The 566592-nt window shown below is 37.7% G+C and overlaps 3 protein-coding genes across 3 annotated transcripts; 2 read left to right on the top strand and 1 right to left on the bottom strand.

Moving 5' to 3' along the window:
- The first annotated feature begins 6237 nt into the window (after positions 1 to 6237).
- Positions 6238 to 38137, top strand: STK17B (serine/threonine kinase 17b). Its single transcript, XM_082841647.1, has 8 exons — positions 6238 to 6466; positions 16116 to 16281; positions 21622 to 21834; positions 29056 to 29200; positions 30329 to 30455; positions 31904 to 31952; positions 33143 to 33322; positions 34915 to 38137. The coding sequence occupies exons 2-8, from the start codon at positions 16160 to 16162 to the stop codon at positions 35195 to 35197; spliced, it is 1119 nt and encodes a 372-aa protein (XP_082697773.1). The 5' UTR covers positions 6238 to 6466; positions 16116 to 16159; the 3' UTR covers positions 35198 to 38137.
- A 41186-nt stretch (positions 38138 to 79323) lies between these two features.
- Positions 79324 to 312684, top strand: DNAH7 (dynein axonemal heavy chain 7; the record flags this gene model as incomplete). The annotated part of the gene is made up of 64 exons (XM_082841795.1): positions 79324 to 79455; positions 85137 to 85199; positions 88044 to 88152; positions 88891 to 89038; positions 97320 to 97407; positions 98453 to 98633; positions 100373 to 100448; positions 101826 to 101951; positions 107803 to 107922; positions 115841 to 116024; positions 116693 to 116872; positions 122184 to 122456; positions 123424 to 123551; positions 125854 to 125932; positions 129291 to 129515; positions 131626 to 131772; positions 133802 to 134487; positions 136677 to 136863; positions 147177 to 147370; positions 148848 to 149046; positions 151721 to 151861; positions 155864 to 156076; positions 159442 to 159551; positions 163136 to 163304; positions 165575 to 165677; positions 165798 to 165925; positions 173491 to 173703; positions 176238 to 176336; positions 180561 to 180809; positions 183450 to 183599; positions 192073 to 192255; positions 192614 to 192790; positions 195680 to 195811; positions 197147 to 197371; positions 199964 to 200161; positions 202452 to 202607; positions 203442 to 203610; positions 205689 to 205815; positions 207032 to 207251; positions 214606 to 215478; positions 217699 to 217928; positions 221010 to 221340; positions 223291 to 223637; positions 225218 to 225398; positions 227819 to 228004; positions 232764 to 232927; positions 242837 to 242991; positions 252902 to 253092; positions 257037 to 257170; positions 257902 to 258237; positions 264398 to 264524; positions 265457 to 265651; positions 267148 to 267240; positions 273093 to 273269; positions 273995 to 274156; positions 276292 to 276492; positions 282305 to 282466; positions 290490 to 290675; positions 292309 to 292446; positions 297434 to 297664; positions 300301 to 300453; positions 301889 to 302066; positions 310142 to 310245; positions 312478 to 312684. Exons 1-64 carry the CDS (start codon positions 79441 to 79443, stop codon positions 312682 to 312684), a joined length of 12012 nt encoding a protein of 4003 aa, XP_082697921.1. The 5' UTR covers positions 79324 to 79440.
- A 1650-nt stretch (positions 312685 to 314334) lies between these two features.
- SLC39A10 (solute carrier family 39 member 10) lies at positions 314335 to 354070 on the bottom strand. Its single transcript, XM_082841124.1, has 9 exons — positions 353046 to 354070; positions 350911 to 351118; positions 338684 to 338853; positions 336740 to 336928; positions 332668 to 332788; positions 331067 to 331435; positions 329641 to 329721; positions 321457 to 321647; positions 314335 to 315675 (listed from the first exon to the last, which is right to left on the bottom strand). The coding sequence occupies exons 1-9, from the start codon at positions 354057 to 354059 to the stop codon at positions 315517 to 315519; spliced, it is 2502 nt and encodes an 833-aa protein (XP_082697250.1). The 5' UTR covers positions 354060 to 354070; the 3' UTR covers positions 314335 to 315516.
- Positions 354071 to 566592: the final 212522 nt, after the last annotated feature.

Below are 566592 nucleotides of genomic sequence, written 5' to 3'. Positions count from 1 at the left end.
TTCATTTGTCTCAGGGATTTTGCTAGTCACGAGGTGTGGTATTGAGCCCGAGAGCTACACATAGTCCTCCTCAGGGAGCCCGCAGACCACTGGAAAGTAACATCAGCTTGTATGAACGGAGGACTTACTCTTGTCAGGCACTGGGCTCCGTATGCACTATCACACTGAAATCTCACAGAGGAAGCTATTACTATTATCCTCATTCTACAAAGGAGGAAACTGAGGATTGCCCAAAGTCACACAACTAGGAATGGGTGGAACTGGGACTGGAGTGCAGGTCTGTCTGATGTCACACACTTAACCACACATCCATCCTTTCTCTCTCTTTCTCTCTCTCTCTCTCTCTCTCTCACACACACACACACACACACACACACACACACACACCCCTCTCAGGAAGCAGGACCTCAGAGCTTGGTGTGTCTGTGGCTGGAGAATAGTAGCTCTTTTCCAACTTTGCTGAAGTTTCTACTGAATACTTTGATTTGCAAATATAAAGAATTCTCTGAAGCACAACCTTAAACAAATTGTGGTAGACAGCTGGGAGAGGACAGCTGCAGACAGAAAAATGTGGCCGGATGCTCTGTGGGCGGGGGAGGGGGGGATAGATGTTCAGTGAGGCAGCTCCAAGGAGAGGAAGCAGTGACGGGTGGAGGAGGTAAGAGGGACTGACAGATGAGACTACCTGGACCCCAGACCACAGTGGAAGGAGGCTTAAATATTCTAGAATGCACTGTCTTTATCAGGTTATGCAAATACAACTAGGATATAAGTATGTTTTTCTTTGCCTGTATCATTCAAGTGACTATTCAAATAAATTTAAAAATCTTTTTTTTTTCCTGAAGTATGTCTGATGTAATGAGGTGGAAAGACCTCAGGATTAAAAATCAGGAGACCTAAATTCTTGTCCAGATATGCACCAGTAGTTCGGTTGTGTGATCTTCTGCAAGTCCCTTAACTTCACCCATTGTAGGTTTTCCTCCTAATACAAGAGAATTAATCTACTGAACCTTAAGGATTTTTGAAGTTCCAAACTCTTCTGATGCCATGATTTACCGAGAACCTACACTGTGTCTAGTACTGCATTAAACAATTCAAGGTTTAGAGGCAATTAGAAGGCATATTTGTAGCTCTTTGGACCTGTGCTGTCCAATACAGTAGCCACCAGCCACGTGTGGCTGTGGAGCACTTGAAATGTCGTGTGACAGAACTATAATTTTATGTCATTTAAATTAAACTTGAATTCAGAAACTAATACTGTATTCAGTTATTGAAAACCTTTATGTTTGAAACAATGTAGGGATATGAATCTTTTCTCAGCAAATTTTGTACAGTCTAAATACAGATTAAGTGTTTCTGATGAAAATTTAGCATCTGAATTGGGATGTGTTGTACATGTAAAATACACCAGATTTAAGACAATATTAAAAAAGGATGTAAAATATCTCATGAATAATTTCTTATTGATTGCATGTTGAAATGACAATATTTTGGATATATGGGGTTAAGTAAAATATATTATTAAAATTAATTTAATCTCTTTTTACTTTTTTTAATGTGATTATGAGAACATATAAAATGATATACATGGTAGACTTCCCTGGCGGTCCAGTGGTTGACTCCGCGCTTCCACTGCAGGGGGCGAGGGTTAGATCCCTGGTCGGGGACCTAAGATCCTGCATGCTGCGCGGCATGGCCAATATGAAAAAGTAAAATGACATATGTGGCTTGCATGATATTTCTTTTCTTTTTTTCTGGCATCGCTGCATGCTTTGGTGCTTTGGAGAAAATAACAGTGTCACCTTTTGAGGAAGACATTTGTACCAGTCTGAGTCATTATTCTTGTCGGGAAAGACTTGCCCTAATTACCTTTGCTAATAGGGTGTGTTTGAAGAGAGCCAGGTCTCTGTGGTCCCCAATGCTTCCAAACTTGGGATGCTGTAGGCACCATGGATAAATGTACCATGACTTACCCATCTGAGTATACTCGGCACTCCTACCTCCAGAGAGGGGATCTTTTTGGACTAGCCTGTCTCCATTCAGCATGAGTACCCCTGTTGGGTGGAGGTTTGAGTCAAGTGCCTTCAGAGGCTGTTCCTGCCGCCACCCTAGCCCACACCCCGGCCAACCCGAGTCTGGCTGCCGTTAGTCTGGCCACAAATTTCTGGTTTATTCAATTGGAGATAGTGCTACCTGGAGATAGTAGTACTTGTTTTGCTCTTTCCACATGGACTGAATTGTAGGATCTTGACACAAAAATAACAGGTAAGGCTTTCTTCAGAAGGAGCATGTGTCAAGGGCAGGAGTTTTGAATTTGGGGTCTTTTCCTCTGTTTAAAATTCTGCCCCCCTCTCTGCATCTGTAGGGAGTAAATGTATGATCAAGGAGGACCAACTTCTCTGGTCAGTGTGTGGTCAGCATGTGGTGACTGACCTGGTGCGATTGGGAATGGAGAGAATGTGGTGAGTATGGTGGCAGGATCAGAAAGGACCAGCATCCCTGGTCACTGATGGGGATTCACTTGGATTGACTGAGGAGCACCACTGTATTAGTTTGCTAGGGCTGCCATAACAAATACCATAGACTGGGTGGCTTAAACAATAGACATTTATTTTCTCACAGTTCTGGAGGTCAGAATTCCAAGATCAAGGTGTTGGCAGTTTTAGGTTCTCCTGAGGCCTCTCCCCTTGTCTTCCAGATGACCACTTTCTCACTGTGTCCTCACGTGGTCATCCTTTAGTCTGTGTTGTCTGTGTCATAATCCCTTTTTTTAAAATTATTTTCTAAATTGAGGTATAATTGACATATAACATTAGTTTCAGGTGTACAACATAAGATTTGATATTTGTATATATTGCAAAATGATCACCACAGTAAGTGTAGTTAACATCTGCCACCTTACATAGTTACAAAAAAATATTTTTTTCTAGTGATGGGAACTTTTAAGACCTACTCTCTTAGCACCTTTCAAATATGCAATACAGTGTTATTAACTATAGTCACCGTGCTGTACGTTACATACCCATGACTTATTTATTTTGTAACTAGAAGTTTATACCTTTTGACCCCCTTCACCCATTTCTCCCATTCTCCTTCCCCTGCCTCTGGCAACGATCAATCTGTTTTCTGTATCTATAAGCTGGGTGTGTGAGTGTGTGGGTATGTGAGTGTGTGACTGTGTATTGTTTTGTATTTAATTCTATGTATAAGTGAGATGATACAGTATTTTTCTTTGTCTTTCTGACTTATTTCACTTAGCATGATGCCCTCGAGGTCCACCTATATTGGATAAATGGCAAGATTTCATCCTTTTTATGTCTGAATCATATTCCATTGCATATACATACAACATTATCTATTCATCAATCTATGGACATTTAGGTTGTTTCCATATTTTGGCTATTGTAAATAATGCTGCAATGAACATGGAGGCACATATACCTTTTCCAGTTAATGTTTTCATTTTCTTCAGATAAATACCCAGAAGTGGAATTTCTCGATCATAAGGCAGTTCTATCTTTAATTTTGGGGGGAAACTCCATATTGTTTTCCATAGTGGCTTCACCAATTTACATTCCCACCAACAGTGCAAAAGTGTTCCTTTTTCTCCCCATTCTCGCCAACACTTGTAATTTCTTATCTTTTTGATAATAAGCATTCTGACAAGTGAGAGGTGATATCTCATTATGGTTTTGATTTGCATTTCCCTGATGATTAGTGATGTTGAGTGTTTTTTTCAAGTACATGTTGGCTATCTGTATATCTTCTTTGGAAAAATGTCTATTCAGATCTTCTGCCCATTTTTTAATCGGATTGTTTTTTTTACTGTTGAGTTGTGTGAGTTCTTTATGTATTTTGGATATTAACCCCTTACCAGATATATGATTTGAAAACATTTTCTCCCATTCAGTAGGCTGCCTTTTCATTTTCCTGATGGTGTAATCTTTTTGTCTCGGATTAGGGCCCAACCATACAATTTTATTTTACTTTAATTCTCTTTAAAGGCCCTGTCCCCAAATACAGTCATTTTCTGAGGTACTGGGTATTAGGACCTCAGTGTATCAGTTTGGTGGAAACATATTCAGCCCATAATAACCACCATCTCTGGTCAGTATGTGGCATTCAAGGATCAATTTAATGAACTGTGCAGTCAGAGGCAATGACTACAGAATGACCATTAGGTCACATGGGGATTTCCCACTCAAGGGAAGGAGAGCAAGAACATGCACCTTTGACACGGCTATGAATGACTTTAGGTAAATGAGGTCGGATGAAGGGATGTGCTGACTCCTGAATGTTACTGCAAGGTCACAGATGGTAGAGTCTCCTCCTCGGCACCAGGAGTTCTCGTTACTTGAACCACAGTGCCTGAGACCAAGTAAGTAGCTGAGCTAAATCCTAGCTGGCAAATCTGACATCAGGCACAAGGGTTAACAATCTATTTAGGGGCATAAGAGAAACACAGGGAACAAGTATAAGCCCTGCCCCTAGGGACAGAGGGAAAAGAGGTGATCGGGTTGGGAGTGGAAAGTAGAAATCAGCAAAGATTTGTGATTTCTGCAGGGGGTAACTTCTTCAAGTTGGAAATTGATGAACAGGTGCTGATGAAGAGGATGGTGAAAAGTTGGAGCCTAGGCAGAGGCAGGAGAAAACAAGACATGAAAAGGCCTATCAGCCCAGCAGGATGATTGGTTAGAGCAGAGGACCTGTGACCACACGGAGGGTTGGTTTAAGGCAGTGACGGGAGAGAGAAAGGTCTGCATCTAGGTGTGAAGTGATGTGGTTACATGGGATTAGTGACAGAAGGGAAGATAGACTGAGTGTGAGGAGATTGCTAAGAGCTGGCTATTGATCAAGTGTTGATACTCAGGAGGTCCAGAGTTAAACACACACGCGCGCGTGCACGGGCAAAACAGAAATCACCGCCATGCTGCGGTCGTGAGATTTCCGGAGGTTACTGGTTCCAGTGCTGGTGCTGAGACTTCTAGGAACCACCCCTGTGTTCATAAAAGAAAAGATGGGGACAGTCTCACTGTTTGTGGATTCTTAGATAATAATAGCTGAAAAGTCCATTTCAGCATGCAGGGTTTTTTTCCCCTCCATCTTAACTTGTCAGTCCAATTGTTAGCAACAAGAAATTAGATGGATGGAAGCAATACTCTGCAAGTGACAAGGTTTAGGGACTAGATACATTAAACTGGGATGAGTTAGTTAAGTAACAGCAAGGAGACGAGTAGATGACTGTGAGGCATTTTAAGCACTTATCTTGGGAAGCATACAGTACGGAAGAGCAAATGGACGGCTTGATGACAATTTGCTCAGCTTACTGGGATAGAACAAGAAAATCTCCTCTTTAAATGCTGACTGAGTGTTGAAGTCTTTTCAAAGAGAACGATTCCCCTCCCAACATATTTTCTCAATAGTCTTCTACAGTTACTGTAAATATACTTTGCAACCAACCCTAGATTATATAAAACAAACAAAAAACCCGCAGTTGTGTCTTGCACAGGACTTTCAGATTTTTCATCCTCTCGAAGAGATAACAGATCCTGAGTAGCTTGCTGAGGAGCTTTCATCTTTTCCCTTAGTACCCTATATGCAAAAACAGCAATTCATCTTATTTGGACTCTCTTTTCACTGCCTTCAACCATGCCTCAGAAGAACTCAGTTCGCTGGAGCGGACTTTAGCGGTGGGGCCCAAGTTCCATAAATCCCCCAGCGATGCTGATGCTTGCCAAGTTCGAGCAAACTGGACTCTCCACTGGCCGAGTGTGTTCAGGTGATAAGGAAGACGACCGGGAAGAGTCAGAAAACAGGCACAGAAGTTTGGGAATGAGTCAGAAGCAGCGACTAACTTTCCTTCTTCCCTCTCCCCAGTCTCAGATATTCACGCCGCGTGGACTGCCACTCTGAAGGCCGGGATGCACTGGGTCGGAGTTACAGCCCCGTGCGCGGTCGGGTTGGCGCCGTATCACTCCTTTCTCGCAGCAATTACGAGAGCGCGCCCCACCTGCTCTGCAGCTCCGCCCAGCTTCCGACCGCCGGGCGGCGGCCGCACCCCCTCACCACTGAGCCCCGCCTCGCAGCACGCGCCGCTGGCTGGCGCCCCGCCCTCTCCTCACGTGACAGCCCAGCCCTCCATGCGCGCTCGGATTGGCTCTCGCGACCGAGGGGGTGGGTTCTAGCCTACAGCTCTGCCCCGCAACGCAGCTGCAGTTTTCAAACCTCAACTGTAACCTTCCGTCACCGTCTTCGTCGCCGTAGCCGGGAGCCACCTCACGGGGAGGTCAGGTCACAACTGTTGGCTGTTGTCCAGAAGAGTAAAAGTGGGTCCTGCCACGCTTGGAGCTACCCGGCACCTCACGGAGCTAGAGCTGGAGAACGCGTCTTGTGCCCACCTGCGTGGGGCGGGACTGGAGCCCCCTTGGAGGGGGCAGCATCGGGAGAACCTGCTGCTGCCTGAGCGGTCAGTGTCTTCCGCCTCGCGCGTCCGCGGTCCTGCCGGGATTGGCGAGTGGACTGGGGGCTGCGACTCCAAACCCCTGAACCAGCCCCCTTTACCCGTGGAACAGAGACCCAGAACGTGGGAGGGGTCCTGAGGAGGGATCCAGGCGGTGTGGGCGGATCCGGGGTCCCCTCTGACCCCCGGCCTGGGGAAGATGGGCTCAGACATCGCCGCCCCTAGGTGGCCTGACTGCTCCGAATCCCTCGCCGCATTCCGGCTGGAGTCCTGCTTCCCTGGTTCCCTCGGGTTCGGCGCTGGGAGCGGCGGCTGGTCCTCCCAGTACCCTTCTCAGCCCGGGGAGCGCGCGCGCGCGCTCGTGTGTGTGTGTGTGTGTGTCTGTCTGACTGTGTGCGCGCCGTCGCCTGGCTGGCACGGACTCTCCCTGGGTCGTGTCCCGTGGGGGCCCCCTTCGCGACCGGCTCGATCGCGTCCCTTCCACGTCGCGTCAACGTGGTCCCTTCAGGTCCCTGCCGAGTCTACAGCTGTGGTGTAGGCACAGGACGTGTTCACATCTGGACCCATGGGCACGTCCTGCTCACAGCTGTCTTTCGTCTGGAGAGAAGTTTGTGCTCATCTTGTGGGGGATTTTCAGTTACTACTTGTGAACAGTTTTTTAAAGTCAGTGAATAGAGAAGTCCAGTTGTAGTTGTTTCTGTGATTTCTAGCGATCTGGTTTTATTTTGACGCCATGTAAACCGCAAAGGGTACACGACCCATCCTCAAACTATACAACTACGTGACGGCTACGATTTTGACATTTACCCAGCTCTTTGTTTTAGTGTAGGGAAAAGCTCTTCATTTGAATTCCCTTAGGGGGGCAAGTAGAGACGAAGTTGAAAGAGACTTTATGGGCAGCTGGTAGCTGATGTTCGTTCTTCCGCTGCCTTTGATGGGACTAGAGGCCCTCCAACATCAATTTGCAAATTGAAATTAAGGAAGAGAAAACATTTTAAAGCCACATGCTGATCAGAATTCAATTATATTAGGTCGGTGTGTCACATTTACTGTTTGTTTTGCCAACGTAATGTTTACATCCCTGGTAAACATAAGCAGTGATGTTTGATATGGTGTCACCCCCTTAGGTTCTCAAGCCTTTGAGAATGTGCCCTGAGACAGCGTGGTCTACTCAGATGATTGGGCAAGTGGCAGCAAATGTAACTTGGCATTTTGAGCCCGGGAGCACAATTTTATTAAAGGAAAAGATGATAAACCTACTTTGTCATTGATTCACCATTTTATAGTTTTATAGTAAACTGTCCAGAAGTAGTTTTCAACAACTTCCAGAATGTTTGTTTTATAAATGTTAAACCACACACCCGTAAAATTGTGTGTTTTTGAAAAAGCTAGTCCATAGAAGCAATGTCCTAGTTTAAGATCTCTCTTCTTCCCCCTTCATCCTCCTCTGAGCAGATGTTCAGTTTTTTAAAGTTTTTCTTATATTTTAATAACTGAAGTTGTTAATAGCTGCTTTATTTTTGAGGTACATATGATACATTTTACATCATTTTTCTAAATTATGGATCTGAAATTGAAGTGAAATGTATTTACATGGCAATATATTCAAGTTTTAAAAGTAAAAATTGTGTTATTGAAGGCCTTTCATTTTTGTGTGTGGACAGAATGGTTGTAGTTTCTCTTGGGCTCATTGAATAGTGAATTACAATTTGGTTAAGATAGAATCAGTTTTTAGGAACGTTGGGACTTGACAAATTGATCACTGTGTCAGCTTATTAACAGCAAAACTGAGGAAGGTACAGGCATTTTATGGCATGTTTACAATTTTATCTTTAGACTTGCACTGACAGTGTTTTACTGGTGTTAAGTAAACATTTAAATATGTTTTAAAAGCTTTGTTTTTGAAGCTGTTTGATAATTATAAGAGAGAATTTCCTTATCAAAATTTCCCTGTTTTTCTCTTAGAGACCTAATTTAAAACCCAGGAATCAAGGAAATCGATTGCTGACACTTTCACTTAATCCTAAAATTGTCTTACAGTTGCACGTATGTTATATTTCAGTGCATATTTCCTGTAAAAAAATTGGCAGCTACGTAGGACAGTGCTTCTAGAGGTACTGCTTTTAAAGGATTTTGATTAATTGTTTTTAAAGAATTCTTTGTGTTCTGTGGGTATTGATTGTGTCAAAGACATTAAGTCATTTATGTACTTACTTTCCACTTTTGAAAACTTTAAATGTTTTAGTTATTTTAATTTTCCACCATATTGATGACAAAATTCAATCATTTTTTTAAAGATTTTTTTTTTTAATGTGGACCATTTTTAAACTGTTTATTGAATTTGTTACAATATTCCTTCTGTTTTATGTTTTTGGGGTTTTTGTTTTTTGGCCCACGAGGCATGTGGGATCTTAGCTCCCAGACTAGGGATTGAACCCACACCCCCTGCATATTGGAAGGTGAAGTCTTAACCACTGGACCGCCAAGGACGTCCCTCAATGGTTTTGTTTTTAAGTATTTTATATTCTATGATAGAGTATTATCAAAGGATATTTCTTTGATAATAGACAAATGTCTATTATCATAATAGACATTAATAGATAATAGACAAATAATTAACAAATGTACTTAGGAATTAAGTCGCATATTTTTATATAAATATGTTGTGACAAATGTAATTTTCAAGACATACTTTGTTCATTTTTTATTTCTTTAATTTATCCTTTTTCCCCCAAATATATTTAACCTTGAACTTCAGTGCCACTTTAAACATCTAAACTAGTCAGTTTCTTTTAATATTTATATGCAATGTGTCGCTGCACCCTGGACCCTTTGCAACTTCTTCAAAAGAGGGAATCGTTATACTTGAAGGATTTAAAAATCTTAATATTAACAGTGAGATGATAGTTTCATCTGTAATCCGAGGATCATATTCCGTTTTTCATTGTAATACTTACTGAATAAACAGTACTTCAGAGATGCTGTAAGTAAACTGCTTTATTTTACAAGAGAAACTTAATTTTCCATCTGATGAATGACAAGCACTGTATGTTTGTTGGCCCACTATATTTCCGTTTTCAACATCTTTCCATCCTGGTCCATAATTATAGGGTTTAATTCTTCTTCTGAAGGTAGAAGAGACAGCACCAGGACTTACCTGTCATGGCACAGAATCAGTCCTGGGGTCATTACCTGGGACTTTAGCCCTTGGATAGTATATACTAGATAGACTAGTTAGACTAGAGTCAGTTAGCTGGCTTCCTGTTGTGATTTTCAAAGGATTAAATTCTTGAATTATGCTTTCTATTCAATCTTAATAGAACAAACAAACCTGTTAGTAGAATACATATAAGGAACAGTCTCTTCCTTGAAATTGAAAATCATCATCATCCCTTTCCCTACACAAATAACTTTGTTTCTGATCAATGACTAATTAAAAATGGATCCTTTTACCACACTAGCAGAAAGTTCTTCCTTTATTCTGATGGATTCTAGATAAATAAATCTACAGTTCCTCTGTTTCCTAGGGAAAACTTGGTAGCTATAAATGCTAATGTAGAAAGAAAAAGTTTTTTTCCCCTCTCATCTTGTGCCTTACTTTGCTTTCCATTGCCTTTCAAATTTACTTCATGAAGATCTTGATTTATCAGTCCTTGGCAGGACAAGTGTCTGGATTTCCTGATTGAGGCAGCTCTTAAAATATTGATATTCTTAGCTGAAGTAGGTATAGTATCATGTGGCCACCTAGTTTGGAAAGATAGGTAAATACAAAATAAATGGCCCATTGGTATTATATTACAATATATGATATTATAATTTTATCCATATTTCCAGACTATGGCTATCCTGTTTAGAACTGAAGTTCTCTGATAGCAATTTAAAATATTTCTTATTTTATTTAGCCAAATACTGAATTAAGCAGAGATTAGCTGCATTTGAAGCTCCAATATGATAATTTCAAGGTGGATCTCAAGTTCTGCTAAACCCTTGAAGATATGAGATGTACCTAAAAATTCTTCTTGCTATATTTCATAATTCTTAACAATTCAGTTCATCAGACATTTAAAAAAAATTCCTACCAGGTGCCAGACACCGTGCTGGGAGTTTAGGCATGAAAGCAAATGGTTGCAACCCTTCAGACACTAAATATAATTGCAGGCTAACATGTTACATGTTGAGGTAAAGAGGTATGTCAAGGTTCCTCCTATTTGAAGCGTAAAGGACAGGCATTAAAGGCAACCCGTGGGTTTTAGGCAAAGCTTCCTGGGGGAGATGACATTCTTTGTTGAGGTAAGAAGGATGCATACGAAGACTTTTTGCATTTAAAGAAAGGTAGAAAGGATGTTCAGACAGGAGAGTATAAGAGAGATGTGGAGGCAAAAGATGAGCTACAAGTGTGGCAGGAAATGAAGCTGGTGTGTACCTGGCCTCAAAGGCTTTTGTGTGCATGCTATAAGGACTTGAACTTGTAGCTACTGGGAAGCTAATGCACGGATCAAAGCAGATAATTTAATTCTCTAGATGTTTTTATTTAGTGTTATATGATGTATTCTATTTTATAAAACATTTTTATATGATAACTTTGAAATGAATATCATGATGAATATTTTTTGTTTGTTTGTTTTGTTTTGCGGTACGCGGGCCTCTCAGTGCCGGGGCCCCTCCCGCCGCGGAGCACACGCGCAGGCCCAGCGGCCATGGCTCACGGGCCCAGCCGCTCCGCGGCACGTGGGATCCTCCCGGACCGGGGCACGAACCCGCGTCACCCGCACCGGCAGGCGGACTCCCAACCACTGCGCCACCAGGGAAGCCCGTGATGAATATTTTTAAATAGAGCTATTTAGAGGTTTATAGGGACTGTTTTTCTTACTTTTGATCACATCACATTTGCTTTCTCCCTTCAAGTAAATTAAAGGCCCAGATCAAGCCTAACATTTCCTTTTTTCCTTCTTTCACTGATCCATATTTGAATTCTTATTGTGATTATTGTAATGGGAGTTAATGAAAAAAAAACTTTGCAAATAAACTTGAGGTGCCATTTTTCCTAGTATTGATAGTACTGTGTAATTGGAAGCTTAATTGTATCTTGCCTTCTTCTATTATCCTCTTACTGTTTTTAGTGCCTGATTGTGTCTATAATTGTGTACCTACTCATGTGTGTGCACACACACACACAAATTTACGTACTAAGTACCTTGAGATTTTTTATTAGTATAGCCTAAAAGTGTTATGAGATGCATTTCAAATGGAGTGAGACCTATTGGTAATTTAGAGTCAGTTATAGGTCTGTGAATTATGGTAGAAAACAAGAAAAGGTCTGTGATTGTTGGAGTTCAAGAGGATTCAGTGGGAAATTTAGGAAGATGCAAGGAAAGACAGCTGATTGATAACCTGCTTGTGCCCAAGGATTAAATCTTATATGAAGGGCAGCAAGCTGTTTGTGGAGGGATTGGTGGAAAAAGGTGACATTCTTGCTCCACTATATGCAAAATTGGCCAAAGGAGAGGAAATGGAAAAAATATCTAGGCTGTGGCAACTGGTGGAAGTGCAGTAAATAGAAGGAAGCTACACCTAAGTGATGCTATATGGATCCCTAAGGCAGTTTGTAATATAGGTATATTTGCAATAAGTAGATAAGCTTAAAGTTCAACCTTCAGAAATGTGCTTTTCCTTTTTTCTGAGACATGGCTTGTGTTTCCAGCATATTCAGAGACAGAGTAAAGTTTATCACAATTCAGAAAATGATTTTTGTACTAACATGTATTTTAAAAACTGCTGATTACCCAACACTGTTTTCAGCTGCATTTATAATCATACAAATATACAGATACCATGGTACATTCATCCATTATGATGACCAACAGTACATGTGAGGGGAGGAAAATTTGTTAGGTAAAAAATTAAATTAAGCCAATGTCTAGTATTAGGAAATGCTATTAAGTAGTTTGATTAATAGGCCCTGTTTTTATTATCACTATTTATTTCAATCCTTTTTTTAAAAAAGGTAAGTTTTTTTTCCTTCTAATATAACTGAATAGGTATTACAAAACTTAATACCTATTAGTATTATATTTTGGATATCACATTTTGGATTTTTTTTTTGGAGGGATCCCGGGATGAATCTGGATTTTCACCAAGTGATATAATAAAGGGATATGTCTTAAGGTTACAAATTATTATTCATTATATAGAATTATAACTATAACATTAATTCAGAATTTATGAAATTGTTCTTTCTATGCAGTATTAAACCCTAAATGCTTAGTATTTACCCTAAATGCTTAGTATTTACCCTAAATGCTTATATGGTCTTTGCATAAGAACAGTCATGTTATTTGGATAATGAATACCATATGCTCTAAATAAATGCAGAGAAAACGTTGAGGCCTTAAAAAACCTGAGCAATAATAGCTCATGAACTTCCAGCCAAGTAACACTTAATGTGTAAAGAGATATGTTTTGCTGTTAAAAATGGGTAAGTTTCTGCATTTAGAGTCTAGTCATATATGTTCAAAGCCATCTTTTTTACCCAAAGGCATTTATTAGTTTTCATCTATACCTGCTTGGTATAGATAACTTAAACACAGGAAAGTATAAATACTGCCATAATCTCACCACCCAAAGATAACCACTGTTAATATGTTGCCATAGTTTTCCAGTATTTTCCTCTATTTGCTTTTATATTTAACAAAATTATGTAACATATCAAAAATTATATATAACAAATACATATACCTTATATGACAAAATTATACTGTATGTAAAGTTTTGTCTTCCTTTTTTCACTTAGTATTATATGAGTTAAAAATATTCTTTGAAAGCACAATTTTTATTAGGTATATAATATCCTATTATTCAGGTATATTTAGCCATTTCCCTATTGTTGGACTTTGGGATTCATTCATTCTACAGGCTTTTTATTTTTTTAACTATTATAAATCATGCTTCATTAAACATAAGTCTTTGAGTATATCTAAGATCCATATTGATTCTTTTGAAACTTGAGAGCAGAAAATAATTATTTATAAAATATATCTCCATTCTACTAGATTCTTATGAATAGATCACTTTTTAGCTGATATATTACAGTATGAGATAAACATCTTAGATTCTAGAATCTAGATGAGGTGAACATCTTAGAATCAAGAGCCTGTACTCTCTCTATATGAGTGAATTTGACATGTTCTTGTGCTCATGTTTCCTAAGGCCTGATTTGGAACCATGTTGGGAATGTAGCCCAATTTGTATCTATAATACAGGTATATCCCTTCTTTCTATGTATAAATGTGGTCATAAGCATGCAAATTCATAGACTTAAATTTAGGGGAAAAAATCTTAAAAGTCCAAAGATGACCTGAAGAAAAAAAGGTTGAGCATAGAAATTGGTAACCGTATTGATATTTCAGAGAAGAATCTGTGACCAATGAAACTGAGTTCCATCAGAACTAAAAGTATACAAATAGTTCATCAAAACAGAATAAAAAGACAGAATTTAAGAGTTGAGTTTAAGCTAACTTGGGGTGAGAGTTTTGTATGTGGAAATATAGGTACAGCTGTTCAACAATGGCAGAGGATTGTGTGGAGAGTCTCTTTCAGTAGAATAGTAACAGTATTTATTGATTGAACAATCATGATGTGCTTTCATGACTAGCACTGTACCAGTGTGATTCTACATGAGTTCATCATATTTTAATTTTTTATATTTAGAGTACTGCCAGATACATTCTATAATTCATCCATACTTCAGGGGCAGCAGAGTTGAAGCTGTCCTCACTAGTAATCAGAGAGATGCAAACTAAACCACAAAACTGTCTGAATGGGGCAAATGTTGGCAAGGAGATGATAAGCTGTCCTACCCAGTGCTAGTGGGATGGAAAGAAGGGACCTACTCTGTGTCTATGTTGCCTTATTTATTTTTAATTTAAACAAAATATGGCAAAGTAATAAGATTGAAAACTCCAAGTGTTTGTTATATTTGTATCCCTTCCTACACATTTGAAATATTTCTTTCTTTTTTAAAGGAGCTGTATTACTTTGCTAGGCTGCCACAACAAAGTACTGTACATCAGGTGACTTAAGCAATAGTAATTTATTTTCTTACAATTCTGGAGAGTAGAATTTTGCGATCAAGGTGTCAGCAGGGCTTGTTTCTTGTGGATGGGCTTCTCCCTATGTTTTCACATGATCTTCCCTCTACGTGTTTCTGTATCCTAATCTCATTTTTTTTCATAAGGCCACCTGTCCTCTTGGATTAGGGCACACCCTAATGACCTCATTTTAATTTAATTACCCTTTCTCCAAATACAGTCACTTTCTGAGGTTCTAGGGGGTTAGGACTTCAACATATGAATTTTGAGGGAAGGGACATAATTCACCCCATAACATTAGCAAAGTTAAATGTCTCATAGCTGGTATGATGGATAAATGGGATTCAGACCCAGATGTGATTCAGTCCAAATGTTATTTTCAGAATTCTACACCGCTACTTTTGGAATACTAGAGATGTACCTCAAAACTAGTTAGGGCTTTGTTTTTTCAAAGACCACAGAAACTGAAAACACTCCCCTCTAATCATACTGCGTACTCGCTAAGTTGAATATAGATGACATTTGAATTTAGGAAGATAAAGAACAGAACATGTCAAGTAGGAAATAAGGGGAGGAAAAATGTGTCAGAGACACATTTTGCTAACTACACCCTTTTATAAGAGGGTGCTAGAAGAAGAATACTGGATTTCTTATTAGATAGTCATAGCAGAAAAGTCAGGCATATCTTAAATATATAGTCTGCTGTTATTATATGAATTCAATTAATATGAAATAGTAGTTTTAATGTTAAAACTGAATACTCATAAATATAAAGTTCCAGATAAATATGAGCTTCAGTTACAGATTAGAACTCTAGAATAAGGCTTTATGTGTGGTCACTCACTCATCCAACAAAATTATAGAGCTCTTCATGCATAGCAGGCTCTGTGCTGTGTTCTGCCTCTAAGGCCTATGAAACAAGTCCATTTCTTGTAGTCATTCACATGTCAGTAACATAACTCACAACATGTGATTTTACCGTCAAATTTGTTTGGCCATGTGAAATTAAATTTAAAATGAATGATCATTTGTGTTATAATCATGCTGTGTTAAATTATCTTGTTATGTGTTATAAATTTTCTTGTTATGTGTTATAATTATGTGTTATGTGTTATAATCATGCTGTGTTAAATTATCTTGTTATGTGAAGATATAACTTTAAAGAATTAGAGTTTAAAAATGAAATTAAAAAAAATTTTTTTAATGTTTTTTAAAAAAGAAATTGAATGATTATATTACAATTTTATTTTAACTGTTTTTTAAAGAATTTGGGAGGTCTTACAGGATTTTTCAGTAGTTTTATTCTGAAATGAAGTCAGTAACTTAGTTCAAGTACCATAGAGGAGATACCAGTTTATGTGTATGCTTTTTGTTTTTCTTCCTTCTGGGTAGAATATGCTCTTAAATCTTCTTCTTTCTTTCTTCTTCTTTTTTTTTTTTTTTTTGGTTGTATCTTATAGCTATATTTTGAGCTGTATAATATAACGCACATCCTATCTGAGATAACATCTCTTTTTTTTCTTAATTGCATTTAAGTTATATCCTGCATCTTCTCTTTTTTTAAATAGGTAAAAATAAGTGACTGAAGAAGCCTACCTGAGAGTCATCTAACATGTCGAGGAGAAGATTTGAGTGTCGAAGTATTTCGGGCTTGCTAACTACAACTCCTCAAACTCCAATTAAAATGGAAAACTTCAGTAATTTTTATACACTTACATCCAAAGAGCTAGGAAGGTAAGGAAACTTTTGATGTGTATGTGTTTAAATTCACATTTAGGATTTCTGTGTCTATACTTTCATAAAACTCACTTGATGATTATTTTGCAGTGATTAGAAAGAAAAGTCCTCATCTCTGCTGATGTTATACAGGGTTTAGTCTTAACTGACTTGGAAATCAAATCCGTAGAGGGTTAGTGAGCATATGTGATACATCCCACCTCGTTTCAGAGCCCATGGTTGGAAGTCAGGGTTCTTACTTGAGGCTGTGCATGGGAAGAGGCAGCTTAGCACAGTGGACTGCCACATCCAAGTTTGGGCTCTGCCATTTACTATTTAACCTCAATTAAATTACTGTACCTCTTGGTTCTGTAGTTTTCTCATCTGAGACCCAGGGATGAAGATAATTGTTATCTATTTTATATGGTTGTTGTGAGGATTAAACTAGTTAATATTTGTAAAGTATTTAGTAGAATGCCATAGAAGTTTTTGTTGAATAAAAAAATTTTTAATTCTTAGGATATTGTGCTGGGCTAAAAAAAATAAATATGGAGATTCTCCTTCTCTTTTCTAAACAAAATGAATTAACTCATATTAGATAGTGTAATTCTGTATGACAAACAATGCATGTACTGTAAGTAAAACCTGTATTTACACTGGTACTTATCTGTTTTGGTTTAACGAAGGTGTAAATTCCTTAAGACCAAGGAGTGAACTGAGATTATGAGACCATTTAGCACTACCATTTTAATATATATGAAAGTTACAAAAGATATACCAAATAATTTGTTATTTATTCAGCATTTTGAGCTTTAAATTAAAAACACTTAACAAAGGGTGGTAGGATGATGATCATTTTCTGTCTTCAGTTTGATTTTTACATTAAAATGGTAAAAGTCCGTGTTTGTATTATTGATAGATGCACAGTAAAATAGTGTGAATGATTTTTTATCTTTGAAAATCTCAATGTGAAAACAAAAATTGACTGAACCATGGCAAGTAATTCTATTCTTGGTGGTCTTTTATGTCAAGGATAAAGGCTAGTCCTGGCTTTTTTACTTGTCAGATATTGGATGCAGTCTTTTCTTTTGCAGAATAAGGGTGATAATGTCTACCTCATCAGACTAAGAACTAAATGTGAAAGCATATTTCAGTATTCCTGTCACATTTATTTAATTTTGTGTGCAAAATATTTGAGTCTTCTAATGGTTTATTTTTTTATAAAATATAGTTTCAAAACCCTTTCAGGATGTTTTCAAGAAATAGTTTAGTTCTAAATCTATACTATTTCTTTTTGCATTATACAGGCAAGAGTAAGTGTTCTTTTAGTTGTATCTCACTATTCATTAAATAGTCATAGAATCTTTACATTGGAAGGACTTCAGTGGTCAGTGGCCTTCTAATGTAATTTTTTTATGCAGTGCAGCAGTCCTTTCTAAAATTTTCCTGACAAGTGTTTTACCCAGCCTCAATTTGAATGCTTCAGTGATGGAACTCACTACCTCAGAATGGTCTGTTCCATTTTGTGGGCAACTCTTAGGCACAGAATTTTGTTTTCTATTCTGCTAACCTTTACCCACTGTACATAGTTCTCCTTTTGTAGCTGCATATAATGTCCATGTAAAAACCCTTCAGAGATTTGAATATAGCAAAATGTTGCCAGTTTCCTTAAATAGTCATCTTATGACCTGATTTTCAGAGAGCCTTCCTTGATCCAGTTATCCTCTTCTGGACCACTTTGTATTTTTTTCATCATCAGTTTTAAAATGAGAAAGTCTAGAATGGACACAGTATTGTCAATATCTTATCATCTAGAATACAACAAACCTTTATTGAGATAGCCTGTGTCGGAGCTAGAAAGACTAATTTTTTTTCTTTGAGGGTTTTGGAGAACTTAAACTTTGAGAACAATATTAATAACTTAAACTTTGAGAACAATATTAATAATTCTAAGTTTGGTAAATGGGGTGCCGTCATAAATCACAGTCATAAACTTGACTCAGTGTACAACATTTTAGAGCAAAAATTCATGGTAGAATCTGATGAAAACAAATTCAGATGGCTAATATTTCATCTTCTAATACCTTCATGAAAGAGACCTAACTTTTTTCTTTTAATTGATATGGGCTAATGAGTTACATGGTAAATATTGATGTGTCTAATTAGTAAACCTTGATAAATTGGAAATCGTGCCCTTTCATCTGCCATGAACTTGCTTTAAATTCTTTCAATATTTTACCAATTTTGATATTATCCCATACTTTTGCAAAGTGAAAATTAGTATAATCTTGTTTCTTCTGAGGCGCGTACATTTTGAAGCATACAAACATATAATTCTAGCATGTGGTGATTACAAAATTATCTTTATAAATCAGTTTTTTAATTAATTTTAAGATGTTAGTGTTTTAGAAGTTATTTTTCTTCAGCAAATTAGAAGAAAATATGTAAAAGTTAACAGTTCATTTTTGATTGTTCTCACAAAACTTTGCATTGTTCCTGTTTTTTAACATGTTGGTTAAGTTTTTTCCACCCCTCCCCCAACTGAATCAAGGTTTCATAGGACTTCTTGTGGTTAGAAGGGTGAGGCAGATGCAAAAATAAACGTCAGCTTCCTTTGTGGCTTACCCTCCCCCGTCCTTTCACATTTTATTGTCTATTCTAGAATGTAGAAGGGTAACTAACAAGGCCTTTTAGCTGCTGGGAAATCTAGACAGCCTTGCCTTTTTAGGGTATGAATTAAGTGCTATTGTTAAGGGTTTTAAATTTTCTTAAATGTTTCTGTTAAATTTGATATAGGAACATTATATATTAAATATTATTTTTGATACTTCTAAATGACAATTAGCATTTTAGAATGGAAAACGAATACTTGCTTTTTTTCCCTAAGTCATCTGATAATTATGGTAAAAATGTTTACCTTATTTAACAGTACATAAATGAATATGTAAAATTTTATTTGAGTCTCAAATAAACTTTAAAAATGTAAATGCTTTAAGTACAGTATACAAAGTAGCACAATGTATGGTACTATAGTAGGTTCATAACTCTTGCATTCATTCAACAGATATTCAGTTCCTATTATGTGTTAGTTAGCAAAGTGTAGATTTTATAATTACTGTAGTAATTAGGACAGATGGGGTTTCTGCCTTCATGGAGCTTTTACTTAGTGGTGAACATTGGCAAATTATTACCAATATCATTTGGTCATCTTTGCTTTGCATTAATGAGTACTATACTTGTAAGCCTCATAAGAATACCTGAAACAATTAGGTAAAAGTGTTATTATTTAATTTTGCTCTTTGTTCCTGAGAAAATTCTGGCTTATAGATATAATTTTAAAATTACAGCAGAACTTAATTGTCACAATTAGTACCATAAACTTTTTCAGATGGACAGATTTCTTGACTAACTAGTTTGTTTCCTAAGTTTTACAAGGTGAATTTCTTCATAAAACTCAAAGTTTCCTTTTTGTTTTAGACAAATTTTCACTTCTAAACCTAAGAGTTGGCAAAAGTGAATTTACCTCTTTAAAAAAAAACTATCTTAAAGGGAGAAATTGTTTTGTAATGGTCAGAAGAGAAAGCTAGGATTTCACATTCCACAATTTAAGTCATGGTACTCCATTTCCATATATGACCTTTCATGAGTAATTTACTCTTAGTTTGACTCAGTTTATCCAGCATAAAATCTATAAAACATGGGCTGTTTGAGTATAAAACAAAGGGACTGATTAACTTTTTGTGTGTGCTCATTAAAATGCATTGATTTGTATTCCTTTTGTATGTAGTAAGAAAATATAATTTAAATTAAGCATTCTCATAAAGCAGAAACTAATACACCATTGTAAAGCAATTAGACTCCAATAAAGATGTTAAATAAATAAATGAGTAAAATAATAAATTAAGCATTCTCAAATCTTAAATGAAAAGTTCTATCAAAAAATCAAGTTTGTGCATGCAAATTTTCTGAGTTGATATTTATTTTGATAAATGTAAAAGAATCAAATTATAGCTTGGCCACTTTTTAAAAAAATAGTTTTTTGCATTAGTAACTATACCTTCTCAGGTTGGTTTCCAGTGCTTTTCATTGGCACCAATTTTGAGGAAATTTGGGATATAAACAGTAGGGATCTTTGTCATCCAGCCGCTTGAGAATAGCAAGTAAAAATACAGTCAAGCAATTTATTCTGTCCCCAACTCCCACCCCAAATCCCAAGTGTATTAAAGATAGGTTTTTATTTATACCTGATTTGTTAGTATCCAGTGAGTCATTTGAGCCTTAGGATAGAAGGTGTTAATTTTGGACCCCCTGGACCAGGCTTAGGAAGTTTATGGATGGTCTTTGAAATCTGAAAACCGTCTGAAATTATATGTAAAACTTTCTATATAAGGGCATGTGTACATTTTTCTGGGTAGGCAATCAATAGCTTTTATTAGTTTCTTAAAATAGTCTGACTCAAAGTAGCTTAGGTCTTTGAGAAACTAAATTTTGGGCGACTATAGGCTTAGAATACATCATTTGCCAGTCTTTTAAAATTTTGGCTGAAATGTTGAGCACTGTTATTGGAGAGAGCTAAAACGCGTTTATTCCTAAAATGATAAATATGACCTTAATGGTGTGTTTGTACGTAGCTACTGATAACCATGGATTTTCTTACTTGATCATGAAGTGTCTTTGGATACTCTCCGTAAGATGTGTATACCTTTGGTATCTGTTATAAGCTTCATGGTACTGAGCAATACTAAGAGATACTCTGGTAGAACAATCGACAAATTGTGATAGAAAGCTTCAAAGCTTGTTAAAAGTGATGTTGAAAGGCAGAATGATTACACTAATAAAAGTAAATAAGTCAAATACCCATTTTTGCATTTAATTTTTTTCATTTGAAGGAAAGCTAAAATTTTTCATAGAGGGTTAATGTGAAACTCTTGGTCTTTGAAAATAGACCAAGATACATATCTTCTCTGGAGTCTGCCAAACAGAATAATATTTACTATGTAGGATTGTTGTGATACTTAAACACAATAATTTATATCAAGAGTATGGCATGGAGTTGGTAGGCAAATTAGATCTCCCCCTACAATGGTAATGTATCATATTAATGATATGATAGTAAAGAATAAATATAATTGTCTTATCTTGTTATTACATTTGCCATTTATATTTTCATGTGATAGTACTATAAATTTTATAAAAATACATGCAGTAGTTGATTAGGTTAAGAGAACAAAGATAAATTCCTGATGAAATGAATATTTGAAAGGATGGACAGAGTTGGAGGTATAACAGTATCTGTGTTATACTAATATTGTTCTCTATGGAAAAGTTAAAATTGATTGTCCTCACTTTTGCCCCCAGAGGAAAATTTGCTGTGGTTAGACAATGTATATCAAAATCTACTGGTCAAGAATATGCTGCAAAATTTCTGAAAAAGAGAAGAAGAGGACAGGATTGCCGAGCAGAGATTCTGCATGAGATTGCAATACTTGAATTGGCAAAGTCCTGTCCCCATGTAATTAATCTTCATGAAGTCTATGAAAATACAAATGAAATCATTTTGATATTGGAACAGTAAGTATACATTTTTAAAAATTGAAGTAAATTTATAGTACCTATTTTAATTGTTGGATAAGGTTGCTTGAAATGTCAAGAACAAGAATGATAAAAGTAAGACAAGAACTTGTAAAGATTCCTGTCGATAAAATATTAGAGGAACATAGTGTATATTTATATGTTTTCACAAAACTTAATGTGCAGCCTCACACACATACCCAAAAACTAATTAAACAGCATTCAGTAAACAAATGACAATACCGTGTTTGCGGAATATGGTGAAATGAGTATACTTTCATTGCTAATGGCACAGAAAATTGATGAGGTTTTCTGCAAAACAGTCTGGTGGGCAAATAGGATTGAAATAATTTGTATATTCAGTTATTTGAAAAGCACATCCAAGGAAGTGACCCAAGGAGAATAAAAAGGTAAACTTGCATGAATGAAAGGTAAACCACATAGGTTGTTAAAAAAAACACATGTATTTAGTATGTGTGATGTGCAAAACACTATGTTAGGAATTATAGCAATAAGAAAAAATATATATCTCGTCCCACAAGTCAGTGAAAAGTTGAAAACACCTAGATTTCAATAATTTGTCAAGTCGGGATAGAATATGGTTAAACTAACTGGCTTGTTAACCAATATGTTGACATGTTACTCTAAAACAGTGTTGTTATTGATGTGTTACTCTAAAATGTGACAGTCTGACACATTTATTATAATTATTTAAAATGTGTATCTGAACATTTGCAACACTTAGTAGAGACCAGCTAAGTTTATGTTTAGTGTACTTTAGGTTCTGATAGTTTATTACAAAATAGTTTTTATAAAAAAAAGCTAAAGAGGTGTTTTAGCAAAAAAAAAATTATAAATATAGTAATTCTTTTTAGTAGCTAACTGCATTATTGCCTTTTTGAATTTAAAAGTATATTAGTCAGGGGCTTCCCCGGTGGCGCAGTGGTTGAGAGTCTGCCTGCCGATGCAGGGGACACAGGTTCGTGCCCCGGTCCGGGAAGGTCCCACATGCTGTGGAGCGGCTGGGCCCGTGAGCCATGGCTGCTGAGCCTGCGCGTCCAGAGCCTGTGCTCCGCAACGGGAGAGGCCACAACAGTGAGAGACCCGCGTACCGCAAAAAAAATAAATAAAATAAAAGTATATTAGTCAAGTTTTAGGGTTCAGTTATTTTAAGGGATGAATAGGTTTGCTTATATATTTATTTAAAAATCTAAATATTTTTGTACCAGGAAAGATGATTGCCTAGAGTGAACTTGTAAATGAAAATGCTTATTTTGCAAAATGCTAAACCTACAAGTAGTTTGTTTAAGAATGAATACTATGTATATCTCCCAGAACAGCAACATACCAATTACGGTATATTATAGTACCTTCAAAATAAATTAGAATTGCAGAGAAGACCGGGATTCTTCCAATAGGATTTCATTTTCATACATTTTTGGTTTATTTTTGTCAAATTCTTAAGCTGACCTTTAAAAAGTTATCTACTTGCATGACATCTGCATGTTTGAAGTATGTGAACAGTAGCTAATATTTTTCAAAAACAGTACTTAATGGAATACTAGGTTTGGAGAGTGAGTATACAATAGGAGCATTGACCACTTTCATAAAATCCTCTCTTCCTAATAGCAACAACAAAATACATCAAAAAGTTTTAACACATTTTATGGATGGACCTTGTTCATACTCTGAAAATTAATTCAGATACCCTACCCAGTAAACTGAGTTCTGTAAGGGCTGAACTGTATCTCGTGGCTGAAATGTAGCAAGCAATCAGTAAATGTGAGTGGATAAATATATTTAATTTCTTACCAGAGCAACTAGGACCTATTAAAATTTATTACTATGCCTATCACTTTTGAGGTGGCCTTGTCACATCACACAATCTCAACCAAAGGTAAAAAATGTGTTGGGCAGGTTTAGCTATGTAAAATAAGGTGGCATAATTTTTTATGTGGTAAAAATAAAACAGTGGAATCCTTTACTCTGATTACTGTTGCCAATTTGATATTCTTTTCAAACTATTCTGCATACTCATTTTTCTTCCCTGACTTTTTTATTTGAGAAAATTTTAAATCTACAGAGATGTTGAAAGACCAGTACAATTAACACTCTTATAATCTTTAGCTTGAGTCACCGAATGTTGGCATTTTGCCATATTTGCCAAACTATTTGAAAGTTGTAGGTATCATGATATTTCTTCTTCACTTGCCAGAGTATTTATTCTGAAGAGTAATGGCATTCTTTTACATAACCAATACCAGTATCAAAACTAAGAAAGTTAATATTAATCTGGTACTCTCATCAAATATATAGTTCATATTTAAATTTTTTGGATTATCCCTGAAATGTCTTATGGACCTATTTTTTTTAATTCCAGTACCAGAGCCAATCAAGACTTACACATTATATTTGATTGCTAAACTTCTTTAGTCACTTTATTTTTCCTGACATTGTCTTTTTGGGAGGAAATCTGTATCTGTTTTCACATGAAGTATTCTACATCCTGGATTCGTGTGTTTGTTTTCTCATGACTAGATTTAGGTTAAATATTTTTGGCAAGGGGACATTGTGGATGATCATGTGTATTTCTTATTGTAAAACATGAGGTGGCAATTACATTCGGATTGTTCCATTATTGGTTTTTCTAATTAGAACATGGCTAAGGTGGAGTCTGCCAGCCCTCCACATTGTAAGGAACATGTTCCCCTTTATAATTAATAAGTAACTTATGTGGTAATATTTTAACACTGTGAATATTCTGTTCTTTAACAGCTTTTTATCTCGTGATTTTGGTAACCATTGATGCTATTTGTTTGAATTATTATAAAAGTATACTACAAAGTCTTATTGTCATTCCTATCCTTTCCACTCTCCTCCCACTCAACCTTATAGGTAACCATATTTATTAGTTTCTGGCTCATTCTTTATGTGTTTCTTCTTGCAAATATAGGCAAATTTGTATATATGTATATTTCCCTTTCTTTCTTACAGAAAAAAATAGCATATTATATATGCCTTTTTGTGCCTTGCTTTTTTTTCAAATAACATTATATCCTGGAAATCATTTCATATTCATAGGCATATTTTTTAATATTATTATTATTATTGCTATTTTTTAAATGCCTGTATAGTTCTCCACTGTATGGTGTACCATTTGTTCAGTCTTCTTTGGATGGCCATCCTTTGTGGAGGTATAGTTTTGGTGTAAATTCCTATAAATGTGATTGCAAGGTCCGGGAGTAAATGCATATGTGCTTGTATTAGGTGTTGTCAAATTTCTCTTTATATGGATGGTACAGAATTACTTTAAAAAGGTACTATTTGTTAATTATATGACTCTAACTTAAATCTTCCTTTGGAACTATTAAGCTATGGGTTCTGATAGCTCTGTTTTATTTTTGCTTTTGTGTTTTGTTTTGCCTTCACTTAACCTAAACCAATTGTTTGAACCAAATTAACTTGTTTACTTTTGTGAATTAAACTTAACTTCTTGCAGTCAATGTAACAGTTTTTAACAATTACTAAATCTTTTATTTCTATCTTAATACTTAGTCCACAGGAAAGTATTTCATTACCGGTTATAAAGTCTAAATTATTTTTTAGCCCTTTCTTTAACTATTTGAAAAGTCATATAAATACTATTCTGGAGTTAGTATTAGATATCTTTATAAATTGGGGGAAATTTTTGAGGATAGTTGAGTCAAACCATCTCCACTCTCCGTGAGGCAACAACTTTTCTATAACAAGTGTTTTAAAAGCATTTTTGGATAATTAAATAAAATATACACAAAGTTTTTTAAAAAAACTTCTGGAAGGATGTTATCTAATTGGGCACATTAAGTTTTCAATGCTGAGTTTTGAGATAACTAAAATTGATTATAAAGAATATGTATGTATAATCTTTAGAAAATGTGGGACAAGAACTTTGTCCTAGATATAGCAAAGTTCAATAGGGGAAATTGGTTAGGATAAATATAAGTTTATCAAGTCAATTCTGAAATTATATGGAAGAGAAATAATAATTTCTTTCTGTCAAGAAATTACCAGCTTATGTTGCCTATTAAATATCTTTAAGTAAATATTATAGACCCAGTAGAAAATGATGAGGACCATAGCAAAACATTTCAACAATAATATATGTTGGGCATTTACTATATGGCAGGCACCATGCTAAGCACTTTATATTTTCATTTGATTTTTAAAATAATCCTCCAAAAAGGGAGATTGGTATTTACTTCACATATTCTAATTTAGAGACAGGAAATACTCTGGCTTGTTTCTTTCCATTCTGAAATTCCATGGGTTTTGTTTCCCCTCATTAGCATTGGATATAATTTTGAAAGATACTCAATATAAAAAATTTAAAACTACTTCATTTTGATCACTAAAAATAAATAATTTAAAAATCTTTACTATGATTTCCAAAGCTATAAGCATAGATTTGTAGTATGGATGAGGGAGATATTGCTTTGTTTTACTGAAAATCTTGGCTCTCTAGTACCCAGGGAAATTTATTATTTTGGATAGGAAAATATTCTGATTTTAATCTTTTACATGTTAACTTTATTGTTATGGGAGTTCTTCTAAAGGATAATTCTCTACTTCCCTACTAATATCTAAACTGTGCGTTAGAAAGCTGTAAAAGGCAAATGTAGATTTAAGTAGTATATAGCACATAGATTTACGTGACAGTGTACACAACACATATACAAATACATAAGCAAAAGAACGTGCATACTCCAAATTTCTAAATTTGTTGGTTGAGTTCCTTCAGGTGGCAAACTCTTCAACAGAGAGAGAAAGAGTAGAAATACCTGAATTTACCTTCCAGGGCAATGATAATGATATAGGTGGCTTCTCTGATTACAGAGATATCTTTTCTTCTCTGTAGTCACCGCTCTGGGTGCCTTGTTTTAACAAAGTGTCTGTTAGTCTGCTACTCCACTCTGCTTCCATTTATGCTTCCAGTTTCCAGTTTCCACTAACTTCTGCGGTCTGCTTCTTATGTTATCTGTTCTTCCCCTCCTCCTCTTAACTCCTCCTCATTTTCTGTTTACCATAGCTTCTCCTATGGAGAGCTATGGTGAAGAGCTTTCGCTCTTTTGTGGGAAAAATGGCATTCCTACAAAAGGCATTGGTCAGCTTGCCAAACTAAAAGGTAGGGACAGTGTGATTGGCTGATCATCATAGTGTTTGTTTGATCTTGTTACTGAAATAAACAAACAAGAAACCCTTAGGATACTTTTCCTGGTGTAAAAGTAACACCTATTTATTGTGTTAAATTTAGAAGGTATAGAAAATAGAAATCATTTGTAAACTGTGGTTACTTTTATGGCATATTCCTGTATTTTAAAATTATTCTTTTTCTGTCTATGTATGTATACCTGTAGAAACAAAATTGTGATCTACTAAGTATACTCTATTATAACCCTTTTTTTCACTTAAGAATATATTATGTGAATTTTTATAAGTATTTCTAAAAATGAATTTAAATTTAGCAAAGACTTTTAAAATTGCCTTCATAATCAGAGTTTAACAAGAAGCCCCCAAATTCAGAAAGGCTGAATGTTGGCTAGATTTGGAATTAGTATTAGTTGGTTCATTATAATAATAGCTAATATTTATTGAATATTTACTATGTGTCAGACACTGTATGAAATACTTACAGGTGATCTGCTTTCATGCTTATAACATTGGTTGTACTCAGTACCTTACATGGTTTATCTAATATAATTCTTACAACAAGCCATTGAAGCAGGAGCTATCATTTTTTGTTATGTATCATCATGTTACAATAGAAGAAACAGAAACACATTTTCTCCCAGTTCAGGTAGCTCGTTAGTGGCAGAGTCAAGAGTGGAAGCCAGGCAGTCTTGATTTCAGTAGGCACTTCTATAAACAACCTGCTGTCCTCTTAGGTCTAGGCACTGGGAAGTGCTTTACATATGTTTTCTTAGATTCTGTTTTGAATTTTAGAATTAATGAATTTTAGAATTAATTCAGTAGGAGAACTACTGAATTAACTTTAGTGAGTGTAATGTAAATGTTGGTATATACATATAAAGTGTTCAAGAATGAATTTATGCTGCCATATACTGCCAGATACTGAAGAATTCAGATCTTTCTGGTATTTTCCATATTTTTTTGGTATGTTCCATATCTTAATAGTGGATATAAGTCATTATTTTATACAGTTTTCTTATACTTTCCAATTATTTGGTCTGACTTCTTACCAGATATATCTTATAAAGGGCCTAGCAAAGAACTCATTCTAAGAGAATGAGTACCTTCTACATGTCAGACACTGTTCTTGATGCTATGGATACAGCAGTGAACCAAAGGGGGGAAAATAGTGTCTTGTGAAATAAATGAGTTTCTATTTTATTACATAGAATAGGCTCTACTTGAGATATTCCCAAACATACCTTATAAATTTGATTAATAACCATCTAGATTTTTTTGCACGATGTGCTGGCTGACAAATTTTATCTCATTTATTTAGATTTAGTCCTCAAAATAAAATCTGTTGAATTCAGTAATATCTCTATTTTACAGATGTGAAAGCTCAAATAAGTGATTGATCCTAAATTATATTGCTGATAAATGGCAGGTTTAGGATTTAAATTTAAATCATTTTATTCCAAACCTAGGAATTTTTCATAATGCTTTTTTTGTCAACATTCTTAGATTTTCAGTTCTTAAAAAAAACAATTAAGATATGGGTTCTGGCCCCAAGTATTCTTTGTGAAGCTGCAATACAGGATATTGGTAAAGAATGCAGATTCTCATCCATATTATTCAGATTCTGTCCCCCCAACCCCCATTTACTATGTGACCTTGTACAAGTAGCTTAACCTCTTTGTACTTATTTATCTGTAAAATGGGAATGATAACCACCTACCTCACTTGATTGTCATGAGGATCAAAATATCTGTATCTATACATAGCTGATAACTATATTTATATATAATGAATAAATGAGTAAAATAGAACAGAGCTGAGCTCATAAATAAGTACTAGCACCCAGAATTTGAAATATTCTTATTTTATTCCTTAAAGATTCCCCCCCACCCAGGACCACCCCCCCATTAAATGTGTGTATATAGAGAGAATAAAGTTTTGATGGCCGTGTCTTTTACTTAAAGGTATACAGTATTTAAAAGTTGTCATTTTTAGGTCAATGATTTTTCAAGTTTCTGTTATTTGAATTTTATTCAGTGCTGCAGGTGGAGAAATTTTCAATCTGTGTTTACCTGAGTTGGCTGAAATGGTCTCTGAAAATGACATTATCAGACTCATTAAACAAATACTTGAAGGAGTTTATTATCTACATCAGAATAACATTGTACACCTTGATTTAAAGGTAATGTAATGTGATTTTAAGTAACACTACATCTCTGTTCCTTCTCTGCTCTTGCTTTGCACAATTAATTGCAGGCTGGTATTGAGAGGAAACAACAGTCAGATCATGCTTGTCTAGACTCCACATTTGCTACATGGACTAATTCTGTATTGGCAGAGAGAAGACTGCATGTGTGAGCAGCTCAGATTAATCACTGGGCTCTTAAAAACCATCATTACTATATGTTCTAATCCTACCATCATGTCACTCCATCCCACTCTTACTGCCACATCCTGGACCTTTCTATCTTATAAAACTGTCTATCTCTAAAATACTTAATTTTGATCTCCATCTTGAAGGTAACCTACTAGTCCTCACTCCTTTGCTCCCATTATACTCATTCATCTTTCCCTTGAGGCTTTCAGTCTTTTGGCTTCTCCTTCCCCCCACCGCCCCCAGACCATTCAGGCCCCTTCCCAATCCCTGAGATACCACTTCAGCCTCTCATGTTACTATCCTTTCTCCTTATCCTTCCTCTTCAGCCATACAAGGACGTTAAAATCTGGATCAAACTGTCTCTTATTGTTTGAACATTGGACTCTTCTCTTCCTGGACAATCTCCATTTCATTTACCCCACCACGCCTCTTTCTATCTCACGTAGAAACCTGGGAATGGTCAGACCCAGAACCATCACAGTGTATTGAACCATTATGTTCCTGGAAATATATGCATTTTTATTCCTTCAGCCTTCTGTCATGCTATTCCAGAACACTTTTCTAACTGGCATACTTCTATTTATCCTTTAAGTTTCAGCTTAAGCATCATCTCTACTGCAAAGGTTTGTTGGACTTTCTAATGGGCAGAATTAAGTAGTCTTTACTACTGAGTATTCTATATCTCATAATCAATTAATCTATGTACCTATCTTTTTTATTCAAACAAAGAAGCCTCTTGTAGTATATTTTTTACTTTATTTATCATTGAATATATAGCTTCTCCTAAGTAGTAGTTCAGTAAGTGTTCGATGGATGACTCAATAAAATGTTTAATAGCTAAACTATAAGTTCCACTTAATTTACCTCTGATCTGAGATTAGTATTCTTTTATTGTTTTGTATTACTTATTATTGTTTTGTTGTGCTTTGTTAGCCACAGAATATATTACTGAGCAGCATATACCCTCTTGGGGACATAAAAATTGTAGATTTTGGAATGTCTCGAAAAATAGGGAATGCATGTGAACTTCGGGAAATCATGGGAACACCAGAATACTTGGGTAAGAATTTCCTTTTACTTTCTATACCATCTTGAAATGTATTAACTAAATGATATCTGTATAGAACTATATTTTAGGGCATATAATTCCAGGATATATTTGGCTCAAATATTTTAGTGCATTGAAATTTGCTTATGACACATTTAAATGAACTGTAGCGAATTGAGACATTCACAACAATTTACAGGACAGTGGACATATAAGTTAAAAGTTTAATGTTTGTGTGTAAAAGCTTTGTACATAGAGAAAAATAGGTAAAAGGGAAGTTAGGGAGCAGGAAAAAATGGAAAAAGAAGAAAACAGAAGCAAATGTTACTGCGTTTGAAGCCTGTTTCATAGGGGTGTCAAAAAGAACCTATAATTAGATAATCTAGGAATACTGTACTAAATCAACAAATAAGATCATGCAGATGAAAGATTTTTTAACTTGTATGAAGCAGTACATAAAGTATTTTAATTTATAGTAACAAGTTTTTTACATTTTTTTGTTGTTGCTCATATTGATAGTCCCATGCAGGCACTGAAAAGATACAAGTAAACAGAACAAGTGCTACTCAGCTAGGCAGCTGACTTTCCCAAAATGAAAAGCAAAGCAAATTACTAACTTTTGAATGCTAATAGAGGCTACCATGTCCTAGAATAATGATTGTAATTGTAGATAAAACAGCTCACAGAAGTATGTGAAAAGGTGGTAGGTGGTGCAATGGAGGCTGACAACATATGTGACTCAAAGGCTTTAACAAAATTGTTAAGCTTTAAGAAACAATCTCTCTTTGGAAAAATTATGAAACCATACTGTGAAACAAAAAAGTTATTCAGTCATGGATCCTAGTTTGGACTCTACTAATTTGAAATTTATGGTAATGTTTAGAAAGTATAGACAATTTATGTTGCACCTTTTAAAAAATGTTTTTGGCGGGGGAGGAGACAGTGGAAAATTAATTGCTTAGGAAACTAGGTTTTCTATAGTTTAAGGGGATATTTAATCTACTTGAAAATCTAAAGCACTTCCATGAAGCTTAATTTGCTCATAATGTCATTGTAAATGCATATGATTCTATTTACCCTGGGAAGAAAAACTTAAATCAGTCTAATAAAATAACTCAAACTAGTTCCTAACAGAGTGATAAAACTTAAACTGTAAAAAGATTCTAGCTTCTAACATTTTACTTCTTCATAATTGTTTCTCCTGAGATTAATCTCAATGGTTAAAAAAAATACTACATAGCTACTGGTTACTTCAAGAATATAATTGGTGCTTTTGAACCATCTGGTTCTATAATTTTCTCAACATTAGATATGTTTAAATGTCTAATCACAGGATAATTAATACTATGCTAAATTTCTACTGATCATATTGGTAGTTCTTTAAAATTAAATCCAGTTTAATATAAAGTAATTTTCACATTTTTAAATTTGTCAGTATTGAATTTTATTTTCTCTTTCAGCTCCAGAAATCCTGAACTATGATCCTATTACCACAGCAACAGACATGTGGTAAGATTTTGTTAATCACTTGAATGCCTTTATTAAAAGCTGGTTAGTATATATTCTAGGGTTCTTTGGTTCCAGAAGTAAATAAGAAAGCTTTCTTTAAAAGATTTTATTCAAGTATCATTATTATGCCACAGGAAAACATTTACCTGTTCATTCTTTTTAATAACACTCTGGCTGTGAGCCAAAGGTGCAGGAATAAATAGGAAAATCCCTTTCCTGGAGGAAGACCGCTTCTGGTAAAAGAACAAAATAGCCACAGTACTGTGTTACGTGTTCTATAAAAAAGATAAAATGCTATTTAATAAGCAGGGGGAATTAGCAGACAAGCACCAGTTGGGAGACATCTGGTCTAGGTCTAGGAGAACTAGGGAAGGTATTTGCTCAGCAGAAAAATGAGGTCAGAGCCATGCAAAAGTTTAGTTTTATGAGAGTATATTTCTCAGGTATTGTGAGTTTGTGTGGCTGACACAGAGAGAATGTCATAGAGTAGAACTGGCATTGATACTGGAACTTCAGTTGGGACCACAGTGGAAGACTGACTCCGTAAGGCCAAGTAGAAGAGTTTAGACTTATTCCCTGTGTCCTATGTTTGGGACTGTAATGGATTTGCCAAGAAAAAAGGGTCCTGTGGCTAAATAATTGGGTGAAATAGGTACTATATGTATTGTCTTTTTCTGGCTCCTGAACACAGGAGTTGTCATTAACATATTTACGGTTCTAAACGTTTTGCAATTAAAAAAAAATCTGCCTGCCCAATATTGTGCTTTATCAAACCTGCAGATTCTGTTTGCATGGTATCCTGTTTATGTCTCACAGACCATTACTGTGTCATTGGACACCATTTGGGAAATGCTGCTCAGGGCAGCTTTGTGTACTTGATAACATAGGTATCTGTGTGAAGGGCAGACTGTAGATATAATGATATATATTTAAAAATCATATTTATAATTATATAACACACATGTGCATTCCCTCATATTATTTTTCTGTGAGGCAAACTTTGAGATAACATAATTATTTCAGTTTTAGTAGTATACCGTAGGAACTTTGAAAAGCAATTTAAAATCTGTAGTTTAACTGTACAAGTTTTGAGGACAGGGATATGTTGAGAATCAATTTGACTTTATATAGGTGTTTTAAGATTAGCACACACTTTAAGTTCCCATCTTCTCCCTTATTTGTTTTTTCAGGAACGTTGGTATAATAACATATATGTTGTTAACTCATACATCCCCATTTGTGGGAGAAGATAATCAAGAAACATACCTCAATATTTCCCAAGTTAATGTAGATTATTCAGAAGAAACTTTTTCATCAGTTTCACAGCTGGCCACAGACTTCATCCAGAGCCTTTTAGTAAAAAATCCAGAGTAAGTAATAACATTAATTTGTTTAAATACTATTATAAAATGAATTATATGTGTGACTATTAAGGAAGATATACTCTAAAACAGTACAAAATTATTAGATGTATGCTCTCAAGTTTCAGGTAAAATGGGGAGAGAGGTGGTATGAGAGATCATTAAATAACAATCCGTAAGTTCAAACATAGACAATACAAAATATGTAACAGGAAGTCTTGAACTGAAGAGAAGATTTGGGTTATTTCTCTCTCAACCTGCTACTAATCCCTGAAATTCCCTAAAATAATTAGAAGTATAAGGTTTACGATACACATGGCTGCTTAAGATAAGACTTTGTTATGAATGATTTATAGTTAAATAACTACAGTTGTATAACAAGTCCAAATTACTGATTGTCAAATTTTTAAGGAGCAGATGCTCTTTGACCGCCTACTAAAGAAGGGACATGAAACTATGTCTTAAGACTCTTACCTCATTCATTGGCAACTTCAAAGCAGGAAAAGAAAAAGCTGACCTCCCTTTTTCTTTACCTGGATCAGCCCTATTTACTTTATTTATTTATTTGAATTTTATTGTATTTATTTTTTTATACAGCAGGTTCTTATTAGTTATCCATTTTATACATATTAGTGTATATATGTCAATCCCAATCTCCTATTTACTTTAAAACGGCCTGGCTGTACATAATGCAGAAGCTGTGATATAGTGCCTTGGGCTGGGATCCTGGTTGTGTTGCTTGTCAGGTCTTTTATCTCCTACAATTACTTAATCTCCTGGAGGACTCAGTTTCCTTATCTGTTTAAGAAAAAAACCCTCAGAGGTTTGTTAATTATTTTATTGGCTTAATGCAAGTGTGAACAAACTTTCACTGGCTCTATTTTGAACATGAATGGTTATTTATTAGAAATAGCAATAATACTATTTGTTTCTGGTTATAAACAGTATTTATTTTCCTAAATATTTTTTCATCTAGATTCTAAAATTTCTATAATGAGCACCTTAATTTTTATTATCAGGAAAAAATGAACAATAAAATCAAAGACTAAGGAAACCTACGTTCTGATAGTAATGGTGGGTGTGTTAAGGTTGGAGTTGAGTATAAATAGGTGTTTTCCTTCCTTTTGAAATATTGTGATATTTGACCGTATTGCTTTCACAAGCAAAAACAAAATTTAAAAACTAAAAATGTTGGATAAACGTCATTGAAGAATAGCCTTGGTTTTCAAGATTTAACAGTTAACTGCTTTTTAAGAACACAAAATAATAATAGAGATTATAAATTACATATATTTTCCTTCAAAGGGTTTGTAAACCCAGGAGTCTTTATAATTTTACTAAGTTTTATTTGTGAGCCTAAAATATGTTCCCAGTTTTATGACTAGATAGTCTCATCCGTAAGCTCCATGATAAATTGAATTTTCAGCACATGTCAGAATTAAACTCTAGGTACTCCACTTTTCCTGTTATTATTCCCTTCTGTACTATGAGTATGTGTTACTTTCATAATAAATAAAAAATAAGTCTATAATATATTGAACTGCAGACATTTCCAACCTGAGTTTTGGTTCTCAATTTTCCCTTGGTGTTTTCATTCAAAGGAAAAGACCAACAGCCGAAATCTGCCTTTCTCATTCTTGGCTCCAGCAGTGGGACTTTGGAAACTTGTTTCACCCTGAAGAAACTTCCAGTTCCTCTCAAAGTCAGGATCATACAATAAGGTCCTCTGAAGACAAGACTTCTAAACCCTCTTGTAATGGAACCTGCAGTGACCGAGAAGACAAAGAGAATATCCCGGAGGATAGCAGCATGGTGTCCAAAAGGTTCCGCTTTGATGACTCATTGCCCAATCCCCATGAACTTGTTTCAGATTTGCTCTGTTAGCACTTTTCTCTTTGACTCATTTGAACTGAATGTCGTATTTGAAATCCACTTCAGTGTGAGATTGTGGTTTATAGCTTCATATATGGCATGTTTATAGCTTCATATATGGCATGTTTATATTGTAAATGCACTTTAGCATAGAAGAATTTAGGGAAGTGTTTTAATGCTAAATTACTAGTTACTAGCATAATTTCATTTCCTGTACTGAGATATCAGCTCTCAAAGAAAATATTTAAATATGTGACAAAAAATAAAATTGTACATGTGAGTTTACATGTTAATGAAAGAATTCAAGTTCAAATGGATTTATTAAAATGTTTTACATATCAGGAAAAGTAACTTGGGTTATATTATGGTTGATGTAAACAGAACAAAATGAAGACATTTGAATTTAATAGATTCTCCAAGGTAAGTTCTATACCATGCCTCTATTGACAAAATTTTGTTTAGGATAACAGTGTCAAGTTTAAATAGGAATATACATTATTTTATAGATGCTCCAGAGATATTTTACACTTGAAAATGTTTTTCAATCATGGATATTTTGAAACTGCATAAGATTTCCATTACATATGGTCTGCTATATGAGACAGGTCCTTTAACCAGAGCAGAGAGGGGGTTAGAAACTAGATTAGGGATATTCTATACAAGTTGAAGCAGAGGAAAGAGCAGCATGGCATCATTTTTAACTCAAATGTCTTTTGCCCATTCTCAACATACCTCAGATTTAACAAGGTGTAAAAGATGGAGAATACAGGGTACAGAGGTGTAGAGGATTTTCATCCTCCAGAATCTCTAGAGTAGAAGATGCTTAGGTAAAACTGAGTATGCTCTGTTTTCAGTCAACCAAACATATTTATTAATTGAATGTAGAAGAAAGTGCTGACAGACTTATGCAACTTACAGAATTTTAGGTATCTTCTAAGTCTTAGAATAGAAGCCAATTATTCAGAGTTCTAAAAGTATGCATAAAAAATATCATGGCACCAGTAGTACTATTAACACAGTGCCAGAGTCAGCAGTAGCAAGGTGGATATGCTCATAAAGCAGGATGACATCAAGCTCTTCTAAAGTTCTTGTGTAAAATTCCTAGTGAGTGAGGAGGCTTAGCAGGAGATCTGCAGAGTGGCATTTAATGGTCTTTTGCTGGGGCCAGTGCAAGTCACAGTCCAGGGACAGCAGAATGTTTGATGGGTGGCCGGTGACTATGTTTGGTCCTAATTCGTGGGGGGCAGGGAAGATTTACTCCTTTTTGAGTAATCTTTGATGACTTTCCACCTGGAGACTATTAAAAACTCTGTTATGTTACCATGTTAAGATAACTGTAAATTCATGACCATGTTACTGTATCAAAAGAAATTAGGTTTTGTCAAAAGAAATCCTTTGGTTTTTTCCGTTTGAATTATATATTACTGTAAAAGCTTTGACTTCTTGAAACTTGGTAAGACTCCAAATAACTTAAAACTGTTTTTAATAACGGTCAGATCACTTTACTTGGGTAAATGAATTCTTTTTACATCCTCAGCATTTCTTAAAGGAAAAGTTATCTCTGTTCATGTGTGTGTGTGTGTGTGTGTGTGTGTGTGTGCGCGCGTGCACGTGCACATGTGTATATGTATTTGTATAGGTGTATGTATATATGTATAGATAGATGAAATATAGTCCTTAGACAACTTTCTCTTAGAGATTCTTCCTTCTGGTATATTGTACTCAACTCAGGTGCCAAAGGAGCTCATCTTAAGACATGTAAATATACATTTAACTTCTTTAAGAAGTAGTTTATTGGTTCAATAAACTAATCATTGCAGAAGCTAAATTGGGCTTTCGTGTATCTAAAACTGCTGAGTTTTTTCTAAATTGTTGTTGCCCATTTATTTGCCTTCAGTATTAAGCTAATGCAGGTAAAGCTTAGTAAGAAAGTCATTGGAGAAAGAGGAAATTATTATTCTGACAAAAGACCATATTATATTTTTAACTTTCCAGAGGAATTATGCCATACTAAAAAGCAAAAATCAAGAAATGTTCGAATTTTGAATTATAAACTGTTTCTTAAAAAAATATTTTATACGAGTTTTCTTTTATTCTGAGAAATCTTTAAATAGTTTATCTCCTTCCCCTTAGTTAATAGAATACACAGAGTTGTAAATTTCCATACCTTTTTTTCCTACCAATTTTTATTGTAAAAAAGCAACTAGTAGGTTATGCAAACAGTATAAAAATTCAGTTTTTTCATAAAGGTGAATTTAACTATTTTCTCTGATTGAAATATGAAAATAAACCAATTTTTAGAGAGAACTTATTAACAAATAACTCAATTCTTATTTTTTTCCTCCCAAGATTGAAAACAAGAGGTGAATAGATGTCAGTAACACATCTGAAGATTAATGTTAAATTGTGGTGAGTTTATAAAGTTTAATTTGCTTTTCGGATAGGAGCCCTGGATAGATGGGATTAAAAAGATGAGGTATAGGTGACAATCATAAGTCTCATTTTAACTTTTTTCCCCCACAGTAAATTTAACCTAACTCTAAGCAGTAAAATTATAATGACACTTTAAAGAAGTAAGCAGTACCTGTTCTCCAGTCAGTAATGAGATGAGGCACCTGTACCAGAATATAAATCAACACATTGCTTCCTTTATCAAGAAAGTCTTGTTATAAAAAAATGTCGGCCAATTAGTAACAAAATAGATTTTCATTCTGGCACAAGTTCTTTCTTTCATTTTGGATGAGTCACGAATCGTTCATAGACCATATTTTGAATAGGCTTGCTTTAAGCAACATTTATAACTGTTGGTATTTTATAACTGTTTACATTTCCTCTGTTTATTTTTGAATTTTCCGTTGATATCTGACTTGGAAACTTGTCCTTATTCATTGTTGTGTAAACAAGTGTACTTTAATTTCATATTGTATTAAAATTAAGTTATCTGACTTCCAATTTGGGGAATTATTATCAGTTTATAGTTTTATAAAAGTTTAAAGAACTTTAAACTCAAGTATAAATTTCACACAAATTACAACTGCTGTCCATCTTAACTTTTATTCAATAATCATGTTGCTTAAGGCATATTGACCTACATTGTTATGAATACTCTAGTAAAAAAACAAATTACATCTACTTAACTATCCTTTTGGTTAAGGATTAAAAAGCACTTTTTAAAATTTGTGGTTGTCTTTGTTTTAAAGTATTTCTAAATTTGTTACCTCCTTGCCTGGAGGCTCTCTAGCCTTTGACACACGTCATCTTTGAACTCCCTTTCCAATACAGGTATGTTTATTAGATCCTTTCTGCTGGAAAAAACACAAATTTGGAAACAGGAAGGTCTGTTCACTTCGTGTAAGTAATAATACATACTTTTAGAAAATGTCAATGCATGGCAGTGCACTGTGTGTTGCATAAAGATGAATAAAATCACCATGTAGAAAGCATGAAGTGTGATGAGAGAGAAATGGTGTGCAGACTTGACAATTGAATTTGTAGGAAGGAGACATTCATAAAAAGTTGGAACTTTTTCTCAATTGTGAGTGCTTTTCTTTCAGGTTCCATATCTTATTTTTCTGGCACATAGGTCCTCCCCAATTTTTTTTCTTTTTTTTTTGAATTTTATTTTATTTATCTTTTTATACAGCAGGGTCTTTATTAGTCATCAGTTTTATACACATCAGTGTATACATGTCAATCCCAATCTTCCAATTCATCACACCACCATCCCCACCCCTGCCGCGGCTTTCCCCCTGCCTTGGTTTCCATACATTTGTTCTCTACATCTGTGTCTCAATTTCTGCCCTGCAAACTGGTTCATCTGTACCATTTTTCTAGGTTCCACATATATGTGTTAATATACAATATTTGTTTCTCTCTTTCTGACTTACTTCATTCTGTAGGACAGTCTCTAGATCCATCCACGTCTCTACAAATGACCCAATTTCGTTCCTTTTTATGACTGAGTAATATTCCATTGTATATATGTACAACATCTTCTTTATCCATTTGTCTGTTGATGGGCATTTAGGTTGCTTCCATGACCTGGCTATTGTAAATAGTGCTGCAGTGAACACTGGGGTGCATGTGTCTTTTTGAATTATGGTTTTCTCTGGGTATATGCCCAGTAGTGGGATTGCTGGATCATATGGTAATTCTATTTTTAGTTTTATAAGGAACCTCCATACTGTTCTCCATAGTGGCTGTATCAGTTTACATTCCCACCAACAGTGCAAGAGGGTTCCCTTTTCTCCACACCCTCTCCAGCATTTGTTGTTTGTAGATTTTCTAATGATGCCCATTCTAACTGGTGTGAGGTGATACCTCATTGTAGTTTTGATTTGCATTTCTCTAATAATTAGTGATGTTGAGCAGCTTTTCATGTGCTTCTTGGCCATCTGTATGTCTTCTTTGGAGAAATGTCTATTTAGGTCTTCTGCCCATTTTTGGACTGGGTTGTTTGTTTTTTTAATATTGAGCTGCATGAGCTGTTCATATATTTTGGAGATTAATCCTTTGTTGATTCATTTGCAAATATTTTCTCCCATTCTGAGGGTTGTCTTTTCATCTTGTTTATGGTTTCCTTTGCTGTGCAAAAGCTTTTAAGTTTCACTAGTGTCACTTGTTTATTTTTGTTTTTATTTCCATTACTCTAGGAGGTGGATCAAAAAGATCTTGCTATGATTTATGTCGAAGAGTGTTCTTCCTATGTTTTCCTCTAAGAGTTTTATAGTGTCTGGTCTTACATTTAGGTCTCGAATCCATTTTGAGTTTATTCTTGTGTATGGTGTTAGGAAGTGTTCTAATTTCATTCTTTTACATGCAGCTCTCCAGTTTTCCCAGCACCACTTATTGAAGAGACTCTCTTTTCTCCATGGTATATCCTTGCCTCCTTTGTCATAGATTAATTGACCATAGGTGCATAGGTTTATCTCTGGGCTTTCTATATTGTTCCATTGATCTATATTTCTGTTTTTGTGCCGGTAACATACTGCCTTGATTACTGTAGCTTTGTAGTATAGTCTAAAGTCAGGGAGTCTGATTCCTCCAGCTCCATTTTTTTCCCTCAAGACTGCTTTGGCTATTCGGGGTCTTTTCTGTCTCCATACAAATTTTAAGATTTTTTTGTTCTAGTTCTGTAAAAAATGCCATTGGTAGTTTGATAGGGATTGCATTGAATCTGTAGATTGCTTTGGGTAGTATAGTCATTTTCACAATATTGATTCTTCCAATCCAAGAACATGGTATATCTCTCCATCTGTTGGTATCATCTTTCATTTCTTTCATCAGTGTCTTACAGTTTTCTGCTTACAGGTCTTTTGTCTCCCTAGGTAGGTTTATTCCTAGGTATTTTATTCTTTTTGTTGCAATAGTAAATGAGAGTGTTTCTTTAATTTCTCTTTCTGATTTTTGATCATTAGTGTATAGGAATGCAAGAGATTTCTGTGCATTAATTTTGTATCCTGCAACTTTACCAAATTCATTGATTAGTAGTTTTCTGGTGGCATCCTAAGGATTCTCTATGTATAGTATCATGTCATCTGCAAACAGTTACAGTTTTACTTCTTATTTTCTAATTTGTATTCCTTTTATTTCTTTCTCTTCTCTGATTGCCGTGGCTAGGACTTCCAAAACTATGTTGAATAATAGTGGTGAGAGTGGACATCCTTGTCTTGTTCCTGATCTTAGTGGAAGTGCTTTCAGTTTTTCACCATTGAGAATGATGTTTGCTGTGGGTTTGTCATATATGGCCTTTATTATGTTGAGGTAGTTTCCCTCTCTGCCCACTTTCTGGAGAGTTTTTTATCATAAATGGTGCTGAATTTTGTCAAAAGCTTTTTCTGCATCTACTGAGATGATCATATGGTTTTTCTTCTTCAATTTGTTAATATGGTGTATCACATGGATTGATTTGTGTATATTGAAGAATCCTTGCATCCCTGGGATAAATCCCACTTGATCAAGGTGTATGATCCTTTTAATGTGTTGTTGGATTCTGTTTGCTAGTATTTGGTTGAGGATTTTTGCATCTATATTCATCACCGATATTGGTCTGTAATTTTCTTTTTTTGCAGTATCTTTGTCTGGTTTTGGTATCAGGATGATGGTGGCCTCATAGAATGAGTTTGGGAGTGTTCCTTCCTCCACAATTTTTTGGAATAGTTTGAGAAGGGGTGTTAGCTCCTCTCTAAATGTTTAATAGAATTCACCTGTGAAGCCATCTGGTCCTGGACTTTTGTTTGTTGGAAGATTTTTAATCACCATGTCAATTTCCTTACTTGTGATTGGTCTGACCATATTCTCTGTTTCTTCCTGGTTTAGTCTTGGAAGGTTATGTACCTTTCTAAGAATTTGTCCATTTCTTGCAGGTTGTCCATTTTATTGGTATAGAGTTGCTTGTAGTAGTCTCTTAGGATGCTTTGTAGTTCTGGGGTGTCTGTTGTAACTTCTCCTTTTTCATTTCTAATTTTATTGATTTGAGTCCTCTCCCTCTTTTTCTTGATGAGTCTGGCTAATGGTTTATCAATTTTGTTTATCTTCTCAAAGAACCAGCTTTTAGTTTTATTGATCTTTGCTATTTTCTTTGTTTCTATTTCATTTATTTCTGCTCTGATCTTTATGATTTCTTTCCTTCTGCTAACTTTGGGTTTTGTTTGTTCTTCTTTCTCTAGTTCCTTTAGGTGTAAGGTTAGATTGTTTATTTGAGATTTTTCTTGTTTCTTGAGGTAGGCTTGTATAGCTATAAATTTCCCTCTTAAAACTGCTTTTGCTGCATCCCATAGGTTTTGAATCATCGTGTTTTCATTGTCATTTGTCTCTAGATATTTTTTGATTTCCTCTTTGGTTTCTTCAGTGATCTCTTGGTTATTTAGTATCGTATTATTTAGCCTCCATGTGTTTGTGTTTTTTACGTTTTTTTCCCTGTAATTCATTTCTAATCTCATAGCGTTGTGGTCAGAAAAGATGCTTGATATGATTTCACTTTTTTTAACTTTACTGAGGCTTGATTTGTGACCCAAGATGTGATGTATCCTGGAGAACGTTCCGTGCACACTTGAGAAGAAAGTGTAGTCTGCTGTTTTTGGAGGAATGTCCTATAAATATCAATTAAATCTATCTGGTCTATTGTGTCATTTAAAGCTTCTGTTTCCTTAGTTATTTTCCTTTTGGATGATCTGTCCATTGGTATAAGTGAGGTGTTAAAGTCCCCCACTATTATTGTGTTACTGTCGATTTCCTCTTTTATAGCTGTTAGCAGTTGCCTTATGTATTGAGGTGCTCCTGTGTTGGGTGCATATATATTTATAATTGTTTTATCTTCTTCCTGGATTGATCCCTTGATCATTATGTAGTGTCCTTCCTTGTCTTTTGTAACATTCTTTATTTTAAAGTCTATTTTATCTGATATGAGAATTGCTACTCCAGCTTTCTTTTGATTTCCATTTGCATGGAATATCTTTTTCCCTCCCCTCACTTTCAGTCTGTATGTGTCCCTAGGCCTGAAGTGGGTCTCTTGTAGACAGCATATAGATGGGTCTTGTTTTTGTATCCATACAGCAAGCCTGTGTCTTGGTTGGAGCATTTAATCCATTCACGTTTAAGCTAATTATCAATATGTATGTTCCTATGACCATTTTCTTAATTGTTTTGGGTTTGTTTTTGTAGTTCCTTTTCTTCTCTTGTGTTTCCCACTTAGAGAAGTTCCTTTAGCATTTGTTGTGTGGCTGGTTTGCTGATGCTGAATTGTCTTAGCTTTTGCTGGTCTGTAAAGCTTTTGATTTCTCCATTGAATCTGAATGAGATCCTTGCCAGGTAGAGTAATCTTGGTTGTAGTTTCTTCCCTTTTATCACTTTATCATGCCACTCCCTTCTGGCTTGTAATGTTTCTGCTGAAAAATCAGCTGTTAACCTTATGGGAGTTCCCTTGTGTGTTGTCATTTTTCCCTTGCTGCTTTCAACAATTTTTCTTTGTCTCTAATTTTTGCAAGTTTGATTACTATGTGTCTCGGCATGTTTCTCTTTGGGTTTATCCTGTATGGGACTCTCTGCGCTTCCTGGACTTGGGTGGCTATTTCCTTTCCCATGTTAGGGAAGTTTTCGACTATAATCTCTTCAAATATTTTCTCCGTTCCTTTCTCTCTCTCTTCTCCTTCTGGGACCCCTATGATGAGAATGTTGTTGCGTTTAATGTTGTCCCAGAGGTCTCTTAGGCTGTCTTCATTTCTTTTCATTCTTTTTTCTTTATTCTGTTCCACAGCAGTGAATTCCACCATTCTGTCTTCCAGGTCACTTATCCGTTCTTCTGCCTCAGTTATTCTGCTATTGATTCCTTCTAGTGTAGTTTTCATTTCAGTTTTTGTATTGTTCATCTCTGTTTGTTTGTTCTTTAATTCTTCTGAGTGTTTGTCCTTTCATTCTTCTAGGTCTTTGTTAAACATTTCTTGCATCTTCTCCATCTTTGCCTCCATTCTTTTACCGAAGTCCTGGATCATCTTCACTATCAATATTCTGAACACTTTTTCTGGAAGATTGCCTATCTCCACTTCATTTAGTTGTTTTTCTGGGGTTTTGTCTTGTTCCTTCATCTGGTACATAGCCCTCTGCCTTTTCATCTTGTCTGTCTTTCTTTCACTCCCCAATTTTTCTCTTTAGCCTGTTTTCCTCCTAGACATTGAAGTTACATGTATTATCTTTATTTGGATATAAGTATCCTCAAATGTAGAACAGCTCTGAGTAAAATGATGATCATATTCTCCCTTTCTTTATTATCTCCTCACCCAAATTTCCTAGATTCATGTCATCTCCCTTAGTTAACACAGCACTACTTACCCATACTTCACAGCTGGAAATCTCTGGGTTTCATTCTAAAAATTTTATTTCCTTACTGCACATCTGTCTATTAATTATTAATTTCTATCAATGATATTACTTTATATATTTTAGAGTCATTTCCTGTCAATTCTTACTGGTACACATTCTTTCATTTATATCTAGATCGTCTAGATCATCCAGAAAAATGTCAGCAAACTTTTTCTATAAAAAACCAGTTGCTACGTATTTTAAAAGCTTTGCAAGGTAGACAGTGCCTTGTCACAACTACTTAATTCTGCTCTTGGAGTGTGAAATACGCAAAGGAATGGGTACTGTTTCCACCATCTTGTAACTATGAAGGAGCTGACAAGGGAATCCTGGAGATGCTGGTCCTGACGTTATTGTCCCACTGAAGCCACTGAAGCAATGGCAGCAGTCATCTCCTTGACTTTTCAGTATGTGATTTTTTAAAATGTCCTATTTGTTTAATCCACTCTGTTTCAGGTTTTCTGTTATTGGCAGCTAAAAGCATCTTAATTGACACAATCATCAACGTTTTCTGAACTCACGTTTCTCATAATGTTATTAGGTGTGTGGCAAAGAAAGAAAGCATATATACCCATTTATGTTTTAGAAACACTACGTTCAACAGTGTTAGACATGTATTTTTACGGGACGATTGCTTGGGGACCTTACACTGGGAACCTCCGAGTGAGGAACCTAATGTGTATCGTGTTTTATAACTACTTTGACCAAGCTAACATCTCTCTGGATAGTTATCCATGGACACCTACTTGGAAAACATTGTACTAGATGCCAAAGCAATATAGTCCAAAGATCTTTAAAGATCTGGCTTATCCAGGAATAGAATTCAGGTTATTTTGTGGGAACCAGCTCTTATATTGGAGAAGGAATTTGAAAGGGCAGGTTCCTAATTCTTGATCCAAGTAAGACCATTTTCACTAGCACTCTTTTTAGCACTGTGAGCTTTGCACCTTTATTAGAAATCATCATTTGGTTCTGATACAACACACTCTGATTCTCAGTACCTTTGAAACCAGGTAGACTTATGTAGAGGCCTTCCTGGTGGCAGAACCCGCAGTGTGGCCCTTGCTTACTGGTGATCAGTGAAGAAAAACTGTGGAAATATACTGTGGCTTCCCAGGCCATCCATGAGTAGAGAGAGAAAGAAACAAGCCCCAGCATTTGATGACTTGCAAAGCTAAGGAGTGCAGAAACAAAGATAGGGCAGTCAGGCAGAGAACAAAACATAACGTAATAAATCAGCCCCAAGGACTCCCAGTTCTCTCTCAAAGGCAAAGATAAGGTCTAATGCAGTCAGTTTTTCTGCAGAAACCATACCCCAACCAGACAGAGAGTGGTGATAAGCATGTAGTCCCCCAGTTGGCTGGAGCCTGAAAATTGATAATGTTAACCCCTGTGACCTCATCTGGCCACCTTACCACCCACCATCAGAAAATTGTACAGGAGCTGATCACGTTCCCCACAACCGTCTCCCTCACTTTGTCTTTCTCAATAGCCATTGGGGAGTTTGGGTCTTTTGAGCATTAGCTGCCTCTGCTCCTTGCTTGGTTCCTTGCAAGAAACACTGTACTTTCCTTCACCACGATTTGGTGTCAATAGATTGGCTTTGCTGTGCGTCAAGCCAGCAGACCCAAGTTTGGTTTGGCAACACCTCGAAGGTGTTTTCTTGATTGGAAGTCATTAGTATGGCTTTCTGCTGAGGACTCTTAGCTGGCCATGCCTTGCTTGGCTTCCAGAACCAGCAGTCTGCACTCTCACTGCTCCTTCATCTCTATCAATTTAACTCATTTGTAATATATTCCTCACCTAAAGGCAAAGGCCTTATATTAGCTATCTCCCCAGAAACACAACCAGTAGTATACAGATATATATATGTAAGAGGAGACTTATTATAGAAAATGGCTCATGTGATTTTGGTTGCTGAGAGCCTCCACCATCTGCATCTGTGAGCTGAAGAACTAGGAAAGCTCATGGTATAATTCCAGTCCACATCTGAAGGCCTGAAAACCAGAGGAGCTGATAGTATAAATCCCAGTCCAAGTCTGAAGCCCGGAAAACCAGGAGGGTCAATGTTGAGGGCAGGAGAAGATGGATATCCCAGCTCAAGCAAAGAGAGCAAACTATCCCTTCCTCTGCCTTTTTGTTTTATTCAGGCCCTCGACTGATTAGATGATGCTCACCTGCATTGGTAAGGGTAATTTTTACTCAATCTACCAATTCAAATGCTAATCTCTTCCCGAAACATCCTCATAGACACACCCAGAAATAATGTTTTACCGGCTATCTGGGCATCCCTTAACCCTGTCAAGTTGACACATGAAATTAACCACCATGGGTCTTCCCATATCTTCTGAATTCTTTCTTATTCATCAAAGCCTTCCTATTATAAGAATAGAGAAGTTCCAACATTTTCCCATATACGTAGTTTCCTCACTACACACACACACACACACACACACACACACACACACACACACACACACACACACACACACAATTTCCTATCATTATTATATAGAAAAGTAAAAGTTTTACTTACAGAAAGTAAATAGGTCTTCTAGCTTATTGAAATAGATTAAGTCCTTTCCTCTAAATATATTACTAAGGAAACTGTTCAACAATCTCTCTAATGCACAAGGCTAGGTGCAAGTGTAGTCAGCATCAAATGAATAATCTCTCACATTTAGGTCCTATGCCAACTCTATGCTGTGGTCAACTTTCAGAATAAGCAAAAAAAGGGATTGTTTTATAATTAGTTGGAAGGATTCCGCCCTCTGTGGTTCACCACTGGAATTTAAATTTAGTGATTGTAATACCCCTTTTGAAAGGCCAAAAGAAAGATATGTACTAATTATACCAATATTTCTAGCCAGATGGTAAAATGCAAGTGGGTCACCAATTAAAGATACAATTGTAGGTTGTAGAGTCACTCTGGTTATACTGAATAGTAAACAAATGAGTGCAAAATGTATGTGGAGAAAATTATAAGATAGTATTATTGAACAAAGAAAACAATAGATTCCCCACGTCACAGAAGGCATATCACAGACTTATTTTCCCCTATAAATTAATCATCATGAATAAATTTATTAGGCTTTCCTGATTATAATTGAATTAACTGCCTGTAAAGTCATACAAAATCAAATTTTAGAGATGAAACATTGAGATTTATTTGTTTCTTCATTTGAAAGATGTTGTTAGCCCAATTTATTAAGAACGTGATTGGTTTTTTAATTGGGATTTGCACAAAAAGTCTTCTGAAATAAGTGAATATTTAAGTAATCACAGACTAAAGACCATTGAAAACAAGTTATAAAGGGAGAAAAAGAGCTGTGCCGTTTATTTAGAGGCCTTTTTGGCCGCTTTAACCTGCATGAACATCAATTACTTCTTTCTTTGACAAAACAGCAGTAATCAGCTGTTTGCTTCTTTGATTAGTTCTGGTCCTCATTCATTAAATACTAATGATTAAGCATGGGATACTGCAAATAAACCTGTCTCCTTTCTTCCCAGAAATAGAATAATCACAATGGCCAATGGCTGGGGCCACTTATATCATTAAATTTATACGAGATTTAATTACTTTGGCTTTGCCCCCGTGTCCCAAACAACAGGCACAAATAGTCCCACAACATTGTATCTAATTATCAGTTTAATTTTGGAAGGTCTTTATGGTATGTGTTTATAGAATGGGTGTGTGTGTCTGTATAAAAAATATCGCCTGTGGGTATGCCTATTCAGGGATATGTAAGATATAAATTAAAGAAGGAAGAATGCAGTGTACTAAGCCCCACTGTGAATCAGGAATTATATTTGGCTCTTTTATTCATGCTGTTTTCATTGAATCTTCACAACTCTGCAAATTGAATACAGTTGGCCCTCTATCCACTGGTTCTGCGTCCATGGATGCAACCAACAGCAGTTGGAAAATATTTGAAAAAAAATCCAGAAGTTTCCCCAAAGCAGAATTTGCATTTGTGTTGTGACAATTGTATTAGGTATTACAAGTAATCTAGAGATGATTTAAAGTATACTGGAGGCTGTGCATGGGTTATATGCATATATGACATTTTTTATAAGGTCTCGGCCATCTGCAGATTGTGCTGTTCTCAGGGTTCCTAGAATCAATCCTTCGTGGATACTGAGGGTTGACTGTATTATCTTCATTTTGTAGGTGAGGAAACTGAGTCTCAAAAAAGTTAGGCAGGGACTTCCCTGGTGGTCCAGTGGTTAACACTCTGCACTTCCAATGCAGGGGGCAAGGGTTTGATTCCCGGTTGGGGAACTAAGATCCCACATGCTGCACAATGGGGCAAAAAATAAATAAATAAAAAGGTTAAGCAATTTTTCAAAGTTACCTAATTACCATATGTGGGGATTTGAGCTCAAGTTTACCTGACTTCAAATGCCTTCTTTGCCCTTTCTATCACAACAGATTTGAATTAAATTTTCCAGGATTAAATTTTACAAAACAGGAGAAAGTGATTAGAATCTGTATTATTTAAGAAAATGTTTGGGTTACATTTTAATTTATACATGCTTGATTAAAAACTAAAAATGTATCATAAAGTCAGTTAAACTTAGGATTGAATCATCTAAATGGCAATATTTACAGCATTACAAAATGTAGTGTTGCTAAATAGGAAAGAGAGATATGAATAATTCACTAGTGTTTCCTAGTTAGCCATTTGTACCATGCCAGTAGGTATTGTACAGAGTACCTGTATTCACACACAATTTGTTAGACGTGGAACAGAAATTGGTATAAAATTTCATAATTCTTTATCTATAACATCTGAGAAACCTCTTGTTAAATAGCCTTCCTAAGAAGACCTTCTTCAGGCAGAAGGGGCTCCGAGGCACCAAATGCCTGATTTGTTGAAGCAACCAAAAGATCTCCAGAGAGAGGTGAGACAAGGGGCTGGAGAGGTGGGCAGAGGCCGTATCAACCAGTTTGGCTTTTACGTTAAGGTCATGGGATGCCAGTGAAGAGTTTTCAATGAGAGTTTCACATAATCGTAATTTATGTTTTTCATTGTTTGGACACGGTGTGGAGGCTATCTGAAAGGGGGTAAATCTGAAGGCTGAGACCCACTTAGGAGGATTATCTCAGTCGTCCTGGCAAGAGGTGGTGGTGGCTGAGGAAGCTGAGAGAAAGGGACAGATTCAAGTGAGATTTGAGAGAACTGATAGAGTTCCCTAATTACTTGGGTGTGTAAGATGATGGAGCATATAAAGGATGATTCTCAAGTTTTTCTTTTGAGTAACCATCTCAGTGGTTGTCAATTTAGTAATATAGGGAACAGCAGAGGAGGGGCATGTTTGAGAGAAAAATGAGTTCACCTGTGATGTGTTGCCTGTGATGCTGGCTTTTGGTTATGTGAATTTGGCTCAATGGTGTGGCCAGCCTTGAAGCTACAAATCAAGGCGGGTTGCCCTGCCAGAGTGGTGGTAGATAAAACCTGTCTCTACTTCTGTAAGCACCTCATTTCCTTCTTTCCTCTCTGCCCACTTCCCAGTTCCTTTAAGGCTTTGTACTCAGGTTCTGTCCCTCTTATGAAAACCTTGTCTCAGAAAGCATCTGAAATATATTCATGCAAAAGTGAAAATGGCTATTATAAGCTTTAAAAGTCACCCCTAGAGGCAGATTATATTTTCTGAAAAATAACCACAGAAATATTTATGATCCCTCATGTTCTTCCACAACCTGGCCCCTCCCCTGGCCACGTCCCCGCTGTGTGACTACGCAAATAGGTGTCATTTGTGGGCTGTCCAAAATGCCTGTGAAAACTCAACAAATACACAAATGCCATCTAAGTTAAACTGGCCAGACTACATTTATTCTTAGAATGGTTAGAAGTGGAAATAACCTCACTATATGTGAGATTTGTAGAGAGTTTTTGTCAAAATGATAGCAAATGTAAATAAATTTTATTCCAGTTTCTGGATACAGAAAGTTCACATTTACTTTGAACCTAAAGTAAACCCTCTGTGAATTAGATGAATTTCTCTTAAAAATAATTCTTTACTTTCACTCAGGATGCATAGTCTAAACCCAGTTCTTAAAAAGGCAGGCATTTATAAGTCAACCTTCTGAGTAGGAACTTTAGTAATTATCTCCTGTGGCTATAAGAACGTCTCAAACACATTTAAAGAAATTTGATACCAAACGGTGCTTTACAGCCAGGAAAACTGTCTTGCCAAGAACATGGTGGGTCCTTAGTGATACATTTTAACTATGAAAAATGAGCCAATGTCTGAACATTCCCCACAATGTTCTGAGTACTCTTTTTAAGTGACAGCTTTATTGAAACATAATTTGCATACCAAATAGTTCACCTATTTAAAGTGTACAATTCAGTGGTTTTTAATATATGTACAGAATTGTACAACCATCACCACTATCTAATTCCAGAACATTTTCCTCTCCCCACAAAGAAAACCCAAACTTCTCAGCTCTAGGCAACCACTAAACTACTTGTGTCTCCATGGCTTTGCCTAATGTATACATTTCATATAAATGGAATCATAAAATAAATAATTTTTTGTGACTAGCTTCTTTCACTTAGCATCATGTTTTCAAGGTTCATCCATATAGTTGTATATATCAGCACTGCATTCCTTTTTATTGCTGAATAATTATCTGCTGTATGGATAGATCACATTTTGTTTACCCATTCATCAGTTACTGAACATTTAGGTTGTTTTTACTCTGGCTGTTCAGAATAACGTTGCTGTGTACAAGTTTTTGTGTGGATATATGTTTTCATTTCTCTTGAGTGTATAACTAGGAGTAGAATTGCTGGGTCATTTGGTAACTTTATCTTTAACCATTGAAGAACCACCGTGTTTTCCAAAGTGACTACATCAAATTACGTTCCCACCAGCAGTATGTGGGTTCCAATTTCTCCACATCCTCCCCTATACTTGTTATTGTCTTCTTGATAATTGCCATCCTAGTAGGTATAAAGTTAAATCTCTTTGTGGTTTTGATTTGCACTTCCCTGATGACTAATGATGTTGAGCATCTTGTCATGTGCTTACTGGCCACTGGTATATTTTCTTTGATGAAATGTCTATTCAGATCTTTTGCCCATTTAAAATTGGGTTATTTATCTTCTATTAGTGATTTTAGGAGTTTTTTACATAATCTAGATAAAAATGGGTCTCCTTAATTTCTGAGGAACTGCATCAAAGAAAATAAATATAAGATAAACCAAAATATTTTGTGTCAGCACCCAAAACTGAGACACACACTTATATGTACAAATATATATATAAGGTACAATTCTGTCATGGTTTAGCAAGAAAAGCTCCTCATTACTTGAAATTCAACAGAACACTCAAAGAGTGTACAAATGTACAATAACAGGAAACAGTTAAGCAAATGACAATAGTGAAGTGTGCTCCACGACCTTGGATAATTCTGTGATACACTACGTGTAAACGCCTGCGCACACATACACACACAGAGACAGTGTAATCTCACCCAGTTTAAAAAAATACATGTAGGAAAAAGTCAAGAAAAAATATGCCAGTATACTAATCATATCAGCACGTGGGCAGTGGAATGATAGGTGATATTTCCCCATGCTTTCCAGTTACCTACGATAAGCACGCCTTTCTTTTACAATCAGGCATTTGATGGGGGGAGGGGGCAAAGCTGCTTTAGCAATAACGCAAAAAATGTAAAACTAAAATAGTATACTGTCTTTAACAAATTCTGATGATTTTGGAAGTTCTTCATGGCACTTTATTATATATCTTTTTGAGTAATGCCAGCAAGTTAGAGTCATCTTACCTGCAAAATCCCACAACCATTTATCTTGGACTTTATTCCTCCAAGAGTTTAAGGTGCTTCTTGGACGGTAGCTTGGCACACTGAAACATATTTCCTTGTTCATAAACAATACTTTACAGTATTAACACATTCCTCTACTTTGAAATGTCTGTTAAAACCTGATCAAAGACAATTTTTCTTTGCTTAGCTTTGTTTGTTTGCTTCATATATTATTGAAAGAGGGGCCTATAGAGCTTTGAAAAACATCTTTTGTACCACCATAACTCTATGCAGCTTCTTTTGTCTCGGAGGCCAGGGATATTCCCATGATGCAGGCAGGCCATGGGTCTCTGGCCACAGTTCTTGCAACTGCTATCATTTCGTGACAAACCACTAATTGCTGAGGAATTCACTGGGAGCTAAAAAAGAACTTTTCTTCACCGTATACTCCTTGAGCTCTCCAGCAGATTTCTCTTGTCCTCAGGCCCCCACTTCTCATTATCCACGACAGCTCTCATTCCCCGCTCTCCACGTGAATGTATTTTAAGGGAAAACTGACTTCTGAAAAACAAAATGTTCTGGTGGGTTTGGATCCGCGGTGATAGAGCCATGTTGGCACCAAGCTGTGGACACATGTCCAGACTGCAGTTTGTAAATGTGATAGCAATTTTGCTAAAAATAAGGACTTTCTTTGCAACTTATAGAGGTATGGGTAGAGGAGACGCTGGAGTTGTCCTGTATTTTTCAAATGCCCTTTCATTTCCTGCTGTGTGCTGATGTTTCAAAGCCTCCACATGAATTAAAGTTCCAGTGAGATTTGCCATAGCGGTTTCTTGGGAATGTCCATAAATATTTTTTTGCTTTGGTTTTTGTTCTCAGCAGAAAGTGTTGCTTGTGATTATCCCTTTTCTAAATTATGTCTCTTTTTAAGATCTGAAAAAATAAGCTTTTGTGTTTCTCAGGAAGCAAACTTTTTTTTTTCCCTGCCCTGCTCAGGACTGAGGGGTTTTACTTTAAGAACATGGAGCTAGAGTTTTCAATTACTGATTTGACACAAAGGCAACAGTGAATTTACCAGCGTTTTCCTGGTTTAAGTCAACTTTTCTTACATTTTTCCTGTAAGTGATCATTGTTCTAGCAGGTTAGTTATTTTACCACATAAAGCGGTCACTGTTCCTCATGCTCAGGCGCTGAATAAATCAGGCCCTTCCTTGTGTTGGGACCCTCATCCCCCGGCTTCAGCAACATTTACCAATTCACTCAGCGACTTTCATCCATCCAGGGACTTAAGAGTTTGGTAACATTTAAGCAACCTTAAAAAAGAGAAAAAAATCATGAAATTCAAAGAGGACCCCTTGAAGCCTAACTCCTGCTGGGCTCTGGGTCACAAAGCAGTGAGTGTATTACTCCCCAAGGCTTGGCAATATTAACTATGGTGAATGAGGCCTCTTCTTCCACTGCTTTTTTTTTTTTTTTTTTAAACAAAAGGATTCCATTAAGGCAAACACACACACAAAGTAGGAATGCAAGGGCATTTCCACGTTCAATTCCTTTCCAAGGACTGCACTTTTTATTCCCTGGGGAACCTGAGCAATGTGGAGGAACGTGGGCGGTTGTTGACTGATTTTGCTGTTTGTCATTCCTCCTCTGGTTTAGCCACAGAGGACTGAGCAGGAGGCTTTGGGTGTACCAATCCCATGATGAACCTATGGCTGGGAATTATAGCTTAAGTTTATTGAGTACTTATTTGCTACGTGTAATGCAAATTCTACTTTTAACCCTCTTTTCTCATTTAAATCTCACAACCACTGGAAGGGGTAGATATTACATGTTATTGTTATCCATGTTTTGCTGGAGTTAAGTGAGTTGGCCAAGGTTACACAGCCTATGAGGGGCAGCGGCAGGAATTTAGTGCAGGCCTCCCCAGATACCAATGAGTGTTGGCTTTCTACCCCTATTATTTTGGACTAGACTACAAAGTACCTACATCTGTCAGCTCTTCCTATTATTTCCATGTGCTTCCCATGGACAGGAGTGCAAGTTTGCAAATCTCAGCTCTCCACTGAAATAGTGCACAACCACTAGATTATATAAAATGTCTATGTGTTTACAGTGTCTTCAACAAATATTACATTCTATATTACTTGACACTAAATTGATAAAAACTCATAAAGTATAACTTTTAATAAAGTTACTCTCACAGAGATTATAAGGTGAATGCCAATATCTATTTGCTTTAATAACATTTAGAAATTTATACAAGTTTAAGAAGCATTACATTATAGTTCATATGTTTTTAAAAATTATAGTTTATAATTTTTATTAAAGTGGTAAATGCATTCACCATAGAAAATACAGAAAAACAAAAAATTTTAAAAAATTTACAAATCAAATTAGATCTCTTATTTAGGGATAACTGCTGCTAATGATGATGACTCTTTTACTTAATATATCATAAATATATTCTTGCCACAAAATATTATAACATATTTAATGGTTATATACTATATCACTGTATGGATATAGCATCTTTTATTTACTCAATCCCCTATTTTTGGACATTTAATTTTTTTAACTGTTCATTATTGAAAACAATACAGCAATTATCCTTGAAGGCAAATCTTTGTGTACGTTCATAATTATTTCCTTTGAAGATAATTTCTTAAAAGTAGAATCTCAAGGTCAAAGGATACAAAAAATATCAGGGTGTTTTTCCTTCTGGAAAAATTTTACTAATATTTTAAGGCCCAACAGCTAAGTGAGAGATCCTGTTACCCCACCCTTGCCAATGTTGGTTATTATCAATTTTCAAGAGATTATCAGTTTTATAGGAGAAATATATTTTATTTTTCATTTCTTTTATCATTATGAGGCCAGGCATCTTTTTGTGGTTTATCAGCCATTTGTACTTCTCTTTTCATTACATTTTGAGAAGAACAATTAAAAAAAAATTTGGTGCAGTCTGAGCAACATCAAATATTGTGATGATAGGTTAACAAAAAAGCTTTAGATTTTTTTGGGGGGGGAGTCTGATTCCTTTATATAGATGCCACAGGCATAGAATTTGGGGTTTGGGGGGGTCAAACCTTAAAATTTGACACCTAGCTGTGGCTTTGGTCAGCTTGGTGGGCTTTTCTGCTCTGGATGGACGTGCACCTGGGCACTACATGAACATCTGAAAAACTGTGCAAACAAATAACTAATCAGACCCAAAGTAGACCTTTTCCTGACCTGACTCAAAACTAAAATGCTGAGTTGCCAGGTTATTTGTGGCTACAAAAATATTATTGGCAAATAGTCTGGGGCTATCAAATTCAGTTCCATCTGTAACTGAATTAGAGACCCACATCCTTTTCTCCAAGGAGATTGGTGTACCAAACCTGTCTTTGACGTTGGATAGTATTAAACAGGATTTCAGCCAATGAACAAAGTTTCTATTTGGAAAATGTCAAGGGTGATAAGCATGAAAGAGTAGTAATATCATTATTTTCTATCTAACCAACTTAATAATTGGACATGAACGGTGGGAAAATTTCTGCCAAACAAATACAAATGTTCTGTCCTGAGAAAGTGAGTTAGTTCTGTGGAATCTTAAAGGATTCAAAACAAATGCAAAACAAAATATTTCAGATGGTAGCAGTTATAGGTGGAGAGTCCCATGGAAATGTGCATATGTTTCAGGATGGAAGAAAAAAAAGGACCTGTTTCTGAATGGCCAAGATAATGCCAGCTATTATTCCCCCTTGTGTGGTTGGTGTACTGTCTAGAATTTGAAAATCATCATTTGAATTGGAATATCTGCTTTCATTCCTTCCCCAGCCCTGTGGGCTCATGCAGGCTCACACTCTTCAGTCAGGATTGCAGTTCCTCTGCCCTGAATTCCTCAAGGTACCAAACTTTTCATGTCCCACCTCCAACACTGAGTCTGGTACAGAGCAGTTGCTCACCAAGTGTGGATCATGAAATGAAAGCACAAACCTGCTGACACATGCCAGAATAAAGCATTCAGGGAGATGATCCTGGCATCATCACCTCCACTGTCAGGCAAGAAGACAGAGGCTGATAGAGTTGAGATTTATCCAAGGTTGTAGAGTTACGGACAGAGCCAGGACCTGAATTCACATCTCCTGGTCCTAGAATTATGTTCTTTCAACTGCAAAAGAAAACCAGCGTATGCATTTTTAAGCCTCTATTCAGTATCATAAAAGTAGATTTATTAATATTATAAAGGTTATTTTTCCATTCTGTATTTATTTATAACTTCTCTCATTTCCCAGATAATTCAAAGCAACCGATGAATGTACAATGAGAGAGACAGAAAAGATTATGTACTGGGAAAATATACACCAGAATTATAATAGCTAACATTTCATGAGTACTATGTGCCAGGAATTGTTCTGAGTGCTTTACATAGGTTGATTCATTTAATACACACAATGACTCTGTGAGGTAGGTACGACTGTTTTACAATTTTACAATCGTAGGAAATGAAACACAGAGAATTCCAGTAACTTTCTCAGGTCACAAAGCTAGTATGTGGTGAAGCCTGGCTATAAACCTACGTAGTCGTGGCCTTCAGAGCCCTGCTCAAGGGACCGAGCTAGCCCGCCTTCTAGGTATCCTTGGGGCCTATACTTCTCCGACTTCTATCTTCAGATCCTTGCCCTGGGAAACCATGCCCCTACATCTACCCTCACACATGGTTCTGAGAACCAAACTCTAGGGCCCTCTCTCAGACTTATTACACTTCCACTTTCATATGTACATATTTATTGAGATCAGCGTTTGATAAGATTTTTTTAGTTCTCAGGAGGCGGCTTGATCCATTGTAAGTCTAGGCTCAAATTTTGAGCTCCCTTATTTACTGGTCGTGTGATCTTGGGCAAGGCACCTATCTTCTTTGTGCCTCAGTTTCCTCATCTGTTGAATTTTGACAATACTAGTAACTATCATATGTTTAGTGTGAGCATTAAATCTGACTATGGATGAAAAACACAGTACTTGGCACATAGTAATAATTGATACTAGCTATTATAATTAATTATAAGAAAATATAACATTTTTAGATCTTTACAGTTAGGCCCCAGTGTGGTCACTTTCTCAGAGAAGAATTGGAATCATCAGGATTAAGAAAATAAAATCAGGTCTACATAATGTAACCACTAACTGCAGGTTACTGTTAATTAAACCCAAGCTTCTGGTTCAATTGCCTGACTTAAATTTGGTAATTCTAGCTCATCCAGCCTCAGGTATAATTTGTCTTTTGAATTTTTATATCTACAGGCTTTCTAGATTCGTTTATTGTGTTTAAAAATTTAAAGTATAGTGCTAATGATAGAAATTGTAGAAATGTATAAAGGGAAAAAAGTCATTTATAATCTCATCTTCTAACAAAGTTAGGAAATGGATAAATCATAATTCTCAGTTGTGGCACACTGTTGTCATGGGCTCAGGCATGGACATCTTTTATTTTGTTTATTCATTACTATATAACATAATGAATGGCAAAAGACCCCATGCCCTGTCAGGAAGTAGAATGCTACCAGTAACTGACCTCTATCTACTTGTTTTTTCCCTGTTCCTCCTAACCCTGTGCCTCCCTGCCGGATATAACTACTGTCCCACATTTTTGTGTTTATCACCACTCCTTTTCTTAATTTCGTAGTGCACACACATGCACATGTATACATATGTGTATCTAAATAATGTAATATTTTGTTTAGTTTGTTTTGGTATATTTATTAAGATTCATCCATGTTGTCTTATATGACTCAAGTCCACTCATTTAACAATTTTATAATATTTTATCATGTGCCTATACCACAACTTATTTATCCTTTCTTTTGTAATGGACATTGGGAGATATATTTCTTTCAGTCTTTAAAATAATATGTTTTTTAATGTTGTTATGATCAAATGCTGAACACAATTTTGCTTCTGCCTTCTGCCCACCTCTGTACTTGTCATTATATTTAAGAATCTTCTCATTTTATTATAAATTTTAGAGACAGTAACATCCTTCAGTGGATATATCATAATTTACTTAACCATCTTGCTATTATCAGGCATTTAGTTTCTATCTCATCTTGGCTAACATAATTACCATGTAAACAAATATTATTGAACATAAATATGTTTTGTGAATTTTGTGTTATTTCCTGAAAATGATTTCCAGAAGCAGAACCCCTGAGTCAAATGCCCAAACATTGGGCTTCCGTGGTGGCGCAGTGGTTGGGAGTCCGCCTGCCGATGCAGGGGACGCGGGTTCGTGCCCCAGTCCGGGAAGATCCCACATGCCGCGGAGCGGCTAGGCCCGTGCGTCATGGCCATTGAGCCTGCGCGTCCGGAGCCTGTGCTCCGCGGCGGGAGAGGCCACAACAGTGAGAGGCCCACATACTGCAAAAAAAAAAAAAAAAAATACCCAAACATTGTAGGACTCTTGTATATACTGCCAAATTAGTTTCCAATGCATTGGACTAATTTAAACTCTACCAGCAATGATTCAGAGTACCATAGAAATACCAAATTAAAATCTGGGTATTCAGAGGATAGAACCTGTCCAGACATGCTTGGCAACAATAAATTGGTCTGGGAAAATTAAATGCAAAAGAGTAATACACTTAACAATCATCAATGAAGTCTTTACATTGACTCCTTTTAGGAAATGTTGAAACAAGAACAATTTTAGATGTCAAGTATTAAAACAAGAAAACCTGGATCATTACTATTTTAGTTCTACTATGTCAAGTATATGACTGTTTAGAATCATCCAGATAAATGAACAACATTTTCTATTTTTCTTTCTGGATGTTTGATCAGTTTAAGTAGAACCAGAATTAAATCAACGTACTGCCACAATGCAAATTGTTTTGGGAATTTTTGAGTTTCATGCTTTGCATTTACCATAAATTAGCCTCCTACTTCCCTTTATGTATTTCAGGATTTTGTGTTCTTGAAGGCATTCTTCCGTTTACTTTGCATCATGAAATCTACAATGTCCTATCTTTAAATAAGTACCTAACTTCACTGAAACCCTGTCACGTCTAAAAGGATTCAGATGAGGTAATTTTTGTTCCCTTGGTGTAAAAATGCCTACTGTTCTATAGAGTATTGAAAAAACATCTCAGTCTCCATTGCAGTGCCAACCAACAAAGCACAATGGAATTTGCAGGCATCATCTCTCCTGAAGGGAATCCTAACAAATTTAACATGGAGTTTAGTACTGACTATATCTGTATGCAAGAAATGATGGAATCATTTTGTTCCATTATATCCAAAATCAATAACAACAAAGTGAGTCAATAGTGATTAGAAAAGCCCAATAGCCAAAACATAATATACGCCTTTTTGTCTAGAACGGTTGTAACACAGTGTCCCATAGGTGTTTTTAAAAGAAGGTGTTAGTTCAGAGAAAGGTCAAAATAATTACAGAAACAGATAAAAGCCATTCAAAATATTGGTCTTCAGCTAGGGGAAGCCAAAAGATCTTGCTTCCAAATCAACTCTTTGAAATCCCAGGTTTTTTCACTAGTTCATGACTGTTGGATCATAATTTATAAAGTTTTTATTTTTTCTTTTGGTATCTTTCCCACAGACAGACACACTTTTCACTTTGCCCTATGTTTTCATCCACCCCTTGGTATAGGTTTGAACGCTGCTTGTGTCATTTAATTTTACACCAAAAACAATGTTTTTGAAATATAAAATTCTCCTGTAGTTTATATCAATGGATCAGGCCACTTGTCCTAAATTGTTTTTATTTCCTTTTAAAATATCATTAGACGACCAGTCTTTGCCATCGCTTAACCTTTTCCTCAGGGGAATTTATGGATTAGCAATGGTTTTTCTCTCTGTGTTTGAATTTCTTCATCTGTAAAATGGAGATTAAAAACAGTACCACTTCATATAGCTAAGGTTGAATGAGTTACATCAAGTCCTTAGTGTAATGACAGGCTCAGAGAAAATGTTATATGAGTTAGTATTTTTATTTTTATTCCACCTAATACAAATATCTATGCTAACGAAATCTCCAGTAGGTTCTAAATACCTCCCGACTGTTGAGAAACAAACAATCAGAAAATAATACCACTAGAGGCACAAAATAACAATTATTGACCCTTATTCATAAACATTTATTTAGTAGTTACTCTGAGCAAAGAAAAATATTAAATAAATGAATGTGCTTCCAGGTCAGAAGATTTTGAGCAAAGAGAGTGAGGGTTACAGACATTAGCACGCTTCACCGGAAGGACAGCCTTCCTCTATTTTGGAAGGTTTTTCTCTCTGATGCAGTTGTCTGCTCAAAGGGGACCTTGGGGAGGGAATGGAGGATGTGTATGTTTGCTACACACATCACCTACCATCCCTCTTCTCCTTACTAATACAGCCTAGAAAGTAGGCTGCCAAGTACTTTCAGGAGGGGCTGGCCCTTCTGTTATCCCAGAGCTGAATGTTAATTCCATTCTCCTCAGTGACTGATTTAGAAATAGAGGAATCATTCAATTCTTGCTAATGCCACTAGAGGCAAAGTTTACTTGGGAACTTCTGGGAAATTATTCCTGTTACCTAAAAAGGGACACATGAAAGAAGTGACTTTATCTTCCAACCTTTGGACATTAATGTGGAGGGATATAGTGATTTGAAGCACAGCCACCATTTTTGACCATGAGTGGACCAACCTGAAAAGATAAACCTTCATGCTGAGGATGGCAGAGCAGGAATTTGGAAAAACAAAACACTTGATCTCTAATGAGGTCTCTGAGCTGCTGAATTAGCCAACCTATAACACCTTGGCTCTGTTACTCTGATTTTAATATGTAAGATAACATATCCCTTAAGCCACTTTGGGTTGAGACTTCTGTTACTTGCAGCAGGAATATCTAAACGAAGACAAGGAGGTAGGGGGCATGTCTCACCTGGTTAGCCAGAAATATTAGTTTCTTATTTCTGGTGTAACACATTTCTACAAACTTTGGCTTAGAACAGCACAATTTTTTTTCCCTTACAATTCTGGACTTCAAAAGTCTAAATTCGAGCTGCTGGCAGGGCTGAGTTCCTTCTGGAAGTTTAGGAGAGAATCAGATTCCTTGCCTCTTCCGGCTTCTAAAGGCTGCCTGTATTCCTTGGCTGTGGCCCCTTCCTCCCATCACTGCGGGCTCTTGTTCCCATCAGCACCCTCCCATTGCTGACTCTGATCTCCTTTGCCCTCTTATAAGGGCACTGGGCCTCCCTGGATAGTTCAGGGCAGCGATCCCCATCCTTTTAGCACCAGGGACCAGTTTTGTGGAAGACAGTTTTTTCCACAGACCTGGGGGGTGTAATACAAGTGATGGGGATCCTGCTGTGCAGGCCGGTTCCTAACAGGAGGGCTGGGGACCCCTGGTCCAGGGTAGCCTCCCCATCTCCAGATGCAAAGTCCTTCTTGTCATGTGAGGTAACACAGTCACAGGTTCCGGGGATTAGGGCATGGCCATCTTTGGGGACATCTTTCAGTCTACCACTTCAGGTAAACTGAGCCAACCCTGGACACGAAAGGGACAAGAACTGCTGTCACAGCCAGGTCACCCGTATACTCTTGTGGAGAGAATGAGTGTGAGGAAGACATTGTTAAACTGCAATTTTTGTCTCCTTTATCTTGCCAGTGTCTGCTGTAATCTTCTCTTGCTTTCTAGTTGGTAGCCCTAATCTAGCCCAGGATGATCAATCCTTCTTGCCTCATCTCCATAATAATGACATTTGACATTTAAATTGAGTCTCTACTCTGTGCTCTATTTTAAGAACTTTATCCGCACTAACTAAATTAATCATCATAAGCCTCTGCAGTTGTTGCTACTGCTAAAACCATTTTACAGATGAGCAAATTCAGCTGCAATTGCCTCCATTCACGCAGCTTACCACGAGTGAGTGCTTATTTTCTCTACTTATGTAGGAGCTGGTAGCCTGTGGCTTGTAGCACTCTTCCAGAGATGGAAAGTATCTTCAAGTTCCTACCACTGAGAACCAGTAAGGCCAGTAAGGATGCCTTTCATTGCAATTTTCACCATATCCAATGGGCTTTAAACAATAGGAAGTATATCCTCTCCCTAAACAAGAAGTTTAGAGGTAGGATTGCGGGAAGGGTTAATTCAGCTGCTCAGTCATGTCAAGGTTCCTTTTATTAGGGAGGAAAGCCTTTCCCAAAGCCTGTAAGCTGTGTTTTTTTTTGTTTGTTTGTTTTGTTTTGTTTTTCTTTTGGACTTGATCCCTACACCCATCACTGGCCAAGGGGAATGGCCAGTCATGAGTCATCCCTGGGCCTGAGCCTAACTACTGTGAGCACATTGCTGCCTGAGCCCTGAATGAGACCATGGGTCTGTCAGCACAGGGGGGTGAGAGGGAGACAAGGGGGCATGCTGCCTGGGACATGTACCCTCACAGAGTGCAGAAGGGAAGCTGCCCAACACACTTATGACAAACAGCTCTCCAGCCCATCCCAGGGTATCTCCTACCACGTGGAAATAATAGGCCCCGGGCCCATTCGCTGCTGTGATGACAACAGACTTCATAGCTGCTCCTCAGCTGGGACAGGGGTGGTAGCACGTGCTGCAGGGCAGGGGGCGTGCTGCCCTCACAGCCTGCAGAGTATCACTGGAAGTGGGGTTTGCCTCCCTCCTTATCAGCCCAACTCAAAGGGCCCCTGCGGTAAACAGTTGTCAGCAACTTGGAGGATACTGTTTTTTCACAAGGAAGGAAGAAGTTCTTGTCATGGCCCCAATATGCACCTTTTCTGATAGGGGACCTTTCATATTGACCGGAATCTTTTTGAAGTCTTTTTACATTTTTCCCTGAATAACCTATTTTACCTAGAGTAAAGCACGTGGCGCCTAATTTATCTTCCCAGAGCAGAGGCAGAGCTGAGTCACCGACACAGGGACTCAAACCTTCACTGCCTTGTGGTCTCGGGGGCCAAGGCGGAGCCTCTGTGCACGGAGAGCTCAGTTCTCCTGCTCCCACAGTATCGGCTTAGGTCAGAATCCAACTCCGGACGTTTGACTCATGTGTCATAGAGGCGTGTCAGAGTTATTGAACAGATCATTCCAGCGTCAGTGTTCCTGTTGCCAATGGACCATTTCCACGTTCATTTCTTAAGAAAAGTAGGATTGTTTAGCCTGGAGGTTCAATCAACTAGAGGGGCATATTGAAGCCGTGTCCCTTCTGACCGTCTGAATATCCAAACAAGGCTCAGAGCAGCCTCCTTGCCATTGATCAGTAAGCAGATAAAGGGCTGTCTTCTGGGGAGCACTACTCCTGCTGTGATGGCCTAGCCCACACCTCTGGCACATCCAGCGACAGGAGGGCTGGAACTGGTTGGCACATTCAAAATCCGAAAGGAGGCAAGTGGCAGGGGCCGCCTCTGGTTCTGACCTCAGCTTGTGTCACTGCGTCTCTTTCCTCCACTACCGTTCTGCTTTTCTCTTGTTGATCAAAGTCCTGGGAGTGATTACCCCTCAGCAGGCTCAGTAGTGCCCTTTGTACAGGTGGGCTCCTCCTTGAAGTTTGAGCCAGAGGGTGTTTTATGTGCAAATACGACCTTAAGAGCCCAAGTGGTTTCTGATAACTCCTAATAAATGGTCTTGTGGGTCAGCAGAGTCAAGGATGAGGTTAGATGGGGAAGTTTGGGTTTGGGGAATTATTAAGAGCTTTTTGGCCCATTCGGTCACGGGGGTGCTCCCACAGTCACCGCTCTGTGGAGTCGCCTTCCCTCTCTGGTCACTTTCACAGGCCTCGACCAGGACTTGGCCAAAGCGCTCAGGTGCTGGAGCATCTGAGAAAGTCCGCCTGCGTGTTGGTCACCCATGGAGAAAGCTAAGGGGAGGTACTGGCCAGAGTCTCTTTTTCTCTCCCTCACCCCTCCCCTCCCCTTACAAGTATTGCTGTGCACTTGTCCTTGCTGCCTTGTAAATCCACACGTGCTGGCGGGTCTAAGATAATTCCTCTAATTGAAAGTGAGAGGTTATCTCCTTTGCTTAGTTTAGCGTGAGTCACTGGTATGTCTGAGAAGTGAAGTCCTAGCCTGTTATTGACACTGGAAACTGCACAAAAGGAACGAATCTCTGAAGTTGAGAACACACATCGTGACTCTCACACCAGTGGCGCCCTGGCTGCTCGGAGGGATGGAAAGAAAGTCAAGTCCCTAAGGTGGAGGTTATTGTGAAAATCCCAGGTTTTATTAGAGAGGTCTTTTGAGTACATAACATAGTGAACTTTAATATTATGGACTTGAAGGAAAATATTTCCTTTGTAGTAGGAAGCCTCTGTTATGTTTTGGAGGAATTTTCCAGTAAATCATCTAACAGCTGCTTTACTGTACAGGCCTTGAAATTTTATCCTTTCATTGGTTACATACTCCCTTGCTTTTGGAAACTTCACATGCTTCTCTTTACCAGTAATATTTTGTTCCCAAAATATCAGCTCCTGGGGAGGATTTAATAAAGGCTGACCCAACAAGAAATGTTTTTGAGCAAACCTTCTGGATATCTTTGGCTAAGTACCATGTCCTATTCAAGTACATCTCTATGTAAGATTATTATTAAAACCAAAAAGCCAACCTATAGAGATAATGATATTGTGACAAAATGATCAGCTTCTTGTAACAGAAAAGAATTTTGTATCTGTATGGAAACAGTGACTATAGTGGGTGCTTAGAAGTGGTATACTCTGTGTGTGTGTGTGTGTGTGTGTGTGTGTGTGTGTGTGTGTGTGTTGGAGGAGTGGAAAGGTGTGATGGGACAGAGCCTTGGCAGAAACATGACCAGTGGAAACTCTCTTCTTCAGATTGCAGATGGAAGATTCCCTTCACCGAGGAGAGCCACTAAGTAAACCCCTCCAACGGGGATAGAAACGGATAGCTTGGTCAATGCCATGTTACTGAAATGAGTCTGTGATTCTCCAAGTTTGTTCCACATGAAGGTCACCTGGAAGGTACATGTTACAGAACAGTCATGATGTTTTGATTTCTAGAAGGGGGCTTCTGGCCAATGGGGATTGAAAAATAGAAAAAGAAAATGAGGCTAGAAACTCACCAAGCATGACTTCAGTTCCTGGGGCTGAGTTATTGTTGAAATCCTTTAAGAGAGGAAGATTCCCCACTGACAGTACGAGAAGGAAGTGTAGGGGAAGAGGGAAGAGCAAAAGGCTGTGCTCTAAGAGGCCCATTGGATGCTGGTTACAGTGTGTTATTAGGCAGAAATATAGGAGGGCAGGTGGCTTAGAGAGGAGCTGGTCCATGAAAACATCTTCAAGGAGGTTTTTTCAGTGATAAATTAGAAAGATTAAGAGCAGGAGAAAAGAAAAAAAGACTTGAAGACAGGGCACAGGAACTATCAAAACTGAAGCACAGAAAGCAAAAACTGGAGGGAAAAAAGTAGATGGAGCCTCAGGGACCCATGGAACAGGTCAAGCAATCAGTGTGTGTGTGTCTCTGTGTGTGTGTGTGTGTGTGTGTGTGTGTGCATGTGTATGTACACAGGGTTCACTCTTTGTGTTGTACATTCTATAACAAATGTATAATTACATATATTCACCATTATGGTATCAATTTGTTAATGTTGTAATTAGAGAAAAGGTTATAAAAACAAAAATAATGATTTTGTATACACTATAGTGATAAGTATTTCATAGACTGTAGTGAAAAGCTTTTGCTTAATTTCACTGAAAGTAGAATAACTCTGAGAGTTCATTTCTATTTATTGCTTCTACTAATAATACCAATCTTAACCTAGAAAAACATCCTCTTTCCCTGTTAGTTTATGTATGCATCCTTTGGGTCTGAGAAGGCAATTAATTTCGTCAGGGTCATTCTTCTCCAAAATACAGAACAACTGGAATTTTTTTGCATCTGTTCAATTTCACGCCTATAACTCTGCCAGGTATCTTTGGGGGATACCAGGCCTGGGAGGGTCAGGGAATGCTGTAGAGGAAGTGATCTTTGAACTGGGACTTAAACATAGTAAAAGAGAGAATAGCATTCATGCAAACAATAATGGTTAATACATTAGAAGATGATACCATGTGAATTCTTGTTTTAAAAAAGAATAGACCATTTTAGATGTTTGAGCAAAAGCTTAATTGATATAATGCCTTTGAGTTTGGCTGGAATAAAGTTAAAGAAAAATACAAAGGAAAAGTAAACTCAGTCAAAATGTGTAGGATCACAATCTGAGTAGAAGTTCTATGTTGCACAATATAGAGACTGCATAGGGAAGAGAATGGTGGGAGATAAGTCTGGATTGGTAAGGAGGAGGGAGTTGAAAGATACTCTACTGAAATAGAATTGGATGACACCAAACCCAAGATGGAGTCATTCTGCATTATTTTAGTGTTTGTTTTTGTTTTGTTTTGTTTTGTTTTTGCGGTACGCTGGCCTCTCACCGTTGTGGCCTCTCCCATTGAGGAGCGCAGGCTCCAGACGTGCAGGCTCAGCGGCCATGGCTCACGGGCCCTGCCGCTCCACGGCATGTGGGATCCTCCCGGACCAGGGCACAAACCCGTGTCCCCTGCATCGGCAGGCGGACTCTCAACCACTGCGCCACCAGGGAAGCCCTATTTTAGTGTTTTTTGCCTTTAAGTGTGTCCTCGATAGACTGAGGACCAAAACCCAAAACAAAGAAACAAAAGAAAACCAACCAACCAAACAAGCAAGACCCAATTTAAAGACCCATACAGTTATCTAGGTGTTCAGAGCCTAGATTTCAAAAGCAGCAGTAGGATTGGAAGGGAGAGATGATCTATAAGACTTTCCAAGAAAAAGTAATAACAGAAACTGACTGGATTTGGATTTGGAGGACAAGGAGACACCCAAGATTAACTCAAGACATTGAGCTCAGACTGCAGGTAAAATGAAAATTTGGGAAGAGAAGATCAGCTTTGGCTCTGTAGTTCTGGACAGAATTACATTGAAAGGGAATTAAAGGGGAAATTCATGTGGATCATTGGACACAGGAGATAGGTGTTCAAGTGAGAGAGAACATAGCAGGGGACACAGACTTGGGAGCCATAAGCATCAAGGTTTTAAATGAAGCCTTAAGAGTAGATGAGCCATTGGCCTGAGAACTGAGGGGAGAGGGTACCCGCTGAGGTTTAAAGAATATGTACAAATGGATGGACAAGCAAGGAAAAGCCAGAAAAGTGTGAGAGAACTAGAATGGGGCTGCGCAGTCACACAAGACCAGAAAGGAGATCATTTTAAGCAGGAAGCAATAGCAACATCAAATTCTGGATAGCAGTTAAGAAAAATGAGACGTGGGTCAAGGTCATTAGTGATATTAGGCTAGTTCAATGGTCTGAGGAAGTAGAAGCCAGAGTAGAGAGGCTAATTTTCAAATAGCTCAAATGGCAAGAACTGGAAAATGGATTAAGTGGGTAAAGACCACCGATTTAAGGATTTAGGATGTGAAAGGAAGGAGAAATGGTTTAGAATTTAGAAGATAATGTGAATTAAACATTTAATTTAGCAGCTGAGAGATTTGTGAATGGTTAAAAGTAGAAGGAATGGAGTCCTCTTCCATATATTTTTCTGCATCTATTTTTTTTTTTTTTTTTTTTTTGCGGTACGCGGGCCTCTCACTGTTGTGGCTTCTCCCGTTGTGGAGCACAGTCTCTGGACGCGCAGGCTCAGCGGCCATGGCTCACGGGCCCAGCCGCTCCGCGGCATGTGGGATCTTCCCGGACCAGGGCACAAACCCATGTCCCCTGCATCGGCAGGCAGACGCTCAACCACTGCGCCACCAGGGAAGCCCTCTGCATCTATTTTTTAAAAACTGTCACCATTACCTGAATATTCTTTTTTTTTTTACCTGAATATTCTTTAAAAAATGCATCACCATACAACTCTTTTGAAAGTAATGCTGCTTCAGTTCTATTTATTCGTATTTGAAGGTACGTTCCTGTACTGTTTTCTTGAAGAACATGGAACCTTGTCTAGGTGCTTAGAGGAAAAGTGGGGCCCACCTAAAGCAGAGTCACACTTCAAGAGGGTCACATCACAGAGCTGCTAAGTAAAGATTTAGGATTATGACTTTCCTGTGTTATGGTTTGACACTTGGGGACGAGGTGATCCTTTCATGGGTGAGCCTTTACCCACCATGACCTTGAAGAGCATCCTAATTCCAGCTTCAGCACCCTTTCATTCTCCAGTTTGAATAATAAACAATGATAAAATTTCATTGTCTATTTCCATTCTAGGTATGTAAAATTGGAGTCATGAATGCCAACTCTTAGAGTTTTACAGGTGTCACATTACCTCTCATACATCTTATGACCAATGATAAGATCTGACTAAAAGGTTTAAAAAGAAAAAAAGTGGCTTGCTGGTGAGGAAAATGTTTATCACACACTCTCTGCTGTATTTTATCTGTGAGTGATGATCATTATGTCATGGAAACAAAACTGTTCCAACTGAAAGTGAATACTCATCAAAAATCATGGCAGAGGGGCTTCCCTGGTGGCGCGGTGGTTGAGAGTCTGCCTGCCGATGCAGGGGACACGGGTTTGTGCTCCGGTCCGGGAAGATCCCACGTGCTGCGGAGTGGCTGGGCCCGTGAGCCCAGCCACTGAGCCTGCACGTCCGGAGCCTGTGCTCCGCAACGGGAGAGGCCACAACAGTGAGAGGCCTGCGTACCACAAAGAAAAAAAAAAAAAATCATGGCAGAGGTAGCAGAGTAAATGGCACAAATGTAAGGCTAATATGTTATACTTTTTGGTTCTTTCTTTTTAACAATCTATAGTTTAAAGGAAAGAGATAACTTTCAGATGTTGTCAGCAGAATGATCTAAGCTGTACCTACACAGTTACTCTGGATGAGTTCCATTGTCAAACTGCATGCCACAAAGTAAGTTGAAGGAAAACTGACATGGAAATACATCCAAATACAGCCTGCCTCATGTAAAGCACTGTGATATGTGTTAAAGTGAAGCACTACGAAATATGACATAGTAGCAACCGTACCTTGTAAGAACCTACCTGGTTGGGGAGACATATGTAAATGAAATGGTTAAGTGGGAATGCCAGACATGAATTGCCAGATGATTGAATCGGACCAATGTTACAGGTGGTTTGAGAGATGAGTTCATTTAGGCTGAGAAGTCTCTTGGAAAAAGGAGGATTTGAACTGGACCTTTATGGGGGTGGGGAGGTGGAATTCACATTTGTGGAGGGAAAGGGGAAGTCATTCATTTCAGGGATAACAGTCCTCACTAGATTTCCAGTGCCACCCCTCCCCTCTCGCCACTCACAAGCCCATATTTATGAGTGGTTGGTCACTTGGAAAGGTCCTATATCTGTCCTTGTCCTATAGAGCACAGGGCAGTACAGCTGCAATGTGGCCCAGGTCACATTCCGTACATAACACCAGCACATAACAAATACGTCATAGCACGTAATCTATGAACATGTGATTTATAGGGTTATTTTATAAAGCATTTCACATGGAAGGAAAAGAGGAAGGCCCAGGGAACTTGGAATGCTTGCTTTTTACTAGGAGCTAAGCTAGCTGCTTTTCCTTTAGTATCTGAATCAGTCTACACAACAATTCTGAAAGATGGTGATTCCAATTTAGAAAAAGAAAATAGTTCAGAAATGCAAAGTAACTTGTTTGCCTTTACCAGCCGGTAGAGACAAAGTCGGGACTTTTTTTTTTGAGATATAATTGTCACATAACATTGTATGAGTTTAAGTTGTACAACATAATGATTTGATATACATTGTGAAATGATCACCATAATATGTTTAGTTAACATCTATCCAAAGTCAGGATTCACACCAGCTTTGATTCCAGAAAATAGCCTCTTTTCCTACACTATACTCCTTCCCTAGGGATAGAAAAGACATTTTTCTCCCTTCAATTACCAGAAGCATTTCAGTGTTGAAGTTACAGAAAAGAGGGCTTATTAAATTAGTTACAAGGTCAAAGAAAGTATTTGGTAGGCTAAGAGCTGTTGGATCAGGCTCATATTCAACCTTTGATCAGGAAAAGAGGACACTGTACAGTGTGTTCCTTGGAAAGATTACCAAAGTAAATAAAGAAAAAGTTTTCTAGCTGCCTCGAGCAATCATGAAAACACTACATATCTATGCGATTACCTAGAAAAGTCGAAGAGCATTTTATTGGGCAAATAAAAAGCCCAGAATTAAGTCAGTGCCAATGACCTTTAAGCCACCTGAAAAACACTGAACGTGATGAAGTACAGCACATTCCCAGTGTCCACAGACATAAGGTCGAGAGTCAAAGCTTTTGACAATTTGGCTTACAATGAGCATATTACCAGAATTCCTGGGGAGGAAACACTGATGTTTCCCCAAATAAAAATGGACTGTAATCTAAAAAAAAAAATGGACTGATTTTTATATTATTGCTTCACATTGCCCAAGAGAAAAATGACTAAGACGTCACCTGGCAATATAGCATATCATAAGCATATACGAAATAGCCTTTTAGTAAAACCTGGTTTAACAAAGAAAATGGGTTACTTTCCAAACATGTGTAATTTATTTTAGCATTAGCCCATGACTAATTTCTTGATATTGCAAGAATATCAAAATTTTAAATATTCTATGATTCTGTGGTAAAATTGGTTGTATAGGAAAAAATGTTTCCTTAATTTGCAGGTGTATATATCTCCCTCTAGTGTTCAGAGAAACCAAGTGCAATCTTGTGTTTTTCCAGATCTGGTTGTGATTAGTCAAAGGTCAATGTGTGGTAATAAGCCAGCATCATTATTTGTTTTTATGGGAATTGGTCCATATATAGCTCAATATTTTCACAAACAAATACCACATGCATGAATTGTCAACCAAATGTCATAGGATTCTTTTGTATCTGAGATATCTGTTGTAACTCTAACTTTGTACTGCGTAACTCTCTGTTAAAGGATTGACAAAGTACGTAATTTTTAAATTTCTAGTTTCCAGAAAGAGAATATGAGAGGCTTGGGGCTTGATCCTTGGACCACCTTTCTTTTTGTTTCTACTTACTCTGTCTTACTTGATTTTGTCTAACCTCATGGCTTCAGTTACCGTCTGTCTACGGCTGAACTTCTAATCTGTTCCTTGACCAGAGTTATAGCCAGGGTTGTATAGCTTTCAGTCTCCTCAACATCGCACTTGGACATCTAACAGGCATCTCAAACTTGACATGTTTGAAAACCAAGTTTTTTTATTTTCTTGCACCTTCCAGCATGTGCCCCCAAACCCCGCTTTGCGTTTCAGTTAAAAGTACTACCACCTACCAAGTAGCTCAGACAAAAACCCTAACAGTCATTTTACCCTATTCTCATTCCTTACATTTAGTCCATCAGCAAGTCCTATCGGGTTTTTCTCCAAAATATATCCCTGATTTGTCCCCTTCTCTCCATCTCCATTACTTTCCCCAAGTTCAAGCCACCGTTGTTACTTCCCTGACCTACCCCCAGTGGCTCCTAACTGGCCTTCCCGCTTCCACTCCCGCTCCATTTCAGTTCATAGTTTCTCTGCCCAATTAAAATAAGATCCTTCTTCGCTGTGTTCCTGGCCTTCTTCAGGCCCTTGAATATATTGAGTTCATTCTCACATTTGGGCTTGGCCATTTCCTGGGAAACTCATCTTTGAACAGCTGGTTCCTTTTTGTCATTCAAGTCTCAGCTCAAATGTTTCCTCCTCAGCAAGAATTTCCTTGACTGCAGTCTCCCATTACCCTGTTTCATTTTCTTCTTGCATTTTCATCATCTGAAATAAAAATTGATTAATATACTTATTTTTTTTCTTGATAGTTTTCTCTTTCTCTTTACTAGAACAAGAGCTGAGGTCTTGGCTGCCCCCTGTCTCTCCCATGCCTAGAACAGTGCCTGGCCCACAGCTGGTGTTCAAGAAATATTTGTTGACTGAGCAAGATGAGGAAGATGTGGATGAGTACAGGTTCACAAAGAGAGAAAGGCATGAGCAGAGAAAAGGACACGGTGTCCTGGACTCTGCTTTAAGTTGTACACTTAATTTTCTCAGCCTCATACCATGCCCCACAATCATAAAAAGCTACCACACTGCCTCAAAAGGAACATGTGTAACTCACAGTCCTTCCTTTCACACATGCTACAGTTTTAAAAGCTGAAGCTAAAATAATGAGTAGTAACAAATAACAACATAAGTCGGAACTCAGCAGCATAAGCTTATATATTTTAAAGGAAAATAAAATATCTTCTCATAAAAGATTCCCATAGGCTCAGCACAAATTTGGGCATACAGTCCTTAAGGAAGCATTTGGTTCGTGTCTAATAAAATAAATTTTAGCAAAAAACACCCAAACCATCAAAGAAAACACAAGATCATAAATGCAACTGACCTTGACACTCGGGAACCAAAATATCAACAAGTCAATTTCTGTTCTCCATGTGGTCTTTCATATTTGGTTAACTGAGGTAACCAGTTTCTGTTCCCAGGTGGTTTCTCTTAAAATGGATTTCCATATTTGTAGATTAGTAAGTCAAAAGCATATAGATAACGGTACCCAAACTAAGCCCTAAGTAATTGCATGATGCAGTCTTTCAAGGAGACAAATAGCAGGAGAAGTAAAGTGTCTTTCTATAACTTGAGCAATCCAGTGGTCCAACATGTCAAATCAAAAATTCATTTCTGGGGCTTCCCTGGTGGCACAGTGGTTGGGAGTCTGCCTGCCGATGCAGGGGACGCTGGTTCGTGCCCCGGTCCAGGAGGATCCCACATGCCACGCAGCAGCTGGGCCCGTGAGCCATGGCCACTGGGCCTGTGTGTCCGGAACCTGTGCTCCGCAACGGGAGAGGTCACAACAGTGAGAGGCCCTAGTACCGAAAAAAAAAAAAATTCATTCCTAATATTTTTTGAAATATATTGATTCTTGTCAGGTTTTTGAGCCTGCCTTAACCTGAGTGGTGAGGACAGGGATTATATCTCAGCCGCAGTATGGTCGGTGACATTACTGACTGCTATGAGAATTACAATGGGAATTCAGCCCCTGGAGCCATATTCCTCTTGTTTGACAGGGATCACAATAACTGACAAATACAAAAGAACTGTCTTTGCCAATTTTTATAAAATTATTTTTCCTTCCATAATGCTGGCAAGGTGCACTACAGAAGACAAATTTAGAAACAGGATTCTGCAAATGAGAAATTGACCCCAAGGGGAGCTAGAAATGGAGACAATGTAGAAAGCCAGAGTACCCTGCTGCTTGTTTATTTCAATTATGGCTTTTGAGGTTGTGGTGAGCAGAGAGCGGGACAGCAGAATACTGAAGAAGGAAAGTTCGCAGATGGGGAAAGGGTGAATGGCTGACTGTTTCAGGCTCATCTCTGTCTAGACTGTTGCTGTGACTCCTTCTGTTTCTCGCTGGCCTGCTCATGTGGACAGGTACCCTTCCTGAAGCAATCCAGTTGGTGCTGGGTTTCTACCAAGAGCCCTCATTTCTTCTAACACCTGGGAGCTGTTGGGACTAGTTCTTTTGGCAGCATGTAGGGCAGTCACTAAACCAGTCACCGCTTTATATCTCCTGGTTATTGCCAGTGGTGTGAGCCCTTAAAGGTCATTTTTTTGCTTCTCAGAGTCTTACTTTCTAGGTGCTTTTTGCTTCTCTTTGGTTGACTCAACCTTCCAGCACTCTGCTGGCTTTCAGATCTTTTCACTGTGCCCTGGGGCTGTGAAAGCACTCTACATCTTCCCCTCAGTCTCTGAACCTTACTCCTAGCTCCCGGTTTTGACTGAAGTTTGTCTCTCCCTGAAGGGTCTGTTTCTATGTGGGATTTTCAATTCTTCCACATTCCAAGTTCAGGAGATGGGGTCTTCAGCATTTATTCTCTGTGTTCTAGTAAAAAATTCTTACTAATTTTAGGCTCATGGCATCTTCTCTCCTGCTTCATTCATTGAGGACTTTAGCTCATGGCTGTCCTCTCCACTCCACTACTTCAGCATACACGGGAACAGCCATAGCCTTAGCAACTTAGTTCCTTGAATTTCCATGGGCAAAGTCCTTTACTTTAGTCACCCATGTCCACAGCTAGTTGTGTGCCTTGTCAACATCTGGAATTGCTCCACTTCTGAAATCAGAGTCAATACCCTCACTCTTATCCTTTCTGCTTTGATAGTGAGAGCCTCCAATTGTGTTACCCTCACAAAGACCCCACCTACCCCATTCAACAGCCCTTTCTTCCTCTACTGATTTTAGGTTCTGAGATTCTTTATTTCAACTTTACTCCTACCAGATGCCCCATTCTCTTGCTCTGTTGTTGTTGGAGGTCATTGAGAGGATGTGACTGCTGGTGGATCCACAAGGTGGACCCGGGCAATCAGAGGCTCCCCATTCCCTCCCCAGTCCTTGGAGTATACACTCCTCTGTTCTCACAGTGGGAGCTGTTTCCAGAGAGACAGCCTTATAGAGCAATGTGTTGTTGAGACCATCTGGACCATATATGTGACTGAACTCCATTAATGCCTCCATATAAACTTGGAAGATTCTGGCAGGTGGGTGCAGAGATGTATGCATCTTGCAGGTACCCAAGACAAGTCTTGTATGTAAGTTCCCTGGCTTATTAAACCTGGCACCTGCCAATCTGAAGTGGTCTGTCTGCCTCTTTCTCTAGTCTACCTGTGAGCCATCAGTTATCCTGCTGTCATACCGGCCTGGGGAGTGTGCTGTGTGTTGGTCTTCTCTGAACCTGAGCCTGGTCTGTTGAACATGTTTGGAGTGTAGATTTCTGTCACCACTAATTCAGAGGCTTCAACTTCATCTAGGCCTTTCCTAAATTTCCTTGATCACTTCTGTTCTCTCTCCTTTTCTGCCAAGTAGTCATTTCAAAACTTCTTGGTTCTGCTCAAATTTTCCTTTAACCCCTGACTCCTACCTTCCCTCTAGTTCTTAGTAGGTGATTTCTCTTTCTACATCACAGAGAAAATGATACTCAATTTTTGGAAATGCCCCCAACTACACACCAGCAAACTTCTCAACACCCACATCTCCATGCATCCTTCTTCCTCCTTTTGTGAGTGTCCCTACAGGGTGTCTCTTCATCTGGAAGTAATCCTATCTCCTTTTAACTTTTCCCTTCATCTTTATCCTCCCCCTTACTATTTGCATATAAACATAAGCAAAACTCTCTTGTTTGAAAAATAAGGTCTTTGTATCCATGACTCCCCTCAATCCCCACTCCATCCCTCTTGTCCATAACCCATACTTTTTGAAGATTTGCCCACACTGGCAGTCTCCCTCCCTTCATTCTCCAGCCTCTGGTATCTGGGCCCACATCCTCCTACCTCATTGTACTGAAATCCCTTTGCCACGTTCACCAGTGACTTCCTTATTGCTCTATCCAATAGATACTTTTGAATCTCCGTTCCGAAGCATTTGACCGTGTTGACCAAATTCTCCTTCTTGAAATATTGTTTTCTTTGGTTTCCATGGGTCTATACTCTCAGTTTCCAATTGTCTCTGGCCACTTTTCAGTTCTCCTTCCAGGGTTCCCTTCTGTCTAACTTTCAAATATTGTTTGTTTTTTATACTTGATTCTCTTCTGTTCTTGTTCTACATACTCCCTGAGCCATCTCATCTATGCTTATGGATTGCATGTCACTTATATGTTAATGACTCTCAAATTCATGTCCTTAGCTCAGAATTTATCTTCTGAGCTTTGACTGCTATGTACAATACCTACTGGCCATATATGCACTTAACGTGTTGTAGTTATCTCACAGTCGCCATGTCCCACACTCACTGCTTTCTCTTTAAAGCCCACTCCTCTTCCTCTTTTCTCTATCTCATCGTTCATACAGGTATCCAAAGCAGTAAAATGATCCTCAACCTTATTTCTCCATTTTAAACATCCACATTCTAGTGGAACCACCTCCTAAATATCTCTTGAATCTCTATTACCTCCATCACTACCCCAGTTCCAGCCACCATCATCTCTTGCAGAACTCTCATAATAGTCCCATGGTTAAGACTTTCACTGCAGGGGGCACGGGTTTGATCCCTGGTCAGGGAACTAAGATCCTGCATGCCATACGGCATGGACAAAAAAAAAAAAAAAAGAAAGAAAGAAGAAAAGAAACTTCTCAGTAATTAAGTTTATATAACAAATATTTCTGTCAAATCAATTGTTTAATAAAGCATCATTAAAAAAATGAAATATCCTTTCATTCTTCCTCTTCCTCCTCATTATTTGGCTTTAGTTTTCCTCTTTTAAAAAAGAATTTAAAATTTTTAACTGTAAATTATACATAACATAAAGTTTACAATTTTAACCATTTTTAAGTGTACAGTTCAGTGGCATTAAGTACATTCACACTGTTGTGCACCTACCACTGCCATTCATCTTTGGAATTTTTTCATCTTGCAAAAACTGAAACTCTGTACCCTTTGAAAAATAATATCTCACTCCTCCCTACCCACAACCCCTGACAACCACCATTCTGTTTATATGAATTTGACTATGTACCTTATGTGAGTAGAGTCATACAGTATTTGTTCTTCTGTGACTGACTAATTTTAGTTAGCATAATGCCTTTATGGTTCATCCATGGTGTAGCATGTGTCAGAACTTCCTTTCTTTTTAAGGCTGAATAATATTCCCATCGTACCCATCAATAATGAACTGGTTAAGAAATTGTGGAGAATCTGCCGTGGAACACTGTCCCATCTCTGAGATATATTGTGAATAGGAAAAGCACATTATGGAATAGATTGTATAGTATGCAAACATTTATATAAATAAGATAGCTATATATGTCTATTTATGTATGGAAATTTCTAGAGTCTACCAAAGAAAGTAGTAACACTGGTTGTCTCTGAGGAGGTGAAAAATGGATCAGGTGTGGGAGACTTATTTCTTGTAAAATTTTGTTCTATTTTGAGCGTTTTTCATATGCCTATATAACTTTAAGAAATAAATAAATACCAGTAGGCACACTATGAAAAAAATTCCCATTGTATTACCGTATTTTATTTATCCATTCATCCTTAGATGGGTGATTGGGTTTCTTCTAGCTTTTGGTTGTTGTGCATAATGCTGCTATAAACATGGATGTACAAATATGTTTGTGTTCCTGCTTTCAGTTCTTTTGGGCAAATACCAGCAATAGAATTGCTGGATCATATGGTAACTCTATTTTTAAGTTTTTAAGGAACTGCAATATTGTTTTCCATAAGGGCTGCACCATTTTGCATTCCTATCAGTAGTGTATGAGGGTTCCAATTTTTCCATGTCCTCATCAACACTTTTTATTGCTTCTCTTTTTAATAATAACCACTCTCGTGGATGTGAAATGGTATCTTGTGGTTTTGATTTGCATATCCCTGATGATTAGTGATGTAGAGCATCTTTTCATATGCTCATAGGCCATTTGTATATCTTTTTTGGGAAAATGTCTTATTGAGTCCTTTGCCATTTTTAAAAATCAGATTGTTTGTTACTGTTGAGTTTTAGGAATTCTCGATATATCCTGGATATTAATCCCTATCAGATATGTAATTTGCAAAATACTTGCTCCCATTCTGTGGGCTACCTTTTCACTGTTCTTTGATGAACAAAGGTTTTAAGTTTTGATGAAGTCCAATTTGTCTATTTTTTCTTTTGTTGCTTATGCAATTGGTGTCATATCCAAGAAATCATTGCCAAATCCAATGTTACGAAGCTTTTCCCTTATGTTTTCTTCTAAAAGTTTCATAGTTTTAGCTCTTACATTTAGGACTTAATCCATTTTTAGTTAATTTTTGTATATGGTGTTAGGCCAATTTCATTCTTTTACATGTGGATCTCCAGTTTTCCCAACTCCATTTGTTGAAAAGACAGTTTTTAATTCTGCAGCTTTGTATTAAGTTTTGATATCAGGAATTGTGAGTCCTTCAACTTTGTTCTTTTTCAAGAGTGTTTTGCCTCTTCTAGTTCCCTTGAAATTCCCTGTGAATTTTAGGATGGGCTCTTATAATTTCTGAACAAAACACTTTTCAGTGGAGATCATTTTCCCTTTAAGTCTAAACTCCATATCATTGTTACCGAGTCCAAGCTCATACTGCTCGCAGAACAACAGGCCAATAAACAGAGAGACAAGTTGTTGGGGCAAGGAATAGTGACTTTATTTGGAAAGCCAGCAGACTGAGAAGATGGTGGACTAGTGTCCCAAAGAACGGTTTTACCTAACTTAGAATTCAGGCTTCTTTTATAGTAAAAGGGGAGGGGGTGTAGTTGGTTGTTGCCAACTTCTTGGTGTTGGAATCCTTTGTTCTTGCAGCTGTCCAGGTAGGTCAGGTCATGATGTTCCTGTAAACCTGTGACAAGACAAATGTTATTCTCTGTTCTTCAACTTTTTATCTCTCTATGAATGGAAAAGTGTTATACCTTTAAAGGTCAGAGCCTTGAGAATGGGCTGTCCTGTATATTTCAGGCTCTAGGCAACATTCTTAACTTGTAGTGAAAACAATAGAATACTAAGGTTAAAGTAAAAGAAACAGATCCAAAATGGAGTCAGATTTGTTCTTCCCTATTACACCATGTTTTAAAGGGTCCTTTAAGATATAGCACCTGCATGTCACCTCAGCTTCATCTCTAGATTTTCTTTAACTCCCTTTACGTAAATCAACTCTTCAAACTTTCAGAACGACTTTTAATTCTTGCATCAGCCATCCACTCTTGTCTAGGGCCTTTATATATATAATCTGCTTGCTTTCAACATTGTCCAGCCATGTCTCCTTCCTTCAGATCTCACATCACTTGCACATCTTCCAGGAGAAATTAAGTTCCTGCTTTGTGTTCTTCCTGAGGATCCTCCTTCCCATGTTGCCTGCACCGCATTTTAACTGCTTATTTGAATACTCCCTTAGCCGGTGCTGAAGGGATGGCATCTTGGTCAGGTTTGTATGCCTAGCCCTTAGCACAGCACCCTTCATGCAGTAGACCATCCGGGAATGTTGGTTTAAATGAATTCTTGAAGTTTCTTTTTCCGGTATTCTTCTAAAGGATAGTTTTCTAGTGTGTGGGAAAAGGCAAGAAAAGAACGTGAGTTGGAAACCCATGGAAAATAGAAGAAAGGTGCTTACTGGTTCCAAGCTCTGCATGCTTTGTTCTCCTAATTCCACTTGCCCCCATAAGCAATGAAATCTGCAATCATTTCATTCCACTAGTCCTCTGAGACCTCCTAGGCACAGATAAAGTTAAATAGGAAAATAGGAGTTAAGGCAGGGACCCGCAGCACCCAGCTAAGTTAGGAGGGTGCAAAAGTGACCGGTCAGTAATCCAAGGGTATTTACTCCTCAAGGCAGAAGGAAGAGCACCCACCGCCTTCAGCTATTTACTCGCCCGCTGCTAACGCACCACGCGGGCTCAGGCTCCACCCAGCGCCCTGGAAAGTGCCTCCCGCGGGAGTGCACTGCCAGTTCCCGGGCGCTGTCCCAGGAGCAACAGATGACCGGAAATGGAACCTGCGCGGGCCTGTTGCTTAGCAACGAACGCAGCCGGGAAGCTAGACAGCCCCGGCGCTGAGGGAGCATAGACTGCCTTGTCCCCGGGCGACGCATCTCTCGTCCGAGCGGTTCCTCGGGGCTCCGGGCAGGAGCGATCCAGGGGCCACCGGGTGCCACCAGCGCGTCCTCACAGCCATGAGCAGCCGGCAGGTGAGAGGTTGGCTCCTCGCCAGACTCGTCCGGCTGCGAAGCTTCCCTTGTATTTCAAAAGTGATGGAAGCCTAGGTCTTCCGGACTCCGCAGTTGTGGCCTCGCGGGGTATAGCTTCTTTCATCCCACTTATGATCTGGGATACTGAGCGTTTTCGGTGAAAACTTTTATATGTTCTCTTCCCAACCGTTCGTACTTGGTGTTGTCATAACAACCAAACACAGTGGAGCAGAGCGCCTGCAGTTTAAATTACAGCCCTAGAGTGTCCCCAGTGTGCTAATGGTGGCTGTGTTTGTCTGGGGGGAAGCTCGGTGGGGAGTTGCCTTGGATTTGGGCTCTAGGGTTGGAATATAAGCCCCTTCCTAGCGGTGCGACTTTGGGCAAATCACTTGGTTTTTCTAAACCTTCTCTCTCTTTTATGCAAAGGGGAGGAATCAGAACAAATTTTCCTCCTTTCTAAGGTTATTACAAAGTTCAAACAAGATACCATGCCATACCATACCACACATGAAAGGGTTTGGTAAGTGGCAAGGGGAATTTCTTCTTAGGAAAACATCCCCATGGCATGTAACAAAAGATGCATATGAAACCGTGGGGAATCATCATTAGTCAAATCCATTTCACTGGCCTCCACTAATCAAGTTGGTTTTAATTGTTGCTACAAAAGACTTGCAGGTCCTCCACTCCACATGGAGCCTAAACATTAAGATGTTTGCCGGAGTTGTTTTGCAGGAGCTTGGAGTCAGCTGTGTCTCTGGGGCTGAGCTAGTTAAGGTTGCATAGGCTCCCTGACCCTCCAACTGGGCATATGCAAGTATGGCTTGGTGACCTTTTGACATCGGAGGGCTGAAAACTCCACCCTCAGATCCTGTTAAGCGCCTGCATTTTTGAAACTAGAGGCCTGTAGCTTAGTTACACCTGAGCAGAGGGGTGATTTCCACGCCTACCACACCTTTTTCCAATCACCTTTCCCCACGCTCCCCACGCTTCTCACGCTCCCTACGCCTCAGACGGCCCTGCTGCGTTACTCCTTATCCCATAAGTACCCCAGCCCCTTGGCTTCCGGGAGCCAGATTTGAGATTTGTTCGTCTGTCTTCTCCTTGGCTGCCTTGTGAATAAGCCCTGTCTTCGCTGCAAACCTCGGATGTCTCAGCGTTTTGGCTTGCTGTGTTTCTGACAAAGGGAACCGGTAACATATGTTGCAGTAGATACTTTTTAGAACTCTTTATTGAATTTAAGGGTAACTGTAAACAAAAGGAATGAACAATGGTCCACCTTTTTAATGCCAGAACAGAATGGGAAGACGTTAAGTGTGGGCATTATTCTGGGCTAGCTAGAAAACAACTCTAACTCTCTAGATTTGTATGGAAAAGGCCCCCTAAGCATCCTGGTACTGAACGGAAAACAGTTGCTTTTAAGCCTGTAGATTTTGCTTAGCTTCTTGGTTTGACACTAAACTATAATCTTTTCTTTTTCAAGCTTCATAATTTCTTTGGTAGTGTTAGAGTTTATTGTGGAAAGAAGATTAAAAGTAACATTGAGTTGTAGATTACTAACTGAAAATGTCAAAACCCTAATTCATTAATTAATCAAAAATAACTTATTTTCTTGATGCCCACATCAGTCTTTGACCTGCTTTTGAATCATGTGCTGTGGTGTTGAAATTTAAAATATTTCTTTACCATATTTGCAGTGGTATTTCTGAATAGCTGTTGTTTTACAAAGCCCAAATCGACCAATTTACAACTGAAAAGCGTCCACTAAAAACCTATTGGCAGTTAAGTTTTAAGTTTCACTTTATCTTAATAAAAGTGATGTTTGGAAATTACACGCCCCCACCCCAAAGGAACCTCTGTTATTCAAAAGGCAGTGGGATCTTGAAAGAATGGGCATGAGCCCATCTAGGACTATTTACATTTTCTACATACTATTTTTAAACAGTAGAGGTCTCTCTCTGGCTGCTTTTGTTGACTTGTAATTTTAAAACTCTTGATACTTTCATTTATGCTAATTTTGAGTGTAGCTTTCCTTTTGAAAGGGTGAAAGTTTTAATATTTTAACCTGAAACAAACAGAATGGATTAAACTTTTGGAAATAACATTTTGATGTGACATTTACTTATGTGTTCATTTAGTTTGAAAAAGTAAGCAGGTGGTAAAATCATATTTGCTGAAGGAGATTTTAATATATTCGTCTCAGTAGTGGAAGGTTTAGAGTGACATGGCATTTTTCAGGAATAGCAATTTGAACTCTTAAATTAGGTATTTAAAAGAAAAATCTCTTGGAACTGCTTCTTTCATTTTTAAAATTAGTTAAAACATAAGGCTTTTTGAGTTTCAGTTGAAGAACTTTCAGAGGTTTAAAAATACAGATATCCAAAGAGCGCGAAGCTCCCCGCAAAATCCACTACAGATTGTGGGCAGAGAAGAGGGAAAAGCTGTCAGCTTATCTCTACCTTAGCGCATTTTCTAGTTGTTAAATTAAGTAGTTTTGCATTTATATGATGCTCATTCTGTTTTCCTTCATCCTGTCTCCTTGATGTTATTGCTTAAAAAGGAGATCAGAGTGAAAACAGTTGGGTATGAGGCCAACAGCATGGTGATAATTTTAACAACCATAACTCAGAACATATGATGACTATATTTAAATCAACCCTATTAGATTTTGAGAGTTGGTTGTTGATTGAATCAGACAACTTCAGGATTATTGTTGATTTTAACCAGACACATTCATAGATTCTGGTCATTTCATCAGAACTGTTAAATTTGGATTATACCAGGTTTCAAATATCCCTTCCAATAGGCAAGTAGTTGAAAATCAGTGAAATAAAAACTGAGTGCCAAGCCAGAGTACTCAAGGAAGACCTTGACTCTTCAGCAATTTTAATTCTGGTAATGTAAAATTATATTAGTCAGGATCCCAACAGAAAACAGATGGCATGCTTAAAAGGATTAAATTGAAGAAAACTTATGAAAAGACCATTTGGAGAGGTGTGGGCAAGGTTAAGAGAAGAAACCAACAGGGATGAGGATGCACCTAAGGATTAATAACAGGAAGTCATTGCCATTCCTAGGCCTGACGGGTCAAAGAAATTGAACCCCGTTCTCAGAACTTGGTGAGAGCTGGAGGCTTGGAATGGTAGCTTCCTGAAAGGAGCTGAACTTTGGAAGAATTTAGCCACTATCAGAACTACGGGAAACAGGGAGTACTAGGAGAGAAATATCCAAAACTCTCTCCTTTCATCCTGTCTAGTCTCCTACAGGTGCCTCTCATTGCTTAATCCCCAGCAGAAGCCAGAGGGCTGGGAGCCCAGGTGCTGCCTGTCTACAGAAGTCAGCCTTCTAGGCACAGAGCAGGAAGGAAAACATGGAGACTGGATTGGGGCAAACAAAGAATAACCATCACAGAAATTATTATATGTAGATGCAGCCTTCATGGACATTTCCCTGTTTACAAATTAGTTGGGATTAAAAGTTGGTAAGTCAGTTGTTCAGATCCTGTAATGCATTTTTCACTCAGAATTCTTTATACCTAAGAATAAGTCTAACAAAAGATGTGTACAGGGCTCCCCTGGTGGCGCAGTGTTTGAGAGTCCGCCTGCCGATGCAGGGGACACGGGTTCGTGCCCCGGTCCAGGAAGATCCCACATGCCGTGGAGCGGCTGGGCCCGTGAGCCATGGCCGCTGAGCCTGCGTGTCCGGAGCCTGTGCTCCGCAACGGGAGAGACCACAACAGTGAGAGGCCCGCGTACCGCAAAAAAAAAAAAAAAAAAAAAAAGATGTGTACACCCTTATGAAGAATATTACAAAAAGTTTTTGAAGGATACACTCCAAGGATGTGAATAAAGAAATATATTGTATTCATGAAGAAGTCAATATCATAACAATATCAATTTCCGCCAGATTATTCTAGGCATTCAATGTGTTTCTGTCAAAATCCCCCAAAGTTTCATGCAATGTGGATCCTAAAATTCACGTGGTAGAGAAAAGGTCAAGATTGTATATAATAATTTTTAAGAATACTAAGGTGGAGAGAATTGCCTTACAGATTTCAAGACCTATTGTGAAGTCATAGTAATTTAGACAATGTCATACAATTTGTTTACAGATAGACAAATATACCAATGGAATTAAAGGGACAAAAGAGATATTTACATACTCACATGTGTATTATATGTGTATTATATACACACTCTATAGTATATATGTGTGTGTGAAATAAAATTGTATGTATACTAAAATATATGACCAAAGATGTTTATTGGAACATCTTTTGTAATAGAGAAACATTGGAAATAAGCTAAATGTTAATTTACAGGAGAATGGAATGGATGAATCACATCATATTCATACATTAGAGTACTATACAGCTGTGAAAATCAGGAAAGTATCAACGTGGGAAGTGAGAAAACCATCTTGCTTGCATGCTGAAGAGTTTGAAAGTCTCCCTCTATGATGTAAGGGAAACTTTCTGGGAAGCTGCCCTTCGGGATGCCCGTGAAACCTGCAACCCTGCTGGAGGGTGTCTGTCACTGGGTCAGCCACACACCACAGGCTGGGAAGGTGCCCACAGGCAAGGATGCTGACTGCTGGCAGCCACACCATGGAAGCAGCGACAAAAAGCCCTGGAACCAGGAAGAGAGTCCCTTCCTCTTACAGTGTTGTTTTGACACCCTTTGTAATATTAATGCTGGTTGGCAAAGGAGAAGTGTTACAGAGTCCTGCCCAATCACAAAGGGGGGCAAAAAGGGTAGACTTGGAGCTGAGAGGCAATAAATTGACAATTGGCAAAAAGCACGACTTATAATCTGCTTTATAGATCGAAGTATTTTCCTCAACAGTGCTTCCTCTTACCTAGGTGGAATTCCTACCATGGAATCATCCTCTACTCAAAGGAAGTATCAGCACTTTTCCCTGAAAGTTGCTGCTAAAAAGTATATGTTACTTACAGTAACCTGACGATGCATTAACCTGAATACATTGTCAGCTTAGGAAGTGGAGCATTCTGGTTGTCAATAGGACAGAAATGGTATTTTAGTGATAGAGAAGGGAGGTGGAGTACAGTAAGCCCTGGACACTAACTAGGTTCAGATTAAATTCCTAGGGGATGATGTAATGGATAAAAGGCTTTGCACATTTTTAAACCTTTCTGATGGGTATTGTTGGATACCACTTTCCTTTCTTTCCTTGCTATGAAAAAGCAATTCTAAGACAAACATTGAGAATTTAAAAAGTAGTAGAGGGGCTTCCCTGGTGGCGCAGTGGTTAAGAATCCATCTGCCAATGCAGGGGACACGGGTTCAAGCCATGGTCTGGGAAGATCCCACATGCCGTGGAGCAACTAAGCCCATGAGCCACAACTACTGAGCCCACATGCCACAACTACTGAAGTCCACGCTCCTAGAGCCCGTGCTTCGCAACAAGAGAAGCCACCACAGTGAGAAGCCTGCGCACCACAAAGAAGAGTAGCCCCCACTCACCGCAACTAGAGAAAGCCCGTGCACAGCAGCGAAGACCCAATGCAGCCAAAAATAAATTAAATAAATTTTTTTAAAGTAGTAGGGTATGTCTTTAAATATTTTGAATACTAAGTGCTTTACTTTAGATCCTCTGTAAAATTTGGTTGAATGAATCAATTTTATCATTAACAGAGTAAACTTTTTTTTTTTCTTTAAATGCAGGATAAATCATCCAGCAAAGAAAAATCCAAGACACCAGTAAGAATGTTACCACAATTGCCTACGGTAATTTACCTATAGACTTTTATTGGATTTTTGCCCTTTTAAAAATGTTTACTAGTTTCAAACTTGTAAATAACTGAATTTATGATTTTGAATTTTGTGCTCAATTTGACTATTTTCTGATTGAGAAATTCTGAGGTGCACGTAAAAGGAAAAATAGCTATCTTAATAAAGTAAGTGTAAGCTGTAATTTCCTAATAGTGTGTACAGTATGTTTGAATATTCTGGATAAAAGTATTTCCAAGATTATCTAGCAGAAAATATATCAGTGTTGGAATTAGGAGATGAAGCTTTGGGTTACATCCTCGTCACTAATGGCCCTGCCATCTGAGGGAGTCACTTACCTCTCCGAGCCTCAGTTTCTGAGTTTGAAAGTAAGAAGCGTTGATGACCTTTGAGATGCATCTTCTGGCACTGAAATGCTATTACACAGAAGATTCTTCAGGTCTTGCCATCCTTTTTATTATTATTATTATGACTAAAAATTGTCATTGTCCTGTGGAGGAGGCAGTTAGTAGACATTGTCAGTTGACAAGTGCTGGGTAAGATGTACTTGACTGTGATAAATTTTACCCTTTAGTAGTTATATTGAATTTAATGCCATTGAGTTTTGCTCTTGTAACTGCTGGAAGCTGAGCTTAAGTGGAGGTTCAGTGCAAACACTGTTTTTTTAAAAATTGTGATAAAATATACATAACATACAATTGATCATTTTAACCATTTAAAATCTATAGTTCATAGACATTAAGTACATCCATATTGTTGTACAGCCATCATCACCATCCATCTTCAGAACTCTTCATCTTTCCAAACGGAAACACTGTACCCATTAGACACTAATTCCCTGTTTCCGCCTCTTGTCAGTCCATGGCAACAAGCATTCTACTTTCTGTCTCTATGTATTTGGCTACTATAAGTACCTCATAAGTGGAATCATACAGTATTTGTCTTTTTATGTCTGGCTTATTTCACTTAGCATAATGTTCTCAAGTTTCATCCAAAGCATTATTTTTTGAAAGATATTTTAAAAGCTGAGAACAAACTATAAAATTGAATTTGTGTTGTTTTATAGAGAAAGATTCCTGATAATTTAAAGTGGAGGACATTTTTCACTTAGAAAACTTGAGTTAATATTCTTAGATAAAGTAAATGAACATTTCAAAATATACATTTTAATTGAAATTTTTTTTAATGATACCAGATTCTATAGAATTGAGCCATAGCACCTTTTCTGTGCTTCTGCAAAATCTATCTTAAATTTTCTAGCTTAAAAGACAAGATTTGAAATGGAATAGGCATTTTCTGTTTAAAAATTTGACAAATTTTAAAAGAAAAAAATAAAAATTACCCTTAGTTTGTTGTGTCTTATTAGTATATAGGTTTAGAGTTGTAAACTCAATTAAAATTTCCTGATTCAGTATTCAGTGGCTGAGTTTAATAATCCTTTCCTGTCATTGGCATATAATAGTCTAAAATGCTTTTATTGGCTGATTTAAACTTGGTTTTATGTTCATGTTTGGCCATATCTTACATGTTCTCAGCATTCATTTTCTCAGTTTCATGTGTGTTAAGGGAGATGATATTTTTAAGAGATTTAAAAAAATCCATTGACCAAAGCAAACAAACAATTTTCATTTGAATATTAAGGTTTGTACTTGGATAAAATCTTCCAGCAGTAGTTAAGCCCTAGAGTGATTTTCATTACAGACATTTATGCTTCTGGTGGTGATCCTTGTTGAAATCAAGGGTGAAGATGACCCAGTGCTGGTGGCTCCCAACCCCTCTGAGCTAGTGACCTGATTCCCACCCTTTGTGAACACCTTACTCATAGCCCACCCATGAATCTGAAATCCTTTATGGAGCAAGATGAGAGCGGAAGAATGGAAAGGCAGGCAGGGAAGGATGGAAAAGCATTGACTTATTAATTGTCTCAGCTTGTTTTCCTGTGAAAGAAGAGCCTGTAAAAAGGGCTTCTGTGCAGGTAGTTTATTTGAAAGTAGGAGTAAAGGGCTGGGAAGAGTAAAACTATTCAGTAAAAGCCAGTACAAGCATGGGCTGTGAAGTTGGCCTGAATGTGAGAGGAAGACACAGATTCAATTGTCATTGTTTAAAAATATGTACATTCTACTTTAAAACCCACCCATCTGGGTTTCTTGAAGAGACATAGGTTCTAGCAACAGTGGGTCTGTGTTCTGTTATTTCAGTAACCGGCTCGAGCTAATTAGTTGTTGCCTTTTTAGGAGACGTAGGTTTTCTCCTGTTGGCCACAGTCCCCACCACCCCCTAACATTTCCCAGCACTGAAGCTGAGTGCCAATTAGCTATCATCACTACCTTTCCTCCCTCTTTCATGATACCTGCCAGAACTGTGTAGATATAAGAATTTATAACCCCTGCCTTAAACGATGGAATGAATTTGTGAGTTGCCAGGGTAATCTAGAGCTGCTGAAGCCATGAGAACAGGAAGATCCTTTGGAGCTGGAATGTAGAGGAACTCATTAGCATTGGAGTCCAGCACGGTGTGGCTCTAATTAAGATGGAAGGCTTAAAAAATCACTTGCCAATGTCTGTGGGTGAGTAAACTCTGTGGAATGAACACCTCAGTTAGGTAACAGGTGTCCACGTCAAACCAGCAGCAGAGCCTTTGGTGATGTGTCCCAGATGTCACACACCGTGCCATTCACAGACTTTAGTGACATTTGCTATTGGGTATTTGTGCCTTCTTTACAGATGTCCTAATTTGTTTGAGAAAACGTCTGTGTTTATACATTCTTACGCATTTCATGAAAAAAGGTTTTTTTGTCCCCTGACCTTGTTTTGTTAATGCTATCTAAATTTCATATTTCAGGTGAGTTCAAAGCCCCAGTGGCAGCAGGCGGCTCCATCATTCCACCTGAGTGTAAAGCGGGATGAAGGTATTCCAGGGCAGTTTAGTGTTAAAAATCAACAATCGTATGGTAAGAACTCTAATATTCTATCTTAGACTTCAAGGACATTTTCTAGAGAAAAAAATCACACAATATTTAGTTAATTGGAGCAATGAAATCGTAAACTGAAATATTTATGTAAAGTAGAAAAATTTATCCCAAGTGTGTTCCCTAAGAAAATAATTGAATCCGGTTCTTAGTTATTTCAGGCTGTTGTAAATGCTATAAAAGCTGATATTTTAGGAATTGGGATGTTTATAATAAAACTTTGATTTATTGTATTCAGAATTTGCCTCTGTATCAACGACTAAAGGTTTTTCTAAGGGGGATTTTAGTAAGTTGTAAACATTACTTCTAAATTATTTATATTAATATTTTTGACTTATCAGATTGATTGTACTGAATATTAACATTTTTTTCATCATGGTTCTTTAAATTTTCTGCAATAGTTTTATATTCTGTTTTTATAATAATTTTAATCTTCATTTTAAGAAGGTTCTATGCAAATATAATTGAAAATCTGAGTTTATTAACATTAATCAAAATATAAAATAAATTAATGAATATTCTTGAAATAAAGTTTTCTCATGATGACATAAAATGAGAGTTAGTTTAACTTCCTCGTAGTGAAAGAAAATATGGTTACTTAAGAACTTAAAGAATGTAGTTTTTTTCTTAAAACATGCTTCAGCATTTTATTCTAACCACTTAAATATTTTAGCTTACTTTTTAGATGACTAATTTATGCCTTTTTTTTAAAAATTCAAGCTGAATACATGGAACGCTTTGGAAAAAAGGGCGGGTTACTCGACCAGATTGATGATAGTCATGCTGGACCATCTACTTCCAAATCAAAGAGCAAATCTCCACATAAAGAACGAGAAAACTTTAGAAGCACTCTTGTTAATGTCATTATGTAAGTTCTATAAGCTAACCAGTGTTATCCTCGTTAGAGCCCCTGGGAACTTTTTAATCTAAAATTATAAGAATTCTGTGCCTCTCTAAGGATGCCTGAAAGCTTTGTTGGAATGAGGTCAGGGTATAAATAACGAAAGACTGAGCTTAACTCTAAAGGTGTCTCACTTTTAAATATCATCAGCTGAAAAGGTATGTTGATGAAAATGATCAATAATAAAAATTGATAATAGGGATAGGAGAGAGTTTTATTCAAGCCAAACTGAGGACTGTAATCTAGGAGATACAGGTTCAATAAGCCCTTGACTTGTGTTCCTCCAGACTACAAAATGGGGGGAGGCTTACAAAGACAAAAACTACAAGGTTACAGTTAGTTTCATGAGTTGTTTATCAAGAATTATAATTGGATCTGGCAAGAAGGAAGGATGCTTGTTAAGTAAGGATTGGCTGGGGTCCAAAATGGTTGCATAGTTACAAGGGGTTGTAGCTGGCAGCTGCCAGCAGATACCGTTTTGAGCATGGCTGGTGGTATCCTTGAATTTGATAACAGTTCAGAAAATTTAAGTTCTCAGTGATGCAGGAACATGTCTGAAACCACATCCACAATGGCCACCTGGCTCCATTTTAAATGCCTGAAACAGTCACTCCATTTAGATTTTTAAATGCAGTCTTTTCTTTAATGGTTAAAACAGATGTACAAGGCATGTTTGACGGGCCATAAGACAGGCTGTTTGAGTTAGCATGAAGTTCAAGCCAAATCATGTATAAGCCAGAAAGACTTCCCCGTACCTGAATATATGAACATTTCTTCCATCAGGTGTCAATATTAATACTTGGTGTTGGTTGAGAGCGCTGAATGTCTGGGAATTCTGGTTGTAGGCATGCTGCCTGGTAGAAGATTTGGGGCAGTTATTTTTTTTCCCCATCTTGTCTGTTCAGGTGATGTGGTGACTTCTCTGGCATTGTGGGTCTCCTTGTGTATAAAAGGAAGGAACTGGGCTGAAATGATCAGCAGTGTGATCAGGGCAGGGCTTGCCCAGTCTGAAGTACAGATCTGTTTACGGAGGGCAATGCAGATGCAAGTCACCAGTTCCTCTTTGCCTGTTTTTTTCACAGCTTGACGCTAGTTGTTCAGTAGCCCCTTTCTTTCATCATGACTCTCAACGCACACATACTGCCATTGGTGAACAGAATTTAGTGACACATTACAGTAAGTCACTCACCCACAGAGCTCCATTTTACTGTCCCCATGTGACACCTTACTGGCTGGATAGGCATCTTGAGGGGAGGGCAGTGGTCACTGTGTGCTGACAAAGGGATGGCAGATATGTGGGCTCCTGTGCAGTTAGATCGTGGGCGTGTGCCTCTGCGAGAGTGGTTTGGAGTTTGCTTTTGCCAGGCACCACTAGACATTACCAGCTTGGCCCACTTACATCACTTTCTTCAATTAAGCCCTCTCAGAACACACGAACTTGGAGTAAAATCAACACTCTAAGCCGTGGGTGGGTAGGCCTCTGGTTACAAACTCATAGAAGCAATTTTTTCTCCTCCCAATGTCCTGGCCAAGACAAATGATCTTCTTGACACAACTTTCCTGTGCCTGTCATTTTTGGTCCTCCTCTGGTTGAGGATAGAGCCCGTCTTGGGTTTCAGCTTCACACAGAGGTCTGGGTTTGAATTCTCCATTTAACTCCAGCCTACAGAATCATCTCCTGACCCCCATGGGCCTTAAAGTCCAAGGCTCCGCCCCCCAAGGGCAGCCGTAGCCTCGGGGGTTGGCTGTTACCCTGCCTTGTCATTCCATCTTTTCCCTCCTGAGTATTTCCTTTTTTTCTTGTGAGCTCAGCTATGCATTCAAAGGAGCTTTGTGGCATATTATCCAGTATTTATAGAATGGTACTGGGAGGTTTTTCAGATTATCTTTGCTGCTGTGTTATAAGAAACGGAAGTCTCTTTTTAATCATTATGTCATTTTTAGTTATACCTTTAACAAACACTATATGGATGGTCTTATTAAAATTCAATCTTTGAGTTTCTGGACTTTAGTAGCATGTTTAATCCCATTTGTAGTTATTGGTATTACATATTTCTTGTTTTGTATTTTCTATTTACTGTATGTTGCCTTTGCTTATTTAATCTTTTTTATTATTTCTATTGAACTGAATTTTCTGTCCCTTTATTCCTATTGGCTTAAAAGCTATCAAATATATTTTTATTCTTTTAGTGGTTACCCTAGCATTTAAAGCCACATATAATAACTTATATTTTTAAAAGTTTAAAATTCATTTGATCCATCTTCCCTCTGAATAATATGAAAGGACCTTCGAGTGCTTTAACTTAGCTCTGAACTTTCCTTTGCATTTTTCATGTGATTGTTTATTTCTACCAATATTTCTATAATATTTTAGTTTTACCAAGTCCTTAAACTCCCCATACTCTTTTTCTAAAGCTCCTACTTACTTAGATTTACTAACATGTTTTCTAATTTCTTAGAAAGTTGCCTTTGCATTCCACTCCTCACTTGCGGGTTCATTTTTTTTTTTTTTGCTGAAGTCCTTCCCTTAGTAGTTCTTTCAATGAGGATCTGTGGAGAGTAAACTCGAGACTTTTATTTTTTGTAAAGGTCGCTACTATTTTGCCCTTACTCTTGAATTAATGACTAAGCTCACTACAGAGTTAAAGGATAATAGTAATTTTTTCCCTACAAATATGGAAAACATTGAAAAATATTAACAATTTTACCCAAATAAAAATAGAATATATTTAAAGTGTACAATGTGGTGATTTTAATATACTTACACATTGTGAAAGGATTTCCAGCAATCAAGTTAACACATCCATCACCTGACATATTTACCTTTTTGTGTGTGTGTGAGAACCCTTAAGTTCTACTCTCTTAGCAAATGTCAATTACACGATACAGTATTATCTATAGCCACATGATGGCATATATTATTGTTGATGAGAAGCCTTTGTTGCTTTATTTGTTACTTCTTTGTTTGCAATCTGTTTGTACTGTCAGTTTGTCTTTTCAAAGCCTTCTATATAGTCTGTAAAAAACAGATTTAGCGAGATATAATTTACATATCATTACATTCATCCATGTTAAAAACGTACAATTGAATGAATTTTAGTAAATTTCTGTAGTTGCACAGCCTTCACCAAAATCCAGTTTTAGAATACTTCTGTCATCTACAAGTTCCCTTTTGCCCATCTCAGTTAATCCTTTCTACCACTGGTTGCCCCAGGCAATCATCGATCTGCTTTCTGTTTCTATAGCTTTATCTTTTCTACAGTTTCACATAAATGGAATCATACAGTATGTATGTTTTTGAAATCCATCTTGTTTACTGTTTCTTATTTGGGGCTATTATGAATGATGCTGCTATGAGCTTTGCATGCTGGTCTTTTTGTGGACATCTGTTTTCACTTCTGCTGCGTAGATACCTATTTATAGAAATTCTGGGTAGTGTAGTAGGTTTATGTTTAAATTTTTAAGACATTCCTAAGCTGTTTTCCAAATCATCATACTATTTTACATTCCCACAGGAATGTATAAAGAAGTTTCTAGTTTCTCTACATTCTTGCCCACACTTTGTCTTTTGTTGTGTTTTGTCATTCTAACCATTCTAGTAAATGTGTTGTCGTATCTTATCATGGCTTTAGGTTGTATGTCTCTAATGACTAATAACGATGGACATCTTTTTTGTAGTTGTTTGGCATTCACATAATTTCTTTGGGGAACTGTCAACTTAAACCTATTGCCCATTTTAAAAAATTGGGTTGTTTGTCTTATTATTGGCTTGTAAGAGTTTTTTATATAGTGTCTATGCAAGTCCTTTATCAGATATATCTTTTGCAAGTATTTTCTCCCAGTCTGTGGCTTATCTTTCCATTTCCTTCCTGGCATTTTTTGAAAAGCAAACGTTTTAAATTTTGATGAAGCTCAACTTATCAATTTTTTTCTTTTACTGTTCATGCTTTTGGAGTCATATCCAAGAAACTTTTCCTATCACAAGATCATAAATATTTTCTCTTATGTTTTCTTAGAAGTTTTAGCTTAGCTCTAGTTTTAGTTTTAGCTCTTACATTTATGTGCATGCTTTATTTCAATGAGGTATCTGTGTTATGAGGTAAGGGTTAAGGTTCATTTTTTTGCATATAGATGTCCAAATGTTTCAGCCGCATTTGGTGAAAAGACAATTTTCATTGAATTACCTGGGCATCTTTGTCCAAAATCATTTGACCATATATAGGGTTCTATTTCTCTTGCATTTACCTATGTGTCCGTATTTACACCACTTGTCACGTAGCTTGATATTTAGTTTTGAAATCAGGTAGTTTAATTCCACAAAATTTATTCTTCTTTTTCAAAATTGTTTTGGCTATTCTAGGTCTTTTGCATTTTCATATACTACACTTTAAGATCAGCTTGTCAGTTTCTGCAAAAAAAAAAGAAAAGAAAGAAAAAGCTTACTGAGATATAGTAGACAATGCATTGAAACTATAAATCAATTTTGAGAGAATTGCCATTTCAATAATATTGAGCCTTCCAGTCCATGAACATGTTATATCTCTCCATTAAATTAGATTTTCTTTAATTGCTCTCATTAGTGTCTTGTATTTTTAATGTACAAGTCTTAGACTTTAAAAATATTATTCTTGAGTATTTTTCTTTTTGATGTGAATGAAATTATGTAATTTCATTTTCTGATTATTCTTTCTCCATATATAGAAAAATCTATTGAGTTTTTGCTTGTTAATTTTTTATCATAAGACCTTACTAAACATGCTTACTAGTTCTGGAGCTTTTTAAAAGATTCCTTAGAATTTCCTACATAGCAGTCATGTTGTCCGCAAATAATAGATTTATGTCTTCATTTTCAATTTAGATGCTTTTCATTTCTTTCTCTTTCCATTTTACACTTGTTGGGTCCTTCAGTACATTGTTTTTCTTTTTCTTTTACTTTTTTTTTTTTTTTTTTTGCGGTACACATGCCTCTCACTGTTGTGGCCTCTCCCGTTGCGGAGCACAGGCTTTGGACGCGCAGGCTCAGCGGCCATGGCTCACGGGCCCAGCCACTCCACGGCATGTGGGTCTTCTGCATCGGCAGGCGGACTCTCAACCACTGCGCCACCAGGGAAGCCCCAGTACGTTGTTGAATAGAACTGGTGATAGTGAAATTCCCAGTCTTATTGGGAAAGCGTTCAGTCTTTCACATTTATGTAGGATGTTAGTTGTAGGTTTTTAAGATACTCCTTATTAGATTAATGAATTTCCCTTCTTTTCCTAGTTTGTTGAGAGGTTCCGTCATGAGTGGGTGCTGGATTTCTGTCAGATGCTTTTTCAATGTCCATTGAGATGATCATTTGATTTTTGTCCTTTTTAAATATGGCATATTACATTAAATGATCTTCATATGTTAAACCTTGCATTCCTCTCACTTAGTCATTATGTATATGTAATATACATAATGGATTTGTTAAAATTTTAAGGATTTTCAAATCTACATTAATGAATGATATGGGACTGTACTTTTCTTGTGATGTCTTTGTCTGGCTTTGGTATCGGGGTACTACTGGCCTCATAAAATGAGTTAAGTGTTTCAACCTCCTCTATTTTCCAAATGAATTTGTGTAGAATTGGTGTTGTTTCTTCCTTACTTGTTTGATAGAATTTATTAGTGAGGCCATCTGGACCTGAACTTTTCTTTGTGGAAAGATTATTACTTACTAATTCAATTAGTTTACTTGATATAGATGTCTTCATATTTTCTATTTCTTCTTGAGGCATGTTTGGTACTTTTTTACCTTTTAGGAATATGTTCTTTTCATTTAAATTGTCTAATTTTTTAAAAAATTATTTATTTATTTATTTATTTGTTTGTTTGTTTATGGCTGTGTTGGGTCTTCGTTGCTGTGCACGGGCTTTCTCTAGTTGCAGCAAGTGGGGGCTACTCTTTGTTGCGGTGGCTTCTCTTGTTGCAGAGCATGGGCTTTAGGTGTGCAGGCTTCAGTAGTTGTAGCACGTGGGCTCAGTAGTTGTGGCTTGCAGGCTCTGGAGTGCAGGCTCAGTAGTTGTGGCGCACGGGCTTAGTTGCTCTGCGGCATGTGGGATCTTCCCGGACCAGGGCTCTAACCCGTGTTCCCTGCATTGGCAGGTAGATTCTTAACCACTGTACCACCAGGGAAGTCCCCTGAGTTGTCTAATTTGCTGGCATAAAGTTGCTCAGATAATTTCCTTGCTGTCAGCCTTCCTATACGTTTCCTCCCTTGGTACCTGTTGATTGCAACACGAGAGCCTTTTCTAGGGGTCTCCTAGGCAGATTGGTTTCCTTCCTGCATGAGTTATGGTCTGTGGTGTTCTCAGTTGTTTCATCTGTTCTTTATCTTCTTTTCATGTTCCAAAAATTTGTTGAAGTATCTACTCAGCTGATGACCCTCTAGTTGCTTTACAATCCTGGGTTCAAATTATTACCATTTTCATAGGAAAACTTGAAAAAAAGGATGTTTATGTCACCATCTTGAACCAAAAATCTCTATTGATAAAGAGAAAAAATATCAATATAGTTCTTTCAGTTTTGAGAAATAAAGTACATCATATTTTCTCTTTAACAGGTAAAGTGTCTCCAGTATTGATTGATTTATTTCTGAATGGAATGTTGCTTTGATGGAAAGAGCATGACAGTTTAGAAGCACATATGGATGGGCAAATCCTTGGTTTTGTATTTAATTAACAGTGTGATGAAGGGGAAATTATTTAATCTCTCTGACATTGTTTCTTCATCTGTGCAGCGGGGATAATTATGTCATTGTCTCCTGTAACAGTAGGTGTGAGGATTAGAGAAAGCTTCTATTATTGTTCCTAGCAGCAGGATCTTTGCCTGCGGCCACAGAACGATAAAATTATAGAGTTTTAGAGCTGAAAGGATCTTCATTCTGACTGCAAGAATTTCTGCAGCCTCTCCTATAGCCCCTAACCTCCTCCCTCTTCACCTCTCCTGACCTTGCTGCAACCTTCTAGGTCCACATTACTCACACAGAGGATGAAGTTTGAGCGTCACGATTCAGCAAAGTAGATAGGATAAGCATTTCTTCCATTAAAAAACAAAAAAAAACAGCAATCCATTTATTAAGGTCATATACTTTATAGTAGCAGAATCTGAACCCAGATGTCCTGATTCCTGAAGTACGTTACTGTCATTAGTATCTTATTACTATACAAACACCAAAATAACTAGATGATTACTTTTGCAGTTAAAATAACCCTTCTCTTTCCAGCCACAGAATACCCTGAAGATCTGAGACATTCCTGAGATATTCCTGAGACATTCCTGACACATTGCCTTGCCTCTCTTCTCTGGTCCATTTAGTTGAAAAAAATAAGTCTAAAGTTCACAAGATAGTGGATTCCTAGATTTGCAAAAAACTAAGTCAGAAGATCCATTCTGGGTACCTACTTTGGTATGATATCTCAGACAGATATTCAATAAACCTACAGTCTCCACTCACTGGACAGTTAGTGGGGAGAAGTATTTTATTACACAGCATCACTAACCTGTATCCATCCTGATGAAGTTGGGACCTGGAGCATGATACATTCAATGATAGAGAGGTTAAAGGTATCACAGAACAACTTATTTTCCTGAAGATGTGAACTTTTCACACATTGGAGCCCCAGAGGAAGTTACAAAATGTAGCTCATATCTGATATAGGTTTTGAATTGAATTATACCTAGAAACGTTATAGTATTATATGAACAGTTAGCCAATAATAAAAACATAGGAGCATATGAGCTTCTATGTCACTTGTTGCTAACTTCTAATATGTGTTCCTAGAAATCTGAGAAATGGTCTCTTGAAGAATATATCTGTGTCTTTGGCAAAACTACATTTAGAGTCTTTTCCATCGGTGCTCTTCTAAACGTCATATTTATAAATAACCACACATGTTTTAGGAATAATGCAAGAACATTCCTATAAAAGTTCAGAGAAGAGAGATGATTTTGGAGCAATGAGCAAGAATGAATAAAGCCTATCAAAAAGGACGTGGCCTCTGAATTAGACCTTTCAAATCACTTTCAATAAAACTCTCTCTCTGAATAAAGAGAAGGTATTCTAGGAGGAATACGGTACCAAATAAATATGTTTACTATTTTAAAAATGTTCCACAATGCCTTTTTTTCTTATTTTATAAAAGACAGTCTGACAGATAAATCTATTGATTTATGTTCTAACTGCCATTTATATACATTTGAATAGTGTGTTTATCATTTTCTTAGGCAACAAGATGCTGTCTTAGACTCAGCTACTCTGGATGAAAGCACATTGCCAAAACTAACCACTTCTGCAATAGAGAGAGACATCTTGGTAACAAGCTATTTTTTTTGTCAGTGTAATTGAAAGTAAAGGAAGCACTAGAAGGTGCTCTTGTGCCTTTGAGTTTATTCTGTGCTCCTTCCTGTGCAAATACATGGATGTAGGAGTAAAGATGAAGTTCTATAAAATTGCTCTATTGGATTAACGGAGGAAATTATTCTTCCCCTCGTTTCCTAAGACCACAGTCAGAGAATCTCAAGTCTCCCTGCTCCCTATGTTAAAGCTAGCCTCAGTCATGTATAGCTTTTACATGTCTTTATTCTATGAGAAATTATTTTAATTACATAATGTACATGTCACAGAGCATATTAACTTATTCTAGAAAAAAGTAATTCTTCAACGATTTCAAATATAGAATTTTTTAAAAGCAAATATCAAAGACTTTAACATTGCTAATTTGAAAGTATTTTTTGATGTTTAAATTTTTTTCTGATAAGTGACATGTAAAAACTTGGGAAAATATATTGACATTAAATGTCCACTGTTAGAGAAATACTATCATGTCTTAAAATGAATTTTTTGTGTACACATTTAACAACATCTGTAAAATTATGGCATGAAATATTAACAGGCCAATTAGAAATTTTGTAAATCCTGTTGGATAATATTTCTGAGATTAATGACTAGGGATACTGATTCACTTACAGCTTTTAAGATCTACTTCTGATTATCAATAACACAAGGACAAAAACGAACATCCTAAATTTTCACACATTTATAGAACACTAAATTCTACCTCCACATATATGAGTTCTGTTTAGTACATCATATATTTAGTAATGTAACTTCAAGTTTTAGAGTGTAGTTATGAATTAAGGTAAGAGTTTTAATTTTCATGAAATAAGTTTTTTTTAAGTTTTTTTAATTTAGGAGAGCTCAAATAATGCCAATATGAATTACAAAAAATAATTTTTTATGATTTGTAAATACTTTGTTCTACTAAAACTTTAATTTTGCTCAGTGGTTTTAGTTTTGATAAGTACTTCTTTTATTATAGTATTAAACCCATCTCCATTTCTCATTATCTTTTCTGTAGAGATATTACTATTATGTCCACCATGGAATTGATACGGACCACGTAGCCCCAATGGAAGATTCTTGGCTGGAACATGTATTGGATTTAGTCCCCCACCATCTGAAAGTCCTCACTAACAGCATACTTGCATTATCTGATGAAATGAGAGAAGATTATCTTCTTAGTGTAAAAAAATCCATAGGTAAATCAGTATTTCTCTTTCTAATTTGAATGCGTCTTATTAAAGATAAATTTTAAAAAATTTAAAGTTAACACCTATCTTTGAAACTATTTATTATATTTATTAGGCTGTTTCTTGTATTGTGGTTACATTGCTTAAGATCTCAGGCAAATTTCATTAATAAAATATAGCAAAAATTTTTAAAAACCGTCTTTCTATTTGTAGGGCTATATCCCCTAAACAAAGGACATAACTGAAACAAATTTTAAAATGTTAATTAATTAATATTAATATTACTGATATCATAAACTAGAGTGTGATTAATTACAAAACTACTGCTATGGACCAGAGGTTGGCAAACTACAGCTCATAGGCCCAATCTGGCCCACTGCCTGTTTTTGTGAATAAAGTTTTATTAAACACGGACACACACATTCATTTGCATATTATCTATAGCTGCTTTTGCACCATGAGAGATTGTTGAGTAGTTGTGATAGAGACCTTGTTGCTCACAGAGTTGAAAATACTTGCAGTCTGGCCCTTTGCGTGAAAGTTTGCTGACTCATGGTATAGACCAATAGGCTCTAAGACTGACATTATCAGAGCCATTTAAAAAGTACTCATTTCCAGACCCATCTGAATTAAAATCTCTGGAGGCAGTCTTTCAAATCTGTGCTTTAAAAAAAGGTTCTTCGATTGGTTGTGATAGTAAGCCTGGTATAATTGATGCTATGTCAAAGTTGGAGAAATCATACTGCCTTGAAATGGTTGCGGGACCCTTCAGGGAGGAGGGCATTCACTGCGTTGAAGACTCCTATTGAGTGTTTTGATCATGTAAAGAGCCATATCCTTGCCCCCAAAGAGTTCATAGTGTAATGAGGGCCATGGACAAATCACTAAATTATAAAGCAAAGTAGCAAGTACAGTGAGGAGAGAAATCGAGAACATGGTCTAAGGGAGAAGAGGTCATGCCTGACTTGTTAGGAAGGACTCTGTGGCACCTGAACTGAGTTGTGAAGGATGAACATATACAGACTAGGGAACACGCATGGCCTAGGAAATGGTGGGAATGATGGCAGACAAGAGCGAAAGGCTCTTCTGACCTTGCAAGCGGTTCTGACGGCCAAAGAAGAGGGTGCATTTTGGGAAGGGGATAGAATACTAAGGGCCTTACATGCTTACTTTTAAGCATTTGAAGGTAAAGGAGAGTCACTGAAGGATTTTAGGCAGAGGGATAAAAACATATTTGCATTTTAGAAAGAGCATCTTCAAAGAAAAGCAAGAAAGTTAGAATTAACTGAATTAAAGACTGCAGAGGCAGAAGTAGCTCACTTTACTGATTTCGTAACAAGGTAGTTCTATGCTCTTAAGCAGTTTAAAAGAGAACAGCAAAGCAATATGTATCTTTCCTCAGTGAAGGGAAACTACTGCTACTCTGTATTGTTGACCTTCAATTCAACAAGAGCACTTTTGGTGGAAGAGCTAAAAAGGAAAATGTATCAATAATATTAAGAGCAATGATTTTCGAATGAAAGAACAGGAACATTGTTAAGAAAGGGTATATATATTCTCAAAGACACAGACATCATAGATTTTCTCATAAAAATTTTAAAATTTTCTTGTGTTTATAAATGCACAAATCTCTCATTATTTTAAAAAACTTAATGTAAACAATTTTAAAGGAATTACTTTTGCAGTTGCTTGGGAAATACTATAATTACTATAAGGTTGTTGATCAGAACTTTTCAATTTTCTTTTAGTTGATTTTGTTTTAAAAGATCCTAGAGAAAAGGAAGATGACAGAAAGGTAGAAGAACTTCCACCCCATCGTGCTGAGTAAGCAATCAGGTTTCACTAAGAATATTGATTTTTTGCAATCATTTCTCTGTATGTGGATATATTTATACACTGGTTATATTTTCTCATATATATGTTTATAATTTGTGTACTGCATATATACAGCTGATCATACTATCTTTGTTTATGTATTTAAGCCCTAACATGTTATGTTTACAAATTGATGGATAGATGGGTAGGCAAACACACACTGACAGATGGATGCCTATGTGGTTAAAAGATAAGTGCTCTGGTGAAAGACCTTGATACAGATCTTTTATCTCCACAGCTCCAAGCACAGGTTTTAGAAGTATTAGGGACATGAACGCTTGAAGGCAATTTGAATGCCCCAAAACACAGTGGGAATGTTGCAGAAAATATGCAAACACAGAATATATTACATGGATTAAAATATAGAACACATATGGGAAAATCCACTTGCTATATATTTTCCCTAAAATAACATTTAGGAATACATCACTTAAATAGTTTGAAGAATAGAACTTATATGATTAAGTAACCACTTCAGTTTTACTTTGTTTTTTTTGTATCATTTAAAAGTGCCCCAAATTGTTTCTCTTAACAACTAAAAAAAAAAAGTCAATGTATCTTCTATGGAGAACAGCTTTTCTCCCAGGGATAGACAAAAACTATCCTTTGTAATTGTAAAGGTGATATGACCACAAATGAAAAACTGAATTAACTTTACTATATATTAAAACAAGACTAAGTGTTTAAAATCAATGAGAATAAAAAAAATTTACTGGCATAAAATGTAAATGTTTAAATATACTCTGAAGGATGAAAATGGCACATCTTTAGTATATAAAAGATGATTAGTCAAGTCGGAGGAGTTACAGAATAAATATCTTTAAATAGAATGTTACTGTTTATGATTCTGTAAGTGACCTTTACACAGAGGTGAAGTTCAAGAAGATTTCCAGGCTGAAGTATATTCTTAAAATGTTTTAAAAACAATAGGGACATAAAATGTTTAAAGGTTTCCTTAAAAAAAAATCTTTTAAGTTATATATAAAACGTAGCTGGCTACTTTTCCTGTTTGATCACTATTAGTTATTTGTGGACTCCATCACATCAAGCATTTAGAGAAAAACAATTGCCTTATGTGATAAAAATTCAAATCTAATTTTATCTGCGTTAGTTAAAAATTATACTAAACCACAAAGAGCATGACTTTTATATACTTTAAAACATAATTACATGTTTTGTTATTACCATGAGGGATAAATCGTATTTTTAATTCAAATTAAACTCAAAAAATTATTACTCAAATAAAATTATTACTCAAAAAGTACTTTGACTTTTATAAGACTTCCTGATTTTTAAAGCAGATGACTATTTTCTCTTCGCTTTCAGAATGGAAATTCTTCCAAAACCTTGGAGGAAATCTTTTTTAGCTGCAAGCAGTTATATTAGGGATCACTTGAACGCAATGAACCCTACGATGTTGGCGGTGCTAGATTTGTGGCACAGTACTTTTAAGTAAGTATTTCTGGCCTTACTGAGGTTTTGTTGTTGTTGTTGTTTGTTTTGTTTAAGAGAGATGAAAGTTATTACATCTTAATTATTTCTTTTACTATTTTAACTATAAATTTTAAAAATAATTACAAATCTAACCTAAGTAAGCATGGTTTTAAACAACATAGAAGTGTATAGGGTAAAAGTGAGCGTCGCCATTATGTCTTATCGGGTTCTCCCTTCCCCACCCCCGCCAGGCTACCGTATATACTTTAAGGGTAATCACAGTTAAGGGGCTGAATCGCCATGCCTCGTTTTAAATCCCACAGAACATTAGCTGCTACAGTCATCTTTATTGTTTAGAAACCGAGGTAATACTGCCCATGTGATTAGCATGAGGTGAAGTTTCTGGGCGACTCTTGGGGATCATGCATCTCCTTGTGGGCGTCGTCATGGTGCGAAAGGTGCAGAGCTGGATGTGAAGGCTGGTGGGTGCTATGGAGTTACAGACCTTGGCCCTAGGGCTGAGGACAGTTTACCTCGCAGTTGAGAAGGTCCAGCTTCATATTCCCTCCCTTGTGCCGCCCCTTCCAAGGCACTGAGGGGGCATCCTAGCAATAGGCACACGTGGACATAACCTATTTCTAAAATATGCAGAAGTAATACAGATTTATATCATTTTTCTTAAAGAAGCCCTCTCAAAACCTGAATGGGTCCCTGTCTCGTGATAGAGGACATGGCAGCCTGGCCTCCAAGGTGGTCCCATGAGCCTTTTCTCACCCTTCCAGCCAAAGCCCCAGTTTACATGCAATCTGTTCTCCAGGGTCTCCTGGTTCTTAATTGCAGGTATTGTCCTGAGGACACAATAATGAGCACATTTTCTCGCCTCCTGCAGACCAGCAAAGGGAAAGCTAAGAGCTTTGGGTGCTTCAGAAGCACAGCTGTTGTCTCTGCTCTGGAAAGCACCCCTGAACATACACTAGGGGGGGCCTCACCGACCAACTTCTCTGAGCTCCTTCCGAAGTTGGGATCCTTAGTGCCCAGGAGCACCTAACCCTAACCCTGCTCCCAGTCCTGCTTCAGGAAGCCAAGCCAGCCAGAATCGCCCCAGCTCTGCCACCCTCCCATCGGAGGCTCTCCAGTTCCCACCTGTGAGATGAGTGTGGGTTTGTGGTGTCTAAGGCCCCTCCCCTCCCTCACTCCATCCCTCTCACCCTTCCTTCCTTTTTTAAACACATTTTAATGTAATTTCTTTACACAGATACATATGTAATTAATATGATTACACAGGTGTGATCATATACACTTTTTAAGTGCCGCCCTTTTTTCTTTACTTTGCCTGACTCCCACCAGCCTGGCCTTTCTTTTCCTCGTACGTGCCCTTCTTTCTACCAACCCAGCCAAAGGCATGATAACCATTAGTGGGGCATCTTCCCATATTTTTCTTTGTGCTCACGTAGCCAAATATATATGTATATCCACATATGTGTATATACATACATAGCATAAAACTGGCTTTCGTCAATGAGGCTGTTGACTCCTAGAAAGCACATCCTTTCAACTTTCCATTGTATAATGTGGATTTCTTTGTCTTCTTGAATTTGTCTTAGAGGAAGAGGCCATCTCCCTGCCCCATGCTTTTCTCATTTTGTTTCATATTGAGACTCAAACATCTCTCCCTGACAAGGCCCATGATCTAATTTTGTCTGCAGTGATGAGATCATACAATACAGTATATCACTTTCACAAAGGATGTTTACATGCAGTAGTACATTTCATTTTCAAAACACCACCACAGTGTTTATTTTATTTTTTTAATATCCATTCATACATGGAACTGCTAGAACACACTGAGCTGGGTGCTGGAGGATGAGCACCATTGCCTAATATTGTTCATAAAGGGCTAGACTTTGTCTATTGTACAATGTCAGGAGGCAAGAGACAAGAAAATGAAAGGAGGAAGGGGAAGAAGAAAAAGTAACAAAGCCGAGGTAAGAAAACAGTAAATAAGTAGATATGTCCAAAATTAGTGTCCAGGGATGTGGTGGCAGAGATGTGAGTTGCAGCAGCTGAAGCAAACCTCAGAGCTTCCAGGGTAAAGACAAATGAGAAAGAAGCTTTGCAGTCGGTGGGTGGGAAGAGAGCCCCACCAACGCCTAGGTTGCCTTTGCCAGCGTAAGTTGTTTTTACTCTCTGTGTGAATATTAAGAGTGGCATGGGCAGACCCAGGTGCTGCCCCTCTGAGGAGAAGCCAGCATTCTCAGAGGGGCCAGCATTGAACACACAGGGCATCCTTACTCTGGGTTAACAGCCATTTGCCCTGAATCTCAGCAGGTCTTGAAGGTACAGGACATCTCTATGTATGGCTGTGGGTTGGGGGATGGTGATACCAAAAAACCATCTGAATGACTCTAAAATGCATGAATAGGGACACCTCTATGAATGGGGATGCTCTCTAGATGGAAATGTGCAAATTCATGTCATTCAGCATTTATGCTTACAGAACCCACTTAATGTCAGAGATGACATTTAGTATGCAGTCAAAAACCTACATAGCACACAGGTATTTTTGCTTGAAAAATGGTGTATGTCAGGGACACATGTATATACAGTGTATATATGAGTATAGAAATTATCATAGGATATATGTTACAGTATAAATAGGATGTCTAAGAAAATAAGAAGATAAAGAACAACTTTTGAAATTCATGATTTGATCAAGGCGAGTCCAAGAAAATACTTCTAGAACACTGTGGATTCATTTACTGTACAGTACTCAGAGAGGATGCAACTTAATCAATCTCAAACGTATTAAAAAGATGCTTAACTCATAATAAGAAAAATGCAAAGAGATTGAAATAAAAACTACACTGTGATATTATATTTCCTATGGAATTGACACAATTCCAAAATATTGACATCATGCTTTGTTGGTGAAGATTGGAGAAATGGGCACCCTTTTGAAGGGAATCCAGTCATATCTATCAAAATTACAAATTCATTTACACTTGAATCCAGCAATCTCATTTCTGGGAAATAGTCTAGAGATACACATGAAAATATAGGAAGTGATCCAGATTCAGGGTTCTTTATTGTGCCATTTGTCAAGAGGATTAGCCTGGAAACAACCCAGTAACCATTGATAGTGGACTGGTTCAATGAGTGATGGTACATTCACACAATGGAATATTATTACACAGCTATGAAATATGAATGAGAACAGTATCAATGTGCTAATATGGAACGGTCTCCAGGATGTATTAGTAAGTGAAGAAAGCGAGTGCGGAGCACTGCCTAGAGTGTGCTACTTTGAATGTAATGAAGGAGAACTGGCAAGAACAGAACTTGTTTCTAAATTCATGGAGCAAGCAAGAAATGTAGGCACTTGGAGTGGGATTTAAGGGGCAACTTGGGCCCCGTGAGAAGTGAGATTAGCTTTGAGAACCAGAGATCAAAATCAGAGACTGACTTGGTGTTGAGTCCAGAGTGTTGGGCCAGGACTGTTGAAGTCCCTCTGCCTGAAATCAGTGATGGATCCAAAGATCAAGGTGGGGGTTTCAGACTGTGATGAGCATTAAGTGGCAGGTGGGAGGGATCCATGACTGACAGCTGAGTCTCCCGAAATTGACGTCCGCTTGCATGCTGCAGGTAAGGGGTAGGAAGAGTTCAGAGGAGAACCTGAGGTTCACAGTCTGGGTAATTTGGGGCTGTTATTTGGTTGAGTGATCTTTTTCCTGACTCTTCCTGTAGTCTTTTACCAGTGGTTAAAACTGTTGTTCTGGGGCTTCCCTGGTGGCGCAGTGGTTGAGGGTCCGCCTGCCGATGCAGGGGACACGGGTTCGTGCACTGGTCCGGGAAGATCCCACATGCCGTGGAGCGGCTGGGCCTGTGAGCCATGGCTGCTGAGCCTGCGCGTCCGACGCCTGTGCTCTGCAACGGGAGAGGCCACAACAGTGAGAGGCCCGCGTACCGCAAAAAAAAAACAACAAAAAAAACTGTTGTTCTACTGCCAGATGATTGTAGGAATCGTCCTGAGAAAGTAGGACCAGTGTCTGGTGGTATTTTTCCCATGTTCTTAACAATTCAGCCTATTGGCCAAACAGAGAATGTTATCAGCAGAGATTTCATGAGAAAGTTCTGTAAAACTTCTATAAAGGCCTATCAATCTCAAAACATGAAAGGTGGGTGGCCTGTGGTTAGAATTGTCTCTAAATCAAACACTAAGGAAGTGCAGGGAAAACTGGTCTGGTTGCTCAGTGGCAAAGTGAATTCTAGGTGCTCCTGCCCTAGCAACTGCTCTCCGTCAGTGCTGCTTCACACAGCATGCACCTGTACCCTGATTGATAGCTACAGCTTTGAAACATAAAGTCATGTTGAAAATGTTGACCAAGAAGCATAAAGAGAGCAGATTATGTTTAGTATGTGCTGTCATGATACTTTTTTTTTTTTTTTTTTGGTGGTACGCGGGCCTCTCACTGTTGTGGCCTCTCCTGTTGCGGAGCACAGGCTCCAGACACGCAGGCTCGGCGGCCGTGGCTCACGGGCCCAGCCGCTCTGCGGCACGTGGGATCTTCCTGGACCGTGGCACGAACCCGTGTCCCCTGCATCGGCAGGCGGACTCTCAACCACTGCACCACCAGGGAAGCCTTGTCATGCTACATTTTAAAAGTATTTTATTTAAAACATTGCTGTATACTGCTCAGTTGCCCAGAATAACGCATTACCAAAGATTCTCCAGCAATAGTTATACCTACTTTGTGCCTAATGTATCACTGATGTCATGTACTAACCTCATGGTAACCTAAGAGATGGACTTTTGCTTGTGAAAGGAATATAAATAGATGTGAAACGTGTTTTGTCTACTAACCAGTATTTTACACTGGTTTTTAAGTAAAAATTAAAGGTGATGTTTTTAATAGTGTTTCCTATCTTTCAGATAACATAGAAATCATTTAATCATGTGGAAATTAAATAGCAATTTCTCTAATAGGGAAGAAATCTGTAGTTAAATTGAAGTGACTAATACAATGGTACTAATAGATAGAATTGTTCTTTCACTTTAATCTGCCAGAGAAACTTCTTAACTGACTAAAGCGTGTATATAACAAAGATCATAGTGTTGTAGTCAGAAGTGAAAACTCTTGGCTGGAGTAAGCACTGTGTTTTCTGAAAAAATCAAAACCAGACAGGTTCAAAAGATTTTTATACACTGGGTCTTAATTAGGTGTGAGAACTCCCTCACTTCATGGCTCTCCAATATCCAGGGTTGCTCTCTTTTCAGAAAGGGTGGAATTTTTATTTTAGGAGTAGTGGACCCTGTAAGTTTTGAGCCCTGCCTCTTTTCCTGTTTTAATTGTTCCAGTTTGAAAGCAAAAATCAGTCTAACCTAACCATCAAATTTCAGTTATTACATCCTTCTTCTACTGCACAGCACAGTTTCATAATATCAGATTGTGTTCCTGCTGAATTTAATTATATTAATTATTTTTTAAATTAAAATATGTTCTTGAATATTTTTATGGAACACAAATTTTAGTGATAAAACCTAGGAATATCATTTTTTGAGAAGGGATCAATTAGTAAAATGTTAAATTAAAAAAAAAAAAAAACTGTCGGGCTTCCCTGGTGGCGCGGTGGTTGAGGGTCCGCCTGCCGGTTCAGGGGACACGGGTTCGTGCCCCGGTCCGGGAGGATCCCACATGCCGCAGAGCGGCTGGGCCCGTGAGCCATGGCCGCTGAGCCTGCGCGTCCGGAGCCTGTGCTCCATAACGGGAGAGGCCACAACAGTGAGAGGCCCGCGTACCACAAAAACAAACGAACAACAACAAAAAAAACCCCTCATACTTAAATCATTGTTCATTTTCATCTCTTGCAGAAAGTTACGTTTAGTTGATGTAGAAGAATTTCACAGTTGCCAGGATGCATTAGAGCTGTCGACTTTTCAGAATATTGTCATGAAACACATGGAATCTGCCAAAGAGACTCTACTTAAAATGTAAAGTTTTGAAGTTTCATGTATGAAAACATAAATTTAAAAATGTGATTGGTGGGCTACTGCAATTTAACTGCTTTTAGAAAATCTCATTTTAAAAAGTTTGTAATCATTTCCGTTTGAGAGTTAAATATGATATCTTTAACTGCCTTGCTCTGTGATGTCTATCCAGATGTTCTACACAGCATAGATTGTACAGAAACTAAAATGATTATAATTGATACTTTTTCTCAATGTCTGGTTTCTACCCTCTGCTCTGAGAGCAGGGGTGGATAACGTGGGGGAATGATCATCAACTAATCGTTCACCAGAGATTTATTTGAATCTACTGTTAATACATACAAGGTAATGTGCCTGTTACATTTTGGTTTTGGATGGAGGATGCAGAAGAGTTTAAAGAATGCTTAGGTGGGGAAAATATATTCTTTAAAGGAGTTTATAGTCGTATTGGGAAGTTAGACTTAATTAAACATCATCTTGGATTGGCCCTTCAAATTGGGATAGCCACATGTGATAATTATCGATACTGGTGCCAGATAATACGTTCTGAAACAATACAGTAAAATTGTCTTTGTCATGGGCCATTAAGTTATTATAAATGGGACATTAATATTAGATCAAATTTAAGATAACAGAGGACATAAAACTCCAGCACGGCTTCATGATTTCCAAGAGGTACTTAGAAGTGTATCTTGACAGTTTAAGACTGAATCTTCCCTTTATATTTTTTCTTCTCTAATATGTTAGAATCAAATTCTTTGTCTGACATTACTTGAAAGAACTTTAGACTTCTATGTAGTATTAGTTCACATAAAAATAAATAGAGGAGAGGTGCAGAATGAAAGTACATAATTAATTGCAGAGGAGAATATGACCCCGTAAGGACAGAATAAGAGTAAATTATCTTGATCTATAACTTCAGGGTTCTACCCCAGGAATACATTCCCACTGCAAATTTTAGTAGACTGGGTGTGTCAAAGTACAGAGTAGAGGATAAACCTTTATTGAATGATTTTGCTGAGAGATGTAGATGGATTAACTGTATCTCTCTTTTTTTTTTTTTTTTTTTTTTTTTTTTTGCGGTACGCGGGCCTCTCACTGCTGTGGCCTCTCCCGTTGCGGAGCACAGGCTCCGGACGCGCAGGCTCAGCGGCCATGGCTCACGGGCCCAGCCGCTCCGCAGCACGTGGGATCCTCCCGGACCGGGGCACGAACCCGTGTCCCCTGCATTGGCAGGCGGACTCTCAACCACTGCGTCACCAGGGAAGCCCTGATTAACTGTATCTCTTGATGCCTCCTGATTGATTCTAAGGGAAGAGCCCTCTGACCATGCTTTACATAGTGAGCCAGAATGTGTTTATCATGGCTAAAAGGCAGAACATCAGCTCACCGAAGTGGAGAAACAATTAGTAAATGATTAATTATGACATCTATGCCAAACCCAAACGTCTTCTCTTAGTCCTTATCCTCCACTTCTACTCAGCAATTGCTGTGGTTTAATCACCACCGCCTTCTGTAAGTCTCTGTTCTGTGTCCCTGTGCCCATTTCTTTTTGATCTCCTTTTCTGGCTCTACTTAATCTCACTATCTTTTCTAAGAGTAGGGGCTCTCCAGGTGTTTGCTTTTGTTTTTCTTCTCTGTATTCTCGACAGTTTCATGATTTCGTCTGTCTTAGCTGTCTCAAGATGTTATGTTTTCTGAGCTCTGTGCCCTTATTATAAATTTTCTACTGTATATCTCCAATTGAATGCCATGTCAGCACCTGATTCTCAGCATTCCCATAACAGTACTCATTCTTTCTTCCAAGCCTGCCATTCTTCCTCCTCTGGACCATTCCCAGGCCAAGTTGAAAACTTTTCGACTTGTTCTGTCTCTTTGCTCATCATGTACATTCTCACCATCCCCAGCCTGCCCCCAGCCATATTCAGTGTATTGCTACCTGTTGTTTTCTTGTTGAGATATATTTCGCTTATCATAAAATTCACCACTTTAATGTGTATAATTCAATGGTTTATAATATATTCACAAGATTATGCAATAGTCATCACTAATTCCATCACCCTCAAATGAAACCCTGTATCTGTTAGCAGTCACTCCCATTCCACCCTAACAAGCCCTTGGCAACCACTAATGTACTTCCTGTCCCTGTAGATTTCCCTACTCTGAACAGTTCATCTAAGTGGAATGATACCATATTTATGTCTGACTTCGTACACTAAGCATAATGTTTTCAAGGTTCCTCCATGTTATAGCATGTACCAATACTTTCTTTCTTCTCATGGCCAAATAATAATCCATTGCAGAATATATTAATGCCACATTTTGCTTATCCATCGGTGTGGGTTGTTTCTACTTTTTGGCTATTATGGATAATGCTTCCATGAGCATTTGTTTTGCGTAAACATTTGTTTTCAGTTCTCTTCGTTGTATACCTAGGAGTGGAATTGCTGGGTTATATGATAACTATATTTGACTTTTTGAGGAACTGCCATGATGTTTTCCAAAGGGTTTGTAAGATTTTACATCCCTAACAACAATGTATTCCTACCATTCAATTTCTCTACATCCTTGTCTATTGTCCATTTATTTATCTTTTTGGATAAATATCCAAATCATTGCTCATTTTGTATTCAGTTATGTCTTTTTATTTTTGAGTTGTAAGAGTTCTTCATACAGTCATCCCTTAGTATCCATGGGGGATTGAGTCCAAGAAACACCCCCTCCCCCACAGCAGATACCAAAATCCACGGATGCTCAAGTCCCTTATATAATATGGCATAGTATTTGCATATAACCTACACATATCCTCCAAATTATCTCAGATTACTTATAATACTTAATACAATATAACTGCTATGTAAGTAGTTGTAAATACAGTATAAATGCTATGTAAATAGTTTCTGGCACATGGAGAATTCAAGTTTTGCTTTCTGGAACTTTCTGGAATTTTTTCCTGATATTTTCAGTCTGTAGTTGGTTGAGTCCACGGATGTGGAACCCATGGATACAGAGGGCTGACTATATATTCTGTGTTGGTGCCCTTTATCAGGTTGAGGAATTTCCCTTTACTTTTTAGTTTCTTAATTGTTTTTATTATGAAATAATGTAGAGTTGCCAAATGCTTTTCCTGCGTCTATTGAGATGATAGTTTTTTCTGTTACTCTGCTAATATGGTATATTACCATTGGTTTAATATATTGAGGCAACCTTGCATTCCACTTGGTCACGGAGTACAATCCTTTTTATATGCTGCTAAATGCAGTTTGTATTTTGTTGAGGATTTTTGTGTCTATATTTATCAAGGGTATTGATCTATAGTTTTCTTCTTCTTGTGATATCTTTGTCTTGTTTTGGTATTATGATAATACTGTCCTCATGGAATTAGTTAGGAAGTATTCCTTTCTCTTTTTCTTTTTGAAAGGCTTTGTGAAGGATTGGTGTTAATTCTTTAAACATTTGATGTAGAACTCACCAGTGAAGCCACCTATTCCTGGATCCTGGCCTTTTAATTTTCTTAGAATTTTTTTGATAATTAATGTATTTACTTGTAATAAGTCTATTCATGTTTTCTTGAGTCAGTTTTGGTAGGTTGTGTCTTCCTAGGAATTCGCTAGGTTATCTAATTTGTTGGCATAGAGTTGTTTATTGTGTCCCCTTTAGTTCTATAAGATCAGTATTAATGTCTCCTTTTTTTCATTTCTAATTTTAACAATTTGAGTCTTCACTCTTTTTCTTGGTCAGTCTAGCTATAGGTTTGTCAATTTTGCTGATCTTATCAAAGAACCAGCTTTTGGCTTTGCTGATTTTCTCTATTTTTCTATTCTTTATTTTGTTTGTTTCCACTCAGATCTCTGTTTCTTCTCCTTGTTTTGAATTCAGTATTCTCTCTTTTTCTGACTTCTAGTAAAGTTTAGACTATTGGATTAAGATCTTTTAAATATATTTTAATGTGTTTACAGGTCTAAAGCCTGACCACTATTCTTCTGTATCCCATGAATTTTGATATATGGTGTTTTCATTTTCATTCATCTCAAATTATTTTCTAATTTCCCTTTTTTTTTTTAACTCATTGCCTGTTCAGGACTATGTTGTTTAATTTCTGCATATTTGTGCATTTCCACAGTGTCCTTCTGTTACTGATTTTCTAATTTTGTATGATTTTCATCATTTTATATTTACTGAGACTTCTTTTATGGACACCAAGTATTCTTGATCCTCTCTCAGAAGCATCTTCCATGTGTACTCCTTTCTGTCAATTCCCACTGCTACTACCCTTGGCAGGCCCTTTTATCCTCCCATATAGCCTACAAACCACTGCCAGGTGAATCTTAAACATCCCCTAGATCAGCGCCTTCCCTTTGTTGACAAAATAAATCCACAATTCTTAAACTGCCTTTTAAGGTCTTCTGCAACCTGGACCTAACCTATCTTTTCTATTCTCAGTTCTGAAAAAACTTTCACCTTGGGCCATGCCTGTAGAAATAGTCACGTTAAATTAAAAACGGCATGGCTTCTAAGATTAGCCTATAACCATACCTTACCATTGTTAAATATCTATCCAATTGGTAAGTCTGTAGACTTTCTGTTCTCCTTTTTAACCAATTGTTGGTTTTTAAAAGTTACTCCTTGTTTGTTTCCATCTGTGAGATGGGAATTCTAGGAAAATTTGAAAGTTGCTCAGTTGCTCCCCACTTAAACTCTGTGACTCTTAGCATTGTCATCTTTGCAGACATAATTGTATCAGATTTAATCAGAGGTTAAGGGGATTAAAACAGAATAAGAACCTCTTGGATACTATTAGCAAAATTTTATGTTTTATACACATATTTATAAAAACTTTACACAGCAAAGCAACCATCAGCAAAATGTAAAGGCAGGCTACTGAATGGGAGAAAATGTTTGCGACTAATATACATCTAATGAGTAGTTAATATCCAAAATATATAAAGAACTCATACAACGTGATAGCAAAAAACAAATAGATTAAAAGTAGTCAGAAGATCTGAATAGACATTTTTCCAAAGACATACAGATAAATAACAGGTACATGAAAAGATGCCCAACATCACTAATTATCAGGGGAATGCAAATCAAAACCACAGTGAGATATCACTTCACACTTGTTAGAATGACTATTATCAAAAAGACAAGAAGTAACAAGTGTTGGTGAGGAGGTGGGGAAAAGTGAACTCTAGTGCACTGTTGGTGAAAATGTAAATTGGTGCAGCCACTCTGGAAAACAGTATGGAAGTTCCTAAAAACTTTCAAAATAGAACTACCTTATGGTCCAGCAAGTCCACTTCTGGGTGTTTACTTGAAGAAAAGGAAAACACTAATTTGAAAAGATATGTGCACCTCCATGTTCATTGGAGCATTATTTACAATAGCCAAGACATGGAAGCAACCTAAATGTTCATCGATTGATGAATGGATAAAGAAGATGTTGCAACAGCATGGATGGGCTGTGGAGATATTATGCTAAGTGAAATATGTCAGACAGAGAAAGACAAATACCATATGGTCTCACTTGTATGCGAAACCTAAAACAACCACAAAAACCAGGCTCACAGATGCAGAGGGCAGATTGGTGGTTGCTAAAGGAAGGGAGTAAGGGGTGGATGAAATGGTTGAAGAGGGTTAAAAGGTACAAATTTACAGTTATAATATAAATAACCCATGGAGATGTAGTACACAGCATGGTGACTACAGTTAACAATACTGTGTTGTGTATTTAAAAGTTTCTAGGAGAGTAGATCTTAAAAGTTCTCATCCCGGGCTTCCCTGGTAGCGCAGTGGTTGAGAGTCCGCCTGCCGATGCAGGGGGCACGGGTTTGTGCCCCGGTCCGGGAAGATCCCACATGCCGCGGAGCGGCTAGGCTCGTGAGCCATGGCCGCTGAGCCTGCGCGTCAAGAGCCTGTGCTCCGCAAAGGGAGAGGCCACAACAGTGAGAGGCCCATGTACCGCAAAAAACAAAAACAAAAACAAACAAAAAAAAAGTTCTCATCCCAAGAAGAACAAAACTTTAATTATGGTGACCAGTGTTAATTAGGCTTATTGTGATCATTTTGCAATACATACAAATATTCAGTCGTCATACTGTACACCTGAAACTGATATAATGTTATATCAGTTATACGTCAATAAAAAAAATTATGCCTCACGCTATTTACAGCACATAATGCAGCTCATTCCCGGAGAAGCCCCTCTGTGTCTTTCAGTGTCCAGACCAAATGACCCTTCTTCCATGAAATCTTTACTGTTACCTCATCAAAAGTGATCTCTTCTTTCTGAATGCCTCTGACACTGTGTTCTCTTATTACTTTTTCCTTTTATAATATATATTTATGTGTGTGCATTTTCCCCTCCACTCACCTATAAGTACTTTGAGGACTGAGTAATATTTAGTACCTCAAATGTTTTGTACATAATAGGAAACCCTGTAAGTATTTTTGAGACAATGATTGAATAATTTCTTTCAATGTATTTTCTGTTCTTTGTCCTTTTTCCAGTCTTACAGCCCTGGACTTACTCCATCTCTTGCCTGGACTATTGGAGATTTCTCAATCCCCTTCATGAATCTGGCGTTGCCCTTCTCTACTTAGTATTTGCTACTTGTCCTCCTTTGTCCTCTTACCTATTGCTTTAACAGTGATGCCCCACTGCAGGAGGATCTGCTGTGTATTCACAGAGCGTGAGCCTGTCCCAGGTTCTTGTGTTTAGCTCCCAAGTTCTGCAAAAGTCCTCACAGACTTCCCTCCACTTATTTTTTCCTATTTTCCAGTGTATTAGCTCCGTTATAGACAGTGAAATGATCAGATATATTAGCCCTACCTCTCCCACCTATTTTTCTTAGTATATTCTACTTCAGGTCCTTTTATCAGGGTCTTCCTCATTTCATTTTTATCTATTCTTCAGTGAAATTTGCCATCTTCACTATAGAACCCTTCTCTGTTACTTAAATAGAAAATTATGTCTCTATTCTTTGATTTCAAAGCTGTTTTTCTGCCATGACACATTGCCTTCATTATTATGAGAGAGAGGGGATCATGTCATCTCTTTTCATATCTCCCATGACACTGTCCCTAGCACACAGTAGGCACTAAACATGTATTTGTTAAAGTGATGAAAACATACATTTAAAACTTTGATCTCTCTTGGAGCATTCAGGCAACTCCTGAACTTATATTGACTCCTTGTTTTTAAAAATTTATTATCGCTTATGAAAGAGGTACAAATATTCCTTAATTTTAGTGTTGGACAGTGGTTTTGTAAACTGAAAACTTCACTTGTTATCATCATAATGTATCTGTATATGAATTTCACTGTTTTCCTTTTATTACAAGGATACATATACATTTGGAACTTGTTTTAAATCGGTCACTCTTTCAGGATTTCTCATTAAGGAGGATAAAAAAATAATATACTTGATTTTGTTGTTTTGTGCCTTGTTTTCAACTATCATTGTGAAATAGAACAGCATAAATTACTAGGTGGGCTGAGTCAAACTAGCCCTCCCTTGATTTAATGTTATTCACATTTTAGCTTTAAACTGACAAATCCATTCCCTGAAGAGCAATTTCAGAGACTGGGGAGGAGTATCTTGTAATATCCAATAAAGTTAGTTGTCATATTATTCAAAAAGTGCAGGAATAATGGTTTTATAATGGTTTTAAATAATGATTTACCTTTTTATCACAGCATCATGTCGTTGAGCCATTTTCCATTGGCTATGATTAAAATTTCTTTTCCCAGGAGGAGTGAAATATGCTAGCACTTATATTTCAGAGAGTGGATAATGTGACTTGGCAATATACCTCTCTATAAAGACCTTTAGATGTTCAGAAGTTACTGTTAATGCTTAATGTAAGAGGAGTAATTCATTGAAAATAGTAACTTTTAAAAGTCTTTTGTTCTTTGAAGGTGGTTTCCAGAAGTGCAGAATATTTATTACCAAGGTAATAAAAAAAATCTATTGCCACCTGGTGACAGCAGTGCCAAGTTGGAATCTTTTTTCAACTGCGCTGCTACACTTATGACTTTACAGCTGCAGGACCTCACTTTGGTTTCCATGCAAGATTTCACGGACTTAATTGCACAACCCCCCGTAAGTAAGGTTCAGTTACACCAATATTCATTTACCAATTTATTTATTTTCAATTCTTTCAGAGTGGATAATTATAAAATAACCTTTACCAGTGGAAGAGCAGAAAGTATATCTTTAGATCTATTACACTTACGTGTTTTTTTAAAAAAGACTTAATGTCAACCTGCATATGTAGGGTATATTATTATCATCACATTGGTGAGGTTAGTGGAAATAAGTAAAAATTCCCATAATTGGGAAATTTGGGTCATGAGGGCTGGGGAAGATTTCTCCAAAGAACTCTTTTCTTTCTGGAAGAAGGTCCTGTTAAAGGGTGAGTGGAGTCTGGGAATTTGAATGTTCTTCTCTTGGGCTCCTTCTCTGATGATTCTAGAGCCCCACTGCTGTGCACATCTTCCTTTTTCTGGAATCTTGACCCTATAGTTGATCTGTAGGCTCAGTGGATACCAACTGAGTCTCGCTAGGAATGGCTCACTGGGAATGGCTCGCTGGGAATGGCTCTTGCCCTTTTTGGTACAGTTCCTCTTTGGCTTAACTGTCTAGGACATAAGAAGAAGGATGAGTTCTCATGTATCCTAATTGGAACCAGTGCACTCCTTACTCTGTCACAATTCATATGCATATATATATGTACACTTTATTATATATCTATAACTTCTTTGTTGCAGGATTCTGTTAGAGCTTTTGAACATCCAGGTTTTGTCATAAGGCTGATTCTTGATAACGACACCATTAAGTTTGAACCTGATTTCGATGACTATATAGCCATCCTTCTAAATGTTTATGATGTCATGATTAAGGCTGTCAGTTTCGTGCCAAGAGTTGAGACAAAATTGTATTCCAAGTCGGTAAGTAATAAGGATATTCTGATTGCTTCAATTTGCATGATGGTATTTGCTTCAAATAACTTCTTTTAGTATAGACAGGTATCCTCTGCTTTACAGAATACCAATGGCCTAGTAACATTGGCTTATAAGGCAGTTTTGCTTTAAAAACATACTATTTTCCCATTAGCTTCTCTTAAATACTGGTTTCTTAGACCAGTCTTCTATTGAACTCAGCTGAAAACTTTCTGAGGGGGAAGAATTAAAGTTGTGATCTGGTTTGAAGCCATCAATGAGCATTTGCTGTAGCATTCACACCATGCTGTTGACTGCTGTTACACTTTTCCAGCTCTGTAAAATTCTCCTCCAATTAGCTACCTTCCTGATACACCTTCTTCCAGGAATAGTCATGTCTCCTTACTTCCAAATCATAGATCCTACTTCCCTTTTCTCTCTGGCCAAATATTTAGCAAAGTTCTGCTGAACTACGATATTTCAACAGTAGTTATTGCAGTCTAGTATATGAAATGAGCATGCCTGAAAATTCCTTAACTTAAAAGCTTTTCAAGTTTTTTATACCAAACAGTAGCTTTCTTCTTTCTTTTTCATTTTTTAAATAGTGTACGAATATTTCATACATACAAAAGAGTACAGGAGGCCAGTGTTTAAAGTTTTAAGCAGTAATAGAGTAAACACCTTCATACCTTCCATCTAACTTAAACAATGACTATTACCTTTAAGCTCTACCTCCCTGTTCATATCCCTATCCTTCTACCTTCTAGCAAAGGAATCACTATCTTGTACTTTGTAGTTATTTTTTAAATTAATTTTTATTGGAGTATAGTTGATTTACAATGTTGTGTTAATTTCCGCTGTACAACAAAGTGAATCAGTTATACATATACATATATCCAGTCATTTTTAGATTCTATTCCCATATAGGTCATTACAGAGTACTGAGTGGAGTTCCCTGTGCTATACAGTAGTTTCTTATTAGTTATCTATTTTATGTATAGTAGTGTGTATATGTCAATCCCAATCTCCCAGTTTATTGCCCTTCCCTTCCCCCTTCGTAACCATAAGTTTGTTTTCTGCATCTGTGACTCTATTTCTATTTTGTAGATTGGTTCATTTGTACCATTTTTTTAGATACCACACATAAGCAATATCATATGACACCTGTCTTCCTCTGTCTGACTTTGCTCAGTATGACAATCTCTAGGTCCATCCATGTAGCTGCAAATGGCATTATTTTGTTCTTTTTTATGGCTGAGTAATATTCCATTGTATATATATACCACATCTTCGTTATCCATTCCTCTATCAGTGGACATGTAGGTTGCTTCCATGTTCTGGCTATTGTAAACAGTGCTGCAGTGACCATTGGGCATTTTGTAGTTGTTACTCTGAATTCTTAAACATAAATTTACTACATGTCTGTATATCTGTAAACAATTTCTCTTTAGTTTTTCTATGTCTTTGTATAGATGGAGTCATCTTATAAATAGTCCATGACTTGTTTTATTTTACTTAACACTGTGATTGTGACATTATTCATGTTGAGAATATTGACTTCTTCATAGAGCTTCTAGTTTTTTTTATCATTTTATTTTTATTTTCTCAGAATCCATTAACTTTTCTTTTTTTCAACTAGACTTGGTCTTTTTTTTTTTTTTTTTTTTTTGTGGTACGCGGGCCTCTCACTGTTGTGGCCTCTCCCGTTGCAGAACACAGGCTCCAGACGCACAGGCTCAGTGACCATGGCTCACGGGCCCAGCCGCCCCGCGGCATGTGGGATCTTCCCGGACCGGGGCACGAACCCGTGTCCCCTGCATCGGCAGGCGGACTCCCAAACACTGCGCCACCAGGGAAGCCCAGCCTGGTCACTTTTGATAGTTTCTTGTACTTAGTCATGTATTCATTACTCTTCTGTTTGCTGATGTGACTCCTGCTCCTGCTCGTTTATTTCTGTGGGTGTTTTTTTTTTTGTGTGGTACGCGGGCCTCTCACTGCTGCGGCCAACCACTGCGCCACCAGGGAAGCCCCTGTTTTTTATTTATTATTATGGGCTTATACACACAAGAACTTTATGCAGGGACGTCTTTGAGGCCTTGATTTGGGTTGGTTCCTCTGGATTTTGCATATTCTCTTGACATGTGCTCTGGAGGCCCCTGCAAACCCAGGACGCTTTTTTTTTTAATGATATATTTTTTTAACGGAACTTTATTTTTATTTATTTATTTATTTATTTGGCTGCGTTGCGTCTTTGTTGCTGCATGTGGGCTTTCTTTAGTTGCAGTGAGCAGGGGCTACTCTTCGTTGCGGTGAGCGGGCTTCTTATCGCGGTGGCTTCTCTTGCTGCGGAGCACGGGCTCTAGGCACGCGGGCTTCAGTAGTTGTGGCTCGCATGCTCAGTAGTTGTGGCTCGTGGGCTCTAGAGTGCAGGCTCAGTAGTTGTGGCTCACGGGCTTAGTTGCTCCGCAGCATGTGGGATCTTCCCGGACCAGGGCTCGAACCCGTGTCCCCTGTATTGGCAGGCGGATTCTTAACCACTGCATCACCAGGGAAGCCCCCAGGACCCTTTTAAACAAAATTCTTGCCTGAGGATTTTGTGGACGACACTGGCAGTGAGTGTTTACCCAAATGTGTAAGAGAACAGGCTTGTGGTTCCAAATTCTTAAGATGACCATCCTTTCTCTTCTCCACTGAAAAACAGGCCAAAACAAGACATTTTCCTTCTTAGCCCCTCATTTAATGGTTCTGTCAGCTTTCAGCATTCTGAAGTTTTGTGTCCTCAGAACCCTCATTGTGAAGTTGTGTCACTTTTCATTGTTTTCATTGTTCCTGGCTTTATGTAGGGGTATCAGTTGACTTCCCACCTTACTCAGGCTTCAGGCTTTGTTTCCTGACAACCATTCTCTCACCCGTGCCACCCAGCCCCACACATGTGCCCATCCTGCTGGAGACTCATTAAAGCAAAGCTTAGGCCACCAGGGATCAGCAGAGTCCCCAGGGCAGCTGCTCACATCCGCATATAGTTACCTCCCGATTCATGTATTATCTCATGTTTGGCCCCTTAGCCTTTCCTTATTATTTTACTGCCTTAACCATGCATTATAAAAGTTATATTTGACATTTTCCCCAGCATATTTATGTGTTTTGAACTGTCGTTGTTTTCAGACAGGGTATCTGTTCCTCATATTACCATAAATAGAAGTCTCTCAAGAAACTTACTGTTTACTTTGTTTTTTTGTTTAATTCCAGTTCACCTATTGCATCCTTTTGTATTCTGTTCATACCTTGCCTTCCTCAAGAATGACTAGATGTAGCTTATAAAACAGACAGATATAACAGGTTAATAAGAGTTACTAGATAAAGTTTGAAGTGGAAAAAAGTATTATAATCATCTGAATGAAGACAGTTGCTATGATTTTATGCTTATAAAATATGGCTCTAAGCTTCCTAGTTTCTACAGTAAAGAGGAAAATATAACAAGTTTTAGACTGCTCAGATATTTTTTCTGGTTTCAAATTTTGAGAGATAGGTCTTACCTGGGGCATTATACGTGGGGTAATGATTCTAAAACCCTATGTACCAGTATCATGTGGTGACTTTTAAAAATACAAATCCAGGGCTTCCCTGGTGGCGCAGTGGTTGAGGGTCCGCCTGCCGATGCAGGGGACACGGGTTCGTGCCCCAGTCCGGGAGGATCCCATGTGCCACGGAGCGGCTGGGCCTCGTGAGCCATGGCCTCTGAGCCTGCACGTCCGGAGCCTGTGCTCCGCAACGGGAGAGGCCATGGCAGTGAGAGGCCCATGTACCGCAAAAAAAAAAAAAAAAAAAAAAAAAAAATCCAGGGGTCCCTGCCACCCCCATTCCCTGCATCTAGAGATGTAGATTTACAATGACAGTCTGTACTCAGAAGTAGGTATACCGGTAAAATATCCCTAGATGATTCTGGCAATCCCTCAAGTTTGGAAACAAGTGATACAGAGGGTACTTGAATATTAATGAGCTTCACATTAGATCCAACAATTTCACATTGCAGTACGTAATATATATTGCTTAATCCTAAAGTTCTTTTTCAAAAAAGATGACACCAAGCATCTGCTGTGCCCTGGGGGTGAGGTAGTGGTGATGATGGTGGGATTCACTAATGTAGTCATGAAGTATCTAGTTCTGAAAAAGTGTGATTTCCTGAAATGTCCACTAGGGGGCACAGCGGACAAATGCATCCTGGATACCTGAACAAATTACCCAGTTCTTTAAGGAATCCTTTCATATTCTCAATTTGAAAGCTGTAGAATATTCACTACTGGCAATGATTTTTGTTTGTTACAGTTAAAAATCCCTTTTTCTGGACAACAGGTAGAGACTATATATATATATATATTTTTTTTTTTTTTTTTTTTTTTTTTGCGGTACGCGGGGCTCTCACTGTTGTGGCCTCTCCCGTTGCGGAGCACAGGCTCCGGACGTGCAGGCTCAGCGGCCATGCTCACGGGCCCAGCCGCTCCACGGCATGTGGGATCTTCCCGGACTGGGGCATGAACCCGTGTCCCCTGCATCGACAGGCGGACCCTCAACCACTGCGCCACCAGGGAAGCTGCATATATATTTTTTAAGTGTAACTTGGTTCAAGATAATAAACCATATATGCACATTTACTTGTCCTCTTATTCAAAAAGAGAAGGAGACAAGTTGTTGAGATTTGTTTGCTTATTTAAAATTGTTGTCTGATACATTCTTGCCCACATTATTCTAATGGTGGTAGCAGAATGCAAATTTTGCAACTAGGGATTTTAGTCTGTTCTAGTTGCTGTTCACACTGACCTCTGAAAGCTCAGAGGTCAGTGGATGAGTAAGCAATCCTTCTTTGTTCTACATACATTACTCCTCAAGGTGAAGAAGGGCTGTGACTGTGATCAAAGACTGATGACGTTGAGCTGACTTATTTTTTTTAAATAATGTATGATGCAAGTGCTACCTTTTAAGCTAGCATATACAACTGTACAAATAAAACATGGATTTTGCTGTTTTGATATTCCAACTCTTATTTTGTGTATGTTCTCAAGTGACTGCTCTTTCCTCCATACAGAAAAACAAAATACTCCTAGGTAGCCTCTAAGAAAAACAAAACATATGAAACCTAGATATTTAAAATACTGCTGTGATTAGACTCTCTACAGATATAGATTAGAAAATCCAAGGGAACTTGTGAATAAATTTAAAAAGACAGTATGGTAAGATGGGCATTTTTACAAAGCTGAATGATATGGTTACCTTAATTTAAAGTATTTTAAATAACTCATATTGTTTTTATTCCTTTGTTTAGGATAGTAAGTCTAAACCAGCAACTTTGAAGCCGATAATTCTGAAGGAAGTTGTTGAAGCTCACAAAGAAAAGGTTAAGGACGTGGTTATATGGGAGAGCATGGCACTGAATGAGCACCTCAGACTCTATGACAAGTATGATTTTTTAATTACCAAAAAAGCTGAGCAAGATGCTGATGCTTTCCTTGCAGAAAATCGTAATTATGAGAAAATAATACAAGAAATTCACAGGTACCAAAAGCTCATAGAGGATATACGGTACACATCTAGAAAGGTAAATGACCCATTTTGTACAACTGTTCTTTGTACCTAGTGATCTCTTCCCAGTTTCATTAGGATGTATTTCTAGACCATACAGTGAAAGAATTAAACCATTATCATTAACAGAAAACTGTTTGGGCCTTTTTATGTGCCAAGCATTGTGGTAAGCTCTGGCTATGCAGAGGTAGACAAAACACATAGTTCTTATGTTCATAGAGCTGAAGGTGTACCCTATAAGGCTGACTTTTTTTTTTGCGGTACGCGGGCCTCTCGCTGTTGTGGCCTGTCCCGTTGTGGAGCACAGGCTCCGGACGCGCAGGCTCAGCGGCCATGGCTCACGGGCCCAGCCGCTGTGCAGCATGTGGGATCTTCCCGGACCGGGGCACGAACCCGCGTCCCCTGCATTGGCAGGCGGACTCTCAACCACTGCGCCACCAGGGAAGCCCTAAGCCTGACTTTTAAGTAATTTATTTTAACTTGGCCCCTCAAAAATATCAAGAACTATTCGGTTTTTTTGCTTTGGTGTGTACAAATCCTTTGGAAAATATGGTAATTATACCAAAATGTGGTTACTTCTGTTTAGTAGGAGACTGGTAATTAAACATTTTCTTCTTTTGTCCTTTTTTATATTTTCCCAAATTACCACCATGACCATGCATTACTTTTTTTGTACAGAGAAAGTATAACATTTAAATCCCACTATCTATGTAGCAATAACTCAATTCTCCAAAGTTTTTATATCAATTATTGTCCTGAAATAGAATTGGCTTCCAAGATACACTGTTCAAGGAGATTCACGCAGAAGATAGTGGTAAAATATAAAAGAGTATTTGCAAAACCCTGCCTGCATCATATTAAAAAAAAAAACTCAGTTGTATTAGATCATACACACACAAATCAATATTATGGAAAAAGGCAAAATTGTGGGAATCGTTTATGTCATTTCATGTTTATTAAACTTTTAATACCTAACATTGCAGACTATTCGTTTAGGAATGTTTGAAATGCGCTGTGAGGAATTAATCAAAGCTTTGGTGAAGCGAGCAGGTATTATTTGTGGAAAACTTATAGCTAAAATGTTCAGAGACCATCAGGAAGTAAATACAAGGTATTTATTTAATATTATATTTTTATTTTGGCGGGTGGAGGAATTAAATAGAATCAACTGTCACTCAACTAAAGTAATGGATTAGAGCAGTGTCATAAATGACAGAAAAGAAAAGATAAAGCCAAACTTATTTCAACTTGGCTCTAAGTGTTATTTTGTGACTTTTAGTATTTTTTCACCATGAATGTGCCTTCCCAGTTGTCTGAATTAGGGTGGTATTAAAATGTGTTTGCATTTCTTTTGTATAAGTCAGGTGGACATTATCTAACTTCAGATTTTTAAGTTTGTGTAATCAATACACAAAGTGAGTTTTCACAGTGGATATACACAGTAGTTGTCCAGGATCTCAAGTTTGGAACATCATTTTACTGTAATTACCCTTCAAGGCCATGGTAACACATTACCTTAACTACAAACTCATTTGTTGTCCAATCTGGAGATTTTTAGGAAAACTGACTCATGTTAAGTAAACTTACAGAATGCTAATGTGTGAAGCAGAATACCTGTTTAAGACAAGAAGTGTAGTTAGTTTTCTAGCACTGGTGATAGTGTGGCTCCAGAAACCTCTTTCCTGCTATCAGTTACGTGGAATAAAACCCCCAAATAATCAGAATTTTTTATAATTATAGTGTTAGGGAAAAAGCATTAAAAAGATATTTCTTTCAGCCTGTAAGAAGCCTGGAGGGAGCTTCATTTACCTACCATACGTCAGGTACAGCGCTAGAGACTTGGACTGAATATGAAAAAAGTTCCTGAAGGAAGTTACATTGTAGAAGGGGAAATAGGCATCCAATTCAGTAAATTACAACAGGGTGCCATAAGTTCTGTCCTGAACCACAGAAGTAGAACAGTAGAGAAGGAAGTGATTAATTTCCTTTCAGGGTGAGGTTTGGAGGAGAGGGGGAAAATCAAGGAAGTCTGCAAAGAGGAAGTGATGTAGGAATTCATTTTGAAGGATGAGTAGGAGTCCGCCAGGTGAATGATGTGGGTGAAATAATTCCAGTTAGAGGAAATAATATGTAGAAGAGAGTGAGGTAGGTATGAAGATGGCATGGTGTATTCCAAGAACAAGGAGTGGGTTGTGTTGCTCTCACGGATACTGTGAGCGGGGGAGGCTGAAGAGGGAGGCACCACGTGGAAAAGGGCTAGGACTCGGGCGGCTTATCTGAGAAACAGAACAGTATATTCAGCTTAAAGTACCTTTTCCTCTAAAAGTACTGGAAGAATAGTGAAAATGTCTTTTATTTACAGCATTTCATGCTAAGTGAAATATTTGCTTTAATTTCATAACTATTTCCCTGCCTCTTAGCTGCCCCCAGAGCTCATGCCAGTTCTACTTTTTCCCCTTTTCTCTTAATTATGCCTCTCACCAGACTCACTGGCTGTATAGAGGATATACCAGGACTATTATAGGAACCACTAGATAACAAATGCCCTCAACTCCTTGCCCTTACATGTCTCATCTCACCTCTCCACCAACCCCTCCCTATCTGCCTCCCCACATTCTCAGCGGTCAAGAGTCTGTCAGCCACTCACCGTTCTCGTCTCTGCCTATGAGCTCAGCCCCCTTGCCTCCCATCCCTCTGGACCTGGCTCTACTAGTCGTCCCCTCTGTGTCTCATTTTAAATCTCTCCTTCACTGTGGATTCTGCCTCTGAAATTTACAAACACGGTCAAAACCCTCTTCCGTCCTCCAACCCTCCACTTCAACCCAACATCGTCACCATCCATTCCCTTTCTTTCACCTCACAGCCAATCTTCTTGAAGAAATTTCTGCAGATGTTATCTGAACTTCCTTAGCTCTCACTACTCTTTTTTTAAAATCCCATAGTAAGTTCATTGTTTATGTTGCCCACAACCTAAATCCGTAGGAAGTATTTGCATATGACCAGAAGCTTCTGAGCACACAGGCCCATTTTAACCATGCCTTCCAAGTAGACCCACTTTTTGTGCCATCTCAACTAAATCTCTGGTAGAGCCCTTAAAACTCTAGGTTGGAAATGATTGTTCATAGTCTTGCTGTCCATACTGGACTGTGAACTGCTTGAGAACCATTATTGCATCTTACACATTTGTGTACCTCTGTCACTTATTACTGTAGTTGGGAATGGAATAGATGATCATTGCATGTGTATTGAATGAATGAGTAAATGAGCACAAATTCGCTTTTAATTAATTAGATGTCATATAGGTAAGGTAATCTGACTGTATTTTTCATGTAATAGAACATTAAAATAGTACACAGGAATATATTTAGGAATAAAATTTAATTATAGAAGATGGGTTTTGTTTGGTGTTTCAGATTATGTGAGGAATTTGAGAAGATATCTGAAAAGGCTCTTAGCACTCCTCCAAATACAGCAAAACTGATGGAAATGAAGGTATTGTTTATAAGCTCTGTATAGTCATGTGTGTGTAAGTAAATTGTTTTTCTTTTTTTCCCCCAGCTTTTATAATTATTAACATGATAATACAATAACAAATCGCTCCAAAAGTTAAAACAGGGGCTTAAAATAGTAAGTTACACACACACACACACACACACACACACACACACACACACACACACACACACACACACACACACACAGCTCATGAGTGTGAAGTTTGGTGATTCAGGCTGGACACTCCTCCTAGATGGTTCTTCTGGACTCAATCATATCAGCTAGTTCTCAGCTGGGTTGACTAGTGTAATTAGCTTCAGAAGCTTGACTCTGCTTCGCTTGTCTCTCAGACTTCAACAGGCTCACCTGGGCATGTCTTCATGGTATGGTAGAGGCACGAAAGCAAGCCCAATTGTACAAGTGCTTTTCAAGTTTCTGCTTGTGTCACATTAGCGAATAGCCTGTTGACCAAAATGGCCACAGAGCCAGTGAGAGGACACTACAAGGACAGACAGTGGGAGACGTGAAGTATTGGAGTTATTAATGCAGTTGTCTACAAGAATCTTTTTGAGAGCACTATTAATAATTGTTACCATGCCAACAGGCATAAACCAGGACTGTCTTGGGCAACCTGAGATATGCAGTCATCCTTCATTTTTTTAATCAACAAATATTTAAACCTTAAGTAATATTTTGTTTTTGATAGGCTTTTATTATATATTAAACATTTCTGTGGTAGTTTGCTAGAAAGTGTTTTGAGCATAGGACTTATGGTACTAAAAATATTAGAGAAGTCTTGCATCATTTTTCTTGTGCCTCTGTGCTTGAAGTCTACCTGATGGTAATAAAATAATATAAAACACCTGGTTTATCATCCATTTATTTTGTTCCTTTTCCATTCTTATAACTTACACTTTTACAGGATCTTCTTTTTCCTTTTCTAGCAATCTGAAGATCCAAAATAGAACCCTTGTGTTCCTAGATTTTAAATATTTAAGCAAACCCAGCAAAACATGTTAAATCATTCAAAACTTTGTATAGGTAGGAAATTACAAAAGGTGTTCAAATGATTAGGTACATTAAATTATTCACTTAAAAATTTGTGAAAATCACTAGAACCAAATTTTGCATATCAGCCTCTAAAGGGTTCTATTTCCTTTAAAGTATTTGTACTTAGATTGGGGTTCTTAACATGTGAATTTATGTGTATGTGTGTGTATCAAATACAAACAAACCTATGATATCCTTTTTAGAATTTTTTATATTTTACATGAGTTATTATAGAACATCAAGTGATACTTTGATTATGGATGATTTGAAAGGTAGCTGGAGAGTTCCATAGCTGGAAATTCCTTTGAAAAAAATGAATACTGAGTATGAAGAGTGTTATTTATTTACCCTCTTAACCATCGCTGGAAGTATTTAGGAATTTGGAGTTATTTGGTGTGAATTTCTATTGTTCATAGAAACATTTCACAGAATTAGCAAGTAGGATTCATTACCTAATATTTAAAATATTTCTGTATCTTGAAAAAGTTTATTCTTGTAAGGGCATAAATATCTTCTCAGTTTATTCAATACAGACATCAGTCATTTTTTATCAGTAAGAGGAAATAAAGATGCAGTTGTTTGACTACATAAAAAGCTGATTAACCAAATTACAAAAATGTATTTTCACTTAGATCACTGTTTGGATTTGCAACAGAAAAACATTCTAATGAGAATGACATATCAATGAAAGCTTTTAAGGCAATGTCCTTTTTATCTTTTTAATTACAAAAGTGAAAATTTAAACAATATGGAACTGTACAAAGTAAACGTTCCTCTTTTTCCATAATTCGTTTTTTTGGGGTAATGGTTCTTTCCAAACATATGTATATATATGGCACTAGGGAGAGTGATGAAAAGGGAGAGCCGGAGAGAGGTGGTTATTAGAGATTTAAAAGAACTTTAAAAGCATTAAGAAAAGAAGCATTTACTTCATAGACAGGGAGGTGTGGGGTATAACAGGGGAAGGTAAACACAGGTAGGTACAAGTAATTGGCAGTTTTCTCATTTTTCAGTGGGATAGCAGGTTTCTTTCAGAATTTATATTATTAAGATATATGCATAAATTAGTATGTTTCAAAAGAGGTTTGAGAGAGCTACATGTATATATGTCCATACACATGGGCACCTCCATGTGCATGTGTACACACACACATACACACACACCTATATATTCACCCACTCACACACACACAGAGCTTTGTCTTTGCAAAAATAGAATCATTACTCCTGCAAATTATTTTATTCACTTAACAGTATACCTTCTCTGTACTTCTACGAAGTAAATAGGGCTCTTACTTTCTTCCAAAATCAATAGCCAATTACTTCAGTACAATTTATTAAATGATCTGTCATTTCACTCCTGATTTGAAATGCCTCTTTTTCAACACTAAATTTCCATTTGTACTTGGATCTATTTCTAAACTCTGTTCTGTTCCATTCTCTACTCCTGAGCCAGAACAGGAACTGTTTAAATTATTGCATCTGTATAGTATATTTTGCTGTTTAGCTGGGCTAGTCTCTATCGTTTTCCTTCTTCATGATAATCTTTGCCTACTCTTGAGTACTTTCAGAGACTTTTAAAATTACATCAAATTTAGTTTTTTTTAAAATGCCATTGCAATTTTGATTGAAATTGCATTGACTTTCTAGACTGGTGGGAGGAGAATTTACATCGTATAATATTATGTTTTAATGTGGGTTTCCATATTTATTTGGTACTTTTAAAATGTCCTTCAATAAAGTGCTGTGGTCTTCCTCATAGATTTAGCACCTTCCTTGTTAAATTTGTCTGCAGTTATATTTTAGTTTTATAACTAAGGAAAGTGTTGCAGCACTGGTGTCTGTTGCAAGTTTGCAATTTTACATTTGTTACGGTGGTTATTTGACTAACTGTCCCCTCCACTAAACTATAAGCTCTCTGAGGACAAAGCCCAGGTCTGTCTCTGTCACACTGTATTGCCAGCACCCGGCACAGTATCAGGCACATAATAGGTGCCCGAAATGCTCTTCTGCAAGAATAAATGATATCACTCAGCATCTGCTTCTTATATTCCAGAGAACCATAGCATCCTTTGCTTTTCCAGTGCTCTTTGTGTGTTGTTTAGTATTTCTGGTTTTCACCCTGCTCTGTCAGTAAAGGTTTGCAGGATGGATGAGAAGCAGACTGTGCTGCAGTCCCCTATTTGGAACCAAAAGTCTATACTTCTAACAAGTCTGTACATATTTATGCAGTGTATTTCTACAGGCTATTTTTTGACATGAGCTGTTCCTTAAAATGCCATCTGTAATTTTTGTTTTCTCTCAGGCTTATATTCAGAAAGTAGAGACAGTTGATATGATTGAACTGGGACGGAGATTGGTGGATTCTAAAAACTGCCTCGCCTTCCTCATTGAGTGTACCAACTTTTCTCCAGCAGACATTAGGCTAAATAATAATGTCTTCCAGTGGTATGGAAGAATGGATGAAATTTTTGACGAACACAGGAAGATCATTAAGGAGAAAACAGAACAATATCAAGAAGGTCTTAAGGTGGGAATCATGGATATTTTAAATTATTTTCATTTTCTGGAAATATTTAACTTCTTACATAGCAATGTCAGCTCCTCTATTTCACAGAGAGTGTATCTTAGCTCTCTCCTCCCATAAGTCTTAGTAGAGGATAGGACACATAATGGATGGATGTGGCATCATTTCTTCCTTTTTCAAGGGAGAAAACATTTGAATATATTGCCCACAAATGACCATTAATAAGAATAATATTTATCTTATATGGTTTATAGTACTGTCTTGAGTTTATTTTTTATTAAGGTCAAAGCTCCCTTGGTGAGGTGAGCCTTCACACCTCATAACCACCAACTTGCCGAAGCACCGTGCCCAGAACCATCACTATAACGTTCCGTGACTTGAACCTTTGGTGTGTGTGTCCTACATATAAGATGGTGTGTGATTCCCCCCATCTACCTGTCCAGGCTCACCTCCTACCTCTCCCCACTTCTTGCTCTTGACTCTTCAGTAACCCTGAGCAACTTCTGGTCCCTGCTCTCCTACACCTCTCATCTCTTACCTGCTCTCTCCGTTCTCTCTGGAGCGACCTGCCGCCCCGCCTGTCTATCTAGCAAAGTTGGCTGACTTTCTGAGAAGCCCTTTCAGTCAGACCTCAGTACTGCTTCTCCTCTGCTCCCATGACACTTTTAACACACCTCCACTGGGCTAATTATCTGATCATTATGTTATTATTTCCATCTCCCCATTAGTTGGTCAGCTCCTTGATGGCAGGGCAGTCTCATTTTTACCTTTTCTCCATTTATATCTGCTTGGCTAGCACAGTGCCTGACACACAGAAGTGCCGTGAGCACTTCATATCTATTAAGTGAATAAATGACACAGTATTTTCAGTCTCATTTTACAGATGAAGAGACTAAGGTTCCCAAGTGAAGGTGAAGAGGCTTGTTTCAAGTCAGCCAGTAGAGCTGTTTGATAGCAAGCCTAACCTCTTTCTACCTCACTATAGCAAATACGATTAATTGGCAGCATATGTTGTTTGCAGAATAAATTACAGACTTAAAACCAAAAAAACTCTTCATTTTAAACTATAAGTCTATATTTAAGTCTATATTTCTGTTTTATGTTTAGGCCATTTCAGAAATTTTTAAAACCTGTAGAAAGCATCATGAGTATTTGATGCTTACGCTACAATATAATAGACCCTTAGGAAATCACTAGGTGGCCCAGAATTATCTATTCTTCGTTGTAATGTACACCATTCTACAAACTACACATAGTGTTAATGAATTTTTCCTCTCATTTTCCTTCCCCCACTGGGCCAGAGCAATAAATTGGCCAGAAAACCAAAGAGGACAGAAATCAACCTAGATAATCTATAAAATATAAACTCTATTTTTGAATAACCTGGATTTGACTTCTGAATATTTTATTCAGAGCTGTTTTTTTAAGAGCCATTTAATTTGGAATGCCCTACCAATGACAATTTCGTAAGAAGCCTTTCTCATTAAAAAAAACAAACACACACACCTGTTTTATACTGGCAGGGTTTAGTTTTTTGGCTTTTAAATCTGGATTTATTTATTTTATTTCCTGTGAAGAGAGCCCATGGGACAAGAAAAATAACTTTGGAATACTTTGTTTTAGCATTGCTGATTGAAGAGATACCTGACTATCAGAGCGCAATTAAAGAAATTCAGTTTTTTCCAGTTGTTTGTAAGAATGCTACCTTTACAGGCCTTAAAAAAAAAATTGGAGTTCACTTTTAGCCTCATACTTGATTATTGTGAGATTTTTTTCAAGTGATTGTATTTCATTAGCATACTAAAGACATACCATTGTTCAGCACATTCTTATTCATTTTATTAGAACTTCTTACCTTGATAATACAAGGGTAAACTTTCTCTAATTTGTGCATTATAGGAATCTTAATCCATTAATCTTAAATCCCAACTCTTAAAAATTCTGTATATTTTGAATCCCAGTCATCTTCAAGATCATCCCTTTCTTCATATTTTGCCAGTGACAGAATATAATAATAATAATTCTGACAATCCTTACAAATTCTAAAATTTTCTCTTGATGCCTAGGGGTTTTTACTCTTAAAAATAGTAACGAAAATAATTATTTTTATTAGTTACGGTGTGAACGGTTTGTGGAGGAATTGCAGAGTTATGCTAAACAGACAGAAGAATTCTACTCATTTGGAGATCTTCAAGATATACAGCGGTACCTGAAAAAGGCTCAGACACTGAATGGAAAGTTGGATTTAGCAGCAGACAAGGTATAATTTTAAAATTCTTAATAGGATGAATTAGTTCAACAGAATGAGCATTTGAATTTGTATTGGGTATTCACCTTTAAGAAATGGATTCAAATAGAAGAGTTAAACTACATTTAATTAGAGATTAATATGAATGGCACAAATAGATTTTATAGACATGCTTCAAGGAGGGAGCAGCATTGCTGTTTTCTATTGGTAGTAATAACATTTCAGTGGCCTTCATCTTTTAAAGATAGAGTTATATCTCCACCTGCTTTTTAATCTTGATCATTTATATTATGTGATAACACCTGGTTACTGTTTAGATTTCCCACCTCCATGGAAGCCAGCTTAGATTTGGTGGCTGTGTTTTTAAATTAGGTCCATTATTTTCTCCCGTCAAGCTACTTTGTTCCCAGTACCGCTATTTCAGAAATCAGTGGTCTCGTTAGAAGCAGCTGGGTGGGGAAAAGCCGTACTCTTTGCCATGTTAGAAGTTTGAAATTTTTAATTGCGTTTTTTATAAAAAGGGGAAATATGAAAACAGACCATATTATGATGCTCTACCACTTTTTATATATTGTAAGATTTTAATATCTTAGTTCAGGTAATTAAATAGTTTATAATAATCTCAGATATGTAAATGTATGTTGAGACAAGAGAAATTGTAGATTTTTTAAAACTGATGCCACTGAAATTTTAAGTAATCTACATAATTTATGTATCTGTCTCACTCTTTTCAATTCTATAGATTTCTCATCTACATCTCCCATATCCTCACAACTTCACTACTAATCTAAGAGGAAATTAATGCTTTCTTTGTGTCTCTTATCCTACTTACCTTCAAGACCCAGCCCTGGTTGTAGCTTCTCTAGCATCTGTGATTGCGCTATTTCAGCAGGCTCTCTTGTCTCTGAGTGATAGCATTTTTAAAAGTACACCATTCATTTTATATTAAATGGCTACTGCTCTAACACATCTCTTCTATTGCCTTGTATTATTAAATAATTGGTATCTAACTCCTCATCTAGATTACTAACTCTTGGAATTGGTACTTTGCAATATACTTTTTTCTATTTTCCACAGTATCTAACACAATGCTGTGTTTATTAAAAGTAATTAAGTTCTTGGGACTTACTTGGTGACACAGTGGTTAAGAATCCGCCTGCCAGTGCAGGGGACAGGGGTTTGAGCCCTGGTCTGGAAAGATCCCACATACCACGGAACCGCTAAGCCTGTGGGCCACAACTACTGAGCCTGCGCTCTAGAACCTGTGGGCCACAGCTACTGAGCTGCGTGCCACAACTACTGAAACCCGTGCACCTAGAGCCCGTGCTCTGCAACAAACAGAAGCCACTGCAATGAGAAGCCCGCGCACCACAACTAAGAGTAGCTCCCGCTCGCCACAACTAGAGAAAGCCAGTGTGCAGCAACAAAGACCCAATGCAGCCAAAAATAAATTTAAAAAATGAATTTTTAAAAAAGTAATTAAGTTCTTGTGAGTTAATAAATGAAGCTAGGGCTTCCCTGGTGGCGCAGTGGTTGAGAGTCCGCCTGCCGATGCAGGGGACACGGGTTCGTGCCCCGGTCCGGGAGGATCCCACATGCCGCGGAGCGGCTGGGCCCGTGAGCCATGGCCTCTGAGCCTGCGCATCCGGAGCCTGTGCTCCGCAACGGGAGAGGCCACGACAGTGAGAGGCCCGCGTACCGCAAAAAAAAATAAAAAAAAATAAAATAAATGAAGCTATATCCTCAGTATATCTGGATGGGCAGAGACTTTTTATATATATAAATTTACTATTTTAACTAACTTTACCAGTCATTTTTCTCTGGAAACTGTAATAAAAAAGAAATAGGAACAACAAAAATAAACAAAATAAAGCAAATAGGAAAAAAGAGATCACTGCTCAGTTTTTCTAGTTATGGCCTAATTTAACTTTAGGGTTTAATGAGAGGTTTTTTTGGTCACATTTGATATAAATATTTTTTAAAACTTTATTTTGAATATCATTCACTTTCAGAATAACATACTTAATACTTGTCCTTCCAGATTGAGCAGCTTAATGCTGAGGAGGAGGCGTTTGGTTGGCTACCATCAATATATCCTCAACGTAAAAAAATCCAAGATGGTTTGAACCCTTATCTTCGTCTCTATGAAACTGTTGTAGAATTTAGCACCAAATACAGGGCATGGACAGAAGGACCATATCACAAGGTGAATCCAGACCAAATAGAAGCAGAAGTTGGAAATTACTGGAGAGGACTATATAAGCTGGAGAAAACCTTCCATGATTCTCCAAATGCATTGGCAATGACAAAAAAAGTAAGAGCAAAGGTGGAAGATTTCAAGCAGCACATTCCTCTCATTCAAGTGGTTTGTAATCCTGGTTTGCGCCCCAGGCACTGGGAGGCCATGTCCAGCATCGTCGGTTACCCCCTGGAGCCAGCAGTTGATTCCACTGTCTTCTCTTTTATAGATATGAATCTGGAATCATATTTAGATAGGTTTGAAGGTATTAGTGAAGCAGCTAGCAAAGAATATTCTCTCGAAAAGGCCATGGAGAAGATGATTAATGAATGGGATGCAGTGGAATTTGTCATTCTTCCTTATAGAGAAAGTGGGACATTTATTTTGTCGTCAGTTGATGAAATTCAGATGTTGTTGGATGACCATATTATTAAGACACAAACTATGCGAGGATCTCCTTTCGTTAAACCCTATGAAAAACAAATGAGGTAAAGTGTTATTTATATGACAGTGTTTATACTATGTTACCACAATTATCACTCATATGGAATATCCAGTTTTTCTTAAAAATTGATTCTGTACTTTATGCTTAATATGTTAAATAGTGTATTGTAAGGAATGATAACCTTTATTGCTTTTGGAAGAGTCCTGATCCTTTTGCTATCATATATATTCATAACAAAGGTAGTAGACAGTCAGCTTCCAGATATTCATTTTTATTGCCCACAATCTGATCTTATACATTTGACTCTCAAAAATAGTCTCATGCCTATGAACACAGTTTATAGAACATATAAACTGTAAAACTGAAGATGATAATGTAATTTTCCAAATATACTAATTAGTTTCTTGTCGATGATTCCTCAAAGCCTATTGTAATTTCCAGTCATATGCATAAAGGATGGCTAGATAAGTGCAAAAGCATGAAACTATGATTCTCGTCTGGAATTTTGAGCGTCTGACACAGCCAACTAAATCTGACCTTTATCCTGTCAGTTTTTTTTTTTTTTTTTTTTTTTTGGCGGTACGTGGGCCTCTCACTGTTGTGGCCTCTCCCGTTGCGGAGCACAGGCTCCGGACGCACAAGCTCAGCGGCCACGGCTCACGGGCCCAGCCGCTCCGCGGCATGTGGGATCCTCCCGGACGGGGGCACGAACCCGTGTCCCCTGCATCGGCAGGCGGACTCTCAACCACTGCGCCACCAGGGAAGCCCATCCTGTCAGTTTTTAAATTTTTTTGTGATTTCTTTTAAGCAGCTTATATTTTATCTTAAAAGAGAGTAAATCCAAGTCAGACTACCAACTTCAATGTGAATTTGCATGGTGAGGGAAAGCTACCTGCTTGGTGATGTCAGCCTCTTGTTATTGATATATTATCCTAAACCTGAGCTTGTTCAGCTGCTGGTGCTGGCTCAGTGTTTGATTGCTGTGCCTCCTGCCCAGCTTGCTCCAATGTGCTCATCAAGAGTAATTTTTGAACTTCTCTGAAAGTGGTATATCTAGATTCTATTTTTAAGACTGTTCATGAGATCATTAGCTAGTGAGAAATTTTTTGCATTAGTCAGGGGTTAGATGGAGAAAGAGGGAAGAGTACCAGAAGGAAGTGGAGGCGTTCATTTCCCTGTGTGAAAGACACATTTATTGATGAACATTGAAAGGAAGGTGTTTTAGAAAGACATTTAAAAATGCCTGGTGACTTTTTGAACTCCTGTATACATTTCTTGGTTTTAACAATCTAAAATTATAAATGACGAGTAATGTATGAATCTACACATAAAGCCATCCCATCTCTAAGTTTTGTTGCCATTAACCAATCATTCTTCTTTATGGCCATGTTATCTCTTATAGTGTAGTGGTTACAGCCGTCTGGGTTCAAATCTGGCTCTATTGTTTATTAGCTGAGTGAGCTTGAACCTGGTACTTACCTCTATGTACCTTAGTCTCCCTACTGGTAAAAAGATACAACACTCTGGACTCTGCCTCCTTGGGTTGTTGTGAGGATAGAGAAAATACATGCAAAGACCATAGAACTGTGCTTGTAAAATTGTCAGTTTATGCTGTAATTATAATATTTATTCTTGAGGAAGTTAAGTTGTTTTTGTTCTCCATATTTAGAAATAAACTGATAACTCATTGTAAATTCAAAAATGCTTCCTTCTCACGAATGCCACACTAGTGTATTTAAGATTATGTAGATTTTCTTTAAATGCCAGTTATATCTTATGAATTGAAATATTTTATTCTGGAAATACAGCCTTTATGGCCCCAAAGTTTTTAAAAACTGAAAAAATAAGAATGTTAAAGGAAATAAATCTTGGATGTAATTACCTTTCCTAAGAAGTTCCGAGTGCCCTTGATACCATTAGTATCTCTAAAATCTCATGTCTCAGTTTGTACCCTTTGTCCATAGAATCGGATTGCAGAAAGGTTTACTGATATACAGAACCCAACCCATTTGTAGATAGGTACATCTAACATGTATATATCTGTATTAGCATAAATGTTGATGCTATTATTTAGAGACAGATTTTGTAGAACAGAGCTAGTAGGTAGAAGAATGGAAATTGGAATAACACCATTGCATGTAAGATTGACAGCCTAGTCATGGTTTTGAGTTTTATCATCTGAAACATTGCTTGGTTTGCTGTTGATAAGAGCCACTGTGTTTTGCTTCTCAGGCAATGGGAGGGCAAACTCCTGCTGCTTCAGGAGATTCTGGATGAATGGCTCAAGGTCCAAGCCACGTGGCTGTATTTGGAGCCCATTTTTAGTTCTCCGGACATTATGTCTCAAATGCCTGAGGAAGGCAGACGATTTACAACCGTGGATAAAATGTGGAGAGATATAATGAAAAGCGTAGTACAGGTAGGTAGAAATCTCTGAGAATGTGATTGTTTTGTTGAAGTGACATGATTTTTGTGTTCAAAACAATCTAAATAAGCCATTGTCTTTTTCCCACGTAGGCTCCTTTTCAGATATTATTTTAGAATCCCAGGAGCAAGAAACATCAAAAGGAAAATAGGTATTTTGTCCTGATTACTTATTGAGGTCAAAATTCAATTTGCATTACTTAATGATAGTTGTTCTAGCAGTGGTTCTTACTGGACGCTCCGGTAGGAAGACAGTGTGCTCAGCACGCACTGTCCTGTCTATTCTCTGGTCCCCATGTTACTGGCTGCACCACCACTGAAATGTGCCATGGTGGGAAAAGGTCAGCATGCCAACTGCTCAATCAACAAGTTTCTCCGTAGGGACAAAAAAAAAAGAAGAGCTGCTGCAAAGGTAAATATACTTAAAGAACCCAATAAATACAAACAAAATGCAATCTACCAATCAATCACCACACAAATACAGTGGAGAACTTAGAATTTAATTTAAGGAGGGAATTTAATAAAAACCAGTAACACCAAAAAAGGTATGGTTTTTGTTCAGTTCAAAAGACATTTATTTATTTACTTCCTGCAAAGCGTGGTTTGTGTGTTAGTTAAGATTAAAATACAAGAAATATTAGCTATTAAATTATATCATTAAATGAATGTAAACTTCTCTATTGGTGTTTTGATCAAATACAATATTGTAAGATAGGAAGAGTATTATCTTAAAGTTTTTCTACCCTAAAATGGAAATATGCATATTTTTATTATTTAAACTTTGAAAATTGTGACTCTAATCCTAAATACTGATGATACTGTATCAATGTCACTATATGATTTTATAGGAAAATATTCCATAAGATGGACATGGGTCTGTTTATTTAATAAGTTTACTTCATTTTATGTAATAATACTTGAAACAAAGCTTCTGTATAAACCAAACTTTTGTAGAATTAATCACACGGGAATTCCATATTTAAAGGACCTACTGGTGAGTCACTTTGTAACACATTTACTCACTTCTAATTAATTTGTTTTATAAATTTAGCCTTTCCTATATTGTTTCCTTACAACAGGGCAAAACCCTTAAAACATGTATACATTTTTGCTTGGAAGGGGATGAAGTAGAATTTTTTTGTTGCCCAAAAAAGATAAAAAGTAGATGCTTGTATTCTCCTAGTTAATATAATTTTAAAAGTTAAAAAAAATTCTTTTTTTGACATTCGATCAAAGTACTCTTCAAAATTCATATTGCTAGGGAAATTTTATAGATAGTTCAATGCCTAGGAAAGGGGAAGCTATGCTGAGTCTAGTAAATAAAGGAGAAAGATTTTCAATTCTATAAAACTACATTAAAAACATATTAACAGAAAAGCATTACTTCCTCTCCTTCCCAAATAAGCAGTTTTCTTTGGATGACACTTCATTTACTTTTGCTATAAGACTTGATTATCTTCTTCAACTGGCTTTACATTTTGTTTTTCTCGATATGTTAGTATTCAGGACAGCTTTTGTCCATATTCTCCGGAGCTTTGAAAAGAAACATAAATCCATATTCTCTCAGGAAGGCTAATGAGGATGATCTGTATAGTAGAAGCCACTGGATTAAACGCTTGGTACAAAAAGCCATCACTTTCAGTCTTATGGGTTTCTAATAAATGTTCTTTTATAACTATGCCAAGAGAAAAGGCTCAGAGGTTAAAAACAGAATGTAAATGATGCTGTTAATATAAATGGCTTGAATTGAGGTTATCTTGGTTCCTTAAGGTATAAGCATGAAATAGTTGTATGTTTTGGTACCTGTTCCTAACTACGCTTGGCCAAAGGCTGTTTCTCACTGGGGAAAGCTCCCTTACTGACCTTTCAGTGTAATTCCAGAATTTTCCAGTCACTTTTGTTTATTAAGATAGTTTTGCCTATGAAGACTGAGCTGTACCTGTTTGAAAACCTCAATCTCTTGTTCTACTTAGAACTCTTCTCCTACCCATAGTCAAGTAACCCTGGGGCTCTGGTGGGGTGGGGACTGCACTCTCCCACACTGCTTCTCTCTTTCCTGGTCACTTGGTATTGGGACAGGGAGAAGGTAGGGAGGAGGTGAAGAGGAAAAGGGAAGGAGGGGGGAGAAAATAGAAAGAGGAAGAGAGGGAGAAAAAGAGGGAGAGGGAGAGAAAATGTACTGATGTAACCGATCCAGCCAAGTTGGCTCTTCTTTTCTTTGGTGGTCATAAGGTGGACAGCCTCCTGTCTCTGGTACCTGCACTGTGCCTTTACAGTTGATCATCACAACTAGTCTAGCTTTTTGACCAGTTGTGGAGAGGTGAAGTCCACAGATTAACTCAGTGTGGACAGGTGAAGACCCCGACAAGCTCTGGCTGCTGAGGGATGCTGTCTTGAGCATCTCCCCTAGGTTTGGTCATCCTCTGCCAGACTTGACTCCATCTTCCAACTGATCTACCAATGATGGCTTTTGCCACATTCCTCTCATATGCATGTCTTTGGCCCCATATTCTAGTAGTATTTCACAGATCTGTAGCCCTTAATTTCACCTGGGGTCTGCAGCACCTGGGATCCATCTTCTGTACTTCTTGGTAACCTTGAGCACATGGTCCCTGCCCTTCCTTCACCTGGGCGTCCCACCATACCACCTTCTCCCAGAGTTCTTCTCCTGTTCTGATAGCACTGGCACAGATCAGCATGCTGGTGATGGAACAGACTTCCAGTTGGAGAAGAAGACGTTAGCCTCCTCTCTTTACATGCACTTGAAAACTTTTCTAGGGACTCTCTTGGGCCCCCTCCCTAATACAGGAACAGTGAATTGCCCATCATTTGGGGTTGAAGGAAGTGGATAATCTTTTGCGTGTACCCAAACTTGACTTTTGATCCACATGAGTCTTTTGTATTTCGTACAAGGCAGGAAAAGGCACTCTTGAATATCTCCCCAAACCTTTTCCTTTTGTAGTCTAACCGCATCTCAGTAAATATGAACACTATTCCCCCTGTTTTTCTTTTCCCTTTTACTATAGTAAATATGGTCACTTGGCGCCAAGCATCTCACCTCTTTCTAGTGAGCTGGAAAGCTAAAATTGTGTCTCCCAGACTCCTTAACATCTAAGTTTCTGGAAGCGAATTCGATTTCGATGATTAGGTACGCTCATTTGGGATTTGGAAGGCATACAGTGGCCATCTTCTTGCCATTTTAGCTAGTTCTGCTGTCAAGTAAGATCACTTTTTTTTTTCTTTTCCTACAGACTTCAGTGTCTGGTCACCAGTTTTATGGGTATTTACAGCCGATGATGATGGTGGCTTCGTGATCCTGCTCTCTGATCCTAGAATCACAGTCACCGTGGTGTGTTCTTGAAAGCAGTTAGTTCTAGTGGTGGCATCCTTTTGTCCTTACTGAGGCAGAGGTGGCAACACTCCTGCAAGATCAGTTCCACAGGTTCTAGGAGTCTTTCCTGGAAGCCCAGCCTGGAGTGTGCTCCTTAGACCTTCTCATGATTTTGTAATAACTTAACTCCCCATATTAAATTCCCTTTTGCTTAATTACCTAGAAGGATTCTGCACTGAACTCTGAATAAAGATATCAAACCCTCCAAGTTGGCATCTAGGATCTTGGTCTATATGACCAAGTTGGATCTTAGGGTAGTTAAAATCTAGTTACCATCTGAAAATGGAACACTGGTGGTACCTGGCATGCACTCCAAAATTCACTTACTTAAATTATTCTCTTGGCTTCCTGGAATGAAGAGTCTGTTTTACGGGCAGTGCTTTGGTGGACCAACTGACTGCTGTGGTAGGTCAATAGAGTACAAATTTGAAATACAAGGGATGTGAGATGGGCTGAATTTTTTCTAAAACACTGGAGAAATGAAAGAAATGGCATAATTCAGGGCTTAAATTCTTTGCTCAAGACATGGTCAGAGGATTAAGGTGCTTCTGTGGTTGCCCTCGAGAACCTCTTAATTCTCATAGCTACAAATTTGACATAGCCAAAAATTATAGAGTCTGATCCAGCAGGTTGCCAAATTGCAATGTAATTTAATTCACAGCCTTGCCAGATCTGTTCCGTGAAAGATAATTTACTTACTGGAAAGAGTGGGATGGTGAGAACTGAGAGTGGGGACAATTGGGTGAATTTGATTGACTTTGGGTACCCTGACCCTCACACTGAGAGCCTCCCTTGCCAGAAGCCTTGTCAGAACCCTAAGGAATAAAGGAGGTATTATATTGCCATGTGCTTGCCTAGGGAGAACCTAAGTTAGATGCAGTCAAATGTATTGATGTGAGTGCACTTACCAGAGATCCTGGTTTCCATGAGCTAGTCAGGGAGATGTGAATGATTTCTGTTTTACTTGCTTGTTTGACCAAAACCTGGCTTCCGTGATGGCCCACCTAAACGAAGTTGAAATGCCAAAAATCCTTGATATGATTTGAAGAAATTAAAGACTGGCTTATAGATTTCTGCAAAATATTTCTTGAGTATCATCCAGAAGCAGAAATTACAACCTCCCCCGCCCCCTACTTAGGGGATTGACTTAAAGGGTAGTAGGAAGGGAATCCTACAACTTCAATAAATATTAGGGGTTTTTTAGACCTTGACTATACAAATGGTCAGCAGTGTGGCTCTACATGGATCACAGTCGGTAGCAAACAGTTTGGCTGTATGATCAAGGACTTAGAAGAAACAAGATTGAAAGACTGGAAACAAGGAGGTCTGAGGAAGAGGTATAAGGGATCACAGAATAGACTAGAATATGAGTATATTTGTGCTCCACGTAAGTGTTTAATAAAATGCTGCACTGCAAAAGGAGGCACTTGATAATATTAGTTGACCAGTTGATCTATTTTGTGAATGTCAGTCAGTATATGCCATTGTATGCACAGTGAGTATGAATAGAAGAATCACATGATATGTTGTCCAGACTGCAGAATTTCTGAGAGTTAAAGCAGTTAATAAGTAAGCTAGGAGAGCAAACATAAACCAGAACTCTCCTCATCAAACTGCGTTATATGGTCACTCAAGCTACAAAGAAGTCATGATGGCAGAGGTGGGAATTATGGAAGGACTTGTCATTATTGGGTCCCTTACCCAACACTGCTGAGTGTCCAAGCTGCCAACAGCATAAACTAACAACATGCTCCTGATACAGGGTCACACCTGAAGGGACCAGGCAGCCATTTAGAAGGAATTAAATACATTGGACCTCTTTCAACTTAGAAGGGATCCGTGATTCTTCTGCACCAGAGGGGTTTTCCTTCCTATTCCAAGTTTCTGTCAACACTGTCATTCCTGACTTACAGAATGACTTATTGTCACAGTTTCCACACAACATTGCTTCTGCTAAGGAACCCACACTACAAGAGAAATGAGGCAATTGACTGATACTTATAAGATTTACGGGTCCTGTGTGAACATGGACCTCGTAAAAAGTGGAATGTCTCATGTTGAAGACTCAGTTGCTATTCCAGCAGGAAGAAAAGTGTGAGTTTGGGGTGCAGTTCTAGAGGATACATAGCATGAGTTCTCAACCAGCTCCAAATACAGAGTTTCTCCCACAGGCAGAGTACATGGGTCCGGGAATTAAGAAGTGAAAATGACAGTGACACTTTATACCAATTCACCCAATAAACTCACAATTTTGCTTCCCCGCTTTTGTTCTTGCTAGTTGAAATATCTTAGTATCCAAGGGAGAAATGCTTCTGATGGGAAATGGCAATGGTTTCCTTGAACAGGAAGTTCTTGATTTTCTCCCTCTACCCTTTTACCTCTCTGTCCTTATAACTTTTACCTGACTCTCTCTATTCCAGCCACACTAGCTTCCTTTTTTCTTCTTCTTCTTTTTTTTTTCAATCACACATGCCAAGCACCCTTTGCTGTAGAACCTTTGCTCTGACTGTACCCTGTTCCTGAAATGCTGTACCTCCAAATATCTGCAGAACTAATGAGTACCTTTGCTTCCTTGAAGTCTTTTCTCAAATATTACCTTATAAAGAGGCTCACATTGAGCATCGTATTTAAATTGAAACCTGCCTTTGCCTTTCCTGGCAATCCTGATCCCCCTTTCTGTGTTTGCAGCATCTATTACCTTTTAACTTAGTCTATGATTTTTGAATTGTTATGTTTGTTATCTGTCATCTGTCTCTAATGGAGGCTGGGATGTTTGTCTGTTTTGTTCACTGTCGTGGCCCAAGCACTGAGAACAGTGTCTGACATCTATCAAGTCCTCCATAAATATTTGTTGAGTGAGTGGGTGAATAGTTAAATTGAGATTGATCCTTGAATTATTGCTAGTTCTAAGAATTCTGAAAAACCTTCTCTGAAAATTCAGTGTTAGAAACCTGGGTCCTGAGAGCTGGATTAATCCTAGAAACATCCTGCATCTTGAAAGAATTTCTATTTTTGGTGAGGTCAAAGGATCTGAAAGTTGTAAGGGAGCATAAAGGTCTACTCAGTGAACGCACATTTCCTTTCTTAGTACTTAAAAGGTTTAAAGAGGATCTTATTAGTTTTCTGTTGTCCAAGGTTTTCTGATTTGGAAGTTTATGCTTCTGGAAGTTTATAGAACTGGCTTGAGCTTAATTCCATTAAGTGTACTTTCTGTGAAGCTTCCTGGCCGCAGTAATTAGAATGCTCTCTCTGTGTACCCCAATTAAAGTTTCAGGCCCTGATATCACAGGCAATTGGTTTAGAAATGTAAATCAACCAGTAGCTTGTCATCTGAGCTGATGAGATTGGTGATACTTGTGAAGCAAAAGACGACACGTAAAATTTGTAAAATGATTTCTTTAATACCAAAAAGTAATAGCGGTTAATAATTCCTTTTCCTCTCCCAAAGATGAAAAGTAATTAAAGCGTCAAAGGAGGCATACTTAGTTTCAAATTTCTGGTAGCTTCCTGTTATAACATCTTATTGTTCTGTCTTGAGAACCTTAGCTAATAAGTTGGTACAATGTTGCGGGGGGGGGGGGGGTCGTAAGTTCCTTGAGTGTTCCTTGTGTGTCTGCAGGCTTAACTCATCCTCATTCACTCAAGCATTCAACGAATATTTATGGGATGCCTACTCTGTACTAGAATTTTGTGGCAATGCTTAAAGGAACTTAAAGCAAGTTTTATTTTACTATGATGAATATCTTACCAGAAGGATGGCAGTTTATAAAATGTTTATTTTAACTCCATTCAACCAATGGAGTGATGTAAGTGACTTACTCCATGAATTCCCCCAGAGTAGTGTCTCTCTGTCTGTATCTCATCAAGAGACAGTTATAGAAGGCCAAATGGAAAGGGTAGTTTCAAGCATATGTGTGTTCTAGGCACCATATTAGGTGCTTCCAATATTTTGTCTAATTTGGTCTTCATAACAACTTTGAAAGAGGGCTCTTATCTCCATTTTAAAGATAAGAAAATAGAGAGTCAGGTTAATTAAGTGATTAGGAACCAGGTCTGTTCTTCTCTTCATCTGATGTAGTCTCTGTTCTGTTTACCTTCTCATGGGAAGAGAGTGTTTAGTTTCCAGTCCAGAGATGTTTGATTACTTTTCTATATTTTTTTCTTAAGTTCATATACCAAGGTACATAGATTATCGCCTGTGTTGATTCAGAACTAGCATATTTGATTCAGCATCATTGAGCTGATCTAGATAAATAGGTTTGACCTCAGGAATTCAATAAAAATTTTTTTGCTCAAATGCTAAGTGCTTCCAAGGGGTATTTCTTTTGTAATTGCAATATTTAGGGAAAGAAATATGAACTGTTGTTTTAAATAACTGATTTTATTTTAGCTTTCAAATCTCAGATCCAAAATAGCGAATTGCAATAAATTCTTTGGCTGAGAATAAAACAAACATTGTTAATGTGTGAAAGGAATTTTTCACATTTATTAGCAACATTTTTTTTTTCCAACAAAGAAAAGCATACTTTTCCAGAAGGTGGCACTCTAAGAACATCATTTTGGTTTTTGAATTTAGGAGTACAAGGGTACTGTTCCATACTTTATCGAATGAACTGAACATTAAATTATGACCTGAATCTCTGTCATGCTTCTTTTTGTGTGCATTTTTAAATGTTTATTTGAAACATAAAACTCTTAGGAAATATAATAAAATGCCTTTAAAAAATTGTGCCTCTTTAAAGATAAGTGAATTGCATATGTTGCATATTCCATGTGAACCTGTTCTACTAAAAAAAAAAAAGAACAGGTATTAATGATGATTATTTTGTTCTTTGATTAAATTGCTGTGTTCCCAAGTTACATTGTTATATTTCAAAACAAAGCAGAAAATTATCTTTCCTTTCCAGTCACATTGAAAGTATATTAACAAAAACATGTTCCTACAGTAGAATAAAATTTCTCTGTGAAACAATTTACAGTTGAAATTTTTGATTGATCTCACAGTCAGTACCAAACTCTCTTTGGCTAAGTACCAAAAATAGGTTTAAATTAGTTAATCTTAAAATTCTTTTTAATTTTTAACAATATTCCCTTGATTTAATTTCATGTGAATTTTCTAAATGTACCAGTATAGTCTCATGAAGTTTATTTGGTCTGGTGATTAAAATCTCTAATGTGTTTTTTTTTTATTTTATTTTTTAAATTTTTTTTTAACATCTTTATTGGGGTAAATTGCTTTACAATGGTGTGTTAGTTTCTGCTTTATAACAAAGTGAATCAGTTATACATATACATATGTTCCCATATCTCTTCCCTCTTGCGTCTCCCTCCCTCCCACCCTCCCTATCCCACCCCTCCAGGCTGTCACAAAGCACCGAGCCAATATCCCTGTGCCATGCGGCTGCTTCCCACTAGCCATCTACCTTACTACGTTTGTTAGTGTGTATATGTCCATGACTCTCTCTCGCCCTGTCACAGCTCACCCTTCCCCCTCCCCATAACCTCAAGTCCGTTCTCTAGGAGGTCTGCGTCTTTATTCCTGCCTTACCCCTAGGTTCTTCATGCCATTTTTTTTCCCTTAAATTCCATATATATGTGTTAGCATACGGTATTTGTCTTTTTCTTTCTGACTTACTTCACTGTGTATGACAGACTCTGGGTCTATCCACCTCATTACAAATAGCTCAATTTCATTTCTTTTTATGGCTGAGTAATATACCATTGTATATATGTGCCACATCTTCTTTATCCATTCATCCGATGATGGGCACTTAGGTTGTTTCCATCTCCGGGCTATTGTAAATAGAGCTGCAATGAACATTTTGGTACATGACTCTTTTTGAATTTCGGTTTTCTCAGGGTATCTAATGTGTTTTGCCACCTCTCTCTCACACTTCTGAGCCTACTTAGTAAAGAATTCTTTCTTTGTCATTGGTGTCAGTGGTGAACACTGAGTTTGGGATTATAAGACCAAGACTAGACCTGGATGACGTCAATCATGTGTTAAGGAAAAATAGTAAAAAGAATTTTATTTCAGCTCTGTCTAGATTGTGTTTTAATATGCATTTCTAAAGATTTTCATAAGCCTGGTGGTTACTTGTAGGGGTATTTTGAGAAATCAGTAAACTATTTCTTAAAATATCAGTTCTTAAGACCAGCTTTTGGTATAATTCTTATTTTGAATCCTACAGCATAAAAGAAAGCTTTTGAAAATACTTGATTGTGTTTGAATCCCTTTAAAGCAAACAGCTCACGGTGACACTTTCAAGTGATAGAATGTTCAGAAATCCATGCCTTGAAAGTAGAACAATCTTAGTCTCTAGAGAGTTCAGGAAGAACACACCTTGAACTTCAGTCCTTCAACAAGCAGAGTGTTATAATGCGGTTCCAAAGGTAGTTCTTTGCAATGTAAGATCTTTATGGAAAGCTCCTTCCTCCACGCTCCCAACCCCTTATTTTTATCTACCCTCATAAAACAGGAATTGTTATTTTATTATTATTGATAACAATAATATTCAAAATAATAATTATAATGGTGACATCTTTTTAGAGTACTTTTCCTCGAAGAACAATAGACAAACATATCTCATACTCTTTTGTTTCCTCCAGTCCTTCTTGTGAGTTCAGATAGTGTCCCCCTCCCCACTCCTGCCACACTCATTGTCTCTCACAGTTCCTAACTTAGCATGAGAAATTGTGGCCAACATCAATGAGGACCAAGTCAACGTGGCTTTTACACAATTAAAAGGCTGGTTAGATCTAGACTATGCAAGGGTACTTTTAAAACATAAGTAAGTATTCACTTTAAATTTTGAATAACATTTGTTATATTAAAACCATGCAATCTCAAAAATGATAGGAATATAAGGTCAATATGAATATCAAATATTTTTGAGTTGTACATTTTTTATTTTTAGGATAAACATGTTCTGGCAGTTGTAACTATTGAGAAAATGCTGGAGAGGCTGAAAAAATCTAATGAACTTTTGGAACTCATTCTTAAAGGACTTAATGAATATTTGGAAAAGAAGCGTCTCTTCTTCCCCAGATTCTTTTTCTTGTCTAACGATGAACTTCTTGAGATACTGTCTGAGACTAAAGATCCCACTAGGTAAGTAAGATATACATATATATTATATGTATATAATACATGGCTAAGTTTGTTGCCTTTAATTTTCAGAATAATGCAGAACTTAAATATATATGATTTTGTTTATGTAATAACTTTTTTCAAGACTATTCTAAATCATATCAATAATCAACTTAAATAATTATTAAAAGCATAAGGAATACCGTTGAATGATATTTTTCCAAACGTGATGAACCTTGGAGTGGATTTCTCGTTTTATCACATATTGTCTTAAAGATTTTTCAGAACACATCCCTCTTCTACGTCCCATGCAGAATAAAAGTCAGCGCCCTCTCAGTGGCTTGCAGTCACCCACGCAGGTGCTCCCCCATGATCCCTCCTAGTCATCCCCCACTAGCTTTCTTCTTGTTTATTCTGCTACAGTCCTTGTAATTCTCCCATAAAAGGGGCAACCTCCTCCCTCAGTGTACTGTTCTCTTTGCCTGGGATCCTCCTCACCCAAATATCCATAAGACTTCTTTTACCTCCTCTAGGTCTTTGTGGAAACCTGCTCAAACATCTGCCACTCAAGAAGGCCTTCCCTGGCCACTTATTTAAAGTGGCAACCCCTTCCAGCACTCCCTAGTCACCTTTCTTGATTATCTTCTCTGCCTCGTTTTCTTTCAGCACACTTTTTATCATCTGGCTTACTTTATAATGTGCTTATTTGTTTACTGTTAGCTTTCCTCTAGCAGAACATAAGCTCCATGATGGCTGAGATTTTTGACCTTCTCCCCCTCACAGCTGATTCCCTGTTCCTTAGAAGAGAGTCTGTCTGGTTTACATCAGTCAGTGAATAGATATTTGTTAGATTTGTCACTTTTGTGTCTTGTGCCTTCAAAGTAGGAGACAAGTAATCCAGACAAAAAGATAAATTTAGACTCAGATTTCCACCTGACTTTTTATACTCTGCCCATTTTTTGCCTGTTTGAAAGATAAATTCAATTGGTCATTTGTAACGTGCCAAGAATGAGGAATTTAGTCAGTTCCATCTGTATTACAATGAATAGACTAAAGTTGGGCACCTTCAAAGTAGTTGACTTACTTAAAGCACTAAACCTAGTTCATAATTTGCAAGCAGTCTCTGAAGATCCCAGTTGAAATATCTTACTTTTTGCGCATTTGAAGATTCTTCAGATTAGTGTTTTATCTGTTGGTCAAGATTGGTTTGGTCCTTGTATTACTTTTAACAGCTTTTGATTCATTGTGTTGGAAACAAAGCCTCATGTAGCTCTTAGGATAATTGTAATTTTACAGATCTTTTTGTGATTGTTCCATTAATGATGATCTCCCACTGGACTGTGTTTTCTATCAGCGCTTCATCTCTAGCATCTAGCAGGGGCCTCACACATAGTGCACCTTTATGAATTTTGAATGAAGATTGGTATACAAAGAACACTGATATTTAGGGAATTGCTTTTATTTGGTTAAGTCTCTTAAACATTTTTTTTCCTGACAGAGTACAACCTCACTTGAAGAAATGTTTTGAAGGAATTGCAAAGGTGGAATTTACAGAAAGTTTGGACATCACTCACATGAAGAGTAGCGAAGGAGAAGTGGTGGAACTCGTAGACACCATTTCAACAGCCAAAGCCAGAGGTCAAGTGGAGAAGTGGTTGGCCGAGTTAGAGAGAGTTATGATTAAATCCATCCATAAGGTAGCCAACTGTATTTATTATTATTTCTAGTAAAGATGATAGAACGTTAATGTATTATTGATAAATGCACTTTTATTTAGAAAAAGTGAGTCATGAATTACCAATTCAATTGTAACAGATAGATTGAAGGCAAAGATATAGTCTCTGATACTAATTTTGTAGTGACTCACTTGAAAAGTGGGACAAAATACCATACATACTACAACAAACTTGGGTTTTAGTCATGAGTCTGTCTCATTTCTTGTGCTTTCAATGTTAGACACACTTTGGTCTGCACAGTCTGTCTTTAGTCTCGCCTTGGAAGCACCTCTCTGCAGTTTCACATCAGTGTCCTTGACATGTATGCCCCTCTGGTGGTTCCTTTTGTTCTGTGAATATATAAAATATGTACCAAAATGTTAGAAAATCATAAGTACTTTCTACAATTAACAGTAACTTCATGTCTTCCATATCTCAGAAAGCATATTACCACCTCAATCATTTGTAATTATTTTTGTTAGTAGAGAATTTTAAGTCGAGGGAGCAGATAGAGCTTAATTGAGCAGTTAATTAATTTTTTACTATAATGTGGACTTAGCATTCAAGTTCCTTACCAGGAATAAAAATCATGATTGAGCAGGGAAGCATGAGAGAAAGAATGAGGAGGAAATATGGCATCAAGCCCTAATCAACAACAGTTTTCATGAATTTTTCAGATGCTGTCACACATTATTGAAAAATTCACTGGAATCTAGGTGTTTAATGTACATCATGTGTCTTAATGCTCCTTTCTCTTAAATATAATTTTAATATCTGCTTGCTTTGTATTTTTTCAATAGATGCAAAATCTTTTGGACAGGTTCCCATTTCTCCCTATTATGGGTTAAGTGATAATGAATGTCCTTATGCATACTGGTTTCTTTGATTGAATTATTTATTTTCTTATTATAACTTCTCATATGTAGAATCACTGGGCAAAAGAGGATGAGCTTTCGTAGGGCTTGATAAATATTGACAAGCAGCTTTCCCATTTACGCAGCTATCAGCAGTTAAATGCATTTCACTTGGACCACTACTTAGCAGCATTGAATTGGTTATATGGTTTGTTACTTGATGTATACAGTGGTAACTCATTATTTTAGACATATCTAATACTATTTCAACTATTCTTTTAATTTTGTTTGTCAAAGTACTCAGAGAAAATATTTTGGTTACCATTTCAGAGCATTAAGATGGGGTGGCAAGTAAGCGGCTAGGAAATATCTTCCCTAAATGTTCATGTGTAAGTTTGTGTCGGTGGGAAAAATGCAAGTGAATGCAATGTAAAATACTACAGATAGGAGCTATGTGTGTTACTGTGTTGTGCTATACGTATTTGCATGCTTGAAAGGCTACTGCGTGCCTAAATTAAGTGAATTTTGTGTCATTTCTAAATAATAAAAAATCATGTTCTTGGCACCTTTGCCCTTTTATCTTACTGGATTATTATGGGTTTAATACTGCAGTTTGCTGTAGTTTGGCATCTTGCTACTGCCAAAGTATGTTATTTTTCATATATGGCATACACAGTTTAATAATATATTTTATATGCAATATTATAGAACTTTATGTACTCATATTTCTCCTCATCCAACTGTATAGAAATCTGTGATTTAGATTTTAATGCCTCCCTCCTATTCTCTCCACAGTGTCCTTCTAGAACACATATTTATTCCATCTTTGGCGTTTCTCTACTGTACCTTCTTTTCTTTCCTGTGTTCCTCCCATCTCTCAGTTTCTCCTTTTCACCTGCCCTTTCTGTGGCTTCCTCTGGCCTTTTACATTTTCTTTATTATCAATAGACAACATTGCCCTTCATTTCTATTCAACTCCGTAAATATCCTAGCTAAACTAGAAATCCAGAAAGATTTGCCTATCCTTATATATTTCCCAGAAAAATGTAATTTTGGTAATCGTTTCTGAAATTCAGACATTAACGTGACTATCACCTCATAGATGCTACTATTTTTGATTGATACATGTAATAGATTGGAATGTTTCCCACTGATGGCTGATAGAAAAAGTGAATCTATGAATTCACTGAAAACATATGTAGTAAAGTACATGACTTAGGCTTCCTGAATTTACAGCTCTCAACTCTCCATGAATGAATTATATATCCACCCTGTCATCATAGCCTTGGGCATCAAACTACAGGACTGAGAGGGAGTGAGGTCTGGAAACACAGGAGGAACTTTAGAGGAATTGTGTAGGGTGCTTGAGTGTGCATGTACAAATATACACATGGCTGAGTGGGGATCTGATTAAGTTCAAAGAAAGTAATGTGTGAATTTGACAGATCTCATTTTGGAATTATTTGAACTTATGTTTTGTAATTAAATTGCTTGCGTTCAGTCCAGATGTACCCAGGACATTTTTGGCTACGACTGGCCAAAGAAATATTTCATATAATGTGGTTCACACAAATAGATTATGTATCAGCAAAATAAAATGCTATGTAATATAGTTGTTTTGCTCTCAGGTATATGGAAAAACTTGAAATTGTCTAGTTACATGCTTTAAATCTTCATCGTTGGCTAAGCTGTAAGAAGTTGAGCAGTACAAGATAATCCACTCAGGAGTTAGCACTTCATTTTTTAGCTTGTTCAAGTAAAGTATGAAATTGTTTACCTTTAGCATTTTCTTTTTCAATTAGGTAATTAGAGATGCACTTTCTGCCTATACACAACATGAACGAATTAACTGGGTAAGAGATTGGCCTGGACAGACAGTTCTCTGTGTATCCCAAACCTTTTGGACAACAGAAGTACAAACAGCTATTGCAAAAGGACAAAAGGTAAGCTTTTATTACTCACAGGTTTTGCAGCATTTTTTAAATAGTTATAATTGCCAAAATACAATTATTCTAAAAAAAAATAAAGACAGTCCACTCAAAAAGCCAAGCGTACTGGAGCCTCAATCTTTTTATTATATACATTTTTATGCCTTTAAAAATACAGTAATAATAGGACAAAGAAATGTCCTAAACTCAGAAAGTTTAGGAGGAAATACATAACATAATTCTCTTTTATATCTTCAGTAAAACTACCCTATGAAGACAAAAGATATTAATTGACTTATTTTGACTATTTTAATTTTTAGTGTACTGATTTTTAGTAAATAATAATATTTTGAATGATGCTTAATATTAATTATTCTAACAAATATATATTTAATATTATAATATTAAAATAATAATATTAAAAACAGAAGCAGCATTCTTATCCATAAGGTAGGATTCCAAGCAGGTCAACTTTTGGTTGACTGATAGGTCAGTTGGAATCTAGCAATTGCAGATGTTGTTTAAGACCATGAGTTTTTCATGTATTTTTTACATGGAGTTTGGCATTATTGTCTGTAAGGTATTGTTGAGCACTGGTGAGTGTAGGGTTTGAGAGAGACTCGTATTCTTTGTAAGCAGGCAGGTCTCATAGAGGAGGGAGCTGAGTGACACATGCTTAGTTCACTCCAACTTACCAACAGGTCACTTATTTCTCCTCTGAGGAAAGGATAAGGGCATAGGGCAGGACGTCAGGGATTTTTAGGAAAACAGTCTTTCCTCATGGAAACCAGAGCACGGGGAATGAGGGTTTCCCTTACAGCAGTAAGCCCTTGGGGATACTCCTGGGCTCTTGGCTGTCTATGTGCATGTTTCTTTTCTCCCCAATGGGTCCAGAAACTTCATTTTGTCTTTTTACTTTTAAGCTACCACGCAGCCACCTCCCCACACAAAGGGATTCCTCTATCGCCAATGTGGGTTGCTGGGGGACATGGATCTCGCTCCTTGCTTGCTGGCCCCCCAAACCACCATGCCAACTTTCTCATTCATCACTATGGGAAATAGAGGGAACAAAGAAGCAAATGTGATCAAATAAGACAAATTTGTAGGCATCTTCCACATTTCTTCAATTTAAACGTGGTGCTTATTAAACCTCCACCCGTCTGTCAAAACAATATTTTTCTCTGGAACAAGTAGGAGTTGAGGTAGAGAATTTAAGTGTAAACCTTTCATGCTTCTACTTATCTCCCAGGTGTAATATGTTTCTCAAGGGACACACAATTTAGGTCATTCCATTTCAATGTGTCCTCTGCTCAAAGCTATCTGCCTACAATTCTCACCATATTGTTCTTAGCATATTTTATACAGATACAAATAGATTTTTTTTGGCTTACAACAGTATCCACTGATACTGAGATGAGGTTATTTATCACTCATTTATTAGTTTACTCCATTTTATCCCGCTCGTGTAATATGGTGCACGTATGGAGCCGTTCACAGAGAAAGCCAAAATGAGAATCCACGCCTTGAGTGACTACTACTCCAGGGGGACTCAGCTTCATAGACGTAGATCCTCTAAAGCTGTAATTGAGTGGAACCTAGCAAGCCTTTTTTGCTGTTACTTGCTGGATTGTTCTCTTCTGTTGTGTTTTGTGATGTTTCACATAGCTAAATTTCATGGAGTGAAATTAAGCGTTGTACATGTCCTTAAAAATTAATTCTTTCCTTTTTCCTCTGCTTGTGAATACTCTGCTTCAATATGCCCTTCATCTGCTGTCTGTGTACCTTGTCCCTGTCTGTATCTCATGCGTATTCAGTCTGTTTAGGTTCTGTAGCAGCATCAGGAGGGCATGGCACATGTTTTAGTATTCTAAAGCACTGGTGATTTAATATGTGTTTCTATCAGGGGAGGGTAGCACATGTTTTAGTATTCTGTGTGTTGATGACTTTTTCCTTAATTAATGTGTGGTTCACATTTGAAACTGATATCTTTGGTTCAGTAGCTGGAGACTCTTGGCAGCCTCAGAGGAGACTAGACATTTCCATTCTCTGCAAACACTCCAAGTTGTCTGGAGCTGGATGCTATGATAGCACCATGTTGTACTGTCCCACTTCCAGAGGACCCATTCCCCTCAGGATCTGTTTCCATTTATTTATTCAAGGAATAGTCACTGTGGAACTAGTCAGTATATGAGCTATTACAGGGGCTAAAAATGAATGAAAGAATCACCACTGTCACAGAGCTTGGGTTATTGCAAATATTGCTATGATTTTGAGTCAGTTTATCATTGTGTATGTAGAGGGAACTAGGTATGATAAAAATATGATTCCACACAGGGTTTATTTTGGATAACTGTATAAAGTATTGATAGTTACCTTTAGATTCATTAGTTCACTGTACAGAACAGTTTACAATGAATAAAATGTAACAAAAGTGATTCAATATCATGATTTTTTTCAATCTAGCTGATCTGAATTCTCATTGATTTATTATAATATGGTTCCTAAAGAACTTAGTTCATCACAGTTTGAAGCTAAATTTTAGTTCTAAATCTGTTTCTCTAGTGTAGCAAAATACATTCTGCTGATGTAAATAGTAACAAATTCTTATGGACGTATAATTTATACTGTCAGGTCCAAACATTAAAAGTTTCATCTTATGCCTTGTGTTGAACTACAGTATGTGAGAACTGGTAAGGCTCTCAAAGATCCTGACTTTTACTGATTAGGAAACTAAGATGCACCACCTGGCGTAGTTTGTGTTCTTGGGAGCAAAACTATTCTTACTAATCTGTGTACTCAATATACTTAAATTCACCAATTGGCTCCAAGAATTTAAACACTTGGGGTTATTTAAACATAGGTGGGACAGAATTTTATTTTTCACTACTTATGAAGCAAATTAATAGCAATTAATTATGAAAATGATATAAATGGAATAGTGTTCAAGCACCAAACTTTTGAAAAAATGACTTCCTAAAAAGAAGGATAAAATATTTCAAGGAGTAATAAAAGTGACCCTTAAAGAAACAAGTCTCCAACTCTACCCTTTAAGCTTTTCTCATCCTTGGAAATCCTCATTTTTAGTTTCATTGCTACCACTTAACCTGGTCCTAAAGGAGTGAAATAAACTCATTGGTGCCCAATGCTTATTAAATATTATTAGAGTGGGGAAAAGTGACCACATCAGCCTGCTGCAGCATATTTACACTTCCCTTAGGCACAGCAGTTTTCATTGATTTTAATTTGATTTTCCTAAACCCTCTTCTCTTTTTCACATACTGATCAGATTTACCCACCGGAAAAGAGACCCCTCCCAAAAGAGCCTGATCCTTAGAACTGGCCTTAGCTCACCGTAAACTAAAATGTTAGCTGTTTTGTGTTTTAGGATCTTTACATTTCAAGTGGCACAAATCCTACTCAGAAGCTCACACAGGAGTGCTAGATGGATTCATGAGATCTAAGGTAGAGCATTTGGAATCAGGATCTCAGGGCTTCATCACTGCTGCAGTTTCTCTTTTGTTGTCTATTTTTCATCTCTACTGGTCTCTGTCAGGCTTTTTTCTGCAGTGGGGTGAAGGCTTTCAGTAGCTTCGGATTGGCATTCTGAGAGTCTCCCAAGCCTAGTGAAAAGCACTTTTCTTCCCATCTGTATAGCAGTCCCTGGAAAGAAGTGTGATTGGCTCTGGTTGGGTCACACATGCCCTCCTTCATATTGCCTTGGAGATGGGGCAATATGATTGACAGCTCACAAAACCACAAGAGCATACAAGAGCAGAAATGGAAAGGAGGGGATGTTGGGTAGGCGCAAACCATGTATGTCAACTATGTCTGGCCTGATTGAGCTTGTTCACCTAATACCTTTGTAGTAAAAAAATTGTTTTTGATTATTTTTAAGTTATGTCATATGGAAAGTTATAATAAAAATGTAGAAAATACTCTGTATACATGCTAGGTCAAAAATTTTTTGTTCAAAAGGATTCTGATCACACTGAGTAATTATATCTTATTTTCTTTCAGTCTCTTGAGCAATACTTGGAAAAATGTAACAAACAAATTGATGATATTGTCACCTTGGTTCGTGGCAAATTGTCCAAGCAGAATCGTGTTACTCTGGGAGCCCTCGTGGTGCTGGATGTCCATGCTAGAGATGTTCTCACAACACTTGTTAAAAAGAAAGTTAGTGATGACTCTGACTTTGAATGGTTAAGTCAGCTTAGGTACTATTGGCAAGTAAGTAATATCACTGAATGTTATTACTCAGCAATTTCAGCTCACAGGTATATAATTTGTGCTTGCTAGCTCACATGAGAAATAGTATCAGTAATATAGGATTTTAGGATTTTAGCTGATGGCTGACTATACCTAAAAAGCATTCTCCAGATTGAAGATTAAGGCAGCCAAAAACTATATGTCAAGTGTTTGAAAACTATGTTTATATCTGTATCCAAATGTATAGTTACATAGAAATACATATATAGATGCACACAAACTATGAGTAATTATAAAAAATTACTCATTTGAAATTAGTCATTATGCTTGCTGAATCTGTAAAATGTTGAAACTAATCAGTTTATAATTGTGTTCTTAGATTCCTGATGCATCTAAAGAGTGTACAAATCAGACTGTTTTAGTATGATTTAGTCATTAAACTTTCCTCTTGTTGATCAATTGAACTAACCAGAAACATGATCTGGAGGAAGGTTTTTATCAGGGGATCTATGTAGTTGGTGATGTCAGTCACCATCAGGAAGGCAGGAGGAGCAGGAACAGTACAGTGAACAAGACTGGGCCTGCTGAGAATGGGAAGAGAGAGCTGAGCATTGGAGATAGAGACTCAGAAGTTATCATATTCACTTTTGTGAAAGGCTTTGGGAGGTATGGAGTGGGAAGAGAAGAGTTACAAGAACCAGAACCCTGGAAAACCATATGAGGCCGTGAGTACAGTGGTTAGGAGCTCAGACTGTAGACTGATTGTTTCAAATGCTACATCCTCCCCTTACCAGTTGTGTGACTTGGGCAAGTTACCTACTCTCTTCAGGCACCCGCTTCCTTATCTGTAAAATGGTGATGATGATAATACTCCCTCTACAGTGAAAACAAGTTGAACAAATGATTGAAAATATAGGAGAATAATGAACTATCAAAAAGAGTAAGAAAACAATCCAATTTACAATTGCTCAAAAAGAATAAAATAACTTAGGAATAAATTTACCCAAGAAGGTGAAAGACTTATAAACTGAAAACTATAAGACACTGATGAAAGAAATTGAAGAAGACACAAATAAATGAAAAGATCTGTGTTCACGGATTGGAAGAATCAACATTGTTAAAATGTCCATACTACCCAAAGCAATCTACAGACTTAATGCAATTTCTATCAAAATTCCAATGACATTTTTCACAACAATAGAACAAACAATCCTAATATTTTTTTATGGAAACAAAAAAGACCCCAAATAGCCAAAGCAGTCTTGAGAAAGAAGAACAAAGCTGGAGGCATCACACTCCCTGATTTCAGATTATACTACCAGAGCTAAAGTAATCAAACCAGTATGGTATTGGCATGAAAAGAGACACATAGATCATTGGAAAAGAATAAAGAGTCCAGAAATAAACATACACATATATGGTCAATTACTTTACAACAAAGGAGCCAAGAATATAAATGGGGAAAGGACATTTAATAAATGGTGTTGGGAAAACTGGACAGCCACATGCAAAAGAATGAAATTGTATCACTATCTTACATCATACCCCCAAATTAACCCAAAATGGATTAAAGACTTGAATGTAAGACTTGAAACCATAAAATTCCAAGAAAACATAGGTGGTAAGCTCCTTTACATTGGTCTTGGTGATTTTTTGAATTTGACACCAAAAGCAAAGGCAGCAAAAGCAAAAATAAACAAGTGGGACTGTATCAAGCTTCTGCACATCAAAGTAATGCATCAACAAATTGAGAAGGCAACCTACTGAATAGGAGAAAATATTTGCAAACTATATATCTGATAAGAGGTTAAATCCAAAATAGATAAGGAACAGATGCAACTCAATAGCAAAAAAAATCTGATTAAAAAATGGGCAGAAGCAGCCGCGTAGCCCAGGGAGATCAGCTCCGTGCTTTGTGACCACCTAGAGGGTTGGGATAGGGAGGGTGGGAGGGAGACATAAGAGGGAGGGGATATGGGGGTATATGTATATTATAGCTGATTCACTTTGTTATAAAGCAGAAACTAACACACCATTGTAAAGCAATTATACTCCAATAAAGATGTTAAATAAAGCACCTCTTGGACACTTAAATAAATAAATAAAAAATGGGCAGAGGATCTGAATAGATAGTTTTCTAAAGAAGACATACAGATGGCCAACAGGCACATGAAAAGATGCTCCACATCACTAATTGTCAGGAAAATGCAAATCAAAACCACAATGGGATATCATCTCACACCTGGTAGAATGGCTGTTCTCAAAAAGACAAGAGGTAACACATCTTGGCAAGGATTTGGAAAAAAGGGAACCCTCATGTACTTTTGGTGGGAATGTAAATTGGTGCAGCCACCATGGAAAACAGTATGGAGACTCCTCAAAAAAAACTTTAAAAATAGAACTACCGTATGATCCAGCAATTCCTCTTCTGGGTATTTATCTGAAGAAAACAGAAACACTTAACTCAAAAAGATATATGCACACCCATGTTAATTGCATTATTTTTTACAACAGCCAAGATATGGAAACAAACTAAATGTTCATTGATGGATGAATGGTTAAAGAAGATGTGAGATATATATATATAGATATAGATATAGATATGTAATAGAATACTACTCAGCCATAAAAAATATTGACATTTACAGCAGCATGAATGGACCTTGAAGGCATTATACTAAGTGAAATAAGTCAGAGAAAGACAAATACCATGTGATCTCACTTATATGTGGAATCTAAAAAACAAAATAAAATAAAAATAAAAAAGCTGAGAGATACAGAGAACAGATTGGGGGTTGCCTGGGGGTGAGGGTAGGGAAGGTGAGAGAAATGGGTGAAAGGAGTCAAAAGGTCAAAACTTCCAGTCATAAAATAAGTAATTCATGGGGATGTAATATACAGCATGGCAACTGTAGTTAATAATACTGTATTGCATGCTTGAAAGTTGCGAAAAGTAGGTCTTAAAAGTTCTCCTCACAAGAAAAAAATTCTAACTGTATGGTGAGGGATGTTGACTTATTATGGTGATCATTTTGCAATAAATATAAATATGGAATCATTATGTTGTATCCTAAAACTCATATAATGTTGTATGTCAATTATACCTTAATAAAATAGTGTTAGCAAGTTTAAAAAAAGAAAATATAAGAGAGGTAAAGAATAAATACACTTTCCAAAGTTGTTCTACGGGGAAAATTGAAGCCAGTGACTTCAATTACTTATCCAAGGAAATTAGATATTGAATTCTTCTACTGAATTAAATGATGCCTGAAAAGTGAAATTTAAAGTTGTTGTTTACAACATGGCTATTATTTAAGAACTTGAGGTTTCATATTATTTAAATTTTTATTATTTAAGCTAACTTCATTTTATCTGATTTGTACTAGGACAATCATTTAGAAACAAAGATGATTAATGCTGGTTTACGATATGGATATGAATATCTGGGTAATTCTCTTAGGCTGGTTATTACTCCACTCACTGACAGGTGTTACAGGTAAACTCATTAATTTAAAGATCTAATTGGAACAACTTTCACTCACTCCTAAATTACTCAATTTTTTAAGCACCAAATGTATCCTCTGTTATCTTTGCCTAGACCCTTAATTCTTGTCTCAACATGACCTTCAATTTCATTCTCTGCTGGCGTCTTCCTCTCAGCTCTAGAGCTCGAAGTATTATCAGGCGTTCCTGTTATTTTTTTACTTTGTTCATTTCTCCTTTCTTGAAACTTCTGACTCTTCCTTTTGGATCATTTGAGACATCCTTCTTCCTTCTCCAAGGAATTTTCTAGAATTCTGTCTTCATGTATTGTTTTGTTTCCTGCGTCATGGTTTCCTGAATGTCCTCATCCATTCTTAGGCTTTAACAGCCTACATTCTGAAGATCCCCAAACCTGTACCGCCAGCCAAGGTCTCTCTCCTGTTAAGTTTCTCCACACACATGCCTGCTGGATATCTCCATCAGGTATCTCATAGGTATTTACATGTACATTGTTTTTTATTGTCCTTCTGAATAATAAAAGACCTTTATGTTTAACGCCAAGGTCCCATCTCCCATACTCCAAATTATTGTCAAATACTAAATTAAACTTTGTTTTTTTCATTTTCTCAACTGTAAGTAGTTTATTGACGAAACCAGTCTCAGGATGCGAGCAGAAAGCAATTTTGTTCTTTTTTATCACCATTCTTTTAAACTTGCTCTATCAAATATTTTCCCCATTTCTGGATGAAATCTAAGGTAGATTCCTACTCTTTCTGGCAACTTTAATATGTTAATGAATAGTGTTATTATTTTCAGGTACTAAAAGTCCATTTAGGTCTAAAATGAAAGTTACTATTTTTCAACCAGTTTAAAACATCCCTTCCCTTCCAGCTTGAGCTTGACTCAAGCTCATGGCCTGCATTTGGGAAGGTAAATGTGGTCAGTCTTTTGTCATTTTTGTCCCTGTCCTTTGCATTCATCCCTCAATAGCTCATCTTTTAGCTCCTCTAGTGTTGGGGGTTGATGGAGGAGAGGAGAAGGAAAGGGAGAGGTAGGTTTATAGGTGACAGGTGTCTTGGGTGACAACTATCTCCTGGCTGTTTAGTGCCTTCCTTGATGGCACAAGTCTAGATGTACCAGATCTCCCAGGGGATGTTTATTTGGGTTCTTTGGGAATCTGCAGTCACCTGCTTCTCCCACCTGCGGAAAATGCCTTCTCTGGCTGGCTGCTGGTGACTTTTGCTTCAGCCTCTGCTGAGGTCCACCACACACTGACCCTCTTCCTGGGGTCTCCTCTGATTCTACATGGGCCTCCTGCACAGGGTCCCATTCAGCTTGACTCAAATCTGGTTCCCTTCCAGTGGGATCTAAATCTGGCCAGATGATACACACATTTGTTTTGCCATCAGTAAGAGTGGATCTTTCTTACCATCCCTGTTTTCTCCTACTCTGCCATCAGGAGAAGCTGCAGGCATTCTCTTGACTTTAAATATTTTAAAGCTCTCAGCTTGGGGTTTTAGTCAAAATTCTAACACAGAACAATCTGTGTTTATATACCGTTACACATTATTTTACAACTAATATTTATGTAGGTTTACCAAAACTTTTATCAGTGTCTTTACTTGCCATTGCTTCTTTCTTTGTCTGATTTCTGGTTTAATTTTTCTCCTTACTAGGCAATAACTTTTAGTAATTGTTCAAGTGAGGCTCTGCAAGTAGTGAGCTATACCAGTATTTATCTAAAATTGCCTCTTTCTTTTCTTCTTCTTCTCTTTTTTTTTCCTTTTAGTCTTCACTAGATTATTAAATGATAGATTAGCTAGGTATAAAACTGTAGATGAACAGTAATTTTCCCTCAGCTCTCCAAAGATATTCTACTGGCATTCATCGCTCCTGCTGAGTATTCTGTTATTCTAATTATTATTCCTTTATAGGTAATTTTCTCCATTGTAGTTTCTAAGGTTTTCTCTTTATTGTTGATGTTCACTGGATGTTACTAGATGTGGATGAGTTTTTATTTATCCTACTTGGGACTTTTTCAATTAATATCTTTAATTCTGGCAAATTCTTAGCCATTGTTTTTTGAATTTTGCCTTTTCCCCATTCTCTTCCTTCTTTCTTCTATGTCTTTTCTTATAGTTGACCTCTCTCCCTGGGTGATTTCTTCATATTTATCTTCTAGTGCATAATTCTGTTTCTTTAGGTTTTCTCTGCTATTTATTCTGTTTACTGAGTTTTCAAAAGTTCAGTGATTGTATTTTTCATTGCTAGATTCCATGTTGCCTCTCTTATGAAATTGGCTTCTGTTTTTCCCCACAATTTTATGATGTGTATTGCTTTTTTTTTTTCTTTTTTTTTTTTTTTTTGGAGGTATGTGGGCCTCTCACTGTTGTGGCCTCTCCCGTTGCGGAGCACAGGCTCCGGACGTGCAGGCTCAGCGGCCATGGCTCACGGGCCTAGCCGCTCTGCAGCATGTGGGATCTTCCTGGACCGGGGCACGAACCCGTGTCCCCTGCATTGGCAGGTGGACTCTCAACCACTGCGCCACCAGGGAAGCCCGAGGTATATTGCTTTTTATTTAAAATCTTATTTTAAAAAAATTGCTAGGATACCAAAGAAGGCAGAGTGCCATATGTGCAGTAACCCTCCCAGACGATTGTCCAACTGCCTTTGTCACTGCAAGTCTGATTCTTAATTCTAATCTCTCGTTCCAGTTTTAGCTGTGAGCTAAATTTAGTAGGGGTTGTTTCCCCGTGTAGTCTTACATTTTCTCAGCTGTGGAGGTGTCCATGTGGAGCAGTTTTACATTTATCTCTGTGGAGGGCTCTAGGGTTTTCAGAACAAAATTTTAATGTTAATTTCTCATTTTGGGTTCATGGCCCATCAGTAATGGGAACTGGATCCCACCCTCCGTGAAATGTAGGTTTCTCGTTGGGCACTGTATGAAGGGTAAGCTTCCTGTCTCTTCCTTAGTTGACTCTTCTTTGTCTCTTGAGTAGGTTGCTGGAGTAATTTTAGTTCCCATTTACACACAAGGCAGACTTTCAAGTCTTCTAGCTTTAAATAGTGAATCCATTCCAGCTCCTCAGCTTGCTCAGTTCTAAGGATTTATTTTCTATGTGGGTATAAATACACTTGTGTTTATATGCAAATTCCAAACCAATGTGCACCTCTACAGCTCTAGCACCTAATTACTTTTCCAGCTATGCATTCCCTCTTCATTGATAATTTCCTTTTCATTCAATCAAAAATGGCTATATATTTCAAAAGTTGTTATATTTTTCTTTTATGTAGCATTTCCATATGCTTGCAGTAGGGGGATTGGGTGACTCAGGGTCCGCTGAATTCTCTGTATTGACCAGAAGTCAGCACTGAATTTCAAAAGTGAATTTGTTCTGCTTTTGTCATATATACAGCTATTCAGAAGTAAAACATAATAACAGACAAAAGTAATGCCCAAAGATTTTCATAGACTAGTAGGAAGGAAGGAGTTATTGATGGGGAAGTGGAAAATTTGGCTCTCAGCTTAAATTTTCTTCTTTTCAGAACGTATATAAAAATCACATTATTCAACAAAGATTGTTTATTATATTTCAGAACCTTATTTGGAGCCCTTCATCTGCACCTTGGAGGAGCACCTGAGGGGCCAGCTGGAACTGGAAAGACTGAAACTACAAAAGATTTAGCCAAAGCTGTAGCCAAACAATGTGTTGTTTTCAACTGTTCTGATGGGTTGGATTATCTGGCTTTAGGAAAATTCTTTAAGGTTTGAGTTGACTCGTCATTTGCGATATGATAACTTCTCAGAAAGGCTGTTCATAATGAAACATAATTTGATGCAAGTAAAAGATTTACTGTGGTTTAAGCAAAGTTAAACTTAAAGTATTATCTCAGTAATTCTCGAGAGAAGTAGGGTTATATCAAAAGCTTATTTGAGAAGGACCTCTGCCTCCAGTCCTTGCTATAATGGGTCAGTATTACTGATAGAAATGAATGAGTGGTGTCCCTCCAGTATACTGGACAGCTAGAAGTTTGAGAACCACTGCATCATGTAGAAATTGTGGTATCTAAAGACTTCTTTGTCCGGTAGATCTTGTTATTAACAAGTTAATATTAACAAGTTCATTAATCATTAACAAGTTCAATGATTTACTTCTATAGACACATTCTAATTAATCTTTTTGGTGAACCTGAAATCTTTCTTTTGTTTTTTTGTTAATCATTTTGGTGAACTTGAAATCCTTCTTTTGTTTTTTCTTATTCTGAGTCAGATTCCCACTCTTATGAGTCTGTAAGATTGCAAAAAGGGAAGTTAAAAGTATAAAGTCCCTAAGTTCATCGGTGTAACCTATGAACATCTGGTCATTTTAGTGCTTTGTTGCTACAGCCTGTTATTCCTTAAAATATTAGGCGGTAGAATTGAACACAAAATTATCCGTGTGGGATTATGGGCTCTACTTATTTGTTTATTTGATTTCTATTTTTCTATACTTTTCAAAGTACATTTTAAAGATTCTGTAATCCTTTTCAAAAGTATCTCCAGAAAACGTTAACATTAAAAAAAAAATACACAAACTAACAAAAAGGAATATAACAACCCTACCCCATACAGTAAACTATTCCTCCCTGAAGTACGGCCTAGTCATTTTATAATAGATTTGGAGCATAAAAAGTCTCTACATTTGTGATGCTGAAACAATTAGAATAAAATAAAAGAAAATATTATAATGAATAACATATGAAGAAAACATTTGTGTGACCAGTAATTATTTTAATCATCCTCTATCATGATATACAACCTTGTTGTAATGATTAAAGAAATAAACAGCAAATCTAAAAGATTCTATGTGTAGTTTGAATAGCCACTATATTCCTAAATGTTTAAAGAAAAGTCTGGTATGTGCTAAGTTTTCAAATCTATATAATGATATTCTTAATTCTTTGATGTAGATTCATATACTTATAATATTAAATTTGATTATTGATAAGTATTGATCATATGGACACTTTGTGTTAGGATCATGCTGAATAATGGGGGAACAAAATAAAAAAGACATAGGTCTTACTATTAAGAACCTCACAATCTGTATAACCGTTTGAACATGTGACTTCATAAGCATTCTGTTCTGTGATTTCTAATCCTTTTATTTTATCGTGTATTAGATTTCTAAGTCATAGTCTTCTCTAAATAATGAAAATGTACTACTCTTTGATTGCATGCCATTCATGTTTAATCCAGTGTTTCAGTAGATTGAACTGCACACAAATCCAAGGTCAGCCACTATTAGATGTATGGCATTGTACTAATTATTGATACTTAACATCTTATGTGATATAGCCTTAGTTTCCTCTCATAAAAGATATATACAAAGTGCCTTACATCATGCCTGGCATATACTAGGTACTCAGTGAAACACACATACATACATATGCAATCTATAGAATGTACATTCAATGAATATTTTTGCATTGATTTTTTAAAGTTAGTCCACATTTCGACTCGACTACTCAAGCTTGATTTTACAGTTTTTCCTTATGACCAAATGGCACATACTTATGAGGTGTCTGTGAGTTAGAACTGCAAGCTAGTGCCTCAAACGGTGTTAGTTGGTCATTAAGGTGCTCAGGCCAGAGAGTAGTCTCATTGGCAACAGAAGTCATCTTATTTAAAGGATTATTACAATCCATTCTATGGAGTCCATAAGGAAAAAGCAAATAAAATCAGCTTGTAAATAAAAAGTAAGAAAGGCTATGAAATTATAGATATGCATCTAAATGGCAAAAGATATACACAGAAAGTAAAAAAAAAAAAAAAATCAATTGGAAAATTTTCCAGTTGATTGAACTCTTTGTTCATGCAGAATAATGAATTGGTAATAAAAGAATAAGCCATCTTTAAAGCTTTAAAGATAAGGGTGAATAAGCAATTTCCTTGATAGGATATTAAATCCGCGAAAAGATGAGGTAAAAATACAACATTTCAATGTAATATTCAATCAGATAAAATTGAAAAATTTCATTGATCTTTTCTCCCAGGGACTGTTATCTTGTGGAGCCTGGGCTTGCTTTGATGAGTTTAACAGAATTGATTTGGAAGTACTGTCTGTGGTTGCTCAACAAATTCTTACTCTCCAAAGAGGTAATGGACTAGTTTATCTCTGCATTGTGTGAAAACAGTAGAAATATAGGAGGTAATGAATGGCACCAGTCCCATTTATATGTGGAATTGCTAAGTCACTTCATTCTTGATTACTCACAGGTATTAATGCAGGTGCGGATTTACTAGTGTTTGAAGGAACTGAACTAAAACTTGACCCCACGTGCGCTGTCTTTATAACAATGAACCCTGGATATGCTGGGCGATCAGAACTTCCGGATAATCTGAAGGTACAGAAAAGGCAATTATATCATCGATTTCCTTTCTGTGATTAACACAGTTAATATATAAAAAGAAAGCACATGCTGTTCTTGAATTTTATGAAAAATTTTTGCTTTTAGATGTTACATTTTAGACAACTGTTTTAGAAAATAATTTTAAAGCTTTGAGTACTTTTAAAAAATAGATATGCAATTTCCAAAACTTCTATTTTAAAATTAGTGGTAATTATACAAATTAGAAGACATAGGAAATATTGAAAAAGGTACCCATTCTACTGCTTACTATATCGTATTCCTCAATTTTAAATGCTGAAATCAGAAAATTGTGAATTCTGAGGTTTTTTTCAAGTGAATATAATACGAGCATTTTTCTATCTTTATGAATATAATTCAAACTGTAAATAAAGTTATTGAACTGTGCTTACTGTTTGACATTTAGCTTGCATTTAGTTTTCCTTCATTATAGATAATACTGCAATGAGCAATTTTTACTTAAGGCTTTTCTCTATTTTAAGATACTTCCTTTAAGGAGAGTCATAAGACCAAGAGCTGTGTTGCTAAATTGCCTTCCAACAGAGGTTGAAACAATTTATATCCCATATCAATTCTCAATTCTCCTTAATACCCAGCAGTAGTTTTTTGTAAGAACAAAACAGTTTGCTAATTGAATAGACTAGAATCTTCATTTAAAAAACAAAATTCTTTAATTATTAGTGAAATATGACATTTTCCCCATATCTTTGTTAGACATTTTATATCCTTTGCTGGTGAATTGCATGTTTATGGCTAGCACATAGAGAGAAAATGTTGAAGAATAATGCAGTGATAATTGCGGATCCAAAACCAAGTCTTCTGACTCTAAATCCTGCATTCCTTCCACTATCCACATTTTTAGAACGACAGCTTCTCAGACTAGTTGAGGTACTTTTCCATCGAAAACACTTTTGATTGGACTCACTGCTGCCAAGTATTTTTGTGGTATTTTTATTCCGTACACTTTTATATGTTAGACGTGATGTTTTAGTACTTTGCCTTTGTGAAGGATGGTGTGACTTAAAAATAGAAACTGGTAAATCCTCCTTCATCTAAGAAGCATTTTGCAACTTTTTATTGGGATACACATTTGGAAAGCTCTTTTTGTAGCAGTACTTTTATTCACTCATGTTTTCCTTTTATTCAGTAGGATCAATCTGAATACATAAATATTTGTAAAGGCAAACATCCGTGAGTAGCTAATCATAAAAAGCTGGGACCAGTATTGGTTGAGTCTGTTAATACCCCATGCAGACTTTTCCATGTTTTATTTATTGTAAGTGTTAAAACAGTGTCAAAATATTCACCTTGTGGTTCTTGGGGTATTTTCCTTCTATTTTAGGCCAAAAACTGCTCTCAAATTCTGATAGCTTTTTGTTGTTTTCGTTGTTCTTTTTGTGCAGTCTTCTTGGTTAGAGCTGCTATAGAATATCTCTTTTCAAGTACATATGGAAATACCTAACAATTTTGAAAAAAATGTCTTAGTCTGAAATGAAAGATAGATAGATAGATAGATAGATATACTATTTTTTAAAAGCCTGCTGAGGCCCAGAGAATATTATCATCAGTCTTCAGAGTCATCCTCGATGCTTCTCTCTTCCTCACGCAGTGATTCAGTCGGTTACCAAAACCAGCAAAATCCTATTTCGTAAGTCTTATTACGCCTGCTGCTCCCGTCCAGCCCCACGGCCACGCCTTGCTCCCAGCCATCTTCAGTCTTCTCTTGCGTGTCTTATTGCAGCAGCTCACCTGTCACCAAGAGTCCCTACTGAAATTCATTATAAAGAATTCCCCATTGTAATGCTACCTGTGTTGTAAGAAGAAATCTAATCGTATAATTTCCAGACTTAAAAAACCACCGGGCTCCTTTTGCCCACAGGAAAAAAATTCAAATTTCTTGGCCTGATCTGCAAGAGCTTTGGCATTAGACCCAGTTGCATCTGTACCACCAGCTCCCTGCATCTCCCTGTCACACAGACCTCACTAGTCTCTGAAGGTCCCATGCCTTTGCACATGCTGTTTACCCTCTCTTGAGTGCTCTGCTAAGCCACCACTGTCCTGCCTGACAAATTCATACTCATCCTCTAAGCTAGCAGTCTGCCACCGAACATACATACAGTTCAGATAAGACCATCTGGGTCCAGCCCCTGGAGCTGGCAGAGGTTTACAGCTGCATCTTTCTATCCTGCACGTGTCCATGGGTTCTACAGGGACTCCTGTTAGGTCTCTCCGCTTGGAACTCCTGAGACTTTGAGTGATGGAATCTGTTTCTCCAGTTGTCATTCCCTCCACTCTGCGTGGATCGCTGGTGGATGATTCCACGTAGATTTTGCTGTTGGAGAGCTCTCACTTTGCCAGAGGGAATCTTGGGGAGGACTTAAAATGGCCCCAACTTCGCTCTCTCTCTCCCTTATCGTGTATATCTCATGCATCTTCTGTCCCAACAGACTGTGGGAGTGAAGGCCACTGGGATCTTGCTGCCACAGTCTACTTTTGCTTTCTCAGGCATGAGTCAGGCACCAATCTATATTCCCCCACAATAGGGCGATACCCATCAAACTCTTACTGAACTTGGGAGTGAGGAGGGGGGCTTAGGGAGACTCACAGCATAAGGAAACCTCCCTTCGATGGAAGTCTTTTTACAAATCCTCCCTCCTTCCTTATTCTCTCAAATGCTTTATGATCTACAAGTAAATGGGAAGGTTCAAGAATTGTGTATATTTCCTTTGTAAATTATTGGGCAGATCATGCATACTTCGGTAACTGATATGTATCATGTCATGAAGAAAGACTCTTGACATCTTGTTTTGACATCTTGTACATCTAGGTAAAACCTGCATAGTAGAGCAATTTCTTAAACACATCTCCACTTCAGAGAAGCTATATTTAATATTAAAACTATTCTGAAGAATCAGTAATCATTTCAGAATAGTTAAATGTTAGAAGCAATGGTAAAATAGACTTATCCTATTTTTTAAATTGAAGTATAGCTGATTTACAATGTTGTGTTACTTTCTGGTGTATAGCAGAGTGATTCCATTTATATATATGTATATGTATGTGTGTATTTGTATATCTTTTTCATATTCTTTTTCATTATGGTTTATTACAGGATATTGAATATAGTTCCCTGTGCTATACAGTAGGACCTTGTTGTTTATCTATTTTATATATAGTAGTTTGTATCTACTAATCCCAAAGTCCTAATTTATCCCTCTTCTCTCCCCCACCCCTTTCCCCTTTGGTAAATGTAAGTTTGTTTTCTGTGTCTGTAAGTCTGTTTCTGTTTTGTAGATAGGTTCATTTGTGTCATATTTTAGATTCCACATATAAGTTATATCATGATATTTTTCTTTCTCTTTCTGACCTACTTCACTGAGTGTGATAATCTCTAGGTCCATACATGTTGTTGCAGATGGCATTATTTCATTCTTTTTTATGGCCGAGTAATATTCCATTGCATATATGTATATATACCACATCTTCTTAAACCAGTCATGTGTTGATGGGCACTTGGGTAGCTTCCATGTCTTGGCTATTGTAAATAGTGCTGCTGTGAACATTGGAGTGCATGTATATTCTTGAATTAGAACTTCTGGGGTTTTTTCCCAGATAAATGCCCAGGAATGGAAATGCTAGATGATATGATAAATCTCTTTTTAGTTTTTTGAGGAACCTCCATACTGTTTTCCATAGTGGCTGTACCAATTTACATTCCCACCAACAGTGCAGGAGGGTTCCCTTTTCTCCACACCCTCTCCAGCATTTATTATTTGTAGACTTTTTAATGATGACCATTCTGACTGGTGTGAGGGGGTACCTCATTGTAGTTTTGATTTGCATTTCTCTAATAATTAGTGAAGTTAAGCATCTTTTCAGGTGTCTGATGGCCATATGTATGTCTTCTTTGGAGAAATGTTTAAGTCTTCTGCTGATTTTTTGATTGGGTGGTTTGCTTTTTTTGTTATTGAGTTGTATGAGCTGTTTGTATATTTTGGAAGTTAAGCCCTCGTTGGCTGCACTGTTTGCAAATATTTTCTCCCATTCTGATGGTTGTCTTTTCGTCTTGTTTATGGTTCCTTTGCTGTACAAAAGCTTATAAGTTTGCTTATTCCCATTTGTTTATTTTTGCCTTTGTTTCTATCGCCTTGGAGACTGACCTAAGAAAATGCTGCTATGATTTATGTCTGAGAACATTTTGCCTATGTTTTCTTCTAGGAGTTTTGTGGTGTCCTGTCTTATATTAAAGTTTTTAAGCCATTTTGAGGGCTTTGTTTGTGTGTGTGTGTGTGTGTGTGTGTGTGTGTGTGTGTGTAGGATTTGAAGGCACTGTTGTAACATCATTGATTTACATGTGGCTGTCCAACTTTTCCAACACACTTGCTAAAGAGACTGTCTTTTCTCCATTGTATATTCTTGCCTCCTTTGTCAAAGATTGACTGTAGGTGTGTGGGTTTATTTCTAGGCTCTCTGTTCTGTTCCATTGATTCCTATGTCTGTTTTTGTGTTGATACCATGCCATTTGATTACTGTAGCTTTGTAGTATTGTCTGAAGGCTGGGAGGGTTATGCCTCCAGCTTTGTTCTTTTTTTGCTCAGGATTCCTTTGGCAATTCTGGGTCTTTTATGGTTCCATATAAATTTTAGGATTATTTGTTTTAGTTCAGTGAAAAATGTCATGGGTAATTTGATAGAGATCACATTAAATCTGTAGATTGCTTTGGGTAGTATGGAAAATAGGCATATTCTAGATCTTCTGATGTCACAAAGTCAGTAACATGATCCATAACTTTCCACAGAGTAAGTAGCATGAAACACCCTATTAGTACAGAGAAAAAAAATGAACTAGATCCTGAATCCTCCATTTCACTCAACTAATACTTAGCTAATTCCTGAACAGGTCACATTTATGAAATCTATTTCCAATCCTTAAAGGAAGAAATGGTAAGAAGTTATTGCTTGAGATTTTGTTGTTGTTGTTGTTCCAAAATGTAGTCATTTGGAAGCATACTCTAGGAAGTGTATGTAATTCCTTATGTACCACCCTTCTTCATCCACTCTATAGGACAGAAGCAATAAAATAACTATTCTCAATCATTTATTTCTGCTGAGGTAAACATGGAGGGTAATACTCACATTGATTACATGTACTGGAATTTATTCAAACCCTGGCAGGTTACCTGGATCTATACCCTCCCTTTTTTTTTTTTTTTTTTTTTTACACTCAAGAAAGTATGCCATTGGTTAACCCAGAATCCAAATTAATTTTTTAGAGCACTAAATTACCCTTAAACCTACTGCTATTACTGAAAAATTATTTCTGACAGATCCTAAACCGTATCATATCAGTATTTCACACACTCTGTTTGAGAATCAATGAATGAGAATGTCTACCACCATAACAGTTTAGGCCTAAAAAAATATTTTGATGAGGATACTTTTCTCTGTGATAAGTAAGAATCCATGATAACTCCTTGAAACTCCTGTACCATACTTTATTTTTTGTTCTCTTGGCCACTGATATGTCTGTTTCATTGTGTTCCACAACCACTTTGCTAATAGTGCTAAGAGAATGTGCATAGGAATTTGTAAAGTACCTGGTGTGTCAGAGACCTGACACACAGACCTGGATGTTGATCCCAAGCTAGTAGCAATTTGTACTATGGTAGAAAGATTGTATCACCCTAACCTAGCCATTAACCAGCTAACTCATTTGTTCATTCATTCATTCTCTATTTTATTCATTTAAAAAAAGTTGTTGAGAACCTACCCTTTAAAAGAGGTGCCATGTGTATAGTAATTCTCTTGCATTCTTTCTTCCCAGGTAGGTAGTGGTTTAGAGCACTTGCTTAAGCTTCTCTGTTGCGAATTATTTGCTCATGCTATATACTTTTAACATTTTATTCTTGCCTTTCTTGAATGGTAACCTTATTGATAAAATAGCAGTCCTAAGGCCTCTAGCTAGTAATTCATGTGACACATTGGAAGGATCTTGCTTGATGCAAATCTTTTATTCTCAACTTTGGCGTCATAACAGATCACTTAAGTAAAATGTCCTCATTTTCTGTCTGCCTTGTGTTTTCGGTAATTCAGCTAGTTCCCAGCAGGTATTTATAAACTGTCTGAACCGTCTGAATTATAGTAAATTGTCATTTACTATAATTATTATTCACTATCTGAATATGATTATCATTTTTCTAGAACACTGTTGCTCTCCTGCTTTAGTACAAGAAAGCCATGTTTTCATGTATGAGCTATTGAAGTAAATCCGGACACATACTAACATTTTAAACTTAAATTTTCTTATTTATTCTTTTAAAATCTATTCAGTTTTCTATTTACTTTCCATCACACAACATTTATTTGTCCCACAATGTTTAAAATACTATGAGGAAAAAATTATCTTTAGAATTTGGAAAATTGATTTATCTCTAATAATAATTATCCAGGACTTATTTTCAGTTTCTTCCCTTTATTATGCTTGGTGAAAGACTGACATGGTGACTGCAGACTCAAAAATGTTAAAAAAATATCTCAAATTACACCATTTATGTAACATAGTCTTGTTATTAGGGGTTACCTGATGAGACCCAAATCATTTAATTAATTAGATGCCAGAGAGCTTCACTTGAAGCCCAGTCTCCCAACCCCAGGCACTTTCTCACCAGCCCAGATGAGAAGCCCGGCTCTTGGACATCCCAGCAGAGTCTGCTTTTTCCCTATAGCATGTTACTTCCCACAAAAAATAGAACGTAATGGATACTTAACACTTAAGTAAATTAATAATTCACCAAAGGTCTAGGTATGATAGAAATTTGAAGCGTTCTCAAAGCATAATTTAAGGAAACATATTTATATAAAAAGTTAATGATCTAGTTATTATATAACAATAACAAGAAGTCACATTTTAAAGTGTTTTTATCTATATGATCTGGCTACTGTAACTTAATATTATTGCAGAAAAGCTATAACATTGTAACATGCTATGAAGGAAAGAGTAGGCTTTTCATGACATTTTTTTTTCTTAAATTCCATATATATGTGTTAGCATACGGTATTTGTCTCTTTCTGACTTACTTCACTCTGTATGACAGACTCTAGGTCTATCCACCTCATTACAAATAGCTCAATTTCGTCTCTTTTTATGGCTGAGTAATATTCCATTGTATATATGTGGGCTATGGGGAGGGGGAAGGGTAAACGGTGACAAAGCGAGAGAGAGGCATGGACATATATACACTACCAAACGTAAGGTAGATAGCTAGTGGGAAGCAGCCGCATAGCACAGGGAGATCAGCTCGGTGCTTTGTGACCGCCTGGAGGGGTGGGATAGGGAGGGTGGGAGGGAGGGAGACGCAAGCGGGAAGAGATATGGGAACATATGTATATATATAACTGATTCATTTTGTTGTGAAGCTGAAACTAACATACCATTGTAAAGCAATTATACTCCAATAAAGATGTTTAAAAAAAAAAAAAAAAAGAGTAGGCTTATCTCCATGATGGTCTTTTTCAAAAAGCACCTTTCCTTCCCTCCCATAGGCACTCTTTCGGACAGTAGCAATGATGGTGCCTGATTATGCCATGATTGCCGAAATAGTCCTGTACTCCTGTGGCTTTGTCACAGCTCGGCCACTGTCGGTAAAGATTGTGGCTACATATCGCCTGTGTTCAGAGCAGTTGTCATCACAACATCACTATGACTATGGAATGAGAGCCGTGAAGTCAGTGCTCACCGCAGCTGGGAATCTAAAGGTAAAAAACTCAAGTGGCTTCTTACTCATTCATTTCCTGTTCATAAATCTCAGGACCATGTGTCTTCACAACAGTTACACTAACTGGTTAGTTTCATCAACTGAAAAAAAGTTCACTTATCGTACTAACATAATTAATTATTTGCACACGTGAAAAAGGACATTTTATGATTTGTAAAACCTTAGACATGTGATCAGTGATTTGAGTTCCATTCCACAATTTTAACTGTATGAAACTAGGTTCTACTAAGGAGTAAAATTCCTTGCTGCTGAGAAATACTTTGAAAGCATTTATATATGAACATATATATTGAATAGCTTTAAAGGAAATAATCTATGTATAATTAATAAATATATACAGAAGCCCCTAGACATTGTTACTTAATATAATTACACAGTTGCAGCCAACTGTAGACTAGCAGTAATAGATTGGCAATATAATGTTTGCATTTTAAGATGGTGTAAATCATAACTATATTGATAAAAAGTCAAAATGTTTGAAGACTTGGGTAATTTTTCATTGAAAGTCTTTTGTAGAAACATAAAATATAACTGTACATTTGTTCTTTATCAAAGTAAGCAAGATAGGCTATAATTAACAGCAAAATGCAAACTGTGGCTTTGGAGCTTATAAAATTTTCATGTTCATGACTGCAGAAGATAAAGATTTTGAAATATATCTTGTGTGATTAAAAACAATGGCATGCATTTTAATCTTCTATGATAATGTTACCAAGAATTCTGATATATAGTAGTGATATTCTGTTTCACATTAGCCTAACATGACTTCAAGTCGTTTTTTTTTTTTTGTAATAAACAAATGCAACTAGAAGCAACAATTTGTATTAACCTGGCATGTCATGATTACATTGTGGTCAGATAATGGGAAAGAAAATGCATTGTCCTAGTATATGTCATCACTGACATCTTGACTATGGAATTGAGCTATTAAAGTTATGCAGCAAATGAATCCTATCATTCTTTGTCAAAAAGCTAATTGAAAATTGTTGAATGTGTTGGCTTGAATATTTTGAAGTTTGTTTCTATTATATCAAAAATCAATTTAAACATTTGCTTTAAGATGATAGCCTCTCAGATAACAAAAGAGACTTCTGACACTTCATAATTTACATGTGGTTAGGTTGATCCAAAGTCCATATGAATAGGACTAGCTTTGGCTTTGGAGGCCCTGGAAATTTAGAGACAGCTAACCCTGATTGCCAGGCATCACTGACTTTGTAAGGTTAAAGCCAGTTAAGTAGGAGCATGGATTTATTAGAAAGATTCTAGAGAAAAAGAAGAGGATTCTGGAAAACTAAATGCGTGATGGTAGGAGAAACTTTGGAGTAAGATGTTGAATAAAGTATAGAAGCTGGGAGAAATAGTTCTGAGTTCAGATTTTTTTGTGAATTATTGAACCATCTTATGGACATGAGCAACAAGTTGAGGGTTCAACCAGATTTCTTAGTAAACTCTGGGTTTACCACAGATTTTTTAGAATTTAACATAAGTTTTCTGAAGCACTTTCTACTTAAGTGACTTAGTGTATTAACGAGCCCTCTCCACTCTGCCTGGGGATCACACTCAAGTGTGCTGGTACTAAGCATGCAGCCGGCAGGCAGCGTGCTGCTCTGCCCTCCCACCTTCTATCAGATGAACTGTTCCTCACCCAGAGTCAGGTAGCTTGTTCCCAAAACTCCCTGAAGCCAGTCGGACATGTTACTGTCGTTATGTCATTTAATTAATTGTCAATGAAATTGATGGTATATGAGCATGAAAAGAAGAGTTTTGTTTTTATGAAAACTAAGTTCATTGTTTAAGAAAGACTCAGTAAAGATGAAATGCTAAAAAAAATGACTTTGAATTGGGTATGGATAAGAAAAGTGAATAAAACTGGGAAAAAACCTTAAAAATCTTAAGGATGCTACACTTAGATTGTCTGCCAAGTATCTCTGAAGAGCATGATCATCTTTAAAACACAAAACCAAAACACAACAAAACTGGACAGAGCAGATGATTCATTATTGATGCTTTTTTTTTTCCAACAAGAAAAATGGTCCAAAACTCTACCCTCAGAGAAAAGGTCTTGGCACCAAAATATGGGCAGAGTGAGTGAATGTTTATATGTTTTAAATGTAAGTGCATCTTTTAAAAATGATTGCCCATCTTTAATGATTATTTTCACTTTACCAACCCACTGCTGGTCCTGAATGCATAGGAGAAGCAAGCTCTTACCCAATATAGAGGCAACGGCAGCTCCCAAACTATATGGAATTCATGGCCAGTAGCTTTTTACCCAGGGCATCTGTGAAAAAGTAGTCAGTTCAACTTAGGTTTTCATTATAAACTGGTAGAAAATTCACCAAGTATAATCATCAGTTTCTAAAATTAATAACAGTCCAATTAAATGAAAATAAGTAAGAACAACACTTTTGCATGGGCTTAAATTGCCGCTGGGGCCTGGTGTGTGTGTGTGAACATGTAGGGGGTGCAGTTAATAGCTGCAGATATCATTATGAGCATATTTTCTTTCAGCTGAAATATCCAAATGAAAATGAAGAAATTCTTCTGCTTAGATCTATTATTGATGTAAATCTACCAAAATTTTTATCCCATGATTTACCACTCTTTGAGGTAAGAACATTTTGTTATTACAATGTATCAAAACTCTTCTAATAATGTATTTATCAAGCGTCCATGGTTGCAACTCCCTGTGAGAAACTTCCACTACAGAAAACGATGATATGGCAAAGAAAAACATAGATCATTCTGTTTTATTTGAAGTGTGTTAGCTAGCTTTGTTGTTTTGGATAACTTTTTACTCTTTCTTTTTTTTTTTTTTTTTTTTTTTTGCGATACGCGGGCCTCTCACTGTTGTGGCCTCTCCCGTTGCGGAGTACAGGCTCCGGACGCGCAGGCTCAGTGGCCATGGCTCACGGGCCCAGCCGCTTCACAGCATGTGGGATCTTCCCGGACCGGGGAACTGAACCCGTGTCCCCTGCATCGGCAGGCAGACTCTCAACCACTGCGCCACCAGGGAAGCCCCCTGGATAACTTTTAACAACTTGGGATTTTTAAGTTTCACCTTTTCTGCAGAATATAATAAGTACACAAAAGTTACAAAACATGTTTGCTTATAAATTTCACCAAAATTTCCTCCGTGGAGGAAAGTAATTGGTCTAACACATCACTGAATCCTTTGCACAGAATGGATACTTGGTAAATGTTTGTCAAATTAATGATTGGAGAAATAAAAAAAAAAAATAAGCTTAATTTCTTTAGAAGAGTACAATGGCTTTTATGAAATTCTTTTTTCAGGATAATTTAAGAACTAGGCTTAATAATCTTGTTGCATTTTAACAATTAAATTATAAGTAGTTGAGAAGAGCTATTAGAATGATGGTTAAAGTTCCTGTTTTGTCATGTGATATCATTCTTTTCCTTTTCCCATTCTCAGGTAGAAGAAATTGGGGGAGGGCTTGGGAGCGGGCTGCTGACACATGGTAGATGTTGGTCTCTCTTGTGCTGCCTTGAGGTATGGGCGGTTAGCTTCCAAAGTGTAAAGACTGAAGTCATAAGGCTGTCATGGGGAGGGTGGAGACGTGACACTGCCACTGTAGTGTGGTCCAGTGTTGTTAGCTATCCACAGCAACCATGTTTCATCACTCTGAAAGGGACTTCCCTTAGTATTTAGAGTTGACAGTGCTAACGTTTTGCAGATCAAATCTACAAGGAATAGGTTCAAATTTTCTTCTTAAAAATTTCCCTCAGTTTCTTTGGTACTAGTACACTGTACAGATTTTCCAGGAGTAAAAGCTATATTTATTTTTATAAAGTGGAAGTATACCTCACCTAGTTGTATTCTTATGCAGCTGTGTGTTCATTCAGTGAACATTTATTGAATAATATTAAGAACAATATTTCTTAAATGGAGCGCAACTGGCATTTTCAAATAGGACAGTTCCGTGTTGTGAGAGACTGTCCCATACGCTGCAGAACACTTGGCATTCCTCCTCCCCCAGTGTCTCTGGACTCTCCCAGTGTGAGAACCAGAAGGACAGCTCCACATATTCCCAACTCTCTACCTGGCGGGAGAGTGAAGGGAACTGGTCTTTGCTGAGAACTACTGACTACCAGATATGATCTGGAATTATCTGCTTCTTTCAAGGTTAACCATAAATAATTTGAACAATCTGAGAAGATATTTTTGTTTACTTAGCAAACACTATGCATTCACAATGGACCAGACCTTATTCTAAGAGTTTTATGAATAGCAACTTATTTATTACTCATAAGCAGCTAACGGGGCAGGTGCTCTTGTTATCCCTATTTTACACGTGGTGTAACTGCGGCACAGAGATCATAAGTAACTTGTATTCATGGCCAGTATATGAGGGAGAGGGGGTTCCAGCCACTCAGCTAGGCTGCAGAGTGATCTTAAAGACCCTACTGCGTTGCCTTTTTCTCTCCTTTGCCCCAAGGAAACTTACTGCTCCAGTGAACTGGGATCAGTTTATCCATAACAGGATTTAAAGGATTAAATTTAGGGGTGATTAAACTGGTAGTTTGTCAGTTCTAAGGTATAGCTTGAATGTATGCTTTCATATTAAGCTCTTCTGAATTTTCACTTTTATCTTCAGAGTAAAATGAATAGTTGTATCTCTCACATAGGTTGCTATAATACTTATGAAAAAGCCTTAGCAGTTTATAAAGGGATGTTTCTTAGACCTTGAAATCAACTCTGTGTATTCATATACACTAAATATGGAAGTATAATTCTTTCCAATCATACATTATATGATTGTATTCGTTTCCTAAAGCTGCCATAACAAAGTACCACAAAGTTGGTGGCTTAAAACAATAGAAATTGATTTTCTCACAGTTCTGGAGGATAAAAGTCTGAACGAAGGTGTTGGTTCCCTCTGAAGCCTTTAGGAAAGAATCCTTCCTTGTTTCTTCTTGGCTTCTGATGGCTACTGGTGATCTTTGATGTTCCTCGGCTTGTCATTACTTCAGTGTCTGTCCCCACCACTAGATGGCCTTCTTCCCTGGGTGTCGTTGTGTCTGTGTCTTCCTCTCCTTTCTGTTATAAAGACACCAATCACTGGAGTTGGGCTCCAGTATGATCTCATCTTATCTAATTACATCTGCAAAGATCTTATTTCCAAATAAGGGGACATTCTGAGGTTCCAGGTGCACATACATTTTTGAGGGAAGCTAAGCTGATTAACATACTACCCACTACAATGATTAAAATATACTACCCACTACAATGATTAAAATACCATCGAACTAATTTTTGTATATGGTATGAGGCATGAATGGAAGTTCATTATTTTGACAAATCCAGGTACTCTAGCGTAATTTTCTCAAGACTATTTTTTTAATCTTTTCTCTACAGGATTGCCTTTGAGTCTTTGTTGAGAATGAGTTGTTCACATGTGTGTGGGTCTATTTCTGGTCTCCCTATTCTGTTCCATTGATACATTTGTGTATTTTTATACTAATGTGACCCCATCTTTATAATAAGCCTTCAAATCAGATCGTGTTCATCCTCTAACTTTTTAACTTAAAAAGATGTAAAACTGCAACATCTCTGGAGGAAAACAAGAGAAATCCCTTGTGAATTTGGAATAGGCAAAAATTTCTTAAATACAACACCGAAAGCACAATGCATGAAACAATAAATTCATAAAATAGACTCATCAGAATTTAAAAGTTTGCTCTTTGAAATACACTGGTAAGAGAATGAAAGACAAGCTAGAGACTAGAAAAAAATTTGCATATTAGATGTATGATGAAGGATTTGTATGCAGAATATTTAAAGAATGGTCAAAACTTACCATGAAGAAAATAAACTGATTAAAAATAGGCAAAAGATTTGAACAGACATTTCACTAAAGAAGATATACATATGGCACACAAGTACATGCAAAAAATGTTAATCTTTGGGAAATGCAAATTGAAGCCACAACAAGATACTGTTACTTGTTACTACGGCTAAAATTAAGAAGACTGACCATATCAAATATTGAAACTCTCATACACTGCTTGGGGGGATGTAACATAATAATACAACAACCTTGGAAAGCAGACAGTTCCTTAAAACGGTAAATACACACTCACCGTACTATCCAGGTATTCCACTCCTCATTATTCGCCCGAGAGAAATGAAAGCATTTGTCCATACAAAGACTTGTATATACATGTTTATAGTAGCTTTATTTCTTTCCCAAACTGGAAACAATGAAAATGTCCATCAACAGGAAAATGAATTTAAAAACTGGCACCTCAATACAGTGGAACACTTCAATACAATAGGCTATTGATATATGCTGTGAAAGGTGTGAATTTCCAAATCTTTATGCCAAGTGAAAGAAGCCAGACAAAAAATAAAGTAGTACCTGTAATGTGTAATTTCACCCGTAATAAATTCTAGATAATGCAAGTAAAAATAGTAACAGAAAGCAAATCAGTGTTTGTTGGTTGTCTGGGGATGGAGACAGGAGGTGGCAAGGAGAGGAGAAAAGGCCACAAGGAGACTTGTGGCTGTGACTGGTATGTTGACTGTCTTCATTGAGTTGGTGGTTTCACTTATCAAATTGTACCCTTTAAATATAAACAGTTGATTGTATGTCAGTCATACCTCTATGAAGCTGTTGAAAATACTGGACTATTACTCAAAGGCTCTATTTCCATCAATGTTAAATACAAGGATGTGAGAAATTTTATCAAGTTTATGTATGTCTATATGTCTATATATATATATGTATATATACATATACATACATAGAAAGACACAGAGAATATGAGAATGTATAGATAGATAATGTAAATCCCCAAATCATCTATCATTAGGGAATTACTTCAGATTTGTTTCCTGGGGTGAAATTACCAAAACCAGATTACAATGATTTGCTGGGAGCCATCAAAGACAACTGTGACTCCATGAATTTGCAAATGACCAGCTTCTTTTCTGAGAAGATTCTTCAGATATATGAAATGATGATCGTGCGTCATGGCTTTATGATTGTTGGAGAACCATTTGGAGGAAAAACCAGTGCATATCGCGTCTTAGCTGGAGCACTAAATGATCTATGTGAAAAGGTAAGTGTGTTATTAATGCATTAATTTATTGATAATCAGCTTTGTGCAAGATAGAATGTATGGTTATTTAAAAGGGTACTTTAATGCAGCAACTTAAACTTATAAAAATACAGAGGAAATAAAATTAGAAAAGTAATACAAAGCAAGTAGGAAGTTCAGTATACAAAGGGTATGCCACAGATTTGCCTCTAGCCCTTTTGTTTCTTTTTTTTAAAGAGTTTAATTTTAAAGAGTTTAATCATAAAGATAACACATTCGTTATAGAAAAAAGTCTGAAGACATGAAAAAAACCTGACAGTTTTCTCTTTTATACTTTCTTAGGAGAGTAGTTTTTATTTTCTTGGTGTTTAGATTTGTAATGCAAACTTGTTAGTGGCTGCTAGTGGTACTGAACTGAAGTGTGTGTGTGTGTGTGTGCGCGTGTGTGCGTGCGTGTGTGTGTGCGTGTGCGCGCGTGTGCGAGCATGCGCATGCATTATATAATACATGCATATGTAAGTATAGTAAATAATGATGATTATATTATTCAAAATTCCTGTCCTACACATCTCAGTTTGCTCTACTTTGATAGGCTAAAGGAGTGAGGCTGTTTTAAGTTCTCCAACTAATATTGCATTTCTGTCTACTTACCCTTGTATTTCAAATAGCTCTTGCTTCATATATTTCAGTGTTTGTAGCCAAATGGGATTTGTGATCATTACATCTTCATTGTGGAGCCTCCCTTCAGCCAGTATAAAATTATCTACTTGTATTATCTGCCTTGGATCCCCTGTGTCTAATTTCAGTATTGCAACCCCTGCTTTCTCCTTGCATATATATTTGCCCATGTCTTAATTGTGACTCTGGCTGTCACTGTGATTTACTTTTTTATGGAAAGTAATTAGTTTTAACTTTTATTTTCTCCAATTTGATGGCCTTTATCTTCTCATAGGGAAATTTTACTTCGATTGTATTTATTATCAAACAAACTGATATGTACTTATTTCTGTCATCTGTTCCTTTCTGGTTTTATCCTTTCATGCTGTTTCCTTTCTTCGCCTCCCTTCCTTTCCCTGTATCCTTCCTGCCTTGCTTTCCTCAGTTTTTGTTTGCATTCTTCCTATTTTGTTGTTTTATTGTTATAGGGGTGAATTTTTTGCTATAAAAAATAAGTGTCTAAAAGAGCCAAATGTGGTGCCACTCAAAGATTAAAGAAGATAAAGGTATGAGCATGTATTCTGGTCCAATATAAAGCCCGAAAGTGATTCATTATCAGGAAATTCTAAGAGTGACATTGTGGTAATGTAAAAAGGGCAAGGCTCCACAGCCACTGCTTGCTAGCTGTAGCTTCACACTAGCTTTGTTGCATTTGGGACGAACACGTTGCTTTAATGGCAGCAACGTTGTTCTGACTAAGATGATAGAACTTTCCCATGCTTCTGAATTAAGGATGACACATCGTTATTCCCTTTCTGGGCACAGAGAAGAAAACACAGACCTTGAGCTTTTTTTTTCTTTTTTTTTTTTTACTGCTTCACATTATTATTGCCACATGTTTTCTTCAGTTTGGTACTTCATGTCCCAAGCTCCAGTGGTGGTGGGCAGAAAGCAGTGTGGGAAAGAGTTGGACTTGTTCTAAGTTGAACTTGTTATGTTATATAAAAAAGAAATGATTGTGAATAAGTAGAGCACAGGTGATTTTTAGGGTGGGGAGCTATTCTGTATATATTGTAATGGTGGATACATGACATTAAGTATTTGGCAAAATCCATAGAAGTGTCCAACGCAGAGAGTAAACCTTAATGTAAACCATGGGCTTTAGTTAATAAGAAAGAATCCATATCAGCAGAGGAACTGAGGAATTGAGGAATCATAACAATGTACCACACCAATGAGAGGCTTTAATAGTAGGGGAAACTGTGTGTGAGTGGCGGGAAGATGGAGGGAATATATGTGAATCTTTCTATATTTTCTGTTTAATTTTTCTGTAAACCCAAAGCTACTCTAAAAAAATAAAGTCTATTAATTAAAAACATAAAAAAGCCTATGCCCCAAGGGTATTAACATCTCGTATTAATTCCATATACCAGCTTTCAAGGTTCTGGTGGAAACTATCAGCTTACCAATATTAATTTTTTCACAACGTGAGAATGGTACCTATTTGCCTATATTTGAATCATTCAATTTTATCTCAGAGAATGTTTTGTAGTAAGAATCAACCACTTACAGCCCATGGGCCAACTTCAGCCCAAAGCCTGTTTTTGTGATGCCAGTGAGCTTAGAATGGTGCTAACATTTTTAAGGTTTGTAAAGAAAAGCAGAAAAGAGCATGTAACCTGTTGATCTATCAATAGTAAATATTATATGCTTTTGACCATTTGGTACTTTATTCCTAAGTATCCTATGAGTTCTTAAATCCTATTGTAAATGGTATTTTTAAATTTTATTTTTCAGTTGTTTATTGGCATTATAAAAAATACAATCAATTTTTGTATAATGACTTGGTTTGCTGCAGCCTTGTTAAATGAACTCTTTACTTCTGGTAGTTTTTGTGTAGAGTCTTTAGGATTTTCTACATGCCCAATCATGTTTTCCATGAATAATGACAGCATTAGTAGTCTTTTAAATAAATAAATAATCTTTTTTTTTTTTTCTATTAAGGGGTTAATGGAAGAAAACAAGGTTCAGATCACTGTTTTAAATCCTAAGTCTGTCACCATGGGTCAGCTGTATGGGCAGTTTGACTTAGTGTCCCATGAGTGGTCCGACGGGATCCTCGCTGTCAGTTTTAGAGCATTTGCTGCTTCATCGGTAAGTGCTAACACTTCTCAATGCTATGAGAGTTATGATTTTTTTCAGTTGTTTCAAGTAAACATTTGTATTTGTAGCTCAAGGTACTTATTTAAAACACATTACTGGGATCCTTGAGGCGCCGGCCGCCGCCCCAGGCAGTGTCTGAGCCAAGCCCCCGCGTCCTTCGCCTCCGTGTGCCCATGGCCTTTAAACTGCCGGTTGCTCGGCTGGGGGCGGGAGCGCTGAGTTTCCCGCTGGGAGGTAAAGTGGCCCCCTTTTACCTCCCAGATGCCGCAAGGAGACAGGCCTGTGGTCACTGGGTACGCCACCCTTGCCCTACACGTGCCGGGGTGAGGCCCTCACGAGGGCAGTGAGTGGGGCGTGGTGCCTGTCTCTTCTCCCTCTACAGATGAGAGAGTTGAGACAAGGAAATTTTATGTCCTGCTTGATATAAATACAACTGGATATAAGCTTCAGGAGGCCAAAGTACATCATCTCTCTCGTTCACTCCTGTATCTTGAGCATCTAATACTGTGCCAGGCATATGCTTTGCTTTTACCATTTGTCCTACGGTTCTGTCTGTCCGGTTTTTGTTTTTAAGGATAGTTTTTAACGTTTGTTACATTGGTGGATTTGTTTTTTGTTTTGGTTGCTCTCTTCTTTCTTTTTTTTTAATTAATTTTTAATATTTAAAACTTTTTTTCACCTTAGTAACTTTATTTTATTTTATATATTTTTCTTTCTTTCTTTTTGTTTTTTTCTCCCTTTTCTTCTGAACCATGTGGCTGACAGGGTCTTGGTGCTCCGACCAGGTGTCAGGCCTGAGCCTCTGAGGTAGGAGGGCCAAATTCAGGATATCGGTCCACCAGAGACCTCCCGGCCCCACATAATATCAAGCGGCGAAAGCTCTCCCAGAGATATCCATCTCAACACTAAGACCCAGGTCCACTCAATGACCAGCAAGCTACAGTGCTGGGCACCCTATGCCAAACAACTAGCAAGACAGGAACACAACCCCACCCATTAGCAGAGAGGCTGCCTAAAATCATAATAAGGTCACAGACACCCCAAAACTACCACCGGACATGGTTCTGCCCACCAGAAAGACAAGATCCAGCCTCATCCACCAGAACACAGGCACCAGGCCCCTCCACCAGGAAGCCAACACAACCCACTGAACCAGCCTTACCCACTGGGGGCTGATGCCAAAAACAGCAGGAACTATGAACCTGCAGCCTGCGAAAAGGAGACCCCACACACAGTAAGTTAAGCAAAATGAGAAGACAGAGAAACAAACAGCAGATGAAGGAGCAAGGTAAAAACCCACCAGACCAAACAAATGGAGAGGAAATAGGCAGTCTACCTGAAAAAGAATTCAGAGTAATGACAGTAAAGATGATCCAAAATCTTGGAAATAGAAGAGAGAAAATACAAGAAATGTTTAACAAAGACCTAGAAGAACTAAAGAGCAAACAAACAATGATAAACAACACAATAAATGAAATGAAAAATTCTCTAGAAGGAATCAATAGCAGAGTAACTGAGGCAGAGAACGGATAAATGACCTGAAAGATAAAATAGTGGAACTAACTACTGCAGAGCAGAATAAAGAAAAAAGAATGAAAAGACTTGAGGACAGTCTCAGTGACCTCTGGGACAACATTAAACGTACCAACATTTGAGTTATAAGGGTCCCAGAAGAAGAAGAGAAAAAGGGACTGAGAAAATATTTGAAGAAATTATAGTTGAAAACTTCTGTAACGTGGGAAAGGAAATAGTCAATCAAGTCCAGGAAGTGCAGAGAGTCCCATACAGGATAAATCCAAGGAGAAACATGCCAAGACACAGATTAATGAAAGTATCAAAAATTAAATACAAAGAAAATATTTTTAAGACAGCAAGGGAAAAGCAACAAATAACATACAAGGGAATCCCCATAAGGTTAACAGCTGATCTTTCAGCAGAAACTCTGCAAGCCAGAAGGGTGTGGCAGGACATATTTAAAGTGGTGAAAGGGAAAAACCTACAACCAAGGTTACTCTACCCAGCAAGGATCTCATTCAGACTTACAGACAAGCAAAAGCTAAGAGAATTCAACACCACCAAACCAGCTTTACAACAAATGCTAAAGGAACTTCTCTAGGCAAGAAACACAAGAGAAGGAAGAGACCTACAAAAACAAACCCAAAACAGTTAAGAAAATGGTTATAGGAACGTACATGTCAATAACTACCTTAAGTGTAAATGGATTAAATGCTCCAACCAAAAGACATAGACTGGCTGAATGGATACAAAAACAAGACCCGTATATATACTATCTACAAGAGACCCACTTCAGACCTAGGGACACATACAGACTGAAAGTGAGGGGATGGAAAAAAGATATTCCATGCAAATGGAAATCGAAAGTTGGAGTAGCAATTCTCATATCAGACAAAATAGTCTTTAAAATAAAGACTATTATAAGAGACAAAGAAGGACACTACATAATGATCAAGGGATCAATCCAAGAAGAAGCTATAACAATTGTAAATATTTACGCACCCAACATAGGAGCACCTCAATATATAAGGCAAATGCTAACATCCATAAAAGGGGAAATTGACAGTAGCACAACCATAGTAGGGGATGTTAACACCCCACTTTCCCCAATGGACAGATCATCCAAAATGAAAATAAATAGGGAAACACAAGCTTTAAATGATACATTAAACAAGATGGACTTAATTGACATTTACAGAACATTCCATCCAAAAACAATAGAATACACTTTCTTCTCAAGTGCTCATGGAACATTCTCCAGGAGAGATCATATCATGGGTCACAAATCAAGCCTTGGTAAATTTAAGAAAATTGAAGTCATATCAAGTATCTTCTCTGACCATAATGCTATGAGACTAGATATCAATTACAGGAAGAAATCTATAAAAAATACAAACATATGGAGGCTAAACAAAACACTACTAAATAACCAAGAGATCACTGAAGAAATCAAAGAGGAAATCAAAATATACCTAGAAACAAATGAAATGAAATGAAATTGTTGACAATGAAAACACGATGACCCAAAACCTATGGGATGCAGCAAAAGCAGGTCTAAAAGGGAAGTTTATAGCACTAGAATCCTACCTCAAGAAATAAGAAACATCTCAAATAAGCAACCTAACCTTATACGTAAAGCAATTAGAGAAAGAAGAACAAAAAATCCCCAAAGTTAGAAGAAGGAAAGGAATCATAAAGATCAGATCTGAAATAAATGAAAAAGAAATGAAGGAAACGATAGCAAAGATCAATAAAACTAAAAGCTGGTTCTCTGAAAAGATAAACAAAATTGACAAATCATTATTAGCCAGACTCATCAAGAAAAAAAGGGAGAAGGCTCAAATCAACAGACTTAGAAATGAAAAAGGAGAAGTAACAACTGACACTGCAGAAATACAAAGGATCATGAGAGATTACTACAAGCAACTCTATGCCAATAAAATGGACAACCTGGAAGAAATGGACAAATTCTTAGAAAAACACAACCTTCCGAGACTGAACCAGGAAGAAATAGAAAATATAAACAGACCAATCACAAGCACGGAAATTGAAACTGTGATTAAAAATCTTCCAGCAAACAAAAGCCCAGGATCAGATGGCTTCACAGGTGAATTCTATCAAACATTTAGAGAAGAGCTAACATCCATCCTTCTCAAACTCTTCCAAAATATAGCAGAGGGAAGAACACTCCCAAACTCATTCTACCAGGCCACCATCACCCTGATACCAAAACCAGAAAAACTGTCACAACAAGAGAAGACTGCAGACTAATATCACTGATGAACATAGATGCAAAAATCCTCAACAAAATACTAGGAAACAGAATCCAGCAGCACATTAAAAGCATCATGCACCATGATCAAGTTGGGTTTATCCCAGGAATGCAAGGATTCTTCAGTATACCCAAATCAATCAATGTGATAATCCATATTAACAAACTGAAGGATAAAAACCATATGATCATTTCAATAGATGCAGAAAAAACTTTCGACAGAATTCAACACCGACTTATGATAAAAAGTCTCCAGAAAGTAGGCATAGAGGGAACTTACCTCAACATAATAAAGACCATATACAACAAACCCAGAGCCAACATTGTTCTCAATGGTGAAAAACTGAAACCATTTCCACTAAGATCAGGAACAAGACAAGGTTGCCCACTCTCACCACTCTTATTCAACATAGTTTTGGAAGTTTTATCCACAGCAGTTAGAGAAGAAAAAGAAATGAAAGGAATCCAAATAAGAAAAGAAGAAGTAATAATGTCACTGTTTGCAGATGACATGATACTATACAAAGAGAATCCTAAAGATGCTACCAGAAAACTACTAGAGATAATCAATGAATTTGGGAAAGTATCAGAATACAGAATTAATGCGCAGAAATCTCTTGCATTCTTATACACTAATAATGAACAATCTGAAAGAGAAATTAAGGAAACACTCCCGTTTACCATTGCAACAGAAAGAATAAAATACCTAGGAATAAACCTACCTAAGGAGACAAAAGACCTGTATGCAGAAAACTATAAGACACTGATGTAAGAAATTAAAGATGATACAAACAGATGAAGAGATATACCATGTTCTTGGATTGGAAGAATCAACATTGTGAAAATGACTCTACTATGCAAAGCAATCTACAGATTCACTGCAATCCCTATCAAACTACCAATGGCATTTTTCACAGAACTAGAGCAAAAAATTTCACAATTTGTATGGAAACACAAAAGACCCCAAATAGCCAAAACAATCTTGAGAAAGAAAAACGGAGCTGGAGGAATCAGGCTCCCTGACTTCAGACTATACTACAAAGCTGCAGTAATCAAGACAGTATGGTACTGGCACAAAAACAGACATTTAGATCAATGGAACAGGATAGAAAGCCCAGAGATAAACCCACGCACATATGGGCACCTTATCTTTGACAAGGGAGGCAAGAATATACAATGGAGAAATGACAGTCTCTTCAATAAGTGGTGCTGGGAAAACTGGACAGCTACATGTATAAGGATGAAATTAGAACACTCCCTAACACCATACACAAAAATAAACTCAAAATGGATTTGAGACCTAAATTTAAGACCGGACACTATAAAACTCTTAGAGGAAAACATAGGAAGAACACTCTTTGACATAAATCACAGCAAGATCTTTTTTGATCCACCTCCTAGAGTAATGGAAATAAAAACAAAAATAAACAAATGGGACCTAATGAAACTTCAAAGCTTTTGCACAACAAAGGAAACCATAAACAAGACAAAAAGACAACCTTCAGAATGGGAGAATATATTTGCAAATGAATCAGTGGACAAAGGATTAATTTCCAAAATATAGAAACAGCTCATGCAGCTCAATATTAAAGAAAACAAGTAACCCAACCTAAATATGGGCAGAAGACCTACATAGACATTTCTCCAAAGAGGACATACAGATGGCCAAGAAGCACATGAAAAGCTGCTCAACATGACTAATTATTAGAGAAATGCAAATCAAAACTACACTGAGGTACCACCTCACACCAGTTAGAATGGGCATCATCAGAAAATCTACAAACAACAAATGCTGGAGAGGGTGTGGAAAAAAGGGAACCCTCTTGCACTGTTGGTGGGAATGTAAATTGATACCGGTACTATGGAGAACAGTATGGAAGTTCCTTAAAAAACTAAAAATAGAATTACCCTATGATCCAGCAATTTCTCTGGGCATATACCCAGAGAAAACCATAATTCAAAAAGACACATGCACCCCAATGTTCATTGCAGCACTATTTACATTAGCCAGGTCATGGAAGCAACCTAAATGCCCATCGACAGATGAATGGATAAAGAAGATGTGGTACATATATACAGTAGAATATTACTCAGCCATTATAAGAAACGAAATTGTGTTATCTGTAGTGAGGTGGATGGACCTAGAGACTGTCATACAGAGTGAAGTATGTCAGAAAGAGAAAAACAAATACCATATGCTAACACATATATATGGAATCTAAAAAAAAAAAAAAGGTTCTGAAGGACCTAGGTGCAGGACAGGAATAAAGACACAGACGTAGATAATGGACTTGAGGACACGGGGAGGGGGAAGGGTAAGATGGGACGAAGTGAGAGAGTGGCATTGACATATATACACTACCAAATGTAAAATAGATAGCTAATGGGAAGCAGCCACATAGCACAAGGAGATCAGCTCAGTGCTTTGTGACCATCTAGAGCGGTGGGATAGGGGAGGTGGGAGGGAGACGCAAGAGGAAGGAGATATGGGGATATATGTATATGTATAGCGGATTCACTTTGTTATACAGCAGCAACTAACACAACATTGTAAAACAATTTTACTCTGATAAAGATGTTAAAAAATATATAAATAAATAAAACACATTACTGAAGAGTCTGGCAGTGTTTCTGTGAAGAGCACTGTTAGTGCCTGCAGAGAGGCCAGAGACCATGAGGGCAGGCACCTTCTCCTCAGTATGCACAGAAGAGAGGGCAGGAGCAAAGAAGACTGGGGAGAGTATTTCTGATCTTCTTTTTCCAGGCTAAGTGACCCAGGAAAGAGAGCATCTGAGTAACGTGATCCTTTCAATCCTTAAATAATGTTCTTCCTGTGCCCTGCTGCTCAGCTAGCTGTCAGTGTCACACCCACTAATTGTTAGATAGACTCCAGTGCTTAGAGCGGAAATTGCAGACCTTTATAAAACGATGTCTTACAAATTCCAACACTTACCCTTTAGTGTGTTAGGAAGAGAATCGGCTGCCTGTGGAAAGCAGAAGAGGTAAAGGGTGTGCCAGCTGCTGGCTGCTGGGAAAGGGAGTGGGAACGTACCTCCTCCTGGCTTACCCTACTGAGTGGCAGCTTCCCACTGTTACAGAAAAGGGTCCACAGACCAATAAATGTTAACTTGGTTGTCGTATGTTAGCAGACTCTCCGTGGAGTGTGATTACACGGAGACAGCTTGCTAAGGCTAGTCTTACAGGAAAAGGGGCCTAGGCTACAGACATTTGTTTTAAGTCTTTTTTTATATAAATGTTTCCTTTATTCTGACTACCATACATCCTAAATTTGGTGCTCTTTACCTACTTAAGGACCAGCCCGTCATGAGTCAGTGTAATAACAGAAAAACATCAAATTGCAGCTCTGCTTTTATTGGCTGAAGGGGCTTGAGCAATGAATAATGTAAGGATTGGCTCTCAGAGCACAGGTGGGGTGGGCAGAGGTCTGGGACCATTGATGTCCCAGATCCTTTGATGTCTCAGATCCTTTCTTGTCACAGTGGATGTCCTCTGGCCCAGATTAACATGTGAAGTCTCCAGATAATGTATGCTGTTACATTATTTATAAAGAAATAATCATGAGATATCTCCCATTTTACACTTAGCTACACAGTACACATTATATTTTCCAGGAAGCTACATCCCGTAAATACTGAGTCTCCAGGAAGTTAAGTAGCTGTCCCAAAGTCACACAGCTGGGAAGTAGTAGAATCAGATTAAAAGTGAGGTCTTTCAGACTGCACAGCCCAACAACTCACCATTCCAGGGCAGTGTTTCTTAGAGTGAAGATGAGCAGCCTTGGGAACCCAACAGCAGGAGGAAAAGTTGCTCTGAAGGTGATCTCCGAGATAACAGGCTCTTCCGTGCTTCCTGAGCGTGGCCAGAGCTAGCTTCTGAGTGTGGGTGTGGGTGGCTTGAGCCCAGACAGGCCCACTGTCTTGTGGATTAATGCCTTTGGTCACAGGGAATGAGAATGTGTTAAGGTGGATTCAGATCCTTCACTACTTCAACTCAAATTCACATTTGCTGAAGGGGAACCAAAGCATCATCTGTGTCCTCAGAAGGGCTGCTTCATAAGGATCTAGAAAAGAGAATCCGTTTTTGCTCCCTCTGGCTAATATTTGTTGAACATTTACTATATTCTGGACAATATGTAAATATTTTCATGTTTCTCATTGTGGGACTGTGAAGGTTATATTGATATTAATGCCCTGTACCACCATGAGACATTTCAGCCCAAGAAGGATGTGCGTGTTAATTCATTCAGTGGAGGGAACAAAAAACTTGACTTAACACACAAGAGTAATTAATCTGTATGAACACTAAATAGAATCTCTAGAGTCAGACAGTCTGAATGAAAATTGTTTTCCCTGGCAATTACATGTTTGTTTTACTTATGATACTCTCTAAAACATGTTATATATGAGTTTAGAAACATTGGAAAAGATGGAATCTTAAGATGTTATATATATTTGTCTCATCCGTGGCATATATAGGCTTCTTTAGTGAATATATATATATTCACACATGTATGCACACTTTATTCCAGAGATGCCTTTACATTTTGATGGTGCAGTTAGTTTTAGGGGTTACATTTTAAAGTTGTAAAATAATATTATTGAACTTTTTCCCTTCCATGACCATTTTTGTCCTTTATTCACCGTATGCATGAACCAGACGCCAGATAGGAAATGGTTAGTTTTTGATGGGCCAGTAGATGCAGTATGGATTGAGAATATGAACACTGTGCTAGATGACAACAAAAAACTATGTCTGATGAGCGGGGAGATTATCCAAATGTCACCACAAATGAATCTTATTTTTGAACCAATGGATTTAGAAGTTGCTTCTCCTGCCACTGTAAGTTCTCAGTTTTCACATCTGCTTATAAATTTGAAATGTTATAAATGCGTTTATTGCTTAGTAACTTTGACTCTAGACGAAAAGTATTTATAGAATTCATTTTAACAGCCATCTGTGATTCTCCAAGAGCAGCCGTGTCTGTCGACATACCTTGACAAATATAAGTGTCAGGAATATTTTCCTCTTTGCCTAGGACCATTTGGTAAAGTCGTACACAAAAATTAAATCAGGAAATTATCTAAAAGTATGCTATTTTTTCCCCAAGAGTTTTCTGAAGGTTGTAAGAAATAGATGTATCAAGTCATATTTCTTTTGTAAGCAGTTCCTTGGAGGTAAACAATGATTGTTTTTCCAGGTTTCCAGATGTGGGATGATTTACATGGAGCCCCATATGCTGGGCTGGAGACCGCTGATGTTGTCTTGGATAAATCTTTTACCTCCTGTGATCAGTATTATTCAGAAGGAATTTATAATAGGCTTATTTGACAGAATGGTTCCTGTTTCTGTCGAATTTATTAGAAAGCATACAAAGGTAAGAGGGATGAAAGTTTTAATATTTAAAAAATAAATGGAAAATCCAAAGTAGCCATATATATACATTTTAATGTCTACTTTTATTGCCAACTACCAGATATTAAAATAAGTTCTTAACTAGTTCGACTAAAAATGCTTTTCTTATTAAAGTTTAAAATTTTTAATTAACATTATTCTCCAAAAAATATTTTAAATGGAGCATCCTGTGGTTTGAGAAAAATGTGTGGATCTTTTCTCTCTTAAGAAACAAACTCAAAGTCCCACCTAATCACACCTGGGTGAAAATATTCTAAATAGTTCTCTCTCTGGGGCTTCCCTGGTGGCGCAGTGGTTGAGAGTCCGCCTGCCGATGCAGGGGACACGGGTTCGTGCCCCGGTCCGGGAGGATCCCACATGCCGCAGAGCGGCTGGGCCCGTGAGCCATGGCCGCTGAGCCTGCGCGTCCGGAGCAAGTTTTCATTTTGAAATTTTTCTTTATTTTCCAATGCTTTTAGAATAAATATATATTATTTTATAATTAGAAAAAGGACAAGTGAAAAAAGTAATCTCGTTTATGACTTCCAAAGAACTGGATAGTGGGTCACATGGAGAAACACATATTACTGCTTTTTAGACATACTAAATGAGGAATCAGCTATATTTAGCATGAGTGCATCTAATTGTTTAGGGATTACTGTGGATAGCTAATAAAACTGTGATTCGGAAAGGGAAGCCAGCCTGTGGTAGAAGAATTGAAAGAGGTCCTAAAGCAAACAAATCCAGTTTTCTCTCTTTTAGTACACCCTGGGGATGAGATGGGGGAAAGGTAGAAGGGAGAGAAGTGACAGCGTGAATTTCCGGAAGCATGGATGTCTCCTGCCTCTGAGAGTTGATGGAGTTCCAATGAGGCTCTTAAACACCCTCCAGCTGGGAACTGTAGGGAAAGATGCTTAATTTCTGCTTTGGGAGATGTGGACCAAAGGTCTTTTAGGATGACTTTGCTCCGGATCAAATATAGGGAAACAGGGTTGGGATTTCTCCTGCTGTTGGAAATATAATAGAAAAGCTTGAGGCAGGTATTCATCTCAGTGTTCGTATTTGGAAAGTAGAATTTAAAACCACGGTAATGAAGATTACTTAAAGGCAAATCCAGAGAAAAAAGAGCAAAGGCTGTAATCCTGGGTAAACCAGCAACTTAGAGAGAGGGAATGGGGAGGTTTTGAGTAGTAAGTAGCCAGTGTTATCAGAAATTACTGAGAGTCAGGTGAAGGAAGGAAAGCGTTGGCATGTGTCCCTTGGAAGTGGCAGTAGAGATCTTGAGGGAGCTCTGGCCCCAGCACTTTGAGGGAAGAGGCAAGAGTACTTCAGGGCGGTTGGTTAGGAATGTGGGTGATATTGACTTGATGGTGAGTGTAGGCTGCTCTTTCAGGAAACTTGGCTGTAACGGAATATGTTGTACATATGAAGTAATCATGTTTCAAAATCAATTAAATACGCATCCATTGAGATAAAATAAGCTATAGGGTTTTTTTTCTCCTGGCATTGTCACAGAAGGTAGGTGTTACAAATAAATGGATTTTCCATATAACTGGAACTGCTCTTTTCAATAGCAAATAGGGGGAAGAATTTTTTTTAATTGAGGTATAATTGACATACAGTATATTAGTTTCAGGTGTACAATATAATGATTTGTATATTTTGTGAAATGATCACCACAGAAAGTCTAGTTAGTATCTGTCATACGTAGAATTTTGTTCTTGTAATGAGAATTTTTAAAAAATCACTTTTAATATAAACTTCCTGAAAGGTACTTATGCACTTTTGTCCTTTCTTGAAGAAATTATGAATGCCTGTAGAGCACAGATCTGTGTATGCTGAGGCGGGTAGGAGAGGGATAGATTGGGAATTTGGGATTAGCAGATGCAAACTATCATATATATGTATAACTAAATCACTTTGCTGTACACCAGAAACTAACACAACATTGTGAATCATCTATACTTCAATAAAATAAATTTTAAAATAATTATGAATGCCTGTTATTTACTAAGTAGTAATACGCGTCTGTCTTATTTGTAGTAGTTAACTGTTTGCATTTTAGGGTTGCAGCCATAACACTTAGTCCCTGTCCTTAATCAGACACTCAGTTGTCGCTTACTGCCTGCTTCTACTGGGACAGTGGCCAAATATCAAGTCACCTGCTTCTAATCTTCAGAGAGTCCATTTCAGAGTTAATTCTTACATGTTAACCATGAAGCAATACAACTCTAAAGGCTGGAAGAGAGCTTGGAGGGAAGAAGACAAATGTTTATTGAGAACTTGCTGTATGCTGCATGGTTATAGGAACTGTAACATTATTTATTTTATAAATTCTCATGGTGAGACCCAGAGAAATAAAGTGCACAGTATTTACAGCACTCCAGAAACATTTTATGCTCTTCAAGACTTAAAAATATATTTCATGAGTTTACTCCGAGTACTGCTGTAGCTTATAAAGATATTCTAAAATGGGCTTTATTTATGGAACATGTTAGATAAGCAAATTAATTTCCTGCTCTGAAAGATTTTTTTTTTTAGTGTTTTGGTTTATGAAATTGGTATAACATAGAATCTATGTTTGTGATTAAATTAACTAAACTTGTAACTGAGTTTTTTCAATTTGAGAATCAGTATAAGAGTGATTAAAGAGCACACGCCACCTGGATGGGACATCCATTGCTGCCTCACTCTAGGGAACTAATATGTACCTCAGTTTTCCCTCCTATAAAATTAGAATTGTAACAGTAGTACCTTTTCATAGATACTTTGGCTGTTAGAACTAAATGAGTTCAATAAAAATTAGTTGATACTATTTCAGTTAGTGCCTCATTTAAATTGTTTCACAGACTTTTTTTCTCTGATTTTTCAGGAATTATCTCCTACTTCAGATACAAACTTAGTCCGATCCCTAATGAATCTGATAGACTGTTTTATGAGTGACTTTGCTGATGAAGTCAAAGTAGGAGAGAGAAATGATCGAGAAACTTACTCTTTACTTGAGGTAGGTCCATTTCTCTTTGAGTCTTGCAATAGAAAGACATCCACTGCTTTCCCCAACGCTTCCTAATTAATTAACCTCATTTTTCCCGGAACTGGAATCTGGACAATGGGTGGTAGCTGAACAGTGAGGAAAAAGTCAGGTTCCAAATGCCAGGTGCTGGTAGGAAAGCTCCTTGACCGGCAGTTCTGTTGGATCAAGAAGTTTGGGTGGAGCCCGATGATTCCCACAGATCTGCTACTGATTACCTTGGGTCAGTTGGCCTGTCTCAAAGATGATCAATCCTCAAAATGTCAATGACCATTGACAACAGGATTCACCTCCCCTACAACCTCCAAATTATAATTCATTGCTTTTTCTCCTTACTTTTCCGCCTTTTTCATGAGATATAAATGTTTAAAATATATATATGTATTGAGTATAAGTATATATTTGAAATGAGGAAAGCATATAATCTATAAACATTTTAAATATAGGAATAAAATTATCAACAGACCTTGAATCTTTTTTAATAAAAAAATTATGTATTGGCTAATGGTAGCACTTCTAATGTAGTCACTTTTTCCATATGTTTTATGAAATAAATTTTTAGTTTCATTTAAAACAGTTTCCAGAGAAAGACAGTCTGTAAGCTGTGAGTAGGTGAATAGTGTGAAGCCAGAGTTCACAACTTTTATGAGCATAGTCAAGACTGTTTTAACATTAAAACATGTATATGTTTTAATGGCATTAAAAAGGGGATTTGATTTTAAAACTATCAAACAGGCTTTCTCATTTGAGTGGTGTGTCTTGTTGTCTCCCCTGTTCCCTCTGCCTGAGTCTGGTAAGAAAGCTTGCAGGTTAGCAGTTCTAATTATACAATCAATGCTCAGGTAATTATTACAACAGGTAAATAAAAGTATTTGAATTTGTTCTACTTTTTTAAAAACACTGCATCAGAATTTAAATTTAATAAATATATATAGTGGGTTGATTATTCTTTATTAAAATATGCTTTTGTACTTTAATAAAAAGTTATCTCAATGTTCTTTTTAATATCAAAGTTCAGCCATATATTTAAATTATCACCTGATTTACCAGACTAATCATTCTAAGGTTTTACTATGCCTAGAATTTATACTTTGCATTGTATTATCTTCTCTGATAGTAAGACTTTATAAGACATGTAATTTGATAGAAAAAAACTAATTATTACAAAATCCTGAGATAACCTACTACCATATATCAGTTTATTCATTTCCTTTCAAAGATATTAATCTGGCTGATATGATTTAAGCTTCAAGAATAGATTAAAGTTATTCTTTAATGCACTCTTATCTTCTCATCTCTCCAATTCAGGGCATTTTTCTGTTTTCATTGATCTGGTCCATTGGTGCTTCTTGTAAAGATGATGATCGGTTGAAATTTAATAAGATTCTTCGAGAACTAATGGAAGGCCCGATTTCAGAAATAACTCGAAATAGGTTTAAATTACTGAGTGGTACTGAGCAAACATCTTCAAAAACACTAACTGTTCCATTTCCTGAAAAAGGAACAATTTATGATTATCAGTTTGTCACTGAGGTAAGAGTTCTAAAGCAAGAGTTGTAACTGCCAACCAGGCAGAGTCTCCTTGGAGACACACAGCACATAAAGGCTCTGTGGCCACCTTGTCACCACTGTTTACCTTAGGAGACAGCATGGAGTAGAGGAAGGCACGCTGGTTGTGAAGTCAGGCACACCTGGGTCTGCCATGTAGCCTTGGACTAGTTCTTTAATCTCCCTGAACCTTGTTTTTCTCATTGATAAAATGAGACAAATAATAATACTTGTTGGGCCAGTTGTACTCATTGCAAAAAATCACACATTAGGACATCCAGTCCAGCACCAGGCGAGTACTGCTCAACGACACACCTCTGGGAGGTTCATGGTGCATGTTAGCACATCACAGGCTAAGAGGTCCTGCAGGACCGCCGCTGGGTGTTTAGGAATTCAGCCCTTCCCAAACAGATTGGACAATACAACCTGGGTGGTGTTTGTTCACTTGTTTGTTTTTGTGTAACAGCTCCCATAAGTACTGTAAATGAGGACAAAGTTTTGGTATACATATTATTTAAATATATGCAGATTTAAGTGAGGTTGGGATCACACCATATCCTCACTGGGTAGTTGTATATCCTCCTTCCTCCTTTAATAAAGAAAACAACTCTCTGTCTCACTGATATTTCTTTAATAAACTTATTTTTCTAAAACCTCCCTATAATCTACCATTTGGATGGACCATGATCCATTGCGTTTCGTAGTCTTGGACATTGAAGTGTTTTTGTTGTTTTAGTTTTAATGCTTTTGTGAATATTCTTGTGCACAAGTCATTGCGCACATATCTGATTATTTCTTTAAGATAGGTTCCTAGAAAAGGAACTACTGTATCATTTTTTAAATTTTTATGGCTCTTGACCATGTATTGCCAACCTCACCTCAGAAGAGACTCTTCACCCTGCCAGCCACAAGATACCTTTATATCTTTGCTAATTTTACTTCAAATGACTAACCATACGCTGCATTTTCAGAGCACTTTGCAGTTTATTAAGCTTTTCCACAATCACTTCTATTTTGTTTCCCAGCATCTCAGTGAAATGGTAAAAGTAGGATTATTTTTCAAATTTTACCATTGAGGGAACTGAGTGAGGCTCAGAGGTATTTTGTGATTTTTCCCAGGATCACACAATCTCTAAATGACTCTCTGTTCTAGGTTTTGTGATTCTTAATTTTTCCTTCCCCACAGGTGGCAAAATATCCATGTTAGAAAAGATTATCAAGAGTATCAAAAGAGCATTATTTCTTCATCAGTTTTAGAAAGTTCTAGGAATTTCTTTGCAATACTATTTTTAGGCTGATGTAAATTCAGCCTCCTCAAATTCTCTGCTATGTGCACAGCACTGCCAGAAGATACAAAAATGAATAAAGCACAGTGCTGCCCGCTGTGAGTTCCTAACCTCTTCAGAAGAGTGTCATGTATACTGTAGGACAGAAGAGTCTTATATGTCAAGGTCCAGGGACACAGGGCATTTTTGTAACCGTAGGCCCATCAGTGAGGCTGGGTTTTGGGGAACATGAAGAAGGTGTGAAGGAAGAATGGGTCTAAATTCTAATATGCTTCGAAAGGCCAGGAGCTTAAATTGGATTTTGTAAGAAAGGAGAGGCCAGTGGTGTTTGTCTAAGGAGAGAGAGTTAACGTGATATTTTTGAAAAATTTTTTTATAGACACTGCCTTAGCAAATTAAAATTTTAGTTCATAAGCTAATTGGATGAAAAGATACAGTGTAATGTTAATTCATAGTAATAATCTCATATTAAGAAATCTCGTCTGTTCTGGATATCTGTTGCACACCAACATGAATATAGTTAACACTACTGAGCTATACACTTAAAAATGGTTGAAGGTAAATGTTAGGTGTTTTTTACTACAATTAAAAAAAGACACTACTATAAATAAAATAGATAACTGTTAAGGACCTACTGTATAGCACAGGAAACTCTACTCAATACTCTGTAATGACCTATATGGGGAAAAAAATCTAAGAAAGAGTGGATATATGTATATATATAACTGACTCACTTTACTGTACAGCAGAAACTAACACAAAGTCAAAATCAACTCTACCCCAATAAAAATTTTTGTAAGAAAGAAAGAGAAATCTTGCTTGAAATAATAAGCTGATGTTGTAAGTACCATTATAAAAGTCAAACCGTATGCAGCTGATGTTCTATGTAGAAAATTTTTCTATGTGAACAGTTTCTGTGTGAACAGGTATTGAATAAAATTCTTTACTCTTTAACACATTGATTAGACCAGTTTACTCAATGCCATTAAAGAATCTAACAATTGGCTGAAATAACTGATCTTTGGGTTGACATAATCAGTGGTTTCAGGACATCAAAAGTATCACAACATTGCCATTTCATTTTTATTCATAAAAAGCCCAATTTCTCCTTAATTTAACATAAAATTTAACTTAAAAAAATTAGAGTGAAGAGTTTTAAAGGATAAAAACAAGTGCATAAATATCAAGGATTGTTGTCTTGATCTTTCATCTTTTTTGCAATGGCACAGGAGTGCCATCTAAAAGTATTTTACAACATGACATTCACTATTTGGTTATTTATTGTAAACAGGGAATAGGAAAATGGGAACCATGGGTAAAGAAGTTGGCAGAAGCTCCTCCAATTCCTAAGGATGTGATGTTTAATGAAATCATTGTACCAACTCTGGACACAGTTCGATGCTCTGCACTAATGAAATTGTTGACCACCCATCAAAAGCCTTCAATATTTGTAGGACCAACAGGAACTGGAAAGAGTGTTTACATTATTGTAAGTATTGTAGAAATCTACATCTTAAAATGTGCATGATAGTCCTAAGAAAATTATTTTTTAAACTACCTGAACTGGTAGGCAATGTTTTTTAAATACGTATTTCAATGTTGCAGCCACAGAGAATTTTTGAGTAATTGCCTATTTACTTTTGAAAGTTGTTTAAAGATATTATGCTACTTTATATCACTAAATTATTGTCCATTTTAAAGTTATTTTAGTGAAAATAGCTTATACAGGATGAAGAATTTTATCTCCCTTAAAAAGGGTGTTTTGGTTGATATTTAATTTTTTAAAGTATCAAATATGTAAACAATTACTACATGGTAATAAGACTGATTTTCTTTAATGATTTCTGGAATCACACCTATTGTGTGGTAGGTAAGAAAATGCTAGCTGCTGCAACAGACATGCCCCAAATCTCAGTAGCCTTATAAATATTTGTTCCCTTGTGTTTAGGGGATCACACTGATCAAAGATCAGTTCTTGCCTCTAGTTTCAGATTTCTGAAAGGAGAAAGCTGGCTGGAACTATTTTTTTTTTTTTTTTTTTTTTTTTTGATGATGAGAAACAATGCCGTATTTTATTTTATTTTTTTTTGCGGTGCGGGCCTCTCACTGTTGTGGCCTCTCCCGCCGCGGAGCACAGGCTCCGGACGCGCAGGCTCAGCGGCCGTGGCTCATGGGCCCAGCCACTCCGCGGCACGTGGGATCCCCCCGGACCGGGGCACGAACCCGTGTCCTCTGCATCGGCAGGCGGACTCCCAACCACTGCGCCACCAGGGAAGCCCCTGGCTGGAACTATTAATGAGTAGCACCTCCAGCCTTTGACATGGCAAGTAAGTGCAAGTTTCCCCCGGGTCAGTTGGACAGTGTGGAAGGTAACTGGACTTGAGCCTTCCTGGGAGTCCATTCCATATGACTGCCCACAGAAGTGAGGGAACTCCACTAGTCCCCTTAGGTCAGGGAACTGTGCAATGTGAATGTCCCTTGGGAGTAAGTAAGGAACCTGCACATCTGGTCTTCTCAGAGAGCAAACATTTGGAAGCTTGCCATGACAGCAGGCAAGATAGCATTAGCCAAGAGAGAACCACAGTGACACCAGTGAAGTGGGAATTTTGCCTCTCTTCGTCCAGCTCTGCCCGCTACCCGACCGTGGGCAGGAAGAAGATAGGGAAGGGAGGTGGAGGAAAGAGGAGGAGCTATCGGTGGCCCCTCCCCCATTGCAGTTTCCCAGTCAATTCACATTCTCCCAGTTGTGACAGTACCTGTTTCTAGTTCTTTATTGATTTTATATTTTAATCCAGTCCTTTAATCCTTTGGAATATATTTGGTTATATAGTAGAATAATTGTCCTGGTATTATTTATTGAATAATCTCTTTCCCAACAGATTGAAATGTCACCTTTATCATACTAAATGCTGTATGTATCAAGAAATATCCAGGAGTGGGGAGGGAAGATGTTTAGACTGAGATTTTAAATCAAGGTGTTGAGTTGGACTGGATTTTTTTTAAAAAATAACAAAGTGTACAGAAAGCTAATGGATTTATCTAAGATATTATCAAGAGTTAGGGAATGGCGACTTGACATGGTTCAAGGCAGTGGGTGGAGAAAAATAAAGCCTTTGTCATTGGTACCACCATCAAATTCAGCCCAGGTAATAAACTGCCCAGGCCAAAAAGAATTACTTTTCACAAAATTGGGGAACATAATTTGCATCTTATTTTGTAATCTGCTTTTTTCTACTTAAGGTATTGTAAATATTTTCCTATTCCATTATTATTCTACAAGATGATTTGTAGAAAACAACATCTTGGTTAAGAATCATTGTAATTTTACCTGCTTTCCAGTGAATTCCATTTTGAAAGTACAAATTATACTATGTAAGCTTCTTAACTTACAGTCAGATAACTTGATGAAAGTGGAAAGCTAATGAGCTATATTACAGAGAACGTTGATCTGGACAGAGACAAATGGCAGTCTAAATTCTTGTGTCATCTCTGAGAGCTTAACCAAGTTTCTTAACCCCTGAGTCCCTATGACTTCATGTTAGGCAGGAATGTGTACTCTGCATGGTGGTTTTAGAAATCAGAGAAGCCACGTGTCCAGAAGGCCTGCACAAATAGACACACTCCATTGACTTGGTAACTGTTATTGCTGTTGATTCCATCTCTTTTTACATTATGACACTCTAATATTAAATTCAAGTGTGTCAACAATGATGCTTAGTGGTTATTTTGAAATGTCAAAACATAATTGCAACTATGGCTCATTATTTCCTGTTATACAGAATTTTCTTTTAAATCAACTCAGTAAAGATATATACAAGCCTCTGCTGATTAACTTCTCAGCACAAACTACAGCAGCTCAAACTCAGAATATTATCATGTCAAAACTGGACAAAAGAAGAAAGGGAGTTTTTGGACCTCCTTTGGGCAAGAAAATGGTAATTACTCTCTGTTTCTATACGTATAGTACAGCAATGGTCCTATTCATGGGCATTGTTACATTCAGAACGAGGAAGCCAGATATACTGGTACTGGATGTCTTTTTGTGCAGTTTTTTTTATCACAGATTTTGGTTAAGTTTTCTTAAAAGTGTGTTCAGATTTGTATGTGCATCACGCAACTTGACATTAAAAACAAGCAGTTGCCCTTTGAATTCGAAGTAGAATATACATCTGGGAAATTACCTACCTTCCTAATTCTCTCATTAACATTTTTACTCATCGGAGTCTTTGCTTCTTGCTCTCTTGGCCTTTAAACAACCAAGCTATCAACTGACTTTTCCTCTACCAAGAATACACTTCCCGGGCTTCCCTGGTGGCGCAGTGGTTGAGAGTGCGCCTGCGGATGCAGGGGACACGGGCTCGGTGAGAGGCCCGCGTACCGCAAAAAAAAAAAAAAAAAAAAAGAATACACTTCCCAACCTTACTGTCATCACTCAGAGGTTATAATCATTTTTAAATCACACCTTCCTCATTTATTTTAATGTACTGAAGTTGTACAAGGAAAAAAGAGAAGGAATACTGAGAAAAGTTGCATGAGAGGATTAATAGGTTCTAAACTCTTAACTATAAAGGTTAGTAATAAGGCTGTCTCCCTGTTCCTTGGTAACATGGATGCTAAGGGATATTCCTGATGTGAAAAGAAACCATCATTTCTCACATATGTACCCCACAAGAAGATAATCTGATTCTTTGCCTGAACATTGTTTGCACCATAAGACACTATATTAAGATGTTAATATTTTCTAATCCCTCTTCTCCTTTCATTGTCAGGTTGTCTTTGTAGATGATGTCAATATGCCTGCTCGGGAGGTGTATGGGGCTCAACCTCCTATCGAGTTACTTAGACAATGGTTAGATCACTGGAATTGGTATGACCTAAAAGATTGTTCTATGATCAAACTAGTGGACATTCAAATCATGTGTGCTATGGGACCTCCAGGTACGTTTTCTGAGTTTGTGATTAAGATTGAAAATCACTCTGGCTATATATAAAGGGCAGGAGAAAGAAAGAAAGAGAAATCGGATAACTTGAGTTACAATGTTTTGTGTATATATTTTCTATGTCTGTCCATTGTGACCTAAGAGAGTGACCACAATGATCAACACTGCAGAGTGGGTTGACTTGCTTGGAGTCATTCTCATCAAACCAAACAGCTCTTCCAAATCCTTTTTCTTCCACCTTTTAGGACTTTGCTTTCCATTTCCTGTTCCTGCATTCTGAGGTCCCAGATCCCCTGAGAACCCAGATCCCCCTGGGGAAGCTCATTTTCCTCTGTTTCATTCCTTAAAGTTTCAACTGTACGAAACATCCCTGCTTCAATAGTCACCTTTCCCCTACCCCAATCAATTCCCATTTTAGTGAGTCTCTGGATTTAGACAGACTGTGGAGGGGGAATTTGAGTAGGAGATGGCCAAAATAATTAACTCTTAGAGATCCTTTATACTTTTCAGGGGAAATTTGTAAACTCAAAGAGATCTCTATGTAGGGGAAATTTTTTATTTTAGAATATCTGAAACAGCTTGATTCAACTGACTGGACATTTTTAACTGTTCTTTTCCTGAACTCAAGCTGGTATCCTATATTTTTAAAAATTCCCCTTCTTGATGTACCATGTCTTCAAGGAATCTCTCTGGTATTTGCCTCTGAACCACCTGACCTTTATCTGACCTATAATGCAGACAGTTTGCTCTGAGTCAGTAATTGCTCTCAGTACACTCCCTGGGCCACTTTGAATGCTTCCCCCTCCCCCCACTCTTTTTTTCTTTAATTCTATTGCTCCTGGGTCCCAGACTTCAGCTCCACTTTGCCTCTCCCCCACTACCCAGCAGTCATTTGTACTAAGTGTCCACTTTCCTGGCCTCCTCAAGGACGGGACAGAGGAGCAGGCTAAATCCATGAGGTGTCTTTTCCTCTTGGACCCCATTTTCTAAAAAGACCACCATTTCTGAGCATTCTCTGGGAGGAAGGGTTGAAGATAGACCTGGGTATATGATCTCTGACCTTCCCTTCTGCAGCTCTATTACCATCTCCTTAAGCTTGCCCAGGTAAATCAGTGTTTATTATAAGCTTCTAAATACATAGAGATACATAACTGTTTTGATCTATAGGCAACTAGTTACATGCTTTCACACATTATCCATGTTTTCAGAATCAGCACAGTATAATAGTGGTAGAAGCAAAAGACAGATTTACCGGGTTTAAAACAAACATAAGACATGAACTTACATATTTTTAAGCAATATAAAGGTATCATGCACATTTAACACCACTTCTTTACCAAAGATTTCATGATAGAATCCCTTTAAGGAGAAAATGCATTTTGTCTATACATGTAAGGATGATAATATCAATCAATTTTGTAAAGTGATGTTACATTCTAAGTCTATTACTAAAACTTCATATTTGAAAATGTAATCAGTATTTTGTGAAAATAAGATAACCCCCCAGTTTTTACAATTACAGGCAGCCAGTGAAGTGGCCATGTGAACCACATAGACTAGTCCTAGGGAAATTTATTTCAAGATGTGGGGGAAGAATGAGGCTGTATGCCAATGTCATGCTGAATTTCAGCCATGTGGAAAGGACCCTAAAGTATGGTCAGTGAGAATCACCAGGGTTATGTTAATACTGCATACAATATTAACATTGTATAATATTGTATCTTAATATTGTATTGTAATGAGAATGTTTGACGGTTTACTGCTTTGGGCTATGTATGAGTCATGGAGAAGGTGGCCATTGGTTCTTTCTGTCTGGTCAAATTTCCTTTGGTAAATACACTTGACCAAGATTATATCTAATTAGTTGAACTTATTCAGATCGTTGAACTAGAAAACAACACCTTGAGGTTGAGGAGAAAACTGTTTTGAGGTCAAGGTTATCCAAATAATCGATTATTCTTCTCTGTGTGCTGTGAATTTGTCCATCTTGCGCGTTGTTTTATGCTGTAAAGTGTAGAGAAAATGCTCTGGTATATATGAATAACACTGTTAAGGGTTATCCTTTTTAATATTTAGGTGGTGGTCGAAATCCAATAACTCCTCGATACATGCGACATTTCAATATTATAACAATCAATGAGTTTAGTGATAAATCCATGTTTACAATCTTCTCTAGAATCTTAACCTGGCATTTAAGAACCTGGTAGGTAATTGAAGGTGTGTTTGTTTTTTCATTGGGGGGGGTGTAAAATCTTTGGGGAACATGTCAGTACAAGTAGTGCTTCTCAAACTTTTCCATGAAAGCACCTTTAGACACGGAAGAAGATAACAGGTAACATTGCTTCCCTCCTTTGCTCCCATCTCCAGGTATGGGAACATAACACAAAGGGACTGCAGTATCTTTCTCTTTTTCCTTTATTTTTCTGAAGTCTTGGATTTTAACTTAAAAATCCATACACATTTTGCCTCACGCTGTATAATATATCCATGTTGGAATGATCAATGTTTTGAATTTTTGCCACATAGTTCAATTAATGCTGGAAAGATTGCCAGGTTTATCCTGTGACTTTGACACCCAGTAGTAAAACTCTTGAGTTCCCCAGAGGTGTCCATGTCCAGGTTTGAGTATAACCTTGGAGCCTGTACCCTGGGGAAATATTGCTCCCTAGCTCTGGACACTCAGCACTTCTCCACAAGATACTTGGAGGTCGGGGAGCCAAGTGCACCTGAGCAGTGCAAATCTTGCTCCCTGATGTGGACACCGTCCTCAGGAAATTGTCATTCCTTGCCCTATCCAGTGATGATGGAGGACCCCTTGTCAAGCCAGAAGTGAAATAGAGCCAATGTTTTCAAATGGATATTATTTCCCCATGTTCTTTCTACCCTAATTATTCCTTTTGCCCTTAAAAAAAAATCCTGGCTCATTGTTCATTTTACTTTCTTTTTACTCTCCTTTTCTTGTTCACTTTTCTTTATTTTTTTCTGTGTTTTTATTTTCTCCCTTCCCTTTCTCTGAAAATACCCATTTCACCAGTGTTCTTCCAGGGATTCTATCTCTATGCAATTAAGAATGCCAGGGGGTGAAAGAGGTTAGGAAGCATCGTTTAGTGGACTCTGGGTTTAAGTTACTTAATATGGGTTCCTTGGCTGGCTTTTCTGTCAGTAGTCTTAAGTTCATTAAATTCGTCCTGCTTACTCATGGAGTTCCTTTGAACATAAAATAAAACAATGAATGGAAAGTAGCTTTAAAAGAAGTAAAAATTCTATTATCATATCAAGAAATGGTAATTTTGTAAACAAAATCAATTGATTTAATCGTAAGAAAAAAGTCATGCTAGTCATACTAAATATCATTTATGTATCATAATTCTGTATTTGCTAACATTTTTCTTTCTTTTTACTTAAAAAATTTTTTTAAGTTATAAATTTCCAGACAGTTTTCTAGATTTGACCACACAAATTGTAAATGGTACGATGACTCTGTATAAAGAAGCAATGAAGAATCTCTTGCCTACTCCAGCCAAATCTCACTACCTGTTCAACCTCCGAGATTTCTCCCGTGTCATTCAGGGTGTGTGTTTGTCAAGACCAGAAACAGCAGAAACCAAAGATGTGATTAAACGTCTTTGGGTTCATGAGGTAAATCTCCATGTTACTGATATATGATGATGCAGGAAACAAAGATTTTACCATGCCAACAACTGCGTAAAAAGAAGTATTCAGCAATTTAAATAGATGGATTCCACTGTTTGGCATTCTGAAGGCCAATGGCCAAGATAATGTCTAAAAATACTTTTCGCTAATATGTTTTATGACATTTAAGATGCCTTATCTCTCATTTTCAGGAATTTCTGTTGATTTATAGGCTATTTCAAAGTAGGTATCATTCTTGGTCTCCTTGAATTGACTTAATCCTTGTTAGTTTGACTTCAAATAATTTTGAGATGGAACACTTTTGTTTTCATTAGAAGTGAATGTATTTATGTTCATTACTTACTTGTAGTGATATTAGATGCCAAAAGAACTACAGAGTAAACTAGATTTGAGAACATAGAAACTATATAAAAATATATTTCTCTTTGGGAAGAGATACATGGGTGAACATTTTCTTGTAAAAACTTGTAGAGGAAGGGCAGGAGAGAGAGAAAAAGGAATACAAAAAATAATGCATCAAAAATAATAGTTCAGGGACTTCCCTGGTGGCACAGTGGTTAAGAATCCGCCTGCCAATTCAGGGGACATGGGTTCGAGCCCTGGTTCAGGATGATCCCACATGCTGTGGATCAACTAATCCCGTGAGCCACAACTACTGAGCCTGCTCTCTAGAGCCCACAAGCCACAACTGCTGAGCCTGCGTGCTGCAGCTACTGAAGCCCGCATGCCTAGAGCCTATGCTCCGCAACAAGAGAAATCACCGCAATAAGACCGTGCACCGCAACCAAGAGTAGCCCCCACTCGCCCCAGCTAGAGAAAGCCCGCGCATAGCTACGAAGACCCAACGCAGCCAAAAAAAAAGAAAGAATATTTTTAAAATAGGCAAAGAATATGGGAAAGTGGGAGGAAAATTTTCTCTTTTTAATATATAACTAATATGGTTATTTTAATTTTAATTAATGTAGTTAGGAAATCTAGAAAATGGAAATGTACTGCTATGTTAAAACCATGTGTTACAGAGACATAAATTTCAGAAAGGCTTTACCAAATTCGATCTTTGTAGGCTTTTTAGATCTACAGTTTGAATTTTTATATCCTCACACATTCAAATATATGCCCAAGTGAAGGTCCATTCCACTCAGAAATTTTGGCCACAGCAAGGTCCCTAAAAGTGACTCTTTGGAAAAGTATGATCTGCAGATTCCACTGTAGGTCACTTAATTGCCTGAGTGGGGTCCATCTTCTGGGACATGAACACAGGCTGTCAGCCTGGTAGGCCACGTGGGTGACAGAAATGTGCTGAAAGGTATAGAGGGAGAGTGGCGAGAGGGGAGGATGTCATTGACTTCACTGAAGGAGCACATTACCTAAGACAGCATTTGGTCACGGGCCAAATCTTCCTGTAGGAAGCATCTCGCATCCTCCAGCTCGGGAACTTTGCCCTTGATATTCCTTCTACCTAGGACACTCCTCCCATTATCCACACGGCTTGCCCATTTACCTCCTTAAGATCTCAGCTCAAATATAACCTTACTATAGAGGCTCGTCTTAGACCATCTCTACGCGCTATAGCTCTTTATCCCTTGTCTCGCTTTATTCTTCATAACACTGAGTGTCACTTGACCCCGTCTATATTTTTGCTTACTTATTGTCTCTACTAGAACAGAAGCTTTATGAGAGCAGCAGCTTTATTTAGTCACTGCTTTCCGCAATGCCTGATACATGACAAGCACTCCAGAAATATTGTCAAATGAGTGCATAAAGGGAAGAAAGAAGGCATCTTACTATCCATAACATGCTTCGTCACGTGGGATTATAATGCTTTGCTTTCTTCCAATCATGAGAGCAGTTCCTATTTGCTGTTGTATATCTGTGGTATGTACAGTTAAACTTTTTAGCCTTTTTCAGATCCTGTCCTGCCTCAGATGTCAGATTACTGAGTTTTGACAATGGCTGTTGAGCTCTTTGGGCATTTAATAAGGTTCATAATATAATAACTCTTCATTTTTAGTGACTACTTCATATTCATATAGTGTCATGAGCTTAAGTCCTTGGCTCAAAACCTTGAAATGGCACCTGACTTTGTGGGGAGGAATCTGGAATAAAAGTCCAGCAGTCCATAAGACCTTGTATGTGTACCTTTCCCCAGTTTTTTCAGGTTACCTCCTGCTCTCACCTTCGTTCACCCACAACACAGGCCTCCTGGCTTTTTTCTGCCTGGAATGCTCTCCCCCCAGGTGTTGACCCTCTGGGCTGGCTCCCTACTGCCTTTGATCAAATCTCTCCTTCTCTGTGAGGCACAACGACCACCCTAATTAGTGCTGCAGCCTCACATCCCACTAGCAGTTCCAGTCTTGTTTGACTTGCTCTATTCTTCTTCTTTCCGTAGCAGTTCCATAGCATGTATCACCTTCTAACATGCTGCACAGTTCATTTGTTATGTTGGTTGTCCATCTCCCGCAGGTGGCATGCCAGCTCCTGAGGGCAGAGGATTTTTTTCCCTCACGGATTTGTCCACAGTGCTGAGCACAGTGCTAGGCACATTGTTCTCACCGTCTCAAACGATAGAAAGTGATTGAGCTTAACACTCTTAACTTGCGCTTTATTTCTGTTTACTCAAAAAGACTTCAGTACTTTAGGTGACTGTTTCCTCTCCACACACTTTTGCCAAACTAGACAACCCAATATAATTTCACTAAATGATTTTTGAGATATAAAACTGGCTTACTATTTTGCATTCCCTTTGGTTTCTGCATTGCTCTCAATCGTTAATGTGCCTAACATCTGGTTTGCTTGTTAAATATAGATACTCAGCACAAGCAACCCAAGAAAAAATAGATAAATTGGGTTTCATCAAAGTTAAAAATATTCATGTTTCAAAAGACACTATCTAGAAAGTGAAAAGACAACCCATAGAATGGAAGAAAATATTTGCAAATCATGTATCCGATGAGCATCTAATATCCAGAATACATAAAGAACTACTACAAAGCAATAGTGAAAGATGAATAACCTAATTTAGAAGTGGAGAGAGAAATAGACATTTCTCCAAAGACGATATACAAATGGCCAATAGGTACATGAAACAATGTTTAACATCACTAATAATTAGGGAAATACAAATCAAGGTCACAGTGAAGTACCCCCTAACACCCAATAGGATGGCTGTAATTAAAAAAAAAAACAACTGGATAATAACATTGCTTGTGGGAATGTTATATGGTGCAGCTGCTTTGGAAAACAGTTTGGTAGTTCCTCGAAATGTTAAACATAGAGTTACCATATGACCCAGAAATTCCACTCCTAGCTATATACCCAAGAGAAGTGAAAACATAGGTATACACAAAAACTTGTACATGAGTGTTAGCAGAAGTATTCATAACAGCCAAAAGTGGAAACAGCTCATACACATTAGTTGATGAATAGACAAACAAAATGTGGTGTGTGTGTGTGTGCTTATATACACACAGTGGAACTCTATTCAGCCGTAAAAAGAAATACGGATACACGCTACAACATGGATAAACCTAGAAAACATTATACTAAGTGAAAGAAGCTAGACACAAAAGGCCACATATAATATTTTCCCATTTATATGAAATGTCCAGAATAAGCAAATCCATAGTGACAGAAAGGAGATTACTGGTTGCCAGGGGCTGTGGCGGCATATGGGGTGGGGATAATAATAAGGGACTGCTAATGGGTACAGGGTTTCTTTCTGGGGTGATGAGAAAGATCTAGAATTAGATGGTGGTGATGACTGCACAACTATGTGACTATTCTACAAAAACCATTGAATCGTATGCTTTAAAAGAGTGAATTTTATGATGTGTAAATTATGGACCAATTAAAGCAATTTGTAATCAAGACCTTGAGGCAAATGAATTCAAAGCACAAATACAATATAAATATGCCAGAAATTACTTCCCCTGCAAAGATTTAGATTTATAATGGAAAATTATATGTGTCAACTTTTAAAAATATAAGGGGTGGCAATGGAATAATAGTCGCCTGTACGGAAGAGAGGAGGGCAGGTATCAGCAGAAGTGAGAGTGAGGGAGCTTGCTAAGGTATTGAGAATGTTCTATATCTTGATCTTGGTGGTGGTCACCTGGGTGTAAATATGTGTAAAAGTTCCTGGAGGTGTACACTTAAGATTTTTGTACCTCGTGTAAGGAGATTTTTAAAAAGAAAAACAAAAAGATCTTCCCAGTCGCCATCCTCAAAACTTTTAAGTCAGCAGGTCCAGAGTGGGGCCCTAGATTCATGTGTGTTGACAGTCCCTGAGAAACACTGCCTTAGGTTCTTGCTAAATTGCAGCTAGATAATAATATACTTGATTCATGCTTAGACACTGATGCCCAATATGTGAGGTTGTCTTAGTTTCCTTTTTCTCATAAGAAGGAGGAGGTCTTCAGTATCTCAATCCGAGGAAGTGACTATTGTCATATGTTGGGAAACTCAGTTGTCCCATAGAGGAATAGCTTTTGAACTGGGGTGGGGGGGGAGTATGTGGGAGGCTTCAGTCATACCATTTGTGTAGCTACTGCTGTTAGAAAAAAGGATGACACTATTATGTCAACCAGACAGCAGTGAAAACATTAAAATCATTACTCTTTTTTTTTTACATCTTTATTGGAGTATAATTGCTTTACAATGATGTGTTAGTTTCTGCTTTATAACAAAGTGAATCAGTTATACATATACATATGTTCCCATATCTCTTCCCTCTTGCGTCTCCCTCCCTCCCACCCTCCCTATCCCACCCCTCTAGGTGGTCACAAAGCACCGACCTGATCTCCCTGTGCTATGCAGATGCTTCCCACTAGCTATCTATTTTACGTTTGGTAGTGTATATATGTCCGTGCCACTCTCTCACTTTGTCCCAGCTTACCCTTCCCCCTCCCCATATCCTCAAGTCCATTCTCTAGTAGGTCTTACCCCTAGGTTCTTCATGACATTTTTTTTTTCTTAGATTCCATATATATGTGTTAGCATACGATATTTGTCTTTCTCTTTCTGACTTACTTCACTCTGTGTGACAGACTCTAGGTCCATCCACCTCACTACAAATAACTCAATTTCTTTTCTTTTTATGGCTGAGTAATATTCCATTGTATATATGTGCCACATCTTCTTTATCCATTCATCCGGTGATGGACACTTAGGTTGCTTCCATCTCCTGGCTATTGTAAATAGAGCTGCAATGAACATTTTAGTACATGACTCTTTTTGAATTATGGTTTTCTCAGGGTATATGCCCAGTAGTAGTAGTATGGTTTTCTCAGGGTCATATTAGGTAGTTCTATTTGTAGTTTTTTAAGGAACCTCCATACTGTTCTCCATAGTGGCTGTACCAATTCACATTCCCACTAGCAGTGCAAGAGTGTTCCCTTTTCTCCACACCCTCTCCAGCATTTATTGTTTCTAGATTTTTTGATGATGGCCATTCTGACCAGTATGAGATGATGTCTCATTGTAGTTTTTTTTTTTTTTTAGTCTTTATTGGAGTATTATTGCTTTCTCATTGTAGTTTTGATTTGCATTTCTCTAATGATTAATGATGTTGAGCATTCTTTCATGTGTTTGTTGGCAGTCTGTATATCTTCTTTGGAGAAATGTCTATTTAGGTCTTCTGCCCATTTTTGGATTGGGTTGTTTGTTTTTTTGTTATTGAGCTGCATGAGCTGCTTGTAAATTTTGGAGATCAATCCTTTGTCGGTTGCTTCATTTGCAAATATTTTCTCCCATTCTGAGGGTTGTCTTTTGGTCTTGTTTATGGTTTCCTTTGCTGTGTAAAAGCTTTTAAGTTTCATTAGGTCCCATTTGTTTATTTTTGTTTTTATTTCCATTTCTCTAGGAGGTGGGTCAAAAAGGATCTTGCTGTGATTTATGTCATAGAGTGTTCTGCCTATGTTTTCCTCTAAGAGTTTGATAGTTTCTGGCCTTACATTTAGGTCTTTAATCCATTTTGAGCTTAAAAACCCCAGAGTTAGCAAAAGGAAAGAAATCATAAAATCATTACTCTTGAACACAGTTAGGCTGATTCCAAGGCAGTTTGTAATAATTACATTTCTCAGTTCTGTAGTGTTTTCACATTTGTTGTCATTTCATTTTTGCCATGCATCTGAGATTTGTAAGGCAGGTATTACTACTTCCACTTTATAAGGTGAAGAAGCTGATGCAGACAGGTTTAATGTTAGAAAGTTTGCTGACAGAAATATGCATTACTTGTTTTTGTGTGTATTAGTCTACTAGTGCTGCCATAACAAAAATACCACAGACTGAGTGGCTTAAACAACAGAAATTTATTTTCTCACACCTCTGGAGGCCAAAAATACAAAATCAAGTTGCCGTCAGTGTGGATTTCTGGTGAAGGCTCTCTTCCTGGCTCACAGAGGGCCTCCCTACGTCCTCACATGGCCTTTCTTCTGTGTGTCTGCAGGGAAAGAGTGAGAGCTCTGGTGTTGCTTCCTTTCCTTGTAAGGACAGCAGTGGATAGGATTAGGACTCCACCCATATGAACTCATTTAACCTTAATTATCTTCTTAATGGACCTTTCTCCAAATACAATCACATTAAGGGGGTTAGGACTTCAACATATGAATATGCGGGGGAACATAGTTCAGTCCCAAACAGACTGCAACCAAGGGACATTCATACCACTCTAAGGAAATACTTATTTTATGTAGCAAGCCTGATTAACTACTTTTTGCAGTCCCACAACATGTGCAGATAAGCAGAGATTTATTTTAGTAGATTGCCCTCTGCAATTACTTACAACAAAAATAAGACAAATTTGCCCTCCACCTAAGACATTCCCTCTTTATCTAGAAAATGTACTTTTATTAAAATATATATATATATATATATATATATATATATATATATATATAGATTTGACAACAATTTTCAAGATGTTATCTGGCTGAGAAAAGGAAAAGATCACTTCAAGGGAGTTGCAAAACCCTAGATACCAGTGCCCAGCTCTGTTATCTATATCTGAGTGAACAGCAAATGCAGTCACTTACCTTCTCTAGTCTTTTTTTCCCTTCTGTAGTCTTTAATGCTCTTTGCATATCTATAATCTACTTCAGTTCCCCCAATTTACCTTTATTTATTGACAACAGTGTAACTATGTATTATTCCAAATATATACGGTTAAAATTAATATTTAAAGTGAATATTATTATGAGCCAGTCCTCATTTGGATATACCTTTAATAAAACCCATAGAAATTTCTTGAGAGCACCTTTTATATTACTTGAGATGAGCACAGAAATGAAACTAAAAAAATAGAAGAGTCAGTTCTTAACGCTGCTTTTTAATTATTATACAGGTACTTAGAGTGTATTACGATCGCCTTGTGGATAATGCAGACAGAAGTTGGCTGATCAACTACATTCAAGAAATCTTGAAAAACTGTATGCATGAAAATTTTCATGAGCTTTTTCGAAGTTTGGATTTTGATAATGATGGAGTGGTGGAAGAAGATGACCTACACAGCTTAATGTTTTGTGATTTCCATGATCCCAAGAGAGAGGATACCAACTACAGAGAAGTTGCAGATGTAGATGCTCTCCGGGTGATAGTAGAAGCTCACCTAGAAGAATACAACAATATGAGCAAAAAAACCCTGAACCTTGTCTTATTCCGATTTGCCATAGAGCACATCAGCCGAATTTCCAGGATCCTGAAGCAGCCTCGCAGCCATGCTCTTCTGGTTGGTGTCGGAGGGAGTGGAAGGCAGTCTGTCACCAGATTAGCTGCCCACATGGCTGATTCTTCAGTTTTCCAGGTTGAAATCACCAAGGGCTACGATAATTCTGAGTGGCATGAAGACTTAAAAGTGATCTTAAGGAAATGTGCAGAAGGGGAGGTGCAGGGTGTCTTCCTGTTTACAGATACTCAGATTAAAAAGGAGTCATTTCTAGAAGATGTCAACAATCTACTAAATGCTGGGGAGGTTCCGAATCTCTTTGCATTGGATGAGAAGCAGGAGATATGTGATAAGATGCGTCATTTAGATCGCCAACGGGATAAAACCAAACAAACTGATGGAAGCCCCATAGCTCTTTTCAACATGTTTATCGATCGCTGCCGCAACCAACTGCATGTTGTCCTTGCCATGAGCCCCATTGGAGATGCATTTCGGATTCATCTTAGAAAGTTCCCTGCTCTTGTTAACTGCTGTACCATTGACTGGTTTCAGGTATTGTCATGTAAATTTATATAGACTTCTAGAAATATTGAATCTCCATCATGAGCATGACTTATTTTAGAGCCCCCCCACCAAATTGTAGCTTAGCAGAATTTTCTGATCAATAATAATGTATTTTATGAAATTATAATTCAAAAATCATTATAATAGAATAACTTCTTATTGCCAGTGCATACAGTCATTGACATCAATTTATTGTAGAAAGTTTTAGGATAAAGTTGTGTATCAGTCAGGTTCCTGACAGGGAGCAGAGAGCACCCTGGAAGGCCTCACTGAGGAAAGTTGAATGAGGGGACTGTTCATAGAGGTGTAGGCAGGATTAAAGGAACTTGAGAGGGATGGTCAGGCAGGAACTGGTGGAGTGTAGCAAGAAGATGTTACTATAGCTGGGTAAAAAAGGGAATGGGGGGAAGAAGTGTTACTGGAACTTGGAGCTGTGGAAATAGGAATGTCTGATAGTAACACGAACCCAAAACCTAGAGCTCAGCTTCTGCTAGAAAGGAAGAGGGGTAGAAATGCCTCTACCTCTTTTTTTTTTTTTTTCCAGCCTCTTTCCATTAGCAAACCCAACAGGACATCAAAAGGAAGAAAGCCCCAGAGACCACTTTTTCTAGTAAATTTCAGTATCAGGAAGTGCAGAGCAGACAAGGGGGTGGGGTAGGAAGTTTGCAAGCTGTGGCAGAGATCCTGTAAGTGAGATCTAACACATAAGAATTTTTGACCTTGGGGAATTTACATAGCCCCTTTGTTCCTCCATTTCCTGCTAAGATTAATTATTTCACGAAAAACATATTTATTGACTCTTGCTTTGTAGCAGGTCTTATCCTAAAGCTGGAGGTGAATAGGAAAATGAAATAGACTAGGCTTCTGCTTTCCTTGAGTTTGCTTACTTACTTGCAAATTAGTGAAAAATAATTCATCATACAGGGTAGCATGTAGGTTTTCTGAATCAGTGACCTTTACGAGGAAAGATGAAGGACAAAAAGTGCCAGTTTTGAGAGGATCTGGTAAGAGAATAAATTAGTGAAGACAAGGAGCTACATAGAAGGAATGAACGGCCTGAGAGAAAATCAGGGTGACAGGGGCACAGTAACTGAGGGGAAAGTCCTAGAGCTGAGGTCAGAAAGGTGGGAAGCGCCAGATCAGGTAGAGATTTACAAGTTGGGCTTCGGATTTTATTATTTTTAATTTTTTTTTGTAGTGCGCGGGCCTCTCACTGTTGTGGCCACTCCCGTTGCGGAGCACAGGCTCCGGACGCACAGGCTCAGCGGCCATGGCTCACGGGCCCAGCCGCTCCGCGGCATGTGGGATCCTCCCAGACCAGGACACGAACTCGTGTCCCCTGCATCGGCAGGCGGACTCTCAACCACTGCGCCACCAGGGAAGCCCCGGATTTTATTTTCAATGTGCTGGGAAGTCTTTGAAGGATTGTAAATTGAGAGTGTGAAAAGAGCTAATTTGCCTTTGATAAGATCACTCTGGCAGCTGCATAGAGCTCAGAAGCAGGGAGACCACTTAGGACGCTGTTGGAAAATTCCAGGAAGATGGTAACAGAGAGTTGAACTGCAATGATGGTTGTGGGTATAGAAAGAATGGAAAAGATTTGGAAGCTATTTTAGGGATGGTGCCCATAGGACTTGCTTTTGGGAGAGATGTAGGATTGAGGAAGAGGAGAGGGATCAAGGATGACTAGCTTGAGCAACTGGGTGTATGGTGGAGATGTTGACTAAGTTGGGGAGGACTGCAACTATTTTGGGGGAGATAAGAACCGTGTTTTAGACTTGTTGAGTTTGAGATGGTTATAAGAGAAATCAAAGAGGTAGTTGTTGATCTAATTCTGGAGTTTAGGGGAAAGGATAGTAACATTTACCTCAGAATTGTTGGGAGAGTTAAACAAGATAATAATAGTAGAGTGCGCACAAAGATAGACATTCTATAAATTTAGTTCCTTTTCTCTTCCTTGCTCCTGCAATACTCAGGCCCAATTTCTCTAACCCCTGAACAAACCATGAAGGGTTAATATTGCACACATTAGTTACTGGCTCCCTGTCATAAGGGGTCAAATACTAGGGGGAAGTTCCTCATGAGTGTCTGTCCCACCCCATCCCTCATGTTTTCCCCTGCATTTCCACCATCCATGAAGGACCGCAGTAATAACAAACTCCTGTCAGTAAATTGGATCATGTGCTAAAGCATTTATCTTAAATTCAGTCCTGGCCTGAAGATGCACTACAGGCAGTTGCCTCCCGCTTCTTGGAAGACATTGAAATGTCAGAGGAAATACGAGATGGCTGTATTGAGTTGTGTAAAAGCTTTCACACTTCTGCTGTAGATTTATCGACATCCTTCTATGTTGAACTTCAAAGATACAATTACGTGACTCCTACCTCTTATCTTGAATTAATTTCTACCTTCAAACTGTTGTTGGAAAAGAAAAGGAGGTAAAAACAAAATTTCTTATTTCAAAGTAAGCTATGGTGGTTTTTAAAACATTTGTGTGGACAAAAATGACATAGCAATGATGTGGTAGAGATTTATTTCATATATGTATATACTGTGAGTTTTGTTACATCATTAAATGATTTACTCCACAGACACTTTTAGGGTAGGGAACAGGGCTTATTCTTTTGTGCAGATGCATTGCCCAGCACATGATAAATGCATAATCGTATTTGTTTAAGGAATGAAGGTGTGCCACTCAGAGCTGTGGTAAGGCTCCAGGATACTTTGACAATGCTATTGGGTAAACAACACTAGGGAGTAATTTTTCTTTAATAAGTAATTAGATAATAAATAAACCTTCTCTTTAGGTATTGAACAGCTGAAACCCAGAGACAGCCACTCAATATACATAACCAGCTTTCCTTCTTTAAGTAAACTCTTATTTGAAAACATCAATACAAACATCAATAAACTTATATGAATTTAAGCAATTTTTTATATTGCATTTGTAATTTTTAATATTTTTATTTCCCTCTTGAAGTCTGATTTATCAAACTAAACTTTCCCAGGTACTTAAATAATTTCGAAAATCTAGTAAGTTAAACTTATACATATGGTAAGCCTTAAGTTCTTTTCAGTGTTTGACTATTGTCTAAAAACTTAATGAGATTTTTTTACTTCAAAGCACAAATTAGCTCTGTTGATCAATTACATAACTTATATTGGAGTACAAGGCTGATCTGTTCATCTAATAGACCAAATTCTTCTAAATATTAAAAAAATACTTAAAACACCAAATGTGCACAGATTCCTTGACAAAAAAATAATAAGTTTAGTTTTTGCATATTAACTATAGTTCATTCTAAATCTTCTTATGGCTAACTCACTATCTCAGGCATTTTGAAGTACCTTTTCTCGTATTGTCCAAGATGCTACCTAGATACTGCTGGGAAACTCCTTAGCCGTATTTATAGTGACTTTTGTAATGCCTTCCACAGCAGGAGTGTCATGGCTTTCCTATTCATCATGGCACACACCCCGTGTTGAATCATACCAATGGTATTTTTCCCCTCTACCTAGTGAAATCTGCAAGTCCCACCCAAGGCTGCTACAAGACTTAGCTGAATTTTACTATTTCTTTGCCTGTCATTTTATTATTTCTTACCATGTAGATCTTAGGATCTTTAACCTAATGGAATCTTGCTTTTCTCCCCCCATATTTTCCCATCCAGGGAGATCAAAACCACTTGGGGAGTCTGATTAATTTGGGGGTATCACTCATCTTTCTGTTTGATTATATGCTCACAGTATTTAAGGCCATCCTAACTGGAAGAAAGATTATAAAAATGATATACAAACTTAGAGAAAGTTTGAAAGTAATAGTTTTCTAGGCGTTTTTAGATATTCTTGTTGGCCTTCCTACCTTCCTCTTTTTAGAAATGTTCTCCTTTACCTCAACTAGAATTCCCACCCTGTAGTTATTCTTCCTTTAATAGCTAAAGTCTTTAGATCTCCTTATAGCCAGGTAGTACTGTAACCTCGAAGCAAGTTATCAGGTTCCCTGCCAAGAAACCAGTGTTTTAGCCAGCAAAGCATCATGTGGGATGAACCACCACACTGAAGCTGCTTCATGTTGGCAGGAGTGAGACCTTTCCAGTGCTTGCTCCACAAAGGTTCCACTGAAACCAAACTCACAGATAATATGGTATCCTCTATCCAGTCTCCTCAGTTCCCATTGCTGTAACACGTTTTGCTCGGAGGGAATCACAAATGCCAAAGGTGTAGCATGTCCTGACTTGTAATGTTTTTTTTCCCCCTATGACAGCCTTTTCAGTTTTCCAGCTCAAGCCAGTTAAGCACTCAGTTGAAGAGTGCGCTTCCACCTTTAGACAATTATCAGGTTGGTTTGTTACCTGCTCCAACCAACGTTTTGAAGAGAACTTCTAAAATGTGTCACCTTTTATTTTGAGACATTATGGCATCTCAAATATTTAAAATGAAACAAATTATAAAGGAGCGTTTTCTCTACTCATAATGTATAATTATCTCTAGAACACATATGAATGCAGATAAAAATTTAAAGTATGTTAAAATGTTACATTATTTTGGGCTTCCCTGGTGGCGCAGTGGTTGAGAGTCCGCCTGCCGATGCAGGGGACACGAGTTCGTGCCCCGGTCCGGGAATATCCCACATGCCGCAGAGCGGTTAGGCCCGTGAGCCATGGCCGCTGAGCCTGCGCGTCCGGAGCCTGTGCTCCACAACGGGAGTGGCCACAACAGTGAGAGGCCCGCGTACCGCCAAAAAAAAAAGATATATATATATATATATTACATTATTTTGAATCAATTATTATTACCTTATAATAATTTTGCACCAAAAAAGTGTTGAGCTTTATTCTCTATTGGCCACTTTTATCTTATATAAAAAAATTCCTATTTCAAGATACTTAACACATCTTAAAATTATATGCCACATTTGGCAGCATTCAAAATAATGTATTTTGGGCACTGAAGTCTATTTAAAATAACTGATTATAAAAAGATTTTAAGGAACAATAATGTTGTTGGAATAAACTTCCCAAGGTGACTAATTGTAGAGGCACATCATTCATCTCGGTATAAGGAGGTTCCTTGCCTTATACTTAGTGTATTTATCTTTTGAATTTGTTATATGCCTAGATATTGTGTCAGGTACTGGAAATACAAAAAATCCCTAGACATACTGTCTACTTTTAATTGCACACAATCTAAAGTTCTAGAGTTTATATTTTTCACAAAATTGTTAATATATGTGAAAAACTTTCAAACCACTTTTTTTAAGTTGAAGTATACCTGATTTGCAATGTGTCAGTTTCAGGTATTAAGCAAAGCGATTCAGTTATATATATTTATAACTTTTCAGATTCTCTTCCATTATAGGTTATTTATAAGATACTGAATATAGTTCCCTGTGCTATACAGTAGGTCCACTTCTTTAGTTTTGCCTTGAAAAAGCCTGAAAAGCTCAAGAACACTTAATTTTTTTCCTTGAAGGAGGAGCTAGAGCCTGACAGCTAACCTTGTTTTATCTTTGCTTTCAGTGAAGTAATGAAAATGAAAAAGAGGTACGAAGTGGGTTTGGATAAACTGGATTCTGCTGCATCTCAAGTAGCCACAATGCAATTCGAGTTAGAGGCTCTACAACCTCAGTTAAAAGTTGCTAGCAAAGAGGTTGATGAAATGATGATAATCATTGAGAGGGAGTCTGTAGAAGTTGCCAAAACTGAAAAAATAGTGAAAGCTGATGAAACAATAGCAAATGAACAAGCTATGGCTGCCAAAGCCATCAAAGATGAATGTGATGCTGACCTGGCAGGGGCCTTGCCCGTATTAGAGTCAGCTCTAGCTGCCCTTGACACTCTCACTGCACAGGTAAGAGCACAGCCACAGGCTTGCTGGGAGACGCATCATCATAGCTTAAGAAAGTACTTAATATTGTGTGCTACAATCTAGTCTGTTTTTCCAAATTAGTCTCCACATTTAATGCAATTGAAATCATTTTCAAATTGGGAAAAAGATTCCCTCATTCACCTGGAAAAAAAGAAATGTACATGCATAACTAAGACAACTTTGAAAAAGAAGCAAGCTTCCAAATGTTCTAAACAACCGTACAACAACTGTTATTTCAGGAACTTTGCAGAGCAACTTTAATCAACAGGGGTATAAGACCCAAGTACATATTTTGATGCTATGTGCACCTATTTCATATTTAGACACTTGTAACTGGAATATACCTTACAGTATATATGATAAAGTGTTATGTCAATGTTTGTCAGTTGTTTTTTGTGATACATAATATGGCTTATAATGTTATATTTTATAATAGCATGTCTAAGCTTTGAAATTCATTAAAAATTAAGGTGTGAGAGTGAACATTTCAATTAAGAAAGATAAAGATGAGTTTTAAAAAATAAATAGTGTTGGGAATCTTGGCAAAACTTTTGGATGAGGTAAGGGAGAAAGTGTTAGATCCTTTCGTCACACCTTACTCCAAAATAGATTTCAGATTGAAATTTAAATATAAATAGTTATATTACTATAAAAATGGTTGAAAATGTAGGTCAGATGTTAATGATCTTGGAATGTAAACTAAAACCTAGGATTTCTTTGGTATAAGAAATCAGGAACAAAAAAACAGTAAGCAATATTGTTCATAATGTATATGCTCTCTTTTGTATTTTTCATAAATAATAAAAATTTTTTAAAGTACTGAATTTTAGTACCTAAAAACCAACACATTTTGTTTGATATAAACACCATGGACAGAACTTTAGAAACGCTGAGGAAAAACTTTTCAACTGTATGGTAAACAAGATATTAATATGCTTCTATGTGAAAAGCTCTTATAAATCAATAACAAGCTCTAAGATAAGATAGTAAATGGTATAAAGAAGTACTAATTCACAAAGGAGGAAATACAAATAGTCAATAAACATATGAATACAAAGTGTCAATAAACATATCATTCCTTATTTGTATTTAAAGAAATACAGATCAAAATAAAATTTCTTTGGCCTGTCAGAATGCCTACCAGTGTTGCTAAGGGTGTATGTAGTAAAGCAGCAGGCACCCTTCTGCTTTCTGGAGGGCAGTTTGTCAGTATTTGTCAAAAGCTTTAAAACAATAAAAGACATTAAGACTTTAATTCAATATGGCAATTGTAATAGTAAAAAAGAGAAAAAGGCACAAATAGGGTATTAGAATTATGGTTCTTATCTATGCATTGGAAGGCTATCTATGCAGCCATTAAAAATGATGTGTTTACTAGCATGAGTGGATGTTCGCTATGTATTGTGATTGAAATAGAACAGATTTTAAAACAGCGTGTATGTTAAGTATACTGTGATTCCATTGGTTAAAATACAGCATATACACTGGTTTATAGCGTATACATATGAAAAAGATATAGAGGAATATAAAGGAAAATGTTTATAAGAGCTAACTATATATAGTTGGTTTATAGGAGACACTCATATGTATAATTTCTCTGTGTTTTTCTGTTTGCATCTATGACATTTATAGCTTTTCAGAAGCAACAAAACTCTTACTTTGTGACAGCCAAAACTCTCTTTCTTGTGTCTTTGAAGTAGATTTCATGTCATAAGTAATCTCATATAGGGTATCTTCCCGTTACTCTTTTTTGTCTGTAACTTTTCCTTTGGGATAAACTTCTCAACACTTCTTGACACAATTCTATCACTTTCATCATTTCTACCCAATGAACGGTGAGTTTCTATCTTATGGCTTAGTTTGAAAATAGGAACCGATTACAAGTCATATGTAAACAATTCTTTTTTAATAATAGCATGTTATTATTTCAAGGACATTACAGTGATAAAATCCATGAAGAGTCCTCCCGCTGGTGTCAAGCTTGTTATGGAAGCTGTATGCATCTTGAAAGGCATTAAAGCTGACAAAATCCCTGACCCAACGGGTTCAGGGAAAAAAATTGAGGATTTCTGGGGTCCCGCCAAAAGACTTCTTGGTGACATTCGATTTCTACAGTCACTTCATGAATATGACAAGGACAATATTCCTCCAGCTTACATGAACATCATAAGAAAAAATTATATTCCAAATCCAGATTTTGTTCCAGAAAAGATTAGAAATGCTTCCACAGCAGCCGAAGGTCTGTGCAAATGGGTCATAGCAATGGATTCGTATGACAAGTAAGTACTAACAAAAAGAAAATGAACTGGTGTGTTTTATTTTCAGGTTTGGCCATTTAAATAATATAAAGAGCTACATAGGTGAGAGGGTCCTCAGAAAATCCTGTCTAATGCCTGTTATATGACATATTTACTGGAGGCAAGACTATACCAACTAAATAGTATAATACAATGATACTTCAACTTTTTGGACTCAGGAACCCTTTATATTCTTAAAAATTATTGCAGACCCCAAAACCTTTTTTATCTACCATATTAGAAATTAAAACTGAGAATTTTTAAAAATATTCATTTTTAAATAGCAATAAAAAACTCCACATGTTTACATAAGTAACTTTTTTTTAATCCACATTTTCAAAAAACGTTGTGAGAAAAGTGGTGGTGTTTCATATTTTTGCACATCTCTTTACTGTGTGCTTTAAAAGACAGCTGGACTCTCAGATCTGCTTCTTCATTCAATCTGTTGTGGGATATATTGTTTTGATTGAAGTATATGAGGAAAATGCAGCCTCACACAGATGTTTAGTTGCACAAGGAGGACCTCTTGGAGTCCCTGAAGGGGAGGGGACATGTCTTGGACCACATTTTGAAAACCACCCTTAACATTTATTCTTTGTTTAGACAAACAGCCTTTTTTGATGATTGTATGAGAAATACTTATATACAAAACAGTAAAAAATTTTGGTTATTTCTTCAAAACAGGAACTATTACTGGATGTCTTTCAAACTCATAAACAGTTTGAATCATTGTACATATATATTACAGGCTGTGTATATTTTGGACCATGATATATTATGTTAATGATAAATTTTAATTTAATGTTTTATCATTTATTTAGAAATATAACATGACTTAATTCCATTTTCCAGATAAAAGAGAATTTAGATCCATCCTTTTTCCTAATAATCCCTTTTATTACCAACATACATATTTATAAGATAGCTGGTTTTAGTTAGGGATATATTCTGAAATTTGAGAAAAGTACAATATAAAGACAGGAGTGTCATTCTTAGATGTATTTAATAAAACTGGAAGAGAAAAAAAAGAGTTGGGGAACTGAGGAAGTGGGTGGACACACAGAAAATCATTTTAACTATTTTGAGATGAAAATAAAATAGTTAGATTAACCCATTTAATTATTTAAAATAATAAAAATTTTTTAAAAATGAAAGAGTAAAATGATGTGAATAAAATACCCTTCTTCTCATCATAATTAAGCCTTAACGAATTAGGCTAGTTTCCACAAACACTGCTCTATTTTACATGTATATGCTTATTCTCCTTTTCCAAAATCACCGAAATTGACATTGGTGACAACTGAATATTTTATTTTGGGTAAAAAAATTACTTATTTGAAAACATTATGTGTATTTGATATCTATTTTAATAGTCATGTTTTATGTGCTGAGATCAGATTTGACTGATTCCTAAATGAAATGTAAAATATAGAAATCAGTATAGGTTATACATGAAGATGTGTTTTGAGTTATAGTAAGGATATTAGAAAAGTAAATTCAGTGACAGAAAGTACACTAGAATATTAAACATGTATTTAATTTTCCAATTTTACTTTTGGCAGAGTGGCAAAAATAGTAGCTCCCAAAAAGATAAAACTGGCTGCAGCTGAAGGGGAGCTTAAAATTGCCATGGATGGTCTCAGAAAGAAGCAGTCAGTGCTTCGGGAAGTTCAGGACAAGCTGGCCAAGCTTCAGGACACACTCGAACTAAATAAACAAAAGAAGGCTGACTTGGAAAACCAGGTATAGGAGAATACAGACAAATATGGGCAAATCCTCCATTATTCTAAATAAAAATGATGTTCATGCTGGCACAAACACAGCAATCCTGTTTTCTTCCTGGTCAGTGGTTGGCAAACAGTGGACCACAGGCCAAGTCCACCATTGTCAGTTTTTGTACAGCCCACAAGCTAATAATGGTTTTGACATTTTTAAATGATTATATATTAAATGATTATATAAGTACCTATATAATATCCTCATTCTTGCCTCTTGGCCCACAGAGCCTAAAATATTTACCTTCTGGCTCTTTACCCCACAAAAAGAAGAAAATTGTCAATAAGCTCTGTTGTAGATTACTAGAATATTGAGCTAGATTATTTAAATCATTCTTCATTATAAGTGAGAAAATGGGGAACCAAAATGTTAAGTGACGTAGGTTATATAAGAGTTAATAACTGATTTTCTTTGCTGTACACCTGAAACTAACACAACATTGTTAATCAACTATACTCCAATAAAAATTATTTTTTTAAAAAAAAGAGTGAATGGCAGAGCTGAGATTAGAACTCAATACCCAGAACCATAGTGTGTCCACTGAAAATGTTTTTAAGACTAAAATCATTGCTCTTAGATAGTGATACCATTTGCAAAAATTAATTGCTAGAGTCTGATTATGTTCCAGAAAAAAGTCAAAACATTTTATAACAGTTAACATTTATTGCGTGCTTATATGCAAGGCACTGTTGTTCTGAGAGCAATGTATATTATCTCATTGATTCTCACAAAAGCTTTCTGAGGGAGGTAATCGTTTTGAACCATTTTGTAATAACTGAAGCACGGAAAAGTTAAGCAACTTACTCATGGTCGATGCAGCTTCTAAGCTGAGATCCAAACCCAGGCAATCTGACTCTAATAGCTATGCTCTTTCTCACTGTACTAGACTGCTTCTTTCTGTAGGATATGTGCACAAATTCTGTATTTGTGCAATATGTGACATTGTGCTAATCTTAAAAATGTGACCTATTATTAGGCATGGGTTCCAAGTGATCAGTTTTAGTTTAAATAATATAACTAAAAAATGGGTATGTGGTTGCTCACTGTAAACATTTTTCAACTGTGTTGTATGTTTGAAATAACTTTTCATAATAAAATGTTGGAAAATTATGGTAATGTAAATTGAATGCATGCATATATGTGTATTAAAAATCTACTTCTGGAAGAGAAATTTTGGCTAAAATATTTTTACTTGGTGGCTCCTGATGGCAACTTTATTATAGTCCAAGACCTGATTCAACATTTTAATACTGTTGAAAGAAGAATGGGTGAAGAAAGAAACTAGGAAGCAAAAGATATTAAAGGAGGGAAAATTAAGAGAGAAAGGTTTTTATTTAGGAAGTATCAAAAATATTACCAATTACATACCTTCTGCTTTTTTTAAACCTATCTTTAGATAAACTGGTACAGTATTTTATATCTTTTAATCTAAAAGCATTTATTTAATATAAATATTAATAGCATAAGAAAAAGTATAGGACAAATTCTTATTCCAAAATGATCTAAATGTCTCTGCTTTTATCAATTATTTACTTCCTCTGTTCATGTAAATTATTTCATTTTGAACTTTAAGATAACCTTTACTTAATCTTGTCATGTTCTAAGAATAATGATGCTAAGTCACTTAAAATTAATCAAAATAATTCAGGTATTCTGTTGGAATATTGCTATTGCATGGGTTGAAATAGCTTTTCCCAAAGTTTGCCATATTCATAATTACCCTTCCTCTTTTTTAAAATAACATTGCTTAATTATGTATAATCAAACTTGGTTGACAGTCTTCTGCACAAAGTAGGCTGTCAACTATTGATTGATGTCCTAATTTAAGGTTAATTGCAAGTGTCTGAGTAGGTTGACACAATTTAACAACTTGAAAATTGTGCTTTGTAAGTAAGCATAAATTATTAAAACTTTTAAACATTTAACCTTTAAAATTATCATTAAATCAACCACAAGTTAAATGAGGGGAAAACGTTCATAGAATATTTAAAATAAAATGCATTTAGATTATTAAAATGGAGGGGAAACATCTATATTTGCAAGAGGATGTCCTTTATTACTTAATTAACTTTCAGTGTCTCATACGGTAGCTCATTTCCTTTAATAGAGCTATTCTTTGCATTATATGATAAATATCTGTTACAAATTTCACAAATTATATTAAAGTACACACTTTATTATGAAAAATGTTCTAAAAGGTCATGGACTTGCCAATCTTCATAGTTAGATATTGCACATTTTTCTTTTAGAGCGTTAAAAATAATTAATTCCAGGCGTGTTTGTAATGTAAAAATTTATCCCTGAGGGTAAAATCTTGCAGAAATTTAAATAATTTTTTAACTTATTCTCCTTGTAGATGTTGATAAAAGTTTACTTTTATTTTTGAGGTTGACCTGTGTAGCAAAAAGCTAGAACGAGCTGAAAAGTTGATCGGAGGCCTTGGGGGTGAGAAAACTCGCTGGAGCCAAACAGCTCTGGAGCTGGGGCAGCTGTACATCAACCTGACAGGGGACATCCTCATTTCCTCAGGGGTCGTCGCTTACCTCGGAGCCTTTACATCTAACTATCGACAGGTAGGGAGTACTCATCGACCTCTAGGGTCTCTTCCTGACCCTCCCATTACAATCAACATTAATCTTGGGGTTTTTTGTTTGTTTGGATTTTTTGGTAAGTACGAGGGAGAAAAATGTTTTCAAGTGATTTCTAGTTGTGTATTTTAATTATTCAATAAATTAGCTTGGTAGCCAAAAAAGTGCTATGTCAAATACTCTTCTAATTGTTTTAGAAACAAAAAGATCTACTTTAGAACGTAATGTGAAATGGTAGGCTCTAATGATAAAATTTCAGTTCTTAAACAAGTATAAACGTATCAGGATATTTTGGGGAGCTGGGGGGTTTTAGTCAACTACTCTCTATGAATCTCAATAATAAATCATTTCCAAATGACTTGAGAAACTGAAACTTTATGGGAGGAAAAGACGAACCTACCTAAAACCCAATTGATAAGTGGCTTCTTTCCTAAGAAAATAAATACCAGGTTCCCTGCTTCGAATTCCCACCCCTTTGACGGATTCTGCCTCCTTGATCCAACTCCTAACCCCTACTTCTTATCCCAGCTTTTTTGTTCCACTGTTCAGTCCCTTTCTCAATGACACCCAGCACATTTTTCAGCTCTCTCTAGGAGTACAACCCAGGACATGGCCCTGTCAAAGCAGGAGGAGAGATTTAGAAAAATTAAAAGGAGAAGAAGGCAGTGAAAATAAAGAGAAGAGAGAAATTTGAAACATTTGCCAATAGCTTCTGGTGTCAACGGAGGAGAGAAAGAGTAAATGAAAACCCACTTCTGTGTGTGGCTTTATCAAGTTTTACAAAGCATTCGCTTTGCCCGTGGTCTCAGTTGAGCTTCGCTTGAATTCAGGGCTTTCGCTGAAGTAGGGTTGATTCTTGGTGGCCACTGTTTTGGTTTGCTTGTTTGCTTTTAACCAAACTAGTTTAAAATCCTCACATTGATCATGCTTCTGTCTTTATCTTTTGGTTCTGGTAGCCCTTGTCCTGGTGCATGACTTTCATATTCTTCTTAGCTTTCTGTCTTCATTTGTGTCTGAATGACTGTCTGCAGTTATGGCATTGACATCTTGTAGTTCAGATAATTAACTTTTAACATGACACTATTTACCTAGTCATAGACTGGTTTGCTCGACATTTTCAGAGACTGAGGCTTATGAAGATTAAGAAAACTGCTCAGAACCACACAGCTGGTTAATGACAGGGCAGAAATGAGACTTGTTGTCACCTGAATCCTAATTTAGCCCTCTTTCTACTCTTCTGTGTCAACTTGGAAGGATGGAAGTGGTACCTGCAGAGCCTCCTACACTCCTCTGTTGGTTCCCAACATACCCCCGGGTGTCTGCACTGGCTCCTGTTGAGCATTCCAGTGCCATGCTGGAAGTCACCAGCCAGGGCCACTCCTCCCAACCCAGCCCTCTCTGACGACTCCTTCCAAAGCACTGCATCTTGCTTGACTCTCCAGTCAGCTGCTTCCACCAGAATGGGGGCTGCCAGTTAGACCACTACACAAATGCTTCAAGGAAGCATTGAGGCTTGAACTGAGACCTTGAAATTTATGGACAGAAGCAAAGCAACGCTAAACTAGACACAAGCTCCAAGCAAAGCTCGTAACTCCTTCTGTGAACTTCTGTGCACTGTCCCCACCCCTGATTCAAGAGGACACCTTATCCCGTCCCATCTAAGAAGACTTGAAGGCAATTTTATCCCTTCCTTGCTTTACTGTAGCAACCTAGGCTTTTACTTAACTAATCTCTAACGTCATTGTTCCTTCCTTTGAATTCATTCTCTGAATCCTGCTCTGTAATCGTCTCTTTTATCTATTTCTCCTGGGTCAGGGCAGCTGGCAGTTTACGCCCCATCAAGTTTCCCATTCGATTCTAAGCACAAGGGTAATAGTGGCAATTTCAGTGCTCTGCCCAGATCCCCACCTGGTTTCCTGTGCGTTCACGTCCAACAACCAGCACCTGTGGCTTTTTTGGCAGACTTCCCTTGGGTTCTTAGAACTCACTTTGCGCAGTGCTTGGAGAGCTAAAATTGGCTGGGAATTTGCTGCCCTCTGAGGCTGGCCTCAGTGAAAGACTGACAGAGGTGAGAGCCTGAAGGTCTGTCTCCCTTCCTCTGGTTGGAACAAATGCAAGGAATAACTTACACCCCCTGTAGGAATAAGGTGTAACCACCTGTGCAGAACTTTGGCTGATCTCTCACCTTTTACTGGCTTTTTCCTGGTCGTTATACTGCTTCTCCTAGTATCCCTTCCTTAATAAATCATTTCAGATAAACCTTCATGTCAGAGTCTGCTCCTGGGAAACCCAAGTAAGACAAAAAGGCTTTAAAACAATCTTGGTTTTTTCCTAACATCAAAGTCTCTGGATACCAAGAGCCTGCAGTAAGTAGCTAGATCCCCTCCCTCTAAGCTTGAGTCTGAGTAGTTGTCAATTATTCATCAACCCCTTTGTAGAGTTTCTGGCACTCCTCATAATAAAATGTAGAAAATTTCCATTCTCCTAGCATAACTGGGCCCACAGTATTCGATCGTAATGCCCACGCCTATCTCCAAAACAAAATCCTACAAAGCTGTAAGGACATACAAGCCCTGGAGTTGAATTACTTTGAACTTTCTGAGGGACCTTTTCCTACCAATAATCAAAGTCAAACTGCTTTGGTGGCGGTAGTTACTTTCACCAAGGTGGCACCCTTAGTGGTCAGTTTTCCATTTCCACCAACTATCTTACCGCCTGATTACCAGCCAAGATCCTTGGCTTGTATTTTGAGATGCTTGTTCAGAGGCCCTCATGTTCATTTCACCTATGCTCTGCTGCTACACCCTTACAGATGTATAATTGGCCGCTTAAATTTCTAAGCCAGTTCATCTGTGATAACATACTACACCTGTCAACTATAGAGAGCATTCCACAGCAACTATGGCTTTCATTTTCCCTACTTCTTCCCCGTATCACTGGCTACGATGCCCATACCAGCATCAAGCTGTATCTGAGAAAACCTTCAGACCTCCCCACAAAAGTCTTCAACGAAAAATCAAAAACATGCCCATAGGAACTGTGTACTAGGAGCCAGAATCAAACTGGAAATGCTGCCTTCTCCTCCACCCTACATAGCCATGCCATCTGTCCTGGTGCCAACAACCAAAGCAAGTAAAAACCCAGATGATAGTCATTAAGTGCTCGTGAGTGTGCTGTCTTAACTCAGTTTTGAATCATGGTTAACAACTCTGAATTCCCTTCTGTGGGCAGTTTGCTAAGCCCTCACGCCAACCATTTCCCTTTTCAGGTTCTAATAGTCCTGGGTTACAATAGGCACATATCCAACTTCCAGAGGCCCCCATATACCTAACACCCAAGGACGGCCCCTTCTTCCCGGTGCCTGTGGAACTATTCAAAGGACCCAGTCATCAGGAAGCCCTGGAAACCTAGCTAACTCCACCCCACTCTGCTTGATGTTTATAAACTGCCCCCTACAGTTCCACCTTGCTGTTACTCTGTGTCCAGGTGCAGCCTCCTGTGTATCAGGAGGCTGTGTATCAATTTCTCTCATTTGGAGCTGTAAGTAACAAAGAGTTCTGCCTCTCATCTATAGGAGTGTCTTTGTGTTATGGCCCACCATCCAAGGAAGTTTTAATCATACCTAAGATCCTATAATTATGAGACAGAAGCCTGGCAGACAATGCCTTAATCAAAATAAAAATGTCATCCATGAATGGACAGTTTGAAATCATGTGCCACTGATGAGATGCAATGAGAAGAACACAGTATCATTTCTGTGATATTCCTGCCAAAGGTGCATAACCTAAATTGACTCATGACAGAATACCACACAGACCCAGCTGTGGGGCATTCTACAGAATAACCGGCTAATCAAGGTCATGAAAATCATCCGCTGTCCCCAAACTGTCATAGCCTTTCATGTGCAAACCGAAGGGAATGTTGGTCCAACCTACTCAGCAGGAACCCGAGGGAGACGGTAGTACCCACCATGCCCTCTCAGCTAGCTCTACTTGGTGCACACGGCATCCTCATTTGCCCACGGACTGGTATCAACACCACATATATCCACCTTCTCCTTGCCCCTTTCTAACCTATTTTCTCTCCAGTCATGTCTTTCACTGTTTATGAACCCTTTGATCTATAACCTCAGTTTGGACCTTGATTTCTGATTTTCTGAGTGTGAACCTAAGCTTGAAGTATGCTTCTGGTTCCTGAGCATCCTAGCAAACTGTGCCCCAGGTGGGGTATCCAAAACTCCAGTATGTGCCCTGATCCTTATTGGTGCCTAATAACCCTGCTCTGGTCCTTCCCCCAGGACATGTGAGAGCCAGACACAAATGTTTTCTGTGTCCCCTACTGGTTCAAATTGGATTTACTTTTATACCACAATATTGTAGTAAGGTGTGCTGATATTTATAATTTAAAGAAAATGTGTAGAAAAACATGGTGATCTCCATGTATTTTGTCAACAGAAGCTTTGGAATCATAATTGGCAATTATTTTTTCCAGATACAAAGTTCTGATTTCACTAGTAAGTGATCTATCTAAATTTTATCTTAACATTATATATAATTTTCATTTGAATACATAGTAGAGCTTCTAAATTATGATTTTATTTTGAAAAATATGATGAACACAAATCATCTTTGAGGTAGAGTTTCAACGATGCTTTGTAGACTCAGAGCGTAGTTGAGGAGTTTACAAGGTATCCATTTGGTAACCTCCAACCTCATTTTTATATCTTTCTGTGTATGTCTTAAAGAACCAGATCAAGGAGTGGACAAATTTGTGCAAAGGAAGAGGTATCCCCTGCTCAGATGATTATTCCTTTATGAGTATTCTGGGAGAAGCAGTGACAATTCGAGCCTGGAATATTGCTGGATTACCTTCTGACTCATTTTCTATTGATAACGGGATCATCATAACGTAAGGAAAATATTTCTCACAAATGATCTCTATCAGTCAGTGGATTTATCTATCTGTGTACCTTTTTAACACAGCTAGTAAACTTTTATAGTATTGAAAAATGTATTACTTAACTAATTAGCTAAATTAAATATGGATAATCACTTCCTTCTCCAATTAATGTCAGAGTAGTTGAGCATTGGAGACAGTAGTAAACAAACTAAAAACCCCAGATGACTTTTGCTTAATTTTTAATCAATTTTTAGCAAATAGAGCAAAACCCTGCCATAAGTAAGTGAAGTCCAAATTTTTTATTCCCATAAAACACAGGGTTTTGTTATTATAGGTTAGTGAAACATGCAGGGATAGGTTTCTGTTGGTGATGTCTTATTCCCTGCTGGGTGTGCGACCACCTTAAATGATATGGATACATTTCTGGGTCCTGGGCTGATTGGGGCTTTTAAAAGAGTGGTGCTATTCCTGGAATCTCCTGGTTAGTAGATAAATCCCATGGAGATTGGGCCGGGAGGATACTAGAGGCTCATCCAGCCTTACCTTTCCTCAAGGTGTTGCCTCCTAGAAGCCAAGGACTTCACTCTGTCCTAGTGTGAGGATGATCATTGATTGTGTTATTTTCAAGGTCACATTACTATGGGCCTTCTATCTCTGGACCAATCTTTTTGGAGGTTTTAGCATGTTAGAAATAGCACAGGGAAACCATCAGGAAACGTTCAGTTCTGTGTTACATCACTATTTTGAGTAGTTGTTACTTTACTACTGAAAAAGTAATTGATATGATGGTACTTAAAGTAAAAATGGTTGAGGCATGTAAATTTTAAAAAATAGAATTAACCACTATGTGTAAAAACCATATTATTAAATTTTTTGTTTGTAACATTTATGAAAATTATTCTACAAATTAAAATTCTGGTGAACAAATTTCTTTACTGCTCAGCAAATGATCCTGCCATATGGATTTCTATAGCATTTATTTACTGAACTATTCTAAAAGGATTTGAAGCATGTGCAGTTTGAATATAACATAAAACAGGATAAAATCTGATAAGACCACCTAGGGATATTAAAGAGGTAGTTACTATTAGGTACTTGAGACAAGCTAATCCTTGCAGTTGGGTCCTGAATTAAGCTCACAGCTTTGCGATAACCAAGGTAAAAAAGAAAAGCTGTGTCACACAGTTCTCATTTTTCAATCAAGCAAATCATACTCAGAAAAACAAACTTTCCCAGGAACTAAACTTACATTTAATTACTTTGTTGATTTGGAGACGAGATTATCAAGCTTTTCTTTGGTGGACTAAAATTAAGCACTGGGTACTCTCGCTCTGATAATCTACATGAATCCAGAAGAAAAATTATAGAATCTAGATAAGTGATAAATATGTGCATTAGTTTGCAACTAAAACAGATGTTTAAGTACCTTTTAAGAAGTTTAGGATGGCAGCTAGTTCGTTTTTTAAATACTTAACAAGTAGGTGGCAAACAGTTTGCGTAGACGTTTAATGTGAGAATACACATTGGACGTTGACAATATGGGAGGTTTCTGAATGTTTAGAAGTCTATCTTTTGGAAGCCTTATATATTGTTGGTGGGAATGTACATTGGTACAGCCACTATGGAGAACAGTATGGAGATTCCTCAAAAAAGTAAGAAGAGTACTACCATATGATCCAGCCATTCCACTTCTGGGTATTTATCTGAAGAACACAAGAACACTAATTAGAAAAGATACGTGCATCCCTATGTTCATCACAGCATTATTTATACTATCCAACAATATGGAAGTAACCCAAATGTCTCTCAACAGATGAAGGGCTAAAGATGTGATGTATATGTGAGATGAAATACTACTCAGCCATAAAAAAGATGAAATCTTGCCACTCGTAACAACATGGATGGACCTTGAGGGTGTTATGCTAAGTGAAATAAGTCAGATGGAAAAAGACAAATACTGTATGCTTTTGCTCCAATGTGAAATATTAAATAAATAGATAGATAGATAAATAATAAACAAAACAAAACAAAGCAAACATGTAGATACAGAGAGCAGAGTAGTAGTTACCAGAGGGGAGGGGATGGGGGTGTGGGGGGAGGGTGAAATGGGTAAAGGGGATCAAAGATCTGGTAATGAATGGAAACTAAACCTTCGGTGGTGGGCGTGCTGTAGAAGTCAAAATATAATATTGTACAAATAATAATTAATGATAATAAAATTTTATTTTAAAAATTTCAATAGAAAAAAAAGTCCACCTTATACTTTTGTCCAGCTGGACCAATTAACTTCAGCTAAAATAATAGTCCAATTTTGTTGTTGTTGTTGTTGTTGCTGTTGTTTCCCTCTCAGAAAAAAAAAGCTTTGATCTTCCCAAACAATTGTGAATATACTTGGTCATGTCCCACATAGTAGTAGTTATGTCTTTATTGTTTTGATTTGCAATTTATATACTTTTGTTCTACCTAGGAGGACATCTATAATGTATTCCTATAACTCCATTTATCCAGCGGAGGCTGATATACTTCTTATATTCTAGCAAATAAATGTACCCTTTCTTTTGGGTCCAGTCATATTTCAATAATACTGGAACTGTTGATGAATATTTCTGCTTTTAAGATTCCATATCTTTCAGTGATCTTTTTCAAGACAAACTTCCATTTCAGGAGAGCTTGAGGTAGAAAATGGTTTTAATGAGCCATAACCCCTAAATGTTTGCTATTTGTTCGTAAAAGTGTTGAAGCATTAGCAAGAAGTTATGGTAGCAACCTTACTAAGTAGGAAATATTAACATTTTTCATTCTTGGCTTTGTTTTCAATGATTTTGATAATCTTATACTGAGAGGTTTCAGTAAATAGGTTAAGGTGATCATTTTGAAGTATCAAATAAGTATCGTACTTATTTGCTAGTGTGTTCTTCCTTCCCCAGAGATACTTGCTTGATAATGATAATACCTAATATGGAGCACTTACTAAGGACCTGAGCCTGTGCTAAATGCTTTTCACATACTATCTCAGCTGAGGGAAGAGTCAGTAATTTAGGGAACTGGAAGAATATGTAAAATTTGGACAAGTTAGAACATAATTAACTTTTGGAGCTACTGACACTTGATGTTTCCTTAGCTAATCAGAATTTCAAGGGCTAGTGATAACATTAAATGTAATTGGATTCTATCTAAACATTTCACAGGGAAAGTATTGGGCTTGTTTAACAACTTGGTAAGTAGATCAGACCTATATCTAATATAACTCTGCTTTTAAAAAATGTTTTAAGTTTTCAATTTTATAGGAGTTAGATAAATCAGGTTTATTTCAGCAACAGTAATAACTGAGAGGAACACCCACCTTTCTTTGTCTGTTTTTATCTAATTGTGTGTGCGTGTGTGTGTGTGTGTAAAGAGGAAAATACCACAACTCTTTGAAATGCTCCACTGCTATATATCCAAATTCCATCCTTCCATGCAGACTACAGTGAACATGTATTATCATGTTAGAAGTCTATATCTTTCAAAAATACAGAAGAGCACCAAATATTTATCCTCTCTAGACAATAGCAAAAGAACAAACACTATCAAAACTTGGAGTGCTGGGTGCTATAATAATTTAGTTTCCACTTGAGAAACTATGGGAGCTATGATCTTCAAAAGCAAACATTGTAGACTGAAGCCACAACATTGTCCTCTCTTTGAATCAAAAAGATGTTATCTTGAGGGTGTTGTTTGAAGAAAATTAATTTGATGCAGTTGTTAACTGGGTATTGAACAGTATCTCTCTTCCAACTTTTTTCTTCTTTTTCAAAATTGTTTTGTCTAGTTTTTACTTCTCAATATAAATTTTAGAATATCCACAGAAGATTCTGCTGAGATTTCGATAAGGACTGCAGAATCTATAGATCAAAATTTGGGAAGAATTGACAACTTAGTAAGTCTTCTAATCCAGGAACACAGTATATCTCTCCATTTATTTAGATCTTCTTTGATCTTTGTTGGAAGATCTTATCTATGAATTCAATTTTAAAATACTTATAGGACATTCAAGTTATCTATTTATTCTCAAGTGAGTTTTGGTAGTTTCTGTCTTTCGAGAAATTGGTCCATTTCAACTAAGTTGCCAAATTTATGGGCATAGGGTTGTTTGTAGCATTCCCTTAACATCCTATTAATGTCTGCAGGGTCTGTGATAATTTTCTTTATCATTCCTTATATTGGTAATTTGTACCTTCTTTGTTTAGCTAGAGTTTGCTAAATTTTGTAGATCCTATCTAAGAACAAGCCTTTTATTGCTTTTCTCCTTTTTTATTTTTTTGGTTTTTGTTTTGTTTGGTTGGTTGATTTTCAATTTCATGGATTTCTCATTGAATATTAACTGTTTCTTTTCTTTTGCTTGCTTTTGACCTAAATTGCTCTTCTTTTTCTGATATAAGAGGGAAGCTTAAGTTACTGATTTTAGATTTTTTTTCTTTTCTAATCTATGCATTTTAATGCTATATATTTTCCATTAAGTACTGCTTTAGCTGCATAGCACAAATTTTGATATGGTGTATTTTTACTTTCATTTCCTTTAAAATATTTTCTGGTTTCTCTTGAGACTTTTTCTTTTTTGAACCATAGGTTATTTTAAAAATGTATTGTTTGATTTCCAAATACTTGAGAATTTTTAAGCTTTCTTTTTGTTATTTGTTTTTTAATTTTTAACTTAATTCCATTACGTTCAGAGAGCATACATTATCTGATTCCAGGTGCTTTAAATTTATTACAATTTGTTTTATGGCATAAATATGGTCTATGTGAATGTTCCCTGTGCAATTGACATATCATGGGATGGAGACTTCTTTAAATGTCAGGTTGAGTTGTTTGAGAGTGTTGTTCATATCTTCCATATCGTTGCTAATATTCCATCTACTTGTTTCTTCATTTCTATCAGTTTTAGCTTCCTGTATTTTGGAGCTCACTTGTTGGATGCATACGCATTTAAGATTGCCGTGTATTATTGATGAACTGACCCTTTTATCATTATGTATTATCCCCCTTTATCCCTGATAATTTTTCTTGTTCTGCAACCTCCTTTTTTCTGATATTACTATAGCCAGTCCAGCTTTCTTTTGATTAGTGTTTGCCTGGTATCTTTTACCATCATTTTACTTTTAATATAAATATGTTGTTATATTTGAAGTGGGTACCTTGTGGATAGCATACAGTTTGACCTTGTATTTTTCTAGCCTGACGATCTCTCTCCTTCAATTAGTAAATTTAGACAACTTTATACTTGATATGGTTGATATCATTGAAATTAGATCTGACATTTTATTATTTTTCTGTTTTTACATTTGGTTTTTGTTGCCCTGTTCCTCATTTCTTATTCTTTTAGATTATTTGAATAATTCACCATTTTTAGTATCACACTTTAATTTATCTTTTTTTTTTTTTTTTTTTTTTTTTTTTGCGGTACGCGGGCCTCTCACTGTTGTGGCCTCTCCCGTTGCGGAGCACAGGCTCCGGACGCGCAGGCTCAGCGGCCATGGCTCACGGGCCTAACCGCTCTGAGGCATGTGGGATATTCCCAGACCGGGGCCCGAACCCGTGTCCCCTGCATCGGCAGGCGGACTCTCAACCACTGTGCCACCAGGGAAGCCCAATTTATCTATTTTTTACTATAATACTTTGGATTATTTTTTAGTACAATTTTTCACAATCTACCTAGAGATAGTTTACCACTTCAGTTAAAATGTAGAAGACTTGTAACCATGCAAGTCCCCTATACCCTCCTCTGATTATATTATCATAGTCATATATATTATGTCTGCATACATTGAAACTCTGCCCCCCAGACACACAATGTTAATATTTTGTCTTAGTAGTTATGTATGCTTTAAAGAACTTAAGAGGGGGGAAATAGCCTATTATATTTACCATTTTTTGACCTTCTTTTCTTTCTAAAGTTCACTGTGGCATCATTTCCCTTAAGGGTGAAGAACTTTAGCATCTGTTTAGAGCAGATTTGCTGGCAAATAATTTTCTAGTTTCCTTCATTTGAGAATACTTTTTATTTTGCCTTTATTCTTGAAGGATATGTTTGGTGGACGTAGAATTCTGGGTTGACATTTCTACTCTGTTCTGGCTCCATGATTTCTGATGTAAAATCTGCAGTCTTTTGAATAATTTTCATCCAAATGTAATATATCGTTTTTCTCTGCTGCTTTTTTCAAAATATTTTTTCAAAATATTTTTTCTGGGTTTTCCTGGTGGCACAGTGGTTAAGAGTCCGCCTGCCAATGCAGGGGACACGGGTTCATGCCCCGGTCCGGGAAGATCCCACATGCCGCGGAGCAGCTGGGCCCGTGAGCCATGGCCGCTGAGCCTGCACGTCCGAAGCCTGTGCTCTGCAATGGGAGAGGCCACAACAGTGAGAGGCCTGCCAAAAAAAAAAAAAAAAAAAAATTTTTTTCTTTGGTTTTCAGCAGTTTGCTTATAATGAGGTTGGGTGTGGGTGGGGTTTTTTTGTTTTTTTGGTTTCTCCTTTTTAAGGATTGAGTTTTGTGAAGCTGTAAATTTATGTGTTTCACTGAATTTGGGAAAGTTTCAACCATTTTTTCAAATATCTTTTCTACACCAATCTCTTTCTCCTTCTTTCTGGGCCCCAGTGACATGAATGTTAAACCTTTTAATATTTTCTCACAGGTCTTTGAGACCCTGTTCTTTTTTTTTCCAATCTTTTTTTCTCTTTATTATTCAAATTGGATTATTTTTTTCACGGGTCATCAAGTTCACTGATTGTTTCCTCTGTTGTCTCCTTTCTGTTGTTGAGTCCTTACAGTAAAGTTTTTATTTCAGGTATCATATTTTTCAGTTCTAAAATTTTCATTTGGTTCTTGTTAAACTTTCTATTTCTCTGTTGATAACACCTCTCTTTCCATTTATTTCAAAAAATATTCACTGTTACCAAATAAAGAGTTGTTATAATAACTGCTTAAAGGTATTTTTCTAGTAAATCTGACATCTTACTTTTTCTTTAAGAATTAGTCACATTCTGGTTCTTTGTATATCAAGTAATTTTGGACTGAATCCTGTTATAGCAGCCTGAGCAGATTATGACACCTCTCAGACTCTATGCACAACAGAGTCCCCTTTTCCCAGCTCTTCTATACAGAGAGATGGATTTTCACTCAGTGTTTTAGGTGACTGAATTACCACTGCTCTGCCATGGTAATATAGTTCTGGCTGGGTTGACCTGGGGGTAGGGACAGAAGAGAGAACAGAGAGATTCCCCCCACCCCCACTCTCTGGCTCACACATGATCATTTTCTCCATCTTCTACTTTGAGTTTTTGCTACCTGTGCCTGGTGCACAGTTCCCCGCATTGGCCTGTTCTCAGACCAAAGCCAGAAGATAAGGAGAAAACACACATGCGCACACACACAAGAAAGTCACCACCTGCTTATTGGTCATTACTCAAGTTGTAACTTTTTTCCCATTCACTTCTTATTACTTACTTTTTAGAATCTGCAAGTAGTTGATTTTTGTATTTTATCCTAAAGTTTTCATTGTAATCAGTGACAAAGGTAGGCTATAGTGGATTTTACCCAGTTTGGTCAACACCAGAAGTCCTTTCCTCTAATTTTGAGATGGTGTTCTTTGGACCAGTCTTCTCTATGTGGGGATAATCTCTTATAAAATATCCATTTTTAGAATGAGTTAACTTGTATGGTGTTTGTCAGATGTTCTTTTTGCTGTTCCCACTTCAGTGGATCGTCGTATGCAAGCTTTATTTGATCTAGGAAAAGAGGAAAAAGAAGAATCAGCATGGACCCGTCCCTCAAAGAATATACAATTTAGTTGGGTGATGCAGCTAATAAATTATAGAATTACCGTAATAAAATATTATCATTATATGAAAGTACCATAAATATAATATGGATGAATGGCTAAAGAAGTTCAGTGAGAAAAGAGATCAAGACAGGCTTTGTGAACTGCATAGATTTGAATTGAACTTGAAATGTGAGTAGTACTTGAACATGAAAGGATGGGGAAGAAGTGCATTTTGGACAAAGAAACAGCATGAACAGGGGTATTGTGGCTAAAAAAATTGTGGAAGCAACAGAAAGAAGAGTGAGTCATTTCAGTTTCTTTAGGAAAGCATAAATGCTGTCTAAAGCTCACATAATCCTCCAACCTTAAAAATATTTCCAAAATGTAACAGAATGAAACTTTTACATATAAGTTTTGTTTCTCATTTCCCTCTTACTCCCTTTAGTTTCTTATGGATATGGTTCCCTTTTTATTAGTTGTTTGCATCTACTCTTTTAGTCTCATTTCTTCCTAAATATAATTAATATTATAAAATGAATTCTGTCCCCCCACCCCCTACAAAATCATATGTTGAAGATATAACCCACTGTGTGCTTATATGTGGAGACAGGGCCTCAAGGAGGTAATTAAGGTTAAATGAGGTCATAAGGGTAGAGCCCTCATCCAGTAGGACTGGTGTCCTTGTAAGAAAAGGAAGAGACACTAGGGATCTGCGTACAGAGCAAAGGCCACTTGAGGGCACAAGAGGGCTGTGTTGTCCGCAAGCCAAGGAGGGAGACCTCTGCCAGCACCTTGATATTGAACTTCCAGCCTCCAGAATTGTTAGAAGACAAATTTCTGCTGTTTGACAGTCTGTGATGGTTTGTTATGGCAGCCCAAGCTCACTAATACATTATGTAATGCTTATATTGGAGGACTGTGGTTCCTTTCATTTGGGACAAATGATCCGATGAAATACTAAATTTGTGTTGTAATGAGATGGAATCGAATAGATTATCCTGATTCATCCCCAGCTTTTTTTTTTTTTTTTTTTTTTTTTTTTTTTTTTTGCCCCAGTCACCTTTTATTTTCTCCTCCTGTTCTTCTGATGCTCGGCATGAATTTGCTGTGCTCCCTTTTGGAAGAGTATGACAGTATCTTTAGGAAACTGGCCAAAATTATGACTTGTGTTTACTGAAACTTCTGAGAGGAAGGAAAAGAACAGTGATCTTAATGCTGATTACATTTCACAGCAGATAGAAAGCTCTGTGGTTGGATACCATGTCGTGATGGCAGGTACTGGTTAACTCTTTGTGACCCAACAACTCCCTGGGCAGTAAACTGGGCGCCTTGTGGTGGTTCACTGCTCTTGTTCTTATCCTAAAAGGGAGATGGGAGTGAGAATAAAGCAATAAGTATGAGCTCTCTCATACTGCAAAAACCCTGACTTTCATAGAATATATTTCTGTTCATAAGAAACTCGCAACCTCTAGGCAAGTATGTAGTGAACTACATATGTGACATTAAATATACAGCTATTTGAAACAATTACTGGGTCAACAATTGTGTTAACACTTAAGGATCGATGGCTATTGTGAAGATTAGATGATATAAAATTTTGCTTCTCACCGTTATTTTAGACCACTGTATCTTTAATGGTCTAGATTTCAAATAGAGATGTGATGTCTCCATCCTTTCTCTTTCCCTCTTGTGCAAATGACAGCAGACAGAAGTTGAGGAAATGAAGTGGCTTGCCCAAGGTCACAGAATTAATTAATGGCAGGGCCTAGTGAAGAATTGGACTTTCCTGATTTCTAGTACTCTTGATGGTTATCATTGTGACTTAATTAGCAAGAGCAGCAAACATTTTCAAAAATATAATTTAACATTTAGAGAATTGTAATTTTCTAAAGGAGTAAAAGAACTTGTGTTAAGTTTGCCAGATGGCTTTTGTAGTTGCCGTTCTAGTAGCCTTCTCAATTTAAATGTTTCTGCTTCAAGAACACAGTTTCTCAAAACAAGCTAAAAAGTAAAATAATACTGTAAAGTTTAAACTGTAAGAAAGTGATGCATGCCTCTTAAATAGCAGAGAGACAGATCATGGCTTGACCAGCATTGTCTTTCTTTCCCTTTCAGGAACGCAAGAAGGTGGCCTCTGATGATAGATCCTCAAGGTCAGGCTAATAAATGGATCAAGAACATGGAAAAAACCAATAGTCTTCACCTAATTAAATTAAGTGACCCTGACTATGCCAGGACTCTGGAAAATTGCATCCAGTTTGGCACCCCTGGTATGTACTTGAATAAGAAGCATACATTACAGAATTGCCTGGAGAGGGCACAATTAACCCAAAATGATGTAGGGCTTTTTTTTTTTTTTCTTTTGAAGATATTTGTGTCAGACTCATCTTAAATGATTACTTTGTTAATATCTTTCGTTATTTATTGGTAATGAATCAAGTGAGAACTTTAGAGATTATAGTTCTAACAGGTTAGGATGCTTTCTTTGTCTCAAGATTCATTTGGGATACGCCTTCTAATTTAGCTGTTTTCATTTTTGTCTGTTGTTTGCCATTCTTTAGTTCTCATTATAGCTCCACTTCTGCAATTAAAAGGGCCACTTGATATGCCAAAAGTATTTTAACACAATATTAGTCCAACTATCTCTTTGTTCTTCTCTCGACTTATCCTACAAAAGTGGCAGAGAAGTGAGTGCACATTTTACGTGGCTGACTGTTATCTGCCATTTACAATGGAGAGATTAACAACATGACGAGAATTTTTCAGTGAAGCTCTATGCACAGGTCACATTTGTCAAAACAAAAACCAAAATGCTTATGATTTAAGTATGTTGGGCTTATTAGTCACATTTTAAATTCATGTTACCTATCAAATTTTGACTATTTACTTAACCAAGTAAATGGCCAACATTATGAAAGGACAATATATTTAGCCCCAGGACAAGTTTGGCAAATCCCAGTTGCTGATAGAACGAGTGTTACATGGAAGAATCAAAAGAGATATACCAAATAGACTTACAGACAGTTTATTTTTGCATATTAATAATGAGTTAGCCTTTAAAATATTAATTGCAATTTTAGGCTTGGTTTGGGTGAGCATGAAATGAAAAAAACTATGTCTACCTACAAAATGTTGTGTTTATATATATGGACACACAGACACACAAATAGTATTTCATTCATCCAACTGGTGTTCTTGGAGTATAGTATAATGATATGGAGTTACCAAAAAAGGGACAACCTGCTCTCTACTATCAAATATCTTGCTTGTTAAATGGGCAGGATCAGACAATATATGTAACTGTTATAAAAATAGAAAGTGGACATACTTCACTAACCCTTCTTAGGACCACTGTGCACTTCTGGAATCAGAGTACCTGCCTCTGTTACTTAGTACTTGGTTGCAGTGACCTTTCTGAGTCTCTGTTTCCCCATTTATACTTTGACCATATAGTGTGAGGAAGAAATGAGTTACTGTAATTTGGGTACTTACGACAGTGTCTGATAAGCTCAATTTATATTTTTTGTTTGGGGATTTACTGTGTGGTTTATGTATATTATCTCTTTTTTATTATCTCTTAATTATATTAGAATCATACATAATTATTTTGTATAATAAGAAAGACACAGATGTGAGCTATGAATATTTAGAGCAATCAGGGAAGATTTTTCTTTTAATTTTTATTGACATATAGTTGATTTACAATGTTGTGTTAGTGTCAGGTGTACAGCAAAGTGAATCAGTTATACATATATATACATCCATTCTTTTTTTGATTCTCTTCCCATATAGGTTATTACAGAATATTGAGTAGAGTTCCCTGTGCTACAGTTAGTTATCTCTTTTATATAGAGTAGTGTGTGTATATTAATCCCAATCTCCAAATTTATCACTTCCCCTCACATTTCCCCTTTGGTAACCAGAAGGTTGTTTTGTATGTCTGTGAGTCTGTTTCTGTTTTGTAAAAAAGTTCATTTGTATCATATTTTGTTAGATTACATGTATAAGTGATATGGTATTTGTCTTTCTCTGTCTGACTTACTTCACTTAATATGATAATCTCTAGGTATCCATATTGCTGCAAATGGCATTATTTCATTCTTTTTTATGGCTGAGTAATATTCTATTTTATATATGTACCACATCATCTTTATCTCTTCCTCTGTTGATAGACATTTAGGTCACTTCCATGTCTTGGCTATTATAAATAGTGCTGCAATGAACATTGGGGTGCATATACCTTTTCGAAACATGGTTTTTCCAGATATATGCCCAGGAGTGGGATTGCTGTTGGTATGGTAGTTCTATATTTAGTTTTTTAAGGAACCTCCATACTGTTCTACGTAAGGGAAAATTTCTTGAAGGGATTGGCACCTTAAATACTTCAATTAAAATTACTTAATTTAACTTAAATATTCAAAGAATTTCCTTGACACAGTAAAAACAAGTAATAATTGAGCATCTACCATGTGCTTGACATTTTGAAGATCTGTGTGATCACAGTCACATATATTGATGTTAGTGTTGCATCATTTTAGAGAGGAAAGGGCCATACAATCTGTCCAGTGTTTTTCAAACTATGGGTCACAACTGTGGGAGAGAGAACCCACATAATGGGCCATGACCAGCGTTTTTAAATGAAACGCAGTGGAATAGAACATATAAAGCTGCATAGCATGGAGTAAAGGTAAGCATTACTTCATGAAATTTTAGAAGTTTTATGCATATGTGTGTAGTTGATAAAGATTTAAAATGCATTTCTTACTTGGAGTTGTGGCCATAAAAATCTGAAATCCAATAGTAATTCTAATAACCACTACATTTTATTAACAAGGTAGGGTGACAGAGAATGTTAGTTACGTGACTTAACTAAGACTGTATCTCTAGTTAAGGGGAGTCTTAAAACTAGTCCCCAAGTCTTCTGCCTTTGTTCATTGTTTACTGTGTCACTCACAGTTGCTTTAACCTACTTTTTGGAATGAAATAACTTTAAAAATGGATAATGATAATTCACAATGCCTTCTAACATTAATCATCAGAGAGAAGTGAAAAGTTTTAAATCTATGATAGAGAGAGAAACAGATGGCAGATTTTGTAACTATTTTTATATTTAATCTTCGAGTAACAGAATCAGCTACTGTTACAGTTTTAAAACATAAGCAGTTAAAGACTCTTCCATTTAAGAAGTTCTCTTTAGATTTTGACCTATTCCAGGACAGTGGCTTCTGATCTCTCATCCCTCGCAGGCAGCCTGGGTAGAGAAGGCAGAGGTTTCGGCTTCACCCACCTGCCTCGGGTTCAACCAGAGCAGGCCTCCCTTTTTTTTGTTGTTTATATTGAGTTTTAAGATAAAATCCTCTGTGAAAAAAGTATCCTGCTGCTTAAAAAAAAATGTTTGAAAGCCAATGTTCTAGAAAACAGAGGTACATCTGTATTAGCTACACCAGTGGATAAGGTGGGCATAGGATGTTATTCATGTTAATATTGCTGATAAGGCAATTTGTTCACACCTCAATAAAACTGGAAGAATAAAAGAATATTTTTTTAATTTTTAAAAAGAAATCAACTTGTATAGAGGAGCTTTTAAGGGCTTTCCATTAACTCCATGAAAAAAACTCTTTGCATTTAGAGCAAAACCCAGCATTATCTGAGCCTTCCTTATTTTTATCTTATCTCCTAGCACTTTCTTTTCTTCCCCCCTTGCATATAACGTATCAGGGAGGCGAAACTACTTCTGGCTCAATGTTTCTTTCATTTGCTCATTTCTTTGTTCATTATTCATTCACGTAACAAATATTTATTTTGCAACTAGCATGTGCCACTGAAAACAGAGCACGCACAGACAGACTTGATCTCTGCTGTCTTGGAGCTTATTGGTTTAAAGAGCGAGACAGAGATTACACGTGGGGTGAGGATTAGATGGGAGTACAGGGTACACGGGGGCAGGCAGTACATATAACAACATGGGGTTGTTTCTCATCTCTTAGCTTTCGTCTGTGCTCTTCCATCCATTTAGTGAATTACTTTAAATTTCACCCTTTAAGATGAGGCTCAAACACCTTTTTCTGTGACATCTCTCTTAACCTCTCTGATGAACTGCCAGCACTGAAGCTTGTACAGGTTTCTATGGTTTTTACAGATTTCTATTGTGTACATAAATGTTTCTCAACTCCAGCTCTTTGAGGGTACCCAGTAATTGATTAATCTACTTTGAATACAATATGCTGCACAGCTGAACATACTATGCAGATTTTTTCGTATTAATCTGAAGTCTAACATAGGATAATGTAGATAATTCATAATTTAAAAACTGATATCAGTTAATGTCCTAAATGCAGAAGAAATATGAAGAGAATACTTGGTTCTCTTTGTTGCTAAGAACAACTGCTTTGAGCAAGATGATCTGCCTTACTCAAAGACATTAGCAGCCATGTGTTTGGATTCCCAGTCTTGGCTTCCCACAAGGTTTGCAAATACTGTGATGGGCTGGCTTTTGGGAATGAGAAAGGAGGTTTTTACATAAACCAGCATACTGTTAACTTTGATGATAGAAATATGAAGAGAAGGCTGTCTCATAAATTTTCTCCTGTATTTTAACATGAAACATACTTTGATTTAATTAAAAGTGAAAGAAATCAAAAGTTAGGGTCAATAAATTAAGGAGAGCATTCTGGGTAATTCATGTCTATATGGATTTTGGGTTTTTTTGTTTTTGCTTTTTTCTGTTTTCAAGCTTAGAATACTTTTGCTTTTCCAGTAAGGCTTATAATACAGTAAATACTCAATGCTGAGAACATATTTCTTTGAAATCTGGACGCTATAGAAATCTTTCCTAACAGGCTTAAGACTTTATTCTACTGGTGAGGAAATAAATTTTCACTTTTAGGGAAAAGAATCAAGTCTGTAATACTTAAGTTTTATAGTGTATATTTTAGCTTTGAGAAAAGACATTTATACATATTAATGTAGACATTCTTAATTCGCTGTGAAACTAAAACAATTCAGGGAGAATAAGGGATGAAATTGTATAATATCATTTTTTAGTAAAGAATAATTTAAATATTAGATTTTATGCAGAAATTGTTAATAAAAGTTGAGGCAATTAAACAAAACTTATGTTATAATATTTCATAAACAGAATTTCAGTCCATAACACTCTAGCAAATTAATAGATTTTAAAAGTCTGATCATGTAAAAATGAGAAATTGATATCTATTATCACTATTATTGTTTAACATTATTAGGAAAGTTCTTTTCAATGAGGGTGCTATAATATTTGTAAAGAGGAAACAATATTATTGTATTTGTAGATAATATATTTCATCTAGAAAACCAAAAAGAATTAACTGAAAAGCTATCTAAAACAAAAACTTAGAATGACTTTAACAATGCATAGTGAAAAAAAATGAGAAAATTTCACACACAAAAAAAAGACTTGAGTAAGACATCATTTTTTCACTGATAGGAAAACTAAATGTTGTGAAGATATCAACACTTTCAGAAATAAACGTTTTAGAAGTAATACTACTTATTACTTCTAAAGTTAGCCTAGAAGAAAGTACAGAGGCAATAAAAATTCAGAAGAAGAGTAAATTTGGAATTAACTGTTCTGGAATAAACTCTAATATTGATACACGTAAGCCTTTAATGCATTAGAAGGTAAGCGTTATAAAACAATGGAAAATGATAGGTCATTCAGCAAATGGTGCTGCAAAAATTGGTTTTGTGAAAAAACATATCAAGTCATAGTCTCATCTTACATCAAAATGTGCTCCAGATGAATTAAAGAGTTAAATATGAAAGAAAAAAAGAGGAGACATAAATGCTAAAAGAAAACATAGGGGAATAAGTTGTCTTTGATGGGAAAGAACTTTCTAAGAAAATACACAATGGAAAAAGATACAAAAGGAAAAGAATAATAGATTTGACTCTACAAATTTATAATTTAATCCAAGAAACATTATATAAAAGAAACTTAAGAGAGAATATCAACAATATTAAAAAATACAAATAAAGTTTAAAAAACTAGCACATTGTGACAGTTGGTGCCCAGTGTTCCCTAATAACCGTTCTCACCTCCTTACTATTAGCACCCCCTGTGTTTACCTGGGCACATTGGATTCAGAGTAAAGGAATAAATTTCCTAACTTCTGTCATCATGTGACTGTGGTCTGGCCATCAAGATGTAAGTGGAAGTGCCATTTGTGATCCCCAGAAAGTATCCTTAAAGGATACTGCTTCCTTTTCTGTTTCTTCTTTTTTTTCTGATGGCTGCAATGTGCATGTTCTCTGAAAGGCTCTTTTGGCCAAAGAGGTAAAGCTGTATGCCAAAAATGGTGAAGCAGCAAGATGGCAGGAACTTGGATCTCTGACAGTTAAGACACACTGTCCTTCCAGTCTTGGACAGATTACCTCAGGCTCCTCTTTACGTGAGATATAAATTCCTTCTTGTTCGTGTCACTGTTATTTGGGGTTTTTTAATCACTTGCCACTGAACCTAATGGTGAAAACATGCCCCACGATAGGAAAATGGGCAAATATTTTAGCATACAGTTTCTAGAAGAAAAAGTATAATTAGCCAAAGAGCACCTAAAACATCAAGCCCAAAATACAGATTTTAACAATATTTTTTACCTATCAAATTGTAAAAGTCATGAATATAACATTTAATGCTGGCAGTATCACACAGTGGTTAAGAGAGCTGTGTAAGGAGCCAGATTGCTTAGTTCGAGTTCCTGCTTTGTCATTCACGAGATGATTTAACTGAAAATTTTACTACAGTCGCCTTGCTTCAGTTTCCTCATCTGTAAAACTGGGTTAATAATATTTGATAGTTTTTTAAAATTAATTTATTTATTTGTTTATTTTTGGCTGTGTTGGGTCTTCGTTGCTACGTGCGGGCTTTCACTAGTTGCAGAGAGCGGGGACTACTCTCCATTGCTGTGCACAGGCTTCTCACTACAGTGGCTTCTCTTGTTGCCGAGCACGGGCTCTAGGTGCGCGGGCTTCAGTAGTTATGGCATGCGGGCTCAGTAGCTGTGGCACGCGGGCTCTAGAGCGCAGGCTCAGTAGTTGTGACGCACAGGCTTAGTTGCTTCGCGGCATGTGGGATCTTCTCGGACCAGGGCTCAATCCCGTGTCCCCTGCATTGGCAGGTGGATTCTTAACCACTGCACCACCAGGGAAGTCCCCTGATGCTTTTTAAAGTTGTGAGGATAATGACAAAATAAAATGCCAACATGATGCCTAGTGTTCATAAGTACAGTGATATTATATAAAAACAGGTTTAAAAACAGCAGAATGAGTGCTTATTGCAACTCTGAAACCTCTACAGCCTTTCAGGAAAGTAATTTGGCAATATAAAAAATCTTTAAAATGTTTGTAACTGTTGACCATTAATTGCACTTCTAGGACTCCAGCCTGGTTAAGTGATCAGAGATGAACACAGGGGTTTATTCAAAAAGATGTTCACTGCAGTATTAACAGTTGGAAAAATGGGAACAATCTAAATAATAGATTAATGTATTTAATATACTATGATGCACTCATATTATTTACCCATGAAAAATAATCATTTTATTCAAGCAGAAAATTATAATGAATTTAAAAATCATCTGACATACCTGTTTTTGTTAAAGTCTCAGCAGTGAAGGAAATTGACAAGACAATTTTAGGACTTTATTTAGCCAGGAGTAACCTGTGGGAAGAAGTGCTGCAACAGAGATCCAAATACCTGTCATCCCAATGCCCTGAGCTGCTGCTTTCCCATCCAGAGGGCACATCCCATCCCTTGAGGGACTCCTACAAAATGCCATGATTCGAGTTTGGCTATGGTAGCACCCCAAACACCAAAATGTAAGACTTCAATTTGGCAAATGTATCAAGTACCTTAGCAATGTCACTGGTCTTTGATCTGGGATTCCCTTTCTAGAATGCTATCATAAGAAAATACTGTATACACAAAGATTTTGTAGACGGTGCTACCTATAATCTTGAGAACAGGAAACAATCCAAATATCTAATAATGGAGTATTGGTTAAAAATGAGAGAACATTAATATTATAGACTATTGTGCAGTAATTAAAAGCATGTTTATTGTTTTTTTTTTTAGTAACAAGGGAAAATATTTATGCTATAATGTCAAACAAAATAATTAGGATATGAAATTAGATATATTGTTGTCTCAACTGTGTATAGAAAAAGATAAATAAAAAATACTGGGCTTCCCTGGTGGCGCAGTGGTTGAGAGTCCGCCAGCTGATGCAGGGGACACGGGTTCATGCCCTGGTCCGGGAAGATCCCACATGCCGCGGAGCGGCTAGGCCCGTGAGCCGTGGCCGCTGAGTCTGTGCATCCGGAGCCTGTGCTCCACAACGGGAGAGGCCACAACAGTGAGAGGCCCGTGTACCGCAAAAAAAAATAATAAAAAATACTGAAAAGAAAGATATTTAAATTCATATGTAGTTTTATGTCATTTTTCTATCAAGTTATATATACTATGAATAAATTATGTAAAATATTTTGGGGAGGGAAAGATTAAGAAAATATGACTAGAGGCTGTTTTTCGGTTTCATCTGTTGAAAGTGAGGCATATCAAAAATTTTGAGAGTTTGAGCAAAAATCCATTTAAACCAGGCGGTGCCAAACCAAAAGTGATAAGGAGCGTCCCTCCGACAGGAGCTGGGGAAGGATGTATACTGTACAGAAACAGTAAGGAAGCAAAGAAAGGAAACTATTTGACTACAGTTTAAAGCCTGTTTGGCTGCTTGTGATTGGTTGTCCTTCGAGTTTTGATTTCATAACCTTGAGGCATTTACAGGCTTAAATTTTGGTTTACTTATGTAAGCTACCACACCTTACAGCTGTCTCAGTCTAATGGCCTCCTTGTTTAATTAATTTAACATTTCTTTATTTTTTCTCTATATTTTCCACGTGTTCTACAGTAAGTGTGAGTTACTTTTGTAATTAAGAAATATAATAACCGTTTAAATAACTACAACTAGAAATGCTTTTTCTCCGGTGTCTTATACCTCACTGCCATCATACTTAGGCATATAGTGAATCCCAGAGCCGGGGGGGGGGGGGGGGGGGGGGTAGTCCTGAGTAGCACTCTGACTAAGACTATGGAAGCAGGCAGGATGACCAGATAGCCCCACCAATGAAGCCCTTTCCACATACATCCATTTATTTTTATGGCATCATTTCTTTTTAAAATTATTTCTTTTGGCAATTACCCATTTTATTTAATTTATTTATTTTTAAAATTTATTTTATTGAAGTATGGTTGATTTACAAGGTTGTGTTAATTTCTACTATACAGCTAGGTGACTCAGATATATATCTACACACACATTCTTTTTCACGTTCTTTTCCATTATGGTTTATCACAGGATATTGAATATAATAGTTCCCTGTGCTATGCAGTAGGACCTTGTGGTTTATCCATTCTATATATACCAGTTTGCATCTGCTAATTCCAAACTCCCAATCCATCCCTCCCCCACCCACCTCCCCATTGGCAACCACAAGTCTGTTCTCTATGTCTGTGAGTCTGTTTCTGTTTCGTAGATAAGTTCATTTGTGTCATATTTTAGATTCCGCATATAAGTGATATCATACGGTATTTGTCTTTCTGACTTACTTCACTTAGCATGATAATCTCTAGGTCCACCCATGTTGCTGCAAGTGGCGTTTCACTTTTTATGGCTGAGTAGTATTTCATTGTGTCTATGTACCACACCTTTATCCATTCATCTGTTGATGGACAATTTAGGTTGTTTCCATGTCTTGGCTATTGTAAATAGTACTGCAATGAACAATGGGGTGCATGTGTCTTTCCAAATTAAGAGTTTTCTCTGGATATATGCCCAGGAGTGGGATTGCAGGATCATATGGCAACTCTATTTTTAGTTTTTTGAGGAACCTCCATACTGTTCTCCACAGTGGCTGCAGCACCAGTTTACAAGGAGGGTTCCCTTTTCTCCACACTCTCTCCGGCATTTGTCATTTGTGGAATTTTTCATGATGGTATGGCATCATTTCTTTATACTCAGAAGACAAAAATAGTTTTATGCGTAACTAGAAACAGCAGCAATTTAGAAGGCTGGAAGAATTTGGAGGGTTGAAGGTTTACAGTCAGTATTTAAAATAACATGAAATATTTTTCTGACTTTATTCCAGTGTTGCTAGAAAATGTTGGAGAAGAACTAGATGCAATCCTGGAACCTCTTCTACTAAAACAGACCTTTAAGCAGGGTGGGAGTACCTGTATCCGACTTGGGGACTCTACCATTGAGTATTCACCAGACTTCCGCTTCTATATTACTACCAAGCTAAGAAATCCTCATTATCTTCCTGAAACTTCAGTAAAGGCCAGTATCTAAAACAAATGTTTCTTTACCAGATTTTACAATTAATGGCTGAATTTTCCTCCTGAGCCATAAGAAAAACAGGTCTTCCTAAGTAAAATGGATTTTGTCCTTGTTTGGCATTTCCTGAAATTGCTATAATAATTTCCAAATGTTGCTTTTGTATGTGCATGCAAGTAATAAAGGAGCCTTCAGTATGCAGTGAAAAAAGACCATGGGAATCTAATTTCTGCAAGTGATATTATTCTTAGATTTGCATTGTTAAAAATAGATGACATATATGCACATTTTTCCTTTGTAATAAATGATAATATGCTAATTCTTAGAATGGGAATTCAGGAACAGAACTCCATTCTTCTTTCTCAGAATAAGGTTGCTGCTATCTGATTTTATATAGTTACTTAAAGGAACTGTTTTAGATCACTCGTTCTTTTAAAATACTAAAAATTCCTTTAAAAAGTAAAGTTAGGGCTTCCCTGGTGGCACAGTGGTTGGGAGTCCGCCTGCCGATGCAGGGGACACGGGTTCGTGCCCCGGTTCATAAAATGACTTGAGACGTTGACTTGTAACCAAGCTTCTGGAGGTTAGTCCATTTTTTATTCCCAATTCTTAGCCCTGGTTGGCACTTGATAAATGTTTGATAAATGTTTTTAGAATGAGCGAATGAGGAAGGGAAGGATAGTTTTCATTTATAGAAGCTAGGAGGAGGGAACATTAAGAAATATTCAGATTTTGAAAGAAACATATAGAGGCAAGATTTATCCAGAGGGTCCAAATGCTGTCCTTTATTAGAAATATTTAAATTAACATGGGCATCTCTCTGTAGAGACAGAGGAGGCACTAAGATGACATAATTCCTGCCCTCCAAGGTGAATACTCATGGTCCCTGCTCTCGAGAGGCTTACACTGTAAATAAGCTGTATGTCAAGTGACAGTATTTATGACTAGGAAGACACAGAGGAACTCAGAAGACATAGGGGACACACTTTAGACTGGACCTTTAGGGAAGTCAGGAAGACTGGGGGAAGGTGGGGTGACCCTTGAGCTTAGTTTGAAAGACACGGTGTTAAAATATGAACATTCTTAGTGAGTGTTTTCAGTTAATTAAAATAAACGTGTTTTCTAAACACCTAAAAATTGGGTCATGTGTTCACCTATTAGGAGAGGCAGTATCTGCTAGTAGTTAAGAGCATGGATTCTAGAGCCAGACTCCCTTGGTTCAAATCCCAGCTCTGTCACTTGCCAGTTGTGTGACTTTGGCCATGTTATTTAACCTCTCTGTGCCTCAGTTCCCTAGTCTATAAAATGGGAATAATAAATGTCTATCTCATAGAGTGATGTGAAGACTAAATAATCTATGTAAAATGCTTACAGTAAGGCCCAGCAATAGTGTTATGAGAGTTAACTATTAGTACTATTATTTAACTTTTAAATATATGTGAAAAAGAATGACATATAAAAGAAAATAAATCCCAAAGCTGCGTTACCAAAAAAATTTTTAATAAATTGCATGGAAAACCTTTTTTACTTTTCATTAAAATTTATGAAAATATCACAAATGACATAAATAATAATTTATGTACACTAATAACCAGTTATAGTAGAAGTCATAAATCAACCACCGTGGAGAGGAAACTATTTTATGATTCAGTATTGAAATCCTTTAGATCCCTAGAATGTCTTATTGCTTCATTATTTTTAATTGCTGGGATTGATTAAACAGGGATTAGAAAACATAGTGAGACGATTACTTGCCTTCATTTACAAATTAAAATATTTCCTCTTGATCTTATTTTTAGGATCTTTTATGTAACTTTTGCTTTCAAAAGTACCCAAGGGATGGTATTGTGCTGCTATAGTTCTTTTGCATCTAAATGAAAATAAAATTATGAAATCATATTTGTATGATTTTAAATGTTTATTTGTGAGCAAATGGCTAGATTTGCAAAATCTTGATCTCAGAACATCTAACATTAATGGAATATGAATGAATACCTCTTTGTGCCTGAGGTAAAAGTTGTAAAACATACATTTCCCTAAGCACTGTGACAATGGTTTGGAGAGTAAAGCGAGTGTAACCTGTGCACTTGGTTTCTCATGCCAACAGGAAAAACGTCTTGAAAACATTAATGATAATTTTCCCATGAATAAAGGCCAGAGCAGTAGAGAATTGCATAACAACACTGAGTCATTTTTAATTGCTCAGTTTCAAGAATTGTTGCTTATTATTCCATATAAATTTATGATTATGCCTATGTAATCACATTTAGTGGCATCCAAGGCCTGCCATGGGGCAAGCCAGGGGGAACGGTTTAACCCGAGGACACCACCATGGAGAAGGTGCCTGGGTTTGGGCAGAGGAGGGTGTTGCCTTCACAAGGGTACAGCAAGGAGCTGTTTCACACTTCCTGACCACAGGTAGGAAATTTCTCACACAAACAAAGTTACTCCATTCACGAAGAGGAAATATTCTCTTACCAGGGAAGATGGGGAGACCCAAGTTCTCCCATTCCTCAGTCAGGGCTGAAGCACGTGCAGATGTTTCATAGTGTGTGTCTGAGATTTCACAATCAGTTCAGCTTAGCTACAGTGAAAGGCACGTGAAAGGGAGGAATGGGGGAGGAATGGGAAGTGATGCTCAAGACATAGGTGCAGACCTTAATTCAAGACGTGAGCGCAGGCAGACTGCAAAATAGAGGCTTAAAAAAGCAGGTGGGCGGGGGAGGTCAGCTTAAGCCAAGGTCGGGTGTTTATCGGTTCATTGGTGACCAGAGCCAGAAAGTTTCTGCAGTTTATTGCTGTGTGTATTGATAGGTATGTGGAGGCAGGAGTGAGAGCAGATTGTAGAGGGCTGAGGAATGAAATGAGGCAGAGACAGAAAGCATATACAAGTAACATTTTCAGTTATATAGTTATGAAGGCACAAAGGGAGATGGTTCAGTAGCTGAAAGGGATTGTGTGGATGATTTGTTTTTTGCTTTTTAAAAAGAGAGACCAAAGCACGATTACTTTCCCACTTATGGGAAAGACTCAGGAGGGGGAGTTTTTTTTTGTTTTTTGTTTTTTTTTTGCAGTACGCGGACCCCTCACTGTTGCGGCCTCTCCCGTTGCGGAGCACAGGCTCCAGACACGCAGGCTCAGCGGCCATGGCTCACGGGCCCAGCCACTCCACGGCATGTGGGATCTTCCCGGGCCGGGGCACAAACCCGTGTCCCCTGCATCGGCAGGCGGACTCAGAGGGGTAGTATTTTAAGCTGTGGGCAACAGAGTGAGACCTGCCTGTAAGAGCCGTTAGGTACCGGGATGAAGCAGGGTTAGCAGACTGCATCTTGATGGACACTGTCGAACTGTATATTCCTTAGTTCATAGTAGTGGCTGAGTATCATATTTTAATATGATGATATAATGCAACATAATATATGCTATGTTGTAATATGATTATATTATTGTATATATCATTATAATACGTAATATGATTGTCATATTGTGAATACCGTATATACTTATGACAAGTAATTGTTCTTTTTTCTCTCATCTCTTTGTAAGATCTCCTTTGCTTTTTGACACCACTGGGATCCTTAAAACATAAATCAGCTAGTCCAGCCAATATGAAGGATGGCCTCCAGCCTGATTCTAATTGATTTGGGGATTAAAAGGTAGTCAGAAATTGGACCAATTTGAAATAAGAATAAATTGATCACCAAACAAAACCCTCTGAAGTATTACATTTATGACCATGAGAAACTTCAGTGGGTTTTTAATCCAACAATCCAGTTTGCCTATGCCCTTAATCACCATCTCTACAAATTCCACTTTTCACACATACTACCATGGTAAATAGAAACAGTTTTAAATCAGAATGTGAAGTGTATAAGCAGAGGCTTTCTCTGTTGAGGCTTTCTCAACAGAAATAATGATGCAATTGTTGTGTACTCTTTCATTTACAGGTGACACTATTAAACTTCATGATCACTTCAGAGGGAATGCAGGATCAGCTTTTGGGAATTGTGGTGGCACGAGAAAGGCCAGACCTTGAAGAAGAAAAGCAAGCCTTGATATTACAAGGAGCTGAAAACAAAAGGTTTTAAATGTTATAAAACACAGAATTATTCTTACTTGTTTCAAGATCACTTAGAATCAATTAAAGTACATTTTAAAGATCTACTTTGTTAGGTTTAATAGGTGCATTGAATGGAAAGACTTAAGTGGAAAATATATGGTATTACAGAGTCTCTATGTTAATTTGGAAAATTGCATTGCAGAGTATATTTTTACATACAAGTTCTTAGGCATTGGAAGAATTCAGAGGCCTGCCACAAGTCAAAGCAATATATTTTCAACCATTCAATGAAGTTTTAGCGCAAAAGTTTCAGTATTCATTATGTAACTGAGGTTACCTGTTTTCACTGGAGCATAGTCTGAATGAATATGTTGCATTCCATTTTCTGCTTGTAGTGTCTGTATCATAGGTAAAAAAGGTAATGCTCTAGAAGTCATGAAAAATTTCAGAAAATAAATGGAGTGATACTTTCCGTTCATTGGGGGCTGAGATTCTTAATGGCAGAGTAGATGGGCTTACCATCTCTCTCTCTAGTTACCACATAAATGATCATTAGAAAGAGAAGTGGAGCAGAAAGCCCTGTCTTTTTGACATTTCGCAAGATAAGAAATTAATTATACAGCATCACCGTTTTGGATATTTGTCACAATGTGATGCATTTCTTAAGGTTACAAGCTCTTTGTTTCTTATGAAAGAACATATACATGAAGTGATTTTTAATGATTTCTTCTGAGAGAATTGTTTTATTCCAGGCAGTTAAAAGAAATAGAAGACAAGATTTTAGAAGTTCTTTCATCTTCGGAAGGCAATATATTAGAAGATGAAACCGCCATTAAGATATTATCTTCCTCCAAGGCTTTGGCTAATGAGATTTCTCAAAAGCAGGAAGTAGCGGAAGAGACGGAGAAAAAGATTGATGCCACCCGCATGGGCTATCGACCTATTGCCATTCATTCCTCCATCCTGTTTTTTTCAATTGCTGATTTAGCTAACATCGATCCCATGTACCAATACTCACTGACCTGGTTTATTAACCTTTTCATCCTGTCTATTGAAAATTCAGAGAAATCAGAAATTTTGTCAAAAAGGTACGTAAAAACAATACTAATTAATACTAATAGTAGCTAATGCATGAGAAATAAATAGTAATCGGTGGCCTTCATTGTTGTTTAAGAGTGGTGTGCACCTTACAGCCACATAGCTAGAGTGAACTTGATTAATAATTGTACCAGAAATAAATCTGAGGGTTATAAATTGAACAGATGTGACCAAATTCAGTCTGCCAGGACTTTGTTTAAATAGATAATGGGATTATAATGTAATTCTAAAAGGAGGAAACATTTACTTCTGTGTATCATTTGCAAAAGTTATTTGTGATGGGAGGTGTGGAAGGAGGAGGTAGTCCCCCTAAAAGATATGACTCTTAACCTCTGTAAGCTTGCATTCGAAAAGTTACATATTCACATTTTGATATATACATGTATAAAATTTGTCAGATAACAGCGTTTTTGAAAAATAATCTTGTGATTTTGTTATTCTTATTTATATAAAATACCTTATTTTACTGTTGGCTATTGCAGTAAGTAATGGAACTAAGACCTACTTAATAGTAAGTCTCTGAGAGAATAAAATTTCATTTTATTTGTTGTCAGTGAGATAAATTTTAGTTGGTATTAAAACATGTTTTTAATAGAGTCTAACATTAAATTACTTCTCGAACAAATAATTGCAACCTTTGCCCTTTATAACTTTATCAATCAATACGAAGCAAAATACTTCAGTTTCCTAACTGTTCATACCCATAAAAGAAACTTGATTTACTGCTTATCACCCACAGTTAAGAATTATCTTTTAGAAATCCAAAATGCTCATCTCTTGAAATCTAAATTGAATTCCTTCATTTATCATGGTAGAATTTTGCTAAATTTTAAATGTTCTTAGACTGAGCAATTTTTGGTTAGTATCATTCATTACTTTACAAGCCTGTATATGAGGCTAATGAAGCTGTTGGATTGACACTTGGCTTAACAAACAACTTTTCAAATGTCTGCCCATGAGAAAGAAAAGAAAGGGAAGAAGAGGGTATCTTTACAGAAGGAATGCATGATGGTAGAGTTTAAAGTTTCTTTTTATATTATGATATTTGAAAATGTTTAGTTTATTTCTTCCAGTATCTGACATTTTCAAGGTTAGCAAGGATTAATGAGTACAGAAAACAAAAATTTAAGTGACCTTTCTTAGAAAAGTTCCCAGCCCTTTGCATTATTGACTTCAACATGCATGTCTGGTTTTCACACTAGATCCTGAATTCCCTGAGGCAAGGATTTTTTTTTTTTTAATATTCCTAGAACCTAGAACTTATCACAGAGCTAATCACATGGAGCAACATAGTACGTGCTGTTCTGCTTTTCACTGCAGTTCTTAACTTCTACCTTGGTTAAAACAAAATCACTGGGCTTCCCTGGTGGCGCAGTGGTTAAGAATCGCCTGCCAGTGCAGGGGACACGGGTTCGAGCCCTGGTCCGGGAAGATCCCACATGCCGCGTAGCAACTAAGCCTGTGCGCCACAACTATTGAGCCTGCGCTCTAGAGCCCGTGAGCCACAGCTACTGAAGCCCACACACCTAGAGCCCGTGCTCTGCAACAAGAGAAGCCAACGCGATGAGAAGCTTGTGCACCGCCACGAAGAGTAGCCCCCACGCGCCGCAACTAGAGAAAGCCTGCATGCAGCAATGGAAGACCCAGCACAGCCAAAAATAAATAAATTAAATAAGTAAATTTATTAAAACAAAACAAAACAAGGTCACCAGAATGCTGTCATTTTAATTAGTTTAAAATCAAGGTATGTCCTAGAGTCTAGGGAAGAAACTTTCTTTGCTTTGTCTCTTAAAGACATATTTTGTGTACAAGATTTAAAAATTAGGACAATTTTATGCTTTAAAAATAGTTATTGGTTGCTTTATTACCTCATTATATTAAATTAGGACTCAGCCACAAATATGACATCTGCTTCTTCATAACTATGATACAGCCCCTTACGATTTATAGGAAATAAAATTCTTTTCCCCAGATGTAAGATTTGACTGAAATCCAGAAAACAAAATGTGCCTTTTTATTTTTAGTTAAATCCTTTAATGCAGAAACAATGAAAATCATATTTATGACTAAAGTGATCTTAAAAATATAATTCTGGGACCAAAGAGTAAATAGAAAAAAATGCATTTGAAAACTTTGATTGAAGTTATTAATATTCTTACAGAAACATGCAGAAGTCAGAAGTATTTGCTCGATAAATTTTCCTAAGTGAGCACACCTGTGTACCTAGCAGCCAGGTCAAGGCATAGAACGTCATCAATAGCCCAGAAACCACTCTGTGTCCCCTTCTAATCACTATAACCCATCCCCCAAGGTAATCACTGTCCTGACTTTCAACACTAGAGATGAGTGTTGCCTGTTTTAGAACGTCATATAAAAGGAATCGCATGGCCTGTGCTCTTTTTTGTCTGGCATCTTGCACTTCACATTGTGAAATTTATATTGTTTTGCACAGTGCAAAGCAGTGGTTTATTCACTTTCATTATTAAGTCGCATTCCCTGTGCTCATTATTGTTGGGCAAGTGTAAAAGCAAATCTCCCAATCCAGAAGTTTTCTCCACAAAGTAGTAGAGAAAGAAAACAATTTTTTATTGAATAATTATTAAACCAGAATGTGATCCACATCGACCGGCAATCCACTAAGAGACTGCAAAGACAGAAATCTTCTCCTGACTTTACCAACTGAGTTAGCAAACTGGCTTCATCCAGAGGAAAAGCAAATGTCTTATCTTTATGACAAGAGGTAGTTTTACAATGAGGAGCCAGGTGCCCATGAAGATGGCTCTCAGGTCTTTGAGAAGGACATTCCTGGGTCATAAAGTTGACAAAAAGCCTGCCTAGTTTTCACAAGAATTTATACACATTTCAAAGAGACGAGAAAGTATGTATAATTTTAACTTTTCAAACGTAAATTCTCTAAGAAGAAGGAGGAGAGGGAAATCTCTTTTTAACATTTTCAGTGTAAAAAAAGTAAACCTCTTATTTTTATTTGTCCTTTCACTATACCACAAATTATTCATTCACTCTACTGTTGAGGACATTTGGGTGGCTTCCAGTTTAGGGCTATTATGAATTTTTGCTGTCTTGTACACTCTTGTACGTGGGTATTGTATGTACACATGTATGGTAGGTATATATACAGGAACACAATTGATGATCACAGGGTATGCATATTTTCCATTTTAATAAATATCGCCAGGCTTCCCTGGTGGCGCAATGGCTAAGAATCCACCTGCCAATGCAGAGGACATGGGTTCAAGCCATGGTCCGGGAAGATCCCACATGCCGCGTAGCAACTAAGCCTGTGCGCCACAACTATTGAGCCTGCGCTCTAGAGCCCGTGAGCCACAACTACTGAAGCCCACACACCTAGAGCCCATGCTCTGCAACAAGAGAAGCCAACGCAATGAGAAGCTTGTGCACCGCCACGAAGAGTATCTCCCGCTCACCGCAACTAGAGAAAAGCCTGCGCGCAGCAACGAAGACCCAATGCAGCCAAAAAAAAAAAGAAAGAAAATAAATTAATTTCAAAAAATATGATTAATAAATATTGCCAAACAGAATTCCAAAGTGGCTACAGCAAGGGAGACTCTTTTAGGAGTCCTGCTTAATCTTCCTTTTTTTTTTTTTTTAAGTAAATTGTAAGAAGCTAGCTGTCATTCAGAAATTAAAGATAGAGTTCTCATAGAAATCGTTTTTTGTCAATCATTGATAAACATCAGGTAACCTGTTAAATATGTACAATTTTTACTTGTCAATCATACCTCAATAAGGCTGGGGGAAAAACAAAAAAAATTAGGTAACCCGTGTTCTCTGGGCAACTACTGAATTATAGCTATAACAAAGGCATAGAAAGCATGTGACTATACACCAGAGTACTAAATTGTTTGAGAATCTTAATATTGGTCTAAAATTATCTCTAATTTCCTTTTACTCAGAGATAAAAATATTTCATTTTTGTTTGTCTTCTGATAGTTATTATTTGTAATAATTATTATTTAATAATACCAAACATATGTTATAACTAAATTTATGATATAACTACTATGGTATGTACTATGAAATAGCCATAATAATCGGGATCATCTTTTATAAAATTTTTAATGCATCAGAATTTATTATAGCAAAATAAATAACTAGCAAAAAAATAAGCACAGAAACAAAAATCTGACTAGAATATAGCTTTGTTACAGGAACCAAACTGAAATCAGTCTCTGTCTCTGTCTCTCTCTCTCAATAATACATGTAAGATCACACATGCCGGTGCATACAGAGTTTTTTCTTTTCCTTCTACTTCTGTCAAGATAATTTTCCCATGTTATTAAATACTCTTCTGAAATATAATTTTTAGTAGCTGTACAATATACCTTTTAATGAATGCACTATAATTTTCTTTATAATTTTCTTACTGTAAGACTTTCAAGTAGTGTCCAGCTTTTGTATTATGAATAACACTGCAATAAATATAAATGTCCACATTTGATTATTTCCTTTGGCTGAATCCCAAAATTAGGACACAGTTGTTCATTTCTTTCAGACTCCTGATATAAATTCCTTTCCTGTAAGGTTATTCAAATGTACAGTTCCATCAGAGGAGCATGACTGTCTTACAACACTGTGCCGCACATCAGCATTGAAAATAATAATTTTTATCCTCTTTTATACTGTAACAGATTATTAAAATATTTTAATTGACATTTTAATAAAATATTTTAAATACTTGATATTTAAGTATTTAGAAATATTTAAACTATTTATTTAAAAATAAATATATTTTTATTGGCATTTAATGAAAATGAACTTGAATTTCTAGTATGATTGACCCTTATAATTTTCCTTTCTATCTTCCTCTCTACAAGAGGAAGTTTGTCTTAAAGTGCAGAAATTATTTAATTCTAGAGAGACCAAATTTGAGTCACCCTATATTAATTGTACTGTTACACGAGAGAAATTAAATGCCAAGTGTGAAAAGACCATCTATTAGCATAAAAATGGGGACAGGAATTGTATTATTATTTTGAATTTTCAAAGAATTCAACTGTATCTCAGCAACTAGCTTCAAGGACTTCTCTACCAAGCCTTTTTCAGAGTTCTCAATTAGAAATAAAATATATCAATTTGTTGTAATTCTTTCTATGGGAATGCTGCCGGGGGTAAAATAGTTAAAGAAATAGGGAGGTAAGGAAGAAACTAGAGCAGGGATGATCTACAGCTTAGGATATCAGTCTGGAAATAACCAAGATATGGTTATACTGCTAGATAATTTTTTTTCTAGGCACATTAAGAAACACCAATGTAATTTTGTTTAATCATAAACTATGCTAATTTTCCCTTTAGATGCTTTATCCTTTAGATAATTTAGGTCATTAATCTATGTAAATCATTAGCTTACTACAAATGTTTTCAGCTAACTTTATTTCTATTATAACTAGTATAACCTATGTAATAAAAATATTTTTAAAACTTTTGTCTCAGTGGTAGTTTACCCCTCATGAGATTAGTGAAAATGCTTAAAGTGCTATATTCATGTTAAGAATTATTATGGATACAGATCACACATGTTAGCACTTACTAGGAAGTTGTTAGTTGCAAATATTGTGATTATTCACATTCCTGTGTCTTGTCTATGTGGTAAATAAAAATGTAGTTTATCAAGTTTTGTGATTTCTCTGGTTTTTATGGATTTATGAGCAGAGTGGCACACTACTAAACTTAATGTTAATTTAATAAACGAGCTATTAACTTTAGTCTGTTCATTTAATATATAATATAGAACATTTGGAAGTGTTTATGGAATAAAGAAATCCAGTTTTACCCCAAGGAATGTTTTATAGTTAGAAATAGACCAAAAACTGTTAAATGTAATAGATTAATATACTGTGCATTGACTTTTTCCCAAAAGGAAGATTAAGTTTTTTAAAAAATCAGTCAATAGTAAAAATGCAGTTCTACTGAGATGTTTCTACATTGTGTAGCTCTCAAATTGGTGCCCCCAGTTAATAAGGATCCTTGATTTGTTTGGGGAGTAATTGACCAGAAAGCTTATTAGAAGAGCACACATCTAAATGGTTTATAATAGGTTTCCCCAAGAGCATTTTTTCTTAAAGGATAATGCATTTTTATTTATTTACTTTTCTTTCTGTTGACCCTTAGGCTTCAAATTCTCAAGGATCACTTCACTTATTCCCTTTATGTTAACGTCTGCCGATCCCTCTTTGAAAAGGATAAACTACTCTTTTCCTTTTGTCTAACTGTAAATCTGATGATACATGAGCGTTTGGTCAGTATTGTTTTAATTTGTAGGGAAAAAATATTAACGTGAATTCATTAATTTATGAACTTGTGTGGGAATATATATAAAAGGATGGTAAATAGTTAATTATAGTTAAGGGATCACAACTAGATTGAATTTCACAGAGGTGAAAAATAAATTAAGCAGAGTTCATTATATAACTATTACTGCTTAAATTTTTGTATGTTTTAGTTTAAAATAGTTTCTATCAGAATCTTATATAAGTATGCATATAAATTAAATATATTGATATATGTACTCCAAGTAATAGTATAAATGGCAGTATTTTTAGAAACTTTTGCAAGTTCGTCAAATCTAACCATTGGGCCTAACGATACCATTCATTAATTTTTGCTATGTTTCAAATCTATTAAAACATAGGAAGCACTTTAAGACTAGAAGAGAGGTGTATAAATTCACTATTTTATATTATGTGTTTAAGATTTATTGATTTCATATGGCAATGTATTAGTTGAACTCTGAAGGAGTAGAAGCTTTATTTTTGCATTTCTTGCAAAAATTTCGTAGCAGTACCTCATTATGTTTTATGGAAAATAATTGAAAACATAGCAGATTGATTGCCTCTCAACAATTTTTAGAGCCAATAAAACTATAAGAAGTCATTTAGGAAAGCATATATTCAAAAAGAATAAATTCAGATTTCCATTTTTAGATCAGTAATTCTGGAGGAAAATTATCAAAAATACCTATCTAAAATGGAACTATTTTGAAAACTGGTTATAATGGATACACTGGTTTCTTATGAATAAATACTGAGCTATACCAGTAACTATAGAATTTTATGGGGACCATACCTGAAGCTTAAAAATCAAATAGTCAATTCTTTTTAAATGGTTGTAAGTTTACTATGTATATGATGAACTCACTTCTGACTCTTCATGCTACTTTGTTTTCCAAAGATTAATAAAGCTGAGTGGAGATTTCTGCTAACTGGTGGCATTGGACTGGATAATCCTCATGCCAACCCTTGTACGTGGCTTCCTCAAAAATCTTGGGATGAAATATGTCGACTAGACGAGTTGCCTGCCTTCAAAACCATTCGTAGGGAGTTTATGCACTTAAAGGATGGGTGGAAAAAAGTATATGATAGTTTGGTATGTTTTTATCCCTCTTGCTTATTTCAGAGTTTTTAAATGGAGAAAATAATGTCAAACAATTTACTCTTATCTTTGAATAAAAACAAGATTTAAGTAAGCTTTAAACTGATCAAATATTAAAATCAGTGCTTCGATTAAACTATCCCCACCTTCAAAATTGGTGGTTCTGTTTGCACTTCTATTCAAATTCCTTGAAATATATAGAGATGCAAAAATGCTGCATGGTCCTTAAAAGTACTCTTTTTGAATTTCCATGCCAGGTATTTTATTTATTATCAACTTGTACTTTGGCAATCATAATGGCAGATGAGTTAAAATTTTATAAAACAGATATTGTTTAGATTTTCTGAATACAGGACACAAACTAATAAATATTTTTGTCATTTGACGAAAGGGAAAAGCTAATAGTTCTCAAATAATTTTCACGAGACCCTATCTTGCTAATTGGAGATAGCTAACATATACCATGATACTCAGTTTCCCTTCTAGAATACGTAGGAATTGTTGCCTCCCCTCACTTTTCTTTTAGTACAAGGGCTAATATTTTGATGATTCCCAGTTAATTTTTTCTATTTTTTCTACTCTCTGGACATTCTGCTTTCCTTGGGTTTAATATGCAACAGTTCTGTTGCAGGGGAGGGTGGAGGGGAAAAAGAGCCAGATGCGTGGAGAACACTTTTTCTTTGGTGACCTGTTTGTTGTATTATACATGATACTGAGATTGTGTCTACACCTGAATTTAAATATTTTGGACTGGATCTCTTTTGGATCGCTCCTAGTTAGTAACAAAACTACATTTCCCAGAGGCAAATATGTTTTTGTGTATAGTTGATTCTAATTTAAATAGAAATTTCCCTATGATAAAGCATGGAGATGTCTGATCTGAGATACTACATAGCCTTCCTAAACTTTTCAAAGGTGCAGGTGTCTTTTTTTCCATGTTTACTCCTCCTCCTGGAATCTTGATACCTCTCTTCTTGCATATTTTTAATAGCACTCTTTTGACTTCTTCTTTGATATACACATTCTCAAATATCCCTTTCTAAAAAAGATACCAAAAATTCTTCAAAATAAGAAATAACACATATCCTTCTTCCTTCTTTTGCAATAAATGGGTTTTTTTATAAATAGATAATAAGAGTAGTTGGTAGGTTTTTAAAATGCCTTTGGAGAAATAATGGGGAAATCTAATGCACATTTATTTTTTTAATAACAGGGATCATTTTGTGCTATTGATTAATATTCATATTGACATTTACCTGCTTAATTCATGTCTTAGTTTTGTTGTTTTTAGTGGCATTTTAAATTTTCTTTTTGTATCTTATTTCATAACTTTGCCCAACCTAATAAAATTTACATTAGCATTCTTGATTTCATTTAGTCATTATATGAAATTAAAACTCGATTTAAAAGTCAAAATACTGTTTTTGGGGGGTTTTTTTCTTTTAAGTAGTCTTCCAAATAGCATTGAGTTATATCCACTGTCATTTTAGGAGCCACATCATGAGGTTTTTCCTGACGTTTGGGAAGATAAAGCGAGTCAGTTTCAAAGGATGCTTATCGTTCGTTGCCTGAGACCGGACAAGGTAAATGTGGTCTTTGAAAGCAGCTCAGTGAGTCCAGTCCCTCCTCTCTCCACAGTCCAGCCAAACACGTGTTTCCTTATGTAATCATGGGTCATGGGGGACGTAAAGGAGCCTGGGGGAAATAACCCCACTTCCTTCTAATGCAGCCATTTTTCAAAAAGTGTATATTTATTAAAACCACACTAAATTAGTAACTCACCAGATTGTATTTTATGGTTTTATTTATGTTATGATTCTTCCTTTTATTATATGCTTCCCCAATTCCTCACAATCTACTTCCTTTACATGCAGTAATCTCATTTTTATTCTTACTGTTTCGATGAAATTAGTCAATGTGGTTTACATGAAGCTGATTTACTAGACTTTCTGGCTCCTCAAATGCTATGCTGTACATGGTTTTTTGTTGGCTTTTGGAAAGCTAGTAGAATATTAAGACATTCATCACTGCTAACTACAAAGGAAAATGTCAATACTATTAATTTTCATTTCTTTAAATAATAAATTATATAACCAGTGAATCAGCTGACCTGTCATATGAACAAATTGCAGTACTCATTGACATCCTCATTTGTATTATTAAATTCCATTTAAGAAAACAACTGTTCACTTAATTGTAAAGACCCATACCCACAGAGATATCTACATACTCTGAGAACATGTAGACATTAGGAGTGTGGGAAAAATAAATTGAACAAAATATTCTAATTGTCCACTGTTACTGCTTGAGTAAAAGTATACATAATTATTTCAAAATTTACTGTATTCAGAATTTGAGTTGCCAAGGAATATAATACAATACTTCCATTCTAACAACAGAAAAAGCAGAGCTTAGATGGTGAAAGCCGTGTATTTTTTTTTTTAAGTTTTTCTGCACATCAGTGATAATATAGGGTAGCAGCATTCTTTCCTCTGTAAGCCATGGTCTGTTCGATAAACACATGTCATTCTTGCTTGACTTGGCAGTGTGGCCTTAGCCAGGGCCAAAGCATTGGTTAGGCACAGGGCCTAGGGCCCATGATACTCTTAGGGGTTCATGAAAATGTTTTAATTTCTTTTAAAATGAGAAAATAAATCCGTCTGTATTATATTTGTACTTATACCAAAATAGTTGTAAAATACAATTTTTTATATTTATTTATGGAAGAAGGGACCCGCGAAGTGCCAAGGGCCCCTGAACGTCATAATGCTGCCCAGCTCTTAGATGCTGGAAGTACCTCCCGTTGTTGAGGATCATTATTAAACTGATGAAACATCTCCCCCTTGGTGGCCCTTTTAAGAATGAATTTTCACTGGAACTTTAGCATTAAGCATCAGAAGTTTTCACTTCAACTATTAAATATGGAAGAATATGAAGTGCTTCAAACTCTTGCCGAATACGGCTTCTTCCTTTAAAACCTTTTATTAAAATTTTCAAAGGTTGTTACTTTGTTTTCTAAGCTAAAGACTGTTCTGCTAAATGACTCTGCATGTACCATTGACCTTCTCCCCTCAATATTTGATAAACAAAGAAGTTTCTGTTCATGTTTTATATTGTTTAATTAGAAGTGATTAATGAGCCGTTTCCTAATTGCAGCAGTTTCATCTATAAATATCTTTTCCCCAGTTTGTTTTTAAAAATTGGACATTTTAATCTGAAAATATGTTGAGCTACCAAACAGATCCAATATTACTTTCCACAGTCACTCTCTTTTTAAAGTGTATTCGAGGGAGCTGGGGAATTAGATATTCAAGCTGAGGAATTTTTGTTTGTATCTTTTTGTTTTTCAATCCATTGAGGTTAAACTTAAGGTTTCATACTTCTCTTGCCTACTCTGCACAATACTTCAGCACCTTGTCTTATAACTTTTTCTTATACGTTTCCATATCTCCTCTAGAGTTTTTTTTTGGATTGGTGGATGAATGTAGACATTAACGCTACTCACCAGTATTTCTGGTTCTCCTCTCCTGAGTACACTCGAGGTGGGGGCGTTGTGGCCATAAACCTTGCTTTGGCCAGTAAGATGTGAGCGGAAGTGTTAGGGCAGAAGCATCCCACTACCAGTGTGAGATTCTCCAGGGCCCTCCCCCCCGCCACCAAAACTGTGGAATCACGTGTGGATATTTAAGTGCCATAAACAGGCTGCAGTGCTGAGCCAGCACAGGGAAAGTTTGTTGCCTGGACACCCAGATGACTTTGCTGGGACAAGAAATAAGCTTTTGTTGTGTTAAACCACTGAGATCTGGAAATCGTTTGCTACTACAGCATAATTCAATTTATCCTAAGTGATTAACTAGTTACCATTATCTATACTATCACACCCGTAATCCTTAATATAGAAATAATTATTAGTATGCTCTTATATTACTAGCAACCTCAAACCCTTCAATCTTGCTGTTGCCAGGTACTTTAATTTCTAGTGGTAAATCGTTGACGTTAGAATCTATGTATTTAAAATTAATATATGACTATTATGCTTTTAAAAGAATGATTTTCCAAAGCAAAATGGTATTAGCATGCCAGAGAAAGGAACAGTGCTATATGAGGCTAATAATTGGGCTAGTACTATATAGATATTATTTCTTTGCCATCTCTAAGTCATGAGATATGTATCACCCCTAGGAAAATCAGCAATTGTTTGATCTCTAGTTTACAGTATATGTTATTTGTCAGCACAATTTTTTCTGTCTCCTTTCTACTGCTCTCCCTTCAAAACCAACTCCATCCCATGGTAAGAAGCCACAGATGCCAGGTTATCTAATGCTCTAGTTTGGAAAAATGTAAAAGATGCTCACTGACTCACCAGTAGGAGAAATGAGATGGGTTTGCACCTTCCGTAGAATTTAATAGTTTATAGTGTTTTATTGACAAAAGCATATCAGATGGATAAATACGGAGGTGTGGAATGTTTTGAGCCCATTTACAAAATGAAGAGCTTCTGGCCACAGTTCTCTCCTTCTGGACAGTAAACAAAAGGCAAATTAATCAGCTTTCAATAAGAAACTTGTCAAATATAAGTTAATATGTTTCTCTGACCTCAGATAAATCCCATAGGAACTTGCAAGACACAGAAGAACATACATAGGTGACCACAAACTTCTTTTCTGCCTTTGGGAAGATGGCTGCCTAAATTAGTCTATAATTTTTGTTACTGACAGATTTTATTGTATAAACCTGATGCTGGCATAATCAGGTTGCAGAAGCAAACCCAATTCCATCGCCTTCCAAACTGAATAGCTTGCTTCAGGGGTTACTGTTCAGTCTTGGGAGCAAGCAGGTCTTATTCAGTTTTAACATTAAAAATGAAACAATGAAACTTGTGCCCACCCTCACGCAGGCACCCCTAACTGGGTTCTCTGGCGCTAACATTAAGAATCAGTTTCCACCAGCCATGTTTGCATGAGCGCAGTGGACGCTGCCAGCCTGAAACACTCACAGAAGAGGGGCCGTTTAGAACTCAAACTTCCTAAAAGTAAAACCACGCACTTAAAAGCCATGTGCTTTCGTTGTGTTTGTAAAATTATAATTTAGTGAAGAAGTTAGCCTTGAGAGGAGAGAGGTTATTAAAAAACCATTTAGTTTTCCTTTGTTAATTGTTGTTGTTTTTAATCTAGTGAGAAAAGACAGCCACAGGAAAAGAATAATAGGGAAAAGGGCAAGGACAAGGCCTGAGACAGGCAGTTAGGATATTTTTAGTTTTCTGCCATAAGCTTGATATCTGTGCCCATTCAAAATATCTGAAACATGAAATAACTTATCAAGACATGAAACTTGATGTATAGATGAATTTATTATTCTGTAATTTTTGTTTAGAATTTCCGTAATTAGAATCCCACCTTCACAAAAGAGAGCATCCTAATTTATTCATTCATTTGTTCAGTAGATATTTATTGCGCAGGAACAATATATGAGTAATCTTGTTAGGTAGATCCATGCCAACGTGGCACTTATACATGTGTTATTACCCTTCTATACCTTTCCATAGTTTTTAATTATTTTTAATGACATACAGTTGATTTACAATATTGTGTTAATTTCTGGTGTACAGCAAAGTGATTCAGTTATATATATGTATATATATATATATATGCATATATATATTCTTTTTCAGATTCTTTTCCATTATGGTTTATTACAGGGTATTCAATGTAGTTCCCTGTGCTATACAGTAGGACTTTGTTGTTTATTTTTTATATAGTAGTGTGTATCTGCTAATCCCAAACTCTTAATTTATCCCTCCCCCACCTCCTTTCCCCTTTGGTAACCATAAGGTTGTTTTGTGTGTCTGTGAGTCTGTTTCGCAGATAGGTTCATTTGTGTCACATTTTAGAGTCCACATATAAGTGATATCATATGGTATTTGTCTTTCTCTTTCTGACTTACTTCACTTAGTATGACAATCTCTGGGTCCATGCATGTTGCTGCAGATGGCATTATTTCATTCTTTTTTATGGCTGAATAGTATTTCACTGTGTATATATGCCACATCTCCTTTATCCCCTCATCTGTCCATGACATTTAGGTTGGTTCCCCAACTTGGCTATTTATACCTTTCCATATTTGAATGAATCTGTTGTGGAGGGATTAAAAAAATTAAGTACAGATATTTCTTCACTGTTTCTCAGCTCCAGACCCTCACACCCTCAGTCAGTCTGTCTCTCTTACTCTCTTTCTCCCCACCCCTCTCTCTCTCTCTCTCTCTCTCTCTCTCTCTCTCTCTCTCTCACACACACACACACACACACACACACACACACACACACACATCCATACCAGGATTGACACTCTTTTTAAAGTATTGTGACAAGTCAATGAGTTTTACTTACAAACCTTGTGTGGATAGAGGTTCTGGAGAATGCACTGTTAAAATTTGGCAATGTTTGTAACTTTCTCCAGAGGAGACCCCCTTTTTGAGATTCTTGGTATCTGCAAATTGCTCCTGCAATTCGCTTTAAGTTCAGAAAAGTTGTGGGGTGGTGGAATTGCTGTCCTAATTTGGAGTGTTGTGTGTTACACACAATTCCATCCTCGGATATAAGTAGGTGTCCAGTCAGAGAGGTTCTGAAGCTTTCAAAAAATTCTTTGTGCTCTTGTCACTTCATTATTTCTCTTCCTGGGATGCTTCCATAATTTGTTAAGCTAGATACAGGGATACTGGTTCATTAAACATACCTTTATTACTTGCTTGGCACACACCTAAGCCATCACCCAGAGATGAGTGGTGTAGACCCTTCATCAGAAAGAAGGAATGATGTACCTGAGGCTGTACCTCAGCCATACTGCTTTCTACAAGTCTGCTCCCACAGCAGTGCCTGACAGGGACCCCCAAGCCCCAAAGTTCTGCTCTTTCTCAAACACGCTCCCAGAAAATGCACGGGCGTATTATCAGAAAGTTTACACGACGTAGTTTCGCCTGTTTCTCGGGAGTATGGCTTCTCTTGCACGGTGCTTTTCCTTTTCTTTCTTTTTTCAGCTGTATCGATCTTTCTTTGTGGTATAGGATTGTATAAATCACACTAGAATTTCTACTTCTGAGTTGTGGACTTTGGAACATAGTCAAGTTTTACTTAAAACTTAAGTAAAGAATTAAGGTTTTTTATATTCTTCATCTAGGATATGTTGAATGCTCACTAAAAGGAAGAAAAATGCCTTTGAATTCTGGTGTCACTAACCACCCACCTTTTATTAATTCAATAATGTATAGTTTCTATCTAAAAGACAGCTGTATAAAGTGATGCCTTTGACTCTTTACCAACATTTATAAATACCAAAGCGAATGTAAGGTCCTTTGTTATAAAACACCTTTGAATGTGAAGTTTTAAGGTTTTAGGCAGATTTTGAATATTCCTTCAAACATATTCTTGTCCCTTTCTAGATTATTCCAATGCTGCAAGAATTTATAAACAACAGACTGGGACGTGCATTCATTGAACCACCCCCGTTTGATCTATCCAAGGCATTTGCGGATAGTAACTGCTGCGCACCACTGATTTTCGTGCTCTCTCCTGGAGCAGATCCCATGGCTGCCCTTCTAAAATTTGCCGATGACCAGGTACCTTAAACGTCTATTTTATTTCCTGCTGACCTGCTTGTGTCAGTAACCTGTGGACATTCAGACAGGGCCTTCTCTTATACCGCTCCCATAACTCAAGGCCTCTTCCAAAGTGGCATTCAGGTGGGAACTGCCCTAGAAATAGACCAGGGGGTCACAGACACCATATCTGGAAGCTGTAGATGAATCAGGATATAGGAGAAATGAATTCTAGACAGACATTCCCACAGAGTTCCTTAAATAAACTTGAATAGAAATTAGGGGCTAATGGATTTTTTTCCTCTGAACTTTATGCAGTAACCAAATTAGTTAAGATATAATTATTCAGAGATCTGGAGGAAACTGGGGCAAATTCATCTGTCTATTAGTTTTCTTTTCAGCTTTGAATTTTAGGAGTTGCTGCTTGATAGCTGGGCTCTTTCATCTCCTCCTCATATTAAAGTCTTCTTAATTTTTTCCCGTCCCTTATCTCAACAATCAAAGAATCTACAGAATTTTTCATTTATTACCATGACTGTTTCCTTCATGAACTGGCTTGCTTTTTGTCTGTTTATTGGCTTCTTAACCAGTAAGAGGTTTCTAGGGCTGTATGTGCCCTAGAACCTTTGAGGGATGCTGCATGATTAAATTTTAATATATTTAATATTAACATTTCCTGTGATGATAATATTGATTCTTCTTTAAAATGTGATTGAAAATAACATCTTCACTATTCTTGTACACAGGGATGTGGAGCATCAAAACTCAGGTCTTTATCTCTTGGTCAAGGCCAAGGGCCCATAGCTATGAAGATGTTAGAAAAAGCTGTCAAAGAAGGAACATGGGTTGTTCTTCAGAATTGTCACCTTGCCACCTCTTGGATGCCAACCCTCGAGAAAGTTTGCGAGGTAAAAACGCAAGCTTATTTTTATGAGATCATAGTTCCCCAGTAGAATTAATGATGTACATGCCATCTAAGTAACTCCATTCCTGTCCTGTAATTTGAGGGTTTCAGGATGGCTGGGTTATAGGGGAGATGGGTTCACATTGGGAACTAGAGGACAGCACATGGCCAGGCCTTGCCGAATCTCTCCTACTAGAGGCAAGGGCTCATCCCGTGGGTCAGAAATAGCCTTAATCAGAGGAGCAGCCTCAAAGATAGGAATAAACCACAGGGTAGACAGAAACCAATTTACTTTTTACAGCAGTGGGCCAAAAACAACAAAGAAAGCTCTGCAGGGGGAAATTAGTGTGGCCCCTCTAAACCAAAAGGCTTCAGGATGTAACTTTGCTTTAATTATACTTCTCACCCACTTAGCTAGTGACGCTGCCACAGAGGATGAATCGGAAACCAAAAGAGCACTCCTCCCACCCTCCTTGCAGTGGGTCACGGTACTTCCCTATTTTTGTGGGCAGAAATTCCAGGAAGAAAATCCCACGTAGCTCAACTGAATAAACAGAAAACCTGGCAATGGATTCCACGTAATTACCCGTGACTCTAGCCCTCTCTTCGGAGTCCCTCGAGCTACTAAATTGATATAACTTGCACTATCCAGACATCCACCTGACACTTTAAGGAGCAGACTGTATTTTCCTTTGTGCCACTTGTCACCATTTTGTTTTGTCTGTATCTCCCACTAAAATGTAAGTGCTGTTTTATTCTCCGGTTTACCTCTAGCACCTTGAAGAGTGCCTGGCTCATGGGACATAACCAATAAATCTTTCCTGAGCTGGTGAATGAATAAAGCCTTTCAATGGCTTCCCACTGCATGAAGACAAAGTTCATGCCCCCATCATGGCTTCTTCATTTGACTTTCGCCTGCCTCTCAGGTTTCGTCTCTGGCCACTTCCCATCTTGACTTCCGTGCTCTAGCCACTTGACCTTCTTTCACTTTCATTGGGAGAGCACACTTTCTCAAGAATGTAGGCTTCCATGATAGATGTTATTTCTATCTGCAAAACTATTCTTTAATATTTTTTGCCTTACTAACATCTTCTCAAGCTTCGGGCCTTATATTCGAGACTTTGTATTTGTGCCTGTTTCCTCACGGTTCCTCTGTCTCTAGGCTGTTCTCATGACCTGTTGAATTGTATCGTATACCCATTAGAGAGTCATCCAAGAGGGAAGAGCTGTCCCCAGTGGATGGTGAACTTGGCCCAAAGTCCCATGAGTTATGCTACCTAAGTCACTGGGCATAGGGCAGCTAGTAGGAGGAAAAATGGTACCTTCACCATTTATGAAAAAATGTAGGTGCCTTAAGCATCCTTCCAATTCCCCTACCCACCCCTTCACCAGTTGAGTGCTCAAAAATTATTTTACTGTTAAAGATTTGCAATTAAAAAAACATAGATACCACTGACATGGACAGTTGGAGGAGTTAGCAGTAGGGAGTGGGGCAGAACAGGAGAGAGGGAAAGACCCATGGTAATTATTCCAAGGCCCAGTATAGCCTTCACGACAGTCATAGATGAGCCTTCTGTCATCCTCCACAGTGCAGGCCTGACTATCCCCGTAAACAAGTGGCGCTAATGGTGATATGGTTTAGTGCTTCAGGATATACCAGTTCTTCTTCCCTTTCAAAATGCTCTTTTTTGTTTCATCCCTACTTGGTTTTATATGGATTTATCGGAGTGTGTTGCTTATTCTCACAACCTGGCTACAGCAAGAAGGCATCATTCTTAATCTGGCTCTGGGGCAGAAAAGTGTTTCTATAAATATTTCAGCAACATCAGTGAAGATACAAGACTCTTTGGAATGTCTTAGTCTTTATCGCGGCCCAATCTGAATTATGTAATGCCTTGTAAACTTTACAGTCATGTGATTTAATTGTTAACAGGGAGAGGGACAGCAACTCTGGGCCTTCCCAATGAAGTATGTCGCTTCCCTGGCAGAATCAGTTTTTAAGGCCTTTGCCTTAAACTGCAGCAATAAGCCCTATTTTGTAAAGATGCTTCCTCCCACTTCCAGCCCATCCCATGCACACATGATTGAGATTTTCCTTGCATTTTATGACCCTTTTGGATCTGGTTTCTTTTGTTGCAGGAGTTAAGCGCAGAAACAACACATCCAGATTTCCGAATTTGGCTGACAAGTTACCCATCTCCAAATTTCCCTGTGTCTGTACTGCAGAATGGAGTGAAAATGACCAATGAAGCACCGAAAGGTTTACGGGCTAATATCATTCGATCATACCTCATGGACCCAATCTCTGACCCTGAGTTCTTTGGCAGCTGCAAAAAGCATGTTAGTAATGGCTAGGTCTTGCTACCTCCGCCCCGTAAAGCAATTCAAGTGGCCCCCAGTGATCCTGGATATGTGTGCTGAGTAAAACTGCAAATTAAATAGGCCTCCTGCACTGTTGGTTTTGATTACTGATTATTGACTGTGCTGAAGTCAATTTTATTAATATTTTATTTTATTTCACCGCCAGCCTCATTCCTGCTCAGCTGAGATCTAGTGGAGTGTCATTAATTATGCAGCTTTCTATTTAGAAAGTCAGCCGTAAGCCATTCCCAGTACAAATCTGCAAGGTTGGAGAATCTTGTTTCAGGATATTAACTGAGCCCTTTGCTATGTGGAGCCATATCTTTAAATTAACACATAAAAATATTTCCTCCATATAACTGTAATGAGAGCCAAAAGGATTTTACTCCTTGATTGATGGGCTCATAAGGGTCTTTTTTTTTTTTTTTTTAGCATCACCAGGCAAGCAGGGAAGCCACCCACTGCTTTCATGATTAGAATTCTGTGTGTGAATGTTTGTGACCTAAAATTGTTTCACAGTGTTTTGCCATAATTAAAAATGGAATAGTTTCTTTTTAAGAGGGGTTAGGAACCTTGGTAAGTTTTTGCTGTTAAAAAGCTCACACTCTTGATGTTGGGATATGTTTTAAGTACACATCAAAAGAAAGTATTAAGAATAAAGAAGTACTTTCATTAAACAAAAGTCTGGGATACTAAAAAAAAAAAAAAGGGGGGGGACCTGTATTTAAAATTAAGTCAAACCTTATCCTAAGCATCTAAGACCTGCTGTATGACAAACTTTTGCATGATTTGGCCCAGAGAGAGCAGGTTACCCCCAGGTAGGTGGTGAGGGCATTTCTGTACCTGATGACTGGACAGAAGCCCTTTTGCAAAAACTTAACTCCCTTTCTTCCAGATCCAGAGGGCTTTCCAGCAGTAGTCACACAGATTGGAAGTCCAGGCATTTATGAACCAAAATCCAAACCCAAACCAAAATCTCAAATGCCAAAGCAGTACACCATAATCCTTTGGTTTTAACTTTTTATTTGGAAATAATTTTAAACTCACAGAAAAGTTGCAAATATAAAAGTAGTACAAAGAACAGCCCTATGCCCTTTACTTATATTTGTCTCCTGTTAACATGACCATCTGCAGGTAAGTTAGATATGTCACTGCCCTTTATTCCTAGATAAGTCCTTCAGTGTATATTTCTTAAGAATAGAGATATTATCTTATCCCATTACAGTTATTATTTTAGTAAATTTAGCAAGTATACACTATTGTATCTAATCTACCCAAATTTGTATTTGTGTCCCAAATTTGTCAATTGATACAGTGATGTCCTTTGGAACATTTTCCCTGTTCACCATGGGATGGGTCCAGGGTTAGTATCACATTTAGTCACCATGCCTCTTTGCTTCCTTTAATCTGGACCATTGCCTCAGCCTTTCTTTGTCTTTTTTTCATTTTATTTATTTATTTATTTATTTATTTATTTATTTATTTTTGGCCGTGTTGGGTCTTCGTTTCTGTGCGAGGGCTTTCTCTAGTTGTGGCGAGCGGGGGCTACTGTTCATCGCGGTGCGCGGGCCTCTCACTGTCGCGGCCTCTCTTGTTGCGGAGCACAAGCTCCAGACGTGCAGGCTCAGTAGTTGTGGCTCACGGGCCTAGTTGCTCCGCGGCATGTGGGATCTTCCCAGACCAGGACTCGAACCTGTGTCCCCTGCATTGGCAGGCAGATTCTCAACCACTGCGCCACCAGAGAAGCCCCTTTCTTTGTCTTTGATGGCACTGACATTTCTGAAGAAGTCATCCCCTCCACCACGTTGTTTTTAATAGAACATTTCTCACTTTGGGCTTGCTTGATATTTCCTCGATATTAGGTTCAAGTTATGCATTCTGAGCCACAATACGACATGGGTGAAGTCATGTACTCGAGTATCATACTGGGAGGTGCACGGTGCCCATTTATCCCTCACTGATGTTACTGATTTTGATCCCCCAGACGAAGCGTGGTCTGATTTCTTCACTGTATAATAACTGCTTTGCCCCTTGCAACTGATAATCAGTCTGTGAGGAGACATTTTGGACCATGCAAATAGCCTGTTCTTCATCAAAATCTACCTGGGACACAGATTTAGTAGCCAGTGATGATTCTTGCTTGACACACTTATTTCCGCTGGTGATTCCAACTCCAGCACTCCCTCCACATTTGACACTTGGCGTGCTATTGTCAGCAGCAGCCCTCCCTTGCATTCCATTTATTTATCTTTTATTGGTGTGGACTCATGAATTCCTTGCATTTTTTCCAATGGTTTATAATTCATTACTATTCTTAAATCTTTTGCTCAAGTTGTCCCAGAATTGGTCAGAGGGAGCTCCTTTTGTACTTGTTATAGGTCCCATTATTATTATTATTATTATTATTATTATTCCTCTTTCTGGCAAAAGCTGCTCCAGGCTTATCTGTATCCCAGTCCTGGAACCAGCCATTTTTCTGAACAGCCCTGGTTCCTGTTTCATGGGGAATGGTATTAGAGACCAAGATTTGGGTGCCAAACAAGTAGCATTTATTGTCCGTGGTTCGAGTCCTTTTAGAGAGAACTTGGAAATATTACATGTACTCACAAATACACATATGCAAATCTGTATACACACATGTAGTACGTACAAACAAGTCCATGCACACACCTCATATACATGTTTTAGAAGTAACGAGTTCCTAGCAATACCTTCAATTTCAGTCCCTCTACCCAGGGTTCTTTCCTGCTTTTCCTCATTCCATATTTGCACATCATCAACACATTTTACTGATTTGCTCAATTCTCTGATATATCGAGAAGAGCTGCAGAATTAGCACAGCGTGTTTAACTTTGCTTCTCCCACCTTTGTGGTCAAACTTATGCTACTTTCCTCTTGTTTCACACTCTCCCTTTCAATTTTATTCCATGGGGGAAACTTTCCCCCCTGCCCTTGAATAAAACTTTGGGCAGTCTCATGGCTTTCCTGGTTAGTGTCAGGTAATAAAATGACCTATAGTCATTTTAAACTGCAAAGCCAATCTTGATTCAGAAATCAGAAAGTGCAACACAATATATTAATCAATATTTCAACTTTTATTCAAAACATAGGTTTCAACTCTCTAGCACTTTGCCTCGGGCCTGTAGTTGGTGGGCTTCATGCCACTAGGGAAAGAGAATGGAGTTGTCATCTTTCCTTGTTTTTAATTGAAGTTCATTTATAATACTGTGTTAGTTTCAGGTGTACAGCGAAGTGATTAAGTTATTGTTTTTTCAGATTATAGTCCATTGTAGGGTATTACAAGATAATGAATGTAATTCCTTGTGCTATATAGTAAATCCTCACTGCTTATCTATTTTATGTTTAATAGTTTGTATCTATTAATCCCACACTCCTAATTTGTCCCTTCCTCCCTCTCCCCTTTGGTAGCCATTAGTTTGTTTTCTGTCTGTGAATCTGTTTCTGTTTTGTATATAGATTCATTTGTTTTATTTTTTTAGATTCCACGTGTAAGTGATATCGTATAGTATTTGTCTTTCTCTGTCTAACTTATTTCACTAAGTAGAATATTCTCTAGGTCCATCCATGTTGCTGCAAATGGCAATATTTCATTCTTTTTTATGGCTGAGTAATATTCCATTGTATATATGTACCACATCTTCTTAAACCAATCATATGTTGATGGATGCTTGGGTTTTTTCCATGTCTTGGCTATTGTAACTAAGGCTGCTGTGAACATTGGGGTGCATGTATATTTTTGAATTAGAATTTTCATTTTCTTCTGGACATATACCCAGGAAGTAGAATTGCTAGATCATATGGTAGCTCTATTTTTAGTTTTTTAAGGAACCTCTATACTGTTTTCTGTAGTGGCTGCACCAATTTACATCTCCACCAATGGTGTACAAGGGTTCCCTTTTCTTCACACCCTCTCCAGCATTTGTTATTTGTTGTCTTTCTGATGATAGCCATTCTGAATGGTGTGAGGTGATAACAGTGCATTGTGGTTCTGATTTGCATTTCTCTAATAATTAGTGATGTTGAGCATCTTTTCATGTGTTGTTGGGCCACCTTTTTTTTTTTTTTTTTTTGTGGTACGCGGGCCTCTCACTGCTGTGGCCTCTCCCGTTGCGGAGCACAGGCTCCAGACGTGCAGGCTCAGCGGCCATGGCTCACGGGCCCAGCCGCTCCGCAGCATGTGGGATCTTCCTGGACCGGGGCACGAACCCGTGTCCCCTGCATCAGCAGGCGGACTCTCAACCACTGCGCCACCAGGGAAGCCCCAACTTTCTTTTTGTAACTACTCCTGCACATGATAGCTGCTGATACTGAGTGCTCAGTTCAAGGCGTGTGCAGGGGTGAGTCAGGAGGGGCAGAGGTTCCTCTTCTGGGCTGCTATTGCCTGGAGCTCTTTGGACTTGGCGGGGATTTAAAGCTGACTTTTTTGCCTTGTGAGGTCTCTCGTGGGTTCTCCTTCGGCTCCCGTGCTGGACTTCTCTGTGACCCCATCACCCGTGGCAGTGCCTCCCCTTCAGCTGGCTGTTCCTGATTCCCCTCAGCTTTTGGTTCTCCAGGCTTCATTTCATACAGGCTCTTACTGTTGGGGTTCCTTACTCTGTGACACAAGTCCTCTTGAATAGGAAACCATTAAAATGACCACTGGCTGACATTCCTAGCCCACCTCCCTGTCTGCTCCTTGGGATTCACGCCAGATTGGCCCACCATCTGGGGGAAGGCTACTGATTTCCCTCCCACAGTGCACGACCCGAGGCCATAGACTGCTCTACTCTTCCAGGCATGAGTTTTGCACTGTCCCACTCCATCCCAGCTTCAGGGCCTGAGTATCAACTCCCCAAGGGGCCCCATTAGTTCCTTCTCAGTATCTTGGACCCCACACTCCCCTTTCCCTTGGAGGTGAGGACAAAGGGACTCCCAGCACAGCAGCTCTTCTCTCCAAGGAAAACTCTTCACAAATCCTCTCTCGGGCTTCCCTGGTGCTGCAGTGGTTGGGAGTCCGCCTGCCGATGCAGGGGACACGGGTTCGTGCCCGGGTCCGGGAAGATCCCACATGCCGCGGAGCGGCTGGGCCCGTGAGCCATGGCCGCTGAGCCTGCGCGTCCAGAGCCTGTGCTCTGCGGCGGGAGAGGCCACAACAGTGAGAGGCCTGCGTACCGAAAAAAACAAAAAACAAAAAAAAGCAAAAACAAAAAAATCCTCTCTCAAGTTCTATTTTGACCATTTTTATATCCTCCTTGTGGAGGGTACAAATGATTAATATATTGCATCATACTTTCTGATTTCTGAATCAAGGCTGGCTTTGCAGTTGACAGTGACTATAAGACTTCTCTTACCTAAAAGCAACCAGAAAAGCCATGAGGCTGCCCAAAATTTCACCCCAAAAGTGCTTGTAGAGCTGCTTAATTGGTTTGAACTATCTCCTTTGAAATTTCTCCATGGTGATCTGGGACCAAACACTGGAATTCATACTCCTTGCCTCATGATGCTTAAGTTGAAACCCCCCAAATCCTCTAAGGTAACGTTAAATTAGACAGGCTTACTATACTTTCCAAAAACCTGGTGTACGTAGAAGCTATGTGTGTCAACTGAACATGTATACACATAGGCATAGCCTAAATAGCCGGTAGAAACGGTTAATTCTGTTTTAGTTTTACTTTGACATGGATATATTGATAAGCAAAAGGAATTAATTACTTTCATTTTAAAATATGATAAGCATAATGCATTATTAGGGGAAGAAATAATGATGTTACACCATTTCTTCTCATTACAGGAGGAATTCAAGAAGTTACTATATGGTCTCTGTTTCTTTCATGCTTTGGTACAAGAGAGACGGAAGTTTGGACCCCTGGGGTGGAATATTCCCTATGAGTTCAACGAGACTGACCTAAGAATCAGCGTACAGCAACTCCACATGTTCCTGAACCAGTATGAGGTACCGTAAAACTCACAGCAAGGACATTACCTGTTGTGCTGTTTATCACGTTGTGTTTGTACAGTGAGCAGGGACTTCTGATTAATTTCTTTTTTTACAAAATGAATAGGAGGATAGTTCCCAAAAGCTTATTAAGTAGGACTTTATTATAACAGAATATTAAAACTGCCGTAGTAGGTAGTTAGGATGTCAGTTTGTCTATTAGGAACCTGTATTTTATCATTTATTTTGACACATAAACATCAATCAGTCTCCAAAGTGAAAAAAAAAAACAAAAAAAAAAACAGACTGATTTCCCTCCATTCTGGAGCATGACTTTATTTTTAAGGAAATGTTACTGTAGTTTTATTCCAGAGTTTGGGCCATTTGTCCCAATCAAACAAACTACTTAAGCCATTGGTGTTAACCTGAGGTATAGATTCTGGGAAGAAGTCCCACAATGTAATGTCATCACATCAACCACATTTCATCCCCTGTAGTTCTCTCTCTCCCTCTCCCCACCCCTCTCTCCTTTCTCTCTCTCTCGCCGTCGCTTGTGCACGTGCACACACATGCATGTACTCTCTCTCTCTCTCTCTCTTTCTCTGTTTGCTGCTTATCTATCAGATGGATTTTAACACGTTTGAACTTTTGAAGAACTGCTTGGTAAATCAGTGCAAGTGTCCTAAAAGGATATGGAACTTTTTCGAAAGCAAATCCTCTAAATTTTGATAGAATTTTGTTCAAAATTAGTTGGAAATCTTTAAATCAATCAATGGAGTATCAAAAACACCTTTGGTTTTTGAAACTTTTAGTGAATTGTGATTTTTTTTAAGAAAGGCTTACAAACAGGAAGTCATTGAATCCTCTCTCTATAAAAACAGGAAAAAACAAGAAAATAAATATTGAGAGCTCAAATGACATATCTAAACTTAGGTGAAGAACATTTGTCTGGTCTTCTGTGTTTCTTTGGACAAATTTGTATTCTGTACTAAAATGAAGTGACTTGAGAAGGCCTTTGATTTTGCAGCATTAAAATTTGGTGAAACATTCAAAAGAAGCATAGATTTGATGAATTTCTTTCTTGTAATAATATTTATTTTTAAAACATACTAAGAATGGAGGCAAAAGCTATAATGAAACAATGCATGTGGTAGTATTTGAGCTAAAATAATTACACTTTTGAATACAAACAAAAAGAATGAGGAGCTCCTTTAATTAGCAATTTGTTCACGAACCTGTAGAGTATATTCTAATTTAAAATATTATAGTATGTAGTGGAGTCAATTAAAAGTGTCAGCAATTTAAAATTTAGTAACCATAAAATGAAACTTTGCAAACCATTATAGACAATTTTACTTTAAAAATTAAAAAAAACAGTGATACCATATTGAAAAGTACATTCTTCGGGAAAACATCGGAGACGTTATTTGAGAGAGAGAGATGTCTAAGAAGTTAAAGTACATGAATATACACTAAGAAAAGTTATTCTGCTTAAACTCTTAATCATTATAAAATTTTTGCTTCAATTTCTTATTTTAAGTAATTATTTTAAAAGCAATGTTTGAATAAAACTACTTACAGGTCTGCCAATATAAAAATAGAGTTATATACTATATATATACTATTTTATATATATATATATATATAGTACTCTAAAATTCCATAATACTAATTATCTTTAGTGCCCACGTTCACTCTCAAAGTGTTACAGTTTGGACAGTAGTTTATTTGGTCACCCTAGCTTTTTAAAGATCTGAACACAAACAAGGAGGTAAGCAACTCACTGGATGTGATTAGGGAAGGTTCCACAGAGGAGCAGTTGCTTGGGACTCAAACAATGAATAGAAGGTTTTCAGGTGGATGGTGTAAAGAAGCAGCAATAAAAAGGTTAAAAAAAAGTACCAATAAGTGAAAAGGTTTGGTTAAGTATAAATGATTTGGAACATCCTTGTATGCCATGCTGATTTGGGATTATTATATTGTTATTGGTCTGCTTTTAGGAGAGTATTTGCATTTTAGAAAGACCACTCTAGCAACAGAGTGGAGAGCAGATTAGAGGGATTTAGATGACACGCCAGTTTAAGATGATATGGGTTGAATTGTGTCGCCCCCCAAAAATATGTTGAAGTTCTAATCCATTCTACCTCAGAATGTGAACTTATTTGGGAATGGAGTTGTTGCAGATATAATCAGTTAAACTAAGATGAGGTCATACTGGAGTAGGGTGAGTCCTTAATAGAACATGACGGGTATCATTATGAAAAGAGGGAAATTTGGATACACAGAGAAGACAGCCATGTGAAAACAGAGGCAGCAATTGGAGTTATGCTGTGACAAACCAAGGAACACCTGGGGCTACGGAAGCTGGAAGAGACAAGGAAGGATCCTCCTAGAAGATGTGGAGGGAGTGTGGCCCTGCCAACACCTTGATTTCAAACTTCTTTAACAATAAATTTCTGTTGTTTTAAGCCATCTATCAGCAGCCCTGGAAAACTAATGGTCTCCTGTATTAGTTATAACCCAGGCAAGAGATGATATGAGTTTAAACTAAAGCATCTGGGCTAGGATGGGGAACATGGAAGAGATATAATAGATATGTAGGAACAGGGACTGAAATGACTTAGATAGTAAATGGTAAAGGGAGAGGGAGAAGTCTGTTAATGTTAGTTTTGGGGTCTCAGTTGGTGGTCCTACCACCACTCATTAATCCAGACAGGGAATAGGTATCAGGAATTAATGGGTATATAGCAGGTGGGTTAGTGGAATGGGGGTGGATGAGTGGATAAATAATTCAGTCTTGTACATTTGATACATCTGGGGTGTCTAGGTGTAGATATCGATGGTATCTGGTAGGCTTTTGGCATATAGATATAAAGCCCGAGAGAAAAGAGTGAGCACAAATAGAGAATTGTGAATTGTTAATGTGTAAGGAGAAGCCTGAGAACACCTGAGATTTAAAAGGGAGGCCTTGTAGCGTAAAAACGAACTAAAGCCTGGCTGCTGGTGAGCACCCAATATCAATGGTAGGAGAGAGGACAGGAGAAATGGAAAATGCAGACCAAACAGCCAGAGAAAAAGGGGGAGTGAGCACGCTGAGTAACTATGGAGTATCAGGAATTGTCCATCCTGGCAAATGCTACAGAGAATCTTTTCATGATGCGTGGGACTGACTGAACTGGTTCCTTCTGTTAAATGACAATTGAGCAGTACTTCCCGTTCCTCCAGCACAGTGATCATATAGCAAACTGCACAGAACTGCTACTCACGCATGACATATAACCCATCAAGAAATGCAGAGAGATTCTTTGTGGAATGGGATTCACAGTTCCCTTTGATACTAAATCGAATGTAATCCTTCAGCAATCAAAATTTTGTTCTTTTTTATTGAAGTATAATTGACCTACAACATTACATTAGTCTCAGGTATACAACATGATTCAACATTTGTATATACTGCAAAATGATCACCACAATACTTCTAGTTATCTGTCACCGTAGAGTTAAAAACAAAATTGTTTTTCTTGTGATGAGAAGTTTTAAGATTTACTTTCTTAGCAACTTTCAAATTTGTGCCACAGTATTACTGACTAATGTCACCATGCTGTACTTACATCCCCATGACTTATTTATTTTATAACTGGAAATTTGTGCATCTTAATCTCTTTCACCCATTTTGCCCTCCCGGCAACTCACCACCCCTCTGGCAACCATCAATCTGTTCTCTGTATCTATAAGTTTTGTTTTGTTTGTTCATTTGTTTTGTGTTTTTAGATTCCACATTTAAGTGAAATCACACAGTATTTGTCTTTGTCTGATTTATTTCACTTAGTATAATACCCTCAAGATCCATTCATGTTGTCACAAATGGCAAGATTTCATTCTTTTTATGGCTGAATAGTATTGTGTATTCCACATATAGTCCACGTCTTTACCCATTCATCCATCAGTGGACACTTACATTGCTTCCATGTCTTAGCTATTGTAAATAATGCTGCAATGAACATAGGGATGTATATAGTCTTTCAAATTAGTATTTTCATTTTCTTTGAATAAATACCCAGAAGTGGAATTGCTGGGTCATACGGTAGTTTTGTTTTTAATTTTGTTTTTTGAGGAACCTCCATACTGTTTTCCATAGTGGCTGCACCAATTTACGTTCCCTCCAACAGTACACAAGGGCTCCTTTTTCTCCACATCCTCACCAACATATGTATTATTTCTTGTCTTTTTGATAATAGCCATTCTGACAGGTGTGAAGTGACATCCCATCGTAGTTTTGATTTGCATTTTTCTGGTGATTAATGATGTTGAGCATCTTTTCATGTGTCTATTGGCTGTCTGTATGTCTTCTTTGGAAAAATATCTATCCAGATCCTCTGCCCATTTTTTTTAATATAAATTTATTTTATCTATTTATTTTTGGCTGCATTGGGTCTTTGTTGCTGCACGCAGGCTTTCTCTAGTTGTGTCGAGTGGGGCCTACTGTTCGTTGCAGTGCACGGGCTTCTCATTGCGGTGGCTTCTCTTGTTGCAGAGCACGGGATCTAGGCGTGCAGGCTTCGGTAGTTGTGGCACACGGGCTCAGTAGTTGTGGCTCGCAGGCTCTAGAGCTCAGGCTCAGTAGTTGTGGCGCACGGGCTTAGTTGCTTCACGGCATGTGGGATCTTCCCGGACCAGGGCTCGAACCCGTGTCCCCTGCTGTGGCAGGCAGATTCTTAACCACTGCACCACCAGGGAAACCCCTCTGCCCATTTTTTAATCAGATTTTTTGGTTTTTGTTATTGAGCTGTATGAGATCTTTATATATTTTAATTTAAAAAACATAAATAAGAAAAAGTAAACCGTAACAGAAGAAAATACAAGTGGATGTATATAATGTACTTGGCAAATGGGTAATTCCCTTTGGGAGGGTTGTGTGTGTGTGATTGTGTGTGAGAGAAAGGCTCACCCCCTCACTCTCACCCTAAGTTCACCCCCAAAGCAGTCAATTTCACAGCTTAGGAGGGCCTGTCCAAACTTTTTCCTATGCACAAATAGTTATATATACACATATATACAATATACGCACACATTTTCCTCAAAAACATAATTACATCTGTATGTCATTTTCAGCTTGCTTTTCTCACTCACATATGTTGTGGACAACTTCCAAAATAGATACAGATCTTTGTTTTAATGGCTGCATACACAGCATTTCCCACTTTTGACTATGAGGATTTTATTTCCTTTTTATTTCTTACTAATAAGTAATGTTAAAGTGAATAACTTCATATATAACCTTGCATGTAGTTGCCGACTTCTGCACTCTCTCCTGGCCTGTGGTCTCAACCCTCTTATAACAACAGAACAGAGAAGAAATCCCAGCAGCGAGCTGCTACTCTTTCTGCAACCTCAGCCCATGGACCTGGGCGCCTGGGAGAATGCATTCCCCAGTTTGATTGGCCCTGGTTGTGATCAAGCTACTGAGAGAAACAAGTTTACCCATCAGCTCTCAGGGGAATGTTGGCAGGTTTAACCCTTTAAACATAAGCCAAACTCCTCCCCTCCAGATCTCATCTTATGTCTGCCTCACAAAGCCCTCCCAGGGCCCAGCTCATGCTGATACACTATTTAATTCACTCAGGAGTTTTCTTACTATATTTCAGTTTTATGAGGTGGGGACCTGTCAACAAGGCAAACCCGAGCACTGCCTGCATCTGCAAACTCCCCTCAACACCGTGCCGTTGTTCTCCCTCCTGGTTCTGCTTGTTTCTCCACCACGTCTTGGTCACTGAGCTGTTCTCCTAAATTCACTGCCTTCATTTCCAATTCTACCAAGTAACAAGTCTCTTAATTCCCAAACCCGAATTCAATAAATTCCTTCTGTCTAATCACTACCACCTATTCTTCCCAAGTGCTATTGTTTTTTACTGAAGAGATTCCTCTAAGTGGGATCACTGAGATGTAGGGTATATACACTTTAACTTTTAGCAGATAACTGCCAGAAGGGCATTTATAGCACAAAAATGGTGAAAAAAATCCTAAAGTGAAAAGATGGCTGTATTTTAGTAGAAAACATTTTAAAACATTGCTATATTAAAATACCAAAAACAAACACCATAAAAATAAAAGACAAATGAAAATTGGAGAAAATACCTAAAATTTTTCTGACAAACTGATTCGGTATCTTTATAAAGAGCTTTTAATAATGAAAAAAAAAAGCATTCATATGAGGAAAACACATAAAAGAATGAAGTAGATAATTTAACAATAAGAAATACAAGCGGTGAATAAACATTTTTTAAATGTCAATATCAAAAATAAATAAATAAGTAAAATAAAATTAAGATATGTAATGTCCAGCATGATGACTATAGTTAATACTATATTGCATATTTGAAAGTGGCTAAAGAAAACAGATCTTGAAAGTTCTCAACACACAAAAAAATTTTGATTATGGTGATGGATGTTAAATAGACTTACTGTGGTGATCAGTATATACAAATATCAAATCATTATTTGTACCCCTGAAACTAATATAATATGTGAATTATATCCCCAAAAATTAAAAACAATTTTATTGTTTAATTATCATTTTTTTCCCCTAAATGATAATACTCAGTTTTGTTGTGAGCAGTGAGAGAATTCTCTATATTACTGGTGGCTGTGTAAGTATTTATGCTTAGGATAAATAAAATCGCAATATGAAAAATCAATTCTTTTGCATTCATAAACACTTAGAAATTCTATGTACTAGAGAATATAATAAAAAGGCAAACCTACAGGAAAAATATTTCAAGAAATTTGATAAAGGTAGATTTATAAAAGAGCTTATACAAATAAAACTATTAAAACTTTAATTGAGGGCTTCCCTGGTGGCGCAGTGGTTGAGAGTCTGCCTGCCAATTCAGGGGACACAGGTTCGAGCCCTGGTCTGGGAAGATCCCACATGCTGCAGAGCAAGTAGGCCCGTGAGCCACAACTACTAACCCTGTATGTCTGGAGCCTGTGCTCCGCAACAAGAGAGGCCGCGATAGTGGGAGGCCCGCGCACCGCCATGAAGAGTGGCCCCCGCTTGCCTCAACTAGAGAAAGCCCTCGCGCAGAAACGAAGACCCAACACAGCCAAAAATAAATAAATAAATAAAAATTTAAAAAATTTTAAAAACTAATTGAAAAAATAGGTAGGCTAGTTCACAGAAGAACAAATGTTTTTAAACATATGAAAAGATCATAAATTTCATTAGTATTCTAGAAAATGCAAATTAATGCAATATTAATTACCTTTGGTCAATCAAATTAGCAGAGATTTTAAAACTGATTCCTACAATTACTATACCCTTTCAGGAAAGCAGTTTGGTGACATTAGTCAATTGCTTTTTATAAACTTCTTTCCTTTGACAGTGTTATTTCCCTTTCAGGAATCTAGACTAAAGAATCATTAGCAATTTTAAGGGATGTATATTTAATGAAACAATTTAACAAAGTAGAAAATTAGGAGCAACTGAAATCTTCAATATTAGAAGATAGTTATTAAAAACTATTTTCAAAGAGTATTTCGTGAAACAGTAAAAGATATCTCGTAATATGAGATTTGGTGAAAAATTATATGCAAAATTGTATATATAGTGTGATTCTAATTATCAAACATATACAGATATAAAGAGGTAGTGAAGGAAATGAACACTGATTATCTCGGAATTATATTGGATTGGTTTTGAATGTCATTCAATGCAGGATTTTCAGGGATGGGATTATGGTCTGACTAATTTTGCATCAGGCATATAGTAGGTGGTCCATTAATGTTGGTTGAATAGAGGTGAGTTCACAAGTTAATAGAGGATTTCTATTCTTTGCACTGATGGAAATGACAAATCACAGAAGGAGAGAGAGACCCTGGGGAAAATTACAGGAAATTAGCCGGGAAGTACATAAAGGGAAATTTGTGTTGATGTAAACTTTCCGTAAACTGTTTGAATAACATGAGCAAACAAGAAACACAATCCTGTATGATGTGCCACTGCTAAGTCTTGACTGGTTGAGCGACTTGACCTCTACTCTAGGAACTGCCCTACGACGCCCTGCAGTACATGACGGGCGAGTGCAATTACGGCGGCCGCGTGACTGACGACTGGGACCGGCGCACGCTGCGCAGCATCTTAAAGAAATTCTTCAACACGGAATTAGTTCAGAATCCGCACTATAAATTCGACTCCAGTGGCATCTATTTTGTGCCTCCTTCTGGTGATGTAAGTACATATGCTCTTCAAGAAAACTAAAAGCAGTAAAATGTGGAATTCCTCTGATATAGAAAAAGGTGATTTTTTTTTTTAAAAAAGAAGCCTTGTTTTTTGTTAACCATTGTGTGTACTTTCTTCAGTCCTATAGGGATAGAGCAAATCCCATACAAAGATGGAGTTAGTGGTTTCCTATTTGCTGTAATGTGAAGACTATCAGAAATGTTCCTCACCCAAGAATGGCTTCCTCAGTGACCTGAAATCCTCTTATTGTGAATTCAGTGCTTTGGGAAAAAAAGCATGGTCCCCAATTAAAATGGAAATACACATGAGAAGGGGTTACAAAATCGTATTAACGATAATAGTTAACATTTAGATCATGCTTATTTACAAAGCAGTTACGTGTAATTATCCCACTGGAGCATCTAATTAACATTTGAGTTATTATTCTTTCTTTCCCTTTTACAAGTGAGAAAGTAAGTTCACTAAAGTTAAATGACTTGCCCAAGATCCCACAGGTAGAAAGGGACAGAGCATCACACCTGCTTCACAAGACCAAGGTTCTCTTCTGCTACTTTTTCCAGTCCTGTCTAGTAGAAGATGTGGTATCTGCAGTATCACACAGTAGACTTCTAGGGACTGCTAGCACAATTAAATTGGTTCTCATTTTATTCCCAGAAGTCAAAAGGGCACAAGTTGAAAGTTAAAAACACAGCCACAGGCAACAGAGGCACATAACCATGACCCCATCATCCACTAGGATAGATTCTAGCTGAGGGCAGACACTAATAGATGAAGAGAAAAATCAGTCCCAGAGCCCAGGTCACTGACTGGGTGGGGCAAGTCAACACAGGGAGTCATGGTAACAAGATCTCCAGTGATGATTTGGTAAGTGAGAAGATGGCCAAAGATGAAGTCAGGTTATGTAACATGACCCATGTCGAAAAACCACCAGTGACCAATCTCCCCGCTACCGTACGTGTATTGGGCTGGCCAAAAAGTTCGTTCGGATTTTTCTGTAACGTCTTATGAACAGACTTTTTGGCCAACCCAATATATGAATGTTTGCATATGATTATATGAGCATCAGGAAAAGTATGGAATTTTGATAGAAATTCACATAAATAAAATATAAAACGTGTCTGCATATATATATAAAGATTTGCCATATTAATGGTGGTTATCTCATGATAAAATCTCAGATGATTTTCACTTTTCTGAATTACGTGGATTTATCACAATAAGAGTAAACAGAAATATCAGACTAAAGCGGAAAAAAAGATATCGTGATAAACTAAGAACAGTCATCAGCAAATGCAGCACAGAAAGATTTCTCAGGAAGAATTTCTAAATGAAGCAGCCAGGATATTCCTCTCTCCATTTTCAGATCCATTCCAGTTGAATGGGACATTTTTTTCTCTCTCTAAATGTGTCCATATCTTTTTTTTTTCCAACACTTTGGCCCAGGTTGAAAGAAAATGGAAGCATTCAGTGTCCAGGTTCACAGGCTCATCCACTCAGTAACTTGAGTATGAAAAATTATCTCTTTTCAGTGAGCAAGCTCTACAGGATAATTAGATTTCTATAATTCTAACCTGATTTCCTGATTTCTAACCTCCTGATTCCTTGTTACTCATCTTTGCAGCACAAAAGCTACATCGAATACACAAAGACACTGCCGCTGACCCCAGCTCCGGAAATCTTTGGGATGAATGCCAATGCAGATATCACTAAAGATCAGTCAGAAACTCAACTGCTGTTTGATAACATTCTTCTCACACAGGTGTGTGATCTGTGCAGGAACTGGCTTCTGAGGCTGGAAAGGATGCTCCCCAAGCAGCATGAGACAACACGGTAGAGGCCCAGGCACAGAATTCCATCTCTTCAAGTGGAGAGAACCACTTTAAGGAAAAGAAGAAAAAATACGTAACTTAAAAATGGTTTTAAACATAAAGTAAATGAATGTGTGGGTTTTGTTTTCGTCAGTCTTTTGATTTGGGAAGAATCTTTGAGTATCATTCTGCTTCCAAGAGTTCTTTGAATAAGATTCTTTGAGTATTCTTTGATATCATTCTGCTGCTATGAGTTCCATTTTGCCTTTCTTGCTTAAGTCATGCCCTAATACATTATCCTTTTTTACTTCCTTTAAAGTGGAAGAAGAATTTCAAAGATACCTGGAAGCAGCAGTTTAACGCCAGAATCCATCTAGAAGTCTGCCTATTTTATTTTCTCTCTTACTAATTCAACATTTTTAAATGACTTATCTTTATCAAATATTCTAGAACATTTAACCTAGTTTACATAGAAATAGTTTCTTTCACATCAATATTTTATCAGATTACATAATATTTAAGGAATATAATAGTAAGTACAAAATAAATTAAAAGGTTTGGGAGAACCTTTGACTCTTAGACATGCGGCTCCACTGGTGAGAGCATAAATGTAAGGGCATGTCGGAGAATGACCTTCCAAGGCACCAGATTTCAGCATGCCCTGGGCACGAGTCAGTACATTTGAATGAAAGATATTTAATCTTGCTTGTCTATTTAGAGATCTTCCCTTGTATTGTTCTCCCATTAGAAGATATGCTTGTTTTTTGTTTTTTTTTTTTAGTTTTGAAAGCAAATTAGTCCAAATGGTGAGTTCCCTTATTGATTGAATGAAATTTTAGTAAGTTCAGGATGTTTATTCAGTCAAGCAAATTATCCCCAAAACTGATTTCGAGCTGGTCTTTTTTATTTTTATGGAATCTCAGATTAATACTAATAATAGTTAATAATTTTATAGTGCTTACTCTATGGGAGCACTGTTCTGAATGCTTTATGCATAACAGTGTGATGCTTACGACAGTCCCATGAAGCGAGGGTGCTAATTATTCCCATTTTACAGCTAAAAGACTCAGACACAGAAAGATTAAGTCATTTACTCAAGGTCAGCTAGTACAATTTCAAGCCAGCACTCAAAGCCAAGCAGTCTGCCTCCCACTAGTTTGGCTCCAGAATTTGTGTTCTGAACCACTACGTGATATTCTTTCTAGATTCTAAACATGGGATAGGACCTAGAAGGCAGATAACCAGAGATGCTGGGTTGGGAGTGGGGGGCGGGAAGCTAAAAGAACCAGATTAGGAGGATGAAATAGTGTGCTGTCACTGATGGAAGAGTTCATGGAACTTCTACCTCTGGTCTACTGTAAGATGACATTTACTCATAAGGCAGAAAGGACAAAGATTATTTTTTATGTCCATTTTACACATTAATACCATTAAAGTCAGTTGTTGCCTGAGCATGAAAGCATGTATACAGACATGAATAAGTAGATTGTTAGGAACATCAGTGCCTGTAGTACACAACAGTCTGACAGCAGATTTATAGTGTCTTTTGGCTTTATTTAAACCTGATGGGCTGTGCCACATGAAGCAGTGGGCTCAGTCCAACAGAAAATGACTCAGAGCCAAGCAAATAAGTTTAACTACACTTGGGGTATCTTCTCAGTATGTAATTAAACAACCTCGTTCAATATCCTCCAACTCAGATTGGCAAGTACAGTTATAGTAATGGGTAAGCAGGAGTTCAGTGATTCTACGTCGGGATTAACCACAATTCAGAGGCGATGAGATAGACCAGAACTGCAGGTCGGAGAGCAAGGTCACGATGACAAGACCTTTACCTTGTGTATTTAACCAAAATATCTTTTGAAATGACAGGAGCCAGTATTGGAGCTGAGAATGTTACTTCTGCAGAGCCCTTTTGCTTATACTTAACTGCCAGACTCTCTTTAAAAAAAAAAAATCTTTATTGGAGTATAATTGCTTTACAATGGTGTGTTAGTTTCTGCTTTATAACAAAGTGAATCAGCTATACATATACATATATCCCCATAGCTCCTCCCTCTTGCGTCTCCCTCTCACCCTCCCTATCCCACCCCCGTAGGTGGTCACAAAGCACAGAGCTGATCTCCCTGTGCTATGTGACTGCTTCCCACTAGCTATCTATTTTACATTTTTGGTAGTGTATATATGTCCATGCCACTCTCTCACTTTGTCCCAGCTTACCCTTCCCCCTCCCTGTGTCCTCAGGTCCATTATCCTTTTTTTTTTTTTTGCGGTACGCAGGCCTCAGCAGCCATGCCTCATGGGCCATGTGGGATCTTCCCGGACCGGGGCACGAACCCGTGTCCCCTGCACCGGCAGGCGGACTCTCAACCACTGTGCCACCAGGGTCCATTCTCTATGTCTGCATCTTTATTCCTTTCCTGCCCCTAGGTTCTTCAGAACCATTTTTCTTTTTTTTTTTTCTTTCAGATTTCGTATATATGTGTTAGCATATGGTTTTTGTTTTTCTCTTTCTGACTTACTTCACTCTGTATGACAGACTCTAGGTCCATCCACCTCACTACAAATAACTCAATTTCATTTCTTTTTATGGGTGAGTGATATTCCATTATATATATGTGCCACATCTTTATCCATTCATCTGTTGATGGACCCTTAGGTTGCTTCCATGTCCTGGCTATTGTAAATAGAGCTGCAGTGAACATTGTGGTACATGACTCTTTTTGAATTATGGTTTTCTCAGGGTATATGCCCTTTTCTCCACACCCTCTCCAGCATTTATTGTGTGTAGACTTTTTGATGATGGCCATTCTGACTGGTGTGAGGTGATACCTCATTGTAGTTTTGATTTGCATTTCTCTAATGATTAGTGATGTTGAGCATCCTTTCATGTGTTTGTTGCCAACCTGTATATCTTCTTTTTTTTTAACATCTTTATTGCAGTATAATTGCTTTACAGTGGTGTGTTAGTTTCTACTTTATATGTATATCTTCTTTGGAGAAATGTCTGTTTAGGTCTTCTGCCCATTTTTGGATTGGGTTTTTTGTTTTTTCCCTATTGAGCTGCATGAACTGCTTGTAAATTTTGGAGATGAATCCTTTGTCAGTTGCTTCATTTGCAAATCTTTTCTCCCATTCTGAGGGTTGTCTTTTCCTCTTGTTTATGGTTTCCTTTGCTGTGCAAAAGCTTTTACGTTTCATTAGGTCCCATTTATTTATTTTTGTTTTTATTTTATTACTCTAGGAGGTGGGTCAAAAAGGATCTTGCTGTGATTTATGTCATAGGGTGTTCTGCCTGTGTTTTCCTCTAAGAGTTTTATAGTGTGCCAGACTCTCTTTTGAATAAGAAAATCGTTTCAACCTAAAATATTGTGAAACTAGAAATGGAAAGGCTAAATTCCACGATGTCTCCTTGAAAATGGATCCCACTTATCTTTATTTGTTTAATAAAAGGGCAACGACCATTAGATTTCAAATGGTGTTTGTGAAAACTCTAAGGAAAAGTGGTAAAAAGGAAAAAAGCTAAGTTATATAATTACAAATAAATAACACCCTTTTGCTCTTAATTCTCAATATCAGTTGGATATTACTTTTAAAACAAAGCCCCCCAGTTATGTGATTTTGGTGTGTGAGAAATAGGTATAGGAATGTTTGTGTTACTAAATTATTTTTCTTACATTTTTGAAGGGCTATAAGGCTGAGATTCTTTTTTTTGGGGGGGGTGGTTTCGGTGGAGGCACAGCTCTTGTTAGAAAATAGGAATGGTTGAGTTTATAGTATATTGTATGCACATCAAAATACAAATAGAAATCAGCATATGATTCTTTAAATGCAATGGAAATAGATATTTCAGTAGTTTGGGCCAAACGTTCATTACCTTCTTTGTTCTCTGTAATTTGTTTTATATACTTAGTTGTAAACCTAATGTTTGGGGATCATGATAAAAGATTACTATATTGGCATATCCCTTTTTTTGCTAGCATGTAATTAATACTTACCAACATTTAATTTTTTTATTGCACAACTTCATAGGAATGTGTTAGGTAGCATTAAAAATCTCACTAGAAACTTAAGTAGAAGTAACAGTCAATATTTATAGAATAGAGCCAATATAGACACTAGAAAATATAAAATCTGAAATAACACTAAACACAATTCCCATGGACTGGAAAAGTATGAGATATATTCATTTATATTCTAATAGTGCTTGTTCTCTCTCAACACACACACACACACACACACACATTCATTTATTCTGAGGATTTAAAGGGTTTTCCCAGAAAATATAGATTCATTTGCATGGTGTCACTATAAACATAAAAAATAAAAATTGAAATGAAATTCCCCTTCCTTGCTTCCAGTGTGAATCCCTAAAGTCTGCCTTATCGCCATAACTCTTCCAACTGCTTAGAGGAGATGAGCTTATTTTCTTTGTCCTCTTGGTTCAAGGAAAAAAAACTCTATCTCTGCTTTTGGCAACCACTAGGCACCAGAGTTATATATTTTGTGGCGAAAGCAAAAACCAGATTTCGTCCTCCTGGGCTTTGATGCCCGTCATCACTTGACCACCACCACCCCCAACATGAACGCTTTTTCTCCCTCTGTCTGTGTCATCTGCTCTTCCCCTGACCCCCGGGCAGCACAATGTGCAGCTTGTTTGCTTCCTCCAGACCCTCTTTTGCCTCTGAACATTGTACATGACCTTCTACCTTCTACCAATTGCTTTTCTCCTGAAACTCCATTCCCATGCCTGTTATCATCACTTCAATAAATCTCGTGGGGAGAAGAATCATAGTCAAAATAGCAAAGTATCAATAGTACTCATTCTTATAAAGTTTACTTTAGGAGATTTCCTATCCAGCAATTCTTAGATTTTTATGAGGATTTCTTTTTTTTTTTTTATGAGGATTTCTGATTCGTAGTTTGGATTCTTTCCAGTCTCGTTCAGCAGAGTCTGGTGCAAAATCATCGGATGAAGTAGTATATGAGGTCGCTGGTGACATCTTGGGTAAACTTCCAAACAACTTCAATGTGGAGTCTGCAATGAGGAGATACCCAACCACTTACACTCAGAGCATGAACACGGTGCTTGTCCAAGAGATGGGACGGTTCAATAAGTTGCTGCAGACCATAAGAGAATCATGCATTAACATCCAGAAAGCAATCAAGGTAAGGGGAAGTACAGCAAGGAAAAATCATTGAAATAAACATATCATTCATTTACTCAGCAAATATTTATTGGGCACAGCTTCCGTGAAAGCACTGTTCTTGGTTCCGGAGATAGAAAAAAAAAAAATCCCCACCCTTAAAAAGTGTATCGAATTCTGGGGCTGACAGTTAATAAATGTGTAAATGAGTATAGAATGTGGTACATATAGCGATCGTTTGTTGGATGGAACATATGCTAAGAAGGCATAAAATGTTAAGGAGTAAGACAAAGCTTCTGCTCTCATAGAGCTTACTTCTTAGGGAGACAAACAATTAAAAAATGAACAAATACATTTATTTTTTTCAGTCATTGGTAAGTTCAGTGGAAAAAAATAAAATGGGATAAGGATGTAGAGAATGATGTGTGGGAAACTCAGTCATTTGGGGTCAGGCCGCTCTGAAGAGAGAGACCTGATGGGAGGGACAAGCCATGGAACGTTTGGGCAGAGGGTCCAGCCAGCACGAAGGCCCTGAGAAAACCAGCTTGGCGTGGTCCAGGAGCACGGTAGGGAAGGCTGGCTTGTCTAGAGTAGAGTGAGCACGAGGGAAATGGTAGGACAGAGAGAGGAAGGCACGGGCTTCATGATGGCCTTGGCCAAGGTTAGGATCTTCAATATTATCCTGAAGTGTAAAGGTAAAGGGAGGCCTTCAGAGGGATTTAAGTGATGAAATGAAATGATCTATTTTATATTTTCAAAGTTTGCTCTGACCGCTGCAGAAAGGATTGTAGGGAAACAAGAGCACAGGCAGAACCCAATTATGTGATTGCAGTAGTCCAGCTGAGTTGGTTTCTTGTAGCAGTGGAGGTGGAGAAGAGTGGTTGGATATGAGTTATTATGGAGAGAGGAGTCTGCCCGGCTGGCTGTGGTATAATCTGGCTGGGCTGTTTGTCTAAGAAGTATTCAGTGTCTTGTGTTTCTCCTTAACCTGGTCCTCCCTGTATCCTTCCTGGAAGATGAAGGCCTGGCTTTCCGCATTCTGGGAGATAAAAGGGGAAACAGGCCTCAGGGAGCTCAGCAACCAATACACATGAATTCCCTTAATTCCTGATTTCAGTATGGGAATTCTGACCCCACCTGAGCCTGGCATCCCCCTCCACTGTAGGGATGTCTTCATTTTCCTTTCCAGGTTTCATTCAAGGTGAATTAGGTACAGTTTTGTGGGAGAAGACCCAGGAATCTGTTTTTTAAGCCAGATTTCAACAATCTTCATTTAGCACCACCCTCCTCTCCTCCCTTTCAGCTAGGGCCATCAGTTCCAAATATTGATACTTTGAGTATCCTAGTGTATATCTAGTCGATTCTTAACTTTCCCGTCTGCCAGTTTCTCCTGACTACTAAGTCAACTACCAACAGTCCACATGCTTTCTAGCTCCCAATATTGCCTTGCCTTTTCCTATTTTTCCTGCACTTGTAGGATTTTTTTTTTTTTTTTAAGCCACGCCGCGTGGCATGCAGGATCTTAGTTCCCTGACCAGGGATCGAACCCGCGCCCCCTGCAGTGGAAGTGCAGAATCTTAACGACTGGCCTGCCAGGGAAGTCCCTAGGCTTGTGCTTCTAACAAATAAATTCCTTTACTGTTGTTTCAGGGTTTGGGGAAGGAGGCAAATGAAATGTGGATGTTTAATCCATTAAATTTTCTCTAAAATCTTTTCCATATGTTAGTTGGAATTATATTGTCAACTATGAAGAAAACAGAAATGATGATGGCAACTGGCCCAATTGCAGGATCAAATAAAATTTTCAAGGGCCTCAAAGTGTTACCATCTCTTAGGATCTTCAATTTTATTCTAAAGTGTAAAGGTAAAGTGTAAAAGTAAAAAACCCTTCAGAGGGTTTTAAGCAATGAAATGAAATGATCTATTTTACATTTCAAAATGGGATAAGATCAATTAGACTTCATAGTTGCAATCCAGGATGTCTTAACCTTTCAAGGCACTTTGTATCATTTTCCTCATTTTATATTTATCACTATCCTTTTAAGAAAGCAGGACAGAGATATATTAGTTGTCCATTTAATGGACAAGTAAACTAAGTCAAAGTTAGGCTGTGATTTAATAGCTAGTGAGAAGCCAAGTGTTGAGATCTTCCAGGGTGGAAAAAATGGGTAAAGGGGGTCAAAAGGTTTCAATTACAAAATAAATAAGTTATGGAGATGTAATGTACAGCTTGGTGACTATAGTTAATAATAGTGTATTGCACATTTGAAAGTTGCTAAGAGAGTAGATCTTAAAAGTTCTCATCACACACACAAAATGCTGTAACTATGTATGGTGATGGATGTTAACTAGACCTACTGTGATGATCACTTCACAGTATATACAAATATTGAATCATTATGTCATACATCTAAAACTAATGTTGTATATCAATTATATTTCAAGAAAAGAAATTTTCCATTAAAGTTTGATTAGATTACAATTGTTAATATTTTTCTAAGGAATAATTCAAAGACTCCACAACTTCTGAGCAAAAGAAAGTATCTTTTCTCTTTTTGCTATATGACTCAACTAATCATAATTGTAAACAAATACAATTATAAAATCATTCATAACCTAGAATACAGTTGTGTTAAACAATGGTTAAATGCGTTTCAGGGGCTTGTAGTGATGTCTACAGATCTTGAGGAAGTGGTTAGCAGCATTCTGAATGTCAAAATTCCAGGAATGTGGATGGGTAAATCATACCCAAGCCTCAAACCACTTGGGAGCTATGTGAATGACTTCCTTGCAAGACTAAAGTTTTTGCAGGTGAGTTCATCCAAATGCTCATATATTAAGTTTCTTCTGATTTCATCTTCTTCATCAGGTTGCCTAACGTAGTAAGAATGACTCTCTAGTTTTTCTGTGCATCCCAGGCACAAATGACCACCCCCCAATATTGCATATAGTTTGTGTATCTGTTACATGGAATTGTCAAAATACTAACATTGGAAGTAGAACCTCTGAAAGCTTCTTTAGGAGCAGGTGTTTGTGTTCAGTGAAGTTAGACATTCAAGCCAAGGACATTTGAAGAGGGAAAAGGACTGGCTATGTTGATATTTCCATTAAATATTTAGTTTTAAAAGAGATTCCTACAGCACAGCATCTTAGAAAGCCAGACAAGCTACTAGTAAGGAGAATTATTTCTTCCTTGTCCAGCACCCCTCCAGGTCGTGAAATCACTAGATTGCTGTTTCAGCCCAAGTCAGTAATAACCTCAAAGGCTAATTGTCTTGGAAATGTAGAGTGGGCAGAAGCCTGCCTCCTAATTATCTGGCAATGTTGGTGCTTAACTATGTTATTATTAACAACTATATTTCTTAGAAGTATTGATTAATTCCCTAGGTACTATACATAATACATCAAAAATTGCCTGTGAGGAGATTTCTCCGGGGATAAAATGACAAAACACCCCTTCCATAATATAGGCCTTCTTTGATACTAGACTTGGTACTGAAGGATTAAGATTGTTCTTGAAAAGTGAAGACTCTACCTTGGATTCTTATAGGGGAAAGTTCTTCAAATTCACTTCTTCAGACTGACTTCTATAATTTACTATTAGAGTCAGTAACTCAACTACTTGTTATAATATATGATATGAATGGAATATCCAGATATCTTGATATTTATAAAGATCTTAAGCTCTCACTACCCTGTATCTTCTGGAAGTTCCTGTTACAATATTATGTCTTCGTATGTTAGATTCACTGTATTTTGGTGAAGTAGAAGGGAAGACTTCAAAAGGAATATTCTACCGGGTACTAATAACCAGAGAGGAAAAAAAGTGAAAGAAACATTATCGTCTGACCAGACCTTGTAGGGAGATCTTCTTTTATTCAATTAAACAACATGATGTAGCGTGCAATAATGTATATTAGAAACTCACTATTGTATGGAGCTCTTCTGAAGGAATCACTGGGCATGTATAAAACAGACATTTGTAGCTACATTCACACACATTATGATTCATATCATTGCATGAGCTGGTGCAATGGATACGAAACTGAAGTCAGAACGAACGCTGGATATGTTGCCTATTTTTCAAACTTTGATAGTATGACTTTTTATTCCTCAAAGTGTTAGCTTATTTGTTAGTTTACCTAGAAGATAATAGGCGGAGTGTTTGTGGCAAATTGTACTAAGCCATGTTGCATTCAAAGTTGAAAGACCCTGTTGTCAGGACACTTGTGCTTTGACACCACAGCAATGGTACGAGGTTGGCCCTCCCCCAGTGTTCTGGCTTTCTGGCTTCTTCTTCACACAAGCCTTCCTGACTGGCGCCCAGCAGAACTATGCCAGGAAATACACCATCCCCATTGATCTTCTTGGGTTTGACTATGAAGTGATGGAAGACAAAGAATACAACCATGCTCCGGAAGATGGTAAGTGCAGCGATGGAATGAGTTGGCTTATATTTCAACACTGAACAAGAATGTAACATTCTTGCTCACTTTACCCAGCTGCTAAAAATTTAATCATCATGTATGTAACTTACCCTCAGATGGTTAAGGAAAAACAATTTTGTGAAGAGACAGAGTGAGCAAGAGAGAGCAAGAGTAGGAAAATAAATGGGGATGAAATTAATCTGAGGAAGGAGTAGATGTCCCTTGCATTGTTTTCGTTTTACAAAATTGTGTAATTTTGAAGTTATTTCTAAAAAAAGTTAGGTCGAAAGGAGTCATCAAATTAACAATACATGGGATAATCAACCACAGTCTTATGGTGACCTTGGGGAATTAAGGCAGCACAACATTAAAAAGAAGGATCTCTTGGTCCCTCGAAGAGCACACCTTTGCAGACTCCTAAAATATGTGTTCTTTCCTGTTATATACATCCTTCCAAAACTTAATACAGTTAATAGCTAATATGAGCATATGTTCTGTGATTGAAACATTGTGAGGAAATTTATTTTCTTAATCATTTGTCTTTTTAATACTCAGTGGCTACCCTAATGTTTTATTTCAAATTTAATGGAAGGGGCCACTACCTTTCAAAAGTATTATTTTAAAAATACTATCGATTTCTAATTTTACCAAAATGGTGTTGTCTTTAAATGACAATTTCTAAATGACCAATAATGTGCCCTGCTTTTACTAATGTGTCAAAGATAATCCTGCTTCCTTATTCATCACTGAATGGTGAATTCACTGGCTCGCTCTGTTAGACACTGGGGAATATCAACAGTGAAGACTGTAGGCAGGATCTTGACCCTCAACTAATCTGTACTCTGGTGGAAGATACTAACAAGTAGATGTGTCATCACAACAGCGTGTCATCATCCTATTACTGCGCTGGGTGGTTTTACTTTACCTTGACTGTCAGAAATCTCAAGGAGGGTCATAACACTATGAAGCAGTCCTACTACTGTTCCCTGGAAGAGTTGCTTTCCCACTTTCAAAGCAACCACGTATGCCTTCTTTGTCCTGCCCCTTGCCCCCGCATCTCACCTCATCCTTCATTGAAAAAATAAGCAGCCATCAGAATAGGGCTTTTAGCACAACCGAATCCATAAACCTGTTGACTGCTGCACCCTCTGGTAGTTCAGATCCACTGGATAGTCCAGATCTCATTTTTTTCCTCCTGCCAAGGGTTTTTATCCTTCAGTTGTACCCTCTGTTTCTAGAATCAGCAGTTATCTCCCTCACTACTGGATAATTCCTACCAGCATGCAACCAGAATCTCTCATCTTACAACAAATCAACAAATGCCACTTGTCTAAATATCCATATCCCCTCAGCTACTGTCCCATAATCTCTGCTCCCCTTTGCAGCACCATTCTCGTGCCGTCTCCAGCTTCTCACTCCCTCTTTCCTGTCTACCTTTCATCCTCTCCAGTCAACTGATGCTCTTCAGAATTACTAATGACTTCCATGTTGACAAATCCCATGAATTCTCTTCTGTCTTCATCTTAACCTCTTAGCAGTCTTTACCAGTTGACAACTTCTTCTTTCTAGAGACATTCTTCTCATTTTGTTTCTAAGTCATCACCCTCTCCTGATTTTCCCTTTCTTACTGGATACATTCATGCTTTTTGCTAGCTATTCCTCCTCTCAATGTTGGATTTCCCAAGGACCCCAAATGCATTTCTCTTTTCTAATTGCATCCTCTCCCCAAGTGACCTCATACTTTTTGTGTCTTTAAATATTACCTCCTGGATTATATCTTCCAGATTTGAATGTCCAGTGTAAATCTTTCCTCTAAAATCCAGACCTCTGTATCCAACTGCCTGCCTGACATCTCCACTTCTGCTTTCTCCTGGAAATGTAAAACTTATAGTGAATTGCGACAAATGGCACCACTGTCCAGCCAGAAACCCATGGATCCTTCGTTCTTCTGCTCCCTCACATCACATGCAGTTGCTCATCTACAATGCTCCTGCCACCTCCTTTTTTTTTTTTTTTTTTTTTTGGTGGTGGTATGCGGGCCTCTCACTGCCGTGGCCTCTCCCGTTGCGGCACACAGGCTCCGGATGTGCAGGCTCAGCGGGTATGGCTCACGGGCCCAGGCGCTCCGCGGCATGTGGGATCTTCCCGGACCGGGGCACGAACCCGTGTCCCCTGCATCGGCAGGTGGACTCTCAACCACTGCGCCACCAGGGAAGCCCTGCCACCTCCATCTTTATCCAGACTTTTGCTCTAGCCTCTTATCTTCCTACTAGTGTTACACTCTTATAATCCTTCATTTCTACAGAAGCCACAGAAGTTTTTTAAAAATGTAAACAGATCATGTCACCACTAAGCCCCCATTGAAATTCAGACGACTAAGTAAGTTAATAATGACATTTTCCCTTTGTAGCTAGAATAAACTCTAAACCCCTTACCATGACTATGAGGCCAGGCACATTCTAGCCACTGTCCACCTCTGGAGCCCATCCTGTGCCTCCCCACACAGGGCACACTGGACCTTCTCACAATTCCTAGATCACCTCAAGCTCTTTTCTCTTTGTAGTACTATTCCTAAGCAGACTTAGCATGGTGGGCACTCCTCAAACTTCAGGTCTGAGCCTATGTTATAGTTCATCAGAAAGCACTTCCTTATGGTTTGACATAAATATACTACCATGTGTAAAATAGATAGCTAGTGGGAACCTGCTGTATAGCACAGGGAGCTCAGCTCAGGGCTCTGTGATGACCTAGATGGGTGGGATGGGGGGGGGAGGGAGGTCCAAGAGGAAGGGGATATGTGTATGTGTATAGCTGATTCACTTCGCTGTGCAGCAGAAAACGAATACAACATTGTAAAGCAATTATTTGCTTTACAAATAATTGAAGAGTGAGGGCTATCTATTGAAGCCCTCATTCCACCTTGTTAGCCTCTCTTACAACTTTGCTTATTAACTTCAAAACATTAATCACACTCTGTAATTATTTCATTTCCTTCCTTTTTTTTTTTTTTTTTTTTTTTTTGCGGTATGCGGGCCTCTCACTGTTGTGGCCTCTCCCGTTGCGGAGCACAGGCTCCGGACGTGCAGGCTCAGCGGCCATGGCTCACGGGCCCAGCCACTCCGCGGCATGTGGGATCTTCCCGGACCGGGGCACGAACCCGTGTCCCCTGCATCGGCAGGCGGACTCTCAACCACTGCGCCACCAGGGAAGCCCAAGGAAAGTTTTCTTGAAGAGCTGTGGCTGATTCTTAAGTATTTAAATCAGATGGAATAATTTTTTTCCCTCAATTTTCCTTATATCATTATGATAAAAGGCAGAAGATGGCATTTGAATTGAAGTCTGAGTAGTATATGCTGCCCATCAAAGTTATGTTTTTGAACTCAGTTAAAAGATAGAGAAGTTAAAAAAGCATTACCTGAAGTTTATAAACTAGTTAATATCTAAGATTAAACTCTTGAATTTCCAATTGTTATATATAAACTCAGATGTTGTACAAGGTAGTTGGTATTTCCGTTTACACTGATTTACTAATTTAACCCAGAACTGCTCTTATTAAAGATCCAAATTTATTAAAATCCAAAATTATCTTGAAAACAGTGGAGCAGGTATAAAGCACAACTTATTTAAAGATCAATAAAGACCATTTAGTGTTCCAAGATCCCATAGAGTAGCCATCAGTTAAATAAACCAGTTTACTGAATACCAAAGAATCAGCCCAGGTTTGATTTACAGTAGCTGATAGAGATTCACTAAATCATGAATTTTATTAATTTTATACACACAAACATTTTCCCCCAAATACAGATATCCACAGCTTAGCCTTTTCGTCATTCTAGCTTTTTCCTTCGTGCTTAGCAAATTACCAGAAAGAAAAGGAGATTCCATGGAATGATTTGGAGCAATGGAATTTTTCCCAAGGAACAATTTCTCATGGGACCCTAAGGGAAGGAACACAGATCCGACCTGAGAACTGGGGCTAGAAGCACAGTTTCTTTCTTACCTCTACCAGTCCACAGTCTGTCTCCTCATACAAACTTCAGGATGTGCCTGGTTCTGGGGCTCATAACGAAGTCAACCTCATTTACCTAATGTTAAATTAAACATCATGGGAAAAGCTACTCTTTTTTTAAAATTTTTATTTCATATTGGAGTATCGTTGATTAACAATGTGTTAGCTTCGGGTGTACAGCAAAGTGATTCAGTTATACATATACATGTATCTATTCTTTCTCAAATTCTTTTCCCATTTTGGTTATTACAGAGTATTGAGCAGAGTTCCCTGTGCTGTATAGTAGGTCCTTGTTGGTTATCTACTTTAAATATAGCAGTGTGTACACGTCATTCCCAAACTCTCAGTCTATCCCTCCTCCCGCACCCTTCTCCCCCCAGTAACCATAAGTTCATTCTCTTAAGTCTATGAGACTTGTTTCTGTTTTGTAAATAAGTTCATTTGTATCATTTTTAATAGATTTCACATATAAGTGATATCATACGATATTTGTCTGACTTACTTCACTTAGAATGATAATCTCCAGCTCCATACATGTTGCTGCAAATGGCATTATTTCATTCTTTTTAGTGGCTGAGTAATATTCTAGTGTTTATATGTACCACATTCATCTGTTGATGGACATTTAGGTTGCTTCCATGTCTTGGCTTTTGTAAACAGTGCTGCAGTGAACATTGGGGTGCATGTATACTTTCAAACCATGTTTTTCTCTGGATATATGCCTAGGAGTGTGATTGCTGGACCATATGGTAGCTCTATTTTTAGTTTTTTAAGTAACCTCCATACTGTTCTCCATAGTGGCTGTATCAATTTACATTCCCACCAACAGTGCAGGAGGGTTCCTTTTTCTCCACACCCTCTCCAGCATTTATTGTTTGTAGATTTTTTGATGATGGTCATTCTGACTGGTGTGAGGTGATATCTCATTGTAGTTTTGATTTGCATTTCTCTAATAATTAGCAAGGTTGAATATTTTTTCATGTGCCTCTTGGCTATCTGTATGCCTTTTTTGGAGAAATGTCTATTTAGTTCTTCTGCCCATTTTTTGATTGGGTTGTTTGTTTTTATGATATTGAGCCGCATAAGCTCCTTATAAATTTTGGAGACTAATCCTTTGTCAGTCACATCGTTTGCAAATATTTTCTCCCATTCTGTGGGTTGTCTTTTCGTTTTATGGTTTCCTTTGCTGTGCAAAACTTTTGAATTTAATTAGGTCCCACTGGTTTATTTTTATTTCCATTACTCTTGGAGACAAATTGAAAAGATCTTGCTGTGATTTATGTCATAGAGTGTTCTGCCTATGTTTTCCACTAAGAGTTTTATAGCATCTGGTATGACATTTAGATCTTTAATCCATTATGAGTTTATTGTTGCATATGGTATTAAAGTGTTTTAATTTCATTTTTTACATGTAGCTGTCCAGTTTTCCCAGCAGCATTTATTGAAGAGACTGTCTTTTCTCCATTGTATAATCTTGCCTCCTTTATCGTAGATTAACCACAGGTGCGTGAGTTTATTTCTGGGCTTTCTATCCTGTTCCATTGATCTATTTGTTTTTGTTTCAGTACCACACTGTTTTGATGCCTGTAGCTTTGTAGTATAGTCTGAGCCAGGGAGCCTGATTCCTCCAGCTCTGTTTTTCTTTCTCAAGATTGCTTTGGTTATTCCGGGTCTTTTGTGGGGTGTTGTGTATTTTGGGGTCATGAGAAAAGCTACTCTTTTTTTTTTTTTTTAAGTTGGTGGTTCTATAGCCAACTCAATACAATATTCTGTATTGAGTTGAACATTATTATTATTATTATTATTATTTTAGATGTTGGGGGTAGGAGTTTATTTTTGCTGCGTTGGGTCTTCATTTCAACACAGGGTCTATCTCTATGTTGTGGCAAGCAGGGGCCACTCTTCATTGCGATGCGCGGGCCTCTCACTATCGCAGCCTCTCTCGTTGTGGAGCTCCAGATGTGCAGGCTCAGTAGTTGTGGCTCACGGGCCTAGTTGCTCCACGGCATGTGGGATCCTCCCAGACCAGGGCTCGAACCCGTGTCCCCTGCATTAGCAGGCAGACTCTCAACCACTGCGCCACCAGGGAAGCCCCAGCTACTCACTCTTAAAGTGACTTTTAAAGTGGCCACAATGCCATTGTAAATCTATCTAGTGTTAGTGTCATATATCTAGATGTGTTTGCCTAAGATTCATCTTATCTGAACTCCTGGGCACTACAGGGTGACTCAGAGTCATCAACGGGGAGAGCACTACAAAGCAGGAAGGGGACAGGAAGGAGTGAACGAGAGGGCCTGGGGATGCTGTGGCCACCACCCTGTGCTGACCATGGCTCACAGAGGCAAAGGTGTGACACAGAGCAGGAGCACCTGTGAAACAGGACCCAGTTAGTATCTCCTGTCATTTTGTATTTTGTGTTTTCCATAAGGCCCTTATTGACCATGAGAAACAAAAACGTATTTGATTGTCCCTATCACATTTCTTATAAAATTGTTGTTAGGTAGGAGGGAACTTTTATCCCTACTGCCACTTTTCTTAGGTGTTGAAATGAACTCTTCTCTTTACTCTCTCTGACATAATCTTTCCCACGTAAGGAATAGATCATCCTATTGCTTAGAGTCAGAGATTTACTGGACTGTGCTTACAAGTCAGCAAGGCCAGGGTATTAAATGGCTCTCTGGGACCTGTCTGTAGGGTCTCCTCTACTTTCTCTATTCCCATCTATTATTGTGACTGGCCAGTGGGCTTAGATCTGGCTGGAGACATTAGCATGTAGGATGTGCTTGCAGACCTCTCTTGCTCCTGCAGGCAGGTCCACCCCCCACCTGGCCCCAGGCTCAAGATGCATTTTGTAATTCAGCTTTACTAGAGTGATACTTGGGAATTTATTGGACAAGTGCTTTACCAGTAGTTGACATTTTATTCCAACTATGCTTTCTGTCAGTTAAAACCTGGAGAGAAGAAAAGGTTAAGTCTTCCCTTAACATCCATCACTGGGCTATCCCCATGTGGCCTTTTAAATTTATAACCAAAATTAAATAAAATTCAATCCCTCAGCCCCACCAGCCACGTTTTAGGTGTTTAATAGCTAAATATGGCTACCATATTGGAAAATACAGATATAAAATATTTCCATCACTGGAGAAAGTCCTATTGGACAGCACTGCCCAAGTAGATTTTTATATCCTACTTTTACAGAGCGCTTTCACCAGTATAGCTGATTTGATTCTAACTCTACAAGGTAGACAAAGCAGGCATTATTGTTTTACAAATATTTTCCAGTTGTCCTCTGGATAAAAAACAGGTCTAAAGTTAAATGAATTGTTCAAGGTCACACAGCACATTAAGAGATAAAACCTAAGTCTTCCTAAGTTCCTCATTGCTTCTCTTCATATCTGTGCAACAATTACAATGAATATTTTCATGTGCAGATACCCATATTCAATTCATGAGGCTTTTACATAAGTAGATAGCCGGGGCATGTGATCCAGGTTTCATGGATTCCTTAATTTGTGTTCTTCAGCTGTTCATGTATGATGTTGCATTCTGGAGGGAGTTCATCCATGTGTTCTTGCATACAGATTGAGGCGTGGCCTTGGACAGATTCTAAAAGGGGAGGAGAAATTTAACTCTCAGGACATTAGACATCAGCAGAAGGGTATTTTGTTCACATGCTGCCTAGAATCCACTGGATCCCTACAATTACATTAAGACCTTTTCTTGTAGATTTTGTGGACTCTTAACCACATTATACTCATTGGTCAGTTAAAATATAAACCTGATAGCATTTGCCCAGAGAACTTCACATAGACTAATTTAAAATTCCTTTCCTCTTTTCGTCTTCCACATCTAATTTTACTGAATTAATTGACTAGGCAAAGTATAGCTATTCTTGAAGTAAGAATGTTAACACAAACTTAGAACATTGCCTTCATTTAAAGCAGGCCTTCATTTGCTGACCTAGTATCACCTGCACAGCATTCACCGGCAGGAATTTCACCTGCAGAACTCAATCAATATGCATATGTAAAGTCTTGTATTAACCTGCTTCTTTTATATTTAGGTGTTTTCATTCATGGACTATTTCTGGATGGAGCTTCCTGGAATAGAAAGATCAAGAAACTTGCAGAATCACATCCCAAAATTCTTTATGATACAGTGCCTGTGGTTAGTATTTTTTAATGATATATATATGGGAGGCTATTTTATACACAGACATACACATATTCTGTCAACTCTTGTTATTCACAGTAGTGGTGTTCTATAAGCTTGCTTCCAACATTGAATTAGTGAATACTGAACTCCTAGGCGAAATATAAGGTTACGTTTCTGTGATCCTGTGGTCACATTTTTGTTACTTGATCAATATATAACCTTGTTTTATTTGTGTTTCTGTTTAAAGATACCTTACTTAATATATACTGTTGATTCATTCACACTGAACTCATGGACTGTAACTCATGCCTGAACAAAGCTTATAGTGTTTTCTCTATAAGGCATATCTCAGCCTTCTTGCATTTAGGAACACTAGACAGCACCTCAGCACTACACTTAAGGGCCATTTTAAACAGCGAAATCACCAACAAAAAACACAAAAATGCAAAAACCTTGGCATTAAATAAACCATCAAAAGGATGCTTGTTTATAGTTATGAGAATTGAAACAAGAAGGCAGAATGTCACCAGGTTCAATCTCAGTTGGGAACATGGTTGCTGGTGACTCATTTTTTGCTGCTCTGAGAATGCCTGCGAATGACTATGAAAGTGCAGAATATTGACATTAGGATTAGGACTAAATTTTAGTGATAGGCAAATTTGCAAATACGGAATCCAGGAATAATGAGGATTGACTGTATACCTATATCCACATCCACACACATACATGTTTATGATTTTTTTTCTTACATACACCTTGACCTAAAAATGTGAAACTTGCAGATTAAAAGATTATTATATGAAAACCATACACATAAAAAATTTTTTTTCTAGGACCCATCTTCAGCATGGGCATACTAAGCTATATAAATACTAAGTTTCTGTTACTGCATCATGAGAAGATGACTAAATAGATTTTCACACAGTTTGAAGGGTTGGTCTGGGATAATGATAAAATATAGGCTGAATTTTACATGAATTCTGTTTGTGGGACACTGGGAGCTACTCAAAGGCAATAATCCTTCAGAGCGGCTCTAACAGGTACAGTGAGGGACCAGCTGACAGCCAATTGCAAGAAACCTACCATATATACCAAGATACTGTGGGCAGAGAAAGTTTCAAATATGGGACCCAAATTGAAAGTCACAAGGGCAAATGTTTGCAATTTCAGAAGTTGATTTGGATCCATTTTTTTCTTTCATATGGAAACTCTTAAGTTTGCGGTGAATAGAAGCATTTTATAAGTGGATAATTCTCCCAAAAAAGGAAGTCATTTAGTAAGAAAAATTCTCATTAAAAAAATCCACTTAGTTGAAATACGTCCAACTTGAGTGTTGCAAGTCCTTGTATTTAATGATATCTGAAAAACTGCTTTATGGATCTCCACAGTTATGTGGGAGAGAGACTAGCACCCTTATTAATTAGCTCCTTCATACAATTTGTGCGTTTTAAACCTGAGAAACCAGAAAAAGGGCTCCAAACAGTGGGGCTGTTGAGACTTATCACCTCAAGTATTGCTATTATTACTACTGGAAAAAGGAATTCGAGTTTTAAAACCATTGTTTCACCTTTCTGATGACAGTTTGTTCTTTACTCTTATATTCAGAGATCAATCAACTTGCCCTAAAATCTTATTGAGATTGGTGAGGTTCAACTATGCTTAACATTCTAGGAACTTGGCTAATGACCCTCTAAGAATAATGTGGTTGTAGTGTAGTTATAAAGGCAACTATGTTTTAAACAGCACAATATACATAATAGGCCCTTTAAAATAGCCACGTAACATGGGGAGGTGATTTCGTTCTACAATCACTGATAAAAATCCTTTCAGAATATTCTGGGATTGGCCTTTAATAAAGCAACATGATTTTGTGTATCAGTGGTGGCAGATAAACCTTTGAAAAAGTATACCTGATTTTACTATTGTAAGCACCAAAGGTCATCCTCAGGTAGGTATGGTAGGGAGATGATGAATAAACAATGGATAGTATGCTTTTTCAGAGAGTAGGTGGAAATGACTCTTTTCTCATTTAGCTTCGTATATACTGGCCCTGAAGATAGCTCTGAGAGCTCTGGAAGAAGAATGTTTTGAGCAATGGCAGCACTGCTGACAAAGATAAAATCGATTTAGCCCATAGAAATCTGCAGACAAAACTAGAACTTTATGCCAACGATTCCATATTAGGTTCAATTATATGTAAATGTAACAACAGCCTTGACTTAAATTTTGTCTACTTTCTTCTAGATGTGGCTAAAGCCTTGTAAGAGGGTAGATATACCAGAACAACCGAGTTATACTGCCCCATTGTATAAGACAAGTGAGCGGAGAGGAACGTTGTCCACCACTGGCCATTCTACAAATTTTGTGATTGCCATGACTCTTCCCTCTGACCAACCCAAGGAGCACTGGATCGGACGGGGTGTAGCATTGTTATGTCAACTTAATTCATAGTTAGAAGGTATCATTTCCCTGTTCCTATTTCTTGTTAGATGGTTGAGTAGAAATTATATTTTACTTTTTAAAGAAGTTATTTGCTTTAAATCAATTTGATTAGTTATACTTAATTATAAATTCATTTATGTGCAAATGCAGCCTATATTTAAAATGATTCATACTTCAGTGTAAGGAATCTAACATAAAGACTAAACAAAACACACTGGTATATTTGCTCTTTTTGAATAACTTTATTTTGGGAGCGTTCCATAAGCATTAGGAACATACATAAAATGACACACCACTGTTGACAATGAAAAAAAAACAGCATTTGATCATTTCCAGCTTTATAAATTTTTAAAAAATGATTCAGTTACAATAAAAAAAAAGTTTAGATATTTTAGCAAGTATCACCTTGCAGGACCATAATCACATTTAAGCCACTGACTTACTGTTAATGGAATAAATTCACACTGCATCTACTTACTATAGTATTTCTAAGCATAATCACAGCTGATTGAATGCAATGTGATATACACCAAAATTCATATGGATGTCACACAGTGACAGCATTGTACAAGTAACATTAATGACCTCCAACAAACACATGTTAAATTAGACTGGTCAAGCTAAAGGGAATGTTGGAGCCAAAGAGAAATGTAGTGGAATTCAGATTGTCTAGTAAGACTTGAAACTATACATTAGGATGATGTGAAAACTAAATACTGGTGGAACCCTAAACAAAACACTAGCAGCAACTGTTACAGCCCTCTTAAAAGTTTAAAGAAATCTAGCAAACAAAGATAATAGCGGTTTTGAGAGGATATAAAACTTTTATATACTTCAGCATAACCTATTTGCTTTAAATCAGGTATTTCTTTTTAAGTCTGGGAGTATATTCCAGCTGTTGCTTTTCATAAAAGTTGTTTTAAAAATAAGCAGACTTAATGCTGGAATGCAGAATCCTCCTTGGGCATTAAAAACCCCAAAATGAACTATAAATATATCTTGGTTCAGAAAGCAAGATATTTGAATTACTTCAAGTTGGCAGTACTAAATAAAAATATCAGCACCTTTGAGCTAGGTTGCTTGAGGGGCCAAGCAATGAGATGAGGACTGTCCTAATTCAGTGCCCAGTGCTGAAAGTGATCTACGTATAAAACTCCTACTTGTCACAGGAGGCCATGGAGAAAGCCAGAAATAATTTTTCAAATTCAGGCATAAATTAAGGAAATAACATCTAATAAGCTCCCTTGCTTTACCGCATAAAGAAGAAATACTGGCAACACTCTTAATACCTGAATGCATGTGCTGCTTTCAGTTTTGTTTTTTGTTTTAAAGTTCACGGAGTAAGAGGAAAGGAACTGGGGAAAGGAGGAGGACTAAATGAATACATTTCAAATGGAATGGAACGAGTTTGGCTCTTAAATATCTGAACAATAAGATTTTTAAAGCAGCCACACAGGTAGCCAAGCAGATTAAAACAAAGCTGCCTGCACGTAGTTCAATTACAGTTTACCTGGCATAAATGAAGACCATGTGGCACACAGAGAGCTACATGCATATGATTAATACTACAAATTATTAGGTCAAAATTCAGGATAAACATGGCTTGCATTTCTCACAAATCATTCACAATTTATGGCAGGAGAACAGGGTACCTAAAAAAAAGAGACTAATTCCTATCAGGCACCAACAGCATATCTTGGCACAAAATGATCATGTGATTTCAGCTGAGTTACTGAACTTAAATGCATCTTCCAAGTTACCTGGTGCCATGAGAGCCATGGCATCAATGGAGATCATCCTCATATCTGTTTTGACACTCCACGTACAGATTATGGACACGGTAAACTTGCCGCCTTACGACGTTACCTCCAGCCAGCGCATGTGCTCTAGGTTCCAATGCCAAACTGGTAGAGCACTACGTGCATTTAAAACTTAAATTTCCCAAATAACTAAAGGAAATCTGAATATTTAGACCATGTTTGGGTTCTTCATTTCACTGACATTTTCTAAAGGGTTACAATTTTAAGGAAAAAACATTTTACCACATGCTCCAACCCCTTACCCCCACCAAAAAACCCAAGACAAAAACAAAAGTTTAAAAAAAACAAACAAACCCAAACACCAAGTATAATATTAATAAAAGAACCGTTATGAATCTTTCATTAAACTGAAGCTCACACAAATGTACAATCACAAATTTCAGTAGTTTAGGCTGCAAGTTTAAGTCCTATGCAAATATATACAAAAATAGTAACTCTAGATTCAAGAATAAGGGCTTTTCCCAATGCTAAATCCATATTCTAATGCAGCCTGAGCTTTCTTCTAGGTGCTATAGTCTACTTTCTGCAGATTCAAAGCTGTGTCAAGTTGATCCCTATTACCACATGTATACATGGAGCTGAATTAAAGGACAATACAATTCATTTTTAGCACAAAGAAAAGTCTTCCCAAAGTCCATTTAAAATATTTTTAAAGTTTAAGGGATTTTTTTTGGTTCAATTTCTATTTCTGCATAGCCACAGAAGTTTCTACTAATAAAGAGACTACTTTAGTGTTTTATATGATTATTTTTTTTAAAAAGTCTTAATCAAACCTATATCAACATCGGTTCACAGAGTCCCGTTTTCTGCTTTCTTTATCACAAGCTTTATATTTCTAAAAGACCCCTTCATGCAGGGAAAACAGTACTGAGCACCGGTCTTTGTGGTCAGGCTCAAATCTGTGAACTTGTAAGTAGTGCAAGCCACTGACTTTTCTTTGAGCAATGTGCTTACAGTACAAGGAACAGATGCAAAGCTGCATGGTAACATTCTTGTAATCAGCAGTGATTGCTGGGAATGGTCAAAACTGGAGGTCAAACACAATTTTGTCTTCATAGAGGGCAATTACCAGCATGATGGCAAATCCAAACAGCAATCCTAAATTCTGAAGAATGAATTGCCCCACTGGACAGAAGCCATGTTCTTCATTGTCACCATCACCGTGCAACATTTCTGGAAGCTAAAAAATATTTTAAAGTAATTTTGTATAATATTTTGCTCATTTTTTTTTTACATTTTCCTACTTAAGAAAACTAGTGACTAAAGCACAACTACTAATAACTATTTTATTGAAACAATGTTAACCATAACACATATTTTAGTCAAACACTAAGAAATTTTATGCTCTAGCTGTGTACTAAGTAAACGCTATATCTGTACCCTCCTCATCCCCCAACAAATGCACATAATATATGTACTAGTCACTTTTTTAAAGTTACTGTCCACTGACATTTATGCTAAAGTATAAGACAAGTTACTGTTGCAAATAAGACTCTCAGAAAAGAACACCACAGTTCCCACATTTACTGATCTGTCTTAAGCGCACTGAGAAAGTAAGATTCCTTTGGGGGATGTTTCATTCAAAATTGTATCATTTCTTCACCCTTTTCCATCTAAAATTCTCATTTCCAACTGCACATTTCATCAAGGGTACACATTAACAGACAATTCCAAACTTGGTATCTCTATGCCCTTAAAAGCCATTATTTTCCTTCCGACAACAGACACAGAAAATAGTATATCAAGGCTACACAGCAGAACTACCAAGTTAAGCACACTGCCATCACAGTGTACTCTATTCTCGTGATAAAATTTTTTAAATTTAAAATTTTCCAATATCTTTAAAGGCACAGTGCATTGAAAAGTACAACTCAACTTCTAAAGCACAAGCATATATTACATTTAAAAATAATCCAGGGACTTCCCTGGTGGTGCAGTGGTTAAGAATCTGCCTGCCAATGCAGGGGACACGGGTTTGAGCCCTCGTCCGGGAAGATCCCACATGCTGCGGAGCAACTAAGCCCGTGTGCCACAACCACTGAGCCTGTGCTCTAGAGCCCGCTAGCTACAACTACTGAGCCTGCATGCCACAACAAGTGAAGCCCGCACGCCTAGGGCCTGTGCTCCTCAAAAAAGAGAAGCTACCACAATGAGAAGCCCGCGCACTGCAACGAAGAATAGCCCCCGCTCGCCGCAACTAGAGAAAACCTGCAAGCAACGAAGACCCAATCCAGCCGAAAATAACTAAATAAAATTTATTAAAAAAAAAAAAAAAGACATAGTTCAGGGACTTCCCTGGTGGCGCAGTGGTTAAGAATCCGCCTACCAATGCAGGGAACATGGGTTCGATCCCTGGTCCGGGAAGATCCCACATGCCGTGGAACAACTAAGCCTGTGCGCTACAACTACTGAGCCTGCGCTCTAGAGCCCGCGAGCCACTACTGAAGCCCACATACTGCAACTACTGAAGCCCATGCGCCTAAAGCCCATGCTCTGCAACAAGAGAAGCCACTGCAATGAGAAGCCCACGCACTGCAACGAAGAGTAGCCCCCACTCGCCACAACCAGAGAAAGCCCACGCACAGCAATGAAGACCCAACACAGCCAAAATATAAATTTAAAAAAACTTTTAAAATAAATCCATAGTTCAAAGTATAAAACTTAAATCTTTAACGTGTCTAAGGAAATGAGATTTGCTGAAGATGGAATGTATGTGATTATAAGCATAAATTCTTCCCACCCAAACCTAATCAAAATTGCAAAAGAACTATTTCCAATTTTCATGTTCACTTATCTTTTTTTTCAAGTTTGCAGTGAATATCTACAGAAAGATGACATTGATATGCTACTCTCTATTGGACACTAAGCTTTACTCCAAACAATATCTTGGTGCTTTGGGGTTTAGGGAGGAGAAATGTAGCGTTAAGTACATAACGCCTACCTAGGAAGAAACGTCCTTAATCATTATTAAACAATGAGTACAATTAATCCAACTTCCATGCTCTGACAGTGCTACAGTATATTTAACAATCACCTGAGGGTCCTATTTAAGAAGTACTTCATGCTGGTCATCTATTCTGTTTAGAAGTCTACGGCAGTAGTGTACGCTAATGGAGGTTACTGTTCTTATCCAGCGGAATTAAGTAGCTGTGACAGAGACCATTACAAATGTCAAAGCTGAATAATTGTGACAGAGACTATATGGTCCACAAGCTTAAATATTTACTATCTGTCCCTTGCCAACCCCTGGATTAAGACTAAAACTGGCCAGTTCCTACCTATGGTTTTAGTAAGAAGACTATTTTATTACGTTTTTCCCCAAGTTTTTATAGTTACAGAAACTTTCAGTTCTAACTTTCCTTACTATTTAAGCATAAACATTGTATGTTTCACAGAAATATCCCCTCTAGATATGTGCACATACCAACAAGAAGAGGCACCACAGTGCTTCAATTCTATCCTGAATGCCAACACCAATGTTGTCTGTCATAACCACAGCTAAGAGCCAGCCAGTACCTACCTCTATGACCACAGTTGTTAACATGCAACAATGCTCCAGATTGGTTGATAAACAGGTGCTATCCAAAGCCCCCTAAAGACCAGATGCTTCCAACTGGGTATCCTAAAGGTACTAAAACTTCTGGTACTGTTGCTGTCTTACTGAATGACTCTACATCAATAAAAACTTCCCCCTTATAGCCAAAGTGGTCTTTGTAAAATAAAAATGAGATGTCATTGTTGCTTAAACCTGTTAATGGTCCCCCAAAATTTACAAGATAAGCTCTAATCTTTTTAACATGGCATGTTGTGTCACTCATGATCCGATCACCAACTACCTAATTAATGACACTGTAGATATATTATCTATTTCCTAAATGAACCCTAAAATACATGTGGATAGTTTGTCCCTGTCTTCTAGAATATTTAGGTGTTTCCAATTGTGACATTATAACTACTCTGCAAAGAACATTTTCATATGGTTTTATTTTTATTTATTTGCTTGCTTGTTTTATTAGCAGTAATCATTTTACTTCATTTCCTCAGAATACAGTCCCAGGAGTAGACTCACTGGTCAAAGAATGATGCTATTTATTATTCTGTTTTCTTATATGCCCTTTCCTCTTGCTTCCGATAAACTCTTTTACCTTCTTTAAGACTTGGCTCAAATTTCCTATTCCAGAAAAACTTCCCTAATTTTATTACCCAATTTTTTAGCCAGCCTCCCTCTGTAGTTCCACAAACATGTTGCACCACTCTATCATAACACGTATCCAAAGAATTATAATTAATGGCTGCTTTTCTTCTTCATTAGAATATAAATCCTTACTGTAATGACTCTCTGGTTCTTTTTACACTTTTAGCTCTCTAATGTAAGAATTAGCTCATTCATTCTTTATTCAACTAATTATGAACTGCATCTCCAGCAGTAAATGAAATATGACAAAAACGCCTGCCTTCCCAGAACTGATATCATAGTGGGACACACAATGAGCTCAATAAATGTTTAATGTGTTATTAGTAGATTGAGATACAAGTGCAAAGGAAAAAAAAGTAAAGTAGGAATAGAGGATGTGAAATGTTGGTGCAGAGACTGAAATTTTAGATAGGATGCCTCAAGAAGTGAGGGAGCTAGCCAGGAGAATGTCTGCGAGATATCCCACAGGAGTGACCAGCAGGAACCAGGGCCTGAGGCACAGTGTGCCTCGTAGAGGAGCGGGAGAGGAGGTGAGGTAAGGTTAGGAAAGTTAGGGATGGAAAGGGAGAAGAAATGCTCAGGAGGATTAAAAACCCTGAAGGTCAAAAGAAGAACTTTGTGCTTCTACTCTGAATGAGATGGAAAACCATGGAGGGATCTGAAGCTCACAAGTGACATGATCTAATCTTACAAGGATCACACACAAAAAAATCTCCCAAGGTGCGTTGTAGATACAGAGTGTGGTGGACAGGGCAAGGGCAGAAGCAGGGAGAACAGTTAGAAAGAGAAAGATGATGGTGGCTGGAGTGAGAGTGGAGTGGAGGTGATGAGGAGATGGGAGCCCTCAGCAGATGTGGGAAGGACAGAAAGAGGGGAGTCAAAGAATGATACTCAGGGTTTTGATCTGCGCACCCAGAAGAATATAGTTATTATTAATAGATGTGGGATTCTATAGGTGGTGCTGGTGCAAGGAGCAGGGTTGGCAAATATCAAGAGCTAGTTTCTGAACATATTAAGTTGGCAACACCTTTTAGATATTCAGGTAAGCAGGTAGACAGGCTAATCTGGAGTTAAGGAAAAGGCCTGGGCTAAAGATGTGAACTGAGGAATTATCAGCCAATAAATACGTAAAGCCATGAGACTAGATAAGATTACTTTGAGGCCTTTCACCAACATTCAGAGGTAAGGGAAGAGAAGATCCAGCAAAAGACTAAGAAAGCTAGAAAGGTGGGAAGCCAGGAAATGGTGGTGGTACAGAAGCCAACGGACCACGAGGCATCCCAAAGAGAAGAGAATGATCAACAGCCAAATGCTGCTGTTAGGACAGGGGAAATGAAGACGGGCCGGGTAAGTGACCAGCGGACTGAGCAATCATGTCGTGGTCAATGGTAGATCTGACAAAGTAACATGGCAGAGCGGTCAGGGAGAAAACCTGATGAGCTAGACTCATGAGAGAAGAGAATTAAAAAACAAGAACGCGTGATTTGCTATAACAGGGAAGGAGAGTAATAAATAGGGTGGTAGCTAAAACTGAAACTGGATTTTAAAAAGATCCTTTTCCCCTACCGTTTTAAGATGGGAAAAGTAACGAGGTTTATACGATGACAGAAATGATCCAGCAGAGAGGGAAAAACAAATGATGCAGGAAAAAGAGGGGGAAATTTAAGGGAGTTAGTGAGAGAGGGGATAGATAAGGTCTAGGGAAAAGTTTGAAGGAGCTGGCTCTAGCTAGGAACATAAACATTTCTTCATAGTAAAAAGAACGACGTTAAACAGGCATCGATACAGGGAAATGAGTAGAAATGGTGATGAGAGCTGGTTGGAGCTGGTCTTGGTGGCTTCGCTGTTCTACATGAAATAGGAAGCAAGGTCATCAGCTGAGCGTGAGGACAATAAATGAGGTATTAGAGGCCTACGGAGAGGGGGGGAAAATGGCTGCCTCTAGGTACAAAATATAAATAATTTTTATTTTTTCTTATTTTCTAAACTTTCTATAATAAATAGTCATTAAAAATTTAGGTTATATAATTTGATATGAGACTATCTAACAGATCCCACCAGAAAGAAAAGTGAATACAATATCTAGTTAAAAACAGAAAGTAACCAAATTGTTAGTTCTGCAAACGCACTGCCTAACATATTTAGGATATTAAAGTAAAATTAATTGTTAGTGTTTAGATTTATTAACTTTAAACTGAAGTTAGAAATAAGGGAAATTACATAAATCCCTTGGAATATACATCATTTCCTGCAGAAGACTGGCTTACCTAAGGAGGTATAGTATTTCCTTCTTGTCTGCTATAAAGCAAGCTCGAAGAATTACTTTGTTAACAACAAAAAAACATTTACACCCCAATATTACAAAACGTTCAAAGTAGTATAATAATTCTGTAATTTTATCTTTTTGTGTGTGTGTGTGTGGTACGCAGGCCTCTCACTGTTGCGGCCTCTCCTGTTGCGGAGCACAGGCTCCAGACGCGCAGGGCTCAGCGGCCATGGCTCACGGGCCCAGCCGCTCTGCGGCATGTGGGATCTTCCCGGACCGGGGCACGAACCCGTGTCCCCTGCATCGGCAGGTGGACTCTCAACCACTGCGCCACCAGGGAAGCCCTAAATGACTTTTCTTTATTTAAGATATCACATGTCTTTAAAATGGGTTATATTTATTAGCCTTTCAAACTACATCCAGATTTCTTCCATTTTTGGAAGTTGCATTCTATTTACAGATTTAGCATAACAACAAAAATATAAAATAAGCCGTCTTACCATATCCACCAAGGCTACGTAGAGGAACATGCCTGCAGTGATGGCAAAGATCCAAAGTGTGATGTTATTGGCATACTGACCAACAGCTGTGCCTATGAGCATGCCTATGTAAGCCATCATGGCAGAGAGGAGGTTGTATACAATTGCTTGCTTTACAGTCATGCCTGCTTTAAGAAGAACCGCAAAATCACCTGCAGTTAAGACATAATGTGAGTTTTAAAACCACAGGATTTTACACACAAATTCAGGAAAACTCCAATAAAAAACAAAATTAAGAATGACATAAAAAAGATATAGCTTTATAATGAAATTTCCCTTTTTACTTAAACCTTAATACATGCAAAAACTTGGGTGAATCTCAAAGGCATGATGCTGAAAGATAGTCTGAAAGGTTATACATGATTCCATTTATATGATATTCTGAAAAAGATAAACCTATAGTGATGGAGAACACTCAGTGGTCACCAAGGGGCAAGGACAGAAAAGGGATGTGACTATAAAGGGATCGCATGAGGGGGTTTGTTGAGGTGATGGAACTGTTACCCTTGATGGTGGCAGCACTGACACAAATCTATATACGTGTTAAAATTCAAAGAACTGTACATCAAGCAGCAAGGTCAATTTTACTGGATAACGTGAAATGAAAACTTTAAAAAACACAAGAAAAACATGAGAAAAAAAAGAACTTCACCACTGCTCTTTTTGTGAGCAGCAAATAGAGCTCTCTGCTCTGATCTCTGCCCTTTTTTCAAAGGGAAATGGGCTAAGAACAGAGGTAACAGACTCTGTATGCTGTTTACATTTATGTTTTATTTATTCCAAAAGAAAAATTAAATCTTAATTCTGAAAATCGTAAAAATGTAAAAAAAAGAATAAAGAGAATTTTCTTACTCATCTAAAGCTGGAACACTAGGTAAAGAAAGGATTAAATATTGTTTAGAGAGACATTACTAGAAGGGCAAAATGCTGCTAGAACTAATAGTCTTTAAGCTAAAAGGTCAAAAGCAATAGTTTTACTAATTATAACAATTTTTTTTTAACTTTTGTTACTAAATATGCCAATGTCCAATCAATTACTGAACATTCAGTATATGCAAGGTAATATATAGAATACTGAGGTGGGGGGCAGGGGCTTGTTTCTTTCCCTTAAGAAGGGATCTTACATGACTAAAAGTACATGATCTGGGTTGGGTTTTTTTTAAGTTATCATTACAAGGTTCTCATTTACAACACAGAAGCAGAAGTTAACAACAAAGAAATCAGTGCAAGGCATTATTTTCCATGTTTCAATGAATTGCTACAAACTACATCCTGCAACATTATTTGGGAAACCTAAGGAGATTATCTACCAATGGCTTCTAAACTGCCATTCTCCAGTTTTCCATCTAATACTATTCTTCCTACATCTTTTCCCTCTGATCCTAAATACTTAATTCTCCTGGTGAGACTTGGATTCAATGTCGGCTTTTACCTCTTCTCTCCCCTAGAGTTTTAAGCTCCTCTGGCCTTTCTTCATCGGCCTCCTCTAAGGAAAGAGTTCCCTAACTTCTTCCTGTGCAAATTTCCTCACCATATTTTTAATAATTCACCCATCAGTTGTATTAAAGGGACAATTTCATTAAGCAGGCAGTTAGGTAATACAAAATGAGACTACAGAAGTGTCTTTTAGGTTATAAAATACAGTGTTTCCTTTTGTAATTTCAAAATAGGATTTTAAAAGGAGCATTACTGAATACTCAATGAACCAAATATCACAGGTAAAACTCTATCAATTTTGATGCCTTCCCTGACATTACTGCGTAGGAAGATGATTGCTTTCATCCCTGAATAACAACCAAACAGCATGAATTAACTAGTCAAGATTCAAGATGAATTATTTAGTTAATACTTTAAAAAATTAAGGTGTAACTTACATACACAAGTCCCCCCTTTTTTGACCTTGTGTTCTATGAGGTTTGACAAAAGTACATACCATGTAACCCTAACCGCCATCAAACTATAGAACTATTTCATCATGACCTGCCCCTGCCCCCACAAATTTCCTCAGGCCCCTCAATCCTAGGCAATCATTGATCTGCTTTGTGTCCCTACAGTTTTGCCTTTCCCAGAACATCATATAAATTGAATCATACAGTATGTAGTCCTTTGAGTCTACACTTTTTTCACTTAGCATGATGTGTGTAAGATTCATCCATGTTACAATTTATATCAGAAAACCACTGCTTTTTACTGCTAAGTGATATCCCAAAGATGAACAATAGCTTATTTACCCATTCAGCAGCTTAAAGACGTTTAGGTTGTTTCCAATTTGGGGCAATTATGAATTAAGCCACTATATACATTCATAAATAGATTTTTGTGTCAACGAAAGTCTTCATCTCTTGCATGTAGATACGTAGGAGTGGGATTTCTGGCAGCAATTTATGAGAGTTCTGGTTGCTCCCCACCCTTTTCAGCCCACAATGACAAATCCAGTACCTGAATTCTCATGTGTTTATCTGTTCTCGGTATAACTTCTTTAGTGAAATGCCTGTTCAAGTCTTTTACCCATTTTTTGTTGTTGTTGAATTGTTGGTTTTCCTATTCTTTAAAAATCCTAAGTTCTTTGTCAGATAAATATTTTCCAAATACTTATTCCCAGACTGTGGCTTGTCTCTTCATTCGTTTAAGTGTCTTTTGTGTAGAGTTTTTACTTTTTATGAAGTCCACTTTCTTACTTTTTTCCTTAGTGGAGCATGCTTTTGGTATTGTATCTAAGAACAACCTGCCTAATCCAAAAAACACAAAGATTTTCTCCTATGTTTTCTTCTAAAAGTCTTTTATATTTAAATTTTCTTCATTTAGATCAATGATCCATTTTAATTTTTGTCTGTGGTGGGAGGATTTTTTTGCAAGTAGACATCCAATTATGGCAGCAACATTTGTTGAACAAACTATTCTTTCTACATGGAATTTCCTTTGCATTTTTCTTGGATTCTATACTGTTCCACTGATTTATGTGCCTATTCTGTAACCAATATAAATTGTTTTGATTATTGTGGATTTACAATAAGTCTTAAATTCAACTTTGGTGTACATTTTCAAAATTCTTCTGGCCGTTCCTTTCCCTTTCCATAAAAATTTTTGGAAAAAACTCATTTATCTCCAAAAAAGCCTGCTGGGATTTTAACTGGGAATGTAATGAATCTATATAGAGAATTAGTATATTAAAAATACTGAGTCTTCTGGTCCATAAACCTATAATAGATCTTCATTTAGGTTTCCTTTGATTTCTTTTGTTGGCAAATTGTAGTTTTCAGCATACAGATTCTATGTAATTTTGTTAGATTTAACCAAAGCAGTTTGTGTTTTTTGGTGTTACTGTAAACAGTACTTTTTTTTTTTTTTTTTTTGCGGTACGCGGGCCTCTCCCTGTTGTGGCCTCTCCCGTTGCGGAGCACAGGCTCCGGACGCGCAGGCTCCGGACGCGCAGGCTCAGCGGCCATGGCTCACGGGCCCAGCCGCTCCACGGCATGTGGGATCTTCCCGGACTGGGGCACGAACCCGTGTCCCCTGCATCGGCAGGCGGACTCTCAACCACTGCGCCACCAGGGAAGCCCAAAAACAGTACTTTTGAAAATTTTCAATTTCTAATTGTTCATTGCTAGCATATAAATGACTTTTATATGATGTTCTTGTATCAAGATGAATTATTTCATTTAAAAATCTATCTTTGTCCTAGTCCTATCTCAGGTTATAATTCCTCAAAGTTATCTGCATATTTTTCTACCCTTCCCTTCTCAGTAAGAACCTGTATAAACATTTGAAAAATAAATCAAAAGGAATATCCACGTCGGAATTTACACTGAATAAACAAATCTATTCATCTTTTGATAAGTCAATAGTCTTTCCTTTCTGCTGACAAAGGATATCATTGGCACAAAGAATGAGGTGTGTTTGCCAAAGCTGTTAATGTGATCCAATGTTATAATTATGTCAGTATCTGTTAATATCAACTCTTGAGATTTTTTAAAGTATTTTAAGGTTCTTTTTGTCTTAAATAATGCATGTATACATATGTATAAATCTAAACAGTGAATGTTCACTTTTTCCTGGACAATTCAGCACATTATGAGTATCTTATTTTTAATTTCTATTTAACTCAGTACACATGAGAGGAAAGGAAAAAATGGACAGCATTACTGATAGCCTCTCTAAGCGAAGTCTTAATAACATAGCTACATTTATTTATCAAAATGTTATTTCCTTGCAGTTGAAACATTACTCAATGTCAAGAAGAGAGTATGGATCATCTGCCCTTCTGGATTATCCTCAACCTCACTTCCCCTTTATACATTCTTATACAGGTTTTCTTACAAATTATTTTTCAAATGTTTCAAATACAGCTCCTTACTGAAAGGGTGGAAAAAAGTGGAGAGAATGCAACAAAATAATATTGCAACTTACTTAAATTCAGCTATACAAGTTTGGCAAAAATAGAAGAAAGAGTAGTAATAAATCAGGTAATTTCATCCATTACCACACCCCGCAGCAAACATGAAATGAGAGATATGGGTTCTCTATTTCTTCAGATGGTTTCAATTTCTGCACACCTCAGAGTGAACCTCCCTATACTGTTTTAAGGTTTAAAAGTATACATGGTTTTTCATATCACATTCCTAAACACACAAAAAAAAAACCCTACCTGGAACACCAATAGGGAAACAGCAATCTGTTCAGAAGAGGAACATCAAATCTTGGAATTACTGACCGGACTGCGGATCAGGATCTCCAAGGTACTACAATGTAATTTCAACATAAGTGACCCCTGAACAACGCAGGGCCCCAGTCGAAAAGCTGCATATAACTTACAGTCAGCCCTCCATATCCTCAATTCCACATGTGAAGACCAACTGCAGATCGTGTAGTACTGTAGTATCTACTATAGAAAAAATCTGCATATAAGTTGACCTGTACAGTTCAAACCCATGTTGTTCAAGGGTCAACTGCACATGTTTTCCCCCTTAGGGTATGACTTTAGTATAGAAATCTCAGATTAGTTTTAGGAATTCAGAATAAAAAATTTAGCTAGGGCAAAACAGGTTTTATATTAAATAAATTATCCTGGAATGTGATGTATTATGCTGCTTTGCCAACATCTTAACCTATTAAGTGGGAAGAGGACTTGTTGCTATCCACCTGCCATGCATCTATCTCAGCCTCCAGGGGACTGATTTTTCCCTTGCCTGGGAATTCTGACTAAGAAGCTTCTATGTCTGTCTCTATATTCTATTCCTCCCCAAGCGAGTAAGAGTAGATAATCTAATCAGAGCAGAGGCATATATCTGGCCCTATTTTACCAAAGTACTTCCATTACTATGCCTTAAAGGCAAAAATTAGGCTCCATGAGCTTTTTTTTTTTTTTTTTGCGGTACGCGGGCCTCTCGCTGCTGTGGCCTCTCCTGTTGCGGAGCACAGGCTCAGCGGCCATGGCCCACGGGCCCAGCCGCTCTGCGGCATGTGGGATTCCTCCCGGACCGGGGCACGAACCTGTGGTCCCCTGCATCAGCAGGCGGACTCTCAACCACTGCGCCACCAGGGAAGCCCACGTGAGCATTTTTTAAAACTTTCTTTAGACCACTTCCACCTTGTTGATGGATTAAAAAAACCGAAGCCTTTTCTGTCACCTCCAGAGGAGGAAGCTGAGTTATTTCTTTATGATCTTTCTTCCCTAGGAGCCCAGGCAACTAGAATATGGGGCAGTTTATGTCAATTTAGCACAAGGCATTGGGGGAAATGTACATTCTCATAATGTCTCACTCCTCTCCTTCTGGCAAAGCAGATGTATACTTTAGATTGGTATTTCCTTTCACAGCAACAGTAACACCTTAATCTCTGGTTTGTGGGGTAAAACAAATAAAGATTTGGGGTCTCAATATTTCACTGAGGTGTCCTGGCTCAAGCTTTTACCAGAGCTCTGCACTGGGTATCAAGCAAGCGCTTACCTAGCCAATAAGATACGTATTGCATTTGTTTTACATGTGGCTGTTGTTGTGTGTCACTCCCTCAATAAGAAACAATAGGAAAAAAAAAGAAGTAAGTGCCAAGAAGGCAACCATGCCTCATTTCCAAACTCTCTGCTACCAGTTCTGTGCTGAAGTGGATCATGGGGGGTAAGGGCAATTCAGTATAACCACACTTAATCATGAAGTGGCCTGACATACTACTTTTAGGGGGTAGTGGGTGGGTAGGAAGGAAGTTGAAGGTTTCCCTAGCATACTGTGGATGTGTGTGTGACAAAAAAAAAAAAAAAAAAAGAAAGGTTAAAACTATTAGGCAATGTTTCTCATATATAAAAACTGACAAGTCTTGATTTGTGTTGCTATGGAAGTGCAAGGAAGTATTTGGCATATCATTCTCTTACTAACATAGGAAAGTAGTTAGAGAAGGGTGTGAGACACAGTATCTGCACAAAAGAACCTACATTGTAGGAAACAGGACATCTATTTGGGGCTTAGTATATTTCCATCTAAAATGGAAATACATTAAGCACCAAAAGAAGGACCTAGAGAAAGTAAGTGATAAAGTTTAGAGGAAATAGTAATCCCGAGGCATGGGGTACCGGAGGACTGTACTGAAGTTACAGGAAAAAAGACTCTTAACATGCTATACTAGATAGAGCTAGTAGGACAAGCCACTTAGGAGGAGGGAATAAGCAGAGAAACATGTTCAGGCACCCAGAGTGCATGTTTGGTGAACTGTGTTTGGGTGAAGTGGAAAACGGCAAGTACAGTGAGTGAGGCGGGAAAGGTAGGTAGAAGCAGATGTGAAGGTCATTGAGAGTAGAACTAATGAGTCTCAGCTTTTGCTTTATATATAAGGGAAGGGGACTGAAAGATTTTGATTAAATAAGCAAGTCACATCTAGTCACATAATAACACAGTCACATGGCAAGAAGATATATCTGGCAATAGGTATAAAAGACACGCTGGAACAGAATGAAACCAGAGATATAAACGTTCACTATGTAAACTGCCCAAGCAAAAGACAAGGAAGGGTCTGGGTAAAGGATTATGTGGCATAAGCAAGATATATGACTGCATGTCCAAGGTTGACAAGGTAAACAAAACTATAAGGAATCAAGCCCTAAAGAATCAGCACCAAATAAGCACTAAGAGATTTTTTTGCTTTATGTGAGCAGTTGGTAACTTTCTAAGAAAATTATATGAATTAATTCTATTCAAAGGGAGCAAATAAGTGTACTGCCAATCAAGACAGTCAAATGATATGATAGATGTCTCACAGCCTGATAAATTCAAGAAAAATCTTAAATTAGAAAGGGCACATGAAGAAATTCCTTGGATACTGAAAAGATGTATTTTTTTCTTTCAAATTAACATCATCTTCACATCCCTCAGATATTTTCTATGTGAATGTACACATTTTTTTCTTCCATTTTTCAATTTATAGAAGAAGGAAACCAAAACACAAGAAGAGAAACTAAAAAACCATTGCTAGATCAATAAATGCCCACTAAAACAACAGAGAAATATCATTGTACACCTTATAAATTGGCAAAAATTAGAAAGTTAATGCCAAGTGTTACCAGGGATGTGGAAACATAGGAACTCTCAGTTATTGCTGGTAGAGAGGACACTAGTTCAGTTACTCTGGATAGTGATATGGTACTCTTAGGCATGCATATCTTAGGACCCATCAATTCTGTTCCCAGGTATATACCCCAAAAGATGTTCTCACAAGGGTCTCGAAGCACCAAGTCTACCAATGTTCAATGCACCATTATCTGTGGTGGCAGGAAATTAAAGAACAGGTGGTGTGTCCAATACTAGGTGCTAAATACGTAAAAATGTGGTAAATGTACACCTCTGAGTACTGGGCAGAAACAACATATTAGATTAACTCATGGTAACCTGCTTGGAGTTTAAAAACGTAATGATTAGTAAATAAGATAAGAAACAGAGTGGGCTATAACATAATATAGTTTACATAAAATAAAAATACATATAAAACAATACACATTTTTTAGAAGCACATTAACAAAAATTATACAATAAACAAGAGAATGATGATACTGTATACTTGCCATCAGCCATTTTTTATGCTTTAACATCTCTAAAATTTAGATGCATTTAGATTAAGTCTTGCATTTCATGAAATCTGGTAAAAATTTTAAGGTCATGTTACCTAATTCATGTGGCAGTTCATGACAGAAGACAGCTATAGAAGTACTGATTCCGCCCGTCAGTCCAGCACTGAAAGCTGCTCCTGAGGTGGGAGGGTGGAGGGGAGGAAAAAATTCAAGTGACATTTACTGATCTTTTTTCTTTTTTTTTTGCCGTACGCGGGCCTCTCACTGTTGTGGCCCCTCCCGCTTCGGAGCACAGGCTCCGGACGCGCAGGCTCAGCGGCCATGGCTCACGGGCCCAGCCGCTCCGCGGCATGTGGGATCTTCCCAGACCGGGGCACGAACCCGTGTCCCCTGCATCGGCAGGCGGACTCTCAACCACTGCGCCACCAGGGAAGCCCTGTTTTACTATTTTCATTCATAATGACAGCTGCATTCTCTTTTGCCTAACTAAATTAATTTCATAATGTATGAGTGACTCAGTAATCTCACACACTATAGCTTTTGAACATACAGTGAGTGAAGTGCAATAGGTATGTGACAACCAGAGAAAGAGCTACTCGATGAAAGAAACATTCCCTATTGAATTAAATTCTCTATTTGTGTAACCTTCTAATTCACTAGTAGCTTCGGAGTAGTAACAGTTTTTAGTGTTTCAGTCCCTGACTGGTAGTGTGAAACCCTCAATCTTAAGTCATGTAAGTCTATAATTGCACTTGCTCTCGCATACTAATATTTATAGATATTTAAATGCCTAGTATCCTTATCCAAACTTTTCTAGGTCTAGAGCATAAATGGCATAAATTATTATTTGTCTGATGGTCCTGAATACTGAAATCAGAGGTACAAATGCATCTGATTCTACTAGTAAAATTCTTTACTCTTTAACACTGACAGCCACTGTGGCTTCAAAAATATGGTCTCTTTTGAAAGAAACCAAGGCCTACTTCTGAATGATTATTTAATAGAGTCTGGATCTCAAAGAAAATTATGTGTTGATCACATTTAATGTTCTCCTAAACTGGTAACATCAGTATATATTATCAAAATTCTAATATGATGTTTGAATTTGATATAATGGATTTTTACTATTGTAAAATTTTTCTTCACTTTTTCAAATGTAAAAGAATTTTTAAACCCAAGATTGAAATTCATTTGTTCTCAATCAGAGACATATAAATGTATTGAAAATATGTTAAGGTAGCTTCTTCAATATGGTAACTATGCCTTCAGTAAGAAATCAAGGTATCAAAGAAGTACACTGTGGAATTTGTTTATATGTTCAAAGAAAAACCCACTGAAATTATACCTTTATGCCCCCAAGTAAACTTATCAAAAACACTAACATAGCCTTTGGAAAAGCCAAATGACGGAATAATATATAATAATATATTTGTTAAGCTCCAAGACAGTACTAAAACAGTGGAAGAAGGAAAATGGTCTTAAAGAATAACAAATTATAACCCAAGTCTCAAGCCTACTTACCAATTGCTAACCCATCACTGAAGTTGTGGATGCCATCCCCCATGATCACCATCCAAGCGATATTAGCTATTCCTGTTTCTTTCAGATCTGATCCGGAATGACAGGGACCGTGTGAATGATGAGAATGTTTGTGGTGCCACTGATGATTATGCTTCCTCAGCACAGTTTTACTCTCGTCATGGTGGTTATGTGCAGCAGCATGGAGATCATGCTCATGAATGGCATGTAATCCATCACTTTGAGAATGGGCCATGATTTTCTCCTCTTCTATACAAAGATAATTTTTAGGAGGGGATTCTTGTTGGCCTTCTAAATCTGTCAGTTCAGTTTCATTAAGTCGATCTTCAGAAACAACCGAGTCATCAGTTCCTATATTTATAATGGCAAAGGATATGCTTTATCAGCAAGTAAATGAATGCATATTTGCTTAATTTAAACCCAGGCAAAATAGCAGTGTAATGAACATTTCCTAAGTGAATGTCTTTAAAATTCCTAAATAATATAAAAAAACAAATCAAACTAATAAATAAGTAAATACACATGTGCACAAACACAAAACAAACTGGGGTTTTGAGAGTCCAAAAGATGAACCAGATGAAGTAAATGGAAGGGAACTGAAATAGCAGGTGAAGTGAGGACATAAATTGGCATGCATGAAGATATTGTGAAACTTAAGGCGCATATCATCAACAGTTGATGAAAATAAAAGGGTGGAAAGTTACTGTAGCATTCACAGGGTAACAAAATATGCCCATAATTTTTCAGAGAACAAAGTTTACCCACTCTAACCTTCTCTTATCATTTAAAAAACAAAGACAAAATTTAAATCACTTGCATCCTCTAGTGCTCTACCTATCTGACCAAGATCAATTCTAGATCATTATTAGAATGAAGCTCAAAACCCCATACAAGTGATAACACTGATACTTTTTCCTTTTTTTAATTAAGGTTGTCCTCTCACCTAGTTTACAAAAGCTATTTATTATGTGACAAAGATTCTAATGCTTTCCAAATTGTATTTTGGGGCAGAGTCTACAGTTAGCGTCTAGGCTCTCCCTTTTCTGCAGAAAATCCTTAGTACACTCAGGGGAAACACAAGTTCACAAAGGGGAAAAATTATGTTTAAATATTATTTCCCTGAAAATTGTAAGCTACCTCATTACATCTATCATGAAACACAGTAGATGAATGGATGAGCAGAGATTTTAAGTACAGGGACCACTCTCCTTTAAGTACAAAGACCAATTCTCCTTTTCTCACATGAAAACAATCACATATGGAGGGCATGGAGATTTTTGCATTACCAAGAAATAAAACACTAATCCAAAGCCGTTCTGTTTATTTCATTTTTTTCTTCTGTAAAGTAAAAAGTGCAACGTGTTCCTTGCCCTGTAATATAATTAATTGGTCCCACATTCCAGTATAAATAACACTGAAAATAACAAAAACACTAACAAAATCAGTTAAGATATATGTAAGGAAATAAAAGAAACTAGTATTAGAGAAGCAACAAAGACAAGAAATTTCAAACAACTCAGGCACAGTTTAGAAGCAATGTTTCAATTTTTAAAGGTTTCTCTTTAGTCAGAACTATTGTCTACCGGCAAGAGGCTTGAGCTGAAGCCAGTCAGCATCTGGTGTATTATTTAACTTATGATCTGAAAGCTTCCTTCCAATAGCTGATTCTTCTGTGTTTTGCTTCATAAACCATTTCTGTTTCCCCTGAAAAAAACATCTGGTATTAGCATTGAATCTACAGCCACAATTAGCAACAGTATTCACTTGTTAACATCTATGGGGATAAATGGTGGTAATTTTATAAATTATTTAGAAAAGGAGTGAGAAAAATTTTTTAGAAGTTAATCAAAGGGTCTACCAGATGAAAAATCCAACTAAATTTGCATGTTATTTTTTTTCGAATACTCGACTAAAATGTCCAATTCACATACTTTCAAGTTAAGAACAGGGTACATAGTACTGTATTATTATATGCAACCTGAATGAAATGTGTGAAATATATGTAATATTGCTCTCATTTAATAGTGTGTGGGAATGGGAAGTTCCAAAAAACGAAAGCTTAATCCTTTCAATTTCATTCTGTGTTTAACACAATCTCACTTTTCCCCATATGTGACGTAACAGACAGAGTCAAGCTTGACTTAAAATCCTAAATTTACAGTTTACCTCTATGAGACTTAGAGAAGTTTGTTAAATTTATTAAACCTAAAAATACTCATCTATAATATGAAAATGAGATTCTTATAAGGATTAAATGAGGTGATGTATGAAAATGACCTATCAGTAACTGACTTAACAGCTATGCAATCAAGACACGTTTTCTTTCTCATTTAATTTGTCCTCTAATAAATTCTAATTATTGTAATTCATTGTTTAAGTTTGGATTTTCCTACATTCTCTCTTAATAGTCTGGTTTCTTCTCATCAGTCTATCACTAACAACTCTTCCAACTTAAATTTCTACTTTTAATCAATGTTCATTTTAAAAAGCAAATAATCAAGTATGTTAGAACAGTATGAAAGTAAAAATCAAGTTCTCTGGAAGATCCTTACTGACTGGCAGAGCATTTCCTTGTTGGTTTTGCTTATAAGCTGTGAGCTATGTTTCAGATGTTTAAGTCTTCTAACTGCTGCATAAGTAGGCTTCTTGTGGCTAGTTGAATGTGCAGCAGAGTCTCCAAAGATGGCCATCATCAATTTCTTCCCTCCCTGTGTAAGCATTCTTCTCCACCCATAAGGAGGTGGAGTCTATTCCTTGCCCCTAAATTTTAGCAGGCCTTTTGACTTGCTTTGACCAACAGAATACAACAGAAGTGATGCTGTGCCAGTTCTGGCCTAGTCTGAAAGAAGACTGGCACCTTTTGCTTTCGCTCAGGGAGTCTGGCCACTATGCTATGAAGAAGCTCAGTCTAGACTCTGAAGAGAGGCCATGTGGAGGAGTACCAAGATGCAGACACAGAGTGAGGCATTCTTGGACCTTTCCAGCTCTGCACTGCCCTAGCCAACCCAGATTAGCAGAGTTTGAGTGAATCACTCTAGCTGATGTCAAGTGGAGCAAAAGAACTGCCCAGCTGAATCCTGCCTAAATTCCTGACAAAATTAAAAGAACTAATAAGTTGTTGTTACAAGCTATTTTTGGGGTTGTTCTGCTTCAGAGCAATAGAAAACAGAACTGGGAAAATAGAAAATGTTCAAAAGAAAATAATATGGAGACATCCTAAAGAGAAGAAAAGAAACAGCAGTTTTAACATGAGTTAAAGAAGAAAAAAAAAAGAGGAAGGAGGAGCAAACAACAGTACAAAAGTCAATGAGACAGACATAGAAAGGAAAACATCAGCTGGGATTTTGTTTAATTGCTTTGGTTCTGATTGTCCATTTTCCTAAAAACTTGCCAAATCATTACCCTCAAAGCCGCAACTTGCTGAACTAGTCAGCATCTGGTGTATTATTTAACTTATGTTCTGAAAGCTTCCTTCCAATTCTTCTATACAGACGGTCAAATGTCTGTTCTATTCAAGTATCACTAATTCCCTTTCTTCAAAAAATGCTATATATTTTTTCATCTTAGTTACTTATTGTCCTATTTATTATAAAGGAGATGTACTTATTTATCTCCCTAGACTCCTTTCTTTGATGTACTTGATGAATTCCTCACTATTGCATTTAGAGTACCCCTCTGCAAATGGTGTTACTTTCAGTTTTTTACTTCCCACAATTTCAAATTTCCAAAAGCCTGCCATATTTTGGGGACTCTATTCTTCTATATTACTTTACTTTATAAAAATAAATGTGTTTAATTTTGCCAGTAAGTCTAGGTTCAAAATGAGATCAAGGTTAAATTATAAAAAATATAAAACCACTTTATTTTGAAGGACTATCTCTTGAAGCACTACATTTTATACTTATCTGCAAATTATACAGTCCCTAATATTTTGTACACATTAAATACTTCATATTTGCTGCTTCAGTGTTAGTAGGTACACACAATTGAAGAAAATTAGGGCTTCACAGTAACTCCAAAACTTCTTTATATACTTTGCAATTTGTATTTGTGTTCTAAATTTGGTATTCACAGAGATGGACTTTAAATTCTTTATCTAATCAATGTTTTCTTATTGAGTCCCTCATTTAAATAATTCTCTTAATCATCTTCTCTTCCCAATTCCTTATGCCATGATTCAAGCCCTCTGTACCTCTCTTCTAAATTATTCTGCATTAATCTCCTTCACTGACTCATTTCCCTCCAGCCAATCTCACCTTGGCATCCCTCCCACCACCGTCAATTCTTCACCTATCCACATGACCTTCCACATGGCCCTTCCCAAACCAAATGTTGTTAGATCTCTTTCACGTTTCTCTAAGTTGATCCTTCCCAGTTCCTTTGAGCATTCCTCAGATAAAACTTCACTGAGTGCACCATCTTGATCAACCCTCCTTTGGAAGCAATTAAATATGATGCCCTGACTAAAATATGGCCATTAAAATTAAATACACTACTTGGAATATGATATGAAAATACAGATGAGAAGTAGGATTTATTTCCCATGCATTTAGATAGCAACTGGTAATCATGATGAATGAGTCATAGTTTCAGAGCTAGTTTGTGGCTGGGCAAGAACTAGAATCACTCTCCCTGAATACCATATTTTGTCCCAAGGGGATATATACAAAACACATACATACACAAACAAGAATATATCCATAAAAACAGCATTAAAGTTTTATCATAAGAGTGGGCTGTATATATTATGATAATGACTATCCAGTGTTCTTGAAGAATTTTTTTTTGAATATGTGTAGTTAACTAACAAAATATAAACATTTTCTAACTCGTTATTGTGGAAACCTTTCTAAAAGTGTCCTCTGGATTTCCTTACTTAAACAGAATATACTGAAGACAATCAGCATTAATATCACAAACATGTTAAGTGAGAGATGTATTCAAGACAGAGCCTTAGAGACAGATGTGAACCAATGTGAACAGGGAGGAGTGTAAATTACAGTGAATGGTAATACCTGAACTTACTTTCTTGGGGAAAAAATTCTTTTAGGTATTTATCTTATTCTAATAAATGTGACATGAAAGATAGTTCAATAATCCAAGCATCATCTCTGAAGTGTTTGTCACTCTTGAGATGAATCACCATTTCCTTCATTTCATTATATTTTCTTCCTACAAAGCCCCCTGAATCTAAATTCTTCATACCTCTAGTGCTTACACCATTGGCAAGGCATTTCTGGCAAAGAAATGTGTTGTGCAAAAACATTTTCATTAAAAGATATGGCAATGAAAGCCCCCTATACTTGAAAATATTACCTATGAAGACCAATGAGATTTGCTTCTATTTATACATTTTTGCATTTTTAATAAGAATAAATTGGCCAATAACTTTTTTCAGACTATTTAAATCAATTAGATAAGAAGCAACACAAAATTAACTGAAACTGAGACTCCTATATCTTGATTATAAATGCCAAAACAAACGTAATGACAAAAAAATGGCAAAGATCAAAGTCAGTTTTTCCTCTGAAGATAATCTATTAAACGATATTTAATACACACCAACACCATGATTAAGAAAAAACATAAGGCCCAAAAACAATGGTTTTTGAGTTTTACCTCAGAAAATAAAATAAACAATTAAAAAACACTTACCCTTTGCTGTTTGTAGTGCTTAAACATTCTAATGCAATGTTCAATGATAAATAGTAAGTAAATGCCTCCTAGAGCAACAAGTCCTTTCAATACAGCATCATATTCTTCTAGAAACTTCTTAGATTCGTGTCCATGAGAATGTCCATGCCCATGTGCATGTTGATGACTGTGATCATGTCCACCCTGAGACTGTTAATAAGAATAAGAAAAACTTCTAAACAAGTAATTTAAATGATATTTTGAGAATATAATCTCCAGAAAAAATATCCCCTATTATCTCAATTGAATATAAGTAGTCTTCCATTTAATTTTGCTATCCTCAGTGGCCTGGAAAGTACTACATTTCATGGTAACTCTAAAACAAAGACCAAAAACTCAAATGCCTATCAGGTTTAAGATACATCCTACAGTAAAAGAATCAAACCAGCAGTAAGATAAGAGGTAATGATGGGTCCTTCATAAACTGAAGTGAACATGTCCCAGATATATGCCTTAATATTCAGTAATTTAACCTTCTCTTAAGCTGATTATATTTTTCTTTTATAAATTATTTCAAAGAAGTGATGAGATGTTATGTCTGCATATACTGCTGAACATGAGCAAAAGAATATACTTAAACATGTGTTTAATTTTCTATATTTTAATTCTTTATCTTAAGAGAATGTAAGAGTTAGAGAACTGGTCTTCAGTATTTTCCCTCCTTGTAACATTTGTTTGTATTCCTTCCCTATTTGCTAGTGGTCAACAGAAGAGGTTTCTAAACCTCTCAAAGAAGATATGACCATTACAAAAGGTAATAGCTTCATTTAATTAACACTTCTTAAGAAAATAAAAAGTTAAATAGCACTTAAACATTGTTCGCACTTCAACTGTTCTAATTTATTAGGCCCAGTTCTGAAACAGACTGTTGCTATGCCTGGTGGCTGGTAGAAAGGGCAGGCAAAGGGTTGCAATAAGGGAGAAATAAATAAATAATATATAATAAATCAACAACAAAAAATGCATATTCACGGCCTTAACATTAATTTTTTTTAAAGGTAATGCCATGCATTGTTCTAGATACTAGACCTGGAATTCTCAACCCCGAGTGCAGAAGGCGAGAAGAGGTGCACACAACATAGAAATACAATTCTGTCTCCCAAATACTCCTGAAGGGAGGTGATGAGAACATAAAAAAATATTCAAACCTATAATTTTACATTTGGAAATGAAAAAAGCCCTGTTGTTTTTTTATTTGAAGGAAAGACAGTAATACTGGCTCAAACACTCTTAACTGGTGACAGATTTTAAAAGGTTAATAAGCAAGGTAAAGGTACTAGGAGTGTGGGCTTATGATCATATCATTAGAAGTGTTCCCAAATGGAAGAACACAAGTGGCACACCAGGTGAAAAGATAAATGGCCCCATGGGTAAAGAGCTAAATGCCTAAAATTGTTAACTGAGTATGTCTGCCTATTCCTGCTCAAACAAGGATGCCTGTGGAGCACTGGCTATGTGTACAATCATCATAAAACCCCTTATATGTTTCTTCTAATGGCTTTCTTGATGTACCATAAAGATAAAAAGATAAAACACTCATTGATGTCCAAGTATTCACTTTCAGAACTGCTAATAGAGCATTTTTTAAATTTCAGTTTTACTGAGGTATAACTGACATAAAATTGTAAGAGAGTTAAAGTGTACATTGTGGTGATTTGATATGTATACACTGTGACAGGTGAAGATAAAACTGACACTACCAGTTTTTTGTTGCTGTTTTAAAATCTAATGATTCAATCTATTTTAATATTGCTTAATTTAAAACTGTACGAATGGAAAAAATACTTCATCCTATAAGCAAATAAAACAACAGAAATACTAGATTAGTACGCTACAGCTTGCAAATGAAGGATCCTTTTAGCTGAAATATTTTTACTTCTTAAAAAGATTTAAAAGATTTCTTACATGGGGCAGTAGATGAAGAAGGGCATCTCCACTCATTGTTCCTACAGCTAGTGCAACAAGGAATGTGAGAAGAAATTTGAAGCATCCTTGGTTAATGATGGGAACCAAGATCACTCCTAGCAAGGAAAGCAGGCTAATAACAGTGATAGAAATGATACCACAAATCCACGCTGTAGGAAGAAAGTAATGGTCAACATTAGTATGACAATATAAACCAAAAAAGCTCCAAAGAAGAAAAAACATAGGATAAATGAGTCATGGAAGACTGATTACCTTACCTAGACTATGCTTTTTTAAGAAAACTTTATATTTTGGCACTACTGTGTTTAAAAACAAACAAAACAAACAACTATATAACCAACTTGAATGCTTAAAAAAAGAATTAAACTAAGACCAAGTTATAAATAGTTATCTTCAGTGGTCCACCTTATTAGAAACAGGAACTGAAAATGACTTAAGGCTGTGGTTCACTTACACTACCTAGACTTAAATAAAATTTTACCGATGTCTAAAGGTACAGCCTTAAACTGTTTATTTAGAGACTATAATTATAAAACTCTCCCGTGAGCATTAAAGGAAGCCAAGTATCTAATGCAGCATAATCTATGGAAATCTTTCCAATAACAAAGTTTAAGAAACTTATCAGCCCAAAATATAAATATACTCAGATAAGACACAAAAAAAGCTTATTACTGGTAGCCTCACTGTATTGCATTTCTTATTTTTACAAAGGATAATTCAGTCCTATTTCCCTTGGTATCATCTTTCTTCCATACCCAGCTCCAAACTGAAACAGGTGGAATAATTCTGTGCACATTTCTTTATCTAGGCTATTCATAAGCAGATAAGATTATCAGAAATAAATGCCAGTAGTTCAGGGGGTGAGGCATCTTCACTTAAAATGAGAAATTACTTCCTATTAATGGCCTAAAATAAAATGGAAATGTTTTAAGTTTAAAATTTGTTTATTTTAATATTTATCTATAGGAAATTTCACTGAAGAGTTATAATTTTGAAAATGTTTAATCTAAAATGATTTTTTTTCTAATCAAATCTAAAAGGACTATAAATCTGCTGAAAGATTTTATGTCAAGTCTTGTGATAAGTGAATAATGGAAAAATGCATTTCTTCATCAAGATAACTTAAAATTTTCAAAGACAAAGAGAAGTAAGGATAGGTAAAAAAATAAAACTTTAATTGACCTGCTAAATGCTAAACTTTATCAATAAAACTGTTTATTCATTGGACATTTTAGTCACAGTATCCAATAACATTAACACTACAGCTAATTCTTGTTAGCTAAATTAGCTCAGAAAGAAACAGTAGGTCATCTACTACTAATGGAAGCTCTGTGGTTTATACTATATGTAACAGATAATTACTATGATAGAAACACTGGGAATCTAAAGGGCCAGAAACACTGAAATACAGCCAGAGATTGAATACAGTGCCTTCAATCCTTTTTAAGGATTTGGGGGCAATAAAGGAACAGGAACTCAACTCCCAAAGGACCAAGGTCAGAGAAAGATTCATTATAAAGCCAACAACTTGGTTAGTGGACCCAAAGAATAAGAAGGAGATTCCCCGAACTATGGATGCGACTACAGGCACAGGGAACTGAGGTAAAAAACCCTTTTGTATAAAGAAAAATGGAAGGTCAAATAAGGTTTAAAGATTGACTTAATAATGATGACCAGGTTACTTTGTGTATGCCCCATATACAGACTGGAACAATAAAATCATTGAGTGGGAGAGCCTGAGGGAATAAGTTGGAAAAAAGTGGCCATAGGTATACATGAAGGCAGAGAACCAATAAAGCTACTGGCCAACTAAACCAAAAAAGGTTTGTCAAAACTACTGCAGCTCTCTAGCTCCAATCACACTAGTGGGGAAAAAAATTAAAAAGGGAGCGACAAAAGGTACTGACAATAACTAAATGGGAAACACCAAGGCTAATAATGAAAACATCAACCTGAAAATAAAATGTCTCATATATTAATATACAACTCTCCCTTCCCAAATATATTTTTCCTTAGTTTGGCAATAATCCAATCTAGAAGCAATATATCTCAAAAAAAGCCAATCCAAAAGCAACCTCAATCAAGAACTTAAAGAAAAACAGCACAAAGATACTGAAAACCCAGCAATTCATATTCCAAGATACTCTGAAGTAGAAAAAAATAACTGTATATACACACTAATGTAAATATGTATGGATGAGGACTGACAAAACTACAGACAAGACCCCAAATACACTAGACAAAATAAACAAATTTAATTAACTCTTCATAATTATTAGAATTTTTTATTAATCAGAATTAATCAGAATTCACCAAAAATGCACTGGAATATTCACCAAAATTACCCAATAAAAGTATTTATTTTATTTCTATGTCCCAATGTCCAAGAAAATTCATATAACCAGATTAAGCTGCTAAATTAAAATCTGTATTAGCCAAAATCTAGTTGGGTAAATCTTGTTAACTTGATTTATTCTTTTTCCTAGGGTTACATTATATTCTACACTGGGGAATATATATGCATTCACTTCCAGATTTTCCTATTAAGACATTTGCAATAAATATTAAATTTCTAAATCTTAATATAAGGGAACACTATTAATTTGATGCAGTAGACATGTGAGATGATTAACAAATTATACAATACAATTTAGCAAAGTAATAAAATATTAGCATTACAAACATATTTTTAAATTTGTGCTTATTAGATTATGAAATTTAAGACCCTATTATACCAACATATACTCTTATAAGCATATTTACCAAGTTTAATCATTAAAGAGTTGAGAGAAAATGTGATTCTGTTCCCTAATCATACAAATTATATCTAAAAATGAACATTATTCTAAGCAAGTATTTCCTTTATAAAATTCTCATCATATAAACTTCTGGCTCAGGGTATCTTGAATGTGAAGAAAAGTCCAAGAGTCTATGAAGCCATAAACATTTTGCAGTGTTCTACGATGATTTACAATCTCAAATGGCTTCTGGTCAATTAGTCAAAACTCAAGTTACCAAATGACAAATCAACCAAAATCGAATTCAGTGAAAATCAATTTGCCAATATGCTGACAGGTGAGCTAAATACAGTATAACTGAAGAACAAGCACTGGCAGATTGAACAAAGTAAGTCAGCCAAGTGCTTACACATGTAGCTGAGGGAAGGTCTGTGTGAAAGGGTATATGAGTTTATATGTGTACAAATGGGTATATGTCACATATTACACTCTCCCAGGTACAATTTCTCATGAATCAGTGCTGGTAATTGTATCTCCTTATTATCCTCCTGAGAAAGCAAATCTGTAAACTAAAAGAAATGTCTGAAAGAGAGAAGCCCACTTTATGATTAGAAAATCACTAGTACTTGTGATTATCTGACATCTGAAACTCAGAGAATACAAGAAAACATCACAATCCCACAAAGCCAAAAGTCTTACATGAATCAACCCAAGGTCACAGTACTGGCCAACTTCAAGAGCACCATTCTCATTGTATTTTTGGGTGAATGTCATTTACTTAGAATACAATGTGAATTATGTCATGTGGAGTTGTTCAATGAAGTGATATTACATTGAGCTTGGACAGCTGCCCCTCCAAAATGAGTTAATATATATATATACATACACACACACACTCACACTCACATTTTTAAAAAATACTTAATAGAAATGTTTTTTCTCTATTGGTTATACAATAAAATGATTGGTAAGAAACTGGTTATTTCAAAAACATATAATAGATTTACAAAAAACAAAAAAAGAGAGAACATAAGTATAATATAGAAGAAAATAATCACGTCACAAAAAGAAAAACAAAAAGACAATGAAAGGGACAAAAAAGAAATATAAGATCAACAGGAAAACAAGGCTTAAAATGGCAATAAATACATATCTATCAATAATTACCTTAAATATCAATGGATTAAATGCTCCAATCAAAAAACACAGAGTGGCAGAATGGATAAAAAAACAAGAGCCTACAATATGCTGCCTACAAGAGACCCATTTTAGTGCAAAGGACACACACAGATTGAAAGTGAGGGAATAGCAAAAGATATTTCATGCAAATGGAAATGACAAGAAAGCAGGGGTTGCAATACTTGTATCAGACAAAATAGACTTTAAAACAAAGATCATAAAGAAAGATAAAGGAGGACACTATATAATGATAATACAAGAAGATCAATACAAGAAAAGGATTTTACACTCATCAACATATATGCACCTAATATAGGAGCACCCACATAAATAAAACAAATACTAACAGACATAAAAGGAGAAACTGACAGGAATACAACAATAGTAGGATACTTTAAAACCCCACTCACATCAATAAACAGATCTTCTAGACAGAGAATCAATAGAGCAACAGAAATACTAAATGATACGATAGAGCAGTTAGACTTGATATTTTCAGGACATTACATCCAAAAAACCCAGAATACACATTCTTTTCAAGAGCACATGGCACATTCTCTAGGACTGACCACATACTAGGGCACAAAACAAGCCTCAACAAATTTAAGAGTACAGAAATTATCCCAAGCATCTTTTCTGACCACAATGGCATGAAACCAGAAATTAACCACAGAAAAAGAAATGAGAAAAAAACGATTACATGGAGACTAAACAACATGCTACTAAAAAACCAATGGGTTAATGATGAAATCAAAGATAAAATTAAAAAATATCCTGAGATAAATGACAATGAAAACATCACCATACAAAATCTATGGAATGCAGCAAAAGAGGGATATTAATAGCAATACAGGCCTTCCTCAAGAAAACTCTCAAATAAACAACCTACCCTACCACTTAAAAGAATTAGAAAAAGAACAAACAAAACCTAAAGTCAGCAGAAGGAAAGAAATAATAAAGATCAGAAAGAAAATAAATAAAATAGAGATTAAAAAAACAAGAGAAAAAGTCAATAAAACCAAGGGCTGGCTCTTTGAAAGGATAAACAAGATGGACAAACCACTGGTCAAGCTCACCAAGAAGAAAAGAAAGACAACTCAAACAAAATAAGAAATGAAAAAGGAAACATAACAACTGATACTGCAGAAATACAAAAAAACTGTAAGGGAACACTATGCACAATTACATGACAACAAATTTGACAACCCAGAAGAAACGGACAAGTTTCTAGAAAAATACAGCCCACCAAAATTGAATCAAGAAGAAACAGATAATTTGAACAGACTGATCACTAGCACTGAAATAGAATCTGCAATTTAAAAACTCCCACAAAAGTCCAGGACCAGACGGCTTCACAGGCGAATTCTACCAAACATACAAAGAAGAACTTGATACCGATCTTTCTCAAACTCTTCCAAAAAGTTGAAGAGAAAAGAACACTCCCAAGGATATTCTATGAAGAGTTTTCTCATTCTTCCAACTAGAGGAAATATATATAATATGCTTGCTACCTTCGAAAGATTTTTCAAATTGATTTTAGAAAATAAATTCTAGAACTAAAAAGGATCCTATAACCTCCAGTAACATTTTTTATACATAAAATATAGAGAGCACAACTGAGACTATTATAATATATTGAGTTTAATTACTCCTCTGTGAATATGCTGCCTTGATTGACAAAGTTGGAAATTATAAAAAATATTTTCAGGGTTTCCCTGGTGGTGCAGTGGTTGGGAGTCCGCCTGCCGATGCAGGGGACACGGGTTCGTGCCCCGGTCCGGGAAGATCCCACATGCCGTGGAGCGGCTGGGCCCGTGAACCATGGCCACTGAGCCTGTGCATCCGGAGCCTGTGCTCCACAACGGGAGAGGCCACAACAGTGACCGGCCCGTGTACCACAAAAAAAAAAAAAAAATTTTCAAAGAGGCCAATTATTCTGCCCCTTTATGAAGAATTTTTTAAATTCCTTGCTTACTTGTAGCTATTTGAACTGGCAACATACTAGCTATTGTCATATTGTATAGCTAGAAAGAACTTTAATAATCTACAGTAGCATTTCTCAAACTGCTCATCTAATTCTATGAGATAGGTGGCATTCCAAGGGGAGTGAGGAGAGAATTTTAATAATCAAAAAGACTTGGTAATTCTGGATTAAACAAGTTCCCTCAGAGCCTCTAACAGTTTAATGAGCAATGTGAATTTCTGCAAGGGCGAAATAATATGCAGTATTTTTCTAACTTACTTGATCATGGAACCTATTAATATAGCACAATGAGCCAGTATCCTGAAGAACACAATTTAGCAGACCCCAATGTGTCCAATGTCCTTTTACTTTAGAGATTTGTATTTGTATATTTAGGCAAAGAGATGTTAAATGCTAAACATTACCACTTCACACCTACTAGGATGGCTTTGAAAAAAAGAAAAACACATGTTGGCAAAGGTGTGGAGAAACTGGAACGTCTTACGTTGCTAGTGGGAACATAAAATAGTGCAGCCACTGTAGCAAAGATTTGGTAGTTCCTCAAAAAGCTAAACAGAATCACCATATGACCCAGAAATTCCACTCCTAGGTCTATACCCCAAAGAACTGAAAGCAGAAACTCAGATACTTGTATGCCTTGTTCATTACAGCATTATTCACAATAGCCAAGCGTCCATCAATGAATGAATGGTTTAATGAAATGTGGTATATACATGCAATGGACTAGTATTCAGCCACAAAAAGGAATGAAGTTTTGATACATGCTACAACATAGGTGAACCTTAAAAACATTATGCTGAGTATTTCAAAATAAAGAAGAGACAGAAAAGACAAACATTGTATGATTCCACTTATATTAACTATCTAGAATAGTCAAATTCATAGAGACAAAAAGATTAGAGGTTACCAGGGGCTGGGGGTAGGGGGGAAATGAGCTATTGCTTAATGGTTACACAGTTTCTATCTGGGGTGGTGTGTCAAAAAAGTTTTACAAGTAGTGTGATGGTTGCACAACATTGTGAACGTAATAAATGCCACTAATTTGTACACTTCAATGGTTAAGACAGCAAACTTTATGTTATATATATTTTACCATAATAAAAAATAGTTAAACAGCTAGCTAAAATGGCAAAGTCAAAACTAAACCCGGGCTTCCCTGGTGGCACAGTGGTTGAGAGTCCGCCTGCCGATGCAGGGGACACGGGTTCGTGCCCTGGTCTGGGAAGATCCCACATGCCGCGGAGTGGCTGGGCCCATGAGCCATGGCTGCTGAGCCTACATGTCTGGAGCCTGTGCTCCACAATGGGAGAGGCCCGTGTACTGCAAAAAAAAAAAAAAAAAAAAAACCCAAACCCAAAGTCCTTCCTGAATCCACTGTTTTCTCCAGTAACTCAAAGTATTTTCAGAGAATTCTTGGCCAAGTGATTTATTTACCACTTATGTATTTACCCCCAGGGAGATGGCTTCACATAAAAGAGGATTTACAAGAAAAATAAGTATAATTAAACATAAAAATAAGAAGAAATACCATTTCAGATAAATTAGAAATTTTCTAGATATTTTGTATAGATTACAACTATTCCATCACAACTGTTTCATTAGCAAAACAGCCCTATTATTCCATAAGTGTATGTTATTAGATACGTTTTCTTATACTGACTTCTTATTAATTTTTAACAGTAATTTTAGCTTTCTAGCACTAAAAATTTAAGGAGTAGTCATTCTCCTAACTTAAATTTTCTTCAAGGAAAATTACGATTTCTTTGAACTATGAGAAGTAAAGTTGTTTTGAATTTATTGTGCCTGAAATACCTTCCCATGCTATTTAAGTATGTACTTATTTTTAGAATTAATAACATACACATTTAAAGCTCACATAAACTCTTATCATAATTTCTTAGGTGTAGAAAAAAGGCAACTCAGGTAATAAAATTTTTCTGATTTTCGACCAAAGTATTGTGTTTTTTCGATCACAATTTGGTATAAAGCCATAAAAAAGCAAAATAACAACGATAAACAATGAACAATAAAAGGAATCTCATAAAACTGATACCAACCTAACACTATGCAAACTATTAAGTACAACTAGCAAATGTTTTCTTTATTTGTACCCAAGATACCATATGCAATAAAAAATGCTAAATGTCTGAAATAAGCTTCACTTATTCTGCAAATTAGGTCTCTTAAAACGTTAAAGGTCTTCAAGGTTAGTTATTCACCAACTCCCTTTCTCATTATCTAGAGAGAAAATGCATTCTTTTAAAAAGAAGCGCTCATCTGTGGAAACTTTCTAATTAACTTGGTTCAAAGCATGTGCAAGATGGCAGTTTTCTACACTGTTTCAGCATTTTAATTGGCAGAAAATGCTGAGCGGCCTATTCACAACTCCCCTTGATAATTAAGCTAGGGTCAACTCTATGACTAAATGAGCCAATCTTGTGAAACAAACGATTCCTACCATACACAGTATATATAGAATTTGGTTTACAGCAGTCTCTGAATAGTTAATGAGGTAGTAGCTGTGTCACTATGGGAGATTTATACAGAACAAGTTAACCTTGTTTAATGGTGCAGCAGTCACTGAAAATAATTACTAGCAGAGCATTCTCTCTAACAATTATTAACATCTATCAGGACATAATTAATTCAAGCTTCATTTCTGAGAATGTTAATAACCACCTGCAAACAACTAATCAATATTCACTATTAGTAAAGGATTCGTTTTCAAAGCAAGTACAATTTCCTCTAAGGCTTTTCATATTTAATAAATGTAATTTTCAACATTACTATAGTCAAGCATCTGTCAACAGCCTTGTTAAAATATATAGATTATGTCAATATTACAACATAGACAACTCTAAGTCATAACCCACAGCTGATGAGAAAACAAAGAACTAGAGTTTTTTTAAGAAACCATAAAAACAAAAAAGGCTATTAGTTTTAACTCCAGATGCCACAATCTTGTCAGTCTCCATTTTTCCCCGCAAAGAACAAATGTATTTTATTTTTTATTAAGTTAAATAATCTTAGACCTAGCTTCCCCTTTTATTCCTGCCAGGGAGAATTTATAAGCACCTGAGAGAGACTGTGGCTCTCAAGGTGTTTACTCATCTACAAAGATCAATGAGCATGAAGCCACAAAGAGGACATATTTTGTCTATCCAAAGATCATTATTCAAGTCTAGCATGTGAAATCACTTTTCTCTGCCTTTCCAGATCTTAACAGACTGAACCCAGCTTGTCTAACTAGACTATTCTCAGGTTGTTTTCTTTTTTTTTAATGACTAATCTACACTTATAGTAATACTTACTTATATCAATATTTACCTCTACCCGTTTCCTGTCTATGTCTGCATTATCTGTCAAATCACTAACACTCTCCTTATCTCTCTGTCACTAACACTCTCCTTATCTCCCTGTCATTTACATTTTAGCAAAGCACACTTAAGAATCTTTTCAGCAGGAAGCAGTAGAGCACAGCATAGGAGAAGAGCATAGTGGTTACATTACAGGTTTTAGATGGAGAATACTCTAGTTCCTATCACAGCTCTGCTGCCTGGCAGCTATGTGACCTTGGGCATGTTACTTAACTTCTCAAAGCCTCCTTTCCTCAGCAAAGAGAAGTAAATAGAAGTGCCTATCTCATGGGTGTAACAAATTAAATTAAATAACTCTTGTAAACGTGTTTAAAATAGCACACGGTAAGGTTCCAATAAATATAGGCTATTATGATTAATTTATCTATTCTGAAGTCATTTTCCTATTGCAAAGAAATTAACCAAGAATAGGCAGGAACCTAGGAGACTTAGTTATGTATTGAGCGCATTTCTTTTTATGTGTACTCTTTTAAGCTTTAAGGAATGTCTCTATCATATAAAACTCGTACTAGAATGTGATATTCTTAAACATGTCTACCTTATTGCTACACTATGAAAAAATTTTAAATGCTGCTCTTTCAATCTTTCATCTATTTTATCGGAATTCTGTTTTCAGCTCATATTCATACACATCAATTTAGTCACTTTAATTACTATGTAATACCACCACTATATCTTGGGCATTTCAACCAGAACTGCATTCATCATGATTTTGCAAATGATGAAGTTCCTGAAATACAACTCATTCTGAGTGAGAACACTGTATTATCAAAGTACACTAGGCTGGCTTACAAGTGTTCTTCCTAGGTTAGAACTGAAAGTTTATAGACTAATATTAAGCAATTTATTCATTTAATCAATATAGGAGTGCTTACTTTTTGTCCAAAGTACCCTTTATCTTAGGCACTAGGGATGCTGAGATGAAAGACCCAGTCACTTCCTTTAAGCAACTAAAGTCAAACAAAAACGTAACTAATCCAATTATGAACTCTGTACCATGATGGAAATATCCAGAGAGTATCAAGCTAGGGGACTTAATTAAGCCTAGGATGGTCACTAAATTATCCCAGAGAGACTAATCCTTGAGCTGAATCTTTGAGGAATCATAGTAGTCAGCCAAGTAGAGAGGTTTACAATGTGAAAAGGCACAGAGGCATGAAGGTAAACCAGCATAATCTATTACCATGAGTTTGTTATGATTAGAGCTAAGAGGGAAGAAACGAATGGTGGAGGATAAAGATGGAAAGGTAGGTAGGCATGGATCATATTCTGGAAAGCATGAGTGGGAGAAAAAAAAACAACACTCTGAACTTTGAACAACATAGCATAATGCAGTATTCTAAAATAAATGAGGAAAAAAGTATAACTAGCACATCACATCAAATCCATGTTCTCATAGCTATTACTGCTTACAATACAAAAAATGTAGAAAAATATAGAGATCTAATGAAAAATATTAGTGTAACAATATGTGGCAAAAATCATAAAGGTGATACCAGAATTAGCTAAATTTGGAAAATAATAGCACAGTGATTGCCCAGAACATTTATCAGACAAACCTCAGACTTGGTGGGTTTTATCTAGGTCTAGGAATTGTGGGCAAGTTACTAAACTTTTCTATACCTCAGCTTCCTTATCTGTAAAAACAAGAATCATACAATAGCTCCCTCACATAATAATTCAATAATTATTATTAAAATTTACTAAAAAGAAAAAAAAAGCATGGAAAACACTTAGAACATGGATATCAAAATGGTTAAACTTCCCAGGACTGAATCTGACCACTATCACTCACTAGTTCTGAGACCCTGGGAAAGTTATTAGGGTAACATTCTCCACCTCATAAGACTGTTGTGAGGAGTAAATGAACTGAGTTTAGAACAGTGCCTGCAATACATGTTTGTTAATAAATAAAAGGAAAACATATGTATTAAATAAATGCCAGCTATCACTAAAAAGAAAAATCTATGTCAGAGTATCTCCTTTGCATTTTAGAAAGATAAATCTAGCTTAAATGCTAAGCATGACCTACAAAGGGGACAAAAACACAGGCAGGGAAGGTTATGAAGGCATTTCAACAATTCAGGAAAGAACCAAGGAGGATCTGAACTAAAGTTATGACAGAGTGGATACAGTTGGAAGATATTTAAGACTCAACTGGACTTGACAACTGATTATACAAGGGGAAATAGGAAATGAAAATTAAAACCATAAGAGGGAAAAAAATCAAAGATTTTCAGATTTTATCAAAAGAATGAATTGGAATGGCATTTGGGATTCTATAAGAGGTACGAACTTCCTGTGGAGTAGAAGTTCCAGAAATATTAGATGGGAGGTATCTGTAAACATCAAGGTGGAGCAATCTAGCCAACTGGATATGATGAAAAAGAGCCTAGAGAGAAGTTTAAAAATAGTTTTGGTTTTACCCATTTGGTTTTACTCTCTAGAAGTGCCCATGATGAAGTTCATGTGCCAATCACTGGCATTTCTGAGACATTCCTAGAGTTTCACCACACTGGCTTCCCTTTTTACTTCCTCAGGAACTTAATAATCTTTTCATTAGAGCCCATCACCCTGCTAAATGTTAAGTAATTATAACATCATATAACTTTAATTAGGGGTCCCCTTATTAACATTTGCCCATCAAGAAGAATCTATTTATGATAAACCTGTATTTCCTTTCTAATCTATTAGTTCTCTGTCCGTAGCAAAACATTCCTCTGTAGTGTCAGAAGACATTTGTAAACTGTATTGTGCCTCCTTGTCTCCCCCCAATCTTTTCTAAACACACATACCTAAACATGATTAAAACATACTGAAAGTCACCAAAAGGAAAGCAATCATTTGGAATTACTTCCTCATTCAATTACATTAAAAAAAATAAGTACAGAGACTTTTTTGAGGAGAAAGAACTTAAATCTTTCTTACCTGATGCCCCTATATTTGCCTTATCTTCAGGAACCAGATTTTTATCTTTATTTAAATCTTCAACTAAAAGTCTGTCGAAATGCTCAATACAAAGTCTGCTGTCGATTTGATATAACAAAGCAGGGCAAAGGTACGTAAATAGATCAGGTGAGATTGGAGAATTGGCCCGATGACCATAGTATTTTAACAACTGAGTGACGTTCAAACACTGCAAGGAAATTGATAAAACAAATTAAGTAAGAGTACTTTAAGAAGATTATGCAGAAAAATAAAATATTATATAGTAAAATATATTCTAAATATTATTTGAAAATAATCTGCAATATATAGATACCTATTACAAAGAATGATTTTTGACAGGAATTTATGATAGGAATATTCAACTTGATTATCCAAAACTTTTAATAGATTTGAACCATTTTCCACTGCAACATATAAAAGATGATGACTTTCTGCCATCAATAAGAATGACTTAGAACTATATTCCCAAGATCCTTAAGGGGTGAGGGAAAAAATCACTTCCCTAGTCAAAGTGCAATCATCAATCGCTCAAGATTCTTATTTGTGAAACAGTGTTAAACAGTTAAGAGTTCTTTAACAACTTTATATTAAAATATACAAGGATATAGACATGTTCACTAAGGTACCCCAAAAGAATATCATATAGGGGAATTCTATCCCAATGCTAAAACTGGAGGATTAAAAAAAGGCAGCTTTATCCACTGGTACTTTAAGTACAAAATATAACAAAACAAAGAAGAAAACAAGTAACAAAAAATTCTGGACCCATCATATAGTAAAAACAAATACATAAAATTGAGGCAAAGGACATGGCACTACCTCTTTTTCATACATATGCACTCTGGTTGCATGCTTGCTTATTTTATCTATGGTACAAAAAACAGAATCAAAACATACAAACAAAAAGAATGATTTTTTTCAGGCCTTTACATGAGATACTACTACCCTATCCAATGCATAGAATATTTCCAGAAATCTTGAAAAAAATCCTCAGTATGCATCAGGCCTATGAGGATACAAAATAACAAGTCTGATGATCCAGACCCCACAAGTAGAATACAAAAAGTAAACATTATTGATAATGTCTAGTTATTATCAACAAGGCTCTAGGATATTACCCATAGTAACAAATTAATATATTTCTTTAAAAGTACACTAAGATTTTTAAATTTGCTAAAAACCAAATATCTAATGATTTGTCCAGTAAATAAACAAAGATATTTACTTAGATATAAAACACACTTCCATAATAAGAGACAGAAACAACAAAGGTTGAGGTCATTTTCCACATTAGATGGTGCTGCTTTTTCTACATCTGAACAATAAACAAATTCAACAATTTTTTTAAACTTTAATGAGGGCTAAATATAAGAATACATAAGGGTGTTGATACACTTTTAATGAAACAAAAATGTTTTTAAGGTGAATAGTTTTTTTAAAAATCAAGAAGGAACCATCAAATGTGAAAGAATTCAAAAAAGCATGAAAATTTAAAAGAAAAACAAAACCATCCCATTACTATTGGAGTTTCCCATTATTATATCTTTTTGCATTCATTGTACATCTGTTGAAAGCATAAGAAAAGACTAATATGAGCAAGTAGGTCCTATGATAAAGTGACAGAGAAAACAAACCTACCACATGTGCAAAATACCTGACTTTGTAGCTAGATCAATAACTGGGAACCACTCCATAGTTAATAAGTTAACAATTATGAAAAAAACTGCCTAGGAACTTCCCAAGAAAACAGTTTGAACAAAAAAAAGTCTTCAATTTTCAAATATCTAGAAACCAGCTAACAGTAACAACATGTAAACTACTTTGGGGAGTCAAAACAAGTCTTAAGCAAGAGAGTAAAATAAGGAACAAAAATAAGGAATATATTTTCTAACAACCTTTAAACATTTAGGAATTGAAGGAACCCAAATTTGAGAACAAACAATGCAAGTGAAAATGCAGCTAAAAATCTTTAATCTGATTTTGATTCCTTAATGTATTTTGTAACTGGAAATAAGTTTGAATATGGTTGACTATTCCTCTGTTACTTCTCTTTTTACCTAAAAATGCTCCACAATCATCTGAGAATTACGGAGCAACCATCTTGTTCTGCTTACCTCATGTTGCCGGTCATCTTCATTATGATCTTTGTGACTAGCAGCTGAATAAATTGCACTTTTTTTAACATGCGGTGCTTCTCGCTTTCTAGTATGTCGAAGTTCACCTTCATTATCAGGATCAAGATCTTGGTGTCCGTGACCAGGATCATGACCATTATGTTCTGGAAGACGTACATGAAAATGACCTGGGTTATGTACACGATCAGGTTTGTGGACCCGATTATGCTCGTACTGTTCACCCTGATCATGGTTAGGGGGAAAACCTGGTGTAATAACCTCAGAATTTTCATTACTTTTCTTCCCTTTTCTCTTCTTCTTTCCTTTCAGTAGCTTACTTTCAGATTGTTCCTGTGTTTTATTGGTCTCTGTAGAAGGTTCATGGCTAGGCTCCCCATGCTCACTGTGAATAATGGAATCATTAGGAAAATGGCGAGTAGTGTTATGATCAAGGTGATGACGCAAACAATGGTGATGACATAAGCGATGATTACGGTCATGCATATGTTTATCATCAGATTTGACAGATACTTCAATTGTCTCTTTCTCTGGATCACACTTATGGCTTCTTTTTGTTGATACACTGGTCACAGTTTGATTTTCTGAATTTAAATGACTATGGGAATGCTGGTGGTTATGTGAGTGAAAATGCTTTCCCTCTTGAACTGCCAAAATATCTAAGTGAGAAACATGATCGTGGCCAAGATCCTCATGATTAATCTCAACTACTTTTATCTCTCCAAGGCCCAAGTTTGTTAAAAGTTTCTCCAGACCAAAAAAGGATAATCTTCCATTTTCACCATAACGATCAAAAAGTTTTTCAATATAATATTTTTTTTCATTTTCAGCATCCAGCACTGAAAATTTGCTTGACTCCGATTCTGTCATTCCACGATGGTGTCTGTGATGCTCTTCAGAGCCATGGTCATGTTCTTCATGGCAATGGTTGCAATGATGGAAAATAAATGTCAGCAAACAAATGAGGCAAAATTTTGTGTGCATATGTACCTTCATTTCTATTTTTCCTAAAGGGAAAGAGAAACAAGCATTAGTTTATACTTATGCACACTCAAAATAAACAAACTTACCAGCAGTTGCCAATTCACTAGGCAAATTGTTTTACCCCATTTTTTTCATGCCTATGAATCATTCTTTCCTTCTTCAAGCTCCTATAAAAAATGGCCCCTTTTATCAAAATAGTGTACAGCCCTTCAAATTAATACAAATTTGCTTAAAACTCATCTGCAACACTACTCTGACTCCCTTTAAGCACAATACTTTATACACATTTATACAGTAAATGTTGGTTCCTTCCTATATGGTCCTTTACAAAAAAGTTTACCCAACTCTGTTCTTGAGGTCCTGGTCAGTGCAATAAGGCAGTAAGATGAAATGTGTGATAAGATATGTAAGAATCAGAAAGAAATAAAACTGTCATTATTCACAAATGGCAGGATTGGGTATGCAGAAAGTCCAAAAGAATCTATGAGAATTAATAAGTTAATTTAGCACAGTTGCTGGATTTAAGGACAATAACCTAAAATCAATTGTATTTCTCTACACCAGCAATAATTAGAAAATGAAATTAGAAAAAGTTTACCATTTACAGTAGCAAATAACTAGAAATAAATCTAACAAAAGATGTGCAAGACCTTTTCATAAAAAAAGATCACATATTATTGAGAGAAATGAAGGACCTATGTAAATGGATGGCTTTATCATGTTCAAGATTGGATGAGACATAGATCCAATGTAATCCCAATCAAAATCCCAGAGATAATTTTATGAAAATTGATGAGGTATTTTTAATGTTTACATGGAAACCAAGGGCCAAAAATGGACAAGACACTCTATCTACCAGTTACTAAAGACTGTGGGTATCTGGTGTAAGAACAAATAAATAAATAACATAGTCTAAAAATAGGAAAGATTCTCTTTTCCTTCGTGCTTGGTCAACTAGATTTCGATATAGAAGAAAAATAAATTAAACTTGACCCCTACCTCACACCATATGTAAACATCAATTATAGATGGATTGTAAATGTAAATCTAAAACAGTAAATTTTGAAGTAAAACAGGGTCCAAAACTGTGCTGCACAGTATGGTAGCCACTTGTCAAGTGCAGCTACTTAAATTTAAACTAACAATTTAATTAAAAATTCAGCTTCTTGGGAGTTCCCTGGCAGTCCAGTGGTTAGGACTTGGTGCATTCACTTTGGTGGCCCAGGTTCAATCCCTGTTTGGGGAACTAAGAACCCACAAGCTGCGCGGCACGGCCCAAAAGAAAAGCCCCCAAAACAACAACTGTTTCTCAGTCACCTAATTACATTTTAAATGCTCAATAGTCACATGTAGCTCATGGCTACCATACTGAACAGTGTAGACAAAGAACATGTCAATCATCACAGAAAGTTCTACTGGACAGCATGCTTCTAGAATATGGAAATATGATGTGAGTCATTCATGCAATATTAAAGTTTTCTAGAATAAACAGGTCAAAGTCATTGTCATCCTATATTTTATATAACCCACTATATCCAAAATATTATCATTTCAACATGTAATCAGTATAAAAATTATTAACGAAATTTTTACATTCTTTTTTATACTATGTCTTTGAAATCTGGCATGTATTTTATACTTACAGACATCTTAATTCAGACTAGCCACATTTCAACAGCCACATGTGGCTACTGGCTACTGTACTGGAAAGTATAGATCTAGAAGATTTATTTGGGAGACTAGCTTCAAGACCTTCAAGATAGGACATAATGTGCATTATGAAGGAAAGACTGATCAAGTACACTACATTAAAATAAAGAAATTTCTATTCATCAAGAGATATCATTAAGAGACTAAAAAGGCAACAACAGACTGGGAGAAAATTATGGCAATGTTACTAGTCAATATATAAGGAATTTCTACAAATCAATATGAAAATTATGAGACAACTCAATGGAAAAATGGGAAATTTGAACGGGCACTTCATAAGAGGATAGCCAAATTACTAAGAAGCATATGAAAGGATTCTCAACCTCAATAGTCATCAGAGAATTATAAATTAAAATCACAAGTAGATAGATACCACTATATACCCACCAGAATGAGTAAAGTATAAAAGATGTAGGCAAGAATATGGATCAACTGGAACCTGCATATACTGCTGGTGGGACTGCAAATTGGTATCTTATGGAAAACTATTTGGCAGGATCTGCCAGAAGTTGAACATAAGCATATCCACTCACATAGCAATTCTAGTCCTGGATATATGCAGAAATACATGTACAGAGACACAAAAAGACATGAATGAACATGAAAGTTCACATAACTATTATTCATCATAGCTCAAAACAGGAAAAAGGCCAAATGTCCATCAACAGTAGAATGGATAAACAAAACAATAATTTTACAATGGAATACTGCACAGGAATGAAAATATAATCACAGATTCACACATTAACACAGATGAATCTCACAAATTGAGACTGAGCCAAAGATAAATGCTAAATAAACTATAGAGCAAAATTCTATTTATATAAAATTTAAAATGGGCAAAACTAAACCACGACAATGATTATTTTTTGAAGGGAAGGTAGAGGGTAATAACTGGGACTGGAAATTGTAGTAATGTTCTCTTTCTTTACTTGAGTAATGGTTACACAAATATGTTTACTTTGTGATAATTCATTGTACTTATCATACTCTGTGTACTTTTCTGTACACATACTGTACTTCAATTAAAAGTTTTTAAAAATCAAATTTTCTCCAGTGAAAACCAATTAGAAAATGTAATTATAAACAAAAATTATTAGGCTCCTAGAAATAAATAGAACAAGACCATTAAAAGGAGAAATGTATATGACATTATTTGCAAAAACTGGAGAGACACCACCTACATGGATGGAATAAATGGCATAAGGTATATAAAGTCTTCCCAAGTGTATATGCAAATCTAATTCAGTGTCAATCAAAATCCCGGAAGCTGTCTGCTTTTCGTGAGACTGCATAAGCTAATCTAAAAATTCATATGGATGAGTAAAAACCCAAGGACAACCAACACAGTTCAGAAAACTAGTAAGGTGATAAAGACTTCTTTTTATAAAGTTATATAACTAAAATAACAGAACTGGCAGAGGGCCATACAGATAGACCAAAGAAACAACAGAATTCAGAAAAAGAATCAATAGGGGCTTCCCTGGTGGCGCAGTGGTTGAGAGTCCGCCTGCCGATGCAGGGGACACGGGTTCGTGCCCCGGTCCGGGAAGATCCCACATGCCGCGGAGCAGCTGGGCCCGTGAGCCATGGCCGCTGGGCCTGCGCATCCGGAGCCTGTGCTCCGCAACGGGAGAGGCCACAACAGTGAGGCCCGCGTACCACAAAAAAAAAAAAAAAGAAAAGAATCAGTAATATTGATTGTGAAAAAATAGTTCTCCTTCACACCATACACAAATGTCAATTCCAGAAGGATTAAAAACCCAATGTGAAAAACAAAAAAATTCTTAACTTTTAGAATAAAATATAGGAGACTATCATGACTTTAGGCTAAGGAAAGACAAAAAAAGCACAAACCTTAAAAGGAAATTTTAGATAATTTAATTAAACTAAATTTTAGATAAGATGCAAAAAGCACAAACCTTAAAAGGAAATTTTGATTAATTATACTAAATTCTTTAAGTATTACTCTACAATAAAGAACACAATAAAAGTTTATGACAAGCTATACACTAAAAGATATTTGCAATGTGTATATATAAACAATGCATATAAAAGATCACTATTCAGAACATATAAAACATATATATATATATATATATTAAAAAATACAAAACACTCCAATACTGCATAGACAATTATACAAAGGTTATAAACAGGACAGATGGTTAAGCAGTGACATGATCACTAATAATCTGGATAACACACCAAGACATTAAGAGGCAAAAATTAATATCTGAAAATACCAGGTATTAAGCAAAAATCTAATGTAAAGAAATAGAAAATATCTTACACTGCTGGTGGGAGTATAAATTGGTGCAACCATTTTGGGAAGCAATCTGACATTTACTGAAGCTGAATATGAATACACTCCACAGCCCCAAAATTCCACTTTTATCTATCTATCTACCCTAGAGAAACTCTTACACTATGCACAGGAGACAAATTCAAGAATCTCTAACGCAGTATTGTTGATTTTTTTTTTTAATGTTAACTATCTTGTAAATAACAGAATACTCAACTAAAAGTGGTTAAAACAAAGAGAAAAATTTCACATTAAAAAAGTTGGGGAAGGGCTTCCCTGGTGGCGCAGTGATTGAGAGTCCGCCTGCCGATGCAGGGGACATGGGTTCGTGCCCCGGTCTGGGAAGATCCCACATGTCACGGAGCTAGGCCCGTGAGCCATGGCCGCTGAGCCTGCGCGTCCGGAGCCTGTGCTCCGCAATGGGAGAGGCCACAACAGTGAGAGGCCCGCGTACCGCACCAAAAAAAAAAAAAAAAAAAAGTTGGGGAAAATGGTGGTTTCAGGACAATTACACAAGCAAAAACCCAAACTCTCTCATCCTCAGATCTTTCTCCTCAGAATCTCAAGAAACTGCCGTTGCTACAACCACTCCATCCTTGCACAACCATATCCAAAGCGGGAAGGTTTATCTTTTTCTTTTCATCCAGGGAGAAAAATCTTTCCTGAAAGTTCCTCTCAGATTTCCCTTAACATATCTTTCATCAGGGCTGTACTACATACACAAAACAAAACTGGTAAAGGAAGAAATTACCATGATCGGCTTAGACAAATCGACATTCATTCTCTTGAGATTGGAAAGAAGCCACCTTTCCTATGCATATGGAGGGCATACTAACAGCAAGCAAAAAGGAGGTAAATGAGGAATGTCAGTTGATTATATAACCATTAGTGCCTGCCACAAACCTAAATGCCCATCAGTAGAAGAATGGATAAAAAAATATGGCATACTTATGTAATTAAAGATTATTTTAAAGTTATAAATGTGTGACTATGAAATACACAACAAACACAATTCTTAGAAACATAAAGAGTAAACTCCAAAAAGGTACATGTCATATCATTTATACACAATTAAAAACATGCAAAATACCTTAATTTGGGTTCTACATACATGTAGCAAGAGCTTAACATGGGGATGATCACATTCTAGAGAGTGGTTATCTTTTCAGGAAGAAATGAAGGGGAGTCAGATGGTAGAGGAAGTATGCATATTTAGCTGCATCTGCAGTGTTTTATTTCTCAAAAAGTGAGGGGAATCTGAAGCAATGTGACAAAACATTTAATATCTGTAAAAGCAGCAGGATTCAGGTGTGTGTTATACAGATCCTCCCCGACTTAAAGACGGGATTATGTCTCAACTCATCCTAACTTGAAAAATATCATAAGTTGAAAATGCATTTAACATACATAATCCACTGAACATCATAGCTTAGCCTAGTCTTCCTTAAATGTGCTCAGAGCACTTACATTAATTAGCCTACAGGTGGGCAAAATCATCTAACACAAAGCCTGTTTTATAATAATAATCTCATGTAATTTACTGAATACTGTACTAAAAGTGAAAAACAGAAGGTTGTATGGGTACAGAATGGTTTACGTTGGTGATCGCACAGCTGACTGGGAGCTGCAGCTCGCTGCCACTGCCCAGCATCACAAGAGTGTACTGTACTGCATATCACTACCTTGGACAAAGATCAAAATTCAAAACGAATGGTTTCTACTGAATGCATAATGCTTTTGCATCACTGTAAAGTCAAAATATCGTAAATCGGAGTCCATCTGTATTGTATATACTTTTTGTAAGTTTGATACCTAACCGCCATCAGTGATTAATCAACATGTGTTGGAGGAACAGCAGAAGCAGTATCATGGTTACCTGGGAACTTGTTAGAAATGTAAATTCTTGCACCCCACCCAGACCTACTAAATCAGGAACTCTGGGGTTAGGGCTCAGCAGTGTGTCATTCAATCTTCCTAGTGAGTCTGATGCTAGCTAAAGTTTGAGAGCCACTACCTATACAAATAAATTATATAAACACTCCCATTTATTTCAAATGGTACTTAATTACATCGAATATTATGATTATCTGAATTAGGTTTAGTTATCACACGTGGTTTAAGAATTTTAGAAAATAATTAGTCTATAAAATGTTTAATCCCAAAGCTACATTAAGTTTGAGATTTTGTTTTTAATCCAAACGCTTCAGTTTCTTATATAATAGTCTCATAGATAAAGTCACCATTTAAAACATAGTTTTACCTATACACTAATGAAGATGAAAGGGAACAGATTAAGACAATCGCTATTAAGCAGAAAGAGGATATTACACTCCCTACAATTACCTTGGTTTTCCACTTGGAGATGCTAGTGAAAGGCGATACTCTGAATGAATGTTGCTGTGTTCATTTGATATGTAAATGTCTTATAGTTCCTTCAGTGAACATTATCTCACTGTCAAATGAATAGGTACCAGTGGTAAAAACAAAACATACATATAGGGCTTCTCTGGTGGCGCAATTACCTTGGTTTTCCACTTGGAGATGCTAGTGAAAGGCGATACTCTGAATGAATGTTGCTGTGTTCATTTGATATGTAAATGTCTTATAGTTCCTTCAGTGAACATTATCTCACTGTCAAATGAATAGGTACCAGTGGTAAAAATAAAACATACATATAGGGCTTCCCTGGTGGCGCAGTGGTTGAGAGTCCGCCTGTCGATTCAGGGGACACGGATTCATGCCCCGGTCTGGGAGGATCCCATATGCCGCAGAGCGGCTGGGCCTGTGAGCCATGGCCGCTGAGCCTGCGTGTCCAGAGCCTGTGCTCCGCAACGGGAGAGGCCACAGCAGTGAGAGGCCCGCGTACCGCAAAAAAAAAAAACCAAAAAATAAACATACATATATATTGATCAGGCAACATCAAATGAATGACTCCATGAAACACAAAAACTGTGGGTGGTCTATATGAGTTTTAAATTGTCATTTGTGTCTACTTTTTGAGTGTATAGTACTCAATTTGTTTACTGCAAAGATTCTAATATCTTAAGTCACCTAATCATTTACATTCAAGAGAGCACGATAGGAATGCAAAATACATGAGTGACATCATAAAGGTAATATTAAATCTCTGTTAAGTATTTTGTTTGCTTTTTTGTTTTTTGGAGTGGGGTTTGTTTTTTTTTCTTTTTGGCAGTACACGGGCCTCTCACTGTCGTGGCCTCTCCTGTTGCGGGGCACAGGCTCCAGACGCGCAGGCTCAGCGGCCATGCCTCACGGGCCTAACCGCTCTGCGGCATGTGGGATCTTTCCGGACCGGGGCACAAACCCGTGTCCCCTGCATTGGCAGGCGGTCTCTCAACTACTGCGCCACCAGGGAAGCCCTCTGTTAAGTACTTTTTAAAGTAAGTCATACATAAACTTTGCAAGTTTAGTTTAGAACAGCTATATAGCAGGTGTGTGCCAAAGAATCACTTGAATGCAGTATGCATTTATCAGCATAGACTAAGCAGCTATTTGAGAGAGCCCTTTCTCTCAAAGGGCGGTGGCTTAAGAAACAAGCAAGTTTATTCCCCTCTTAAAAACAGTCCAACACTTTAAGTATACCCTGCCACTCCCTTCTGGCCTGCACCCAGCATGGATCTCATTCAGATTCGATGCAGAAGTCAAAAGCTTTTCAGACAAGCAAAAGCTAAGAGAATTCAGCACCACCAAACCAGCTTTACAACAAATGATGAAGAAACTTCTCTAGGTGGAAAACACAAGAGAAGAAAAAGACCCACAAAAACAATCCCAAAACAATTAAGAAAACGGTAATAGGAACATACATATCAATAATAACCTTGAGTGTAAATGGATTAAATGCCCCAACCAAAAGACAAAGAACGGCTGAATGGATACAAAAACAAGACCCATATATATGCTGTCTACAAGAGACCCACTTCAGACCTAGGGACACATACAGACTGAAACTGAAGGGATGGAAAAAGATATTCCATGCACATGGAAATCAAAAGAAAGCTGTAGTAGCACTAGTCATATCAGATAAAATAGACTTTAAAATAAAGACTGTTACAAGAGATAAGGAGGGACACTACATAATGATCAATCCAAGAAGAAAATATAACAATTATAAATGTTTATGCACCCAACATAGGAGCACCTCAATACATAAGGCAAATGCTAACAACCACGAAGGAGAAATTGACAGTAACACAAATATAGTAAGGGACTTTAGCAATGCACTTACATCAACAGACAGATCATCCAAACAGAAAATAAATAAGGAAACACAAACTTTAAATGACCAGATAGACCAGATAGATCTAATTGATATTTATAGAACATTCCACCCAAAAGTGACAGAATACATTTTCTTCTCAAGTGCACATGGAACATTCTCCAGGATAGATAACGTCTTGGGTCACAAATCAAGCCTTGGAAAATTTAAGAAAATTGAAATTGTAACAAGCATCTTTTCTGACCACAAAGCTATGAGACTAGAAATCAATTACAGGAAAAAACAGTAAAGAAAACCAAATACATGGAGGCCAAACAGTGCGTCACTAAATAACCAAGAGATCACTGAAGAAATCAAAGAAATTAAAAAATACATAGAAACAAATGACAATCAAAACACCACAACCAAAAACCTATGGCACACAGCAAAACCAGTTCTAAGAGGGAAGTTTATAGCAATTCAATCTCACCTCAAAAAACAAGAAAAATCTCAAACAATCTAACACTACACTTAAAACAGGTAGGGAAAGAAGAACAAAGAAAACTCAAAGTGAGTAGAAGGAAAGAAATCATAAAGATCAGAGCAGAAATAAATGAAATAGAAATGAAGAAAACAATAGCAAAAATCAATAAAACTAAAAGCTGGTTCTTTGAGAAGATAAAATTGATAAAACCTTAGCCAGACTCATCAAGAAAAAAAGGGAGAGGATAGAAATCAACAAGATTAGAAATGAAAAAGGAGAAATCACAACTGACACTGCAGAAATACAAAAGATTATAAGAGACTACTACAAACAATTATATGCCAATAAAATGGACAGCCACGAAAAATGGACAAATTCTTGGAAAGGTACAATTTTCCAAGACTGAACCAGGATGAATTAGAAAATATCAACAGACCTATCACAAGTAATGAAATTGAAACCATAATTAAAAATCTTCCAGCAAACAAAAGTCCAGGACCAGATGGCTTCACAGGCAAATTCTATCAAATATTTAGAGAAGAGCTAACACCTATTGTTCTCAAACTCTTCCAAAAAATTGCAGAGGGAGAAACACTCCCAAACTCATTCTATGAAGCCACCATCACCCTGATACCAAAACCAGAAAGATATCACAAAAAAAAGAATATTATAGACTAATATCACTGATGAACATAAATGCAAAACTCCTGAACAAAATACTAGCAAACAGAATCCAACAGCACATTAAAAGGATCATACACCATGATCAAGTGGCGTTTATCCCAGGAATGCAAGGATTCTTCAAATATACCCAAATCAATCAATGTAATAATCCATATTAACAAACTGAAGGAGAAAAACCATATGATCATCTCAATAGATGCAGAAAAAGCTTTCGACAAAATTCAACACCCACTTATGATAAAAACTCTCCAAAAAGTGGGCACAGAGGGAACCTACCTTAACATAATAAAGGCCATATATGACAAATCCACAGCAAGCATCATACTAAATGGTAAAAAGCTGAAAGCATTTCCACTAATATCAGGAACAAGACAAGGATGTCTACTCTCGCCACTCTTATTCAACATACTTTTGGAAGTCCTAGCCACAGCAATCAGAGAAAAAAAGAAACAAAAGGAATACAAATTGGAAAAGAAAAACTGTCACTGTTTGCCAATGACATGATACTATACATAGAAAATCCTAAAGATGCCACCAGAAAACTACTAGAACTAATCAATGCATTTGGTAAGGTTGCAGGATCCAAAATTAATGCAAAGAAATCTGGCATTCCTATAAACTAACAATGAAAAATCAGAAAGAGAAACTAAGGAAACATTCCCATTTACCACTGCAACAAAAAGAATAAAATACCTAGGAACAAACCTGCCTAAGGAGGCGAAAGACCTGTACTCAGAAAACTATAAAACATTCATGAAAGAAATCAAAGATGACAAAAACAGATGGAGAAATATACCAGGTTCTTGGATTGGAAAAAGCATTATGAAAATGACTATACTACCCGAAGCAATCTACAGATTCAATGCAATCCCTATCAAACTACCAATGGTATTCTTCACAGAATTAGGACAAAAAATTTTACAATTCATATAGAAACACAATAGACCCCGAATAGCCAAAGCAATCTTGAGAAAGAAAAATGGAGGAATCAGGCTACCCAACTTCAAACTATACCATAAAGCTACAGTAATCAAGACAGTATGGTACTGGCACAAAAACAGAAATACAGATCAATGGTACAGGATAGAATGCCCAGAGATATACCCACACACATATGGGCACCTAATTTACGACAAAGAAGGCAAAAACATACAATGGAGAAAAGACAGCCTCTTCAATAAGTGGTGCTGGGCAAACTGGACAGCTGCATGTAAAAGAAAGAAATTAGAGGGACAGCTTCAAGATGGCAGAGGAGTAAGATGTGGAGATCACCTTCCTCCCCCAAAATACCTCAAAAATACATCTACATGTGGCACAGCTCCTACACAACACCTATGGAACCTGGCAGAAGACCTCAGACTTCCCAAAAGGCAAGAAATTCCCCACGTACCTGGGTAGTGCAAAAGGAAAAAGTAAAAACAGAGACGAAAGAATAGGGACAGGACCTGCACCTCTGGGAGGGAGCTGTGTAGGAGGAAAAGCTTCCACACGCTAAGAAGGCCCTTCACTGGCGGAGATGGTGGGTGTGTCGGGGGGAAGCTTTGGAGTCACGGAGGACAGCGCAGCAATAGGGGTGCAGATGGCAAAGCGGACAGATTCCCACACAGAGGATCGGTGCTGACCAGCACTCACCAGCCTGAGAGGCTTCTCTGCTCACCCGCCAGGGCAGCTGGTGGCTGGGAGCTGAGGCTTGGGCTTTAGAGGTCAGATCTCAGGGAGAGGACTGAGGTTGGCTGCATGAACACAGACTGAAGGGGACTAGTGCGCCACAGGTAGCTGGGAGGGAGTCCAGGAAAATGTCTGGAACTGCCTAAGAGGCAAGAGAACATTGTTTCAGGGTGCACGAGGAGAGGGGATTCAGAGCACCACACAAACAAGCTCCAGAGACGGGCTCGAGCCGTGGCTATCAGCACAGACAGAGACAGGCATGAGACACTAAGGCTGCTACTGCAGCCACCAAGAAGCCTGTGTGCAAGCACAGGTCACTATCCACACCTCCCCTCCAGGAAGCCTGTGAAGCCTGCCACTCCTAGGGTCCCATGATCCAGGGACAACTTCCCCAGGAGAACACATGTCATGCTTCAGTCTGTTACAACGTCACGCCGGCCTCTGCCACCACAGGCTCGCCCCAAATTCCGTACCCCTCCCTCCCCCTGGCCTCAGTGAGCCAGAGTCCCCTAATCAGCTGCTCCTTTAACCCCATCCTGTCTGGGCCTGGAATAGATGCCCTCAGGCAACATACATGCAGAGGCAAGGCCAAATCCAAAGCTGAAGCCCAGGAGCTGTGTGAACAAAGAAGAGAAAGGGAAATCTCTCCACGGAGCCTCAGAAGCAGAGGATTAGATCTCCACAATCAACCTGATGGACCCTGCAACTGTGGAATACCTGAAGAGACAACGAATCATCCCAAAATTGAGGCGGTAGACTTTGGGAGCAACTGTAGACTTGGGGTTTGCTTTCTGCATCTAATTTATTTCTGGTGTTATGTTTATCTTAGGTTAGTATTTAGAGCTTCTTATCATTGGTAGATTTCCTTATTGATTTGGATGCTCTCTTCCTTTTATTTATTTATTTTTTTCCTTTTTCTCCTTTTGTGTGCATGTGTATGCTTCTTTGTGTAATTTTCTCTGTAGAGATTTCCTTTTACCATTTGTCCTAGGGTTCTGTCTGTCCTATTTTTTTTTTTTTTTAGTATACTTCTTGGAGCTTGTTATCATTGGTGAATTTGTTTTTTGATTTGGTTGCTCTCTCTTTCCTTCCTCTTTTTTTTTTGTTTTTACTACTTTTTAATTTTTAAATATATTTTTAAATGTTTTTTCTTTTAATAACTTTGTTATTTTATTTATTTGTTTGTTTATTTATTTATTTTCTCCCTTTTCTTCTGAGCCGGGTGGCTGACAGGGTCTTGGAGCTCTTGCTGGGGGTCAGGCCTGAGCCTCTGAGATGGGAGAGCCGAGTTCAGGACACTGGTCCACCAGAAACCTACCAACCCCACATAATATCAAATGGCGCAAGATCTCCCAGAGATCTCCATCTCAACGCTAAGACCCAGCTCCACTCAATGACCAGCAAGCTACAGGGCTTGACATCCTATGCCAAATAACTAGCAAGACAAGAACACAACCCTGCCCATTAGCAGACAGGCTGCCTAAAATCATAATAAGTTCACAGACAACCCAAAACACACCACCAGATGCAGTTCCACCCACCAGAAAGATAAGATCCAGCCTCATCCACCAGAACACAGGCCCCAGCCCCCTCCACCAAGAAGCCTACACAACCCCCTAAACCAACCTTACCCACTAGGGGCCAACACCAAACACAACGGGAACTACGAACCTGCAGCCTGCCAAAAGGAGACCCCAAACACAGTAAGTTAAGCAAAATGAGAAGACAGAGAAACAAACAGCAGATGAAGGAGCAAGGTAAAAACCCACCAGATAAAACAAACCAAGAGAAAATAGGGAGTCTACCTTAAAAAGAATTCAGTCATGATAGTAAAGATGATCCAAAATCTTAGAAACAGAATGGAGAAAATGAAAGAAACGTTTAACAAAAACCTAGAAGAACTAAAGAGCAAACAATGATAAACATCACAATAAATGAAATGAAAAATTCTCTAGAAGGAATCAATAAAAGAATAACTGAGGCAGAAGAATGGATAAATGACCTGAAAGATAAAATAGTGGAAATAACTACTGAAGAGCAGAATAAAGAAAAAAGAATGAAAAGAATTGAGGACAGTCTCAGAGGCATCTGGGACAACATTAAATGCACCAACATTCGAATTATAGGGGCCCCAGAAGAAGAAGAGAAAAAGAAAGGGACTGAGAATATATTTGAAGAGATTATAGTTGAAAACTTCCCTAAAATGAGAAGGGAAATAGTCAGTCAAGGCCAGAAAGCACAGAGACTCCCATACAGGATAAATCCAAGGAGAAACATGCCAAGACAAATATTAGTCAAACTATCAAAACTTAAATACAAAGAAAAAATATTAAAAGCAGCAAGGGAAAAGCAACAAATAACATACAAGGGAATCCCCGTAAGGTTAACAGCTGATCTTTCAGCAGAAACTCTGCAAGCCAGAAGGGAGTGGCAGGACATATTTAAAGTGATGAAAGAGAAAAACCTACAACCAAGATTACTCTACCCAGCAAGGATCTCACTCAGATTCAATGGAGAAATTAAAACCTTTACTGACAAGCAAATGCTAAGTGAAATTCAACACCACCAAACCAGCTTTACAGATCCTTAAGTAATTTCTCTAGGCAGGAAGCACAAGACAAGGAAAAGACCTACAATAACAAACCCAAAACAATTAAGAAAATGGTAACAGGAACACACATATCAATAACTACCTTAAATGTAAATGGATTAAATGCTCCAACCAAAGGACACAGGCATGCTGAATGGATACAAAAACAAGACCCATATATGTGCTGTCTGCAAGAGACCCACTTCAGACCTAGGGATACATACAGACTGAAAGTGAGGGGATGGAAAAAGATATTCCATGCAAATGGAAATCAAAAGAAAGCTGGAGTAGCAATTCTCATATCAGACAAAACAGACTTTAAAAAAAAGACTATTCCAAGAGACAAAGCACACTACATAATGATCAAGGGATCAATCCAAGAATAAGATATAACAACTGTAAATATTTATGGACCCAACAAAGGAGCACCTCAACACTTAAGGCAATGCTAACAGCCATAAAAGGGGAAATCGACAGTAACACAATCATAGTAGGGGACTTGAACACCCCACTTTCACCAATGGACAGATCGTCCAAAATGAAAATAAATAAGGAAACACAAGCTTTAAATGATAAATTAAACAAGATGGACTTAATTGATATTTATAGAACATTCCATCCAAAAACAACAGAATACACTTCCTTCTCAAGTGCTCATGGAACATTCTCCAGGATAGATCATATCTTGGGTCACATATCAAGCCTTGGTAAATTTAAGAAAATTGAAATCGTATCAAGTATCTTTTCTGACCACAACACTATGAGAATAGATATCAATTACAGGAAAAAACCTGTTAAAAGTACAGACACATGGAGGCTAAACAATACACTACTTAATAACCAAGAGCTCACTGAAGAAATCATAGAGGAAATCAAAAAATACCTAGAAACAAATGACAATGAAAACACGACGACCCAAAAACCTATGGGATGTAGCAAAAGCAGTTCTAAGAGGGAAGTTTATAGCACTAGAATCCTACCTCAAGAAACAATAAACATCTCAAATAAACAACCTAAACTTACACCTAAAGCAATTAAAGAAAGAAGAACAAAAAGCCCCCAAAGTTAGCAGAAGGAAAGAAATCATAAAGATCAGATCAGAAATAAATGAAAAAGAAATGAAGGAAACAATAGCTAAGATCAATAAAATTAAAAGCTGGTTCTTTAAGAGGATAAACAAAATTGATAAACCACTAGACAGACTCATTAAGAAAAAAAGGGAGAATACTGAAATCAATAGAATTAGAAATGAAAAAGGAGAAGTAACAACTGACACTGCAGAAAAACAAAGGATCATGAGAGATTACTACAAGCAACTATATCCCAATAAAATGGACAACCTGGAAGAAATGGACAAATTCTTAGAAAAGCACAACCTCCCAAGACTGAACCATGAAGAAATAGAAAATATAAACAGACCAATCACAAGCACTGAAATTGAAACTGTGAATGAAACTTAAAAGCTTTTGCCAAGCAAAGGAAACTACAAACAAGAGAAAAAGACAACCCTCAGAATGGAAGAAAATATTTGCAAACGAATCAACAGACAAAGGATTAATCTCCAAAATATATAAACAGCTCATGCAGCTGAATATTAAAAAAACAAACAACCCAATCAATAAATGGGCAGGAGACCTAAATAGACATCTCTCCAAAGAAGACATACAGATGGCCAAGAAGCACATGAAAAGCTGCTCAACATCACTAATTATTAGAGAAATGCAAATCAAAACTACAATGAGGTATCACCTCACAACAGTTAGAATGGGCATCATCAGAAAATCTACAAACAACAAATGCTGGAGAGGGTGTGGAGAAAAGGGAACCCTCTTGCACTGTTTTTGGGAATGTAAATTGATACAGCCACTATGGAGAACACTATGGAGGTTCCTTAAAAAACTAAAAATAGAATTACCATATGACCCAGCTATCCCACTACTGGGCATATACCCAGAGAAAACCATAATTCAAAAAGACACATGCACCCCAATGTTCATTGAAGCACTACTTACAATAGCCAGGTCATGGAAGCAACCTAAATGCCCATTGACAGATGAATGGATAAAGCAGATGTGGTACATATATACAATGGAATATTACTCAGCCATAAAAAGGAATGAAATTGGGTCATTTGCAGAGATGTGGATGGATCTAGAGACTGTCATACAGAGTGAAATAAGTCAGAAAAAGAAATATCATATATTAATGCATATATGTGGAACCTAGAAAAATGGTACAGATGAACCAGTTTGCAGGGCAGAAATAGAGACACAGATGTAGAGAACAAACGTATGGACACCAAGGGGGGGAAGTGGCGGGGGGATGGTGGTGGTGGTGGGATGAATTGGGAGACTGGGATTGACATGTATACACTGATATGTATAAAATGGATAACTAATAAGAACCTGCTGTATAAAAAAAATAAATAAAATTCAAAAAAAATTATCTGAAGTCTACTTTTCAAGCTTTCATTACAAGGAGTCTGGAACCATAATGTAGAAAGCCATGTATGATATTCCTATGCCTGTTGTGCTGCTTGTGAATACAAAGAGCATCTGAGATTAGTAAATGCATGAGGTGGGAAACCTTTATCAGTCACAAAATATTGTGAGGCCTTTTGAAGCTACTAAAATGTTTACAATTTTAGTTACCCTTTCAATAAATAAGCTTCAACTTCTTTCCACTACAAATGCATGTAAACCTACACAGCATATAATCACAAAGAGGACTTAAAAGACAGAGCACTAACCTTAGGACCTGAATTAGACACACATGCCTTCTCCCTTCAACTTCCAGAGCTGTATTCTCTTTCAACTCATCACCCCTCAGTTACCTTCATTCTAAGAATCGTTACTGCCATTGCCTTAAATCTTTATTACTCCATTCATCTTCACTCTTACTTTGTTTTCCTTTTTCAGCATCTTGTCACTGTTACATGACCCTGATTTTGTACCAGCTTGCCATTCATAAGCACTGCCAGCTAAAATGATCTCTCCTTTCCATAAGGTTAGGAAAAAAAAAATCACAGAATATCCAGGGCAGTATTTTTTTTTTTTTTGCCACACAGCACGGCTTGTGGGATCTTAGCTCCCTGACCATGGATGGAACCTGCGCCCCTTGCATTGGAAGTTTGGGGTCTTAACCACTGGACCACCAGGGCAATATTTTCATAACATTAACATTTTTTTGATGCTGCTGACAACACAGACTACTTCTTCCTCACCAGGGAAGCTTTCTACTGTTTAATTTTAGCTGTCCTTACAGTTATTTGAACAAAGTTAAATGATTCAGTCCTGCCATTTAGCAGAATCTTACAAAAGTATAGTTCAAGTGTCAAAGCTACTTAATTTTTACTAGCAAACAACCAATTTATTATCAAGTATCAATCAATCTTTATTATCAAGTTCAACCTTGTCCAACATAAAGAAAACTACATAAATTATATAAACATAGTCTTCTTAAGGCACATTCTCTTTCTTAATAGAATCACACTCAGATACACAGACTGCAGTAGATTTTGTAATATACAGATACATTGAAAAAGATTATTAAAGCCAGGGGGGAGGGAAGTTGTGCAGGAAAAGTAACAGTTTATTACAATGACTCAATTGTAAATAACATTCACAGTCATAAAAATATAACACTAAATACTGTTCTAAACCAAAATTATTCAATACAATTGTACTGAAAAACTGGGGTATAGGAAATGAGTACATGGAGAGGTGGAAAGAGTGCTAAATCCAAAGCAGACAATGACTAAAACTGAAAATCAGCAAGTTATGAACATGTTGGAGACATAGCAGTGAAAAGCAAAATAATCAGAGAAACTAAAGGAGTTCCTTATCTCTCTAGGCAGAATGTAAAAGAAGCCAGGCAGGAGACTGATTTTTCTTTTTCCTAAAAACTTCACAGAACTATTTAATTCTTTAAACTGTATTCATGCATAACTTTGAAAAAACTAAATATAAAAGTCAGCAATTATAAATCTTAAAAAAAGTTTCTGTTGAACAAAATCACATTATGTCACATGTGGAAGAAAATGAATTACAGTTTCAAGATTTTCACAAGCATTTGTTTACAGGGTTTTAATCACAATATGTAATCATTTTAATTTCAATTTGTGCTATTATTTTTAGTTACTGGCTTGGATAAGTCCAAGATGTGGGGAAAGACCACAAAAGTTTGAATACTTTTCAGGTCTTGTTACATACTTCCAAATTGTTTTCTAGAGCAATTAAGTTTGGTTATACTGCCACCAGTAGTACGGTCATAGTATTCTCATTAGTAGTTGGTATTATTAATTTTGGAACAGGTAAAATTACCTTATTCTTATATTCAAATTATTCCTGGTGTCTCAATATTTTTATAAACATTCATGAGCTTTTACATAACATGGCTTGGTCATATTTTCCGCAGAAAACATCTTCAATTCTGTCTAATGCCTTTTTACTTTGATTACAATGTTTTCCCTTTCACGTACAGACATTTTCACACACATGCACTGAAACCCGTGAACATCTTTTGCAATTTCTTTATGACTTCTAAATTTAATGTTTTTTCTCCCTATATTTAATATATATTTTCTTCTTTGAAAAAAAAGCAATAATTAAAATTAACATGACCCCTAACATCCATTTCTTTTTTAGGGAAAATAAAACATCCACTGAACTAACAAACAATAGTCTTATATCTGTTAACTAAGAAAGTTTACGTTTTAGCCTCAGTAAAACTTTCAAGTACTTGTGTTTAGGCAGAAATCTTCAGGGGAAAAGCTTTAACATTTTTTATAAATCATAAATTACATTATGTATTATATAATACTGTATTTACAGTGAACTTAAACAACACTTTCTTAAAATTTTCAGTGATTTGATTTGTAGCTACTTGGTTTCCTTCTTCAGTTTTTAAAAATTGATTATTTTCTTGAAAATAAACTTTTTATTTACACTGGTTATATATATCAAATTATTCACTTTATTTTAAAAACTAGAGTATGCTAATTTAAAACAAAAATCTTAAAATATGTTTTAAGCATTAACAAGTTACAAAGTCAGCTGAAATTCTACATTAAAAAAGGTCCATGGGAAAAGAAAACATGATCTGTTGCTTTATGATATATATTATATACAATACATAATATCTAATTGTTCTCTGTAAGTATATACAATAATGTAATAGTTAAATATTACATTATAATTACATAAAGTATTTTTCTAATATAGTTTTACTGATCTCATTGATTTACAATGTAATAATAAATCATATTTTATTCTACATATCTTGATAAGGTACGTAAATCAATCTTTCCATAGCCCCCTTCATCAAGAGGCTATGTTCTTCTACGACATAGCACAAAGTATACTTCTTCACATGTAAACAGAATAAAGTAATGATTCATCTTCAGCAAAGGTACACTAAGAAGAATTACACCAAAACACTTGTTCACAGGCCTGTAAACATGCAATCACAAATTGCTTTATGAGGGGAGTGGGAGGAGAGGAAAAAGGAGGAAAGGGGACAGGAGGAAGGAGCAGGGAGAAGGCATAAAAAATATGAACATTTTCTGCTCTGAAGGAGGTACAAGGAAGACACAGTCACCTTTTAAATTAGAGACGGTAAACTGTGACAGTGATAGAGTTAAGTAGTAGCTCAAGGTTGAAGGCCACATTCCAAATCCAAGCATCATAAATAAAGGTGCTATTCCTCCTATAGAGGAAAATGGAAAGGGAGAGAGACAAAAAGCTTCTACACTATTTAGGTGAAAAATACCTGAGAACTCACATTATTACCCATTCATTTAGATTTGAATGCTTTTATACTAAAGTATCTTACTCATACAGGTAGTAGGAAAATGTAAGTATTTTAAAAGCAGCAACACATCAAATAATGACAGAATATGAAGAACTGGATCCAGGAGTTGGCTGACTTAAAAGGGTCGGATATTTAATATTTTAGGTTTTGCAGGCAGTAGTCTCTGTGGCACCTACTCAATTCTGCCATTATGGTACAAAGCAGCAATATACAATATATATAAATGTACAAGGAAGCTGTGTTCCATCAATACTTAATTTAGAAAAGCAGACTGATTTGGCCCAAGGCCATAGCTTCCTGACCCCTGACTTAATCTACACATTTTTTAAAACTTACCAATTCAACAGACAACTACAGGGGAAACCACTATTGTAAAACTCAAACATTCACTGAATATATAAAGTGAATTCAGAAAAAAGTTTAGAGGCACGAAGGCACATCTGAAATGATTTTTTATTTACAGACATTAAAGCAACAGGGCAGTGGGATATATGCATTTGTGACCTTGTTACTACAACTGAAAACGATTTAATTTTCTGCTTCTATATGAATGAAAACAAATGCAAAAACTCAAGTGATCACTGACTGACAAGTCTTCGATACTTATTAGAGCATTAAAAATAACTCTTTCACACAGTACTTCACAGTAACTCTAATAACAATACTTCTGGGTCCTATGAAAGCACATAATCTTATATTAATAAGATAAAGATATTTCCGACAACATTCTGATTCACTTTTCTAATCCCCAAAAACCTCTTTTCTGAATGGGATGGATGGTCCCCCAAAACAGTGTACACATTAAGGGTAAACACCATTGTTAGAAATGTTAATGCAAGAACAATTACCTGATACCTCCTCTTTCAGCAGTAAAATATACAATATAATGGGTAAATATAAACTATAAAATTACAAAATCATATACCACTAAATCCTAATGAAAATAATTGAAACACTAGTTGAAAAAGATTTTAGATTTTATCCCTATACTTACAAACCTGTAACCACCACGCCATTCTAATAACATCTTTTAACATTAAAAGTCTATTAAATATCCAATTCTTATATCTGGCAACAACAAAAAAAGAAAACCTTATGTTCTGATAATAGAATCTGACACTATTTTTTTATGATGTGCTATGACAATAAACTATTGTGTTCTGAACATTGAAAGTGTGGTCTCTTAAGCAGTTGGAAATAATTTCAATAATGCTATTGTTATTTAAAGCTTTACAACTTCAGTTGAAAATTGCCTTCATAACTACTGAACACATTTTTGAATATTCTGATTGTAGTAAATATTTGTCAAGAATATATTTGCTTATTTGGGAAAAACCTAAAAGTCATTGTGTGGTCTAGTCACAAAACTTATTAGAAAATAATGAAAAAAAAAGAAAATAATGAAAATGAAAAAAGTAGTTTGGAATATTGATAACTGATATAATTTGAAATCTTGAGTTTACATAAATGACTATGGGAAATCTTGTGGTTATTACAGGTCCTTGAGGCTCTATTTTTCAAAAATCATTCTATAAAAGTCAAAGTTCCAAAACACTTGAACTTAAAAAAAAAAGCTCACCACGTGATTTTAACATTATTTTCAGTACAGTGGAGACAACACAAAGTTATATGGGACTAAATTAAGCCAGAAGCAGCCCAGACTGAAGGAATTGCTGCTATTCATATGCAAAGCTAACCTCAAAGATACACATTTAATATATAGCCCTCTTTCTGTTTGAAAACACCCCCAACATAACTTGCAAGGAAACTTGGCCTTATATTGTTCTACCTCCACCCAAACTCAGCCCCATTCAGAAAATTAGGGTTAAAAGCAATCAAAGTTAACCAGTTCAAAATGACTCTTATTAGTAACACTAACCAGCTGGAGGAAATCTCAAGGTAGACTAGATAAATAGCACTAAGGAATCTAATTGTAACTTAAATAGTGTTGTTTTAGGAAAAGGTGAAGATGAAGAAGGTAAGTGCATGAAAACTTCAAGAGGAATCAAACACTAGGGGGCAGCATCAAACTGTTGGGACAAACAGCACTCTTCTAACTTGTAAACTTGAAGCTAAAGTTAGTATATTTTTAATGAGAATTACACTTATAATGAAAAATTGCTTAATAAGGTTATAAAACCTGTTATAAAGGAAAAAACTAGCTTTCTGTTTTGATTACCTGCACTTCTTTTCCATTTCCTACTGTGTGCTTTCTTTTGCATCTTATGAATACGTTTAAAATGCACTCATGATAAAGTCCTTTTGATATACAATTTTTAATAAATGAGCATTTCCATTCTTGAGGTAGCCACTACACAGACAAGGGCTGACATATCAAAATCCAAAGTATTAATATTTCCTTGGGTTAATACTGAATTTAAATTTTGTATCACTCACTTAACATTTTTAACTCGATTGAAGAGCTTGACAACCAAGCTTTGCACATTCAATGAATAAGGTGTCATGAGCATTATAGCATTATGTCACAAAAAGCTGTGGAGTGTGTGTCCCTCAAGGAATTTAGTCTGGCAGGGAAAACAAGATATATGTATGTAATTATAAGTTAGAAAATGCAAAAGCAGAAAAAATTCTATGAATTATTACATATGAATAACAACAATAAGATAATTGTATCCCCGCAATGGCCCAGTAGAGACCATTAAACCTCATTCTGGAATCAAGACAGAAAGTAGTCCTTCAACTGCTAATGAAGAACTGAAACGTCTATGCAGAAAGAAGGTAAAATGAATTATCTGTAGCCCTTTAGCTCATTAAGTCATTTCAAGGTCACAGTAAACCCATGAGGTAGGTTTTTCTAGTACTTCAAGTTCACAGATAAAAGATTAAGATAAAGCAACTTGCTCAAGGTAACCAAACTAGTTAATAATGGGTCAGTTTTGAACCTTAAGTCTCACTCCAAAGCTGTACATTCTTTCCAATAACGGCCAAAACTGGGGGTAGAGGAAGTGGGGGAGAGGTGGGGAATAGAATAGTAACAAAGTAAATTCGCTTTAATTAAAAGCAGATGATTCCTGTTGTTGAATAATTTCCCTTGTTATAATACCTATACCCTGTATTCTCCATAAATCTGTTTAAAAACAAACAAAAACACCCCCTAGACTAGTACCTGCATACCAGACTTGAGGCCTCCTACTTCAAATCAAGTGCTCAAAAAAGGGGAAGAACTGTGTTGGCTTTTAAGCTGTTAGTAGAATACAAATTAACATGAAGAATAAGTAAAGGTTATCATGCAATATATTATCGATGTCACCTCATAGTTAACCACTTCTTTTAAAGTAGCACAAAGTCATTCTTACACAGGGGTTCTTAACCAGGGGGCTGTGTAAAGAATTCAGGTTTGTGAATTTGGATACGGAAGACAGACATATCTAACTGTAATTGATCTCTGAAATTTAGTTATCCCTTCAGTTATAAATGTAGGCAAAAAGCACAGTAATATGCAGCACCTGACACTATTAATATAAATCATTCAAATTAAATCCTATAAAGATCATTTACAGTCCTCACTAGTTTGAAATTAGTCATCAGACCTGCCACTACTCGATATTTAATGCTTTACTAAAGCATGAATTACTTCATCATAAATATTTAACATTTTGGTAATTATATTTCAATACAACTGGTTTCTCTTGTAATCCTACGTTTTCCATACATTTAAACTCATCATTCAGAGTTTCATCAAACAAAAAAAGTTTAAAAGTCCCTCCAGTACATTATTATTTTCTTTTCTTCAAATCACTCATCGTTGATATTACCTATTATCTCTCTCCTATGGGAGTACTCAGCACATGGAGGGATGTAAATTGTCTGGTGTGGACCCCAAAGTCTAGAGCAAGAGACTGCCTCAAGGTACTTAAAATTTGTAGAATTGTAAGCCCTAACAAAAAACAGTACACAAGTCTTGACTTAAGGCTCTCAACTGCATTACTACAATCAACTACATTCTAAATCTCCAGCTTTTCCCATATATTACTTGCTTGATCTTAATTATGTAGAATTTAGATACCCATCAAAAAAAAAAACCCACACAAATGAAATGCAAACTTGTCACATGCTTGTTTTGCTCCAAGAATGACTCAGTTCCAAGGTAAAACTAGAGAACTGAACAGCGTAAAAGACGTTAAATTAAAGTTAAAAATAAACACACACACAGTATAACCTACCATCTTCTTTTTAAATTATGTGCTTTAATGTCACTCTTTATTACTTAAAACAGGGACTTGAGTGAAGGACCCTTCCAACTGAGGGCTGCGGATCCTGCTTCTTCCTCCTGCCCAGCTCATAAAGACAGCCCATGTGGACAGACTCCCACGTGAACAGTTCTTTACAGAAGCCACAGGAAGACCTCCAACGTCACGTCGCCTGCGCCCTCACCAGGCCCCCTTCTTAGCCTGGGCACTCAGGGGTCCCAAGGGAGAAGCAAGGAGTTGAGCAGAGCCCGAGACCCGGGGAGGGGGCCGCGAAGGCTCCCCGACGTACTGCCGCAGCAGGGCCCCCCATCGCTCTCAGCCAAAGAGCTTTGAGGAACAAAGCCTGGGCTGCCGTGCCACCTCCCGGCCCACCCGAACTCCCCCTCCGACCCAGCCCCAGCCCAACCCGAGCCCTCAGCTCCAGGGTCCCCAGCTGGCTTCAATATTAACCACCCCGCGCCCCGCCTCGGCTTTCCGGTTGGTAGGGGAGAAAGCAAGCTCCCACGAGGCCTCCCGCGGTAGGAGCACAGGCGCCACCGTCCGTTAGCCTCCCGGGGCCGGAACAGCAGCGCCCAGGCTCCATCCCGGGGTCACCGTGATACACCGGAGAGGACCACGCGAGAGGAAGAACAGGGGGTGTTCGCCGAGACCGGACTGCGGATCCTCCCACCCTCGGGCCACCGTGTCCCCGCCTCCGGCGGCGACGCCACCCTCGGCCCCCAGGCCGCCCGCGCGTAGCCCCCCAACCGCCACCTTCTGCCCAGTGGTCACTGCCCCACTCTCCGCGCGGCCCCCAGCCTCGATAGGGGGCTAAGTTGGGCGCGGGTCCCGCACGCGGGGCGGATGCTGCCCGGCCGCTAACCCCGCGGCAGCCCAGAGCGCACACGAGGAGCTGCGGCACCCCACGCGCAGCCCACAGCGCGCTCTGCCCGGCTCGCCGCCGCCGCCGCCACCAACGACAGCAGCAGCTGCGAGAAGCCCAGCGCCCGGATCCCCGAGGGACTCAGCCCCGACTCCCCGGTCCTTGTCTCCCTTTCTACCCCCACCCCGCTGTCCCGGGACTCGCAGTCTCCGCCGCGCAAGGGGCCGGTTCTGGGGGAGGGAATGTAAACAAATCGGGGTTTTATAGTTACCTCACACTCGAGTGCCGTGTGCATCTCCTCTCCGCTCGGTACCAAACCCCGGCTGCACTAAATCGTGTATTCACCAAAGCCGGCTGCGCCAACTGCGTCGCGGAGACCTGAGCGTCAGACACCACGCTACGCTAGCGGCGTACACGGCCCACTCAGGTCCTTGCGCAGCCGCACCCCGTCCGCCTATGGGTGTTACGCTCTGGGCGTACACTCACCACCCAGCCATTCACTTCGAATAACGAAACTTGCGTAGCAGAACTGCACCATTCGTGGATTCCACGCGGACCGTGAGAGCAATAGGAAATTCGAGTCTACGCAAACTGCGGAGCTCCGCGGCTCCGCGCTAGTTTTGTTCCAAGAAAAGACGCCGCGGGGTAGTTGGGGCGGCTTCTAACGCATGCGTGGAGCGCTCTTTTACCTCTCGCCTTTTCTCCCGGCTTTGCCGGTCGGTTGCTGCGGCCCGGGCGAGGCGGATGAGTAAGGGAAACTCTAAACGCAAACGCTTCAGCCAGAAGATTTAAGATGGATAAATTAGAATGTTTATCTGTACACGAGTTAAACATCTACGTTAATTTAATCCCTCCCCTTTATTAAAGTAAACTTTCAGTCTCTGAAGGGAGAAAGGAATTAATACTGATTTAGTGCCAAGTGCGAGGTATTTTGCATAGTTCTCCCTCCTCCCAATTTATTCTGAAGAGCACTTCCTGTGGGCCTTACAAGCCGAAAAGAAGAAGTTGAGTCCAGAGAGCATATCACGCACTTAGAGGAATTCTCGAGGATTTTGACAACTTTCCAAAATTTTCCACCACCTCCTACTGCTAAACTCATTAACACCCAATAGCAACACCTCCCGATCCAGCCCAGCAATTTCATGGATTCCTGACCACATCGTGGTCATTCTTGCTTTCCATTCTTTTGCTCACACCATACCTGACATGTGAATTGTCTCCTCTCCTCTTTGTAAGCAATTCACAGCCCGTACTTTCTTAGAAGGTGGCTCTGGACACTTTCCCTTTGCTCCATTACCCTGCTTCTTGGCACTTATTTGATCTCCATGGTGAGGCTTATCTATTCTGTCTGGCGTGCCTGTTTCTGTATCCAGCCAGAGTCCTGGGCGTACCTTACTGATGTCTAGCAGAGTGCATAAAACCATGATCAATAGTAACAGCAAGCTTTACTATGTGTCAAGTACTTCCTATGTGCTCTACATGTATATTACTTTCATCCTCATAACACGACGAGGTAGGTATTATTATCCTACGCCGGGAAACTGAGGCACAAGAAGTAACTTGCTTAAGACCTCAGAACAGGTAGGGAGAAGAGTTGGGATCCAAACCCAGTTAGTATGGCTACATATTCCTGCTATTCTGCATATTTAATGAAGGAAGGTTGTTTTGTTTTTGTTTTGTATCTCTACAAAAAACATCTTTTAGGTGCTCAATAAATGCCTACTGACTGCCAGGATACTCAGCTTCTCATATCCCTTTGTTTTGTTTTGTTTGGAAGAGCCATCGACCTCACTCCTGCCGGTTTCCATGCTGCTATTAGGGAAAGGGAGAAGTCCTGATGTATAAAGGAAAGAGATCAAGTCTGAGTCCTAGCTTCAGGTCTTACCATGGTCACTAACTGTGGAAGACAATGGCCACGGTCCTCAGATTCATGGAGAAATTAAGGGAATTGGTCTAAATTTATTCTTGTCTTTAGATTTTATAAAATCAGAACTAAAGTCTTTAGATTTCATAAAATCAATATAAATATAGTATGTCTTTTGGGTCGAAAGCATAAAAAGCTTCCAAATTATCCTGATATTTTAAGCCTCATAATTATTTTATTGAACATATTATTTCAGCAACTTTAAAATACATGTGATATTTTGCTCCTAAATTTCAATAAAATATAGCACTTACATTCCTTATATTTTAGGGCCCTCACACCCTCACTGCTTTTTAATTATGTATTTACAAGGCTAATAATGTTCAGCTGGTACACACAGGCACAGAGACCCATTGATCAAATACTGAAATATACAAGTTGGTCAACAGCTGCATCTCTGAGTTGAATTCCACCGTGATCCCCATCCCTGTACCAGCCCTTTCTCTCAGGATTCTCTAGACCTCCCACATTTCAGGAACTAAAGGGTTAATGTCTGGCTAAGAAAGAAACCGAAGGACCCAGCTCTTCTCAAAGACTTCCATTCTAATTTGTTGGTGCTTATGCTTTATTAATTTTCGTATTTTAAATATCATCCCTGCATAACACTCTAGGGTAATCTAACTGAAAATAGACTGTCTTCTACCACTTTTATATACTCACTCAAACATTTATATAGGATCAAGTATAGGCACACTGACTAGGGCAGGACTTCGAGCAAAATTACTCAGTAGGGTAATGATTGAGCTGCAAACTAGTGTATTACTTTTCCTATTGGAAAAAGGAATCTCAGAAAATGATTTCCAGCCTTACTCAAAATCACCTGCTGAGGTAAACAATGGAAAGTGCAGCAAAAATATCACTATAACATATGTTTTATTTTTACCAGTTTTATATTTATACCAGTTTTAGGGTAAGGAATTTCTAATATGTTAGAATCATGGAACTTTCTGAAAGGTCAGACTTTTTTTTTCCAGCCATCTCATGTGATTCATAAAGAAGCTCATCTGAACTATAAAACAGTACAGACGATTTGCAGCATATGCGGGGAAGAGAAAGTATTGAATTATGTGTAAATAGTTTACCTCTCATTTGTTTTGCTTCAGTCACAATTTTATTTCACATATCTAAACTTTTAAGCATCACCAATCTACCTTTGTGAAGCATGATATAATAAATCCAATGGCTTTTTTTGCACCTCAGAGGGTTAGAAAAGAACCAACTACAATAAATAGAGAAAATAAGAACCATACTTCATACCTCAATCTTTTGCTGTGAATAAAGAAAATCTGTGTCATAAACTTGGTTTTCCCTCTAATAGAGGAGAAAATTGTCATCATACACAACAAAGTTGAGCCTTTAATTAAATTTATTAAGAACATGACTGCTTCTGAGAAATCAAACCTTGCAAGCTCAATAGTTCTTTCCATGAATCAAGATTAGTAACAATCAAAGGTAACAAAACCTCCTTAAATCCATGTTCAGTTTAAACTGATTTTTATATGGCCAAAAAAGTTTGGTTCAGATAAGTTTATACCTAGAGAAGGAAGACTAAATTATATTGATATATAGCCCTGATGTGGAGAGTGCTAAATACCAGGAATAGGTGTTAAAGAGTTGGGAAAAGAAGCCCTCAGGAATATGTTCTAAATCTAGGCCTCAAAATTAACAACTGCCGGGCTTCGCTGGTGGCGCAGTCAGGGGACACGGGTTCGTGCCCCGGTCCGGGAGGATCCCACATGCCGCGGAGCGGCTGGGCCGGCGAGCCCTGGCCGCTGAGCCTGCGCGTCCGGAGCCTGGAGAGGCCACAACAGCGAGAGGCCCGCGTACCGCAAAAAAAAAAAAAAATTAACAACTGCCTATTCACTTTTAGAGACTACATATTTTAGCCTGGAAATTAAGGCCCCAGCATTAGATCTGAAGCCAGAGAAATATAAAAGTTACATCCTCCTCCCTGTTCTTTGAGGCCTGCGGCACTGTGTGACACCTAACATGTCAACCCCATGGTCAGGATGGGAAGTGAGGCCCGTGGGGCAGTCTTTTTCTGATCCCTTGAGAAATTATGGTTCCATCTCTTCTAAAGACTTCCCATTCCTAAAATGAAGATAAACAGGCCTTCAGAGCTTACATGGAAGTTCTCAGAGAGAAGCACAGCTGCCCTTGCATCTCTTTCTAAAAAGCAGCACTCATGAAATGGAGAAGGCCATCCTCATCCAGAGAGCCCACCACTTTGAAACGGGTACACAAAGGCAGGGAGAGAAGGACCAGTCCCACCCTGGTGAGAGACAAACGTGACTGACATGCCTGGCAAGTGAGATCATTTTGAGTTGCTAGGCTTATTCAATAAAATAAGTTTCAGGCTCTCTGCAGAAATAAAAATAGATTAGAGAAAGGAAACAATGAAAACAGCAATTCAAGCAGGGTAGAAAATTAACTTCTATATGATTTGCCTAGATGATGCTAACATTAGACTAGCCAGATCCCTTAGTTTCAATTCATTGCAGTAGAAACAGAAGGCCCTTAGCATTAGACATCTCTACTGGGAGAAAGACAATAATGGAGAAGCTTAGAGCCTCTGATTCGAGCCTCTGATTCGCCGTGGCAAGTCCTTTCAAAATAGGAATGAGACCTAGCCTAGGAGAAAGGGGAAGACTCACTCAGAAGAATAAACAAAATCAAGAAGCTCTGAGCTAGAGCAAGGATAACAGGCCAACAACAGATGTGACCACATGATGTTATCAGAAAAGCTTCTCCCGCAAACCTACTCTGTTGTTCTCACCAATCCCTGGAATTCCACATTTAGAATTCCATTCTGGGCCTTGAAACCAAAGAGACTTTGACCCTGAGGGAAGTTACTACCATTTTATTACTTATCTATACTGCTTTGAGAATATTTTTTTTTTCTGGTGTTTTCTAAGGAGGAATTTTTAAGAAGAGAGAAAATTTGAGTATCCAAATTTCTTAAGGGTAGTGTGTTACAAAGGGACAGAAGGAAAAACGGACAAATTGCCAACTTCTCAATCTTGCTTCCAGCCAGCCTTGTTCACTCACAGAATACTAACAAGGAGAAAAACAGTAGGCTTGGTAAGCAGCCACTCATACCAACCAAGGGGGCCTAGATGCCGACAGGCAGCCATTTTGGATCTTTTGAAATTCCAGAGGCACAGTGGTGTGGAAATCGACTTTCCAAACCTTAACTCTTATTCCAAAGGAATAAAGAAGTAACATAAATATCCACATGAATATTACAGATCTGAAGAATATTTGTGGAAGGTTATGGTTCAGTTTAATAAAAATTATCAACATAGAAATGAATTAACAAGTTACCATGTAAATATTTTTTAAAACAGGTTTATTTGTGTAACTAGTTAAATTAATAAACTCATTTTAAAATTCATTTTAAAATGTCACCACATGAAAGCAAGTTTCAAATCTTGCCTAGGGCTTCCAAGATAATTAATAATGGGACTCATTTCACAAATGACATTTATGAAAACAAGTACATCTTTTAAAACCAAGACATACTTGGTTTATCTTAACAAATATTGCTTACCTTTATTTATTAAAAATCTGACAGCAACAAGGCCACAGAATTCTAAATATTAGAGAAGGCAATAAATGAATTGTCAAAACAAGAGAAGCTTCTCTTGTTTCTAAAGCTTTCTGAATTTTTCTTGCCCTGTTTCTAAGTAAAACTCAAATCATTTTATTTTTATTAGAATAAGCCACTTTTGCATTCTTCACAGAATCCCATAAATCACCTCTTTTTACCAGCACACATCTTTACAAGTTTTAGAAACTTCCTAATATTTTGTGAGGAATGATTCCGGCAGTGCCCAACAGTTAGCAACCTACATGCTTACCCTTCTTGTAGATCTCATCTACAGGCTCTAATAATTTCATCGCATTCAAATTTCATTCCAATTACAAGGATAGTTGCTTTCTCTAAGCAGCTACATTTCACAGTTTTTCTTCCCACCCTAAACACATGAAGGTATATGGTTTAAAATGTGCCAGGCATCATTTTAAATACTTTAAATATGGTAACTAATTTTATTCCTATGACAGCCCTGCAAGGCAGATATTACTATGCCCATTTCATAGATGAAGAAAACTGAGGTGCTTAGCATGTGGCAGAACCAGGACCCCAGTCCAGACAGTCTGGCTCTAGAGGCTATGCTCTTAATCCTTACATTACTTTGCTTCTTATCTAGAGACTCTGTGCAGGTCCCAATTTTTGTGAGAATATCTACATACTTTCTCTGCAAAAGTTGGTAGTTAAAAAAAAATAGTAGAACCATAAAGTGGTGGCTTCCCAGGCTGTAAATGTCACAGGTCAATGAAAATTTTAAATGGAATAGAGAATAGAGTAAAAACATTTAAAGATACTTATAATGTGAACATTTGCTTTATCTTTCAGCTTGACTAGCTTGAATCAATTCCAAGGGAGATGTTTATGCCACAGTCTCTTAAATTAGAATGTTAATTAGCCAATCTGGTTACACATTTAGATGAAAGCTTTCTCCTCTTTATGGTGATTTGATGTAGTTGTTCAAGTATTTATTTATACCAGTAAAGTTATATTAAAAATTAGGCAGAATCAGGTGTATGTTAATGACTTTGATCATAGTCATATAAATATGAGCTATTAATGTGCTAATCAATGAATAATTGGTCAGGTGCAGGCAAATATATCCCAGCAGATTTAAATTGAAATTCCCTTAGGGGATTTAAACTGAAATTCATTTAGGGGACTGTTCATTGCAGTCCTTGGATTTAGATGAATCTTGGAGTAAGTCTGTAAGTCTACCTTGGAAAAAAAGGCAAGTTTTAAGGGATGAAAAGAACTGCAGGCAAAAGTGTGTGCTCCGTTAATGCGCAAGCCACTATGTAGCTGGAAAATGAGGGCAAACAAAATATGATTCTTGTCCTTTAGTAGTTTACAGTCCAGTCAGGGAGGTAATTAAAGAGACAATTACAGTACAGAGTGACAAGTGCTCTGTTCGAGATAATATGGGTTGCTATGGCAGCAAAAATGCTAATGGCACTCCCAGCTTTATACAAGTCCAAGACCAAATCTCCTTCATTCACACAGTCTCCCTGGCTCACTGTAGGCACAGGTAAACTGAGGCTTCTACATGAAGAATACCGAAACCATGTGTCTCCTATTCTACCTTGTGCGTGGGCAATGTCCCGAGAGACCCAGAATGTGTGCTCTTATGAAAGCCTTTTATCTTCTAAGGGTGGAGTGAGTCCACAACATTATAAATACCTTTATAGAGAACTGCACATGTGCATGTGTGACTGTTATTAGTCTTTACTTGAACTCTCTAGAATTTACATAAAACAGAGTGGCTACTTTTGAGTATGGTTTTAGCATGAGCCTCTTCCTGTATGTTTCCCAGTTCTTTACACTTTTATTTTAAGATATCTGATTCATCAGCAATGTTAGAAATGTAAGTGGAATGTATCCTGACCTTTCCAGTTGATATTGATTGTGGAATAACCAAGCTCTGTAGCAGAGATAGTTTGGGTTTTTTCCCTACACCTTTTTATTAAATAGGAACCACACTTGGGAAATATTTGCACGTTTGCTATTATCAAAGAGAAATGTTATGAATCACCTGCATTGTCTTCTATGTCCTAATTGTCCTTTTATAACTGTATAGTTATGAGGGAGTAGGAAATAGAAATTGATAGGTATCAACAGAATTATCAAAATTTCCAAGTTGCTCTTCTCTAATGAAAACCCTGGAGAATTAGCCAGTCCATCCATAGACTAGATCAAACACTAGATCCTTGAGAATGGCTCCCCCAAATTAAGTACTAGATCCAACATATAATTGTGTCCATTAGGACTTTTGAGGAAGTTTGAAAGACAAGGTCAGAAAGCCTGAAAGTTTGGAATCTGTGTGTGTGATATTAAATTGGTTCAGAGGGCTAGACCGCCTGTATCAGGCCAGGTGGTATTTGTGCTACTGAAATGAGGACCAAATTGGAAAACTATAATGATCACTTAGAAAATAATCTCTTTGCAATTATGTTCCAAATTTAGTATCTGTCAAAGAATGCCTTTTGAAGCATTTCAAGTCTTCTTCTCTAAAAGCTGCACCGAGAGTCAAGATACTAAATAATACAATATTAAATGATAATAATAATTGACTAATAATAATCATAACAAGCAGTTAGAGCATTTACTATATGCAGGCACTGATGTTCCAAAGTCTTACATTATTGACGGTCAACAAAGAAATATTAAATATGCAAAAAAGTATTCTCAAACCCATTCCCATTTTTTTGCATGGGTACTGTTCAAAAAAGATGCTGCTTAATCAAAGGCGCTTTGGTCAGTAACTTGAAGTCTAGTCAGATTTTAATATTCCTGTTAGAGATATAGGTAGGAAATTCAGGTAGACTCTAATAATTATTGAAACCCACTTGAGACATTAGGAGGGAGTCATGTGTTTTCTACCTAGCCTTTATACTGCCAGCAGAACCAGCAATATAGCTTTGTAGGGCCCAGTGAAAAATAAAAATGTGGGGCTCCTTGATCAAAAGTGTTAAGAATTTGGGACTTCCCTGGTGGCGCAGTGGTTAAGAATCTGCCTACCAATGCAGGGGACATGGGCTCGAACCCTGGTCCGGGAAGATCCCACATGCCACAGAGCAACTAAGCCCATGTGCCACAACTACTGAAGCCCATGCACCCAGAGCCTGTGCTCCACAACAAGAGAAGCCAACGCAATGAGAAGCCCGCGCACCGCAACGAGGAGTAGCCCCTGCTCACTGCAACTAGAGAAAGCCCATGCGCAGCAATGAAGACCCAAAGCAGCCTAAAATAATTAATAATAAAATAATAATAAAAATATATATATATTAAGAATTTCAAGACAGCAACAACAGAGCAATAAACCAAGCACAGGCCCTTCCGAGCATGGGGTCCTATGTGACTGTACAGGTTGCATGGTCATGATGAAGCCAGTCCTGACTGGCCATTAATACGTTACTGAATAATTGAAAAAAGACATTCTTCCCAAAGGCAAAAAAAAAAAAAAAAAAAAATCCTCAAGAATAAATTTATTTATAAAAAGGTGGTCAATAAATTAATCAAAATCTTCATAGATTTTATAAACCCTTGATGCAACATAGCAAGTTAGCAGAGAAGATAACCTATTAGAAGGTATGGAGCATGTGACATTTTTGTTTTGCACAGATTGTTGGATGAAGTTATAGCTAAATAAGTATTCAAAATACAGCATTTCAATATGGGAGACTGTTTGATTCATAATTTGAAAAATCCAGTTGTAAAAGGAAGTATGAGACAATCAGAAAAATTTTAATACCAATGGGATATTTGATAATAAGGAATTATTAACTTTTAAATGTATGGTAATAAAATTGAGCTTAAAAAAAAAACAAGTTCTTTTAGCGAAATAGACTGGAGTATTTATGGATGAAATAAAATTGTCTGAGATTTGCTTTAAAATAATCCAGTGAGGGTACAGATGATGCAAGATTATTCCTGTTTAAACTGTTGAGGGGGGTGATGGTTATATGGGTGGGTGCGCTTCCTATTTTCTCTACTTTTGTGTTTTAAAAATTCCATAATAACAGTAAAAAAAAAAAATAAAGCATTGCAATAACGCAAATTAACCAAATATAGCTAGTGTCTATAATGTTCTAGGAACTGGACCAAATTATAGCATATAAATGATTTTATAAATCTAGAGTTTTTTAATGTAATTTTGGGAATAAGTTTTCAGAATTAGTCTGTAATTTTTTCCCCTATATTTTAAATAAGAATTTCAAATACAGAACAGTAGCTTTGTAGCTGGAGCAGTTCTGAGATAACCAAAATGTATCAGTAATGACATCAGCCAACATGATGCTGTCATGTCATTTGTGGGGCAAACTGGGCACGCCTTGAAAGTGATGCAAATGTGACTTTAAAATTATTTAGCTCCATTCTAAAATAGACTCACCTCTTTGAAGGAAACAAAAACATAACTAATTTGCATTTAATTTAATTGAACTTTCAGCTATGTTTAGAATAAAGCTCTAACACCCCTATTTATATTTCATTTGAATTTTTATACTTTGTAGCATTCCATACTGGAAGCAAACCACATCGTTTAAATATTTACTGCATTTGTTCAATATTTAAACTGTTAAATTTAAATTACAATTTAACAGCATCGTTAAAGAAAAAGTTTGGTGACGGATAATCAGTCAGTTCTAGATTAACCTGGTAATGGGAGTAGTGTTGAGTGGTAGAGAGGACGTAGCAGCTAACACAAAATTACTGTAACAGTGAAGTTTTGGTAAGCTCTTCTTTATCAGCGATAAAAGAATTGACTTGTGGACTAACCATGGGTAAGTGATGACAGAATCTTACCAGTTTGGGACTGGTGAGGCGAGCTCTACCAGTGATATATGATTGGCCAGTAGAGGACAGGTAAGAAGGAGACTGAGAAATTCAGGTTCAAGTTTCTGGTTTCTTCTTTCTTGTCTCCCTCATCCAACCCCAAGCTATTATAAGTTGGCACTTCTTTCAAACCATTAGTAATTATTCTGCAAAATGGTTTATCCATTCCAACAGTTAGTAGAAGAGGTGATAGTATGACTGAATATTATTTCATTGACTTGAATGTATAAGCAAAATAATATTTAATAACTATCTTCTATGAAGGATGAATGGAGATTTTACAGTATTGAATCGGTCCACACAATAGAAATGAAGCAAGGATGGACAGACCTTCAGAAGAAGGGCATGTATGTCTTATTATTTCTTGAGTGAACAACGGATATTTATACATTCTGACTTCTCTTTCCTCCCTTTCATAGCCAAGATTCTTAAAAATAATTTTTTTTACACACTCACTCAGCCTACTTTCTCAACTCACCTACTGAAACTGGGCTTCCGCCCCTACCAGGTTATCCAAAGGCCACCAATGACCTTAGTTACTAAATCCAGTTGTCACTTTTAACTGGGTATTCTGTTTGATTTCTCTGCTTCTTTTGAGGCAGTTTAAACCACTTCCTCCTTCAAATACTCAGGGAATTTGATGGGTTTGGTGGTAGCTTAGGAAGACTTGCCCAGGACACAAAGCTTGAAAGTAGCCAAAGAGGGTGGTACCTTTCTCCCAGGCTGACTGCCCAACAAGTCAGGCACCTGCCTAGCTTTCCCACCACCAGCCTTGCTCCCCCCTTCAGGTAAGAATCCTCCCCCTCCACATTAACAGCAGATAGCACTCTTCTGATGTTTCATCAGCCTCTCTAGTGGCTCCTTTCCTATTTTCTTCAAGGTCTTTTTTTCTCTAAACTCCTATACATGTAGGCAATTTCTTCTGGGTTCTCTAATTTATCATTTTACACCAGTGTTTTTAATGGAGTGTTTTAAGGACAACTTGCATCAGCATCAGCGACTATAGGGCTTCTTATTAAAAGTACAATTTCCAACCCTCACCCTAGTGAGCCAGCATCTTGGGGATGAAAATCAAAATCTGAATTTTAAATCACCTCTCAGATAATTCTTACAAAAAAGTCAGGATGGAGAATTACTGTTTTATACACTCAACTTGGATTATTTTATCCAGTCCCTTGGCTTCAGTTCCTATCTACATGGTGGTGACATCTATCACCCTGTTTTCAGGTATAAACACTCCACTTGATGTCTCACAGGCAACTCTCATAATTTAAGAAGTCCCAAACTGAACACATTGTCTCCCAATCCTGACATTCTTCCTCTTGTTTCCCCTAGTTCTCAAAACGGTTCTGCTATACTCCCAGAAGGGAGAAAAAAAAAGTAGAAATGAAATAGTCACTCTTGCCTCCTCTCTCAATTCACTCTCTCCTTACGACGCTTGACTCCTACTTCTCAGTACACCCAAGTCACTCCTAGAACTAGAACTAGTTGCCTAGAACTAGTTGGCATCTGGTCAAGCCTACCTCCAATCCATCCTCCACAGTGAAAATGGGAATTATCACTAACTTGAGCAGATCATTTCCATGCATGAACTTTTCAAAGCCTCCCATCACCCTTGGGTTAAGTAATTTCATTGACAAACAATAGTCTTCCTAATCTGTTCCCATATTCTCTCTGAAGATTTATCTCTTATTACTTCACTCTACAACTATACTGTCCAATATAGTAGCCCCTAGCCACATGTGACTACTGAGCACTTGAAATGTGGCTAATCCAAGTTGAAATGCGCTTTAAGTGTAATTCGCACATTAGATTTCTCAAACATGGTACAAAGAAAAGTAAAAATGTCTCATTAATAATGTTTCATATTGATTACGTGCTGAGATGATATGATCTTTAAAATATTGGGCTAAACAGAAATATTATTAAAATTAATTTTACCTGACTCTTTTTATGTTCTTAATGTGACTTCTAAAAATTTTTTCATTACATAGGTGGTTCACATTATATTGGGTTAGCCAAAAAGTTCGTTTGGGTTTTTCCATAACATCTTTTGGACATTATACTTCTACAACTCCACGGTCTAGCCAAACTGAAAGACTCGTTACTCCCCCAAATGTTATACTTTTCCTTGCCTAAAGTGCCCCCTCTCCTCCGCACCCCTTCCCCTTCCTTCATCCGATTACCTACTACTTGTCCTTCAGGATTTCGTTTAGTTATTACAGTGAGGAACTTCCCTGCCCCTTTTCCTTCCCAAACCAATTCTGGGTTAGCTGTACCTCCTATATGCTTGCACACACAGCACATAGCTTGCAATGTACGGCACTTGTGGTTTACTCGTCTACCCCAAACTTTGTCTCCTATACTCTCCAATTGCTCGTTAACAGGACTGTTGCTTGTTCAGTGTAGTATCCTCAGCCTCTAGCACATTGCTTGCTGCAAAGTAGATATGGAGTAAATACTAGTGGGATGGCTGCTGGAAATGACTTCCCAGGACCCAAAACATGAAACATGGCTGATGACAGTATGTGTGGGAAGAGTTATAAGCTAATATTGTCTCTACATCTTTACCCGGTCCACACCCTATCAAATAACATCTCCAAGCCTCTCCTGATTCTTTGGCCCCTGGTAAAATTTCAAAACATCATCAGTTAATTCAAATGATCAGGGGATATAATGAACACAACTTTTGTCTTCCAAATATTTTTAAATTGCTTTACTACTAGAAGATGTTCATTGTGAGAAAAATTGCATTCATTGGAAAACATTTTTATACCATTTCTGAAGATCAGGTCTTTGCAGGAGTTTAAATAAGACCTAAAATCAAATCATTTTCTCTGTAATCCTGTACTGCTGGCATTCACAGAGAAGTTTTGAATACATCAAAAATTCTGGCATACTCACATTATAATTAACATTTACCACATTACTGTCTGTTAAAAGAAAAAATTAGCATACCGCAAATATAAAAGTAGTAAGAACAGACCATAACTATTTTCTCGGTCTCATCAGATATAAATTTTAAGTGGCTCCTCAGTATTCATCCAATTCGATCACTCTGGGTTTTGTTTTGTTTTGTTTAAAGCTTTGGGGCTTTTCATGGCACAGCTAGAACTTCCATCTATTTGTGTTTTTCTGAAATGACAGTGTCTAGAGGACTTGTAAAGACAAATATTAAGCTTCATCTTGATTTAGGGCACGACTTAGCTGTTTTTCTGCTTCACTGCTTCACCACTTGTTTAACTTCTTAACACAGTGTTATGCCTGTGTTCACCACTCTGGTGAAATGGCTAACTCAAGTCACCACTGAACGGGGCTGTGTAAAAGAGACATGGGAACCACTGAAAGGGCTCCCAGCGGCCAAAGCTGGAACAATTTGAACAACGAAATAAATACAGTTTTGGATTACAACCTAAAGAATAAAATAAATATCCAGGAGTCCATACTGATAAATAAATGATTAAATAAATTTTAAGATGGGGCAAAAAAGACAAATATCTCATGTAGAAGAATTCCAAATAATTTATGTGATAGTCTATCTTCAAGGAGGGGGAGCATAACTCCCCACTTTAAGTGTGGGCTATACAAAGTGACTTTCTTTTAAAGAGGACAGTATGAAAAGGGAAGAGTAGGGCTTTCCCTGGTGGCGCAGTGATTGAGAGTCCGCCTGCCAATGCAGGGGACACGGGTTCATGCCCCGGTCCGGGAAGATCCCACATGCCGCGGAGCGGCTGGGCCCGTGAGCCACGGCCGCTGAGCCTGCGCGTCCGGAGTCTGTGCTCCGCCGCGGAAGAGGCCACAACAGTGAGAGGCCAGCGTACCGCAAAAAAAAAAAAAAAAAAGAAAAAGAAAAGGGAAGAGTAACTTTACAGGGGGGAAACCTGACAAACACTAACTCAGCCAGGTGATCAAGGTCAACATCAACACTGATAAATCATGTCGACAGTATGTACCTTTGAAAGAATGTGATTAAAATGGCACTTTCCCTTTGTGGTCTTCCTCCCTAAAAATCTATAACCCCAGTCTAATCATGAGAAAAACATCAGGACCATTCTACAAAATACCTGACCAGTACTCCTCAAACTGTCATGGTCATCAAAAACAATTTGAGAAACTGCCAAAACCGAAGAAGATATGATGACTAAATATAATGTGATAACCTGGATAGGACTCTAGAACAGAAAAAAGACATCAGGTGAAAACTAAGGAAATCTGAATAAACTATGGACTTGTTAATAATAGCATATCGATACTGGTTCATTAATTATAACAAAAATGTCATCATACCAACATAAGATGTTAATAGGAGAAACTGGATGTTGGGTATATAAGAACTCCCTGTACTATTAACAATTTTTCTGTGTATCTAAAACTATTCTAAAAATAGTTTTTTTTAAAGTCATCATCAATTCTTTACTTGCCAAATATTTCCTTTCCATAATCTTCATCCTGCACTGTAGGATAGTCTCCTTATGGAAACTCTCTCTTCCTTTAGCATCTTCAATAATACTTCTCTTTATTCTCTTCCTGAATAGCACTCTTTTCCAGTCTCTAATACTGGATTCTTCTTCTTCCCATCCCTTAATGATATTTCCTACATTTCTACCTTTGACTGCCTTGTCTTATCACTTTATCTCTCAGGGGGAAAGAAATCTTACCAATTCCAATAACTTCAACTATGACTTTCATGATGAACATTCTAAGATCTGTATTCTAAGCCTAATCTCTCTTTTAAAAGTCAGACCATACTTCCAACTGCCTAATGGATATATCTACCTACAGACTCTCAGGGATACTAAAATAAGTATGTTCAAAGGAGAAACCCTTGTTTTAAACCCTAATCCTGTGGCTCCTATTATGTCCTCAATCATGATTAAGAGAATTATAATTGCCCAGTCATCTAATAGGATCCTTGCATATATCTATGACTGTTTCCTTTACCACAATTATCCTCTCTGATTTCATACAAATATTGTTTAATTCTATTTGTACCTGCTTCCTCAACTGTCACTGAATTAATTTTCCTAAATAATTACCAATCAATCAAAACAGCCTTGGCTAAAAAAAAAAAAAAAAAAAAAAACAGCCTTGGCTAACTTGTGGAACCTGGAGGTGAGCCCAGGGACAGCTGAGATCTCCAGTCCTGGTATGAGACAGTAATATGAGATATCATTGTTTTGTGTTCCCTGGGAAAGAAAGAAACATCCCCAGCTTGGGACAAAGAACACCATTGCTTTTGGGAGCCAGACCAGAGACTCAGGTTGATCCCCAATGGGCATGAAAGGCAACTAACTACTTCTGTCCATTTTCTGTGTGTAGCTTTGAAGAAGCTTTCTCCTAGAATCTGGCAGCCCAGAAGCATTGCAGTATGAGGTCTCTGTCCCTGAAGCCTGAGAACCCTTTGCCAACATTGCCCAAAGACAAGTCACAGTTTGCTGATTGCCACATGCCAGTGGAAAAATTCTCCTTCAGTTTAAACTGTGGCCAGATCACAGGTCTCTAATGAAACCATTAACCATCCTGTCAATAGAATCCTGATTTTATTGAGACAACATAAAATCATCTACCAGGGCCCAAATGGTAAAGCTCTGGACTAAACCAGGTGGTTTTCAAACTTTTTGGTTTCAGGATCTTTTTACACTCTTAAAAGTACTGAAGAGTGCAAAGTACATTTATTTATGAGTCATCTCTATTAATGTTTATCATTTTAAAAACTAAAAATTAAAAATCCTAAAGACATTAATTTTAAAATAAAAATAATAAACCTGTTACATATTAATATAAATAATATTTTTTGGAAAAATAGCTATATTTTTCAGAATAAGAAAAAAAATTTGAGAAGTCTGGCTTAATAGAAAAAGTAGATTCTCATATTTGCTTCTGCATTCAATCTGTTGTTTGGTTGAAGTGCATTAAGAAAATCCAGCCTCATACAAATAAATAGTTGAAAAAAATATTTAATAGCCTCTTCAGATAGCTTTGGATACTCTTTCATACTACATCCAAACTCAAAAAGTGGTTGTTCCTCAAAGGTTAATTATAATGTGGAATCTGAAAACAGATCAATAAAATTTTGTGCTCAGTTACCCTTAAATCTTTTAGTCTATGTTGGTCTTTGAATCACCCATGAGTGATTTTGTAACATGCATTGGTCATTGGGAAAATACTGATTCACTGAATTATGAAGATCTTTCAAATGCTGACATATTTCATCACACCATATCAAAAAATCACTTTTGTTAATATCACCACCAATATCATCAGAAAATATATATAAGTACTGGGAAGCTGTCAAGCTCACAGTGGTGGATACAAGTTATCCAGCATTCTAATTTTCACCCGAAAGCTTAAATTTTATCATTTGCAACAAGTATTGTCAGCTGTTTTCGTTGAAGTGACAGGCTCACTTTGTTCATTTTCAAGAAAATGTCAGCAAAACACCCAAGTCTGAATAACCATACTTTGTCAGTCTTTCAGGTTTTTGTTTTTTTTTTTAAGTGTTCCATGAAAAAAGCAGCCATTTCAGCTTACAACTCAATCTTAAAATATGAGACTGAAATAACAAAAGTGCTTCAGTATGGACCAGAAAACAACAAACTTTATGTGAGAGGCTGGCAGTAAAGAATACAATGACTACTAGTACATTTTGATATCACAGCCTTGATCTGTACTAAGCAACCAGTAGCATTACCCACTGTTGCTGTTTTCCACTAACAGTGGAGTGAAAAGAGCAAATAATATCTTAGCATTATTAGGGAAAGCGATTTTAACATTGTGAACTCCCTGAGAGAATCACAGGGCCCTCAGGTTCCATAAACCACTGCTGACTGAAGCCAATATGATATTCCACTTCATTTATCAATCTGTTCTGGAACAGGTATGTGACATAATTCTGGTCAATAAGCCAAAGGGGCCTCTGAGAAAGGTTTTTCCTTCCAATAAGATATGTGGAAGGAGAAATTTCCCTTTTCTGCCTCTGGACTTTGTCATCTACATGGGAAACCTAGCAATAACCTGCCCACGAGGACAAATAACACACTGAATTTCAGAAAGTGGAAAGATGGAAAACATCTGGGCAAACTGATGTCATTGTTGAATCACTGAATTATTCAACTTCAAAACTGCCCTATCTCTAGAATTCTTGTTGTGTGAGGTAATAATTTCCCTTAATGTTTAAATGACTTTTTGACAGGTTTTATGTTCCTTAAAGATGAAAGCATCTTTATTCATACATAGTCTTACACTTCCTGTCAACCCATCAGTATTCAAAAGACGCCAAAAGCCTGTACACTAGAGCTAGATCCATTCCAAACTTCCTGAAATGAGCAGCAAAACAAAATTATTACAAGCCATTTAACACTAGCTGGAAGGAGGCATACCAAGTTGAACAACTAAAATTGGTCTTATATGGAGGCAAATCGAATAAAAGACAACAATAAATTTTAATAAAAACATGAGAACGATTAAAGGGATTAGAATATAATAACAAAATTTGAGGGACTAAAAAAACACTATTTCTGAATTATAGAGTAATCAGGATCAGAAAGCAACCAGGCGTTCAAAGGCAAAACCCTTGGAACCTATCCAAGTGTCAAGAAATCAAATGACACCTGGATATTATCATACTACGTGAAGGAAGTCAGACAGAGAAAGACAAATATATGATATCACTTATACGCGGAATCTAAAAAAAAAAGATACAAATGAACTTATTTACAAAACAGAAACAGACTCACAGTCTTAGAAAACAAACTTATGGTTATGGGGGGAAGGGTGGAGGGAGGGATAGATTGGGAGTTTGGGACTGACATGTACACACTGCTATATTTAAAATAGATAACAAACAAGGACCTACTGTATAGCACAGGGAACTCTGCTCAATATTCTCTAATAACCTAAACGGGAAAAGAATTTGAAAAAGAATAGATACATGTATATGCATAACTGAATCACTTTGCTAACACAACATTGTTAATCAACTATGCTCCAATATAAAATAAAAATTTTGTAAAAAATCAAATTTCAGATTATGTAGTAGACCAGTAAGGAAGTATTCATTATTCTGTGTTAACACAACAAATGTTGTACCACCAAAGTTGGAGATGTGGTCATGAGTAAGAGAAGTAACAATATATTTGTGAATTGTCAGGTTACAGTAAAGAGTTCTTTTCAAGATAAAACAGGCCTATCTTTTGATACCTATATGTGGGTTTGAAGATTTCTAATTCAATTTTTTTAACTTTTGAATATCACACTGTGAGATTCAGAAGGGGAAATAAGTCAAAGAAATAAAAGGGAAACAAACTGTCTTCTAGACAGGAAAAATTAACATTAACTTATTAATGTTAATGTTTATTAATTAACATTAATAAATTTCATTTATTTCTCCTATTTACTTCCCCTGTGTGTCAGTGGAAAACCAGAAATGACCCACAGCTATTCGTGCCTTCCAAGATCAGAGTTCCTGCCTCTACAAGGAAAATCTAGTCTACTGTATAAAGAATGGCTTTAGGAAAATAACCATCTCTCTCTGTAGAAGTCAACATTCACTTCCTCTAATATAGAGGAATAATAATTATTATAATTATAATAATTATTATTATATTTATAATTTATATAAATATAAATTAGTTCCTGGTCTGGAACTAAGATCCCACATGCCGTGCATCGCAGCCAAAAAAAAAAAGGAATGTAGTAAAATTCATCTTGTGATGACATCAATACTTTCCCCACATTCCTATTGCAAATGGACATAGATATTATATACTAGTAAATATTCTTTTTTTCTTTCTGGCCACGCCACGCAGCCTGCAAGATCTTAGCTCCCCGACTAGGGATCAGGGATGGAACCAGTGCACCCTGCAGTAGAAGCACAGAATCCTAACCACGGGACCGCCAGGGAATTCCTATACTGGTAAATATTCTTAATCACAAATTGAGATTGTTTTCAAAGGTTATTTTTCAGAGATAACTCCAAATCAAAGACCCAGCAAGGATTAATCTATTTCCATTCAGTAACATGTTTATTGAACCATCCTGAAGTACTAACAGAAGACAAGGTATCAGCAACTTTTAAGTAAATTATGGTTACATGAATTAAATTAAAAATTCATCTAACAATTTGCTCTCATTTAAAAAAAATAGGGGCTTCCCTGGTGGTCCAGTGGTTAAGACTCCCAGCTTCCACTGCAGGGGGCACAGGTTCGATCCCTGATCTCTGGTCGGGGAACTAAGATCTTGCATGCCATGGGGAGCAGCCAAAATATTAAAAATAATAATAATTTTTAAAAATAAGTTTCTTTAGGGCTTCCCTGGTGGCGCAGTGGTTGAGAGTCCGCCCGCCGATGCGGGAGACGCGGGTTCATGACCCGGTCGGGGAGGATCCCACATGCCGCGGAGGGGCTGGGCCTGTGGGCCATGGCCGCTGAGCCTGCGCATCCGGAGCCTGTGCTCTGCCGCGGGAGCGGCCACAGCAGTGAGAGGCCCGCGTACCGCAAAAAAAAAAAAAAAAAAAAGTTTCTTTAAACTTTTAAGTAATGTTGTGTTTTGAGAAAACATCTTTAACTTTTTTAAATTATATGTATAACTCGGGGCTAAGATATGTTTGGTGTGTTAATTAGAGATTGAATTTTCTAATCAGGGATTCAATTTGACATTTTAAAAATAAATGTCAAGTGAAATAACTTGTTCAATTATTCCAGCAACAGTACGGAAAATATTTCTTCTTCAAATTGTCCCTTTCAATCGGGTGCCACAGGGAAAAATCAGTTTCAAGTTATTGGTAGCCTTACTAGCCATCTGAAAAACAATTGTAAGACACTTGTATAAGTGCAAAGCCCTGTCATAACATACTCTGGAAAATATTAAGTGAAAGTCTCCTCCACCCATCTGAGACTGACATGCTCAGTCTGTGGCTCCATAGCTGCGGTTGTATCCAGACACAGGTGTTCAGTTTGAACTCCCTGGTGCCACCGCAGTAATCCCAGCGAAAGGTGCTGGTGTAGAAGTAATGTCAAGAGTAGTATCAGATTTGAGATACATTTTGGAGGTAGAATTGATGAGACTTGGCTCTACCCTGGATAAGAATGTGTGTGGGGTGAGGCGGGGATCATGGGTAACTTTTGGGTTTTTGGTATGAATAACTATATAGACGGAGGTATCTTCTGCCAAGAGTGAGAAGACTGGAGGAGGGGGTGGATGTGGAGGTTGGGATGGAGGATGAAGACTTAATAGTTGGAGATATTTTAAGTTTGAGATACCTAAGAGACATCTCAGTGGAGATGTCAAGTGGGTAATGGAATATCTAGGTCAAGCTTCAAAGAGAAGTGTGAGTCAGATAATAAATTTTGGAGTTGTCAGTATTTAGATGAAACCACAGGGATGGATAAGATTGCTCAAGAATAACTGGGTAGAATGGAAAGAAGGCCCAGGACCTCTGCCTGGAAAACTTGAGGAATTGTCCTACCCTATTTTTCCTGACTAACTCCTTATATATTTAGGTCTCTGCTTAATTTTTACGTCCTTCAAAAGACTTCTCCTGACCCTTAATCTAAATTAGGCAATACCCCGCCCAATATATCATCAAAGTTCCTATCATAATTTGCAGTGAATTATTTGTGATTATTTATTTTGTATTTGTCTCTCCACTAGAATGTATGTTTCATGAGGGCAGAGGCCATTTGCTTCAATTTGTATTCCCAGTGCCTAGCACAGTGCCTGACACATAATAAATACTAAGTATTGAGTAATGAATGAAAGTGGATGTGAATACTGAGTGAATGTAAGATGAACCTGTTAAGGTGATCACAACAATTTAGCAACTATTAAAATATAAATACATATATAAAACAATGTAAGATGTGAATCAATTATCATTTATCTTGAACTTTTCTAAGGAAAGAATAAATTAAATAGCAAAGAATTCAAGCATTTTAGTTTACAGTTTCATGCTCCATGGAGGGTCTGTGATATATGAATGTTTATGGAGAGAACCTTGTATGTTCAGAGTACAAACAATTCATCAACTGTACAAGTATTCTATCATAAGCTCCCAGTTTGGAGCCTGTGTTATTCATCTATATCTGCCTCAAGGTTCTCTTATGTATGATGAATGGCTCATATATGTTTATTGTTCCAATGTACACTTTAATTGTTACATTGAAACATTTATTTATATATTTCAATTATAACTTTAGTAAACGAGGTGGACATGACACTGATTTTGCTCATATTTTGCCTATCTTGCTCAATGTACACAACTTTGTAAATGTTACTTATACCAGAAGTTCATTTCTAAAGTTGATTTTAATAGGTCTAACTCACAGGGAAATTTCTTCCACAACACACTTAATAGACTGTACATAGAGCAGACACCACCAGAAGTGTGAAGTCTGCAAATACTGACAACCATCTGCCCCCATCTGTGGCATTGCTGTTTCCCTCTAAGATAACCAGTGGGTTTTGGCTGCCCCTCAGTATTTAAAGGTTCTCAATACATCCAGCCATTCAGTATACTATATACAGATGTACATTTTCCTTCTCTCAGATTTACTACCTGTCTTGTTTCCAATTCCTTCCTGGTCTTATTTCTTATTGTACAAGAAATGTCTGGCTATGGGTTATAAAAAAAATTATTCTGAGAATTGCAGAATGTTAGAGTTGGCAAGTCCTTAGAAGTCTCCCTTCCTCACTCTTCAGCTATTCATGTAGTTACTTTATCTTCTGCGTTTTGTTAATTTGGGTAATATAATTGCCTTTAAGGTGCGTTGCTAACGGTGGGAAGCTGGTACTGCTCAAATCACATCACCAGCCCTCTCTCTACACAGAATGACGTCAACTGGCCACTTATTTAAATGAGCATCTTCATTGTTTACTCCATTTAAAAACAGAATGGACAATTATTGAAGTTGTAGCTATTTTGTTTAAATAAATCATTATGGTAATTATGAGTCATAGAGGGAGGTTTTGCTTTGTTTTAATGCAGATTTCTAAACCTACCGTTTCAAATTTTTGAGAGATGGATCAAAAATAAATTATCCAGAGTCACAGCAAATTGGAATTCATATATATCCTTGGTTTAAATCTCCCAATTTTGATTACTTTCTTAGGTAATAGTTAACCCTTAATTTAATTCAGAAAAGTAACATTTTAAAATATAATTTTAAGGCAATCTTTGAGGTGTTGAAAATTTACTGATGCATCATCATGAACTTATTTTTCCCAAGAAACATAGATTAATAATGCTTGGAGATAAAAACAGCCAAGGGATATGGGAAGACATTTATGTGCCAGGAGAGAAATTGTATCTCCAGGCTACAACTATTTATCAATTTTCCTGCCACTAAAACTTGCCAGCCAGTTTGTGAGCCTGAGGTACAGATGAGTAACTGTATAGAAAACTCTTTTCTTTGGGGAAATTATTACCCATTGACGATATTTTCCCTGACATCGACTTCACCCTCATCTGCACTTTGCACAGTTACTCTCCAACTGACACTCTCTAATTACTGTCTATGCCCTGCAATAAGAATCTCTAAAATCGTCCCAAAATCCAGAAGTGGTTTTGTTTTTAAAAGGAAGCTCTTTTACTTTCATTTCCACAGAATTATAGAAGGCTTGTTGTTGCTGTTGTGGTTATTTTTTAAGAAATTATATAGATTAGTAATCTATATTTTGTGGTCATGAAAATAAGTACTTGTATTATTTTCTCTTTCATATGTCAAATTAAAATGTTCATTACTCTCTCATCTCAAATCTTCAGGAACAAAGCCATCAAGAAGGAAGTGGTAAACTGCAGAGTAGCCCTACTAAACAGTCAGACCATCATGACAGAATTAGATTTTTTACTGCCAGGGTCTCACTACTTAAATCTGACTGAGGCCTTCTTATCCCAAGGGGAATCTGACACATTTTAGCGTTTCTGATCATATGACTGCTATCTCCAGAGAAAAAATAAGGAAGAGTACATAGCAGAAGAAAATATCAGAGGCTTTTCATCTCCTCAAGATAAGGGAGGCAAGGACGGGGCCTCATTTAGAATTTTTGAGGGCTGGAGCTCTGAAAAGATTGTGATTCCTCATGTGTTGTTCAAATAAAGTCAATATCAAGCTGTAAACTGCAAAATACAAAATTTACATGCATACATAAATTGAGCTTCTCTCCAGTTATTTTTTGTATGTAGAAATTTGGATACTTTATCTTTGCTGAGCTTTCTTCAATTTTTTATATCCCTGCTTTGCTGGTGTCCTTGAGCAATCAGTCCAGGAAGGGCAAAAGATCTTATCTTAGGCATGCATTTTCCTCATTCATCTCTCATCCCAGGGCCTTGCACACAATAGGTACTTCATAAATGGCTTGGGGATGGGGATGGACAGTGGTGACGGGGCACTCATATAACTGGCTGATCCGAGTTGTCAGCAAAGTTTTAAATTGCTAATGCCTTACTGGACAAAGATTATGACTATTCTCAAATAGTCACATAAATTGCTAATTTATGAGTACAACACCCACCCTTCCCTCCTCCTGGGTAGGCAATCACCACATCTTGCATTTTCAGTACATGGAAACAACAGGCCTTCTTTCACAGATGGATACGATGGAAAGGGTCACCAGATTTGGACTACTGAATAATCTCCCTTCTTTATTTTCTTCCTGAGTATACATTTTCAGGAAATGACAAAGCCTTTATTTACGTTTTGAATCCTTGGTCTAATTTTTCCCAGTCAATATACCTACAAGGGTGTATACATGTGCATGTGTGGTTTTTTGTTTGTTTGCTTGAGTTTTGCTTTTCTTAAATGAAAGACTAAAACATCTTTACTTTGATGAAATACTTTTGCAATGTTACAAAGTATATTCACAATGTTTTCAGACTCTTTCATTTTCAAAACAAGTTTCTGAGAAAAAACACAATATAAATAAAGGTATAGAACATAATATGTTCATTTTGCGCCATTTAAAATTTGATAATAAGTCATTTTATAAAGCCAAGTGTTTTCTTTTCAGGGCCAAACTTCTTTTTGAGAGCTAAAGCATGCCATTAATGGGTTGCCTTTAACTTTAGCAGTGTAGAGCCAAAATAAAAATTACTCCTTAAGACTCTGTATGTGTGGAGTACTGGTTGTTTGCTTCACAGTAAATACTTGGTTTAATATGGCCTCTTTTGTTTAAAGAAATGTATACTGAGCCCAAAAGGACACATTTACTTCTAGTACAAAAATGCATCATTACGAAACAATTTATTTAGATAAATTATATACTACTGGGCGAGGTTGGAGTGGTGGGGAATGAGGGGAGAGCGAGGAGACTATGTTCTTATAAAAACTTCTAAGTTCACTGAAGCAATTCTAAACAAACCTTAAACAGAAATATTTAGTTAAATATCGCAACTTACACTTAGGGGAAAAGTCAGATTACTGATGGAACAGAACACTCACACTCAATCATGTCAAGAAAACACATGTCCTTGTGTAATCTGACAGAACACCCTTGAATACAGAAGACTTTTTTATCAAATGGATTTCAAATCCTACCTGAAAGTGACATCATTCATTAACAGACAAACTTTCACCCTTAATTTCCTGTATCTCTTTCAGTTATGTTTCCTGGGCTCAGCTGATTTAGCCTTCCTAAACTCTGCTGTTGCCCTTTTTGCTCATTTCTCACACTCAGATATCATCAGTGATGTCCAAACTGTTGTTTGGCTTTATTTACAACTTCTCTTTCAAACACTTGAGGTCTCTTTAAACCCTCTGTCCTTCAAATATCCCTTTGACCCGTTTCTGGGAGGCGTGGCTGACTAGTAAGAGTTTTGGTGTTGTCATCTAACTGCCTCAAACTGAAAAAGTTCACTTTAGCAGGTCTACTTAACCCAAAACAGTTCTGGGAGTGTTGGAATGCTTGAACTTAAGAGGAAAAGTCTAAATCACTCGTTTTGTAAAAAGTGCACTAATAGGGACAATAGTAAGGACCAATGTGATATAAAGAAAGAGTACAGATTTGGAACCAGATAGATTTGAATTTGAATCCAAGCACCACCATTTTCTAAGTAGGGAAAATTGTTAACTATCTGGGCCTCAGTTTTTTCTTCTGTACAATATTCCTTACACTACAAAGTACCTATGAAGATTTAACAGGATAAGTTTATAAAGCACCTAGCATATTTTCCTATGCTTGGGAAGTTGGTCATTGGATTTATTACGGTCATAGGTAATTGTTCTAGAAAAACACAATTCATTTTGGGATGCTCTGGATCCCTCCCCCCACTCCTTATATTTTCTGTTCTCCAAGAGTCATCAAATCTGCCTATTCATGTACAGTTAAAAAATCCACCCGTTATAGCTATATTTCCAAGCCAAACTCTGTTCCAGTGCTGGGTCACTTCATACTTTTTGCTACAAATTTATTCTGGTTAGTTTGCATATCTCTGAATTGCCGGAAAGTTTACCAGTAAAATGATCTTTCCAATTGTGCTGGCCCTGCAACTTTTCTCCTTAATCCTTCTGCTACTGCCAGGTCCTCTATCTGGAGAATTGAATCAAGTGATATGGGGATGCTTCAAAGCATCTGTAAATAAAAATAATGGGAGGAATATGTCTTCCTGTCCTATAGGTAGCTTCTAAATCTGCATGGTTGACTTCTACAAAGATGGAGACAGTCCTGTGCTTTTATGCTGAGTTCAGTACCAAGGACACTAACTCCATCAAACACTATCTTCAAAGAAATCAAAGAACTCACAATCCATATGGCAATCAATTTCCAATTCTACATATGCCTTTAAACAACATTCAGCTAATTTCTAAACATATATTCTGGTAGCAGCTTTCCTTCCAAGTATTTTGCATTACTAAACATCTAAAAATACATGGTATATCTACATGTATTACATAAACAGACTACTTAAGTGATGTATATTCTGATTTTGCCTATCTGAGCAATTAAAATAAGTTACTCTCTTATTAAAATATATCTCCAGTAACCACCATCATTGAGCATCATGCTGTCACATTCACTAGTGACAGTCAGACACCAGATAGTCAAAAGGAAAAAAGTAAGCCCAATGAATAAATTACGTCTTGAATGATTCTGAGACAAACTAAAACTACAGACAGTCTGTGCTCTATTTGAAAAATATTAAATCCAGACTCTTGAATTGTCTTCTTATTTTTGGAGCAGGCACGCTCCAGTGCCCTGCACTGACCTCTGAGATACCAGATTCAGGAGGAATTTGGGAGGAAACAGAGGAAGGATTCAGGAAGTGGGGACTGTGGCATGAGGCCGACTTTCAAGAGGGTGGGTTTTAGAAGTGGGCAGCCAGCTGCTCAGTACCTGATGCAGGGCCACACTCTGTCAACTTTGGATACACTCTTTCTTCTGTTTTGTTCACCTCCCCCCCTTCCTTAGCACCCAAACTACTGTCTCACATGTATCATTCAAAAATAGTCCTTGAAAAAAAAAAAAAAAATAGTCCTTGAATAACGAAAGGCTCTTGAAGGGGCACTGAAGGTGGAGATGACCTCCTAGAAGAGGGATCTTATGGCAGCCACCTGCACAAGATTTGTGCTGGATTTTTGCTGACAGGATCAGGAACTGGATTCTTAAGTACAGAGTGTTTGCTAAATGCTCTCCATGCTTTAAAGATTCATAGAAGATTTCACAACCTCCAGGTAACTTGAACTACCAAACGTAAGGGTCATCTAATACTTAACCTTTATTTCAGGAAGTTTTACCCCATTATCTCATGCATATCAATTTACAGTTTACTCCCTTTCTGACCTCTGGGCAAATACTTATTTCTTTAGTGCCTTCACCTATTGTGAATGGAGTCCCCATTTGTTCTCCTGTTCTCCAATCCAACTCAAGTACACTTTCATGCCTCAGCTATTATTTCTAACCCTTTAATTATCTTTCTTGCTTTTTGAATGTTCTCTCTAGGATTTTTATGCCTGAAGTCCTGGAGCCCAAGCTCAGACATAATATGCTGGGACTGGCAAGTGGAACTAATGCTAAAATATTATTGTAAGACTGACTCATGCCTCCTGTTCTAGTTTATGTAGACTTGTATCAGCTCTTGTTGTTCTTATTATTACATGCTCTACTTGCCAAGTCCATCTTTTCTGACAATTTCAGAGGCAGTCATCTTTCATACTGGGAATTCATAGACCAAACTTGTCATTTTCCAGCTTCTCTATATGTATTTTCTTTCCTCATGTAATTACCTTGTATGAATCAACATTAAATCTTCTCTCTAGTCCTAAATACATCATAGTCTTAGCCCAGTGCTAGGCAAATGCAAAGAGTTCAAATATAGTATTGATATCTAAAAGCTTAAAATCAAACTCATTCTTTTTATTGTCTTTTCATCCCCAAATCTGTTCCTCCTCCTAAGTTCTCTGTCTAGGTCTCAGCACTACTACATGCCCAAGTTTGAGGGATCAATAATTTTTTATTCTAGCTTCTCTTTCACTACATACATATAGCTAATTGGTTTACAACTTCTGCTGAGTTACCTCTTAAATATGGCCCTTCCCCTCTATTTCACTCTACTACCCGAGTTCAGGTATTCAGCATCTCTGGATTGGACTACAATAGCTTTTGATTTCTCTCCTTCAATCCATCATTCCCTCCTTTCTCAAAACACTTACCAAGTCATTTTTTGCCTTAAAAAAAATCACATTGTCTCCATTGTTTAATATGCATTCAAGACCCTGACATCTCCTGCCTTTTCAGCCCCTTCTTTTGCCACTTCTCTTCCTCCCCTATTTCTCCCAAATCAAACCCTGCATTAAGGATGGCAAATGTGTCAATTTTGGTTACTTGGAAGTGGCTGCCTGAAACAATGCTCTAAGGAGAAGGTCATGTCTACCGAGAAGAGTTGGTGGTAATGGAATGGAAACGATGGCCATTTTGCTACACAAATTGAATGTTTAAATTTCCCTAACCCTTCATGTGCTTTGGTACCCTATGACTTTTTATTTCCCTAGAACTGGTCTCTCTTTTCTTTTCTTTTTTTGAATTTTATTTTATTTATTTTCTTATACAGCAGGTTCTTATTAGTTATCCATTTTATACATATTAGTGTATATATGTCAATCCCAATCTCCCAATTCATCAGAACTGGTCTCTTAGACTTGAGTCTTTCTTCTCTTTCTCAGTGCTCTCACAGTTCTCTTTTTAAAAAAATTACTTCATACATGGTATTCTGACAGTGGATGGGCATACAAAAACATTCAAATCCATGCTTTATGTCACATACCAAATGTATAAGAAAGATCAAAGACTTAAATGTAAAAAGGCAGAGCTATAAATGTTCTAGGATGTAACATGGGAGAATTCATGTATAGTTTTGGAGTGGGGAAGGCCATTCTAACTATGACTTAAAATACTGAAATCAAAATAGGAAAGATTGATAAGTTTAACTCTGTCAAAACCAAAATCAACTGTAAGGTAAAAACAGACAAGCAAACAAACAACTAACAAACAAAAAACTGCACAACACTGTAAGTAAATGCCAAGAACTGGGAGACATTAGCAACTCACATCAAAAAAGTATAATATCTTTAAAACATAAAGAGCTTTTAAAAATCAACAAGAAAATTACCAAACAACTGAATATTAAAATGGACAAGGAATAAGAAAACAGGAAGTTTACAGAAAAAAAAATGTAAATGGCTCCTAAAAGTATCATAAGATGTTCAACTTCACTCATAAGAGAAATTCAAACTATTAAGACATCATTATTTTTACCCATTAGATCTGAAAAACATTGAAAAGTTTGATAACATACTAATGGGAGGCAGTAAGGAAAAGGGGTCTCATATTTCTGGTGAGAATGTACAATGATACAATACTTATGGAAGGCAATCTAACAATATCTCTCAAAATCACACATGCATGTGCTCATGAGTCAACAATTTCCCTTTTGGTAAATGATCTTACGGATCTACTTTCATATGTGAAAAACGTCTAAATTACAAGATTATTCATTGCGGCATTGTTTGCAGTAGCAAAATATTGCAAGCAATCCAACTATTGGGGATATACTAGTTAATACATGCACACAATAAAATAATGTTCAGCTTTAAGACAAGTGTTTTCTTATGAAAAATAAGGAAGCTCTCTCTGTACTGAAATGAGAAGAAATACAAATTGTTAAGGAGGAAAAAGCACGGTTCAGAGGTGAAAAGATAGTGCTTACTGTGCATTTGCTTGAACATGCTTAAAGAGACTCTGAAAGGATTCACCAGACACTAATAATAGTTCGCACCTCTCTGGGGACCTGGGTGGACAGAGGATGGGGTAGGAAGACTTTTTTTAATTGAAAAAATTTTTAATTTATTTGAAAACTCATGCAAATGCTACAGTTTTCTCTCTCTGAAATGTTATTTACCCTCGTTCCCCACCTCCACCTAGCCACGCTTCAGGCCTTAATCATTTCCTCCAAAAGACTTTCTTTCCAATCTGGAAAAGTTCAGATTCCCTCAAGTCTTGGTTGAACTCTTATGCTAGTTTTTGTAAATTATTTGTGGCTATCTGTCTCCCTCATTTGACTGTGAAGCTCCTAGAGCCGGAGAGGAAGTTGTCTGCTTTTGCATGTCTCACCATAGCTCAGGCTGCTTGGCACATCAGCTCATGAAAGTTTGTTGAGTGAAGACACGAGTGTTCAGGGCACCGTGCGGGGGGCCCTGCTTGGGAAACCACAGGGGAAGATAAAAGTGGTGAGACAATGTCTGCCTTTAGGTAGTTTATCAACTAGGGAGGTTAAGATAAATACACGTATAATTATAAGGCAGAATCCAGTCCTTGCCTTAGGATAACAAATAAAGTTGTATGGGACTTAGGGCAAAGTGACTGCCGGAAGAATTTGTTTAATGTATTATATATCTGAAAAATGCAGTAATATTTGAAAAGGGGTTTTGAAAGACTGATGTGATTTCTTCAAGAAAGGATGGGGTATTTTTAATGCAGAAAATCAAATGCCTACAGGAGCCAGGCAGGTGATGCGTGTAAGTGATGGATTGTCAAGTAGAAACTGATTAAAAACAAGATCTAGAAGTTCTTCAGTTTGGCTGTATACTAGCACCACCTGGGAGATTAAAAAAAATCCCCATGCTCAGGCCATAACTCAGGCCGATTCAATTAGAAACACGGGTGAGGAAGGGGATAGGAGGATAAAATGGAGGAGGAACCCAGGCAGCTACAGTTTTTAAAAACTGCCCAGGTAACAACAGTGTGGACCAGCTGCATTTTCATCACCTGTGACTCATTAAAAATGCAGAACCCCAGGCCCCAACCCAGATTTACAGAATCAGAATCTGCACTGTGAAAATATCTCCAGTGAATCTTGTATACACTGTCAAGTTTGAGAAGTTCTGCTCTAGAGAACTTTGTCCTTTTCCAAGGGAGTGACCATTCATTAAGTAGTATCGGCATTTCCCAGAGGAAACGCATACCCACTAGTTGTAAATGTTCTAATTTTTCCAATTATACTGCTGGCAAGAATGCAAGTAATTGAAATTAGGTAGAACCCATCAAAAAGTGACTGGGTCCTCCCAACTTGCTAGGGAGGGAATGGTGAATTAGTGGAGTTTGTCTAAGGCTTAGATTGTTTTAAGGCAGAAGTTTTTCAATGCAGATTTTGGCTATTTACTTAAATTTTCTCACTCAGCTAAACCATCCCAGTCAACAATATCGTGTGTGCCGCAAAGTTCAATATGCAACTCTGCTCTCATTTAGGTGGGCAGGGATTTTGGAGCACCACCAGCTCAGCAGCCCTCCCTCACGACACCCTTAAGCAAAATTTAAAGGGTATACTGAGGGCTTCCCTGGTGGCGCAGTGGTTAAGAATCCAACTGCCAATGCAGGGGATACAGGTTCGAGCCCTGCTCTGGGAAGATCCCACATGCCGCAGAGCAACTAAGCCTGTGCGCCACAGCCACTGAGCCTACGCTGTAGAGCCCACGTGCCACAACTACTGAAGTCCGCGCACCTGGAGCCTATGCTCCGCACCAAAAGAAGCCGCCACAATGAGAAGCCCGCGCACCACAACAAAGAGTAGCCCCCGTTCACGACTAGAGAAAGCCAGCGCACAGCAACAAAATACCCAACTCAGCCAAAAATAAATAGATAAATAAATAAAATTTAAATAAATAAATTAAAAAATAAAATAAAGGGTATGTTGAAAATAAAGCTAGGAAAGTTTGGAGGGCTTGGAATGCTAGAGTAAAACTTATTTACTTAATTTGGACCATGTCAAGTCACAATATTTTCAAAGCCAGGGTTATAACTGCAATACAAACAAAAAAGAAAACTCACTCCCTCATGACCTGGTTAGAAATATAACTGGCACGAAAGAAAGAGTTGAAAACTTTTGTCCAACGAATGCCTATAGAGCTCCTACTATGAATCAGGTGCTATTCCAAGTCCTTTAACTTCATTCCTTCAGTGGTAGTCTTAGTTAGCCAGCCTCCTGGAAAACTGATGTCACTGCTCCTAAAATGAATGGTCTCAGAAGATAAAAGTGTGGATGAGTCAGAGCAGCCCATGGCTCCAACTAGACACTGTCAGCAGCTCAGGAGCCTGTCTTTGAATATCAAGAACCACTGAGACTGGGGGGCCAAACACAGGGAAGGGGAGGAATTCAGAACAGGTAAAGATACACCTCAGAAAGCCTCTACTTTGCTACAGAGTCGGAGAACAATTCCAAAATTTTAAGTGGCAATACTAGGACATGGCTTTCAAAGCATAGTATCAGCAACTCTTATGTTATTCTTTTTTTTTAAGTTGTTGCACTGAGTAATGTTTTTATCTACCTCTGCTGAAAATTATATAAAAACCACTCTATGGATAAATGTACAGATTAATTGCAAATGAAAAATCAGTCTAAAGTCTTAAACTATTGAACCTCCCCTACACTAAAATATGCATATTTCTGAAACACACTAGGTATTTTTATAAACAATCCATAAGAGCAAAAGTAAAAAAGTTCACAAAATGAGTTTCTGTAAGAAGTTTTTTGATAGTTTTTTAAAAAGAAATTTCTAAGCACTTTCAAAAGTTTAAATGCTCATAGAATATAATCACTGAGAAGAGCTGTACTATTTCTTTATTATTTTAGAGCATGCATTTATTTTGTATTATTTTGATATAAAACTCACATTTGTAAGACGTGCAGGAGCATAGTAACAAAAGAAAAGAGAAACAATGTATCAGACAAGGCACGCAGGATGAAAAGGGGGGAAAATTCTCCTTTTGAGCTAAAAAGAAAGAAAAAAAATACTATAATCAAGGCGGAAGAAAGGCATCTCTGAAGAAGAAATAAATATTTTCCCAGCAGTGAGCCTGGGGGCTGTCGGGGTGAGGTGGGGGAATAGAAGGGTATCGGGTGAGAAAGCATATTTCTTAAGGCCCCTGTGAACAGAACTTCGATTTATAGAACAAATCAATCCACTTACAGGACGTGCTTAACTTCACCTGTTGGGAGGTAAGTTCAGTTTCTTTCTCCTTCTTTGAATGAATGGGGAAGGCTTTCGGTTCGCCCTCGGACTCCCACCACAGGAATGTGTGCTATCTGCAGGGTTGTTTTGAAACCCATCGCACTTAAAGGAGCTGTATCAACAGGTTTCTCCTCCATAACACTGAGCCAATTGTAAATGTTGAATGCGAACCTTGAACAAGCTAAACACTATCACAGGAATTTAAAACCAGCTCTCGCTAGATATTTTTTCCTTAATAGAATCACAATTTATATTTTTATCACTTCAGCCTTTCTGAGCCCAGAACTACAGAGCTAACAAAGGGCTAGTTGGCCTTGGAATGTTGGTTAGGACAGAGAACTCTTTCCCAGATGGAGCTGCTAATGTGGTTTTTAAAGAAGACACAGCAGACTCAAAAATGTCCTTCCAGGCAATGTAACAAATAACGAGCCTTTCATATACTTATCTAATGCAGTTCTATGGCCACTGCCTTTAACACAAATACTTAACCTTTTCTCTCTCAACTTTGACCTATATACTTTCCATTCTGTCTTTAAATAAAACTGTTTCCAGCATGAGTGGTGAGGCAAAACACTCAAAGAAGCTCCGCTCATACAGCCCTAAATGCTGGGGGTAAATGTCATAGGCAAATTCTAATCACATTTAAAATTTTTACCTATGATTGTTAAAACCCTGAGATTGACAAATTTTGTTTGTTTGTTTTTAGATTAACACTTCTTGGTTAAAGAATTGACGTCCAGAATTTGGCTTGCCATGTTTGCACAGCCATTTGTCACTATTTTCATATCATTTGCAATTTATTCTACCGTACCAAGTGGTTTCTCTTAGGAGGTTCTATGGCTTGATATAATTTGATTTCTCAGGCAATCTCTCAATCATCATTGGGCATGAACTTAATTGAAAATGACTATAATCTGACTTCAAACACTGAGTGATGATGTTACAAAGAATATCTATATTTCCCCATAACTAAACAAGAACACAATTAAAAATAAGCCAACGTTCCCAAAATGAACACACAATTAAAAACTATCCTTAATCTTAATGATAGAAAGGAAAATCTCTGTAATTAGAAAAAACTGTTGAAAATTAATTTGCTACTTACCATGCACTGATTATTTTAATTGACCAGTTTCTAAGATGATCTATATATAAAAGTTGAAAAGGGATGGTGTTTAGGTAATTGTCTAGATAACTTATTAACGTAGTAGATTCTAGGGCTCAAAGGAAAAGTTGAATGTCTGATGACTTTTCACATTTGAGGGAGCAAATTAAGTAACAACAAAAGCAGAAAAATCTAGGGGAAGTGGAATAAGGAATCAAAAGATAAAGAGTCAGCAATGGAGCGTCATAAAGCGTGAATAGTTAAAACTGCATTTCACTGTTTTCCTCAGTCTCTGGGATTTGTTCAACTGTTTGGACTCTTCATGAAGTTAAAAAAACAAAAACCTTTTAGGAAATATACTCAAAAGTCAACCAACCTTCCTAGTGAACTTGGCTCTGGAACTTGCACTTGACACTATGACTTTATCACATTTTAAAGGGATATGTCAAAGCTCTTTAAGTAATTTCAAGAGGGCATGGATTATTTCCAAAAGTGAGGTAAAGAAGTCTGTAATCATGGAAGCGTTACTTATTTAGCCATTGCAAAGAATTATGAGTTTGTTTTTCACTAACATGCCTACACATTTCCCTCCTTCTTTCCTTCCTTCCCCCTTCCTTTCTTTCCTTTTCTCTCTCTCTCTTTCTTCCTCCCTTCCTTCCTGCCTCCATCCCTCCCTCCCTCTTTCTTTCTTTTTCTTTCTTTCTTTCTCTCTCCTTCCTCCCTTCCTCCCTTCCTTCCTTGTACCAAAGTAATCTGAAGAATGAACCTGGAGCAAGATTAACTTGTGCATGTAAATTCTCCCCACAATTCTACTCATCACAATCCTACAGAGAAGGGGCCTGGAGAAAATTAAGAATCCACAGCGGAGATGTTCAAGGCAGCTTTACTAAAAACAGCCAAATAATGGAAATATTCATCAACAGGGAAAGATATATTGTGGTATATTCACACAATGGAATACTATAAAACAAAAGAAAAAATTATTGATATATGGAACAGTATGAATGAATATCACTGACTTAATTTTGCTCAAAATAAACCATATGCCAAAAAAGTACACAGTTATGGTTTCATTTATGGGAAGTTCAAAATCAGGCAAAATTTATAAGTCAGAAGACTGTTTACCATGGAGGGCTTAATTGAATGGAAAGTGACACCAGGGAGCCTTCCATGAGTGCTAAAAATATCCTAAGATCTTGTTCTGGTTGAAGTATACAGGTATAGCAATATATAAAAATTCACTGAGCCATCTGGGGGCTTCCCTGGTGGCGCAGTGGTTGAGAGTCCGCCTGTCGATGCAGGGGACACGGGTTCGTGCCCCGGTCCGGGAGGATCCCACATGCCGCGGAGCGGCTGGGCCCGTGAGCCATGGCCGCTGGACCTGCGCGTCCGGAGCCTGTGCTCCGCAGAGGGAGGGGCCACAGCGGTGAGAGGCCCGCGTATCGGGAAAAAAAAAAAAAAATCACTGGAGCTATCTATATGTTAAGATTTGTGCACTTTGTGTACGTTATTTTGCAATTTAAATTTTCTTAAATGAAATTAAAAGAAAATCACAGTGGAGGAAGAAAAACAAGCTAGAAAGCCTCCACCAAAATACCAATAGATTCAACAAAAATGAAAGAGATGGTCCCACTTTAAAAAATACAGGAAAATAACCCTTCATCCAGGGTTTTCTTTTTTAACGTTCCCTAAATCATTAGGCATGAAATGTGGAAAGAGGAGAATTAAAGAATGACAAAGTCTCCCCCCCCCAGACTAGTAGGGTTTGAGGACTTCAGTTAAGTTTCAGAATTTCTTGATTAAGGACACCCTTCTGTCTCCCCAATCATTGTAGGAAGTACCCTGATTCTCTTTTGAGGGAGATTGTTTCAAAGAGTGACCAGTAGGACAAAGAGGAAACCGACTATCTGGGTTTCAGGTAGAGAATTAAAGTTTGGCCTCAAGTTTACTTTCTTTATGGTTCAACTCGATTAAACAGAATGGGAAAAGGAGGGAGGGCTATGGGCAAAGAGCTGGCTAGGAATGAAAGGACTTCCCTTTGTGTTCTCTCCGTGAAAAACTACACAATGGATCTGGTAGATTGGGGGCAGAAGGGTGAGAAGTCCCAATATTTATTTCTAGTCAAATTCTATCGATGTAATCTATGTGCCCTTTTTTTTTTCTTTTCTAAATAGAACACTGGCAAAACAAATCTATATCTCCTTCACCACTTTTCTCCAGGTTTTTTAGAAACACGATGAATCCTCTTCTCCTGTTGTTCTCCCTAGGGACACTCCCAGCCCTGGCAGATCATTTCTAACAGCGGAGGCTGTGACTGGTGATACATGTGTGAAGGGTTGTGGCTGGGCTTTTGCGCTTCATGCTCTGGCATTCCTATGTGGTCTTTGAATTTTAAACAACTAGATTGCGCCTCATTCACCTCCCAAAGTACTCCAATGACAACCTGGTTGCATTTACGAAATTATTTTAAAATCCTAGACCAAAATTAATGGAGGAAATTATGGACAATGTTAAAGCTGAGCATTTCATTGAAATAACATATACGGGGGCGGGGGAGGCTAAAAATGTAGGGCTTATCTACGTGACAGGTGTTTTATATGCATTATCACACTTAACCCTCTTGACACCTCTGTAAGCTAAAAATCAGCACCCACATTTTATAAGTGGAAATCTCAGCCTCCAAGGAACAAAAGTCTTAAGTGTGCACAGCCAGGGTTCAAGCCCAGGTCCATCTGACTTCAAAATCCTTTTATCTCCTAACTGCTTGGGCAAGGTGCCTACTCAGTACACGCAGAGCTTATTAATCTTTCATCCTATGAAAAGAACATAAATTGTAAATTAAATTAGCTAAAATAGATGGTAATGTCTTTGAGGGCAGAGGCTGATGACTCATCTTTTCTGTGGCATAGAATAATACCTCGATGTGTTAGGTGAATAGTTCTAAATTGGCGCACATGAGACAGATATTGATTTTCTTTAAGTTATGAACACACACAACACACTTTCTCAAAGCATGTGTAAGCATCTACAAAATTGTCACTATGGATTCAAATACCTGCAGAAAAAATAAAATTTACTCATTTAAGTAAAAAGTGAAGTTAGTAAAAAGGTCGGTTAAATGCCAAATAAGATAACCAAAAGAATTTTAAAACTTAGATACTGAATTACATTGGCTGGTCTTTTAAGCTTTAAAGGCACATTGGCGAATATTTCTGTTATACCAGGAATAATAAGCAAGCACAAAGCCTCTCAAGGTATAACTGACCCTAAACGTGGAATCACTTCAAATAAAGGAACATGCAAATACATGATGTTCTGCTTATACAAGATGGAAACTAAATGAGCAGACCAGAATCCAATGATTAGTAAAATTTCACTCTGATGACCAGTTCTTTACACCAAAGAACTCAAAAGCTGACTGAATACTTTTTCTTTACAGGACTTTTCTCCCCCATCTCATTTTCGTTTGTCTCTGTGGAAGAAAAGCACTGAACAAGATTTAAATTCTTCATGCCTTATTCCTTCTGAAACGGATAGTCTGAAATTAGTTTATTTACTTTCAAATTAAGTCAGAATTTGTTATTGAAAGAATTGTACCTGGGTCTTTAGTTGCAGTATTGCTAAAGATTCTTTGCAGTCAAAGACATGCAGAATTCCAAGGTGGTGTGCTTTGTTATTTACTTTTTACTAGTAGGATTCTCAGTTTGCTGAATGTAGAGTAAATAAGAATTTGAAATTATGCCACAGACTAAAAGGACTTCTTTCAATATTGGAGGGTCATTGGTCTGTCAGGTAGAATCATCCAGGTTTCCAGGTTTGTGATTGCTGAGTTTTTGCTTCAGAATTCTCTAGGATAAATTTGCTTGTGAGCCTAAACCCACTTTTAAGTAATCATTTAATCTCCATTAACTATAAATAGGTGTGGTTAGGTCCATTTCTGAGATTATAAGAAACAAATCAGTATTTTTTTCTTTCTAGATTTTGTCTTCCTGATTTTTTTCATGTTAGTTATTACAGTAAGCAGACATTCCTGAAATTTTAATAATGTATACCTATGCAGTGTAAATGTTTTCTTCATTATTCCAAAATGTTTACTCTCACTGTTTACTTTTGTGGTTCTCCACAACTTTTAGCCTAGTCATTACCTGTCAAAAAGAATGTCTATAGAGAACAGACTTGTGGTTGCCAAGGGGAAGGGGGCATGAGGAGGATGGAGTGGGGAGTTCGGGGTTAGCAGATGCAAACTATTATATATAGGATGGCTAAACAACAAAGTCCTACTGTATAGCACAAGGAACTGTATCCAATATCCTGTGATAAACCATAATGGAAAAGAATATGAAAAAATAATGTGTATATATATATGTGTGTAACTGAATCACTTTGCTATACAGCAGAAATTAACACAACATCGTAAATCAACTATACTTCAATTTTAAAAAATGTCTATATTAGTTCATGTTTTTGGACCAAATACCTCTTTTCAATCACTTCGGATTATTTTTGAGAATCTTCAACTGACTCCTGCATAAAAAAAAAAAAAAAAATCCCCTGTCCACAGTATAGTTCTTTAATCTGTCTTTGCACATAACTCTCCTTCCTATTCCTACTTCTCCGTTTTTTAATGCTTTCCATAGTCTCGGCATTGTCTTGACTTTAATTCACATTTTTTTCCTATTCCTTTGTATGAATTTTCATGTTTCTTCATTTTAATTGGCAGCCATTTTATTCTATTTTAAAGTCTTTAAAGTTTAAACTTTTGGTCCCCATTGAGTCCCCTAGTGACACCAATTCATTAATATGCCAAAGGTTTATAGCACAGCACACTCCCTGAATGTGACACTTCTGGTGGGCTGGGGGAGGGGCATACCGAAGACAGTGTTACCCAAAAATGAAATATTAAAATAAATGTTCAACGTTTTAGCCGACGGCATATACTTTGCTAAGTAACTATATCATTTTTAAAAATTGGTAAATAAATCAAACTTACCCTTTCAAGAAGGTTTCAGTGGATGATTTAGGATGTTTACCTCTTTATTTCAGCTCTATCCAATTCAGGTAAGAGTTATAGGGTCCGGTTGGGTCCAGAGCCTGTGGAGACCACAAAAGGAAGGATAAAGGAAGGCCCTCCCCCTCAATTTACATTCATTTAGATCAGCTGGAGAACTACGGTTTTCAAATCCTAAGCTTTATATGTGTTTCCTTGAAGAGCGAGTAGTAACTCTTCCCCCTTTTAAAGCTTCAGGTCGTTCTTCAACTATTCTTTTTATGTTGTATAACCCTCAGGGGTTCATATCCGACTTTCATATTTAATGTACTTTAATTCAGCCTTGTAATGATCTGTGTACGCATTCATGAGCTCATCTTCCCCTTAGGACTTGCCCAGGTAGCAGAGACTAAATTGACATTCTTTACTACTTCCTGGCAAATGCAAGTCTGACTTCATGAATACCTTTATTTCTGCACTTGTGTCCAAAAGTTTCGGAGAGAGTGTGATTAACTGATTAAATAAATAAAACAAGGTCATCTGGGTGGATCCTTTTATAACACCATGACTGTACTAAACTGGCAACACACATATCCTGGCTTTTCTGCTTTATTTGCTCCCCCTCCTTTTTTAGTCCTGTGAATGATTCTTTGAAATCTCAAAAGGTTTGTATCACTTTCTCATAGCGTGAATTATGCCCTTACCTTCACTGTATTTTGTGGATGGTTTGTCTACATTATTGGCCCTCAGCCAGATAATACATTTGGCATTTGAAGAGAAAGAATTTTCCCTTGCATTGATCTCTTCTTTTGGTGAGGGAAGTGGGGCTGGAAGGGAGAAGCATGAGTGGGAGAGAAGTAATGCCCCAAACAGAAACCAGTGACCCTTGATACGTATAGTCCTGCCTGCTGCCTTCGAGGAGGTCATGGTCTGGAGGAATTCTTAATTGAAATGATATTGTACACCAATTCCTAGCACCAGCTCTACCATATTCTCCTCCCACACCCACACCCTCACCAGCTGCAATCTCCTCTCTCGTTTACATAATCGTTCTACTCTATAACATAGTCATTTCCTATTAAGATTCTACTACTCTTTATACTCTCTGCCTATAGCGCCTAGCCTGGTCCTAGACTTGTGATAAATGTTTGCTGAACTGAAATAAATTGCTTGGTCTTGCTCAGGATCATGTAGAAAACATTTATCTCCAATGACATCTTCATCTTGACTGCACACAATTAAGGTATAGTGACCAAAAACAACCTAAAGAAGAGTAGCATGGTTGACTTCAAATTGCAGCGTAAGCAACTTTCATTTTGTTTTTTCCTGAAAGAGCTCTATTTTTTTCCCCATTTTTTTCCTAAAAGATGAACCATTCTTAATGTTTGGTGGTGTAGGCCTCAAGGTGCAGACAGGAGTGTTTTTGCGATTTTAAATACTTTCTGCCTAGAATGGATAATAACCAAGGGGAATTAAAATACATGAAGTATGGCAATTCCCTGACGGTCCAGTGGTGAGGACTCCGTGCTTTCAATGCCATGGGCCCGGGGAACTAAGATCCTGCACGCTGCATGCAAGGCAGCCAAAAAAAAAAAAAAAAAAAAAAAAAAATTAAGTACAACTTTACAAAACATTTACAAAATAAAATGCAGCTTAAACTTGAGTTTGTCTTCAGCCATATCTTTGTAGTACACAAGATTGTAAAAAAATTGGTGAATCATATATGTCTGCATGTTACCCCACATTCAGACCTGGAAAAGTCACAGACTGAGTTGCCTGAATTTTCTCATTTGCTGGGGCCAGGGAGGCAGAGAAGGAGGAGGGGAATGGATTACCCCTCAGTGCTCCTCTGTCCCCTACCCTGTGCCTGTGTTCTCTTCAGGTGCAAGCTAAGCTACCAAACCATCACCAGGACACAGAGGAATAGAAGCTCAGGTCCTGTGGGTAGGAGGTCCGTATGTCAGATTGGTTAATGAAGGGAAGCTGGGTATTAGGATTTGAAACAGAAGATCAAAATATTCCATTATATCTGGGTCTTGTTTTAAATAATCACAGTTAGATTTTTAATCTCTTGGTGTCGACTGACTTACCTTTATTTCTTCCCTGTCACCTAGGCCTTCACACATGTTTGAATGAATAATGAATTTTAAAAGTTATAGTGCAATATGCATATATTGAAATGTTATAAAGTCCCCTGCATACAAACCTTCAAATTGCGAACTTTCAAAGATGCAAATGTGCATTCACATGTCCAATCATGTAAGTACTTGTAAGGTACTTACATGTAAGGTACTTGTTGTGCAGGTTGGATGATATAATACATGTAAATAAAGCACTTAGCACAGTGCCTGGCATTCTCAGTGGATGTCAGCTAAAAACAAACAATGAAACATCAGCTGCTCAGCATCTCTTATCTGTAAAAAGGTAGAAGAGTCAAGAAAAGCCCCTGGAGTACGGGATATCCAATAGATTGTATCCCTCTGATCAAGAGCTGCTGTGCAAATGAGCTATCACCTCACACCAGTCAGAGTGGCCATCATCAAAAAATCTACAAACAATAAATGCTGGAGAGTATGTGGAGAAAAGGGAACCTTCTTGCACTGTTGGTGGGAATGTAAATTGATACAGCCACTATGGAGAACAGTATGGAAGTTCCTTAAAAAACTAAAATTAGAACTACCATATGACCTAGCAATCCCACTACTGGGCATATACCCTGAGAAAACCATAATTCAAAAAGAGTCATGTACCACAATGTTCATTACAGCTCTGTTTGCAATAGCCAGGACCTGGAAGCAACCTAAGTGTCCATTGACAGATGAATGGATAAAGAAGATGTGGCACATATATACAATGGAATATTACTCAGTCATAAAAAGAAATTGAGTTATTTGTAGTGAGGTGGATGGACCTAGACTCTGTCATACAGAGTGAAGTAAGTCAGAAAGAGGAAAAGAAATACTGTATGCTAACACATATATATGGAATCTAAAAAAAAAAAAAAAAAAAATGGTCCTGAAGAACCTAGAGGCAGGAATGGGAATAAAGACACAGACCTACTGGAGAATGGACTTGAGGACACGGGGAGGGGTAAGGGTAAGCTGGGACAAAGTGAGAGAGTAGCATGGACATATATACACTACCAAATGTAAAATAGATAGCTAGTGGGAAGCAGCCGCATAGCACAGGTAGATCAGCTCGGTGCTTTGCGACCACCTAGAGGGGTGGGATAGGGAGGGTGGGAGGGAGGGAGACGCAAGAGGGAAGAGATACGGGGATATATGTATATGTATAGCTGATTCACTTTGTTATAAAGCAGAAACTAACACACCGTTGTAAAGCAATTATACTCCAATAAAGATGTTTAAAAAATCTGAATAAACAAATCTGCACAAGAGGATAAAAAATAAAACAGTTTTGCTATAAAAAAAAAGAGCTGCTGTTCACTCTCTGTTCTCTTGTTCTTTTAGATCACCTTCATACCTCCCATCTTTGCCATTGTCAGAGGTTGCCAAAGACATTTCTTCATTCAAGGGGTATTTACTAAAGGCCAACTCTGTGTCAAGTAGTAGCTTTGTGTTGGGGGTATATTTGTGAACACCTCATGGAGAGAGTTGAAAACATAGGTAATAAGACAAACACACAAATCCAGTAACTGTCACTTGTAAGAAGAAAAAACATGAGACTCTCCTTTAGATGTGTCTATAGAGGAAGACCTCTCTGAGGAAGGGAAATTTAAGCTGAAAGGCCAAAGAAAGAGCAGACATGGTTTCCACACATTATGGCCTTTCTCTGAGGCGCTTGTGATAATTGCCAGATTTATCTGTCCTGTAACTTTCCTGTAATTGCTGACTATCACAATTCAGAGATGATCTCAAGAGACATCCAGGACAGACTATTTCCTGCCAAGAATGACCCTAGGGTAATGGTCATAGATGTAACTACAGGGCAGCCACATACACACTTGTGCAGGCTGTTACTACATAAGGACACTGGGCAAGCAGAGTGCCCTGCACAGGGCTGCATTCACCTGCCTTTTAGGGAGGGGTGCCTTTTCCACTTAAAGCCAGAATGAGTCAGTGGCCCTGTGCAGCCTCAGAATGAAAGCACACTCAAAAGTGAAAGGTTTTTCAAAAGCAGGATGGCACTAGGGACTCAAGGTACCATCCCAGAACGTCCCAACTGAATTCCTATGTATAGGTGACAAAGAGGACCCATATTACTATAGACTTGCACCATGATTTATAACCCACTTTTCAGAGGAAGCATGTTTTTCCTCCTCTTGGCATCAGAGGGATCAGGGTCCGTGCTGGCTTTCTAGCTGAGTGGAGCACCAGGTGCCGTGGCAGGCTGGGGAACGGTAGCTTGGGCCCCTGTTGCCTAAGTCCCCACACAACCCACTTCTTCCTCAGTGGGGCAGTGTCGGTCCCCAGAGCTGTGACTAATGGCCTCCCTCTCAGGCTCTCAGAACAGAGCAGTTCTTTTTGGATTTGGAATAATTCTCCTTCATACCAGAGCAGAATCTTTCTTCCTGACTACCTAAAAAAACAAGCCACAAAGAATCCCTTTTGGGTTGTAGTAACCTGTGGGAGTAATAAAGAAGAAATAGTGAGGGGGAAAGTGTAGGAGACCATGAGCTAAATACAAGAGAATGTCCAGTTAATGTTTGCATACTCACAGCAGTATCTAGTTAAACTATCTCAGGGAGGTAGAGGAAAGTTTTTACAAAGAATTGTGTTAAATTAGTTTCAACAGATTTAACCAAAAAAAAAAGAAAAACCCACACATAGTATTCTCTTGACTAGCTTTCTTACATATTAAAACTTAAAATTATGCAGATGAATTCTCAGGCTAAGACATGTTTTGGCCTAATTAACAATACCTCAGACTAGCAAGCAGGGCTCTATGATTTTAAAGATAGCACTTATACTCAAGGCAAGAACTAACAAAACTGGACAGACTTGATTTCTATCAAGGTTTCCTTGTAGGGAGTCAAAAAAGAAAAAGAAGAAAAAGGTATTAGTCTCTCAGAGAATTGAAATGACAGAAAGTCAAGCTGGACATTAATAATGCACAAATTTTACGTGGATTAATTTAGATGCATTAATTTAGAAAAATATAACTCTCCCGCCACTTTTGGAGACTACACAAACTATAACTCTAGTTAATAGGCTTCACAATGACAAAGCAGTTACAATTCCAATCCAGAAATCGTGGCTTTCTGGCATCTAGTATATCTACAGTGATTTCAAGGATGTTGTAAAAGTCTCAAAATAAAATTAATGTTGATTGGCCTGAATTTTGAAAAGAAATAAATATGAAATATAACTTTTGGGGGGAATGGTGAGGCTACTCTAAAAAGACTGATCATCTTGATTGCAAGTACTACAAGTTTTATTCCTGGACCACAAACATGACAAATATCTTGTTTAAAAGGGTCAGGCAAAGAAAGAAAAGCTTTGTAAAGAGAGAGTACAATAAAAAATTTGCAATCAGGACTTCCCAGGTGGTGCAGTGGTTAAGAATCCGCCTGCCATATACACACTAACGTAGTAAGGTAGATAGCTAGTGGGAAGCAGCCGCATGGCACAGGGATATTGGCTCGGTGCTTTGTGACAGCCTGGAGGGGTGGGATAGGGAGGGTGGGAGGGAGGGAGACGCAACAGGGAAGACATATGGGAACATATGTTTATGTATGACTGATTCACTTTGTTATAAAGCAGAAACTAACACACCATTGTAAAGCAATTATACCCCAATAAAGATGTTAAAAAAAAAAAAAAAAGAATCCGCCTGCCAAATGCAGGGTACACAGGTTCGAGCCCTGGTCCAGGAAGATCCCACATGCCGCGGAACAACTAAGTCCTTGCGCCACAACTACTAAGCCTGCGCTCTAGAGCCCGTGAGCCACAACTACTGAAGCCCACATGCCTAGAGCCCGTGCTCCGCAACAAGAGAAGCCACCGCAGTGAGAAGCCCGTGCACTGCAACAAGACTGGCCCCCACTCACCGCAACTAGAGAAAGCCCGCATGCAGCAACGAAGACCCAACACAGCCAAAAAAAATAATAATTAATTAATTAATTTTTAAAAAATTTGCAATCTCTAAAGAATGTACTTATGATATAAAAATTTCAGTGCCATCAACTCCCTTCCTTCTGCCACCCCCCCACCATCCTCAGCAGTCCAGCCTGAAATCAAATATGTGCTGACTCTCCTTAAATATATTTAATGTCTTTTCTTCTGGATGTTTCCTTTCAGAACATTATTGAAAGGTATTTTACATCTAGAAGGAAATGATCAGCAATCTCTTGAAGTTTAAATAACCAGGGATATGCAGTAAACCCTGCAGTGATAGATTTAGAAATGACATAAAAGGGAGAAAATGAGATCTGAATGGCCTTTCAACTTACTGCTCATATGAGATTGTTTGGATGCCATTGAGATTGAGGCACTAGTTAAGATTTGAGATTATTCTGCAGCCAGCCCCATATTTAGAATTCTGAGTGGAGGATAAAAATAATAATTATAGTCATGATATAGATCATGTATTCACTTGTTTATTCATTCATACAACAAATATGTTTAGAGAACCGACAGTTCTAGGCACTTGGGATGCAGTAGTAAACAAAATCAGTGCTATCACCACCTTGACCTAATTGACACATATAGAGCACTCCACCTAGAAAGAGCAGAACTCACAGGTTTTTTTTTCACTGTATGTGGAACATTCAAGAAAATACATCAGATTTGGGCCTAAAATAAATCTCAATAAATTTAAAAGAATTGAAAATTAAAAACATATGACTCTGACTATAATGGAAGGAAATAAGAATCAATTTTCTAGATACATGGAAAATCCTCAAATATCTGGATTAAGCAATGTACTTCTAAATAACACATGGTAAAAAGAAAATACTTTGAAGTGAGTAAAAATAAAAACACAACACAGCAAAATTTATGTGATGCAGCTAAAGCAGTGTTTGGTGAGAAATTTACAATGCTATATGTTTATACAGAAGAGAATAAAGATCTAAAGCTTTCACATTAAGCAATCAAATTAATAAGGGGGCTTCCCTGGTGGCGCAGTGGTTGAGAGTCCGCCTGCCGAGGCAGGGGACGCGGGTTCATGCCCCGGTCCGGGAGGATCCCACATGCCGCGGAGCGGCTGGGCCCGTGAGCCATGGCCGCTGAGCCTGCGCGTCCGGAGGCTGTGCTCCGCAACGGGAGAGGCCACAACAGTGAGAGGCCCGCATACCACAAAAAAAAAAAAAAAAAAAAAAAAGAATTAAAGAGAAGGCCACATTAAACCAAGGTACACAGAAGGAAGAGAAAAGATAAAAGTAGAAATCAGTGAATCAGCAAATGGACAACAGAAAGAGAAAAATCAATGAATCCAAAGATCTTTTCAGATAAAGTAAACATCATTATTCATTAGGGAAATGCATATTAAAATCACATAAATTACCACTATAATGACTCAAGTGAAAAAGATTGCTAATTCCAAGTTTTGGTAATTATGTAGAATAACCACAGCTCTTATATATTGCTAGGGGGATGCAAAATGGTAGAGTCACTTTGGAAAATTGAAGTTCCTTAAAAAGTTAAACATACATTTATTTACCATATGACCCAGTAATCTCACTCACAGGTATCTATCCAAGGGAAACAAAAACTTGTATCCACGAAAAGACTTGTATGGGAATGTTTGTAGAAACTTCTTTGTAATAGCCCCAAATCGAAAACAATCCAAATGCCCATCAACTGGTAAACTGATAAGCAAACTGTGGTAGACCCATACAGTGGAAAACCATTTCACCAAAGGGATAAACTACTGATACATGTAACGATAAAAAGGAACAAGCTACTGGATGTGGACAAATCTCAAAAGCATTAAGCTGAGTGAAGGAAGCCGGAGTCAATAGCATAATGCAATATAATTCAATTTATGCAAAATTCTAAAAAGGCAGACTGTAGTGACAGGGAGATGAGTGGCCCTTCAGGGGCTGGGGGAGGGAGTAGGAAAAGAGGATTTACTGCAGAGGGCCAGGAAGGAAGTCTTTGGGGTGATGAAAGTGTTCTCTATGTCGACTTTGGTAGTCGTTACAGGGCTTTATACATTTATCAGAACTCTTCTAAATATACACTTAAAATTATTGGATTTTATTGTATGTAGTTTGTACTTCAATAAAGCTGTAAAAAATAGAAACTATAAGAATGACATGAAAAATCCAGTCTAATCAATGGTACATTTTTTTTTCAACATATTGCTAAATGGACTTCTGACACTAGGAAAATCTATCAAACCCTATCTCTTCTTTTGAAAGAGGATGTTTGAAAACATCAGCATATTCATATTTTAAATTGAAGTAACACAATTACTAAAGTGGGAAAAGCAAACAAAAAATGAAAAATGAGGAAAAAATGACTTTGTTATAAAGCATTTAAGACAGTAAAAAGAGAAAATAAAGAGAAAGGATATTGTTCAAAGTCAGAAAGTAAGAACTGTTTATTTCTAGAAAGAAAAAGCTTTATCTCTTGATCGGGGGCACAAGTAGAAAAGTCAAACCAGATGGACAGGGCTATGTGGGCAGCCTTAGTGTCGAGTTTGTGGCCGCCAAGTAGTGTAGGCCATTTCCAGAAATTAAGTTGTATATTGTATGAATATATTATCTAGAGATCTGATATTAATTAAATCTTGGATTTTACAACAAGCCTTATTATACTCAGAGCAGACTTCCTGCTTCTGCAGAACACACTGCAGCCACCATATTCATATTCAAATGACTTTGTTTCTTCCACTTCAGGACTAGGGACATGTCCCTGTTTTTGGCAATTAGACCTGCAACTCTCTAAGGAATGAAGATTCCCCGCAGATTCACAATTATCCTAACTTGCCTGGTGCCACATTACTGCTGCCTGGCACTCCCCCGCTGATCTGCTGGATCAGTTCTGCTACTCACATCTGATGAAGCCACAGGCTGCTGTGAAAGGAAACAGAGGAAATCTAAAAGCCAGTGTATTGACTGAAGAGGTTTCATTTTCTCCTTAAAACTAGGAATCCTTTTAACCTAAATTCACTGTACCAGAACTTTCCCCTCCATTTCTTAAACTCATTAAAGGAAGGCACGATGTACGAAATGATTTTTTTTCACACCGAACAATTTTGGAGGCTGCTCATGCCTGAAGTACCTGCTGTCCTAAATACTTAAGGGCAAAAGATTCTGAGAAGGTATGACCTTGAAAAGCGTCCTTTATGTCTAAAGAAAATGAGTCCATTCTTGAAAATTCTGGAGAGCATGCACAGAAATAAGTCATCCTGATGTCACAAAGCCTTTCTCCTAGCAGTTTGTGAGGATTCTGAGAACCTTTGGCAGCTTGTGGGGAATGCCATAGAGATGAGGGTTGAGCCCTTATCTGTACTTGAGTCCAGTAGGACTGAGCAGCCCACTGCACTGATGGGCAACGAATTCGAAAGAGGAAAGGTGTCCCAGGGGCGGAGCCAAATGTGGGCTGTATGAGGCAGTTCAAGCTCGACTTCCGGGAGCCTCATCTCACACAAGTACCGTGACGCCGATGCTGAGACCAGCTCCACTGCTATCCAGGTTGCTGCCCTGAGAATGCTCTCCCGAGGCTATAGGGCCAAGGCATCCAGTGTTTTGGGTATATTGCCTCGGTTAAATAGTTCTCATTCAACTGAGGTCTTGTGACTCATTTGTGTGAGATGTGTCTCAACAAATGTGCTGTTCACAAGTCCTAAAACTGGCATAAATGTACTGAGATTTATTTAAAATATACATGAGTGGATTGATAACTTTCCATATACTCTCTTGTATTCTATAAGCCTGAGTGTGAAACAAGTGTTTGCATGAGTCAGATCCTGGGATTATGTATCACCTTGAGCACACAATACATGAACATCACCCAGTATGTGCACGGGCAGGAAAACTGAGAAGCACTCCAATAAGGCAATGATACAATTGTTTATCCAGTTGTTCTGTTTTCTTTTTTAGAAGATTGGCTAAGACCCAAGAAAAAGTACTACAGTCTCCAGACTTTAGAGTTAGACAGGAGACTTGGCTAAAAGAGAATCACAAATCACAACTAGCTTTTTAACTCAAAAGAATATCTTTCTTCAAGCTGGTTATCTGTCCAGAAAGCCTTTCTTATGGCTTCTTCAGCTAATCAAAGATGAATGAAGTCTCAGAAGACATATATCTAAATGCTTCCTTCCTTTTGTCATTTTTCCAGCACAATCAACGTGACAATTCGACAAATAAGGTCAGAGTCTGAACTTGCACACACTGATCATTAATTCCTCAGAAAGAAAATCGCTGATCAAGTGGGAGTGTCTCCACCGTTTCCACGGGGTTGAAACTAGGGCATTTTGGTTTCTGATATGAAAAAGGAAACCTAACAGCAAATAGCATTGTAAAGTTTTTCATTTCCTTTGGAAGAGATTACTTAGAAGTGTAACAATATCTCTTGTACTCTCTTTGTGTATCTTATCTTCTTGGTTACCATTGAGAAATCTGGTCTCTGCACTTTCAGGCTTCTTTAGCAGGACAAGTAACTCTTATCAGAACAGCTCTCATTAGTGGAGTATATTAATATAATTTGATTGATGTTTTATGGTTAGATAACCCAGGCTGCAACTTGGCAGTGGTAAAGATCATGACTTAGATTAAGGGTTCGCTAAGATTTTCTGAAAGGACCAGATAGTGAATATTGTAGGCTTTGCGGGCCATATGGTCTCTGTGGCACCTACTGAACTCTGCCCTTATGGCAAGAAAGTAGCCCCAGACAATGCATAAGTGAAGGAATGTGGCTGTATTCCAATAAAAACTTTACGCCTGAAATTTGAATTTCATATAACTTTCACATATCATGAACTATTCTTTTGATTTTTTTAACCATGGAAAAATATAAAAACCATTCTGAGCCTGTGGACTGTAGAACAACAGGTGGTGGGACCTGATTCAGCATTTGGGGAGTAGATTGTTGACCTCTGGCTTGAAGTCACACTAAGCCACACTCCACCTTGTGACTGCTATAAAAGGACAAATCACAAGGCCCCAAACCAAGTGTAAATAATTAAATAATAATTTAGGGCTACTGGCACATTGCACTGTTTAGATTTGTCCTCAGGTTTCCCCAAGAGACTGACTGCTTGAATGGTGACTTCTCAAATTTTTCCCAAAAGTATTAACAGTGAGAATCACAGGGCAGGTGTGGGAAGTGCAGGTTGTGCAAAGCTGTCCAGCCTCAAAATGGAAATTTGTTTCTAGTTCTGTCTTAAATGTCGTTGTGAATTTGGCATTCTATCCCATAATCTGTTTTACCCTAAATTTTCTAGTAAAGCTAACGCTCCAGAAAGGCAATGCTGGTTTGTACAGAGCCCTGTTCCTCCAAGGATATGGTACTTGAATCTGAGAAACCAAAGAGGCAGGCTTCGATACTACCATACTCAAAAAATTAAATAAAAATTTAGTTGTAGAATTCCATATAGTTAAATAGCTTCACCAGGAATAATTGTTCTGAAAATACACTGCTGCAAAGAGAATCTGTTTCATTTATGATTTTCTGTGAAAAGGGGAAAAGCTGAATAAAGTTATTAATACATAAGAGTAACGATTTCAGAATGAAAAGAATATAGGATAAAATCCACTGAAATGGAATCTTCCATAAGTAACACCAAGATGACAACAGAGAAGCTAAAAGCAGAACACAATTCCTCTTATATCTTTGATTCTTATAAGAATGTGTATATTTAAATTACCAAGTGCCTCGAGCTATTTTTGACTTTCAGATTCTTTCTTTTAGTCCTACTACCTGGTGTGAATCTTATCTTCTCCTCTGCTCCCCCTCTCACCCCACCAAACTTTTAGCAAGATTTAGCAAGACTTTTATAGCAAGATATTTCTGTTGTTTTCTCCCAAGGAACCGACTGTCTCAAAAGTCCAAACCAAAATCTGAAATCAGTTTCAATCCACTTCTAAAAGATTTTTCTCTAACTCTTTTAATGCACGCACTTGATATCCTCTTTTAAGTATGTAGCCCAAAATTGTACCCTGAAGCTGACAATAGTCTTATACCCTGGTGAGTTACCATGACAACCCTCAGATTAGCTTCTGGAAAACAGAAACAAGAGTTTCATCCTATATACTTTATTACACAGCTCCCTCCTGCACTTTGAGTCCTAACAGGAGGAAGATCAGGGCTAATTCTTCTGCCTCAGTTTGCTTCTTTGAAAAGATGAGATTGGGGAAAGAGGCTACATTTCCCTTGAAATGATTGTAGTCAAGTAAAGAAACCCTGCCAAAATCCTGGCATCAGCATTTTGCTTTGGATGGTAGTTTCGATTTGGCTTTTCAGTTTTTCATACCTTTTCCTTTTTTTAACATGATGGGTATGGTTACAAGTCTAGAGTCATGTTTTACAACATGGAGCACCCCACCTCACAGCTTTACAAATGCCACCAATGACACACTTTGGGACGTTGCTATTTCACCTTGAGAAGACCTTGGAATCTGACTAGGTACAGCAGCTCCGAGTTTTGGTTTTATTTGTATACAAACCAGATTTTTAGTCAAAAGCAATACAATGCACTTCTCCCATCCCCCCAGACTCCAAATCTTCATTTAGCACATCTAGAAATGTCTGGTAACTAAGAAATCAAAGCATTTGGCCAAAAAGATGTTAAGTCAGAAACAGTTAATTTCTGGGCCAGGGTTCATGTTTAATTTATTATAAGAAAAAGCTGCCTCAATATAATAAAGGTGATATATGACAAACCCACAGCAAACATCATTCTCAATGGTGAAAAACTGAAAGCATTTCCTCTAAGATCAGGAAGAAGACAAGGATGTCCACTCTCACTACTATTATTCAACATAGTTTTGGAAGTCCTAGCCACAGTGATCAGAGAAGAAAAGGAAATAAAAGGAATACAAATAGGAAAAGAAGACATAAAACTGTCACTGTTTGCAGGTGACATGATACTATACATAGATAATCCTAAAGGTGCCACCAGAAAACTACTAGAGCTAATCAATGAATTTGATAAAGTTGCAGGATACAAAATGAACGCACAGAAATCTTTTGCATTCCTATACACTAACAATAAAAGATCAGAAAGAGAAATTAAGGAAACAATCCCATTTATCATTTCAACAAAAAGAATAAAATACCTAGGAATAAACCTACCTAAGGAGGTAAAAGATCTGTACTCAGAAAACTATAAGACACTGATGAAAGAAATCAAAGACGACACAAACAGATGGAGAGATATACCATGTTCTTGGATTGGAAGAATCAATATTGAAAATGATTATACTACCTGAAGCAATCTACAGATTCAGTGCAATCTCTATCAAATTACCAATGGCATTTTTTACAGAACTAGAGCAAAAAACCTTAAAATTTGTATGGAGACAAAAAAGACCCCGAATTGCCAAAGGAAACTTGAGGGAAAAAAATGGAGCTGGAGGAATCAGACTCCTTGACTTCAGACTATACTACGAAGCTACAGTAATCAAGACAATATGGTACTGGCACAAAAGCAGAAATATAGATCAATGGAGCAGGATAGAAAGCCCAGAGATAAACCAACCTATTCACCTATGGTCAACTAATCTATGACAAAGCAGGCAAGGATATACAATGGAGAAAAGACAGTCTCTTCAATAAGTGGTACTGGGAAAACTGGACAGCTACATGTAAAAGAATGAAATTAGAACACCCCCACCATACACAAAAATAATCTCAAAATGGATTAAAGACCTAAATGTAAAACCGGACACTATAAAACTCTCAGAGGAAAGCATAGGAAGAACACTCTTTGCCATAAATCACAGCAAGATCCTTTTTGACCCACCTCCTACAGTAATGGAAATAAAAACAAAAATAAACAAATGGGACTTAATGAAACTTAAAAGCTTTTGCACAGAAAACTATAAACAAGATGAAAAGACAACCCTCAGAATGGGAGAAAATATTTGCAAACGAATCAATGGACAAAGGATTAATCTCCAAAATATATAAACAGCTCATGCAGCTCAATATCAAAAAAACAACCCAATCAATAAATGGGCAGAAGACCTAAATAGACATTTCTCCAAAGACATACAGATTGCCAAGAGGCACATGAAAAGCTACTCAACATCACTAATTATTGGAGAAATGCAAATTTAAACTACAATGAGGTATCACCTCACACTGGTTAGAATGGGCATCATCAGAAAATCTACAAACAACAAATGCTGAAGAGGGTGTGGAGAAAAGGGAACCCTCCTGCACTGTTGGTGGGAATGTAAACTGATACAGCCACTATGGAGAACACTATGGAGGTTCCTTAAAAAACTAAAAATAGAATTACCATATGACCCAGCTATCCCACTACTGGGCATATACCCAGAGAAAACCATAATTCAAAAAGACACATGCACCCCAATGTTCATTGCAGCACTATTTACAATAGCCAGGTCATGGAAGCAACCTAAATGCCCATTGACAGATGAATGGATAAAGCAGATGTGGTACATATATACAATGGAGTATTACTCAGCCATAAAAAGGAACAAAATTGGGTCATTTGTAGAGATGTGGATGGACCTAGAGACTGTCATACAGAGTGAAGTAAGTCAGAAAGAGAAAAACAGATATAGTATATTAATGCATATATGAGCAATCTAGAAAAATGGTACAGATGAACCGGTTTGCAAGACAGAAATAGAGACACAGATGTAGAGAACAAACGTATGGACACCAAGGGGGGAAAGGGGGTGGGTTGAATTGGGATATTGAGATTGACATATATACACTAATATGTATAAAATAGATAACTAATAAGAACCTGCTGTATAAAAAATAATTAAATTAAATTTTTAAAAAAAACATGAAATGCTAACCTTGGCTCTCTTGGAAGGCTTTTAGAGTCAGGTACTAAATACTACAAGACCTGAAAAATATTTCATTTCAGAGCTCTATAGAGGTGTTTAAAATCTAGGAATTTAAACAGTGAATTCGTAGACAGTGAATTTAGGAATTCAATACATCTTGGTCTGCTCAAGTATTGCAGTAATCAGGGACCTGCTGAACAAGTGGCCTGAACATTTCTGTCCATGTTGTCCTTCAGGCTCTGTATCCATTGAGGCCTGTGCCTCTGGCTCACCTCTCACACACCTGCCCTTCAGTCCTTGAAACCTCAATAATTTGAGTTTCACAAGCAAACAGTGGGCTATTTTCTTATTGATGGGTACTGCTTCTCCTACCTGAGGCTCGCTTAGGGGAAATTCTGTGACAAACAGCTTTATTTCTCAATTCTGTTTCCTGAAACCTGAACATTTCAGTGTTAGCCATTGAGAACTGAAAAGTACTCCTGTTTATGGTAATTTAAAAAGAGGAAAAAGGGGTTTGGGAATTGAAAACTGAGCTGAAGAGGATGCACATTAGCAAAAAGAAAGAAAACCTAAGAGGCAGAAGAAATTCCAGGCCTCTGAGGAGTATTTTGATGGTGTCCTGAAAGAGGCAATTGAGACTTGAATGAAATAATCAGCGTGAAGCCACAAGAAGAGAGTTTAAGACTAGATCACCATAGGGTTTAGAGAGGATTAAGAAATAGGTACTTGGCTATATGGAGTAGGTTAAATAAGGACAATCTAGAACTTAAATTTTTTTTAATTCTTAAAATTATTGTATGACAAAGCTACTTGAGGATTGGGATCAAGGACCAAAGATACACCACCACCAGCTGGAAAACAAAACTCAAGATTCATATTATTTAGAACAAGACAACCCCATTGAATCTCAGTAGAATTGAGACCTTGAACAGTTTTGAGCACACTGTAAGGTACAGTAAGAAAAATTAACCCTACAAATATCCATTATCATTTGATGTGTCACAGATATTAGGTTTATTTAGTCTGCTCACGTCATTGCTTTGTTCTGTGGATGGCAGAATAATCCTCAGGGCTTCTGTAAGGCTCTGCCTGACCTCTATTTCCTGAACACTATTTCTCCTTAAGGTTTTAACCTTCTAAATCATGTATTTTCTAAGAGAGAAGTTTTCAAAAATCTAAGCTTGAGATGAGCCTCCTACATTAGGGAGATGAGGATGTTTCAAGTTGAAAGAGGGTTTGCATCCACAGAGCTAATTCACACTTCAGGCCTTCCAAGAGCCTGGAGTCAGAGCTTCCATCCCAGGGAGCAAACGCCTCCTGTACACTTAGTAGTTGGCACTGACCCGAAATGCCTATTGATCTATCTGGGCCTGTAAGTAATTTTCTTTTATCTTTAAAATTGTACCCTTGGCACAGCTAATCTTAAGGTGCAACATAGTTAAAAAAAAAAAAAAGATCTGAAGAGCGCAAAGCAATTCCAGCAGAAAATATATATAAGGCAGGAATTGAAAAACTGTCACACATCTTCTAAATTCAATATTGGTTCCGAGGAAACACAAATACCTTATCTTAGTTTTTTTATTATACAGTTTGTGTTTGTATTATCTTTGATTCTTCCACTTTTAAAGTCAGCATTATAAAAATTCACATGCTTTGTAAATATCTCAATGCGCATATTTTACATGATATGGAAATTTATCTACGTTTATTTCCATCGTCTATTGTCTTTCCAAACTTTACATTCACTTACTATTCCATTTCATCATTTCATAAGTGTTTGGCAAATTGAATCAGACCTTCTAATTGATTGGCTTAGAACAAGAAACTTTTTTTAGTGTTCAGTTTTGTCCCTTGGTTTTCTGAATATATTCCCTTATCACATCATTCAAGTATTTTGGGATTAATGATCAATTCAAAGAGAAAAGGTCATGCTAGCAGCACATCTTTTTCATCACAATTTTAAGTATCTCACTGATTTAACAATTTACCGATCAGCCTGAAAATCTTTGCTGATCAAATTGCTTATTTTTTGACTAAATTACACACAAGCCTCAGTCTATTTATCAGGCTGTTAACTGAAGGATTGTGGTGTGTTTACTGTGCAAATTACCGTGATGTTATGAACAATCAGCATACATATGCACCACTATCTATGGATTCAAAATTATTTATTGCATAGTAGGAATTAAAAAGATTTCTTTTGCTGTTTCCTTTTTCCTGATTTGAAAAGTTTATCAGGTGAAGAGATTCAGAACATGCCATCCCAAAATATGCCACTTTGGCATATTGATTATTTTGAGCTGAAAGCACTTGAGAAACAGCAGATGCATGAAGACTGTTGTACCTCCCTCTTTCTACCTAAAAGCAGATCATAAAATTTCCAATGAGAAAGGAGCCTTCCCTGGATCAAGAAGAGAACATTCTTATCACCAGACTGGGAGTTATGGCTGAAATGGACATGTACAAGCTTCATATAATTTCTAGTCACTGTCCCACAGCTTACTGCCTCTAGCCCAAGCCCCTTTGTCTTCTTACATCCCCACGATTTATCATTCTTTGTGTAAAAATGTATATAAGCTTTGCAGCCTGACGGCTTCTTTAGGTCTTCATTTTCTATCTGAAGACTCCCATGTTCATGTAAAAAGAAAATTAAATAAATGTGGATGTTTTTCTCCTGTTAATCTGTTTTATGTCACTTTAATTCTTAGGCCAGCCACAGAACTAAGAAGGTAAAAGAAGTTTTCCTCCCAGACCCAGCAAAGTTCACACACACACACACACACACTCACACACGAATTCTTCTGCACTTTTGCACAACACATTATATGATGTTGCCTGATATCTGTGTCATATATCCAATATTCTACATCATCCTGGAATCTCTAGACTCTCAGAATTGAAAGAAATCTTTAAAGGATCAAATTGAGACAGGAGGGAGGGAGGCAGGGCAATACCTTGAAAAGAATGACATAGCTGTTGAGGATGCAACAAAAACTGATTAGAACCGATTAGGCCCAAGATGGCAGAAGATTTGACTTCCAGTAGACCTTGAGCATCATTATACACTCATTGTAATACACTAGCATATGCTATATGACACACCCACAGGCGCCATGACAGTTCCAAGGCCAGGCATAAAAGGCCAAAAAGTGGGCAGTGGTTAATTCCTGGGAAATCCCCACCCCTTCCCCGAAATAGTTGGAATAATCCTCCCATTAGTTAGCCAATGAAATTACCCAGCCCTTAAAAACCTAACCACCCCATATTTCAGGGCCCCTCTCGCCTCTTCAGATGCACCGCATTCTGTCTATGGAACGTATATCTCTCAGGGTCTTTCACCTTCTGAGGTGATGGCCCACATCTGTCTATGGAGTGTGTATCCTCTCTCAATAAATCCACTACTTACCTAGCACTTTGCCTCTTGCTGAATTCCTTCTGCACTGAGGCAAAGACCTGAGCTTCATTAAGTCTTGAGACCAGGTATGTGATTTCAGTTATTCAAAAAAAGACAATGGGTTTGAGTCCCAATCTGAGTTTTTTTTAAAGTAATTAATTATTAATTAATTAATTAATTTTATTTTTGGCTACACTGGGTCTTCGTTGCTGCACACAGGCTTCTAGCTGCGGTGACTTCTCTTGTTGTGGAGCACGGGCTCTAGGTGTGCGGGCTTCAGTAGTTGTGGCACACGGGCTCTAGAGCACAGGCTCAGTAGTTGTGGCACACAGGCTTAGTTGCTCCATGGCATATAGGATCTTCCTGCACCAGGGCTCAAACCCACGTCCCTTGCACTGGCAGGTGGATTCTTAACCACTGGGCCACCAGGGAAGCCCCAAGTCTGAGTTTTGGCTGGGTTCCAATCCCATCTAGGTTTGAGTCCCAATCTGAGACCAGGTGTGCGGTTTCAAAATCAAACCTGTAACATTTGTCTTATTTGGTTCCTCTCAATTATAATTATAGGGGGAATCTACTATTGATTCATAATACCTTGGATGAACACTTAGCATTGCTTAGAGAGGTGGCAAAGAACGAGTCACTTGAGTTTTGTTTCTTCTTATAATTTCCTTTTAAAAACACAGATCTAACAATTTAAAGCTTCAGAGAAATGATTCCCTGTGTATACAACAAACATCAATAAATTTAACTTTCTATGTGCTGAACACGTATATTCTTCTCTATAGTTAGTAGTTCCTGGATTTGTTACTCTGCTAAGAACATGAGAAAGGAAATTGGAAGAGGAAAAGAAACAAGGTACAAGAAGCTCAAAATCAAAGGTGGCAAAGTTTCTCCTTGGATAGTCAGTTTCTAATATCTAGAAATTCAAGTTTATGTCTTCAACAAAATATTTTGCTAATACCCCAGAAGTACTCTGCCATCATTGAACCTTGGTCGAGTGCCATACCCCACGACATCAAATTTAAAAGTTTAAATCATAAGGAAATACACAAGCATATTAGAGAGGCATTAAATATCCTTTCCATGGCCTTGGTAATATGTCTTAAGCCTCGGTGGGTTGAGCATAAGACTTATCCTGGCAACAGCTTTTCAAGGTGCTTAGGTCCAAAGAGAAAGGATGCAATTCTGCTCTCCCTTAAATACATTTTCTTCTATCTTCATTAGGGGAGACAGGTTGAGAGGTCAAAACTGTCTCAGCCTGCTTCAGTCTAAAGTTTTCCTGAGACAGTCTTTTGGGAGGGGTTTGTTCCTCCTAAGTAGCATAACAATGGCTCCCCATCAAGTCCTAATCCACTGCATATTCTAGCTTTTGTGATTTTTATAGCTTGTTAATTCTCTTTGTTTTCCTCAGCACAGATATGTTCCTGAACTTCCAAACTCCACTTTAAAATTTTATTAAATTCTATAGGACTTTAATTCCTCATGCGAGATATAACCCACCTCAAAATTTACACCTTTGAAGCAATGAGTCTCAGAACTTTGCCATGTTGTTTTCCCTGCAAAGTGAACATATCTCAGAGAAGACAGTGCTGGTTCTGCGAGTTCTCTCCCTTCAGATGTGGTTCCCACATATTCAGGGACGGCCTTTTCCTTTTTCAAGTCTGCATATCTCCTCAAGTAAAAACTACTGAGGTGTGAAGGTGCAGGAACAGGAGAGTGGAATGATAGCTTTTTTATTTCTGTGTAGTTATTAAGTTCTCAAGAACATGAAGGGGTGGGGTCGGGGGAGGTTTACCTTTAATCCCAGGTAAAACTAGAAATCTCAAGAAGAGGTTCAGAACCCTTGTAGAATATGCATCACCACCACCACCATCATCAATAACAACATTATTGGAACTGGTAACATAATAGCATGCCTCCTGTGGCCCACATTTTGCACTAACCATGAATAATCTCAGCTATTTTATTATTTTCTTTCTTTCTCTCTCTTTTCTCCCTTTTCTTCTGAGCCGGGTGGCTGACAGGGTCTTGGTGCTCCGTCCGGGTGTCAGGCCTGTGCCTCTGAGGTGGGACAGCCGAGTTCAGGACAGTGGTCCACCAGAGACCCCCGGCCCCATGTAATATCAAATGGCGAAAGCTCTCCCAGAGATTTCCATCTCAATGCTAAGACCCAGCTTCACTCAATGGCCAGTAAGCTACAGTGCTGGACACCCTATGTCAAACAACTAGCAAGACAGGAACACAACCCCACCCATTAGAAGAGAGGCTGCCTCAAATCATAATAAGGCCACAGACACCCCAAAACACACAACCAGACGCAGTCCTGCCCACCAGAAAGACATGATCCAGCCTCATCCACCAGAACACAGGCACCAGTCCCCTCCACCAGGAAGCCTACACAGCCTATTGAGCAAACCTTAGCCACTGGGGGCAGACACCAAAAACAATGGGAACTACAAACCTTCAGCCCACGAAAAGAAGACCCCAAACACAGTCTCCAAAGCCAAATGAGAAGACAGAGAAACACACAGCAGATGAAGGAGCAAGGTAAAAACCCACCAGACCTAACAAATGAAGAGGAAATATGTAGTCTATCTGAAAAAGAATTCAGAGTCATGATAGTAAAGATGATCCAAAATCTTGGAAATAGAATGGAGAAAATACAAGAAACGTTTAACAAGGACCTACAAGAATTAAAGAGCAAACAAACAGCGAAGAACAGCACAATAAATGAAATGAAAAATTCTCTAGAAGGGATCAAGAGGAGAATAACTGAGGTAGAAGAACGGATAAGTGACCTGGAAGATAAAAGAGTGGAAATAACTACTGCAGAGCAGAATAAAGAAAAAAGAATGAATAATCTCAGCTAATCCTCTGAACAACCCTTTGAAGCAGGGGCTGTTACCGTCTCTGTTTAAAAAGGAAAAAAACTACAGTTTGCTCTGGGGATAAATTGGCACTACTATACCATAATTAAAATACAGACTCACTCCTTAGTTCCTGCTCTTAAGCACTCACCATCTAAAACTGGGCCTTCTGAGTAATTGATTTTTAGAGATAAAAGCAATCCTCAATGTCAAGTGTCTCCTTGAATTTGAAGGATTACCATGGCCACAGTATACATTTTATTTATAACGTTTTTTAAAAAATTATTTATTGGGCCTTCCCTGGTGGCGCAGTGGTTGAGAGTCCTCCTGCCGATGCAGGGGACACGGGTTCGTGCCCCGGTCTGGGAAGATCCCGCATGCCGCGGAGCGGCTGGGCCCGTGAGCCATGGCCGCTGGGCCTGCTCATCCGGAGCCTGTGTTCCGCAATGGGAGAGGCCACAACAGTGAGAGGCCCGCGTACCACACACACAAAAAATATTTATCTATTATTCAGCCATAAAAAAGAATGAAATTGTGCCGTTTGCGACAGCTTGGATGGACCTAGAGGGCCCTATGCTAAGGGAAATAAGTTAGACAAAGAAAGGCAAGGACTGTATGATCTCACTTATATGTGGAATCTGAAAAACAAAACAAACAAACAAAATGGAAACAGACTTATAGATACTGAGAGCAAATTGGTGATTGCCAGGGTGGGAGTGAGGCAGGACATAGATGGGTCCCAGGCTGAGCAGCTGGAGTCTGTCCTCTGTGGACAGATACTCCAAGTTGAAGATAATAGCAGGTGCAGAGAGGAGCCCTGCCCAGATAAGAGATAAAGACACCATATATTTCTCTTCTCAAGGTCAAGGAGACCTTCCCAACTACACTTGCACAGAAAGGCTCCTTGGGGGTCAAAAAAGGAGGGGGCACCACCCCACAGTAGATGATGTCAACCTACCCATAGGCCTCTTTGCTAGAATCCATCTTGGCTAAGAGACGCACACACACACAGGGGAGGACCCTGAGATAAACCAAATATGAACTCAGAGACAGGCAAAGCAAGATGATTGGCCAAAGGAAACCCAGAAGAAATGCCCCACATAAGTGATTCAAACTACCACAAGGGCACAACTCTCTCTCTGAGCCCGCCCATATGAGTCTATTCACACGTACTCTTTTTCTGTACTCTTTTTCCTCCTAATAAACACTTTACTTGTTTCACTACTTTCCACCTCTCTGTGGAAATTCATTTCTACAAAGCTGATGGGCCAGGGCCTATCACTAGACACTGGTCTCTGGTGGTCTAGTGGCTAGGATTCAGTGCTGTCACTGCCACGGCCTGACTTCAATCTCTGGCTGGGGAACTGAAATCCCGCTTCAAGCCACTGCAGGCTGAGGTCACCCGATATCAGGAGGAGGGTTTGGGAGGATGGATGAAATAGGTGAAAGGGATTAAGAGGTACAGACTTCCATTTATAAAATAAGTAAGTCACGGGGTGTAATGTAAGCACAGGGAATATAGTCAATAATAGTGTAATAATTTTGTATTGTGACAGATTGTTACTGGACTTTTTGTGGTGATCATTTTGTAATATATTTGATTGTTGGATCACTATGTTGTAGACCTGAAATTAACACAGTATTGTATGTCAACTATATGTCAATAAACAAACAAACAAAGAGTAGCACAAGTAAAACAAATTTATCTTTTATCTACTTCCCTAACCTGACTGATATTAATAATGAATCAAGAGTATCAGATAATTTATGAATTGTTTACTTATGGAAAATACATTAAAACCTAAATTAAGGATTAAAGAAAACATGTTCTGGTGATCATTTTTACAGCAAAATTATTTTTCAAAGTGTTTATGTTTTATGGAAGAAGGGGAAACATTGGTTTTTGACAGTTACCCATTTCTATTTTAGTTTTATAAATTTATAGAAATAATAGTCAAGAAAGCCTAATCACTTTGGTTATTGTGTCAGTTTTCTGCATCAAAAAATTATTTTTGCTCTAGAATGCATTCTGCTAAAAAATGACTTTTCTAATTATCATTGGTTTTCTCAGATCTCCCACTAATATCTTTTGTGCATCTGCTCATCAGGTTGCGCAGATTTCCAAATGGGATTAGCAGTCTTAACAACTTTGCTATTAGCTACACCCATAGCATCCTTTGACAATGCTTTGCTTATCTTCTGCTTTAGCAAATGTTTTATTGTTTTAGTATCACTTGGTATGTGTAACAATCTGGAATTTGCAATTGAAACATGAATTTCTTATTTCTTAAAAAAGTACATAAATCATTAATGATAAGTACCTGAAGGAATTTAATTTTACTATGTTTATCCCAATTACTGAAATATTTTAAAGAAAGCAGTCATTTAAGTCTTTCTAAAACATTTATATCTATGCATATATCATTTATATTGTATGCATATATTTAATAGTATATGCATTTATATTCAAAGAAAGTCTTATAGAATCTGGGAAAGATTTGTTGGGAAAGCCAACAAATCGCTTTCCTATGGCATAAAAATATATAACTTCCCTCAAGAATTGAAGGACAAATTTTGAGATAAGGTTTGTCTTTCTTGTCAAGAAAATATATTCTCACTTCTAATAAACTGTCATCCCCACAATAATACAGAAAATAGAATAGTTACTGAGTTTTTTCCACCTAATAGTTTCCTCTTTCAATATATAGCACTATTTAAAAAAAAAACACTTTGAGAATATTACCTTCAAAATGCTTTATTTATTTTGATGTCTTACATCTTTTTTTTCTGTATTCTTTTCCATTTTGGTTTATTACAGGATATTGAATATAGTTTCTTGTGCTATACAGGAAGACCTAGTTGTTTATCCATTCTATATATAATAGTTTGCATCTGCTAGCCCCAAATTCCCAATCCAACCCTCCCCCACCCCTTCTCCCCCTTGGCAACCACAAGTCTGCTCTCTATGTCTGTGAGTCTGTTTCTGTTTCATAGATAAGCTCATCTGTGTCAGATAGATAAGCTCATCTGTGTCATATTTTAGATTCCACATATAAGTGATATCATATGTTTTTTGTCTTTCTCTTCCTGACTTACTTTGCTTAGTATGATAATCTCTAGGTGTATCCATGTAGCTGCAAATTGCATTATTTCATTCTTTTTTATGGCTAATATTCCATTTTATATATATATATATATATATATATATATATATATATATATATATATATATATATATGCCACATCTTCTTTATCCATTCACCTGTCGATGGACATTTCGGTTGTTTCCATGTCTTGGCTATTGTAAATAGTGCTGCTGTGGACATATCTTTTCAAATTATAGTTTTGTCCAGATACATGCCCAGGAGTGGGATTGCTGGATCATATGGCAACTCTATTTTTACATACTTACATCTTTAGCATTCCTGTCATCTGTATCTACTTAAAAAAAATAACATGACATTTTTTATACTAAGTGGAATTTGATTTGCTTTAAAAATATTTTTTTCTTCTTTTGGGAAGCAACAGTACTCAGATTATTGAATCCTGCAAGTAGTTTCTTTCTCACTTTGAAATGATGATCTTTTCACTCTAATTTTTCTTTCTTTGCTTCCTTCTTCCCTCCCTCCCACCCTTTCTCCCTTTCTTCTTTTCTTTCCTCAAGCTTTTCTTCCTTCCTCCCTTCCTTCCTTCCATCCATCTTTGCTGCCTTTCCTTCTTTCCCTCTCTCCCTACTTTCTTCCTTTCATTCTCTCTTTTTTGAAAGAAGGTGGCTTAGAAGGAGGCAGTCACTGAGTCCTGAACATGTTAAGGGCTCTTAGTAACTTTTAGTAAAACACTGGGGTCATTTGAAGCATGTAGCTTTACTTATACTTGAGATGAGGAATATTACACATTCTGTTGACTTCAATACCAGGCTCATGACTAGATAACTATAAATTATTGAAAATCACAACTCTTGTTGGGAGACTGTAGATCAATCTACAGAACCTCAGGAGAATTAGGTAATCATAATCTTCACTTTGAACTCTACACACATGATGAGAGGGAGTAAAAATGCTCTTCACTGTGCAAAAAGGAGAAGTCCATCCTCTTACTTTCTTGATACCCTAGTATGGTTAGAGGTCAAAACAGGAAGTGCCATTGTTAACAGGCAGAAACATGAAAGTTCTGTTCTTAAAAACACCTTGAACCTTCTGCCCCATGAGGACATTTTGAATGCAGGAACTTTGGGTGGGACCATATGACTTCCTGCATTCTCTTCAATCAATGTGGTAAAGTTTGTTTTTGTTTTAGATGCAGTGAAAGGAAAGATATTTGCCATTTCAGTTCCTTTTAGATTTTTATGAGCATCTGTGCTCATTTGTCGTATGTGGCTAAAAAATGACCAGTACTGATGAAATACCATTTTATTTTTAGAGAAAAGCTTCAGCACACTTTCCCAAAATAATTTCTTTAAAAAAATCTTTGCTTCCTTCCAGGAAGTTTTGTCCATGGCTAAATGTGGGTGCATATACTTTCATGATAAAGACCATCTTTTTACCCAAATATACTGATGGTAAAAGGCTTAAAAGCTATGGTCTCTGGAAATAGTGAAGTAGAATTGCATTTCCTAGGTTCCTTGTGCACAAATACTGTCATTCTTATAACACTTGTTGGCTTGAAATAATGTTTTAAACAAAGAGAAAAATGTCGTAACCTAAAAAATAAAGAGAAAGCCGAGAAGGAAATAAAGTGGTAAGTAGATATCTTAGTCTCTAAACTTTCATTTCCAGCCTTTCATATTTTCTCCCAGCCCATGTCTGATGGTAAACAAATATTCTAGAACAAAACTAATCCTTCAAAATAAGGATAGGCATACATTTTTTACAGGTAGAATGAATCCAAGTCACTCTTTCTGTTTCCCTGATGAAATAATATTATTTCAAACAAATATATAACAGATTGAGGGAATGTTTTCAGCCCAAATGCTTAATTAGAAGTTTGTCTTTACTAGTAAGTCATCATCATACTAAAAATACAGCTTAATACAGTACAGAATAAAAGACAAAATCCCCAGATAATGGACCAGGAAATTAAGATAAAATATGTCTCTACACAAACTCAGATCAAGGCCTTGATCATTTTAGGTATCTTTCTTTGTGGTCTTAAATACATTGAGCTCAGAGTTCCTTACATATTGATTTCTGCATACAACCTGTAGAAAAACAGGTTTTATGACTTACCTAGTGTAGAATATGATATTTCTTGCCTTAGTGAAAAATAGGAAGCATTTTGCAAAACTACTGAACTAGTCTAAGAACAGGTGGCGTTGTACCAAATCTTATAATCCAGTAATCAACTAGAAGCTTTAGTTTTTTCTACCACCAAAGTGGAGAAAAGATAAAGTTACAGGACCAGAATGAAACTCAAAAGAGCTCTCTTTGTCTTATATGTGTTATTGTAACAGAATTTGCTTAAAATTCCATTTTTTTAATCTGCAAAAATGAGAAGCAGCCAGAATTATTAGATTAAAAGAGGGTAAGGGGGTAATCCCAGAGTCTCCATGTTTCAGAGTCTGGTGTAGTCACAAGGCCACTTGGTTTAGCCTCTCACCTTTTCTCTTTCCAAGATCACAGTGCTTCTGTTCACTTTTTGTTTTACAAGATGAGTTGGACATTTAATGGGTTTTGTTTATGCAGCTAGAATTTTGAAACAGAGTGGAATTTAAAAGGGAGAAAGCACTTGAATCAAAATATATATTTTGATATATATATCAAAAATATATTTAAAAATTGTAGGATTCTTATAAGGAGAAATTAAAAAGCTTAAAATATCTTTACATTTAAAATATTTTACAGTTTACAAAGCACTTTCACATAAAATTTTTTCATATGAATGTACAGTGTGGGAAGACGAGGATCACAGCATGAGTTACTGGCAGAGCTGTGACCATGCATCTTGTTTCCTCGTCTAAGACTCTGTATTCCCTCTCTCTCTCTCTCTCTCTATCTCTCTCTCTCTCTCTCTCTCTCTCTCTCTCTCTCGCTCTCTTTTCCTTTCTCCCTCTCTCTCTTTCTGTCTCCCCTTCCTTCCCCCAACCCCCCATGACTGATTCTGAAACTTACTTTACGGATGCTTAGCAACATAAAAAACTAAAAGCTTTTTGAGGATAAATTTGGTGTTCTATTTATTTTTGCATCTCGAGTATCTAATCCAATATAAGTATTCAACTAAATGTTTGTTGAATGAATGAATAAATGAAATAAGATAGATTGAAACAGAAATGTCTTTTCAGGTAATAAATAAGTAAATGAAAATAGAAGAGCAATATTGTAGATTTTAGACAACTATTCAGAATATCAAGTACTGTATTAGATGCTATCCTTTTATCTATCTGACCGTCATCTATCTTGTTAGCCTCATTCCAGATAATACATTTTGTCATCTATTATTATTTACATATTTTCAGGTCACTAAGTCATAATTATAATTTAGAAAAATTGGTCCTGTTTTATTAACAATGTGGAAGTTAGCACTTACTCTTCAGTAGTATAAGCTTTATTAGAATACAACAAATAAAAATGGTCATAATTAACCTGTCACATCTGGGAGAGTACAAGACTGTGACCATTAGCTCATATTATATTTACATCCATTTTTCTTATTTATCACTGTTATATTTTCTTTACAAATATCACAGGTTTATGAGAACATCAACTGATCATTTTTATATTTTTCCATCGTAGTGGCTTATCCATGACTAGATTTCAACTGACCATTCTAAGATAAAACAAGTTTCATTCATATATTTTTTCCTACCTGCAGGTCTAGATAAAGATCCTAGACATGTGGGGACTTATTTTAGTTCTGCAAAGTCTCTATAAGTAAATATTTGTGTATGTGACTTGGAAGAGACTTCAGAGGAAGAACTCATTTATTATTTATATAAGACTAATCATTGGGTTCACATACCACCAAGACACGCTAAGAAAAAAGAATCTCAAACACTATACATATGTTACAAAGCCAAATGCACACAACAAATAAAGATCCACCATCTGATTTAGATTCTCTAGATTCACACCAAAGAAGAAAATATCAAAAAATGGCCCAAGCTGTAACTTTGCCAACTTAGTTACTGCTGTCAAGAAACACTGAATGATGCCACCTAGTGACAGGTAACCAACATATGATTAGCCACTTAGAAATGATGGACACAGCAGGTGAAATTCCCAGGATTTTAGATGTAGAGGGGAAAATCCTTCTGAGAGAATTACATTTGGTAGACGAGTTTTGTTTCTCCAGGTGTATGAAAATTTATCACTGATCCGCAGTGTGGGGATTTTTATGTTGAAATACTATATTGTCACCTACCTCCAAATCTGCACTTCCACCTCCTCGGCCACTGCCCTTCACCATCCAGTCTGCAGCTGAACTCAGAAGTGAGGGGTGCTATCCAAGTCGCAACCCCCTGTATAGTGACAGGTGGTGGAGGTGGAGCCTTTTAGAAACCAGTCTCAACAAATTTTTTAAAAAGGGCTTCAAAAAAGGGAACCAAGATGATTCCTGAAACAATCTGTGTCCAGTTAAAAATAATAACAATAATAATAAATAAACTGTTGGAAGTTCAAAGAGTAAAACTAAAATAGGGACCAGAGGAAATCATCTTTGTTTTTCTCGGCCAACAACTGTGCAGACCTAATGCTGTCTTGTTCCTTGCACCAAATCCTCACTGAAAATGCCAGAGACCTCTCTCTGAATGGCTGCAGCATTATGCCCTAAGGAAAATAATTTTTTCCAACATTTCTCATCTTCCGTAAACATATGGCATAGATTTTTTTTAAAAAAAAGTAAAACCAACAATCTGTCAACTGTGGGATTCTCACAGTCCAATAGTTTCTTTTTCGTTAATTTTTTACAACTATTTAGATTAGCCAGTGCTGCTGCCATAGATACATTTACGAAAATGAGACACTTTGCTGTGTTCACATATATCTGATTAAAGCTCAATAGGAATATTTCAGGTGCCTTAGAAAAATATCAAGTTAAAAACCTTCGTGAAATGAAAAGGAAAGCTTATCAAAATCTCCAGCTTCAAGTGTGTTTAGTTGTTTTCTTTTCATTGTTGCCTACATGCTGTGATTGGACCACAATGTGTGGAAATTGCATAACCACTATTTCCACAAATCAAAGCTTTGAGAAATGGGAAGGCTGTGATGGAGCTGCTACATGAAATGTTGATGAAAAAAAAATTCTTCCTTTATGTCTGAAGTCTTCCCTTCTTTCTTTTTTTCTTTTTTTTTTTGGTGGTATGCGGGCCTCTCACTGCTGGGGCCTCTCCCGTTGCGGAGCACAGGCTCCGGACGCACAGGCTCAGCGGCCATGGCTCACGGGCCCAGCCGCTCCGCGGCATGTGGGATCCTCCCGGACCGGGGCACGAACCCGTGTCCCCTGCATCGGCAGGCGGACTCTCAACCACTGCGCCACCAGGGAAGCCCCCCTTCTTTCTTTTAACTATTGTTTAGTTGTAACCATCGTTGGGCTTTGTTTTCTTTTTTAACTAAAATCAGAATTAGCCATGGGCCAAATGACATTTTCTGAAAAGTGTTTTCTATGAGTTTTTAATATTTTACCTGAGTTCAATTTTCTATTATTATTTTTTATATCTTGAACAAGTCTAGGCAAAGCCTTCTTAATTCAAGTATTAGAACCATCAAGAAAACATTCGTTGCAATTTCTGTGCCTCAGGGGGAAGTTTTGATGCCCTCAGCCCAATCCATTCTCCGTTTAGGGGGCTAGGGAGAGTCCTTTCTCTAATTCTTTCATAGTTAAAATAGTAATTGGTCAGATTGTTATTTGGGACTAAGTGAGCCTGAATGCATTATACGGAAGGGAAGAAAAATTCTTCTCATTCCGGCTTCCTGTATTCCTCTTTCGTTCCAGCAAAGAGGTTTGGTTGTACTGCTCGGATACCCACACACTTCTTTCCTCAGAGCCACCCACAAGTAGTGCTGAGAACTTGGAAACCTCCCCCTTGCCAGTGAACACATCGGAGTTAGTCTGGGAATGGATGGGAATCTCTAACATCCTCTTAGAAATCAGGAGATGAAAATTGTAATTTACTTAAAAGTGAAATGCACTTGTGTTGGGAGAAATTCTACTGGGGTATTTTGTTAGCCCTTTCAATGTGCAAACTCATTTTGAGGAAGTTAGTCTGCAAGAAAGGCATAAAATGGAGCTTTGTGTTGACACTTTTCAGCACCTGGGATATAACGAGCATAAATATCTTTTTAGGTTCTGGATTTTTGATCAAAGATTGTTTTCTTCTACAATGTTTCTGCTTGCAGAGTGTTTCACTGTTCTTCAAAGTAAATTTCTGAGATTATAAGGCTAAAATGTGATTAAAACAAAAGTCTATGATCAGTCACCCAGTTTAATTTTGAATCATTGTGGCAGTTTTTCTTTTATCTTTAAATTTGGTGCCATTTTCTTCCTATCATTTTCACCCCTGGGATTTTTCTGGTTAGAGATGTGTATAATTTCCTTTCTGCCCACATCCCCTTCTAAAAGAAACTGTCCCCACCCACAAACCCTGCTGAACAGATGGGCCTGATCACCCATGATTATATCAGATGACCCTATTTCTTGGGCTGTAAAGAGATGAGGACCAGTGTGTGGAGACCAAAGGTTAGTGTCCATCTATATGTTAGGCTAAGCCAATCAGATGATATCATTTGAGAATTTTGAACGAGATCGCAAAAGTCATAGATGGGTGATGGAAATTGGATTTGCAGAGTCACAGTTATTTGGTTTGAGAGTTGTTCCATGACAAGTCTCAGCCATGTGTAAATCAAATTTATGAGGGATCCCAAATAAAAAACCCCTGTGTATAGAGCCAGCCTAAGAGAGTGCCATAGAATAGATATGCAGAGAAAAGCAGCTAACAAGAGCTATAGTTGACATTTGTGAGATCTCTCCTTACCATCCAGGCCTCTTTCTACTTCCTAAATAAACATTATGTTTTCCAGCATGGTTTGGGTTAGACTTGCCCAGCTGCAGGGGTAATTCCTGATTGTTTTAAGCCAATCAGCAATATCACATACTCCTGTCACATACTCTGTCCAGGTGATTGGTTCAGAGTAGATATGTGAACCAGTGAGAGACAATGAGTTGAAGGGGACAGTTGCAGGAGTTTTGGAGGGAATTTTTCCTCTCTAATCCATGGGACTTGCCCCGTAAGTACTTTCTGCCTTTGTAGATATGAACTAAGAAACAAATAACTCTGTTTTTTTCTGACTACCTTTTTAAAACCATTAGAGGGGATAGCCTTAGAAGAAAACCACATCACGGAAGACAGAGTACAGTAATAGAAAGAAAGTTGGTTTTTGTTGACATTATGGAATGAATTGTTTTTTTTTTATTTTTGAATTTTATTTTTGTATACAGCAGGTTCTTATTAGTTATCCATTTTATACATATTAATGTATATATGTCAATCCCAATGAATTGCTTTTTAAAGCCTGCCCAGTTTTTGGATTTCTCCATCATATGAGCTAATAAATCCTTTAATTGTTTAAACTGTTTGGATCTTAATTTGAGTGAAACTAATGATTTTCTAGGTCTCAGAAAACCAAGCAGTCCCTTGAATTTCACCAGTTCCACAGATGAGCAATTCTTAACACCATTTTCTCCACTGTGTTTGCCTGGTTCTGTGTCATCTAGCAAAGTGCCTGGCACATTTTAGTTGCATAATCAATATTTATTAAATGAGAAATCTCTTTCTCTCTTACTCTCTCAGTATTATTTACTGCATGCAATCTTTGAAAGTAGTGCATTTGGAGAGGCATCTGACTTTGGGGTTGTATAAAGTGGTTTTGGAGAAGATTAAAGACAACTAAACTAATAATGAAATGAGGGTGATTAAGGAAGAACCCAGTCAACTTCATCAAGGCCAGGAAAAGTAGAGTGATAGTGTTATGAAAACAGATACCATGACACATGTTTCCTTTTTATATATATCCTATAGACACCTTCATCCCCACCTCAATAAGATTTCATCCTCTGCATCTGAAATGCAAGTAGATAGAAAAAAAGATTATATATATATATGTATATATATATATATATATATATATTTTTTTTTCTTTGCAGTACGCAGGCTTCTCACTGTTGTGGCCTCTCCCATTGCGGAGCACAGGCTCCAGACACGCAGGCTCAGTGGCCATGGCTCACGGGCCCAGCCACTCCACGGCATGTGGGATCTTCCCAGACCGGGGCACAAACCGGTGTCCCCTGCATCGTCAGGCAGACTCTCAACCACTGCGCCACCAGGGAAGCCCAAGATTATATTTTTCCCGTAATCAAAATTAAGGGGTGTATCTGGATCTTTGGTACATGACTTCACTTAATCCTGAAAATCCTGCCTGGTAGGAATCATTAGTTCCATCATATAGATGGGGAAGTGAAGAAGAGAGATTAATTAACTTGCCCAAGAGAGTAAGTGACAGAGCTGAGACTGGAATTAAAAGTTATACTATTACTTTATGTTAAATATTGAATTGTGATTAATTTATGGCTTCTCTGGCCTTGCCAGGTCTGGTTCTCTTGCTGAAAGGATGTCATTGTGGGCTTCCCTGGTGGCGCAGTGGTTAAGAATCCGCCTGCCAATGCAGGGGATATGGGTTCGAGCCCTGGTCCCGGAAGATCCCACATGCTGCGGAGCAACTAAGCCTGTGCGCCACAACTACTGAGTCTGTGCTCCAGAGCTTGCGAGCCATAACTACTGAGCCTGCGTGCCACTACTACTGAAGCCTGCACACCTAGAGACAGTGCTCTGCAACGAGAGAAGCCACTGCAATGAGAAGTCTACGCACCGCAAGGAAGAGTAGCCCCTGCTCGCCGCAACTAGAGAAAGCGCATGTACAGCAACGAAGACCCAATGCAGCCAAAAAAGGATGTCATCGTAAGAATAGGTTATCTCTGGAAAATCATAAAAAGCTATTAACAGTAGTTCCCCTCCGGGGACACAAACTGGATGACTGGGAGTGAGAAATGTTTGTTTGTTTATTTTCCACTGCCCAATGTTTTGTGCCTTTTGACATTTGAACCACATGCTTATGTTACTTTATCAAAAAAAGGAAGTAGTACATTTTGAAAAAAAAATCACATCATGAAAGTTTTTATCTGATAAAATGGTAGGCTTGTTTTAGATGAGTTGGAGATCTTTTCCAGCTCAAAATTATTTTATTGTGTATTTCCACACATGCTCTCCCAGCTTAGAGAATAGAAAGATTCCTGCCCTGCATGTTCTCTCAAACCCCTGAAACTGCCGAAAGGATCTTTAAAAGGTTACCTATATTTTTATCAGTATCAATGACTTTTCTTGAAAAATCAGACAAATTAAATAATTTTGGAAGTTAACCTTCCGATTCAGATTAGGTCAAATGTCTGGAGGGTCCAATAAAACCCAAAGGACATGCCAGTGGCAGTTATGAGTCCGGCCATTAATCACTCCAGATATCTCCCGTGGATGAGGACAACCTGAAGGCAAGTGTGCTTTGCACACTTTATTTTCTCAGGAACACAGCAGGCATCTTGTAAAGTCCCTAGGATTGGCTCCACAACCAAAACAGAGGAGGATAAAGAAAATTCACGAGCACAGGCACTGGCCATTTGCCTTCATTCTCTAATGGCAAACCCTACGGGAGACAGGAGCCCTTTGGAGCTGACCTTGTCTCTTCTGACCAAAGACAGTTTCGTACGTGCATGTGTGTATTCAAACTAAATGCTTCACGTTCATGAATTTTTCAAGTGTCAGAGATCCTAACTGAATGTTATCGTAAGAAGCTATTTGGTCAAAATGGCACAGGTTTTCAGTACACCTACTTGAGTGTTCATATTTTTGAGTGGCGTGAAACACTAAAAACACTGAAAACTTTTTAATGCCCTGAAATTAACATAAATATGAGCCACACAGCTAAGCTTCACGCTTCTTAGCATTGAAGACAGTCACATCTAAATTTGCTGCTATAGGAAGCAAATCAGATCTGCTAACTAAAGCCCACAGTATTTTGCACATTATTTTTCTGAATTCTATTTTAGTATTTGAAATGCTAAAAAATTCTGCCCCAGCACTTTTTCTGGAGAAGTCTGTGTGCTGTCTTTTGATCTCTGTTACTGGTTCACAAGTCACTAATGACTAAGTTATAAAGATGAAGGGGGGTTTTATTTATGGAATTTTGCATTATTTTTTTCTATTCACCATACTGCATTTCCTCTTCTGAGGCCTCAGAATTTTGCTGCAAATTACAACAGGCAGGGACAATAACAGACTTTGCTGAGACCTCAGACGATAGGTAAATGATCCCTACATGGGATCCTGGCTGAAAAGGTATTTCTGCCCTGTTGTGTAAGACATTATACTCAGAATCTTAACTTCTATGAGACAAGAATAGAAAGGCACTAATGGAAAAAATCTGTTGCGTACTTGTAGCTGGCAATCCAATAAGCCTGAAGGAAATGCCATAGTCAGGCATGCCTCTGTTTCTCTTTGCCCACAATGGACTTCTGTAGATAACCGTCCCAAGTCAGACTAGGAATTCTGGGCAACTAGCACTGGTTTCACAAGGTCAGTGCTGAATGGAAGGCATTGAATGAACCACTTGGTGTTATTGTCAGATGTGGATCTGCCAATGTTGATATCAGCCCTCACCTGGCAATGCAAACTGGCCAATTGAATAGATTTTCTCCCAAACCCTTATTCTTATCTGTCAAATATATCATACCTTGTAGTTTATCTCCTTCCATTCCAATTTGGTTATAGCTTGAGGGTGCTCATAAAGCCTCATCGATTCAGTTGTCTCATTTAGATCACTACCATGAGAATCTTCTGCTCCTACTGTAAACTCTAATCTACAATGTGGTGTCTTCTCTACCTGTGGCCTGACTTCTACTCCTTCTGTAATTGTTTAATGGAAGAAGGTAAAATCTCTCGAGAAAAGCAGTTCACAACTTCCTCTGTCTCATCTGGAGAACTCTGTTCCATTTTGCTTGTTATAGTTTTATAAAAACATGGAGACTTTCCTTAATAAAGAGAAATTAGAGCCTCTATCATGAACTTTGCTGAACTCAAATCAGAAAACCATTAGTTTTCCTAAAACCTATTAGTTCATGAAGACATGCAAGGAAAACCTTAACACTCCATGGCTCAAGCACTATGTAATTCTGAAATACAGAAGAAAATGCCTTCCTTAAAGGGATGTTATTATGATAAATGAGAAAATGTGCATAATGTGTTCTTAGTTCCTGAAGCAAAAGTCCCATATAAGGGAGCTATTATTATTTATTATTACTATCCAGATGCTGGGACTATATATTTCCCAAGGACAAAATAAAATGTAGGACAGATGTAAAAATTCCAGATTATTAGCAAGCTCTAAGGAAACTAGCATATGGTGGTGTCCTTTGATAAATATGCTAAATACAAATTTATACAATAAACTGACTCGTGAAATTAAAGAGATACCTTTGAGCTCTCTCACCAGAGTGCAGTGAATTCCCTAGTGCACTAAGTGGAGAACTCTACAGGGGGGACATGGGTTCCTGCCACTATTCGGAATACAACCCTTTCCCTTATTGTTGCCGGAAGCAGTGACTAAGCACAGAATCAGTGCTACTGGGACTTGGCATAACTCTTTAAGAGGGCGAGATTGGTTCAAGATGGCAGAGTAGAAGGATGTGTGCTCACTCCCTCTTGCGAGAGCACCAGAATCACAAATAACTGCTGAACAATCATTGACAGGAAGACACTGGAACTCACCAAAAAAGATACCCCACATCCACAGACAAAGGAGAAGCTGCAATGAGATGGTAAGACGGATGCAATCATAATAAAATCAAATGCCACAACCACTGTGGGTGACTCGCAAACTGGAGAACAATAATACCACAGAAGCCCACCCACTGCAGTGAAGGTTCTGAGCCCAATGTCAGGATTCCCTACCTGGGGGTCTGGCAATGGGAGGAGGAATTCCAAGAGAATCAAACTTTGAAGCCCGGTGGGATTCGATTGCAGGACTTTGACAGGACTGGGAGAAACAGACCCCACTCTTGGAGGGTATACACAAAGTAGTGTGCACATCAGGACCCAGGGGGAAGGTGCAGTGACCACATAGAGGACTGAATGAGACCTACCTGCTAGTGTTGGAGGGTCTCTTGAAGAGGCAGGGGTGGCTGTGGCTCACTGTGGGGACAAGGACATGGGCAGCAGAAGTTCTGGGAGGTACTCCTCGGCATGAGCCCTCCAGGAGTCTGCCATTAGCCGCACCAAAGAGCCTGTGGCCTCCAGTGCTGGGTTGCCTCAGGCCAAACAACCAACAGGAAGGGAACTCAGCCCCACCCATCAGCAGAGAAGCAGATTAAAGTTTTACTGAACTCTGTGCACCAGAGCAACACCCAGCTCGACCCACCACCACGCCCTCCCAACAGGAAGCTTGCACACGCCTCTTAGGTAGCCTCATCCACCAGAGGGAAGATAGCAGAAGCAAGAAGAACTAAAACCCTGTAGCCTGTGGAACAAAAACCACATTCAGAGATAGACAGACAAAATGAAAAGGCAGAGGACTATGTACCAGATGAAGGAACACGATAAAACCCTAGAAAAGCAACTGAATGAAGTGTAGATAGGCAACCTTGGAGAAAAAGAATTCAGAATAATGAGAGTGAAGGTGATCCAGGACTTTGGAAAAAGAATGGAGGCAAAGTACGAGAAGATGCAAGAAATGTTTAACAAAGATCTAGAAAAATTAAAGAACAAACACTTAGAAGGATTAAAGAACAAACACACAGAGGTGAACAATACAATATGTAAAGGAAAAAATACACTAGAAGGAACCAATAGCAGAATAACTGAGGCAGAAGAACAGATAAGTGACCTGGAGGACAGAATGGTGGAATTCACTGCCATGGAACAGAATAAAGAAAAAAGAATGAAAAGAAAATGAAGACACCTAAGAGACCTCTGGGACAACATTAAACATACCAACATTCACATTACAGGGGTCCCAGAAGGAGAAGAGAGAAAGGACCTGAGAAAATATTTGAAGAGATTATAGTCGAAAACTTCCCACACATGGGAAAGGAAATAGCCACCCAAGTCCAGGAAGCACACAGAGTTACAGCAGGATAAACACAAGGAGAAACATGCCGAGACACATAGTAATCAAATTGACAAAAATTAAAGGCAAAGAAAAAGTATTAAAAGCAACAAGGGAAAAATGACAAATAACATACAAGGGAACTCCCACAAGGTTAACAGCTGATTTCTCAGCAGAAACTCTACAGAACAGGAGGGAGTAGCACAATATATTTAAAGTGATGAAAGGGAAGAACCTACAACCAAGATTACTCTAACCAGCAAGGATCTCATTCAGATTCAACAGAGAAATCAAAAACTTTACAGACAAGCAAAAGCTTACAGAATTCAGCACCACGAAACCAGCTCTACAACAAATGCTGAAGGAACTTCTCTATGTGGGAAACACAAGAGAAGAAAAGGACCTACAAAAAGAATCCCAAAACAATTAAGAAAATGGTAATAGGAACATACGTTTGATAATTACCTTAAATGTAAATGGATTAAGTGCTCCAACCAAAAGACACAGGCTTGCTGAAGGGATCCAAAAGCAAGACCCATATATATATGCTGTATACAAGAGACCCACTTCAGACCTAGGGACACATACAGACTGAAAGTGAGGGGATGGAAAAAGATATTCCATGCAAATGGAAATCAAAAGAAAGCTGGAGTAGCAATACTCATATCAGATAAAATAGACTTTAAAATAAAGAATGTTACAAGAGACAAGGAAGGACACTACATAATGATCAAGGGATCAATCCAAGAAGAAGATATAACAATTATAATATATATGCACCCAACATAGGAGCACCTCAATACAAAAGGCAACTGCTAACAGCTATAAAAGAGGAAATGGACAGTAACACAATAATAGTGGGGGGCTTTAACACCTCACTCACACCAATGGGCAGATCATCCAGACAGAAAATTAATAAAGAAACACAAGGTTTAAATCACACAATAGGCCAGAGAGATTTAACTGATATTTATAGGACATTCCATCTAAAAAGAGCAGATTACACTTTCTTCTCAAGTGCACATGGAACATTCTCCAGGATATATCACATGTTGGGTCACAAATCAAGCTTTGGTAAATTAAACAAAATTGAAATCATATCAAGCATCTTTTCCAGCTACAATGCTCAGAGATTAGAAATCAATTACAAGGAAAAAAATGTAAAACACACAGACACATGGAAGCTGAACAATACACTACTAAATAACCAAGAGATCACAAAAGAAATCAAAAAATACCTAGAGACAAATGGCAATGAAAACACGGTGATCCAAAACCTATGGGATGCAGCAAAAACAGCTCTAAGAAGGAAGTTGTTAGCAATAGAATCCTACCTCAAGAAACAAGAAAAATCTCAACTAAACAATCTAACCTGACACCTAAAGGAACTAGAGAAAGAAGAACAAACAAAACCCAAAGTTAGTAGAGGAAAGAAATCATAAAGATCAGAGCAGGAATAAATGAAGTAGAAACAAAGAAAACAATAGCAAGGATGAATAAAACTAAAAGCTAGTTATTCGAGAAGATAAACAAACTTGATAAATCTTTAGCCAGACTCATCAGAAAAAGAGGGAGAGGACTCAAATCAATAATATTAGAAATGAAAAAGGAGAAGTTACAATGGACACTGCAGAAATACAAAGCATCCTAAGTGACTACTACAAAAAACTCTATGCCAATAACATGGACAACCTGGAAGAAATGGACAGATTCTTAGAAAGGTATAACCTTCCCAGACTGAACCAGGAAGACACAGAAAATATGAACAGACCAATCACAAGTAATGAAATTGAAATTGGGATTAAAAATCTTCCAACAAACAAACATCCAGGACCAGATGGCTTCACAGATGAATTCTATCAAACATTTAGAGAAGAGCTAACACCCATCCTTCTCAAACTCTTCCCAAAAGTTGCAGATGAAGGAACACTCCCAAGCTCATTCTACGAGGCCACCAACATCCTGATACCAAAATCAGAAAAAGATACTTCAAAAAAAGAAAATTACTGACCAATATCACTGATGAACATAGATGCAAAAATCCTCAACAAAATCTTAGCAAACGGAATCCAACACATTAAAAGGATCATACACCATGTTCAAGTGGGATTTATCCCTGGGATGCAAGGATTCTTCAATATATGCAAATCAATCAATATGATACACCATATTAACAAATTGAAGAATAAAAACCATACAGTCATCTCAATAGATGCAGAAAAAAATCTTTTGACAAAATTCAACACCTATTTATGATTAAAAACTCACCAGAAAGTGGGCATAGAGGGAAACTACCTCAACATAATAAAGGCCATATGTGACAAACCCACAGCAAACATCATTCTCAATGGTGACAAACTGAAAGCATTTGCTCTAAGATCAGGAACAAGACAAGGATGTCCACTCTCACCACTCTTATTCAACATAGTTTGGAAGTTCTAACAACAGTGATCAGAGAAGAAAAAGAAATAAAAGGAATACAAATTGGATAAGAGGAAGTAAAACTGTCACTGTTTGCCGATGACATGATACTATACATAGATAATCCTAAAGGTGCCACCAGAAAACTACTAAAGCTAATCAATGAATGTGGTAAAGTTGCAGGATACAAAATGAATGCACAGAAATCTCTTGATTCATATACACTAAAAACAAAAGATCAGAAAGAGAAATTAAGGAAACAATCCCATTTACCATTTCAACAAAAAGAATAAAATACCTAGGAATAAACCTACCTAAGGAGCAAAAGAGCTGTATTCAGAAAACTATAAGATACTGATGAAAGAAATCAAAGATGACAGAAACACATGGAGAGATATGCCATATTCTTGGATTGGAAGACTCAATATTGCGAAAATATCTATACTACACAGAGCAATGTACAGATTCAATGCAATCCCTATCAAATTACCAATGGCATTTTTTACAGAACTAGAACAAAAAATCTTAAAATTTGTATGGAGACACAAAAGGTCATGAAAGCAATCTTGAGGGAAAAAAATGGAGCTGGAGGAATCAGAGTCCTTGACTTCAGACTATACTACAAAGCTAGAGTCATCAAGACAATATGGTACTGACACAGAAACAGAAATATAGATCAATGGAACAGGATAGAAAGCCCAGAGATAAACCCATGTGCCTATGGTAACTAATCTATGACAAAGGAGGCAAGGATATACAATGGAGAAAAGACAGTCTCTTCAATAAGTGGTGCTGGGAAAACTGGACAGCTACATGTAAAAGAATGAAATTAAAACACTCCCTAACACCACCCACAAAAATAAACTCAAAATGGATTAAAGCCCTAAATGTAAGACCGGGCACTATAAAACTCTCACAGGAAAACATAGGAAGAACCCTCTTTGACATAAATCACAAAAAGATATTTTTTGACCCACCCCCTAGAGTAAAGGAAATAAAAACCAAACTAAACAAATGGGACCTTAAAAGCTTTTGCACAGCAAAGGAAACTACAAACAAGATGAAAAGACAGCCCTCAGAATGGGAGAAAATATTTGCAAATGAATCAGCGGACCAAGGATTAATCTCCAAAATATATAGACAGCTCAATATTAAAAAAACAAACAACCCAATCAAAAATGGGCAGAAGACCTAAATAGACATTTCTCCAAAGAAGACATACAGATGGCCAAGAGGCACATGAAAAGCTGCTCAACATCACTAATTATTGGAGAAATGCAAATCAGAACTACAACTAAGTATCACCTCACGCTGGTTAGAATGGGCATCATCAGACAATCTACAAACAACAAATGCTGAACAGGGTGTGGATAAAAGGGAACCCTCTTGCACTGTTGTTGGGAATGTAAATTGATACAGCCACTATGGAGAACACTATGGAGTTCCTTAAAAAACTAAAAATAGAATTACCATATGACCCAGCTATCCCACTACTGGGCATATACCCAGAGAAAACCATAATTCAAAAAGAAGACATGCACCCCAATGTTCATTGCAGCACTATTCACTATAGTCAGGTCATGGAAGCAACCTAAATGCCCACCAACAGACGAATGGATAAAGCAGATGTGGTACATATATACAATGGACTATTACTCAGCCATGGAAAGGAACAAAATGGGGTCATTTGTAGAGATGTAGATGAACCTAGAAACTGTCATATGGAGTGAAGTAAGTCAGAAAGAGAAAAACAAATATCGTATATTAACGCATATATGTGGAATCTAGAAAAATGGCACAGGTGAACTGGTTTTCAAGGCAGAAATAGAGACACAGATGTAGAGAACAAGCGTATGGACACCAAACGGGGAAAGCTTGGGGGAGGGGGTGAGATGAGTTGGGAGATTGGGATTGACCTATATGCACCATATATGTATAAGATAGATAAGTAATAAGAACATGCTGTATAAAAAAAAAACTAAATACATTTTTTAAAAAAAGGTATGTGGAGAGATAATGAAGGAGTATCATTCAAAAAAAAAAAAAGAAACAAAACAGTAGGAAAGCACAGTTTATAATCAGTAGAAAATTAACCAACTGACACCAATCCAGAACTGACACAGATGCTAGAATGAACAAAGACATTGAAAGAATTGTTATTACTGTGTTCCTTGTGTTGAAAAAGTAAAGTAGAAATATGGAATATATAAAACAATCAAATCAAAATTTTAGACATAAATCTATACTACCTAAGACTTAAAAAAAATACTGGTCAACTATACTTTAATAAATAAAAAAATATATACACTGGATGTGGTGAATAGTAAATTAAATATCACAGAATAAAATAATAGCAAACTTGAAGACATAACAATTGAAACCATCCAAAATTAACAGAGATTTGTTTTTTAATTTTATTGAAGTATAGTTGATTTACAATGTTTTGTTAATTTCTTCTGTACAGCGAAGTGGTTCATATATATATATTATTTTTCATTATGGTTTATCACAAGATATTGAATATAGTTCCCTGTGCTATACTGGAGGACCTTGTTGTTTTTCCATCCTATATATTATAGTTTGCATCTGCTAATCCCAAACTCCCAATCCTTCCCTCCCACATAAAGATTTATTTTAAATAAAAATAAAATCAGTGAGCTATGAGAAAACTTCAAGCAGACTAATATAAATATAATTGAAGTCTCTGAAAGAAAGATGTGTGAAAAAACAGAGGAAATAATGGCTGAAATTTTTCAAGTCTGATGAAACAATAAACCCCACAATTGTGAGAAGCTCAGCAAAATTCAATTATAAGAAACATGAAGAACACTACACCAAGACACATCATAATCAAATTGCTGAAAACAAGTGATAAATAGAAAAATATTAAAAGGAATGAGAGGAAAAAAAGATACATTATGTAAAGAAAAACAAAGAAAAATGACACCATGTTTATCTTCCAAAACAATGCAATCTAGAAGAGAGAACAGTATTTTTTTTAATGCTGAAAGAAAAAAGCTGTCAATCTAGAATTCTACATTCAGTGAAAGCATCTTTCATAAACAAAGACCAAATAAAGACTTTTTCTTTTTGCAGTATGCGGGCCTCTCACTGTTGTGGCCTCTCCCGTTTTGGAGCACAGGCTCCGGACACGCAGGCTCAGCGGCCATGGCTCACAGGCCCAGCCGCTCCGTGGCATGTGGGATCTTCCCAGACTGGGGCATGAACCTGCATCCCCTGCATCGGCAGGTGGACTCTCAACCACTGTGCCACCAGGGAAGCCCCCAAATAAAGATTTTTTTCAGACATGCAAATTTAAAAGAATTCATCACCATAAGATCCACACTACAAGACATGTTAAAGAAATTCCTTCCAACAGGAGAAAAATGACGCCAGCTAAAAATATGGTTCTTCACAAATTAATGAAAAGCACCAAAAATGTATTTAACTTGTTAAATATACAGGGGACTTTAACACCCACTTATATCAATGAACAGATCATCCAGACAGAAAATCAATAGGGAAAAAATGGTCTTAAATGACACATTATACCAGTTGGACTTACGAGATGCTATAGAACATTTTATCCAAAAACAGCAGAATACACATTCTTTTCAAGTGCACATGGAATGCTCTCCAGGACAGATCACATGCTAGGCCATAAAACAAGTCTCAACAAACTTAAGAGAATAGAAATTATATCAAGCATTTTTTTCTGACCACAATGATATGAAACTAGAAATCAATTAGAGGAAGAAAAATGGGAAAAACACAAACATGTGGAGACTAAACAACATGCTACTAAGAAATCAATTGGTCAAAGACACCAAAGCAGAAATCAGAAAATACCTTGAGACAAAGGAAAATGGAAATACAACTTTCCAAAATTTATGGGATGCAGCAAAAGCGGTTATAAGAGGGAAGGTTATGGTGATATAGGCTTACCTCAGGAAACAAGAAAAATCTCAATTAAACAATGTAACCTATCATCTAAAGGAATTAGAAAAAGAACAAACAAAGCACTAAGTCAGAAGAAGGAAGGAATAATAAAGATCAGAGAGGAAATAAATAAAATAAAGACCAGAAAAACAATAGAAAAGATCAATGAAACTAATGCTGGTTTTTGAAAAAATAAAGTTGATTAACCTTTAGCCAGAGTCATCAAGAAAAAAAGAGAAAGGACTCAAATAAACAAAATAAGAAATGAAAGAGGAGAAATAACCAATATCACAGAGATTCAGAAAGTCATAAGAGAATAATACAAACAATTATAAGCAACAAATTGTACAACCTAGAAGAAACAAATTTCTAGAAACATACAATCTTCCAAGACTGAATCAGGAAGTAATAGACAATGCAGACAGACCTATCATTAATAGTGAAATTGAATTAGTAAAAAAAAAAAAACAACTCCCCACGTACAAATGTCCAGGACAAGGTGGCTTCACAGGGGAATTCTACCAGACATATAAATAAAAGCTAACACTTAACCTTCTCAAACTATTCCAAAAAACTGAAGAGGAGGGAAACACTCCCAAATTCATCCTATGAAGCCACCATTACCCTGATACCAAAATCAGACAAAGACACTACACAAAAAAAGAAAATTACAGGCCAATATCTCTGATGAATATAGATGCAAAAATCCTCAACAAAATATTAGCAAACCAAATTCAACAATATATAAAAAGGATCATACACCATGATCAAGTGGAATTTCTTCCAGGTTTGCAAGGATGGTTCAATATCTACAAATCAATCAATGTGATACACCACATTAACAAAGGATAAGATCACATGATCATCTCAATAGATGCAGAAAAAGCATTTGACAAAATTCAACATCCATTCATGATAAAAACTCTCATCAAAGTTGGTATAGAGGGACCATAACATAATACAGGCCATTTATGACAAACCCACAGCTAACCTCATACTCAACAATGAAAACCTGGAAGCTTTTCCTCTAAAATTGGCAACAAGACAAGATGAGGAACAAAACCACTTCTATTTAGCATAGTATTGAAATTCTGATTGGAAGCAAACAGACAAGAAAAAGAAATAAAAGTCATCCAAATTGGAAGGGAAGAAGTAAAACTGTCACTGTTTGCAGAAGACATGATGCTATATATAGAAAACCCTAAAGTCTCCATCAACGAACTATTAGAACTAATAAATTAATTCAGTAAAGTTTCAGGATGCAAGATTAATATGCAGAAACCTGTTGCTTTTCTATACACTAATAATAAACTAGCAGAAAGAGAAAGCAAGAAGACAATCCCACCTAAAATCACATAAAAAAACACAAACAAACAAACTGGGAATAAACTTAACCAAAGTGGTGAAAGACCTATACCCTGAAAACTATAAAACACTGATGAAGGAAATTGAAGATGTTACAAAGAAATGGAAAGATATCCCATGTTCATGAATTGTAAGAAGTAGATCCACAGATTTAATTCAATCCCTATCAAAACACCCATGACATTTTTTACAGAAGTTGAAAAAAATAGTCCTAAAATTTATATGGAATGACAAAAGACCCCAAATTGCCAAAGCAATCTTAAGGAAAAAGAACCAAAATGGAGGTATAACTCTCCCTGACTTCAGTCAATAGTACAAAACTACAACAACCAAAACAGCTTGGTACTGACACAAAATCAGACACATAGATCAATAGAAGAGAATAGAGAGCCCAGAAATAAACCCATACACCTATGGTAAATTGATCTAAGAAAAAGGAGGCAAGAATATGCGACGGAAAAAAGACAGTCTCTTCAATAAGTGGTGCTGGGAATACTGGACAGTTACATATAAGAGAATGAATTGGAACATTTTCCCACACCACATACAAAAATAAACTCAAAATGGATTAAAGACCTAAATGTAAGCCTGGAAACCATAAAACTCCTAGAAGAAAATGAAACACTTTTTGAAATAAATTGTGCAATGTTTTTTTGGATCTGTCTACTAAGGCAAAGGAAGCAAAAGAAACATAAGGAAATGGGACCTAATTAAACTTAAAAACTTTTGCACAGCAAAGGAAACACCGACAAAACAAAAAGACAACCTACTGAATGGGAGAAACTATTTGCAAATCATATGACTGATAAGGGGTTAATACCCAAAATATATAAACTGCTCATACAACTCAATATCAAAAAACCCCATGGACTTCCCTGGTGACGCAGTGGTTAAGAATCTGCCTGTCAATACAGGAGACATGGGTTTGATCCCTGGTCTGGGAAGATCCCACATGCTGCAGAGGAACTAAGCCCGTGTACCACTCCTAATAAGCCTGTGCTCTAGAGCCTGCATGCCACAACTACTGAAGCCCACGTGCCCTAGAGCACTCGCGCTGCAAGTACTGAGCCCACATGCTGCGACTACTGAAGCCCACGTGCCTGGAGCCTGTGCTCTGCAACAAGAGATGCCACCACAATAGAAGCCTGTGCACCACAATGAAGAGTAGCCCCCTCTCGCCGCAACTAGAGAAAGCCCGCACGCAGCAATGAAGACCCAATGCAGCCAAAAATAATAATAAAAAAATTTTTGTAAATAAACCTAAATATCTCAATTTAAGAATGGGCAGAAGACCTGAATAGACATTTTTCCAAAGAAGATATGCAGATGTCCAACAGGCACATGAAAAGATACTCAATGCTGCTAATAATAAGAAAATTGTAAATGAAAACCACAATGAGATATCACCTCACATCTGTCTGAATGGCTCTCATGAAAAGGTCTAAAAATCACAAATACTGGCAGGGATGTGGAGGAAATGGAACCCTAATAAACTGTTGGTAGGAATGTAAATTGGTGCTGCCATTATGGAAAACAGCGTGGAGGTTCCCCTTAAAAACTAAAAACAGAACTACCATATGACCCAGCAATTTCACTACTGGCAATATATCTGAAGAAAATGAAAACACTAATTTGCAAAGATACATGCGTCCCAATATTCATAACAGCATTATTTACAATAGCCAAGATATGGAAGCAACCTAAGTGTCCATCAACAATGGATAGATAAAGAAAATGTGGTACATATAGACAATGGAATATTACTCACCATAAAAAAGAATGAAATTCTGTCATTTTCAACAATGTGGCTGGACCTTGAGGATATTATTCTTAGTGAAATAAGTCAGACAGAGGGAGACAAATACTGTATGTTATCCTTATATATGGAATCTAAAAATAAAATGAATGATTATAACAAAACAGAAACAGACTCACAGAGAACAAACTAGTGGTTACCCACAGGAAGGGGGCAAGATAGGGGTAGAGGATTAAGAGATCTACTAAGAGATCTACTAAGAGATCTACAATCTACTAAGTATAAAATAAATAAGCAACAAGGATATATTGTACAACCAGGGAAATATAGTCATTTTTTTGTAATAACTAAGTGGAGTATAATCTATAAAAACATTGAATCCCTATGTTGTACACCTGAAACTAAAATCATATTGTAAACAAACTACACTTCAATCAAAAAATGGTTAAAATGGGACTTCCCTGTGGTGCAGTGGTTAAGAATCCACCTGCCAATGCAGGGGACATGGGTTCGAACCCTGGTCCGGGAAGATCCCACATGCTGCGGAGCAACTAAACCTGTGCGCCACAACTACTGAGCCTGCACTCCAGAGCCCATGAGCCACAACTACTGAGCCTGTGTGCCATAACTACTGAAGCCTGCATGCCTAGAGCCCCTGCTCTGCAACAAGAGAAGCCACTGCAATGAGAAGCCCATGCACTGCAATGAAGAGTAGTCCCCACTCGCCGGAATTAGAGAAAGCCCGTGCACAACAATGAAAACCCAATGCAGCCAAAAATAAATAAATAAATAAATAAACAAACAAATAAATAAATAAATTTATAAAATCAACAGATTGGTTTAAAAAAAAATAGGAATTCCCTGGTAGTCCAGTGGCTAGGATTCCATGCTCTCACTGCCGAGGGCCTAGGCTCAATCCCTGGTCAGGGAACTAAGATCCCACAAGCCTTGCACGGGCAGCCAAAAAAAAATGGTTAAAATGGTAATATTTATGTTACGTATATTTTGTCACAATAACAAAATGGTATCATAAAAAATTCAGTTAAAAGGCATTCATTTAGATCCTATGGATTTTGTCTGATTTATGGTTTTAATCCTCCTCAGTTATGCTTTGAAACTGTTTTTCTTTCAACTTACAGAAATGATTTTTCCCTCTGGCATCACATTCTGCAATGATTCTTAACTCATCTACCTCACAGCAAGGGACACTATGCTCCTTTGATGGTCTTCCATGCTAAACTTAGCCAACGCCAGAAATAGGACTCCTGGATTATAAAGCTTAGCGCTCAGCCCTTTCGGATCAGGTGTCCCTACTGTGTCCCCAAGGTCTTGGTTTTTCAAGAACATTTCATTATTCCTTGAAGATTCAGAATCACAATCTACTGTCCCTCCGCAAGGGATTCACCCACCAGGCATAGTCAGGCAGACGTTGTTTTACCAGCTTCCAAACGATCTGTTTCTGCTGCTACCTCCTTAACCAAACAATGGCATCACCTGCCCTCTTCCTCAGTCCCCAAGTTTGGCTAACCTCAGCATTGCCAGAGAACCTGTAGCCCACACCTCACAAGGGAGTTGATTCAGTAATTCAGAGGTTGGTTCCCTTCTTATGGGAGGCTTCCCTTCTGACACTGTTGCCAGAGAAGAGAGAACATACACATACACCAAGTCCAACTTAGAGAAGGGCAAGCTTCTATGCTTGAAAATTCTTTCAGGTCCTCATTGATCATGAAAAGAAGAGGTATACAAACACATAATCAATTCTACAACTGGATTATGACTTAAGACTAAAACCAGAGGGGAAAGATGGCAGAAGAGTAAGACGCGGGGATGACCTTCCTCCCCACAGATACATCAGAAATACATCTACACGTGGAACAACTCCTACAGAACACCTACTGAACGCTGGCAGAAGACCTCAGACCTCCCAAAGGCAAGAAACTCCCCACGTACCTGGGGAGGGCAAAAGACAAAGAATAAACAGAGGCAAAAGAATAGGGACGGGACCTGCACCAGTGGGAGGAAGCTGTGAAGCAGGAAAGGTTTCCATACACTAGGAAGCCCCTTCGCGGGCGGAGACTGCGGGTGGAAGAGGGGGAAAGCTTCGGAGCCGCGGAAGAGAGCACAGCAACAGGGGTGCGGAGAGCAAAGCGGAGAGATTCCCGCACACAGGATCAGGGCCGACCAGCACTCACCAACCTGAGAGGCTTGTCTGCTCACCCGCCGGGACGGGCGGTGCTGGGAGCTGAGGCTCGGGCTTCAGTCGGAGCGTCGGGAGAGGACTGTGGTTGGCGGCGTGAACACAGCCTGCAGGGGGTTAGTGCGCCACGGCTAGCCGGGAGGGAGTCCGGGGAAAAGTCTGGACCTGCCGAAGAGGCAAGAGACTTTTTCTTCCCTCTTTGTTTCCTGGTGCGCGAGGAGAGGGGATTAAGAGCGCTGCTTAAAGGAGCTCCAGAGACGGGCGTGAGCCGCGGCTAACAGCACGGACCCCAGAGACGGGCATGAGACGCTAAGGCTGCTGCTGCCGCCACCAAGAAGCCTGTGTGCGAGCACAGGTTACTATCCACACCCCCCTTCCGGGGAGCCTGTGCAGCCCGCCACTGCCAGGGTCCCGGGATCCAGGGACAACTTCCCTGGGACAACGCACGGCGCGCCTCAGGCGGGTGCAACGTCACGCTGGCCTCTGCTGCCACAGGCTCGCCCCGCCCTCCGTGCCTCTCCCTCCCCCCTGGCCTGAGTGAGCCAGAGCCCCCGAATCAGCGGCTCCTTTAACCCCGTCCTGTCTGAGTGAAGAACAGACGCCCTCCGGCAACCTACACGCAGAGGTGAGGCCAAATCCAAAGCCGAGCCCCTGGGAGCTGTGAGAACAAAGAAGAGAAAGGGAAATCTCTCCCAGCAGCCTCAGGAGCAGCGGATTAAAGCTCCACAATCAATTCGATATACCCTGCATCTGTGGAATACCTGAATAGACAACGAATCATCCCAAATTAAGGAGGTGGACTTTGAGAGCAAAATTTATGATTTTTTCCTCATTTCCTCTTTTTGTGAGTATGTATATGCTTCTATGTGAGATTTTGTCTGTATAGCTTTGCTTCCACCATTTGTCCTAGGGTTCAATCCATCCGTTTTTTTTTTTTGTTGTTGTTGTTGTTGTTTTGCGGTACGCAGGCCTCTCATTGTTTTGGACTCTCCCGTTGCAGAGCAGAGGCTCCGGACGCGCAGTCTCAGCGGCCATGGCTCACGGGCCCAGCCGCTCCGCGGCATGTGGGATCCTCCCGGACCGGGACACGAACCCGTGTCCCCTGCATCGGCAGGCAGACACTCAACCACTGTGCCACCAGGGAAGCCCCTATCCATCCGGTTTTTTTCTTTTTTTTCCTCTTAATAATTATTTTTTTATTTTAATAATTTTATTATATTTTATCTTTATTTTACTTTATCTTCTTTCTTTCTTTTTTTCCTTCCTAACCTCCTTCCTTCCTTCCTTCCTCCCTCCCTCCCTCCCTCCCTCGTCTCTTTCTTTCTACTTCTACTAATTCTTTCTTTCTACTTTTTCTCCCTTTTATTCTGACCCGTGTGGATGAAAGGCTCTTGGTACTTCAGCCAGGAGTCAGTGCTGTGCCTCTGAGGTGGGAGAGCCAACTTCAGGACACTGGTCCACAAGAGACCTCCCAGCTCCACCTAATATCAAACAGCGAAAATCTCCCAGAGATCTCCATCTCAATACCAACACCCAGCTTCACTCAACGACCAGCAGGCTACAGTGCTGGACATCCTATGCCAAACAACTAGCAATACAGGAACACAACCCCACCCATTAGCAGAGAGGCTGCCTAAAGTCATAATAAGTCCACAGACACCCCAAAACACACCACCAGACGTGGACCTGCCCACCAGAAAGACAAGATCCAGCCTCATCAACCAGAACACTAGGTCCCCTCCACCAGGAAGTCTACACAACCCACTGAACCAACCTTAATCACTGGGGACAGACACTAAAAACAACGGGAATTACGAACCTGCAGCCTGCAAAAAGAAGACCCCAAACACAGTAACATAAGCAAAATGAGAAGACAGATAAACACACAGCAGGTGAAGGAGCAAGATAAAAACCCAACAGACCTAACAAATGAAGAGGAAATAGGCAGTCTACCTGAAAAAGAATTCAGAATAATGATAGTAAAGATGATCCAAAATCTTGGAAATAGAATAGACAAAATGCAAGAAACATTTAACAAGGACCTAGAAGAACTAAAGATGAAACAAACAATGATGAACAACACAATAAATGAAATTAAAAATACTCTAGAAGGGATCAAGAGGAGAATAACTGAGGCAGAAGAACGAATAAGTGACCTGGAAGATAAAATAGTGGAAATAACTACTGCAGAGCAGAATAAAGAAAAAAGAATGAAAAGAATTGAGGACACTCTCACAGACCTCTGGGCCAACATTAAACGCACCAACATTCGAATTATAGGGGTTCCAGAAGAAGAGAAAAAGGAAGGGACTGAGAAAATATTTGAAGAGATTAGAGTTGAAAACTTCCCTAATATGGGAAAGGAAATACTTAGTCAAGTCCAGGAACCACAGATAGTCCCATACAGGATAAATCCAAGGAGAAATACGACAAGACACATATTAATCAAACTGTCAAAAATTAAATACAAAGAAAACATATTAAAAGCAGCAAGGGAAAAACGACAAATAACACACAAGGGAATCTCCATAAGGCTAACAGCTGATCTTTCAGGAGAAACTCTGCAAACCAGAAGGGACTGGCAAGACATATTTAAAGTGATGAAGGAGAAAATCCTGCAACCAAGATTACTCTACCCAGCAAGGATCTCATTCAGATTTGATGGAGAAATTAAAACCTTTACAGACAAGCAAAAGCTGAGAGAGTTCAGCACCACCAAACTAGCTATACAACAACTGCTAAAGGAACTTCTCTAGGCAAGAAACACAAGAGAAGGAAAAGACCTACAATAATGAACCCAAAACAATTAAGAAAATGGGAATAGGAACATACATATCGATAATTACCTTAAATGTAAATGGACTAAATGCTCCGACCAAAAGACACAGATTGGCTGAATGGATACAAAAACAAGACCCATATATTTGCTGTCTACAAGAGACCCTCTTCAGACCTAGAGACACATACAGAATGAAAGTAAGGGGATGGAAAAAGAGATTTCCTGCAAATGGAAACCAAAAGAAAGCTGGAGTAACAACTCTCATATCAGACAAAATAGACTTTAAAATAAAGACTATTAGAAGAGACAAAGAGGGACACTTCATAATGATCAAGGGATCTATCCAAGAAGAAGATATAACAATTGTAAATATTTATGCACCCAACATAGGAGCACCACAATACATAAGTCAATACTAACAGCCATAAAAGGGGAAATCGACAGTAACACATTCATAGTAGGGGACTTTACACCCGACTTTCCCCAATGCACAGATCACCCAAAATGAAAATAAATATGGAAACACAAGCTTTAAATGATACATTAAACAAGATGGATTTAATTGATATTTATAGGACATTCCATCCAAAAACAACAGAATACACTTTTTTCTCAAGTGCTCATGGAACATTCTCCGGGATAGATAATATCTTGGGTCACAAATCAAGCCTTGGTAAATTTAATAAAATTGAAATTGTATCAAGTATCTTTTCTGACCACAACGCTATGACACTAGATATCAATTACAGGAAGAGATCTGAAAAAATACAAGAACATGGAGGCTAAACAATACACTACTTAATAACGAAGTGATCACTGAAGAAATCAAAGAGGCAATCAAAAAATACCTAGAAACAAATGACAGTGGAGACACGACGACCCAACACTTCTGGGATGCAGCAAAAGCAGGTCTAAGAGGGAAGTTTATAGCAATACAATCCTACCTTAGGAAACAGGAAGCATCTCGAATAAACAACCTAACCTTGTACCTAAAGCAATTAGAGAAAGAAGAACAAAAAAACCACCAAAGTTAGCAGAAGGAAAGAAATCATAAAGATCAGATCAGGAATAAACGAAAAAGAAATGAAGGAAACGATAGCAAAGATCAATAAAACTAAAAGCCGGTTCTTTGAGAAGATAAACAATATTGATAAACCATTAGCCAGACTCATCAAGAAGAAAAGGGAGAAGACTCAAATCAATAGAATTAGAAATGAAAAAGGAGAAGTAACAACTGACACTGCAGAAATACAAAAGATCATGAGAGATTACTACAAGCAACTCTATAACAATAAAATGGACAACCTGGAAGAAATGGACAAATTCTTAGAAATGCACAACCTGCCAAGACTGAATTAGGAAGAAATAGAAAATATAAACAGACCAATCACAAGCACTGAAATTGAAAATGTGATTAAAAATCTTCTAGGGCTTCCCTGGTGGCGCAGTGGTTGAGAGTCCACCTGCCGATGCAGTGGATGCGGGTTCGTGCCCCGGTCTGGGAAGATCCCGCGTGCCGTGGAGCAGCTGGGCCCGTGAGCCGTGGCCGCTGAGCCTGCGCGTCCGGAGCCTGCGCGTCCGGAGCCTGTGCTCCGCAACGGGAGAGGCCACAACAGTGAGAGGCCCACGTACCACAAAAAAAAAAAAAAAAAATCTTCTAACAGGGCTTCCCTGGTGGCGCAGTGGTTGAGATTCCGCCTGCTGATGCAGGGGATACGGGTTTGTGCCCCAGTCCGGGAGGATCCCACATGCCGCGGAGTGGCTGGGCCTGTGAGCCATGGCTGCTGAGCCTGTGCGTCTGGAGCCTGTGCTCCACAATGGGAGAGGCCCGCATACCACCAAAAAAAAAAAAAAAAAAAAAAAAACTTCCAACAAACAAAAGCCCAGGACCGGATGGCTTCACAGGCGAATTCTATCAAACATATAGAGAAGTGCTACACCTATCCTTCTCAAACTCTTCCAAAATATAGCAGAGGGAGGAATGCTCCCAAACTCATTCTATGAGGCCACCATCACCCTGATACCAAAACCAGACAAGGATGTCACAAAGAAAGAAAACTACCGGCCAATATCACTGATGAACATAGATGCAAAAATCCTCAACAAAATACTAGCAAACAGAATCCAACAGCACATTAAACGGATCATACACCATGATCAAGTGGGGTTTATTCCAGGAATGCAAGGATTCTTCAATATATGCAAATCAATCAACGTGATACACCATATTAACAAATTGAAGGAGAAAAAACATATGGTCATCTCAATAGATGCAGAGAAAGCTTTTGACAAAATTCAACACCCATTTATGATAAAAACCCTCCAGAAAGTAGGCATACAGGGAGCTTTCCTCATCATAATAAAGGCCATATATGACAAACCCACAGCCAACTCGTCCTCAATGGCAAAAAACTGAAAGCATTTCCAGTAAGATCAGGAACAAGACAAGGTTGCCCACTCTCACCACTCTTTTTCAATGTAGTTTTGGAAGTTTTAGCCACAGCAATCAGAAAAGAAAAGGAAATAAAATGAATCCAAATCGGAAAAGAAGAAGTAAAGCTGTCACTGTTTGCAGATGACATGATACTATACATAGAGAATCCTAAAGATGCTACCAGAAAACTACTAGAGCTAATCAATGAATTTGGTAAAGTAGCAGGATACAAAATTAATGCACAGAGATCTCTGGCATTCCTATACACTAATGATGAAAAATCTGAAAGTGAAATCAAGAAAACACTCCCATTTACCATTGCAGCAAAAAGAATGAAATATCTAGGAATAAACCTACCTAAGGAGACAAAAGACCTATGTGCAGAAATTATAAGACACTGATGAACGAAATTAAAGATGATACAAACAGATGGAGAGATATACCATGTTCTTGGATTGGAAGAATCAACATTGTGAAAATGACTCTACTACCCAAAGCAATCTACAGATTCAATGCAATCCCTATCAAACTACCACTGGCAGTTTTCACAGAACTATAACAAAAAATTTCACAATTTGTATGGAAACACAAAAGACCCCGAATAGCCAAAGCAATCTTGAGAACGAAAAACAGAGCTGGAGGAATCAGGCTCCCTGACTTCACACTATACTACAAAGCTACAGTAATCAAGACAGTATGGTACTGGCACAAAAACAGAAAGATAGATCAATGGAACAGGATAGAAAGCCCAGAGATAAACCCACACACATATGGTCACCTTATCTTTGATAAAGGAGGCAGGAATGTATAGTGGAGAATGGACAGCCTCTTCAATAAGTGGTGCTGGGAAAACTGGACAGGTACATGTAAAAGTATGAGATTAGAGCATTCCCTAACACCATACACAAAAATAAGCTCAAAATGGATTAAAGACCTAAATGTAAGGCCAGAAACTATCAAACTCTTAGAGGAAAAAATAGCCAGAACACTCTATGACATAAATCACAGCAAGATCCTTTTTGACCAACCTCCTAGAGAAATGGAAATAAAAACAAAAATAAACAAATGGGACCTAAGGAAACTTAAAAGCTTTTGTACAGCAAAGGAAACCATAAACAAGACCAAAAGACAACCCTCAGGATGGGAGAAAGTATTTGCAAATGAAGCAGCTGACAAAGGATTAATCTCCAAAACTTACAAGCAGCTCATGCAGCTCAATAACCAAAGAACAAATAACCCAATCCAAAAATGGGCAGAAGACCTAAATAGACATTTCTCCAAAGAAGATATACAGACTGCCAACAAACACGTGAAAGAATGCTCAACATCATTAATCATTAGAGAAATGCAAATCAAAACTACAATGAGATATCATCTCACACCAGTCAGAATGGCCATCATCAAAAAATCTAGAAACAGTAAATACTGGAGAGGGTGTGGAGAAAAGGGAACCCTCTTGCACTGTTGGTGGGAATGTGAATTGGTTCAGCCACTATGGAGAACAGTATGGAGGTTCCTTCAAAAACTACAAATAGAACTACCATATGACCCAGCAATCCCACTACTGGGCATATAGCCTGAGAAAATCATAATTCAAAAAGAGTCGTGTACCAAAATGTTCATTGCAGCTCTATTTACAATAGCCAGGAGATGGAAACAACTTAAGTTTCCATCATTGGATGAATGGATAAAGAAGATGTGGCACATATATACAATGGAATATTACTCATCCATAAAAGTAAACGAAACTGAGTTATTTGTAGTGAGGTGGATGGACCTAGAGTCTGTCATGCAGAGTGAAGTAAGTCAGAAAGAGAAAGACAAATACCGTATGCTAACACATATATATGGAATCTAAGAAAAAAAAATGTCATGAAGAACCTAGGGGTAAGACAGGAATAAAGACACAGACCTACTAGAGAATGGACTTGAGGATATGGGGAAGGGGAAGGGTAAGCTGTGACAAAGTGAAAGAGTGGCATGGACATATATACACTACCAAATGTAAAATAGATAGCTAGTGGGAAGCAGCTGCATAGCACAGGCAAATCAGCTCGGTGCTTTGCGACCACCTAGACGGGTGGGATAGGGAGGGTGGGAGGGAGGGAGACGCCAGAGGGAAGAGATATGCGAACATATGTATAGGTATAACTGATTCAGTTTGTTATAATGCAGAAACTAACACACCATTGTAAAGCTATTATACTCCAATAAAGATGTAAAGAAAAAAAGAAGACTAAAACCAAACCAATAATAATAATTCCAACTAATATGAGCTGAATGTTTCATCTGTTATAGTGCACTGGTAACCAAAACAAACCCCAATTACTAATAATAACAAAAATAGCTAACAGATATTTACTATGTTCTAGACACCATGGAAAATCCTTTAATATATTGTCCCATCTATTCCTCATCATATTTCTATTATTAACTATTATTATGACAATTTTACATGCCAAACTGAAGCCCAGAAGGTAAACAGCTGAAAATGATAGGACTGAACCCCTGAATTACAAGCAACTATGTAAGAATTTACTTAGAACAATTCAACTCAGCAGCTAATTAATGGATTTCATTCTAGAAACAAGAAAGTAGCAGATGTTTACCCTCTTCCCATTACTACTGCAAATGGAACAAATCAATTTATTTTGACAAATATTTATAGAGAGACTGCTATGGACCACACACTGTACTAGGCTCCAGGAGTACAAAGAAAGGGTTAGTCTTGATTGACCCTGCTGAGGAACTCACAGTCTGATGGGAGATAGATTTTTTTTTAAGGCAATAAGGTCAATAAGTATATTACAGTAATATAGGGTAGTACAGAGGAGGAAATGAATCGTATCTTGAAAGGCTTTGGTCTCTAAAGGACATTAGCTAAGTTATACATTAGCTGGAAGTATAACAGAATGAGAATAAATACAGTAAGACTGCAAGTAGGAGTGAGTGTGAGGAAAAAGTACATAAAACTGAATCTTGGGGTTTTTATATCTTTTCACATTTTTTATATAGGTTTCCAGATTTGATCGAAGCATGCAAATGGTGGTAATAAATAAGTATATAAATGACTACTTTTAGTTTTCTAAATAATTTTCAAAATTACTTGTGCACTTTATTTTACGTACCTGTTCTGGGAAAGTCTAACTATTGAGCCAGTGTAATCAAACATGGAACTATTTCGCTCCTCAGCAACTCCCCAAAATGCAAGCAGTGTACTAAAGTGGAAATTTTAGTCTCTATCAATGATGATACCAGTCGGTTCATTAAAATTGCTATAAGTTTTAGTGTGGAAAATTTAAAATTCATTTTTCTTTTCCAGTGCAGCTGGTTTTCCTTCTCAGAGGGAACAGTGTACAAATCAACAGCAAAGGGTAACTATGCCCCTTAATTCACTGAGTGAATCATTATGATTCAGATCACAGTACATATTTTTAGTTCTGCATAAGGAAATTCTGAATCAGCTAGAGTATCAGAAAAGTTGGTTAAGTAAAGCAATCCCCATTTACTATAATTGACTCTTCTTAAAAAGTAATTGTTAATTATCATCTGCTACCAGGGATTTTAATGAACTAAGTTGTTTTTATTTATTCATTTAGTCAAGCATTCATTCTTCTGTCCATACATTTTCCAATACATTTTTATTGAGGGCCATTTTGTGTCAATCATTCTAAGTGCTAAGGTTATGGCATGGAGTAAACTGATGGTTCTGCCCATTGAACTTATATTCTAGTGATAGAGACAGATAATAGTCAACTTTATTTTATTTTTATTTTTTAATTTTTTCGGTACGCGGGCCTCTCACTGTTGTGGCCTCTCCCGTTGTGGAGCACGGGCTCCGGACGCGCAGGCTCAGCGGCCGTGGCTCACGGGCCTAGCTGCTCCGCGGCATGTGGGATCTTCCCGGACCGGGGCACGAACCCGTGTCCCCTGCATCGGCAGGCGGACTCTCAACCACTGTGCCACCAGGTAAGCCCCAATAGTCAACTTTAAAAGTAAATATGTAATATGTCAGGTGGTGATAAGCACTATGGAAAAAAAGTTAAGTATGATGAGCGTAAAGAAGGTTGGGAGCTCACAGACATAGTATCACAGGAGTAAAAACCTGAAGGAAGTAAAGGAGCAATTCATGTAGATATTCTAGGAGGAGGAAGAGCCAGTGAAAAAGCTCTGAGGTAGGAGCATACCTGGCCTGCTCATAAAAAACAGAGAAGCCAAAATGGCAGGAAGAAAGGAAGTGACAGAATGATTATAAAACAAAATTTGTAAGGCAAAGAGGCTGGAAGAGAAAAAGAGTGCCTTGTGGGCCATTGTAAGGACCTTGGCTTTTGCTCTGAGGGAAATTAAATCATTGAAGAGTTTTAAAGAAAAAACCAGTAAGATAATAGAAGAACCAAGATAGTGGTTTATTTCAGGAGCCGAGTGAAGCAAGTAAGCTGCTTCAAGAAAGAGAGAGATCAACTGTAGTAAATCATCAAATGAGTTGAAGACTGGGAAAAAAAGCCTTTTGATTTGACAAAAAGAGGGTCAGTGGTGACCCTGACATGAACTATTTTGACTGGAGTGAGTTCCAGCATGAAAGGGAATAAGAATTGGAGACATTTTCAAAGAAGTTTGTTATGAAAGGAAGCAAAGAAATGAAGCAGTAGCTAAAGGGAGATATTGGGTCAAAAGAGGTTTGGTTTTGTTTTTTTAATGTAGGGGAAATTACAGCTTGTTTGTATATTTCATCATGAAATTACAAAGCTCTTCAAGGGCTTCAGATGGATTTGCCTGTGTTCTCTTAGAATTTTCTTGATGTACAATGTGACTCATTTGTCTCTTAGTATATTATTTGCTTATACATTTTGCTAATGAACTACCTTACAGTAGTTCATATAATAAGAAACATATTCTACTGGTCTCTTAGTCCATTCTATAATGTTGCCTGCTCTGGAATCATCAATAAAGACCTGAAAATTAAAGGTGTGTTCTGAATTTGTATGTGTGTGCATCTGTGTGTCTGTGTGTTTGTGAGAGACAGATTAGGAAAGCAAACTGCATTTTACTTAAAGTTTGATAATTGTAATCAATTTTGGCCAAACTTCTAAAAGAGAAATTGAACTCTCAGCAAAAGTGTTCACCCAGAAAATTAATGTTTTCTTTTGTAGGGGGGCGTTTTCAATTTATCCCCCCTTAATCTCCTTGATCTTTCCAAATTAACACCTTCAAAATTAAATCTACTTTAGACATACATAATTTCTAAGATTCAATCTTAGTTATTTCCTGTGCAGATTTTTCAAAGATATCAATAAAATTTGTGAGTATGGATCAATTGCATGACCAGACTGTCCTAAAGGCCTAATAAGTTTTCAAACAAACAGAATTAATTTGTGTTTGGAGAAATATATTGAGCAGGGTGAACCCTAAATGTATCCTTTATATGTAGCATAAAAACAGTGCCTGTGTTGTCTTTTGGTTATTTTGGTGTTTGGGACTTTTTGTTTGGCTTGTGATGTTGGATCTTTACACTGTTGTTCTGGGGCTATGGTTTTAACAAAAATCATTGCAGATTTTCTCTTTCCTGATTCAAATGCAATTTTTACCCATTGATGTCCTTAAACTTATTTGTCTTTTTATTAAATAAAAAGCGTTAGGATGAATAATTGGAAGAAAATTATTTTAATTCATTATTTTAGGGTACAAAAGGATTTTAGAAAGGCCTCTCGTCTTTCTTTAGCAAGAGTTGGAGAAACATTTCAGGATCTTCGTTTTGCTTCCCTTTCATCTATCACTATAAACAGCATAGACACTTAAATGCACGTGGGTGCTTAACTACATTTAGATGATAATGGTGATGATGGTGATGATGGTAGAAGTAAATATGCCACTGGACTTTCTCTTTCATAATTTGGTTAAGGATGGTATTTTCCTGTAAAACATAGACAGTAAAAACTTTTCCTATACACCTAACTCCCAAATTCTGGATCCTCCTCCAATGTCCAAAAGTAACTCTCAGACATTCCGTTTAGCCTAGAAAAGCTATTCACAGGCCACTCTTGCTTAGTGCAAGCCTAGGAGGAGAATAAAACTTCGTGAGGAAAGTTCAATTATTTTCATCCTTTACTGTACCACCAAACAGCTGAACAAGTTGGGGAATGTAAATGTTTTTTTGACTTAAACTCATCCATATCCCTGAGGTTTTCTATTCTTGAGGGTCCTTAGAACAAACTAACCACTTAAAAGATCTTACTGGATGAATCCCAACACTATTACACTGTTAATACTATATTCATATTGATATTATAATAGTTAGATGATGATGATAGATAGATAATAGATAAATTATTTCTAGAAATAGGATATTATTTGTATACATAGACTATAATTTATATATAGATTTTCATTTATAAATATAGCTAAACACAGGAAAAGAGATCATTTGATTTTAAAAATTAGGAATCAAGGTTTTTGGATTCAATTTCAACCCTGCCACATACCTTGAGCAAATTAGTTAACCTCCTGGTGGCCTAATTTATACATCTACAGAAGAGTAAGTTACCACCTACGTTACTTACAGAGAGGATGAGGATTTACTTAACACTGTAATTAGTAGGACTCTATCATTCTGGTGAAATTCTAGCTCAGCTAGAAATTACACAGATTTAATTTATTGGAAATCTTAATGCTGAAATAACTATTAATGCATTTTTTTAAAAAGGAACTATCCAACTGTAAAATTGGCAAAATGTTTCCCTTGGGCTAGACAAATGAGTTTGCTTTGTTGAAGCAAACCAGCTCACTGGATCAGACTATAAGACTACAGAGTTCAAGGTCATAGGAGTAACCCCCATATTGCTCGGATAATTTCACACACAGAAAAACTGTCTGAGCCGTGACTTCCGTTGCATCCCTTACTATATCTCAATCTACTGATTTGTAGTAAATGGCATAGGTCACCAAGGAATCTGGCCTAAGAACAGGGATGCCTCAATAATACATCTATCCCCATTACTGAAACAAAGAATGAAAAACCCAAATCTTGCTAATTGTATAGATCAATAAAATCACTTTTGTTTAATTACTAGAATATAGGTCTCAAGAACATAGAGGTTTTTGTATGTTTTCTTCATTATCATATCTCTGGCTCCTAAAACAATGCCTGGTACACAATGAACAATACGTATCTATTAAATTAATTAATTGATTGCTTGATTGATTACTCTTGATCAGGAATTTGGAACTCTCTTTCCTGCCATTCTCAAAGGAAATTTAGGACTATCTGGAAGACAGTTATTGAAAAAAAAACCAAACTCTTTTCTTGGATTATTAAATTATGTGCTATGGTCAAATGAACATATGTGTTGAAAATATTTAGAAAGTATAAATATAGTATGAGAACAACCCAGAAGCTTCTCTACTCGTTATACACCTACTAATAGGTTGCCACTTATAACAGTTTACCCAAAGCCTTTCCAATTTACATCTGTCAGCCTAATACAATTACTAATAGCACCCTCTTTTACTCCTAAGAAGTCCTGCTTGGGACAACAAACTATATGCCTAACTCTACCTACTGATCTAAATACACACTGTGAATTACAGAAGCTAGATTCACTTTGCAAGTTGACTTCCTCTAAGTAAAGCTAAAATAAAATTCTGAAATAATCCATTAAAAGGTCTAAAAATGAAGACCAAAATGAACTGTGATATAGTGGAAAGAATATTAAACTGGAAATTAACAAACTTGAAAGATAGTTTAAATTGTGCCCATTAACTAGCTGGGCAACTTCAGAACAAAATATTTAAGTGGGCCTCGTTTCACGCACTGAAGAGAAAGCCATGGACCTGAACTAGAAAATCTCTATGAGCACTTACAGCTCTCCTATTTCATAATTCTTCAGTTTATCCATTACCTTTTCTCTTTTATTTTTATTATTTGTTGAAATATAAGTTTTGGCATGTTGATTTAATTTTCTAATGGTGAAATGATTTGGGAATCCATTTCATCTAACTCTAAAAATGTAACTGGATTTTAAAAATCTAGGTCTGCTGTAGTCTACACTAAGGAAATAAAACTTATGACTAGATGTAATGGAAAGGAAATGGCTAAACAATAATTGATAAGTATAGAGTATTTTTGAGGAGGAAGACTTGTCTGAGTAGGACACTGCAGTGTTAGGACAGCTAGAAAAATCTTTATGTTCTTTGGGATGCAGTAGCAAGGAGAAGAGAAAAAGCCAGAAATTGAGAAAAGGAACTTAAAGGGAAATTTTCAGAATGTGTTTTAATGTAGCTTATCACATCTTCTTCCCCTAGAGGCTAAGTCAGTTGTTAATCATTGGCATATACTATGGTTTAGTTCCCTCTTCATTTTTGTATTATGTCTTGCTCATTGATGGTTATGGTGAGTGTAAAATATGTCCAGAAATTCTCTGATACTCCTTCCTTGAAGGAGTGAGACTTAATTCTTCCTCTTTTGAGTGTAGACTGAACTTGGTGACTTGCTTCTAATAAATACATTGTGATAGAATTGATGATGTCTGACTAACAAGACTAGCTCATAAAAGGCACTGTGATTTCCTCCCTGCTCTCTCTCAAATAAGTCACTCTGAGGGAGGTCACCTGCCATCTTATGAGGATACTCAAGCAGCCCTCTGCAGAATTTCATGTGGCATCCAGCCAACAGCTAATAGGAACTGAGGCCTCCTGCCAATAGCCATGTGATGAGCCATCCTGGAAATAGATCCTCCAGCCAAAGTCAAGCCTTCAGATGAATGCAACTCCCACTGACATCTTCACTTCAATCTTATGAAAGACTATTAGCCAGAATCACCTAATGAAAATTAAGCTCCTGAACTCCTGACCTAGTGTAACTTGAGGTGATAAATGTTTATTGTTTTAAGTTGCTAAGTTTTGGGGTAATTTGTCACAAAGCAATATATAACTAAAACAGTGATCCATTTATTTTATTTTATTTTTTTATATCTTTATTGGAGTATAATTGCTTTACAATGCTGTGTTAGTTTCTGCTTTATAACAGAGTGAATCAGTTATACATATACATATGTTCCCATATCTCTTCCCTCTTGCATCTCCCTCCCTCCCACCCTCCCTATATCACCCCTCCAGGCAGTCACAAAGCACCGAGCTGATCTCCCTGTGCTATGCGGCTGCTTCCCACTAGCTATCTACCTTACGTTTGGTAGTGTATATATGTCCAGGCCTCGCTCTCGCTTTGTCACAGCTTACCCTTCCCCCTCCCCATATCCTCAAGTCCATTCTCTAATAGGTCTGTGTCTTTATTCCTGTCTTACCCCTAGGTTCTTCATGACATGTTTTTTTTCTTAAATTCCATATATATGTGTTACCATATGGTATTTGTCTTGATATTTCTGACTTACTTCACTCTGTATGACAGACTCTAGGTCTATCCACCTCATTACAAATAGCTCAATTTCGTCTCTTTTTATGGCTGAGTAATATTCCATTGTATATATGTGCCACATCTTCTCTATCCATTCATCTGATGATGGACACTTAGGTTGTTTCCATCTCTGGGCTATTGTAAATAGAGTTGCAATGAACATTTTGGTACATGACTCTTTTTGAATTATGGTTTTCTCAGGGTATATGCCTAGTAGTGGGATTGCTGGGTCATATGTTAGTTCTATTCGCAGTTTTTTAAGGAACCTCTATACTGTTCTCCACAGTGGCTGTATCAATTAACATACCACCAACAGTGCAAGAGGGTTCCCTTTTCTCCACACTCTCTCCAGCATTTATTGTTTCTAGATTTTTTGATGATGGCCATTCTGACTGGTGTGAGATGATATCTCATTGTAGTTTTGATTTGCATCTCTCTAATGATTAATGATGTTAAGCATTCTTTCATGTGTTTGTTGGCAGTCTGTATATCTTCTTTGGAGAAATGTTTATTTAGGTCTTCACCCATTTTTGGATTGGGTTGTTTATTTTTTTGATATCGAGCTGTATGAGATGCTTATAAATTTTGGAGATTAATCCTTTGTCAGCTGCTTCATTTGCAAATACTTTCTCCTATCCTGAGGGTTGTCTTTTGGTCTTGTTTATGGTTTCCTTTGCTGTGCAAAAGCTTTTAAGTTTCCTTAGGTCCCATTTGTTTATTTTTGGTTTTATTTCCATTTCTCTAGGAGGTTGGTCAAAAAGGATCTTGCTGTGATTTATGTCATAAAGTGTTCTGCCTATGTTTTCCTCTAAGAGTTTGATAGTTTCTGGCCTTACATTTAGGTCTTTAATCCATTTTGAGCTTATTTTTGTGTATGGTATTAGGGAATGCTCTAATCTCATACTTTTACATGTACCTATTCAGTTTTCCCAGCACCACTTATTGAAGAGGCTGTCCTTTCTCCACTGTACATTCCTGCCTCCTTTATCAAAGATAAGGTGACCATATGTGCGTGGGTTTATCTCTGGGCTTTCTATCCTGTTCCATTGATCTATCTTTCTGTTTTTGAGCCAGTATCATACTGTCTTGATTACTGTAGCTTTGTAGTATAGTGTGAAGTCAGGGAGCCTGATTCCTCCAGCTCCGTTTTTCTTTCTCAAGATTGCTTTGGCTATACGGGGTCTTTTGTGTTTCCATACAAATTGTGAAATTTTTTGTTATAGTTCTGTGAAAACTGCCAGTGGTAGTTTGATAGGGATTGCATTGAATCTGTAGATTGCTTTGGGTGGTAGAGTCATTTTCACAATGTTGATTCTTCCAATCCAAGAACATGGTATATCTCTCCATCTGTTTGTATCATCTTTAATTTCTTTCATCAGTGTCTTACAATTTTCTGCATACAGATCTTTTGTCTCCTTAGGTAGGTTTATTCCTAGATATTTCATTCTTTTTGTTGCAATGGTAAATGGGAATGTTTTCTTGATTTCACTTTCAGATTTTTCATCATTAGTGTATAGGAATGCCAGAGATCTCTGTGCATTAATTTTGTATGCTGCTACTTTAACAAATTCATTGATTAGCTCTAGTAGTTTTCTGGTAGCATCTTCAGGATTCTCTTTGTATAGTATCATGTCATCTGCAAACAGTGACAGCTTTACTTCTTCTTTTCCGATTTGGATTCGTTTTATTTCCTTTTCTTTTCTGATTGCTGTGGCTAACACTTCCAAAACTTAGTTGAATAAGAGTGGTGAGAGTGGGCAACCTTGTCTTGTTCCTGATCTTAGTGGAAATGCTTTCAGTTTTTCACCATTGAGGATGATGTTGGCTGTGGGCTTGTCATATATGGCCTTTATTATGTTGAGGAAGGTTCTCTCTATGCCTACTTTCTGGAGGGTTTTTATCATAAATGGGTGTTGAATTTTGTCAAAAGCTTTCTCTGCATCTATTGAGATGATCATATGGTTTATGTCCTTCAAATTGTTAATATGGTGTATCACGTTGATTGATTTGTGTATATTGAAGATCCTTGCATTCCTGGAATAAACCCCACTTGATCATGGTGTATGATCCGTTTAATGTGCTGTTGGATTCTGTTTGCTAGTATTTTGTTGAGGATTTTTGCATCTATGGTCATCAGTGATATTGGCCGGTAGTTTTCTTTCTTTGTGACATCCTTGTCTGGTTTTGGTATCAGGGTGATGGTGGCCTTGTAGAATGAGTTTAGGAGCGTTCCTCCCTCTGCTATATTTTGGAAGAGTTTGAGAAGGATAGGTGTTAGCTCTTCTCTAAATGTTTGATAGAATTCACCTGTGAAGCCATCTGGTCCCGGGTTTTTGTTTGTTGGGAGATTCTTAATCACAGTTTCAATTTCAGTGCTTGTGATTGGTCTGTTCATCTTTTCTATTTCTTCCTGATTCAGTCTTGGTAGGTTGTGCATTTCTAAGAATTTGTCCATTTCTTCCAGGTTGTCCATTTTATTGGCATAGATTTGCTTGTAGTAATCTCTCATGATCTTTTGTATTTCTGCAGTGTCAGTTGTTACTTCTCCTTTTTCATTTCTAATTCTATTGATTTGAGTCTTCTCCCTTTTCTTCTTGATGAGTCTGGCTAATGGTTTATCAATTTTGTTTATCTTCTCAAAGAACCAGCTTTTAGTTTTATTGATCTTTGTTATCATTTCCTTCATTTCTTTTTCATTTATTTCTGATCTGACCTTTATGATTTCTTTCCTTCTGCTAAATTTGGGTTTTTTTTTTTTCTTCTTTCTCTAATTGCTTTAGGTGAGAGGTTAGGTTCTTTATTCGAGGTGTTTTCTGTTTCTTAAGGTAGGATTGTATTGTTATAAACTTCCCTCTTAGACCTGCTTTTGCTGCATCCCAGAAGTTTTGGGTCGTCGTGTCTCCACTGTCATTTGTTCTAGGTATTTTTTGATTGCCTCTTTGATTTCTTCAGTGATCACTTCGTTATTAAGTAGTGTATTGTTTGGCCTCCATGTGTTTGTATTTTTTACAGATCTTTTCCTGTAATTGATATCCAGTCTCATAGTGTTGTGGTTGGAAAAGATACTTGATACAATTTCAATTTTCTTAAATTTACCAAGGCTTGATTTTTGACCCAAGATTTTATCTATCCTGGAGAATATTCCATGAGCACTTGAGAAAAAAGTGTATTCTGTTGTTTCTGGATAGAATGTCCTATAAATATCAATTAAATCCATCTTGTTTAATGTATCATTTAAAGCTTGTGTTTCCATATTTATTTTCATTTTGGATGATCTGTCCATCGGGGAAAGTTGGGTGTTAAAGTCCCCTACTATGAATGTGTTACTGTCGATTTCCCCTTTTATGGCTGTTAGTATTGACTTATGTATTGTGGTGCTCCCATGTTGGGTGCATAAATATTTACAATTGTTATATCTTCTTCTTGGATCGATCCCTTGATCATTATGAAGTGTCCCTCTTTGTCTCTTCTAATAGTCTTTATTTTAAGGTCTATTTTGTCTGATATGAGAATTGTTACTCCAGCTTTCCTTTGGTTTCCATTTGCAGGAAATCTCCTTTTCCATCCCTTTACTTTCAGTCTATATGTGTCTCTAGGTCTGAAGTGGGTCTCTTGTAGACAGCAAATATATGGGTCTTGTTTTTGTATCCATTCAGCCAATCTGTGTCTTTGCTGGGAGCATTTAGTCCATTTACATTTAAGGTAATTATCGATATGTATGTTCCTATTCCCATTTTCTTAATTGTTTTGCGTTCGTTATTGTAGGTCTTTTCCTTCTCTTGTGTTTCTTGCCTAGAGAAGTTCCTTTAGTAGTTGTTGTAAAACTAGTTTGGTGGTGCTGAACTCTCTCAGCTTTTGCTTGTCTGTAAAGGTTTTAATTTCTCCATCAAATCTGAATGAGATCCTTGCTGAGTAATCTTGGTTGAAGGTTCTTCTCCCTCATCACTTTAAATATTTCCTGCCAGTCCCTTCTGGCTTGCAGAGTTTCTGCTGAAAGATCAGCTGTTAGCCTTATGGGGATTCCCTTGTGTGTTATTTGTTGTTTTTCCCTTGCTGCTTTTAATATGTTTTCTTTGTATTTAATTTCTGACAGTTTGATTAATATGTGTCTTGTTGTATTTCTCCTTGGATTTATCCTGTATGGGACTATCTGTGGTTCCTGGACTTGACTAAGTATTTCCTTTCCCATATTAGGGAAGTTTTCAACTATAATCTCTTCAAGTATTTTCTCAGTCCCTTTCTTTTTCTCTTCTTCTTTTTCTGGAACCCCTATAATTCGAATGCTGGTGCATTTAATGTCCCAGAGGTCTCTGAGACTGTCTTCAGTTCTTTTCATTCTTTTTTCTTTATTCTGCTCTGCAGTGGTTGTTTCCACTATTTTATCTTCCAGGTCACTTATCCGTTTTTCTGCCTCAGTTATTCTCCTCTTGATCCCTTCTAGAGTATTTTTAATTTCATTTATTGTGTTGTTCATCATTGTTTGTTTCATCTTTAGTTTCTAGGTCCTTGTTAAATGTTTCTTGCATTTTGTCTATTCTATTTCCAAGATTTTGGATCATCTTTACTATCATTATTCTGAATTCTTTTTCAGGTAGACTGCCTATTTCCTCTTCATTTGTTAGGTCTGGTGGGTTTTTATCTTGCTCCTTCACCTGCTGTGTGTTTATCTGTCTTCTCATTTTGCTTATGTTACTGTGTTTGGGGTCTCCTTTTTGCAGGCTGCAGGTTCGTAGTTCCCGTTGTTTTTGGTTTCTGTCTGCAGTGGCTAAAGTTGGTTCAGTGGGTTGTGTAGGCTTCCTGGTGGAGGGGACTAGTGCCTGTGTTCTGGTGGATGAGGCTGGATCTTGTCTTTCTGGTGGGCAGGTCCACGTCTGGTGGTGTGTTTTGGGGTGTCTGTGGACTTATTATGATTTTAGGCAGCCTCTCTGCTAATGGGTGGGGTTGTGTTCCTGTCTTACTAGTTGTTTGGCATAGGATGTCCAGAACTGTAGCTTGCTGGTCCTTGAGTGAAGCTGGGTGCTGGTGTTGAGATGGAGATCTCTGGGAGATTTTCATCATTTGATATTATGTGGAGCTGGGAGGTCTCTTGTGGGCCAGTGTCCTGATGTTGGCTCTCCCACCTCAGAGGCACAGCACTGACTCCTGGCTGAAGTACCAAGAGCCTTTCATCCACACGGGTCAGAATAAAAGGGAGAAAAAGTAGAAAGAAAGAATTAGTAGAAGTAGAAAGAAAGCAAGAAGATAAAGTAAACTAAAATAAAGTAAGATAAAATATAATAAAGTTATTAAAATAAAAAAATAATTATTAAGAGAAAAAAAGAAAAAAAATAGACGGATAGAACCCTAGGACAAATGGTGGAAGCAAAGCTATACAGACAAAATCTCTCACAGAAGCATACACATACACACTCACAAAAAGAGGAAAAGGGGAAAAAATCATACATTTTGCTCTCAAAGTCCACCTCCTTAATTTGGGATGACTCGTTGTCTATTCAGGTATTCCACAGATGCAGGGTATACCGAGTTGATTGTGGAGCTTTAATCCGCTGCTTCTGAGGCTGCTGGAGAGATTTCCCTTTCTCTTCTTTGTTCTCACAGCTGCCAGGGGCTCAGCTTTGGATTTGGCCCTGCCTCTGCGTGTAGGTCGCCGGAGGGCGTCTGTTCTTCGCTCAGACAGGACGGGGTTAAAGGAGCCGCTGATTGGGGGCTCTGGCTCACTCAGGCCGGGTTGAGGGAGGAGCACGGAGGGCGGGGCGAGCCTGCGGCGGCAGAGGCCGGCGTGACGTTGCACCAGCCGGAGGTGCGCCGTGCGTTCTCCCGGGGTAGTTGTCCCTGGATCCCGGGACTCTGGCAGTGGCGGGCTGCACAGGCTCCCCGGAAGGGGGGTGTGGATAGTAACCTGTGCTCGCACACAGGCTTCTTGGTGGCGGCAGCAGCAGCCTTAGCGTCTCATGCCCGTCTCTGGAGCTCCTTTAAGCAGCGCTCTTAATCCCCTCTCCTCGCGCACCAGGAAACAAAGAGGGAAGAAAAAGTCTCTTGCCTCTTCGGCAGGTCCAGACTTTTCCCCGGACTCCCTCCCGGCTAGCCGTGGCGCACTAACCCCCTGCAGGCTGTGTTCACGCCGCCAACCCCAGTCCTCTCCCGGTGCTCCGACCGAAGCCCGAGCCTCAGCTCCCAGCCCCGCCCGCCCCGGCGGGTGAGCAGACAAGCCTCTCGCGCTGGTGAGTGCCGGTCGGCCCTGATCCTCTGTGCGGGAATCTCTCCGCTTTGCCTTCCGCACCCCTGTTGCTGTGCTCTCCCCCGGGGCTCCGAAGCTTTCCCTCTCCGCCACCCGCAGTCTACGCCTGCAAAGGGGCTTCCTAGTGTGTGGTAACCTTTCCTCCTTCACAGCTCCCTCCCACTGGTGCAGGTCCCGTCCCTATTCTTTTGTCTCTGTTTATTCTTTTTTCTTTTGCCCTACCCAGGTACGTGGGGGGTTTCTCGCCTTTGGGGATGTCTGAGGTTTTCTGCCAGCGTTCAGTAGGTGTTCTGTAGGAGTTGTTCCATGTGTAGATGTATTTCTGGTGTATCTGTGGGGAGGCAGGTAATCTCCGCGTCTTACTCTTCCGCCATCTTCCCGGAAGCCCCAGTGATCCATTTAAATAAACAAGTGAACAGCCTGAAGAGAAGTGGGGTCAGGTAGGGGGAATGGTTGATATCAGATGCTAAGTGTGAAAAATAATCTAATTAAACTAATCTACATGGGAGAAGAATCTATCCTCTAGGAGTAAGATTTTGTTGGACACAAGCGCCTTCTTTTACATAAGCCCACTAGCATTCTTTATGCGAGATACGTTCTGAAGTTCTCTGTAAGTGAAATGACATGACGTCTAAGTTTTGCTTAAAAATTTTCTAGGAAATAAAGAAGAAAAAAAAAAAACTCAGAGTAGGGAACAGATGAAGCAAGATACCAAGATGCTGATAGTGGTTGAGCTGGACAATGGATACATAGCGGTTCATTATTCAATTTTCTCAACTTTTATGTGTGTTCAAAAATTTCTGCAACAAAATGACATTTTTTTCTTATGTTTGGCTACACCTCGTGGCTTGCAGGATCTTAGTTCCCCAACCAGGAATCGAACCCAAGTCCTCAGCAGTGAAAACACAGAGTCCTAACCACTGGACCTGCAAGGAATTCCTAACAAAATGACTCAAAAATCTAAAAAATATCATTAAACTCTTGACTCTAGTGCTTTATAGCAAATAGATGCTTTAGAATTATTTTAATTAACCTTAAATATGTGTTTATTTCAAATACAAGTTCAGACCCTTAAAAAGTAGAAATAAATAAACAATTCTTCTTGGCCTCATCCACCTGAATGGGTGAGTGAAGTGGTGGAGGATCTGTGGTGCAGAACCCCAGGATTCCCAGGCCATCCTCAGCTCTACACTACCCTTAACACCACCACCCACAAAGCAGTGGAGAGGCCTATATGCCGAGGGGATTTTAGGGAATGTTGTGGGTTGAATTGTCCCCAAAAAAGATATACTCAAGTCCTTAAACCCTGGAACCAGTGAATGTGATCTTATTAGGAAATAGGGTCTTAGCAATGTAATCAAGTTAAGTCGAGGTCATACTAGATTAGGGTATCCTTATAAAAAGAACGAAATTTAGACACACACAGAGAAGATGAAATGCGAAAAGGAGGCAGAGATTGGAGTGATGTAGCTACAAGCCAAGGGATGCCAAGGATTGCCATCCACCACCAGAAGATAGGAGAGAGTTTCTCCCTCAATGCTGCGGACACCTTGATTTCAGATCACTAGTCTCCAGAACTGTGAGAGAATAAAATTTTGTTGGTTAAGTCATCAAGTTTGTGGTACCTTGTAACAGCAGCCCTAAGAAACTAAAACTAGGATCATCAAAGCAATTTCCTGCTCTCTTGTGTCTCCTTCCCACAAATGAGCCAAGAAATGTCTGACTTGGCTATGTGCAAATACAGAGAATTTGTCATTTTATGAAGAGCTCATTGCTGATAACCCCCCACAGGGCCAGACCCACATCAACACCCTGGGCTCCTTCACCTCTGCCTTTCAGATGCCATTACTCACTGTCTTCATTGGTTCCTTTGAGAGTAGGATGTGGTTTATCCCAATTTCCCCCCTTCTTGGAACCAGCATGTAATACATTCTTGCTTTTAAGGGTTTTACTATTGCTGGAGAAACAGGGCTTTAAAATGATTAAAAAGAATTACAAAATTATAGAAACCTCTAAAATAGAGAAGTAGTGGTATATGTAGTTTTCACTGAGATGTCATTGAAGTTTGGCTTGCCATTGTCAGATGGTAATTGCTCAGTAAGGATGACTATTATTATTTCTAGAATTACTTCATCAGCCACTTCTGAATGTGCAGCCTGTATCGGGCCACTGAGAATAGAAAGATAAGAAGATATAGTGTTCTTCAGAGATTACACTTCAGGAGGGACCAACGTATCTAAGTAAATGAGAGCAATAGATGTTAAAAAATACATGTGTCATACTGAAGTGGCATAAGTTGGTTGTCATAAACAATTTCTAGAATAAAATGATCCTGTACTGAGGCTTGAAAGTGCAAAATGGGAAAGGACATTCCAGCATGAAGACAGATAGATGGGTAGGTAGATGGATAGGTATTCAATAGATAGATGCAAATCTGGGGAAACTGCAAGTAATTTATTGTGTGTACAGTGGCATAAAATAAAATTGAAAACGAGTAGGAAAAGTCAAATAAAAAATATGTGGAGGAGAATATGATAATGACAAAAGAGAAGTTAGTTCAGAAAATCATGTCATAAATTCCTATGGATTTTTTTAATAAGTAGCCTTCCTGTATGGCTCCATACTTCATAGTAGATGATTCAAAAAAATGAATATTGTCCGTTAAGAGACTCATAATTTCACAAGGTGAAATCGAATCCTTTGGCCAAGAGAATGAGCATAATATTACTGTAATCCCAAAGAGTCCATGTGGTAGCAGGAGAGAAGAAGAGGAGGGAACAGAAATAAAATGTAAGTGGTAAGGAAGTGAAATAAACCGGACTTGATCACCAGTTCGACCGGGGAAGAAGAACCACAGGACAGATCCAGGGTTTTTTGCATTGGTGACAGCAGAACAGAGACACGGTTAACTAAGATGGAGAACAGAGAAAAGAGAAGCAATGAGTTCAGTTGTGGGGATATTAACAGTTTAATGCCCTGCGGGGAAATTCCAGTGAAGTAGTCCGGTAAGCAACAGAGAGCACAGTTAGGATATATCAAGTAAATAATCTCTTAGGTGGAAGTTGAAGTAAAAGAAAAAAAAAAAAAAGATTAGCTCACCTAAATGGGCTTGTACATGAAGAAAAGAAGGTATATGATGGAGTGGTTAAGAGCATAGTCTCTGGAGCCAGGATGCTGGGGTTTAAATAACAGCTCTATCACTAACTAGCCAGGCGACTTTGGGCAAATTAACCTAACTTCCCAGTTTCAGTTCCCGCGAATGTGAAGTGTAAAAATTAACTGACTTATTTTATGTAAACTGCCTAGAAGAGTGTCTGACCCATAGTAAATATTCAGTAATATTAAGAGAGAGGAAACAAGGTCACAAGAAAAGGGAGTGGTGGTGAAAGAGAGAGTGGAGGGAAGAAACTAAGGAAAAGCAGCGGACAAAGAAGGAGCCTCCAAGAAAGGCAGGAAAAGAGCCAGCAGAAATGATGTCCAACAACAGTGAGGAACGTTAAGAATCTCAAGATGAAGTGTGTGTTCAAAATCCCTGGTGGTCCAGTGGTTAGGACTCCGCGCTTTCACTGCCGTGGGCCCAGGTTCAACCCTGGTGGGGAACTAAGATCCTTGCCTTGTGGTGCTGTCAAAAAAAGAAAAAGTTGAATCTTCAGAGAATTCAAAAGGTAAACGTTGATGAAGAGTCCACTGCTTTGGCTCTTGGGTCAAGAGGCAGCTCTTAGTGCAATGAAGCCACAGAAGCAGGGAGAGCAGGTTGGAGGCTGACGCACAGTCCTCCTCAGCAGCCTTCTGCTGGTTTAGGCTCCCTGTATGTGTTCATAATGACCATAAATAATTGTTCTTGACAGGAAGGTGTAACATGAAGATTTAGCATTTTCTTTCATTTTAGTCAACTTCCAATCGTTCATATCAGGTTGGGAGAAGCATTTCAAGTAGATAACATAAATTTTACAAAATTTGTTATTTGTATCACCTTCCCCTGTCACTCAACGTCACCTGCCCTTTTCCAAAGATAGACATAGTGATGATACCAGAGAGGTAGGCAGCAGGGGCAGTAAGAAAAGGCCAAAATGAAAACGTAAGGAAGTAGAACAAGAACTAAATAAGAATCTGTCTCAAGAAATACTGCAGTAGTGGAGTTAGAACCTCAGTTCAGTTTTTACGTACTGTTTGGAAGGTGTATTTAAAATGCAGATTATCAGGCCCTGCCTTCATAGAGGTCCAGGAAGCTGCATTTTAACACACCGTCCGCTGGATTCTGGTGCAAGTAGTTGGACTTTTCAAAATAATTGCTCCGGAGTGTATAGATGAATCGAGAGTAAGTATTCTTTTACTACAGGGTCAGAGGTATCACAAAAGCAGGGAAAGATATTTTATAGCTCTTGGTTCCGCACTGTAGGAATTCCCATACAGACCTTGTTCTCAAGCTTTAGGGATTGTTAAATACAAATTGTTGGGCCTCACACCCAGGGTTTCTGACTCAGTAGGTCTGGGGCAAGGTCCAAGAACCAGCAGTTCTAACAAGCTCCCAGGTGATTTAATTCTGCTGATGCAGGAACCACACGTTGAGGACTACTGCTCTTCAGCCTCATAAAATGATAATAGTTTGCTCTCTCTGTCAGGAACACAAAGAAAATCAAGCTCATTATATATATTTTTTAAAAAGCATAAAAAATGACGCCACGGTGGCAAATGTCACGCAGCTTTATTCGTTAAAGGAAGAAACTGATCTCACACATCAATTACACCACGAGGTCTCAAGGCCATCCCAGATGGATCAAGGTAGAAACGAGCAATATTTTGTTCCTTCAATTACATCACAGTAATTTTGCACACACATCCCACAACTTCCCGGGGAAACTGTATATGAAACACACAAGGGTACTGGGTTCAGCCCTTGTCAAAGGACTTGTTTCTATTTGAGCATACTTCAAGGGAGAAATAGTTTGAGGATTACTTCTCCCTAACTCTGGGATGCTGTGTAAGAACCCCAAATGAAGATTAAGGTAGTGATAAAGACCAACTTAATATGCTCATAAATGACTTATTTTCTAACCATGATTCATACTTACATACTTGCACAGTGTGTGTCCAATATGACTGTTCTGCTCTTCTTTTTAGCGACTAGTTTTAAATTCCTTTAAAATGAGAAACTGAAATAGTTTTTGTATGATGCATTTATTGTAACACATTGAAGTGTAAGATTCCTTCATAATTGTATATTTTTGTAATTGTATAGTTGTATATTTGTACATAATTGGATATTTGTAAGTACTTTTTTGCAAATATATGTTATATGCAGACTTTCATATAAGAAAGGCTATCATAGGAAATAATACCTGTTAGATTTTCATATTTTTGTTGGAAGCATATTATTTTAAATGGACATGCTCAGGTTAAGATTGTTAATTATAAAAAGAACAGGGGTTTTATGAGTGAGGGAGAGGCAACATTTACAGTTTTGAATACATTTATAACAATGAGAAATGAATATTGTGACCATCAAATTACACAGTTACTGGTGTATTTGAAGTGAATTTGAAGCAAATAGATTTTTTAAAAACAAAATCGCAGGTGATCAGATTGGAAAATAAACACCATTTTATCCCTACACCCTCACCCTGGCTTAGAAAATAAGAGAGGTTTGGCCTTGCAGGTGTTTTCAGTGCAAGCCAGGTGGTTCTGACGAAGTCACTCTGGGGTAACAGTGAGGTCTCTAGAGCACTGTGGGTGCCCAGGGCGCTTCTACCAAGGAGACAAAAGCCACAGTGTGAGCTGCCTAGTAGCACTCGCTCCTCAAGTTGCCTTCTTCCAGGCTGCAGGAGAAGGAAAGGAGGATCCCTTCTTTCTTTAGAAACCATCTATATTTAAAATTATGTATATGCAGTTTTTAAAAGTATGAAATAAAAAAGGAGACGGTTTCCCCCTCTTAACACTCCAAGTTTCTCTCCCCCAAATTAACCACAGTTAATAGTTGTTTTGTGTATATACATATAAAAATGTTTTATGTATATCCCAGCTTATATACATTTCCTTTTTCTTATTTACACAAGTGCAGTCATACCACACATATTGCTTTACATCTTGTTGAAAAGTTTATCTTGGATATCTTTCCCTATCTGCAGATACAAATCTTCCTCATTATTTTTTTCCTAATTGCATAATATACCATTGAATGTGTGTACAATAGGTTACATAATCATCTTTTATTAACAAACATTGGGGTGGTTTCTAAGTTTTGCTTCTATAAACAATGGTGTAATGCAAGTATATCCACAGGGTAGTTGTAGAATCGCTGGGTCAAAGGAGATATGAATTTGTGATTTCAATAGATATTGCCAAATTGCCCTCTTAAATAGTTTTTTCTTTAAACTGAGATATAATTGACATATGATAACACCCTTTTATTAGCCCACAGTGCTATATAGGTCAGAAGGCACGGTGCAGCTGGAGTTTCTGCTAAGAGTCTCAAAGCTAAAATCGATGCATCAGTCAGGTTGAGCTCTTATCTGTGGGCTTCAGGGAAGAATCCACTTCCAAACTCCTTCAGATTATTGGCAGAATTCAGGTCCTTACAGTTGTAGGACTGAGGTCACCATTTCCCTGCTGGCTTTATCAGCCAAAGGCTTCTCTCAGTTCCTACAAGCCACCCACATCCCTTGCCTCATGATATCCTCCATCTGCTAGTCGGCAAGGGTGCATGGAATCCTTTTCCAGTTCCCAACCTCTTACTTTCTCTTCTGTGATGAGCTGGAGAAACTCTGCTTTCAAAGGGCTCATGTGATAAGGTCAAGCCCACACAGATAATCTCCCTACCTTAAGGTCAACTATGCCATGCAATGTAATCTAATCATGAGAGTAAAATCCATCGTATTCAAAGTCCCAGGAACTAGGCAAACCATGCATACAGGGCTTGGGGGAGAGGACCTTGGGGACTATCATTGAATGGTGGTGGGCAGTACCACAGCTTTGTAAGAATTAGAACTTTTAAAAACCTGGTTCTTTGTAGAGCAGGAAGGCCAGACAATTAAGCAGTCTACTTGGACTGTACTTGAAAACAACTTGACCACAAGCTGATGTGTACAGAGACTTGTTTTTTGACTGAAGGAGGAAAGAGGAGAACTTTTGTTTTCTTTTGTCTTTGTCATTGGGTGTCTAAGAGTGGAGGAAGAGACTAACAGAACAATTCAGCCTGCTTTTCCCATTACCACGACCGTGAACTGACTGTGAATCCTGGTCGTAACTCTGCATTTGGGAGATAAGTTTGAGTGGCCTTTTAAAAATCTTTTTTTTTAACATCCTTATTGGAGCATAAGTGCTTTACAATGGTGTGTTAGTTTCTGCTTTATAACAAAGTGAATCACCTATACATATATCCCCATATCTCTTCCCTCTTGCATCTCCCTTCCTCCCACCCTCCCTATCCCTCCCCTCTAGGTGGTCACAAAGCACCAAGCTGATCTCCCTGTGCTATGCGGCTGCTTCCCACTAGCTATCTATTTTACATTTAGTAGTGAATATATGTCCATGCTACTCTCTCACTTTGTCCCAGCTTACTCTCCCTACTCCCCGTATCCTCAAGTCCATTCTCTAGTAGGTCTGCGTATTTATTCCCGTCTTACCTCTAGGTTCTTCATGACCATTTTTTTGTTTGTTTTTTTAGATTCCATGTATATGTGTTAGCATACGGCATTTGTTTTTCTCTTTCTGACTTACTTCACTCTGTATGACAGAGTCTAGGTCCATCGACCTCACTACAAATGACTCAATTTCGTTTCTTTTTATGGCTGAGTAATATTCCCTTGTATATATGTGCCACATCTTCTTTATCCATTCATCTGTTGATGGACACTTAGGTGGATTCCATGTCCTGGCTATTGTAAATAGAGCTGCAATGAATATTTTGGTACATGACTCTTTTTGAATTATGGTTTTCTCCGGGTATATGCCCAGTAGTGGGATTGCTGGGTCGTATGGTAGTTCTATTTTTAGTTTTTTAAGGAACCTCCATACTGTTCTCCATAGTGGCTGTATCAATTTACATTTCCACCAACAGTGCAAGAGGGTCCCTTTTCTCCCCACCCTCTCCAGCATTTGTTGTTTGTAGATTTTTTTTTTTTTTTTTTTTTGCGGTACCCAGCCTCTAGCTGCTGTGGCATCTCCCATTGCAGAGCACAGGCTCCGGACACGCAGGCCCAGCGGCCATGGCTCGTGGGCCCAGCCACTCCATGGCATGTGGGATTCTCCCAGACCGGGGCACAAACCCGTGTCCCCTGCATCGGCAGGTGGACCCTCATCCACTGCGCCACCAGGGAAGCCCTGTAGATTTCTTGATGATGGGCATTCTGACTGGTGTGAGATGATATCTCATTGTAGTTTTGATTTTCATTTCTCTAATGATTAATGATGTTGAGCATTCTTAAATGTGTTTGTTGGCAATCTGTATATCTTCTTTGGAGAAATGTCTATTTAGCTCTTCTGCCCATTTTTGGATTGGGTTGTTTGTTTTTTTGATATTGAGCTGCATGAACCACTTGTAAATTTTGGAGATTAATCCTTTGTTAGTTGCTTTATTTGCAAATATTTTCTCCCATTCTGAGGATTGTCTTTTCGTCTTGTTTATAGTTTCCTTTGCTGTGCAAAAGCTTTTAAGTTTCATTAGGTCCCATTTCTTTATTTTTGTTTTTATTTCCATTTCTCTAGGAGGTGGATAAAAAAGGATCTTGCTGTGATTTATGTCACAGAGTGTTCTGCCTATGTTTTCCTCTAAGAGTGTGATAGTGTCTGTCCTTACATTTAGGTCTTAAATTCATTTCGAGTTTATTTTTGTGTATGGTGTTAGGGAGTGTTCTAATTTCATTCTTTTATATGTAGCTGTCCAGTTATCCCAGCACCACTTATTGAATAGGCTGTCTTTTCTCCACTGTATATTCTTGCCTCCTTTATCAAAGATAAGGTGACCATATGTGCGTGGGTTTATCTCTGGGCTTTCTATCCTGTTCCATTGATCTATCTTTCAGTTTTTGTGCCAGTACCATAGTGTCTTGATCACTGTGGCTTTGTAGTATAGTCTGAAGTCGGGGAGCCTGATTCCTCCAGCTCTGTTTTTCTTTCTCAAGATGGCTTTGGCTATTTGGGGTCTTTTGTGTTTCCATACAAATTGTGAAAATTTTTGTTCTAGTTCTGTGAAAACTGCCAGTGGTGGTTTGATAGGGATTGCATTGAATCTGTAGATTGCTTTGGGTAGTAGAGTCATTTTCACAATGTTGATTCTTCCAATCCAGGAACATGGTATATCTCTCCATCTATTTGTATCATCTTTAATTTCTTTCATCAGTGTCTTATAATTTTCTGCATACAGGTCGTTTGTCTCCTTAGGTAGGTTTATTTCTGGGCATTTCATTCTTTTTGCTGCAATGGTAAATGGGAGTGATTTCTTAATTTCACTCTCAGAATTTTCATCATTAGTGTATAGGAATGCAAGGGATTTCTGTGCATTAATTTTGTATCCTGATACTTTACCAAATCCATTGTTTAGCTTTAGTAGTTTCCTGGTAGCATCTTTAGAATTCTCTTTGTATAGTATCATGTCATCTGCAAACAGTGACAGCCTTACTTCTTTTTCCAATTTGGATTCCTTTTATTTCTTTTTCTTCTCTGATTGCTGTGGCTAAAAGTTCCAAAACTATGTTGAATAAGAGTGGTGAGAGTGGGCAATCTTGTCTTGTTCCTGGTCTTAGTGGAAATGGTTTCAGTTTTTCACCATTGAGAACAATGTTGGCTGTGGCTTTGTCATATATGGCCTTTTATCATGTTGATGTAAGTTCCCTCTATGCCTACTTTCTGGAGGGTTTTTATCATAAATGGCTGTTGAATTTTGTCGAAAGCTTTTTCTGCATCTATTGAGATGATCATATGGTTTTTCTCCTTCTATTTGTTAATATGGTTTATCACATTGGTTGATTTGCGTGTATTGAAGACTCCTTGCATTCCTGGGATGAACACCAATTCATCATGGTGCATGATCCTTTTAATGTGTTGTTGGATTCTGTTTGCTAGTATTTTGTTGAGGATTTTTGCATCTATGTTTATCAGTGATATTGGCCTGTAGTTTTCTTTTTGTGTGACATCTTTGTCTGGTTTTGGTATCAGGGTGATGGTGGCCTCGTAGAATGAGTTTGGGAGTGTTCCTCCCTTTGCTATATTTTGGAGGAGTTTGAGAAGGACAGGTATTAGCTCTTCTCTAAATGCTTGATAGAATTCGCCTGTGAAGTCATCTGGTCCTGGGCTTTTGTTTGTTGGGAGATTTGAATCACAGTTTCAATTTCAGTGCTTGTGATTTGTCTATTCATATTTTCTATATCTTCCTGATTCAGTCTCAGAAGGTTGGGCATTTCTAAGAATTTGCCCATTTCTTCCAGGTTGCCATTTTATTGGCATATAGTTGCTTATAGTAATCTTTCATGATCCTTTGTATTTCTGCCGTGTCAGTTGTTACTTCTCCTTTTTCATTTCTAATTTTATTGATTTGAGTCTTCTCCCTTTTTTTCTTGATGAGTCTGGCTAATGGTTTATCAGTTTTGTTTATCTTCTCAAAGAACCAGCTTTTAGTTTTATTGATCTTTCCTATCATTTCCTTCATTTCTTTTTCACTTATTTCTGATCTGATCTTTATGATTTCTTTCCTTCTGCTAACTTTGGGGTTTTTTTGTTCTTCTTTCTCTAATTGCTTTAGGTGTAAGGTTAGGTTGTTTATTTGAGATGTTTATTGTTTCTTAAGGTAGGATTATATTGCTATAAACTTCCCTCTTAGAACTGCTTTTGCTGCCTTCCCATAGGCTTTGGGTCGTTGTGTTTTCATTGTCATTTTCCTAGGTATTTTTTGATTTCCTCTTTGATTTCTTCAGTGATCTCTTGGTTATTAAGTAGTGTATTGTTTAGCATTCATGTGTTTATATTTTTTACAGAGTTTTTTCCTGTAATTGATATCTAGTCTCATAGCGTTGTGGCTGGAAAAGATACTTGATACTATTTAAATTTTCTTAAATTTACGAAGGCTTGATTTGTGACCCAAGATATGATCTATCCTGGAGAATGTTCCATGAGCACTTGAGAAGAAAGTGTATTCTGTTGTTTTTGGATGGGATGTCCTCTAAATATCAATAAGTCTATCTTGTTTAATGTATCATTTAAAGCTTGTGTTTCCATATTTATTTTCATTTTGGATGATCTGTCCATTGGTGAAGGTGGAGTGTTAAAGTCCCCTACTATGACTGTGCTACTGTCAATTTCCCCTTTTATGGCTGTTTATATTTGTTTGTATTGAGGTGCTCCTATGATGAGTGCATAAATATTTACAATTGTTATATCTTCTTCTTGGATTGATCCCTTGATCATTATGTAGTGTCCTTCTTTGTCTCTTCTAATAGTCTTTGTTTTAAAGTCTATTTTATCTGATATGAGAATTGCTACTCCGGCTTTCTTTTGATTTCCATTTGCATGGAATATCTTTTTCCATCCCCTCACTTTCAGTCTGTATGTGTCCCTAGGTCTGAAGTGGGTCTCTTGTAGACAGCATATATATGAGTCTTGTTTTTGTATCCATTCAACCAGTCTATGTCTTTTGGTTGGAACATTTAATACATTTACATTTAAGGTAATTATCGATATGTATGTTCCTATTACCATATTCTTAATTGTTTGGGGTTTGTTATTGTAGGTCTTTTCCTTCTCTTGTGTTTCCTGTGTAGCAAAGATCTTTTAGCATTTGTTGTAAAGCTGGTTTGGTGGTGCTGAATTCTCTTAGCTTTTGCTTGACCGTTAAAATTTTAATTTCTCCGTCAAATCTGAATGAGATCCTTGCTGGGTAGAGTAATCTTGGCTGTACTTTTTTCCCCTTCATCACTTTAAATATGTCCTGCCACTCCCTTCTGGCTTGCAGAGTTTCTGCTGAAAGATCAGCTGTTATCCTTATGGGGATTCCCTTGTGTGTTATTTATTGTTTTTCCCTTGCTGCTTTTAATATTTTTTCTTTGTATTTAATTTTTGATAGTTTGATTAATATGTGTTTTGGCGTGTTTCTCCTTGGATTTATCCTGTATGGGACTATCTGTGTTTCCTGGACTGATTAAATATTTCCTTTCCCATAGTAGGGAAGTTTTCAACTATAATCTCTTCAAATATTTTCTCAGTCCCTTTCTTTTTCTCTTCTTCTTCTGGAACCCCTATAATTCGAATGTTGGTGCGTTTAATGTTGGCCCAGAGGTCTCTGAGACTGTCTTCAATTCTTTTTATTCTTTTTTCTTTATTCTGCTTTGAAGTAGTTGTTTCCACTGTTTTATCTTCCAGGTCACTTATGTTTCTTCTGCCTCAGTTATTCTGCTATTGATCCCTTCTAGAGAATTTTTAATTTCATTTATTGTGTTGTTCATCACTCTTTGTTTGCTCTTTATTTCTTCTAGGTCCTTGTTAAATGTTTCTTGCATTTTCTCCATTGTGTTTCCAAGATTTAGGATCATCTTTACTATCATTATTTTGAATTCTTTTTCAGGTAGACTGCCTATCTCCTCTTCATTTGTTAGGTCTGGTGTGTTTTTACCTTGTTCCTTCATCTGCTGTGTGTTTCTCCGTCTTCTCATTTTGCTTAACTTACTGTGTTTGTGGTCTCCTTTTCGCAGGCTGCAGGTCCGTAGTTCCCGTTGTTTTTGGTGTCTGCCCCCAGTGGCTAAGGCTGGTTAAGTGCATTGTCTAGGCTTCCTGGTGGAGGGGACTAGTGCCTGTGTTCTGTTTAGTGAGGCTGGATCTTGTCTTTCTGGTGGGCAGGTTCACATCTGTTGTTGTGTTTTGAGGTGTCTGTGGCCTTATTATGATTTTAGGCATAATAAGGGTGGGTTTGTGTTCCTGTCTTGCTAGTTGTTTGGCATAGGGTGTCCAGCACTGTAGCTTGCTGGTGGTTGAGTGGAGCTGAGTCTTGGCGTTGAGATGGAGATCTCTGGAAGATTTTCACCGTTTTATATTATGTGGAGCTGTGAGGTCTCTTCTGGACCAATGTCCTGAACTTGATTCTCCCACCTCTGAGGCACAGCCCTGACGCCTGGCTGGAGCACCTAGAGCCTGTCATCCACACGGCTCAGAATAAAAGGGAGGAAAAAAAAGAAAGAAAGAAAGAAAGAATAAAAAAATAAAATAAATTTATTAAATTAAAAATAATTATTAAAAAACCTTAAAAAGTAATAAAAGAAAGAAAAAAGAAAGAAAGTTAAAAAGAGAGCAACCAAACCAAAAAACAAATCCACCAATGAAATCAAGTGCTAAAAACTATACTAAAGGAAAAAAAAAACAGAAAATGGATAGACAGAACCCTAGGACAAATGGTGAAAGCAAAGCTATACAGACAAAATCACACACAGAAGCATACACATACACCCTTACAAAAAGAGAAAAAGGGAAAAAAAAATATATTGTTGGGCTTTCCTGGTGGCACAGTGGTTGAGTGTCCGCGTGATGATGCAGGGGACACGGGTTCATGCTCCGGTCCGGGAAGATCCCACATGCCGCAGAGCCACTAGGCCCATGAGCCATGGCCGCTGAGCCTGCGTGTCCGGAGCCTGTGCTCCGCAACGGGAGAAGCCACAATAGTGAGAGGCCCGCATACTGCAGAAAATAAATAAATAAATAAAAATACATAACTATAACTATAAATATATATATATAGTTGCTCCCAAAGTCCACCTCCTCAATTTGGGGTGATTCGCCGTCTATTCAGGTATTCCACAGATGCAGGGTACATCACTGCGGAGATTTAATCCGGTGCTTCCGAGGCTCCTGGGAGAAATTTCCCTTTCTCTTCTTTTTTTGCATAGGTCCTGGGGTTCAGATTTGGATTTGGTCCCGCCTCTGCGTGTATGCCTCCTGAGGGTGTCTGTTCCCTGCCCAGACAGGACGGGGGTTAAACGAGCAGCTGATTCGGGGGCTCTGGCTCACTCAGGCCAGGGGGGAGGGAGGGGTACGGATGCGGGGTGAGCCTGCGGCGGCAGAGGCCAGCGTGACGTTGTACCAGCATGAGGTGCACCGTGTGTTCTCCCGGGGGGTTGTCCCTGGATCATGGGACCCTGGCAGTGGTAGGCTGCATAGGCTCTCGGGAGCGGTGGTGTGGTTAGTGACCTGTGCTCTCACACAGGCTTCCTGGTGGCGGTAGCAGCGGTCTTAGCGTCTCATGCCCGTCTCTGGGGTCCGCGCTGTTAGCTGTAGCTCACGCCTGTCGCTGGAGCTCCTTTAAGCAGCGCTCTTAATCCCCTTTCCTCGCACACAGGAAACAAAGAGGTAAGAAAAAGTGTCTTTTCTCTTCGGCAGCTCCAGACCTTTTCCCGGACTCCCTCCCGGCTAGCTGTGGCGCACTAGCCCCCTGCAGGCTGTGTTCATGGCGCCAACCCCAGTCCTCTCCCTGGGATCTGACCTCCGAAGCCCGAGCCTCAGCTCCCAGCCCCCGCCCGTCCTGCCGGGTGAGCAGACAAACCTCTCGAGCTGGTGAGTGCTGGTCGGCACCGATCCTCAGTGCGGGAATCTCTCTGCTTTGCCCTTAGCACCCCTGTTGCTGCACTCTCATCCGCAGACCCGAAACTCCCTCCTCTGCCACCCACGGTCTCCCCCCGCGAAGGAGCTTCTAGTGTGTGGAAACCTTTCCTCCTTCACAGCTCCCTCCCACTGGTGCAAGTCCCGTCCTTATTGTTTTGTCTCTGTGTTTTCTTTTGCCCTACCCAGGTACGGGGGGAGTTTCTTTCCTTTTGGGAGGTCTGAGGTCTTCTGCCGGCATTCAGTAGGTGCTTTGTAGGAGTTGTTCCACAAGTAGATGTATTTCTGATGTATTTGTGGGGAGGAAGGTGATCTCCACGTCTTACTCTTATGTCATCTTGAAGCTCCTCCTAAAAATCTTTTTTTAAATAAAAATTTCAATTTTAAGGACTTAGCGATGACATTTCATAATCCCAGCTAAAAATGGGAACTGTGAAATTAATTTCTATTTTACCAGCCTTTACTCCTGGAAATATTTTTATCAGTTCCCTTCCTAGAAGTTGCAATGAAATGTTCATAAGTTTGCTTTGTTGCTGATAACTTGCATCCCAAGAAACACATTTCTTTGTCTTGTTCATTCAGTTGTTTAAAGCCATCCTGATATTACTCAGAGTTGACTGCTGCTGCTGCCCAGGGACCAGGGACCTTTTCTTTTTTGAATTTTATTTTTTTATACAGGATGTTCTTATTAGTTACCTATTTTATACTTATATGGTGTATATATGTCAATCCCAATCTCCCAATTCCTCCCACCACCACCCCTGCCCCTCCTCTCCCCGCTTGGTGTCCATACGTTTGTTCTACATCTGTGTCTCAAATTCTGCCTTGCAGACCGGTTCATCTGTACCATTTGTCTAGATTCTACATATGTGCATTAATATAGGATATTTGTTTTTTTCTTTCTGAATTATTTCACTCTGTATGATAGTCTCTAGGTCCATCCACATCTCTACAATGACCCAGTTTCATTCCTTTTCATGGCTGAGTAATATTCCATTGTATATATGTGCCACATCCATTTGTCAGTTGATGGGCATTTAGGTTGTTTCCATGACCTGGCTATTGTAAATAGTGCTGCAATGAAGCTTGGGGTGCATGTCTTCTTTTTGAATTATGGTTATGTCTAGGTATATGCCCAGTAGTGGGATTGCTGGGTGACATGATAATTCTATTTTTAGTTTTTTAAGGAACCTCCATACTGTTCTCCATAGTGGCTGTATCAGTTTACATTCCCATGAACAGTGCAAGAGGGTTCCCTTTTTTCCACACCCTCTCCAGCATTTGTTGTTTGTAGATTGTCTGATGATGCCCATTCTAACTGGTGTGAGGTGATACCTCATTGTAGTTTTGATTTGCTTTTCTCCAATAATTAGTGATGTTGAGCAGCTTTTCATGTGCCTCTTGGCCATCTGTATGTCTTCTTTGGAGAAATGTCTATTTAGGTCTTCTGCCCATTTTTGATTGGGTTGTTTGTTTTTTTAATATTGAGCTGTTTATATATTTTGGAGATTAATCCTTGGTCCGCTGATTCATTTGCAAATATTTTCTCCCATTCTGAGGGCTGTCTTTTCGTCTTGTTTGTAGTTTCCTTTGCTGTGCAAAAGCTTTTAAGTTTCATTAGGTCCCATTTTTTCATTTATGCTTTTATTTCCATTATTCTAGGGGTGGGTCACAAAACATCTTTCTGTGATTTATGTCAAAGAGGGTTCTTCCTATGTTTTCCTGTGAGAGTTTTATAGTGCCTGGTCTTACATTTAGGTCTTTAATCCATTTTGAGTTTATTTTTGTGTGTGGTGGTGTGGTGTTAGGGAGTGTTCTAATTTCATTCTTTTACATGTTCTAATGTGTTCTAATTTCATTCTTTTACATGTCTTTTCTCAGTTGTATATCAGACTGTCTTTTCTCAGTTGTATATCCTTGCCTCCTTTGTCATAGATTAGTTGACTGTAGGTGTGTGGGGTTATCTCTGGGCTTTCTATCCTGTTCCATTTATCTATATTTCTGTTTTTGTGCCAGTACCATATTGTCTTGATGACTGTAGCTTTGTAGTATAGTGTGAAGTCAGGGAGTCTGATTCCTCCAGCTCCATTTTTTCCCCTCAAGATTGCTTTGGCTATTCGGGGTTTTTTGTGTCTCCATACAAATTTTAAGATTTTGTGTTCTAGTTCTGTAAAAAATGCCATTAGTAATTTGATAGGGATTGCATTGAATCTGTAGATTGCTTGAGGTAGTAGAGTCATTTTCACAATACTGATTCTTCCAATCCAAGAACATGGTATATCTCTCCATCTGTTTGTATCATCTTTGATTTCTTTCATCTGTGTCTTATAGTTTTCTGAGTACAGGTCTTTTACCTCCTTAGGTAGGTTTATTCCTAGGTATTTTATTCTTTTTCTTTTCAATGGTGAATGGGATTGTTTCCTTAATTTCTCTTTCTGATCTTTCGTTGTTAGTATATAGGAATGCAAGAGATTTCTGTGCATTCATTTTGTATCCTGCAACTTTACCAGATTCATTGATTAGCTCTAGTAGTTTTCTGGTGGCACCTTTAGGATTATCTATGTATAGTATCATGTCATCGGCAAACAGTGACAATTTTACTTCTTCTTTTCCAATTTGTTTTCCTTTTATTTCTTTTTCTTCTCTGATTGCCATGGCTAGGACTTCCAAAACTGTGTTGAATAATAGTAGCGAGAGTGGATATCCTTGTCTTTTTCCTGATCTTAGAGGAAATGTTTTCTGTTTTTCACCATTGACAATGATGTTTGCTGTGGGTTTGTCGTATATGGTCTTTATTATGTTGAGGTAGGTTCCCTCTATGCCCATGTTCTGGAGAGTTTTTATCATAAATGTGTGTTAAGTTTTGTCAAAATATTTTTTTCTGCATCTATTGAGATGATCGTATGGTTTACATTGATTTGCGTATATTGAAGAATCCTTGCATCTCTGGGATATTTATTTACCACTTGATCATGGTGTATGATCCTTTTAATGTGTTTTTGGATTCTGTCTGCTAATATTTTGTTGAGGATTTTTGCATCTATATTCATCAGTCATATTGGTCAGTAATTTTATTTTTTTGAAGTATCTTTGCCTGGTTTGGGTATCAGGGTGATGGTGGCCTCGTAGAATAAGTTTGAGAGTGTTCCTTCCTCTGCAACTTTTAGTAAGAGTTTGACAAGGATGGGTGTTAGCTCTTATCTAAATGTTTCATAGAATTCACCTGTGAAGCCATCTGGTCCTGGACTTTTGTTTGTTGGAAGATTTTTAATCACAGTTTCAATTTCATTACTTGTGATTGGTCTGTTCATATTTTCTCTGTCTTCCTGGTTCAGTCTTGGAAGTTTATACCTTTCTAAGAATTTGTCCATTTCTTCCAGGTTGTCCATTTTATTGGCATAAAGTTGCTTGTAGTAGTCTCTTAGGATGCTTTGTATTTCTGTGGTGTCTGTTGTAACTTCTCCTTTTTCATTTCTAATTTTATTGATTTGAGTCCTCTCCCTCTTTTTCTTGAAGAGTCTGGCTAAAGGTTTATCAAGTTTGTTTATCTTCTCAAGGAACCAGCTTTTAGTTTTATTGATCTTTGCTATTGTTTTCTTTGTTTCTATTTCATTTATTTCTGCTCTGAGCTTTATGATTTCTTTCCTTCTACTAACTTTGGGTTTTGTTTGTTCTTCTTTCTCTAGTTCCTTTAGGTGTCAGGTTAGATTGTTTAGTTGAGATGTTTCTTGAGGTAGGATTGTATTGCTATGAACTTCCTTCTTAGAACTGCTTTTGCTGCATCCCATAGGTTTTGGATCATCGTGTTTTCATTGCCATTTGTCTCTAGGTATTTTTTGATTTCCTCTTTGATTTCCTTAGTGATCTCTTGGTTATTTAGTAGCATATTGTTCAGTTTCCATGTGTTTGTGTGTTTTACATTTTATTCCCTGTAATTGATTTCTAATCTCTGAGCGTTGTGGTTGGAAAAGATGCTTGATATGATTTCAATTTTGTTTAATTTACCAAAGCTTGATTTGTGACCCAACATGTGATATATCCTGGAGAATGTGCACTTGAGAAGAAAGTGTAATCTGCTATTTTTAGATGGAATGTCCTATAAATATCAGTTAAATCTCTCTGGTCTATTGTGTGATTTAAAGCTTGTGTTTCTTTATTAATTTTCTGTCTGGATGATCTGCCCATTGGTGTGAGTGAGGTGTTAAAGTCCCCCACTATTATTGTGTTACTGTCCATTTCCTCTTTCATAGCTGTTAGCAGTTGCCTTATGTATTGAAGTGCTCCTATGTTGGCTGCATATATATTTATAATTGTTATATCTTCTTGGATTGATCCCTTGATCATTATGTAGTGTCCTTCCTTGTCTCTTGTAACATTCTTTATTTTAAAGTCTATTTTATCTGATATGAGTATTGCTACTCCAGCTTTCTTTTGATTTCTATTTGCATGGAATATCTTTTTCCATCCCCTCACTTTCAGTCTGTATGTGTCCCTAGGTCTGAAGTGGGTCTCTTGTAGACAGCATATATATGGGTTTTGTTTTTGGATCCATTCAGCGAGCTGGTGTGTTTTGGTTGGAGCATTTAATCCATTCACATTTAAGGTAATTATCAATATGTATGTTCCTATTACCATTTTCTTAATTGTTTTGGGTTTCTTTTTGTAGGTTCTTTTCTTGTCTTGTGTTTCTCATGTAGAAAAGTTCCTTTAGCATTTTTTGTAGAGCTGGTTTTGTGGTGCTGAATTCTCTTAGCTTTTGCTTGTCTGTAAAGTTTTTGATTTCTCTGTTGAATATGAATGAGATCCTTGCTGGGTAGAGTAATATTGGTTGTAGTTCTTCCCTTTCATCACTTTAAATATATCGTGCTAGTCCCTTCTGTCTTGTAGAGTTTCTGGTGAGAAATCAGCTGTTAACCTTTTGGGAGTTCCCTTGTATGTTATTTGTCATTTTTCCTTTGTTGCTTTTAATACTTTGTCTTTAATTTTTGTCAATTTGATTACTATGTGTCTTGGTGTGTTTCTCCTTGGGTTTATCCTGCTGGGACTCTATGTGCTTCCTGGACTTGGGTGGCTATTTCCTTTCCCATGTGAGGGAAGTTTTTGACTATAATCTCTTCAAATATTTGCTTAGGTCCTTTTTCTCTTGTCCTTCTGGGACCCGTGTAATGCAAATGTTGGTGTGTTTAATGTTGTCCCAGAAGTCTCTTAGGTGTCTTCATTTCTTTTCATTTCTTTTTCTTTATTCTCTTCCATGGCAGTGAATTCCACCATTCTGTCCTCCAGGTCACTTATCTGTTCTTCTGCCTCAGTTATTCTGCTATTGATTCCTTCTAGCATATTTTTTTTTTTTTTTTTGCGGTACACGGGCCTCTCACTGTTGTGGCAGTCTCAGCGGCCATGGCTCACGGGCCCAGTGCTCCGCGGCATGTGGGATCTTCCCAGACCGGGGCACGAACCCGCATCCCCTGCATCGGCAGGCGGACTCTCAACCACTGCGCCACCAGGGAAGCCCTAGCATATTTTTTATTTTAGGTATTGTATTGTTCATCTCTGTATGTTTGTTCTTTAATCCTTCTAGTTTTTTATTCTTTAATTCTTTTAGGTCTTTGTTAAACATTTCTTGCATCTTCTCAATCTTTGCCTCCATTCATTTTCCAAGGTCCTGGATTACCTTCACTATCATTATTCTGAATTCTTTTTCTGGAAGGTTGCCTATCTCCACTTCATTTAGTTGTTTTTCTGGGGTTTTATCGTCTTCCTTCATGTGGTACACAGTCCTTGCCTTTTCATTTTGTCTATCTTTCTGTGAATGTGGTTTTCGTTCCACAGGCGGCAGGATTGTAATTCTTCTTGCTTCTACTGTGTGCCTCTGGTGGATGAGGCTATCTAAGAAGCTTGTGCAAGCTTTCTTTTGGGAGGGACTGCTGGTGGGTGGAGCTGGGTGTTGCTCTGGTGGACAGAGCTCAGTAAAACTTTAATGTGCTCGTCTAATGATGGGTGGGGCTGAGTTCCTTCCCTGTTGGTTGTTTGGCCTGAGGCAATCCAGCACTGGAGGTCACTGGCTCTTTGGTGGGGCTAATGGCCAACTCCTGCAGGGCTCATGCCAAGAAGTACTTTCCAGAACTTCTGCTGCCAGTGTCCTTATCCCCACGGTGAGCCACAGACCCTCTGCCCCTTCAGGAGACCCTCCAACACTAGCAGGTTGGTCTGGTTCAGTCCTCTATGGGGTCACTGCTCCTTCCCCCTGGGTCCTGATGTGCACGCTACTTTGTGTTTGCCCTCCAATTGTGGAGTGTCTGTTTCTCCCAGTTCTGTTGAAGCCCTGCAATCAAATCCCACTAGCCTTCAAAGTCTGAATCTCTGGGAATTCCTCCTCCCGTTACCTCACCCCCAGGTTGGGAATCCTGATGTTGGGCTCAGAACATTCACTGCAGTGTGTGGGCTTCTGTGGTATAATTGTTCTCTAGTTTATGAGTTACCCACCCAGCGGTTATGGGATTTGATTTTATTGTGATTGCATCCCTCGTACCGACTTATTGGGGCTTCTCCTTTGTCTTTGGATGTGGGGTATCTTTTTTGGTGAGTTCCAGTGTCTTCCTCTCGATGACTGTTCAGCAGTTAGTTGTGATTCTGATGCTCTTGCAAGAGGGAGTGAGAGCACATCCTTCTGGTCTGCCATCTGGAGCCAATATCCTCTCCGTATACCTGGAACCACCAGATGCTGGGAGAGGCAAGGAAAGATCTTCCTTCAAGAGCCTTTGGAGGGAGAAAATCCCTGGTGACACCTTGATTTTGGATTTCTGGCCTCCAGAACTACACCCACAGTGAGTTGTTCTACAGAGGAGAAAACCTCGATTCAGGGAACCTGAATATTTTATAGTGGAAAAAAAAGTATGCCTGCCTTTGCTCTGGAAAGAAATATTTTCTTCCTGTTTACTTGTTTCTTTGGATGACTGGTTGGTGGACATTGTGATTTGTACCATGTTGGTTCTGAATATCTTTGTATTCTTGTAAATATTGTTGAAATTTGTTCTGGAATACAGTTAAATTACTTGAAAACAGTTTGTTCCCTCTGGATCTTGTTTTTAAGATTTGTTGGTGGAATCAGTACAGTTTAGGTCTAATTATTCCCCACTATTGAGGTAAGACTACCCAATGAGTAATCTACCTCAAACTCCACAAATTATAAGATTTATCCATTCTGGTTAGAAGTATAGACTTGTCCTGGTCTTGTGTAAGTTTTGGACACTCTTCTCTTTAATCCTCTAGTGGTTCTTTCCCTGCCAGGAATAATTTCCACACATGCCTACACTGATCAATACTCTGCTAAATACTCAGAGGGACTCTCTGCGAATCTCTGCTGTTCTCGTTTTGCGCAGCTGTCTCCTCTCTGGCACACTGTCTTGCAAACTCTGCCTGCCTTGGGTCTTCTTTTGGACTCTCAGTTCTGTCTCCTCAATTCAGATGATTCACTGGGTTGTGCCTGGATACACCCATTTTGTGATATGTGTTGGAAAATTTCTCAAAGTAGTAAGTCAGAGCACTTGTAGGGCTCACATCATTTACTTCCCATAATTCAGGTATCACCATGCTTCATTGCCTGAGGCTCAATGTTTTGAAACTGTTGTTTAATATATTTATTTATGTTTTGTGGGGTTTTCTTTTTTTTTTTGCTGGTTACAGCTAAGAGTGTAAATTCATTCCCTGTGATTCCATCTCTGCTGGAAGCAGAAGTTCCAAATTAGTGTCTTAAAGAAAAAGTATGTCATGGAGAGAAGAAGAGGTGGTAAGTGCTGGTTGTGCTAGAATAATAGAAATTCTTGTTGCTAGAATTCTATTAATTATGGTTTTGGAATGGTATTTTTGCCTATAGTAACCAGCTTGATAAAATAAAAAGAATATGGCTTTACAGTTACTGAGTTGAATTCCAGCTCTGTCACTTACCAGCTGCATGACTTTGAATGAGTTACTTAAGTCCTCCTGAGCCCTGGTTTCTTTATCAATGTATGAAAAAGGAGAAATATGACTATCTGACTCATGGTTCTATTGTAAGGATTAGATGAGATAATATATACAAATTACCTACTACAGTGTTTGGCACAAGGTAGCCCCTAAACAAATGTTTATTCCTTTCTTTATTCACCTCTCTTATTCCCCGTTCTCCTCATTTTCTTCTACAAAATAATGGAACAATTATTTTTTTCTATCACGGTTTTAAATAGTCTGGAAGAAGAGCAAAAGCTTTCATTATAAATTTCTTTAAGATGTGAGACAGAGAGTTTTTGTTCCTTTCTTCCTTTATTTCTTCATACACCAAACATCCACCATATAAATGTACTGTAAACTATGGAATAAAAATATGCACGGCAGAGTCCTTGCCCTCTAAGGGCTGCAGACCAGCAAGCGAGGTGGGCTAGTAACCCACAATGCGATGAGATGGCACTACAGAAACACTCTTTCTATCTGCGGCTTGCTGGATGACAGATAAAAGAACCATGTCTGTATTCAGTCTGTCTTCAGCTTCTTTTGTTGTTTACTTCGGCAATATCTGATTTATTTCAAAGCTCAGGCTCTGGTCCAGCTGATTCTGTCATTGCAGAAACCACTTGATTCTTCCTATTTAGTGTGTTCAAAAGTCACTTTGTGGTAGACGGTATGCTTAATGAGCTGACAAAGCTGGGGCCAGAGTTCCTTGAGTCATGGCACCTCATCTGGGGGACTCATTGCTTTTGGACAAGAAGTGATTACCTAAGGCACTGACTTTAGGAAAAGATGAAAAGCATCTCTTTATAAGCTTCCCTTGATCTTGACACTGAAGGCCTAGATGGCATTCTCATCAAGCTTTTACTAGCTTGTCACCAACCAATCAATAGGAATTTGGCAGAGAGGGAGACAGAAGGATAAGATTCTTCTCCTTCAGGCAGGGAATTAAATACAGCAGAGTTAAAGAAGGACATTCTTACACTGGTAAGAACATAGGACTGGGAGTGAGGAGACCCAGCTTTCAGTTTAGTCCTTTTACGTAAAATGGCATTAGACAATTACTTTGAAGTTTTAAAATTCTAGGCTGTAACAACTGTGGAAGCAATTAAATACTGTAGTGCTATGCCTGTCAGTAGGACAGCCCAATAAAGATTTAATATCACTTTTGTAACTTAAGAAAGGTTTTATTTTTTGCAGTGTAGCATTAAATTTGCCTAGACCAAGCAAAATACAATTTTACTTTTGACTAAAAAGAAGTAAAGTAAATACATGTCTTTTTCTTTTAATGTTACTTTAATGGAAATAGAAGGGAAGGTGCCTACAGACCAGAGAAGAAATTGTACCTTTTGGAGAAACAGATTGTCTGTAGCCCCACCCGAGTGTGGGTGACTTGGGTTGTGGGTATGTCTCTTTTGGTCTCATATCCTGTCAGGAAATTACCCCACTGGCTGCAGACCCAGGGATCAGTTAACTCTTCTGGGGTGGATGCAAATGGCAATTTGACCCTGTGTATCTTTGAACTATACTTTTGGATATAAACTCCTTGAGGCAGGAACTAGTCCTTAATACATGCCTGTTGAATGAGCGCCAGACACCGCAAACCCACCTTAGTTTCTGATAGGCAGCTTAGAATGAGGGCTCAGCATGTGGTCTTTGAAGTTGGATTCCTGCTCTGCCACTAATTAGGTATGCAAGTTGATTAACCTCTCAGAGTTTCAGTTTTCTCATCTGTAAAATGGGAATCACAGTTACCTCATTAGGTTGGTGTATCTAGTACGCGAGATAATACAAGAGAGTACCTTCAGTGCCTGACATAGGGCTGAGGAGACATTCATTAAGCCCAAGAAATATAGGTGGAGCCAGGGAAGAGCAGAGGATGATAACAATCAATAACTTAATAGTATAGGAAGAACAGGAATTGTTGTTTCATATCACAGATGAGGAAACTGAGTTCCAATGAACTTAAGTAGCTTGTCTCAGGCCACACAGCTAGGAAGGGGTAAACCAGTGCTACATCTCATGGTTTTAGATCCCTAAGTCAGGCCAGTGCTGTCTCCATAATGAGCTGCTAAAGGTGGATAGAGCTTATGACTTGTTCAGTGGGTCAAACTTGACCTTGGAATATGGGGTAGTCTCCCTGCTGCCTTCCTTCCAGGCATTTCAAGTCAAATGCTATCTGCCTAAAGTTTTCTTTGATAGTAGAATGGAACTGTGTGATATTTCTGAGAGTTTCTATAGCATCCAAGGCTCAGGCACCATCAAGAACTTGATCTTTACACTACAGCTGTCATTCTTTCCAAATAGGAGAGACCTTTTACAGAGACCCCTGAAAGTAGCAATTATATGCTCTTAGAAAAGAGCTGAGAAGTGCAGATGCTGACCTTTCTATCCTCACTGGATATAGTCATAAAGCTATTCTTTAAGACTAAAAAAAAAAATAGTTAACTTCCATTGAACCAAACATATTAGATGATTTACATACTTATCTCATTTATCACTACAACATCCCAGAGAGATATAGTATATTATCTCTGTTTTATGATTTTCCCCAAGGTTATATACTATGTAAGGGGGTTAGGATTTGAACCTGTGACTTATTCAAAGAAGCTCCTTCCAAGCTCCTTCTCTTCGAGTGTATGATACTACCCTGCTCTTAACAAACAAACCAACAAACTAACACACAGATATTTCATTCAGTTCATCAAAATGCAACTCAGAAATGATTTGTTGAGATGTTACTCAATGTCCGGCCCTGTGCTATAGTTCTAAGCATCTTAAAACCTTGTTATGGAGTTTCAATATCTTTATGTTTTAGATTGTGCTGTTTTAGGGAAAGTTATAATTTAGGTTGTTCAAAGGTACTGCCTGGCATATCTACTAGACTTAATAATTATTTTGTGGAGGTGGGAGATAGAAAGATAAAAAAACAATTCATGCCAAAGGAAGACCTCCATGTACAAGATCATTGGCTCTTCATAAATGGTATAGAAAAGAACATGAGATGGTATGTATTTTATTAAGATAACACACTTAGGGTATAATGTCAAGTTCTGAGCCAAAACCTGATACTGTACTTTTAGACATCCTTGTATCACTATGAAATAATTTAGGGCTGGAGCAGTGGTGGCTAAATACATCCTGCAGGCCAGATTAAGCCCACAAAGATGTTTAGCCCGCACTCGCCCCCACTGAGAAAAAGCAACAGCATTTAGCTGTGGGTGGATGCTGACTCACCGACTGGGCAGGTGCTCAGAGCCCTGCCGGTGCCAACCAGCTGCAGAGAGACAGGAGAGGCTGGTGTGAACCTGGTCTCCAAGACCCCTCTTACTAGTATCCTCCAGGACTTGATGATTCGGTCCTGCCTACCACAGATCCTAGACTGGTCAAGCTCACCCATCGAAACAAGCATGTGAGAATGGCCCGTGGCAGTGGCAGGGAGGGGAGAGTAGCAGAGCTGCTGTAGAGCATGTCTGTCCTGCTTTTGCAGAACTTCAGTTCCCCTAGAATGACCCTTCAGTGTGTCTGTGAGTCCCCAGGGAGGGATTCATGTATGCTTGGACCAGTGTATGCCTGCTGGCTGCCGCCCCTCCCAGGAATCTGCTGCCAGTCATTCACGAGGAACCACCAGCTCCATTGTAGCTGAATCAGGAGCCCGCAACGGCCACAGCTGCACCTTGCTTTGCTGCATGATGGGAAAAAAATGTTATTATTCCGTTTTGAGTTACACTTTGTTTTTGCTTATGGCCCCTTCTCTCCCTATGCCTCAGGTAGGACACCTTGGGGGTCAGCCCTGAGACAAAGCAGAGCAACAGACATAATACTGGACTCAGAAATGCTGCTTTTCTCTGATGGCCAAAGCTTTGTGCCTGCCTTCCTATTCTGTTAGGGATGAGCCCTTTCCTAAGGGACTTCGACTGCCTCGTGCAAAAGGGTCTCTGGAGGGCCCGGCTACCAGCTTGCCAGACATATCCATGTCTGTGTGAATGAACCCTAGTAGTGGGCACAATCTAGATCACAAGGGGACCGTCATGCACATGTGTCTGAGTCCATTTGGGCTGCTATAACAGAATACCATAGACTGGGTGCCTCATAAGCAACAGAGTTCTGGAGGTTGGAAAGTCCAAATTCAAGGCACAGGCAGATTTTGGGGAGGGCCCATTTCTGGTTTGTAGATGGCCATCTTCTGTCAGGATCCTCACATGGTGGAAGGGACAATGGAACTCTCTAGGGTCTCTTTTATCAAGACACTAATCCTATTTATGAGGGCTCCACCCTCATGACCTAATCATCTCCCAAAGGCCCCACCTCCTAATACCATCACATTGGGGGTTAGAATTTCAACGTATGGATTTTGAGGGGGACACAAATATTTAGTCTACAGCAACAAGTTATTAATGAAAGTGTCAAATCCACCTGTTATTGTCCCTGAGTTAACACAATGTAAATAATTAGAATTCTAAGATTTTGCCTGTAATCAGGGAAGGTTATTTTAAGAAATCTCAAGACTCTGAATATGACATAACATGGGGTGAAAAAATGCAAAGGAAAAGAAAAAATGACATAGATAATATGGGAAGAGTAGTTGATAGGATGGAAATATTAAAGGAATTATATTTTTAACCCATTTTAGACTTAACAGAGGGATTACATTTTTGCAAGAGTCACAGCATGATGCACTTGCATTCTGTAAATAAAAATTAACTTTAAATTTAATTTAAAAAAGCAGTGTGGACAATAGAAAACTTTGACATGTTCAACTATAAAAGAAAACCAACTGTAATATGGAATGGAGAAGACTATGTACCTAATTGTATCAGTCTCTTTTAACTTTCATTTTCAAGGTTATTACCCTTCAGTGAAGATAAACACTACTAAAAGCTTGTCAGCTCTTTTTGAGACAGGAAAAAGAATTCATCTCTCTGCCTGTCTCAAGGAGATAGATGTGGACATTGGTGTCCTTCTACAAAGCAGTCGATGAGTCTAAACAAGATGAAGTGGCAGCATGTTGATGGAGTATATTCAGAGGTGACAAGCAGTCTTGCAGACAGCAGTGTTTTTGTCATTATTCTGCAGACAAGACTTTAGAGAGCTCTTACAATAGGAAAAGGGAAAAAAGTGCCATGCCAAGGTTAGAAGTTAGGGATACGTTGTGCCTTGAAGAGGGCCAGCCAACAGATGGGACAAGGAGTTTCTTTAGCCTGAAGGAAAAGAAGCACTTCCTTTAAAAAAAAAAAAAAAAAAAAACTTAAACATTAATTTAGAGCATTCACAGATTGAAATGTGCTTCTGACTTTTTTTTTGTAGGTTAGATTCAGAGTTCTTTTAAGAAAAATGTTACAGTTTCCTTGGCAAAGACTGTATAGGGTAGCTCTTTGAACCGTAGAGGTGGTTAGAGCTGTGAAGATTTTAAAATATTCTCTGGTCCAGTTGCCTCTTTTAAGAGAGCAGGAAGCTGAAGCCCAGAGAGTGTTAATTAACTTCCTTGGAGTAACAGGGCAGGGTCAACACTAGTACTTTTAGTCTTCTAAGCTTTATTCTATGCTATACTGAATATACACTATGGCACCCAAAATTACAGGATGCGCATGTGTGCACGTGCGTGCGTACGTGTGTGTAAGAGAGAGCGAGAAGTAGAAGTCTGTTCAACTATCATGTGATAACATTTTTTCATTCTGTTAAGGCTCCCCCTACCGGGTAATACGTAGGTAGGGCCTCGTCTCCTGAAAAACACATGGCTGCCATTTCCTCTGTGTCCTACGTGGAACTCCTCAAGGTACCAATGGTGTTCTGTGGAGAAGAATACCTTTACCCTCCCTTCTCCTTTTTTTTATCTTAAACTCTTTTGAATTTTTTTTTTAATTTACTTATTTATTTTTGGCTGTGTTGGGTCTTCGTTTCTGTGCGAGGGCTTCCTCCAGTTGTGGAGAGCGGGGGCCACTCTTCATCGCGGTGCGCGGGCCTCTCACTGTCACGGCCTCTCCCGTTGCGGAGCACAGGCTCCAGACGCGCAGGCTCAGTAGTTGTGGCTCACGGGCTTAGCTGCTCCGCGGAATGTGGGATCTTCCCAGACCAGAGCACGAACCCGTGTCCCCTGCACTGGCAGGCAGATTCTCAACCACTGCGCCACCAGGGAAGCCCGAATTTTTTTTAATGTAAGGTTTTTGGCATTAGCTGGCATGGGGCATAAGACTGATTTAAATTGCTTCAACTCTGTTGTTACTGTTATTTCTACTGCTCAGTGGCCTCTGTCATCTGTACATTGGACAATTGGCAAGAATTAGTAGTTATGTGTGGAATTGGTTGTCGTTGCTGCTTGAGTAGCTTTTATTAATTCCATTGGGTGAAAAAGGAAACAAAGGGTTATAGCTGTACATCTTTTCTCTTGAGGAGACTTGGGCCTCTAAGGGGCTCAAGATTGTTGGCAAGAAATCTGTTTTGACAGCCAGCAATTGATATAGGAGTGGGTTAGAGGAAAACTCCTTGCTCTTCTCTTCCCTTTTTGGCTCCAGTGCTTACTTGTCATGTGACCCTGAGCAAGTTACTTAATCCCTCAAAAACTTAGTTTCCTCATTTGTGGTACGGGAATAATAAGAGTACTTCAAATGTGTGTTTTGAATGATAAAAGAGTTAATGCATTAAATCACCTAACACCATGCTGACTCAATAAATATTGTTATTGGTATTGCCTACCATTTCTTTCAGCAGGAGGCAATAGTTAGGACAAAAAGACTGGCAAAGATCAGGGAAATTATTTTATTTCTTCGTATACTTGGTGTTGGCAAAGAGGCTACTGATTATCTAGAATTTTTTTTTTTTTTTTTTTACATTTTAGAGAGCGGTCATGACACAGGCAGTAAAGAGATCAGAACTGGCTTGAGGAATCCAAATTTCTCCAGATTTCACCACTTACCACGAGAAATGAAGTGCAGTTGACAGTCGTGCTCAGTTTTTGCTAGCTCAGTATGCCCACTGATGGGTCTGGCCCTTTAATCCCTTACAAAAATTCCTTTTGCCTGTGACTTTTGGAAGTCCTCAGAGGTGTGTCACATGACTTATAAACAAATTTGCTTTCCAGGGGAGCTGTGGGACACTGCATGCCTGTTGGAGTCTTGTTGATTTCTGTAGGGCGTCCTGGCATCAAAGGTGTTTGCTACAGCTTCCTCTGTATGCTTCTGCCTTTAGGGACCCTCAGAATTGCTTAATTCTAGGGACTGTGCTGAGCAGCAGAGGAAATAACCCTCTTTATTTCACCCATCTTTGCCTCCTGGTTCCCCTTGAAGAAAAACTCTTCTTCATAATCTCTATTATCCCTATGCAAAGCAGGTTATTAAGAAAGATAGTCAAAGGGCTTGAAAGTAGAATAGGCTCAGCAAAAACCCTATCCCTTCACAGCACATACACACACACGGACACACACAGAAACACACATTTAAGCATCCTTGATATTTTTCATCTGTTTAGAGTTATAGGTCTTAAAAGACAACCTGGTAGTGGTTACATAAGCACAGGGTACTGCCCTCAGATTCAAGTAAATCGTCACATTATTTATGATTCCTGGATGACACAATTCTATTTAAACTGTAGGACCAACATACTGATATTCTGCCTTGGAAATAATTACGTTTGTTGGTGGTAAAATAAATCTGGGCATGTGCTATTTCAATGTCTACAAAAACACTTATTCTTGCTCAGATTTTCCCAATGTGTTAGTTATTTAAGAGGGCATCCTAGAAAATAAATCTTTTTCATATTGTTTCATTATAAGCTCATTTTTCAGATGTCTGTGTAAGGCGTAACAATTAAGGTATGAGATGTGTTGATACTGTTAAAAAATCCATTCTCGAATGAAACTGCTATACTGATTGCAGCAGCTTTTATCTGACTGATACGAATATACAGAACAATGAAATTTGTTGCTATATCATTCTCCTGAAAGAACTTAGACTGTTAGCTCAAGGGGTACAAAGCAAACTACCAAACAGAATCATCTAGGAGAATATGACATCTGTGCACATGATATCAACCTTAAGTTGGTCAGATTGTGCCCTGAACAAGTAGTGTTGCTACTTTGCTCTCCCTTTATTAATGGTGTGTAGATATATTTGTTAGAACCTTCTAAAACCAATTTCTATATTTAACTTTTATAGTCTTTTGGGCATAATGACTTATTTTTAAATTCCTCCTTTGTTTTCATTGGTTTTATTTTATTTATTATTATTATTTTTTAATTTAATTAATTAATTTTTGGCTCCCGTGGGTCTTTGTTGCTACACGCGGCTTTCTCTAGTTGCAGTGTACTGGGGCTACTCTCCATTGCGGTGCGCGGGCTTCTCATTGCTGTGGCTTCTCTTGTTGCGGAGCACGGGCTCTAGGCGCGCAGGCATCAGTAGCTGTGGCTCGCGGGCTCTAGAGTGCAGGCTCAGTAGTTGTGGTGCACGGGCTTAGTTACTCTGCGGCATGTGGGATCTTCCTGGACCAGGGCTCGAACCCGTGTCCCCTGCATTGGCAGGCAGATTCCTAACCACTGCGCCACCAGGGAAGCCCCTCATTGATTTTAAAATTAGGGTCAGAATCTTTTAGCTAACAATAATTTTATTTTGTGTCATCTTTCTAAAAAGTAAAGTTTATTGAAATATTATTCATTCTACAATAAAATACAACTTTAAGCATACAGTTTGTTGAGTTTTGACAAATTTATACACTCATATAGCCACCACCACAATCAAGACACAGAACTTTTCTATTATCCCGAAAATTGCCATCAAAGTCCCAGCATGATCCCATCACTGTCAATTCATTTTTCTTTTTTCAGTAATAGCCTCTTTCTGTTTTGAAAAATGGGAGGGGGTATATATGATTCTAGGTATGCTAATCAGATTTTTTTCAATTAATGTGAAACCTTAGTTACAGAAAACGCTGAAATTGGTTTGAACAAATTTGTTTCAAGAGAGGGTGCTCTGGTGACTCCTGGTACTCCCTGGGATCTGATTGTTCAGCATGCCCATCAATTATGTGAACTACTGTAGATATTTCTAATAAATTCTCTTTTTGTGTAAGGAAGTCTGATTTAGTGAACTAACAGCAGGCATTATTTAAGTGGACTAGCAATTCTCTTGATAGAAATAGGAACAAAATAGGCAACGAATGAATTTGTATGTTGGAAATTCTGCTTTGGGTTTTAGTTATCTACTACATTTGTGTTTATCATCATGAGGGTATGTGAGAATGTGTACCTGTGTGAGGATACATATTTAGCATAGGTCAGAAGTGAGAATTTGAAGATAGGAAAGGGTGATAGTGAGAAGATCAGCATGTATGTGAACCCTTTAGATTCTCTATACATTGTGAGCCTAGAAATATGGCTTAGAAAGTGTAGTTTGAAAGAATATGAATTATAGAGTTGTGGAAGCAGAATAATATAAATCCCTTCTTTGAAGAAGAAGGTTAAAAAGTAAGTTAGAGGGCTTCCCTGGTGGCGCAGTGGTTGAGAGTCCGCCTGCCGATGCAGGGGACGCGGGTTCGTGCCCTGGTCCGGGAAGATCCCACATGCCGCGGAGAGGCTGGGCCCGTGAGCCATGGCCACTGAGCCTGCGCGTCCGGAGCCTGGAGAGGCCACAACAGCGACAGGCCACAACAATGAGAGGCCCTCATACCGCAAAAGTAAGTTAGATATGTGAGTTTTGCTTTAAAAAGGAAATCAGCCTTAATGAAAGAGAAATTGTGAGGCAAATGAAACCTAAAATACTTTTTGTTGATTCAAGCACTATGTTGTTAATTGCTTCTCTTTGATGATAAAAAAAACCAATCTGAACAGAATCAGTAAGCCCATGGACCTAAACAAAAAACTTGTCTTCTAACAGATCTGGTTGAAGACAACCTCTCCAGTAAGATGAAAACTTGCTTCTGCTCAACAGTAATAGGCAGATTCCTGCAATGTGTTTCCATTTATTGTCAAAAAAAAAAAAACCCCACAGACTCTCCTGCTCTCATACTGTTTTATTAGCCAACTAGAATGTCAGCCTTTTTGTTGTCAAAATCATGAAACTTACTTGAAAAATTATGAGGGGACAGAAAGCATAACTAGCATAGACGAGAAATGATGACTCAGAAATAGTACTTAGCTTTTTTCAGACATAACCAAATTTAAAATTAATTTAAGCTAAGTTTTTGGTTTTACCATTTTCACAAATTTGGAGTAGTTTTCTTTTAGTTTATAATGATGAACCTTTTATTTCACTGTCTTCCTTTTGCTCAAGATGAAAAACAAATGAGAGTGCTTCTGACCATTTCTAAAGCTAGTAGCGATTTGGACTTTTGTTTATGCTTCTACCATATATAATCCCTGCCCCTCTATGGCGGGGAATGAAGCTACTTCTTCCCACCAGATGAAAGGAAGTTGAAGGGAGGACCCTGGAGCAGAGCTCAGAGACTCATTATAGGCCACTGTTTGTTTCGTTAATAATAAAATCATTAATATATTTTTCATTTGATACTTAATAAATTATGAAGTCATTTCTATTCTGTCATCACTGCTGAGATTTCATGAACAGTAGATTTGCAATTGATACTACAAGGACCAGAGGAATCTTGGAGCTGGAATATCAATTTCATTTTAAACCACAGTCATTAGTTGCCTACCTATTGTTTGAAAATATCTAGCATATAATTATTTAAGGATTTAAAAAACATAATCAGATAATTGAAGTAAGGTTGTATAAGTGTCAGTATCAATAACTTTTAACTACTTTCTTTTCTAGATTAGCATACTCCAATTATAAATAAAAAGCACCTGAGATATTTAGGTTCTTTCATTACATGGAGAGGAGAATGATAATTCTCACCTTGTGATAAGGTGGTAGTGCTACTTGAGCCTGCCATCCATCTTAAGCCAAGGGATACACCTCTATGAAGTGTCAAATCACTGGCTCCAAATCAGACTCTATCAAATATTCCCCATGTAGTCAGCTGTCGTCCTCAGTGACGAGTAGGAGACAATGCCCTACTTTCACTTTATTCCTGCTTGAGAGCTCCATCTCGAGAGGCTGGCTAAGACCAAGGACAAAACAGGGAGTCTGGCTTACATAAAATAAAGAGATAAAATTCCTGCTCTGTTTCCTCCCCTTTCTCACCCCACCTCATCCTCTAGCACATCCTTATTCCTCCTCCAGGCCAATGAAGTTTGGTAGAAGGAGATCTCACCTTAGTGTCCTATTTACTTCACTGAGCTTTATTATCATCTTGGCACCATTAATTGGGTCATTCAGAGGTTTTATTTCCTTAGAGAGAGGAGTGAGACTACACAGGCAGCTCTTCTCTTGAGAATTCTAATTAAACCCACTATAGTATCTTGAACCGTCTTTCTATGTGGTTGTTGGGTGTGACCATAACTGCTGATCTGTACTTTCCATGCTTGGTATAGTTCCTGCCTAATTTTTTCAAGAGGGTTAATCTCAATTCTTTACACATGTTATTTCCTCTTAAACAGAGCAATTCATAGTAATGGTTTATGGGTAGATGTGCTTAACACATGAAACAGGACATCTGTATGTATTGAAAGAGGAAAAAAACACATATTTTATAACTAGATGCCCACCCGTATATCTTAACCATGATCGCCATTATTTTTTCATCTGTAAAGAGACCAACTATTCTATGAAGTTATCTTCACTAAAGTTTGAAAATAAGTAAGCAAGAAGAGGGGTATGCACTGTTGTTTGATGGTTTTTATGTAGTATCTCCTAGATTTCGTGTAACGAACTATATAAATTTTCAAGGTCCCTTTCACCTAAAAAAGATGTTGTTACTTTCTGATTTTAAACAAGAAAGAAAGCAAAATCCCAGCATTGCTTCAAAGAAGGTTTTCGTCTAATTTTATGAGACTCAGTTACTTTAATTTTTTTGGTAGCCTGAGGTTTCACAAAGGGAAACATTAAGTGGATAATTTTCTATATGTCATTAAAAGACATTTGAGAAGTTGTAATATAAAACAGATCAAGAGATAACAGGAGGACAAAAAGTAAATGGGAAGGCACTGTAGGGAAAAGAAAAAGATGGGCAGGAACTTACATGCTATTTTCAGTGAATACTGTGGTTCCAAAGATGATTATATGTCATCTTTCAAAGATGATTACATTTCTCTAATAGGGGCTTCAGAGGTCCTTCTGAGTACAATACAGGGCAATTTATTCTGATGAACAAGAAAGAATAAAGCATAAAAGTTGCTGTTATTCAGTCATTTGGGAGAGAAGGCCATAGTTTAAATTTGTTCATTTCTTGATGGAATATTATACATCTGATTTAACATTAACACTTGAAAATTTTAGGTATCGATATAATTTTCCTCTTTTGGCACCTACCATTCTCTCTTCATAACTTCCATGCTTTAATTCTTTTTAAATTTCCCACCTTCCCTTATTTATGTGTTGACTTCATTTCTGGAATAAAATGAGATTCGTCTGAAACAGCTTTGACTTTATCTTTTAACTTTTGTAAGAGTTTGGCACTGAATTTAACGTTTAGATACTTTTTTTTTGGCGGTACGCGGCCCTCTCACTGTTGTGGCTTCTCCCGTCGCGGAGCACAGGCTCCGGACGCGCAGGCTCAGCGGCCATGGCTCACAGCCCTAGCCGCTCCGCGGCATGTGGGATCTTCCCGGACTGGGGCACAAACCCGTGTTCCCTGCATCGGCAGGCGGACTCTCAACCACTGCGCCACCAGGGAAGGCCTGTCTAGATACTTTTCGAAGAACCTTTTGGATGTCATTATAGAGTGTTGGGAAGACCTTATTCCTCCTGTGCCCCCTCCCATACCAACCCATTTCTCCCTGACTTGATTGGTAATATCTGAAACTTTATCCTATGAATTTGCTTCCTTTGGTATTAAAGTACAGACACTCCTGGGAAGAGCCAGTCACTCACACTTTATTGTGAATGAGGCTCAGGGGTTGAGGTTTGTTTTCTTTCAGTTTCGTTGAAATATAATTGACTTATAGTATGTCAATTTAAGGTGCACAGCATAATAATTTTACTTACATACATCATAAAATGATTATCATAATAGGTTTAGTGAACATCCATCATCTCATATAGATATAAAATTAAAGAAATGGAGAAAAAAATTTTCCTTATGATGACTTAGGATTTATTTTCTTAACAGCTTTCATACACAACATACAGCAGTGTTAATTACATTTGTACATTACATTCCTAGAACTTATTTATCTTGTAACTGGAATTTTATACCTTTTGACCACCAGTTTCATCCAATCTCCCTTCCTCCACTCCCCTGTTCTGGTAACCAGAAACATAGTCTCTTTTTCTGTGAGTTTGTTTTTGAACTGTAATTGACCTATAACAAATAACATGTTAGTTCCTGTTATATAACAGTGATTCGACATTTCTATACAATTCAAAATGATCACCATGATAAGTCTGGTTACCATCTGTCACCATATAAAGATATTACTTAATTATTGACTATATTGCCCATTCTGTACATTTCATACTCATGGCTCATTTATTTTGCAACTGGAAGTTTGTACTTCAGTCTCCCTCACCCATTTTTCTCCTCCTCCCACCCCACCTTCTGGCAACCACCTGTTTGTTCTCTGTATCTATGACTCTATTTCTCTTCTGTTATGTTTGTTCATTTGTCTTGTTCCTTAGATTCCACATATAAGTGAAATCATACAGTATTTGTCTTTTTCTATCTGACTTATTTCACTTAGTGTAACACTCTCTAGATCCATCCATGTTGTCACAAATGGCAAGATTTCATTCTTTGTTATGTCTGAGTAGTATTCTGTTGTGTACATATACTATATCTTCTTTATCCATTCATCTGTTGAGGGACACAGGTTGCTTCCATGTCTTGGCTATTGTAAATAATGCTGCAATGAACATGGTGGTGCATATATCTTTTCTAATTAGTGTTTTCATTTTCTTTGGATAAATACCCAGGAGTGGAATTGCTGGATTGTATCCTAGTTCTATTTTTTGAGGAATCTCCATAGTGTTTCCCATAGTGGCTGCATCAATTTACATTCCCACCAATAGTGCACAAGGGTTCCCTTTTCTCCACATCCCTGCCAACACTTGTTATTTGTTGTCTCTTGTATAATAGCCATTCTGATAGGTGGGAGGTGGTAGCTCATTGTGGTTTTGATTTGCATTTCCCTGATCATTGGTGTTGCCGAGTATCTTTTCATGTGCTTGTTGGCCATCTGTATGTCTTCTTTGGAAAAATGTCTATTCATATCCTTTGTCAGAGGCTGGTTTTGATCAGTGGTAGAGATTAAAACAAGAGAGCTCTGGCAACGGGTGCAGCTGTTATTGCCATGGTGATGATGGAAAGACTGCTGAATGCATAGTTGGGGCTGCCACGCTCTAGCTCTGTAAACCTGGAGTCACTTCATTCCCCCGAACCTCAGCTATCACACATGAAATACAGGGTGATCACACTTGCTTGGTGTACCTAGCAGGATCATTTGGAGCCTCAAATGAGAGTATATGTGTGACAAAAGATTTGCAAACTATGAAGTTCTATGTAAAGTAAAGACCAAAGCAGAAAAGAAATGTGGCCAAGGCAAGGTCTACCCATGTCACAACAAAGGTGGATCCTGGTGCCACTTTATAATCACACTCAGAATTCTGACAATTAAGATGATCAGGATGCATATGTTGCCTTCCGTATATCATTGAGTCAAAGTAAGCCACTTTTCCTTTCTCTTTGTTTCCCTTCTCCAGGCCAGGCCATGCTAGGAAAGATGAGAGGATAGCTACTGGAGCACAATTCATCCTTCGCCATACAGGTTTTTCTTTGCCCAGAACCTGAGTCTTTAATAGGAGAGAATTATTTAGGTTTGTGTGAAGCAGTAATTCTTTTTTTTTTTTTTTTGTGGTACGCAGGCCTCTCACTGTTGTGGCCTCTCCCGCTGCGGAGCACAGGCTCCGGACGCGCAGGCTCAGCAGCCATGGCTCACGGGCCCAGCCGCTCCGGGGGATGTGGGATCTTCCTGGACCAGGACACGAACCCGTGTCCCCTGCATCGGCAGGTGGACTCTCAACCACTGCACCACCAGGGAAGCCCTGAAGCAGTAATTCTTTAGGGACAACCTTCTTTAAGGTCAACCTAAGACTAAAATTGGTAAAGTAATGTAGCAAAATGGTATGGTGTTTTATTTCTAAGAATGCCCTAACAGCTTCAAACGAAAAAGCCATCATGATCAAGCTGCAAATGTGTTAGTTGTTCTTTTTTGTGTTCAAGAAGACCATTAAGCACTGATAAATGAATAAATGCCTGCTACCATACAGCCATGTACGCCAGAGCTGTCCATGTGTTGTAGGCAGAATAATGGACCCTAAAGAGTCCACATCTTAATTCCTAGAACCTGTGAAGATGCTATGCCACATGGCAAAAGGCTATGCCACTTTGCAAATTTAATTAGGACAGAGAGTTATCCTGCATCACCCATGTGGGCCCAGTCTAATCACATGAGCCCTTAAAAGCAGAGAACTCCCTCCAGTTGGAGGCAGAAGAGATATGCAGAAAGAGAACTCAGAGAGATGATAAGTGTGAGAAGGATTTCACATGTCATTTCTGGCTGTGAGATGCAGGGGACCATCAGCAGGGAATAGATACGGGTCTTTAAGAGCTGATGGTGGGGGCTTCCCTGGTGGAGCAGTGGTTAAGCATCTGCCTGCCAATGCAGGGGACACAGGTTCGAGCCCTGGCCCAGGAAGATCCCACATGCTGCAGAGCAACTAAGCCTGTGCGCCATAACTACTGAGCCTGCGCTCTAGAGCTCGTGAGCCACAACTACTGAGCCCACGTGCCTAGAGCCTGTGCTCCGCAACAAGAGAAGCCAGGACAATGAGAAGCCCGTGCACCGCAATGAAGAGTAGCCCTCATTCGCCACAACTAGAGAAAGCCCGCGCACAGCAACGAAGACCCAACACAGCCAAAAATAAAAACAAACAAATAAATAAATTTATTAAAAAAAATAGCTGATGGTGGTCCCTAGCTGACAGCCAACAGGGAAATAGGGACCCACAACCACAAGGAACTGAATTCTGCCAATAACCTGAATGAGATGATCACAGCATATGAACATGTGGCACATGACTCTTTAAACCAGCAAGTACCTTAGTTTTAGATGCTCTGTACCAGAGCATAGCATCTTTCATCTTTTAGTTACCCACCCCTGAGGCCCCTCATGGTGAATTTTGTACATAGCTCTTTCTCTATATATAGAACTTTCAAAAAGTTGGGATATAACATACATTCAGTAAAATTTACTATTATTAAGTGTATAGCTTAATAAAGTTTTCATATGTAAACACTTGAGAAACACTACCCAGGATCAAGATATAATGATATTTCCATCACTTCACTGCCTCCCTTAGGCCTTTTTGAGTCAGTACTTTCCCTACCCAGAGTCCTCCTCTATTATGACATATCATGTATTAGTTGTCCCTGTTGAAATTCATGTAAATGGAATCATACAGTATGCACTTTTATGTCTGGCTTCTTTCAATCAGCATGTTTTTGAGGTTCATTCATATTGCTGTAGTATCAACATATAGTTCATTCATTTTCAGTACTGTAGAGTATTCTGCTGTATGCATATGTTTGTCCAGTTTCCCATGATGGGTATTTGGGTGGTTTCCAGTTTTGAGCTATTGTAATAAAGTTGCCATAAACCTTCTTGTACATGTCTTTTGGTGGATACATGTACTCATTTTTCTTGGGTGCATAGCTATAAGTGAAATTTCCGGGTCATAGGGTAGATCAACCTGTATTTTAAGTCAGGTTATACCAAACACATGCTTCAAAATTGGTGAATTGTGTCTAGCCATTTTCATGTGGTGTATTACTGATAGAAATACTTTTATTTCTACAAATAATCCACAGGTATCATAACATAGGTATGTTGTCTGCATGTAAGAAGAGCTCTATTTTTTAAAAAGGTGCACTGAATCAGAAGAGCTATCTATAATTGAAAACAAGGTAGATACAGGAAAGTTTGATTTCTCAGAACTTAGAAAAACATACTGAAGGCAGTTCTACTTCCCTCTGTATTGTATTTTGCTTTGCAGCATCTTCTGGTTTACTCAGTAAAGAACCATACTTCTCATCTTGTGACCTTTGTTCTCAGCATGAGGAAGCACAACATGAACATTCATGATTTCACCAGTGCAGCGACTTTCCCTTCCTTATCTCTGAGTGTCCAGGAACCCAACCCTCTGTTTTGGAAAGAGGTTTATAAGTGCTCTGGACCTTTGAAAAAGAGAGGTTGCTTTTACATTGGGCAGTTTGAATGGTTTCTGAAAAGTCTAAGAGAATAGTACATAGGCAACATATAGGCAGTTATCGTGAACACATACATGCACACATTTTTGTCACAAGGTGCAGTTAATGTGGTTCTCCATTCAGGTGACGTGAGTTGCTCCCTCACGTGGTCTCCTCCAGGCCATGGGTTGGCTCCCAAGCACTGGCCATTCCACCACAGAACGCTTTGGACTTTCAGTGTTAGCTCTGCTCCGTTCAATGTGCTCTGCAAAGTTTTGCCCCACCCTTCTCACTCCCTCTACTTTCTCTATAATTCTTCTGTTATCGTAGGAGCTCTGGGTCCTACTTCTTTTTTTTTAGGTTCAGCACATGTTTTTTTTTTTTTTTTTAACATCTTTATTGGGGTATAATTGCTTTACAATGGTGTGTTAGTTTCTGCTTTATAACACAGTGAATCAGTTATACATATACATATGTCTCCATATCTCTTCCTTCTTGCGTCTCCCTCCCTCCCACCCTCCCTATCCCACCCCTCCAGGCGGTCACAGAGCACCGAGCTGATCTCCCTGTGCTATCCGGCTGCTTCCTACTAGCTATCTACCTTACGTTTGGTAGTGTATATATGTCCATGCCTCTCTCTCTCGCTTTGTCACAACTCACCCTTCCCCCTCCCCATATCCTCAAGTCCGTTCTCCAGTAGGTCTGTGTCTTTATTCCTGTCTTACCCCTAGGTTCTTCATGACATTTTTTTTTTCTTAAATTCCATATATATGTGTTAGCATACGGTATTTGTCTTTCTCTTTCTGACTTACTTCACTCTGTATAGTCCTACTTCTTTAAACTTTCCCTTTTGATTTACTGACAACATTCAGAAGTCAAAAAATAAACATAGCTTATCCTTCTCAAGGCAGGTAGAAACGCAGATGGCTCTGTTGAGAGTGTGTGGAGGGGAAGAAAAGCAGAAATATTATTTCAATTATGTCATGTGCGAGGGTTCTCTGGGGATTTATTTATTTATTAATGAGAAGGAATTGGCTCACAGAGTTATGGAGCTTGGCAAGTCCAAAATCTGCAGGGTGGGCTGGTGGTCTTGAGATCCAGGAGAGCTGATGGTGCATTTTGGTTCCAAGGCAGTCGGCTGGACTGCCAGCAATAGTCTTCTACATCGCTGCTCCTCTCAGCCTTGCCTTTTGTTCTATTTAGACATTCAGCTGATTGCATGAGGCCCACCCACATTACGGAGGGCAATCTGATTTAATCAGAGTTCACTGATTTAAATGTTAATCTCATGGGAAAATACCCTCCAAGTTGATACATAAAATTAACCATCACATGTCATTTTACTCATGATCTTCAGGAACACACTGTGTCTAAATTGGGGTCCCTTTATGCCCACTAGTGCAAGCTTTCTCATTTTAGGGGGAAGAATGTATTGTCAATTAAGATGATGTGGATTTGAATCCCAGTGATCCTTAGCAGCTATGTCATTTGGAAAGATCTTTAGCTTCAATTATCATAGAGCCGTGGTTCTTAACTGGGGGCAATTTGTCCCTCCCTCTACCTCCTTAGAAGACATTTGATAATGTCTGAAAACAGTTTTGATTGCTACCAACAGGGTGGGGGTGGGAGGACTCGCTTCCTGCCTGTGGTGAGTAGAGGCCAGGAATTCTGTTAAACACCCTACAGGGCACAGGCCAGCTTCCCCAACAAAGAATCTTCTGACCCCAAGTGTCAACGGTGCTGAGGCTGTGAAACCTTGCACCGAGGCAAGGTGATCAAGCTAGGATACAATAAAATTGGAGAGGAATAGGAGATGGAAACGTTAGAAGGCAAGGTAACCCATAAAATTATGCTCAAATTTCAAAAGCAAATGTGTATGCACTTAATCTTGTGTATTTTGCCAGTTTCTAAATAGAATGTTGGGAAGGTGATATAGTAAGTTGAGAAAACCATTATTGGAGGCTAAGCTATACTTGGGGCAAAGAGAGCAGAACTCAGGTTGGTAAGAACATAAGCAAAGACATAATTTCTTCCTCATGTCAATGGCCATAGGACACCACTAAGGTTTGAAGCTCTGAGTGGAATGGTGAAGGTGACATCACTGTGAAAAACTGTCTCAGGTCAAAAGAGGGTGGTGAACTGTGGTTAAGAAACCTAAGAGAATATTTCTGTAAGAAGATGTAAAAGGATAACTACAGTATGACTTACCAAATGCCTTAAAGTAATAGATGACTATTTTGTTAGTTCATAATTTATTCTGGCAGTCTGTTTAACCATATGCACAGTCTCCTGAAGATGATTTAAATGTTAAATTCTGATTATGAAACTCCAATTCAAAACAATTTTAAGCAAGCCTGTCGAGAATTAATGTGAATGCAAATCGTAAAGTCAGCCTCATTAGGGAAATGCACATTAATCTAAATTTTGGACAGGTGTAAGCCTCTCTGAACTAATATCAAGTAGATCTAAATTAAAAATAAAACTGGTCAAAACTTTAGAAAGGTTATATTCTGCTACCTTGAGTTATCCAGGAATATGTAACAGCCACCTAATCTCTTAATAAACAATCTTGAGATAAACAAAAAGATATAGATTATTAGGGGTCTTCAAAATTTTAGGACTGATTTTGTTGGCTTGGTTAGCTCTTGTCTTGTTTCAACAGGCTTTCTTTGTACATATTGGATTACTGGCATCAACTAACTTAGTATGCTGTGAGGTCACCACACATGCCCTTTGGTTTAGTCAGCCTCTGAAAAAGAAGAAAGACAGTTCAATTCTACCAACTGAGACAAAGAGAAAAATGAATGCATCTAAGCAGGTGTGAAATTCTTTCCAGTTGGCATGCACAGTGAATGTAGCTAATAATAACTGCTTGAATTTTCTGTCATGCAGATCAATATATCTCTTTATTCATTACAGTCAATATTGTAGCATTACTGGATCATTCATTCATTGTTCCTTCACTGACCATTTATTGAAACCTTAAATTTGTGCCCAGCCACTGCACTCTGAATGGGGATAGAGAAACAACTAAGAACTGCTGATAGTCTGGTGGGAGAGATTGACATTACAAAGCTCAAGGGTGCCCTGCATTCTATGACGTAGCCATTCATGGAGAAGAGCTGAAGAACGCACCTGGACAGGTGGCCTGGGACAAGGAGAGCGTGCCTATAAACCCCTAAGACGTTGGAATTTATTTTGAGAGATGACGGTTGCTTAGTTAGGGTGGCAGCAGACTAGTAATGGGAAGTGATCTTACCTGGATATATTTTAAAGGTAGACCTAACAACTTGTGAAATGAAATAAAAAGAGAACAGTTAAGAATCACTTCAAAGATTTTGGTAAAAACATCTAAGTTAGAGTTGCTGTTTACTGAGATTGAGAAAGCTGAAGAAGTCGGTTTGGGGAAGAAATGTCTTTGGTTTTGGACATGATAAGTGTGATGTGACAGCTCGATATAGGTAGTTGGGATAAATGAGCTTGGAATTCAGGGGAACAGTCGGCATTGAACACTTATGTTTGGGAATTTCAAGCACATGATATTTAAAGCCATAAAACTGGGCTAATTCCCTAATGAGCAATTACAGACGGCAAAGTGGAGCAATGAACTCTTCAGCAAAGTAATGTGTAGGGGCTGGAAGATGAAGAGGAATCAGCAAAGAAGACTGAGAAGGCGGGAGCATTAGGGTAGGAAGGGAATCTCGAGATGGTGTGCTCTCTAGGACTCCAAGTGAAGACAGAGTTATGAGGAGCGAGAGACGGCTTGAGTCAAAGGCTCCTGATAGGTTTGGTAATACAAAGACAGAATTAACCCCTGAACCTGGTAACATAGCCATGATAAGAGCAGCTTTGGATGGAGGGTTGAGATAAAAGCCTGACTAAAGTAGGTTCAAGAGAGAATGGAAGGTGAGGAAATGGAGAAAACACATAAAACTGAAGAAGCAAAGAAATGGGGCAGTAGCCAGAACATGAGCAAAAGCAGAGGTGATGTGTGCGTGTGCAGGATGGCTGGCAGCTTTGGTGGAGCTGTTAACGCTCCACTGAAGGTGTGTTAGCACGTGTAAGCACAAGCATATGCAGTAGAATCCTTTTCTTCCACCTTGCTTAACTGTAATTGTGTATTTTTCCTGAAAGCCTAGAATGTTCTCAACCAGGATTGGTTGCACTTTAGAATCCCGTGGAGAGCTTTTGAAAAAATACAGATTCCTAGAGTCCACCCCCAGAGATAATTGGTCTGCATACTAGCATTACAAAAAAATCTCTCCAAGTCATTGAGAACCACTGGGTCAGATGTTATAACATTTTATGTATAGTGAGTGACTGGAAAACTGGGCCATTTTGTGTGATGGTGGCATCAGCACTGTAAGAAACAGGACTCTCATATTTCAGGAAGATAAGATTATGCTACTGCAGGTTGAGTTCTCAAGGGAGCAGATGCTGAGACAGGTTGGTGTGCAGGGTGTTTACTGTGAAGGGAAGGAAAGGATGCAGGATTGAGCTGAGTGAGAAGTTGAGCTGCAAAGCAGCCCCACGATGACCTCTGCAGACCTCACAGAGAGACCTGGAACTAAAATGCTCTCAGCATTGTCCTGTATTGGATTGGAACGACCAGGCCTGCAAGGATCAGTCATTGGATGGGGCTCTCCCTGGGAAGGGTGTGGTTCTCTCTGCAGTGGAAGCTGACCCTGAAAGAGGTGACAGCTGAAAACTGCCTGCTGGCAGCACGCCCAGCAGCTGGGGCCAAAAGTCCCTGGAGGGGATGCTCTGGGGGGAGCATCACAGTGTCCACCATGTATGTTAATGTCACAGGTCGACATACGTGGTTCTGGTCTGTGAGACAGGCTAGCAGGACGACATGAGCTTCCTCCTTGAGTCCCAGGAGACTCAGCCAGAGTTAGTGTTTTTGAGAAACATGTTTAAATAACAGTTCATGAATCAGTGTTATTATTTTTCTTAACGCTCTGTTGTGCACATACACAAACATAATTGGTTCACAAATCTGATCAAAGTTCATCTATAACTACAGTCGAAGAAATATTAGTTCCCCTTCCTGCAGTGCGTTCTCTGATAACTAAGAAATGTTGAAATTGTGGGAAGTTTTAGACAGTTTTTTCTTACTGTCAATGTACATTTTAAATGTGTAACAATTTAAAATCATAAAGACAACTAGGAAGATGGATCAGTGGACAAAAATAGGATGTTTGAAATCAGTGACAACATTCATGGTAATGAGGAAAGTTTAGAACAACATGAGACCAAGGAGGCATGATTCATCCCTGAGACCCTTTGCACTGGCACTGGCAGCAAAGAAGTTGAGAGCACCACTCCCACCACAGTAAGGAAAACGCATGGAGAAACCAAATGAAAAGAGACAGTAAGAGAGAAAGATATACTTAGATGTTTATTTAAAATATGAAGCTTGTCATTGAGGAGATGCAAATGAGTCTAAAACACAGTGTTTCTTGTAGCCATTACCATTGCAATGACATTTTTTGTTTTTAAAAGCACATATTTTGAAGGAAAAATCACAAGCTAAATAGAGACATCATAGCTAGAAGTTATGTAATGAAACTCATAATCCCCAAGCAAATGAAGGCTTGCTTGATGGTCCCTTTAAGGTCAGATAAACTAAGGCCCCTGTCTCATTGCTATGAAGCTTTGAAAGTTTTCTCTTGAAAGCAGAGCCATTGTAGGAAAAAGGAGGAGGAGGGAGAAATGCTTTTATAGGAAGGTATACCTTGAATTGACTCAATATTTACTTGAAAGAAATAAGTAAGAAGAAAGAAATAAGTCTGAAGTAAGAATATGTGAATTGGCTTTGATTGGGAAATTTAAATGTACATTTCACTCCCCCCATCAGTGAGATGGGGTCTCATAAGGTGGTTTAATTCAATTAAAGAAATTAAGAACAGTACCTTATTATTTACTCTTCTGTGTGTAATATTTATTTTTCAGGTGACAAATGTATTATGACAAATGTGTTGAAAGAGTAATTATCCAAGTGAGTTTAAATATTTAGCTTATAGTTTTTTATGTGATGAAAATGACAATATTTATAATGAAATAAAGAATAGCACCCACCATCTTTATACACTGGAAAAGTGATTTAACAAATCTTTCCTTTGAAAATAAAAGACGTTGTATCATCGATCATATGACACCAGAGATTCCATTAATCAGCAAACTGGTACAGTTGTAAAAATATCCACCAAGTACCTAAGATTATTTTTCACCCACCACATTTTTGGCAACATTCTGGCAATGATTATTCTGACACAGCTCATAAAATAATTACAAAAAACTGTTGCCATTTGTATCCACATACTTATGTGAATCCCAGTTCCCAAATATTATGACACTCATACCCAGAAGAGAAATTGATTGGGCCTCAAATCTGAAATGTGCAGCAGCAGCGTAGTAATCTTTCATTCAGCCAGATTTTCTCAAATTGTTAGTAGTTAATTTCATTGGTGATTTCATTAATGCACTAGCTTCTCATCCATTAATCAATGAAGGAGGTAGGGAGCTTTTGTTGTTTTAGCTGATGGCAAGACATTTTGAACCTTTATATGTTAATAGAAATTTGTATCCTGTAGAGGATGGCAAAAATCCTACATATTTTAAAGATAAAAAGGACACTTCGAGGGCTTCTCTGGTGGCGCAGTGGTTGAGAGTCCGCCTGCCAATGCAGGGGACACGGGTTCGTGCCCCGGTCCGAGAAGATCCCACATGCCGCGGAGCGGCTGGGCCCGTGAGCCATGGCCGCTGAGCCTGCGCGTCCGGAGCCTGTGCTCCGCAACGGGAGAGACCACAACAGTGAGAGGCCCGCGTACCGCACCAAAAAAAAAAAGTCCACTTCGAATTAATTTTCAACTTGTCTAGTCTTAAGTTAAACCCCCAGACTCCTTAGAAGTGGCTCTCCAGACTCTACTGTTAGTAGTATTTTGCTGGAGAAACTTGAGAAATATTGATGTGGACAAATGGGACCCAGGAGAATTAAAAAAAAAAAATAGACTTTATTTTTTAGAGCAGTTTTAGGTTCACAGCAAAACTGAGCAGGAGGTACAGAGAGCTCCCATAGACTCCCTGCCCCACACAGGCACAGCCGCCGCACCATCAACATCCCCACCAGAGTGGTGTATTTGTTACAACTGATGAAAATACATTGACACAATATTATCACCCAGAGTCCATAGTTTACATCAGGTTTCACTCTTTGCATTGTGCATTCTATGGGTTTGGACAAATTTATAGGTTTTTAAGCAAGGGAGCAGAGTTGTTTTTAGAATTATTACTTTGATAGTCATATAGGCTGTGTTGTAAAGTATTGTGGCCACTAGCCACATGTGGTTACTTAAAATTAATTAAAATTAATAAAATTAACTTTTGAGTTACTTGATTACTGTAGCTACATTCCATGGGCTTAAAAGCTTAATAGCTACATGTGGCTGCCATACTGGACAGCATAGATAAGGTACATTTCCATAATGCAGGACCTTCTAGTTGACAGCACATATACAGAGGATAAATTGGAGAGAGGAAAAACTGGTAGCAGGAAAAACAACTAAGAATTTATTAGTGTAGTACGGTATTGACTCAAAAAATGAGGTAAAAACTTATACTCCATAATACTTTTTTTTTTCTTTTTGGCCATGCCATGCAGCACGTGGGATCTTAGTTCCCCAACTGGGGATTGAACCTGTGCCCCCAGTAGTGGAAGCATGAAGTCTTAACCACTGGATAGCCAGGAAAGTCCCTCTATAATACTTTTTTACACAACGTATTTTAAACAATCGTAGTCTGTCAGGAAAAAGGAAGAGGAGAAAGTGATTTAGTGAAAAACAATTGTAGTTTAGACTGAAGAAAGTATTTTGTTATAATCACAGAATTTCAGTTAGAAATGAGCTTCAGAGTCTTCTTGTCTAACCCCCCATTTGATTGAATCCACTTTAATTGATCATTCAGTTTATGTTTGAACATCCCCAGAAGCAGTGAGCACATGGTCTCCTGAGATGTGACATTTCACCTTGGAAGACTGTCCATGTGGAATCTGTTCTGAAGTGACTGATTCAGCCTTCTGGAAAGCCCAGGGCAAGTGGTTGTGTGTGCTGTACCAGTCAGGGAAGGAGCTGAGCCGGAGTCAGAAGGATTCCTGCACCTTGGTCCGAGGTCCATCTCTGAGAACACAGGCAGTCTCTTTTCCTGTTTTCATCCTCACCTTTAAACAGAACCACCCCCCAAACTCCACCTCCCCCCCAACCGCCCCCAAAAACAAACGAAAAAAACCCCACATGACAAAACCCTCTATAAAGAGTCAGAGGATAAAATTATATGGGCTAATGTGCTTTGAGATATTTAAAGCCCTGGGGAACTGTGGCGACACAATCAAGTTCAGGAAAGCTGATATTATAGTAAGTCAACCCCTTAGGGAGCTGGTCCACTTTACGAAACTTGTCAAAGAATACGACATATAAAGTTATATAAGGTTATCAGAACATGAGTAAGTACAGATGAATATATTCCTGGTTCAGGAGCTCAGGAAAAGGCATGCTCTTAAATATACTTCTTATTACTGGCTCAGGTAAGAACTTAAAAATTCAGGTCTATAAAGCTGTGCAAAAAGCCTTAACACAGGTAGACTCGGAGAACTAAAACTGCTACAGAACAAAATTCTAAGGTGTTTTTTTTTTTTAAATAGATGAACCCTTAATCCCTATGTTGCTTTTTTAAATGAATTTTTCTTTTTATTAATTTCAACAGAATTTTTGTGCACTTGGAAATAGTATGCATGCATGAGACACACACAATGTTACACTTATGGTTTCGGATTTCTTATGAGAACTGTATACCTTCTCTCCTCACCACCCCACCCCCGACAAAAGATCTTCTGGCCACAGGTTGAGGGCACATCTTCTCCACCAAGTAAATCTGTTCATCCCTGATCTACCTTTGACTGGCCTTCCCTTTGGCTTCACCATCATCATTTTTCTAAAGATCTGTGGCTCTTGACAATGAAGCATTGCTCGGATACTCTCTTCTCCTTTTGGTTCCTAAGACTGAAGAATGTCCACCGATCAGTCATCAAACATAGCTTACGCCCATGGTGATTTTTGTTTTTTTAGTTGAGATATAATTGACATAGAACACTGTATTAGTTTTAGGTGTACTAAAGCTTTTACTTAGAATGAACGAGAAAGTAAAATGTCCAGATGTTTACCAAGAAAAACCTGCTAGTTTTAACACTGAGTCAGTTTCCATTAAGGGTAAAGACCAAAAAGCTCATTTTCCACAGGTAAAGACTATGACTATATTGACACAATTTGGATTTTAATGAAATAAAAATTGGCTGAGGTGCTAGACTGTTTCACCACTTAAGAAAATTTAGAAACAAATAAATGTCTACAAATACTGAACTCTGCTGTATTTCTGCTGAGATAGAGGGAAGAAAGTGGTGCTGGTTTTCAAACTGGGACTAGCAATATGACAAAAAGTTGTATCTGAAATAAATGTGTATTGTTTGAATTTGCCTAAGCAATTTTCTTTGGTAATTGAATCTGTCCTCATTTATGAAACAACCCTACTCTGTATAGTATCACCTGGGTGCAGTGGGAGATTAAAAAATAGTAGAATAAGAGGTGATTTCCTTCAAATGCTTAAAATCTTTCTCTTATAAAAGAATGGGACTGGCCTTCCAAAAACAATGCCCTGTTCCTCACCTGATAGGCTACTTTCTGTCTAGTCTTTGACAGTCACTTTTCCTGGCCTCAGATTTCTTACATAGTTCAGAAACTTGATTAGGTGAGCTGAGAAGTACAATTATGACTTTATTTCTGTTTGATAGCAATAATTGTTTAATCCTTTAATAAAGCCATTTATTTACATATATTATCACATTTAATTTTCACAAAATTCTGTAAGAAGTTATTATTCTTACACTATTTTATAGCCCTGACTTTGAGAAAAAGTAAATAACATATTCAAGGTCACAGATCTCACAGGACACAAAGCCAGGATTTGATCCCACGCCCAGGACACCATGGACATGTGCTTTGCACGGCAGCTTTTTTCTGCAGCACTCCTGGGATTAACCAAAATAAATTTCTCAACCTGTTAGCTATGTGGGGGAACACAGCAGGAGAAAGCACTATTTTTGTGTGTCTTTTATGTCATAAAGGGCCCAAATAAGGTGAAATAAAGGAAATTATCTGGTTCAAGTGGTTAGCAGTGATGATGATGTGACTATCTCAGCTCAGCTTATCTTAAAAATCATTCAACTTTGTGTGACATTCAATTCACTTTTATCAAAAAACGTTTTACTTTGAGAAAAGTGTAGATTCACATGTAGTTGTAAGAAATAATACAGAGAAATCCCATATACCCTTCCCCCAGTTTCCCCCATAGTAACTTCTGCATTACTATTATTGGGGAGGAAGACAGTTTCCTCTACCCTTTTAGGTTCTTCTGGCTGGTCTAAGAGGTAAACTGGCATGAGACAGATTGACAGTAGAAAAATCAAACAAAAGTATAATAACGTGTATGCGGGAGAGATCCAGGAAAACTGAGTAACTCACCAAAATGGCCAGAGGCCTCATCTTAGAAACCATCCTCTGCTAAAGATAAAAGAGGATGCTGAGGGTGGGCAGAGTCAGTTATGGGGTGTTACTAGGAAAAGCACAGTAACCAAGGATAAGGTGGTTACGTAGATTTAACTCTATACCTTCTCCATTGATGACAGTTTCTATAAATTTGGCCATTCTCTTCTTCCTGGTACATTCAGGGAGACACCCTTAAAAGTGGAGATTTCCCTTATAAATGTAAATGTTTCTTACAAAGGGGTAACTCCTCCTTGGTTTTCAGAGTTTTCCCATGGCTACTGTTTCTTAGAAGACAACACGCTTAAAATAATTAATATGCCAAAGACGTTTTGGGGTAGCAAATTCTGCTCCCCTACACTATAGTACAATACCACAAGCAGGAAGTTGACATTGGTGCAATCCATCAATTTTATTCAGATTTTACCAGTTTTACAAGCACTCATATGTGTGTGTATGTATTTTGTCCTATGCAATTTTATCACATGGGTACATTCATGTGACCACAACCACAGTCATATACAGAATAGTTACGTCATCAGGATCCTTTGTGCTACCTTTTCATAACCATAACCACTTACCTCTAATCCTTGACAACCACTAATCTGTTCTTCATCTCTATCAGTTGAGGTCAAGAATGTTATACAAGTGGAATCATACAGTATGTAACCTTTTGAGATGGACTTTTTCCCCCCCCCACTTCGTATAATTTCCTTGAGATCCATCTAAGTTTGGTCAATTCCTTTTCATTGCTGAGTAGTATTCCATTTTATGATGTACCACAATTTGTTTAACCACTCACCTACGGAAAGACATTTGGGTTGTTTTCAGCTTTTGTCTATTATAAGTAAAGCTGTTATGAACATTCATGTACAAGTTTTTGTGTGAACATAAAGTTTTACTTTCTTGTGATAAATGCCCAAGAGTACAATTGCTGGGTTGTATGGTAAGCACATGTTTAGTTTTGTAAGAAACCGCCACACTCTTCTCCAAAGTGACTGTACCATTTTTCACTCTCACCAGCAATGCATGAGTGATCCAGTTTCTCAGCATTCTGACAGCATCGAGTGCTCAGCCTACGGTGAAACCTCTACTCTGCAGAGGGGTCTGGATGGAGACAGGAACTCTGACCTCCAGTTTGCATGGCCTACCCCTCCCGGGGGGAGATGCCATAGCCCTGGACTGTGAGCTGGATGGTGAGGAATTGCTATGCTTTTTTTTTTAAGTTTTTTAATATATATATATATATTTTTTTTTAATTGAGGTATAGTTGATTTACAGTATTGTGTTAATTACTGCTATACAGCAAAGTGATTCAGTTATACATATAAATATATATATATATTCTTTTTAAAAAATATTCTTTTCCATTATGGTTTATCATAGGATATTTAATATAGTTCTCTGTGCTATGCAGTAGGACCTTGTTCTTTATCCATTCTATATAAAAAAGCTTATCTCTGCTAACCCCAATCTCCCAGTCCATCCCTCCCCCAACGCCTTCCCCCTTGACAACCCCAGTCTGTTCTCTATGTCCATGATTCTGTTTCTGTTTCATAGATAGGTTCATTTGTGTCATATTTTAGATTCCACATGCGAGTGATATCATATGGCATTTGTCTTTCTCTTTCTGACTTACTTCACTTAATGTGATAATCTCTAGTTTCTTCCATGTTGCTGCAAATAGCATTATTTTGTTCTTTTCTATGGCTGAGTAGTATTTCATTGTATATATACCACATCTTCTTTATCCATTCATCTGTCGATGGACATTTAGGTTGTTTCCATGTCTTGACTATTGTGAATAACGCTGCTATGAACATAGGGGTGCATGTATCTTTTTGAATTATAGTTTTGTCCGGATATATGCCCAGTAGTGGGATTACTGGATCATATGGTAATTCTATTTTTAGTTTTCTGAGGAACCTATACTGTTTTCCACAGTGGCTGCACCAACTTACATTCCTACCAACAGTGGAGAAGGGTTCCCTTTTCTCCACACCCTCTCCAGCAATTGCTGTGTTCTTGGCTGTACCCACCAGTGGAAATTCTGTCATGCTGAGCTGGGAGGGGCAACCAGGAAGTGGGATGTGGTTCATGCCACACACTCTTGCTGTTCTTACTGAGTTTAATAGATTTTCTGGAATAAATGTTTCTTCCAGAGACTTTTTCTGGGAGCAACTTTATCAGTTATGATAGTTTCTCTGGAGAATAGGTCTGCAGAGCCCCTCAAGCCATAATTCTGGGAATGGAACATAGTATTGTTGAGTTTTGAGGTTCTCTGCAAGTCCTTTGCCAGATATGTGGTCTGCAAATCCTCTGCTGCTTCTCTTTTCATATTCTGCACGGGTTCTTCTGCCAACCAAATATTTTTAATTTTGATGATGTCCAATTTATCACCTTTTTCCTTTTTACAGATTGTGTTTTTAAGTGTCAAATCTAGTTATTGGTCCTGAAGATTTTCTCCTATGTTTTTGTTTAAAAGTTTTATGTTTCTTCATTTTTACATTTTACATTTAAGTCTATGATCCTTTTGAGTTAATTCTTGTATAAGATGGAAGGTTTAGGGTGATGGTCTTTTTTCCCCTTGGTCTATGGATGTCTAATATCTTCAGCACCATTAGTTGAAAAAACATCTTTCCTCTATCAAATTGCTTTGCATATTTGACAAAAATCTGTCAGATACATTCGTGTGGGTCTATTTATCCATTCTCTGTTCTGTTCCCTTGATTTTTGCCTCTGTTCTTCCACTAGCACCACATGGTCTCGATTACCATAGCTATATAGTAAGTCAACATGGGGTGGAGTGATTCCTTCCACTTTACTCTTCTTTTGCAAAATTGTCTCAGCCGTTCTGATTTCTGTGCCTTTCAGTATAAATTTTAGGTTAAGCTTGTCCATATCAACAAAAATTCCGTTGGGAATTTGTTAGGAATCACAACTATAGATGAATTTGGGGAGAATGGACATCTTTACTATGTCAACCTACTTCTGAATCAATGGAACATTTAATTCATTTTTGTTGTTTTTACAAATGTAAGTAAAGAATTGAGAAAGCTCTCATCTAATTCATAATAAAAGTTCATTGGTGTCAGTTTACTCATCATTAGGTGAGTGTGCCTTTTTTTCTCCTGAACTCTTTGGAGTGCTTTAATTTTCTATATTAATGTTTACAAGCACACTTTTATTTCTGTATAGACACAGGCGTGGATAATCACAGGAACTATGACGTTACCTCTACTTAACCTACAAATAAATGTGTGAGTTGTTGGGTGAGAGCAGATTACTTAGCCAAATGACTCATGGATTGTAGCCCTCCAGAGAGGACTGAGAGCACATTAAACCTTTCCAAGCTCCTCAGGATGGGAAAATGTGTTGCTAAAAAAGGATTTTTAGTATACTCCCTCTTTTAAATACGGTTTAACTTGAAAAATGCTTACCTCAAAGTAGCTTTTACATTTTGTTTTGCTTGTTATTATTACAGCCAGTTCTATTAGGTGAGTGACCCCACACAGAGAGAAGGGAAAATTGCACTCCTCTGGCTGGCACTATTATTCCCCCCAGCTGAAAGTTGGTATGCGTGACATTTTTTTGTCATTATATTTGGGGATCATAAGAACTGTGGATAATTATGCATGCAGTCGGTATTACAGTCATCAATTTTTCTGCCTTAAGAATAAAAACAAATCTTCAAATTGATCTTAATACATTGCAGCTTTATATTTTTTAAATTTCACTATGTTTTTATATTAAAAACTTTTTCGTCAGCCAGTAGAAATAGAAATCTGATTCACAAGGTTTTTTTTTTTTCTTTTGCGGTACGCGGGCCTCTCACTGTTGTGGCCTCTCCCGTTGGGGAGCACAGGCTCCGGACGTGCAGGCTCAGCGGCCATGGCTCATGGGCCCAGCCTCTCCGTGGCATGTGGGATCTTCCCAGACCGGGACACGAACCGATGTCCCCTGCATCGGCAGGCAGACTCTCAACCACTGCGCCACCAGGGAAGCCCAAGGTTTTTTCTTTTCAACAATTTATCGGTAGTTATTTCTGCTAGAGATTGGGATAGAAGAGAGTGTGCAGATGATTAAAAACTCAGGCAATAGGTTCCTTGCTTTAAACTAGAGCCTAGAAACTTGTTAACTATATATTTGTATTGCTCCTAGTTTTAGCTTCTTTGTTGAAGGCAAATAAATGTGAGAGGCTTTATTCTTGCATGTTCAAATCACTCTGATATCCTGATGTTTGCATTCCCTCTGTAAATTCATACAACCACCTCTTTAGTTATTTGTTAGTTAGTTTACTTTTGGTGGCATATGATAGAAAACTCAGCTCAATGCACTGACCTGAGTAACTGAAAAACCAACCTCTAGACAGAACTGGATCTAAAGGACCTAACAGTGTCGTCTGGTCTCAGTTTCTTTCCATCTGTTGTCTTGGCTTTCAATTGCGTTGGCTCACTTTTCAGGAAAGTTTTCCCTCTGTGGCTGACTGTGGATCAAGGCTGATATTTGTGAATTTTCCTCTCCTGTTTACCCTTGTGACTGTGACTTCAGAGTGCTGTAATAGATCTAATTGGGTTATGTGTCCATTGATGAACCAGTTGCTGTGGACAGGGCTAGTCTATGCTGCAGTTAACTAGGCTTGGGTCAGAGGCTGACTTCTGTACACAAGAAGGGTTTCCATTCCATCCAAGGATGAGGAAAGAGTAAATAATTCAGAGGTGTGTGTCTGGGGAGGGATGGAGTGTTACTGGGCAGGCAAAAGTCAGCCATTGTCCACTACACCAGGTTCTAAAGAGCTGTACATTAAAGAAAAAACTGGGTAATGTAACACAAATTTATGCCCCTAAATTAACAAGAATGGGGAAAATGATAAATAATGCCTTCTAAACAAACCCTGTTCATGAAGGTGTTTAATAAAATTACATAGGTTCATCAGCAATGCAGGGAGGGTAAAAAACTTTTGCCTCTATCCATCTTGGCTTCTCCAACTGGGGCCTTGTAAATTAGACTGGCAACAGACAGACTAACAAGAGGAAAAGAAACAGAAGTTTATTAACATGTGCATCACACATACGCATGGGAGCACCCAGTGAAAACCCCGAAGGGATGCTTAAAACTTGAGCTTATGTACAGTCTTAGGCTAAAGAAAGGAAAAGGGGTTGGGGGCTTCTGGGTGAGGGAGGCAAGTTATGGGGAGGTGATGAGGAACACAATGGTAAATAAGGGTAGTATTATGGTTTATTACGCAGACCAAAGTGGTTTTTTCTCCATTGATAAGTTGTTAAGAGTCCTTCTCCTCCTGTTATGGGAGCAGAGGACATCTTTATAAGTTAAATTTTCTTTATAAATGTAAATTTCTTTCAGAAAAGGAAAACCTGTGCCCTGTTTGTAGAGCTTTTTCTGTTTCTGCTTGTTCTCAATGGACTTTAGCTCAAAATAATACATCTGCCAAAAAGGTTTTTTTGCGGTGGTATATTCTGGTGCCCTTCAGCAGCTTCTCCTCTCTGGGCCTTGATTTACTCAAATATAAATTTAGAGGGTTGATGCCATCATTTCTTAGCTGTCTCAGCTCTATCATTCTATCATTTCATGATCAGCACTCGTCACTTCTGCTGAGTATATTGTGCCTCTTTAAGCCTTGAATGCTGGAGTAAGTTGAAGATGTTGCATCTGTGAATGCCAGTAGCCTTAGGCATTTTCCATTTGAGCCAAATCCTTTGGAGGACTATGTAGATAGGCACAATTTGGAAAATATACGTGCGTAAGGACAGTGCAGTTTAGATAGCTTTAGAGCCCTTGGTTATAATCAGGGCACAAGGTGATAAGATGCAAAGTTCTGCTGATCTTTTAAAAATTTTGGTTGTTAATTTTCCAGAATGCACTTTGTTCAAAGGAATCTTTTAGTTATTGTATAGCTGACTATTCCTTTGGCTAACTTATCTTTCTCTGGCATTGGCTGGTATATACTAAGATGATAGAAGCCAGTTTCAAATTTGGGCAGGCCATGATTCGTGAGCAATTTTCTCAGAGAGCCGTACCTCTCATTCATTTAATAAATTTGCATGGAATATGTACTATGTGCCATTCACTGTTTTAGGAATACCGTGGTAAACAAAACTAATTCCCTGCTCTAATGGGGCTTACATTTTACTAAGGAAGATAAACAAATACATAATACTAAGAGAGTATTAAGTGCTGTGATAAAAAATGAAGGAGGGCAATGAGAGTCACCAAAGTGCTATTTTATGGTTATCAGAGAAGACCTCTCTAAAAAGGTGGCATTAGAGCAGAGACAGAAATTAAATGGGGAAGCAAGTCATGTCTCTTCTGCGGGAAGGGCATGCCAGGTAGAGAGAGGAGCAAGGAGCAAGTGCAGAGGCCTCGAAGCGGGAACATCTTGATGCATTTGAAGAACTGCCAGGAGGCTCAAGTGGCCGGAGCGGCGTGAGTGGGGGAAGAGTGGCAGGAATTGAGATCAGAGAAGCAGCCAGAGGCCAGATCACGCGGGGCAGGATAAGGACTTAGAATCTTTTTTAAAGTATAATGGGAAACTTTGGAGAGCTTTGAGATGGAAAGCCACAAGACCTAGTTTGCATTGTAAAGGGTCTCCTGGGCTGCCGTTTGGAGAGTGCCTTAAGGGGAGCGGAGGGGAAGCCGCAGTGGAAGCCCTTGTGAGGCTTGCTCTTCTCGATGGGGCAGCTCCCAGGGGAGCAGCAGCGCTTCCTATCCTTTGATTCCCATTCTGAGCTACTTCGACCAAAGCCAAGCAGATTTCCTGCTCTTACCGTGGGGCTGAGACAACTGTTTCTTATCTCCTACCTGGATGGGGGAATGTGCTTTACCACTGTTAAAAGATAAACTGAGGCATATTAAATTTGTAAGAGTTTATTTGAGTGCCAATTCCAATCGGGCAGTGCCAAACCATAAGTGGTTAGGAGTGCCCCACTGCCAGGAGCTGGGAACAGACATTTATAGAGAACGGGTGGAAGCAAGGCAAATTATAATACTTGATTGGCTGTAGCTTAAGCAGTTACCTTATTTGGGTACCTGGTTGGCTGTTTGTGATCCGTTGTCCTTAGGTTTTGATCTTAACCTTGAGGCATCACAGGCTTAGGTTTTGGTTTGCTTACTACATAGGCTCTAAGGCACTAAAGCTGCCTCAGCCTCATGGCTTCCTTTTGGAATTTATTTAACACTATTAAAACAGCACCATGCACGGTGAAAGGGTGCTGTGATAAATTTCAGTACATTGAGTTGTACAAACTGACCTGGGACATAACTACCACTTATAAGATTGTTCCTCAGGATGTTATTTCCAAGTTTGAATTAACTGACCTAAGAATGCTTTGTATATACTAAGAGTTAAATTGTGAGTTGGAGACTGGCTCGTTTCCCCTAACCCAGAGCTGGGAACATTTTCCTATGGAAAGCTAATAGTACGTTAGGGATTAATAACACAGGGAACAACGTGGACATAAAAAAGAAGTTAATTAAGGATTTTGTTTTAGATAGAAAGCTATAAGAATGACTCAAAAACTCAGGTGAAATCAAACTGATGTCTGAAATTAACCCTCTCCTCAATCAAGTAAAGTATTTCAAGAAAGGTAAATCTAAGGGGCAAAATTCTTGTACTAAACTTATAGTTTAGTGTAAAGGCTTTGGTTAATCTCTCTTGTGCTACCTCTGTTCCTCTGCTGCCTTCAGCTAGTATGGGTAAATGGGTATTGTTTGCTATCACACTTGTTCACAATTAAACATCATTCTGTAGGGCATATGTATGGGGGTGAGTATAAGTTCTCCAGTGTTCAATAAATTTTAGCAATTCTAAATAGTCTCTTAGAGGTCAGTTATGTTTTTGCAGTACTACGCATGTAATAATGAAGATAATAATGAGTAGTAGTTATATGTGCTTTGTTTTGGACAACAATTTAATGGTAATAATTTCTTTACTCTTGTTAAATTACAAATGGAATGCTTTTATTATCATTGTTGTCTGGACCAAATCTTTCAGAATGGTTCATGAGACTATGATGTGGAACTGAATAAAAACTCCTAAATTCTCTGCATTCCCTAAGGCTTATCACTGTGATGTGGAAAAAAATCCCAGTGGGACATAATATGCTTTTAATTAAATGTTGTAGGGTACTTAGCCCTATGGTTTTTATTTGGATAATACCAAACAGATCTTATCGGTACCCCACTAGCTATAAAATGTATAGCTGACTGCTAAGTTTCCTAGGGATATCCTGTTTGCTTTTTCAAAACCAGTGAGAGAGATTTCAAAATCTAGATCCATCTTTTTTAATACATAAAATTTTGAGTTAAACTGGAACTGAATGAAATGTTTATTCACTTGATTATTTGAAAGGAGAAATGACTGGTGAAGGGAAAATAAATGAACGGAATTCATTTGAGGTTAGCTCTCAGCCAGGAGGGCGAATGTCTGTGTCTAAAAGTACGTAAATCACCCTTTCCTCTCCAGTGCCTCTTTCTCTATCAAGAAATAGTGGCTCTTAACTGTAGAATTTCATTAATTAAAAAATATATATCCCATGAGAGTGGGCGGAAGTAGCCTAAACTTAGAAGAAAAATACTGGTATCAAGTCTAAAAGCCTCTGACATTGAGAGAGGACAGAAATAGTGTTCTACACACAGGTAACTCCTTCTCTTAATTTCCCAGAAGAACATTTATAGGGGAAGAAGAACTGTTTGATCTGTTCAGGAAATCTATCATTTCTGCTTATTTGCTTCTTTTGTAAGGACTAGACAGAACCAGGTATCAGCAGATTGATCAGATAGAGAGGCCGTCCTGTGCACCACACCAACCTAACTAAAATCATTGGCTCCACAGTGTGTGCGCTCTGTAATAGGGAGGGAGATAACAGTCCCAGGCCACTTCTTCCTGAGGTGCTTAGATGGAGATAAAGTTAACCACCTGGGCTGGGTGTTTGTGTGGTCCTTTTCCTTCCTCAATTGTGGCTTTTAAAGAGCTGATGCTAGGGCTTCCCTGGTGGCGCAGTGGTTGAGAATCCGCCTGCTAATGCAGGGGACACGGGTTTGAGCCCTGGTTCTGGGAAGATCCCACATGCCACGGAGCAACTAGGCCCGTGAGCCACAACTACTGAGCCTGCGCGTCTGGAGCCTGTGGTCTGCAACAAGAGAGGCCACGACAGTAAGAGGCCTGCGCATGGCAATGAAGAGTGGCCCCCGCTCTCCGCAACTGGAGAAAGCCCTCACACAGAAACGAAGACCCAACACAGCCAAAAATAAATAAATAAATTTAAAGAGCTGATGCTAGAAATTTTCTTAGTACCTCTAATCCATCCAGCCTCTTTTCCTAGTACTATTAAATACATTTTTTACAAAATGGAACTCATCCTGTATCTGGGTGATGTTTTAGTACATCTTGGAATCTATTCTGGATACATGCAAAGGCAGCAAGAAGTCAAGGCTAAGGCTTCAGTGGAAGTAATACTATATCTTCAGTATTTTAGATTACATAAACCTAATCATTTCAGAGAAAATTTTGAGCTTAGGATCATGTAGTTTCTTTTACTCTAAAGAGGCCCTATGGCATAGGGCATGAATTTTGAGGACAGGTCATCCTAGAATACTTAATCTGTTACTTACCAACAGTGTGAACTTGGACAAATTACTTGAAGTCTAAGACTCAGCTAAAGTTATAAGAACAATTGTATAGTATTCTTATAAAAATTAAAGAGTTGATGAACATAGAACATTTACCATTATCTCTGGCCCATAGTAGGTATTTAATAAATTACATATTTTTAACAATGAGACAATTTGGTATATCCCAATAATGTCCAACCTTCAGAAAATTCTGTTTATAGTATACAGTAGTAAGGAGTAAAATAACATTGCATTCAGGTTTTGTTGACTTGTGAAAATAAGTAACAATTTTGATCTTGTTTTTTGTTGTTATGTGAATTCCAGCAATATTTACATTTTTCACATTAAATTTTAGATAATTTGTTGTTGTCTTGGTCCTAATTATTAGCTACTTTATTTAGGAGAAGCTTAAATGTAGGATTATATTATGTATAAACCACTTTCTCTGCTAATTTTATTTTTAAAAAATATTCCATTGTACTGAAGTGAGTAAAATCTAATAATAGTTGGATTTCATAACAGATTTCTATCTGAGCCCCTGGAAGTACACACACAAAGGAAAAATATCCTTAACAGAGTTATAGGCTAGAGTTTTAGTATTGTAAAACTATAAAGAAATCCTAGTTGTTTGATGAAAATGAAACCCAGATCCTTCACCATTGTTATTGAAAGAAGCATCCCCTGGTGAATCTATCTCAGATCATAGACTTGTTTTGTGGTTTCTTTTGGCTTTCTACTGCTACCACTGTTCTGATTTCATGGTATTGGAAGTTTGTGAATCTCCCTTCAAAACTTTAGGTATAAATAGCAGAACTTCCCTTACTTCTTCATTTTATTGCTGATTGGTACATTCACACAAAATTCCCAGAAGCATCATCATATACTTAAGATTAGGATATAAAAAATGAGAAAGAGAGTGCCATCAATCTTGGTGATCAGGCTTACAAATTCTGTGAGCTTTAGAGTCCTTAGTTCACGTAAGATATTGGGGAAAAGTCTTATCTCCAATATTGCAAGTTCTTCATTTATCACCTACCAATGAATAGGAACCCCTTTGAGGAGGGTGCGGTGGTATGTTGCCCAGATCCCCCTTCAGGATCAAGGCATTCATTCTTGCAGCCGATAAAAGAGTTTGCTAATGGCTCACAATGGAGTCCCGTTCTAGGCATTTTCCTCAGGTGCAGGAAGCTTATTTACCATGGGTTCACTCCCACCTTCATAGCAATATCTATCTAATGACTGGTTTATGTAGGGCACAAATGCTCAGCTCTCTTGCTTTAATTGAGATAACTCTGCAGGACCATTTTAGTTACAGAGATCTCTGAGACATTATCTGAGGCTGCTGTAAATTCTTCACAGGTCGAGTCCTTCCTCTGCCCAATCCTGCTTCCCTCACCTCCCACAGTTGTTCCCAAGAGCATCAGCAATAAACATTCTGTGTGTAAATATCAGAGTCTCAGAGACTATTTTCCAGGGGAAAAAACTGATTACAGTTGATACTAGAAGTGGACTGGTCCTAGGAAGCAATCCACTATCCCACTATGATGGGATTTTAGAGTCGGTTCACCATCACTGTTGGTAGATGGAGCATTGATTGAACCTGGAATGAGTTTGCAGTGTAATTGTTAAAACTTTCACTGGTGATAAATAGTGATGGGATACTGGTGAAAGGAAATACACAGGCAGATGTGATAGGTAAAGCATTTGAGAGGTTTAGGCAAAATTGTGATTTAAGGACTATTGAATTGAATGGCTGTTGCTGGGGTAGATTGATGCTTTAGAGAAGGACAATGAAGGCTAGGGGTGATTAATTACCATTATAAAGTAAAGGGTGAAAGCCAGAAGACCTCTTTGGAAGCATTAAACTCTAATTTTCTGTCAGAGTGCAGAAAAGTCTGAGGGTCAAAGCAAGGAGTATGGGCAGCTCATGCTCAAAAGACCTGAACTCCCCGATGGCTTTCAGGGAAGGGTTTTTAAAGACAGTGTGAGGGAGAGGGTCACAGCATGTATGATTAGCTTGTGCACAATTCTCTGATTGGTTGATGGTGAGGTAACAGGATGATGTTTCAGGAATCTCAGTTATCAACCTTCTAGTTTCATCTGGTCTATGTGTTGATGGTCAGCAGTTAACTTTCTCCACCTGGTGAGGGTTTCAGTATATACAAAACAACTCAAGGATATGCTCAGGGTGTTATTTATCTATAACCCTTGAGGAGGAACTAGAAGTCCTTGACTTTGTTTTATGGCTAAACTATTGTTATTTTGTCTTGCTTGACTGTTTTCCTTTGTTTTTATATTTTCTCACTTCTCTGATTACATTTGCTCTTTGGAACTTGGGGAAGGCTGAGGAGGCTAAAGCTTTTCTACAAACAAGAGTCAGGGGACATGAGGGGTTTATCCCTGGGAAGGCCCTGCAGAGTCCTACTTGGTTTCCCACTCGGGATTGCATTAATGAGAGAGGCACCAGCATTGTTGAGCTCAGTGTTGGCCCTCCTCTGTAGGCCAGGACTGGCAGAAGAAGATACTGTTATAGATCTGGGATCAACTGATAGCAAAAATGATGAAAGAATCCTGAAATAACAGAGGTCAGGAGGTGTACTTAGCTATCAGAAGCAAGGTGGATGTAACTACTGTAATGACCAAAGTTTAGAGTGAGAGCAAGGCATGCCTAATCCACAGAGAGCTATGGAGATAGAGCAAGGCATTCCAGGGGCAAAATAGATGGGCAGTCAACAATGGTATTTCACAATCTCTGTAACCAAAAGAAATCAAGTACTGATGATCAGGAAGCTAGGAGCAGCCACACAAACAAAATGTCGTAATCCCTTGCTCAGTTCACAGACCTGAGCCAATTCTCAGATTTAGAATTCATTGACTAAAGGGAAGGCCAAATTCCCATGACAAAGGATACTGCAACACTGACAGCATATATACAGAGTAATGATTTATCCAGTCATCACTGAAAGACACCTGTGACTACTAGGATAACCATATACTTTGGAAAGAGGAGTACCCAAACATTTTGCTAATATTGTTGGACATAGGGTCCAAGTTGACATTGATACATTGATACCTGAGGACCCAAAGCATCATCATGGCTACTCTGTCAGGAGTATATATGTATATAATAGGCAGAATAACAGCCCCTCAAAGATGTTCTAATCTCTGAAACCTGTGAATATGTTAGGTTACCTGGTAAACGTAAATTAAAATTTATTCTTCTACGAGGGTAACATCCTACTAAAAGTAGAGCAGATGAGGATTTCCAAGAAGTCATGTCTTCATAAGCCAACCCTAAAACTACTCCTTGTTGGTTTTCTAGCACTGTTTCTTCTGGTAGTGGTTCCTGCTGGCATTGGCTTCCATCATGGATACCTCCTTGGGAAGCTTATGAAAGTGGCAGTTCTTATAGGGTCCTGGTGTTTTTCATCTTATCAAGCAGCTGACAATGAGCTCCGCCATACTATGATATCTGGGTAGTTCACCGTTTCTCTCATACCACTTGGCAAAGCCCCTGTTGATTTCTTTAGGAGAAGTTTTTGTGTATCATATCTTAGTAAATAAACTTGTTCTAAAGATTCAGAGATTGAATTAAGGGAGCAGGCCTTGATACTTATGTTAAACTTTTATTCACTTAGAGCTAGTTTTCTTTTATATTCCCCAAGAGGGTCTAATGAAAGTATCATTCAGTATAAAGCTGTGTTATTCAATATGGTAGCATTAGCCACATATGGCTATTTAATTTTGAATTAATTAAAATAAAAGAAAAATGAACATTCACTTACTCAGTTGCACTAGCCACATTTTGTATGCTTAATAGCCACATGTATCTAGTGGTTACCGTATTTGATAGTGCTGATATAGAACATTTCCACCATCCCAGAAAGTACTACGGATAGCACTGTTACAGAGCTTGTGACCTCTCTAGTAGGTATCTAGTTGACTTGTCAAGTGCCTTAAATTATTCATTACATATGCTTTCCTCCCTCCCCACAAGAGGGCAAAGAGTAATACATACAGAGCTTCAGTAGATGCTCCAGTTTTCCCAAATTTCCTAAGAATAGGTGTAATAGTTTCTCTGGATTACAAATTAAGACAGCACAATAGATTTACATTCTTTGCACTATGGCATCCATTAACGAATAATAGTTAACATTTATTGTTCATGTACTATATACCAGGTACTTGACATGCATTTTTTTCTCCTTTAATCCTCACAACAGCACTATGTGTTAGATATTATTATTCCCATTTTTCAAACAAGGCAGCTGAGGCTAAGAAAAGGTGAATGACGTACAACATCATATAAGTGGCCAAGCCATATTTGAATGTGAATTTTTCTAGTTCTGAAGACCATGCTTTAGGTCACGCTGTGCTATAACAGCAGAGCTACAGAAAAGCAGTTGGCAATAAATGTAAATAGGTTCACATAATCTGAAATTCTATTGAAGGTAATTTCTACTTCTCTGTAAAATCTCCTGCCTTGATACTTTATTTCTGTCTTTCCTCACTGTCTTGGGAATTACTTCCAGAATGCAAAGTTTAGACAGATTTTAATCTTTGTGGGATGAAGCACTCATTCATTTACAGTGTTACAGAATATTACCAATACCTTTTCCTGTTCCAGATACTATTTAGCTTTTTTCCCCTTCAGTTTAAAATACAGACATGCGCTTGTATAGTTCTTTCTAGCAACAAGATGTGGCAAAGGCTGGGTCTCTGCAGAACTAAGATGTATACCGTGCCAAAACACAGATAACATATGATTGCTAGTGATAATAAGGCTGTTCTTCACTCTCCGAGGAGTCATCAAATCCTTTTGTTGGCTGAAGCTTTGTGTTCCAACTTCCTTAACTATCCCTGACAATCTGTTTTTTAGCTCTTTTAAGATGCTGCAGAATTCTTTAAAAATAAGATGGATTTTTCTTCTTCTAATAACGGCCATAATTTTTTAAAAAATGCCTTTGTGATGAATTTGTCGCCTACCATGTGCCTAGCAAATTGAACTTTGAATGACCTTTTCACCCTTATTATTGCAGCTGTCAGAATCCAATTTTATATAGAAAATATAAAGAAAAGGGAATTTAAACCAGAAATTTTTACTGAGGCACACACAGCTTCAGCAGCTGCTGTTACAACAGTATCATCAAATACCAAAACTGACAAAGACCCATGGGGTCTATTTTCTAATTCAGTCTTGAAGGAAATTTACAATAGTGAATCTCTATGGCAGTTGAGGTTGGCTAAGATTTAGATGACCCATTTCCCTTATCTAATGAATTCAGGCCCTGCAAACTTTGCAAAAGCTTTAAACTGACAAAATATCAAGAGAGTTGATGTGAAATTGAAAGACAGCTGGCATGGACTCAGAACCTCTTGAGTTTAGCTCAGGAAGCTGCAAACTTCCACAGCTGCATGACATTCAAAATGAAGATTCCAGCATAAAGATAGTCAAAATATTGCTATTAGATGAAGCACTTTATGCCTAAAGCCTTTACTCTACAGAGAAGATTATACATTTTGAATAAAGAATGCACGTAACATTTTTGCATTTATCTCCATTTTGCTAAGATAAAATAATCGAGAATGTTTCCATCTTCATCAACTTAGGTTTTAAAAAGTCCAATTAAAATTAAATTTGAAGGGCTTTTAAAAAATGTAAATGATTGAATCTTATTCTTGGAAATAAAACCACTTTGATGTGCTTTCCTTTTTCAAGCTGTCTCTTTCCAATTCCTTGGTCTTAACAAGCCATAAGGATTGTTAATAATACATAATTCAATACTTTGTTTTATTACGTGGTGAGAAGCTCATCAGGGTGTTTATAGGTAAGAGCACACTTAACAAATTATTAGGTAGAGAAACAAAGCTTGCTAGGTGTGGTGTTTTCAGGCAATACACTGTATCATCAGTGATAATTTTTATACATCTCTTTTAAGAAAAGCAAACCCCAACCTGAATGGTATTTATGGCACATTGAAGTTTTACCGATGGAAAGATACTTCAACATTAAAAATATAGTTTCTTGAACAGTAGTTGTAAGGCTTATTGCATTTATGAGCACTAAAATTTTGGCTACATTTTCAAAGGATCCCAGTCATGGCTTTCCATATAGCCCATCACAAAACACTTTTCAAACAATTTAAATTGTATCATAGATTGGCCATTTGTATTTGGGAAATAGCATTAAACTCTTGTAATAGTGAAGTCCTACTGAATAGATTGGTATATGTAAGATTTAATATGAATGCACAACTGAGAAAATAGGGGATAAAGTCATTTATGACTTTACAATGATAGCATGTTGTTTAAAATGCAGAAAAATATATGCATAGGTATTTCAAAATCATTTATTTTATTTTGGGAGTCATAAGTCTTACTCAACTATTGAAATATAAAAGAAAGAAACCCCTTTTTAATCCTTTTATGTTTAATGAGAATTATAAACTATGTTTAGTTTATTTTTAATTCATATGCTACTTGTCAACTACTTGTCAGCACATTCATTTTGAAAATGATTTTACTTTTCGTAATTATATGGCTTTTGGGGGTACAATATAAAATACTAAGCATATCAATGTATTAAACCAAAATGGATTTGTAGACTAACTGTGGATTCCTGAACATCACTGGAGACTCAAGTGAAGAGCATGAAAACTTTCTCTAGTTTTACCTAGCAGAGTCAATCTCTTCTTTATTGCTTCATGCTTATAGTGATTTCTACAACAGTACTTTTAAAGTGTATCGAAATAACTGTATATGTGCCTTCTTCCCTGAAGGTAATAAACCCCTTGACATCGTGAACCAGATCTTATTCTTGTTTGCAGCACTGATCCTGCAATTCAATGATGTGATCAAGGTCTGCTTTTCATCTTTTGCTCTGCCATTTATCTTGATGAGTTTATCCTAAGGTTGGTTCTTCTTGTAGTCATTAGGATCACTGTGCACTGCCTGTAGCTTTAAGGCACTGCTTTTATTCTCTTTTAAGTCCTGTTCCAGGGCAGGGCGGGCCGAGGAGGCGGGTGATGAGAGAGAGAGAGAGAGAGAGAGAGAGAGAGAGATCTGATGCAGTTGTTCAGGTCCAATTCCAGACTGGTAACTGTCACCAGGGGGAATGACATGTGCTGACTGGCTTAGATCAGATTTCCTTAACCAACTTGGGTAAGGGAGAAGGATATTATAATTGCTTAGGTTAATCAGAGCTCTCTTTTGGAGATGGAATCAGTTCCTCAAACTGCATTAAAACTTTTATAGAAAGAGTGTTGAAATAGATGTTGGTTAGACACCTGTAATGACCACTGCACAGGTTTTTAATATGCGGTGTTTCTCAAGCTTATTTGACAAGGGGCTCTTTGTTCATAGAATAGATAGGTTATGAAATTCTGATCTATAAGATTAAGTTCAAATTCCTTATTTATAGTATGGAAAGCTTTTATGATATGGTCCCTGACTTCCAGCTACTGGTTCTGTTGTCATGTCAAAGTTATGGTCTAGCAATGACAAATTTATTGCCTCTCCCGCGTCTTTCCATGTTTATTAATATTCCAAGGACTTTATATTTTTCAACTTTGTTAGCGAGTTTTTTCCGCTCTGATTGCCTTCTCATCCTTCAAATTCCAGATCAAACGCCTTCTCTTCTGAAGTCTCCTCTTCTTTATACTCTTCTAGCATTTTGCACATAATTCATTTATTGCTTCTCCATATAACATTGCAATTATTTATGAACAGGTTTCTTGATTTTGAATGACTTGTGGTGAGGGCCTATGTCTTATTCATCTTTGCAGTCACAGAATTTGTTGGAGGATTGGTGTCAAATGTCTCTTCAACTGAATTGTTCATTTAGTATGTTTTTAAACATTTAAGATCAATGCTACGTTTCTATCGTTTCTGTGTGTGTGTTCAAAAATATTAGATGTTTCAGCAGCTAACTGTGAGATCTTTATCTCGTGGCTTGAATAGTAGTTCCTGAGTCAATCTCAGAATCTGAGCCATAAAATAAATTTATTTTTATGATTCATGCTGCCTAATTTCAGAGTTAAAAATCATAAAATTAGACATAGGCTTTCTGATCAGGCACTATTTGCAAAAGTTTAGATAAAAACAAGCAGGATTGAGAGTGCATTTTTATGAGGACTGTCTGCATAGTTGAAGTAGCATTCTTAAAGTACACAATTATCTGTTTCTCAATATGACAAACCTTCAAAATTGCATTCAGGAGCTGTTTAATGTATGTATGCTAACTTATAAACATAGAAGAACCTGCAGGTAATTGGTTTTCAGTGTGTCACTGGTTTAAAATTATTTAAATGAGTTGCAGATTTAATAAACATTTAAAAATCTACATTTTTGCCTTTCATATAAAGTCATTATTAGGTGAAAGTTGAGTTTTGAATACTTTTTCTTTCTAAAAATACATGGAGTATATATTTGCTCTCATATCAGCTTACTTGCAGAAGGTATTTATTTATTTACTCATTTATGCAATCTAGCATCCATTTCTCCTTCTAAAACATTTCACAGTTTCCTTTGGAGAAATTACCTCTTCCACATTGTGAGCAGCCTTGGTCAAAGGACTCTTTTTTGTTGTTGTTGTTGTACGCCGGCCTCTCACTGCTGTGGCCTCTCCCGTTGCGGAGCACAGGCTCCGGACGCGCAGGCTCAGCGGCCATGGCCCGCGGGCCCAGCCGCTCCGCGGCATGTGGGATCCTCCCGGACCGGGGCACGAACCCGTGTACCCCGCATCAGTGGGCGGACTCTCAACCACTGCACCACCAGGGAAGCCCGGTCAAAGGACTCTTAATTCTTCTAGGTGGGTAACCAAGGTAGGCTAATCAGAATCTCCCCAGACTTAATCTATTGGAAAATCAGTTGGAGCTGACTCATCCCAGTGGTAGTGCCCAGGCCAAACTGCCCATTAGTTCTTGCTACCCACATTGGAGATACTCTGGGTCCTGTCTTTTCAGGCTGGTTTATTCTTTGAGCTCCCCAGTGTTCTTCCTGTGAGTCTAAGTTCCTTTCTGCTTAAGTCAGGCAGAGTCAGTTTCTGCTGCTTACCAACAAAGAACCCTGACCCATGTAGTAGTCAAGGTCAGTCCACTCTTGATTTGTTTTCAGCCACATTTCCAAATTACATCTTTGTCAACTTTATTCATTTTACTTCATTTGGATTTTACTGCTTCTCATATGGGAAAAATGCCATGAATCAAGTAAGCACAAATCTTTTTATTAGTTGCCAGATAAATTCATTTTTTAAAAGCTGAGTCTTGTCACGTTCCATCACTTTTCTGTAGTTCCACCTACAACAAATATAAGCTGCCTGTTAAGATGTGTTTTAGACACCGCTTTGCAAATCGTGTAAATATTTTTGGAAAAAGCGTTTCATTCTTTATTGCTGAGATAATTTTCTCACAGTTTAGAGATGCTTTAATAGGAATCAGCTTTCCAAAACTAAGAAATCTATTTCTTGTATTTCAGAAGAAAAACACAATAAAAAAGATATGTTTACATGATGCATTCTCATTCTCTGAGAGAACTGCAGTCTATCTGTACTGATTTCTTCTTGGGAAACTTGTATCTGCAGAAAACAAGAAGTTTTATTTTATTTGGGGGTATAGACAGATGTTTAGAATCCAGGAACAGAGAAGTACAATTGTATATCTCCTACAACTTTGTGTGTTCCAAGGGCTTGAACTCAATCATAGTGAAAGAGAAGTAGACATTATTTAGATGAAGGTTAAAAGGTGGAATTGCTCTTCTGAGTGAAATGTCTATGATAATTGAACTTTTGAGCCACAGAGGCCAGTCAGTACTTCACCAGGTACTCTCCAAATTCTTTTTGTAGACTTTAAAATACAAATGCCTTTAGAATGCCAAACTTATATTTCTCCAAAGGAAAAGAAAACCCTTCTAGAATATTAAATGGACTTATAAAGGGGAGATTTTGGGCTAAAAGGAGATCAAATATTTTCTTTTGTCAAAAGCTCAGTTCATTATTACAAGTGAAAAGATCATGGAATAGCTGCTTAAGATGACAAAAGGGACTGTGATAGCTGTAGCTAATGACACTACACAGCCAATTTTGTCTTCTGTCTTTGTACTTGCTTTATGAAAGCTCTCAGCATTGGTTTTCTTTTGCACACTTCTTTTCTGGTGATTATAGAGCTTATTATGGGTTTGAAAATTGTAGAGGATTTTCCCACATTACATCTAACTTTGTGAGACAAGATTACACACTGATGTTAAAGGAAGGCAAATGAAATTGTAAGATGTATAATATACATATGTGAAGTAATTTTTTTTCTATCTTGGGAAAAGTTGGAAGAACAGGGATAAAGGATATTTGGAGAAAAATGTCTAGAGGAGTGTATTAATTTCCTGGGACTGCCATAACGACTCACAGTTCTGGAGGCTCTAAGTCTGAAATCAAGGTATTAGCAAGGTTGGTTCCTTCTAAGGGCTGTGATGGAAAGATCTGTTCCAGGCCTCTCTCCTTAGCTTGTAGGTGGTCATCTTCTCCCTGTTTCTTCACATGGCACTCTCCCAGTGTATGTATCTGTCTCTGAATTTCCCCTTTACATAAAGGCATACCGTGTTGGATTAGGGCCCACCCTAATGACCTCCTTTTAACGTGATTACCTGTGTAAAGATCCCACCTTCAAATAAGGTCACATTCTGAGGTATGGGGGTTAAGACTTGAGTATATGAATTTTAGGGGGATACAATTCAACCCGTGACAAGAAGCAAAGGGATGATTAAAGGGAAGAATACACATGTTTTTGCACAGGGCAGGGAAGAAGAAAGGTTTCTTTCCACATGTAATTTTTTGTGAATCTAGACAATAAAGTGCTTCCTGCTGAATTTTTTCTTGTGACCCTTTGACTTTGCTTGGATTAAAATTTAGAAATGCTTTTCATCTCTCTTGATTTTATACACTATGGAAATTGGTCACTATTTTTGTATTAACTTGGCAATGATTGTAGAATAGAAATGGGAAATAGATCATGTTAATTTCCTTTGCTTTAACTCAAGTCTTCAGCAAGAAGCAATTATCACACTGGAAGTCATGCAACGTACTGTACCTTTAAATAGTCTGTACTTAGGAGAATTCTCTTCCATTGACCTTTGTCCTTTCAGTTCATCTCATTTCATAATTAGCCTTTTTTGACTTGGTTTAGTTAAGTGTTCTGGCTGGGCTTTGTTCTTCCTTGTAACTGTCTAGAGAATCATAAAAATGTGGTTTCCTTAATAATGAAAATAGAAAACCTTCTTCTGTTTGTGGGTGGTGCTTGTATATTTCTGTTGGTGAGGTAAACAGTGAGTGAATAGCAGCTCTGATTAAAACTCAAGGGTAGGTGGATTCACTGTGATGGCTGCTGGGAAGGAGGATACAGAGAATGTCCCACTCACCTGCTGCCTGGCTGGTAGTTCCCAGATGATCTGCCCTGGGGTGCTTCCTTGAGTTTTATTTCAGAGATATATATGTGACCTGCTTCAACTCCAGCCAACATCTTCCTTAACTAGACCATTGATTAAATTTGTAGTCAGTAGATTATTTGCATAATGCATGAGCCTTTTTAAAAGTTACTAAATGAGACTCACCCATTTTTAAGGTCATTTTAATAACAAAATTATTTACTGAGTGTTTACTGCGTGCTAGGCATTGTGCTAATGATGGGCAAAACACGGAATCTGCCTCTCAAGGAGCTCAAGGTTCAACAGGTAAGACAAATGAAAACGCAGACAATGATAGTAAAATGTGATAAGGACTGTAAGAGGGGCATGCACTGGAGTCCAAAGGAGCAGACTCCTCAGTAAAGGATGAGTTGGAAGCTGAGTTGGAATTTATCAGCTCTTGTCTGGAATGGGCGGGAGTTAATGAGGGAAAGGCTTTCATGTGGTGAGAATAGCATAGGTAAAAGCTCAGAAACAAGATGGATGTGCTGGAGGAGAAAAAAAGCCAGCAAGGCTGAGAGCTGGGGAACACCACAGAAAGAAGTAGGTGGGCAAGGATTAGATCAAAAAGAGCCTCCTGTGCATTGTTAGTTTAGAGTTAGAAGACCTGAGTCACTGCCTAGACTCTGTTCCTGGGTAGTGGTGTGAACTTTGAGTAAGTCACTGAAAAACCTCTGTACCTTAGCTTTCCAAACAAGGCACAGAGGAGCAGAGAGAGGCTGGATCCAGGTGTCTTATGGGCCAGTTGGCTCCCTGTCAATATTTGGAAAGAGCTCAGAACTCGGTGGCACAACCGAGAGAGGTGGTACAAAGAAAAGACTGAGATTAAATTTCTTCTTTCTTATCACAGTCTGATAGACTGGGGGTTTGTGATCTTGTGATTTATAAGATATATTTGGTCTTTGTCTCCATTTCTGGCACAGAATTCCTAAAACGCTTGGAATTTCTTAGTGATAAGAGCAAGGAGACCATCTTTGTTATAATACTAGGGTTTTTGTCCTCCATTCCTGAAATAGATCCAGAGCCATAAAGAGGAAAGGAGTGTTTTGCTTTTATAACAAGCGCCTTTCAACTGCACTTGAGTTTATGTTAATGAGGTGACTTTTGTAAAGCCCCTAAGGTTGGGAGCTGTTTGCCAGTGGAACCAACCATGTGACTAGAGGGTTGGAGCTTTTAGTCCCAGCCCTTGATCTCTGGGGAGGGGAGAGGGTTTGGAGGTTGAATCAATCACCTATAGCCAATGATTTGGTCAATCACGCCTATGTAATGAAGCCTCCATAGAAACCCAGAAGGATGGGGTTTGGAGGTGCTTGGAGGGTGGTGTGCTTTGAGGCTCTTCACCTCTCCCTCCACATCCCCCATACCTTGCCCCCGTGTCTTCCAAAGGGCTTTCGTGAGTTCCATTCTTTTATAATAAACCAGCAATCTAGTAAGTAAACTGAGTTCAGTGAGCTGCTCTAGGAAATTAATTCAACCTGTGGAGGGTGTCCTGGGAGCTGCCAGTTTATAGTCAGCCAGGAAGAAGCACAGGTGTCAACCTGGACCTGTGATTGTCGTCTCCGTGAGAGGGGGTGGGGGGCAGTCTTGAGAGACTGAACCCTTAACTTGTGGAATCTGATGCTATCTCTGGGTAGATAGTGTCAGAATTGCGTTAACTTGTTGACACACAGCTGGGGCTGAGGAATTGTGTGGGTTTTCCGCACGCAGGGTGTCAGAAGCGAAGTATGGTTGTAGAGTATTGAGAGTGGAGGAGACACATGGGAGGAGTGTGCTTTTCTTTTAGAGGGTCTCAAGGTCAAAAATTAAATTTAATTATAAAAAAATATGAAAATATCTCTAGCTCCCCTAAGTGTCTTCTGTCCTGTAGAAGTTTGAAATACGAGCAGTGGTGCGTGCTGGCTCACACTTGCTCGTGAGAGCCTGTTGTTGAATTTTCAGGTATTTTGTTAGTTCGTTGTTAAACACGGCCACTATGAAATATTAAATGGTTTCAACTTACAATTAAATACATTATTTTTTTAAAAAGTAATAAATTGCTCCAAACTAATTTCTTCCTATTTATTTCCTTTATAGTTTACTGTTTCTTATATTCTTGATATATCTATGTGTATAGTATGATGGGAATACTATAAAAGTTGTTTTACTTCACATCTTTTACTAACATGGTTTTCAGTGACATCACATAGGTTGCTTGAAATTGGCCATAGCTGTAAGAGTTACACCATGGGAACTGGCAAACGCTACAAGTCAGGAATTTTATTTCTATTTTTCTTCCTTTCTTTTCTTCTCTCCTCCTTCCTTTTTTCCTTCCTTACCTCTCCGCCTTCTTCCATCCTCTCTTGCTCTGTGTTTCTTGAAGAGCTTTCTGTTACACATTTAGCAGCATACCAATGAGTACAAAGGAAGAATAAGAATGCCGAAAGAAAAAGTTGACCACAAACTGGATAGGAGAAGGTTAGGAACAGGAAGGGAATAGGTTCCAGGAAATGATTGAGGAGGGTGGTTTAGCACTGAGGTTGTGAATATCTCCTCAAGGTGGTACTGAGTGGATTTTGCTAAGGCTGATAGGGCAGCTAAGGACCAACTGACATTCACCTGTACTCTAAAGTACATAAGAAAATCCACAATTGCTGTGGATGAAGTTAGAAACAGATTTGCTAAGCAGATCATGAATAATTAATACAATGTGAAGGAACCCAGAGAATCCCTTTGCTCTGTATCCAGTGGGCTGAGGGTACCTGTGGTCCCATCCTCTACGACAGACATATCACTCCACCATTCCTGCCATGGATCTTGCTGCCTCCTCAGCATCTTGTCTTAGTCGCACCTTCCTGCTCTGTGTCTGAATATTTTACTGCTCTGGCTTTACTCTTGTTGCTGAGTGTTCTTATAACTTTACTTTCATATTCTTCTGTTCTCTTTCTTTGCTATACTATTTTACTCTTCTGTAAGTTTTCTACTATGTTTTCTAGTTTTTCTGTGACCCTCTCTTGCACAAACTTCTTGAATCTCCTCTATATTTTCACTCCGTCTGTTTTCACCATCTGCTGTCTTTGAGTACTTTGGATCCCTGCTCAAAGTGTCACTTTGTAGCAGCGCACTCTTAAGTTAACTTCTTGGAGCCTCAGTTTTCTTTTTTTTGTGGAATAGGATTTCACCTCCCTCACAGAACTTTTTGTAAGATTTAAATGATGTAATGTATATAAAGTACTTAAAAATTCCTGGCACCTAGGGTTTCCCTGGTGGCGCAGTGGTTGAGAGTCCACCTGCCGATGCAGGGGACACGGGTTCGTGCCCCGGTCCGGGAAGATCCCACATGCCGTGGAGCGGCTGGGCCTGTGAGCCATGGCCGCTGAGCCTGCGCGTCCAGAGCCTGTGCTCCGCGACGGGAGAGGCCACAACAGTGAGAGGCCCGCGTACCACAAAAAAAAAAAAAAAAAAAAAATTCCTGGCACCTAAAATGATTAATAAATGGTAACTTCTGTTTAAATAATGTCAATCCACACTGAGTTTATTACCTATTAGCATCCACACTAAAGGCCTTGTCAGTGGTTGCAAACTCCAATGCCTGCAGGGTCTAGGCAGAACAGAAAGGAATGAATTGGGTTGTGATGGGAAGTGGCAGAGATAATGGTAAATTAAAGAGCTCATAACATGTGCAAATGAATCAGCCTCTTCTTAATTCTGGCTGATTTATATCCTGCGGAAATGTGAGCTCAGAGCTGCCAGTACTTTTAATTTTTTAGGAAACAGTGAACACGGATATTTTTATAAATAATTTCTTAATGTAGAAGTAATGTTGCTCAGTACTGGAAAAGAGCACTTTGAGGAAAATAGGTCTATTAGCTGTATTTGGCCCGTTGTCCACTAGTTTGAAACGTCCATAGGATATATTTATTGAGCTGTGTTTGAGCACTTGGTTCCTTATTTATCAACAGGAAATCCTGTCTTTCACACATGATGTAGCTGCCTTTCTAGTAAGAGTGTATTCGGAAGAAAATTCTTGTTGGAATAAAAATCCATGGTGTTTTTTCAAAATGCAGCCTAACCACACCCAGGCATTTCAAAGGCTGACAGCTTCTTTTAAACTTTTAGAAAAATCTTTTATTCTTTATCAACTTTTCTTGTCTGCTGCTTTACTTAATTAGAAAGAAAAGTGGAAAAAATTTGGGATAGTAGGATGGGAAGTTTAGTAGACCAAGAATTTGATTGGACTTCATAGACCAGTGAGTTAATACTTCTATCTCCTCGCCATAAGATAGGGGCAAGCCACTTAAGTTACATGGATGTTAGTTTCTTTATTTGCAAAATAAAGGGGCTGAGTAAGTTTATATTTCCTTCCAGAGTCGTTATTTTGTAAATTAATCTACTTAATTTTGGAGAAACTGAACTGACATATTTAAACCTCCCCTAACTTTTGAAATATGGTGTTCATTAGAGCATAGCTAATATCTTCATGTAAATTCAATTCAGTTAAATTCATTAAACTTTTTTATTTTATTAAAGACCTAATATAAAGAAGGTGATGGGTTAATTACTTGAGGGATCATAAAATGAAGACGAGGTTTCCTTCAGTGTGCTTGAAGTTTAAGAGGGCAGGGAGAAATTATTGGTGGTGGTAGTGGAGATCAAAACAGCTATAAGATAGAACACAGTACTAGAAGAATGAGGAGATGGATGAATTCCTCTTTTGCCTCAAAGCAGGAAAAGCTTTCTAACTGACTCAGACTTAGAGGCAATAAAAGAAAAGAGTCATAATTTTGATTACATAAAAATTTCTTGGCATGGCAAAAAAATGCCATAAGCAAAAGCCAAAGCCAACTGACAAACTGGAGAAGATGTTTACAACATGTACTATAGGTAAAGGGTTAGTATTCCTAATATAGAGAGAATTGAGGAACAAAGGACCAAAAACCTGATAGAAAAAAGAGAAACAGACATGAGCACATAATTCACACACACAAAAACAAGATATAAAAGTGTTCCTCCTTGAAGGACTTATGCTAAGTGAGATAAGTCCAACAGAGACAGATACAAAAAATGTATGATACCACTTACATGTGAGATATGAAAAAGCCAAACTTGTAAAAACGGAGAGTAGAATGGTGGTTACCAGAGGCTGGGGGAGTAGGGTGGGGGAATTTGGGAGATGTTGTTTAAGGGTACAAACTTGCAACTCGTAGATAAATAAGTCCTAGAAATCTAATATACAGTATAGTGATTATAGTCAACAGTAGTGTATTATAAACTTAAAAGTTGCTAAGAGACTAGATCTTAATTTTTCCCACCACAAAAAAGAAATAAATATGTGATGTGATAGAAGTGTTAGCTAACACTATAGTAATGATCATATGGCAATACATAAATGTATCAAATCAACAGGTTGTACACCTTAAACTTATACAATGTTAAAAAAGTTTGAACTTATTAATAATTAGAGAAATGGTAATCAAAACAACATGGCAATACCATGTTTAATCTAGAAGATTGGCAACATTTTAAAAGTTTGAGAATAGGAAGTCCCTGGCGGTCCAGTGGTTAGGACTCCATGCGTCCACTGCTGGGAGCCCGAGTTTGATCCCTTGTTGGGGAACTAAGATCCCATGAGCCTTGTGGTGCAGCCAAAAATAAAAAAAATAATAAATAAATAAAATAAAAAGTTTGAGAATACATTATGTTGGCAAGACTGTGGGGGAACAAGTATTCTCATACCTTGCTGCTGGGAATGCAAACTGGTACAATCATTTTGAAGGAAAATTTGGCAAGACATATGCATCTACCTTTTGACCAACAATCCTACTTTTAGGAATTTACTCTGAAGATGTATCTCCAACAATAAGAAAATACATGTGTGCAAGGTTATTCACTGCAGCATTGTTTATAATTGCAGAATGTGGGGAGCAACCTAAATGCCCACATATAGGAGAGTTGTTGAATAAACTGTGGTACATCTATATTATGAAGTATGGGCATACTTGGAGATATTGTGGGCTCTGTTCCAGACCACAGGAATAAAGCAAATGTCACAATAAAGCAAGTCACACAATTTTTTTGGTTTCCCAGTGCATATAAAATTTATGTTTACTTTATACTGTAGTATGTTAAGTGTGCAATAGCATTATGTTTAAAAAAATAGGCATAACTTAATTAAAAAATTCTTTATTGCTAAAAAATGCTAACCATCATCTGAGCCTTCAGCACGCCATAATCCTTTTGCTGGTGGAGGGTCTTGCCTCGATGGTGAGGGCGGCTGACTGGTCACGGTGGTGGTCGCTGAAGTTTGGGCTGGCTGTGGCAATTTCTTAAAATAAGAACATGGTGAAGTTTGCCACACTGATTAACTCTTTCTTTCATGAATGATTTCTCTGTAGCATGCCCTGTTGTTTGATAGCATTTTACCCATAGTAGAACTTCTTTCAAAATTGTAGTTAATTCTCTCAAACCCTGTCACTGCTTTACTAAGTTTTTGTAATATTCTAAACCTTTTGTTGTCATTTCAACAATCTTCACAGCATCTTCACCCGGAGTAGATTCCATCTCAAGAAACCACTCTCTTCGCTCCTCCATAAGAAGCATCTCCTCATCCCTTCAAGTTTGATCATGAGATTGCAGCAATTCAGTCTCATCTTCAGGCTCCATTTCTAGTTCTCTTGCTATTTTCCTCCACATGTACAGTTACTTCCATCATTGAAGTCTTGAAACCCTCAAAGTTATCCATGAGGATTAGAATCAACTCCTTACATACTCCTGTTAAGATGATATTTTGACCTCCTCCTGTAGATCACAAATGTTCTTAATAGCATCTAGTATGGTGAATCCTTTCCAGAAGGTGTCCAATTTGTTTTGCTCAGATTTATCAGAGGAATCACTATCTATGTCAGCTATAACCTTACGAAATATGTTTCATAAAGAATAAGACTCAGGGGGATTTCCCTGGTGGCACAGTGGTTAAGAATCCACCTGTCAATGCAGGGGATATGGTTTCGATCCCTGGTCTGGGAAGATCTAACATGCTGCGGAGTAACTAAGCCCATGCGCCACAACTACTGAAGCCCGCGTGCCTAAAGCCCGTGTTCTGCAACGAAGAGTAGCCCCCGCTTGCCACAACTGGAGAAAAGCCCGTGCACAGCAATGAAGACCCAACATAACCAAAACTAAAATAAAGTAAATAAATTTATAAAAAAAAGAATAAGACTCGGAAGGTAAAATTACTTCTTTTGTGGGATCTTCCTGGACCGGGACACGAACCCGTGTCCCCTGCATCAGCAGGCGGACTCTCAACCACTGCGCCACCAGGGAAGCCCTAAAATTACTTCTTGATTCATGGGTGGCAGAATATATGTTGGGCTAGCAGACATTAAAACAACATTAATCTTCTGTACATCTCCATCAGAGTTCTTGGGTGGCCAGGTGCATTGTATATGAGCAGTAATATATTTTTAATGAATTTATCATATTTTATTTATCCGTTTTCCAGTTATTTTCACTTAATTTGATTAAGAACTAATTAAAAAAATTTTTTTATTGAAGTATAGTTGATTTACAATATCGTGTAAGTTTCAGGTATACAGCGCAGTGATTCAGTTATATATATATTCTTTTCCAGATTATTTTCCCTTATAGGTTATTACATGATATTGAGTATAGTTCCCTGTGCTATAGAGTAGGTCCTCGTTGGTTATTTATTTTATACGTAGTAGTGTGTATATGTTAATCTCAGCCTCCT

This window comes from Leucopleurus acutus (genome assembly GCF_964270905.1).
Source record: "Leucopleurus acutus genome assembly, chromosome: 6".
In the NCBI taxonomy this organism is placed as follows: Eukaryota; Metazoa; Chordata; class Mammalia; order Artiodactyla; family Delphinidae; genus Leucopleurus; species Leucopleurus acutus.
The sequence above is the reverse complement of the archived record's forward strand: the minus strand, read 5'-3'. Positions and strand labels throughout refer to the sequence as shown.

Coding starts and splice junctions, on each gene's coding strand:
- SLC39A10 (XM_082841124.1), bottom strand. CDS start 354,059: ATGAAGGTACATATGCACACAAAATTTTGCCTCATTTGTTTGCTGACA. Junction 336,929..338,683: donor TTCTTCATCTACTGCCCCAT/GTAAGAAATCTT, acceptor TCTTATTAACAG/TCTCAGGGTGGACATGATCA. Junction 321,648..329,640: donor TGAACTGCCACATGAATTAG/GTAACATGACCT, acceptor TCTTAACTGCAG/GTGATTTTGCGGTTCTTCTT.
- STK17B (XM_082841647.1), top strand. CDS start 16,160: ATGTCGAGGAGAAGATTTGAGTGTCGAAGTATTTCGGGCTTGCTAACT. Junction 21,835..29,055: donor ATCATTTTGATATTGGAACA/GTAAGTATACAT, acceptor AATTTTATTCAG/TGCTGCAGGTGGAGAAATTT. Junction 29,201..30,328: donor TTGTACACCTTGATTTAAAG/GTAATGTAATGT, acceptor GTGCTTTGTTAG/CCACAGAATATATTACTGAG.